This window comes from Peromyscus maniculatus, chromosome 20 (genome assembly GCF_049852395.1).
Source record: "Peromyscus maniculatus bairdii isolate BWxNUB_F1_BW_parent chromosome 20, HU_Pman_BW_mat_3.1, whole genome shotgun sequence".
Taxonomy (NCBI): domain Eukaryota; kingdom Metazoa; phylum Chordata; class Mammalia; order Rodentia; family Cricetidae; genus Peromyscus; species Peromyscus maniculatus.
Window position 1 is genome coordinate 20,124,120 of NC_134871.1, and position 576,716 is coordinate 20,700,835.

Sequence of the window (576,716 nt, forward strand, 5' to 3'; positions counted from 1 at the left end):
TTGGAGATCCAGCAGAGGGAGCCCACACATTATTGATGATTAAATGTCGGTCTAAAATGATTTAATTGTATTTAGAGATTTTTAGGAATAAAATTTTTATTAGCTTTGTATCCTATAGATTACTCAGGGAAGCATACATTTTTAATGTTGATTTGTTCTTTTTATTCTTTTAATGTCATACATATATTTAGAAACTTATATTTATGTATGACATAAGCACTTTTTTGTATAACTAGTTCAAGAATGCTCAATGGGGGTTAATATGGCTTCATTTCAGATTTCATAAAGCTTTTAACTACATCTTATTCTTCTCAATTCCCCCCTTCATTTGACTGCACACCCGAGAAAAGTCTCATGAAACAGTTTTATAACTGAGCACAAACAAAAAACTCCCCCAAAACATGCAATCCCTAGCTGCTTCCATATAAAGAGTACAAGAGGTTTTTGGGGCATTGTTTACTTGTCAAGAAAGACGTCTTTAAAATGACTGCCTTCCATAGGAAGCTGTGGGATCCCAGGACCTACCTCACTCCCAGAAGACATTGAGACTCTGGGTGCAGTTCATCAACCAAGGAATTTTTTCAATCATTTCTCCAGAAATATTGATTGACATGTCTTTTCATTTCCCAGGCCACTCCAAGCTTAAAGAGTATGAGTGTGATAAAGTGACTACCAGTTATTGGGTTCCCACGTGCTCAATGCTGTACTTTCCTTTCTTACCTCACCACGACCGGTTAGTTGGAGAAAGACTTCATTTCTCGGAACCTAAATAAGCAGCACATGACAGACCTTGAATTTGCATACAAATGTGAGACCCTGAAGTGAAAATTGATAATCATTGGGAGATACCTACTTCCAAGATGCATCCCTGTCTGCTGGCTTCACTCTTGCTTCTGATGAAGCCAGAATTTCTTATCCTCAGTGGAAGCACCTGAGAGAGGATCAATGCAAGATACTATTTGAAGGTGTTCAATAAATCAGTTCCCAGGCTAGATGTTCTTTGCTTCATTGATCTTTTCACCAGTATAGCATATATATGCTATGCTTTGGCAAATAAAGACAAGCCCAGGAGATTTCACAATAATCTACCCCTGGCAATGCCATGAGCCTAGAATTTAAATCCAGATTGTTTTCATTTTAAAATCTAAACTGCACCTATTTTCTACAATTATTCCTCCTAATCAGTTTTCTTGAAATAAAATCTCATGTGTGTTTATTTGCACTTAGTTCAATAATGTGGCAGTCTATAAACTATTCCTCTGAACCTCAACTCAAACATTGATTCACAGTACACTTTTTGGTGTACATAGACTAGTTTTTAAATAAAAAACGTTTGTTTTACATTTTCAGAAAACTTAAAATGTAATTATTAGTTGATTAAAAAAAGACACAAATTGTCTATGAACTGGGATGCATTGGTACCCATTTTGGTTTAACTGCCATATTTTATGAATGAGAAAACTGAGCTTAGGACAGATTGTAACTTGCTTGTTCTCTTCTTGTTCATTAATGAGAACATAGAAGAACCACTCTAACCCTGGGAGACAGATTTCCCTGTTCTACTTCAAAACTAACTTAAATAAACAGTGTTAAAAACATATGTGACCCTCCAGTCTCTTTATTTAATTTGATGCTGAGTTTAGTAAGCTTAAGGCATTTTGGGAGGCCAGTGATGAGTTTTATCCATGGCAAGAAAATGAAAATGAAAGATCAGTTTTATTCTAAGTCAAAAAAGAAAATGGATTCACAACTCAAAATGTAATAAAATGTGTTTCAGGAAATCCTTTGTGATCAAATTCATGATCCAAACATAAAGTTTGCAGAGGTTTTATTTTAGTTTGGTAAATCAGCAAGTTGAACCATATCATGGATGTTCAAGATGAGACTCTGTTCATAGCACCAGTTACTATTGAAAATCCCAAAGTGGTTGGTCCTTTCTGACAGAGGCAGATGAGCTGCATCTAAATATAAGGTTCAAAATACATACCTCAAGGAGCCTTGCTGGCAAGGGAGGTAGCAGCTCCGTTTCAGAATTTGCATTTATTGGAGCTAGAGAGATGCCTCCACCATTAAGAGTACTGTTTGCTCATGCAGAAAATCCAGATTTGTTTCCCAGCACCCACAGGATGGTCACAAATTCTGATCTCTGCGGTTCACCAGGCATGCATGTGGTACAAATACATCGATACAGGCAAAACACCCATACACATAAAATTTTATATATAATTAGTTTTATAATTAATTTTATGTATTTAAAATTTTGTATATTTAAAATTTTATTAATATTTAATACACATTTAAAGTTATGTATATGTATGTATGTATCCATGACAGAACACAGAACACATTCTGTGTCCCATACATGAACATACAGAGTTGTTTTTTTTTTTTTTTAAGTGACTCAGAAGTCTTTGCATGTGCTGGCCCCTAAAGTTCTAAGTGACAAGAGGCCACTAGCAGAGTACCAAGGAGATGATTGATCATGTCTCTTGACGTCTACTGAAACTTTGGAAACTAAGGTGTGTGCTGGAGTGGAGGCTTCTCACTGCAGAGACTGATCAGTGTCTAGAGGCACTGTCCTCAGAACTCCCTCTAATCCTCTCTTCCTTTCAAATGTCCTTGATACGCTCTCAGTAGTGGCAAGGCTCATAGGCAACAAAGTGTGACTCCAGTAGCCTTAACTTTACTGCTGGTCCAGTATGTGCCTCATAGATTTTCAGAACTGACTTGTGACAGAGGAAAATATGCCAATACAAAGTAACTGTTAAAGCTAGATGTTAGTTCAAGAAATCATCAATGGACAACTCATTTTGACAGGATGTACACAAGCTATCCAAGAAAGCAAGGTCTAAGAAAAAAAAAAATCTAAACACAGAACTTAAAAGCTTTTTTTTTTCCCCAAAAAAGAAACAAAGTCATTTCTCACCAGGTTGTCATTTTTCTGGATTGTTGCTTTACAAAGTTCCATCCCAGACAATTGTAGACTTTCAATAATTATTTGAATGAATAAAATCTAGCAGCCGGTATGGAATGGTTCTGGTGTGCCAAGCAGGGAAATGAGAACTTCTAAGTCTATTAGCACACTGAAACCACATTGTAGTTCTGTGAGGTAGACTTGTGGAAAAGGAGAGGCCTGTAACTTAGCCAAGTTCACTCGGTGAGTGACAGAGGTAGAATCTGAAGTGAGATTTGTGTTTCTCAAGGTCGGCGCTTTAATCACCAGGCAGATTTAAGTTGGAATGCTTCCACCTGAAGCCTAAACAGTTGGTCGACTCTCTGGTTCTGTTCATACAAACTCTATTTTTCTTAAATGGCAGTAATTATAGCATGATCGTATTGTTGCTGCAACTTTTCCTGGCTTATATAAGCATTTTGTTTGGTTTGCTATGAATGCTTCTTTAAAAAGGCATGGGGACCCTGGATTTAAACATAATTTTAGATCACTGGTTGACCCAGCTCCAAAATTCCTGTGAAAATATTGTTTCCCACAGGGGGAACAGATTCATTAAAGATATGAATTGGCACACAATATGTCAGTCCTTGCTGCGAAGCCCAGAATGAAATGGTTTTGTGCATAAATGGAGTTTGGATCATAGCATGTTATAGTAACTTTTTCACCTGGGTAGCAGGTTATACCTTATTCCCATTCAGGAATAAGCTAGATTGACTCCTTTCCAGTGATTAGCAGGCTATGTACTTTACCTCTGAGTGCATGAAAAATGAAAATAAGGTCTAAGACCAGATCAGTATGGTCAAAGAGCTTGGAATACTGGCTGGTTTTGTTTTGTTGTTAATTACGAGAGATTGCCTGTGGGTTGGGAATATTGTATAACTCAAGAAACCATCCTAATGAATTAGCTAGGAAGAACACCATTCAAGCATTCTTGACTGTGGTATGTGGGGGATGACATATCTAAGTGAGTGAGGTGTGAGAGTGGAGGTCACAAGACATCAAGAAATTTACATGAAGAAGTTTAAGAGCTGCCTTTTTAGTATATTCAAAATCATCCAAAATTACTGATTGCTGCACCAATCCAATTCCTACAAACTCATTAAACTGACCAGTCTTATGAAGCAACCTCTGATACACTGGGTCTATAAAAAATATAGGCCAGCATTTTAGGAGCTTCTTGTACAACTAGACAAATTACTACTTCTCCTTTTCGTGGTCCTTCCATCATGCCAAGTGACATATCAACTGTGTTTTTTATTGTTAGTTCCTTATTGACATGGGATCCAAGTAGTGACAGAGTAAGTCCCTCCAGAGACACTCCTTTGTTGATGACCTCTCTTTATATAAATACATACCTTGTTTAGTCCAGTTTATTACTACGAAAATAGCCTGAACAAAATGTGATTTTCCAAGAGACAGTTTAGAGGTAGAATCTAGGACCAACTAGATTCAGCCACTTCTTTAATCATAGAATCTCTTGTTTGTGAGGTACCTCAAAGGTCATGCAGTCCACAGTTTGTCATTAACTCCCAACAGTTAATATTCATTGACTACTAACATCACCATATGCTCAAAACTTGTATAATTGAAAAAAAATTAACATTTTAATTTGATTTTGCCTTTGTCACATGAAAAACCTTGAAATGATTTCTGCTTAATGCCGTTCATTTTGCAGCAGGACAGTACTGGTCCAGGGGAAGAGCAGGATTGGGGAAAGTGTTGGTTCAGTGGCACTGGTCACAGTGATGCTTGGGATCAGAGCCCAATAGTGATAGGCACTGTCTGTATTCACACTTTGTTTCTGCTGTTTGCCAGCTCTGACCTTGCACGAGGCATCAGTGTCTCTAAGCTCTGGCATCTTAATATAGAACAGCAACAAACCCATCCTACAAGTTTGTTATAAAGAGGAGATGATCTAAGACGCACATATGGCTTAGCATGGCACTTCAAACAATGTGCACACAAGTAATTATTGTTTATAGCATTGCTATGTTTATTATTATACTATGGTAGCCTTTGTCCTCAGCATGCCTTTGTTTGGTGAGTGAATGAATTAATCAATATTCAGCTTGAGCTTTTACTACACATTACATCTATATAGGCATAACATATACCCATAAATAAGTTGATTATTTAGCACGTAGTTAATGATTGCTGCTTGCTTTTGGAAACCTGGATTCTGAGTATAAGTGAGTTGACATTTAGCAGAAACATGTGGCCTAAGGTAATTTTACCCAGAATACAAGCTGTCATCCTTTATAAGCAGCTAAACAGTAGGCTTGGCTCAGATCTGCTTCACAGCCCAAACAGGTTTGATAGACTGAAAGCAAATAAAATGAAGAGCAGCTGTGGATTAAGTCAAATCTGGCAAAGATGGGTTCAGTGTCCTTACATTGATTAAAAGGGCTGTTCAGATTCCCAAACCTGACATGGTGTGCTCATTTTATAGTAGAAAGTTGTTGTACTGAATATTTTGTTTCCTTATCTTCCTCATTCTTAGGAAAGAATAAATTTTTGAATATCTGATAAAATATGATATTTGAAATATGCAAATCAGAAAGGAAAAGTGCATTAAAACCCTCTAGCAACACTAACAAGCAAGCCAGTTTTATTTAGATATGATGGAAAATATATGCTCTTTCTTACAACATAAAAGTTCCCAAATGTATTTCTGAAATATTGAGGAATTAGGACGTTTTACACATTTAGAAAGACTTGGCTCTCATTTCATTTTACTGTTAGCCTGGACCCGTTTACTTGAATTCATCCATTATGATCTTCTGAGCCCTTCCTCAGTACGTGTTATTTAGAGTCCTAGAAGTGTGCTTACATGAGAAATGTAAGTTGGCTTTAGTCAAAAGGCAATACCTGCTATGAGGACATTATGAGAAAAGACATAACCAGATTAGACAGGTCAGAGTTTCCTAGAGGAGATGAAACTTGAGCTGTATTTTGACAAATGAGTCGTTGAACAGAGACGGATGTAGGGGTGGGGTTAGAACAGGGCACTTCAGGTAAAAGGAGCAGCATGCCGATGATAAATGGGAGGGGCTACGCTGCCTGTGAGGAAATGCAAGTCAAACAGGATTCCCAGAATTCAAAAGGAGGGCAGGAGGAAGGAAAATACTGAAGGAGCAGTAGACTGGATCAGCCTGCACTTTACTTCCCTAGTACGAGTGAATTGCCAGAGACCCACATGTTCAAATTTTGTTCCGCTAGCTGTTAATGGCTGTCACTTGAGAAATAAGAATCATTAGTTAGATGCATATATGACATGCTAGATTATTCTAATGTCTCAGTCAGTTTGACCTTCCTTAACTAAGTAATGAAGACAGAGGGGCTCATAAACAATAGAAACTTGCTTCTCATCATCATGGATGCTGGAAATTTGAAGTCAAGGGCTCAGCTCTGTGGGGGCTCTTTTCTGGGCTGTAGACTGGAGACTTCTTGATGTATACTCACATAGTAGAAAGAGCCTTCCTTTTGTTTCTCTTTCTCTCTCTCTCTCTCTCTCTCTCTCTCTCTCTCTCTCTCTCTCTCACTTTCTTTCTTTCTTTTTGTTTCTTTCCCTCTCTCTTCTTCTGCAGATTAAATTTAAACCATCACATACACCAAGTAAACACTTCATTCCTGCAATATATCCCCAGCCCTAATTTTACTATTTGTGTTGAATTGCCCATATTGGCCTTGAATTTAATCTGTAGCCCAGGCAGGCATGGACATGTTGCCTTTTACCCCTTCACCCTTCTAAATAGCTGCAATTACAATCCCAAGCTTCCAGGCTGGTTGGTCAGCTCTCTTATAATGGCATTAATCTCATTCATGTGGATGCCATCCTTATAATCTAATGACGTCCCGAAGTCCCTATTTTCAATACCATACAACTGGAATTAAACTTTAAATATATGAAACTGACAATGGAAGGAACATTCAGTCGAATGCAAAAACATTTAACAGCTTTCCTTCAAGTCCTTTGGGGATCTTTATTATGTGTCAGATCTTTATGATTCTGTATGTGGGGAATGCAGAATGCATACTTTTCTAAATGGATTTCCATTCCAATGATGGCACAGACCATCTTGAGGATACATTTTATGGACTATACTTTGAGAACCACATATATTGACATAGGAGGATCTTTCAGTAAGACTACGTATGGAATAGTTCATGCCACATCTAGCATAGAGGATATAAGAAAGAAACCATTATATAGACACAGATGGATTAATATCGCATTGTAATAGCCCTGAGGTGGCCTGAAGGGAGATGGGATGGATCTGACCTTCATCAGTAGATGGCAGTGATGAAGAGGAGGCGAATGATTGAGAAACACTCCAGAACCATAGGAAACACAAATCTGATGGATTTCATTCTCCTGTTTAATTAGGGGGTGAAAATCTGCAAGAGTGGATGATGGATTGGATGTGGAGGCTGAGAAGGTAAATGATTCTGATGACTTGGGTTTTTTTTTTTTTTAACGTGGGAAAGTGAGTCATAAGTGGTGCTCCTTGTTGAGATCCAGAGAACATTTATAACAAAGATGCCATGAAGAGTTTGAGACTTTACAGTGTGTATGGGGCATAAAGTGGGATGCTTCAGTGACACAGGTGTGAGAGACATGGGCTTCCTGCAGTGCAATCTCTCTGAGTGGGTAAGGTCACTCATCTGGGAACAACACACATTTACCAAAAGGCAGTTTGCTGGGGTGATGGTGGGGGACCTTTCTAAGAAATTGCTTTTAGACAATTAGCCATTTACAAAATTGCCTTCTGGCTAATTGTTCATTGGGAAGTCCTTCTGTTCTCAGTCCTAGAACTTTCAAGAATACCACACAATGTGAGAAGATCTCAGGGTAAAGACAAACCTTTAAAAGATGGCAGGAAAAAAGAGAAACTCAAAAAGAGAAACAAAAGGTTTGGAGATGATATCATATTTTTACCAGTACTATAATTTATGCAATCTAACAAATATTTTCTATATAAAAATTGACTGCTCAATGAAAAAAAAATAATACGAACACATTTGAGCTGCCAGATGGCTGGAAAAGTGGATTCATTCTGTACTCAAATGGTTCAGGTTTAGGATTAACTGGACCTTTTGATTTCTATCAATAGTTGGCTGTTACCCTTATTACTCATTGCTATTACCGACTTTTAAGACAGGTCAAGCTAAACCTAGACCGTTACTGTCTATAATACAGCTGGGTGTGCATAGCTAGACACGTTGCACATGTAGAACTCATAGCAGCCAGAGTGTTTTAAGATGAAAATGATATGAGTCCTTTATTTGGGAGATTCTTTAAATAAGAAATGACTGTGATTCTTAGAGTCTAACTTTGGCTCTTTAATAACCATGTGGATTTCTTCAGCAATGATCAGCTACCTTCAGAATTAACTCTCATTGCTTCTGCTGTATCCAAACCTCCATACCTCAAATCTCTAGTCTCAAACCAGAGTGAATATATAATCCCTTGAGCAGGCCAATAGAACAAGAAGAAGAGTGTCCAGCTCAGGTTCTTTCTCTGTCTCTGTCTCTCTGTCTCTCTGTCTCTCTGTAATATGTGGTTTATATGTGATGCATTCATAGGGGTACATGTCTGTGAGTGTCTGTGTCTATGTACACACATACAGAAACCATAACAAGATGTCACGTGTCTTTATTTATTGTTCTTGGCCTTGCCCTCAAGACATTGTCCCTACCTAACTGAAAACTCATCATTCAGGCTAATGTGGAAGGTCAGCAAGATCTCAGGATCTTGTCCCCTGGTACTAGGGTTACAGGCATTGGCAGCCACACCTAGATGTTTACATAGGTGTTGGGGATTCCAACTCAGGTCCTTATGATTACAGAATCATCTAACCATCCCATGTCCATTTCTCTTTAATTGATAAATGTGAGATTGGTTTTTGTGGGAAGGAAGGAAAGTTATGGATATTGAACACCATTGCTGGTCTTAAAGCAAACAGGACAAGAGAGATAAGAGATGAATCTAGAAATCAGTGGCAAAATGGGAAACTAAAGGAGCCATCTTTCTTAACTCCTCGAAGTCTGAGTTGCAATTATTCCTTGATTATGGGAGTTGGGTTCCCTGATGACTCAGCCAATAAAATGCTTACCTCATAAGTATGAGATGCTGTGGTCCTATCTTGCATATGCATGTCAAAAGCTGAGCATGGTGGTGCATATCTGGCGGTGAAACAGAGACAGGGGGACCTTGAGAGCTTGCTGGCCAGCCAGTCTAGCCAGAATAGTGAGCTAACAGTTCAAGTGAGAGACCTTGCCTCAAGAAATAAGGGGAGATAAACACAAAATCATCATTTGTTTTGACTGCCACATCTCCACAGGCACATATGCCCAGGTACACAAGCATACAGCTACACACACACACACACACACACACACACACACACACACACACACACACACAAACACATACGCACGTGCACACACACACTCACACACAAGCACATACACAGGGTTTGTTCCTTACATGAAGGCCCTTGTAAAAAAACCATAGAAATATTTGAAAGCCATGTTTGTTGATTTTAGCATCTATGAATTGGGGAAATAACTGCCTGAAAAAGCACCTAGACACTGATATCCTTCTTATTCTTTCAGATAGATTTGGAATATTCTGCCATGGTACCTTGTTGCAGCAACTTACAACCATGCCAGGAAACCTTTATTCATCATATCCATTCAAAGTCTACCTATTCTTCATGACTTAACTGATGTTATCTTTATCTGACATGATTTTCCTGGCTTTTCTTGCGTCTTATGAATTGTCGTGCTCTCATTATTTGATTGGAAAAAAATAATCCGCTGAGTGTTAGCTATATGCCCAACTTGATTCTTGGATCAAGGAGACAGCAGTGAATGAACCAAAACCCTCCTTTCTCATTAAGTTCACATTCTTGAGGGAGAAAAATTACTAAGAAAATAAGCCATCCGTTTTCCCACAGATAGATAAAGATAGACATAAAAATCAGGTATAAAGATGTAGGAGTGCAGATGCAGACAGAGATGCAGGGATAGACAAGTTCTAGGTGGCTGAGTGGATGGATGGAAGGAGAGAGCTAGTGATAGAGAAGTCAGAATGGATCAATAGAAAAATCATGGGGGCATGGTCAGCTTGCACATACTAGCAGGCTGATATTTCAGTTGGGGTAATTTCGTCAATCTCTTCATCCACATTGAAGAGAAAAACCTCCCTGTTCTTCTCTCATTAGCACCAGGTCACAGGGTGGACTTGGGTAATAAGCTTCACATATTTGTTTATTGACATGGCTTTTCACTTTTTATCCAGATATTTTGGCATCTCACAGAAGCACAGATTTAGTTTCCACTGCAAAGTCAAGCTGGCCTACACAGGCTGGCCTAGGGGTTTGTTTGGTTTCGTAGTTATATGCAAAGCAAGATGCTCTAAATAAATCCAAAGGGATTCAATAACAATGTTTTGGCAGGGGCTTCCCTTCTGTGCATCTATTTTTTTTCTTTTGGTTTTCCCCAATGTCAATGTACTGCTGGGAGACTTCTTACTGCAGTGGAGAAGGCTCCACCCAGAGACCTTTCACCCTTTCCCTGAACAGATGGGCAAATGGAGCCAGAAAGGAAAGTAGGGTCAAGACAAAGGTTAGTGGAGAGGTTATTTGGGTCAGAGAGGGTGAGAGTGTGTATGGATTACGACTGCTCTTCCATGTAGGCTCCTCCTGCTCCAGTTCTCTCTATTCCTGTTACAGGAGGACATGCTTGGTGTTAAGCAGAAAAACTGGAGTTTTGCCCAGGAAATTATCAGGGCACTGCCAAGAAGGGAAAAGAGAGAGAGAGAGAGAGAGAGAGAGAGAGAGAGAGAGAGAGAGAGAGAGAGAGAGAGAAGGAGTGGGAGAATGAAGAGGGACAAGAAGAAAAACAGAAAACTTAAATCTCAAGAAGGTTAAAAGTGAACCAGACTGAAAATTGTTTTGCCAGGCTCTCGTATCAAGCATGGTGACCCCAGATGCAGTTTCTTAAACCCAGTGAACTTTCAAATGACATTACAAGGAATTCCACTGTGTTTGCAGTTAGGAGAATTTATAGTATTCTTGGAAAGGGTTTTTAAACATTGCTGGGCTTCAGAGAAACAAAAAGGAAAAACTCATTTGCTCTATGCTGTTTGCATTTCCCTTCCTATTTATTATTGCAATCTTAATGTATGAAAACATAACTTACTGGGTTTCTTCAAACCAGGCATTCTCATTATGCTATTTCATTTAAACTTCACAAAAGACCCAGGAAGAAGGCGTAGTTATTCCTCTACAGAGGTAAGGTAGAGAGGCAGATATGGAGCAATGGAGAATCTTCCCCCAAAGCTCATGGAAACTAGGCATCAAAGCAGATCTGTGTGGCTACATGCTGAGTTCAACAGCTCTTTAGTTCCCTTACTAAGTCTCAGGTTATTCAGGTGAGAAAGTTCAGGCATAAAGATGATGTCTGAAAATAGAGCCAGTATCTATGAGGTCAGTGTGTCCAAGGTAGCGTGCTATACTGGGGATTGAATCCATGTCCTCATTTTCCCACGAAGTTAGCAGAATGTGCAGTGATGCGTCCATCCTCAGCATACACCACAAATATAGCAGGATATGAATAGAGTAACAGGTCATACTGCCTTTCTCTGCCTAATACCATCCATATCTTCTAATATCTTTTTATTGGTCTGATTCCTCTTGGTCCCTGGACAAGCAGTCTGGATTTCACATCCATGTTTATTTATAGTTGTGGCTTATTTGGTTTGCTATGTAGGACTTTATCCTGAGGGCTTCCAACTTTCTACAGGTGTCAGATAACTTGATCATCATTTTAGAAAGATAATTTTCCTAATGTAAATACAGAAAGACTATAGAGAATGGAAAGAGAAAAAAATTCTAGTGAAAAGATTTTATTGGTAAAAATTTAAAATGAAAAATCAAATTTACTGCTGGCAGTTGGATATTAAAGTTCTAATTTAAATCATTTCTTTCAAGATACAAATTATGTGAGTCAGTCACCTTCTAGTTAAATGTCACCATAACCTGTAGAAAATCTTTAAGGCAGACTTCTTAAAATACATAAACTGAGAGTTTATTTATATCATACAACTGCAAGATTGTATGATCTTTTAAATTTTATATACACACATACACTCACACACACATATATACATACATATATACATATATATATATAATATATTATATATATGAGAAAGAGAGAGAGAACAACATAACTAATCTAATCTATCAATCACCTAATATATCACCTACATTTTGGTGTGGGTTTAATTAACCTCACTGATTCTTGGCTCATTGTGCATAATAGACACATGTGCAGGTTGTGCATATGAAGTTGTAGCAGTCCGGGGAGTAATATTTGTTCTCTTGTGGTAGAGATGTCATTAGCATCATGCTGAGCTTCTCTCAGGACCTTTTACCTAATAAACTTGATAGAGCAACCTGTCTGGGGGCCAGCAGTCAGGAGCAGTAGTCGTACAGTAAGTGAGAAGAGCCAAAAACCTGCTCCATTTTATGGCTAAACACAATGGCCTCAGCCAAAACCATGGGAACAGCTGTCCTGGGGCAAGACAGAGCACAAGGTTACAGGACATGACATCCAGGAGGAAGTGAAGCTAAGGCTTCAGTCATGACTAAAGTCCAGAAAGATAAGAGATCTTTGTAGGTGGCTGGACGGCAGAAGCCTGAAGAAGTGTTTTTAATAAATACTTTCCAGTGTAATCTAGAAAGTCTATAGACGTTTCTTAAGCTTTGTAGTGAAATCAATGGCATTCTATAGCCTCAGGTCTTCCTGGAGGCTTTGGGTAAATCTGATGGAGATGTAATATTGCTAGCAATTGAGCTGAAAGTGAACAAAAATATCTCAGTGAAGGGAAGGAGGCTTGTGCATTCTCTGAGACCTCTGAACATGGAGCCCTTAATAGACTGACACCCCACTCCAATGGGACTGGCATAAATGCTTTCTCTTTACAGCATAAGGGCTGTAGAGCAGGATATATGCCTATACTTTTCTTCTTTGTGATACCAGATCACCAAAGTACTGCACATACTTCTTTTATATGATATTTATAAATATTTACCCCCCGTCAGTGAGATGGCTCACTGGGTAAAGGCATTTGCCACCAAGACAGAAACCTGAGTGTGATCCCTGGAACCCACATGGTGGAAAGAAAAAAAGCAAATCCTCTAAGTTCTCCTCGAACTTCTACATGAACACCATAGCATGCAAACACACACACACACACACACACACACACACACACACACACACACACACTCAAAATCAAAATTAAAGTCTTAATGGTATTATGGTTCTTCCTTTTGTAGACTACCTTGAATAATTTTGATGTTAAAAATATGTGTGTGTTTGGGAGAGGGGAAGGTGGGGGGAGCCAGTCAGTGGTGGTCTAATGCCTTTAATTCCAGTACTTGGAAGGCAGGCAGATATCTGAGTTCTAAGCCAGCTTGTTCTACAGAGTGAGTCCCAGAACAGCCAGAGCTACATGGAGAAATCATGTCTAGAAAAATCATCACTACCACCACCACCACCAATAATAATAACATGTATATTAAAGAGTGTAAGTTAGAGAGAAAGAAGGTAAGACATTGGATGGGTGGGGAGGATTTGGGAAGAGAAACCATGATTAGTGTGTATTATATTAAAATCGTTATTATCATAAAACAGTGAAAATTAGTGTTAAAAAGTGTTAGTTTAGCTGTTTTGAAATAAACATTATTCTTGTATATGTGTACTTATGAGCATAGGTGTCTGTATTTGTGTGTGATGGTGACAGGGTGGGTATATGTGCATGTGAGTACAAGTGTCCTCAGAGGTCAAGGATGGGATCCCCTGGAGATGGAGTTACAGGCAGTTGTGACCTGCCCAGCACCGGAGCTGAAGAAGAGCAGCAAGCACCCTTACCCACTGGGCCATCTCCCCAGGCCTTCTTTGTAAGTTGCCGTTTCCGTCTTTTCTAACTGTTCCCCTAACTGAGTAAGTACTGGCGTTAGAGGGGCAATATCAGCCTATCCATCTACCAACAAGTAACAGTCACACTTTAAAAGATTCATACTGTCAGCAAGCCGCCCTAAGAAACATGAAAACAAACTGTCCTCTTTTGCTGAAACTTCATTAGTCAATACATGAGGTAAGAGAATCTCGCTTAGCAGTTTTCAAGGCTGAGAAATCAAGCTCAGGATAGCAATGGTGCTGTTCATTTTTTAAGATGAAAAATAATCAGTTGATACAGATTTCATCTTGTACAAGAAGCAGGTATCCTCTCTTCTCAGGCATTCTAGCACAATCCAGCTGTTCTACGACCATATATTTTAAAGATCTTTTGAGTATTGTTTGAGATATCATCTTGCTCATAGGCTAAATTTCTCAAGTATCTGGGGATTTGTGTTTTGAAATCAGATGTCTGAAGTACATGTGAAAAACTGTTATCCAGACGTCATTTCTATAAAAAAAAAACAACAACAAACAAAAAACAAATGCAAAGCAAGCAAGCAAATAAACAAGCGACAACAGTGCTAGTCTTCCAAAGGGTATTTCCAAGCCGGTACAGCACAGACAGCCCACCCTTTCCCACAACTTGTCAAATGGTAGGGACATACGTTAACGAAGGGGTGGGGGTGGGGTAGAAGGACACTGAGAACATATAAACCTCCACAAGCATAAATGTCTTGCTGGTAGTCACTGCTTCTTTTAATAGAAAACTACAAATCTTTCATCATGAAAGAGAAAAAAAATAATTCACATTTCAAAAGACTTTATACCAAGTCGGGTAAAGGGTTCTGCATTCACTTGTCTACAGTTAACACTGACTCTCTGGCAACCTTACAGCATGGAATAAAGGTTGCTTATGTGTGCAAGATAGTTTGGGACTGTATATTAGCAAGGTCAAAGATATTGTCTTAGTAACTCTACTGGCATAACAAGGTATAAAAATAAGAGCAAAGCCAGCATCCCTGAGGTCGACATCCCCAGGTTAGCACCTTTCTCACCAGGACTATTGCTCATATCCTGTGCCCACATGTTCCCAGAACATTAGCAGAACATGTGGAACTTTTCCGATGTTTCATTTGCTAGCATTTGTGTTCCTACTTAAAGCAAATCTCCTTCAAGAAGGTGATGAATAATATATTGGCTGATGCCAATGAGTTGTTTTCCTTCTGGTATTGTTGTTTCTTTGTTTGTGGTGGTGGGAACTGACCATTAAGCCAGCACCCCAACTATGTTCAACCAAGTGCAGTCCAGATTAACAGTCCCCACCCCACTGTCTTCAAACTGCTCTTCTCTGGGGCACGGCCCCAGATCCTTGGTCAATTGTCAGCCTGACCTTCTCTTATCTGGGAGGTGAGTGTCTGTAAAACACATGCTTCCTTTGTTCCCAAGGACATACACCTTCCTAGGGTTTCTGTTTGTTTTTGCTCCCCTCCCCCACAGCTTATGCGACTCCTCCTCAGGCTCATTGGCGAATTTCTCTCCATTTTCTTCATCTTTTAACATTAGAGTCACTCAGAACCTGGAGGTCAATACACTCTCTTTCCACTTCCCACTTTGGTATTTGCCTCTGTCATCTAGGACCATGTATAAACTCCTAACAGTGACCCCGATTTAATCTCCAATGTAGAGAATTTTATCCTCATCTCTCCAGTCATGCAATCCACTGCTTAGTATTGCTCTTCAATCTCAAACTCAGCATGTCTGAAAATTAAATTCTGGTATCTCCAGTCCATATCTGTTTGTCTCATAGTCTTCTCCTTCTCTATTAACAAAACTCAACTTCCTATTTGCTTAGACTACATATATTCTGTAAGTATTCCTCACTCCTGATAATTGCCCCATGACTTATCTTCATGACCATTTCCCTTACTCTATTGAACACTGTCTTTCCTGCAGGCATTTAAAGATCCTCTTCATTCACTTCTCTTGTTCTTTTTCCTCTACAAAGGAGGGGATGGTATCACTTTAGATGTAAGATAGACACTGGCATTCATCTTCTCAGAATCCAAAGCGACATTCTATCTCAGAGTGGAAACCAGTGCCGTTATTCTGGCTGACAAGCCCTCCACTGTCTTTCTCCCAGACTCTAACTCCATCTTCTCTATTCTTCTCCAGATTTTGTGACTGCCCCCTCAGCTCTTTGAACAAGTTAGAAGCTCTCTTTTGTGTTAGTTTTCAGTTGCTATTGTAACAAATTACCATGAACTTAGTGGTTAAGGAAACATAGATTTATTATCTTACAGTTTGGTAGGTCAGAAGTCAATATCTGATCTCACAGGGCTAAAGTCAAGGTGTTAGGAAGGCTGTGTTTTTTCTTTTTCTATTTTTTTCTTTTTTATCCTGGAGGATCTAGGGAAGAATCTGTTTCCTTGTTTTTCCAACTTCTGAAGGCCACCCACATCCATTGGCCTGTGGGAACTTTCCCCTCCCTTCAAAGTACAAAACGGCGTCGGTCTGACCCCTCTTCTATATATCTCCCTCTGGTCCTTGCTGCACAAGATGTATTGATTCTAAGGAATCACAAGGTTACATGCTCTCAAACGAATAACCTCCACATTTTAACACTGGAAAATTCAAGCACCTCCAATACTGCCAGTTTGCCATCTAAGGTAACATTCACAGCACTTTAAGAATTACGATGTGTATTTTCTGAAGGAGTTGGAGGGAAGATACTTATCTGTCTAACAAACCCACTCCTTTACATACTTGTTTAGCACCTGGCCACGAAGGCCCTTCCTGACAACTTCAGTCCATCTCCACCATCAGCACAACGTACAATGTAATTGCTTCCCTGCTTCATTTTGTTAATATCACTAATACTTTCTTATTTTCTTCTTTTGCATACAAGCTGTATGCTGTCAATAACATTTGGGCTAAATATTCTGCTAAAGCCCAGTATCTAGAGCAATGTGTGTTATAGAAGCTAACTCAGGAAACACAAGAAACCAGTCTTGTTTCTAAGAATTTTCAAATCAAAGGTTAAAATACATTTTGATTGCAGATCCCCATGGATTCACTGTAGAATTGGGAGGGAGATGTGCTTTATTCTGGTGAACCCTGCTTTCTACAAATGGTACACATTTCTATGGAATTGACTGGATATCAGTGTATATCAAGTAACATTATGGATGCATAGAACATCTAACAGTGCCCAATGCATACATTTATCTAACTTAATTAAAACTCTATTCTACTACTCCCATTAAATTCTCCAACAGTACACACTACAACCTGTAAATAAGCAGGATGTGGGATTTTTATTTACTATGGATGTAGTATATAAGAACTTACACTAGTGTATATAAACCTGGAATGAGGTCCCTCAGAGTGGGAGTGACTAAACTACAATAGTGTTGTGGTTACACTAATCTATCTGCCATAAAATTACATAAACAGTACCCACTCCTTGCATTTATATTCTCAGTACAGTGGGTTGAACCCAGCATACTGTGTGTACTAGGCATGTGCCCTTTCACTGAGCAATCTCCTTGGCCCTCAAAATAAATTATTTTAATGGGCATTTTATTTTAATGCATTCCATAATAATCCAACGATAACACAGATGTCAATGTGTTCTGTAGAAATACTGTGTCAATTATAGTCAGTTATAGAATATTTTTATGGAAGTGAAAAATATAAAATTGATCATTTTAAAATTCATTAGCATTTAGTACATTCATAATGTTGTATAATCATCCCCTCTTTTAACTCTTAAGACACTCTCATCAGAGGAAAAGGAGGCTCTGTAGTCAGTCTCCCTGTAAGTCTCCCTATGCAGAGGGAGGCCCCAGCAACCACCAATCTTTCTGTCTATATAAATCTACCTTTTCTGGGTAGTTCGTATACATGGAATCATACAATACATGAACTTGGCATCTGGCTTTTTTATCTCAGCATACTATTCAGAACAAGAGATAGAAACTGTTTAGGCAGTGTTGTGGCAGAGACCCTGAGGATAACAGTCCAGAAAACATCATTAATCTTGTCATCCATTCTGTCCTTGCTGGAAGCCAAGAATGCCAGAGGGAGTTCTGATTTCTGGTCCATTCTTGTTTATTCTCCTAAATGAGCATCCTTGCCTGGAACCTGTATGTGAAAATATGACCCAAACAGAGAATTACCTCGGTATCTCTTGGGTGGTCCAATGGGATTCAGCATTTCCCTATGCCTCACTGAAGTCTCTTCTTTAAGTTCTACAAAAACCCACAGACCAGTAGTTCAGTAGCACCCTGTTTCCTGGAACTCATTCTTGTGATGCAGGACTTCCTTCCTTCCTTCCTTCCTTCCTTCCTTCCTTCCTTCCTTCCTTCCTTCCTTCCTTCCTTCCTTCCTTCCTTCCTTCCTTCCTCCCTCCCTCCCTCCCTCCCTCCCTCCCTCCCTCCCTCCCTCCCTCCCTCCCTCCCTCCCTTCTTTCTTTCTTTCTTTCTTTCTTTCTTTCTTTCTTTCTTTCTTTCTTTCTTTCTTTCTTTCTTTCTTTCTTTCTTTCTTTCTCCTTCTAATAAAATGTCTTTCTAAATCTTACTCTTATGTAGTCTGTGAATTTCATTCTTTGAATTTGTGTGACAAGAATCTAGAGCTACTGTCTCAGTGGATGCTTGGTAGGATCATGGACTCTCACCATCCTAACTCCTGAGTTAAAGGCCAACTGAGAGGAGAGACAAACACTCCATTACTCTTAAAGACACGCTACTTCTTCCCATGTCAATATTTTCTAAGTTCCTCTATGTCATAGCTTGTATCAATATTTCATTCATCTGTGTGACCAAATAATATTCCTCTGTATGGATCTACCACATCTTTCTTGTTCATTCATGTCATAGTAGACATTGGTGTTACTTCCATTTTGCAGACAGTAAGAATGCTGTTGCTTTGAATTACATGATACCACCTAGATATAAAAGAAACACATGCTCCAAATCTCATGGTATCACAACAGAAAATAAGAGACCCGTATAGATCTTATTACCAAAATGAAGATGATTAGCAATGCCAAACTATCTGTAACTTAACTACGAAAAGCAACCTGTTAATTCTGGTTTTTCAATCACTTCATTCATTCCAAGTGTAAAATCGGGTATTGGAACAGTTGATAATGAAAACACAGACACTCGTTTCTTACTTTGAGAGAAACTAAATTGCCTCATGAGAAAAAGAATATGTCATTATAACAGCAGTTGTTAATTATTAATTGAGATAAACACTGTGTCCTTGTGTGTAAAGGCTTTAAAGTATAAATTTAAGAGATAAATTAGTTCAACAAAATAATATGAGCTGTTGAAAGTTCTTTGTGCTAATCTTTGTGTCCTTAAATGCTTCAGAAAAAAACATTAATTTTACACAGAAATTAAACAGCAATTTTTACAGGCATTAAGGTCATTGTTTATTTTCCTAAAATTAAAAATACAATCCAGAAATATAGCACACATACATATCCAAGGAAGTTAATTCTTCCTTTTATAGTAGACAGATTCAATTGTCTTTACAGCACTTATTTCTTAGCCATTTCTATTATAACCACTAGTTCTCAACTACGGTTATATATTAAAAACTAATGTCTTTTTAATATATACAATATTAAGGCTAAATCCAGAACTACTGAGCCAATCCAGAAGAGTAAACTCAGCCTTCTCTATTTATATGAAAATCATAAAGGATACTAAAATGTCACTAGTTTTAAGGCATGAAGAATTAATCCAGTAGTTAACATATATCATAGTTATCTGTAAGTCTTCTTCATAGAAGGAGTGCACCATGCTCAGTGTTCAGATTCAGGAGTTCTGAGGTAGCCTGGGAGTTTGAATCACACATAGGTTTTCAGGTGGTCCTGATGCTGACCAGTCTGGATCATAATTTGTGAATAATTGAATTATCTTGTCCCTTGCATTCAGTAAAGACAAGGAGATAGCTGATCGTAGATATCCATACAAATAGCTTTAAGATGATTATTTCACATGTTTGAGAAAATTTGCCTTAGCATATTAGTTATAATGACTGGACCGTTAAGTAAGATGGTCAGGCAAAAAATAATACTCCTGTGGAGCCTGTATCAAGTTCCTTCTCTCTTGAGTCTCAGTTTCTTCATCTGATAACTAGAAGCAGGTACATAATTTTATCAGTGATTAAATGTGAGGGGCCAGAGAAGTGGCTCGGCAGTTTTGAGTGCTGACTGTTGTTCCAGAGAACAAGAGTTCGGTTCATTGAACCCGGGTGTGGGGAGAGGCCTCACACCTACCTGCAACTCCAGCTCCAGGGGGATTTGACACCGTTCTTTTGTTTTCCCCCAGTACCAGCGTTTTCTGTCTGTCTGTCTGTCTGTCTGTCTATCTGTCTGTCTGTCTGTCTGTCTCTCTCTCTCTCTCTCTCACACACACACACACACATAAATTTTTAAAATTAAATTTGATAAAACATATAAACCAATTGACATACAATAAATATAATTATTAACTTTTGGGGGTGGTAATCATGTTTTAATTTCCAGCTCTTAGAACTTTGTATTTGTTGACTTCTCTGTCAAGTGTTCTGTTTCTCATTGGATTAACAAATAAAGGAATGTGTACTAAAAGCAGGAAGAATGAATTTGGGAATCTAAAAGAGCAGATGCTGTGATAGGATTGACTGATGTTTTGTATACGTATGGTGAACAAAAGATTATGGTCTGAAATCAGCAAAGAGCTTCTATAGTGCCTGCAATTCTTTAATGTTCTTTCTTCTGTAAAAAGACAGCAAAAACGTTTCCTACATATTGGGTTGTTGTGATGATCAGAAGAGATGAGGTTATGCTAGTACAGTGATTAGCACAGTCCTTAATGTACTTCAGGTACTCAGCAAACGATAGCTCTTGTTAAGCCAAGGCTAATTGGTTCACGACTGGTTCTTTAAATATTAACTTCCCTCCCCCTGTTTTGAACTGATGTGTTTTTATGGCTTTCTGAAGGGGTTGAGTTAGGAATGTCAGTTCTCCCAAGGGAATGAAACTCTTGAGAAGAAATTTAGTTACTATTCCCCTAACACTTCCAAAGGCAAGACCACTGAGGAGTGAAGGCGTATCATAGATGCTAAGTAGCCCACTGTTCTTCCCATCGCCAGATGCAAGAGACGAGTGACTAACATCTGCCTGTCAGTGGTTTTCATTCCAGACTTTTGGTTGGGCATCTCTGTTGGCACGCAACCCTGAAGACAGAGCTGCTGCCAATCTCTGCAGTGACTTCCCTGAATGAGGCCTAGAGGAGTTCCTCCTGTGCTCTCAGCCAGGATAAAAGGATAAACCTGTTTCCAAAGAATTGGTTGTTTTGCTGAAGCTACTACTGAATGAAAATGATCCTTAAACATTTTGGACCTAATGCAAATTCATCTTAAGAAACTGCTGGACAGTATTATTTTCCATAGACACATTGACAGGAGACGTTGGCCATTTATTTTCTAAGACAAGAACTAAATGGTATTTCCCAGCTTGTAGCCCACATTCCAGTGGGAGTTCCAGTGCTGGATAGGTTATTTCTGCACAGATATTCGTTTTAATATTCTGTGTTTATTTTAACATGTAATACGGAAGATACAAGTGTTTTGTTTTCCAACTGCTGTGGCTCAGCATAAATCTAAGAAAAGTAAAGGTTTAAAATCCGAGGTAGCTAGGAATGCAGTAAGACAGCAGCGAGACTGGCAATTTTGAAGGCAGTGGGAGTGTAGTAAAAAGTTAGAAATATTTTACAAAATACATAGGCTTGGTATCGCTGAAGCCTGAGATGATTCCTCTGTGTATATCACAAGGTGATGGAAGATAATGTGGAGAAAAACAAGGCCACAATGATCTGCCCTAATCCTTCCCTCATTTCGGGTGACGTTTAGCCTATCCTTTTTCAACTGCTTAAATTCTTCTTTTTAAGACTTTCACTAATTAAAAAAAATGTCAAGGGGAATGAACCACATCAGGCACTTGGTAGAAAAGGAAGCAGTAACTTTTCAGAATTAAAGGTATTATGACTAAGATTACCATGAAAAGGCCTAGTGTTTGCCAGGCAGTATATGAACTAAGAATCTGATTAAGGCAATCATAGTTTTAAATACCACTGGAATTTATTTCCTAATTTAATTGCCAAATTCCTAATCTGATTAGAGCCTGGGGTGGTGGTGGGGCACAAAACTGACTTTTTTGGTGGGGGTAGTTGATAAAATAAGGTTTCCTTTGCTGTATATAAGTCAAGCCGCAGTGCATAGTTTTTCTAAGATTAATATTAGAATGTTCCCTTTCATTTTCATTGTATCAGAGGCAAACATTATCTCCCAGGAAACAGAATGAAATAATATATGCCCCCAAGTCCAGACATAAAAGACGTTCTTGAAAATAAAGTCATTTGGTTGAATTGGCTGGAAATGAGTTGGATAACAAGTCATGGTGGTGAAGCTTTGGATGACATCCTCATTGCTCCCAAGGGCTCTCAGAGCATCCAGTTCTTACTTCCAAGTGTGATTGGTTCCTTGTCTGTTTGCCTTACCAGTTGCTTTTCTGGCCTGACTACTTAGGGCAGAACATTCTTGCTAAATTGTTCCCAAGTTGTTTCATCCATTCAACAAATATTTATTCAGCACCTATTGTGTGCCAGGCCCTTACTGTTCCAGGTGAAGGGGATGCAGCAGTGAGGAAGAACATGAAAGCCCCTGCCCTCAAAGAAAGCAGAACTGTTTATATGAGCTATTAGTGTGGATGTGACCACTCTCTCATTTCAAAATGTGCTTCTTAAATTTGTGATTTTTACGAGGCTCAGAAATGATCTTAAATGTTTAAGAGGATGAAATGATAGGGAACAGAATTAGATAAACATTGTTATAAAATTCAATTAAACAAGGTCAAAAGTAGGACGAATTTTTGAAGACAAGAAAGAACACACATGGAGAGAACCAAGAATTATCATTTACCTTTTATATTCTTTCAGCACTGAGTTCAGTACTTTATACTCCTTGTATGATTGATTCTTCACATTGCCTTCACATAGTTTATACTATTCATTCCACAGATGAGGAGGCTAAGTTCAAAAGAACTGTTTTGTCTAATGTTATCCAACTTGCAATAGTTCAGACAGCAAATAAAAAGAAAACAAAATGAGAATGAATATTTTTATGTCCTACCTTGTCCACAAAGGAGGAGTCCATCCAGGCAAGCAAGAGGGAGACAGTTGAGACAATGCTACATTGTAAGTAAGTCTAGGTTATTAAAACATAAAAATGAGGTTCAATGAGAGAGAGAAGAATATTAGCAAAAGCAAGGAATCAATTCCCATACTGTTTTAAAATCTGAGTTTGCAGGTGTTAGAGAGTACTGTCCTCTGATCATAAAACCTACCTACGCTATCTCTATCAGAAGCCCTGGCTATTTGCAAGAGACCCTCTAGATGGGCATGTTGACATTCTCTCAAAGAAAAAGGGAGTGGGTTAGTAGACTCTCTTCGGAGAGTCCAGCCATTCCTTGTAACTCCTTCCCAAAACTATGTAATTCTGCCCAAGTTGTTCATGGTCCCATGGTCTTAGGAGGTGATGGAGTCTACAGAGCATAGAAAGTTAAATGACAGGGCACTCTATCTACACAGCAAGAGGAAATTGTTAACCATGGTGGTGTGAGAATTTTTTGGGGTAGTACAGATGCATTGGAGGCCACTCACTCTCCTAAATAACCTCTAAGCCATACTCTGTCAGGAGACGCAATAAGCAAATTCATATGAGAAGATAGACTTGGTGGAATCATTATTTGTTCTGGTTTTGATGCCTTATCAGGGTTGAGTAGATATTGCTCCTATTTCTCCACAGAAATTTCACGCAAGAAGAATATTATCTCCATAATAATTTGAAATTTGAGTGTGTAGTACTTGTGAATGATAAGACTTTCCACTGAAGTCTATCATTGTAGATGTCACTTTCATTTGAAGATCAAAAACTTTTCTGGACAGAGTCCAAAGTCATTGAGTTCCAGATAAGTGGTAATGGTTGGGGGCAATATTAGTTACTTGTTTGTTTCTGTGATAAAACATATGACCTGGGGAAATTTATGAAGAATGAGTTTATTTCGGCGTGTGTTTCCAGAAAAACGCTCATATCAGCAGAGGAGGCTTCAGGAAGCATTGCATCCCCACCTGCAAACACCAAACTGAGCGAGAACTAGAAGTGTGAACCAGACTGTTAACTCTCCACATCTGACACCTGTGATCTTCAGCAAGGTTACACTACCTCCCCCAAACAGCACTACCAACTGGTGACCAAGGATTTAAATATCCAAGCCTATGGGGATGTTCTCAAACCACCACAGCCAGTATTTATCAGCTTTGTCTTGTAGAGACCAGCTACCACTGGTGCTCATGACGATGTAATGAAATTTTCAGACTTTTCTAAGAAACAGTTTTGTTTTGGAGAACATGTAAAATGTTCTTTTTAAAGATGGAAAAGTTTGAGAGAGAAAGAGAGAGAGAGAGAGAGAGAGAGAGAGAGAGAGAGAGAGAGAGAGAGAGAAGAGGAGAGGAGAGGAGAGGAGAGGAGAGGAGAGGAGAGGAGAGGAGAGGAGAGGAGAGGAGAGGAGAGGAGAGGAGAGGAGAGGAGAGGAGAGGAGAGAGAGAAAGAGGGATATCTTTATATATTTTTCTCTCATCTAGGCAATGATACTTCCCATAGAGAAGAAGAGAAAGAGGAGGGCATTTTGTAAATGCAAAGTGAACGATATAATTTTTGCCCTAATAAAATATCTTCTTAACGGGTATTCCAAATGTAGTCTGTCTCTATTCTGGTGCATATGAAATGCTGGCATCTGAATTTCTGCTATATCCAAACTTCATCTCTGTTTTTCCCGGCTAGCAGTACATAGAATACTCCACTGTATGAATGACAAGTCGTGACATGACAAAGGTAATTCTGAGATGTTTATTAAATGCTTTTTCAATCTTTGGCCATGTCTCTACAACATGGTTGGAACTTTTAGGTATTAATTTACTATCCTTATTTAATTCCTGGAATTCCTTTTGGACTCTGAATACCCATGTGGTGCTTCTGTGCCTTCCACTGTGATCACTAAAATGAAGTGACTGTGTCATTAATCAGTGTGCTGTACAGTGGTTACCCAAGGTCTATTCTGTGTCAGGAAAATGAGGATCTAGTCATTAACAAGAAAGACATATTCCCTGCATCCAGAACCCTGATCCCATGTAAAACCCAACATGGAAAAGAGACCTTGTGTGCACAGTAATAGTTTATATAATCCACATGTTGTTTCCCATGTACAAAACAAGGACCAAAGGCTCTTCTTATCCACAGGAAATACCATCTCACCACAGTCCGCCTACTTAATACATCATCCCCTTCTCTTGTTCTCCCGTGGCCACACAGCCACAAGGCCCTCTCCTCTTTGACCCTATTCCCACAGACCCTCCAAACTTCTCTTGCTCTAGACCTCTGTTTCCAGATCTTTCCTTGAGTCTGCTAGTCCTTCCATCCTTAGAGCAAATTCTGCCTTAGCTCTAACTTGATTTGCTATGGTTAAAAATTAACTTTGCAAGCAAGCCATTCACTAATTGCTAGGAATTTCGGCCAGCAGAAGGCAAGTCTATATTTAAGTAATAGTTTCCTCATCTGCCTTTGTCTCTAGCCCTCAGCTCATCTACTGATGCACCTACAGATTTAACAGTGTTTTCTCAATTAGGCTGAGCAAGGGACATTTCTCATGTACCCATGATATGCTGCTAGCTGCCAGGCAAGACCCTGCATCTTCTTCTGGATTGGCTTCCTGTAGTATCTCCATCTGCTGTAGATGCTATTGCCACTTACAGATGATAGAAGGGTAGGGAGTGATCTGACATGGGATTAATCATTCAGAATGGACTGAAATAATAGTCTGCTCAAGCAACCAGCTTCCCTGTTGATGAGCAGATGGGACAACAATACTAGTATGTTCTGATTTAGTATTAGTTCTGTTTGAGTTGATCCTAACATGAATCTATGAGGTTGTGGTGGGGAATAGATGCCTGCTGTTCCTGCATCCTAAATTCTAAGACATGACTTCTACTTAACACTGAAGCATTCTTGCACAAAACCAAATGCAGCTGAAAACTGGAACTGTGTGACTAAGAGATGGGTTAAAGATCAAGTTCTTGCTCTGCCATAGAAATAATCACAGGTCTTGGGTGATTAGCTTTTATGTGACCTAATTTTCTCATCTGCAAGATGGGTACAATAACATATAATTGTGGGGATTCAATAAACATTAAATGAAAATAATTTGTTAAAGGGTAAAAATATGTATTGATATTGCACTCTGTCTTTTATATCTGTCTCATTCTTTAGGATAAGTTTGGATTTATCATATTCCCTTATGTTTAGAGGTTTTGGAAAACTTACCCAACAAATACAGTGGGTGTGAACAGTCTTGTAGTTACCAAATAACCAGAAAAATGCATCAGTTAAGTGATTAGTTATTCCATTCACTCATTCACTTAATGCTTCATTCCTTCAAATAAAGTGTATAATACATGCTGGGGAGTCGATGAAAGAAGGGTGATCATTTTAACTACTCAGTGCTACAAAGAGAGGAAAACAAAAACAAATAAAAGGAATAATTAGAAAGAAACATGAGACTATGAGAGATATGAAGAGGAGGTTGTTAAAATTTAACAGAGATGTAGCCACTTACTGGGCTTTATTAAAATCAGGAAATCTTCATACAGAAAGCAACAAAACCTGGTTTTTGTGTGGAGGGGGCATATTTAGGGCCATTAAGTACCCATTTTAATAGGGTCTCTGGTCTCAATGGAAATTGCAGCATTTACAGGACTGTATAGATATGACTTATAGCCCCCACGCCATTATTCCAGGTTTCAAAACTAGTCTGTTCCAGACTTTAACTTCATGTAATTGTTTATCACTTTAGAATTATAAAAAGGTTGGAGGTGAGGTAGAAAACGATTTTAATGGCTTGTGCTTCCCATCACTCCCTGAATTTGCAGAATGTTTCTGAAGAGCTAGCTAGTGACAATTAACTGTCACCTTTGGTCAGATCCATGGTCCCCAAAGCCTGCACTGTCCCTTAGCTGGAATTTCAGAACACAGGGGTTTACAGACATTTCTGTGTTTACTAACCACTACGCCTGACCTGTGAATGTTTTCTCTAGATTGATACTAGCTCTTCCAGTATTATGGACTTTTGATTTTCTGGCAAAAATCCTGAATCATCTTTTTCTCTAGGTCACCTTCGACCCTTTTAGACTTGCTTCAGTTTCCCTCTCCCTAGTTGTCTCTGCTTTCCTGTGGAAACTGTACATTTTCCTTCCATCCCTTTGGATTGGAAAGTTCACATGTACAGACACACGCAGAACAGTTTGTCATGGCCCTTTAGGAACACAGCGGGGCTGTAATAGAGACCTCATCACGCCTCCATTAACTCCCTTCCAGTTTTCAGCTGCATTTGGTTCTTAACAAAGCACTTATAGGTGTTGGTTTTGGACACTCTTCTTTCTATGGATGATTTTCAATGTAAGCATTGCTGACAAGTACTCTTAGGCAATCTGCTTTTCTAGTCTGCTTCGTACTGTGGCTGTGAAGGGGATACCCAGCACTTTGTGGGGCTGCAGAGAAAGAATTAAATCATATTTGTACTGGGAAAGTAGCTCAGTTGGTAGAGCATATGCCTGGTTCACAGGAAGCCTTGGGTTCAATTCCTAGCACTGCATAAACTAGGTGTGTTGGTCAAGAAGTATAAAGTAGAGGCAGGAATATCAGAAGTTCAAGGTCATCCTGGCTACATGAGACACCATTTTAAAACAGAGAGAGGTAAACTAGATAGTCCTATTCTTTCTTTACTGGGTACCAACAAGTTCTCTGCTTTGAGTGTGTAGAGCAATTTAGCTGGAGCCCTTTTGGGGTTGCTTTAATTCCTCTTAGAGGTTTTCAAAGACAAGGCTGACCTAATGGTTAGAAAGTTAGTCTCACAGCCCATTCACATAATCCTCCACCAGCTATGTGAACTGTAACTGATCAGCCGTTCTGTGACTCAGTTTCCTGTTGATTAAAAAGAGAGAGAGTTAAACAAGATACCTATATCTTAGATTTGTTGCCATGGTTAAGTGAGATAGTATATAAGGAATGTTTCATGTGAGCGGACAAATAGCAAACCCTTAAGCGACAGTACAGCTGCCTAGGAATAATATTCCCCCACAACTCTTGTGGTGGTCAGACTTTTACTCCTATGTCTGGCATAATATCTCTGTCTGATCAGAAGTGTGTTATTGGATGTGGAAAGGACTAATGAACCTCATCACTGTTCTTTCCCCCAAACAAACCACAGCCTTTCTGGAGTCCATTTTTGACCTCTCCTCTTCTTCCTAAAGATGCATCTCTAACCGATTCTGACCTTCACCCACTGCCCTACTCCCTTTCCAGGACACGGGAGTCACATGGTGGCTTCTGTCTGTACACAGGTCTGAGAGGAGAGGCTCCTCGGCTTCAAAGCCCACCCAGTCCCCGATGAGAACCCCGCATGTAACAGAACTTGACTTATACACACATCCAGTAAATATCCTGGTGCCATACTAAATTCTGTAATCATCCCCTGGCCTTTGTATTTGACTGTCCCTTTGTTCAAATATTTATAGTCTGTACTTGGGAAAACACCTTCTGACCATGTCCTTCTTTCTTAATAAAACCACAGAAGTTTCTCTCGTATAAGCCATTGGCACACCTGATACATGCTTGTTCTCAGATAGCTGGCCTCTGTAGCCACAAAGGATTTGTGTGGAATTTCCATTCCAGTGTTAAAGACAGCCATCGAAGTGCCAGAGGTTCTTGTGAAATATATGATTAGCATGTACCACAGGAATTAATAATTCTCAGGCCACTGTCTTAAACTGTAACCACACTGTTTTTGTAGGGAAGTTGCTCAATTTATACTCAGAGAATGTAAACGGCTGCATTCTGACTGAGAAACTAGCTTCATTTAAAATCCATATCCCGAAAGGTACTCAGAAAATGCTACTTAGTATGCACATGCTATGTCGCTTTGAGTGACAAATTATGGTAATTTCCTTGATAAGTTGATCTTTTGATTCTTTTTTCCACCTACCCAAAACCCAAGTAAACACAAAGGGAGAATGCCCTCTCTAAAAATAGCTTTTTAAATGTTTTTCTCAGAGTAAATAAAAATGAAATTTTAATTTAATAATTTTATAGAATTATAAAAAACAATCCACTGGAAATTGTGCCAATTTAGAGTTTCTCAATTAAACAGTAACTTTGGAAACATATTTCCAGCGTGATAGATTTTAGTAGGTCAGCATGCACACCCAATTGTATTAAGGTGGACTGCGCTATTTATTGATTTTTCCGTGCATCTGCTAAGGGCTCAAGGCAATTGTCTGCGGAAGGGGCGGGAGGCCCATACATGATCGAGGTCATGCGCATCCAGCCAATTTGTAAGCTGATCCGCCGCCCAAAGCCATCAGCAATCCTTAGCATAGGGGCACACTCATGCATTCCTGTCAAGCCGTCTTGTGAAAGGCTGCCTGCTTCCAGCTTGGCTTGGATGTGCAACCTTAATAAAACTCACTGAGGTCTGGGAGAAAATAGCAGATCTGCTGCAGATAGGGTAGAGGAAAGGGGCTAGAATATGTACGCGCAGCTGACTCAGGCAGCCTCCAAGCTGAACGGTTACACAGAGAGGAAACAATAAATCTCAGCTACTATGCAATAAATATCTCAAGTTTTAACGAAGGAAACTATCATTACAGTAAAATAAAAAAAAAGTAACATTTTAGAACAAAGCTAACAACAAATGGCTAGTTTTCTGTGGATCTTCTTCAGACGTTTTCTTTAAAGGGGAAAGAGTCAAACAAGCAGTTTTACCTGAAATAAAGAACTAGTTTAAAGGTCAGAAGAGAAGAGCCAGCTTTGCAGGAGGCACGGAAGGCGAGCGCTGGCAGTACAATGACAGTTTTTCTTTCCTTTGCATTCTTCGCTGCCATTCTGACTCACATAGGGTGCAGCAACCAGCGCCGAAATCCAGAAAACGGAGGGAGAAGATATAACCGGATTCAACATGGGCAATGTGCCTACACTTTCATTCTTCCAGAACACGACGGGAACTGCCGTGAGAGTGCGACAGAGCAGTACAACACGAACGCTCTGCAGAGAGATGCTCCACACGTGGAGCCGGATTTCTCTTCCCAGAAACTTCAGCATCTGGAGCATGTGATGGAAAATTATACTCAGTGGCTGCAAAAAGTAAGTGATCGCTTTCAGTTTCTAATTGCACCGAGCCTTTTCCATTCCCTCTCTGCAGCGAGCTCAGTGTTCCATAGGGGGGCTTTTGTGTTTACCTTTTGCTCCTGGGGGCAGTGTTTGCAAAAGAAAAGGGGATCTCTTCTCTGGGCTCCACTTCCCGGGTAAGCCAGGGGTCCCGGGCTTGTGCGAACCTCCCATCTTGTGACGGCTCCCCATTTGTACCTCTGACACTGACAGACTCTATCAATGCTGGTTTTCTCTGTTCTAAAGTTTATTGTGAGCATTTTGACTGTCAAAGCCCAACTGTAGAAAAGAACGCGCGCACTTCTTAGGCAAGTTGGTGTAAAAAGAAATCGAAATCGTAATGGTAATACTAACTGGGATTTAAATTGGTTGTACAGCAAGGAGTTTTGTGAGCTACCATGGGAAATCGTCATAAAATGTTTAGTTCCCCACCCCCAACTTTTAATAAAACTATCATTAAGTGAGAGTAAGTATAAAGTACCCACATTACATTTGTTTAGAAAGATTGTATTTATAAGTAAAGAGGACTTAACTTCAAAGCAGAAGATGAGCTTGGGTGACATTTGTTATATATTTCATCTGTGCATGAAGGAAAAAAATAAGAAAACAGCTTCTGATGGAAAGCCATAAGAAAGGGGTTTTGCCCACGATGAGGGTAGAAACAGCCCATGGCTCTCCAGAGTGCACCTGCAGATTGGTCTGAACACAAGATGATTGCTAATTCCTGACCAGCCTCCTTTCCCTGGGTTAGTTAGAGAGACAGTGCCATCAGGGAGCCCCAATCTCTTGAAAAACTTTAATATTGAATACATATTTGATCCAATTTTATAAATGTCAATAGATGGGCACGTGACCCTTTTTTCTTAAGCCACAAAACATTTTGTAGTTGCTGTTGTTAAGACTGCCTTCTCAATGGCTGGGAGTTTCTTCAGCTCCCCTGTTGAGCTTTGTAACAGGTAAGTGCATTTTTCTATAGCCATGACGGCATTCCCAATTGTGAACTCTCCTCTCCCAGGACGTGTACTAACCACTTGCCTCAGTGTGGGCAGGAGGATCGCCAGTAGGCTAGCACAGCTCACCCTCTAAGAGGATGTGAGATGGAGAAATGACAAACTTCTGTTGTGTGCTGTCCCAGTCACTTGCTCTGGTCTGCGCCTGCTGAATCCCTCCTCACACAGCTCTTCTCCTTTCGTCCACTAGGGACTGAACTAAGATCAGTTATTTCTTTGGGCATGTGAACTGGAACTTGGTAGATCTGGAGTTCCCAAACTTGGAGATGCAGCTTCCTGCTACAGATCGCAGGTGAAAAGTTAAGACTGCTACATGGCAAGTAGGAGGCAAGCAGTTTTTAAGGATCATAGGTGCATTTTCTGGCACTATCCCCAGAATTAGTTTATAATAGAACAACTGGTTTTTCTTTGGCACAATTTCATCCTACAGTGAATAAATCACTTTGGTTTAATAGTTTGTTATTATGGTCAATATCCCATCCACAGTGTTTTCAATGAGAATTCAATCATGATAAATTAGTCTGGGTCCTTTGAGGGGGCCACCAGTGGGAAATACAGTTCTAAATTGTGAATGAGCTATTCTACCAAAAATGTAATGTCTTATTTGCTTTAAACATACAATCAAAATGGTGACTCACACAGCGAATGCATATTTTTTTGTTGCTATGCAATTATTCAGCAGTGACAGGGCAAATGCACAGTTCTGCTGGGGTTACATCATGCAGACATTTCATATGTTAATTTGTTTTGTGAAATAAATTTGATTCTCGTTTGCTTTGTTCTTGGTCAGAGTTTATGGCATAGTTTTCAGATTATAGCCAAGCATAAGTATTAAACTGTTCCTTGGTTATATCAATCCTCACAAGAATGAATCAAGCTGAATAAATGTTGAAATGTCCCTGTTGGTATGAGTCAGAGCAGTTGGCTTGACTATTGTCTGCTTGGATTTGCATATCTTTTGTCATTGTTAATGTGATTGGTTGGGGGATCAAGTAACCAAATAAATGCATTCATCAAAGAACTTGCTAAAGACTCTCATAAATTTCCCTTAATTAGTGTTTTCTTCATCCCAGACTCTAAACTTCATGTAATACATTTGTTTTGAACACTCATATGCACGCTTTTTTACTATAATTATTTGAAGTATAATATTTATAACTTATGGCATTTCTATTTTGATTGTAAGTAGTTGCTATAGGTTAAGAAGAAATGTACCACAGAAACTGATGAAAACTGTGTAGACATCAAATTAATTCAGCTGTTTATTCAACAAAATCACTAATCAAAGTATGATGAACATTATGCACCTCATGGCATCACTGTCCGGTGGAGAATAAATAGGTGTTATCAAGTCTAGATAAAGCCAGCTGACTGTTTGTGGTAATCTGTTCTTACCCTTAAACATTGGTAAAGTGGATCTTTCTAAATACCCGTTGTAAGATATTGGCCATCACAAGAGTAGCTTTATAAGACTCTCAACTTTTAATTACCCAACTTTTTCTGTCTTACAACTGACAAACAAGTTATACAAAAGAGTAAATGATTCATTAGTCTCTGTAAATATCAGAAATTTATGGTGTGGCTCTCTTGACATGATGGGCTTAATTCAAGAAGTTCTATAACCATTCCTTGTTAATGTGATGTAGGATGATAGCTCTTGCAGAGAATTGTGTAATTAATTATATGTTCAACATCACAGTATATGTTTGAGTTTGAGGCTCCTTTATTATTTGAAGCTCCTATATTATAAAGTTCTTTTGAGAACTATTCCCAATGGTACCAGATGAATGAGAAGGGCCACATCTTGGGTAACATTAAATACAAATGGCCATTTTCTATTGTTGAGGAGTTTTTAAAACTTTCTTTTTTCCCCTTCCTTCCTTCCTTCCTTCCTTCCTTCCTTCCTTCCTTCCTTCCTTCCTTCCTTCCTTCCTTCCTTCCTTCCTTCCTCCTTCCCTCCCTCCCTCCCTCCCTCCCTCCCTCCCTCCCTTCTTTCCCTCCTTTCTTGTGTCCTTTCTTTGCTTCTTTCTTTCCTGTGGAGGTCAGAGGAATCCTTGTAAGAGTCAATGTTCTACTGCGTTGGTTTCGGAGATCAAATTTAGGTCTTCAGACTTGATGGCAAACACGTTCACCTCCTGAGCCATCTCACTGGTCCCTCTTGATGTTTGTTGTTGTTGCTGCTGCTGCTGTTTTGTTGTTGCTGTTTTGTGTGTGTGTGTGTGTGTGTGTGTGTGTGTGTGTGTGTGTGTGTGTGTGTTTACATTTAATTGGTTTTTAAGCCAAGATCTCACTCTGCATCCCAAGCCAGCACTTGGAACTCACTACATAGTGCAGGGCAGGGTGGCCTCAAACCTGTGGCTGGTCAATCAGTCCTCTTGCCTCAGCCTCCTAAATGCTAGTGTTATAGAAGGTTCAGCTGTTCCTATTGCTATTTTGATATTTAATGTGCTTCTGTTGCATGCATATAAGTGTAGGTGTATATGCACATGTGTGGAGTCCACACAACAACCACAAGTACCATCCTCAGGATCTCTATTTAGCACCTTTAAGAAAGGTTCTCTAGCTGTCCTGGAGCTCACCAATTAGGCTAGACTGGCTGGCCATCTGTCCCCAGATCCTTCATGTACCCCCTCTCCAGTGCCAGGAATACAAATGGACACTACCACGCTCAGTTTTTCACGTGGATGTTGGAGATTCCAATTCACATCCTCAGCTTGACAAGCCCTTCTTGGACCAAGCTATCTCCTCAATGCCTCTTTGCTGCTGCTGGTTTTGCATCTTTTTGTGTGCTCATCTTACCCTCCTGCGACTTCTTGTGACAGAAAGCTGGGTGATTGACCTGTACATTCTGTGCTTTCTGTGAGGATTCTTTTTCCTCTTTTTCAATAGTCCACAGGATTACTGGAGCTGTAAATCCATGGTACAGTGCATGCCTAGTATGAACCCTTAGGTTCAATCCCCGGTACTGGAATACACAAACAAACAAACAAATAAACAAGAAACAAACAAGTTAGTTTGCAAAGATGCACATTTAAAATGTAACACTGTAGAATTTGGGGCAAATACTTGGAGAGTCTGCCTTCCTTTTGCCAAATATTTTGCTGCTGATGGCCTCAATGCAAACAAGAGGTCCAGGGGGCCCTTGCGTTTTCAAATCATGAGGAACTGCCTAAGTATATGAAGTGAGTAGCAGATAATTAGTAAACTACAAACTGCTTCTTTCTAATGTTGAAGGAAGCATAAATATATGATACATGTAGAAACTGGGAAATAGAAATTTCAATTGCCAAGGAATGTTGATAACAACAATTTGCTTTGAGTCAGGTTGTGACGATGCCCCCACCAATTTCATTTGAAGAGTAGACACATGATTTTCAAGCAAAAACAAAAAAGTCCTTCTTAATCTACATTAACTTTTCAACCAATATATACGTTTTATTATTTACTTGTTTCACTTTTGCGATATGAAGGAATAAAATCCTTTCTGGCCACAGAACCTGAGCATTTGTAGCTATCATAGAATCAATGCAAGCTTCTGCCAATATTAATTCTTTTGGTAGGTATCAGAGTTCAGGACCAAGACAAGTCCTTTTCCAGGAGACTACAGCTCACCTTTCTCCTTTATTCTACCATTTCACATTGAACCTCCTTTTAATAGTGCTCACCCCATAGGTAATTATTGCATTGTGTAATTTAAAATAAATAAAAATACATTAATTTCTTCCTTAAAATCCTCCTATAAACTCCCTATTCTGAAAGAGAAAATTCCCAGTTCCGTACCACAAAGCCCTCTATCACCCTCCCTATCCCCCTCTCTGGCCTCATCATTATTACCTTCAAAGGACATTCCAGACACTCAAATGGCATGGCTTTTCTTGTGATTTCTCCAAGAGACAAGCTCATTCCCGCCTCAGGCACTTACAAGCTATTTACTCAGGGCAGAAAATTGGTGCTCAGCTATTAGCATGGATGCATCTGTCTCCCTTAGGTTTTCACTCCTTCAGACGTTGTCCCTGAACCACCTTCTCAGTTGGCTGAGTGACCTGCTAACATGTTACACTGCCTTATTTTTATGGGTCTTAAAAAAATTAAAATATAATTCATCACCTCCCCCTTCCATTTTCCCTCTCCACCCGCTTCCGTATATCCCCTTGAATTCCCTCTTGAATTCATTACTTCCTTGTTTTTAACTGTTTAATTTGTAAATATATAATCACAACAAGCTGAGTCTGTTTATAATTTTACTTGTATGTATATGCTTTCTGGAGTGAGCACTTCGTATTGGAAATTCAATTCTCAGGCTCTTCCTCAAGGAAGACTATTTCTTCCACTATCAGCATCCCTTAGTTGCTTGGAACTGTCTCTAGTGTCAGGGCCTCATGAGGTTGCTCCCTTCCATGTTAGCATGTCTGTTGGTATCACCCTTGTTCATGTGTTCAGATCTTGTTAATTGGCAGCTGTAATGAGACTCTGATGTGTAGCATCTCTGACATTTCTAGGAGGCACATTCTCACACCAAATTTCCTGCTTCACTGGTTCTCATAATCTTTCTGCCCTCTTTTTGCCCAGGAACAGATGTTTCTTTGGGGGGCCGGACATCACATGGTCACTTTTTCTCTGCACTTTGATCAGTTGTGGTTTCAAAGAGACATTTCTTTAATAAGGGGTAAGACATATACTTATCTGTGAATATAAGGGATCTATGTTTAGAGTGTAGTTAGGTATTATGCTTGTTTAGTAGAGTGGAGGGTGTAGGTTCTTTCCCAAGATCTACCACTTCACTAGCCCTGGGTAACTGCCTAGCTTTCCAGTACCAGGCATGGTTTCCCTCTTGTTGAGCTGGTCTTAAGCCCAATCAGAGAGCTGTTGGTTACTGCCAAGGTATGGGTACCACTGTTACCACCTTTGGGTTACTGTGCTATGCTGGTTGTTGTGGTTCATTGATGTCATAGCTGGGTAGGACCGTTGGTCGCTTCTTTCCCTTGGAAGCTTTCATGGTACCATGAAAGCTGGTCCTTAGGGAGGAGGATTTCAGGTCAGATCCAGCTCAGACTCACAGGGTCCTGTGTCTGAGGTGCATGATTCCTGTAGCAAAAAAGACTTAACGTTCAACTCTGGAGGCAACCAAAACTACCTCATTTTTTATGGCATTTGCTGCTATGTTACATAATGTTAAGTATTGTTTTTCAGAAAATTCATTCTGTCCTAGACATTCGTGGGCATATAAGCTCCCCTAGAACAGAGGTTTTCACTCTTTTTGATACAATTTGCCTTATACTTAAAAGAGTTTCTGACACACAGTAGGACCTCAATAAATATTTGCAGAAGGGATAATGCAGAAGGGATAATCACAGGCACGATGCACTATGAAGTAAATGTTTTATCTGCATTGTTGATTATTTTTGTTGACTGCATTGATTCTTTTGGTTGCATAATGACCATTTGATAACAATTTCTGAAACAGTAGTTAGAGGATACACTTTCATACCCAGCAAATTCAACCAACCTCAGATCAAAAAGTATTTTTAAAACATGGGACTAAAACACACATATGAATTTTTAAAAATTTTTTTCCTGGACAATATGGTAAAAGCAATCATTTACACAGCATTTAGGTTATATTAGTTTTGATAAGAATTCCAGAGTTGTTTTAAAGTGGATGATCTACATATGTAATATGAAAATGGTATAATATGTTTGAATAAGATATTTGATCTATAGATTTTGTCCTTTAGTGAGAGATCTTGGAACCAACCCCTCTCATGGATACTAGTGGAGGAAAATAGTTTCTTCATTTAGTAATGAAATAAAAAATTCCATGGAGATATTCACAGTACAAATAACATTTATGATAATAATGCTAAAGTATATTCCATATATTACCTTTTAGATATGCAACATGAGAATCTTTTAAATAATCCATATCAAGAGCCATCAAACCATTGCCCTTAGGCCAAATCCTGTCTGTCACCATGTTTATAAATAAAGTTTGATTGCAATAGAACCAAAACCACATTCATTCCTGTATGTGTTACTCAAGGCTAATTTTGTCCTACAAAGGCAGAAGGGAGGGATTGTAGTTGAAATGACATGACCCATAGAGCCATTTTAGTATTTCAGTATCTGTCCCTTTAAAAAAAGTTTCCTGATACCTGTTCTATATCATATGAAGAAACAGCATTGATATTGGGACTATTGCAAGATAAGCTGGTTGTGTGGGAAAAACATTGACCTCCAGGAGACACAGGGAGGTCTCTGGCAGCTGGCAGAAAGCCTGACTAAGCCAGTTCTTGGCGTGGTGTTTGGCATGCTGTGAGGTGACATTTCAGAGTGCAAACAAGGGAATTTTGTGTCTTTTCTTTCCCCCACTCTTCATCAAGTGAACAGAGAACTAGTCTTGAAGCTGATACATGCCGAGGAGAAAAAGCCCCTGGAGAACAATACTGATTTGCCACCTCTGCGTAAACAAGTCTGGGGGCTCCTGTTCCCTATGCCTGTTCCATCCTGCCACCTGAGGCATTAGCATGGATGTTGCCAAGACACTGGAACCATCTTGTGGTCTTAGACAAGGACCTCAGTCAGCCTCTCCACTCCCATTCAGTGCACTTCGAAAATGGCCTCCCTGCCATTTGTTTCAGATCGAACATTAGAAAGTGAGCTCACGTGTACAGATGTCAGAAGGGAGGAGGGAGGAGTGAGATGCTAGGTTGCCAAATGCAGGACATTGTCAGCCCCATCCTAGACCATGCTGCATTAGGGAGTTTGGATTTCCTTGTGCCTTGACCTGGTATAGACTCATGAGTGGCCTTTTCCTGGACCCCGTCTTTTTTCTTCTCACTTTTCTTCCTTTCTTTTTTTTTTTTAATTCCACAAGCTATGCTGTCCCGTTTGCACAGATGTACAACACTAATTCCATTCTGAGTCATCCTCAACCTTTGTTCCAATACAAGATTATCCTCTGCAGTGAAGTTAGGAAATCCCAAACCCCCTTTGGTTTTGGCCCCATGGTCTGAGGGAAGAAGGGCCTCTTAGTGTTCGAATCTTTTTGCAATGTGTATAAAATATGTGCCCTTCTGTTATCAAAGAGTTTCTAAAGAGCAAAGCCCCTCTGGATTATTTTCCCTGTATTTGGAGGTTATTTTCGTGCAGGTTCTGAATACAGTTCTCTAATGCTTACATAGAAATATTAGGTGGGAGAGGTTAAGCTTGATTGGTCCTAGCTGTTACTCTGTGATTAGACTTTCTTCCCCCAAACAAAGGAAAGAACAATTTCGAAAATATAAATGCTGCACAGAGCCAGCTAAAGCTTCCTATAATTCATCATTCCATTGGTAATATGTTCAGTTCACTTTTCTTTTACCTTTGTTAGAAAAATATGGTGTAAAATAAATCCTTTTTGATTTTACAGTTCACTTACAAGTCTCCAATGAAATGTATTTCTTGTTTGCTTTAAACTATTGCAGGAATAAAAAAAAAATACCACAGATACCAATGTGTATAAGGAGAATCAGGAGGTGGAATATGAGTATGTTGCTAATATAAGATGCTAATGTGAGTATCTTAGCTATTCATAACATGTTTATACCACCAAATTCACACACATCAAATTTTATGGAATGGCTGAGGCTGCCTGCAGGATAAGAAATATTTTAAGTTTTAGTGATTGGGAAGCAGGTACGCTTTGTCGGTAGTCTCAGGTTTTATTTGTGAAAATCAAATGAGGTAAACTATAATCTTAGTCCTTAAAAATTACTGTAGCTAAAATCAACAAATATTTTTAAATGCTAAGTTACATTTTACTCTAAACTGTTAAGAGTCCCAGGGTGACATACACATGTCAACATTATTGTCACTATTAACTTACAGATAGCTAGCTGGAGGCCCAGTGAGTAATTGGGCCTCATTTGCTCAGTAATTGCTCTAGCCATCAGCTCTTGTATCCTCTCTCATTGCAAGGATATAAGATATAGAAATTGTAAGTTATTGCCAATATCTCCAGTCTTTTCAACTTTCTTGTCTTTCATTTGGTTTTTAAATAATAAGAAAGGAAATATCATATGACAATCATTTTAATAGTTATTGAACAGTAGTTCAATAGTTATTTAATAAATTGAATATTTAGTCATCAAAATACCAATAATTCAAGTTTATAAATCATGTATGTATGAGCATACATGTGAGGGTGCACATGTACATGTATGCATTCGATGTTCAGAGAAGAACCTCAGATGTCATTCATCAGGCACTGTCCACCTTTATTCTATCTATTTGTTTGTTTTGAGATTGGTTATCTCAGTGACCTGTAGCTTATCAAGTAGGCTAGGCTGCTCAGTGAACCCCACAACCTGCCTTTCCCTGCCTCCTCCCCTAGGCAGTAATCACATCAGCCTTTTTAGCTTTTCTCCATCACTAGCCCCTGGCATACATTTTTTCTATTTTTCTTTTATTGAAAATAGATTTTTTTCACAATGTATTCTGATTACAGTTTTCCTTCCCCCAACTCCTCTGAGATCCTCCCTATCTCTATATTTGATCATTTGAATGGATTGTGCTGATGCATTTAAAATAATATGTAGTAAGAGCACTTGATTTTCAAATAAAGGATTGGGAAGAAATTCCTGTGTCATCTAGAAGCAAGTGGACAGTCTAGAGATGTGCAATGGAGCTTGACCAGGGAGGCTCCTCTCCCAGCAGTGCCCTCAGGGGTGCCATAGATCCCAAGAAGTTTATTTCAAAATACCTTCAGTAAAGCGCCAGATAATCAGTTAAGAGGCAGGTAAGCAGCTCCAATCAATCTACTGTTGGACAAAAAGCCCGATGCTTGTTAGACTGAATATCTATTGCTAAGCTGGTGTAAAGTCTGTCACATACAAAGCACTTTAAAGTTATTAAATGTTGAGGTTACCAAAAAGGAAAAACACAAGAACACGCTCATTGCTCTAGACCCTTAAAATGGCTCAGTCCACCCCTACTTAGGATGGCTCAAATCTGTTAAAATAATGGATACCTCAGGATTAGTCAGCGGCAAAGTGCATAATTTACTTAATTTAGATATCACCTGTTTGCGCATCATTTGTGATTATCTGTACTTTAGGAATATGTGATGTTTGTTGATTTCCTAACAGTAGAAGGTATGATATTCACTTCATACAGAAGTTTGATGAGAGTAAAAAAAAAAAGGCAATTTTTTTTTTTTTTTTTTTTTTTTTGGTTTTTCTGAGACAGGGTTTCTCTTGTGTAGCTTTGCGCCAAAAAAAGGCAATTTTATATAGGCATGCTGATATTTTCTAATTTTTCATGCTTCTTTTTAACCCTAGTTTACTTTTGTGTTTATCTCTGCATTATTTATTTGTTTGTTTGTTTGTTTTAAGAAACTGTTTTGTGTCCATCTTCTGAAGATTCTCACCTAAGCTAAGACACACTTTACTGTTCTGAATGAGGACAACTGAATGAACATATTAATTAGTGGCATCTTCTTCTTCAGTAAAAGAATGAAGGGCATCTGATGGGACTTGCCATTCAGGGTGAGGTGACTGAGTCTCTAGGCACTAATACGCAGAGGTAGAGAAGTTCCTAATGTCAGTTCTAACAAAACTAGACAAGTAACTTTCTTTTTTTCCCTTCTTTTTTCTTCTTTTTCTGAGACAGGGTGTAGCTTTCTTATTATTCTAAAAATAAATTCTCCCTTTCTCAATCTCCCTCCCTCCCTCCCTCCCTTACACACACACACACACACACACACACACACACACACACACACACACACACACACACACACACACACACACGTCTTTCTCATCTCTCCAGACTTTGAGTGCTTAACATTTTCCAAATCCAGGTTCCCTTACTCTGCAGCTCCGAGAATTCAGCTTAACTAAAGCCCTGAATGCAGAGGAGGAGGGGCAATCGACAGAGCTGGAGAGACAGACAGGACTGCTGAGTCCTCACAGGGTCGGTCTCTTTTTCCATTTCTCTTCTCTTCTACTGTTTTTGAAGTGCCAGAAGAACCTCCACCCACTAGCCATGGCGTGGGATGCTGGATAGATGACGTGCACAGGCGGGTGGGATGAACAGAGCCACCAGTGACTGCCCCTTCTTGGGGGCTGGGGATGGGGAAGGGGCCAGGTCAAGATTTTTCTGGCAGGGCAGCAGTGTCTTTGCGTGTAAAATTGAGGATGCAGCAGGAATTGCAGGATCTCAGCCTGAAGAAAAGGCAAGCAGCCCGTGAGCCAGTTACCCAACTATTTGGAGGTGCCTCCAAGGCAGTCTCCAAGGTCCAGGGAAGCCAAAAGTTTAGAAGCATAACCCACGGGCATGGACAGACATGGAAGCAAATACATCGTCCACTGCTCCTAAGTCAAGTTTAAAGATGGTCCAACCCAGTGCCTAAACTTGTGTGCCAGAGCCAGACCACCTAAATCTGAATCCTAACAGCGCCACTTACTTGCCTAAGCAAGTTCCTTCACTTCTCTGTTTCTCTATTTCACTATGGATAAAATTGAGGATAGGATAATACTACCTATGCCATAGGGTTATTTCAGATGTAAGCGTAATTCACACGAATTCTTTTGCATAGGCTGTTTGCACAGTAATTATTAATTAAATATTAGATATTACTAGAGATGATTCTGGATATAGCGTTGCGCATTTTTGGCCGTTATCAGAAACTCTGGGAAAATTTTACACATGTCAGCTTACTGAATTCTTTTGAAAGTGAACATAAGAGAGAATTGAATTGATTGACTTGTCTAGGACACGAAGAAACTGAGGTACAGAGAAAGGAAGCCATTTGCACAGGGTTACACAGCGGCACACTTCAGGACCAGCAGGCAATCTCCCGCAGCCCAACTCGCAACTCCACGCTTAAGCCACGACGGCATCAGCCGCACGATTTTCCCCACACCTCCTCCGGGTAGTGGTAAATTACAAGTCTGTCTTTCAAAGTGTTTGCCGTTGTCTTTGCAGACAAAGCTTTTGTTCTTTCATACCAAGTGAGCTGCCTCTTTCTCGTGTTCTGCCTTAGCCATTTGTCCTCACTGAGGCTCTAAAGGCCCATGGTTAAATTGGCGGTGGCAACAGGTTATGTTGCCGGGTGCAACACAATAACCATGCTCTGTCCCTCCCGCAGGTCTGGTGACAGACCACACAGACCCCTGTCTGGAGGCCCCTCCTGTCTTGCTCCGTAGACACACCATCTTCTTCAAGTCACAGTGCTTAATTGAGTCTGACGGTTTATCTAAAAACTTCAAAACTCCAAAGAAAGGCTTACAATTGCTTTACAAAGGGGTGTAGGGGGTTGTCCATTTTAAATAGCTTCCATTCAATTTCATGACCTCCCTCTTGGATTTATCAGTAGGCAGTCTTGCTTGGCAAAGCCAAAGCATGTTCTGGAACTTAAAATATTATTTGCATGCACTTTTCTTTTGTAGGTCACACAGAGAGTTGTAAAAATGAGAAGAAAAAGCCTTGTTTTCTCAGGCAAGGACCTCTTATCTCACTTCCTATTTTATTTATCATTGTTGCTATTAATTAAAATATTTCTGGTATTTTGGTCCGAGGCCAAGAACATTGCTACTTACAGGCACTGGTGACAGATATCTCCCTGTCTTCTCTCCTCTTCTTGGAGGCCTGACCATTCAGAGGTCTGTGCTTCAAGTGTTGCCTACCTAGGGATGAGGGAGATCAACCCTGTGAGATGGGAAGACTCCAAGTCACCCTAGCCCCTCACTATACATCCTCTTCCCTGGAGTCCCACAGAAGAGGGAGGACAAACCAGACTGGTAACAAATTTGAATTTAGCTTTTTACCAAGTGCTGTGGGACAGGGTAGGCTAAACACCCCCTTAGAAAGCAAACAACTCCTGCAGTGAGTTCTTGCCTCACCTGGCCTCTCCCCTGACTGCTGAGTGCTCTTAGTGTGTGGCATCATCACATTGCAGTGGGTGCCCAGTGGGTGCTGCTAAAATGTGCCTATGTATGAATGCATATTGTAGCACCTGCACTATTTGCGAATCACTCTGTTCAGTGAAATGCTGCAGGATTCTAACAATAATGCTGGATACTAAGGACCTTTCCTCAGTCAGTAGAAAACTATTAAATCAGGGAGTACAATACAATGTTCTCAGTTTTATGGGTTCATTTCTACACACACACACACACACACACACACACACACACACACACACACACCACTCTGCCATTTCTTTCACCTACTACTTATCTACCAATTTTTTCCTCTCCAGATATGGCTGAGGATAGGTTAAATGCACATGAATAGAGACTGGGAAGCCCCCTTTCATGTTTAATTGTACCGTTGTTTGTACTTTTTTAGACATACAATTATGATGTCACTTATCCTGATGATAGAATTGCAGTTTTTAACGATGATTTTATTTTCTGTGTTTGGAGAATTGATTTGTCTGCAAAGCGGGGAGAAGGCAGTCGAAGGTTTTGTCACCAAGGGTAATGTGAAGCCAAATGTTCTGGGAAACTAACTTAGTCTTCCAGACCTGCCCTAGTGAGCAGTGTCATCTAAATACAAAAGCACATGCAGTTCTGTGTATAAGGAAACTAACAATTATTGAATTTAGATAAATCTTAAAAGGTTGAACATTTACTTTGAGAAGATGTAGAATTTAAATTCAGACTTTGTGAGTGGTTAAATATGGCGCTCTTAACTATCCCTGTCCTTTTGACTATTTCCTTCACCAATTAAAATGAATTCTTAATGTTGAGATTGGAAGTGGGGGTGGGTGAAGGTCTTGAACATGAGTAATGTTTTCCTAGACACTTTGACGGACTCCATCCTTGACAGACAGTCTTTATGGTGATTAGGATAATTTAGCTTACGTGTATACAGTTCTGTAGGAAGTTGTCGTTCTACAAGAATCCTTCTCTATTACCCTTCCTGTCCCAGTATTTCTTTTTAATTTCACAAATATGTCAAGGAAAAAATAATTCATTGCTACTTTTACTTTTTGTAAACAAGTTTCTTAGATACAGTGTTACAAGTTGGGCTTATTTTGATAGGGATATACAAATAGAGATAATGTTTTAAGCTATTTTATCTACATTTTTTTGCTTAGAAAAATTGCAGTGTAATGCCAGATTATATTTCTTTTATCTAAGTACCAAATAGGAATAAAATATAGCCAATAGACTAGGTTCTTTAATTTTTCAACATTAATGAAATAGTATCCTGCTTAAAGTATTTTTTGGGGCAACCATCATTTACCTTTATTTTTTTAAAGAATTATTTTATTTGTAATTATTTGTGTCTATGTGAGTGTATGTGTGGAATGTGTGAATGAACGTGCCCTTGAAGTCCTGAAGAGGGTGTTAGATTCCCTAGAGCTGAAGTTACAGATGGTTGTTAGCTGAATGATGTAGGTTCTGGGAATCAAACTCTAGTCTTTTATAGGAGTGGTATCAGCTCTTAACTAGTAGGCTGTCTGTTCTACCACCCCTGACTTATTACCTTTAAAAAATTGCACTCTGGCTGGAGAGCTGGCTCAGAGGTTAAGAACACTGACTGTTCTTCCTAGAGGTCCTGAGTTCAAGTCCCAGAAACCACATGGTGGCTCACAACCATCTGCAATGAGATGTGGTACCCTCTTCTGCATAATAAATAAATAAAAATAAATAAATAAATAAATAAATAAATAATAAGGCAGGTGGATCTCTGTGAGTTCAAAGCCATTCTGGGCTATAGAGTGAGTTCCAGGAAAGGTGCTACACAGAGAAACCCTGTCTTGAAAAACCAACAACAACAACAACAAAAATTGCACTCTGTATGTGCTCAGAATATTTATGCTTTTAAGTATAAAGCTAATATTTGCTCTCGATTTTATACTCAGTAAAAAAAGAACATTGAAAGACTTCTAAAAATGAAACAGTAAGTATCTCTTACTGACAATGAAGAGTAATTAATTTAGGAGACCTTGGTTTAAATAAATGATTAGAGCTGACAGCAGAAGGAGAAACCCCACACTCAGTGTCCATTAAAGAAAGCTCTTAACTGAGATCTGGAAGAGCTAAAGGGTCTCTCCACTTGAGAATTTTTATTTCATCATTATTATGTTTCATCTGAAACAAAAGCTTATGTATTTTGAGCTCCAAGTCAAACTTGGGCAATTTGTAGAACAAAGGTCACTATATGAATGAATTATTTTGAACATTAATTTTCTTTATTAGTTTCATATTTTGGAATAAATTCCATTTTATCTAATTTTAAAAACTATAACTGAAAAGACCTCACAGACAACTTAAAATAGTCAAATAAACTCTAAAAACCTATTTAAAGGATTTTATGTCTCAAATAATTAATCAAACACTCTCTCCTGTTACATACGAAATATCTGTCTCCTGTGAAAAATGAAGCAAGTGTGTGCTCAGTGTGTCTCAGACTGTGAACATTTGAGAGTCAATGGTAAGAAAAGTGACCTCTGTCAAGGAGATCTACAGTCACAATTGTCCCTCATGTATTACAGTCTTGTGGGTAGATGTAGTTTAAAAGTTGTATAAAGCTTATATGTTTTGAGACCCCCCAAATTTTCTGCCACATTTGAATATGATAATTATAAGAAAATTCTCTTTCCTTTTAATTTTGTAAGGTATAAAAAGTGAAAGTAAAATATTCAGAAGACAGAATTAGAGGATATTTGTGGGGTATACTTTCCAAAGAACAATTGACTAGCACCTGCACACTTGTATGCCGCCCTCACTTGGAATGAAGCTGAATCATAAAATCCATTTAGTTTCATCTTGTTCATGACAACATTCATTCTGAGGACCCTAAGCTACCAGGCTGGAAGTCTATCACCTATCCATCTAGAGTGCATCATGTTATAAAGAGGTCAAACTCAACTGTAGGTGACTGGTGAGCAGGCTGCCTATTGTAGTCCCTATAGAGCCAGCTGGACACATGTAAATGAGCTTCCCAAGGATTCTAGTCTTTGCCCACTGAGTTGCTTCTAGCTTTAGCATTAATTCTGGACATCATTGAGTGGCAATAACCCATCCTTACTGTAGTTTGTCTGAGATTTACCCATAGAATGAGTGCGAGCCTTCTGAGCATTAGGAAGTAATCGTTACATGTCACTCAATTAGAGAGTTAATGTATTGGTTCAGTAGTAGTCAAAATGTACTTAGATTCACATGGGGCTTACCAAGGTTCTTGTCATAATGCTGGCTATTGAACAACAGTAGGCTAGATATTAAATGTCTTGTTCAGAAACTCACATTGCAATAAGCTTTAGACAAAGAATGTTTAAAGTGATGGTCCTAAGTGCTTTGAACTATCCTTAGAAGTTAACTATTTCAGTTTCATATAAACTTGGTAAGATTTAATAAATAGAAAATTTAAGGACAGAATATATTTTCATTTACTCGTTTAAGTAAAATTGTTGTTAGTAATTATAGTTTTAATCAAAAGAGTATTTGTCAAAATCCTCAGAGACTATCAAACTTCAAATACAGCAGAGTTCCAGAACACTACTATACACAGCATATATAGACTGTATAAATCCTTACATTTATATTACTTACTTTTTTTGTGAGTTAAAAATAAGAGTCTCAGAGAAATTTAACTTTTGAGGGTATGCACATGAAGGTGTTTTATAACTCTATACTACTTAACCTGTACTGTTTATACTGTAAGTTTAAACCCAGATGTTTCTGAAAGCTGTGATAGAGCATGGATGGCCAGTGGTCCCCCTGGTGTAAAATCAATTAGAGGCATCTGTTCAAATCCCACTGGTTTGGAATTTTTGCAGTAAAATTTATACCAGATTCTTCCCTTCTCAACTGATGAACCTGGCATCTGGACTCAAATGAAACAGGTATAGGAACATTCTTTGAATGTATGAGGTGCTTTGTCTAATACAATACATATTGATTGAATGTTACTAGAAAAGTAGCATAGCAGTAAATATAAAAAACCTAAATATTTATATATTCTTTGACTCAGCAATCTAACTTTTAGGAATCATACATAAAAAAAAGAATTCAACAGAGAAAAACAGGAATGCACATGAGCATTCCAATGATCATAGCAGAAACACTGGAAATGATAGGTCCTATTATTATCTACTCAGTATTTACCATAATTACTGGTACACATGATCTCTACCTTTTAAAATATTTTGATACATAAGCAACACTAATTATAAGCTCTAAATGAAGTTCCCACAAGTGACAGATGGCGAGACCAATGGGTTCCTCAACCCAAGCTCTTCCACAGAAAGGCCATGACATCAGTGACTCCATGACAATAAATGTTAAAAATGAAATGTCCTCCATAAACACAATAAAAGCAATATGCAACAAGTCAATTGCCAACATCAAATTAAATGGAGAGAAACTCAAAGTGATTCCACTAACATCAGGAACAAGACAAGGTTGTCCTCTGTCTCCTACCTATTCAATATAGTACTTGAAATTCTAGCTAGAGCAATAAGACAACTAAAAGAAATCAAGGGTATATAAATTGGGGAAGAAGAAGTCAACATATCATTATTCAGAGATGATATGATAGTATGCATAAGCAACCCCAAAAACTCTACCAGGGAACTCCTACATCTGATAAACACCTTTAGTCAAGTAGCTGGTTACAAGTTTTACTCAAAAAAAAAAAAAAAAAAAAAAACCATAGCCCTCCCACACAAAATGACAAATGTACTGAGACAGAAATCAGAGAATCAACACCCTTTACAATAGCCTTAAGTAATACAACATATCTTGGTTTAATTCTAGTCAAGCAAATACAAAACCTATATGATAAGAACTTCAAATCTTTAAAGAAAGAAATTGAAGAAGATTCATAAGATGAAGATTCCCATGCTCATGGATCAGTAGGATTAATGTAGTAAAAATGGCTATCTTACCAAAAACAATCTACAGATTCAATGCAATCCCCATTAAAATCCCAACAGAACTCTTTACAGACTTTGAACGCACAATGCTCAACTTCATATGAAAAAAAAAGGATAGTTAAAACAATCCTGTATAATCAAAGAACCTCCAGATTTATCACCATGCCTGACTTCAAGCTCTACTATAGAAATATAGTAATAAAAACTACATGGTATTGGCATAATCAAAGACCCAGATGTAATTTCACATACCCATAGACACCTGATTTTTGACAAAGAAGCCAAATTATACAATGGGAAGAAAAGGAAAGCTTCTTGAACAAATGGTTCTGGTCCAACTAGATGTCAACATGTAGAAGAAAGCAAATAAATCCACATCTATCACCCTGCACAAAACTCAACAAAAGACCAAATACCTTAACATAAATCCAGTTACACTGGACCTGATAGAAGAGAAAGTGGGAAAAAAAATCTGGAAATAATCCCAAACAGAACAGCAATAGCACAGGCACTAAGACTGATATTTAATAAATGAGACCTCATGAAATTGAAAAGTTCCTGTAAGGCAAAGGACTCTGTCAATAGGACAAAATGGCAGTTTACAGAATGGCAAAGATCTTGACCAATCCCACATCCAACAGAGGGATGATTTCCAAAATATATAAAGAACCCAAGAAACTAGATATCAGCTGCAAGGGATCCAGCCTTCTGCAAGTCAGAAAGGCTTGGAGCAAGATGCAGAGTCAGAGAGAAAAACACACAGACATCTTTTCTAAGGGAGGAAGGCTTCTCTTTCATTTTACTCTTTTTGTTGCTTGTTCTGCTCTATTCTTTTTTGTTCTGTTCTTCTATTCTGATGTTTCTCTTCTTTTCTTTCCTGATGACTTCCTTCTCCCTTCTTTTATTTCTTCTTGCAGTTTATATATCCCAGCAAAATATTTCAAGCAATATAAAAATTACAATGTGGTTATATTCCATTTTTTGAGTGAAGGATTACAATGAATACAGCATGCTTTCTATATCCCTTACATGAGTAAACATTTTATGTGTTACAGGTGAAAAACAAATTATCCCCAAGAACCCACATACATTCATGTCCAAGCAACTTGTTATAGATTAATGAAGTGTAAGCAAGCAAGGTATTTTTCACAGCCAGTTTTTTTTTACTGGCAGGTTGCATTTTGTGGTTTCAAAGAAAGGATCGACCATTTTGTTATTTATCTCAAAAGGTAATCTTATAAAAAAAAATCTTAAAAGAGCTGGGCGATGGTGGCACATGCCTTTAGTCCCAGCACTTGGGAGGCAGAGCCAGGGGGATCTCTATGAGTTTGAGGCCAGCCTGGGCTACAGAGTGAGTGCCAGGAAAAGGTCCAAAGCTATGAAATCTGGTCTCGAAAAAACCAAAACAAAACAAAAAAAACCCCAAAAACTCTTAAAAGAATCACAAGTCTAAACTTTTATAGATGAAAAACAATCTCTACTTCAAATTCTCAGGGTACATATCCACGCATCAACAGTTATTTATTAAATCATATCAGGAAACTGAGGGCAGAAATAGGTACAAGGAATTAATCATCACCTTTGATCACCATCCTTTCCTAGAAAGACAGGTACCTCAGTCAGCAATAGCCAGGCTGACATTGGTTTTTGTTCTCTTACCTCAATGAGTTCCTCACTCAACTATTAAAAAACGTGCCTTTCTAAACTTCAAATTGTTCCTCGAGATTTTGTACCTCAAAGCTACAAACAAGAATATCTTAGCCTAAGTTGACTAAAAAATCTACATGTTTCCAGGCGGTGGTGGTGCACGCCTTTAGTTCCAGCACTTGGGAGGCAGAGCCAGGCGGATCTCTGTTTGAGGCCAACCTGGTCGACAGAGTGAGATCCAGGACAGGCACCAAAGCTACAAAGAGAAACCCTGTCTCAAAAAACAAAACAAAACAAAAACCACTACCTGTCTAAATATTTCTAAGGGTGGTAGTTGAATCATTAATCTGTTCCAGCAGCAATGCTTAGAAAAAGTCAGTCACCATTATTCTAAGTACCAGTAACACTGCCCAGTGAGGGAATAGAAACCCCCCGTGAGTTTTTATACAACTCATTATAATCTACAAGTTGTATGAAAGCAACAAGCATAGCAATGCTGAATAGCAGCGTGGGGTCCTCAGGACACACAGTTCTTGGGGCTCTGCCTCTCCAAGGCTCACTCACGTGTGGTTATGCTGACTACCCAGTTATGTTCCATGAGTTCCAAAGCTGCTTGTTGTTCCCCTTGTAGGCCCCCAAAAATCAAAAAACCTAATAACCCAATTAAAAATGGGGTGCAGTTCTATACAGAATCTCAAATGACTGAGGGACACTTAAGGAGATGTTGTACATCCTTAGTCATTATGGAAATTCAAATCAAAATGACTCTGAGTTTCTATCTTAAACTTGTCAGAATGACTAAGAACAAACACACAAGTGACAGCTCATGCTGGTGAGGATGGAACCAAGAGGAACACTCCCCCATTGCTGGTGGGAGTGCAAACTTGTACAGCCACTTTGGAAGTTAGTGTGGTGGTTTCTCAGAAAATGGAATGAATCTTCCACAAGACCCAGTTATACTACTCTTGGGAATATATCCAAAAGATGCTCAATCATATTGTAAGGACACTTGCTCAACTATGTTCATAGCAGCTTTATTTGTAATAGCCAAAACCTGCAAACAACCAGATGTCCCTCAACTGAGGAATTGTTAAAGAAAATGTGGTACATTTACACAATGGAGTACTACTCGGCTCTTAAAAGTAAGAATGTCAGAAAATTTGAAGGCATATGCAATTAGAAAAAAAAAAAAAAACATCCCGAGTGAGGTAACTCAGACTGAGAAAGACAAACATGGTATGTACTCACTCATCAGTGGTTATTAGCTGTAAAATAAAGGATAACTATGCTGCAATCCACAGACCCAGAGAGACTAGGCAACAAGGATGGTTCATGGGGGGAGTGTATGGATCTCCTTGGGAAGGGGAAACAGAAGAGATGTCATGAGTGGACGTGGGGCTGGTTGGGATGAGAACATGAGCTCGGGTTGGGGGTGGTAAAGGAAGAGAATATTGAAAGAGACTACTGGAAAGGTGGGGGAGGGGCAACTATGGGTCAGGTAAAAACCTGGTGCAAGGAAATCTCTCAGGAATCTACAAGGATGACCCCAGCCAAGACTCTCAGCAATGGCAGATACATAGCCTGAACTGGCCATCTCCTTTGACCAGATTGGTAACTAGCCCAATTGTCATCAGAGAGGCTTCACCCAGCAACTGATAGAAACAGATGCAGGGACCCACAGCCAAACATGAGGCTGAACTCTGGCAATCCTGCAGAAGAGGGGGAAGAAGGAAAACCCATAGAATCAACTGACCTGAGCTCATAGGGGTTCACAGAGACTGAACTAACAACCAGGGAGCCTACATGGGAATGACCTAGGTACTCTGCATATATATATTAGAATTGTATAGCTTGATCCTCTTGTGAGACTCCTAACAGTGGGGACAGGGACTGTCTCTGACACTTTTACTAGCCTTTGGGACCCTACTCCTCATACTAGGATACTTTGTCCAACCTTAATACACAGAAAGGTGCTTAGTCTTATTGCAACTTGATATACCATGTTTTGTTGTTACTCATGGGAGACCTGCCCTTTCCTAAACAGAAATGGAGAAGTAGATTGGGAGTTGGGAGCAGAGCAAGGTTAGGGGAGGGAGTGGGAGGAGAGGAGGGAGGGGAAACTGCGGTCAGGATATAAAATAAATGAATTTATTTTAAAAAACGAAATGTCCATGAGGTGATAAATGACCACAGAGGTGATTTCATTCTGTAAATTATAGTAATAACAAAATTACCAATATTTTGAATTTTTAATATATACCAAGTTCTCAGACAGATAATTCAAATATATTTCACTTGTTTCTCAAAACTTTATGCATAGAAACAATCATTCTCATTCTTTCAAGGCCAGATGTTTTCATGGCCTTTGCATTGTATATGTTTGGGTGGTAAAATATGAGCATGACTTTATAAGTATTTTAACACAAATATTGACACAGAATATACCACAATGCTGTCAGTGTCAGGGATCAGCATGCACAGTAATTAGTGTCAATGATGGTTATGAAAAAATTTTCATTTTGTCTTGTATGCCCCATGAATGTATTAGAAAATATGAATGTACCGGGCGGTGGTGGTGCATACCTTTAATCCCAGCACTAGGGAGGCAGAGGCAGGTGGATCTCTGTGAGTACGAGGCCAGCCTGGTCTCCAAAGTGAGTTCCAGGAAAGGCCCAAAGCTACACAGAGAAACCCTGTCTCGAAAACAAACAAACAAACAAATAAACAAAATATGAATGTTATGACTTTAATTATCAAAGTTTTGATATCTTAATTTAAAAATATGTCTACCTCTAGCTATCATGGCAGAGTATGTCTTTATTGCCATTGTCTAAGAAAATGCAACAGGAAGATCAAAAGTTCTAGGCTAGCCTGCACTGCATAGCAAGGCAATGTAAAGTAGGTCCATCTAGACTGAGGTCAAATAAAAGTTGGAATAAAATGAAGCTAGGATCATAGAGACTTGACCATGTTACTTTTTCCCTGATTTTTCATTATGACTATACTTGTGGGGCAAGATAATATAAAGGAGCTTTTAGCTATAGTAGCAGATTCCCTAGTAAAGAAAATGTAGGAGAACTATTTTAGAGTAGGAGACTTGCCCCTACTTCTTGAGTCTCATACTTCACAAGTTTCTCCATCTTTGTGTGGTGATATTTTGTTTGTGCTCTAACAAATAAAGCTTGTCTAGAGATCAGAATATGGAGGTAGCCATTAGAGGCCAGGCAGTGGTTAACCCCAGTACTTGGGATCTAACGCCTTTAAGCCCAAAACTTGGGAGGAGGAAACAGGAAGTAATATGACTCGGGGGAGAGGGGAAGTGATAAGGCAGGGTGGAGACAGGAGCTCAGAGCCTTTCACTCTGATGATTCCTAGAGGTAAAATGTCTTTCTAGTGGGTGACTGCTGCTTCTCTGATCTTTCAGCTTTCACTCTGATATCTGACTCCAGGATTTTATTATTAAGACCAATTAGAATTTGAGCTACATCTCTGTTTGATTTTAAGCCATATGTAAATCCTAGCAGTTCTGCTATGATATCACTGTGTATTCCCCTTCCTTAATTTTGTGAATCTGCTTGCCATCCCAAAGAACATTTCTTGCAATGCTCCTGCTCTGTCTTCTCTATAGTATTCAGGAAACAGATGAGTGAAGAAATGTTAGGGATGTAATTTGATTTTTTGATAAATGAAAGGACAGGTATAGACAGAAGTTTCTTTGTCCTGCCTAGCCCTGCGATCCAGATGAATCTCTCCTACCTGAGCTCTCATAGCTGCTTATAAAACACTCACTCAGAGGCATATATTAATTACAAACTCTATGACCTATGGCTCAGGCTCATTATTAACTAGCTCTTATAACTTAATTCAACCCATTTCTATTAATCTACGTTTTGCTACATGGCTTCATGGCATTACCTGTTCTCTCACATCTTTCTCCTCCTGGCAGTGGCTGGCAGCTTCTCCTGTGACTCCACCCTTCGTCAGTTTGAATGTACCACCTAGCCTTATTCTGCCCTGCCATTGGCCAAACAGCTTTATTTATCAACCAATGAAAGCAGCACATATTCACAGTGTACAGAAAGACATCCCATAGCAGACAGGTGTGATATAAGTCCTCAACTCTCTCAGGCAATGGAACTTCATAGATAAGGGGACAAACAAGGTGATAGAATCTTACTGTTGACTTTCATTGGACACAGGTATAAACAGTAATCATAGTGAAGAATGGACTTGTATTCTGCAGTTCCATTAAGAACTGGCGAATGACCAGAAACTGGGCTGACCTGTACACTGACCTACACTCTTGGATCCTTTCAAAAGTAAGAAGATAGTAAGATAAATAAATGAACACATAGGAAATAAGTTAGGTCATGTAGAAAAAAATCCTAAATTCTGATGATAAAACCAGTCAACATAGATTAATAAAATAATTCACATCTTGATCCCTGGCAACAGAGGTTTTTAAAAATCAGTGACATCACTAGAGTGGTTGGGTGCTGCAAGGGGAATTCACTGTGAAACTGCAGATGCTTTTGTTTCATGTCATAGTGAGCTGTTAATGTCAGGCAGCTTTAGGAAGTAACTGTGGGTGATGTCATCCATCCTGCTAAGTGAGAGGAGGGAAGGATGACTCCACAGTGCTGGGAGTTTTATTAACTCACATATAGAGATGCCTACTCTGTTTTCCATTGCTTCTAATGCTTCCATGTTTTTAGGTTGTGCAGACACAATGTATTGAAGGACTGAATCAAATTACTTACTAAAACTCACGTTGAGAAGCTCAACATTCGACTTCCATCCATTGTACCATCAAGATATGTACTGTGCTAGTCGATTTGTGTCATAAACATAAACAGAAATTTGTTGTGGTTATAAAATACAAATGAATGATTCTATACTTTTAAGTTTTTATATCCTTGAAATTCAAATGAATTCATTGGAAAAAACAAACAAAGCTGGTTTCTTCTTAGAACATAAAGTTGAGAAGCATTTCAGTGAATAATCACTTAATTTCCAAAAGTATGGAGAGAGGAACATCAAGGCACACAAGTGATGCTAACTCACCTATTGGAGCCTCAAGGCACACACGTGATGCTAACTCACCCATAGGAGCCTCAAGGCACACAAGTGATGCTAACTCACCTATGTATCTCACTTGGGTCTTCCTTCTTTTAAACAGTTCAACCTTGCATTTTTAACTTGGTAACAACCAAATTGCACATTTGTTAGTATGCACATTCTGTAAGCAATGTGAAAGTGAAATACTCTCAACATTTACCAAGTAGATAATGCCACATAATGAATTTTGTGACTTGGTTTAGCACAAAGAGATTGCTGGTTATTATTAGGCATCACCATGCCCTGGCAGTCCTGCAAGGTTCTGAAAAAAATGTGCAAGTAAAAATCTGGTTCTTTGAAAACATAGAAATTCCATGTTTGCTGGGCAAGAATAATGGGCCTATAATATGGACCATGTGGATATTTAAGCAAACACATATTTATCTATAGAAATAAAATACACTCACTGGGAAACTCACACCCTCTTAAAAACACACAGCCCTCTAGCAGTCTCATCATTTTGTGTCATGGAGTTTATTCATGTAAATGATGACAACCCTTGGAGAACTACAGACCTTAAATGAGGTGAGGGCCAGTGTTTCATGGGGATGATGAAGCCATTAACCTTCACGATGGAAAGTGAACGGAGCAAAAATAGAAATCTTTAGTTAGTCATGCCTAATAACCAATTTAGCTAAAACACAAACCAGAATATTTGTCCTGCTACCTGGTTTGGTTATAGGGAAAGGTGTTATGTTCATGTTTATAGTTGTCTTTTAGCATGTGATGGGTTATTGATGTTACCTAGATAGGACTGGATTTTAAACTTCTTCATCTATGAAATTTGAAACAGTTTTGTAGTTGCACTGCTCTCAAGGTTATGGAACAAAACTCTCGACACATAAGTGTAGACTACAAGTGTGAAATTTTTCTAGAGAGTACTGCCATAAAAGAACAACCAGCTTTCTGACAGAGATGGAGAAGTTCTCCAAACATGACCTCGGGCCAGGCGACTGTTGTTCTAGTCAACAATGACTAAGTCCTACTGGATAGGTTCATTTATCAATGTTATGAGAACAGTACAGAATGTCTCTTTCCTCCTATGGTTATTTTTGTTGTGCCCACAACCACAGTATAGCTGTGACAAGAGCATCAGAAAACCTCAAGTTGATGACATCTTCTAAAATACTTGTCAAGGACTCCTCCAAAATGTCCAGGTAATCAGAAAAGGAAGTAGAGTTTGAGGAGACATTGTGAGTCATGTGGCATCCTTGATGAGAACCTTGGCCAAAAGAAGACATTGGGTTAAATTGTGGAAATCTGAAAAGTACAGTCTCTAGACAATAAAATACAGAAATGAGTGAACAAATGAAACAAGTCTCCAGAAACAGAGTTTTCTTCAACAAGTTGTATAGAGATGTGTGTTCTTATTATCTGATAGATTTCTTAGGAACATATGTTCATCTGCTAATCTGAGCAACATGAAAAATTCCTGTAATGAGACTTTCAGAACAGCATCACTGAGCAGTGCTTGCTCCTTACAGCGAGTCATTAGGAACATAAGGTAATTGCAAAAAAAAAAGTAGATTCTTCTCTTTCACATCTGAAGCATCCATTGGAATCTCAGGTAAAACGCTTTGCTCACCTGCTGTTAAAATCTTGGGCACATCCTTGTTTGTGTAGAGTCATGATTATTACAATAAGGAAAGTTTGCACACTTGAAATGTAAGAAGCATTGCTGGCATGTAAAAATGAGTTTGCAGGTCACTGAGGATGTTTTAGATGTAACCTGATATATTTTATTACCCCTCTGAAATGACACAAGTAAAAAAATTAGTAAATTTGCTAATAGCACATACTTAATCTATCATATACCCTTTATAAAATGTCTTTTTTCCCAAGCACTTGAGGAGTTAGGCTAATAAATTGAACAGGAATGCTCAAGATAAGTGCTATTTCTTTTTAAAGCATATTAATTTTCCTTTTTTCCTTAAAATGAGTGCATCTGCATCAGAACAAAAAAATAAAAGCTACAACATTTTATTGAAATATTTACTGTAAAACAAAACGTCCCTCAAACATTTTTTATTACATTACAATTACATTACATCAGAGCTGTAAAATATTTTGCTTTGTGACTGTAGATATGGTTTCGACGCCTCTTTTCTGTAAGAACTGTAATTAATATTATACAGATCATGCACAGATCAATTGCGGAATAGCCTATGGATAGTGGTTAAAAGCAACATTCAAGCAAAATCTGCATCATGTTAGCCTTCCTTGTGTATGCCTCACTGAAAGGTATTTTTAAGAAGTGGTATGGCATTGTTTTCCACATTGCCTCATGTCAAATTGTATTGATTTGGAACTCATGACAGACCTGTTGTGTGTTAGCTGGGAGCTTGTGAAATCAAATCTGCAATGCCAGCAATCTGGCTTAGCTTTTACCAAAAAAGTAGATTGCAATGCTGAAATTGCATAAACCAGAAATGGAAAACAATTCTAGACTTTGGCCATTTTGAGGCTGTGTTGTTGACCCTGTTGACTGCCTTCCTTAGGCTTCAGAAATGACATAATTATTGGTATTATTCCCCAGCAGTTTCAGAATGGTTTTGCTTAAACTTATTTTTTGCAAAGATAGGTTGGCTTTTGTTGTTGTTGTTGTTCAGGAAAAGCTCTCTATATCATGTATGATCGGCTACAAAGCCTTGATTAATAAAATTGCTCTATAAGGTTCCAGGCATCATTTTTCTATTCACTGAATATAGACAAGCACCATCTGTGTCCTCAAGCATCTGTGAACAAGCTGGAGGCAAGAATGAGCAACACAAGCATCCTGCTGTCCTCGTAGGGTTTGCAGTTGGGCAGGGAGCAGCCATTTGTCACTTGGCCACAGGAGTTGATTTAGGTCAGCACAACAAAGAGATCAATAAGATAGTGAGAATAAGAAATAAAGTATCTGACTCAGTCAATATGAAAAAGGCTCAGTTACAACAGTGAGCTCACATTCTTTCTTAAAGGTGAGTTCTGACAGTGGGCACTGTCACTTTGATGGCTAACACCACAAAAAGTTATTTAAAAAAGGAAGAAAAGAATGATATAAATGAGCTCAATTCACATTATTATATGCTGTGACTGTCTCTGTGTTTCTATAAAGGAAACCATGGGTTTTGTGGTTCCATGCCTTGAAGGAACAAGCACCCACTCAGAGTACTATGGATTCTATGACTGTCATTCTGCATATAGCAAGTGGTCATTATTTTCCTTTTCAGCATTGGATTTCAACTCTCAAACAAATGACAAGAACTAAAGTGAATAGCTGATTGTGCCCATTGCCAAAATTTACCAGTTGGTAGAGAACATTGTGTTGTAAGTGTTTAAGGGCTCCTTTTGGTGGGCGCGTGCGTGTGCGCATACGTGTGGGCCGTGTGTTTGGGGAAGCCTGTGGAAGACCATTAAAGCATGTTGCATGCCCTGGAGCTGGAGTTAACATGGCGTTGTGAGGTATCTGAGTTGGGTGATGGGAACCAAATATGGGTCCTCTGAAAGAGTTGCAAGCACTGTTAACTACTGAGCCATCTCTCCAGTCTAACTCCTTTCACTTGAAAGTGGTCTGTCATCACAGAAAATACAGGAGTTTCCACCACAAGAAGCTAGGTTGGTTAAGGAACAGCAATGGGGTCTTCCACTCTATTGCTACAGATGGCTCAAAATCTGTATAAGAGATAAGGTTTTAGAGGCTCACTACATTAATCAGCAGAACTTTGTGAATGTGTCTAGTGTGAGTAATAAGATATTTGAGATGATGTTTCTATCTATGCTTGTAATTAATTTAATCTGGTTTTACTAACCTGATATGTTTTTACTTATCTTGAAACCATATGCTGGCACCATATCTATCACACTCTGCTTGCTTTTGTAATTGATGCTCTGTTCTTTTGGAAGAAGTAGTATTTACTGAGTATGTGCTGTGCTCCAAGTTCTAGCTATGGGTTTTCCTTTACTCTCAGTAAGTCCTCACAGTAAATTTATCAGATATTATTTCAGTTGAAAGAAGAAATTGGGATCTGAGAGTTAAGAAAATTGTGCCACGTCATAAAATCCTAAGATCCATATTCTAAATCCATTGCCTGGGCTCATTCCCACTACCACAAATTTCTACTCTATGTCAGTTCCTACATGCATTTTGTAATTGAGAAAGCCGTGACATAGAAGTAAGCCATAATCATATGACCGCCATTATGATATAGCATTTTTAACCTTCTATAGCATACCAGGACTAGTATCAGATGCTACATATGGGTCATCTCATATAGTCCTCATCTGAGGTAGATATTGACCTCATCTCCACTTTAGAAGATGGGTAAATTGAAAACATGAGGAGACTATCAATACATCAGAGTTGCTGGTTGGCAGAAAAGGAAAGACCTGGTGTTAGATAGCCTCAGAGCTCACACTCTTACCATACAATTGTTTTTGCATTCTGTCTTTACATAGTCTAAGTTTTATGGTGTGATTTGTCTATGTGTCTTATTTAACTTCAAGTTTAGAATTTCTTGACCTTTTTAATGTTTGGATCGACAGAAGTTACTGGGAAAGAAATCCTTGTCCAGCCTTTAAAGCAATATTCTAGTTTATCACTGAGATTTGTCATTATAAAAAGGTCATGTATAGTACCTTAAAATTGTCAGGAGTTAAGATAAACATATAATCTGTATGTGACATTATTATGTTCTTTAGGTTATTCAAAAATAAATATAGAAGATTTTCTCTGCACTCCTGAAGTTCTTTGAAAGATAAAAGATAATGGCATAAAGACTGTTGCTTCCTTCTGCTTTTTTGTAGACAGTTGTGTGATGATTGCAAAGATGCTTATAGGATTCTTACTGTTCTAGACAAACTGGAGTATGTTCTAACTCTCAGGAGGGTATCTTTTTAAAAATATTTTTATTAAGAATTTTTTTATTTATTTAATTTTATTTATTTTTTAAATTTTTTAAAATTTTATTTTATAATTTAATTTAATTTTACATATCAGCCACAGATTCCTTTGTTCTCCCCACTCCGCCCCCCCCCAACCCCCACCTTCCCCCTAGCCCATCACCCTTCCCATCTCCTCCATGGCAAAGACTCCCCTGAGGATTGAGTTCAACCTGGTAGACTCAGTCCAGGCAGGTCCAGTTCCCTCCTCCCAGGCTGAGCCAAGTGTCCCTGTATAAGCTGCAGGTTCCAAAGAGCCAGCACATACACTGAGCACAGGTCCCATAACAACACAGATTGTCCCTCTTCCCTCCTCCTGCCCCTCCAGCCTTCTCCCCCAAACCATGCCCCATTCCCTCCTACAAGAAGGTAAGGCCTCCCGTGGGGAGTCAGCAGAGCCTGGTACATTGGTACATTCAGGAAGAGTCCCTCTTCCCTCCTCCTGCCTCCAGCTATACCCAAGGAATGCTCAATTGCACCACAAGGACACATACTCAACTATGTTCACAGCAGCATTATTTGTAATAGCCAGAACCTGGGAACAACCTAGAACAACCTAGATGCTCCTCAACCTAAGAATGGGTTAAGAAAATGTGGTACATATACACAATGGAGTACTACTCAGCAGTTAAAAAAATGACATCATGAAATTTGCAGGCAAATGGATGGAACTAGAAAATACCATCCTGAGTGAAGTAACCCAGACTTAGAAGAACAAACATGGTATGTACTTATTCATAAGTTGATACTAGATGTAAAGCAAAGGATAACCAGACTACAACTCACAGCTCCAGAGAAGCTAACTAACAAGGAGGACCCTAAGAGTCCTCCAGGATGGATCACCCTGGGAAGGGGAAATAGATGATATCTCCATGAGTAAACTGGGGATAAGGCTGGGGGCAATGGAGGGTAGAGGATGGGGGATGAGAATATAAGGGAACGGCATAGTCGAGCTGGATCAGGAGGGTATCTTGTGACTGCATTAACTTCTGTTATATAATAAGTTACTGAGAATTTAGTAGCTTGTTGAAACACTCATTTTTTTAAACTGGAAGTTTCTATGGTTCATAAATATGGGCTATTTGTGTCTTCTGCTTAATACTCCCTGAGAAGGCCATGATCAAGATGTTGCTCTGTTTACCCATGCTCCAGCAGATGGTACTAATCCTTTTGCACAGAAAGGCAGCACTAAGTGGACTCCATGCATTTTTAAAAGAGGAGCAGATGAAGTTGAGAAAAAAGAACTATGGGAGAAAGGGGTAGGAATTGGAGATGGGAGTCGGGGGTAGATTTGATCAAAACACATTTTATATAGGTATGAATTCTCAAACAATTAAGAAAGACAAAAGATGCTGGTCTGGTCCCAGGTCCTCTGACTGCTCAACGTAATAGATTAGCATCTAAGCTCACATAGATGCAGCTCCTGTATGCAGGTGGCCTCATGACCACAATTTCATATCACCTGGACCTATCCAATACTTACTTTCATCAAAGTGTACATTCAAAAAGCCAGTGGGATCTATTAGAAAGTGAGCTGTCATGACCTTTTGCTTTGTTGTCATGGAAGTGGCAATGTTGCTGTAGTTTATTGATTATAGAATGTTTCTTGATCCGGGCCACACACTAGAGGAGAAGATACATAAGAGTGCAAATTTTATGATTTCAAGAAAGAGTGGGGGTGTGTTAGAAACCTGCCTACCACAGAGATGCAAATAGAAGCTTTCTGTTGTGGGTGCAAGTGGCTGAGACTGAACAAGAGCTTAACTTTCCAGCATTCAAATTATAAGTTCCTCTCACATCAGAAGTGTTGTATGAGTTTGGGTACGGGGGAGGATAAGGGATATTATTGGTCAATTTGTCATTTTATGCTTTTATTACTTTATAGACTATAAAAATAAAAACCCTTCCAAAGGTTTTTACTGTCTGTTTGTGTGGAATGCATAGCTGCACAGCATCAAGGCGTCTGTGTGTGTGTGTGTGTGTGTGTGTGTGTGTGTGTGTGTGTGTGTGTGTGTGATCTTGAACATCTTATTAATAAACGAGTCTCCGACCCAGCAGTCACATTTGATTCTGCTTTCCATGGCACTCTAGCCGTGGGAGTCTGGTGGTCACCTTGGAAGGAGCATGTGTGCCTGCAGCTTCACCTGGAATACTTAACACATCCTGCTTCTTGCTCTCTAGTGTCAGCTCATCTTTCCCGCTTTAGAACCCGTGTCTGAAACCAGTGATTTTCACAACTACCCTAACATTCTAACAATGATCAGAACCAAGCTCGCTGATCTGTACCCTTTCTCTCCTTGGAGGCTTAGGTTATGGTTCTCCTACATGAGGCAGGACGTGCTGCTTAAGAGACAGTTGCGAAAAGTCAACACAGAACCAATGTCTGCTCAGAATTACAGCTTTTGTCTGTGTTTTCTCTTCGTAGCCTCCCTGTCAGTGCCATGGCCACTGAGACTGCCATCTAAAACCACAAACTGTTTTTCAATTCAACAAAGTGCTAACGGTTTACTTAATCCCCGAGAAAATGAAAGTAGACAGCTTGTATCAACTGTCCTCCCTAAGGCTTATAGTCCAGTTTGAGGACCCTGTGTGGTCGCTGTACACTTAGTGAAAAGCACTGATCACTATCAGTGTTCTCAGTGAGCAGTTTGCTTATTAAGCTAATACTTAGTGCACTCATTTGTTCTATTTTCCAATAAAAAATGCTAATAAAAACTTCATTCCCTCCTTTGTTTTAAAAATCACAAAGCTATCTACCATGCTCTGTATGCCTTGCTGCATAGAAAAAGCCCCATATGCTACCAACATACCCACCCCCCTTTTTATTTAAGACAGGGTTTCTCCATGTAGCTGTAGTTGTCCCAGAACTCACTTTTGTAGACCAGGCTGGCCTCGAACTCTGAGAGTCACCTGCCTCTGCCTCCTGAGTGTTGGGGTTTAAGGTGTGTGCCACCACCACCACCTGGCTTCAACAGACACTTATTTGGATATGTATTGTTTTATGTGCAAAGAGAACCTTTCATAAGGAAGGTACACTGAGACTATGGAACCTACATACTTTATAGTACACTTTGGCCACAGCGCATATATCCCATTTCAATACTGAAGTGGCTGAATTTTAAATGACAATCTTGAGCACATCAAGATGGAATTGTGCAATTGCATTTTAAATGCACTTTGTTGACTGTGAGATGCCAATGGTGGTAGGAAGCTTCATTATTTGTTTTAGGTGAAAAAGGGAACACAGAGTTAAATATTGTCACATCATTTCTTATTGCTCGATTATAGGATGTGCCATGATTTAGAGACAGTAGATGCAATAGGATCGAGTATCTAACTGATTGATATTGTAACCCAGGCACATGGAACTCATGGTGACTGTAGCCAAGGCCTGCCTAGGGGTTGAAAAGTATGAATGCTTTTTATGAACATTTGATTCCTGTTGGCTCTAGACTAATTAGCAGAATTTCCCAGGATTTCCCAACGAAATGTACCAAGATGGAGAGAGAATGTGATGCCAAGTCTTCAGATACAGTTTGAAGTCATCTGGCTCACGTAAAATACGTAAATATCAAAAGTATGAATACACGGTAAGTGATTCTTAATTATAATTCTTTTAGATATAAAATAAAATTGTTTGTAAATAAATGTAACTTTCCCTAAATAAGAGCCACTGTTTTCTCCTTTGGTTTTGTGTGGGCTGGTCACATTACAACATTCCTTTGAGGTCCAAGTTCCCTTGTGACACTCAGGCGGTTAAAGACAATATATAGATTTAGCAAAGGCAGTCATGATTGTTTATTTACTTTTTAAATCTGACCAAGGGCCAAAAATAAGTGGTTTTGTCCCCTTACACAGCATTAACTCAAGTTTTCTACACTGCAGTCTGTTTATTCACTGCCTTCTTATGAATAATATGCCAGTGAAGACTTAAGTGAAAATCATATCTTAAAGAAAGACAAGTACATTTGCCTTGTTTGATGATTGCAATGGCCTCTAATGGAGTTGAATTGTGGTTTCTCTTCTCACACCCATGTGCATTAATCAGGCAGCAAACTGACTAGTACGTAGTGTTCTCTGCGTAACTGTGGGTGTATACTGTGGAAATATTTCTCTGGAATGTCTTTCACTTCTGTAGCAAATAAAGGAACTGACCAGAATTAAAAACAGTGGCGGAGCCACACTATGACCTGGAGCTGTTCCTTGGCCCACTGCAGAGCAGTGCTCATCCACGCATACACAAATTGCTCGCTCACTTTGCTTCACATGAGGTTAATCTCACTTCACTTTTAGCTTTATTCACACCAGCAGCCTCTAATCCCTTTATAGACATCCCAAATATAGCTGCTGCTTAAAGATCCCCCCGCCCTTATCCCATCTCTGTCTGATTCCCTGCTCATTAGTCTCCACTCTCCAATGAGAAATGTCTACGTGTTACAGAACACACTTGTAAATACAGAGTAAGAATAACCACTTCACACTCCTCCCCATCTGGGAATTGTTGAAGTTTTAGTTTGAGGAACCCTGGAGTCTCTGACCAGATTCTGTCTGTGAAACTGCGACACAGTCTCACAACAGAAGCATCACATGACATGAATGCCTACAAACAAGTAGGGGCATTGGTGACATTTGTTTTATGGGGCGGGTCAATTCCGCTGAAAATCACTGGAGTCCATGAAGTTTATGACAGCAGTTTTTAGCACTCAGTCACCACACAACCCTTAGTTCTCTTATTATTCGTTTCTTCGGCGAAGGGCAGAAAACTGTGTTTTAGAATACATTTACGTTACCCTTGAATTTCATGGGCTGTTTATTTCATGAGTCTTTGGAGCCAACAATCTTTGTGTTTTCTCTATTAAAGTGTCATTCTAGGAGGTCAGTCAAGTATGTTTGAAAAGATTTAACACTACAAAGAAGAAGTGTTAGTTGTTTAAAGTCTTAAACTTGTGCTGGTTGGTATAAAGTGGAAATGGTCCTCTTTGAGAGCTGAGCACCTGAAACTGTGTGCACACATTGGCAATGAGCCACAGAGGATGTTCATGTGCATGCCCAGTTCTCATTTACTATGAGTTGAATTGTAATCTATGTCTTGTTCAATTGACTTAACTCGCTTACTTCATTAAAGGAGTTTATGCCACACCTCCATGTAGTTACTGAGAACTTAGTAAAATGAGTTACTTCAACATAAAACAAAACAAAATTCCAGTGGTGAGGGGGGAGACAATTGTAGGCACACATGTCTGGAGCTCATAGACCAGACATAGTTGACTGAAATTCTCTTAATACGGCATCACATGCACTGGCTTTGAAGTTTGACAATCAAAGGTTTGAGCTTGGGTTCAGACACAAGTTCTCTAGTGTACTTAATCTTTTGGGGCCTTTGATATGAAAATTGAGAAAATAGAATTTATTTGATACTGTATAGGAAAAATTAAATGAAGTAATATATAAAACAAATCATTATGATAAGTTATGACAATGGATTGGTTCAGTACAAGATTATGTCCAGTGTGGTCAATATTTATTTAGGAGGAGGGCAAAGAAACTGATCTTCAAGTAAAGAATTTACCTTCCTCACATTTATAAGGAACATTTCCTACTTCAAGCATAACATTCTTTATGTATTTAAAAATTTTTAATATGTTTTTAGGGAAGTTGAGCATTGGCTTTCATCAGAATAGAAGATATACTAGATGCAATTGTTAACCTGTGTTCAGAACACTTTTTTTTTAATTTAATTTAATTTTATTTTTTTCCATCACAGGCAATTAATTTTGTTCTAGTCATTCACAGTTAATACAGAAAATACTTGGAAACATTTCCATATAATATTTGACACAGAAATCATCAAATAGAAGTATACAATGTTGACAGGAGGCAGTACATTTATAATTTATAACCCCAAATGTATTTATAAATTAGAAATGGAAAGATCTACAAATGAAATTATGAAGGTTCACCAAAGTCATTTAATCTGTCAGTTTCTCATTCATTTTTATGTCTTAATAATATTCTATTGTATGAATAAGCCACATTTTATTTCTCTCCAGTATTTGATAGCTATTTGAGTTGTTTTAACTTTTTTACAATTAGCAACATACTGCTGTAAACTTTCATTTACATGTTTCATAGGTGCACATTTTCAGTAGTTTGAGGATATATTCCTAAGGGTAGAATTGTTGAGTAACAGAGTAACAATGTTTTGCATTTTGACCAACCACCAAACTGTTTTGCCAAAGTGGCACACCATTTTACAATCTCACCAAATCCTTGTTTTTAAGGCTCTGATTTTTGTACAAAAACATTCAATCATTCTGTCAGACCAAATCAGGAAAAGTAAGCTATAGTTCAGAGCTATTCTATTCCCTTTACTATGCAAAGCCATTCTTGGCGTTTGCAACTCTCAGCCCTTTTGAGTATTCTTGCAGTGTTCACCTTTTCCTCCACCACTTTTTTTTTCTTCTTTTTTTCTGGTTTATTTCTATCTATTACAAATGTATAAAAAATCCTCCATCAACGCTGCTGTTAGCAGCAGAACCTTGAGAAATATACCTTTGGTTTGCCTCAGAAAAGGAACACATATTGCACTGTAAAGTTTATAAAATTGGCGCAAAACATTGTGATAATGTTACAATACCAGTTTTAAGAGTTCAGTGACTAATGGGGAGCCGATGGGATACATGCAGAACTGTGAAAGTGATCTCACTTAGCCAGCTGTACACATAGACTGTAAATCTACATTCAGATCATTTCTGAACTAAGACTATCATCTCAGTTTATCTGTTGAGGTCAACCAGGAAACCCTGGAGTATACCTTGATTTTTGCAAAAAACAAAATAGGGGGAGGTGTAGCTTGATTTTTTGGCCTCGCCCACAGTCAGGACAAACCTCTGTCACCCGCCAGTCCCACAGCCGCTCAGACCCAACCAAGTAAACACAGACACTTATATTGCTTTCAAACCGTATGGCCGTGGCAGGCTTCCTGCCAACTGTCCTTATCTTGCTAACTGTGCTTTTATCTTAAATTGATCCATTTCCATACATCTATACCTTGCCATGTGGCTGGTGGCTTACTGGCGTCTTCACATGCTGCTGGTCATGGCAGCGGCTGCAGTGTCTCTGGTCATGGCGGCGGCTGCAGCGTCTCCTTCTGCCTTTCTGTCCTTTTATATCTCCTCTCTGTTAGTCCCACCTATCTTTCCTGCCTAGCCACGGCCGATCAGGTTTTATTTATTAACCAATCAGAGCATACAGACCATCCCCCAGCACAGCCAAGTGCAGACCATCTCAAACACCTGCACTCGGGCCCATGGTCCTAATCATCCTCTATACGGACCTGCTGGGTAACGCCACAAAGAACCTGAGAATGGGCTCCCACAGGACCTACAGAACATCCCACAGCACTTCCCCTTTCTTTTTTTTTTTTTTAAAGGAAGGTTTTAACTTTTACACATCTCCAAAGTCAGCTTGGTATATTTGGGAATTTGGGCGTAGCTTCTCTTAACTACTTCCTGCTGGAGGGGGGCGCTGTATCTTATGGGGATGCAAAGAAAATTTTAGGATCATGGAGTAGTCCGTGAGACCGTATCGTCTGAGCCAGTTGCCTTGAAACGATTCTGGATGTTGGATCATCTGGGCCGTGGTGTCATCGGAGACCTTTCAGGTGGTCTTGGCTGGTCAAACCTGATGTATCTTAATCTGGAACAAATCCATAGCTTCTGGCTTTCTGTAGAGACAAAAACAGAGTCTCCTTTCCAAAGTAACACATCCTTATATCCAAATTTTAAAGTCAAGATATCTTTAATATATACATATTGGTTTAACTCAACATCTTTTACGATCAAATGTTTTTCTGCAGTTAAAAATCCCAAAGACAATATAATCCAAACTCTCTGTGTGATATCCATTTTTACATGGCTTATCAAGTCTCAGAAATAGTGGGTCTACACTTTTATCCAAGCAGCGTGTAGCCCAGAAACCTCTTTTATTTATTTATTTATTTTTTTTTACTAGCAAAGGCTAAATCCACCACGCAGCTTAATGTTCCATTTGCAGAGGCCTCATTTCCGCCTTACTGCAGGTTAAGCACACACACCAGGAACCCGCCAGTAACTCAAACCGGCGGCTGCCGCTCATTTGAGAGAGAGAATTAGGAACTGTGGGGCGTTTACCGACGTCACCGCTCCGTGTGTTGAGTTCTGAATCCTCTTTACCACCAGGCGAGGATTCTTCTCAGATCACACTTTATTGGAGCGCCTCTTGGTTAAGGGACTTTGTCTTTAGTTATTTATTTATTTTTTTTTTTTATAACACCGGCCTTTATCCCTGTTCATTTGTCCTTTTTCTTTAGTCCCTTTTTTTTCTTCCCTTTTTTTTTTCTTTAACCCTTTTTTTTTAGCCCCAAGTTCGGGCGCCAAATGTAGCTTGATTTTTCCGCCTCGCCCACAGTCAGGACAAATCTCTGTCACCCGCCAGTCCCACAGCCGCTCAGACCCAACCAAGTAAACACAGACACTTATATTGCTTGCAAACCGCATGGCCGTGGCAGGCTTCCATTTTTTAAAAAAAAAAAAGAAAGGGGAAGTGCTGTGGGATGTTCTGTAGGTCCTGTGGGAGCCCATTCTCAGGTTCTTTGTGGCGTTACCCAGCAGGTCCGTATAGAGGATGATTAGGACCATGGGCCTGAGTGCAGGTGTTTGAGATGGTCTGCACTTGGCTGTACTGGGGGATGGTCTATATGTCAAGTTGCTTTGATTGGTTAATAAATAAAACCTGATCGGCCGTGGCTAGGCAGGATAAAAGGACAGAAAGGCAGAAGGAGATGCTGCAGCCGCCGCAATGGCCAGAGAGGCTGCAGCCGCCGCAATGACCAGAGAGGCTGCAGCCGCTGCCATGACCAGAGAGGCTGCAGCCGCCGCCATGACCAGCAGCATGTGAAGACGCCAGTAAGCCACCAGCCACATGGCAAGGTATAGATGTATGGAAATGGATCAATTTAAGATAAAAGCACAGTTAGCAAGATAAGGACAGTTGGCAGGAAGCCTGCCACGGCCATGCGGTTTGCAAGCAATATAAGTGTCTGTGTTTACTTGGTTGGGTCTGAGCGGCTGTGGGACTGGCGGGTGACAGAGATTTGTCCTGACTGTGGGCGAGGCGGAAAAATCAAGCTACAGGGAGGGGTTTCTTCAGCATTTCAGTCCACGAGTAACAGTATCCTAACAGGCAAAGTGTTCTCTCACTGTCAACATAGAATGAACTGCTGCTGGAGGTCAATTTGGGTTTTAATTTGCATTAGCACTTACATGCATAGTAGTCCAAGTTGTTGACCTCATGACTTTAAAAAGTAACTCTAAGAAAGTAAAATGGCCCTTCTTGGAAGACTAAAGAAAGACATCCAGCCACAGTTGTAAAAAGTCTCATCAAAACAATATACTCTTTTATGAATTACGCCTCAATTAAAAAAAAAAAAAGTAGCCCCAAATAAGAAGCAGCTCTGAAAAAGAAAATATAACTTAAGATATTTGAATAAAACAAGGTGAATACAGGTTCAAAAATAATTAAGATACATTTTCTTAAGGCTACCTAGAATTAGGCTTTAAAGAATTCTACCATTTCAAGTTTACCACTAGTTACTAGATACCTATTTACAAACAAGATGTTCACTTTTTTTGTTCCTTTATCAAGAGAAAAATCTACCTTCAGACTATGAGGGTGGTGATGGGGAGGGACTAGAAAACAAGATTCAAACAATCCCATGCAAATATCACATTTTTCAAATGGAAGAAAGAACTCCAAACTGCACTAGAAGTTCCAATCACTAAGACACTTTCCATTGATGATTTAAGTACAACTACATGGCACCAAGGTTTAGGCCTAATATAGGCCTGACAACCAAGTCCTTGTTTTCTGGAAGAAAGGCCTCAAAAGTCCCACTCAATTCCACATAACAATACTTCAAAGATCAATTAGGTTTTCCTTTCCTTAATATTTTTGTTTTTGACTTCTAATCTTAAAGACTAGATTAAAACTTAGCTCATTTCCCAGAAGGCATTGCTTCCCTTTGCTCTATGAAAGAGTCCACCAAGACCTCTTCCTCAAAACCATGTAGCCCCCAGTCTCCAGTCTGTGCTTGTGATGCATCTTTCTCAACATCCTGAAAAGGTAATGTAGGTAAAATATGCTCATAAACATTAAAACTAGTTGTTAGAAAGACGTAACTAGCCTTATAATTTAAGTTTTAAAACATAAATACTTGCAGCTTGATCTGCACTGACAATGATTGTCGAAGCCTAGAATTCAACATTTACAAATTCTCATTCACACACACAAAGCACACTACTATCACACAACTTGTGTCTTGAGAGAATCTTCTGCCTTTTAAATCTTTGGCCTCCCAGTCAATCCCAAGTTCAACCAACTTTAACTAAAACTTCACTCAGAATTTCACCAAGCTTTTCACCCACATATTAATGCTTGTCGTATCTTTCATCCACTGTCAAAATCTGAAGCCTGCTCAGAGATCGCCAGGTAAAAGAAAATAAATGAAATACACAGAGGTTATTTCAAAACAGAACATGACCATCATCTAAAAAAAAAAAAAAATGTCACGATTCCCGATTGGGATCATCTTTTGTTTCACATGTTGGACTATTTCACACTCCGGCATTGGCCAAAGGACACAAGAGCTGGTTCTGGAGCATACAGTTTCTCACACAGGTGTCCCCAGAGGAACACCAGAGACAAAGTCACATGAGGCCTCTCCTGTACAGAGACTGTCTCACAGGGGCAGCGAGGACACCCACTAGTTTGTGGAGATCCCTGAGAGAGTATGATTCTTAAAATCTGGACTGTACATAATTCATATCAGCCCTGTTCAGGTACTTACTGGAAGAAAGATGCAGCTGTTTGCCTTACTCAGCACTCCACGCTAGATCTCTGCTGCCTTAGTCTCCGTCACGGATTTCCGAGTTCTGGTAGTTACCTGGACCACTGAGGCATTGTCACAAGACTTCTTCTCTTTTGAAACATCCTTTTTCTCTAGATATTAGGATAGCTACACCAGCTTGTTTCTTAGGTCCATTTGCTTGGAAAGCCTTTTCCCAGCCCTTTACTCGGAGGTAGTGTCTATGTTCAGAACACTTTACATTAGCTTTTTGCTTCAATTTTGGAAAGTGTTTTTTCTTTTATAAATTTATCTCTGTGTATATTTATGTGATGCATGTGTATAGGTACGTGAGGACATGATGCATGTGTGTGCACATATGCGTTTGTGTGAGTGCAGGCATGAATGTGCTAATGAGAAAGAAAAGGCCAATGCCAGGTGTCAGTCACTGCCTTCCACCTTGCTTGAAGCAGTCTCTGTGTTGTTCACTGCTGTGTACTAGGCTTGCTGGTAGCAGGGATTCTGCCTCCTAGCTCACCTTAGAAGCACTCAGTTACAGACAAGCACTTCCCTATGCATGAGCTTGGGGGTTCAAACTAACGTCTAGTGGTTGTGGAGCAAATTCTTTGCACACTGAGCCTTCTGCCCAGCACACAGTATATGTTTTGTACTGCATGATACTTACACTTTTTGATAATTGGTCATTCAAAGAGTTTAGACTCTCCTTTGACATGGACATCCCTAAAACTTTTCCCTGCATTTAGTTATTAAACTTCACAAGCCAGACTCACAAATCAGATTTCCATTAGAATTTTTTTCTAGAATGTATTGCAATAGAAAAACATTAGTTATGGTAATCAAAATTATACTCATTGCTCTGTTGATTCCTACATGCATCCTGCATATTGGAGAATCATGTAAAACCCAACTAAGTTCAAAAAGCTAGTGAGTAATTGTTATTTTCAATGTCAGTCAGGTCTTAAAAATTCATCTCTCTCTCTCTCTCTCTCTCTCTCTCTCTCTCTCTCTCTCTCTCTCTCTCTCTCTCTCTGTGTGTGTGTGTATGTGTGTGTGTTTGTATCTGTGTGCCTGTGTGTATAGACATCTGTGTACATTTGGACACAGAGTTTGATTTCAGAATATCTTTGCCAATCACTCTTCATCTTGTTTTCTGAGATAGTGTCTCTTCCCTGAACTTGAAGTTCATTGATGGGGCCTCTCTGGCAGGCCAATGAGATCTCAAGATCTGCCTGTCACCATTCCTCAGCCATGGACTACACATGCTGCTGTGCTGAGAATTTACATGGGTGCTGAGGATCTGAATTCAGGTCCTTATGCTTGAACAGCAAACATTTTCCCACTGAGCCCTCACCAGCCTCATCAGTCACACCCCATCTGTGAGGACATTCTGCAACACCCATCACATCTGGGCACAAACCATCGGCATGGAAACTTGAAAGTTGTTATCAAAGCAAAAATCATGTGCTTCTCTGTTTCTTCCCAGCTTCACTCTCACAAGGAACATAATTTTATAGAAAAAAAGCAGCTCACAGAAAGAGCTAGAATGATTCAAATTACTAATTCACTTCTACCTATACGTTCAATGTATAAAGAAAATTCCCTTGTGGGTATTTTTTCTTCATTTTGTGTATGCATATACGAGTATGTGTGGTGTGTGAGTGATTCCTCAATCAGAAACTTCTATGGGATATGATGAGCAGTTTACATTTCTGATGGTAAAATAAATTACTTCTTTCAGGTAAAGAAACTTATATCCATATCCATAATCTATACCCATAATTCCCATCAGCTGAGACTGTGACAGATATAAAACTCAGTCCCCCTGCTATATAGGCTTAAGGGTAGAAGCACCGGGTTTAGTTTGTAGCTTGACTTTCAAAAAGAGAGTTGGGATTAGAAAAGCCCTATTGTTTTAATTTTCTGCTTAATGGCACTAAATCATAGTCAACATCAATTTTGACCTTAGCAACCACAAATAAGGCCATGTGGAAACTTGGGTTAACCCCACATTTGATTAGAATGTATTCTAGTGATGTTTAATTTCCTTTAAAAATGGCAGCTTAGTTTTTTTAGCTAACTATCTTGTCTTTCTGTATAACTGTTGGCTATGGCTCTCATAGCACATCATGATGAAGATAATTATTATTTGTAAATAAAGGTAAAATGTGGCATATGCTAATTATTTTTCTCCTGTAAGTCTACCTAAGTTTTGGATTATCCTGTAGATGTGCCTCTATGCAGCAGCAGTATCATGTAAAGTACATTGTTTTGGGATATTTGTACACTGTGAAGATATATTGCTGTGATTGGTGTAATAAAAGGCTGTATGGTCAATAGCCAGACAGGTGGGACTATACCTATATAAACAGAAACTGGGGGGAGGAATCTAGGCCTGTGATTTCACCAGTACACCCAGAACAAGTTGGATGTGCAGTACTAAGAAGAGGTAACCAAGCTACATGCAAGAACATAGATTAACAAAATATGGGTTAATTAAGTTATAAGAGCTAGTTGGGAAAACACTTAAACTAAGGCCAAGTTAATAATAAGTCTCCAGGTCATTATTTGCAGGCTGGTAGTCCAATGATAGTCCAACAGAAATCTTGCGACAGTATGTGTGATATATTTTGTTATGCAAAATTATTATTATTCCTCATAAAAGTACAGTCACCATATCAGACACATTTGAATCTATAATATATAAGGGACATATGTGCAGCTCCACTGTATTGAGGAACAATTATGATTTGTGGTACATTTTCCACTGTCTTAAACAGAGTAATTTTCATTATAAAAGTACTGCTTTATTAAATTCCATCTTAAATAACTTCTTGTTAAATATATATAACCCAGAGTTTTGTATTTTTTAGATTTGTGTATCTATGTTTTATATTTCTGTTGTTTAAACAAATATACTATGCACTTTGAGACTTGAATCTTTTTTGAAGACAAGTATCAGGGAATATAAGGCCATGGTCAATAGTTTTGTTTCTAGACCTTGAGAAAGATTCTTCAAGTAGATGGAACATGCACTTCACCTTCTCTTTTACCTTTTAGAATGTAGAGAGATGTATCTCTTTTGTGGAAGCCTCAAACATTTGAGTAGACACGAGTAGATATGGGAGACGAAATTAAGCTAGATAGTTGCATGTGTATATTCAAAATTTTAAGTAAAATTATACTTTGCATCAATATGACCTTAAGTCACTTACAGATGTTTTAATGGAAGAGTCAAACTTTTATATGCATATCAATTTTTAGAACAGGGTTTGACCTGAGATGCTTTTTATGTAGGCATTGAATCCAGAATGCCACTAAGTTGGAGTTTCTTTTTAAAGAGAAATATGCGTGTGGAATGTTGTTGCCACAGAAAAGATTATGCAAACACCCTAGCTTTGCTCAAGACATTCAAATTCACAGAAAAATATTTGTGACTTCAACTGCTACCCAACTTTTTGTTTTGTTTTGATGTTGATCAACTCATGTCTGGTTGATTTAAGTAGAATACCACAGAATAATTTTGAACCTATAACACATTTTTAAACATTTTTTTAAGTGAAGCATAATGACCCCTGACTCTCAAGGATGCTTCCCTGTGATCATCTGACAGGCATGAGCCTGGTTTCCAGAGCGTTCTATGTGGTAGACAGAATGCTAATGAGTATCAGCTTTGGATTTCTTTTCCTTGCACAAACACACTTTTTGTGGCTTCATTCCAATTTCAAAGTCATGTATTTTGGATCTTTCTGAGGCTGTTCCCATGCTTGAAAAGGTTTGCAAAGGAAACTAAGGATGACCTGATTGTTTCTTAGAGATAAGAGTTGTGATTATTAGTTCAGTCAGCTCTCACTGCTTCTCACATGAGAAGTATTCTCATTCCCTGATTTATCACAGGTACAGAGTCTTGAACAGTCACACGTCATAGAAATTGTCCAAAATGGGTCATGAGAGACCAGGAATTGCCAAAAATATTTATTTTCTTTTTAATCAACTCTCCTTTTTCAAGCTGCCCTATATACATGTATGAAATTCTCAGAGAATAAAAAATAAATAAACAAACCAAACTCTTCTTTCAAAACACTGAGTCCAACTCCACATGAGAAACCACGCGAAGTTGTTTCAGAGAGACACCCATTGCGGAGGCTCTTGTGTTCACTCGACTTCCAGTCCTAGAATGGAAGGCCAAGGTTAAACCACTTACCCACCATTTCCAGAAAATCCAACGATAGCTATTAATCATAGGATATGAGGAACAGAAGGAATTTGCTGGAAATGAAGCAGAGAAGTTAATTAAGACATTGATATGCACGTGTAAGATACTTATGGGATGAATATGTAAAGCAGCTCTCATCTAAACTTTGATAAATATTGACATCTGACTTTAAACCAAAGGGGTTGTTTTAATTATCAAGCATTATTCAGAAATAAAATTCCTATAAATAGTTCTCTATATTTCCTGACTATTCACATTAAAGACAAAAAAAGGGAAATGCTGTGAACTCATTTTGAACTCAAGCTTTTTTCTTTAAAGTCTTCTCGTTGTCTTGGCTAATGGTATGGTCTCTGTGAGGGGGGAATGGATTGCATAATAAAGTAGCAAGACATCTGGGGTCTATTTTTAGATTGAGGCATCTGAAGGAATGTGTCCAGAAGGTGTCCGAGAAGAAGACACATAGGAGCCAAAGGTCAATAGACAAGGGTCAGACCTATTTCCAAATGACTTCATTTTACAAGCACAGCCAAGATCTTGGAGGAAGTCCACTCTGGACAGTCATCCTGCTGTCTTCTTCGCCTTCTCGATAAGAACATGCAGATGTATTAACAGATCGGTTTGACACTAGAGTAGAAGTATACATGTAAAAGACAGGAGACATACTAAGTTGAATTAAAGAGCCAGAAATCAAGATGGGTAAGTAAAATTTGTCTGTAAGGCTTGGCATTGTCATTTTAAGTTCTAGTCAATATTGAGATGATACTGAGAATTTGTATTATATCTCAGTCCATTAACATATTATAGTTTAGGCTGGCTAACAAAGTGATACTACTCTTGAAAAGAAAATGTACAGCTCCTTACATGTAGATATTAGGTTACTATAATGATTTAAACAATAAACATTTGGAGGTTTGTATGAACTTATTCATAACATTACCAGACAGTTAAAAGTGAAGGCAAACTGGCTGAAAAGTTGTTGTAAGGGGTTTTCTTGGGAACTGATTTCTGTTGCAACAAGTGAACATAGAGGAGAGCCTAGTCCAGTCGTAGCATATCCTGAGAAACTGAAATGAGATCGAATCTACACAATTCCCTCCCTATAAAACTCCTTTTCAGCTGCTGAACATTTTTGCTCTTAAGGTCACCAAATGTGTCTGTGATGTTTATAAGAGAAGACTGTGGAGCCCTGAAGACTACATTCAGTTCTTTTCTAAACCAGTTGTTTGGAGATGTACAAATGGCTGGAAGTGGAGAGGAATTGGACTTTAGTTAGAAGTTCTTTGCTTTTTAGTTAATGATTCTTCGTTTGTAAGTGTCATGTGCTCATTAGCAAAAACATCAGAAAATGCTCATAGATGTATAAATTTATTTTTCTTGAAAAGTAGGGCCATTGCATATACTGTTTATCAAGGTCTGCTTTTATTTATGTACATTTTATTCATATCAAGAAATGTGCTCTTCAATTCATTTAACAGCCATTTTTGAATTCAGTAATTCACATGTATTCTACCTAATTACCTATTGTTGAATATCTCAATTCATAACCATTTTTCATAAGTAGTATTACAATGTACATTTTAGTTAGTGTTTTCCTTAAACTTATAATTGATCATTTTTAACTACCTAAAGTTCAAATTCTTCTACATTTCCGTTCACCAACTCATTATAAAGCAAATGGTTTAGAAAAGAACTGATTATAACTTGCTGTGCTCCACAATCTTGTCTTATAAAAACAACAACAAAAACAGACATATTTAGTTGACCTTCAAAGCACAAATATTCCGTGGTTCAGAAAAATTTTTGTAATGGCAGTACTGCTTAGACTTCATCTCATTTTAATTTCTGGATCAAAAATAGCTTTTAGAGATCTATAGGCCACTTCAGATAGTTGGTGTCAAATTAACATACTATCCCATTAGTACTATGTAAGAAAGATCATCCTTTAACACATAGAAACACACATATAAATGTGTACACACACATATACACACATGCACAAACACATCTTTGCAAGCATTGGGCTATATTATTATTTTTAAATTTTTAAAATCATTATTTTTAAAACCTATTAACATTTAACATCATAAAACACTCTTTTAGCATCATTTAAAATTTCACTTTACATCTACTTGAATATAAAATTAGAATGGATTTCTTCATATGCAATAAAAGAAAATAAGCAAATGTATATTCTTCAAAAGAATTTATTTTTCAAGCAGGCCTGGTGGCACATACCTAATAACCAAGCACTCAGTTAGTGGAAGTACAAGGATCCTGAATTCAAGTCCAGCCTGTGCTACATAAGACCCTATCTCAAAAGCCTGACTAAATACTTCCCATTATTAAACTTTTCAGAATGTGTGTGCTGAATCTAAATCGAGGGAATAGAGTTTTTTTTTTTTTATGAGGAGACTAAGGATAGAGCAAGTATTTATTTAGCTTTGCTATGTGTCCAGTTAATTTAATTTCATTTAATCCTTATTGACACAGATAAATAAGAATTATCTCAATTTGGAGATAATGAAGCTTTTGGAGGTTGTATGATTAATGCAAGTTGACTCAGTATCCTAAGCAACTTTTTACTTCATAGTCCATGGCTGGACCATACAATCTTAATTATAAAGGAAGGTTTTATTGGTTATACTATTTGTTGTAGATGTAATTCTAAATGGTCTTATTAAATAGGAAACACAGAGCCAAATACAGAGTTAAAAGCCCAGAGATCAGAGCAGTAGCCAAGAGCTAAGACCACCTTATCTTACCACTTGCTGCTGTTCTTCCCCTGAGAGAGAGAGACCTTCTTCCTGTGTCCTGTCTTTTTATTGCCTTTCTGTTCTGCCTTCTCATTGGCTATTAACCCAACCACATGACTTCCTCGTCACTGCCTGTCTATACAGATCTCCAGGTCTCTATGGTTGATACTGGGATTAAAGGCATGTGTCACCATGGTGGCTGCGTCCTTGAACACACAGAGATTTTGCCTGCTAAGTGATTGGATTAAGGGCGTGTGCTACCACTACCAGACTTCTGCTTAATGGCTTGCTCTTAGCTCTGTTCCCCAGGCAATTTTATTTATTAACATACAAATAAAATCCCATTTCAGCACAAATAAAATATCACCATAATTTGTTTTCATGTGTCTGTATGTGTTGTACATGTGGGCTTGGGAAGGGTTACACACTTGTGTATGTGGGTGAGCATGTGTGCTTGTGTGTGTGTGTGTAGGCCTAAGATTGATGTCACAAGTTTTCTGGGATGGTTCTATTCCTTATTTATTGACACATTTTCCCAATTGAACCCCCAGCTCTGCCTTCAGAGTGCTGTATTTTACAAGAGGTGACAATGCCCACTGGACATTTATATAGGTGCTGGTGCTGAACTTTGACCCTCATGCTTGTTATAGCAAGTCCCTTGCCTGTTGAGCCGTCTCCCCAGCCCTGCTTCCACTGTTCTTAATTTCATTTAGGTCAAAGAAAATTTGGTCAGAGAGGTTTCTTATCATATGGGTAGTGGTTGATACAAAGGTACATTGCTAGTTCAAAGAGTTAAACATAAGCAATTATGAGTGCTCAGCCTTAGATGTCTATATCAACTCCTCCTCATCCAAGGCTCAGGGAAGATTGAGCAAGTGGAGCCATAAAGACCATAAGAAGATAGGGATAGAGACTATGCAAGGATGTCCTCTGAATATGGAACAGTTGCTGCACACAGGAACTCAGCTGTGGTTACCTACACAAGGTAAAGCCATTTAATGTTTTTGGAATACCATCAAGGATTGGGAAGGGACTTCTAAGTCCCCAACCCTAGATGAAGAGCTGATGACCACTTGGGGAAAAAAAGTCACTTCTTGTTAGGGGTATGAACACTTCGAAGTTCTCAATGACTTCATGGATGACCCCATACCCACGTACATATGGGCAGCACTAACTGGATTTAGGAAGCTGAAAGAAGGAAAGGAAAGAAAGAAAGAGAGAGAGAGAGAGAGAGAGAGAGAGAGAGAGAGAGAGAGAGAGAGAGAGAGAGAGAAGGGAGGGAGGGAGGGAGGAAGGAAGAAAAGAAATCTATGAATATAGATAAATAAATAGATAAGTAAATAAATATTCAAAAAGGAGGACATGAACTTGGAAGGAAGATGTGAAAGGAAGTCTCAGGTTCAGGAGAGATTGGGGAAGAAATTGAGTGATGGCTATGATAAAGACACATCTCATATATGTGTAAAATTTTCAAATGACAAAAAACATAATATATGCTATGTAAAATATGGTGAATTATTTCTGGCATGGTTTCATAATACTTATTAATTTGTCTTTGTAAATGTTAATGCCTTGTCTTTTACATTTATTCTATGAGATAATATAACTAACACATATATACATATAACTATGTACACATAGTTTATACATAAATACATTATACAATCGCATGCAAAGTATTAAAATTGGTAACTAGATAAATAAGAAAAATATTGGCATAGTGAGATACACATTAATACTCTTAAAATTTTCTAGCAGTCAGTCAATATTAGGCTCCAAGTTTTCTTGTAATTTAGTGACAAGTAAATGCTTCATATCCGAGATCTCAGTAATTTAGAAGAAACATAGTTTCCCCATATTGAGGTCACAGAAACATCTTTTATTCCTTAATAAGGAATTTCTAGAGACCTGTGATGATGTGCTGACATCCACAGCATCATCCCTGGGGCTGTGACTTTCCTATGTTTCTTCATCAAATGTCCTCTTACAAACCACTGCCCAGATGATTCATCAAAGAAATTCCACCTTCATAAGAATCACTCTTCAGTCATTTTGAGAAAGGAAGTCACCATTTCAATGCTGCTCTGTTCCTCTCATAATACAGTGTTCAGCCTGTTGTTAGCATGAGATAAAGACTTCTGTCCACATAGTTCTCCACTCCTTAAAAACAGAAAGCAATGTCTGGAAAAAATACAACTCTTTTGGCACTGTAAATCATGATTTAAACTATGATTGCTTATTTCATAGGTTAAAAGGTATGGTGTGTGTGTGTGTGTGTGTGTGTGTGTGTGTGTGTGTGTGTGTGTGTGTGTGATGTATTTGTGTACAAAAGTAAGATTGAGGCAAGCAGCCCTCTTTTAAACAGCCTTTCTCTCCTAAACTTGTACTGTATAAATAGTGCCAATTGATATCTACTTTTGTAATTACCACTCAGGAAACAGATGATAGGAAATAGTTAATGCAAATCTTAAAAGAAATAGTCTCATATGAAGCCACTTTCTCTAGCTCTGGCTATAAGTATGGTCATTGTGTGTGTGTGTGTGTGTGTGTGTGTGTGTGTGTGTGTGTGTGTGTGTGTTGGGGGGTTGTAGTTATATATCATCAAACAACTTCTACTTAAGTGAGACTTGAAATAAAAATACTGTGTTGTACTCACAGAATGCTTTAGTAAATACACAGAAGACAATCATAAATGTCCACATCTATAACTTGATACTATGTGGAATGAATGTGGTGATTAAATAAGGTAAATAAGAGAGAACAAATAGGATGCCAAATGCAGAATAGATGTTCAATAAATATGCATTAGTTGACTACTGATAATATCACTATAATTTTAATACCTTCTTATTCTTTCCTGCTTTAAGACTAGAAAGTATATATGCACATGATTGTGGTGTGTGTGTGTGTGTGTGTGTGTGTGTGTATGTGTGTGTGTGTGTGCCTGCCTATTCTCATTTTCATATTCTTGGCGATACCCTTGGAAATATTTCATTTGGGTCAAACAATTTTTCAGGATATTTTTCTTAAAATAATATTAGACTTTATTTTGTTTGTTTTGGTTGGGGTTGCTTTCTTTTTTAATGCTTTTGGCAATTTCATATGTAGATGTTATTCTGTTCCAAACCTGGGAAGAAAATATTCCATAAGACTGCACAATTTACAGGACCACACAGTGATTTATAAGGGTCCCCTCCCCCTCAGCTGAGCTTTTAATGGGGAAAACCCATCTATATTGCTGTGTCAAGAAATCACCACCTTTATCGCATACCACAGACAGAAATGAACCATACAAAAGCAAATAACCCTCAGCTCCACTGCAGGAAGCTAGAGCAGAATTTGAGTTTTAGCAGATGCTCCAAATGTGCAGCAAGCTGTAGAGATCATGAAATATGGATGCTAATGAGAAGCAACACTGTGAGTTTGTTGAGGGCAATGGCTTTAAACTCACCTTTTCAAAAATATTAAACATTTTCCAACCATATGCTGAAATCCACATGCCTTCACTAGGAATCCAGGGCATCTTCAGTTCTGTGCCAACCTCACTTGGATTCAGATGTAACAAACTACACTATCATCTTGTTGAATTTTGTATATTTAATTAAAATACTAACTGATCTAATGTGTTTTTGCATTTTAAAGATTAAAACAATTATGAGTTCTTATATTTATTCTTGAAGTCAGAATCTTAACAACAGATATAAGTTGACACTACTAAACTTTGGAGGTATAGTCACATCCTATGAAAGTGAGAAAAGACAAAAAAATTCCAATGAAATCTATTTGACATATAGCTTGAGTATAGTTTCTTGCCTCACTATGTACATTACATGATGCATGGTCTATCATTAACCTGCTATGTATTAGTGAATACACATAAAAATTGAGATGGAAAAGTGCATTTCACAAAGTCAATAAATGTTACAGCACTGTTTAAATGCAAAATGCTTCTTAAATACTTCATGGAAGTCACACGACTTGAAAACAGTGAATCCAAACTAAGATGAATTTGGCCCCAATGGTTTGCTGGCCCCATCCCTATTATGTAACCATCAAAATGCATATTTATATGAATACATTTTCTTTAGGTAACAGTCCCCAAACACTGACAATTGCCTGCCCATTGCTTTTTTGGGCCCAAGCATCAGAAGTGAAATCTTTGAACTGTGCACATACTGCTCCAGGACATTTTTCCTTAAGAACACCAATTTTTTTTTTGATTTCACTTGACTAGTGAGGAATTCATAAAGGCCCCAAGAAATTATCTGTGCTCCAGACTGAAACATACAGCATATTACACAGGTCACTAAATTGCATCATATATAAATAATGGACTCAAACCAAAACTGAGGAGGGAACCCATGACTGATGTTTTGTTTCACTGTTCTCCTCTTAGGAGGTTATGAATGATGTGGGATTTTAGTAACTAATGAAGTGAGAAGTATTTGGAAGTAGTACTAAAGTAATGGAAGGTTCCTTGCTAGAAAATGTCCTTTCTAGGCTGGGCAGTGGTGGCGCATGCCTTTAATTCCAGCACTTGGGAGGCAGATGCAGGCTGATCTCTGTGAGTTCAAGGCCAGCCTGTTTTACATAGGGAGTAACTGGACAGCCAGAGCTACACAAAGAAACCATGTTGCCCCACTCCCACCCCACCTCCAAAAAAGAAAAAAGAAAATGCCCTTAGTAATAACTTTGCTTCTTTATTACTGAGAGAAATAGCTTCCTTATTTTTCTCCTATGATTCTTATCATGTGCCTGTCTACCTCCAGAACCTTAGCCTGTCCTCCTCAGACCATGTGCATAGTATCTGTGTGCATGCAAGCATGTGCGCACATACCTCCTACCTTTCTGTACTCCAAAGTAGAAAAGACAACAGAGCAGACAGGGAGGGAGGTCAAAGATGGTAAAATCAAGGAATTTCCTCAGTCAATTTTTTTCCTCCACTTAGGGAACAATGCTACAGAAAATTCCTTCTAGAGAGAAAAACACATTCCTAGTTGTAAGGAATGTTAAGAAATCAACGCATATACACTTGAAGCAATTTGTCTATCCCCCGGGTATGATTATTGAAGTTTGACGTTGATGCCAGTCATGGACAACAAACCACAGTTTACTCATCTGGAACTCGTGAGTGTTGCCGTTTGTATAACTATCATGCCAGTGTCAGAGTTTGAGCATTTACACAAACACCAAGCTTTACCACTGACTTTGAACCAAGAATAAGTCACATAATTTAATAAGATAACTCCTATTACTGTCCAGGAGCCCAAAGAAGAAAGAAAAACTCAGACTTAAGACTTTCAGAATTTTTATAAACCTCAAACTCTGTTTTGAAACCTATGTAGACATTTGTAAAACAGGTCATTATTGCTCGTGTGTGTGTGTGTGCGTGTGTGTGTGTGTCTAACTCCATTGTAACCTGATGGCACACTACTACCAAAGAAAGTGCTGAAGAATCTTTACTTGCCGAAGAGTTTGAAAGTACTGAACTGATAAGTGAGTTCTTTTCAAATTAAAATTTTTCTTGATTATACATGTTTATATATGTCATAAGCTGCCTATATATGCACATTTTCCATGAGCTTCTGAATAAGTTGGATATGTCATGTGTTTTTCAGTGTTCAGTTGCTAGTAATAAAGCCCTTTAAAAACACAATTGAATTTTAACTTTCAGTTAGGAGAGTTAAAGCTGATGTAATATTACTACTCAGTCAGAGCCCTATTCAAAATTCATTAAATTACTCAGTCATGTTTTTCATAATTTTTTTCCTCCCTCCAGCACTCAATCCAGGATTAAAAGCTTTTCTAGATCAGAGACAGGTAAAACTTGGCTTCATTTAGTTGCCAAGTTTTACCAGTCTCTGATCTAGAACATCTTTGGCCTTTTTTGTGTGTTTCTTGGTTAAGGCATTTTGAAGCATTTACAATCACATTAGATTTTGAGTTAGTTTGTTTCTTATCAAACTGAGTCAGAATATAAACCTTTTTATATAGGGAAAACATTAAAATGATATCCAGTCTTCCATAGGCCTTATAACATGTCAAAATATGTTGCATATTCCAATACTGATGGCATTGGCTTTGATCTATTAGGTAAGGTAGTGTTTGTTGGGTTCTCATTGAGACGGGAATATTGATTTGTATAAAAAAAGTTATCTGAAGGAGTCACTCAGATATCTAGGAAGAACGAAGCAAGCCCCGAGTGAATGTGAATTGACTGACAATGGTACCGTCCAGTGGGAGGGGCAAAATTTTCTTTGGGTAAAGTTCAGAGGGGTGGCTATCTTCCTTTGGTCTGAGTGTGACTGTTGACAGTGTTTCCTGCAAGGTTGTTGGGGTCTAAAGACTTCTCCCCTGCAGAAACTGCTCCTACTAACATTAGCTGAAACTGCCTCTTTGTTCAGTAAATGAGAACCCTGCCTCCTCATTCAGCTGCATGTAATAACTCCACCTCCCTAGTCAACTGTTTGTAATAAACATGCTGAGCTGCTAGGCTGCTGTGGCTTCTCCACCGATTCCAGCTTTTCTGAGTGTGTGTGAGTTTGTCCTTTCATCGTTTCATCACAGCCCCAGATAGTTCAATCCTTACAACCATGCAGAGTGTGGCAGACAGCTAGAGAAATGGAAGGAGTGTATGCAGATGGGGCAGCCTGTGCAAAGGCTCTAAGGCAAGAATCATTGTTCTGATTCCATTGGCTTACCTGTTTGAAATACTGGAAACTCACATGGAAAGAAGCCTGAAAACACGAGATCATCCTATAAAGGACTAACGAACCAAGAATGCTCTAGTTAGCACACAGGCACATTGTCTATGGATTGAAGAGGGGAACACTTAGAAGCTTTTGGGTGGTACTCTAACTTCAATTTCAAAAGTCCTGGTCTAGTTTCTGTGCTGCAATACACTGTCTAGGAAGGAAGGGGCATGAGCAAGGAGACCAAGTAAGAAGCTATTACAGTAAAGCAGTGACGGAGAGAAATGGATCAGGTCAAGGTAGCAACAGTGGACGTGGTCATATTTTGACTGTGCACTGGAGGTATAATTAGTGGGATTTCATTAGAAGTTAGCTACTAGAGATGAAAAGAAGGTTTCCAGTCTCAGAACTTAGATAAGAAGGAAGACTGACCATAAAGAGACATGGAGGACACTATGTACAGAGCATGATTATTTCAATTATTCCATCTCATTAGTGTGTGCTAATTATCAAAGCAAGCAGTTTCATGATGAATTTTCACATCATGCATATATATTTATCATACATTTGTTTATATAGATATGTATAATGTATATTGATCATAAATATCTTTTGTGTTATTCTTTCTTTAAAATGAAAGGAGTTTTAGTATGTTGCCTACAAAAATAAATAGATAGATCATATCTGGGTAGAAAGTTAGGAACTGGGTTCCTGTTGTCCTCTCTTAGAAGTGCCAGTGGATTCCACTTGAATGGAAAGGTCCACTATGGAACTGGCGTGTCAGGAATTCAGGGGAGAGAGCTGGGTTGAGGAGATAAACCTGGAAGTCTTGCGAATGTGACTGATATCCAGAGAGTAGGACTTTAGCTCAGTGGTAGAGCTGTTGTTCAGGAAGTGCAAGACCCTGGGTTTGGTCCTCAGTATGGAGGAGGAAAAAAGAGTTTCGATGGTGTTTATATTCATCTCCCACAGTCTTTGTAATAGTCATGTGACCGGTCTATTTGGTTACACTTCTCCCTTTTCTCAACGCATCTTTCATCTTGACAACATTTGTTTTTCATAAAGTAAAACACTTGCCCTGTCATTCTATCTTTAAAGCTTAGCCATAGATTAAAAGACACATGCAAATTTAATATAGCGATTCATAATCAGGCCGAGATCTATTCTTGTTTTACTAATAAAATCTTTAAATGCCAAACTCAAAGGTCAGATCTTCTGCTCAGTGTCCATGATGGCCCTGTGGGAAATCTGTTTCCTCTTCCACGATTCCTCAGAACTTCCTGTGTGTTTTGCCATGCTGCCCAGCATGGAAGCTGTCAGCTGCATTTTGACTGTTGTATATTTGACGTGTGGTGGGTCCCAATTAAACTGTGATGCAAATGTTGAAATCTTATCGTTCAAAGGCTTTATGTAAGATATAATAAGTAAAACAAGTCCATGTATATTTGTGAAATGATATGTAAATAAAATATAGTATTAATTCAACTGATGTATTTTTGAATTTGGCATACTATAAGCTTCACAGGGGTATATGTGGCTTTTGATCCATGCCTTGCCCTTATTTCTACAGAACAGTGCTAGTTTAGAGCTGAGACTTGTAATTAGATGCATGTTACTTATATCTCATCTATTGAAGATAGATTCTGAGTTTCTAAAAATGGAAATTTTATTTGAGTTATCTTTCTAGAATGTATAAAATGACTAGCTAGTCAACAACAAGCAACTGAAAGTTTATTTACTTCTGTTGATACTGCTCTTAATGCATTAAAAGCATCAAAAAAATCACCTATAATGTATCCAGATACAGGATATGAAAAATAATCAACTATAGACCTACGATATGCAATTAAGAAACCACTGTACTTTCCCATAATCAGCCATAATTTTAGCTGACCATATGTAATTTTTGAACTAAAAGTTATAATTTTTGAAGGAATTCCAGGTTTCCTAAAAAACCTTCAAAGGTTAAAAATAAGGCTGAGCTTCATAGTTTATTCTCTCCATTCTCATACATCCAATACCCTCTACAAAGTTAGAAATAAATTTAAAATATTCACTGGGCAATGAGATGAGGTCAATGTCCATCAAAACAAGTAACCCAATGCATCACAATGTAATGGGTAAACCAGCAAAATGGTCCCAGAATCTCTGTGCCTGTGAGAAGCAAGATGCTAATGTGATAGATGCCACATAATTCACCACAGGGAGCACGTGCAGAGAGCCACCTCTGAAGTAAAGCAAAAAAGAGTGTGCAAAATTGGAATGTATTGTCAGTCTACTTCAACCAAGTGCACTGTTCTAACAACCAGATTGTGTGTCTAGACAGAAATCCCCCTGCAGGGAAGAAGAATGATACCCCAAGATATGTTAATTTGATGTAAATCTCCTCTTGACCTGCAGAAACCTGCCTTTATGGTTCTCTCAACAGGGTTTTTGCTCGTTATTTGATCTCTTGAGTGTTCTGCCCTTCAGAAAAAGAGTAGAATGGTACAACTTCTCTCCCATGATAAATGAATGGCCACCATCTGATCTATAAACCATTGTCATATATGAATAATAAGGCTAAGTATCTTTTATTCTCATATTTTAAAACATAAAATTGATTCCTGAATATGTGATTAAGGAAATTCATGCAAATAAATAATTAGAACATTCTACATTAGTATAGTCCATTGGCTTGCCTGTCTTTTTATATTCCATATCAGCTTGTATCAACTAATTATGAAGATTTCTTTTTATATGACTAATGACAAGGTCAAAATTATTTAACTCTTTATGCAAAGCATTATGTATACTCACAGTGTATTTTAATTTCAATGAGAATAAGTGTAGGACCTCATGAACCAATAATACTGAACTCATTCATGTGCATAGCCATATTATTCAACTCCCATTTTGGCTGGTTAATGCGAACAGAAGGACAGGAGGATAAGGTTGTCCTATTACCTTGACATAAAAACATGTGCTTGAAGGGGAGTGCTTTGTGTTTTCCTCATTAAATACATCTGGCCTCTGTAGGAAGGATAATGATACTCAAAGTTCAATTTAATCCTAAAAACCTGTCCTTTCCCCTAGGTAGCTGAGCCAAAATGAAATGTACTTTCAGAACTTCCTGTGTTGCTAAATAGCTTGCTCAACAGTTAATAGCTTGGGGTTTAAGAGTTTTGTTTGGTATTAGGCACTGGTGCCAATGATTCAGACATGGAACATCCACATATAACCCATGGTTATTTGAGCCAGATTCTTCCCGCACAGAAGATATTCTGAGAGCAATTTAGACAATTTTGGAAGGACATTGACTCTTCTTGGACACTCTTAATGTCACTGCTATCAAGCGTAGTAAACCATTACCAAGTGGTCTGTCTCTGAACTTAAAGTCTGAAAGTAGATTTTAACCAGAACTCTTGTGTGTTCATCTGCTCACTAAGTTCAGGTTCAATGGCATCGATGACCCAGACCCATTTATCCTCTTGATTTGAACAGTATATGTCTGAAAGTCATTTATTGATCCAATGACATTGTCATGTATATTGTGAATGCCTGAATTGAAAACCAAACGTTTGGATTCAAGAAAATGCTGAAAGTGACATAATACCATCTATTACTTCAGGCGGGTATATGCACAATACCGTATAATTACTTCGGATGTCCCCGGAAGTTAATTAGCGTTTCCAAATGCATTGTTTAATGACAAAGCTAAAACCAAACTGAGAACTAGGGTTTCTAAATTCCAGTCACAATCTTTCCACTTATAATTCTGCCTTCATAATTAAATCAGAGAGCTTTTATGGAAGGGAATGATCTGTTAAGCTAAATGCCTTCAGGAAATGAGTTTCCTTGTCCTCGAAAAGTCTATGTAAAGAGTAAAGGCAGCTAAGAAAGCAAAGCCCTTAAATACATAGTCTTAAAGAAGTTGGTTATAGTTCAGTGATAGTGTGCTTGTCCATCATGTGTGAGACCCAAGGTATGAGTTCCAACATTGCAGGAAGAAAAGAACACATTAACTATTAAATGAGAACACATACAAAAAAAATGACCAAAAACACTTGTAAGTAATTGAAACATGCTTAAATGTTCCAATGAAATGAAGATGGATCTTGAGACTTTTGAAGAAAGACAGCTGGACACCCTATATTAGAGGAAACACATTTAATTCTGGTCTCTGATAGGAAAACATTGAGCAGATGTTAGCACAAATATAAATGCCGCTGGAAGGAGGGTTTCTATCTGCCTTATGCAGAGGGAACCTTGGCATCTTCTAGCCAGATGCATTACTGAGACTTAATGGGGCACAGTGATGTTTAGGGAGGAGTTGAGCAGTACTTCTCTGCTACAGCACTTTGCTTTTGCATGTGCTTTTGAGATGCAAACACATGATAGAATGAAGCTACTGTATCTGGGAGATACAAAATTAGTAAACATAGAGGAGAGAGGACAATTACGTGACAAATTTAAAGTTAACCCAAAGTTTCCATTGTCTTAAAGAAAGAAATTCTTGTTGCAGAATGTATCTCACACTTTGGGACAATATTTTAAAGGGTTTGTTTTATTTTTAGCTTATTTTTTTTCTGTTATTTATTTTTATTTTAGTCTCTCTCTCTCTCTATCTCTCTATCTCTCTATCTCTGTATATGTATATGTCCACACATGTGCGCGCACACACACACACACACAAACACACACACAGAGGTATTTGGACATGCTCACACATGTGCACAAGGATTGACATTGGCTATATTTGTCTATCACTCTCCACCTTATTTTTTGAGACAGTTTCTCACTGAACCCAAAGCTCATATATTCATCTAGCTAGCTAGTCAGGAAGCCCCTGGCATCCCTGTGTTTCTACCTTCAACACTAGGGTTACAGATACTCACTGCCATACCCATCTTTAGATTGTACAGCAGACCTGAAGTCAGGTCTTCATGTTTACACAGAAAATACTTTAACCACTGAGTCATCTCTCTAGATCCTTTTTTCTCTGTTGTTGTTTTTAAAAATAAACTTGTTATCTAATAATTACACACACAAGGGCTTATATGCATTTGTAAAACCTTTAAAATACAAAAAGACTTGAAAACAGAGTAAAATTCAATTTGAAGCAAGGCTAGATAATAATATAACAAAATAAGAGTGCAATATGACCTGTACACATTGGTATTTATTGACCTAAACTAACTTTGCCAAAACGTATTATTTTATTTTTGAGTTTTGTCTCATTTATATTGTTAGATGTTCAAAGGAAATGCATTTGGTGAACTCATGCTCATGACCTTTATTTTGAGAGGGTCTCTGTGAGCTCATGTAAAACATTAAAAAAATTAAATAAACTTCAGTTTTTCTTGGTTTCCAGCTGGTACACAATATCTGAATCTAAGGTGGCAGGACTCTCTCTGTCTCTCTCTCTGTCTCTCTGTCTCTCTGTCTGTCTCTCTCTCTCTCTCTCTCTCTCTCTCTCTCTCTCTCTGTTTTTTTTTTTTTTAAATCTGAGGATCTGACTCCTACTAGGGGTGTGGTTTGGATGAGAGCTGGGCCAGAAGCTAGACTATGCATGATCTCATTGAGTCTACACAACAGACCACTGAGGTTATTATTCTTATTTCCAACTTGACAGATAAGAAAACCAAGGCCCAGGGAGGTTAAATAAATTGTGAGATCTAACCAGACTGTTAATGACAAAGCAGAGATTCAAATAAAGATTGTCCAACTCCTGAGCCGAGTTTCTCTCTACAGTTCCCTAACACATCAACAAGAATCCCAAGAGTGAGGAGAAAGCTATATGTTAAAGAACTTAGGACAATTCACAGGAGAAATACTCAGGGTACAAGAAGGCTCAGAAGATGCCTGGTTGCTTCTTCAAACACTGAAAAGTTTACCAGGCCAGAGGAGCCGTGGTGTTTGTTCTGCATGATCCCTAGGTGCACCGAGAAAAGCAGTATCTATGTGGAGCTTTCAGGGGAATGCTGGGCTATGAAAGAACTTTCCAAAAGAGCAATAATTCAAGATAGAATTTACTTGGAAGGCGGTCAGTTTTCTGTCACTGGTCTTAGTTTTAGGCTGTGTAATCATTTGATAATCTATTACTAGAGAACAATCACATGGAAAACTCACAGCTTAATAAATTTTTCCTTTATTCTGGCAACTGTCAGATGAATAAAGTGCAATTAGACTAAATATCAGGAGAGTGATTGATTGTCTAAATTAGAGCTGAAAACTAGCGACGGTTTTGCCACAGTTTGCTGCTACACTCATTTCTTTTACATTACTTTTGTCTAAGTGTATAAAGGGGACTGGAATTGTGTGGGTTTTTTGTTTCTGGTTTGGCATATCTACATTATACATCCAATTTAAGTATATGGACCAGCTGGGATCAACCTCAAATCTCATTCAAGACCATACAAATCTCATTCTTCAAGTTAAGTGTTTAAAAGAATCCTATATGACCTACAAAGTATTCCCACTTCCTCCTACTATATTAGCTACTGCTCTTGTTGATGTGACACAACCCATGACAGAAAGAGCTTAATGAGGAGGAATAGGGTTTTATTTTGGCTCACAGTTCGGAGGGAGCTGGTTATCATGAGGAGAAGGCAGGACTGCAGTAGTGGGGCGGTCCACAGGGGGACAGGTACAGTGTGGTTCTTACATAGCACCAACAGGAATCAGCCAGTTTTGGCCAAGATAAGACCATGATATCCTTTGAGGCCAGTCCCTCCCAGCCTACATCCACCAAATAGATCCCAAGTCCAAAAGGTACCAGTGTCTTCCCAAACAGCACAACTAACTAGGGACCAAGTGTTTGGAAACAGGACTCTGTAGTTGATATTTCACATTCAAACCTCAACAATTACTAGAGTAAGGAAGTGTTTCTAAATGTGACCATGTTTGCACATCATCAGCCTGGTATTTCAAAAGGACATTTTGTTTGAGGGAACACTTTGGTTTTCCAATTATGGCATTATTTATGGGTTTGGATCAATCATTTACAGCACGAGTACTTTAAGTTAGCCTAAGACTGATTTTAAATAACCGTTGCAACAAGGTTGATGGATTCTAACTGGAAATGCATACCTATGTAGAATTTAAGTCATTGAATGTTTGCATGCTTTTCTATCTGGCCATTTGTATTTATTGGATTCAAAAACAAGGAAACTTACTTAGTCAGCTTACTCCCTTTGATTTTTGTCTGTCTATAAACGGAAGGAATTGGCCGGAAACCACTTGTTTCTTTGACTTCTAAACAGGTATATAAAACGTGCTGCTATATTAACCCCACAGAGAGAATTCAGAAATATTTTCAAATAAATACATTTAAGACAGTGTTCTAACAATAATCTTCTGTGGTTTGTAAATCATGCCCCACAAGCAAGTCTGATGCTTGAGGCCCGGGTTCTATTTACCACTCAGCACTGTGCAGACACTTTCCAGATCTTTCTCTCTTGCCCTGACCTTTTATGCTTCCCCTTGTTACAGATTTCTTTCTGTTTATGGAACATCTTTACTTAGATGTTCTTCCATCACCTAAATCTAAACACGGTGAGGAAAGGAATTCATTAGCTCTTCTTGGCCCAAGTATCCTGTTGCACTTGCTCCCTGGTTTGCTAGATAGGAGCCTGGACTTCCCCTCCTGTTTCCAGTCAGTGCCTTCTCCAGGCCAGGAGTGCTTCTGCAGACTCCTATACAGAGATGCCCTCTTCAATGTCTGAGTTCTTGCCTTCTCAGCCTGGCTGGAGCAGCACCCTGCCTGTCTCTGCAGGTCCCCTTCTGTCCCAGCCTGTGTTTGTATCAGTTCATGGGCACGAAAAAGACTCGTAGAATATTTTTATTCAAATGCCATTTGAGTAGCAAGACAAATTTATTTCTTACGTCTACTTTAATAGTTCGTATGTGCCATTGGGATTGTTTTTTATTATTATTAGATTCAATATTTAAGTATAAATACTTATAAATTTTCTCTCAAATTAGATTTGAAGTTAACATTGGAAGTAGGCTCTTTTAGTTATTTTTACTCCATGTGTGTGTATGTGAGAGAGAGAGAGAGAGAGAGAGAGAGAGAGAGAGAGAGAGAGAGAGAGAGAGAGAGAGAGAGAGAGTTATTTTTAGTAGACAGAAGCTACTTGGCTACACTATTCTGCCATGCTGTCTAAGCTATAAATACAGGTTGAATATGTTTTTTATCCTTCTGAAAATCATTTCTACTTCTAAAAGTAAAGGAAACTAAAAGAAGTTGAGTACATCAAAGTACCAAGTTCTGGGCGTGGCCTAGATCACCTCATGTAAACTTCTTCAATGCTGTGCGATGAAATCATCATCCCCATTTAAAAGATGAGATTAAGGCTGTGAGAAATGAAGCCCAGCTCTGAGCGTCGTGGCTCTGAAGCTTCAGTTTCCCCTTGCTTGCCCTGTAATCTGTATTAACGGTCCCTAAACTAATGGCATTTCCAGGCGAGGGCACCACTAACGACTTAGCAACATTTTAAATGTTCTAAGTAGAAAGTCAAAATCCAAACTCCCCTTCATTCCCTATAAATAACTAATGCTATGGCCACTAGCATGCACTGCTTCTTTTTTACATCTCAAGCACTGTCATGTGCCATGTTCCATATCCCACAGCACACAAAGGTCCAGATGGAAGAACAATGTTAGAAAATAATGATGTTGTGTTTGGATCTCAAAAGCCAACTCCCTAGAAATGTGCGTATTTGCTTGTTAATTAATAGTATGTGTTACTTTAAAGAGCATGTGGCTGATAAGCATTCTCTCATATTAATTATTTTATTTATCAAACCTGTTCTACGAAACCTTGTTAGAAATACTTAGAGTGTTTATTTTTCAACTAAATAAAGCTAATAGATTTTGCTCCAAGACCACACACCACATAAAACGGACTTGTGTCTGGGGTGTTTTTTGTCAACGAACTTCAAAAGAACATATCAGATAATTTGTGATACCACAGACTAAGATCTCTTTGGGGTTTAGATTTATGTAAATGGCAAAGAAAAACATATGTGTTAATTTTTAGTCATTTCTGTCTGCCAATTATCTGTCTTCTAGGGTGGCTTTAATAAATAATTACAGTGCATGGAAAATATCTCCAACTGTTCATTTTAGAATAACACTGCTTTTTTGCTAGGAACTTACTTTGTGGGAAATTCAAGATACAATTGTTCAAAATATTTTAATTCTAACATGAATTGATTTGTATGTGGCTATATATTTATATAATGTAAAAATAAACCTGTTTAAATTAAGAGTCCTCAAAAGATGAATATATGGCATAAGAGGTGAAATTGATTGAGGAAAAAGAAGGAGAGGTTACAGGAAAAGAAAGGAAAGAAGAAGGTGGAGGAGGTAGAAAGGAGGAATAAAGGAAGGGGAGAGGATAGGAAGGGAGGAGGAGAGGAGGAGGAAGTGAAGGAAGGAGGAGGCAGGGAAGGAAAGAAGGAAGGGAGCCAGGGGGGAAGAGGGAAGAAAGGAAGGGGCACTGAGAAGAAGGGAAGGAGAGAGGGAGGAGGAAGGAAGGAAGGAAGGGAAGGAGAGGGAGAGAGGAAAGAAGGAAGAGGCATTGAGAGGAAGGAAGGAAAAAAAGGAAGAAAGGAAAGAAGAAAAGAGTAAAGGAAGGGCCATTGAAAGGAAGGAAGGAGGAAAGGGAAGGAGAAAAAGGAAAAGAAGTAAAAATGCCCAAAGTAACTTGGATCACACATGACAATCACTGATAGCAAGTCTCGTGTCTTTCAGTTCCTTATCTTGGTATTCTGAAACACTGCTAAGCACTGTACTCCTTCCTGGACTTAGGCAGTTTTATCACGAGTTAAGATGCTTGCCCTTATCAAGCCCTTGGAGTAAGTAATTAGTTAGTCGTGGCCTGGCAGCTGCATCTGAATGACAGGACTAGGCATAGGATAGTCCTGACACCAGAGTGTGCTATCATCTGGGGCCAACAGGTCAGAGGTGGTTAAGAGCAATGCCTACTCGCAGTTTCCTGCTCTGTGTCTGGTGTCTCTGGTCAATACACTCCTGTCTCCAAGGTTATCATGACTTTGGTTTTCAGAAACACAAATTCAACTGAAAATGTTTCTAGCTCGTGATAAAAAGATACCCGCCTGCATCTCCTCTAGCCTATCCGCCACCGTCTATGATTCCAATAATATATTCCTCTTTCAGCTTGTCAATGAGGGGCGCTCACGGAGACCAAGTCCACAATAATGTGTTTAGCATGTTTAATAGAGTCTGGTTAAGTAAACATCCTCCACAAAACCAGTGCAAGAGCCTAAAATAAACAGAGCTACTGTGCCAAGTTCATAATGACTTACACATTTAGCACTTTGCCCCTCTTCTAAGCATGGCCATTAAAACCAGATTTGTGTACTTAATGTAATTGTTCTAAAACCGTAGCTGTCCAGTTACTATAGGCCCTGTACATGCTTGAGCCTCCCCCTTTTTTCTTCTCTTTCCCTCTCAGCTTTGTGAAAATTGGATTTTGCTCCAAACACTTATCTCCAGGTAGCTAGTGATAATTCTGTGTCGACAAGGTAGAGCTGTAGATTTTCGTTAGAAATTACTGGTTCTTACCGAATCAGCTATTGCTTGGAAAGACATGTTTGGCTAAATTTTCTAAGTCGAGTACTCTTTGGGAGAATATGAAGATTTTTATATTCCAAGTTAGAAGGGAAGCATGGGTACTATCTGAAAAGGCCAGTAAAATAGCCAACAAAATATATTTATTAATGTAAAAAAGTAATACTAGAAAAATATGTGAGTTTTAGAGAGAGATAACTTGGGTTGGCCTTCCCTCACAATCCCTCCTTTCTCATCACAGTATCAGCATAGTTATGATGAAAAATGCAGCTACATTGAGAGATTACTTTTAAATTTGGAGATGTTGATAATATAATTGACTGACGGTTATCTGTGCAGTAGTTCACTTCTCACTTGGTTTTAGCCTGCCAGCATATTTCCCTTTCCTATTTCCTATCATTGTTCATATTCGTACAAATGCCTTGTTGACTTGAAATATTTCTCCCACATGTATCTAGAATTTTTAATCGTGAGTGAGCCCCAGCAGGCTGTCCTTGTCCCAGTAGAAGCACGTTAAGATACTCATGGGTGATTGATGTGGAAAATGCACAAAGATTGGGGGACTGTCCTCCTGGGTCAGTGTTGAGTTTTATTTTGTTGGAACGCATCACTAGCGAACTGAAAACAAAGGAAGAAGTAGCATGGGAAGTATCTCTTTAGATGAGAAATGAAGACCGACGATTAGCTTTGCATCCCTAGGTGAGGACTTTAACATAGATCTGCAGAAGCCACTAACACTGGTAGCAAAGAGGAAGAAGTGCTGTTCTAGATAACACCTTTTTGCTCTAGCACCAGAGGCACCTTCACAGTGCAGGACCCAGGAGGAGGATAGTGCTCAGCCAACAAAAACAGTATACAGCTAGCCAAGCCCATCATGGTCCCGAAGAACACAGTGCACGCTGATAATAAATTCTATACAATGTGTTCATTTCTTACATCTGATAATGACCTTAAAAACAGTGCAGCCTCGCAGAGTGTGCAGATGAAATCCTGAGTTTGAAACCCAGCCCTGGCATTGTGTGATCTTGGAGGAGGCACTTGACATTCGGATTCTTTTGCTCTGCTACAGAAAAGAAAGAGAACTGCCTCTCCTACTTCAGAGGATTGTCTCAACAGAGAGTGAAATCATGTTTTTGGTGGTACTGGAAATCATGACTTGCACATCATTTTATTCCTGCTACCAGTTGTGATGCATGGCACATGGTAGATATTGAGTAAAGATGCTTTTAAACATTATTTAGTTAATTAGTTTACATATATGTATGCTCATGTGCTCACACATGGGTATACCTAGCCAAGCAAATGGATGCCAGGGAACAATTTGAGGTAGACTTCTACATGGGTCCTGGGACTTGAACTCAGGTCACTCAAGCTGTTATTCTTGGTGGTAGGCACCTTTACCTGCTGACCTGTTCTACCAGGCCATTAAAGGGTTTCAAATGAAAGTTGAGTTATAAGGTTGCTTCAAAGGCTATTTAGTATACACGAGAGCCCTTCCTTTGTAGGTTGTCCAATTTAAGGGATCAAGAAAATAACCCTGTTCTCTTGCTGTAATGTATCTCCAGTGGCCAAGAACACATCTATCTCCAATAGTTTCTCTATAAAATATTGCCAGATGAATGACTGCAGGTTTCATCACAGCATTAAGCATATTTAAAGTAGCTATAGGTGTACATTAATCATGGCCTTAACAGTTTTATGGGAGTTGATTCATAACTAAAAAGTTTACCCATTTTAGGTGCAAAAGCCAAGCACCTGTAAGCAAATTTGGTGCTGCAATACGGACAGCAATCTAATGTCAGCACATGTCTTTCTCTCCAGAAAACATCTCTTGTGCTCCTTTGAAGTCATTTCTCACTGCCAAGACCAACTTGAATCACTATAATATGTTACTGAAACATCCCTTGCTGCTAGACCCCAGTTCATAAATGGCAAACAAATCTGTTTTGTTTATATGTCACTAAATTAAAGTGACTGCTGAATGAGATTGATTGTATATAACTATTTCTAAACCAACTTGGTAAACAGCTGAACATTCAAATATGTTTTAAGTGGATGTTCACCACTTTCAGGAAACACAATCCTTCCAAAGAGTTTGGTTTTTAAACGCACTGGGCATACATTTACAAACAAAATGTACCATTATAACAGTAATGGGAACACTAGCAGTTTAGGATTTGGGTTTTCTCTCTCCCCTATAATCCACTAATCTTTGCTATCCAATTAGGCCCAGGTCTCAGCAAGCATACATCTTTTCAATTTGGTTAAGTTCTATTTGAAGTTTTAAAAGCATTTCTTCTAATGTTTGTTTTAGCTGAGATCAACTTAGTTAGGACAGTCTTCTTTAATAGTTCATTTGCTCTATGAATTTCATTCCTGAAGGTCTCTCCCTTGGATTTTTGGAGCAGGCCAATAAATAATTTCATTGATCCTGAGCACTATAGCCTCACTCTGGCACTCCCAGTTCCCAACCATACAACTGCTCTGTTTAAAAATCCTTCATGACTTCTAGTAGCTCTACACAATGGAGTCCAAAATCCCCAGCATGTATTCAGCAGAACTATTTTTCTTGTCTTGTCACTTGCCATGCCACATTCCTGCCCAGCCTGTTAGATATGCTACACTTCTCCCCTGTCTCGAAGCTTGCCAAGTAAGTTACGCAAGCTTTACTCTACGTCTTTTGCTAGGCTGTCTCTCCTGGTGGAATGGCACCCACTTTCCTCCTCCCTTAGCTGTGAAACTGTTATTTGAACAATAGCTCAAATGCTTCTGTGGTTCCCTCTTTATCACAGTTCCCTCTTTTTCAGCTTGCACTTACTTAATGTGCTGTTTCCAAACTGAAAGAGTACATGGGAGGATGGGTAAGAATATATAATTCTGTAATTAATTTTATATATATATATATTATATATATATATAATATGTAATCCTGTAGTTAATATATACATATATAGTATATATAATTCTGCAGTTAATTATATATTCTTACTACTTTCCATAGCATCTGGAGCATTGTTGGAGATTAATAAAGAATATATAGATTTGTGAATGGTTGAGGGAGTCTATGGAATTCTGCTTTTGAAGATCACTGAACCTGGAATGACTTAAACATCTGGATGAGACATAAGATTACATCCCTCCAGCAGAAGTGAGTTTATCTTGTATCTTTGTGCTCCATCTTTTTAAAAGGAGGGGCATATTGATGAAAACATTGAAACTTTCTATTAAGGATAAGAATCAGCTTGAATGGAGCAAGATATTTGCAGACCTTGTCCTGGAAGTCTGGTTTCTGATGGCAATTAGCCATCCTTTTTCATCCTTTTATAGGCATTGACGCTACACAGCTTCAAAGAATTCAAAGATAAGCTTTTGCAATCCGTCAGTTTTTCAGAGGAAGAACATTTTAGACCAAACCTTCATTTGTAGATTTTTGCTTCTGTTTTGCACGGTAAGGGATCAGGGCAACCTTACTCAATACTCCCCCACTAACATTCTGAGGAAGGTCATTCGGGAAATGTCCCTCAACTGCACAGGTCTGGGAAGACACAGACTGTGCCTTAGGCAGATTAGTTTCCTGGGGAAGAACTGGCCCCTGGGACACACTTGCAGTAGGATGTTTCTGCTGAGCTATGTTTTGCCGCTTCATGTCTATGAGCGTTGGTTGTAATGGAAAGCCTCATCTGTCACCAAGTGAAAGGTCTGGAATTCACATCTGCTGGTGCTCTGCTCCCCTCCCCCACACCAGCAGCATATGTATCAATTGTGTAATTTTGAAAGATTTAATAAAAGGTGAGGGAACTTGACATGGCTTTACAGTATAGAGCAGGGTTTACCTCAGCCTGAGGAGGTCACAGAAAAGGCTAAAATACATCCTCCCAAATCAGTTCCCCCCTGGAAATTAGTAATCTTAACTTCAGTCAAGAATTATGTTCATGACTACTTTGATGTTCCTAAATCGTCAAATATTACACTAGGAATCAAAATGCTTTCAAGACTTTTTCTGTGCATTGAAATTAAGGCAAAATCACAACAGCAGTAAATACAACAGAACTTGGCCACAAATCACTTCAGGCCAATCCAGAGGTAAGGTCCTTCCCATCAAGGGTTTATGCATCTGTCACTGCCCACTTTGTTACTTTAAGTAAAAATAGCTAACATGACAAATGAACTTCGTCTCTTAGACATGAAACATGACCAGCTGTGAGTATCTTAGTGAACTTTTATTGCTCTGACTTTCATGTTAATCATAACAAGTCACCCTGTTGTCAGTGTCCCCAAACAAAAGCCTCACGAAAGCCTCACTTAGAAATAATATTAGTCTATGGAAAGCCCTCTACTTGTATGAAAAGAATGACAATCCTTTGACGGATCTATGAATTTCTTCCTCAGGACAAAGGCAATCCAGAAATCCACTAGCTGATGGATTCCTGCAGAGCTGAGTGTTTTTGGCCTCCTGGAATTCAGCAATTGGCTTTCATACTTCAAGCTCCCATTGGCTCTAAGGAGAAAATGCAAATAATTAACCCTGAAGTAAGAAGCATTTCACCTCAGACTCCTCCTGCTGGGTTAACAGACATCTCACAGAAAGAGAGCTCTTTGGGAGTGTCTCACTAGGTGTCATTATTGATTAGTGACACCTATTCTCTTAGGAAAGCCTTGGGAAATGTACAGCTTCAAGGGGGTTTGATAATTAGGGATGAAGTTTTCAGTTGCTTTTTGTCTAAATTTGTTAACTGAGCTGTTAAGCGATGAGATGCCCATTAGAAGGCTTCCCTGGGAAGCCTCCCTGTTACTCACCCTCAGTAGCCAGCCATTCTCCTCCCATGACTCACTATACCCTTCATGTTTTAAATGACTCCTCCTCAATTTCCATCACAACACTGCCAGGGGCACAGTGTCATCTCACGACTTGACTTGTAACCAGAATCAGCACCAGTTAATTAGAATGATGGATAGCTAGTTATCCTTAAGTAACCCGATTATCCAATTCCTCTATGTTGATTATACCTGCTTTGATTTTAAATAGCCCATTGGCTATTTAATATTTAAATATATCAGATTAAAAAAACCCTGTGTCATATTTATAAATGAGGTAGTTGTGAGTTTTAGTCTTTTAAGATAAGATATGACATTCAGCAAAGTCTATTGTGTTAAAAACTGAAAAGTCAATCCTATTTCCTCCAGGCAGGCTTCAGATGTCCTACATCTTTGTAATTGTTCAAGGTATATCACATATGCTAAGCACACACAAGAGATTCTGCACACACCAGTGAATTTTGTGCATACTGATGGAAATCAGGTACTAGATGGCATAAAATGTGGATGTCATAGATGAGAACCAAATAACATATTTTATTCTTTGTAGCTTGTAACAATACATTCTTGGTCCCTAAATATCAAGTCGAGGCCATTCCTGGTAGTAATAAGACCATAGAAAAGGACAGATGGAAATGAAAATCTTTTTATGGTCCCTGAAATTTTTTCCACAGAAGAAGCTGGCTTTCAAATTACAGCTTCTTTAGACTTCAGTGTGGGGATCTTTTTGTTTTCTTCTACTCATTCCGGAAATCTAGCCTCCCCAATGTCTTCTAATACACACCTATTCTAATGACTATATTCCTACTTTCAATGGACATGTTCTAGGTTTTGTGTCTTCTCTATAAATGATACTAAAAGATAGAACTACTGATTCTCTTCCTCCTATGATTGAGAAAAACACTTACCACAGAAACATGGTCTTAGCACATAAGCACACCTGGGATTCATAGAGGAAGAGCATCTGAGACATGTAGCATTCACTTTCAAACCTACAGTAGCAAAGACCTCCCTTCCCCAGTGATTAAAATTTTCTGCAATATCACTCCTAAGCTACACAAAAATCAGAGACAAATGTTAAAAATGAAGAAGATCAAAATATGGAAAAGATACTCAACTTGACTTGAGGCTAGATGCAAACATGTCACTTTTTCTCATGAAGTAATAGCATCTTCAGGACAATGCCTGTAAATTGATTAGGCACCGCAATAGCCAGCCAACAGGAAGAACAGAGGAGAGTCAATAAATGTTAAGTGATCTCTAGCCAGACCTCTTGCTTACCTGAAGCTGGCATCACAGCCTTAATGGGAAGGTGTCTGTTAGCAACTTATAGCTCAATATGGGATACTGCAAGTCTCCAGCAGATCTGAAGTCCTCCTACTGAGGAATTCCCAAAACAAAGTTCATCCTTGGGTCCTAGAGAGTCCCCAAACATTCATTCATCTAGATGAATCAAAAGAAATTCACTTCACAGTTTTGGAAACAGGGACTCTTTGGTTGTAATTATATTACTAACAAAAGCAGGTCAGTCCTGCCTGAAGTGACCTGAGTTTCCCACACTCAGTCTGGCCTTTGTGAATGGATAGTTGTCGACCTGTGTCAGGAAGAACAAGAATAGGCAAACAGAGTTTGGTTTCTTGTTGTATTTCTGTGTTAGAATTCCTGTATGGATTCTGAGAGAAGTTGAACTTATTTAAGTATTTGGTTCAAAATTTAAATCTTTATCTTTACACACATGGAGTGCCATTTTCTTCCATGGAAAAGCTTTCCTTTGGTTTCCGTCCTTCTCCACTTGGCTCACTGGGGAACTCTGGGTGACATGGATCCTACATTGGAAAGAATAGAGTTTGTTATTCCTGCTAAGCTCCTTGATGTCTTAAGGATCTTGGCATCCGGGGGAAATACCCTGTCATTTGTTATTGTTGTACTCCTTTATTCTTCTAGTTTTCTTGAGTGCTGTGTTTATTTTAAGGACAAGGACAAAATATTGGGATTTGTTAGAATATCCTGCCAATAGAAAGCACATGCAGAACATAAAAATCCTGGATGCAGGACCCTGTAGCCTCCTCCTCCTCCTCCAAACTCAAAGCCAGGGAAGGATGAAGGAGGACAAAGAGCAGCCGAGCTGTGGGGAGAAGAAGAAGAGAAGCATAATGTGAGCAGGCCTGTTCTAGAATGCACTTCATAGCTCCTTCTTATTTTGTCTTCACTTTAAGTTGGAGAAACTGAGCCAATTGTACAATCCCATCAGTGAGACTGAGACTTCCAGGTCATTTGGAACTACATAGCGAGTATGAAGAGACCCTCCTTGCCATAAAAAATAATTCATATCAACTTTCTGAAGCATGGTGTTCTTCCGTAGAAACAAAATAGTAAAAAAAAAAAATAATAACCCAGTCTTGGATCCCCACCCACAGCCTCCATTTAAGGACTTCAATCATCTCTGAGTACTCACTCCTCTGAGAAGTTTTCCTGGTAGAGAGCTGCTTTTTCTCCCTTTGTTAATTCACTTGCCTTAAGACATAGTGTTGATGGCAGCTCATTCAGCCTGACCTTCCAAGTTGCCCCAGGCACAGGACTGTTTATGTCCCAGTTGGCCTTACGTCCTCCTCGCCTGTTGTTGTAGAGTTCTGGGTGTGCATGGGTGGTGGCAGGGTGGCGATGGATGTGGGGCTAGTTTTCACGTGGACAGTGACTCTGTGTCTATCTTGGCAAAGATGCCCCCTTCCCAAGTCTGATAACTTGCACTTTTCATTGCCTTCCAAAATCAATGGCACTTGTACTTTATTATGTGTGCATAATTTAGTTTTCATTTTCTAAGAGGACTTTCAAGTGGCATAAGATTCAACACCATCATGGCTGACCATGTTTATATGATATAAATGTGAAGACAGTTGAGAAATAAATGTGGCCAAGGCAACCTGGTACTGCTGCTCGTGCCTACAATGCTATTTACTTTCTGTCAAATCATAGTTGTTTCTGTTAAAACAGCTCCAGTTTGTTGGGACAGTTTCCAGAAGCCCCTACATCCATCATGGGAGTACCTCTTGGGATTTATGCTTGGCTCTATTATTGCAGAAGTGGAAAAATACTACCTGTAACCTGTTGGCTCAAAGGCCAACAGTCTTGGTTGACACATGCCATGTTTAGCCCAGAAGATTCTCAACTTGAAACTAATGTATAAAGGATTTCTGTAACTCTTTGTCACCAACAGAGCCACGTGGAAGGGTAATAAGGATAATAAATAATGAAAAGTGGTATGTTTTAGCTACAAATTTATTAGTAGTATAGATTTTCAAAATGACAGCATCTAGAATTGCCTAGTAGGGAAATCTCTGAGGCTAACTCTGAGGGGATATCTAGGTTAGGTTAGCCTCTAAGTGTTGATGAGAGATTTTCTAGGTTAGATTAACTGAGATGGAATGACCCACCCTAAATGTAAGCACACCATTACAAGGGCTGTAATCCTAGAATTGAATAAAGGGAGAAATCAAGTTGAGTACTGGCATTCATCGTTTTTCGGCTTCCTGACTGTGGATGCAATGTAACCAGCTGCTTCACTCCTGCCGCCACGATTTCCTTTCCACAATGGATCTCATCCCTAAACCGTAAACTGAAGGAAATCCTTCTTCTCTAAGTTGGTTTTGCCAGGAATTTTATCATAGTAACAAGAAAATAACTGATATACATGCCAAACATGTTCCCAAGAAATGTGTCTGATTGGTTCTACTTTGAATTGGCTGATGACTTTGCCTGTGTGTCTCATCTAGGAATCTACAGGTTCTGTCACAGGCACAACCTTCACTTATTTCTCTCATCACCCTGGTGCCTTTGTCTTGCTCAGAGTTATCTGAAACTTAATTAGTAAACATAGGAATGGGAAAGTCAAGGTAAATTCTCTTTGCAGTAGCACATTTTGCAGTAGCACAATGACTAATGCATTGCTAACACCCTAAATCCAATCTAAAAGTCAGAAACAAGAATAGATTCCTATAATGTGATTTTCTAAAGTGTGGAAAGCAAATGGTTAAAAATCATCCACCTAATATATTTGATATATTTTAATATGTGACCAAAATTTGAATTATTATGGCTTAATTTTGAAAAGGTCCTCACAGTGTTCTAAGAAATGTTATGATTCCAAATAAAATAATTAATCCCTTAGAAGTCATCATGGCATTCATGCATAACCAAGAATGTGCCCAGAATATTGCATCACTGAATAACTGCAAATGCCTGCCCAGTGTTTTTCAGCTGTGATTTGTATTGAGTCCTCTCTAGGGATGCATTTTGTTTAAGTCCTGTGCAATTTCAAGAGGAGATTAACATGGCCCTCACACTCAATTTTTTTTTTTAAGTTGACCAAGGAAGGTTTTTATTGAACTATTCAGTAAAGAAGCATTTTCTTAGTCATTCTTAGAACTGTGGTGTGAAGGATATTGTATTCATATTATCATTAAAGACTACTGATTACATGTATTCTTAGCAAGAAGTCAGCTATGTTTAAAAGTTTCCAACCCAAATTGGATGGACTACTTTTATTACCTAAATCAATTCTTTTATTACCCAAATTAATATGGCTTGTATATTTGTGGTTGTCTGTTGATTTCAAATTGAGCATTGTAAGAGATGACTATGATTATAGACAATAACAATTGCTCTTTCTTGTCCATCCCAGAATCCTTTTTCAGGTTAAAAAGAGGAGAAGTTACCTAAACCATTCCCTTCTATCTGAGACACTACAGTGAGAAAATGCCTGTGGTTATTGGCACATGACATTTATTGAGTACCCATTATGTTTTGGGTAGGACATAAATCATAGGTCAGGTTTGGCAGGCAGGTTTTTTTTTTTAAATTTATTTAGAGATGGGAGAATCTATCCTTAGGAGGAGAACTTGTGAAAGGAAAAAGGGAGAGAGAAGCAGGGCTAAGGTGGTAGAAAAGACAAACTGTGGTGCAGGTGTCCTACAGCCCAGGGCTAACCCCCAAAGGAGCTGTGGCCCTGCCGTCATCGTTTGGAGATTCATATCTTCGTGACCCCATATCCAAGATGCTGTCCAACATCAGAGGGGCAAAATCCTAAGGAAAAACACTGCTCTTCCACTAAGGGAAACTGACAGACTGAATAGCCCTGAGTGCTCAGCAGTCAACAATCCCTGTACCTGGAGTGATGAGCACAGAATCAGCGTCCATTGCAGTCCATCATCTCATTTTGTCAGTATTGTGCTCGCATCTGCTTCCTCTTTGTCTGTCCATTCCCATGGTGTAAATACTCCCAGCAGGCAATTACAGGTTACCAATTTGACATATGTGAACCTGAAGTGGAGAAGAAAATTCATTTCATGCAGTTTTCTCACTGATGTAGGAGCAGGCTCTGGTCTAGCATTATTTTGGTCTTTGGAAAGCCCTCATTAAAAACAGTATTAATAGCATTTGTGAAATTATTGTTCAATTTTTCTATCTTAAGTCACAGGATCACTACAAACTTGGCTGTGTGAAAATCAGCCAAGCTAAAACAAAACAAAATCAAAATTCACAGTGTCATTAAGACCTACCTGTATGCATTCCATCTTCACTTCTGGATGTAAATCTGGGTAAAACTATACTTTTAAATTTTTATTCAAGTACAGATTTTGGCAGTGGATAAAGTGATTTACATTAATTGAAACATTTAGACTGAGCGATAAGAAAATTTATGAATCAAATTAGCTCAGGCCTTTTGTGCTCTGGACCTGCTATTTAGGGGTTTCTGAATATTTGAGGCTAAATGAACTTTCACAAATGCAGGTGCTTATGCTAAAAATTTCTATAAAAAAAATCTATTTAAAGATCCTCCCAAACTGCAAATACAGACTTGCCAGCAGGCCAAGAAAACAAAACCAGTATCAGCTGTGATTGGAATTTCACGTGCTACGGTTCATTGGTCCCAGGACCACTCTTATGCTTTTGTAAACTGCCACTCTCTCATAAAACACATTTTGTGAATATTACTATGCAACTAAAATGTGGCATAATGAGAACATCGAAGGTTCATGAAAAGATTCATCAGAATTGTGAGTGCATGTCCTTAGGCAAAGGTCCAACTCTCTGACCCCTGGGTTCTCTGTGAGAAGGCAAGGCCTCTTTTGCAGGTTGTTGACAAGTTCAAATGGGGTACCGAATGGCTTACTGAACAAGCCTATAGCCAATTCTAGTGCATGTTGTTATAGGGGAAGCTAAGCATTTGGATCTACACTTCCAGCGGACCAAAGTAATCATCTCATATTTGTGGAAAGGAAATAACTCAGTTTAGTTAAATTCATGACAGTTTAATCACTTAAGGAATTATTGACACATTTGTTATCTCTCAGATCCAGGGACGTGTTTAAGGATTCTTGCCCCATGAGGTGGTCAGACAACACTGATGGCCAGAGAAGGGAAATGAGGTACAGAGGTGGTTAATTGGTTGCAGCACTCTGTTTTGCCTTATTTAGTCTGTGGCCACAGGCGATTGCCTGACTCTCATCTGCTGTAATTGACTGGGGCTCAGCTACCTTCTATGAGTGTATGGTCCTGAATTAGGCTTTCAGTTCCTGCCCACACCAAATGGCAGTTTGGTGGGTTTGAAGGTATTCTCAGTCCACGTTAGTTCTATTTAATGTGTTCTCTAGAATTGTCCTTAAACATGGGTGAACTATTTTCACTTTTAGTAGCGGGACAAGTTGAATTTAGAAAGATGTAGGGGCTTGTTCTCTATAGGTTGACTAAAAAAATGAATTCTAATAGATGTTGAACATGAAACTCATTAAAATTCTATAGCAGCAAGCCACAAATGGAGCACAGACAATGAATAGCGGCCAACACAAAATAGAAAATCCCAGAAAAATCAGATTGCTGGGGCAAAGTATATGAATGACCATGATGGCACTTATGGGCAATGTTGAGCAAGTCTACCTTGTTTTCGGAACAAACACCAGAACTGTATTAAAATGACAAGCTGACCATATCCACTTGTTTTATTGGAACTAACCTCTTTCCTATGTAAAAGAACACAGTATTGTGTTCCCAGTAAACCCCAGGCTGCAGATACAGGCCATTCACGGGGAGATCTTATTAAGCAAACAATTCAAAGAGCGGCTTTGCTTTTGTCCCGGGCCTGATACTGACAGATGCTAACCTTGCCAGCAAGACTTCTCTTTTGTATGCTTGTGATGGGGAAGGCGGTTTTCTTTCCCTTTTGTAGGTAGCTTGGGAGAAGATTGACAGAGACACCAAAGTGGACTTCGCCACATTAGGGCGCTTGTAAGTGCCCCTAAAGCAGCAGGACTTTTCCATCCCTTCTTTTCTCCAGTTTTGCTCTGTTTTGGCTAGTATGGGAATCATACTTTATATCCTTACAAAAGGCCTCTGGACGTTTTTATGAGGCTTGAAGAGAAATGTTATTTAACTTTATTTTATTGGCAGATTTCCACGTGTACTGTGACTAATACTGCTTCCATTGTTAACTGGAGAGAGAGAGAGAGAGAGAGAGAGAGAGAGAGAGAGAGACAGAGAGACAGAGAGACAGAGAGACAGAGAGACAGAGAGAAAAGACTAATTTTTCACTCACCATGAGAAACACTAGCTGGTTGACAAATAATGCACAGACTCTTCACCTTTCTATATAGTATCAATATGTTTAATGTATGATAGAAGAAATTTAATCACATTTAGTAATGTTTATATTGTATTTTGTCTATCAAAATAAAGAGGAATATTGTCTTGCTATCTCTAAAATAACTACTACAATTGAATTACCAGAATTTACTAATCTCTAGAATAATTCAAAATAGAAGAATATTCTGCTAAAATTCAACAGTCAAGAGTATTTTGGCCTGTTGATACTTTATTTAATGATGTATTAGCTTTATTAATGAATACATATAATTTGTATGTAAAATTTGTTTAACAATTCCTAGCATAAGGAATTGCTATACTATTTATATATTTTTAAGTAGATGGGCATATTTTTTTTAGAGTTCAAATTTACTAGGAAAGGCAAAACTTTAATTTTTAATTTTTTGAGCTATGTGTGTGTTCTCGTTTAATGAAAGCATACTTCAAATATCTCATGATTCATTCTCCATAGACTATATATGAGTGATGATCTAAGTGACAGATTGAAAACAAAAGTTTTGGCAAAGTCCCAATTCCTCTCAGGTTGACAAGTGGAGTATTGTATGGAGAAGCGGGTTGGAAACCTGAGACTGTTCTCCACCTGCTTGGGAATGGTGAGTTAGCAACTTACCCTTCCAAGTTACCACAGAGAAAAGTCAAGTAAATAGAGAAGGTCCCCATGACTGCTCATGAGTCCCCAATGCTTGCCATGGAGACATGTAAACACTGTATTAAAACCTACTTATTCCTTCATTAGTAAAACAACAATTTAGCATTTAGATTTTATTTTATATTGTTTTTCTGTTTAAGAATCTATGGACTTTGTTTGTTTATTTATTTTCGGTGGAAAAGTGAGAGATTAAAAACATTATTTTACTTTTGGACTAGGAATGAGCAAAGCTAGACATTTCATTTTAGCTGCTTATAGGAGAAATTATTTCTGATGTTCACCATGAGTAATAATGCTAGTGAGTCCTTTTTCTTTACACCTCTAAGATATTCAATTAATTATCAACACAAATCATTTCGGATGTCAGTCAAATGAATAATTAATTTCTCATTAAATTAAACTGAGAGGGCCCATGAGCACATGTCAACGTATTAAACTGATTACAGCACTTACACTGTGAATGCTCCATAGTTAATGGCAATAGGACTAGAAATGCAAACCCAAACTGACACTTTGGCTCCTACTCTAATCCACTCACAGTCTAAAATCGCTCTTAATTGACAAACAGGCACAAGTACACTGGTGAGGTTACTGTAGACATGAAATGAAATCAGGGATTTAAAAATCTTACCATAGTGGTCGGCACAGAATGGGAGTATGCTGTGAGATGTATGTGTACAGATCAAGCATGCAGAATTAGAAAATCTGAAGTCTCAGTGCTCTGGGAGTTGTTCCATTTGTTTGTTTGTCCAATAGCAGAAATTCCCACCATGATCTTATGTAATAGGTTGAAGTTAAAACATGCCCATATCAAAAAGTTGTATAAAATTATATCATCAGTCTATGTGCTTAAAGTACATGTAAAATAAATTAATTTCCTGTTAGTCCTATATTCCAACCCAAATATATTGTATTATGTTTATGCAAATATTCCAACATTGCAAAATACTGAAATTTAAAATATTTCTGGTCCCAAGACTTTCTAGTAAGGCTTATTTATCCTGTAATGGAAACTCGAAAGCATGATGCTGTGGAATCCTAGGAAATGAATCAAACCTAAATATCTGGTCATCTCAATTCATAAGAAAACCTTTAAAATAACCTACCACTTTGGCTGGTTAAAGACATCCTGCTGGATCAGCTTCCCTAGTTTTCCCCTGGCTTTCTCTTTGTCTCTGTAAAAGTGGACAGTCTTCTGCGATCTGCCAGAACAGCGTAAAGGAAACAATCATGCAACTTTAATACATTGCTGTGAGAAACGGGGGCAGGCACAAAGATCCAGAGAAACAGGTAAATGCCAGCTTGCTAAGCTGGGTTGATGAAGAGTAGAAATCCCAGAGAACACGGTGGGAAGACAAAAGGTTCTGGAGTGGCGGAACAAACGAGGGGGGAGTCCACTGAGGTCTGGTGGTTCAAATTCCTGACATCTCTGTGGCTTCCAAGATAAGGGTATTCCTTTCCTCTGGGTTTAGCAATGAAGGTTTTATGATCGACATCAGAAGAAGGACTGATAATGCCTTTACAGGCTTGCTTCAGAGCAGGAGGGCTAGGAAAGGGCAAAGGACATTCTTATTTCTGCTGTTCTCTCATGTAATACAATCCAAGCCATGTTTTGACTGTCATCATAACATGGAGTTCACTACATCCTGACGTCCTACATCCTCCCATTACCTCGTCTCTCTCTCTCTCTCTCTCTCTCTCTCTCTCTCTCTCTCTCTCTCTCTCTCTCTCTCTCTCTCGTGCATACATGGCAGAATAGAGAAGGCCATGGGTGATTTACATTTAGAACGCATATTATTAATGGCTTTGTGGATTAGTCCTTGGCTTTAGGATACTAGTTCAAGTCTCCATAAGAGAAAAGTAGAGTATGTGTTTGCCTTTTCTGTAAAGAATTGGATGAATAAAATGCAGGGTGGGAGGGTTGCCTTCCTTTCATTTTGAGAGAACTGTTATCATCAGGCAGTCTCCTGGTTTCGAATAGAATCCAATCTCCATCAGGGCAGGCTGGTGACAGTGCCTGCTATTCTGTCTTTGCCTGGTCCCTGCTGAATTTTATTATGTGAGTGAAATGCAGACTCTGGGTAGGATCCAAATTTCCCATTTTTGTGAGGAAAAATGTTTTATTACCCCTTTTCTCCCCTGTCATTTTCATGTGAATTATTGCTTTATTTGAACACGCGAAGACATTAGCCTTTGAATTTTCACTCTTTTTGCCTATTGTCAAGTTTACTTCCTATGTCATATTTTGATGCTATTATACATGACATTCTGTCAAATTATGTGCTGATGTTAGTATATACAAATACAATTTTTTCCTAGTTTTTTTTTTGGTTAACATGCAAAATAAATGGTTTCACCAAGACACTTTGGTACATATATGTCACTGCATTATTTTTTTATATTTAGTTCCCTCTCCTATCCTTACCCATTCTTCCCCACCCCTTGTTTATCTCTTTCTTCTCTCTAAATTGTCTCTCTTCTGCTTTCCTGCATGTGAGGGTGCGTGCGTGTGTGTGTGTGTGTGTGTGTGTGTGTGTGTGTGTGTGTGTGTGTGTCTGTGCATGTTTAAATCTTGATTCTACATATGAAATAAATCATGCAATATTTGTTCTTTTGAATCTGGGTTATTTTGCTAAACACGAGGTTCAACATGGGTGTAAACAGAGAACCTTGTGTTTGACAAAATAACCCAAATTCAAAAGAACAAATATTGAATGCTTTATTTCATATGTAGACTCTAGATTTAAATCTGGTTACATCCATGTTCCTGTAAATGATGTAATTTTCTTTCAGGGTTTTACAAGTGTTTTAGAATCTATCCGCAAATGATGTACTCCATCCTCTTGATTTCCCACATATAACTAGACAAGCAGAGGAACTATCAATCTAGACTCACTAGAGGGCTTGCTAAATCTGCTGGATTTTCAAGGGCAGTGCCAAATTCAGTTGAATGTCAACCAATTTGATGTCATCCCAAACAGCGAGATAGAAATACATGTGCTCATTTTTGTTGTTGTTTTTCTAAAGTTCTCCTTCAGATTTTATCATGAAGCTATAATGATTTTGGCTTGAAAACCTCCCATTTGGTCCACTAAATGAAATTATCACAACAATAATAAAATTGCGGAAGGGGATTAATTGAGAAAGATAAAGTCAATCACTAGTTTCCATATCTCCCAATTCAATTATCTTTTCTGCATGTTTTGTCTTTTGTTCTCTGGCTTTAGCAAGAGAAGTCTCAATCCTTCTCTTACTCCAAATATTCATATGCATCTCAGATTGAAAGGAAAAACACAGGATGACTCATCATTCTCTTGAAGACGTTGCAAACTTTTACTTTCTTTCTTTTTTTTTTTTTCATTTTTTATGTGTATGTGTGTTTTGAATACACGCATGTCTAAGCACACATTCAAGCCCGGTGCCTGTGGATGTCAGAAAAAGGTGTTTGATTCCTTGGAACTGGAGCTACAGATGATCTTGAGCCACCATTTGGGTGCTGAAAACTGAACCTGAGTCCTCTGCAAGAGCAATCAGTGCTCTTAACTGCTAAGTCATCTCTCCAGAACCACAGTGTTAATTTGTAATGAATGCTATGATATGATGTGGACCTGTAGACAGATATAGAAAGTTCAATTTTCAGAGAGAGAACAATTCTATCCACTTTGTGTGAGGTATTTGTCTTTTTTTTTTGGTAATATTAAATGAAACCATGACTCAAAAAACACTCCTTTCACACTATAAAACTGCATGATTTCTAAAAGCTGGTGGTATTTAAATAGTTGTGTTGAGGTGGATTGGGATTGAAGTGAGATGATCATATCCACAGCTGCAGGGCATTTTTGTCCCATACTCTAACTTCTTACTTTATGTTGGAGCCTTCAGATTTTTATTTCAGATATTTGCTGGTCAGATTGTGTGTGTGTGTGTGTGTGTGTGTGTGTGTGTGTGTGTGTGTGTGTGTGTGTGTGTGTGTTTTATAGGACAATGTATGGGGGCATCAGGTCATGTACATGCATGCAGAGGCCAGAAGAGTATAGCTAATGTCTTCCTCTATTGCTCTCCATCTTTAACAGTATTTCTCAGTGAACATAAAGCTTTCCTTTTACCTGGAGATTGGCTTTCCAGTGGGCTACCAGGTCCTTTCATCTCTACCCCTAATTCTTGGGTTATAGCATACACATCCATATTTGTTTTTTTACATGGATGATTGTGATTCAAATTCAGGTCAAGCTTGTCAAGCAAGCTTTTACTAAACAAGCCATCTCTCCAACCCCTCCTGGTCAGATATCAGTCCACAAGATGAGTTTGTAGCTTTCTTTAATGACATAATGTGTAGTGTTTTGCTAACAGTCCCCTGTTGATGCTCTTTAGAGGACCACAATCTATTTGGAGAAAACATAATATGAAAGTGTAGACAGATGCAAAATTCTGTTCTAGGAAGTGAAAATAATGAGAGATAGCAAATACTGATCTGGAGAGATTTTTCACTGAAGATGAATCACAGTGTTGAAGCTTGGCAGTCTTCCTCCTCAAGAGGAAGGATTTGGCAAAGATGAATACAGATGTTCCTCACTTAGAATGAAGTTATGTCCTGATAAATTCATTGAGAATATCTGAATATATTTCATGCTTGTAACTTACTGAGGATCAGAGCTTAGTCTAGCCTGCCTTAATCCTACTCAGAACACTTACGTAGTTAGCAAAATCACCTAGCTGATCAATCACAATCTGTTTTATAATGAAGAGTTGAATATTTCATGCAATTTGTTGACTGGATGTACACAAACATCACTGGCAATACAGTGAGTGCACTGTAGAGTATCAGTCATTTACCCCAGCCAGTTACTTAGAGCTGAAGCTCACTCATTGCCAGTGCTCAGCACGGGGGCAACGTAACAACATATGGACTTTGACCCCTGGGAAAGGTAAAAATTTGCAATGGCTTTCACAGAAAGTATATGGCTTTTGCAGTATTATAAAGTGAGTTGAACTGTCATAAGCAAGGAATCATCTGCCTTTTCTCACTTATTCTAGATCTCTAAGTAGTTAGGGTAGCCTGGAATTGTAATTTGAGATAACAATGACAATAGTCTCTAGCTGGCCTTCACAATGATTTCACCTGATAGACTGTCTTAGTCACAATTCTATTGCTGTGAAGAGACACCATGGCCACTGCCACTCTTACAAGAGAAGTCATTTAATGAGGGCCTTACTTACAGTTTCAGAGGCTTAGTCCTGTATCATCATGGTAGGGAGGAGGGCAGTAAGCATGGCAGGCATGCTGTTGGTAAAGTAGTTGACAGCTACATCCTGATCCATAGGGGAGAGAGAGAGAGAGAGAGAGAGAGAGAGAGAGAGAGAGAGAGAGAGAGAGAGAGAGAGAGAGAGAGAGAGAAGAGAGAGAGAGAGAGAGGCTGGGCCTGGGCCTAACATGGGCTTTTGAAACCTTAAGGCCTACCCTAGTGACCCACTTCTTCCAACAAGGCCACACCTCTCAATTCTTCTCAAATACAGCCACTCTCTGATGACCAAACATTCAAATAAATGAGTCTACGAGGACCATTCTTATCAAAACCACCAAACCTACCCATATGAGACCTATCACAATCACGACTTCCTAGCAGGAATCTAGAATGGATACTGTTCCAATTTCATTTCTGTGATAAAATACCCCCCCAAAAAAAACAGCTTAGAGAGGAAAGGCTTTTAGGTTAGCTCAGAATTCTAGGTTATGATCTATCATAGTAGGAAGTCAATTACAAAAGCTGAGAGTATTTTTACAATATGTCTACAACCAAAAGGGCCTAATAGATACATGTAGCTCAAATCTATCTCAATTAACCCAATTAAGAAAATTCCTTATAGGGATGAACGCAGGCCAATCTAATCTATACAACTCCTCATTGGACTTCATTCCCCACATGGATCTACAGTGTGTCAAACTGATATTCAAAATTAATCATCACAGTTACCATGTTTATACATTTAGTCAAATTCCTTTCCCCCATGGCTGTCCTTTACAATGTGGCTGCCCTGCTGTGGTCCATCATTCACTATGATCCTACTCCTGCTTTCTGTACCAATTACACTGGTAACTAACTAACTATATCTTAACTGTAATCCTGACTTTCTGTCTCACAGCTCTTCCCAATGCCCCCTTCTACCCTAAGAGTTCTCTTATTGCTTCAGAGCACAATGTCCTTTTCTTCACTAAGCTCTGCATTACTGTAGTAGTAAGACATGGGTTGTAAGAATATTGGGTGGGAGCTCCTGTGTGTTCTAGTCATATTCCTTCTCTGAGTTATTAGCTGGGTAAAATGTCAGAATTATACGTTATGTATTTCTTTTTCTCTCCTAACTGCTAATACATGGTTGAAAAAAAAAAACAACAACAACAACCAAAACCCCACAATTATTCAATTATTCAATGGCTATAGCATGACTGTATTACTAAAGGGAGCCCACTATGGCCAAGAAGTGCTGGGTGTAAGAAGAGCTGGCTCCAATCATTTACGGGATTTGATGGGTTAAAATAAACTGACTTATTGGTGCCACACAATGTGGGAGCAGATGAGTTTCATTCACTGTTGTCCAGAATGGGCCAACTAGTGACCTGGTGGATCACCTTCTCCTTATCAGTGACACACGCTATTACCTCCATTGAGAAAGGTTTTAACTTCCTGGTTAAAGTAAAACACAGACAATTTCAGACTTAGATTACATCACCTAACAGGACAGGAGACATTTGATATCCATTCGAGTGAGGTTTTAATGGGTAAAGTAAACCCTTTTTGCCAATGGGGAATACTTTAATAAATTCGCATTCAGTCTGATGCACAAAGCTGGATGACAGGAAACTTGAGTATGGTTTCAAGTTCATTTTATAAAATTATCAATGGTTTTCACTTAGGGTAGAATGTTACTAAAAGAAATTGTAGTTGACTCTAAATGCAAACCTAAATAATGTTAGAAGTTACTGAGTTTTTTCATTCCATTCAAAATTAGTTTTTGCCCAAATACTTTCCCTATAAGAAAACCCTTTTGCATAGACAGCCTTTTCTGTGTAACAAGCCCATGGGTAGTTTACCATATAATCATGGCAAACAGAAACCCTGCAAGCAGCTAATTTTAGCTCTAACCCCTTTATATAAAACATATTTAAATCACTCTGGGTTTGAGTGATGCATCCGCATTTTTAATCAGGGCAGTGCTGACCACCTCCAAGTTCAGCAGCCACTCAGAATTAAAGATCCCCAAAATCTACTTTAGTCTACATGCTATCATCATCTGCTTTTCTGTGACCAAAACAGTTGATAATATGAGTATTTTAACCGGTTTACAAATATTCAAAAAGCGGCATCACTGCCAAAGAAGGCATCATCATTTTCTATTTCTTGGGTCTTCTCTCAGATCAGCTGGTGGTTCATAGATATCTCTCCTTCCAGCAGACAAGTGCATAGCCAACTGTTCAGAGACTTAAGTTCATATTTACAGTGGAATTATATCCTTCATTTGGAAGACAGTGCTTACGTGGGTCCTTGAAAGAGACTAATGCTGTGCTAAAGACTGGTGCTAATGTGGATGACTTTCTTACTAACCTGGTTTGAGTGAGGCTGCTAGCTTCCTCTTCCCACTCCTCTTGGGCCTGCTTACTTCAAATTGTAATGCTTTTGTTTTCTGGGCCTAAAGCTACCTTTAAATAAAAATAGATGACAAAAGAAATAGCAATAGGTTCAAGAGGGTGATTCTAGTGGGTGAGATGTTCAGAATTGTGCTTGAGACACTGCAGATGCAGTTTTCTGCTTAGTCTTCCCCTCCCGCTCTGTCTCCCCGTCCCCCCTCCTCCTCTCCCTCCTCCTCCTTCTCCATTTTGTTGAATGACTGGATATAGATGTCCTATCTAAGAGTTCTAGTTGATATCACAGGAAGGTTTTCTCCAGGATAATCAGACACCTGGAAGGAAACTACTCATGGGAAGCTTCTTTGAGAAAGCTACAAAAGAAACATTCTTTGTTTTGTATACCCTTGTTATTGTTGGTGTCTGGTATTGTTCTTCATGTTGATGTCTTACATAACAGTATCAGTTAGTAGAGAATAAACAAAAAACCATACATAGAGCAATGGAGCATGTGAAGTGCCTGAGAAGACATGTATACTTGGTTTTCTCATTGTAGTCCCTGCATGTAGAATATTGCTCTGAGAAAGCATTACAAAGGCATTGAGTAAATGAATGAATGAATGAATAAATGAATGAATGGATGAATGAATAGGTCAATTATCTATAAGGCATAACTTGTCTTTTCTTGTCAAATACTCCACTTCTTATTTCTGTTGCACTTCTTCACTGGCTGGCATGTCCAATGAAACATTGATTTACATTTCACTTCTTGCTTACAAAGTGTGGTTTCTTAAAATGTTCCCTTTGAGAGGAGCATAGGTACTCTTCTCAAATATATGCACATTAGATTCCCCAGTATTAACACTTCTTCTTAAGCATGTTCTCTTCTTAGTTAGATACTTTCCATTTTTAGCCCCTCTTTTTTCTTATCTTTCTAGAAGCAAATTGATTGTAAGTCATTAAGAATCAATGCTGACTGATTAGTCATGTGTTGAAAACCTCTATAATTTAATCTAAATAGAGGACATGTTAGAGGCCTGTGGGTGAGCTCGATGAGAAAGTCTATGTTAGCTTTGTACAAAGTACTAGGATTCAATCTTAACACTGAAGAAAAAAAAATAAGAAAAGAAAAAGACAATCCAGACGTTATGACACAACAATAATATAAAAATTTGCTTAGAGGCTAATGATGCTCTGGAGGAACTGTGTTTAAGGAGGATGTAAGAAAATCAACTTCTTAACTGAGCCTTGGTTTTCTTTAGAAGTCCATCCTTCCCCATGGAATCCATAACATGTGAGGGAAGCTGGCCCTTTTCTCATGGCCAGGGATGTGTGTGTGTGTGTGTGTGTGTGTGTGTGTGTGTGTGTGTGTACGCACACTCACACCTGTGCACAAATCACCATACTACATAAATGTTTTGAACATTCTTAGCAGGGATAACTTTGAGACTGTGTAAGGTACATGTCAGATGGGAAGTTGTTTTCCTAGGGCTTCTGAAAATTTTTACAATATTTTTCTAGAAAGCTTTTCTTCTACAACTATGGGCTATTTTGCCCTCTAGAAAACATTTGACATTTGTTGGAGCCATTGTTGTCATTGTTGTTTATTAACATCTATCTGTCTGTCTGTCTGTCTATCTATCTATATCATCTATCTATCTACATTTTTATTGCTGTGATAAGACACAATGACCAAGTAGAAGAGTTTATTGGAAGCTTACAGGTTCAGAGAGTGAGTCTATGATCACCGTGATGGGGAGCATGGCAGTGGAGCAGTAGATGAGTGCTTATATATGCTCTAACAAGCTCTAGGGAAACAAAAAGAGCTAACTGGGAACGGCATGGGATTTTGAAACTTCAAAGTCAGCCCCAAGTGATACCTCTCTTCCAACAAGGCCATAATCCTTCCCAAACAATTCTACTAACTGTTCATCAAGCATTCAATACATGAGGCTATGGACACCATTCTCATTCAAATGACCGCAGTGTGTGAGGCTATGTGTATGGCAGGGACTGAGTGTGGATGTCAGATAACATGTGGGAGGTAGTCAGTCCTTTCTTCCTACCATGTGGGTCTGAGGGATTGAATTCAGACTTGGTGGCAAACACATTTACCTACTGAGCCACCTTGACTTCCTGGAGTCATTCTTGATTGTTACAGTTTGTGGGATGCTAAGTGGAAACAGTAGATGATGATAAGCTTTCTACAAGACTGGCCCTTCCACATGAACAAATTCTCAGCTCAATTTCAAAGGTATCAAGGTTTAGAATCTCTGATTGCATATGAAAAGGGATGCATTTAGTATTCTGATCTGGTCCCTCTATCAAACAGGTGCAGAAAAAAAAATAACTTTAGGATAGAGCCCAACACTGTGGATCACCAAAAGATGAGAGGCAGTGATTGTGTGCTCTTGATATGACTAGCGGGTGAAGCAACTGATGTTGAAGCTGACCTTGGATTTGGACTTTATGTCATCAAGTCAAAGCACATCTTAATTGCCTTGATTCTTCATGCTGAAATAGGTTCAATATCTGTAAAACACTTCCTAAGTTACCAACTGATGTGCATTTCTTTATGATATACCAGGAATCTAGCTCCCAACTTGCTTGGCTTTTGTTTTCAAATCCCAAATAAGTTTTTCACTCAATCTCAGTAACCACACATACATATCTGAATTCAAATTTCCTACAATAGTCCCATTTTAAGTAATATTTATGTATAGTTTCTTGAATTTGTTATGTGTTTTAAAAGCATCTTTGTTAATTTTGTTGGGCTATACAGGAGAGATAAAGTGACATCTAGATATCAGAAAAGTGAAGGAATATTTTAAAATTAAGAATAAATGAATTCCAAATAATGCATTAGTAAGTAATAACATGATTAAGTTGATTCTTCAAAGATTATTTTTGAAAATTGTGTATTTTCTGAATCAGTATAGAGATCAGAATGCTGTTATGTTAAAAGAGTAGATCTTACGAATTTAATGCTTATTTCACGGTTTTCATGTCTAGAGATTCATTTTTTGAAGAAAAAAATGAGGAAAGGATAAGCTTTCATATCTGTATTTTATATGACAAATCTTTATTTCTTGAATAGTTCAACTAAGATATAAGGATTTTGCATCCTTAGCCTATTGCTTATTAGTTTCATTAGTGCACTGTTATGTGAGTCCATGAAGAAAGTTTTATTTCATGGTATGGCTATAGTAAGAATAGCTGTGAATGCTTTCAAAATCTTAAACTGATAATTAACTGGCACAAACTACTGCCTAACTTTTTGGGCAGCAAGAAACGTAATAATAAAAAGACATCAGTAATAAACTGCAAAGTTTCCGAGAGAAAAATCACAAGCTACAGAAGTCCCATTTAAAAAAAGTTCACTACTTTACTTTCATCCATATGTACTAATTGAACATTTTATGCTGACTGCATAATTGTCTATCCAGAGAAACTACCAGGCTTTCTATTTATTCCCTATGTAGCTCACACATTCTGGCACTTTAGCAATAATATAAAATCCACTGTCATATAAAATTACTAAGTAACTAAGGCTATCATTAATTCATTCGCTGAAATAATCTCCTTTGTGTGAGGTTCAAATAAAGCACCTTGCTATTTAGACACACAGTTTCAGTCATCAAAAAAAAAAAATTAGCTCCCATTTTAGAATGCGGGAAAGGCAGGCTGAGAAACCAGCAGTGACTCAGACAGTCATGTGTCCTTTGTGGACTGTGGTGCTGAAAGACAGGCTTCTACATGCTGTCTGAGTTGAAGAAAGCCGAAAGTCGGAAATGTAGTTTCAGCGCTCGAGGATCCCATCCAAAAGGCTTTCTCCTCAGTTCCTAGAGGTTCAATCCTACTAGCTGCCAATCGCCATGAGCAGATCACAGAGTGAGGACATTACAAGGTTAAACTGTTAAAAGCCTTCGTCGGGTGAGTATTAGGAGCCTTGAAGTTGAAGGCAACAGTTTGAAATGCTTTCAGAATTGCTGAAATCCAAATCGCAAATCCAGCAATTTGCGAGCTCTGGTCTTGCTTCACCCTCTAACCTTTGTCTAGGGCTGACTACACAAGTGAAGCAGGCAGCTGCCAATGGAATGAGATCTGAAGGGCAGTAAGGGCCTGCCTATCCCTGTTTATTTTCCCTTGAGTCTGTCATAACCTTCCTGTCACCTAGCACATCACCTGGCTCAACAAATCTGGTTGGATGGATGGATGTATAAAAGGATGGATGGATTCAGCATTTATTTAGGACTGACAGGCATTACATTCCAGGCACTATGCAAAATACAGAGGATCCAAAACATAGATATAATCAAATGTTCCTAATTTTCAGGAGGTCCGTGGTATAGACCAAAAGGAAGATAAACCATGCAATTTATAAATGTTGTTCTGAAAGTTTAGAAGTCATTAAGAAGAATCCTAAGGGTCCTGGTTTTAGAAAGGTCTTTAGAAGGAAGTATTTCTCACCCTCACTGAAGTGTAACACTATGAGCAGGAGGAATGACCATAATCTTATTGGTCTTCTTGGGTATTTGGAAAGGATAAATGTAGCTTGCTGAGACCCGAGAGCTTCTGATGTAAGGGATGTATTCCAAGGAAGAAACAATGGAGAGGGTGTTCAGACTGCTGTCCATGCAGAGATGGAGGGGAGGACCTGAACCTACCAGGGCAGACAAAGAACATGGGCTGAGGGACCAGGAGTTTCTCCGGAACATTCAGGCTGGAGTTCCACTGAGGAACGGGAAGGGAAACTTCCCTCTGGGCCTCTGCTCAGCAGACTGGGGGCTGCCCTTACAAAATCTCACTGTGAAGAGGGTCAGGATCTTTGTGTGAAGAGGTTTTTGTTGTCCCCTGCTTTTCCTTCTTCTCTTTAAGGATGGAGAATGAAGAATATTGTATCAACTAGAGATGACAGAAATGGCTTCGAAGATACTGGTCTCTGACAGTTAAGATGGGTAATAAACAATTCCCTTGCTCCAGACTAAAATATCCTTTGCCAAATTCTGAAGCCCTTTTATGTTGTAATCCTCAGTGCCCTTTGCATTAGCCAGAGAGGGAAGTTATGTGAATAATAATACAAACGAGCTTCCTATCTGATCATAGTTACTTTATGTTTTCGGATTTGAGGAACTATGACTGACTATAGGAAAATCTCTGACTGCAAGAATGGGTCACTGGGAGCAGGAGAAGATGGCGGTTTCCACAGGAGTTAAAGTTCCTCGGAATTTTCGCTTGTTGGAAGAACTTGAAGAAGGACAGAAAGGAGTAGGTGATGGTACGGTTAGCTGGGGCCTTGAAGATGATGAAGACATGACACTTACAAGGTGGACAGGCATGATTATTGGGCCACCAAGGACAAACTATGAAAACAGAATATATAGCCTGAAAGTAGAATGTGGATCTAAATACCCAGAAGCTCCTCCATCAGTTAGATTTGTAACAAAAATTAATATGAATGGAATCAATAATTCTAGTGGAATGGTGGATGCACGAAGCATACCAGTTTTAGCAAAATGGCAAAATTCCTATAGCATTAAAGTTGTACTCCAAGAGCTAAGACGTCTAATGATGTCCAAAGAAAATATGAAGCTTCCACAGCCACCGGAAGGACAGACGTACAACAACTGATTTTAGTGGATCTCAAACTTGTCTTAAATCAACAACCTTCTACTCATGTTAATGTCTTGATTAAATATCACCATGCAAAATACCCACACATTAAGTAAAAGAATTCCAGCTGGTAAACATGACCTGGACAGTTGTAAGAATATATTTAATATATGTACACCTATTATGTTTTCAGGTAACAAGAGAAGTGCAGCACAATTTTTCTTTTTCTTCTTAAAGCACTGTCATTTAAACATGAGCCTGAAGTATTCAAAATGAATTCAGGTTTTCAAGACAAAAGCATGACAAAGGAGTGTCAGATGGCAGTGAAAACCTTTGTCTCAAGAAGGAAGAACAGAACTGGCATGCTTTATCCATCGTCCTTAGACCACAGTGAACTGTTTAAAGTAGCAGGTATAATGAGTAGTCACAATTGTGTTCACTCTTGAAGCGGTGCGGGTGTGGGTGCTGACTGCTATAGCATCAAAAATAGCTTCAGGATTGTTTTGATACCTGTATTTATAATAAAAAGATGTTCGGGGGGTATTGATGAATCTCTGTTAAAAGCTGTTCCCGTTTGTTACATGTAACAGACATGATAAATATTTGTTTACAGTCTTTGTTTAATAAAACATGCTTAGAAGTTTTAAGTGAAGTCAACAAAAAAGAAATAGGTGTATGGATATGTGATTTTGAGATTAAAGTTAGTCTTGAAATGTAAATAAAATACGGAATGTGTCCTCAAAAAAAAAAAAAGAATGGGTCACTGGAATGAAAGAGTGGAGGATAAAGTTGGGGTCTCTTATGCCGATGTCCCTGACAAAAACATGTCATAGTGCCACACATTCTCCTAACACTGCTTGTGGGAACATTTTTTTTTTTAATCTTTCTTCAAATTACTGATTTTTACATGAATGCTACAGCTTTATTTTCTGTGTGATTTTGTCTGAACTCCAAAGCTCCGCTATAGATTTTTGAAGCACACAAGCAGACCTATGAAAGATAAAAGTTCAGCTTCGGGGGTAAGCCTTAAACAAAATAGGCCCTGCTTCCTCCTGTCTACTTTCCAAGTCCCAAGATAAGAGTCCCTTATTTGCAATCCGTTATCACTCTTTAAACATCTTTCACTGGCATCCGTGTGCTTTCTACGGAGTGGGATAGAGTGACTCTGAACAGTAGCCGTTCATAAAGACAGCAGAGGCCTCCCCTCCCAGCTTTCTCTCTGTCTTTATTTTTCTACTTTCAGTCTGAGCACTTCAGCAGCGGATAGAAGTACACTTTTCTTTTTTTCCCTGTGTGAAAAATACCAAGACAGATAAAGGAAAACAAAACCTTCTCTAAAGCAATCTTTTCCAACTTGTAAAATTTCCCTCTAACAAATCACCATTTCTGCTTTCTAAGACTAACCGAACAAACTCTGGAACATCCAACAGCTCTCGCAAGATAACATTTTATTTTGCTGTTCAGTGTACACAACAAGAAATGTATGGGTAAGAAAGCAGATGTTTAAAAGTACTGAATTAAATGGAAAACACCACTGAAGGCACATTTTACATTATTATTGTAAAACCACGAAGTCATTGACAACAGTGAGCTCTGGAAACAGCTGAGTTTGGCTTTTTTTTTTTTTTTTTTTTTTTTTCTGGTGTCTGACCTAACGGCTGTTTTTTAAAGACAATGGCACTTCTGTACATTACTCTTACTTTGAAAGTTGAGTTCTGGCCTCTATGGGGATGCTTTCTGAATTCACTTTCTACTATGGGTGTGAATAAGGAAGTGAGCTTACAGCCCACCGCTGGTTTTCATAATAAAAAAGGAACAATGGCTTTTGAAAGTCACAGATAATCCCCAGTCCTCATTGTGCTCATCCATTTCAACCCAATCTTTCTCTTTTACAGCTAGCAAGCTGCAAAATTGACTGATGATCTTCTCCCTTCCTCTGCTTGACCCTGCATACACACCCTCTAATAGAGGTACCAAGAGCAGTGAGGTGACCCAAAGTCAGCAAGTAGGAGGGAGAAGAAAGAAAAACAAACCAAGCAACGAGCCTAACCTGCTCTCTGACTGTGTTCCATTACCAGTTCCCAGTTCATTTAAGCTGCTGTCTTGGGTTATTATTATTATTATTATTATTATTATTATTATTATTATTATTTCTTTTATTTGGGGGGTTATAATACAATTATATAATTTTTCTCCTCCCCTTACCCTTCCAAATGCTCTCATATGCACCTCCTTGCTCTCTTTCAAACTCATTGCCTCTTTTGGGATGTAATTTTTAGGGAAGACGTATGTGTTGACCTTTCCCCTTTAGAACTAACCATCATTTTCTATGCAAGCTGCAGGGGATGCGAAGCACTTGAGTGAGATCCGGGTAGGGATGCTACATCTCAGGATAATAAAACCAATATTCTCATCTTCCTTCAGAATGCAAAGCACAGCCTTCTAAGTTGGGCACGAAGACATGCAAGCTAAGAATAAAAACGAAAGTCACAAAGTAGAGAGCTAAGTTCAGAGGCTGTCCCTCAGTGCTGGATGCATACTGTCTATCTATGTTGATATTTTTCACAATGTGTCTTTTGATATTTGGTGTATCCACTTCAAAAAGGCAGCCTGCCGTTTATAGAAATATGATCTGCAATGAGTTATGTTTTGACCTTCCCTCTCTATCACGGTGCTTTTAAGTTCCTGCATCATGAATTAAACATAGAACAATCTTATTAATTTAAATAAAATCCACCTACTGGGGGCCATATGTATGGCCTGGGTCAACTCTATGGAATCACCATTGTGGAACAGAACGCCCCCCGGCCCTGTCTTTTCTGTTTCAATTGTATGAGAGCTAAGAATGAGCACCAAAGAGGAAGGAACACATCAATCTGAGTCACCAGCACTTCAAAGATGTTGCACTTTCTCAAAAGGCCAATGCACTAGCAGGCTTTCAGCAGACACAAATTCACTTAGAGGAGTTTCCTAAAAGAGTGAACTTTATGTAAAATGGCTTTTTGTTTGCTGAAGGATTTAATGGTAGAAAGAATTTCTTTGTAAAGTATAAAAATACTTCTAAAACAGTCATTCTTATGATGATTTATGGAGTAACAATTTTGTTCCAAGCATTATACCAAGTGCTTTACATAAATTACACGATTTAATTATTTTCAAAACCTTGTAAGATAGCTATTATCATTATTCCCCATCTGTATTGGTATAAATAACAAAAGGGAAGCACAGGCATATTGCTGAAGCCTAGAAAGCAAGAGAATTTGAGTTTCCTTTATGTTACTCCATGATATAAAAAACTTGAAAGGAGATACATAATAATATTTATTTTTTTCAAGAGTTTTTTGATGGTGATACAATTTCATTCTTGAGTCCTCATAAAAGACATTTCTTATAATTTTAGCTACTAGTGGTCATTTGTAATAGAAAATGTCACTGAAAGACTGCCTTGCCCTTGTGCATGGCAGGATTTCTAACCTGATGACATTTTCTCCATGTTTGGTTTCATTCTATATTATCAAATATAAAATTTTCTTAAGTTAAATCTATATTTACAACATGTGTATTTTTAATGTGATGCATTCAATATAAAAAAGAATCTAAAACAAATGCTAATGTCATTATACACAAAGAGTTTTCATGAATAAATATGAATATATATAGGGAAATGGATAGAACACTGACTAAAGAATATGATACGAGATTCCACAGAAAATAAACATAATTTTCTCTTGTATAATATTAAATGGACCAGCCTCAATATTATACATCCCAGGGGCTCAGGAGAGAGAACTACTGACGGCGAGGACTATTTTCTGTAAATTGAATCTCAGCACACCAAGTTCTATAGTCCACTTGCTTTAATTCCTCTGGCATAACATCCTTTATACACAGCTTCAGTTCTGTTCTCATGTCTAGCTCCTTCCTTGCCTGATTTCTCTCTATATTTATCTACTGTCCCTTCTATGTTCTATCTTAATTCCTTTGTCTAGTTCTGCCCCTTCTAGATTCTCATCCATCTTGTTCCTTCCCATATCATCTCCTCTCCTGTCTCCTTCTCTCTCATCTGGCTCTTCCTCATCTTCCATCTCGTTCCTCTAGTACTCTGCTGTAGCCCTTCAATCTACTTCTCTCCCATCTCAGTTTGTTCCTCTCAAGTTCTTACCCATCTAGTTCTTCCATTCTCTTCTCTCTTCTCTTCTCTGTCCTCTGCTTTACAGTTATATATCTCCCCAAAATCACAATCCTCCCCTCCACCCAGGACACTCAGCCTGAACTTCCTCAGGCAGTGATTGTCCACTATCAGGATCAAATGGGGGGTTGATAAGAATTACAAAGAAGGGCACTAGTTGTTAATTACCATTTGTGACCCAAAGGGGAAGTGACTAATGAATTAACTAAAGGCTAAATATGGGTAATATCTAAGAAGAGGGATCTTATGTGCACAACTATAATCTTAAATGTGTTTGGTAAAGGATGTTAAAAATCTATAAGTTGCTAGGTCAATGGGAGAAAATAAAACTGTCTTCTTTTTTCCTGTGGCTCCTATCTGTCCAAGCTGTCTGCCGTTTTTCTGCAGGGTGGGGGAAAGTGTGCTCAGTCTCTAGGCAACCTGTGCACAGCTAGATGCCTCTGGTGATAGTTAAAGGGAGATCTGGAACTGGAGGTAAGGTTTGGGAAAGGAGGAAGTTAAGCTTAATTAGCACATCCGCCAGGCCTTCTCAAACAGGTAGCCTGGATGCTTAAGTCTGTTCTTAGAGAGTACAAAGGTATCTCTGATAAGGTACTTTCCTCCATCCAGTGATGGACCTGGCCGGATGCTACCAATAATGATAATTACAGGGAGGCTTGAACTGGGAGTTCTGGCTGAGCATAGCTGTTAGCACAGAAGGTTATCTAAATATTCCTAGAAGTGGTTAGGTAAGTAGTTAGAGGTCTATAAAGTTAGTAAGGCTGTAAGAAAGGAGGGGTCTGAGCTAAATTGTGTAAAGCTATTACTTAATGTCTACCTGACCTAGGCGGTGTCCCCTTGTGGAATTTACCGTTAAGTCAGGAGACTTGCATGTGGGCTGTTATCATTGTTAGTCCACCTGGGACTAACAATGGGCGCCCACCTGGGTGGTGTTTCCTGTAGTCCTTGAAAGTGGCCAAGGGAGATATCTGATTCCAGAGAAAGCTTTTCCTGAGGCTGTTCTCCAAATTACCTGGAATGTGTATGTCCAGAGAGTGCTCAGTCTACACTGTTAGTCCTTCTTGGGGAAAAGTCAATTGGGAAAACTATGAAGGCACACATGATTTTCATAACAGAATACAGCTGATATATAACAAGCCAAGTAACACCAAAAACTCCTTGGGATTTGGCTTCCTCTGGAGGAATTCCATGATCCCTCCAGGTAGTGACTTTGCCATAACCAGCTGAGTTCTTATGATATATTCCTGCGGCCCACAGCAATTTTCCATACTTGAATAGATACAATAAAAGGTTTAAAACAATGTTATTATAAACAATAAAATTGTGATTTCATCATCTAAACTCTTTAAGGGTTTAAATGTATAGGCACTCTATTTTTATCATTTTAATTTTTATTGAAAATAGACATTTTCATACAATCTGTTTTAAATACAATTTCCCCTACCTGGACTCCTTCTTAATCCTTCCCTCTTCCTCACTCACCCAAATCCATATCCTGTCTTTCTCTCTCTCATCAGAAAACAAACAGGCACTTAAGACACACACACACACACACACACACACACACACACACACACACACACACCCCACATGTAAACTCTTAAAATATACATATGCGTATACGTAGTCTGAAACAGTTTAAAAAATAAGAGGATATTTATAAATATTCAATATTTATAATCTTGGAGCCAATAATCTTACTTGTAATTTATACAAAGAAAACACTAGAAGCTCATCAATTTTTGCCTGCATAAATAATTTCCATGATTAAATTTTAAACAAAATATTAAATAGCATAAATTCCAAAAAAGGAAAGCCTAAACCATTCATAGTTATAACTATATGCTAGCTGTAGTTTGAAATGATTTAAAATGATGATTTACTTATTCATAATATACCACTAAGTAGAAAAAAGACAAGAAACAATGTATATGCATGTGATTTCAGTTTTGAAAATAAATGCTTTCTAAATGTAATTAGAAGTATAACAAACTACACAATATAGTTAATATATATTATATACATAAAAAATGAAACTCTAGATAACAAGATAGGAAAAAATAGCCCTAAACTAATGGTGGTAGAATTATAAGGGAATCTTTCCCTTTTAAAAATGTTTTTTTTTTTTTTTTTACTTAAAATTACTACAATTAGTATTCATTTCTATGATAATTATAAATGTCATTTAAGTACCTAATAGGACATTTCCTATTAAAATATGCATGGCTTATATAATATGGTATAGAACCAGGTATCTCAAGCAATTAGGACCCAGAGCAAATCCAATATGCTTCTATAGTAGAAGCATTAGTTTGGAGCAGGTCAACTTTACCCCTACTCTCAGAGCTGTGAGCTAAAGGAAGTGCGGTGATTGTTCCTACACTGTTCATGTTCAGTTCAGCTTAAGACAGAAGCAGGTCATTTCCAAACTCTGATTGGCACTGTCCATGGGGAGGGCAGTATGTCACTACGACATTTTAAATGTGTCATCTACACTTATTGGAGTATAATCTTCAAGAATACTGATTTCAGTGCTTTTTTATGAAAGCAAAATATGGGGCCCATCCAAAGAAGGATGTGCAAATCAAGTTAGCAGCTGCCATGCAATGATGTGGACAACTATGCAAGATATATTTTACTGTTTTACTGGAATTCAAAAGGCACATGGCAGGCACAACAGTGTGTTATGATTCAAGTGAAGCTTAAAATATCTGAATTTAAGGGAAATAGCTGAAGAGGTAAATGCTAAGTTTCACAGTACTATATTTTTAGCAGAAAATTAATCAAGTTTTCTTTGAGAAAACACATTAAAGTTTTTTGGTTTTGTTTTATGTTTTGTAGACAGTGTCTCATGTAATCCAGAATGGCCTCCAACTCATTCTGAAGCCAAGGCTAGACTTGAACTCCTTATCCTTTTGGGTCCACCTCCCAAATGCTGGGATTACAAAGATGCGCCTCCATGCCCAGCAGGAATGTTATTTTTAACTTTTATTCTTCAGTACTGTCTGAAGTTTATGCAGCAAGAAGTATTTAGTGTAAAGCACACAATTAAAATGATTTAAAGTGATCAATGACCCAAGAAAAGTGTTATCCCTGTGCTTAAAACAAGCACTGACATATTGGCAGATATCAACACGTAGTTAGCACTGTGAATTACTTTCCACACAATATGAGTCTTTTCCTTCTTCCTTCAAACTGTTTTAATTTCTGTGGCAAGCACAAAGCTGATTTTGGCAAGAGGGGAAGGTGTTCTCACAGGGGGAGGAATCCACGGAGGAAAGCATCTAATATATTAAGTTGCAACAGCCCTTTCTTTAAGGCTGTGGGTCGGATCGTCGTCTCTTACCAAAACATTTTTATTTTTCCTATTAAAAAACTCTCTAGTGACCATTCCTCCTATGCCTTTCTCATTTTTCACAACAGTAATGCAAAATAAATTTTGATAAAGATGTCTTGTTCATTTTTTGACTGCTCAATTATCAGCTTCCCAGCACACCCAAATAACACCAATATTTTGTTAGAAAATAATTTTTCTTTGAATTAGATTGCTTTTCAAAAACTGAAAATATGTCTGTTTTATTACAAATGTAAGTTAAGCTAATATAAAAATAGCAGATCTTATATAAAATACAAAGTAATAAAACTTTAATCCATTTGCAAACACAAACACACATACACAGAGGTACTAACATTATGGTATCTGTGTTTTGTGTTTATCAACTTTCCTACATGTTTGGTTTGTCCCATGTCATGAATTCTTTGTCCTTGTCATTTGTAATAGCAGTGAAGGACTCTACCAGATGAATATTCCCTTTTTCAGGTTAAAGCTTTGCCTGTGACATGGACCCTCTTCACCCCTTGGAAAACCTCCCTACTGTAGCAGAGGCTGTAGGAGAGCTTTGCATGCTGTTTTCTTAGCCCTCAAAGTGTGGGCCGAAAGCCCAAATCTCAGCAGTAGGTTAATAATACATTCTTACAATAGGTTTCAACTTTGCTAAACACCAACCAAACAAGCAAACATGGTTGGAGAAAATACCCTTTCCCCTCCCTGTTTGGATACAATTGTGAGGATCTGACGTATGGAACTGCAAAAATATTTTTGGGACCATGAGAAATGAGGCCTCAGACCCACATGATCTCAAAGATGGTAGAGTTTGATGGTGAAAAGATTTGGGGGACTCTCTGATAACATCCATGTACCACTGAACTAAAAGGAGGATTTCCTTGACAGGTGTGTGTGTGTGTGTGTGTGTGTGTGTTTTCAGGTACACATGTGTATGTGCACGCACCTGTGTGTGTGTGTGTGTGTGTGTGTGTGTGTGTGTGTGCATGTATACATGTGTATGTGCATGCAACTGTGTGTGTATTCATAGACCTCTATGTGTGTGTGTACCTGCATGGATGTGCACCTATGTGTGAACTGAGTCAGTATCAGGGGATACTTCTCAGGCACTGTCTACTTTGCTTCTTTAGGACAGAGTCTCTTATTGGCCTGGGGCTTTCCCATTAGGACAGGCTGGTTGACCAGCAAGCCCTTAATATCCACTTGTCTCCAACCCCCTCAGCACAGGGATTACAAATATGAGCCACCACGTTTCCCGTTGTGGGTTCAGAAGACTGAACTTGAGTCCTTGGGCTTGTGCTTTTCCAGTTGAACCATTTCCCTGGTTCAAGAATGTTATTGTCAAATAAACTAATACTGTTTTAACTAACTTAATCAAATTACTTTGTTCTCTGCATCCAAACATCATCTAAGTGAATTTTCAATCTCTCCAACAAAACTGAAATAGTCAATGTTCAATATATAATTCATAAGCTTGTCTGAAAGTTTTCTTGCAAACCTTCTTAGAAATGGAATTCAGTTCCCAAAGCTTAGTTAACCTTACATATAATTTTAAAGTTCTTTGAAGTGTATTTTAGCCTGATTGTCTTTCTCTATTCCCCATTCTTATATTTCTCAATTGTGACAGTGGCTTGAATTAGGAATTAAGAGTGTGGCCTAAGAGCATACATGCTACTGCCTGGATTCTTAACCACATTGCTTTCTGCTTGGTTGGCTTTGGGAATGTCACTTAACCAGTCGTTGCCTGAGTTTACTGTCTCCCTAAGAGACAGAGTGAAAAATCGAGCCCTTCCCTTGGCTTTCTGTGAGAATACAAAGTTAATATCTGCAGACCAACTAGACTCATCTAGTCTCAGTAAAAGAATGAGTTTTTGTGCTGTTCATTACTCCCTTTCATCTTGTCTTAGTAACAGACACATGTCAGTCTGAGGTTTAATTTTGGGCTATTGTTTTCCTCTGTATAAGTTCACTGAGGTCCCCTCTCCTTGCTCTTGGCTCTGTGATTTGTCTTTCTGCCAAGACCATAAGTTGGCCTGGAATATAATGTTACAGTTATGAGTCAGCATGAATTTTTGACACAGGATAAACTCAACTATGAAATATTAAGCCTTTTGTTTTACATTTCGAAAAAACTCTGTTATTTAAAAAAACACTGTAAATAAATAAGAATATTAAACATCCAAATTAACCAGACCTAAATTCTATGCAACTTAATGAACTGTTAGAGTTGGCATTCAAAACAGTTGCTGTGAAACTTCACATTAAATTTTACACATTCAGTATCAAATATATTATATGAAATAGCGACCATTAAAATTTAAAAAATCCAGGACAGAATTAGAAGTAGAAAAACAATTAGCTTTTTATCTTCTTTCATAACTTGTGTCCATCGTCTGCATTCAATTCTTTCTCATTTTCCTGTTCCGACAAACTAGGTAACATGAAGGAGTTATTTACACATGCTCTTTGAAAATCATGGAGTCATTATATTAGATCTCCAAGGAGAACCATTCCTATGACCCTTCAGCTACTTAGGGAATAACCACCCCACAATGAGGTGGTTATTCCTTTATTATTCTAAAATTCTTAGAGGTGGAAGAAATGGAGAAGAAACAAAATCAAGATGTCATTGTTTTAATTAACTATAAAAACAAAATAATAGACTTGTATTTTCAAGGTAATGGAAGTTTTGACCACTGGTGGTATAGTTTTCTTGGATGTTTTGTTCATTTTCCCTTAGTGTGTTTCAGTGAAGAAAAGCCATAAAACAAAAATGTATATGGAGACACCTTTTTGATGATAGGGAGTTTAATGCTAACCTTGCTTGGCTAGATAATGATTGTAAAGCCAGCCTGGGCTACATAAGACCCCATCTCAAAAATATCTATAAAATGAACAACTAGTAATACAACAAAATATAATCCATTTTCTATATGTATAGTGTGTATATATACATTATATGTGTGTGTGTGTTACAGTGAACATACTAATCTGAATTCTATAGTAAGTTTAACCATATTTTTAAGTTCAAATGTTATAGACCTACATCAAAGGGCTGCTGAACTTCATGGAAGTTTTACATAAAATTCATCTGTAATACCCTTTGGCTAGTGATCACCCATCAACCCACTCATTGCCCTCCCTGATGAATAATCCTTTGTGGATTTAAAAACAGGTCACTTCAGATTGGTAGTTCATTTTCTCTTCTTTCTAGTCTTCTCAGCATCATAGAAGGCTGACAGAATAAAATAACTGTCCAAACCCAGAATCACCCAAGAGTTCCAGTGGGCCTCTGAATAATTCTGGCACTTTAGCCGGGCGGTGGTGGCGCACGCCTTTAATCCCAGCACTCGGGAGGCAGAGCCAGGTGGATCTCTGTGAGTTCGAGGCCAGCCTGGACTACCAAGTGAGTCCCAGGAAAGGCGCAAAGCTACACAGAGAAACCCTGTCTCGAAAAAACCAAAAAAAAAAAAATTCTGGCACTTTAGTGCTCCTTTGGGACTGCTATCTATATATTATCTTGTTATGTACTTGATTTATTATTATTTGACTGTCAGTGGTATTTTAAAATTATAATTATTATATTTTTGTAGCTATGATATAATTACAAGATTATAATATTATGTACATAAGTATTTTTTAGTATAATAAGCATGAAAGAAAGGAAAATGCACAATCTACATTTCATTTAGTGACATATGGTCAGTTGATATTTATAGTTTACTGAAAATATGCTGTTAAAAGGCTACAAAATTGCATGTAAACTATGGGGCCTGAAAATTGAAGTAGATTTTGAACATTTTATCTAGGTCTTGGTCACAGAATGGCAGAAATCTATACACTCAAAAGACTGCCTAGTCAGCAAGCCACAAAGCAGATTACAAGAGCCCCAGAAACACACTTCAAAGGTAACACTTTTATAGCAGGATTAAGAGTTAGAAGGAGTGTTTTATGGCAAAGTCAGTCATGGGGGTGGGGAGAGAAGGGCGTTCTTACATTTTTGAAGAGTAGCCATTTCCTCGCTGTCACTGCTATAAATCTGTATGTGTCCAGTTATTTTTAAAGAACTTTGAACTACCAGAGCATCCCAGTGCTGTTCGCTGCTTAACAAACCTGATTACTTCCTGCCAGTATCTTCCTGTATTTTCTAGCTGATAATTAGAGTTTTTTCCATGGTCTATGTTTGATGTTTATTAGTGTAAAAGCTTTCATTCACGAATTCATTGACCCTTCACTGAGAATAATACTATGCTGTTATGTGCTGGCTACTGTTCTAGGCAGTCAAAATAATACAGCAGAGAATGAAATTGGCCAAGTACTCTGAGAGTGTCATCATTGTGTCAGGTTGGCCTATGATCTGCATATATAATAGACAGGCATGTGATGTTGGAGATGAGCCAATGTTTCTAGGTAAATGCTTTAAAATGAGCTAACTCCTCTCTTTCTTCACCTAATTTCTCACAAGTGAGAATGGGAAGATTGTAGTCTTGCCTCAGTGAGTTGCTATGCATTCAGTAAATATATAGTTCACGAAGAGTCCCATTTATTTGGGGGATGCCCGGAGGCCTCCACTGTGTTCTAGCAAAGGCCGAGTCTACAAGGAGCAGGAACTACCAATCTCACTTGTACTTTTTATGCTGAACATGGCTGTGATGAGGACCAAGCTTGGTTTGAAAATAAACTGGTTCCCCTGAAATTTCCTTTGTCCCTGTTGCTAAACAAATGTGACTACCTATCTTTGAAACTGGCATCTCACAACAATGGTAGCATTTGAGGTATGGCTGGTCAGTGTTGTGGACCATTTTGAATACATGTCATTTTGTCGCATGGATTATCAGAGTGCATGTTCTCATGGTATGGGAAAACATTTGGAATCAGAACCCCTACATGTCCCTAGAAGATTTTGTAGCCACTAACTGTGGCAAGCTTGTGAGCCAGCTATCTTATTGTCCGTGACAGATCTTGAACAACTGGTATTGTTTTATGTCTGTGAGTCTACGTATCTCTATTATTTAGCATGGTACATTTTGTAATTTAACAAAATGAAGGGCTTGACACAAACATTTGGGGAGAAACGGGCACATTTTTTCATGCTGATTAATATCTGAAGGAGCAAAAAGTTCCACTCATACAGTAACTGGAAGTTATTACTGGTTCTGTTGACGGCTTCTTTTTGTAACATTCTGCAACATGGGAGTCCAGCTGCTATTTTCAGAAAACAGGTCTTCAAATGCCAGCTAGCATGCTCTCCTTGTTTTTGAAGACTATCGTTAGTGATTGAGAAGGTTAGAAAGAAGGTCTAGAAACATGAAACAAAACTTTGGGTTTGGAGGTAGGATGGAGACCTTGCTCAGGAAGTTGTCCCATCTTTGAATAAATGTTGAACATCCATTCTGCTCACTGGATGTAACAGCATACTGTATATTTTCAAAGCCTTGAAACTGATTTGATTCAAGCTAGGAAGAACCTGAATATTATGAAATCCCAAAATCCCAATGGAAGTTTAGAACTTTGTTTGCTTGTTTTAAATACATATTCTAACTTCTGTTACATTTCATGTGATCTTATGACTTCCAAATTTGGTTGTTCCAGCTACTGAAATAACTCTGGAAGAATATTTCTCATGATTTTCCCAGAACAGCGAGAACTACGAAATACAGAAAATGCCCCAGTGTCATCTCAGGTCCCGTTTACTAGTGACATGATGGCAGTTCTTGCTTCTCCAGCTCATCAATCTTCTCCTCTTTTCCCACCCTACCCCTGCAGGAAAAGATCTGAAAAACAAAATAAAAAATAATCAATCCAATAATAACAATAAATGAATGTATATTTAGATTTCCCTGGAGACTAAATCTAAATGATGTTGGATAGCTCTCTGTCCACAAAAGTTTTAATGTAAGTCCATGTCGAGAGCAGAAGTAGATTCTGTGACCTATCTAGAGACCTCTCATGTTTGTGAGTCCTGCAAAAACACAAGATCTCTGACACTTTGACTCAAAAGGCATATTCACACTTGACAGAAAGTTTGAAATTTATAAGGAATTTTAAGCTTAAAAAAGAGGACCTGCCTTTACAGCCAGGAAAATCCTTGATTAAAACTTCTCATGCTTCGCTTGATCAAGGAGACCTTAAAAGAAACTAAAGACAATTGCGTTAATCCTGATACACTTGATGGAGATTTTTCAGCATAAATTGAACACAAACTAGTTTACTTGGCATCATGCACCTGACATCAAATATGTGTGTGCTCACGTGTGTGCACATATGTGAGTATGCCATGTGGAGGTCAGAGATTGACATCAGGTGTCATTCTTTAATGGCCTTCCTATCTTATCATTTAAGAAATCATCTGTCACCTGAATTTGGAGTTTAGTGATTTGACCATTCTACAGCTTAGCAAGCACCAGTCTGCCTCTGCAGTGCTGGGATTCCAGGCACCCCCTAGCTTTTACAGGAGTGCTGAGATTGAACTCAGGTGCTTATGCTTTCACAGGAAGCACTTCACTTTGGATGGAGCCATCCCCCTAGCCTACTGTGTTCAGAATTATCAATAAAAGTGATGCTTCATGGTATTGCAGCTAAACCACCTAAAACTGTTTGCTTGTATAAAGCAAGCCTTTTGTGACGCTGTTTCAACTAGAAGCAGTGTCTTAGCTACTGTTACCATGGAAGCTCTTATAAAATATTTAACTGGAGGCTTGCTTACAGTTGCAGAAGGTTAGTCCATCATCATCATGGCAAGAAGCAGATAGGGATAACATTGGAGCAGTAGCTGAACACTTTTACAGCCCAATTTTCAGGTAGCAGATAGAGAGAACAAGAGAGGCAGAGAGAGACAGAGACACAGAGAGAGAGAGGGACACAGAGAGAGACAGAGAGATGGACAGTATTGGAGAAATTATTTTGGCCACTCCACGTAGTTAAAAGGATATTTATTTAATGGCGTAACTCACAAATTAAGTAATGGGTAGGTCGCAGGGTCTGGGGAAGGTGTATTGCAATCCAACGGTGTTCTCCGGAGCTCTGCACAGTCCACCTTTCACTGTTCAGCGTCCTAGCACCGAGAGAGCGCACAGAGAGAGCGCTGGCCCATCCTGCACTCGGGTCCCCAGGCGTCTCCCCTCGCCCCGCCTCGTAGGCGTGACAGTTGCCAGAGTCTCAATGGGGGTTGGAATTTCCAGATCCAAGCTGGAATGGCTACCCACTACAGGACAGACACACAGACTAGACCTGGCACATGTTTTTGAAACCTCAAAGCCCCATTGGCACATCTCCTCCAACAAGGCCTCATTTCCTAATTCTTCCCAACAGTTCCATTAACTGGAGACCAAACATTCAATCATATGAGCCTATGGAGGACCATTCTCATTCAATCCACCACAACAGTTTAGACTGAAATGTAAATGTGTTCACAACTCGTTAGTATGCTAAGCAGTTTCATGCTGTACATCCTTTATGTCCAATTAGCAACTGTAAAACTTACCATATTTAAAGGAACTCAAGTCCTTACCCACAAGAAACTGCATTTGTGGAAATTGTTTCTACTGCTTTGAGCACATTCATTGCATTTATTTAGGAATCTGCATACCATATATACATACATATATGCATATATATACATACATATAATTATATCACCAAATACTTAATGTTTCCATCCTTCCCGTAAACCCCAGTGGAAGAGGCAGCACATGAAAACAAGCTAGCTCAGCCCTCACTTGCTTCACAAGGAAGGCAGCATCAGACAAACCTAGATAATAAAGAATTCAATTTAGTTTTATTTCAACTTTGGAATTTGAATCATTGAATGCTGAACTCTTCTATGAACTAAGAGATTGGGCTTCTGGATATTTGTTGAGTAGAATAAAATTTTTTGAGTGAGAAAGTATGACTTGGCTAGGTGACTTTCCTTTTGGCTATTAATGACTTTTAACATGATCTCACCAAAACCCAAAGCAAGATTGTGGCCTTGCAACAGGCCAGGGAATGTAGATGCAAATGAGAAAATATTGTTGAAACCTTGTTTGCTGCTTCTGAGTTCTCTTTTTTCAATACTTTCCTTAGTTAACTTATTTTAAGAGAAAAGAGGCAGATAGGGTCTCTGTAGCCCTGGCTGACATGAAACTCCCTATGTAACCCAGGCTGGTCTCAAAGGCATGACAATTTTCTGTGTCATCTTTACAAGTTCTGGGAATACAGGCATGAGCCACCATACTTGGCTTACAGCCAGAAACTTACTGAAAATTCTGGTTATAAAGACTCTCTCCCACCCATTTTTAAGAAGAGGTGGAATTAGAGGAAGAGAAAGAAAGAAGGTAAGGGGGAGAAGGAAGAGACAATGACAAGGACAAAAACTTTTATATCACTTAAGAAAGAGAGCTCTGGGCTCCATATCACTTAAGAAAGAGAGCGCCTGGCTCCATATAACATAAAAAAGAGAGTGTCTGGCTCCATAATACTTAACAAAGAGAGCTCCTGGCTCCATATCACATAAGAAAGAGCACCTGGCTCCATATCACATAAGAAAGAAAGTGTCTGGCTCCATATCACTTAAGACTGAAGTTGTTCAGCTGACATCATTTTGATTGTGTTAGCCATAGGCTATTCAGGTATCCTTGGTCTGAGGCCATTTCCAGAAGGGAGAATAGATGAAAAACAATAAACATGAATTTCATCCAAGGAAGAAGGTTTAAAGTGTTGTCATAATGCATTTATAAATAAAAAAGTCACATGTTTATTCTGTGGGTAACAGGTGTCATTATTGAAGAAGTTGAAAGTAAGTGATTAATGCGTGACTCCTTAAGGTATCAGGCACTCTAGAGTTTCAGGGGATGAGGCTACAGTCCTTCGACATCCCTTGATTCTTTCTGTTAACAGTATCTGACTACTCTCTTGTTGGCAATTTTCACTATGGAATGAAAAGGAGAGTTGCTGAACTGCCAGTCAGTCAGTTCTGCTCAGTTTTACTTGAGTCATGAAATGCTGAGCAGTATATAAAATGGCAAGCTGTGACTACTGTAGTCAGGGTTTGAAACAACCTAGCTGAGAAGTGTTGTTTTCAGTTATATTTGAATCAAATAGCCTTACATATCTCCATTAACTCTTATTTTTAAAGGCCATTATGTTTATCTGTGTAGTAATTACTTTTAAAAAATATTTAAAAAACCCATCTTTCATTGTAATAAATATAACACATGTGTAGCATTTAAAGTTTTGTGAGAAACTTTAAAAAATATTTTATGTGTGTGTGCAAACATGCCTGTGTGTGTGTGTGTGTGTGTGTGTGTGTGTGTGTGTGTGTGTGTGCACATACATAGTTGTGAGGGTGAGGTTCAAATCCCTCTGGAATTGGAGTTATAGGTAGTTGTGAGCCAGCAGACGTCAGTGCTGTGAAGAGAACTTCGGTCCTCCGGAAGAGCAGTACCTGCTCTTAACCTTCAGCCATCTCTCTAGCCAGGAGACTTTCTTGGTTGTTTGTGGTTGGCTCAGACCTTCCTCACTGTGCCTGAGCTTTTAGTTTTGATCTCACATTTTAAAAATTCCTTTGTAAAGCAATCTTGCACCTTAGATAAAACTTACAAAGTTGTCTCATCTGTAAACATTTATTATCTTTTTTAAAAATTTTATGCATCTGGTCTGGGTGTTTCGCTTGCATGTATGTCTGTGCACCATGTGTATGCTTGGTGCTCACAGAGGCCAAAAGAGGGAGTTGGATCCTCTCCAACTGGAGTTACAGATAGTTATGAGCTGGCATGTGAGTACTGGGAATTAAACCTGGGTCCTCTGCAAGAGCAGCAAGGGCCCTTAATCACTGATCCCTCTTTCCAGACGCTGTAACATTTCCAAATTATCTATTCTTCATCATTTCTTAGTAACGCACTTTAACACATCCCCTCTAGTTAGTCTCTCATATTCCTGCTCGCACTGGGTCCCCTCTCCCCACTCTGACTTTCATGTCTTCTTGTTGCATTTCATTAATGTACCTGAGTGAGCACTTGAGTCACGGCAACTTCTCAGTGGCCCCGTCACTGGGTATTATAATGCCCCCCTCTCCTAACAATCACTATCTACCCATAGTTCTTCAGGGAGGGGTGGGGCCCTATGGGCTCCCTCTCCACTATCCAAGAAGGATTGTTGATGGGCCCATTATTGTGCATGTGTTAAGCAGGAAGCTATTGCTGCTCTGAGTTCAAGGATTTTTATTGTCATTTCTTGGTTGAGATTCTCTACTTAAATGCCTTTTGTTGTTTATAGCAATATCTAAAGGATATAAAAATGCAGAGATGAATGAAAAACAATTTGTCCACGTGACAGGACAGTAATACTAAAGACAGACAAATGTCTCCGGAGTTACCCAGCATGGTATTTAGTCTATCTGTGACAATATCTCCAGAGTAGACAAGAGCTGGTTTCTCCTGGATCACTAGTTGATGATATTATCATTACACATCTACCACGGAGCTACCTTGGGCATAAATAGATGACAGTCAGTCAGAAAGCAACATTAGCTTTGGAGTCTGCAGTCTCTGGAGTGTATAGTATCAGAACACATTTTCTGAAAGTGTAACTACAATGCTGTTTCCTATACTAGTATTATGGAATGAGAGTTTCTTAAAGAATAAGGAAGAAAATTTCCTTGATGACACCCTGAGATCAATTCTTTAATCTTGCTCCCAGGTCTGGGCACTCAAAAGTAGGAAATACAGTTTGGCTTTTTTTTTTAAACCTAACTATTGTTTTCTTCCCAACGAGAACTATAAATTTTATATATGTTTTATAAAAGATTTGTCATTTTCATGTATGGCTGTCTTCCCTGTATGAGTGTATGTGCACAACAGGATGTTGGTTCCCTTGAGATTGAAGCTCTTTATGGTTGAAAGCTTCTAAACGGGTACTAGCAACTGAACTCAGGCCCTCTACAACGGCAACAAATGATCATAACTGGTATTTAATCTCTTCATATATTTTTAAAAGCTGTAACCGGGGAAGTAACTTAAATAACTATGGCATGTTTCAAAGCAATCTAAGTATTATAATCCATGTTTTTAGTTTTTCCCCACTTACAGAAGTAGTGACATATTTTTTGTTGTAGATATTATGAAATGCCCCTATTGGTACCTTGAATCAAAGTTAAACATTAAAAGAAAGAAATACTTGAATCTTCCATTTTTGTTATGACTTTCATATCCATTGATGTACAAATGCTTACTATCATTTTAATTGGCACAATGGTATTATGAGAAATTACTCAGTAGAACTTAATATTATCAAGTACTGAATTATTATGAATGTTCTAGTACCCTCTATAAGAGATTCTCTTTCTCTTTCTCCCCCCTCCCATGTGGTGTGTGTGTATGTGTGTGTGTATGAATAGAGACCAGAGGAAGTCTTTCTGTATCACTCTCTGCCTTTTCCCTGAACCTGACACTGTTTCATTTGGCTAGACTAGTATCCACCAAGCCCTGCTGATCCTCCTCTCTCCTCCTTCCACAGTGCTGGGGTTACAGATGTACACAAGGCCATGCCTGGCTGGTGACACGGGTGCTGGGATCTGAATTCAGGACATAGCAAGCACTCTTTAATCACTGAGCTATCTCCCCAGCCCTTCCAACCTCCTGGAGATCTTAAATAAAAAATGTGGAAAGTGGAATTTTTAAAAAAACAACATAAAAACGGGAGAAATCTTCAAGGTCACTGTCCAGTTCTCCAGCCCCACATGAGGTCCCTCCCTGCATCCCAGGTAGCAGTCTGCAGATGCTGAGAGGTCATGAGTACTTGGAGGAACATCAGAAGGAAGGATGCAGGCTCAGCTTAAGACATTCTTCAGATGCCCTTCAGAAAAGAGCTCACTCTGCTCTCAACAGTTTCAGCTTTTAGAGTTGTCCTTTCTCTTTCCTTGTGATATTTATTTCTTCAGTGTTTATCATTAATATCATCTAGATGGTCTTTAGTCTATAGAGAGTTCCCACTTGTAAGAAACAGCCAGACAAATTTGTCAAATGTAATATTTCTTGGGCTTTTTGGGAGGATCCAACAGGGAACTCTAAGAAGAGATATTACTTTGTTAATGGGCAATTAATATTCCATATTGCTATAAAATGATGTTATCCTTTCCACATGATGAATTTAAAAATTTGTACAAGTATTAAACAAGGCAGAACCAGCTTAGCAAAACCATCCTGAATACAGGAATAGTTTGGGGAATAAAAAAAAAACATACATATGTATTCTGCACTTTGGATAAGAGGCTTGAAGGCATTACTGTTAATCTGTTAGCTCAAGATGGGTCCTATCATTTTATCTCCAAATAGGCTACACAAGTGAGATAAAACAGGCACTTCGTCATGATAGCACCTAAACTTCTCCTTTAGTACCCCTCCTTCCCCCCACTCTGAAAGCAAACTCCTCCTGGATAAACCCAGATAACACTAGATCTGGAGCCCAGAAGAGCTATTTGAATAGGTCACCATACCAAACTTGCCTGCTGTCTATCAGGGACAGAGCCTGGGCCTCTCTTGAAGAAATATGCATTTATCTTCCCTTGCCTCTGTACTCTGGTCGATGAAAGACAGCCCCAGTTCCTGCATAGATTCTCTAGAAAGAGTCAATTTAGAAAAGCATTTCCTTTCAATGAGCCAATCAAAGCAGAGAAAGAATAAGATTGTTTCTTCTGTGGCTCCATCAGTCAGGCCCATCTTCACTCTGTTTTCTCAAGTGGGAAATTACTGCTGATGATGCTCCTGAGTGTCAGTGGTCTGCTCTGAGATCTAACTTCAGAGAAATAGTGATAACTTGCACAGCTCAAAGAGTGCTCCTGGACATTATAATAAACTCTGCAAACTTGCCTAAGAGTGAGTGATTTTTCTCCTCAGATGAATGATTTCCACAGCCATAGCAGACTTAAACCAGGTCAAATGTGAATCACTTTACAGTGGTAGGAGTCAATTAAATTTTATTAGGATTGTTGCTCTCAATTTTCAAGAAATAGGTTGTGTTAAATCTGTTCCAAAGGCTCACATTTTAAACTTAAGAGACTTTAAAGAGTCAGATTTACTGAACTAGCATTAGCATATACTGTATATTGTACAGTACATACAGTCTTCCTTCTTAAACAACCTTTGATGATAACAAATATGGCAGTTTAACCTGTAGTGCAGTTAAGCCACAGAATATGTCCAAGGACTGAAAAAGTCCCTCATGATGCCATGCTGTCAATCTCTAGCCTAAGATCTTGGTAACACTGATCTATGTTAAGTCCCTATAGTTTTATTGTTTGGAGAAGGCTCACACTCAGATTTAATTAAGAATGTAATAATATTACAAGTTAAAATGTTAAGAGATCAACAAGTAATGGTGGGAAGAAAAAATGTGGCTGGTGTGAAAATATCATTTTGCCTCTTCTCTACCTGGGTATAGCTTATTCAAATAGAGACTGTCCCTAGAAAGAGGCTCTACTTATCTCATGAAGAGTAGAGCTGAAAGTATCCCCTATACAACTGTTTTGAGTTAAACAATGAAGTCTGGCTTAGTTCTAGATAGAATAATCAATGCAATTAGATAAAATGATCAGAAATATGTACATAGAAGAAATTGCTATGTGGCAGAAACAACATTTAATTAAATGAGGAATAATATACAAGTAGACAGCCTAGGGGAATCAATTCCATTTCCATGGGCATTTACAACTCTCTCCCACCAATCACATTAAGTGCAGAGAGTCTGAAATTTAAAATGTTCACATATTATATAAGTGTTTTGGAGAAAAATAAGAGTATAGAAATTGTTCCTGGAAAACTCAAAAAGCACACATGCTAAACATATATACCCTTTGCACAGAAAGACAATACAAAGAAAAGAAAGTGGCCAGGTGGCGGTGGTGCACACCTTTAGTCCCAGAACTTGGAAGGCAGAGCCAGGAGGATCTCTATGAGTTCGAGGCCAGCCTGGTCTACAGTGCAAGAACCAGGACAGACACCAAAACTACACAGAGAAACCCTGTATTGAAATCCCCCTTCCCCCCAAAAAAGAAAGTGTAACTGGAGTATTCCTGTGTCCACCCAGCTCCTGTAGCCGCTCAGGCCCAGTTAAACACACAGAGACATATATTACTTATAAACTGTATGGCCATGGCAGGCTTCTTGCTATCTGTTCTTATATCTTAAATTAACCCATTTCTATTAATCTATACTTTCCCACATGGCTTGTGGCTTACCGGTACTTTACATCCTGCTCCTCATTGCAGCAGCTGGCAGTGTCTCCCTGCCTCAGCCTTCCACTTCCCAGAATTCTCCTCCTCCTTGTCCCACCTACACTATCCTTTCTGCCTGGCTATTGGCCAATCAGCATTTTTTTTTATCAATCAATCATAGAAACATATATTTACAGCATACAGGACATCTCACAGCAAGAAAGGAAGAAAGAAAAGAAAATACAGAGTCATGATAATGACTTATATCTTTCCTATACAAAATTGCACAGAAATATATGAGAAAAGTAAACATGGTAATAATGTGATAGTAATAGTATTATCTCAGTAAATTTGCAACCTCAATAGATGATAAGCAGTTCATCCTCATTATTAGTCAAAATAGAAATTGAAATAAGAATAAAATGTATATATTTTTCATCAGATTAGCCACTTCTTAAAGAGAAGTAATAACATGCAGTGTTTCAAATATGAGTGGAAAGATACATATTAAAACATCATGATGGGTACAAATGGTTTCTATTAGTTTTAAACACCATTTGGGGACTATCTCCTAGGAGAATTAGACTACTAGTACTCACATGATTTTATGCAAGAATACTTTCAAGCATATTTACAGTGTTGGGATGGCTCATGTTCACTGTGGGATTAGGATGATCTGGAGTCATTTGGAAGAGAGGTCTCTAGGCATGTCTGTGGACATGCCCTGATTACATTGATTCATGAAAGAAGACCCATTTTAATTGCACATGGAAGCATTTCCCAGGCAAGAGATCCTGGACAGTCTAAGGTAAAAAAGAGAGTTGAGAAATAGTATGTGTATGTTGCTCTTGATTTTGAATGTCATCAGACCAGCTGTGTTCATGATCTTGCTGCTGTGGCTTCCATGCCATGATGGACTGGTGGTACCTTGAACTATAAGCTAAAATAAACCTTTCTCTCTCAAGTTGCACTTGTCAGAGTATAATGACAGTAATGGGAACAGGAACTCAGACAAAAGAAAAGATTGCTTAAGGCAAATGAGAAGCCAAAGTTTTCTAGAGTAAAGCAGAGCAAATTGAGATATATCTACATTTTGAAACATCATATAGCCATGAAAAGGAATGGATTGTTTTTTAATATTTTATTTGGATAATATCGCCTATGTTCTTTTAATTAAATTTTGCTGTACAATAATTTTCATAGTGTAATTTCACCTTCATAAAATAGAAAGCATATGTAAAATAACATGTAAATATTTGTGTTTTATACAAATAGAGAAAGTTGTGGAGTTATGCACACCAGGATGTAAAGTAGGTAACTCAAGGGTGTTAAGTGAAGAAAATTATTATTGCTTAAAAGTATCTATGAGACAATGTACATTTTATCCTGAAAAAATACACATTATGAACTTAGTAAAGGATTAATGGGGAAATAAAAAGCTTTGGCCAGGCTTCTAAGTTATTTGGGACAATTGACAATGAATTAACTGTCACAAATACTATCAAGCTTGTTCCACCATGCCCAGCAGAACTAGTCCACAGTATCATGGGAGAATTGAGTGCTGAATATGCATAACATTTTGGACCATAGCCACAGACCCAAATCTGGATTTTCACAACTAGGTTTGCAAGTAAAATTATTCTTTAATAACATTTTACTCTTTAATTAAGAGAAATTCATTGCAATGATCCCAGGTGATTGATAAGCCAATTCAAGATGTATTCTATTTTTTAAAGTAGTGGTGAATATTACACATTTGAACTCTGAACAAGAGACCTTTTGTTCTTGCCATCTATTCTAATAGTGTGAGCAATAAAGAGCAGATGTAGCAGAGAACAGATCCTAGAGTCAGACTTGCTAATCTACCTAATCTGGCTCTTAGATCTGTGAATAAGTTTCTGAATCTCTCTGCGACCTCATTTCTTCTCTATGTTATTATAGAAGACTACCTACCTTATTCTTCTATATGCTAATATAGAAGACTACCTACCTCATTTCATCTATATGTCAATATAGAAGAGTATCTATCTCATTTCTTCTATATGTCAATATGAACCCCCTACCTCAGGGGTTCATCCTGATAATCATATGAGTTGTTATTTATAAAATATTTATAATATTAGTGAACAGAATTCCTTTTCCTGTTTGTAAAATAAATAATAGGATTCTCTCCTGGCCTTTCTACATACTATGTCTGAGGAATCCTTTGATGCTTAATCTTCTATCACACATACATCAAATGCCACATTCGATCTTGATTGCCACCTAGGATAATAACAACATGATAAACCATCTTGTGCAGTTCAGGACAGCAGTTGTACCACGCATCTGAATAGCCACACTTACTAAAAGAGAAGTTTCAGAGAATTCAGCCTACAAGTTTGAACTCCAGTGAACGGGGGTGGGAGGAGCAAGTTCTTTCTGATCATAGACAAACGCATATCCTATTATAAGTGGAAGTCCAGCATACTCTCTTCCATCCATCTCAGACCTATGTCTAATACATATTTTAAAAGTGGTTTCAAGTAAAAATACATTTTCTGAGCATAAGATAAAAAACATGGAGCTCTAAAAATTATTGAATAGTGTGGCAATGTGTTCAAAATTATTTTTTGGAAGTTTGTTTTATGGCACATTTGACTAGTTAGCCTTAAAGGGAATGTTGGTACTGAGTTTTGATTTTAAAGGCTTTGAGATTTGTAAATGGTTACACATTTGGAAAGCTAGTTGGAAGTATAAGATGTTATACTTCTCAAAATGCTTGCTACATCCTTAAGTTTTTAAAAATATAAAACAAAGTACAAAGGCATATGCTGAGAGATATTATAATACCCTGGTAATATTGCCTGGTTAGAGTTATTTTTAGATGAAAGAAATAGCCACAATCATTCTCTCTCTCTCTCTCTCTCTCTCTCTCTCTCTCTCTCTCTCTCTCTCTCTCTCTCTCTCTGCGTGTGTGTGTGCATGCGTGTGTACACACATACACACACACACATGTTTTGAAGAGCTACAAATTCTTGTTCTTGCACAGGCATTTACTTTGGCACTATGTAAAAAAAAATTTTTTTGTATGTTATCTTCTTCTGTTTGGCTTTGTTGTAAGCTAAACAGACAAAAGATGTTCTGGAAAATTAAGTGGGCTATCCAGTCTGGAGAGGATGTGAAAAGTCCCCAGTGAGGGATTTGCAAAGGATATACTAGACACTAAGAATGCTCTTTAATTGCTGTCCTGTTGAGGTTCTGTTACATCCATTATTATGAAGTATAATTGCTTTGCATATCAAATTCATGTGCCTAGTCTCCTACAGAAGGATTTTTTCCTTCACTGCCAGGGCCAACCTGACTTTGTATAACTGAGCTGAAACATGATTTTCATGCAGATCTCACTTTCTAAAAACTCAAGGACCGATTCTGAATAAAGAGAGCATGTAGACTTGGCTGTGATCAGAACCAGCTCATGAAATAGACAAAGAGGAAAAGGAAAGCCCTCCTAGAAATTATGCTAGAAAGTAACAATGTGATTATGACTTAGTTTTTGTCACAGTTAGATTTCTATTGCTGCAATAAAGACCAAAAGCTACATAGGGAGGAAAAGGTTTATTTGGCTTACATATCCTTGGTCACAGGCCATTGAGAGAATCCAAGGTATAAACTCAAGGCAGGAGTCTGGAGGCAAGAACTGAAGCAGAAGCCATGGAGGAGTGATGTTTACTGACTTGTTTCTCATAATATGCTCAGCGTGCTCTCCTATATAACCCAGGACTAATCTGCTCAGGGTTGTACCTCTGACAGTGTACTGGGCATTCCCACACCAATCATTACTCAGGAAAATACTCTACAGACTTGCTGCAGGAAATCTGGTGGAAGCAGTCTCTCAGTTTAGCTTTTTCTTCTCAGATGTGTCTAGGCTTGTGTCAAGTTGACAACCAACAAACAAGCAACAGCGCAGTTTTCCAGGAGGATGTTCTCCATTTTTGATAGCACATTGTTTTTCTAGACTAGAGTCATATGAAGGCTGAGTTGTTATGACTGACAGGAAGTGGGTTCACTTAGCACATCTGAATTCCTAGAGTCTACTGTGACCTATGAATTGATTCATTGCCATTGTGCAGGCATCTACTTTGACTCAAGTCAGCAAACCAAATGAAGAAATTATGGAGAACTTCTGTCGACCACAGTGCAGAATGATTTTAAATACACTGCACAGGACGACTTCATTATTTCATGTAATAGTTAATCTTCACTCTTACATTTTATATAGGTGTGTGATTTCTAATGTGTGTGCTTATATATGTGCATGCATGCATGTGCTCATTCGTGTTTGTGTACATGCATGCCATGACAAATGTGGAGGCCAGGGGTCAGCCTGAAGTATTAGTCCCTACCTTCCACCTTGTTTGAGACAATGTCATTTTGTTGTTCTCCACTGCCTACTCCAATGTAGGTGGTCCTTTAGCTTTCAGAGGAATCTCCTGCCTCCCTCTACCTCTTATATGGATGTAGAAACATTGAGAATATAGATGCACGGTATTGTGCCTGACTGAAAGTGTGTTGTAAGAATTTAGCCTCAGGTCTTCGTGGTTCTATAGTAAGGCTTTAGCCGCTGAGCCCTCTCTCTAGTCTCATTGTCATCTTGATAGATTTAGATTCACCTACAAAACACACCTTCAGGTGTGTCTCTGAGGGATTTCCAGAGAGGTCTCACTGGGGAGGGGAGACTCACTCTAAATTCTGTGGCAGTCTCCCACGTGCTGGGGTCTCAAGGTAAATAAAGAAGAAAACAAGCGAAGCCCCAATATTCGTCGCTCTCTGCTTCTAAAGGGTGAACTCAACGTGGGCAGCTGCCTCATTATCCTGTCAGAAAAGCCTTTCCTGCCATGCCAGACTGTGCCCCCAAAACATGAGCCAAAGTCAACCCTTCTCCCTTTAGTTGTTCTTTCCCTGAGATATGTTGTCACAACCACGATGAAAGGAACTAATATGTACATCAAAGAGACGACAGGAGCCTGCCTGTAGTCATTTGATCCACAAAATACAGAAAGCTTTCCTCAGTAGGAACTAGCAGGAATGGCCACAGTCCCTCAGCCTGTCACTCCAGGTTCACCACCAATCCCTGCCCTGCTACAGAGGGTTGCTGCCTCCAGCTCTGTACAGGTTCCAGGCTGTACACTGAAAAAAAGTTTTCAATGTTGTATCCTGTTCCTTCTGCTGTGTAGAGTCCATGAGACCGCTGTGAAGGAAGTGCAGACATGGAGTTTGTGTGTTCAAATGACAATTGAACTAATGTGCTTTTTGGAGAGAGACACAGAACATATTTCTGTTTCAAAATAGAAGTCGCCACTTCCTTAGTGCGCTGGTCATTGGCCAGTGTGTAGTGCTTTCTTTCCAGAATTTTACCAAAGTTTGTGTTTGCTGTGGGATGGTCTATATGTTAAATTGCTCTGATTGGTCAATAAATAAAACACTGATTGGCCAGTGGCGAGCCAGGTAGTTTAGGAGGGACTAACGGAGAGGAGAAAAGAAAGAACAAGAATGCCGAGGGAGTCACTGCTAGCTACCGTCATGACAAGCAGCATGTGAAGATGCCAGTAAGCCACAAGCCACGTGGCAAGGTATAGATTTATGGAAACGGATTAATTTAAGCTATAAGAACAGTTAGCAAGAAGCCTGCCACAGCCATACAGTTTGTAAGCAATATAAATCTCTGTGTTTACTTGGTTGGGTCTGAGTGGCTGTGGGACTGGTGGGAGACAAAGATTTGTCCTGACTGTGGGCAAGGCAGGAAAACTCTAGCTACAGGTGTTTCCATTTTTCTGAACAATTACAATTTCCAAGCAGTTTCTAGAAACCAGGCCATAAAATACAAATAGATTTCTACTGAATAAACTTTCAGTTTGTAGCCAGATATGATGGTTATACCTACAATCTCAGCACTAGGAAGGTTGAAGCCGGGGCATTTCTGCAGTGAGTTTGGGGCCATCCTGTCCACACAGTGAACTCATTGACAGCCTGAACTACAGTGGGAAACTATGTCCTCAAAAGTTAAAAGAGAATCTCCCTCTTATATAAGCTGAATAAAGCTTTAAATAAATAAATCACAATTATATCAATCCATCTTGTTACATAGAACAAAAATAACATTTAACATTCTATGGATACTCTTTAAGGCAGCAAAGTTTAAAAAGGAATTGAGATTATAGGTTTTTCTTACTGTTATGTGAAAGATAAAAATTTAGGTTTTGTTTTTCAATGAGGAGAAAGTAAAGGAGAATTTCAGTTATAATTGTACTTGGTACCATCTTTGAAGAGTAGCTATAGACAACCCATAAACTTGAGCTTTTTTCTACAGTTATTCTGTTCAGTGCTTTTATCCAAAATTTACCCTTCCTCAAAATTGTGGAAAAATGACTAATGGTAAAATTATAATACCTTCAAGGAATTACCAACTATCACATACCATGTTGGCTTAAGAATAATGTGTTTGAGAGTTTTGGAAACTCGAGTTTTGCAGTGTACACAGGAAGGTATAAGCCAATGTTTGGTGAAGCTCCTTCTACCAATGATGCTTACCAATGAGCTCAACAGAAGAATTTATTCTAATACTTTAGAAACTCCCTTGCCACATCACTGTACTGTGGTTGATATAGTGTGCACCCCAATAAACTTATCTGGGGGTCAGAGAATAGAACAGCCACAATATTAAACATAGAAGTTAGGCAGTGGTAGCACATGCCTTTAATCCTAGCATTCCAGAGGCAGAGACCTATCTGCATCTCTGTGAGTTCAAGGACGCACTGGAAACAGTCAGGAATGGTGACTCACACCTTTATTGCCAGGAAGTGATGGCAGGAAGCAGAAAGGTATTTAAGGCATGAGGAACAGGAACTAGAGCCTGGTTAGGCTTTTAGGCTTTTGAGCAGCAGTTCAGCTGAGAGGCATCCCATCTAAGGAAACAGGATCAGCTGAGGAACTGGCAAGGTGAGGTAGCTGTGGCTTGTTCTGCTTCTCTGATCTTCCAGCTTTAACACAATACCTGGCCTTAGGTTTGATTTTATTAATACGACCTTTTTAAGATTCCTGCTACACTGTACTAAGGATCAGGGCAAAGGACAGCAAGCATGAGGGTTATCTTCATGTCATTATGTCAATGATGGATGCTCAGTACCTGCAATCAGTATCGTGCCCCTTTCCCGTCCTCTAGTTACCTTATTCACATTCACGTTTTTCTTTAAAAAATCACCCTTTCTCTGAACATTTTCCTAATCCCTCAGGTTCCCCTACTTTTGTTTCCATAGTACTGTTCATATATTGCAACTCTGGATCTTCCTCTTCTTTGTGTCAATTTATCCCATTAAACTATGAATTCTTAAAAGAGACCTCATTCATTTTTAAAAGCTCGCATCTAGCACAATATCTGGCACGTATTTGGTGTCTATTTTGTTGTTATTTTGCCATAGTTATAAATATCTGGGGGAAAGCATTTTAAGAAGGAAAGATTTATTTTGGATCAGGGTTTCAATTTATGGCAGATCTGATGGCTCTACTGTTTCTGAGCATGTAGTGAAAGAAAAAGTGGTGTAAGGGTATTGTAGAGTAAGTCTGCTTAGTTCATGAGAGTTGGGAATCAGGACCACAGGAAGGGACTCAGAATGAGACACAAGCCTTAAATGATTAGATCTACCATTTAGTGCCCAATCTTTCAACACATGAGCTGTTTTGGGAGATACCTCATACAAACCATAACAATATCTGATAAATGGTTTTTAAGGTAAACAAATACCCATTGAAGAGTATCATAGTAAAGGCCAGTAAGATGGCCCAGTGAGCAAAAGTACTTATCACCTAGCCTGATTAATCTGATCCCTAGGACTAGCATGGTTGAAGAACATAACTACCTGCTTCAACTTGTCCTCTGGATAATGTGGAGAATGACACCTAAAGCTGACCTCTAGCATCTACATGTTTGTATATGTGTCCTTGCACACAAGTGGGTACCTGCATACACACAAATATACAACATAGTACTTTAAAAGGCCAAATATAAAGCTGAACCCTGAATTCCAGACTTCTGACTCTCCTGCTGTGGTATGCCATGCACAGCTCATCAAACAGAAACCGTTTTGGATGTCCTTTACTAGAGATCACGGACACCCTTAATTATGATACCACATGTGCAATGGGAATGCTCTTTGTTCATTCTTAACAGCAACTATGGGTGAACAGTATCAATTACTGATGGCTTAAATTACCCCCTTCTGAAAATGTCATTTAAATTATAGAAAGATGAGGTGCCATGTGAGGCCTGTGGCAAACACCCACTCCCACCCACATCCTCTTTAGCTCCTACAACACTTTCCAACTCAACACCCTAATGTGAAACTCCACGCTTGATAGGCAAATGCCGCTTCAAGAGAAAGCTTCAGCCTCCTTTCCCAAACACACCTTAGTCTTCCAACTCTTTACAAATAAATAAATCTCTGGGTTCCTCTGATAGTCCAATACTGTCTCTGGAAGGTTGAATGATTGGTTTGTCCTCTTTAGATGTCTCCTCAGGCTGAGTAGCTTTCAGAATGTCTGGGAGTCTTGCTTAGAGGAGGTGTAAGTTAAGAAGAACTCCCCGCTGAGGAGATGCAAATGATTCTGGCTGAGGTAGGAAGCTTAGTAGTGCCTCCTCACTTCCCCCACAACGCTTGCTGTGTGAGTTGGTGCTGCCAGGGTCACTGCTACAGTAAATGTGGGATCAGGTCCAACAATGCATGTGCACTGGCTGTCCAAAAGCTCAGCTGAACTGTTTTCGTGATTCAGCTATGGCTACTTAACTTGCCAAGCTTGCCTTCTGCTCTGGTTATGGCAAGTATATGGTGTTCCTCGACTCTTACAGTCTCAACTCCCTACCCACCCAGTTCTCAGAATTTTTCTTTGAGTCATGTTTCCTGGCTCAGACCCTCATGAGTCTATGCTCATTGGACACTTTCTCTGTTGGCTTCTCTGACTATGTCTCAGGCCATGATTAGTATATTAACCCAAATGGCGTTCTTAAAGAAAAACATTCTTTTTAACTTTTTTTTTTCCGACTTCAGTTTGGTGGTGGTGGAGAATGCTAGGTGACACCAATGGGGTGACAATGCTTTGATTTGATGTAAGATAACAGTTGAATCCACTTTAGTTTTGCACTATCAGAGCAGGTGTTAACACAAGAGAAAGGGCAAATAACATCCTAATTTTAACTTAATAAATAATTTTGAGTTTGTAGATGCACCTAAGGGGACTTGGAATGTCTTTGGATCCTACAAATTTTACTTTACTACCATTGCTGCAGAGAAATTGGGAAATTTGTGTTAGATTTTTACCTCTGAAGGTCATAAGAGTATGAGATGTTCTGTACTGACCCAGTCAGCAATATCAAAAATCCCTGATGGTACACTGTGGTTCAACATGGAGGAATACGGAATTTATTTCTCCTTGTTACTATTGGATAGTAACAAGTTTCTGGATAGTACTTATTTCAACTCTGAATTTTCATGACAAAGAAGATGTGAAGAGGTAAGGGCAATAATGTCTTTAGTTAATTTTCTATTGCTGTGGTAAGACACCACGACCAAGGTAACATATAGAAGAAAGTTATTTCGGGTTTGCAGTTTCAAGGGTGTGGTGGTTTGGATGTGAATGGCTCCCACAGCCACATATATTTGGATGCTTAGTAAAGAGAGAGTGGCACTATTTAAAAGAAGTAGCAAGTGTGCCTTGTTGGAGAAAGTGTGTAGCCAGGGGTAGGCTTTGGGCTTTGAGGGTTCAAAAAAATCCAAGCCAGGTTCCAGCATCTCTCTCTTCCTGCTGCCCGTGGATTCAGGTGTAGAATTCTCAGCTACTACGTTAGCACCATGTCTACCAGTGTACTACCATGCTTCCTGTCATGATGATACAAACCTCTGAAACTGTAAGCCAACTGCAATGAAATGTTTTCTTTTATAAGAGTTGCTGTGGTCATGGTATCTCTTCACAGCAATATAAAACTGACCAAACAGAGCATTAGAGTCCATGACAGGGAACATGGCAGCAGGCAGGAAGGTATGGTGCTAGAGTAGCTGAGAGCTTACCTCTTGACTCACAAGCACAAGGCAGAGAGGGCCATTTGAGAATGGTGTGGGATTTTGAAACCTCACAGCTGGCCTCCAGTGACATATCTCCTCCAACAAGGATACATCTTCTAATCATTCTTAAACAGTTCCACCAACTGGGGGCCAAGTATTCAAACACATGATCCTATAGTGGCTATACTAATTCAAATCACCTAAGTTAGGAAGAAATAAAGATAGTTTTCAGTATATACTGCTTTCTGTCTAAATATATTAGCTTACATTTCTATTCTTAAAATATAGCCAATGATTGTTAATTGTTGTTCTTAGGACTGAACTATACTCTTCTATATTAAAATATATTGATTCATTTTATACTTTGTGGTTTTAACCAGCATAAGCAGACTGATAAGTTAAACTTTAATGTAAAAGAAAGTCCTGAATTAGGAAAAATGTAGAGTACCACTTCCCAGCTTGACTATTTTTACTTGGCTTTAAATAAATGCTCCCAACCCTAAGACTCATGTCATCCTTCCAAAAATGAGATGTTTAGGGTATATTATGTCTAAGATGCCTCTCAAGTCCAAGTATCCATACAATTAGGTGGCCCAGGATCACAGGAACAGACTATGTGTATCTTTTCCTCACACTATGTTTAGTGACATCAATTGGTATCTAGAAATCTGTCGTGGTGGGAGTGTTTTTACCATAGAGAATGGGGAATTCTGTAAATAGAGTCATATTTTTCCAAACAGCCAACATCTAGCACAGAATTGTCTGATCTGTGTTAATGTTTGGCTGTGGAGCTTATCCATAACAACTGGGAACATGGTACCCACTCCAACCCATGGACAACCCATTACAACAGACCTGTCTCATGATACCTATCACAGTCAAATGTGCTTCACCTTGACTTGGATGCTCACAATTAACACATGGAGTTCACATATACTACCCTGTGTTATTTTATCTGCTTTGTTGAAATAGGGGGCTAAAATATAGGGAAGCAAAAGTTTAATAAACTCTGCCAAGTAAGTTCCTTTAGTTTCCATGTAATTTGAAAAATCAAGTTCTCTCTCTATTTTTTCCTGTCTGAACTAACAAGTCAGCATCTCTCTTGTCTACTTCAAAATGTAGGGAGAAGTAAGTAAAGAAATCAAATAATGTACACTAAAAATTGCCATCATTATCAAGCCTCAAGGCTTTTTAAGATTACTAAACACATCTTTGAGGTCACTATGCTGAGTCAGTCAGACATGATGTTTTGTGTTCTGTGGCTGTGCCACACTTGCTAGAGAGACATATATGTGAGACAAGTATAAGATAAAGATTTCTTCATAATATCATCATATTTATACATACAAATATACACACGTGTGATATTTATAAGGAAGAATAGGCAAAGAGCAGGAAAAATATTGGGATGTCCAATATAGCATCATGAACTTTAGTTAATTTTAAAAAGCTTATTACACCTTACAGGACACACTTTGCTTTGGAAAAGTACTGTCCCATCTCCTATTCTTGTCATGTGGCCACCTCAATACCCAGTTGTCATAACGTCCTAGTCTGACATGGAAAAATGTTGCAGTTGGCTTTTGGAAATGTGATTTAATCTTGCCAGCAGGGATTCCTTTGCAAGACCCTTGACCCATTCTCAGGATGTTCTCAGTTTGCCAGAAGCAAGGAACAAAGGAGATGGGGTTTCACAAAGAGAGAATTCAGAAGTCTTCGCCAGTGTAATTCCTCTTTGGGGCTGCCCTCATGCTTCTGCCAAGACCCAGCAAGGCGCTCTCATGAGGGCATCTACATCTCTTCAGAGATATCCAATTACTCAAGCTCTTGGCTATAACCAAGGGCTCAGTAAGCAGGAGTAGTTCCTGGGAACCTCTGGAGAAGCAAACATTGACAGGTAATGTCACAGCTGCCTATCAGAGACTCATAGGGCCAGTCTGGGAAAGTTCCCGGCACTCAGTGTTGCTTTTAGGTCCTGCTGATTTGAATTCAAGGTTTTTCTCTCTTAGCATTTTGCCTGAAATTTTTGTTTGACTTGGAACTCTCCAAATACCAAATTAAGTGAAGGGAGCATGATAAAAAAAAAAGTTCATTGAAATAATCTGCAGCCATTTGAAGAAACTTCCAAGAAAAACCAGAAAAAGAGCCAATGGCCATCTGCCCACTGACATAAAACAAAAAGCTGCCCAATAGGAGATGAAATTAAAACACCAAGGAAACCAGGATCAGGAGGAGTCCAACTTTGCTGCACTAAGTTTCAGGACTTCCCAAGCATCAGGAAAATCTATCTCGACCAAGAAGTGTTCTCAGCAGAGAGATGTTTGCTTTGATTCTGCTAATGACAAAGCATTAAGTACACACAGACACAACTTCTATAAACAATGGGAATGAGTAAGTGTTGGGCACTTTGATGTACCTGGCCCACACAAGGTCACTTGTGTGCACAAAAGAACGCGTGTTTTGTGTTCTGTAGCTCTCTCTCTCTCTCATTTACCTAGTAGAGATACATGTAGGTGAGAGAAGTATAACACGGGAAAGATTTTCATCTCAAAAGAGTGATATGTCTGTCCACTTCTAGAGACATATTTTCTGTTTGATAGAATGAGAAAGGATTGGCCTTCCACCAGATTATAGTTAAGTAGTCTTTGGTAAAGGGAGCTATTGATCAAAGAAGGTAAACTCACATGCTGACTGTGTCCATGTCTTAAAAACACCTGCCACTCACTGTACATTATCAAAAGTAATTTGAATAAATAAGTTTTCAGCACAAGTGAAAACAAGTACGTAGCTTCTAATAATTAGGCAGGAATGTACTTCTCACATGATATATACGTATCTGTATGAGTGAATATAATCATATATGTATTTCAATACATATGTGTGCACATGCACACAGACATGTATTTAGAGAGAAAGGGAGGTAGACAAAGAGAGAGAGACATGCAGAAAGAGTGAGAAAGCTTGAACCTAACTAATACCCATTAGATGCCTATTGACAAATAACTGGCTGACAAATAGAACATGTAACATTTACTTAGTTTTATATTTGTATGCTTCTACACGTGTGTGCGGGTGCACATGCATGTGTGTATACCAGAGGGCAGCACCAGGTCTTCTCTCTCTGGCATCCATGTCTATACGACTTAGTTACTTTTCCAGTCTCTGTGATAAAATACTGTAACAAAAGCAACTGAAGGGAACAAAGGCCTGTTTGGGGTCACAGTTCAAGGTTAAAGACCATCATGGCCAGAGCTTGAGGCAGCTGGTCACACTGCACCTCACAGCCAAGGAGCAAAGAGTACTGAGTGCTTGTGTTTAACCCACTTTCTCCTTTTTTATACAGTTTTGGATCCTTACCCAGGAGATGGTACCACCCACTGTGTATGTGTGTATCTGCATGTGTGTACCTGTCTGTGTGTGTGCATGTCTCGTGTGTGTGCATGTACACATGTCTCTCTGTGTGTATGTCTCTCTCTGTGTGTATGTGTGTGTGCATATTTGTATGTATGTCTGTGTGTGTGTGTATGTTTGTATGTTATGTCTGTGTGTGTGTGTATACCTCATGTGTGTGCATGTATGTGTGTATGTCTCATGTGTGTATGTATGTGTGTGTGTGTGTGTGTGTGTGTGTGTGTGTGTGTGTGTGATACTTCCTCTTCCACTTCAAATAACATAAGATAATCCCTCCGTGCATGTCCAGAGGCCTGTCTCCCTCCCGCTGGGGGACTCTAGTTCTCATCAAATTGACAGTTGATATTGACCATCACACCATTCTTGGTTAATTTTTTTTTCCTGTTTGTCTTGGTGATTTGTTTGTTTGTTTGTTTAGGAGAGTTTTTCTTTTTCTGTGACAGGGTCTCTCAGATCTGGATCTCTTGGATTTAGCAAGGTTCTTCCTTTCCTTCCCTCCCAGATGTGAAGTCATAACCTAGACTAACACATGTTTGTTTGTTTGTTTGTTTGTTTTTTTGAATGCTTGGGATTGAACTCTTGTCCTCATGATTGTACAATAAATAATTTATCAATGAAGCCATTTCCCAGCCCCATGTGGCCTGTATGTATTCACTACTTTTATTTTTATTAAAAATGCATTTAGTGTATGCACCATTAGGCTTCATTATGGAATTTACAGACAAAATTAGATTTTGTTAATTCTCTTCTCCCTTTGTCCCTCATCGTCCTGACCCCACATCTTACTCTCCCACCCCTCCCCCTCCCTCTATAGCTTTTTTCTGCTTTATTTATAAACCGATTAGTTTATTATCTCGCATGATGTTTAAGTTCGTGGTATAATTATTGCAGTAACATTTTCCTAGTAAGTTTTCTTTCTTTAACTATTTCTAATTTTTGTTCCTCTCAAACCACAGTTTGAAAACAAGGGTATTCCAGGGCTCTGGTATCTGATGATAAAGCACATTTGCAATTTTTTTTATAAAAATATTCATATTTGTGACATGTGTACAGAGTTTCTTAGATTTTTGTGTGTAAGATATTTCATCATATTTTACCACTAACCCTTTGGGATATCTCAAGACCCCATCTGGTTAGTGGTTTCTTAGAAAGGCATACTTTTTCCTTATAAAATGTTCTTTTTCTTAAAATAACAACAAGCTAATTCAATTTGAATGCTTTTGGGAATTCAAAAGGTTGAATTAAACTGATTTTTTCTTAATATTAGCAGCTTCTTTATCATATGTCAATGTATCTGCTATGAAGTAACATGAAGTTAAAAATACATATGCAAATAAGCACATTGGAGAGTTGGTATGGCAAAAACAGGGATTGTTGGATTACTGGATAAAAGCTAAAGAAATAATCTCATCATAGGAACATAAAACACCTACTATGTGTTTGAAAGGTTTAACCCGTCTTTGATCTTCAATGAGTCTATTTAAAAATCCTTTCTTAGACTCAGTTTCTTTGTCTATAAGATTGGCAGCCTTCTATCTTGGGCCTATCATATATATCACGTGTCACAATGAACAGTGCTACACTGCTTACTCAATGCCTGACACTGAGTTTACTAAGTAATTTCTAAATAGTGATTTATTTATGTTCAAGGCATCCTATGAAGTAAGTGTGTATAGTTCTACTTAAGAGATATGAGAACATTACATATAAACCAGCTGACTTTTTTTGTCTGTGATATAACAACAGGGCCAGCCCTGGGATGTTCCACTCCAGGTGTGCATTACACACATCATGCACATCTGTCTTCTTAGGAAATTACCAAACAATCTAAAACCTGGTCTTCATTTTATTCTCACCAGCCATTAATAATTCTAAAGAATTATAATGATACTATATCCCTCCTGTGAAGGCATATATTCACAATCCTCATCCCCAAATACCCATTGCTTTCAATATTTTAAGCATTATATTTTTCATAAGATACCCCAAATAAAGTCAGATGATTTTAAAACTGTTGAAAATATAGTAAATATATGAGTATATTTAGGATTATAGAGATCTTGAATGAATTTGTACATGTACAATACTATATGTGTACAATATACATTGTACAAACAGGCATATATAGTGTCCATATATCATATATAATATTATCTATATATGTGTAGATACATAAATATGCATACTTTCCCTCTTTAGAATAGTTGAGATAGTGACTTTTGAATTTTACCTTTAATTCATATACAAGATGGTCACTGGAGATTGGAATTTGCATTTTCTTCCCTTTGCAAGTATGCCTTTTAAAAGCTGTGAGTAAACATGATTAGAGGGGGTTTATCGTCCTAAAATAATTTATATGTCAATAATCATAATAATAACAGTAACAACAGACAGAAACAGACTTTTCATATTTTTAAACTAAAAAAAAGCATATCTCAGTGTTCTAAAACCTGTTTTGAGTTGCAAATCAATCTGAATTAAACTTCAGCATTCAAATAGAAAAAAAATTTCACATTGTAGCATGAATTATCAAGATTGACTCATTACAGCAAGAAATTCAGTGGATATTTTTCCCTTTGTCTCCTTGGCCAGACTGCTAGATCTCTTGAGACATCCTAAGACCATTTCACAGCAATGTAATGGCATCAATTTGGGCAACTGATGCGATTTCTTCAAAAGAAAGCATTAAAACTCATTCAACCTATCTAAAACATTATTGAAATTTATAAATAATAATAATTGGATCATCTTTTATTCTATCCTGTCCACTGGCCTTTTTTTGATACTATCCCACCAAGGTTATATAAATGCACTTTGGACTCTCTCCTGAGTTTTTACAGCTAAACATGATTCTGCCACTGACTTGCAACATGACATTGGTTTCCTATAGTTGTAGGAACCATGGCTGAAGGAATGCTCTGAGGATCAGAAGAACTGAATATGAGGTCTAGTTTGTGTTTCTCTCTTTTCATTTCCCTAAAAGTCAAAATACTTTAACATGCTTCATTGAGTAGCTATCTTTGATTTTCTCCTCCAATGCTTTCTTTAAGAAGTCCCCAGGGAATCTGTGGGGTTGGATGATCTACTCCTATATATAAGTAAGCTTTGCATCACTCACTCAAGGGACTCATCCTAGGAAGATCATGACTGGAAGTCTCTTGGCTTCCTGCTTTACTTATGCCAATGTCAGGGAAGGCTCAGCCTGTTCATCTTCAATAAGCACTCAAAAATATCCGGTATGTCTCATGTATAGTTATTTTGGAATAAAGGACAAGTGAAGGCTATATTTCAACATTAAAAAAAATGTTGATATACACTTAGAATTTTTTTAGGGCTGCCAAAAGAAATAGAACATTCCCTTGCATAAGTGTGTATTGAAGTGAAATGAAACAAATGGTCTTTATTTATTTATGTAAGGGTAGACACAGGGCATATTGCATCATTTCAGCTTCATCCTTACACTTCATTACCTGCTAAAAATGGACTCTGCTCGCAAGTATTTGTACAATCAGTGATGAGCTGTACTTTGAAATACAGTTGGTCTGATGAGACAGTAATAGAAGAAAAAGGAACATTGTGACTGACCTTTAAAAACATTGAGAGAATATGTGCTTTAAAATTAGAAATTTTCTTAATTCCATTTCAACAACTTTAGAAATGCTCTATTTCCCAGACACATGGAACTACAAATATCATGTTGACAGCCTGAAGGCAATATTTCCAGGAGCTGTGTAACATTTTAAATATGTGGGGAGTTTAGTTAGAATCCAGAGTCAGACTCAAGGACCTATATCCTTGGATTTCAAACTTTTCTTCCATTAAATAAAATCCAAATTCTGTTTAGCTAACACCAAACACCTGCCACAGTTTGGCCAGGCCTGATCATATTTCTTACTAGTTTCTGAAGGCCATGAATAGAATGAAGAGATGATCAGTCCTTCCTCTCAGGCTTCTAAGATGTGTTCCTTCTATGAGCAAGCCTTTTCCATTCTTCTCTAGCCATTCATCAGGTTTGAGTTTAACTTCTCCCTTTCCCAAGAAAATCTCCCTCTGCCCTCAACCTCTTCATAATCTCTCATGTATGAGAACTTCGAGGACTTACTATTTCCATATTGAAACTTTTTCTTGAAAATCTCTAGACTTTACCAGTCTTCAGTCTTTTTCTATTAGCTGCTTGGTATGTAGACTGCAGTGAGAGTGAATTTAGATCTCTTTCCCAATGTGTACAATTTGAGTTATATGCAGAAACTTAGTCACAGAATATTAGGCTTAGAAACAGAAGAAAATTATGATGTTTCTCAATTATTCCACCCCTCTTATTTTTTTTTTTGTGGTCCTGGGAATCAAATCTAGGGTTTTGTACATGCAAGGCAAACAGTTTATCATTGCGCTACACCTCCGGTGACATGTTCTGTATCTTAAAATGCAAAGACACGATAGCTTTGATAAGTGATATACTCATGAAGTAATTACCTATAAAGAGTATAGTCATTTATTTGTACAGAATCTAATGGGGTAGAAATATTAACCAGATATAATTTTCCTGTATTCTCTTGTCTCTCCTGACTTGGTTTCCAAAATAGCAAGACATACTAATACAGTTAGACTCCAGCCTGGGACAATAACTATAAAATAATATAATATATGAATCAGTGCAGAACACCTTAAAATGTCATGCACTGACAGCAGGGAGTAGTGGTCCATGTTGATGATTCCAGAGTTTGGCATGTAGAGGAAGGCAGGTCTCCAGTGGAGAAGGCCAGCCTTAGCTTCCTAGTGAGAATCTGCATCAGAAAACAAACCAGACCCCAGACCCTTTATTTTCTCTTATCAGGCCTCTTCTCCACTTTTCCTGTTTTTCCTAGGAGTGTGACTCAAGCAGGGACACATACGTATTGTTATTGGTGCTTTCTTTTATGTTACCATTTATTCCTTCCATCACACATTCCAGATGCTAAACACCATCTGTGCTCCAGGAGAGTTTGGCTGGAGCACATGGTCCGCTCCCCACCCCTACAAATGTGTGATCAGTACATTGATCCTGTCACCGGGGAATGACAGGATGGTGGCAGGACACTAGCTACACTGATTTGTTAGTGTTAGTGCAGGAGGCTCTTGCACTTCAGAGCTAGGCTTTACCCAAAAGCTCTATTTTGAAATTTGACATTAAAAAAGAATTCAACTAATAGAGCCATGGTGTGCACGCCTTTTATCCCAGCACAGGAGGCAGAGGCAAATGGATCTCTCTGAGATCCAGTCATAGTTACATGGTAAGATCCTGTTTCAAACCAGCAAAACAAAACAAAACAAACAAATAAACAAAAACCCAAACAACTCCAAAACAGAACTAACGACCATGTAGAACTCAGCTTCTTTATACCTTTGTACAAAGAAATGGTGCTGGCGTTATACTTCCTTAGATTATCCCAAAGATCAGAGCTGCACAAAAGAAGAATTACGCTCTTACGTTTTTCTTTGCTGAGCACCATATGATACCCCAGCTTCCAGGAGTTTCTAATAGTGCCACAAAGCCTGTTTAGCTGCTTTGCAAGGTCCAGCCGGGAAATGTAAGTTCAAGCTGATTCTCTAGTAGAGCAGTCTTATAACTCTGTGCCCACTTATGTCTGTGAGGGTCTTCTTAGGAAAGTGCTTCTTGGCAGTTTAATGAAAGACAGTTTGGAGCCACAGGCACTTCAAGAGTGTCTACTGTTAATCCATGTACTGCTTCTGAGAACACTCAAACCCCAGGCATCTCCAGCAAGCTAACAGTGGATTGGGTTCCCACTTTTATTCATACCTGTGTTTGGATGGTGCTGGGCAGGACAGATCCTGCAGGAGTGCATGGTAACCTCCCGACAGAATTTACAGTACACATAAGCATGTTGATTTAATTTATTTGCCCTTTTTAGAGGGATTTTTTTCATGAAAACGCATTGTAGAAAGTACAATTAAATGTAAACACTACACTTTCTAATCTTGTAATAACTTCCCTATAAATATACCCCATAAAGTAGTCTATTGCATTATATTACAGACCGTTGCACTTTGCTCTTTTGGTTTCTTATTTAGTAACCACAAATATATTTAATCACACTTTTAAGATGGAAATAACCTGGTCTTAATCCATTCAAGAGAAAAAAAAGACAGAAAGAAAGAAAAGTTGCCAAGCCTTCTTTATGAGCAAATGGAAAGGGTTTTGAAAGGCAATGTGCATAAAACAGAAACATTAATCCTAACCCTTCACTCTCTTAAATGGGAATTAAGGTCAACATTCTTAAGGCAGCCAGCTGAAATGGTGTTAAGTTCAGAAATTCTTTGGTAGAGAAACCAAACAGCCAGCTTTCACTGGAGAAAAAAAAAAAACAATTTAAACACTGGGTGCAGGTACTGGTGTCTTTCCAAGTCATATCTTTTTAACTAGGTCGTTTAGTTTAAGAGAACAATGAGAGATGTTTTTAAAATTGTCAGTTTCATTGGCTTAATCCTTTATTTATTTATTTGGTTTTTCAAGACTGGGTTTCTCTGTGTAGGTTTGGAGCCTGTCCTGGATCTCGCTCTGTAGACCAGGCTAGCCTCGATCTCACAGAGATCCACCTGGCTCTGCCTCCCAAGTGCTGGGATTAAAGATGTGCACTACCTCTGCCCAGCTGTAATTCTTTATTCTTAATTGTGTTCCTCTACTCCTGTATTTCACTATAGGGAGCCAGATTCCCACAAAAGCCCCAGCTCTTCCATCAGGGAGGGCACACATTTAGAAACACATAAATCTTTTGTTCACCAGAAGCTTCAAATGATCTGAAGAATATACTTGAGAAGCCTTCTGTCGAGCTAGAACTTACCAGGTTCGTTTCTGTGCTCGAGAGTAGAACGCTGCTTCGGTCATCTTCCCTGGACCCCATCACTTCACTGCTTCAGCTCCATCATTCATTTTGTCTTCCAACCTGACAGACATAATCTTACCGAGACTCACCGTGATCGTGTTTGTTGTGCACTTCTCGGAGTTGGCAGTTATGAAGTCTCATGTTGCAGCATACTTTTAAGATGCAACTTTAGAATCTTGCATGTTACTCTGTGACTTGCAGATGTATTGGCAAAGCAACAATTTTCCTTCAAAACCATCTATTTTCTTCAGATATCTCCTAATACATTCCCTGATTCACAAAGATAAATCTATTTGGAACTTGACTAAAAATAGTGTCTAAGTTAATTCCCACTTAAGAGTGTGGGGAATTGAGATACTGAAAAGAACAGCTCGGAAATGGAAAAGGATTTACACATTGTCAGAGGCCATTTTTAGCACCTTATCACAACGTAAACTCTTTGTAAATGCAGTTTGCACCAAGTGAGACGATCACTTTTTTTCCCTCTGAAATAACTGTAGCATGTCTTTCTCATCTGTGTCTTAGTCACAAATGTTTCTGTATGACAATAAACTAAACTACATTTTCACTGCACTTGAGGGTTTACAAAACATTTCATAATAAAATGGTGATGTTATCCTTCTAATAAAATGAGGGAATGGGGGGTGGGCTGGGGGGAAGGGGAGGGGGGGGGCGGGAGGGGGTAGAACAAGGGAATCCATGGCTGATATGTAGAATTGAATTGTACTGTAAAATAAAATTTAAAAAAATATTAAAAACAAAGATGAGGAAATTGAAGCAAGGAAGCTTTGTAGTGGCCCCAAGGTCATTCAAATAACTAACAGAGTCCATACTCAAGATCCAGTCTTCCTGGTGCACCAAGGCCAGGATACAGCACATGAACCCAGGGAAATGCACCACCAAGTGAGAAGAAAGTATCTTTTGTTGTTTAATCTTCATTGGAAAGCCGACAAGGTCAGAAAACTGGATTCTAGTCTTGACTATATTCTTGAGATTTGTGGAATCTCTCTCTGGGCCTTGAACCAGGGAAATCTCAAAAACCGGAAGGCACCGCCATGCTTAGCCTTCGCATTATATTACTTTCCAAGTCTGTTTTGTAAATATGGCCATGTTTCAGTCATCTGTTAAGGTAAATAGTAGAGCTAAAAATTAGTCGCTACAATCTCTGCTTTTGTTTGACTCTGATTGGGGTTTTAAGGGACACTGAGAGAGTGGTTGCATCCTCAGTGGCCCTTCATTTTCTGAAATCATATTCTTGTGTCTCTTATTAAATGTACACACATGGAGACATTCTCAAAACTCATATCTATGCATTAGTGGTTCTCACTGGGGTGTGATGTTTCACCCTTATAGGCATATGAAAAAATGGCTGGAGATATTTTTGGGTTGCCACAGCTAGGACATCTCCTGACACCTAAATGGGTAGAGACTGCTGAACATCTCATTACACACGTAAGATTTCCACATAATCACAGGTACACACAAGAGAATGTTTTCCTGCCCTTAGAGTCAAAAATTGTGAAGTTGAGCCGGGCGGCAGTGGTGCACACCTTTAATCCCAGCACTCAGGATGCAAAGCCAGTTGGAACTCTGTGAATTTGAGGCCAGCATGGTCTACAGAGCAAGATTCAGGACAGGCACCAAAAACTACACAGAAAAAACCATGTCTCAGAAAACCAAAATAATAATAATAATAATAATAATAATAATAATAATAATAATAATTCTGAAGTTGAAAAATTCTTTTATAAGTTTGTAAATGGCAGGATCCTAATGCCAGGAAACAAATTTAATATTTTCTAATAAATTCAGTTTTGTATTATATAACAAGTAAAGCACATGTATTTTCAACATAGAAATTTTCACTTTGTCTTGTCATGATTCTTGAGATACAAAGCTGCAGACTTTAATTAAATACATAGAATACTGCAGCACTGAAATAACCAAAAGAGCAGCAGTTTGGAAATGATCAATTCATGCTCCTCTATGAATCAACACAGTGACAGCCATTGTGGTAAAGGATGCATCTGGGTGAGGACCATGCAAAAAGGGGTTGCAGCAACTAGACAGCAGCATGAGAAATGGGAAGCCCCAGGAGAAAAAGAAATTAGGAAGGAAGAGGCTACCCGCCATTGCCTAGGTTCAAATATACTCCAACTATCCTGCATCCACTGCTGCCAAAAGTAACCAGACTCATATAGGTGAGTAACAACTCCTTTACCCTGGCTCACCTTCAAGTGAGATGTCATTTTTAAAATACTCAAGAGGGAGAACAAGAGGAAAGATGTACTGAAGGATTAATAGATTAGCTGACAAATTCTTGTAGTGGCCACTTGGGTTCAAGAACTCAATGATTCATAAATTGCCTCACGGTGCAGTTAACTCAACACCAGAAGTAAACTGTCACATTGTCTCCATAATTCATGATTCAATTTTCTTTTTTTTAATGACCTATATAACTTGTTACTTGGCACTCTGATTTTATGTTTCATTGCTCCATTGAGACAAAACTATGCTGGGGTAGGATCCTTCAATGTTTGATATGTGTTTGAACTTACGATCTACAATTTTCTAAAGAAAAAAAAAACAGGCCAAGTACACTGGCTTGAAACAGCAAATTTTCATCATCTCACATAGTTTGTAAGTGTCAGGGATCTAGAGATGCCTTAAATGCATGGGTCAATATCAGGGGCTGCAGTGTTTAAGACCTTACTCGATCTGGGGGATTCATTCCAAGCTCATTCACCAAGGGTGGGCCTAAGTCTTCAGTTGTTTCCATAGGACGTTGTATAATTATCTCTTACGCCAAATAATTGATAGGGGGATGAAACACAGAGAAAGAAACACATGCAACACACACACACACACACACACACACACACACACACACACACACACAGAGGATGGAGGTGGAGTGAATGCAAAAATAGAAAACATATACTACAACTGTGCCACCATTGTCAGCCAGTGATCACTGCTACTGCAATGACAGGCACTTCATTAATTCTTACAGGAACATGGATGGCTCATTTCCAAATGGCTGATTCATGAACTCATTCTATTGCATTAAATATAAACTTGACTCTATCCAAATTAATTGCTTGCAAGATCAATACAAAGTACATTTTGCAATTGGCAAATTACAGTTAAGGTCAATCAACTTGGTTGGTAACGTGTGTGTACACATACTGAACCAAGTCGAGTTTATTGTACTCATGCACAGTGATCTTCAACAAACTATCAGCATGAAAAGAAGACTGAGAAGTGAGCTGAGGCAGGTCAATGCTATCTTCCTTCAAGCATGAGGACCCGAGTTTGAGTCCCAGAACCTATGTAAAAATGCGAGATACAGTGACTCAAGCTTGTAACTCCAGAACTGTAAAACAGAGGCAAACAAATGATGGAGTCAGCTGGGCAGTGAGCCCTAGCAAATCCATTGCCAATGTGAGAAGCTGTATCCACATAAAATGGTAGACAGCACCTGAAGAATGACCAGTGTGGTTGAACTCCGGGCTTTGTGTACCCATGTACGTATGTATGTTACATATAGGAACACAGACACATACAAACCCATAACATTAAAAGTGAGAACTGGAGAGCTAGCTCAGTGGTCAAGAGCGTTTGCTGCTCTTGCAGAAGACACACGTTCTGTTTCCAGAACACACATGGCAGCTCACAGCCATCTATATATAACTCTAGTTCCAGGGAATCCGATGTCCTGTTGTGGCTCCCACAGATACCAGGCATGCACATGGCACTCTAGCATACCTGCAGACAAACAAGTATTCATATTCAAGAATTAAAAATGATAAAATATTTATGAAAACAGCAATTAAGCATATCTTAGCTTCTGCCAGCTAAGTATGTATGTATGTAGGCATGCATGTACTTGCTTATTTCTTTTACAGGGATAGCTTTGTGCTGCTCTAGTCAGGATTCTGTCTACCTTTGCCTGACATGCCAGCTTTGACTTTTTGGTTCTATAATTCTGAGTTAAAACTAGAAAGGAGTCAGGTGGCGGTGGCACACGCCTTGAATTCCAGCCCTTGGGAGGCAGATCCAGGTGGATCCCTGTGAGTTCAAGACCAGCCTGATCCACAGAGCAAGATCCAGGACAGGCACCAAAACTACATGGAGAAACCCTGTCTCGAAAAACCAAAAACAAACAAAAAACTAGAAAGGATTGACTTTTTGGTTCTATACGTATAATTCTGAATTAAAACTAGAAAGGACCGACTTATAGTCTATAACCTCCTGTTCCCTGGCTTTGTAACCAGAGATAATTTTCACCTCAAAGGCCTCATCTATAAAATAGATTTGTTAGCACTGGTCTCTGATGGTTGCCTGAGGACTCTGATGCAGTGAGCAAACTATTTAGCACATTGCTGAACACATAGCAAGGACATAACAGATAGTAAACAGAAAGTCGGCTTCTAGTCTAGTGCTTTTGATCTGAACTAATTGAGTAAGATGAGAAAATGTTACAATGCATTGAGCTGAGCTTTCTGGTATAAATGAATAAAACCCAACAGTGTAGAACATAACAGGAGAGCAGACTCGAGCTATAGACTTTCCTGTAGGATTGTAGTATGTTTTCATGAAACCTGTTTTCTCTCTCTCTCTCTCTCTCTCTCTCTCTCTCTCTCTCTCTCTCTCTCTCTCTCTCTCTCTCTCTCTGTGTGTGTGTGTGTGTGTGTGTGTGTGTGAGAGAGAGAGAGAGAGAGAGAGAGAGAGAGAGAGAGAGAGAGAGAGAGATGTATTAGTTCCTTGTTGCATAAAACTATGTTCCTTACTGTAATTCATAGTAAAACACAAGAGAAGGCCGCCATAATCCAGGACTTCCTAAACCTTTTCTCCTGAGGGTGTCTTTATATATGAGATGCTTTTATGACACTGTGAACATACAGGGTGTAATATTAGTTTACAAATAAATACTGTTTGTAAGCCCTAAAGAAATGTAATTTAAGGCAATTCTTTGATATTCATACAATTTTACCATTTATTAATGATTGAAAACGATTTTCATAGTAAGAGATGGGTGCTGTTTGTTTATTTTTATACAAACAAATAACATTGACTGAATATTTGGTACTGGAGTATGTAGAACACCTTCAATGAATTTTGGAATTGATTGATATTTTGATTTTGTAATTGCCAAACCTGAGAATGCTGCTCTACAAAAATATTTAGATCAAAATGTCAGACGTATGTTCAGGACCATTTCAGAAATCATTGAAAATTCTGTCATAATTCCAAGCCAGAATTCATTTAGCATTTTTTAAAATAAAGCTTAAGTTAGAAACACAAATATTTAAAACCCAAACCTTTAAGTGTAATATAATTTAAAGGTATATTAGGATGCTGTGTTATAAAGGTAGGAAAACATTAAAAGTCTGTTTTCTGTGATTAAGTAGTTAACTGTATGTGTACAATATAAAACAATGCCGCTCCTATTATGTAGTCAAGGTTGTTTCAGGCAGCTTTCATTGGCATTGTGGTATTGTTAGAGCATGTGTGATATAAAATACACGTTATGTATTCAGAAGAAAGGCTGTAGTGAAGCCTGATGCATCCCGGAAGAATACTTCCAGAAACAACCCTGAATCACTGCATTCCAGTTTAAACTGATTCTTAATTATCGCATACTCACAAGCCTTTCACTATTGCCAAATGTTTCCAGATTCCCACATTCAGTGGCCACAAGTGTCACCGCCCACTGTTTGAGAAGCTGGCCTCTACCTGAGCCTTCATTGTATGTGTGCTCTCTCGTGAGGTAAACATTACTTTTTAGAAGCTAGAGCATCTTCATGTTTCTTTATTGAAGATGAATTTTCTCTTTAGAATTGGGTTTTAAGATGAAATCCCACTTGATCTTAGGCAAAAGGCCGAGAAGCGATTAAGATGAAATGAAAACATTCACAGAATTAAGACACTCAGTGGACATACACCATGAGCCACGGCCATGTACAGACAGGGCTTGGGACTTCCTGCCTCACTCCCCAGGGGCAGCAGATACATTTATAGAGTCGTAAGAGTGGCATCTCCATGTGCATCCTCATTTGGGATGTTTTACATATCAGGAAGCATGCACAAGGATGCCCCTGAGGGTTAAAAAATTGTAGACATCGCTCTGTCTACACAGAGGCCTTGCTTCTCACAGAGGACAGCACCGATTTGGACCTTCCAGCGTCATCCAGATTTCTGGTAGGAAGCCACAAAGGCCAGCACCCTTTTTGTAATTTTAATGTCACATTTGTATGGTCAAAACTTCGTGCTGATAGTCACCATCAATGACCTTCAATGCAGTAAATTCACTCACTTATTAGTCTAAGAATTCATCAGAAAACCAAAATAATACTAAATAAATAAAGTAAAATAAAAACAAGGTGTTGAAAACATTCCTGCACGGACCTTCCAGAGTTCAAACCATTCCCTTTGTCACTCACTGCCTATCATAGACTGCTTCTCACAGGAGGTAGTCGCGTACCTAATTTAAACTAAAATGATGATTAATATTAGCTGTCAATGCTCTCTGGATGGCTCCCCATCCTTCCACTTAGTGGCTCTCCACTCCCATGCTAATAGGAGTTCACACCTCCATTAGATTCTCAAACCACTTCCCACTTGCTAATCGACAGTGGAAGCACCTGACATTTCCGAGTGCCTCACAGCAGGACGAATATGTCCGAGCAAGCGCACATCTGATCAGCCTGATGATCTCCTGAGGAGAAATATTTATCTCAAAGAAGTGAAAGACTGTAAAGTTCACATGGAAGATAAGTGATAGCAAGCTCATCCCTTAGGTCCCCTGGTGACACATTCTGGGAACTCTCTCCAACACCAAGTTAAAGATAGTCCTGCTTGCTCTAAGACTCACCCGGTTGAAGAACTTCAGGAAGACCTTTCCCCCATTTCGGAAGGGATGAGGGAGGTGGTAAAGGTTCTTGCTTTCAATGTGAAAAACTTTTTAACCATTTTATTTTATATTTTATGTGTATGAATGTTTGCTTGCCTGTTAGTGTTCATGTGCCTGTTGCCCATGTTGCCCATGTAGGCCAGATGATGGTATTGAATTCCCTGGAACTGGAATTATGGGTGGCTATGAGCTACCATGTGGATGCTGGGAATCAAACCCAGGTCCTCTATAAGACCAGTCAGTGCTCTGAATTCCTGAGCCGTCTCTCCGCCTCCCTCACCCTAAATGTGACAAACTTTCATAGCTAGGTAGAGTGGGTTTTACACATGTATACTAATTCAAGATTTTATGAATATATGTAATTAGCTTTAAATAAAATGTATCCATTGACAATTCAGAAGATTTAGAATAAAGTTCCTTCATTTCATCAGCTCAGTTCAGAAGTAGTCCAGTGTGTCTTAAATTAGTTTCCTGAAAGCAGCACCATTTTGAGGAGTATTGATTGGATTTTGTTGACAAACTTTCAAAACCCAAATGACTGAAGTTTTTCTCTAGAAATAATTTTCCTGAGCATGGAAGTGCCTATATGAGTGTCATAAAAGTGTTTACTTGACATTCATGTTTATTTGAAGGGTGATGGTGTAATGAACTGGGGCACAAGCATAATATTACTCCACATGCGTACAACTGATGGTATCTCTGCTCTGGATGAGTGTGTGAGAGAAAGCACTGTGGTGCTTTTCAGCAAGGATAATTAATGTAGCTAAAATAGCATACAGCTACCCTAGTGAGGAAAGAAAAAGTCACCCTGACACATTACACATTTATGCTGCGTTTCGAAAGCCCCAAATGTTCCACTATACCTTGACCTAATTATTCTTTCAGCAGGATAATAGTGAAGGGGGGTTTTCACTGTCATTGGGAAGATAAATCAAGTTCAATGACTTTCTTTTTTTTCCATAGGAAGCTGATCACCAACTATTGGGGTTCTTTATTGTTTGCCTTTAGAATCCTGGCAAGACTGTTACATGAATACATACATACATACATACATACATACATACATACTTCACCAACCAAGGAGCTGGAAGCTGACATGGGTGCAAACAGTATGGGTTCTAGAGAGCCTTGAGTTGAGACTCTAGAGAGCTCCTGATAATGGCACAAGTTCTAGGACTGACTGGTCATGACACTGAATGTCTGCTCTTTGATCAGTCTGAGATAGGCACCATTCACAATTTTCTTTTTCCAATGCATATGAACGTACTCTTAAATATGCTTGCCATAATTGAGAACATGCTAAATATATCACACTGTATACTGCTCATTATGTTGAGCAGAAATGGGTTTTTCTTTGAGCCATGAAAAGCTAGTAGTTTTTAAGTCACTTTGTACCTTAAAATCTAGGCTCATTCTCCATAGAAGCCTAAGATGTTGGGAAGCCTGTCTTTATAATTGTGGTTGTAGTTATTTTAAACCCTTAATGTAGTAATTTATGTTTGAGAAGAACTATAGAATCAATTTTTAGTTCTGGTAACTTGTTTCTTTTTCTTTCTCAACCCTTAATTGCTCTCTCTGGGAAATAGCTATTTGCCAAAAATAAAAATATTCATTCAGATTCTTGAGATGTAGTTCTTAAACGGGGGAAGATTCATCATACAACTTTCTTTAAGCTCCTTAGAGAAGAAATCCTGTGGGCTTTGGGAGAGTCTGAGAAATAATTTGTTCTTTCTTGAATCTGAGATAGAATTTAGGATACCATGAACCCAAAGGCTTTGTGATTCTTTCCAGAGGGGTCAGTGTACAACCATATTTTATTAACAGTCAGAAGTTTTGAACCTAACTTAGTCATTTAATTCATAATAAAGTTATATAACTAATATTCTTACTGTATCTAAAAAGCATAGTGTTGATTAAAAATAAAACATTTGAAGAAGCCTTGCAATCAGTCATGCAAATAATAATACTTTTGTAAATGTTAAAAATATACTAGACTCTATGGTGTATTATTTGGAATATGTGTTTGTATAGTAAAAAGCCGACTTGAACTTCAAAATAAAGATTATTTCAGGCTGAGAAGCAGAAGACATTCTCCTCATCCATGCAATGTTTTATTTCCTATTAGGAGATAAAATATGCAAAGTAGACATGTCAAAATGAAACATTTGCTAAATATGTTGTAGCTCTGTATAATGTATTATGGGTATTATGTGATTTTAAAAATATGTCTAGGGAAGGAAGCCAATACAGAGGATGAAGAAGGGCGGGGGAATACACAACACTAAGGATTTTTGAAAAACCCATAAGGAAACATATAATTTTATGCTTATTTAAAAATATATACATTTAGTTTGAGTGAAGTTAAGCTACATGGGGTGAAAATACTCTCTAAGAGCTGTAGGCTATCTAACAAACGCTCCAGTACAAGGCATGAAAACCTCCCTCTGAGTTGTTGATTAGGGGACCCAAGAAGACTCCCAACATAATAAAAGCTATTGCCATTGCCCTTGGTGGCTCCTAGAAATTGAAGGTAAGACTCTGTTTCTGAAGTCACCACATGCTTCAGACAGGACTCAAGCTAGATCTGATATGGAGGACTTCTTCCTTAGGACAAATTCTCATAATACTGGAAGGACATATGCAAGTTGCCAAGGGATAAAAGCAATTAATAGTTCTACACAACTGTAATGGTTACAAACCAACTTGAAAAATATCCCCAAGGTCACAATAGTAGCATTTATATTTGGGGGCAACCAACAGCTTTCTCATTAGGCTTAAGGCCCGCTCAGTAGAAGGGAATTCATGCCTGATATTGTAAACATAGCCAACTATCATGTCTGGTTAGGTCATGCTCCTACAGGAGAACCTACTGCTGTCACTTTCCTGAACCAGTATAATTTCTAAATACTTATCCTTAGGCCCACAGATAAATGTAGTTCCCACCCCTCATCAAAGAAGCTTTTTTTTTTTAAAGGCAGAAGACCATTACAGCATTCCACAACTTGTCAAAATACAGACCACAAATGACCATGGGTTGCCAAGTCCAAAGTATTACATCTACATCACAACCCCTACACCTAAGGCTCAGAGAACATCACAGAAGAAGGAGTCAGAAAGATTATAATAGCCAGAGGATCAGAACATCTGCTGTGAGATAGCGTCTTCTGTATGTGACAGGAGAAATTGGTCATATAAGTCCACCTATGAAATCTCAACAATAAGGATGCCCAAACCAGACCTGCAAAATCACAAGATCAGCTGATCATGCCAACATGGGTGGTGGAATCTCACAAGGCCCTTCCTCTAATGGCTACTAAGAGAGGGATAATCAACCTTTAGGGAAGAGGGCTTGAAAGGTTATCTAATCCAAAATTGTCAGCCCTATACAGGTACACACACACACACACACACACACACACACACACACACACACACACACACACACACACACACACATTTCATTCATCACAATGTCAACTTGAGCTCCTTGCCAATATTACACTAGAAAACAAATAGTACCAGAGCAGCAATTGTCTGTGTGAAAGAATAAATGATGCCTAGGGTCTGTAGTCCCTTGATCAAAGTGAAGAAAAATGGGGATTTTTTATTTTTTTATAAGCTGTCAGCAATCATTATCCTATTTTTATTCTTTAAATGACCATTTTCATCCTAGTCTCTCAGGGGTAATTTAAATAAGAACTACCCAAAACTATGATTAAGGAAGAAATAGTTAGACCTCACACATAATGCCTTGGAATGTTTCTTATATAATGTCACTGATAGTTTCATGCCTGTGCAGGCTTATTGCAAGTCCATTTAAGTAATCCCACATTGTAGAAGAAAATGCATGCAAACATAGGCACACACATGCATTTATACCATTTGTTTTGGCTATGTAAGCTGAAGAAAGAACACTTTGAATTTTGAAGCCTCATAAATTTAAGATACATTTTGGATGATAAAGACAACAATGGGGAATTTTATTTTAAGAAAAGAAGTAGCGTGAGAAGAAAAAAATAACTCGTAAGTCAGAAGGTTGAGCGTAGAGATTGTACTGGAATGAAGTTTGACTTTAAGAGCTAATACCATTTAAATTTCATATAAAATACCGGAGTTAAATGATGGCAGCTTTCTACTTACCAGTGATATTTCTGAAAAATCTACAAATCCCTAAATGAAGGAATATGCAATTCTGTTATCAAATATGTTATCATCTACTGACTGTTAAATTTCATAGTAGATCCTGAAATGTTATTTCCTTTAAAAATTACCACCTTAAGCTATTATTTTCATTTCTGTTGCTTGAGTTTTATAGAAGATAATTTTTAGAAATAGAAGTCCTCCTGTACAGAGTCTGTTTTATCCTGTCTATTCCCTATAACCTATTGTCTGTGTGGGTGGTCTGCTGTTCAAAGGCAGAAACTTTCCTTCTTTAAGTAAGCCAGAATAGATTTTGTATAGTGTGTTTAATTGTTAGGAAATCAACACACACTAAGTTTTTTTTTGTGGTTGTTCCACTTTCTCTTTATCTAAATATAAACTCAGAATTTGGGAATAGGATTTCTAGGTTGTTAAGTAGCATACTGGGCCTGCCTTTAAAAATTAACAAACATCATCTATAGTAATTAAAATTTTTAAGAAGTTTTGACATTTAAATTTTTAGTGGTTATATAAATATATATATATATAATATATATATTAACTATATTTTATAATATAATTTATAGTTAATAATATATATTAACTATATATATAGTTACTATGTAATGTTTCAGTAATTCACATGTGTGTTTTTTAATGTTTTTACTTTTGAGAATTATTTAATCATATTAATTCCTCTTCCCCAACTTCTCCCATATTCTCCATCTCCTACCTACCTGCCTTCATGCTCTTTCTCTCTCTTTAAAACAAAAACAAAACAAGACCAAAAAAGGAAACACTCACACTATCAAATATGGAGTCAAATTTGTGTAATTTTACACCAAATATTCCGAAGAAAAGTGATGCATTTATTATATTCATTAGATCTTTAACAACAACAAACTAAACAGAAATTCACATAACAAACATGAATATAGAACAGATAGACATAGGTTGGGGCTATGAGAAAACATGCACAAAGGATAAATGTGTGTGTGTGTGTGTGTGTGTGTGTGTGTGTGTGTGTGTGTGTGTATGCATTATACTTAGCACATTTGGAAATATGGACAATACCTCTTTGAACCTTGTACATGAATCACGTTGAAAATCCAACATCAACTTCTTGTCATCCCTGTGTGGCCTCAGTGACATGCCCTGGTTTCTTAATGATTTATCACTTGATTTCCGGAGAAGCAAATTCCAGGAGTTGGTTAGGAAAGACAGGTTGGTTTAGGAAGCACAGTCCCCTACATGTGGTCAGATCCTCTTAGTGACCTCTCTCATTTCCCACCCTCAGGTTTCCATGCCCATTTTTTAAAAAGCAGTATTCAAGGAGGTGTGAATGGTTGTCAGAGCATGAGAGACTTTTGGAACACTCGGGCCTCATGGGATGTCTTCATCAAGCCCCTCCTGTCAGGGCTCAGGGAGCTATGTGGAAGAGGAGGGAAAGGTTGTCAGAACCAATAGGATGGAAGGTGCCAAGGAAACAGTGTCACCCAGAAACAACAGGACTGCTGCAGCCTGGACAGACCAGGTTCAAGCCAGATGTGGTCCAGTGCTGAGAGGGGGAAGTAGACACAATCTTCATCCATAACCAAGAAGCTAGCTCCAACTGACAACCACTTGCAACGGAAAAGTCAGTTTTCTCCAACACAGTCTTACTGGGTATACAAACCACACTCAAGGAAAGGCCCCATGCCTACAAGTAGATGACCAACAACAAAATTAATTCAATGGTATTCTTGGGGATTTTTCCCTCATATTGCTTTGTTTGCGCATTTTATAATTTGCTACTTTTGCTTGTATACTATGATATCCCCAAAGGACTTCTTAGAGGAGAATGCTTGAATTGAGTTTTCAAAACAGGACCTAGCCTAAGAGAACAGAAAGACAGCTGACCAGAAATTTCAGTTTAAAAAAATGGTGAACAATATATAGCTTAGAGATTTGGTGTGTCATAGCATAGGATCAAGGCAGGAAGAGAAAAGCAGGTTCCGGAATTTCTGGAGTATCAAACATATTCTATTATGGTGTCAGGGAGGTAATTTAGTAGGGTGGTAATTTAGTGGGTAAGAACGGATATGAAGACCTTGGTTGGAATTGTCAGAAGCCATATAAAAATCCAGGTGTGGTTTCACATACATCTGTAACTCTAGTGCTATGGGGAGCAGAAACAGGAGGATTGTTGTAGATTGTTAGCTACAACTTAGTTCCAAATTCAATGAGAGACCCTGCCTCCCAGGTGCAAGGTAGAGAGCATACCCACCATCTCTCTTTGGCCTCTACACACACTGATACAGGTCTGTGTGTGTACACACCACACACACATACTACACATACAGAAATTTAATTAATTAAAAAAAACAAATAAAAGTTTCTATACAGCTAAAGAGATGTAATTTGAATGGCAGATAGTAGACACCATAGAAAGAGTTTAAACACGGGAAGAAAAGGACAAATTTGTACTTAGATGAACCCCTCGGGTTACACAGCAGATGATGGATTGGGAACAGCCAAGCTGGAGTCAAGAGACCAGTTATGCAGTCATTAACAGATCCAGAAGAAAATTGATGAGTCTGACCTTAGCTGGAGGCTGTGAGGATAAAGGGATAATGTCAGGAGTGAGCAAATGGGAACACAGATCCAGGCTCCCTTCAAGAGATTGATTGGAGAAAATGGAGAATTGACAAGAGGAGTCCCTGCGGCTCAGAAGGATGGTTAGGTATAGTAGTATTTTTCACCGAGAGAAAAAACATAGAAGGAAAGGCATGGTGTGTAGGAAAAAGACAATGGATGTCTTTTGGACAGAATGGTGCCTGGGAATTAAGAGATTCAGTTGTTCTTCCTCTTTATCTTAAAACAGATGTGCCTGTTCAGAAGAGTTAATGCAGGCCTCCTCTATTGTGTTTCTGTTGTCGTGGCTTTTTTACTGCCAATAAGGATAGGTAGGACACATTTTATAGATATAAGTGGATACATTCCTGCTTCTTTCTTCTATAATAAATTAAATTGAAATCTTGCAGACTCATACTTTACAACAAATGTTTTAAATGAAGTTATATAAGAACTTTCAGGAAACATTTGAAATAATTGGTCAGTCTTTTATTTAGTAGATGAAGATTTTAAGCCCAACTAATTTGAATAACTTGCTCAAGATTGTGGAGTAAATCGATGATTGGCCTTGGATTAAACTCCAGATATCTGACTCCTTCCTGGCTTAAGATGCTTTTCACAAATCATCTCCCTTTGAAAATGTATAAAGGCAAAAATTAAGCAGACACTAATGTCTTAAAGATTTCTTGACTATGGTATTTTCATGGTGTAAAAAGCAGGGTGTAAAAGAGAGGTTCCATGCCAGTAAAATGTGTTTGGGTACAGGCCATATCTCTTTTGTTTATACAAAGGGAGAATGACTTCCTAGGTATTAGTCCAATTCTTGGATAATGCATATGACTTTGGCAACTGCAAAAGTCACAAAAATATGCATTCAAATATCTATTACCAAAAAGTCCATTCGAGAGCATCTGTTCATCAGGATTTTGTGGCATTCCCTTGAAGTCTTTTCCTAATGCTGCAGCACAATACTGCTAATACTCCTTTGTGGGTGATATAACAAACATCCACTCACATTTTAATATCAGTAACGAAGAATATATTCTCTTCAGGCAGATGTAAGTATGTTTAGCTGAGGAAGTGTAGATGCTCAGAAATAGGCTCCCACAGTGACCTTCTACACATTTGTTTCCTACTGAGCTGGACCCTGCCTTTGTGCAGTTAGGCACAGGCTTAATTCACAGCACACACTTCTCACACACGTGCTCGAACTATGCTGAACTTACATGGGATCTAATAAGCCGGAAAAATTACAGAGCTCAGTTCCTGGTTTTGCCACTTGTGGAGTGATGCATAAGAGAATCAATGGATGGGTTCTGGGGGCTCAGTGACTGTGGAGTAGCTAGGAAGCCCTAATGCCAGGAAGAAAAGGTTGTGTGGTTGTATAGAGAACATGAACACTAGCATTCTGAAATGTGGTATCCGAACCAGGAACCAGCAGAAATACAGCAAACCAAGGAGCCAGGGTTTAATAAAACATGAGGTAAGCCAGCAATATGGCTGCCGATATTGGCTCAACCTTCAAATGTAGGCCTGACTTTCCCACATAATCAACTGTGTGCCACCTAGTATCTGACATTAATTACCTATGCCACTTTGTTTTCTGTAACTTCTCTCACTGTATCTATAAAGTGAAGTTCACAGAGCTCATCATAATGTCGAGGTTCTCTTATCCTAAGGGCCTCAGAGACTAACATGATTGGTGTCCAAGCACAGGACAAGAAAGAAACTGAGAGCAGAGAAATTGTTTTGAATTTTAGCTAAACATTATCTATTGTCTAAGAAGATAATTAATCTTTACTTAGTAAGAAAAAAGTTGTGTATTCAGAGATCTAATAGTAGAAATTCTTGTAAATAATGTAGTTGCCCTTAGCCATTTCTTTTTATTAGGCCATAAACCTAGATATAGCTGAATTTTCAATATTCCCATTGCTTTATGAAATGATGGTATTAGATAAAACCATCAACATTTAAGACATTTTTTGAATTGCTTTACCTTTTTATTGTTTTCCCATATTTACTCATCTATTTTGTTTCATGGTTACTTGGCCACAGCTGAGTAATACCATATGCACCCTGATTCAATGAGAGTCTACTTAATCTATAACATATTTTAAGCCAACACGCCTTTGTCAGGTTTTATAGAGTTTAAAACCTTGTTTTCTTAAGAATTACATGGAGGAGTTATATTCTTTGTTCATGTCGCTTGAAGAGCCACTTCAGGGCTAGACGTGCTGGAGAATGCAATCCATGTATAAGACATGTCATAATCTCACTGAGTATCTTCTCGTGAACATGAATCATCAAGGATTGTGAGTCCAGTAAGGACTCAAAGTCTTCAAGGCTGTCACAAAGGAAAACAACCAGCCTCTTTTTCTCTACTAGACATTTGGTACAAACAAACAATTTATGAAGAAGCTAAAAATTGCTGATAATCCTGGTTTTTTTTAAGAATGATTTTTCTTTTAAAATACTCTTAACTGTCTTATAGCTGACTACATATGTGCTTTTTCACCAACTGTAGTATTTCTTAGAATATAATAGTCATCAGTCGGTGTGCACTACTAAAATTACAAATGCGAAAATTGTCTTTGACAAGTTTCACCCCAGTATTTCTATGCCTTCCACTTCACATATTCCTTGCATGAATACCACATGCTACATAATTTGTCAATGATGGTGGTGTCAGTGTGTTGGTGGTTAAGGAGTGATTTTCCTCATTCACAGGGTAAAATATGCTGATTACTCTGGCCCTCTTTCAAAACAATAGAATTGTTCAGCCATAAACATTTGTGTGATCCTAAGCAATTTTCTGTACCTCCCTCAGTCCTGTTAGTGAAATGAGAAAGTAGCATAACTTGGGTTAAGAGTGAAATCAGCTACATATTGATAAACCCTGGTACATGTTTAACTTTACTAGAAGCCCAGTATGCAGTGTTTTCCTCTTGATATGGTTTACATAGTTTGCGATTGATACAATCGGCAGAACAAACGTGATTTGTTAATTGTATCAATACAGCTGACCATTAACCTCTCAAGATGCCTAGGCCTATCACCTCTCAGCCCACCTCAAATTAATTTGGCTGCCTCTATAGGGAAGCTGAGTTAAAAGAATCGCCCTCCAATACTTTTTTCCCCAAATGAATAGCAAGGGAATGAACCTCCATGAGCTACCAGTTAAATTAATCATCCAGTCAACCAAGAGATCAGAGACTAAAACTCTGAGGATAAATGAACAGCAAGAAGGAAGGGGCCAGCTTGCTTTGATTTCTGTCAAGTCACCTAAGGCCTCTGTTTCTCAAACTAGCAAATAGAACCAGCTTTCCCTCTGTAGGGCTGGTAGAAGAATCAAGGCAGAGAATCTGTGTGAAAGTCCATTATAAATATTAAATCACTTTACAAAACTAATAAACTTTCCTTGTTTAAAAATATCATTGAATTTCCTTTCATTAGTTACTCCAGTTCTTACATCCCCTTCCTAGCCTGTTGGCCCATTCTTTAGAAAATTCTAGAGTCCAGACAGTGACGTGGTAATAAACCAAATAACTTTATCATTCAAGTGTCTCTACATAACTTATCAGCTCTTATGGTCAGCAACTTTTCAGCTTAAAATCACCCCTCAGATTTTTTTTAAATATTAAGCCTTGCTATAGCCATCATTTTCTGTGAATATGTATTTTCAGAGCCCATAGAGAATAAATGAAGACAATCAAATTTGTTACAAATCATCCCTAGACGTAGCTGATCGGGAGCATCAGGATGGATGTTCTTGTACAACAGTTCTGTACCTGGAGGAATGTTCAGAGATAAGATGAAAGCAGGCTTCATATTCATCACACATTGTATATTTGACTCAACTTTCCCCTCAGCCTTTAAATCAATGGCATCTGGTTCTTGCTACTTAAGAGTGCCCTTACTCCGTGCACTAAAAGACAGTTAGTGTTAGACATAACAACCCCGTTTGATTAAAAAACCAATTAACTAGAGTTATGTGCATCACAGCAGCTTAAATGAGGATTTCTGTATGGGTGGGAGACCTACTTTATTTCTAGAGCAGAGGAGGCTGAACTAGGAGTCTCTGTGGTTGGAATGGATGCTGACAAGAAACAGCCATTCTGATTTGATGATCTAAAGCTCTGAATTGAAGAGGAAACTCAACGGTGAAGAGTGGTCAATGTCTGACTTGTCAGTAGGATCACAAAGTAGCTGAAACTTGATGTAGTCCTAGTGTGTCCTCCTCCACAATGCCGGGAGTCCATCATTGTTTTCATGTCCATGACAACACAAACACTGGGAACCATTTTTTATGAGACAGTTGTATAAAATAACTAATATTTTATAATTATCAAGCAGATAATGTAATGAAGAAAAATTTACTTAGGTAGTCAAATTATCATTTGAATTTCTTGAAACCATGAAATCTGACATAATAGTACAAGTTTGGTTGTCCAAGTCAGGAATTCTTTTTCTCTCCCTATTTTGTGAACAATGTAAGTTGGAATAGCACGTAAATCCTAGCTTCACTTTTTTAAATTGAGAAAGTCTTTTTCCTATTTGTCAACCAGGTGAATTAAATGCCATGCTAGTGATGCAAATAATCTGCATTCTGGCACTGGTTCCTCCTTTAATGACTAACCTTTTATGAACAGTCTTCATACAGGTGGTTCTTCTATTTTACCACAAATTCTCATTGGTCTTACTAATAAAAAAAACAAAACAAACTGGAAACAGATATGGGCATAAGTGCTGAAAGATTAGAGAAGCAGAGCAGCCAGACAAGAGAAAGACTTCTTACCTCTCCGGAATCCTCAGCCTGAAAGGGGGCTAATCTCCTGTCTCTCCCCCCACCTTAATTTCTTTTTTTCTGCCCAACCATATCACTTCCTGTCTCCACCTCCCTAGTGCTGGGATTAAAGGTATGAGGCTCCAAGGGCTAGGATCAAAGATGTGTACCACCACTACCTGGCTCTGTTTCTCTTTTAGATTAGATCAATCTTGTGTAGATCAGGGTGACCTTTAACTCACAGAGCTCCCTCTGCCTCTGCCTCCCAAGTGCTTGGATTAAAGGTATGTGCCGCCACTGCCTGGCCTCTATCACTAACTAGTGGCTGACTTTGCCCTCTGATCTTCAGGTAAGCTTTATTTGTTAGATCACAAAATACCACCACATTCTACACACACTTTTTTTAAAATTCATTTTACATACTAATCACAGATTCCTCTCTTTTTCCTCTTCCTGCCCTGCCTACTCCCCAACCCCCACTCGCATTTCCTCCTCCAACAAAGTAAGGCCTCCCATGGGGAGTCAGCAGAGCCTGGTACATTCAGTTGACGCACAATGTTTAAAGAAGCACTTCTCCTTTAGCTGAATCAGAATTACATAGGAGAGCTTTTCAAGACATATACTGTCTTCATAATTACCTTAGGAAGTTTCCAGAATTTTGTACCTCATCTGAATGTTGAAAACCTCCTCCCTCAGTTTTAACAATCAGGGATCTTGAGTTACATGTAAAATACACATGGTCCCCAGATAGTCCTGGCTGGATAGATTAATGGTTAAGAATGTAAACCCAAATTCTAAAAATGTACAACAACATGTGGAGTTTGAATGGTCGAGTTATTGCTTGGTCATAACCAAGTTACTTCGGGGTTCTTAAGTCTGCACAGTCCCACCTTTAAGGCAGCACAGCACAGGAAATCTCTGTGAGTTTAACACTGTAAGATTTTATCCCCTGAAGAGAACCAGCTTAGTCCCATGCTTGCTGTGCAAGAGGCAGTTGATCAGGCTGTTGTCTTCACAATGGAATCTCACATGCCATTTTATAGAATATCCATAAAAGCCTCAAATTTCCTGGACAACAAAGGATCATACTACTAATGTTTGTCTGTCAGAGGCTTCTCATGCTACACATCTATCATATGTAGTGGGCCAATAATCTTTTGATTATGCTAAAACATAAATCAATGTGATTGAAGAAAAAAAAATACCTTGGCTGCTCAGGGGAATTTATTGTATCATGCAACTTACAAGTGAGTGTCCAAAGGTCAATCTGATTAAAACCATGCCTGGTTCCAGGAGCTTTCGACATTTCATCTATCTGTATCACCTGGCTCTCCCATCCATCAGCTTTCTATCTGACTTTTTTTCCTAGATTGCTTTTCTTAGTCTGGCTTTGTTTTTGTGGTGGCAAAATTGAACATCTACGGTACCAGGCATCTATGTTGCCAGTATAAAAATCTCAGAGTCAAATGAAGTTCTCTTGTAAAGAATTCTGAAACTGAGGCTTAATGATGTGGATTACTATACCTTTCCATTTGGGAACAACTCTCATGGCAAACTAAACGTAGAACACTGTAGATTTCCAGGTTCAAACATGAACATACTCTAGAAACTGTGGTGGACTAACTCTACCCGAAACACTTATTCTTGAAAGAGGCAAAGATAATTTCACAAAAGACAGTGAAGTGTTATCATTAGGGATATGCATCCCAAAATGAGAGACTTTCACTGCTCTGGCCTAGCCTCTGGTCCTCTACCATTTTTTTGGCTGGGAAATGGGATAATTTAATGAGAATAACTCCAGGATTTGGCTGAGGCCAGATATTTTGCTAAAGTAACTTTCAGCTATTTTATGGTGTATTTTGCATTTGTAGTGAAAGAGGGTTGTCATATATATAGATAAGACATAAATTCAGAATTCATCAACCATAATATAAGTTTGGTTCTAGTTTTGCTCATCTGGACTAGAGTCAAGTTAGATAAGTAGAAATAAGCAATGGCTGGTGTGAGAAAGGCAACTGCCAAAGTTTCGGAGGGGATTTTACACTTAGACTCTATTTATTGCATGATAATGATGCTATGGAACTTACAATATGGATGCATTAGAGTTCACTGAATCAATAAAAGCCATGTAGCTGTTAATGATTTCAAACTCAGCTTGCTAAGCATGACTTGGCAGAGCTACCAAGCGGTTAAAAGTGTTTGTATGAGAGTTAAGGACTTCAGTGCTCCAGTCCAAGTCTGACTGTTTGTGTGGTGTGTGGCCTTGGACCTGATGTCTCTGGGATGTAGTTTCCTCATATGAGAAATTGGGTAATAAAATACAGTCACCACAGAGCAGTCGTGGAGAGTTAAGAGCACTGACAGGGAGGTGCTGGCTTCTCGTGCATTCTTTAAGCAATGCCTATGCTCTTTCATTCTCCCAGGTGCCTAACAAGCTCCCCACCCCCACCCCATAGTCAGTCACTTAATAATTTTTGTTGGCCCCCATGGTACCATCTATTTTATGGTCATTGTGTTCTCTGAGATGGTATCATAAAGGAATAAATGTTACCCAGGCGAGAAGGGCAAATGGTGTTTTATGAACTGCAGTTTCATTACCTTCTCTTTGAGCTTTCAAAGGAGTGTGGAGAATGGTGAAGGCCAGCTCTCAGGCTCTGCAGCTCATATCATACATCACTCCTGATGTTTCAGTATTTTCTGAATGCTTTCTTTCATGGGTACCAGCCCTCCTCTTACCCCGTCTCATGCTCGCAATACAACCTGCTTTTTATCATTAGGAAATCGAAACAGGATGCTGAATTCTTCTGAGGTGAGTAGTCAGCATGGTATAATCAAAAGACCAAAGCAGTAAGATTTACCTTTAAATTATTTGCTAAATCACCTGCATTCTTGCTAGGTAACCATGAGCTTTATTACTTGCTCTTTCCGGTTCTGTTTCCTTGGCTATAAAATAAAAAAAAAGAACTCAACCAACTGCCTCCTTCACATCCTTGCTGTGAGGGTTCAATGAGATCATGTTCACAACAAGAGAGTGGGATCCCAGTGAAAACTCTCCTCGTGATTTGTGATTCTCAGGCATATGTGTCTGTCTAGCAAGAGTTTGTTAGCAGTTGGATTGGTGTGTGCTCCGCTTCCATTCCTCGACTCTCCGACAGGCAGAGGATCTCTGCCAGATGGCCACTCTGCCAGCTGTGTCTTGTTTTGTCATTGTAAATACCGCATGCCCCAAACAGGGAGGCTTTGCTTATAATCTAGCATGCCTTCTCCTTTATCTCTTGCAGCTTGAGAATTACATTGTGGAAAATATGAAGTCGGAGATGGCCCAGATACAACAGAATGCGGTTCAAAACCACACGGCCACCATGCTTGAGATAGGAACCAGCCTCCTGTCTCAGACTGCAGAGCAGACCCGAAAACTGACAGATGTTGAGACCCAGGTATGTCCCCAGGACCAGAGTCACATACTCAACCAGAAGATTATTTTGAAGTTATTCTTTTGTTTACTCCATAAACACAGAGCATATTTCAGCTTGAGGCTTGGGGAAACATACATTTTTTTGTTTACTGGTAATAACAACAACGAGTGCTTGACAAGATATGCATGCTTTTTTTTTTTTTGCATTAACGAGGGTGAGTATATTTAGCTTTGTATGTGTTTGCAAAAACAGAGCAGCCTCGAAAACCTAATCAGCATTAAGTTTAAACAAACACTGCAGCTACCAACTGTGATATGACTTGTGTCAAACAAAATAGCCCTGTGGGTCTAACTGGTGCCTTTGAAGAGCGTTTTCACCCGACCTGCCTTGCTTTATCTTGGGAGAGGGCGGCTAATGCTCTAGTGATAGTGGTATCCGCAGTGGTCTTCTGCATTCAACGGATTGAGAGGAAAATCTTGTGTACGCTGAGCAGGAATAAACACGACTCTGCATAGACCTGCATATTTGAGTAGAAATCAGTAAAGTGTAAGGATGCTTTTTAATTATCATTGTCATAAATATACTAGCACTACTAGATGATCTCTTAGTGCTGTGGGTGTAGCGACTGTTATTCCATTGTAATAGCATTCTGAACTTGGTGGGGGTGAACCTGTTCCAATGTAGCTGATTTCTCTCAAGGCTAAAAATTTCTGCATGTAAATTTGCCAATGCAAAAATGGCGAACTATTTCTATTTTATTTAATCTGTGTCAGTGACTTTGCAGATTATATGTTTATATTTAAAGAAAAATAATGAAGATAATGTATATGGATAAAGTATATTATCTAAAATATAGGTTGCCTTAATACAAAACACATTTATGGAGCCACTTAAAACCTGTAGGTAAGGAAGTTGCTCTGATCTCTTTCACTAACATAATTATAGAATTCAGGACTCCAACTCTGAAGTCCTCATATCTATTCCATTGATTAATGATACTAATTATCAACTAATGGAATCAGAACTTAAATGTTTATCACATTGGATGAATAAATCATACAGATTTTGAAAAATGCTCCCCCCCCATCCCGTGGATCATTATCAGATCCACATGGAGTACAGGGAGTGGGAACTATATCTCATAACTAAATAATACAAGACTTATTGACATTTATTATTACATAAAGCAAACAAGCTGATCTATACAATATCTGTTTCATGTATTGCATATAATAAGACTGTATTTTTCTCTTTATTTAAGTCAGAAAGCTTACCACCTGTTACAAACATTTTTGTAAGTTCAAATCCTGAAACACTGGCAGGAGAAGGTGCTTTTTGCCAAGGACCTGAGTTCTATTTTCAGAACTCATATGGTAGAAGGAAAGAACTCTAGCATGCTCATGCCTACACACACACACACACACACACACACACACACACACACACACACGCACGCACGTGTACACACACGACCTTTGTTTTTATGTCCTCTAAACTTCCTCTGGGATTGTTTTTGTTCCCCTCTCATTTAGGAAGTGCTAGAGGAAAAATGATACCTTCATTAATATTTTAATCTCCAAACTGTAAAGATTGATGCTATGCAAGTTTTTAAAAGTAAAATTGTTGCCGGGCGGTGGTGGCTCACGTCTTTAATCCCAGCACTCGGGAGGCAGAGCCAGGTGGATCTCTGTGAGTTCGAGGCCAGCCTGGTCTACCAAGTGAGTTCCAGGAAAGGCGCAAAGCTACACAGAGAAACCCTGTCTCAAAAAACCAAAAAAAAAAAAAAAAAAAAAAAGTAAAATTGTTCTGCAATCTAAAAAGTGGGAGATATGTACTTTTTGAAAGAAAAGTCAATAATAAAGATAAAATAAAATTTCCTGTGTGGAATAGTGAAATCCCATCATAAAGACCAATTAAAGCTTATTAGATAAAGGAAGAACATTGTAATAAAAAAAAAAAACCTCAAACCCTTCAGAATTATCAACAAGAGGCAACTAGACAGGTGGTGTTCTACTTTACACATTGAAACCTTTGTAGTCTTGTTATCATCATTTGAACATCTTATGGTCATTGATGCTTATGCTCCAAGCCTTTTTTTTAAGCAAGTGTGTATCCACATGGTGTGTATTTGAACTATTGACACAGGACATCTCTGCATCAACATAACCACTTAAGTGTACCCAAGTCTTGATGCATGGTCAATTTTACAAAATGAATACTGAAGCCTCAGTGCATTTATATGTGAATCCTTTCTAAAAACTTACCAGGTAGAGGAACCTTCTGCTCTGTCCAGGTTTGATTTTGTATTTTGCTCTGACATTCACCTGACTTGACTAAACACTTTTATATTTTGCTTTTCCTAAAACTGACTTCAGGCTGTTCAGTATTTGAGCATCATGTAGCAGTGGCTTAGCCCCATTTCTGTGCCCCAGTTCTCACATGATGGATGATGTTATAAAGATAAGCAACTTATTGCTTACTAGTCCTCTGTTGACCTTCTAGACTTGCACTTTCACAGGAGGTGGCAGGACTACGGTTTTGCTGCAGGGCAAAAAGGACCCCCACTTTCAATGACCATTATAATCAGAACAAGTGTGGCATGGTGAGCACACCTAAAAAACGCTGAGAAACCCAAACCTGAGGAAGCCTTTTCTTCCTCCACAGCTCAGCAGAACACCACTTGCTCTTATCAGTCTTGCCCAGCATCTCCTCTCCTTCAAGTTCCTCTTTTGTGTTAAGGAGTTAGGATCAGGAATTATTCATGTCCTTCTCCTGTTGCATAATCTCCTTCTCACTTTTTCCTCAGGCAAATTTGGTGTATAGGGAATTATCAGATCAACAAACAGAATTAAATCTATTTTTAGTCATCTCCTTGGCTGGGTTTTAGCAATCTTACACACATATTAACTATTACCAGCAAATATATTCTATAGACATAGGGAGTATTTTCATCCCTTTTTTAAAGATGAAAAAACCAAAACAGTGATGCAGAAAGCTGGTTCAGATGAAAGAATTGGTGAGTATTAGGTTGAGAATTTAAAGTTAAAGTGTTTGACATCAAAATCTACATGCTCATCTTTCTATCAGTGTCAATCTCCTCCGCTTCTGCTTTTTCTCTAAGACTTTGGGGCTGCATCAATAGGTCCAAGCACGGGACAAGATTTACCTCAGAGCAAGCAAACTAGTGCAGTAGTCTCAGCGCTGCTAGCAGTCTCTGATAGGCAAGGAAGATGCTGCTGCTCTCCTGTTGGTGGGAATGGCAGGCCCACCCACTCACACCATTCTCTCATGTGCCAGTGAGTTCATCACTACGGCTTTAGTGCTGCCCGTGCCAGCTGCCAGCTGTGTCAACCACAGGGAAGTTCTTCAGACGGGCATCTCAAGTTTCCTTCAGTCTCCAAAAAGTGCCAGCACTATAGTATTAGAAAAGGAATTTAATCACATTTGAACCAACCTATTTTACATATTTCCATGATGCAAGATGTTCCAATAAGTGATTTGTAGACTACACTAATACCTAAAGCAGTTCTTATGTCCAGTGACTTTGAGTTAACGTGGTAAAAAGCCTCTGGATGAATTTCCTTCCACTTTCTGTCGTATTGGAAGCCTACCTTTTCAGTGTGCTGTTGTGGGAAGTATAATTGAGCAGTGACCCAGCTGCTGTGCTCGCAAACCCTTCAGGTATTGGTACAGAGACCACAATTCTCAACAGCCATTTCTAAGCGATGACTCACTGTGGCAGGGTGCTTAGTCTTGTTCCCAGGAGCTTGAGAACTTCGCTGACACATGACTTTGGCTAAGTTTTTTCCCATTGCCTGTTGACTATAATTACGACTATCTTGAGGACTGAGACTTCCATCTAACACTCCATTCCCTCCCTCTTTTCTTCACTAGAGTAAGGCCTGCACCGTAATCTGAAGGCTCTTTCTGGCTCCTCCCACTTATTTCCAGTTTCCCTTCATAGACATTTCCTCTAATAAATTCTCTGCACTTAGAATCCCATTTCTTCTGTGTCTCAGAGTTCACTGATGACTACAACTGTTGTTTGGTTCACAACAGCACAGTTAGAAATTTAAAGCAGTTCATAAGTAGGCTCTTCAATGAACATATTTCTTTAGGCAATAGTAAATTTCCTCTTCTGTCTACTACCAAAAATCAGCCCTAAAAATTGACCTATATCTCTTTAACTTGAGGAGGGTATAGTTTAATAAACTTTTAACCTTGACCTAGCTGAAATGATGGTGAAATAAATTAGCTAGGGATCTTATATAGAAAATACATTTGTAATTAATTTGTATAAGCCATTGGAAGAAGGCTCAGAAAACTCTGGCCTGCAGCTCCTTTTGACTGGACTTTCTTTTCTAAAACTGTACTAAATACAGCCACATTTGTCCATGCACGTGTTGTCTATGATTGCTTTACAGTTTTCACAGCAGGTTATACCAGAGATATAGCAAAGACAATATGGCCTTTGTCAGGTGTTTCATTTGTTTGTTTATTTGTTTCTCATTACTCTCATGAAACATCTAGCAAAAGCAACTTAAGGGAGTAAGAATTGAGTTTGGCTCACAGTTTGAGAGTACAAAATTCACAATGTGGGCAAGGCATCCACATGGGGAGTGTAGCTGGGAATGCTCACATTTCACTGGCTCAGAGAGCAGAGGGATCCGAGGTTACAACCAGGACAAGCTACAAACCATAAGGCCAACTCCCTAGGGACCCATTTCTTCCATTGAGACCCCAACCCATAAAGGTTCTTTAATTTCCCAAAACAACATCACCAGCTGCAGACCAAATGTTCAAACACATGAGCCTTTGGGGAGCATTTCACATGCAAATAATGACAGCTCACCAAGGTAAGATGGTTACTATCTGGCCCGTTACTAAAAGTCTGACCAACTCTTCATATGCATGTTAAGTAGAAAGCAAGGATGCTCTTTCCCTCTCTCTTCGTAGCCTATATCATTAGGATTTGTAACAGGACAGGATATATATCAAACCCTCAATAAGGACTAGTTAAGTAATTAATAAACCCTAATCATAATATATCTGGATTTTAACCCAAGGCAGTGTGTTGATAGTAATGTATATGCAAAAATAGCTGATGGCCTAGAATACAACTTAGAAGAAAAGTAACCTACTGAAAAAGATATAACTGGAGAAGAAATCAAGCCAATATCAATATATTCTCTCTGTACTCTGAAGAGCATGGGAAATGTGGCCCCTTCCTGCATTATTGTGATAATTTAATGTGTATATGAAAGAGAATTCCGAAGTCATCATCAACCACGAACTGAAGACCAAGTGATGACTGGAAAGAAGACATTCCATAGTTCTATAGCAGGTCAAGAGGTCATCTTTCTTAGGCAGAGGAATCTGTTTGTTCTTAGTTACTGGAGCTTCTAGGAAGAATGGAGACTCTAAATTCAGGAGAGCTATGTAGTTAGCTCTAATGAACAAGATAATCCAACCTACAATGTCTGCCTCTGTTAAAAGGCACTATATGTACCAAACTCCACTGTCAAATGCAGTTACAATATTATAATACATTATATATTTATATTATATATAATTATAGATACAATATTATTATATATTATATTAATATAATATTATAAATATGGCACAGAATTACACTGTAGGGTATAATTAGAATATATTAGTACTTAATATATGAATAATCAAATATGATGAGGTTACTATAAATATTACAAATGCCAATATATATGGTTAATATGAACATAAATATAATAATTCACAATTTTCATATAGTATTAAATATATATTATCATAACATGACCTGTAATAACAATATTTGTTCAAGTTTCCTTAATTTCCACAGTAATTTTGCAGGTAATTTATTTTCCAGATTTGGTGGTCTCGCTGAACTTAGGTCTATTTTTTACTTTCTGCCCCCCCCCCCCACTAATGGATAATATTTTAAAGAAACTAGGACAATCCTTTGACAACCTCTCATATTCTGGGATTGCCCGAGTATTTATTTGCCATGTCTTTTGATTTATTTTCCCATAACTCATAGTTTCTTTAAACTAGAAGTTACTATGTATAAAGAATTTCCTGACTGAGTTGAGCAGTATGGTTCCTTTATGGAACTGTTGATCATTTCATGTGGCATCTCTTCAGGAGGCAAAAAGGCAGATCACCAGCATGCTCTCAGGGATGGAAGGTCTGGATGGAGTCAGGGTATTAGCTGCCGTATCACTCCATCTCAAATGCTCACTTTCTCTCTATGATGCAAACAAATAACCCAAAGGGTGAGTCTTGATCACGTTGTCTCTTATGGACCAAAAATTTACTTCACTGATACTGCTAAGCAGTGAATTCATAGCTCCCATTCTTCATGTACAGATCAGCTTCCATACTACTGTAACATCTAATTACATCATATGTCGTTACCTTTGCTTTATTTAAAAAAAAATAATGAAATCAATAGCATGCATGTGCCTGAGCGGAGACTGTTTCAAAGCCAAGTGCTGTGCAAAGAGATTTCCTTTGTGGTTGCTGTGCTCTCTTTCAGTTAGTGTGGATTTTAAGTGAAATACTCTTACAAGTATTAAAAAAGGCTGTCTAAAATTCCCTAGCTCACTTTCTCTGTAAAATGAATAGTTACTATTTTTTATTTTTATAAGAAAGCGCTAAACCCTTTAAACTACATAAGTCCCCCATTTCAGAGCGTACAATGTCCTTGCTCCACGGCATACTCTGGGAAATTTAAGCTTTGACATCAGTCCTTGGGGACTTGCTGAATTTTTCTTCACTCTTTCCTTTCTTAATTTTTTTCTTTCCTCTTAAACTTTTTTTTTCTCAGAGATGTGCTTTTGGGATGTGTTTAAGCTAAGAAGGAAATGTCTTTTGTCATTTTAATGGAATACTTCAGTTATTGCCAGCAGCAAGTTCCATAGACACATGCAAGGCAGTGGTCAATTTATCATAGTTTTCTACAGTTCACTTGGATGCCCAGCTTCAAGCCTATTTGCAAGCATCAGTGGGGTGACTTGAAATAAAGCAGCAATGGAATCAAGACGATGAGAAAAGAGAAGGACATGGTATTTGTGCTTAAAACTAGCCTGAGTGGACCAGCACTTATCCTGGATCTTGAAGATTGGCCGGCATCCTTCTTACATGTCAGATAAATCTCTAGATTTGGGATGTAAGAGTCTAACTACTAAGGTGGGGCTGTTGCCTTCCATGATTGTTATCTGACTTGAAACAGGCCCCCGTTGGACACTGTCATCACGTCAGTCGCCCAACATATAGTTGAGTGCCCCGTGTTCTTGACTTTACACTGGCGGACTTTGGACACAGCAATGTAGACCCTGTGTAATAGACATGGTAGTGTGGTAGAAAATCACCGCATGAGTGAAGAAACAGGATTATCTTCAATAGTGGAGGTTCCAGAAGGAATGGAAGATGGAGTGCACTGATGGGGAGCATGAGGTAGAAGTTTTCCTAGGCATGGCAGAACATACCCCTGAGCATGTCTTGAATATGAAAAGAAGCTAGTTCTGCATCTGAGAGGGCATGGGAATTCTAGCCAGACAGAAGTCCAGGTACAATTGCCCTGAAGGGAAAGAGAATTTGGCAAATTGAGCAGAAAAAAGAGACTGTGAATGAGATCATAATGAGCCAAATGAGCCAGGTGGGTGGCAGGAGTGATAAACAAGAAGTTAGTTGGCTTCAGATCTCACACAGCCTTGTGGACCACACAAGTTCTTTGAAATGTAAACTACCTGTAGAGAGGATCCATTAGCATATCCAACATAGGAAATGCCACAATCTGACTTGTTTTTGTTTTTTCTTTTTGTTTGTTTGTTTGTTTGTTTGTTTGTTTTACAAAAGATCCATTGCTCTGTGATAGTGTAGACTAGAGGCAAAGGAGAATAACAGGACAGATTAATAGCAGCCATAGTTGTAAGAGTTAGATACAGGCAACTTCATGGCCAATTCCAGATGATGACTCCATTCTGTTTCCAGGGAACACAGAGAATGATGTGTAAGCAAAACCTTTGGTCTTTGAGTGTATCAGGAAGTGTGTCTTAGTTAGCATTTCCAATGCTGTGATAAAACACCATGACAAAAGTAAGTTGGGGAAGAGATCATTTCATCCTACAAACTCTCAGGTCACACAGAGGGAAGTCAGAGCAGGAACTCCTGCAGGAACCTGAGGCAGGAACAGAAGCAGAGGCCATGGAGGGGAGCTGCTTACTGGCTCGCTCTCCATGGCTTACTCAGCCTGCTTTCTTATACCATCTGAGACCACCTGCTGAGGAGACCCTGCTTTAGTCAAGGTACTACTTCACTGAACTTCCTTCTAGGTCAATCTTTTTTTTTTTTTTTTACTGATTTAATTAACATTTTTCACTTATTTTACATACTGACCACAGTTTCCCCTCTCTCCTCTCCTTCTGTTCCCTCCTCCCTGCCTCCCATGTCCCCTCTCCCCATCCACTCCACTCTTCCTCAGTCTTTTCTTTTTTTTTAAATTTATTTATTTTTAAAAAAGTTTTTTTTTCTCATTTTACCAATCTCAGTTCCCCCTCCCTCCCCTTATCCCCTTACCCCCTTATCCCATGTCCCCCCCCCCCACCTCCTCCAATCCAACCCCCATCCCCTCTCCTCAGGGAGGGAAAGGCCTCCCTTGGTGAATCAACAAGTCTGGCATACTAAATTCAGGCAGGGCCAAGCCCCTCCCGCTGTGTCAAGCTGGTGGGAGCTCATGGACTCCCAGCTGGGGAACATGCATGGGACCTAACCAGGCTCTCTGAATGTGGGTGACAGTTATACCGTGCATAGGTCTGTTTGGGAAGTCCCTGGCAGTGGGACCAGGACATATCCCGGGTGCATGAAATGGCTTTTTGGAACACTTTCCCTAGGATGAGATACCTTCCTCCCCAGTCTTTCTCAATTAAGAGTCACCCTTCCTAAATATGTCTAGGTTTGTGTCGGGTTGACAAAAACCAACCAGCTCACGTGCTCTCAGGGAGTAAAGTAAAGGAAAGAAGATGTGGGTCTGAAGTGTCTGTGAACAATGGGTTTAATTCAGTGAGATGGCGCGCCTGCTTTTTATTCATGAACAAATGTTGAGTGTCTTCTCTATGCCAGCTACTGTTCAATCACGGAAAAAAAAAAATGCGGAGTGTTTCACTCCTCCTTTCAAATATTTGCACATGTCATCCAGTAAACAAAGAAACCAAAAGCTGGCCTGAGTAGAAAATTTGATGAATGTGGCCCCAGTCTCAACATTCTCTACTATTTGCTCCTGAAATCCTGTTTTTCCTTAAATAAAGTAATAAGGAATAGATTTTTGAAATAATATTTGTACTAATTTTCTGAGAATTTCATACAGCATATTCAGATCATATTCGCCCTCCCGAAACTCTTCCCTTTCCACTTTTCCCTCGGGACCCTCCAGCTCTCAGTTGTGTTTTCTTTTCCCCCATTGAGACCACTTAGGTGGTGCAGAGCTGCTCTCGGGAGTACAGCCTGCCCTTGAGTGTGTTCAACCCACCAGGCTCACACCACTAAAGAAAACATACTCTCCCGACAGTCATCCAATGCCGGTAACTAGTACATGGTTTCGGGCCGACTTTTCTCCCTCCGTGCTGGAACTTTGTCTTGAGCTTGCGCAGATCCTGTGTGTCCTGTCACAGTCGCTGAATTCATGCGCGTCTAGGAAAAACGCACTATTTAAAAAGTTTTAAAAACCCCATGGAACAGAAAAGTAACTTTAAAGTAAATATAGTCCTTGCAAGTGGATAGTCCAGTCCCATGTGGTTTGACTCACTTTACCCTGTTCCTGGCCTAGGGGAAATGAGGTGATGAGAGAAGATTAGAAAATGGTAAGATGAGGCATTTTTACTTTAAAATATTTAACTTGCTATGATTCATTTGTATACTAAGTTTTCGTGGATATGGATTTGAAGCCACTCCAAGAACGAATAATAATAATCTAATCATGTTTGTGGAATATGTTAGAGTTTAAAAACAGTCTGCACAGATATAATGGACAAATGTATAATGCATACTTTAGCTTGGTTGCCAAGATGAAAAGGGGAGCCTGTCTGTAGATTTTGCATCTGAGACCGTTGCCTCCTCCCTCTGTTCTAGTTTCTTTTCCGTCCTGCTACTACAGACACAGAGCCCCACTGCCTTGCAGTCCCTGCAGACATAGCTCAACTTAAGTACACTTTCAAAAGGTTCAGCTAGATCCCAGCTTTAAACCCACCATAGTGGGGCACAGCATTCCAGGGCTACCATGTTTACAGCAGGACCCTGTATGTGATACCGGTATTGCAAAATATATATATAGTTTTCAGGTTCTTTCTAATATGTAGATTCAAATAAAGTCTCTGGTTAGAAACCCAGACCTTGACATGGTTCCTATGTGAGTGTGTACTCCAGTGTCCTCATTCATGAAGTGACATGGCCAAGGGATGATACTGTCAAGTAAGTGAGATAACATGTGGAAGTTCTCTTGGATGGACTCCCTGCCGTAACAGTCATCCAATAAATGTGTGATCAGAAGTCCCTCCAGACTATCTTAAGAGTTGTGTTTACAGTTGGATTTAGTAAGTCGATAGGTCTGAGTATGTATATCTATACAACTCCTAATTTTTCTAACTGACCTGCAATATCAAGACCTTGGATTAATAATAGATATTACACTTAAAATTTGGGAGATAAAATATATGAAATATTATCCTAGGATGTAAGGGTATAAAAATTGGAGTATGCCAATGAATTTAGTTCACCTCCAACTTTAATTTACAATGCACTGCTTAGTAGGTTGGACACCATGTGCTTAAGTCCTTTTGAAAAATATTAAGAACAAAAATGATTTTTAAAATGCTCAGTTTTTTGCCTTGCTGCTTGCTTTGTGACTGACATTTGGTTTTTAAAAACTATTTCAAGGTACTAAACCAAACATCTCGACTTGAAATACAACTACTGGAGAATTCATTATCAACCTACAAGCTAGAGAAGCAACTTCTCCAACAGACGAACGAAATTCTGAAGATTCATGAAAAGAACAGGTAAGAATTATTGTACCCTAAAAGTACTTTTATGTACAGGTCTTTATATCCTCCAGCTCACTGGGAACCGAACACTTAATGTTGTGGTCATCTAAAGAACAAAGTCGCGCGAGAGGAGGAAGACACAAATGCAGCCAGTGTATCCACAAGGAGGCCTGTGTCCTGCTTCAATTCTTGAGGTGCTTGGTCCTCAGCTGTTGCAATGAGCAATTGTTCAAATAACACCATGTACACAAACATGATTTGATATTTTGGCAAAATAGATTGACATGTCTTCAGCAGCATCAAATTTGTGACCCTAGAGAAGAGAATAGCAGAGCCTCTTGAACTGTTTACTCAGTCGTCTCTTATCCCACTCTTTGTAGGGCCTTTGTAACATACAAGATGGTTAAATTCAGACAGCTTGTCTACAGAGAAGCAGATTTATAATATTTCTAGAAAATACTTGCCCATAGAATAACTAGGAAGGGACTTTTGCACTGAAAGTCATTTAATTGGGACATAATAAATTTGATTTATCAATATCATCATATGGTAGTGTTTTGTGAGGTTTGAGGTCTATCGGGTCAGTGAATGCAACTTTAAGATTTTGAAAGTCAGGACAATGAAACACTAGCTCATTTCAAAGTCATTAATTGTGGGTAGTTTGAGCAAAACACCAATTCCTGTAGAATAAATATCTTCTATTTCATTGCACTTTCTTCTGAATATTTGGTTGTCTTGAAGATGTTTCAGCTCTTATACCTTGTGTTCAGTTAAAGACTACTTTCCAGGTAGTAAGTAGTCAGATACCATCATCTGCTGCAGCTAGACTCTGCTGTCTAGACTCTCTTCCCAAGGCAGGGGAGCATTATCAGGACGGTGGGCCTTCCTACTTTGCGGAAGGACCAGAGACTCAGACTCAGACCAAGTGAGTCACACATCTTGCTAATGGCAGAAGTAGAAATGGAATCCAGGTTGTTTTTCTGGTCCTTCTCGTCTTTTCCCTTCACATAAGACTTCTTATGATCTACAACCTAAAGGCTTTCTGAATTTCAAGCAAAAAGCAGCCATCAGTGCCAACATTTACAATTAAACTCCTGCGCCAACATTTACAATTAAACTCTTGCACGAATAAAATAAATCTGTCTGTTGATTTAGCATCTGCAAGGGGTCACTCATGCACTGTGACTGATATTACCAAGTGTTACATTTATTTATTCTTGTAGGGTGATATGGGATAAACTATTTAACCATAAATAAACTTGACAGAACTTGACCCTGAACTGGCTGTTTGATGAAATGTTCTGAAATTGAAAATCCTCTTGAAAATTACTATTTATCCCACCAGTTCTACAATGACCAGAAATATGCATGTATGTAACAGGTATACTTTATTTCAGTCACAATCAATTTAGGGTTACCTCCACATGACTTAACTTTCTTGCTGAAGTGAGACCCACTTATAATAATATTTTTCAAGATTTCTGTCCAGGAATTTTGAATATGTAGAGCAATTGAAATGTTACCTTGTTTTTCTGAGTTATTTGTTTTTAGGATTATAAAAATAGCTCAAAGTTTATTAGAAAAGAGAGAAAAATACACACAGGAAAAATTAAAAGAGCAGTCCCAACCCACAGAGAGAGCTGCATATATTGCTCAGTATCGTGTACAAATATATTTTTCACAAAGTCGAGTCATCTATTTTGGAGCATACTTTATATATATATATATATATATGCTATCACTATAAAGATAATAAAGGGGTGGTAAAAAAGTTCTATCAGAAATAGGAAATGGAAATGAAAATTAATTATAGAAAAAAGTAAAGAAAGAAATGAAGAAATATCACATCAGCTACTTGGCTAGTTAAAACTTTATGTTGCCTTACCTTAAACAGAGTTCATTCCATTAACAAGCCAAAGGATGCTTGTCATGGGCTTGTTACAAAGAGCAAAGAGGTAGAACTCTGGGGTGAACTGGCCAGGAAAAACAGGCCTAGCCTGGAGGTTGGGGGTGATGATTAATTTTCATTCTCAACTTGATGGTATTAAAATCACCTAGAGAAAACACCTCTGGGCTGTCTGTGAGGAAGTTTCTAGAGAAATTTAAAGGACCTGGTCTACGACCCTGAATGTGGGCAGCATCATCCCATCGCATGTACTATGGTCCCAGACTGAATAAAAAGAGGAAGCCAGCTAATCCCAACATCACCCCTCTCTGACTCTGAGTGTGGATTCAGTGTGATCAGCTGTCTCTTTCGGCCACCACTGCTAGACCCTGTCATGACCACCTGTGCCATCAACCAGGAGTCAAAGTCAACACTTCCTCAAATGGCTTTTGCCGGTAGGCTGTCGTAGCATTAAGACAGTTACTAATATTCGTGGTGGAGGGAACCAATAGATGTTATCTGCAGGACGTCTGCCACTTCCCATCCCTTCTAAGTTCAACCAGAGAACTGAGTATATTCCCTTCCCCAGGGTTTCCCCCAAACACATTTGTCAGGCTCCTGTTCACCTCGATAATGCATGCTATGGGCCAAACATACTTATGTAGCTATTTTTAGTTGATTTTTCTTTTCATTTTTTAAATTAAATGTTAATAGGATTACTTTGGAGCAAACAGGAAAAGTCCAATAGCAAGTCAGTTTCAATACACCACTAGTCTGGAGACACTGACTGATTGATGTTAGCTTCTGCATAGTGAAGCTGACTCCAGACCCTTGGAACTGACAGGTTTGTTCCCAGAGTAATAACTCCAGTAGTTTTAAAGGAAGATATTGAGTATATAAACTCATACTTTCTCCACTCCCAAATTCAGCTAAGTTTCTAACAGATGTTTTTCTATCAAAGTAAGCTATTTGCAGACTTCTTTTTTCCATTGTAAAAGTAAGGAATGTGCCCTTTACTTTTTGGATACACTGATTGTTTAATAGGTTAGAGTCATCAGGATGCCAGAATGTTTTGGACAGCCTCAGAGTTAACACCAATGCTTTACTATGTGAATTTAATCACCCATCATTTCTCTACTTAAAAATTGAACTTGGTGAGGTGAATTGCCAGAACACTTACTATATCTATTTTAAAATTAAGAACTAAAGACTTAGTCTGGTGGCATATAATTAGCCTAGTGAGCATGAGACCTGAGTTAGATCTGTAGCACCAATAAATAAATAAACAAATAAATAAATACTTAAAATTAAAGAGTATAGTACATGAAAGTTGGTTTGAAATTTATTGACAATAAGGACATAGGAATCTAAGGATATTGAAGTAGGATTATTATTAGAAGTAGTATTATCAAGTCAGTTTATATTTATACTATTTCACCATAAAAATGATAATGATCCAGGAATTCAAAAACTGAAGACATCTATGTATAATGTATTTTATCACATCAATCAAGAGGAATTCAGTTACTTTATTTTTCCTGTGATGCTGTGAACATCACAGAGATATACTTTAATGTCAATAAAATGTCCCTGCAATACAAATCTTTATTACATTGCATGTTGTGTAAATCTACACTAGAATGGCTTTGATCCATCACTCAGCAGACTCATAAGCACCTATGATTAATAGCTTACAACGTTGCTAGCTTACATTCTTCACTGCTTCTCCTTTTGGTGTGCACAAGGTCTCCTGCTCTGTAGCTTGTCAGTTCACTCTTGGATGCCATAGGTTTTGATGGGAAACCCAAAAAGAAGGATGCTTAACTACAAAAACAATTGATTCTCTTAACTGTCTGTTGCTTTAAAAAGACAACTGAGGCCCCTAACTGTCAGTTGTATTCATATATCCCCTTCTTCATTCTTTCCTCCCTCCATTTAATGTTATTTATTTCTCCCCCTTCCTTAAAAATATGTTATATCTATATCTACAACTTCCTTGGATTTTGGGCCATTCCATCATGCTTTTTTACGTTTTTTTTTTCATTTTTGTTAGAAATTCAAATTTGATCATGCTTCCTGCATTTTTCTTTTCTAAATCTTGCAAGCTTACCCCTCAGGACTGGGGTCTCAGTCCCACAGCATGAAACTGGAAACATAGATATGGCAACAGGAATGTTGAAAGCTTAACCTAGGAAGAGTGTACCAACACAATTTTTTCATATAGCACCTACTATCATTTCCTATTCATGTATTTTCATTGGGTAATGTTGTTATATTTAATACATTTATGTTAGAAGGAGAGAATAATAGAAACTAAGCTTTGCTTCCCCCCTTAAGGATGTTTCAGATTGTGTCTGGCTATTAATATGATAGTGGCTTACACCGACAATTCTGGGAGCTGGCCCTCAGGAGTGTTGTTCACCTTTGTCAGAACAAGGAGACATCTTTTGTGGTTGGGATGATACTCCACAGGCAAACTGATGAAAAACTGCCACTGTTTTTATCAGTAAAGCTGAGTCAGGCTGCTTTTCCACATGAACTCTAAACTGGCACAAGTGTAAAGGACTTCTTGTGCACCAGCTTCTCAGAGAATCCCAGTTCTTGACACATCTGATTATTTCCCTCTAACCAAATTTTAATTTCTGTAGAAAAGTCATGTTTTCTTCCACATATAACTTATGTCATTTACTGTTAATGATAGATTTTCAGGGTCATAGCAATTCCCTTTTTCTAGTTATATAGGCTTTTTGAGAAGAGTGAAGCCTCTTGGATTTTAATTTGAAATGCATTTCTATATTCATGCTAATGAAAATTTCCATGTATCTCATACCCCAACTTGACACCTATTTCTTTTTCATCCTGGAACATCCAAAGGTGACACTACCTCAGAAGTGGTCCTTGAGGGTATTTTGCTAGTAGACTCAGCTCCCAACATGGCTGTATCCTTACAACTATCTTTCTGTCTTCCTATTGAAGGGTCCATTTCATGCAATGGTGTGTGGGCCAAACAGCTACTCTCTTATGTTATGTGTATCCTTGTCTGCACCATTTTTAAGAAGTGATTTTCTTCAAACAAACCAAAAATATCCTTTTCGTGATACATAGCGTATTTCCTGATTCTATTTATTGTTCTTGTTTATTTTCATATGATCAAGGGAATGAGAGGCATTCTGCCAAGCACTATCTAAAACAGCAAAGGCAGTGTCCTCCCAAGTAAGCAGAGAGGAGGTCAAAGTCAAATGTTTACATTTTTATAAATAGTTCATTGATCTTACCTACCTATTCTTTATGTGAATCTTAATCCCCTAGATACAACAAGAAGCTATTTCTACAAGGAGGCATCTCTGAAATGTAAGAACAACATGCCCCAGTCATCCAGGTCTGGTTTGAATCAGCCAATGCACTTTCCAGAAGGGATTATCTAAATTAAGCTCTGCTTCCTCCCCTCGGAATGTCAGGAGTTGTGTCTGGGTGTGTGACTTAGCAGCTTTGAGAAAGCTCCCTGCCTTTGCCGCCAAGTCGGAGTATCTCCTACCTCCTTGGCAGAAAAAAAATCATGTTTTATAGTTAGGATTATACTGCATACACATGCTGAGAGGTCTTGCTGACTTACATCCTGAAAACTGAAGCACAGCACTTGCAGGGTTGAGTATGGATGTTTGGCCTCATTGGATTCATGTTTTCATCCCCTAAATACCCAAATGCACAAAGCAGGAATAGGATAGCTTTACTATTTGTTTTCCCAGAAGTCTCACAGAGGTAACTATGAATCTCCTAATCTGCTTTCTTTAGAAAATTTTATTTTTGTTGGTTGAACACTACCCTAATTTCAAAACATGGCATTTTTTAAAAAGTTACTTAGAAGAAAAAGACTTTGCATCCCACTTCTATGTATAAAATACACATGCCGGGCGTTGGTGGCGCACGCCTTTAATCCCAGCACTCGGGAGGCAGAGCCAGGTGGATCTCTATGAGTTCGAGGCCAGTCTGGGCTACCAAGTGAGCTCCAGGAAAGGCACAAAGCTACACAGAGAAACCTTGTCTCGAAAAACCAAAAAAAATAAAAATAAAAATAAAAATAAAAATAAAATAAAATACACAATCAAAAACCCAAGCAAATGGATTTCCATTAGACTTGCTTGTGATGGGGTTGTTAGGATCACATTGTAGGAGATATTATGTGCCAAATTGTATCACATTTTTCTAACATTATCCCATTTCTTCTGATGAAAAATAATGGGAAAGAAGGTGGGTTCAGGACAAGCATCTCTCGTCTTAGCACTGGAGAGGCAGAGGTAGTGGATCTCTGTGACTTTGAGGTCAGTCTGGTCCACATAATGAGTTCTAGGACAGCCAGGCAGCAACCTTATTTGGTGAGAACCCATCTAAGGGAAAAAATTAGAGAAAAAAGAAAAGAAAAGATGGGACAGGGGTGACACACACCTTTAATCCTGGCACTTAGAAGGCAGAATGAGGCTGATCTCAGTGAGTTGAAGGCCAGCTTGGTCTATAAAATGAATTCCAGGACCACCAGGGCTGTTAACAGAGAAACCCTGTTTTTTTTTTTTTTTTTTTTTTTTAAAGATGTGTAGAAACATATACATCAATGAAATTTTATTCAGCTGACCAAGTGGGAATCACTCTACTAGGCATGTCCAGTCTTTTGAACTGAAACACCATACTGCCATCTACAAAGTTCAAATTCAAGGCCAACAAAATTGAGTTATTAAAAAGAGTTATAAAACTCATGACATTTTGGGTAATTTTATGATTGCTGTTTTCAGCTGCATTCATAGCTGTCTTGGATACTGCCTCCGAAGCACAGGTCTCCTAGCCAGGTTTCAAGGCCACATATCTCGCTTAATTTTTAATTTTCTTTCCAAATTGAGAACACAGGTAGGGAGAAAAATATTATAGAAGAAATTTCTCTGTCACAACAGATTATACCAGAAGGAAAAGCAGTAACCCATCTATACAAAGGTGGAGCATTCAGGCTTTCTTTTCTTTCTTTCTTTTTTCATATAAGAAAAAGTTTCATTCATTTTACATACCAACCATAGATCCCTCTCTCATCCCTCCTCCTGCTCCCCCAGATTTCTTCCTCCCAAAGTGTAAGGCCTCCCATGGTGAGTCAGCAAATCCTGGTTATATTCAGTTGAGGCAGGACTAAGCCATCTACCCTGCCGCCCTGCCCCCACCCCCACCTCAGCTTGTATCAAGGCTGAGCAAGAAGCCCTACCATAGGTAATGGACTCCAGAAAGCCAGCTCATGCATGAGGGATAGATCCTGATCCCACGGCTAGGGACCCCTTAAATGGACCAAGCTACACAACTGTCTCCTATATGCAGAGGGCCTAGTCTGGTTCCATGCAGGTTCCACAGCTGTCGATCTAAAGTTCATGAGTTCCCACAAGCTTGGTTCAGTTGTCTCTGTAGGTTTCCCCATCATGATCTTGACCCCCTCTTGCTCATATAATCCATCTTTCCTCTCTTCGACTGGACTCCCAGAGTTTGGCCACATTCAGGCTTTATTGGGTGTACCAGGTGAAGACAAGGGAAACCTTCACTAAGATATCTTAGAATAACATGGGACTAGATATTTGATTACAGTCCAACACCTTTCTAGCTGATCTCACTGCCTTCTAAAAATGTGAACATCTGTGTTAGATGCATGCCATTCACTGTTGCTACCCCTCCAAGCAGTCTTCTAAAGAATATATTATTTCCACATCATAATTAAAAGGCTGAAGCTCACAGAGTTCAAATAATTGGACCATGACTAAAGAGTTAGTACATAGCAGAACCCACATTTGATTCCATGATGATTTCCTGTGTTAATTACTATAAGAAATACTTTCCAGCATGATGCAGCCTAGGGTGTAACTGGAGTGGTCATCAAGTGATTCTCTTAAAACAAACAAATATAAAATTGAAGAAAAGGGTAGACTGGTTGATTTTGGCCTACTAAGGTAGACTATTATTTAGTCCTTCTAATGTTAGAATAAACTATTTATTTTAACTGGGAATTCACTAACTTAGTTGACAAGTCTCATCTATCTCCCAACTGGAGTTATAAAAAATCATTAAGCTAATTATGTTTAATTGGTTGAATCTTACACAATTGCAAGATACTAAATTCTGTCTTACTAAGAAGTTACTAAGGAAATATTGATGTTTTAATAGTATTTCTGAGGAAATGAAAAGCTTTCTATTTGGAGCTATCCTGCATTTGATAAGGCCTTTAAAAAGTAGTAATGTGAAGACTCGCTAAATTCTAGCATTAGATATTTGACTGGATTTAATTATATTAGCTATGTATGATATTGACCAAGGACAAGGGTCTTAAAATATCAAGTTCTCAAGGCTGAGCATGCTCAGTAGTAGAGTGCTTGCCTAGATTGCACAAATCCTTCATTTCTGTTCCCAACAGCAAAAAAAAAAAAAAAAAAAAAAAAAAAGAAGAAGAAGAAAAACCCAATGTCTACTATGGTACCCTATTTCTTATAACTAGAATTGGAGGGAGAGTTACCTTTATCCTCTGTTTCTTACATAATGAACTGAATGGCAGATGCATATTTCTTCTCAGTTTCAATAGCCTTAGGAGCTGAGAGCAATAGAGAGTTCTGAGCCAACTTGGAATCTAAGAGAGATTCTTCCCTTTCCCTGGATCCTCTACACCTTGCCAATTTTGTTGATCTTAATGATTCCCACCACTGAAATCTTTTTCAAACATATCTTGTCCTTTCTAGCTCCTTCAATTGATGAGAGGTCGACTCTCAATAATTCTCAACTGTCCCACTGCAGTGACCTTGATATTCTTAGCTCTGTGCCAGTGTGACCTACTCAGGTCATGGACAAAATCATTTTTGTTTAAATAACAATCTTTTTCCTGATAAGGTTCTTCTACCCAGTGAATGTTACAGCAGATTAAAGAAGTTCACGTTCTTTAGTGAAGAACCCAGTGCCTGGCCATTATTACAATCATTCTGCAGCCTTTTCCCCTTACTGGTTTTTAGTTTAGAAGGAATAGACTTACAGCTCCCCGCAGGGATTCTGAGACCAGATTGACTGGGTTTCACTTTCCTCTTTTCTTGCTGTAACTAGCTCTATCATATGTTATTTGTGTGACTCTAGGCTAGTTAAGGAGACTCTCTGTGGCTTGTTGGCTAATGTTTAACATCGAGATGAGGATGATAATACTGTTTGAAGTTGACGTGAAGATTAATGATACATGAAGGTACACGAAACACAAAGTACAGTGCCTGGCAGGCATAGCTGTGTTTAATTATGTTAGATGTATCCCACTTTACCACATGATGTTATTCTATACTAATTTGATGTTTGATTTGTCTAGCATGGCTGACATTCCTTATTTGGTTGGCAAACTCCTGTTCATCCTTGAAACCTTACTGTACATACTACTTTGGCTCCAAGAGCCATTTTCTGACTCAGCGACTTACATTTCCTCATTACAACCTACAGGATACCTGTCTCTACCGTTATTTGACCCATTCTATGACATGTGTGTTTATGTATGAGTACATGGCTGTATAGCATTAGGAATCTTCTGGAATAGAGCCTGCATTTTCTCTATTATCTTTGTACTATCAGGTCCAGTTCCCCTCAAATAGTATATATAGTTCTAAATGTTTTTCAAATGTTGAATGAATAATGATCAGTATCATACCAGTGTTTTTAGCTCCCAAAATGCCATTTATAGACACCTGCATGCACACACACAAACACACATACACACACACACACACACACACACACACACACACACACACACACCTAACTTAATTAACATGCACATAACAAAAATACTTTTAGTAGAAAACACAAATCATATGATTTACATTTAAAACTGAAAACTTTTCATTGTTTTTTATCATTATTAAAACATAATGCTCACATCGCAGTTATGCACACCTAACATCCCACTGTATAGCAGCCGAGGTTCTTAATCTACAGGCTGAGGCTCAGTAATTCAGTCCAACTTTTAAACTTCTTAACAGTGTTTACAAAGTCCATTATAGATTTCTAGGAAATTCATTCCTTGAAAAAAATTTAAAAAGCAAAGCAGATTACAAGTTGTATATGAGTATATACAATTAAAGACCAAATTTTGGCTAATTCCACATCATTACCTTCCCTTGCATATCCTTTGTACCAACTGCTCTACAAAATAGTGCTTATTCATTTATTCTTTCTACAAGTACACTATCAATGTAATCATGAATATATAGTGTACATATTTTTATGCAGCCATATAAACCTTTAGGGTGTTTACACAGACACATTCTAACATACAGTTGTATATATATATATATATATATATATATATATATATATATATATATATATATATATATATATATATGTATATGTACATATTTATAGGCTATGCACATATATTTTAAATATTATTTTAAATATAGTCTTATTCCTATTATTTCATAAAATATGTCACAAATATCTTACATTAATATATGTGTGATTGTATGCAATCAAATCTCTTTTAATTTGAAGAATAAATACCAACTGAATTTTAATACACCATAATTTGCACTTTGCTTTATTCATTTTTTATTATATATTTTTTGTTTGTTTTACATTTTTGAGACAGAATTTCATTAACTGGTCCAGGCTATCTAGGAATTCACTATGTAGTAAAGACTAGACTTGAACTTGCCACAGTACACCTGCTTCAGCTTCCCAAATGTGGGGACGAGAGATGTGTGCAACTACACCCAACATATATTCAATTTCATACTAATAAAGTATTATTCATTAGATACATATTGATTATTTAAAATTTTGTAAAATGTAAACAATTATTTTGAATTTTCTATTCTCCCCGTGTGTGTGTATGTATGTATGTGTGTGTGTGTGTGTGTGTGTGTGTGTTTGTGTGTGTTTTAACCTTCCAAACCTTCCTGCTGCACTTACTAGGGTATCATCTTGTCATGCTTGTTAGCTATTTGCATTTCTTCTGTGACTGGATTGTCCATGTGTTTTGATTTTATTATATCACTTGTCTTTGCTTTTCTAACTCATGAATTCTTTGTGGTATATATATTCTGTTATTATATATATAATATTTTATCAAGTTAAACATTTATTTTTCAACCTATTTTCAAATATATGTGTTACATGTTTTTAAGTCACAAAACGTATCAGTCTCTTTCTTCCTTATTTCTGCCTTCTACAATATATTTATTTAGCTTATTGTTATTTCCTCAGGCTTTGAAAAGCTGACTGTTTGATGCTGACTTCACAGTGTTTATAATTCTGCCCCAAGTTTGAATTACCAAACAAATGCAACTGTATTATGAAAGAGAATTTAGTATTTAATTTAGTAATAAATTATAAATTTAATCTAGAAAAAGCTCATCCTTTGCGTGCCCATATTTGCACCATATGGCAACACAGTGCATATTACAAGCAAGGAAATAATTAAAACATTTGTAAATAAGTTCAGACAGATAAAAATGAGAAGGTTTCTATATTTTCAACATCTCTTCCTTGAGTCAAGAGCTATATTTACACACAGCATAGGCAGTTCTCACTACTAGGCATTCATTGGCTGCTATGTTAAGAATTCTATTGTGGGAAACAATTTGAAAGGGAGAGCATTTATGTGAAAGTTTCAAGATGTATCCAATGGTTTTAAATATTTCCAAGAAGATATATTGTAGATTAGGACGGTGTGTGCAGGGCAAGCAAATCAGTCAGGATGTTCAAATTATGTATATTCTTTCACAAGCTTTTACTGAAGTTCAAGACCTAGATTATTTTGTTTATTTTATTCTTCATTAAAGTGCACCTCTGCCTCAAACTAGAAGTTAAGTGCCAAAATCCTATGCATGTCTCTTCTCAAAATGCTCCCAGAAAGATGGGAAACAGGAAGTACTGAAAATCCTGTGAGAAACTCTGTTTTGGAATTTGTAGTTCAGTTTGTATAGACTGAATGCACAGTTGGTAAACTGTTGCTCCATGAAACACTAATCTCAAAAGAAGCATCCCGGGGAAAATGGTTTATTCAATCTGAATCTTCCAAAAACTTGACAGTGGAGTTCTCTTTCTGTTTAATAAACTCTGAAACAAAAACCCATGCACTGAAGTTTGGGTTCAGCATCCCGTGTTTTGTTATGAGCTTAAACCTCAGCTAAACTTGTTAAATGTTATCATCAGGGAAATCAACAACTTGCCTGTCCATTTTTAGGATTTAATGCCCTAAGACTCAACTTTCCTGTCTAGTGGTCTCCATGCCAAATGGAGAAAGGCTCTTTGGACTTTTCTCATTAGGAGTAATGGTAGAGTATCTATAGACAAATTCAGGGATCAGATAGAATTTGATCAGTGTATTGGATAAAAAAAATTAAATTTGATGGCAGACATTTTAAGGTAGAGCTATAATTAAGAAACCCTTGGCACTGGGAATGTGGCTCACTGATTAAAAACACACATTATTCTTCAAATGACTTCAGTTCAGTTCCTAGTATTTGTGTCTGGAAGCTGACATCTCCCTGTAACTGCAGCAGGGATCTGATGCCTCTTGCCTTCCTCTGTGGCTGGGCACACACACACACACACACACACACACACACACACACACACACACACACACACACACACAAATAATAATAATAAAATATATCTTTAAAAAATCTGTTTGGATTTTTAAAAGCTTTTTCCTATAGGTGGGGAAAATGGGTAAGTTCAAACACTGTGACTCACAGGCTCCCAAACCAATCAGAGGGTGAAGAACAAATGTTAAGGAGATGTTTCAGGTGGTACCTTGATGATTGGTGTGATGTAAATAGTATAAAGAGGTTATATCAGTTACTTTTCTATTTCTATAATAAAATACCATGAGTGTATGGTTCCAGAGTAGCGTTAGAGGTCGTGATGACTCAGTGTAGGCATGGCAGCAGGTGTGGTAATCAGGGCTCACCTCTTGAACTGTAAGCATGAACTAGAGAGAGAGAAAACTGGGTATGGCTTGTGACTCTGAAACCTAAAAACTGCCCCCAGTGACATATTTTCTCCAGCAAGGTCACATCTCCCAAATAGTACCCCACACTGGGGATCAAGTACATGCCCAAGTCTGTGGGGGAGCATTTCCTCTTCAAGCCATCACATATGGTAAAGGTTGCATTATACTGCATCAAAGAGATGTGAGTCATTTTCATAGCAATGGAAATCTGTACAGATTTCTAACATAAAACCATTGAAACATGTTTTGTAAAACCTGTTTCCAACAGTCAATATGTATGTTAAGGTTTTGGATAAGAAATTTATATTGCTACCTCTATTCTAGGGCTTGAAAATAATTTATTTGAAAATTCATGTCTTAAGAATCAACAGAGAGACTGAGGAGATGATTAAGTTGTTGCTCTTCCTCAACCTTTTACACAGATTCAGTTCCATGTACCCACATGGCAGCTAAAAACCATAACTCCAGCTTTAGAGAATCTGATTCTCTCTTCTGGTCTCCATGGTCATTGCATGTGTATAGTACACAGACATATATGCAGACAAAACACCCATACACGTAGAATAAAAATAAAAACACATCTTTAAGGAAAAGAATCAAAGGAGATAGGGATTTTCTTAAGTGTTATACAACTCGAATATTATATTATATTACAAATGTGTTAATAGCTATAAACTGTATATACCTTTTAGAAAGTGAATTTTGAATTCAAACCATTTTGGAATTAATAGGGGAAATAGGTTGGATTCCAAAGTGCACAAACAGCCAATAAATAGGAAAAAACAAAGATAGAAGTCTTTTGGAAACCACACATTAAGGGTAGATATAAAAGAGGATGAGTACCTTCAAAGGAGACGGTAGGGTCAGGAAGAAATGACCATCCTGAAGGAGGCTAAAGATTATCACACATAAAAGATTGATTATAACAGTACTAGAACATAACTGGACTATGAGGGCTACTAAGAGACCTGAGTGAAGTGACGGTATCTAAGGAAATACTTTCTGGGAAACCTTATCTCTTCCATATGGTAAGGTCCCAGTATTCTTGTAGCCGGAGAGGTGCTGCTTTGGTTTCCCAGTCCTTCGAGATGTCTTTGATCATTGTCTTCTTGCATCACTATCATGGATGCTTCTTTGTCTTCATGAATATCTCTTCTAAGGTGACAGGCTGGGTTAATGCCACTTGATACCTGGAAGTCATGGTAGACTAACACCCATTTAATAAGTTACAAAAATTAATGTTCTTTCCAATATACTAATGTATATTCCTTTTGCAAAGGAAAGAACAACATCCAGGACTGTTTTCTTTGGATCAAGGATTTCCTTAATCAACTTTTCATTCTCATAGCTTTCCAAATTGTTCTGAAAAACTAAGCAAAACAAAACAACCAATGTCTTTTACTGACGTCTCTAGTAGAGTAGCAGCCACCCCAGTATATGCGCTGTTCTTGCAGTACATTAGAAGCAGAAGTGGAAAAATATTGATGCAAAGTATGAAAAATGTATTATGTTGGAAACAGAAGTTTCTTGGTGCTTATGATTTTTCTCTGAGGTTTGCTGTCTAAAAATAAATCCTTAGTGTGGAAATACTGCCATCTTATATTCCACATAACTATTGGTACTTAGCAACTAATAAATATGACTTATAACTAGAACCTGATATTGTATGCTAATTAGGAAACATGGAAGGCCAGTTCTGATTTTACTTCTGGGACAAAAATGTTATTTAGAACTTTTATCCAGCATCATATGTCTCTTTAGCTTCCAAGTCATGAGCTATATATACATGATTATCATTTTAGCAGTTAATGCTAAAGATTTCCTGGTGGTATACTATCACTGATGGGAGTCTGACACACAATTTTCTTATAAGATAATGACTCTAAATTGTGGGAGTCATGTATCTGATCACTACTCCAGAAATAGGAGCAAGCATAACTAAAAAGTAAACTAAAAATGAGCTGGAGCATCAATTGTGGTTAATTCTCAGATCAAAAGCCAAAAGTCTACAAGCAGAGAGGAAGGCTCCCCCACCACCCACAGCAGAGAACTCCTCAGTTAAGTGGTATGTGGATGACATTTTTAACCAATATGGACAATAGAATACTTGACTGCTTTTCTCCCCTACCCATTTCTGTTTTTCCCACCTTATGAGTTTCTCTAGCAGCAACAAGTTATTGGCACAGAAGAAACTACTAAAAGATACTGCATCATACTCATCCCCTAGAGATCCTTTCTTTCATCTTACTCTGGCTTCCTTTTCTAACTTTTTCAGTTCTGAACAGGGATTTAAACAAATATAAATGACCCTCGCGATTTCTCCTAGTCACTTTCCAAATAGAGGTTTCTGTATGGTCAGTAGAAGTAAAGGATTCTTTCTTAGTGGCATCTAGTAAAATGAAGGAAACTCGGGAGAGAAATGTGGCTTCCCTTATTGGGTATAAATGTGGAACTCGCCTATGTGAATCTTGGCTCACTCCCAAAAGTTCTGTGAATTAGGCAGATCTCACACATGGGCCTAGCTCTTCAGCACTTGTTCTGCCGTATACTAGGCTACATTCTCCTTTGGAGAGCACATTTGTTAGCAAAGATCTGGACAGTCCTTGGGCATTTCTTGCCACACTTCTTCATCTGTGTAAAGATGATCAGATGTTACATCTTACCCCTTAGCGCAAACAGTTGGAAAGTTTGACTCTTCAAACACACTAGATTGTATAATTTAAGTATTAAATTTAAAACACTCCCTAGTGTCTTCTTTTTGAAGACTTATAGGAATGATTCAGCTCTATATTTCTCCAAGGTAAATTAAGTGCCCATTCTGGGTGTGCTGCATTGGAATAGCACCTTGTAAACTAAGGACTGCTTGGAACTGTCTGAAAACAGAACTAAGAAAACTGAGTAAGCCTTTCCCCACAAGAATACTAGTATATTAGACACTCTATAAAGTGTAAAATGCGTTTTATTTCAAGTCAGTTGCTCAGAACCCCAAGTGCTTCTGCATTATCTGTCGCTTTTTATGCACACTGCTCAAGGAGGGCGTCATTGGAAGAGTGCTGAGAGAAGCTTCCTAAGGTTGAATCACTCTGAGCAAAGTATCCCATGTTTCTCTGTAAAACTATGGCGCTCATCTAATGGATTTTTCCTTTCCTGAGCTGCCTGCATAGTGATTTCAGAACCTGTGATTCCCTAGATCTCATTCAGAAGTCTGGCTTCAAAGTAAGCTGGAGGTTTAATGCAGGATTGTTTAATTTTACATTCTGGTCCTGCAGAATCTGCCTCGATAGAGTCTTACTTGTATAAAAGTTTCCCTGTCTGTATCTTTGTCAGCATTTGCAGTTGTTTTCTTTTTCATAACCAATTTTATGTGTATATGTGTGCATGAGTATGTATATGAGCCAGGTGCATGCATGGGCCCGTGGGGGTTAAAAAAGGCATTTCGATCTTCTGTAACTGCAATTGCAAGGGCAATTGTAAGTTGCTGTATGGGTGCTGAGAAAAGAGCCTGGGTTCTCTATAAGAGCAGTAAGTGTTCTTAGCCACTGGGGCTCTTTGTTGCTATTCTCTTAATGACTGGCATTCTGCCAATGGTGAAATAGAAGCTCACTGTGGTTTGGATTTGTATTTTTCACATGGATGACACTATATACATTTTGTCATACATATATTTTTTTTGTCCCTTAAAAAAACACTTTTATGAACAAGCAAGACTGCAGATTTGAGTTCAATCCTCAGAACCCACATAGGGAAGGAAGTGACTGACACTTGTAAATTATTGTCTGAAATGTGCAAATGCACCATGGCATGTATAAACAAATATGTATGCCTGCACAAATACACACACACACACATATAATATATATATATATATATATTAAAATATATATATATATATATTTTAAACTTCTAATCTTACTCTTGGGAACAAATAGGATTACAGTACTATTTCTCTAGCACTTTAAGAATTAAGTCTTATTTTCCTTTCCTTGTAGTTTATTAGAACATAAAATTTTAGAAATGGAGGGAAAACACAAAGAAGAATTGGACACTTTGAAAGAAGAGAAGGAAAACCTTCAAGGTTTGGTTACCCGTCAAACCTTCATCATCCAGGAGCTAGAGAAGCAACTGAGCAGAGCCACCACCAACAACAGCGTTCTCCAGAAGCAACAGCTGGAGCTCATGGACACGGTCCACAACCTCGTCAGCCTTTGCACTAAAGAAGGTGGTAAGATCTTCCCTTCCTCTGGCTTTGTAGATATTTTGTTTCATGCAAGCGAGTAAAGGTTTGCTGCTCTGTTCTCTGTTGCACTATTGCCAGTACAAATGCAGTGGGAAAAGCATTCATGAGAGTTAGCTGACAGTTTTCACAGCTCTCTAAGTTCAGAACATGGATTTTTAAGTTTGAATTTGGGTATCTGCAATGTCTTTCTAAAAGGATTTTATAAAAATTATCTTTCATTCTTGGTTCTTTTTTTTTTTCTGAGACAAGATTTCTCTGTGTAACAGTTCTAGCTGTCCTGCAACACACTTTGTAGACCAGGCTGGCCTTGAACTCACAGAGATCTTCCTGTCTCTACCTCTCAAGTGCTGGGATTAAAGGTGTGAGCCACCACTGCCTGGCTCATTCTTGGTATTTTTATCACTGATAAAAATCTCTTATATAGTGATGGTTATATATTTGACATTATGGTGTTAGATACTTTTGTATAGGACAGAAAGTAGGCAATACTCAGAATTAGTTCAGAGCTCTGGGATGAGTTTTTTCAGGGGGGGTTCTTGGTTTATAATTAATTTTAATTGTTTCAATTTTCAGGAGAGAGGGAAGTGATACATGTAGAAAAAAGGGGAAAGAGATGGTCCTCAATAATTTTTATCGTAAGGAAAGATGGTTGTTGTAAAGTGTTCACTAAGATTCCTTGTCCTTGATCCTGTGCAGAGATATGACAGTGATATCTATGCACTCTGGGGATGTCTTTGTGATGCTGAAACTTAAATTGTATATGACTGGAATATCTGGAGCCATATAACCTCACAGCTGCAAGTCAATATGTCTGGAGAAGCTATCCATCCATTTACTCTTCTTTCTTTATTGTGTGTAGGACTAATGTATGTATGAATATGAGTATGTGTGTGCCATAGTGCACATGTGTGGGTCAAGGGACAACTTCATGGAGTTGCTTCTCTGCTTCCACATCTACGTGGGTTCTGAAGACCAAATTCAGGTCACCAGGCTCTGCAGCAAACTCCTTTCCATTTGAACATCTCACCCTACTCTTTCCCAACCATTGCTGAAGCAATGTCCTTTTGCACATATCCAGTTGAAGCAGAGTCCTGGCCTGCAGCTCAGTAGAGAGCTTTAACGTTTGGAGCCTGAGCTTATCTTCTGTAGTTCTCCTCTGCAATCAGCCCTTTGGAGTAGAGATGGGACTATAAACGGAGATAAGCGAGAGCGCTGCTTACATCTGAAACTGATTGTAGTCATTGAGCTGTGGCTTGGTGACCATTCGCGTCACGGTTCAGTGTGGGTATGCAACGTACACATGTGGCAGATCCTTGACTCATGGTGCTACATTAAAAAAAAAAAAAAGCCCCGTTTCATGCTTTCATGTCAAGATAGGCATACACAAGATAACTTTACATGAAATGATCTTGTTTTAGAGACATTTCACATTTCTGTTACACTCCATTTCCTTACATTGTATCTCCTTTAGATAGTCTAAACAAGCCTCAGAGATATTTTGTAAAGAACTTGTTTTAAACAGTGAGTCTGGAGAGCTCCATTTGGGTGTGCTCAGTAATGTGATTGGGAAGAAAAAAACCTGCTAATCAGACAGAGCCTGCCAAACTCTAAGCTAGAGTCCACTGGAAGAAAAGCATGGTAAGATTTTGCCAGAGAATTTTAATAGAGCTCATGAGTATTTATAAATTAAGTATTAATATGAGACGTATCTATTCTCATATTGAGATGAATACGTTGGGAGAAAGATTGAAAACATATTTTTCTTATCATCCCAAGACTTAAGCACATGAAGTTGGGTAGTATTTTTTTTCTTTTTGCATGATTTCAGAAATGTCCAGCATGGGAATTCTCACAGAGCTCATATGTCTGCCTACTTATCACAAGTTAATTTCATCCCCCACTGTTTGTCTAATAAACATGTCTGTAAGCTGTGAGAAGCAAGGAGGGTGACTTTAAAATTTCTGCCTGGGTTTGAAGTTCGACTCCAATATCAGTAACCAAATGTCTTCTCTGTTCATTTATTGAGAAATTGTGATAGCAAATATGACAGGTGCCAGCCACCCTGAGCATCTTCTCTGTTCATTTATTGAGAAATTGTGATAGCAAATATGACAGGTGCCAGCCACCCTGAGCATCTACCCAGGGTTTGGGAAAGGTGTCCGTGTCTGCTTTATGATGAGAACATCTACAGAACCGCGGAAATAGTATCACAAGCTGAATTGTCTGACACACTAACACTTCAAGTATAATTCTTCCTTTTAATGATGCAGCCATAAAACAAATCTTGTCCTAGCTGAAGACGTAAAACTTTGGAAAGGACTGACTGATTCTCCACCGAGGATTGGGCTCTAATATCTGCAGACTTTGTTCTTGTTAGTTTGTATTCCCTTTAGTGAGAACACTAATCTCAATTAAGTGTTCTAGCCATTTTAGCTCACTAAAGAGATGAACCTCTCTTTCATCAGGCAACAGATGTACCTCTCACTATGGTTTCTATCAAGATGTTATTCTTCTTTGTCTTTATATTTTCAATTGAGCCACACATAGTCTTTAGTTATTTGACATTTGAATTTTAAAGTATATATACCATAGTCCTGAATTAAATGTAAGTTGCTAATTGTAAACTTTGATTTCATTTTAGTTATAAAACACATTTCCAATCTTTATTTTATGACCAAAATTTATTGCTTATATAGGTTTATTGTTTATCAAATGACTTTATGAAATTATTTTACTTTTAAATTTATATGCATATAAATATTGCAAAATTAATATACCATAATGTGACATTAAATTTCCTAAAATAAATATTGAGAGTTCAAAAAGTGTCATAATAACAAGTTTTATGCAACTTACAAAAAATTTAACTTTTGGTTCAATCTACTTTAGTCATTTGGGGCATGATCTCAAATATAATGCCATATAGCCCACAAGAATATATTCTTAATGAGTTTTCTCTGTCCAGTGGTTAGGTAGAAAACATCTGGCAGGATAATTTTGCCTGCTTTGCCATGACAGGGAAGGAATGAAATGAGATGTTTGATATAAAACAAGGCATACAGTCAGGCACTAAGCTTTAGTCCGTTCTATCTCTCCTACGGAACAAAATTTGATTGAACAAACATTAAGTGTTGTCTGCAAGCAGTATTTCTTCAGTGTACAACTGAACACAGTGCTCTAGACTAACTCCCAAGAGCCTCCCAAGCTGCTTCTTTTAGTCTCAGTTTTCTGACGTCTAAAATGGGATTACCACTTCTACACAAGGAGCTCATGGAACATCATAAATACATGCAGTCTATTGGATAGTTCAAGTTTCTCTGGGGTTCAATTTTATATGTTTTATCACAAAGAAATGAAAATTATGTGATAATGTATTAACATTCCATGGCAAAGTATGTCTGGTACACAATGAACAGATATGTAACTTCCTCCAAATTTCCTTTGATCCCAAAACTGCACACCCGTCTTTCCATGGAACCATCACTTCCATTTCCTAGTGCTTTCATACTAGAACATACGATGCCACACAAACCACTTTTCTACATTTCCTAAGAAACATGCTTTCAGGACCAACCCACTATGCTCTTTCCTCTTGCACTGGGCAGGCAACAGTTATATCTTAGGCTAGCAGTCATTTCAGACTGCATCATAGCCACTTTTTGCAGTTTCCGGATACCACATTTATTTTTTGTGCAATCTTTGCAAACATTGGGTCCCATTTATTCTTAGGCACATTACCCACTAGAGAAATATGGCCTTCAGTGTTGTCACAGTGTCACAGCTTAGTGGCTTGCTTCCTGCTTTTGGGCAGATCATGGTTATTGCTAGAATTAAAAAGTTCACACTGACAATGGCATGGAAACAATGTTTAAAATGCTTTAGAGAGGACAACTGAGCACTGTGACTACCACCACTAGTCAACATCATCCCTGTACACTAGTGATTATTAAGATATCGCCACATACATTGGAAGCAGTAGGAACCACATCATAATACAAAATTGAGACTTTAATTAATGGCAAAGAATTGAAAAAGAACAATCAAAAACAGGAAAGAAAAGAAAAACTGAAAGAGGAACCACTCTCCAGGCTAATCATGAAGCGACACATTCGCTATTTCATTCAAGTCAGCTTAGAGCCCATTCCTGCTGTACCAAAATGTGATTCATGAATTCATCTTTCATTCAAAAATAGTTTTGTAACAACTACTCTTTTATACAGTCTCTCCCAGGGAATAATGGTTCTTTTTGTTTTGATGTATCAAAAACTTAACTTCCTACATGTACTCACATTGTGCATATGCCTGGGGAGAGACGATATACTTTAGTCTTAGTATTTTAGTGGCTTCAAGGAAACTGGAGTTTGATAGAAAAACAATCAAATGAGTATTTTGTTTCTGAATTCTTCATTAGTGGTGAACCCAGGTTGGCAGGCACTAGCCACACATGTGTACTAAAATCCTGGCAAGGAGACCTGGGAGCTAGCACAGTCAGTAAAGGGCCAGTTATGTGAGCATCAGGACCTGAGTTGGATCCCCAGGAATGATGGGAAAAAAGCTGGGCAGGGGGAAAGCCATATAATCCCAATGTTGAGAAGGTGGAGAGACGAGACGTGAATCTTCTGGGCTATACTAGCCAAATAGCCTAGCCTGCTTGGCAAGATCTGGGTCAGTGAGAGACCCTATCTCAGTACACAAAGTGGATGACACCTGAGAAAGAAAGCCTGAGGTGCACTTCTGGCACACACAAGTGCATCTGCACACAGCAACACACACACACACACACACACACACACACACACACACACACACACACACACCACATAAAATGTCATCATCAGGACAGAGTAAGGGTACCACCCTGCATTTATAGACTTTTCTTAATGGTTTTATTGAATGTTTAGTGTGACTCTAGTACTATATAAACTTTATCTGTATTAAGTTTGTTCTCACTATAATATTATGGAGGAGTTAGCAAGTCTAGCACATCTTGTTACTTCCATGGGGAACTTAAAAATATGAGTAATTTATCTTCATACCTAGAAAAAAATGGGCCCAGTATAAAAGCATAGGTAGGTTGGCTCTAATAGAGAGATGATGGCTAAGTCCTTGAAAGGAATACAGTAGAGGACCATCCCTTTGTAGAGAGCACAAGTAACATGTGTGTTGTCCAGAAGGCATAGCAACATATATAGGACTAGCATAGGTAGATCAATGAGCTAAATCTCAGACTCAAGGGCAGAGAGTGTGAAAGAGGATGTGAAAGAGGTCAACTGAGAGAGACACTTTCATCTTCTTTAAGCAAGATTTTTTTTACCTCTAAATAATGACAAAATCCATTGTCAGTATAAAGAGATGGAACGGCCTTTGCATTTTACAAAAAAAAAATTCTCTAAAAGCATACACACAAGTAACATTACACCTACTGAACACATTTTATACACACACGCACATACACACACACACACATGCAATAGCAATTAATGAAAAAGAAGGCCATGAATTTGAAGAAGAGCAGGGAGGAGTACAGGGGAGCACAATTTCACAGGCACACATTTGTTTACAGTTTTAGAGAATTTATTTGCTACAATTGTGAGCTCATTTTATAAAATAATAAATGTAAAATCAAACTAAAACAGGAAATTCAAATTTAGAGTTCTTTATAGAGCATATTAAAAAATATAAACCAGCAAATTATTAATGAGCAGTGTGATGAGGGAAAGCAGTCAGGAGTGGTGTCCCCTCTCCGGTAGAATACACACACACACACACACACACACACACACACACACGTGTGTGTGTGTGTGTGTGTGTGTGTGTGTGCACAAAGATTTCGGAGCTGGGATACGACGATGGCAGGCAAAGTCAACCACACGGCTCAGTTGTATAGACTGAAGAGTACCTACATTCAAAAAACTCTGATGTTAAAGGATAGGTAAAAGTCTCAGATTGGCAAATACATAGGACACAAAAATAAATGCAGAGGACCCAGGCATAATGATATACTCAGTTCCCTACTAAGAAATTCACATACTAAGTTTTAGGAACCTCCCATGGGAGTCTCTTTAAAAAATTCTTTCACATGATCTGAGAGCCATAATGACTGATAAGACAAATTTTTCAGTGGGCTAAAGTGCCTTTCCCAGAGGCTGATTACAATGGTATGAACATGTGATCATTATTTTCAGTCTTCTGGCCTTCTTTAAAAAGGTGAACTGAAGCATCTGCTTCCTTCCTAGTACCGCAGAATCCTTTGGCTCAGTTTTCAGAATAACTCTACCATCTGAAAGGAATTTACCTCCTGTGCGGTGTCTATTGAGTTTTTGATGTAAATCATCCAGTCAAGAGATGGGAGAGTTTGAACTGCACGTCTCTTGAGTTCAGAATGACTCTAAAAACATGGCAAGTGGTGGGAGGAAATTAAAAGTTTTTGAAAGCCACTCAGATAAATATTGGGAAAATAGGAAATATCACTTTCATTGACTGAGGGAAATGCTTGAGTTTTTTGCTGACCACTTGTAATGCACAATTGAACATTAGGTAGAAAGAGAAAGGAAGGAAAATAAACAGATATTGGCTGCATACTACAGTGAGCACTTGTTCCCATTGAGTGGAGGAAATGCTTTATCTTGACAGAAAATTATATGTCAAACATATACAATTTCTGTAAAATGAACCACACTATCTAGCACTTCCTTTCATAAAACAGAGTGGCTTAAGGAGAAAGTGATTGTTTACTTTTGGACATAGTGTATTTCTTCTTTCAGATGGAGCATGTTATCTGCCTTCTGAAAAGCTGTAATTTTTATTTTAAAAAGGGGATGAATAGTGAGTGGATAGCCGAACTACTGATAACAAAATTAAAAACTACAGTTGCTGACCTCATCCATGAACAAATTCTAAACCACATCTTTTGAGGGAGATTTGAAAGGTTGTGGCTCTCTTTTAAAACTAGTTTCTACTTCAGAAACTACATGAGCTATCTGGAAAGTGGTAGTATCTCCTGGTTCCAGCTAGGTCTGGGCATTCCCACAATGAAAGGCCCATTGGAAAAAAAAAGTTCCCTTCATGTTTCAGCATGATGATGGAAACACTCTATTCCTGGTTCTCTTGAGCTCCCATGACCTGCACCATTCAGGCAATGAAGCACAATAGTTTGAAGAGAGCCTTAACTAATACTTTCTTGGACTCAACCATATACAAGTCAAATTCTGTAGCTATTTTATGAGTCCAGGCTCCACAGTGACAGTAGATGTTAGTTAGTGATACCTATAACTACCCTGAGGAAAAAAATAGTATTATTCAATAATTCAAAGTGTATACATCTTATGAACTGTAGAGAAAAATTGTCATGGAAATTTTTACACTTTCAGAAGGGAAGATAAAGAGTAAAGTCTGAGACACATTACACTGTACAATTAGCTTTAAATACATACACAAGTATTTTAGCATAAGAATTTTTTAAAAGTCAACTGCAAAGTATCTTTAAAACTCTAGTAATCCATAAAAGCTTTAAACTATGATAAGATGGCTCAGTAAGTAAAGGCATTCAATGTATAATCCCTATTACCTGACTTCAATCTCCTGATCCCACAGTGACAGAGAGAACCAATGTCTGAGGGTTATCCTCTGAACTGCACACACAGGCTATGGCACTGTGTGCCTGCAAAACACCTCTCTCTCTCTCTCTCTCTCTCTCTCTCTCTCTCTCTCTCTCTCTCTCTCTCTCTCTCTCTCTCTCTCCTCCTCCTACTACTACTACTACTAATAATAATAATAATAATAATTTTAAAAAACAAAGCATTTTGGCTCCTTATATAAATTCTCAATTTTCTTCAGGCTAAAGAATTATTTTTGAGTACTGTCATATCTAATCCTAGAGATGGCAATGCTATTCACATTCTGAGCCAAAACCATCCATGTTGAGTTGTGTTAATATGGGACCTGCCAAAGATGACCCACTTTTATAATGGATTTATAAAATCAAAATTGTAAAGGTAATATCAATGTCTGGTTTCTTTTAATTTGTATATTTAATGTCTTACATGAATTTATACTTATATTTAAATATGAATATTATGATTGCACATTAGAATGAATTCTTTAGTAACCATGAACTTGAACTTAGGGTTCAGTTTGAAGTAGAAGTGCCAGTGTGAAGGGAGGTATGGTCAGGTATTTAAACTTGTAGACACACATATGCACAGCTCATCTCAGCCATCCTAAGTCTTCGAGCCCCATGTATATGACTTGGATGTTCCCTTCAGAGTTTTTTGGTGTAACTGGTTTTTGCCCATCTGGAGGGCAGTACGGGGTGATATAGTTAGAAAAAACAGAAGCGAGGATATCAGGTTTAGGTCCAGCTCTGCTGCTAGGTAGCTTAATATAAAATATCACACACCCAAGTGCTTGCCCTGTGTCCTAGACCATAACTGCCTTCTTCCTGGTTTCAATCAATCGTTCCCTGTCTTCTCCTAACACCTTAGGAAGTCCTGTGAACAGAATGGAGCCACATGTGGAACTTGAATGAACAGTCAAGAATCCAAGTTCACTTATCACAAGTGTAAGGAGCGAAGTGACAGTCACATGGTGACAGTCAGTCCTTATTTTCTTTAAAACCTTGAAGGCTTCCTGGTGCTGCAGCCTTCAGAAGCATCTGGCACCGACTCCGTGTGTCCAGCCTCGCCTGGAGACTTTCATTCCATTTTAATAGATTTTGCTGAAATCAGTTATTTGTCCACTCATAACAAGGCATAAAAAATATGCCTTTTAAGCTTTCCCACATGTGGGGAAAGCCTTTTGTGTAACATCAATACGGTGCTGCCAGGCTGAAAACATTACATGGGAAATTAACACACATGAAACCCGAAATATCTTTGTTAATGAAGTGACCTCATGATCAAGTGGCAGGGGTCACGCAGCATTCAGAACTGCCTGTAGGGTTCCCAACGAGAAAAGACAGAAAAAGAACTTATGAAAAATGATGGATTACTTCGTTAAATGAAGTTGTAACTCCATTTTAAATTTTTAGCCAAATATTTTTGTTCCTCTCTTATTTTCGTACCGGGCAAATGAATATACATTAAACACTTGAGATATTTCATATTAGAGGGCCATTGGAGAAAGTGCTCAGATATCCCAATCAAACTACACTAGAACTATGTGACATTATTCTTTCATGTCGAAAATATGTACCACAAAACTAGAGGTCCTTCTGTAACGCTGGTTAAACTCAGTGCTTAATGCACTTAAGACCACGTCTCCGCCACTGAACTGTATCTCCCAGCCCTAGGCCCAGCTCCACGGACCTCTTAATCCCTAATCCTATTAGCTTTTGAAACTGTGTCTCATCGCAGATGCACATTTCTGACGAGGATTCCCATCTCATGGTCAGTTCTGCTGCCTGTGGCTCCCTTCTATTCTCATGTCATCATCTGTCACAGCTGCCTCTTATCACTTCCCTGTGCAGCCTGCTTCCGTGAGAAAAGCCTGTACTATTGCAGAATTAAGGCCTGTGTCAAACCACCTAAGAAACTGTGTGTGACTTTGCTGTTGAGAACAGCAGTGATGGGGTGTCTAAGTCAGATGGTCTATTGGAGTTTCATTTCAGCTTGGTCTGACACCAAAAGCTAGCAAACCACAGCCACATCCGCCATCACTGTGGTCACTGGGTATTGCCACTTACAAGTTTTAATGAGATTAAATGCATCATTGGTCCTTGGTTTACCTAGTAATATACCCCAGAACTCCTTGTAAGAGGTTTATAAGGATGGAATGAAACACTTAAAACAAACTGAATATAGAAAATTCAGAATGTAGCATTTGGTAGTACTCAATGAACACTGGCTGCTTTTATTATGATTATGTTTATTATAGTACCACTGTGAAAATATTTAAGAATTTATAGATATATAATATGCATTTAAATATTTCAGATAAAGGTGAAATAGTTCATTGTTTCAAAATATACAAATTGAAATGATAATGTAGTAAGTAAATGGTATTCAGGTTTGGTTTACCTTATGCCAAAGTCAGAGAGAATTCAGAGATAATATGTGGAGCACCATCAACCTTGAAAAGAAGAGAAACATTAGCTAACTTAATTCAGACTTCAGGAAAAGAGTATTTAAAAATATAATGTATATATTATGTGGTGAATATATATATTGTGTGTGTGTATACATATATATAGCCAGTCTTCAGTAGGTTACATTTTTTACACAAAGCAATCCAGAGATATTTACCTTTGAATGTGCATTTTAAACATAACAACAATACCATACAACTTTGAAACATAACGTGAACCCACAGAAACAACTAACCTGGGCTCCAAGGAACTCACAGACTCTGGACCTACAGTTAGGGAGCCTGCATGGGACTGATCTAGGCCCTCCCCATATGTGTGACAGTTGCATAGTTTGGTCTGTTTGTGGGACTCCTAGCAGTGGGATCAGGGCCTGCCCCTAAATGCTTGAGCTGACTTTTGAGTACCTATTCCCTATACTGGGTTGCCTTGTCCAGCCTTAAAACAAAGGGAGGAGCTCAGTCCTACCTCAACTTCGTATGCCATGCCTTTTTGACACCATGGGAGGCTTGCCCCTTTCTGAACAGAAACAGAGGAACACTGGATGGAGGGGTAGAGGTGAGGTGGGGGAAGGAACAGGAGGAGAGGAGGGAGGGGAAAATGTGGTCAGGATGTAAAATAAATAAAAGAATTAGTTAATAAAAATTTTCTTGTAGCTATACATATTTGTGCATATACTATAAGATCACAGGGAAGTATCCTTCATCTTCATTCATATCTATGTCTACAAAATACTGAACTGTGGACTACCTATAAATAACTCATTTTTCCCACACCCTTATAATGCAAAGAAGCATCTTCTTCTACTTCTGAAAGTCCCTGTAAATTATTTAGATTTCTGGAGAACATCTTCAAAGTGAAGTTTCCTTAAAATGCCCACACACCTGGCTGGGAAGTACAGAATCACATCAATCAGGTTGTGAGCATGCTTGGCCCTTGTCAAGTTTGCCGTTTTTCCTTATTCTTATGCTCACTGAACCTCAGTGACCTGTTGAAATCACAAATTTAGGTCAATTCCAAATGCTATGATCTCCCTAATGATGTTGGTTCAGAAAATTCCACAAGGTTATCTTCCTTGAACAGATAATTTTATCCATGTGCATTCTAATATTTGCAAAACTTGAAAAGCTTTGAATCATTCATCACATAGCAGTCTTAAGAAGAATGTCTGAGTCATAGACTTCTTGGAGCAAGTTATTTGGAGGTAACTAGGAGGAGAAGCCAGTGTTTTGCCTTGTCTCTGGAAGCAGGGCTAATGGCTCTCTGTGTTCTCTAGGGTGGCAGAGATTAAGAATTAATAAGTCCACATTCCAGGAAGTTTTCTCTTGAAGGTTCATCTGAATTGAAGTGACCCTCTGCCTCAGCTTTCATGGCTCTTGCCTGAAGTCAGGTAGATGGTTGTTATACCATCTGGGCTGATATCGGTTGACCAAATGAAGAGAAAAAGCAAGAGACAGTCAACAGTTGCTAGTCTCAGCTTCCAGTTGCTTACTGATTGAATGTTGGCTGGTGACAGACAGACATGCACCTGCTCATGTTCCTATTCTTCCTTTTAGCTGACAAAGATTTGGTTGTACAGATAAGGTTAAATGAAAAGAATGAATAATGACTCTTTCCCAAGACTTTCTAGATTTATTGCTGATATCTGCATGAGTGAAGTCTTTGAACTGGCATACCAGGCTCTTAAACTTTACCTCTGTTAAGCTGTTCTGCAGGTTTTATTATTTTAAGTGTTATCTCTTTGAGGCAGTCTTCCTGAGTCTGTTTGGCAGATGGAGTCCATTCTCCTTGAAAGCTCCCAATGCACTTGGCATATGTCTTTAAGATAACAATTATCTGCATTCTCTCTTTTTGATACTCTGTTTACACCAGTAATACTATAGCCCTAGAGGCTGTTGCCAGCCATTTTGTGACCAGGTAGAGAACCAACAAAAGTGATTCATGAGAAAGATAAAGAAACACATTTCTGGTCACACTGTTGGAAACCTGATCATGTCTTACGTAAAGTTATCTTTTTGTTTATGCCAGTGGGAGCTGAGTTTTCTGCTGTCATGAAAGAAACTGTTACATATGTAACTATCATGAAAGATCTCCTGCTATAACAGATCTTTCTGCTCTCATGCTGTGATCTCATTAAGAACAAGTTTTATAGTCCTTAGTTCTGTATCTTTATTGCCTAGAGAAAATTTTACATGTAGGAAGTGTTCAATCAATATGTGTTAAATTTAATTAATAAAAGACAAGAAGAGAATAATTATAAAACCTTAGGCTAATTGTTTATTATTTAAAACTGCACTAATTTTTCACTGATGATAATCAGGAGAAGAAAAGGGATCAGTGAGAGAAAAGAGTGAAATTGCAGTTTGGCAGATTGGCTAACCAATAAATAAACAGGTAAATAAGAGCTGGGGTAGCAGCTGACAGATAAATAGGAATAAGAAGCATAAAATCAAGAGGCAAGAAAATATGAAGTTAAAAAATGCTTTTACATCATAGTCGTCTCTGTGGTACTTTGAAGCTGTGATAGATAGTGTGTAAAGGTAAAGATACAAGTATGAAATCCTAGTGCATGTCCAAATGTGTGTGTGACATGCAAATGACCAATAAGGAAGAAGTAGGAAATGAACATAGAGGAAGAGAAAGGGGGCTGTAAGTGTTCAATGTCAAAAGTGAAGAAAAGAGAAGCAATGATGAGTTCTGACCTACAAGAGAATGGCAAGAAGGAGACAGGTTATATTGCTTTGACCCTCACAGGAAGCCAAGTGGTTGTGTAGGTTGTATATAAAGAGTGACAGAAGACTGGAGTGAAGTGGTCTTGAAAAAAGGTTTGAAATTTGAGATACACTGTGCAGAAAATGAGATCTAAAACTCTAAAAATCACAGTATTTCTTATTAAGAAGTGGGCATGAGTGACAGTGGACAGAGATCACCACAGATGCCAAATGCCATCTGAGATGAGCCCTTCTTCAATGCCTGATTCACAATCATGGATAGGTAGAAAGAGAAGGGATGCTGGGAAAGGGCAGATTAGAACAGTGGAGTTCAAGATTCTCAGTTAGAGGAAAGATATACCCATTGGAAACTAAAGAATAGGAGAGGAAAAGATAATAGCATGCAATCAAAGATGTAACCTCAAGTTTAAAGGTCAATGTTTAAAGTCATGCTGTTTTTACAATAAGTTTAAAGTCTTTAAAAGATAGACAAAGACATTGAGCCAGTTTCTAAATCATTCTGCATCTCTGGATACCTGATGTCTCCTATAGCCTCTTCTAGTTAATTCTTCTTTGTCCCGTTGTTATTTCCACACACACCTCTAAGATCTACTGGTCTAATTAAATCTCCTCTTTGAACAGTTTATCACTGATTTTTGATGCTTATGGAGTTCAGCAAACTCATCTTCTTTTATTGTCTCTCTGTGCTTTAAAATGTTCACCATTTATTCACTTTCACAATATCCAGACAGGACACTAAATTTCAGAACACTTTAGTACTTAATGGTGAAATTATTCAAACATCAACAACCTACTTATTGTCTAGGCATCACAATATTATCATTTAATATTCAATAATCTTTGAATCTTTACTACTAGATAAAACTTATGGAATATCATGAGATTACTTCCTTCTTTTTGACTCAAAGCAATGATATATCCCAACTGTGTCAGTGAATGAAATAAGCCAGTTAAGTTTTATAAGAAGAAGTCAATTCAATAAAATCTTACAAATGACGAGATGGCTTTAGCTTCCCCCGATTTAGTAAGCTACAGGCTTTGAACTTGAGGAGAGAAGAGCACAGCAGCTCCACCCACTGTGTACCTCTATGTTCTGGTGGTGTTCACTTCAGAAAAGTGAAGGGAAATTTAACGTTGCCATTATCAGTGTTTTTACCATTATTATATCAGTGGTAGTAACCACTGTTTCTGTAGTATTACCACACTCTACTCTGCTTTGTGTGTGATCTACGTGCCAACATCAGAAATACTTATGACTTCTTCAGAATAGAGACTAATTTTAACAAACACCCTGGAAGTCAAACTACCTCTATAGATGGACTCTTCTTTAAACCACAATATAAAACAACAAAACCAGAGATAAGCTGTGAATGAATCTTTTAAATTAAATTCATTTTTGAAAGTTCTAACACTCTAAAATGTGCCTAAATCAATGTTTTAAAAATAAAATTTTGTATTTAACAATTTAGAAGAAGCAGCCTAGTCCTTAGGGAAAAGATGTAGAGAGGATCTGTCATTTTCAAAAATGCTGACTCAAATGGAGATCGAACCAAAGTTCTATGTCACACATATCACCATCACAGCAAAAATCTATAGTTTAACCACAGTATATTTTCCCAGGTAGAGAATTTATATTACTAATTTAGTCAACACTGACACACATTCCACAAGGAAGATAATCGCCAGCCTTTCCCTTCTTCTTGTTTCTGAAAATGTGTGTGGAAACGCTTCTCTAACCACACAGCAGCCCCTTCACCCACATCTTCCTGAAGTGGAAAGCGAAGGGCACAGGAGTTGAACAAGGGAGGGATGGGAATGTGTTCCTTGCATAACCACACACATGAGGGCAGGAAGTGGTGTGTTCAACAAGAGAAACATTTTCTTATTAGATAAATGACTTTCTTCTTCTCTCACCCTAAAAAGAAAAATGAGTTTCCCCAATGGGTTTCTACTCACCACATTTTCCTGTATTTTTTCATCCTCTTATGCCATCATAAATTTTAGCTGATATTTCTTTACATTCTTGTTTGGGGCACTTAATGGGGATATTTTTCACCTTTACACACAAGAAGGGATCAAGTATTGAGTATTTAGGAACAATTGATTTTGAAAATTAATGGCCCATTTAGTTATTCTAAGCAAAACCCAGCAAACTGTTTTGTTGTTTTTAGCCAAGCGCCAATCAAAATGGCTTTTTGGTAAGCATTTACCTATATGTTTTAAATGGTTCTTTGCATACATTTAGCAAAAACACTTCTTCACTGTCATATGAGCTTTCCAGGGTGTGTACTTATTCTGTGTTGACATTGCAGCTTGTGATAGCAGTGCTTAAATGTAACTTTGCAAAACCATTAACACAGGCAATAGCCTCATGTAAAATGATGAATCATTAAACACTTTAATTTTTACATTACAGCAACCTATCTGACACAAATACTTTGCTTTCTTGAAACATAATCTAGCAGTTTTAAAGTTTAAAATATTTGTATCAACATAACTCATTCCACAAGTATTAGACCCCCTACCACTTATAAAAGGCTAACTATTATTAAATTATGTTTGATTCAAGCCAGTATTTTATATCCCTTTCACACTTTTCAGATTCATTTAATAGCAGTTACTCATGGTGGTTATTTGATGTTTTTATTATGTAGGAACATTGTGAATTAAACTGACTGGAAACATATTCATTAAACAAGGACTACTATTACAAACATTCTTAATTAAATGAAACCTATTATGAAAATACCATGTATTTGTTAGAAAATGCTAGATCATTAATGTTTAATACAGCACATAGTTTTTTAGCCAAGAGCTATCAAATGGGTCATTTTGTATTTTGATTTCATTAATGATAACTTAAAAATGGGTGAAGCTCTGTGAATAAAATAAGGCTCTTCTCATTGAAGAACTCATTATTAGTTTGGGTTACAATGGAATAATGACTGGCACTGTCAGAGTACTTTTTGAAGAAAGAATTTAAGCATCAAATGTAATGTAGATATTTACAGTACTAAATATAGGCAGTAGTGTTCTGTGGGTTTAGACTGAAGAGTTCCTAGAAATTTTCTTAAAAGCCAAAGCCAAATATTTCAAGACAGCTAGACTTTGAAAATACGAAACTGTAGTCAGGCATTGGTGGTGAATGCCTTTAATCTCAGCACACAGGATGCAGAGGCAGGCAGAGCTCTGAGTTCTTAGCCAGCCTGGTCTATAGAGTGAATTCCAGGATAGTCAGGACTACACAGTGAAACCTTGTCTTAAATTTTTTTTAAAAAAAGAAAGAAAATGTATCTGCACTTTGTGTCTTATTTAGTACCCTGAAGCTAAATCATGATACAGATGACACAAAATGAGTATAATTAATATTATTTAGAAATTAAGTTTAGAAATAAGCTTAGAAATCCATCACCTCCAATTCTAGAAATCAGATAAATCCTATAAATTCAAATAGAGCAATTCTCAACATGGTCCCAAGAGTGCAATAACAGCGCAAGTGTTAGCCAGTTAACTTCTAGTTGCATTTGAGGCAACTCTACCGGAGGAAAGGGTTGTCTAGTCCTGTAAATCTGCCCAACAGCCCATGGTTGTGGAGTTCACAACCCTCATGGGTGAACCTACTACCACTACGATGCAAAATGGACATGGTGTCACACTTCCCTCTAAATGCATTTCTCTAACTCATAGTTTTGTGCATCTGTCAGACACTATCAGGGAAGTTTCTTTGTATAGTGGCTGGTGATTAATGTAGAAACTCGTAACTGGTCAAAGTGTAGAAAACATGTTTGTGGACTCTTCAGCTGAAATCTATAATCAACCCCTTTCACCAAGGCTCAGGAACCATTGCAAAAGAGACAGATTTTAAGTGGCGGAGGTCAGGGAAGGCTGGAGCAACACAGGTCATCTGGGCTTGGCCAAACCACTGTACGCATGAGCTCATGGCAGCTTTGATTGCCTGCACAAGACCTTCATGAGATCAAGCCAGACAAGATTCTAGCATGGGAGAAGCAGGGATTCACAAGCTTATACATGGAACCAAGGAGCTAGTGATAGCTGATGACTTCTGAAGGAAGGAGAGGTAGTTTTCATTAAGGGTGTGGAGGTCACCTATGCTCACTGGGTGGCCCCACATGGAACAGTATATAGGCATAAAGTATTAGTCTGTGTGAGTCATTTGAAAAAGGAGGACATAAAGTTGGGAGGGGTGGGGTTAAGGTAATAACCAAAATGCACTATATGAATGTAGGAAGCTCTCAAAGAATTAATAAAAATGTATTTTTATATATTTTCACATTATTTTGGAACTCACTCCAAAGACCAGAGTAGGCTGGGCTTGAACTCACAGAGTTCCTCCTGCCTCTGCCTCCTGAGAGCTGGAATTAAAGGTGTGCACCGTTACCTCTAGGCACAGAAGGTATTTTCATTTGACTTTTTTTATGTTGTTGCTGCTTTTTGATATTTTTACATTTTTAAACCCTGGGATTTGAAATATAACTCAATGGTAAAGCATGTACCTAACATGAAATTTCCAACAGTGCAATAAATAAATAAACTTTTCTCTGAAATGTAGATAGGAATGTTTTATAAATTTGACAGGAAACACTGCCATAAATTGTTAACAATAGGAAGCATCACATGATTATGTAATTCGTCCATCAAGATGAAGTTTTTGAGGCTATAGAAAATCCAAAATAAATAAATTGATGTAAGATTAATATGTAATTGAAAATTGATCCACAGCTTTTTCCTTTTCTTTTCATCTTACCAGTTGCTTAGTAGGTGGTATGTTTTATTTTTCAGTCTGTGCAACACAGATTATGTGAAGCCAGCAAAGACCTGCTGTTTGTAGTCCATACGGTGGTAATGATCCTGATATTTTTAGTTCTTATATTATAATATCTCTCTTTTATTTTGCAGTCTTGCTAAAGGGAGGAAAAAGGGAAGAAGAGAAACCATTTCGAGACTGTGCAGATGTATATCAAGCTGGTTTTAATAAGAGTGGAATCTACACTATTTATTTTAATAATATGCCAGAACCCAAAAAGGTAAAATCAGAAGTGCTTGTTTATGCAGTATAATTACAAATAAATTTTTAAGTTTATTAAACACAATACATGTTGATGCACACCTATGCATGTATACACACATGCACATGTACACACACACATACACACACACACCTCAGCTGCTCTTTTCTGTTCTCTGAGAGGCTGTGTTTCTCTGGTCCACAGGGGATGAAAACCCTGTTTTGCAGATGTCCTCTAACCCTTGTTAATGATCTGATCTTTAATTACACAAATTTTATTTTCTCCCATTTCTTGGATATCATAGTGCTAAAAAATGTTGGCTTCCACAAATTACATGCTGCTGCCATATTTACCTTTTGTGCATGGGGGAAACATTAAAAATAATCTTCTAAAGTCCCAAGATGTCAGGGAGCACACGCCTTACAATGTAAGAGCGGGCAAATCCAGCTATTTGCAGAATTACTGATCCTGTTGAAGTGGGAGAAACATACACTATCTGAACACACAATAGTGAAAGGATGTGCCCCTCTTACTTACTCAAGTGTAAGTTGGAAGAACAGACTCATCTTTATGTTGATCAGTGTCCAAGGTAAATGTGGAAGCAATGAATCAACATCTTGCTATCCTTTCTCTTTTAGAGACCTCTCCATATTTGTTCATTAAATCATCCTTTTATGCCTTCGCTCAGTACAGTTAATTAGATGCCATTCATTTGCCAGTCACTGTCTAAGAACACAAATATAAAACAATCAGTCCTGTGTGTAATAGAGAAGACAGGCATTTACCAAAAGACAGGGTAATCAAGTACTATAGAAGTGTAGTGCTAGCGATGTCTCTAGGAAGGAGGTTATGTTGGGACCTTTAGACCAGGCAGCCAAAGACAGTGGGATCAGAGGCAAGAAAGCTACTTGCTCTTTAACATGGAAGGACTTGTCTGGATTTACAAGGTCCCAAGACAGAAGCCTGTTCTTCTGAGATAAAACACTTTCCATGGCCCTTTCCCACACCTGTGTATGCATCATCATTTTCTTGAATCCTGTGAGAATGCTCATGAAAGGCTTTCCTGAATTGCCCCCATAAGTGTCGCTTGACATTTCTATTACTAAGTTCTACATGGTAGAACTGTGGCTTTTTTTTCTGATTTCCTGGGGCCAAGCATGTTTTCTGCACATAGTTAAGTCCTTAATAAATGAACACTAGAATAAAAAAAAATAAAGAAAAGGAAACACTGATAATGAAAGCATCAGAACATCTACCTAGCATCCACTAAGCCTAGTGGTTTTTTTTTTTCTGATTTTGTGCATTTTGGTAAGCAAGGAAAGAGAATCTTGGAGACCAGTGTGCCAGATATCACACAATTACCAAGGTCAGGTGTCTGGCCAAGAATCCAGGCCCAGTCAAAGGCTGGATTTCTTTCTGCCCCTGTGTCTGGATCCTGATTTGAATAAGGGCTGCTGGGTGAAGTTGTCTTACTATTTTTCTCTTTTCTTGAAACAACATTTTCTTCTTTTAAAGAAGCCTTCAGTTTTGCTCCACAAATGTGAGTGGGGAAGGCGGGAAAGGAAGCACAGGAAGGGGTGAAGGGGACATGCTCAGTCCTCTGCTCTTCCACCTCAGCCACTCACAAAGGCACTGTGACGTCATCGGCTTTTCCTGTGGGGTTTGGGCGTGTTAGCCTTTGGATCAAGGAACCTATGGCTTAAAATAAAATAAAACAAAGAAACACACAAAACTATGAATATACGAGGATGAGGCGATCAGAATAGAACTCTATATGATGCACTGACTTTTCCTTTTCAACAGCTCAAGGAGTTGTGAGCTTCTAGGATTTCAGAAAGGCAGCTTGCCCAAATTATGCATGTGATAACTATTGAACATTGGCTTTGAAAACAAACATCTGTTTCCAGACTTATCAGAGTTCGAAGAAGATAATTATTTACATGGGTCATAATTGGAGTTTCACCGACCAAAATTTTTTAATATGAACTTATTGTCCCATGAAGAAGACACATGTGTGACCTGAGTGAGCAAGTTATTAAAATCTACTTCCCTCTCCCTATCTTATATAGCCTCACTTTCTTTCCTTTTGATCCAAATCATTGACATTCTCCTAACAATAATAAAAGGCATTGAGAAAATGTATTTCTAGGCCCTGCCAATCAGACTAGGGTATCATCAACAAAACAGTTGATACTACCCTGAATATGCCTAACCAAAGCCCATTTTTTTTTTCTTTTTGTAATGTTCTCACAAGTTCATCAGAAGTTAAGGAAAGTCAGGTCTATAAAAGCTAACAGCATTAAAATTGAGTTAAGTGTGTATGATATGGGTTTCTCTGTGTAGCTTTGCGCCTGTCCTGGATCTCGCTCTGTAGACCAGGCTGCCTCTGCCTCCTGAGTGCTGGGATTAAAGGCATGCGCCACCACTTCCCGGCTCCATATTTTTACTTAACATACATATTTTTCATACACGATATTTTGATCATGGTTCCCTCCTTCACTTTGTCAGATCCTCCCCATGGCCCTACCTATGCAACTCAATGCCTTCTGCCCTTCTTTCTTTAGAAAACAAGAAAGCAAACCCTAATGACAATTAAAAACAAAGAGAAAACACAAGATACACACGGTATGCATGCAAATGCTCATACACACACATACACACACACACACACACACACACACACACACACACACACACAACCAAAACATAAAAGCAAAAATCAAAAGCCATAACACACAAAAGGACCAGTACTACAAAAAATACCCAGACATAGTGATGTGGGACAAAACATCTATAAAAATGCCACAGCAGGTCTTTTGGGTTGGCATTCTGCTTTTGGGAATAGGGCCTGTCCTTAAGCGTGGTTAATCTACCCTGTGAAGTTGCATTGCAGAATTTTTCCTTTGCTAGTAAATGCCAATTAGAGACAACATCTTTGTTAGGGATGGGAGCATCTGTCCATATCACCCTCTCAGCGAGAGGATTTGAACCTTTGCAGGTCCTGTGCATGCTGCCAGTCTATTTTGACTGGCATTGCTCTATGTCAAAAAAAGAAATGTTCGCTAAAGTTTGAAATGTGTTGTTTTTCAAATGCCATGTGGAAGGCAAAAGTGTTAGCTTAGGATGATTTAATTTGTCAAGCAAATAGAAAATGAGAATTCTATCTTTTCTATCTTTCCTTGTTTCATAGTGTCCATGGTCTGCGGTTGTTTCCCTCTGCATTCCCTTCAAGGCATAGTAGAAGGAAACAAGAGTTTCTCTTTCCATTTCACAAGTGTTTAAAGCCAAATGCCCTGTAGTCAGTTTGCTTCATCCAAAAACAAACCATTAAATCAGAAGTCTTATTCTAAAATATTAAAAATTGTTTCTGAACTCATAACTCCTATAATTCTTGAAAAGGGACTGTAACAAATGTGTTAAGCCTTTTCCATTTAAGGTTATGGAAAAATAATTAACATCCAGAAGGTTAATCATTCCAATTTGTATAAAGCATAGGAGCGTAAAAAGTATGCGAATCAAATTCCCCCTTTTTGTCTGAGTTTAAATCTCCGTATTAAGTTAAAAGGTGTTTAATGCTTGAAAGCTCTGACCTTGCCTGGGGAAGAAGCCAGTTCAGCCTTTTCTTGGACAGAGCTAAGCCACAGCCATCGAATCAATGGATGCAACAGACACAGTAAATGGAGCAGGGCCCCATCCACAGGAAGGGCATGCCAGATAACACAGACCACACAAGACCAGCAAGTGAACTCTTCGGGTCTCTCATGTTCAAATCCTTCTGTAACTGATCATTTATTCCAGGGCTGTCCTTAATATTTTAGGAATAGGCTTTTTCTTTTTCTTCTGACTGTAGATAAAAATTGAGTTTTCTTTAATTTTTTTTCAATATTGAATCCAAATTCTTAAATAGATATAAAATATAAATTAACATGATCAATCTCCATGATGCCAGTATTAATAAACAGAAGCCAGGAATCATATTCATAAGGCAAACTTGTTGAACACTTGCATATTTTTGTTTTGAATATCCTGTACTATTTTATAATAAATTATAAATGTAAATCATGTTCAATGTCACATATAACAATACTTTAATGCACAAATATTATGCTAAATACTTAGAATAAGTAATGCATAGTATAAACCTGCATATATTATTATAAAGTACATCTGATATCTAAGAGCAGTGGTTAGTTCTTATGTCAAACACTGCTGAAGTACTCTATGTATACTTAATCTTACACACACACACACACACACACACACACACACACACACACACACGGAAAGAATGAAGGAAAAAGAAAAAAATGAGAGAAAGCAGACTTGAAACTTGAATCTATCCCTCAAGTCAGCTGTGCTCTATTGTCCTCACATCCCTGCAGTGGCATCAGCTATCACTGTCACTCTTGTGTGTCCACAGGAATCAGACCCATTTAAATCCCTTAACTTATTTCTCTGCTTCTCAACCTGGTGACTCCTCCCTCAGTCTTTCTCCGGGTCTTCCCCTAAAACGCATTCTCAGCACTTAATATATCAAGTTGTTGGATGCCTCCTTTTAAAAGGAAAGCTGTGTTTGGGGAAAAAACTGTGAGTGATGTAAAACAAGTGCATACAATTACATTAACAAGTTAACTATCTTTAAAAACTCACAGCACAGTTTTCTCTATATTTTGTAAATTTATCAGTGTGGTGAGTCTTTTTCTGAGTATGTAGGTAGGCTTTATAGCTTTGGATACCAACTTGTGTTAGAGGCAAAAGTCCATTAGGAGACAAATGAGAGAGAGGGGGCAGGGAGGGAGAGAGAGAGGGGGGGTAAGAAAGAGAAGAATGGGGAGATATATTGATAGATAGATAGATAGATAGATGATAGATAGATAGATAGATAGATAGATAGATAGATAGATAGATAGATAGATAGATAGATTCATTCTTTGGATTATTCAGTTAATGCACTGCAAAATTTAATTAAGAAACCAGTGTCATTAGTTTCTCCCAGCAGAATATTCCTTGATAGTTCACTAGCATTACTTGCAAACGTTAGCTGCCCCAGGTGCTTCTTTGAAATTTCCACCTGTGCTCTGTTTAAACTCTTTTATCTGATTTTAGTCTCATGAAGACTCTGAAATCTCTTTGGCCAAGGTCACTAATGTTCCCTTCATTTCAAGTTTGTACATATTTTAAAATATTCACTTAACTTCACCTCTCTCAAATAGTTGATTAATTTATTTTCCTTCCCAACCCCATATATTCTTGAGATTTCTTTAATCACATTTTCTTATCTTATGACTACAATGAATATTCATTTAATATCTACAGTCAGTTACCCACTGCTTAAGAGACAACAACAAATAAAACCAAACATGGACCCACTTACAAGTTACTGATGTATATTATCTATACCAGTTGTTTACTAAAACCTACTCTTGGACCGCCCGTCCCATCTATAAACACCTTTTCTTTCTTTCTTTCTTTTTTTTTTCTTTTCAAGACAGGGTTTCTCTGTGTAGCTTTGTGCCTTTCCTGGAACTCACTTGGTAGCCCAGGCTGGTCTCGAACTCACAAAGATCCGCCTGCCTCTGCCTCCCAAGTGCTGGGATTTAAGGCGTGCGCCACCACCACCCGGCTCTTTATTTATTTAAATAATAGATTGATCTTTAATGATATCAGCTTTTGCTTTTAGTTATATTACTACCAATAATTTTGACTTAGGCATACCGAGGGCTCAAACCCTCAATCTAATTAAAATTCAGCTCAAATCCTAGATTCATTATAGTTGCTAAGTATAATCATTGGTAGACTACTTAAATATTTTAAACCCCAGTGTTGCATTTGTAAAGTGAATATAATAATTGTACTTTCATGTGATGTTCTGGGATTAAGTTAGAAAATGCATATTAAGTTTTCAAATGACCTGACAGATCATTTTTAGTGACTCTTCCCTATCTTCCCATTTTCTTGTTCATATACCCTTGGTCTGCCTCCAATAGATTATCTCATCTCTAATTACTATCTGATACTCCTTCTATTGTGTGGCCATGTAACATGCAACACAAAGTGTCCAAAATAACAATCATTTCTTTTTCTCACTTGTTAGCTCTTTGTATTAAGTCTCTAGATAATGTTATTACTGCTGTCATTCTAAAGTCACTAAAGTTGGAAAATTATGGACTCTACTACCTTCTTACCCCTATGAGAACAGTCAGTATTGAAATGTCAAGGTATTTTGAGGACACAATCCATGTTATATTCTTCATAATTTCCTCAATCATAATATAGACTCAATGCCCAAGAATGCTTATTGAGTGAAAAAATAAGTGGATGAATATATTAGAATTAAGGGGGATAACTGAATATTTTATAATTAAAGGCAGACTTGTTAGGAGTCATGTTAAGGACACAAAGCAGATGGAGAAATGCAGAAGATTAGCATAAGAGTAATCTTGGGAAGAGAAAGGGAATTTAAAATTCATGAATTTCAAGATGAGTCAATTACTAGGGATAATAAGGACATAAGGGTAAGTGTGAAACTGGAGGTAGAACCCTCAGGGGACCAGTTGTCCTAATTCATATGCATGCACAGGCATGTGTGTCTTAGTTCCTTTCACTCAGAAGAAGTACATGAAACATTTCTGCTGTGAATGACAGTTCTGGTCATTGTATTCATACCCTTCAGCCATTTGTGCTCTAACATGGTGCCTCAGGGAAAACAGCCTGCCTATAGTGTCTGCTCACTGCTGTTGCCTCATTTTCACACCTTTAGCCAACCTTCAATATGCTTTATTATTGAATTGATGGTGGAATGGTATTCCCCATGGTCCAGCTCTTGAAAAATCAAACTGCCATATTCACATGCCATGAGTCACAGGGACTGCTGTCCAAAGACAACACAATTACAGAAGTATGGAGAAAATGAATCAATTTTAAAATAAATGCTATTGTATATAGAATAATTTGAAGTAAGCATTGAATCTTCAAATAACCATTCTATATAGGAAAGAAAAGCTTGCCACTGTCAGAAGGCATACATAAGATACATTGTTCATTACTAAAATTTACACAACCTATTCTCTATTCACACAATTTTGTCTCTAGTATAAAATTCATCAAACAAGAGTAATTATTACAGTATATATAATATAGTATGCAAGCACATGAGAGTTTGGCAATAAAATATAAAAATGTGAATCTTTTGTTCTTAATTACATTGACTTTACAATAATAGATTAAAGAATACTAAGCCTTATATTTTGGCCACAAAATAGTATTTCACATTGGGAACTTCAGAATTTTTTTTAAATGTAAACTTCCACAAGTGCCTATTTCAATCTGAAATTTAAAAAAAATGGGGGAGTCCTAGGGGTTGGTCCCAAGGCCTTGCACATATAAGACAAGCATGCTACCACTGAGCTACATCCCAGCATCTAAAACTGTATTGTGGTCTGAAACTAACCTATTAGTTTTCTGCTAGCCAATACATTTTTAGAAATAATTAAACATTCCTGAGGGAGGTTATCAGGTATAGCATAAATGTAAATTGTGGGAGAATTAAACAATAATATGTCTAAAATATAGGTTTTTTTTCCCTCTTCTTACTGGCTAGACCTGTCCATTCCATTTATATTTTGAAATGTGTCAGACATACATTTTCTTAAGATGTATGTAGTTTCCACTTTCCATTCTTTTCCTGTTTTTTTGTTCAGGTATTTTGCAATATGGATGTGAATGGGGGAGGTTGGACTGTAATCCAACACCGTGAAGATGGAAGTCTGGATTTCCAAAGGGGCTGGAAAGAATATAAAATGGTAAGATGGAAGAATTTACAGTGCTTTTTGATGTTTTATCATAAGGTTATCTTCACCCATGATATATGATAAACTCTGACCTTCTAGATGCCTTTGAGTTATTTAAAAATAACAATTCTTACATTAAAGACATTATTTTCATTAGACACAAAATGCTCATAAATCATGTTCAGTAAATTGTTTCCCTGTGTGTAATAGAAATAAAACAGCATCATTATAATTACTTGGTGATCTGTTATGCACTGTCTGCATTTGTTCCTAGTGGGAGGAACTAGAACTCCAACCCAGGCTGGGTACATGAGTAGGACAGGAAGCTGTGTAGTGTCCCAAGTCATGGAGAAAGATGGATAGAGAGGTGGCCTCTCTCACATTGTTTCAAGTTGTTGTTGACCTCTGAATAGGAGTGGCTCCATAAACCACCATGTGACTAGCCTGGGCTTCTCTTGGTGCAAGGACTCAGGATTGCCAGGTTTCCCATGTCAAAGTCAGCATTTCCCAAGTTCAGAGTGAACTTTTAGAGCTATTCTAAGGGAAGACATTTTCATGTATGAAGTTCTTCTTATTATTTTACATTACATTTTCTGCACAATTCTTGGTTTGACTTTCTAACAACTTTTCTCTCCAAAAGTGAAAACTAGAAGGTGATCAGAATGTCCTGTTAGCCAAAGTTCTGTCTTGACATCTTAGCAAACAATGCAAAAACTGTGGTTGGTTGATCGCAACCTACCCATTAAGTCCATGGTTAACAAGACTAAGTGAAGTGTTAAAGGAAATAGATGGAGCTCTCCTGTGCTGTCACTGTACCTATGGCATTTGGATGAGAAATTCAATGAGCATTCTGAATGCAAGTGAGTAGTATAAAGATACACAAATTTGAAATCTTGACTTTTTAAAAACTCATAATGTAAGTTAGAAAAATAGGCCAAAGCCAACAAAATAGGATTCTACAACGATAACTGTATGATTTTTATCAAGGAAAAAACCAACCAAACAAATAATGAGGGCGAGTAGAAGGTAAAGGTGGCAACTTGAATGAACAGTGGAGATGTTTCATCACGAGCTCAATCTGTGTGGTCTGTTGTGAGCAAGCAAGAGTTAATGCACTCAGAGCACATCAGTTATAAGCTGTTAAGTCACAAACATGCACAGTTCAGCAGGGCCTGCCACAGCCTGGTTACATCAGGAGTATGTGCACAGAGTGCTTTGTATCCTGGAGGTTTTCAACAGAATTGGCTAGCCCAGAGTTCACAAGCAGCATGTTAGAATTCAGGAAAAGAATGTCTAGAGCAAGTGGCTACAATGGAGAATAAAACTAGATACACAGATTCAAATCATTCTGACTTACACTGTCACTTTAATTAATAACAGAAAATGAATGTGAAATTGCCATCATGCAGTTTTCAAAAATGATAAATTATTACCTGTGAATATGTTTCCTTCACACACTGGTAATGTTATGATATACTGACTTGTTAGGTATGAAACTGATTAATGCTTTTTGAGTATTTACCAATGAATCCATTCTTAGAGAACTGATTATTCCTTAAAGGGACAAGACTGAAATTATTCATTAGCCATTGACATTTATTCCTCCTCTTACTTTTAAATAAGAAAAGCTTTCATATTTTATTCAAACTCCAAAAATGTATCACCTCAATGACAATTATTCATGGTCAGAAAGTAAAATTAGTTCCAAATTTTTTAAACATTTTGGCAAAAATGAGTATGAAGATTTTCTAAGTTAAAAGAATCCATTGTATGTTAAAACTTGTTAACATTCACCAAAGCACAGAGTCACAGTGTTATAGCTCTCTTAAAGCCTTTCTTTCACCTAGAAACAAAATAGCATGATTCTGTGAAGGAAGGTGTGTCTATGTGGGTCTTTATGAACCTCACCTACTGCTCCCTGCATGCATGAAATTTGCCTCAAGCTTCCTCGGCTGATGGGGAACATGCTCGGGGAAAGTTAAAGTTGTATGCATGCAGCTCTTTCTGTCTGGTTTTACTAGTCTCCACTCTTGGGACATTGGATGTAGCCGTGACCTTTGATCCCTCCCTTGTGGATTGCTGTCCCTCTGTCCTTTGTGTCCTACTGATTGGCATCTGTGGGCTGCCTCTTTCCTATTAAGCTTTCCAGAGTTTTGTGTTAACGTCATCAACCCAAGAAATTACAGAATATCTCTTTATTTTTAAGCCCTTCCCAATATGAAGGTGTCATAAGACTTGATTCTCAGCATTGGCTTTAGGCTTGAGGAAGACTTTTGAACTCTTGTTGTCTCTTAAGTCTTCCTGAAGAGGAAATCCAGCAAATCTGGGTTACAGACTTGTAAAGACATTTACTGCTGAGAGGGAAGTCTGTGGTAGTTCTTCTAATGGGGCATTTAGGGACTATGGGGACACCACACTCACCAAAAATCCTTCTGCATATAGCCAATGAACCAGAGAGTCCCAACAACTTCTCTAAGTGGCAGCTTTATGACAGGCAGTCACTAATTCCCTGGGGAAAAACTTGGTTTGTTTTGAAGACAATTATCCCTATAAACAGAGCTTCCTACCGAAACAAACATTTCCTTGAGAGCACCTAGGTACTTTCTTGGAGTTCTTGTTTCTATAAAGAACTTAAAAGCATCTTTTAAACATGCCTATATTGAAAAAAATACATAAGAAATTAAAATTCTTTAGATCAAAATTTCTTCCCATCTTTCTTGGGCTTAGTGTCTCAGCCATGAAAGGATACACTTCTAACATGAGCTCTAACTGTGAAGTAAAAAAAGAAAAAAGAAAGAAAGAAAAGAAAACCAGCCTTGTCTGCTTTTTTAATAATTTGTATGAAAGAAAGATGAAGCCCATAGGATACAGATTGTGTCTGGTTTCAATTTTGATTCTTCTATAAAAAGTCAACACTTCCTGTGAGCATTATCAGACAAAAAAAATAAAGTATCAGAGACAATTATTTTATTAACTTGGAAAAGGACAAGCTGAAATTGAGCATTTCTTCAGGTTTTGGCAAAATTAATGAATATTGGTCCTTTCCTCTCCCTGTATTTTAAAAGTATAATGTGACTCTTGAGGCCATCTTGAAGTCAGCATTGTTTTCTTTTAAATTCCAGTGTTCCCCCTTTTATTAAACTACTGGAAGACAAAATTAATCAGCAGTGAACCTGATTCCTGGCAGTGAAGTTCTTTGTGCAATTATGACTGACATAAGTGAATATACTCGTTTGTTTCTGTCATAGAATCCTTGCATTTTATTCACTACAGAAGAATCTTGTCCTTTACTGCCGCCTTCACATCAGAACAGAAGTCTGTGTATGATTTTCATTTTTCATGTTTTATATATGGCATTTAAAATAAAGCATTGACCTGTGATAAGCTAGTATACTCAAAAATATCTAAAAATGGTTTTGAGCTATGCACTACTTACTATATTTTATGCACAAATTTGATTTTTTTTCTGTTAGTCCCATAATCAAAAGTTGCCTTCTAGCATGGAGACCATGGCAAACATGCGCCTTCATGTCTCCTTTATTCAGATAATTTTATCTGATTAATGTATTGTTCTTAATTTGTACATAGTTCTTTAGTGTCGTATTTATATGAATTTCCACCTCCAGTGAGTGGAACCATATGAATATCCTGATGTTTAGGCTCACCCCAGACATTTTGAACATATGCATGGGAAGAGTATTTAATCTCTACTCATAAGTAACACCCCTGTTCTGTCTGATACTCAATTCCAAGTAAAGGAACCATCAGAATTATCAATTAGTTATGAATGTGGGTATATAGTTAAAATTTTCTCTCCTAGATCTTAAAGCACATGAAATATATAGGCAGAAAAGATGGGGAGAAATTGGACCAAGTGGGAATAGAAGGAGAGAGGTATTCTCCCATTAAGATGTGTTGACTCAAAAAGACAACTCTGACTTCAAAGGGGATAAAACATAGTTTATTTGACTTGAGATCCATGGCTTGGGAACACAGACTTAGACTACCCCAAATTCCGTGTTCCACCATGGAAGCAATTTCATGAAGTTTTTATAATAACAGAAAAAAGAAATTCATAAATCAAGACATAGTACAAACAGTGGCAACATCAGAGAGTGGGGAGAGTCTGCTGTGGCCTAAGATGTTGTCTTAGCGTTCCTTTGCCCTTGGATGGGTGGAAACTAGTGCTTTGTTAAGTTAATGTATTCTAAGATGTTTTTACCTATTAGTCACAGGACATTAGGTGACACAGAAATGGGCAAGGAATGGCTCTTTGGAGGGCTAAAGATGGCTCAAGATAAAGTGTAATTAGGCTCTGGACCTCCAACATTGCAAACTTTCCACCATCACTAAAGGTCTAATCAGTTAATCAGCCTTGCTGAAGGTTCAGCCTCAGGATTTAGCTTCCTTCTGGGAACTTTTGTTCACAGGAGAGCAGGAAAGACTGAGGAGGGGGTGGCTATTGTCTTTCTGTGCCATTTGTGCCACACTGAAACTCCGTTTGTGAAAACACTTGGCTTCAAGTTTTCATTTCTTAATTTAGATCTTGGGTTAAAATACCAACATTTGTTCCTCAAGGCAGTGCTCAGCTAATAATAACACATTCACGTCTAAAAGCTTGTTCAATAATGCTATTGATACACTCATTAATTTTCAGCCGAGACAATATTCTGGGATACTTAGATGGTACAGCATAGGAGGATGCCTGTTCCTTTGAAAGACCTTGCCATCTTATAGAAGAAAGCAAAAAGCAAACTGCAACTGTGTAACGTGACAGAACTTCTCAATAGGTTTTCTTAAGCGCTTTTCATGTAGGAACACTCAGATGTCTTGGCTAATTTTCATTCTTATAACACTGTGCATGGAGATATTTTTTAATCGTCTCTTCTGCAGATGAGGAAACTGAGTCATTTAAGGGAAGCTGAGAGCTTCCACTGAAAATGTGTGGTAAAGGGAGGCTTCAACTGTGGCAGAGATAAGGGGAGAGTTTACCTAATCCACGTCAACCCTTTGTTCCTCACATCAGATATATGGATGTGCCTGACAAACTATCCAACGGTTTCCTCATGTGGGAACCCATTTCCATTTCCCCTTTTTGGCATGTCCGTCATCTTCCTGATGATGAAACAGTTGTTTCTGCTCCTCTGCACTTGGCCATTAGACAGTTCCCTCCCTCCACTATCTCTCAAACACCATATTGCTTCATTGTAGTAAAACAGTTTTACTCACATAGGCAGTTTGGGGGGTGAGATGCATGAATTTAAAATTTGGTTTCTAGTGGCGAATTTCAGTGTCTTTCTTTTCAGTTGCTTCCCTCTGAAAGAAAAAAAAAAAGGCAACTGTTCAGCAAGCTATTCTGTTTTGTTTTGTTTTTTTTCTGGTGCTCCTCCAGACCTGCGTGCTGAGAATGAGCGAGTACAGACTTTCGTAGGAATAGCTCTCTTGTTGGTCCATTTTTGAGGCTCACCCGGGATCAATGCTCTTTCTCCCAGGGAAGCTGGAGAGTTTTATCCACACAACACTTTCAGCAGCATGGAAATATGTGACCTAAGACTTAACACTTCATCATTCCCAGCCGCTGTACTCACATTTACTATGATTGCTGAATCCTTGTTTCAATGCTGCATGGCATAGGGACCTGTCGAGTGGCTAGAGGGACAGCTCTGGCTGCTCTGAGCTTAAAAACTGCGAGGGAAATCCCAGTGGTCCTCCTTGTCTTTCAAGCAATTGGTGCAGTTTAAGAGTGCTAACTCAGAGTTTCAGCCCCCTGCAACTTTCTATTCTGTGCACGCGTTCTAGCGGGAAATCTTTGGACTTCTTAGCATGTAGCACCTGCTCCTGTGAGATGCTGTAAAATCTCTAGCACATCCTAAAGACTGCTGATAATTTCTGCTACTGTGGCACTTTCACCAAGTGTGGCCTGAGTGTCTTAGGAGGAGGGAAGTAAACTATGAGGGCTGGGATTAAAACCCCAGAACCCACATAAAAATCTATAGGTTGTGGCAAACACTTGTAGTCCCAGCACTGGGAGACTGAAACAGGAGGATTCAGGGGTTTAGAAGCCAGCCTTTCCATCCAGTGATGTGAGCGCTGATGCAGTAAGAGATCCTGCCTCCAGGGGTAAGGTGGGAAGTGGGAAGGTAGACACAGTGAAAGAAGACATCAAATGGCAAACTCTGGCTTCCATAGGCACTTGTGTGTGTATGTGTGAAGACTTACACACACACACACACACACACACACACACACACACACACACACACATGCATGGAGTCACTGGAGTACTAACTTTAATGAATCCTGTATTTCCCTCTGAATTATGCAAATAGTCTTTAGAGGATTACATATTCAATGTCATCCAGATGAATATTGTGCAATTAGTCAAAAATTAGTTAAATCAGAGAATAACTTTGAAAATGTCCACACACATATTCATTTTCAATATAAAGCTACAAGTGTGTGTGTGTGTGTGTGTGTGTGTGTGTGTGTGTATGTGTGTGTGTGTGTGTGCAGCAAACTCTGGGCACTCTAGGTGTTTGCTCTAACCACTGCGCTGAAGCACCACACAGTGCGATCTGTTGGTATTGCAATAGCAGACCTGACAGAAAGGGATTTGATATCAAACACTCCTCGCTGTTGGGAAGCAGTTCTACTGGCAGAGGCAATGGAACAAACTTAGAGAATTATTGATAAAAACTGAGCATCAGCATATTCTAAAAAAGAAATAGGGAACATTGACTCCTTTCTTAGGTTGATTAATGGAGGAAAAGTTAAGGAAATGTCTGTTATACTTTAAAATTGATATAAAGTTGGAATAGAAATAAACATTTTCCATATTGTACTACCTGTGTTGAGACAATCAGTGCTGCTATAATTATTATAATACTCCTTCACACTTCAAAGCACAGATTAACCCTTCATTAATAATTGCCTCAATTAACTGTGGTTCATTTCTTCATAAAACATCCAAGTATATGTCCTGTGATTACAGGACCTGGTCTTTTAGTGTTAGTGTGTGTAAGCACAGTTAAGGAGTCTGTCCAGATGCAGATTGTGTGGAATGTTCTGAGATACGCAGTCTGAAAGCTGACACTGTTATTTTTACCAGCTCTCGGTTGTATGGCTCAGACTCAACAGAATGATCTCTGAATATTGGTGCAAAGTGCTCTAACATTTGTCCTTCTGCGTTTTGTCCCTTCCTTCTTCCTTTCAATGTCTGTGAAATTAAATTTATTGCATGCCACTTCTTCATTAGTGTTGGAAAATTCACAAATATAGCACAGCTTCTATTGCTTCTATTGCTCGGAGCTCAAAACAGATTCAATAAGACAGATGTGTCCATAAGGAATTAAAGTGATCATCAGGTATTGCCAAGGGAGTGCTTTCTGAGCAACTGTGAAATGCCCCAAATCTATATCAGCAATTTCTCAGGTTCTTTCTTTGTCAATATCTTCAATGATAGCCTTGGGAGAACACTTTGTCTCTCTCTCTCTCTCTCTCTCTCTCTCTCTCTCTCTCTCTCTCTCTCTCTCTCTCTCTCTCTCTCAATCTTCCTCCCTCCTTCCCTCTTCCTCTCCCCTCCCCGCCCCCCCCCCCCCCCGCCACCTCTCACACACACATACACAAAAGAAAAAAATGAAATTTTGACATTGCTGATTTAGGTGACTCCAAAGAAAACCATAAGGTCACAGTGAGACTTGGATACAATGAATCCAACTCAGTTACTCACTGGCCCCTATTACTCATCATTCTGCCTCCAAATCCAAATCTTTGCCAATGAAGAATCTAAGTGATAACACCCATTGGTTTCTAGACTTGACTATTAAAATTAACTGTGAGGTCACTAGAAGAACTGAATCATCTGTAAAATTATAGTATAATTGGGCTCCTGAATAATGATAACAGCAAATACAATACTGGTAAATAAAGGGAAGTATCCTGATACTAGTCATTGGAAAATGTTCAAATTATGTTTAAAATGTCAATTCAGTTTTTTTTTTTTAAAAAAAAACTTTGTCTAAAAGAAGTTTGAATAGAGAATTATATTTTGGTTAAGCCTAACTAGACTGATTTAACCCAAGAATGTCATAATAAACAGGTTTCTATGATAAGAATTAGATGTCAACTCCAGCTGAAGAGTACTAGAATAAGTTAGTAATTGAAACAAAGTATGGAAAGGCCAACAAAGCTACCTTTAAAAGATAATTTGTGTTGCTATTTAGAAAATAGATTTGAACAGGACAAAGTTACCTCTGGAGTAACAAGTGAGTGTCTCTCTTCTTTCCCAGGGCTTTGGGAATCCCTCTGGTGAATATTGGCTGGGGAATGAGTTTATTTTTGCCATAACCAGTCAGAGGCAATACATGCTGAGGATCGAGCTGATGGACTGGGAAGGGAACCGAGCCTACTCACAGTATGACAGATTCCACATAGGAAACGAAAAGCAGAACTACAGGTAAGCTACATTCAAGAACTGCAACCAGTTCCTACCACCAAGGAGCTTTAATTCAAAAGCAAGAAATAACATAGATTGTGCCCGACAATGAAAATTCAACTTTTTTGTCTAGGCCTATGGTGATGAGATACAGAAAACCCTGTAAGGGCTTCTCACAGGCTCCAATGTTAGCCTTAAAAAAAAATTAGTGAATTCATTTTATATACAGACCCCAGTTTACCCTTTCTACGGCCCCTCTGCCACTCCCCTCCCCCCTCCCCGACTCCGCTCTCCAATCCACTCCTCTATTCCGAAAAGAGCAGGCCTCCCATGGGTATCAACGAAACATGGCATATCAAGTTGCAATAATACAAAGCACTTTGCTTTGTATTAAGGCTGTGCAAGGCAACCCAATATGAGGAGTAGGGTCCAGAAAGCCAGCAGAGGAGTCAGACAGAACCCCTGCTCACACTGTTAGAAGTTTCACAAGATCAAGCTGTACAACCGTAACATATATGCAGAGGGCCTAGGTCAGTGCAGGCTCCCTGGTTGTTGGTTCAGTCTCCATGAGCTCCTATGAGCCCAGGTTCATTGATTCTGTGGGTTTTCTTGTGATGTCCTTGACTTCTCTGGCTCCTAAAAATCCTTACTCCCTCTTTTCATCAGGATTCCCTGAGTTGAGCCTAATGTTTGGCTGTGGGTCTCGCATCTGTTTCCAACAGATGCTGGGCGAAGCCTCTCTGATGACAATTGGGCTAGGCACCAATCTATGAGTATAGCAGAATATTGTTATGTATCATTACATTGACTTTTTATCCAGCTGTGTTTGGTTCTATCTTAGGTCTCTGGGCCATTCAGCATCTGGGTCCTGGCACTCCAGGCAGTGTGTGTATGGGGTGGAGGACTCCCTCTCATGGCATGGGTCCCATAGATTGAGACGTTGGTGTTAGCTCAGTCCTAGGGGATACTGAATTAAGTGAGGCATATGTGGCTGTGCTGTAATTGCTATGAAGGTTTAGTGGCTTCATATATCTAAGAATGATACCAGAAACTATGTGACTCAAGGCCTTCTAATAATCTACTCTTCCTAACAAAAGATCTGAAGGTTTTATTTCCTTTACTTTCATTAAATTTTAATTTTTCAAATTACTTCCAATGTAACTAGAGGGAATTTTCTATTTCTGAGTGAATTGCATCAAAGGAGACAAGGCATTGTCAGCAGGACTTTTTAAATAACAAACTGCAAAAAAAAAATCTGAATGATAAAGGCCATACATATAATAGAATGCAGAAATCGACTATATTATTGATTTCAATGGTTCTGATTTTTTTTTCAATGAGCAACTCATAGCTTAGGAAAAATGAAATATATGGCTATTGAGCTATTGTAGATTTATTTCACAAACATTAACTGTGTTACTATCATGTTCTAAGATTATGATTAGGCACTGGCCATTCTCAGTCAGTTTCAGAGACCTCATAGTCAGACTCTGTGACTAACAGCTTCTAAAAACCTGGTTAACATTCCTCAAGACCAGGAGACTACTGTAGTTGGTGTCATCCATGACCTAGCCATACAATACTCATCACATAACAAATCCTTAATCGATGTGCTATGATTTCATAACAGGTAAAGAAGAATTGCAATGACTCTGATTCTCAATATTCCCTGTCTGTCTTGCAAACATAATAGTAAACATCAAACTAGTCACATATGGCTGCCTATAACTTGTTTTTTTTTTTTTTTTTTTTTTTTTTTTTTTTTTTGGTTTTTCGAGACAGGGTTCCTCTGTGTAGCTTTGCGCCTCTCCTGGGACTCACTTGGTAGTCCAGGCTGGCCTCGAACTCACAGAGATCCACCTGGCTCTGCCTCCCGAGTGCTGGGATTAAAGGCGTGCGCCACCACCGCCCGGCCTGCCTATAACTTGTATTGCTACCAAACAAAGCCTTGTGGTTTTTCCATCCAGTGTGGCTGGCTGTGTCCTCGGAGATCAACTCTTTCTGATTCTTGTTTGTCTTTTTAAGTCATAACAATCTTTGGGAACTAAAATCTGACTTTTCTTTTAATGGCAGGATATTACATGTACGATTACATGTAGAGCCTTGGAAATATAATAATCATTTTCTTAACAAATGCGGATGATGTCACATAAGAGAGGATGAGGGGTAGATCTAAGAAGTACAAGTCTCAGAGTGGGAACAAGGGTATGCTTTATGGCAGCTCCAGAAACCGAAGAAGAGACATTTATAAAATGTAATGGAGTGTAAGAAGAAATGTTTCTGAGGAGGTCAATATTTTGAGAGTTTTGTAACAAGAAAAACCACTGTAAAACATCAGGGGTACTCTTATGTAAATGTTTGGACCTGAAACTTGAAACTATATGAAACTTGGCTAATGTCAGCCAGCTTGACAATAGAGCTAGCAAGCAATTAGTCTAGTCTTTTTCTAGGCTTCTGAAGAATTTGCCCTGGTTCCTTTCCAAAATGCCGCTCAGTTTGCTATAGGCGGTTGTGGTAGAGGGGCTTGTGCGTGCGTGTGTGTGTGTGTGTGTGTGTGTGTGTGTGTATGTGTGTGTGTGTGTGTGTGTGTTTGTACATGCACGTGCCGTTGGGTGGTCTTTGGTGGATAATGACAGGGCAAGCTCGGGGTAGCTGGCACCCTCAAGGCTCCTGGAGTCAAGCATTCATTACTCTTGTCTGTGCAGGAGCACTGGCTTTGTCTTGGAGCTCACCACCACTACCTTTATTAAACACTCCGTGAACTTGTGGTATCTATGATTCCCATGTCCACGTGTCTTTCACACATATGATGCAGAGCTATGGTAAAATAGTAAGTCTTCCTAGCTTTGGAATGGTGTACACTACAGGATTTTCTTTCATGAAAGACGTTTGAAACTTGAGAATCAGAATCACAAAGCTAGGGCTGTGATTTAATTTAGCACTTTTGGTTTTAAAGGAAAGAAAGCAGAGGCTAAAAGGCACACTATTTTTCTCGAGGAGAGAGAGGCATTTTTTACTATTCTCTTTTTCATGGTGGGTTCTCTGATAGTATTGCCGTAACAGAGTGGGTGGTTCTGACTTTATCTCTCACCATAACTTAACAAAAGGTACATCTGCTATAATTTCCTCTCACAAAATTGAGTGTAGGATTCTTGTTTTCATCAAATAGGAAATTATGATGCATTAAAATCAAAAGCCTGATTTGGAGGATGGTTAAAGTAAGTATGCCATAGAAAGTATTACTATTGCTTCTTTGCCAAAAAAAAGACTATTAGTTTGAATGTAAAAATGTTTCCCATAGGCTCTTGTGTTGGAGTAATTGGTCCCAGGTTGGTGGCTACGGGTTAGAGGGTGCTGTAGCTTTAAGGAGGCCTTACTGGATGAAGCGGGTGCCTCAACAAAGGGCCTCGAGGCTTTGTAGCATGGCTCCACTTACTGTCTGCTCTCTGCTCTGGATTGTAGATATTACATGACCAGCCACCTCCAATGACTGCTGCCATGCCTTCTCCTTCGTGATAGACTGTAACACTTCATTTTATATATACAAATGCTTTGTCAACATGTATGTCTGTACACCCCATGCATGCTTGGCATCCGGGGAGGCCAGAAAGGGGAATCAGATCCACAGGAACTGGAGCTACAGTTGGTTCTTAGCACCATGTGCTTGCTGGGATTTGAACCCAGGTCCTCTGAAACAGCAGCCAGTGCCAGCCCCTGTACTATTTAATGAGAGGCCAGAATAAACCCTCCTTTCCTTGAGTGGTTTTTATCAGGTGTCTTATCACATCAACGAGAAAAGTAACATATAATCAGAAAAAAGCAAATTCCTTGAGGCTTCTCTCCCTATTCGTGTTTTGAATTAAATTCACGGGGTTTTTTTTCTTTTATTTTTCCTTCTTTTATAGATGCTGTTAAGTGAAATAGTACTTTTACTTCCTCCTTCCCTTTCTGCCCTCCAGCCTCTCCCAGTGACTTTCATTTGAACCCCTCCACTCTCAAGTTGATAGCCTTTTACTTTTAATATGCTTGTTACACATATACACTCACTCACACCCACAAATGTGTATTCACATGTGTGTGTGTGTGTGTGTGTGTGTGTGTGTGTGTGTGTATGTGTGTGTGTATAAAACCTCTTGAGTCTGTTTTTGTTGTTTGTGTGGAAAAGATTTCAAAGCCGACTTTGCCCTGAATAACAAATAAAGGAGCTCATCCCTAGAAAAGACTAGTTCTCTTCCCAGCAGTGAATAGTTGCATGTAGTTCTTAGAAATTTTATTCTGAAGATGCTTTCAGCTATAGTCACAGACCTTATTTTAAAAAATGAAAACTCATGCTTACGTTCTGAGACATACACTGATTAAAAGCAAGTGTTGCAAATGGATAGATTAGCTTAGAGATGTGCACTTAACACACATATTTCCCTTTTATCCTCCAAGGGAACTTCAAATGATTTTCTCAGATGAAAATAAAATCCACAGAACCCAAGAGAACATGAGTCAGAAAAGAAATAATAATGTAGAAGTGTCATGATAAACATATCATGTGGAATAACACGCAATCAATATGAAATTATTAAACACCTCCCGGGGTGGGGCGGGTATTATCCGTATCCTCGTCATCTAACGCCTGCGCTATTGTACAGCCTTCCTGCCCTAGCCTTCTTACTCTCAAATATTTCTTTCCCACTATATCTGGAATGATTTTTCAATAGACAGCCAGGCTTGGTGTTTATCCTCTTTCATAGATTTGAACAATATTTTAGTATCTGCAAGTGAAGTCTTAATGGTCGTCTTAACGCTTTTTGTCACTGCTAACAAAAATCCAGCTGATACCGCCAGGCTTTTTCAACCCAGTGCCTTCCTCATGGCGATGACATTTGATAAATTTTCTAAAACTTTTGTGTCTTGCTGGTGTTATATCCATATCATGCACACACCAATCTAACTTTATTACATGGATATGTTTTCTACAACTCAGATTCTGTCTTAACCGAGGATATCTTCCCTGAAGCCTCCCCTAACAAATGCTGGGGTGTGCCAGCCCCATTCTTCCCTTGAGAATCTGGGTCACTCTTCCTATCTCCTGGGAATGGTGGTGGCAGACTGCTTCCAGCTGATGCTCCCTCTCGAAGTATTGCTGTCTCCAAGAGAAGTCATATCACCCAAAGTCAATCTTTCAGTAGGCAAATTATGACTGGTCAACACAGGAGTGTAAAAATACTCCGGTCCCCATTCAAAGACGAGGTGTACAGTCTCCTTGCTGTGCTTTGGTTTTAGGATGATCTCTTTGGCCACAATGTCCTGATCCCTTCACTATGCCATAAAAAGCAGAAGCAATGCCCTCTAAGGCACCCATACTGGTTTTCCAGAGAAACAAGGTACCCTCATTCTCAAGCCTATTTGGATTCTGTGCTTCTATTGACTCATGAATGGCTCTCTAGCATCTGTATCCTATCACATCATTAAATATTAACTAATTCTAGCTAGCATTCTTTTCCTCTATATGCTACTCTTATTTTTGCTCTCTATGTGTGTGGGAATAATTTCCATAAAATTCAAGTTATATTTGTTCACAAAATTACCAAGAGTTGATAGATCACGTACGTGCATGTACACTTATTATGTATCACACAGGTTTTGTTTTCACAGAAGAAAACCAGGTCATAGCACTTTGCACAGTCACAAGAACTAATATGACTACAAGGAAGGATTTGAAATTTGCTCTTATAACTGCCCACTATGTATATGGCCATTTCACAATAAAGGACAGTTCATTAGCTAGTCTTTTAAATTAAATTAAATAAAAACACCTAGTCTATGACAATATGTTTCTTCTAATCTTGTTTTTTTAGCACACATTGCCTCTTCTCTTTTAATCCCAATTTTCTTTCCCCTTCCTTTTATCCTTCCTTCCTTCTTTTCTTCTCTTTTATTCTTTCTGTGCTTTGAGATAGTATCTCACTCTGCCAGATAGACTTGCCTTGGAATTTACTTTGTAGCCTTATTTACAGTGGCCTTAAACTAATGATAATGCTCCTGCCTTGGTCTCCTAAGGACTGGACTACAGGTGGGAACTCACACGCTGGTGTGAGTCTCAACTTTCCAGCCCCATAAATTAAAGTGTTGGTGAAGCTTCTTGAAAAATTAAAAAAATTATTTTTTTTAATTTCTAAAAAATTATTTCTAAAATATTTAATTTCTAAAAAAATTATTTTTCTATTGACACTTTTAAGAAGATTTATTTTAACAGTTTGAAATTTTGTCTGAATGTGTGTATGTGCACTCTGTGAGTGTCTGGTGCCTGCAGAGGTCATAAGAGTGTAGCAGACACGCTGGAACTGGAATTACGGATGGTTGTGAGCCACCATGTGGATGCTGGGCACCAAACCCAGCTTATCTGCAAGAGCAGCAAGTGCTTTTACCTGCTGAGCCATCTCTCGAGCTGTGGCTCTAATTTTGTGTGTACATTTCTATTTTATGGGTTTTGAATTACTTAATAAACAATTGGATTTTTATGTCCCTAATAAATATTTAAGAGTTTCTGTCAGTTTAGGGATTAAAGTGGCCTTTTACTTCTCATAAAATTTTGCTATCTCAATACAAAGTTAAAAAAAACAAATATACAATCATCAACACTATAATAAATTCTACTTTCAAAATAACAGATTAATTGTGGAGTTGAAAAGATGCTGTGCTCAGTGGATTGAAAAGAAAACAATTCTTTAATGAGAATCAGAGCTGTGTAGGCTCTAAAGAAATCTGGGTTCATTGTCTGTAAAACCAACATGAATATGCTAGTCATGGTTATTCAGGAAAACAGAGCAGTGATGCTTGCTATGGAAATTACATTGAAATAAATGCTTACCATGTGGCTTGGTGAACAAGCCAGGACAATATGATTTGACCATGTTCACCTCCTCTCCCCCAACTCTTCTTAGATTCACCCGCCTTCCTTATGCAACCAACTTTGTGTCCTTTTCCTTTTCTTTTTAACCCTTCGAGATCAATTTGTGTGGCCCAAATATTCTTGAGTGTATCATCTTCTGCTGAAGAATAGTATACTCATCAGTGATGACAGTCTTAGAGAAAATTGTCTCTTCCTATCTTAGCAGCTAAAAATCATCAAAAGCTCCACAGATAGAAGTGGGATTGTGCACCACAATTCCCTGTCCATGATGGAATTGGGTTCAACTTTGGTTTGTACAAGTTTTGTACATGGTGTCCTAACCATTGTGAGTTCATGTGAACAGCTGTCCTGCTGTGTCCAGAAGATGTTTCCATGTAGTCATCCACCATGTCTGGGTCTTAGCGTTCTCTCCACTCCTCTTACACAATGATTCTTGACACTTGATGGGTGGTGGTGGTAGTGATATGGGTGGTAGTGTGTGTGTGTGTGTGTGTGTGTGTATGATCCTTTAGAGCTGAGAACTCTACAGTCTGTTTTTCTATGCACCTTGGTCAGTGTGGGTCACTGTGTCAATCACCATCTATTACAAATGATGGTTGAGAGATTCACTGATTTATGGATATAAAGATAAGCAGTTAGGGGTCCATTTAATATGGTGTCCACTTATCTTCATAGTAGTAGGCTTTCTCCTAGTGTCTATGACCTGTCTAGATATAGACTAAGCCTGATAATAGTGCCATGGATGGATTTCATCTTGTGAGAGCAGGACTTGAATCCAACCAGATAGTGGTTGGTTACTTCCATTATGTTCACATAACTGTTGCAACAGTGGGGAATGTCTTTCCAGGCCAGTCTGGATATGATTAATTATTACTTTTCTCCTCCAGTAACTTGTGTAGTTCCTTCCAGTACTGTAAAAGCTAACTAGTAAGGATGAAGTTTCCAGATTTCTACCAGTGGCATTTTGACATGCTCTATGGCTGGAACATGTGGACAAACACTTTATATGTACTTATAAAACAAAAAGAAGTGTGGGAAAGAGGGTCCCCAAGTAAGCAATCCAACAGTAGTATAATTTAGCTATATCTTAGGCAAATTACTGATGATATATATATATATATCTGAATTATCTTATCTTTTTGTGAGAAATTCCTCTCATCAGAAATACTATATGATCTTATGTTGTATCTGGTAAATGTAAATTCAGTCACATAAATGTGAGGTATTTAGGTTTTTAAATTCAATTTATTTTGATGAGGGGATTGGAAGATGGCTCAGTGGTTAAGAGTGGTAGATGCTCTTCTAAAGGACCCAGGTTTGATTCCTGGAATCCATACTGCAGTTCACAACCATCTAAAGCTCCATTTCCAGGTGATCTGATGAGCTCTTCTGGATTCTGTGGGCAAAAGGCACATGCTTGGTGCACAGAAATACATGCAGATAAACATGCATACACATAAAAGTAAATAGAATATAATATAATTTTTAAAAAATTATAATAATATAGTCTGTTATGACATTTACCCTGTGGCTGGAAGTTTCTCCAGTCCTGCCTGGCCCTGCGGTTCTGTAACTGCTTATAAAATGATTCAGATGCTTATATTAATTACAAACTGTATAGCCTAATGGCTCAGCTTCTTGCTAACTAGCTCTTTCATCTTATATTAACCCATTCCTATTGATCTATTTGTTGCCATGTGGCCATGGTGTTACCGGTCTGCTGGCATCTTGTTGCTCCTTGGGCTGTGGCTGGCGTCTCTCCTCCTCTCCTTTCTCCTTCTCTTTCTTCAGTTTGAATGTACCGCCTAATCTTATTCTGCCTTGCCACTAGCCAAACAGCTTTCTTTATCAACCAAGCAGAGCAACACATATTCACAATGTACAGAAAGACATCCCACAGCATCACCCCAATATCTTAAAAGCCTCCTTTGCTGCTTACTGTTTTTTTTATTTATTATAATTCAGAATCTAAACCAGATCCACTTATTGCCTTGGTCATAACTCTAAATATTTTATACCTAGGACATACTACCATGTACTAACAGCTGGCCAAAAATGAATTTAAATTAATAAATATTAATAGTATTTATAGAAAACTGATATTATTAAAGAAGTCAGGATTTTTTTTCAGGACATTTCTTTTCTTGATTATTTTTTCTCGATTAGATTTAACTATATCTTTTAGACCAATGATTTGTACATTTCACATTCTCTGACACTCAAACCCATTAAAGGTCCATTTGTTCCATGGTTGGTAGGGCTAGGCTAAAAGATTTGTGAAAAATCAGAGTTTATAAAATTTATTAAACTAATAATTTTTGAAATGGTTTTAGTTTTGATCCTTCTCTTGCTAATGTCTTGAATGATTGTGGTACATCATTGAAAACTACTATTTTATGTTATTATAAGTCAAAAGTGTGATTTATTATTTTAAAACAAATTTAACTGTGTTACTACTTTCAAGAAAGAAAGAAGAACTGAATAAAGACTTTCTAACTTTAATGTAAAAACACATGATTTTAAACCGTATATTTTACCAATTATTTTACAGTTTTTCTTTCCACCATATCTTGGAGAATTTTTAAAAAATCTGAACTTCATTTTTCCAAACCATATGGTTGTGGTTTGGACATAATTAATAAATATTATAGTATTACAGATAGTAAAATAAGTCCCTCTGCACATAGTAGAAAACTAGAATCATTTAAATCTGAAGATAGTATGTATCACTTTATAATGCTCCTCTAATTATGATATGGTTGTGACATTTATAATTCATATTGGTGGATATTAACTTTTGTTTTCTTCATGTTTGTGGGGTTTGCATGGTACTCAGATCAGAACTGACTTGCTGATGTCTATCATAAGCTTTGTCTGGAAAGATTCTACATGAATAGATAAATAAAATATTGAGAAAATTGTGGAAAAAGACTTGAAATGTTCTGGCCACTACACATCTGTTTTGCACAAGTTTTATTTTTGATTGGGATCTTTTTTGGGAAGTGGTTTGATGTAATGTATTAAATATTGCACTGGGAACTCAGACACATGAACTCTAGACTTGGATCTGCAGTTGCTTTTCTGAAGGACCTCGGACATGTTGCTTCACGTTTCCAAATCTCAGATCCTCAGGAGTAAAATGAGGAGGTAAAGCTGAGGTTCATTCCAAATCTACAAAACAAATTCATATGAACTGCAAAGAAGTCTCTTGAGCTTCCCATGTAAATCTGAGCCCTGCATTTTGGAGGTATTGGAAAACTTACTTTCCTTTTTTTTTTTTTTTTTTTTTTTTTTTTTTTTTTTTTTTTTTTTTAGTGAAATGTTTCTCATTTCTCTGATCCTTGGGGCTACATGGCCCTATAGTCCTGGCTGGAACCAGTAGCAGATGTTTTGAAATACTAAGAAAGTTATTTTTGCAGAACTCCACTGCTCTTTTAAATATCCAGCAGAGGTTTCCAAATTGAACTTTCAAGAAGTTTTATTTGAATTTCCAAAGCACCTCTGTCCCCCTCTGCCTCTTTTAAAATAGGGTCTCACTATGTATACCAGATTGGCCTTGGACTCGTGAACCTCCTTAACTCAGCCTCTTAGGTATTATGATTATAGGAATGTGGCACCCATACTTGACTACAAATAGATTTTCCAATTTAGTAGAAGTCATAATTCTACTCAACCTGTTGCTTTTGCTGTGATTATGTCCCCAAGCCCAGAGATGATAGTTTTAATGACTGGAATTGGAATTTGTATTATATACTTCTTGTCTGAGATGAAACACTTCTGAGGTGCAGGAGAAGATATGGGTAATAAATAGCCACACAAGCAACATAATGCCACAAACACCAACCAAAATAACAAGGCATGAGTTAAGTGGCCATGGACTATTTGGGAAAATTGGGAAGGCTCACCTGGAGTAGCCTAATTAACATAAAGTGGGAAAATAGGAATTAGCTGGAGAATAATGCAGAGTGGATAATAGAAGTAATAATAAATATGAACGTTTAGAAGTTGGGTGTGAGGTGGTGGAATGGGGTCTCACTCAATGCTGAACACACAGCAGCCACTTGTTCTCAGCATCTTGCCAGCTATACATTTCTGCATAAGCTATTTGCTGCAAAGAGGTTTGCTGCTCAAGACTGAAATCAGCACTAGTTTATAGATATAGACACAAATATTTAGTAGGGATTTGCTAAACACAGCAGTTTAGCAAAACACAAGTATTAAGCCCAACCCTGTGCGTATGACTTCCTTTGTCAATGGCCTTTGACTAGGTCCATAGTACTAGGCATGAATTACTTTCAACAGAGCAGGCCTTAGATCCAATCAGAAATCAGTTATTTAAAAAAAAAAAAAAAATGTGTAGCTGGGGTTATCTCCTGGTCCTGCCTGGCCCACGGTCAGGACAAATCTCTCTTACCCGCCAATCCTGCAGCTGCTTGGACCCAAATAAACACACAGATGCTTATATTACTTATAAACTGTATGGCTGTGGCAGGCTTTTTGCTATCTAGTTCTTATATCTTAAATTAACCCATTTCTCTAAATGGCTCGTGGCTTACCGGTACTTTACATTATGCTCCTCATTGCAGCGGCTAGCAGAGACTCCTGACTCAGCCTTCTACTTCCCAGAATTCTCCTTTCTCCTCATCTTGCCTACACTATACTTCCTGCCTGGCTACTGGCAAATCAGTGTTTTATTTATCAGTCAATCAGATCAAAATATTCATAGCTTCGCCAGCAAAAATGAATTGTAGGCTTTCTTCCCCCAAATAAGGAAGAAACTAAAATTTCACTTGCATCTATTTGTGATTTAGTTCCACGCTCAGTCCCTGGTTAAGAACCTGATTGAGATTATAGTTGGGCACTAAAGATAAGAGATCAATTCTGCTGAGATTGGTGATAGATGAGGCATGTTGGAAGAAGTTGAGGAAGATTGTGGAAAGACTTCCTTGAGGAAATCCCAGGTGCTTTATGGAAATGTGAATATGTGTGTGTGTGAGGCAAGCATGAAAGATGGTGGAAGAGGAGGAGGGAGCTTGGGATTCCAGTAAGAATTCCAGTAAGTATGTGGACAAAAAACAGAGGTAGGAAAGGGCATGCCTCATTTAAAGAACAGCCACCATCTCCAAAGTGGGGGTTCACTGTACTACAGATAACAGAAAACCGTAATCCATGCTGAAGAGTGGGGAGTTATACTAATTGTGAAGAGAAGTAAACACAGGGATGGTTTTGGTCTACAGAAGAATCTGCTTATCCACACTGGCTTCTTAATTGCAGACCTTGTTGTAACATTCCATCAAGCACAAGAAGAGAAAGTATTTCCCCCTGCAGCAAACCTCACACAATGCCTCTCAATGATTTTTAGCATCATAACCACTCCACTCTGTCCTCAGTCTAGAAGATGCTGGAAAGGAATTTTCTCACTGTTCTCTAAATAGAAACAACAATGAGAATATATCGGCTTCCCTCAGACTTTGTATACTACAAAACACCTATTGAAATTCTCAGATTTTACAATGTTCTAAGTTATATTCTGGTAAAAGAAAAAAATCCATAAGTTTTTTGAGGTGGCTATGGACCTGGGATTTTACACACTGAAAGAGGGCCCAGCTAGGGAACCATTCATTTAGAGTTGACTTTGTTAGTCACATAAAGCCTCATGGGAGTTGAAATACACTTAAAGAACTGTTTATGTTTTGTAGGGATGTTATGCCATATAATTCATCTTGACCCTCAAATTTTGTGACGTATTACTAGAAAGGGCAAGATGCACTAGAAGAACTATTTTTGTTTGTTTGTTTGAGTTTGTTTTCTTTTGAACTGATAGCAGATAATTATAACTGTATTTTTTCTGAACTCTGGAAAATAGATTTCATTTCTTTAGAACTCACAAAAATTCTCTCCCTCTCTCTCTTTCTCTCTCTCTCTCTCTCCTTCCCTCTCCTCCTCTCTCTCTTATATGTGTGTATAATCTCATCACTACACAAAGTACTCAATTAAACAACAAAAGAAAACTAAGGGTTCTTGAAGGACTGGAACTTTAACTGATTAAAGAATAGATGTTTGAATGAATATTCTTCAGCCTCTGTGTGTCAAAATATTGACCTTACACTAGGTAGTCTGTCCAAACATCTACTCTTCAGTTGCCTGTTCTTTAAACCTAGTATTTTATTGGCTCTTTCAAATAATATAAAACAGTGTGGACCTGAGAGAAAATTGATCCTTTCCATCTGTGACTTCTCCACTTCACTTCCCTCCCAGAAATGTATTAATAGGTCATGTCTCTATCTCACTATATTTACAAATTTTACTCTAGACATGTGTCTATCAAAGCATATTTGTTTAATTTAGATTCAGTCATTAACTTTAATTCATGTTTCCTGAGGTACCATGAGACACAGTCTCACTCTCTGGAAGCTAATGGTTTGTTTATTTATTTACTTATTTTCTGGATGTGGGTGAGAAGACAGAAATAATACCTTCAATCTATGATTTTATTGGCAGTTTGGTTTTTTTTTTCAATTTTTACTTATTTTGTACTGCACCGCTTGATCCTTATTTCCCTCTGGTATCTATAAATTGTTCTCATATACTTAACTCTTAACTAGTCAAAGTGCACACTATCAGTTGTTCTAATCTTCCTACTCACACATGTTTTTCCTCCCAATCTTCTTTTCAATTTTTGCTTCTACTTACAGATTTATATCTGTGGATGTTGATCATCATCAGACCACTATCTCTCCTGAATATTGTTCACTGAATGCTTCATACCTTTTCTTACCATTTTCTCACAAATGCATTGATAGGCTTTTGGGAACAACTAAGTGCTCATGTCACTTTTGGAGCATTTGGTCAAACACTATTTCTAGTATTGCAGGAGGCTTATGGAGCTTTCTCCAGCAGAGATGACTATCCCAAGATTCAAGACCAACAAACAAAACTTCTGTTCTTTAACAGAGTATGAAGCTGTTGGAACAGGTTCAAAAATTTAATGCCTGGGTTCCAAAGGAAATTATCCAATTGCATGGGCATTTGTATATGATATAGGTCTCTTCATAAAATTTGATGCTTTCATCTCTCATTTGGGCTGAAGTAGTCATTTTAGTGGGGTGTTTTATGAGTTATTTTTTTCAGTCTTTCTTTGTTGGCAGCCATAGCTCAAATCTGTACTCATTAAAGCAGTGCCCAAATACAATGTGAACAGACCATTAGATCATTAATATTGGCTAAATGTCAAATCATGAACATAATGCCCTTGGACCTTGAATTCTAAAAGATAATTATGTTATTCGAGTTAGGGTGTTACAGCATATAGACTATCTCTTGAGATGACTAAAATTTAACCTCCAAGCAATTTGAAATCTTAGTTCATACTGACTCAATAAACAGTTATTAAATGCTTATTATGTGTGTGGGATATAAGAGTTCATAAAGAGCTAAAAATTTTCAGTCTAGTCAAGCAGATGAGGCATATATATATATATATATATATATATATATATATATATATATATTTACATTGGGAGTGGTAAGCCATTTATCTGTGTAATGAGAGTTTAATGAGAAGGGGGTTTGTGGACTGTCTCAGTGGGAAATTTGCTTGCTGTGCAAGGATGAGGACCTGACTTCAGATCTCCAGCACCCATGTCAAACCTGACTATGGCCATGCTTCAGTAGATCTCTGGTGGTGTACTAGCATAGGTTGTATAATTGGATGACATCTGAGTAATTTTGGATGAATGAATAAAATGTTACATTAAAATGTCATAGAAATAATTAAAAATGTCATTTAACTGGAACTAATTTATTCTTATTTTGTAAAAATGAAGAGTATTTTTAGTTTCAAATGAAGAAAAGGGATGGAAAGGTACTAAGATTTTTGATATCACTGAATAAATGGTGCCTGCAACACACTCAATTAACTAAAGGAATTTATTCTTTCTTCTCTTTCCTTGATGTTAGACAACCCTCAAACACAGTTATGCTCGAATTTCACAAGGCTTGTTGGAAACCTCCCCATCCCCCCTCTTCCAAAACATTAATCTCTATTAAACTTTGGCAACAAATTCTTTCATTTATAAAACTTAGTCTTTTGATATTCATCATTTGTATAACTCCCCAAGACTTCTTCATAATGTCAAAAAAGAAATACCCTTGGAAATAAGGATAAATATACAGAATATTATTAGGTATTTTGCTGGCTTAGTAAAGTAGTGGCTTTAGGTTTTCCTCCCAGATCCATAACTTTATTGGCCCTGGATAGCTGGTTAGGTTTCCAGTATCAGGCATGATTTCCCTCTTGTTCAGCATGTCTTAACTCCAATTAGAGAACTGTTGGTTACCACAAGGTACTAACACCACTACTGTACCCTTAGGGTTATCATGCCATGTTGGTCATTGCTATGTAGTTCATAGGTATTGTAGCCCAGCTGGCCTCTTTGCTCCCTCCCTTGGCAGCTTACACAGCACATTCCAGCACCATGAAAGCTAGTCCTCAGGGAGGAAGGCTTTTAGGTCAGTTCTAGATCAGGTGTGTCTGGGCCCTGTATCTGAAGTATACGGTGTCTTCATCAACTGGACTTGTCTTCCATTTCCTGGATGGGAGTGGGTCAACTAAGGGCAAATTAATAGCCTACCATGCTTTAGGAGTTTCTTGGACTCCCCTGACCAAAAACTTAAAATACGGCTTATCATACCTGGTGTTGGGAGGTTGTTAGACACTCTTTGGGTCTTGGAGGGTGCGTTGTGAACCCAGATGGGAAATTTTTATTTAAATTATAGACATATATTTATACACCAAACTTATGTGTATTTTAAGTACTTTAGGGAAATCATATGATTCCTTATGACTTTTTTTTCAGACATGCTTAATATTATTTTACCCTCCTCTCTCTTCTATATTTATCTTCCTCCTCTCTCCCTAATTAGAGCCTCTCTCTCTCTCTCTCTCTCTCTCTCTCTCTCTCTCTCTCTCTCTCTCTCTCTCTCTCTCTGTGTGTGTGTGTGTGTGTGTGTGTGAGAGAGAGAGAGAGAGAGAGAGAGAGAGAGAGAGAGAGAGAGAGAGAGAGCGCACTGTCCCCTTAAGATCATGAGTGCCCTGTTATTGTCTTCTATTGCTTTACCACCCTTTATAAGTGATCCCTTTCTGCTTTACTGGTTTCTGCAATCACCCCAGGTTATTAACTCACATCTGAAGATTTGGGGCTAGTAAGCTCAGATGAGAGACTGTGTGATTTGTCTTTCTGGGTCTGGGTTACCTCACTCAATATGATCCTTTTCTAGGTCTATCCATTTACCTACAAAGTTCATCATTTCAGCTTCTTTTTTTTCTTTTTCTTTTTTATTGTGGAATAGCATTTTATAGCTTATATATGTGTGCAATATTTTCATTATCTATTAGCCAGTTGAAGGACTTGCATGTTGCTTTTATTTCCAATCTGTCATGAATAGAACACCAATGAACATGGCTAAACCATTATCTGTGGGGGATGTCAATTCCTTTGGGCATATATCTGGGAGTGGTATAGCTTGGTCATATGGTAGTTTTTTTTTTCTTTTAAATTTAAGTTTTATGAGGATTCTCCATACTTATTTCCAGAGTGGCTCCGCCAATTTGAATTCCTGTCATCAACAGTGAATGAAGTTTTTGATTTTGGTTTTTTCTTTGTTTGTTTTGGTGCCACTTTTATTCTAGTATTTGTTTTCAGCTGTTTTGGTGATCTTTGCCATTCTGATTGGGGTAAATGAAATCTCAAAGTTGTTTTGAATTGCATTTCCTTAATTTTTTTGTTGTTTTGTTTTTGTTCTTGTTTTTTTTTTTCAAGACAGGGTTTCTCCGTGTAGTTTTTGTGCATATCCTAGATCTCGCTCTGTAGACCAGGCTGGCCTCTAACTCACAGAGATCCACCTGGCTCTGCCTCCTGAGTACTGGGATTAAAGGTGTGTGTCACCACCACCTGGCTACATTTCCTTAATTTTTAAGAATGATGAACATTTCTGAGATATTTCTAAGCCATTTTTTTCTATTGAGAGCTCTCTATTCAAGACACAGATCCATTTTTGAATAGATCATTTGTGTTTTGACTATTTTTAAAAATTCTTTATATGTTTTAGATATTAATCCTTTCTCAGACATCTGGCTGGCATTGGCCCATATACCTATGGTCTTTGGTCCTCATTAAGGAAATTTCTCTTTGCAATAGATAAAGACCACCACAGAAAATTATAATCAATCAAAATGCAGAGTTGTGTATCTCAGTCTCAGCTGATAGATCTATAACACAACTCTTGTGCTCAAGGCTCAAGGATCACTGAGGAAGAAGGGCCAGGAAAATTGTAAGAGCCATAGGAAAAGAGAGTTTTCTGATAGATTGTGTCTCCTAAAAATGTCAGAGTATCTACACCCATGAAGTTTCACCAATACCACTGTCTAAACATTATCTGAACAAGGAGGGCACCAGTAAATACACTAACATGGATGGGGAAAGACCAGTAGCTTCAACACTACACACAGAACTACAGGCATCTAAGAAATTTCACCTAAGGGCAGGAGAAATATTCTTCCCCTGGGGAGAGCACACAAATTAGTAATCCAATACCAAAGGGGAAGCTTTGAAAATACACACACACACACACACACACACACACACACACACACACACACACAGAAGTAACATTATACACACTGAGCAGGTTATATTTATGTATTTAGGAATGTGCACACACACAAACACACATACATGTAATAACAATTAGGGCAAGGAAAAGTCATGAATTTGAATGCAAGCAAGATGTATATGGGAGAATTTGTAATGAGAAAAGAGAGGGGGAAATAATTTAATTATATTATAATTTAAAAAATGAAAAACTTTAAAAATGATGTGTTTTCTTCTCAGAAGTCTGTAATAAAACAAAAACTGTTTTCTTTCTATGTAAATCATCAAGAGAAATGTTGTAATTATTTTTAGCAAAAGATGTTACCTGTATCTCTCAGTGATGATGCTGTAGCCTATTCTAACAGCCTTCCTTGCTGATGATACCCTGCCCTTTCATTAGGGGTAAGGATGTTAAACCAGAAGCAATCCTTGGCCACAGCTCTAGTGTCATGGCTCTATTGAGAAACTCAGTCTGATTGAGTCACTGCTACCAGGCTCTGAAAAAATACCAGTGTGTGTAGGTGGAGGTAGTGTTATCTGCATTTTTTTTTCAAGTAACTGTAAGAAAGACAAATTACTTTCATTTGTTGACAGGGAGAGAGATCTTGAAGCAAAAATAAAAATGTGCTCAGCTTGTAAGTACCTAGGGCCTTAGGGTTTGATACTTCAGACTCCATTTGTTGTTTAAGATTCAAGGTCAGCCTTTGATTTGTCATACATAAATATAACTCATTTTCCTTTGGATAATGAAAAAGACTCTTGGTATCCTGAAAACAGAGTGAAAAAAATGGAAGAAATGGAAGTCTCTTTAGTAGATAAAATTAGTGAGAAACAAGATTTATGGAACTGGGACACCTGGAAGAAGGAAAAGAAAGTGAGATTGGTGAGAAAGCTTAGTGGGTAGCAGTGCTTGCTACCAAGACTGATGAGTTTTATCTTCGGGTGTTGCTAGAGTTTTCCTGCCTTGCCCATAGTCAGGACAAATCTTTGTCACCCGCCAGTCCCACAGCTGCTCAGACCCAACCAAGTAAACACAGAGACTTATATTGCTTACAAACTGTATGGCCATGGCAGGCTTCTAGCTAAATGTTCTTATAGCTTAAATTAATCCATTTCCATAAATCTGTACCTTGCCACATGGCTCATGGCTTACAGGCATCTTCACATGCTGCTTGTCATGGTGGTGGCTGGCAGTGACTCCTTCCGCCTTCCTGTTCTTCTTTTCTCCTCTCTGTTAGTCCCGCCTATACTTCCTGCCTAGCCACTGGCCAATCAGTGTTTTATTTATTGACCAATCAGAATAATTTGACATACAGACCATCCCACAGCATTCAGGATCCACATGATGGAGAGAAAAGACTCCAACAGGTTTCCTCTGATGTCCAAGTACATGGAGTCTTGACTTTTATTTTATAAGGTGAAAAAGGTCCAATTGCAACAACTTAGCTGAATAGAGAAAGGCAGAAGTACTTCTTTATATGTAAGAATTAAAAATCTTGGCCACACCCACTATTCAAAAGAAAGGTAGATGATTTTTTGAGCCTCAATTCAAAGAAGTTTCCTTATATAATTACAAAAATAATACTTGGCATTAATGAGTGGCCAGTCTTATTTACCTGTAACAATTAGTCACCTGTGGATGTTGATTTTTGGTCAACAACTGTGACTCTAATGCCTTCATAACAGTGAAGACAGAATGAGTTCCTGGAAAGAGGCTGTTCCTTGACCTGGGTTTCTCTGGGGTCTCTGTAGGACTCCATAGACTCACGGCTCTTCTTATTTGCAAAGTTCTTTTAAAAATGTTGGAAAAATCTTAATTTTATAAAATTTTACCTCTGTTTCCTAATGAAAGAGAATGGGTATCAAAGCAAGTATCTTTTCTCACTTCATGAGCTGCCCCTCTGTAACATACTAAGGACATTGTCATGGAGAACCACATCAGGTACATTACCAATGCATCTCATTATGATCAGTGACAAATCCATTATACTCAAAATAATGGTCTCCTCTATTTCTTAAAATGTCTTCTACAAGTGTATACATGATGTGTTCCTGAATGTTTATGTGTGTGAGTAAAAACATGAATGTGCAGAGATCAGAAGGCAACCTTGGTTGTCAGTTCCTGCCTTCCACCATGTTTGAGACACCTGTCTTTTTACTCATTTCTGTCTACAACAGGCAGCTCTACCTACCTGAGAGCTTCTGGTACTTCTCTCTCTCTCTCATCGCACTGGAGCAGTTCTCAAATGATGGACAACACTGCCATGCTCTGTCCTGTGTGGACATTCTAATTTAGGTCCTACATTTTCATGGGCACTACCTTTGCCCACTGGACCAACCATCTTCCCAGGTCCCCTCTACTTTAAAATCACTCCGACCATTACACTGATATTTTTATTGTGCCTTTATGTCTCATCTACCTTGTTTAAATAATTTGTAATTTGACTAGCACCTTGAGAAAATATTTACCTTATTATACTCTTTTCTTTTACAATAAAGAATGTTAGCTGAAAATTTACACATAATTTTACTACGAGTTAGTTTCCTAATCTCCATGGCTGTGCACACAATACAAATAAGTCATTTACTAATTAAACAGAAGAACTAACAGGAAATAGATATAACCTTTCTTCCTTGATCTGTGCACATAATATGTTGGACGTGGTTTTGTATTTTGGAAAACTGAAAAAACTGAGACAGAAAAGAAGTGGGAAGATTAAAAGGAAATGAGCCTGGCAAAGGACATAAATATTCCCTCACAGGAATATATATTATATCAGGGATAGTAGATGTTAGAGATATTCTCACTTCAGCACATATTTATTCCTGCATTCATATTGAGAGACATAAAGGCACTCACAAACATATTATAACTGTGATACATTCAGACCACAGCTTCCATGTGATGCCGGAGAAGAAGCGTATGTGATAGCTGAGAAGATGGTAGTAAAACAGTACCCCAAATTCATGTGTAAAGTGCAATGTCCTTTCCGTTTTCATTCATACATGAGGAGAAATGACTTTAAAGGGCACAAAATGGGCAATGATGTTTTGTTCTAAAAAAGAGACAAAGAGCTGGAGAGGTGGCTCAACAGTTATGAGCATTCGCTGATCTAGAAGACCTGGGTTTGATTCCCAGCACCCAAATAATTATTCAGAACTGTTAATAACTCCATTTACAGGGGATCTGATGCCCTCTTCTGGACTCCTTAGGTACCAGACACAAACGTGATGCCACAGACATGCATACAAGCAAAACACTCATGCACATAAGAAAAAAGAAATAAATCTTTAAAGGAGAGAGAAATAGAGAAAGGAAATATGGCTATGACTAATCACTGTTTGAAATTCTTATAGGGATTTATTTAGACATTACAAATATACTTAACATAGATAATATCTCCTATTGGGAAGGCGAAACAAGGAAAAAGACTAAGCATTCATAATATGTGAGTAGGGGAGGGAGTATAGAGGAGTGGGAACTTGAGGGAACAGATAGGATTAACCAGCTGGGTGGGTGTGGGAGGCAGATTGGAGGTGGGATGGAGGGTGAAGTAATGAAGGAGATGTCTTGATGGGGGGGCATTTTGAAGTTATGGAGAAACCTGGTGTCAGGGAAACCCCCAGGAATCAAAAAGGATGACCCCAGCTAAGAGTCCGAGCAATAGTAGAGAGATGCTTGAACTGGCCATCTACTGTAATTGGATTGGTGACTACCCTAATTGTCATCAGGGAACCTTTATCCTGTAACTGGTGGAAACAGACGCAGAGATCTACAGCCAAGCACTGGACCGAGCTCTGGTAGTCTTTCTGAAGAAAAAGAGAAGGGATTGTACTAGCCAGGGTGGGTCATGATGGGGGAACTCAGAGAGACAGCTGACCTGAGCTGGTGGGATCTCATTGACTCTGGACCACGAGTTAGGGAGCCTCCAAGGGACTGACCTAGGCCCTCTGCATGTGTGTCACACTTGTGTACCGTGGTCTCTTTGTAAGGCTCCTAGAAGTGAGATCGGGACCTGTCCCTGGCACTATGCTGGCTTTTGGGAACCTTGCCTAGCCTTGATTCAAGACAAAGAACATGGTCCTGCCTCAACTTGATATGCCACGCTTTGTTCAAGCCCCTGGGAATCTTGTCGCTTTCTGAATGGAGATTGAGGAGGAGTGGAAGGGAAGGAGGTAGATTGGGAGTGGAGGTGGAGCAGGAACGCTGGGGGTGGGGGAAGGAGAAACTGTGGTTGGTATGTAAAATAAATGTTATTAATTTAATTTAATTAATTAATAAAATTAATTCGAATTATAAAAAATGAAATATCGAGGGCAGTGCTGGTAGTTTAGGGACTGGCTTATTTTACTCAGCAATACACCATTAATGCTGCCGTAGTGCTTGTGATCTCGCTCCCATTCTCCTTTTTATTGGAACACAAATCTCTTTGTCTGAGGTTAATAATTTTTCATTCACTCATCTATTGGAAGATATCTTTTTTGCTTATAGTTTTCAATGATTGTGAATAAAACTGCTAGGAAAAAAATAGGGATTGGGTCTCTTCCCTGCATTAGCACTTGGAACATTTATCCTGCTTCTCAGGTCTGAAAACAGAAGCATATATGTGACCATTCAGTATCAGAAAAGCAGGGTTAGAAGCTCTGTATGCTGCTCTGAACTGGAAATTCTATTAGCCACTGACACCAGCCGGACTGAATTAGTGTTAATCATATGTTTTACTCTGGCTTAAAATCTACAAAATCAAGAGTAAATAAACAAACAAACAAACAAAAGAACCAAAAAATGAATCAGTACTATTATTCCCTAAAACAAAAATTAGTAAACATTGCTAAATAATGAGAAAATATTACATCATACAAATGTCTAGATGCAAACACAAGTCACATGTATTTGTATTTCTCCAAATTTTATTTGACCTTTATTACTACCACTTAATAATATCTTGCCAGAGCTGGTCCAGATTCTAGGAGACTGTTACACATGTAGATATTAACTACCACTGACCATGTGTGGGTACTACTCACAGAAATGGAGACAGAAACAGTTTGAAAACTTTGCTAAATGATGTTAGTGAGAATCTACACTGATAGATAGGAAGGGAGAATGCTGTGGGATAATGCTCTTGCACACTGTAAAGATATATCACTGGAATGGGTTTAATAAAACACTGGTTGGCCAGTCACCAGGCAGAAAGAATAGGCGGGGTGACCACATTAGGAGAATTCTGGGAAGAGAAAGGGCAGAGGCAGGAGTCAAGAGTCAGTTGCAGAGGAAGCAAGATGAGTATGCCACACTGAGAAAAGGTACCAAGCCAGGTGGCTAAATATAGATAAGAATTATGGGTTAATTTCAATGTAAGAGCTGGTTAGTAATAAGCCTGAGTTATCGGCCAAACATTTATAAGTAATACTAATCCTCTAAGTCAATCATTTGGGAAGCGGCTGCTGAGTATTTGGGAACAGACAGGCAGGAGAGAAAATTCTGCCTACAGGAGAAAGCCACAAGTGCCAAACTGCCGATGGTAATCACTGCAGCCCAGATGCTCAGAGCCCCAGGAAGAAACTGAAGGACCTGGGCAAGCTCTCATTGACCAGGAAGTGAAAGGGGTGACAAGAAAGAGGATAACAACTAGATAGGAAGCTGACCTGACACCTTCTGTGATTTCCCATGGTTCCCATGTGGCATCCATAGATAGGCCGCAGATCTGTAGTAGTCATAGATGATCACTGAAAATTCAATTTTCGGAGGCCTGTTGACCAGTCCTTTAATCAAAGGGTCTGATTATTTGCTGTATACACTTCATTAGAAAGTCATTGATCTAAGTTATTGAAAAATATATGTAAGAAATGTTTCTAGAGAGTAAGTTGGGTTCTTTAAATAGTGTCAGTTTTAAGATTAAGCAACTGCTGGGGCTTTGAACATAGTTTTTTTAGTAAACTAATAGAAAGAAATATCTCAGATACAGATTAGTTCATGTGACCTAAGTCAAAAGGCCTAAGGAGCCATAGAAAGTGAGATACACAGTGTACGCTTAGCAAACATTTGTTTTGAGGGTGCTACTTGCCGGTTGGGGTCACCTTCATCTTTTCTATGAGTCTTTGTCATTGAGACTCAGTAACAGTAGTTGCATTCATATTAAAAATATTTAGTGTAATATCTGTATGAGGTATTAATGAAATAGTCTGCTGCACTGACATTCTAAGGGGGATTTCTATTTGGAAACTAATAACTGTAAGAATAAATTCTATTTCTTTTTGTGAGTCCTGCATTATCAGAGAACAAATGGGCTCCTGTAGGCACAGCATTAGTAAACATCAAGCTTGAGCCCCACGGAATTTTACCCACTCATAATTTGGAGCTCCTGCCCCACCCCCATACACATATCTATAATCTCTGTCGCTCTCACCCTCCTCGCTCCCTCTCTAACTCCCTCTCTCCTTCTTTTATCTTTTGACTTTGGGTTCAGAAAGTGATTTGTTGGAAGGGCTGAGTTCAAAGAAAGGAGGAAAAAGAAGTTAAACATTCAACAGATCGTCGTCTAGGTTGTGCTGTTCGGTCAAGTGGCTGATCTTTCTTTCTGTTTAACTGCAGGTTGTATTTAAAGGGTCACACGGGGACAGCAGGCAAACAGAGCAGCCTGATCCTTCACGGGGCTGATTTCAGCACGAAGGATGCGGACAACGACAACTGTATGTGCAAATGCGCCCTCATGCTAACAGGAGGTGAGTCCCGGCGGCCTTGCCCCGAGCTTGCATTTGTTGGTTTGAAGTTGGGGATTTCTTATCCCTGAGAAAAGGGCTTGATCTCCTGGTCAGGAAACTGAGGAGCAAGTCCCTAGAGATCACTTAGCTCTGCACAGGGCTTTACCCTGTTCTTGTGCAGGGCATTGCTGACATTCCTTAAGCTTGTCTCCCCCTTCATCTGTGATAGGAATGTCCTAGCTCCATTCTAAGTGAATTCTCTGGATCCTTGAAGTACCAGGTACTCTACCTTTAAAAAAATCTCTAGGTTACTCTTAGTGGCATATAGAACATTACTTCTGTTCAAATGCTTTACAATTATGCAGTCAGTCATACTGACGCATTTTCATATAGAATCAGTACAAAATGGAGAGATGTATTTAAACCTAAAGTTATACACTCAGACCAGGTTTGCCAGGGCTTTGAAAAATATTTTATCTGCTACAGCAAACACTATTAAATAGCATTGTATCACTATATACATTTTTACCATTCCAAATCTTTTCCAGCATTTTGTGTTTTTCAAAGTGAAACTTCAATTTGCTACTAAAATAACTGTAAAGCTCAGGCTCTGGTAAGCAAAACGGCTCCTCTTAGGTCCAGATATGTTCTTTTTCTTTTATTTTCTGTTTCTCTTCCATCATAGCAAGTTGTACTGATCTCTTCTCTAGAGGAATTCTGAGCTTTGCATGTTAAAATTCCTTTGTACTTACCTAATTGTTGGTTTAAAGAAAAAATGTAAACTATTAAAATGCTGTACACATATACAAAAATCTTCCAGAAGTTGCTACAGTGATTGACTGAAGTAGGGAACACTAACCTAAAACCCAGCCATGTAGAATATGAGTAGTGCATGTTTCCTCAGGAAAGGGGTAATTGTGAAGGAAACCTCTATATTAATGACTCTTTTTTTTCCCCAAAATTGTAATGCTGTCTCTTAATAGAAGGATAGGGGTCCCTGACATCAACCATTCTGACATTCTTTTGACGTGACCTAGAAAAATCTTTTCCATGTTAGTATGTAGAGAAACTGTCCTTCCTCTAGTGTGATGTATAAGGAACTTAGTGGAAAATGCAGTGTATGGTGGGTGAATGTTCATTTTTTAATCCGTGAAGTTGTTCTCAAGTTTTAAATCCAATAAAATGAACTTTTAGGTTGGCATTTCTGTCACACATTACCAGAACACAGAAAAATACAAAAAGTTTTAGAGTAATCTTTCCTTGAGGAGGCCCTTCTGACCATCTTCCTGCCTTGCTATTACTATCAAAGTACATCCTTAAAACCCACTTCACCCACAGTGATAAAATTTCATTGTAAGATTAGCCTAGTACCCAGGACAGCATGGCATGACTCTGCTTCTACTATATTCACCATCATGTTTCAGTTCTGAATACATCACTTGGGCATCACAATTTGAGATCACCAAGCATATACAAGTTACCTATGTGTGTAACTCTGAGATCTACATCTAAGAAGCAACATTACAAGTCTCAGAATTTTTTTAAAGTGGTAGCCACAGGTGTATCTTGCATCAATCAGTTCTCTGGTTCCATAACTAACATTATACAAAGACGTGAATGTTCCAGTTTGGCGCCCGTTTTAGTGTTGAAATAGACTTCATAATCTCCACTTGTATTTTAACAGATGCATTTTTCTAGTAAATAACTACAGTCCTTGAACACCCAACAGTGAGATGCTTCTAATGTGTCCTTAGAAGAGCGTCCTCTGTGTCCGTGTTCCTGTCAGGATAATGCAAACAAAGTACCAAGAGGGAAATTCGCTTCTTGGTTGTTGAGAAGCCACCACTGCTCAGAGTTAGGATCTCACTTCTGTCTCACATGATTGAACTCTGTCATAGTCTTTCATCCGTAATTACTCTTGGACTTGCTCCTCACTCACTAAGAAACACACACGTTGGGAAGAGAAAACCTCCACTTATTGCTTGGGCTAGAATAGTCTAAGATGTGTTTTTGTAATAAACACCACTACCCTGTCAAATATCCTTTTAAAACAAGCCAGGTCTTGTAAAGCCATTCACACTGAAAAGCTAAGCTGTGGAATGTAGAGAGCTGAGAACGGGAAATCATAGGCATGAATGTCAACGGCCGTCCAAATCACTGGAGCATGGCCTGGAACGTATGTCCTACAGAGCTACTACCCACCACTGTCTGTTCCTCATCAAATTATCCCTTCCAAATGAGACCATTCCATTGTCTGATGACTTTTCCTTTCCTTTTCTTTTATAAATTGTGTCTGAACTCACTCCTGCTTGATAGTGTCTCTTTTCAGCACCGAGAGCCTTCACAGTCTCAAAGTAAGAACTTGTGGTTTTTGTCATCTGGTGAAGAGTGTCAAGGTTGAAGTAAGATTTAATGCTCGCTAACTGTGCTGGAGCATTTTATTTAAGGACGTGGAGGGGTTAGAGTCGAAGGCTGTGGTGGCATTGTCACTTTCATCGGTTAAAGGCTGGAAGCCAGAAGGTGAACTCAGCTGAAAGCAGAGATGGAAAACAGAGCCTTTTGAGCCTTTCTTCCTCTCTCCTAACATCCTTACTGCTTCCTACCAATTTAACATACACCTAATAACGATGGGTTAAGAAACTAACCTACTGCTAGATAAATGAACCGTGTAGATTAGAGCCCATCTCAATTAAAAAAAAAAAAAGAGGTTGTCAGAAAAATGATGCACAAAGAATGAGGTAGTTTTGAACTGTAACAGTTTTATTGACAAAACATAAATTATGATAGAATTATAAGGAACAAGGAAGAAACTTTAGATCGAGCCTCCAGGAGTCAGTCATTAGAGTGAACTTTGGATGGACCAGTACCTCCCCCATTGTAGACATTTGCAAGGATGGAAGAGAAGGCTTTTGTTTTAAAGAATTGAGTTATGATCTTTCCTGTAGGGTAGGTGGGTTAAAAACAGTATTAACCTCTCTTCTGGTTATCTGTTTCTGTTCTTTCATGTAGTCATTGTAGAACTAATAAGAAAAACAAATGCAACACATAGGTGATAATCCATGTGCTCACCATTGTTGAGTTGAAAGGGGGCACACCATGAGCTGGGGCAGCATCGTACATTGGCATGCACTGAAGCCGACAACACAATGTTTTTTAGCAGCTCATAAGCATGTAGACTTGTTCTCATGTTAACAGGAAACCAATAATTCTTCCACCCAGTTTAAATGATGAATAATTTTATATATCATTACAAATATTTATTTCACCAGTGAATACATTTCAGTATCAATAGTGCCGCATAGAGATTTCTACTGCAATAGCTTCTGAAGTTAGAACTAAATAGAGGGACTTATCAGCAGGGACTTATAAGCCACATATATCTGTGCTGTGTGATTGCCATTGGCTTTAGGAACTGTTCTCAGTTTCGCTACAGGTTCCTCCCTACATAAAGGACAGTAGTGTGAAGCTCTGTCTGTAGTAGGTGGGAGGCACTGATGAAGAGATAGCAAACACTTCCTTAGCCCATCAGGAGACTTCTCCGTACACTCTTAAACTCAAAGAGAGTGATCAGTTTCATTAAAGCTGATTAGTTTTAACTACTACTTAACATTAAGACAAAGCCAATATAATGTCTTATCTGTGCACGCTTTTGTTTGTCTGTATTTATTGTACTTAAAATAGTTGTGCAAAAAAACTGAATTAAACACTAGGAAAATAAAGAACTACTATTAGACAGTCACTTTCAAAGTAAATTTATCTTCATCTAGAGTATAGTCCTTGGTACTAAATCAAGAATCTTCAAAATAAATAGTTGTAAAAGTCAGTGTAAACCTCAATTACTAAGCTTTATTTATACAATCAAAGTATCAAATAATTATATAAACAATTCTGTCTAAAAGTTCATAATAAAATGCAATTATTAGAAGTTGCTAACAACAAAAAACCATCAGTGTGGTTTTATTTTACTTCCCTTTCCTTATTTAAGTTTTGCTTCAATATGATTTCCATATTTAGTATATAATATAAAAGCTATGTAAAAATGTGACCTAACCTTCGTCAGAAAGAATCTGTTGCGGTAGAAACTCTGCCCTCTTTTCCCACGCATAAACTATGTCAGCTGGCAGGCAAGGCTTTCTTAAGCTAACAAGGGATATTTTTCAGTTCCATCCTAAAAGAGCAGCCAAAGCCATCCACATAAATTTTTTAGTACGTCCTGGGTCTTACCAGATGCTAGCAGCAGAGTTGATAAATGCTTCCTCTGCTTGGGCTCTAACCTTGACAATGACAAACGAAAACACTAGCTGCTTCTTCACGTGGTGAATGACATGAAGGTGACAGGATCCTTGGGAAAATGGAGTCAAGTTGGCATTTTTAGTACTTCAGGAAGGGCCGGGCAAAGCTTTATCAGATGAGTGGCAATCCTCACTTTGTACGTTTAAATGTTATGAGAAGACCCACGTGGATCATCTGAGGCTGAGTGAACAAAATCTACATTGAATTACTTTTATTTCAACTCACTTTTTAAATTTAGTACAAACTGTATCTGTCCAGTACACACACACACACACACACACACACACACACACACACACACACACACACACACACCACACACACACACAGTCCCCTGCATTCTAACTGTGTGCTACCTACTGCTGTGTCTCCAGATCCTGCTAGCCTGTGGCACACAACAGGAGCTCAGCGAGCATTGGTTTCAATGACTATGTTATCAGAGACTGTGAGAGGATCCTCAAACTCACCAATGTCCACAAATAATCCTGCAAAAAGTCCTAAAAATATTAAAGTGTGATCGATCCTTTTGCATGAAGTTATATGTAGAGCATGTGATTACATATAAATATTTGAATAGACAATCATGGAACAAAAGGATGACTAGCTAATCAAGAATTGGTACCAGCCTCGAAGGTCACAAAACCCAAGAAGAATGACGTCTAAAATTGCAAAAGTTTTACTTTTAGGCTGTTGACTTTCAAATAAATTTGATCTCCCCAAACTCAGTGCTTAGCATTGTATTTGTATTTTTCTGGTACATAGTATATTTGTTTCAAAAATAACAAAGAGAATCATTCACGAGTTTGGAGTAGAGTGAAGTAGAACTATAATCTGTTAGCCTTTTGCACATAGCATAATTATACCAATGGCAAAATGCTACAGCCTCAGGCTGGTAGCTGATTCCATGTGAGAAACAATGAAATAAACAGCTTGATTTGTGTTGCAGTCCCTAAAGAGCAAATACTTATCCAGTTTTGAAGACTTTTTGCATTACTCTAAATGATCCGCATTTCATAATTCAGATGCAGCTTATCAAACCCTTTTGATTAGGGAAAATATTAATTCCTTTCACAAGATCCAAGATAGAGAAAAGTTAGATCATTTGCCATTTGCCTGTGTTCACAGAACTGGTGTCAGAAGTCTGAGCTGCACACATGTACTTAACCCCAAGGTCATCACCCTATTGCTTCTACTACCTCTGTTGGGAGTAAAGGCATTCAAAGAGAATGAAGGGGTTGTATTCAAATGCTGAAAGACTACTTTCACAAGCATTTCCTCACTCACCATGCTTAAAGGTGAACCGGAGTCCAAAGGAGGGAAAGACAATAAGAATACACATAGAAGACTCAAATAAATTCACTATTACTGGCCAGAGTAAACAACTTCTCATCTTCGGAAGAAAGAAGAAAAGAAAGAAACCTACACACACACACACACACACACACACACACACACACACACACACACACATACACACACTTGGCCTGAGGGAATATAGTAAGAGATTAGAGAAGGAGGACAGACTTCTGAAAAGGCTCTTTGCCTCCCATCCACAGGAGTCATGCAGCTGTTCCTTGAAGCCGGCCATGCAGAGGGTCAAGTAAATGACACATAAAGTTAGCAAGTGACTTCTGCATCATTATCATCTTGGTGGTCGCAATGGTACCCAGCACTTTAGCCCAGCCTCACCCCATCCTCACTGAGGAATAGGAAAGTCTTACTTTCTGTGAAGACTCTCCTGCATATTGATGATTAGATTGTGTGCATTAACATGAATGAAAGAAATCCACAGATATATCTTTTCACTTCACTGTATGTTTTACCTTAAAAAAAGAAGTGCTGAGAGACGTGTTGTTTAGTATCAGAGGACTGGGAGAGTTAGATTTCCTGACTTTCAAATAAATTTGAACTTCCTGAGCAGAAAGTTTAAAATCCAATTTCTATTTTCTGGGCAGAGTTTCATTTATTAGTGATAAAATGTGAATTTTCTGCTTCAAAGATAAAAGGCTCAAATAATTTTAAAGTCTTGGGAAGCCTGAGATAGACATTGCAAAACTAACTTTTAATGAGTTAAGTGTAAATGAATTAGAAACATGCGTCTCAGATTTCTTATTAAAATATACACGAGGTTACAGGTTATAATGAAAAAATACTTGGCAAAGCCTATGTGAAGAGTTGCCAGTCTTCAAACATTTGAGACATTCTGTCAGTTCTTGCAATGACAAATGGAAGCTGCTTTCTTCTGGCCTCTACTTGCCACACTGAGTTCTTTTGAGCCTAAAGTGTCTTTCCCAGTATACCACTCAGAGCGTGTGGCAATGTGTGCTGCATATGCCTACTAATGCACGTAGGCATGAGCGTGTGTGTGTGTGTGTGTGTGTGTGTGTGTGTGATGGGGGAAAGCTGTGAGTGAGAGTGGGGGGGCAGAGGTCAATGTCAATGTCCTTTGTTGTTCACGTTTTACCTTTTGAGGGAGTCTCTCGATGAATCTGAGAACCATGATTAGGCTAGGCTAGCTTGCCAATGAGCTTCAGGGATCTGGCTGTCTCCACTCCACTAGTGCTGGGGTTAAGTCCTGCATTTCACATGGGTTTGGGGCATCTGAAATCAGGTCTTCATGTTTTCAGGCGGGCACTTTACTGACGGAGCCATCTCCTCATCCTCCCAGTTCACTTTATAATGCATTTCCTATTTGTTACTCCAACGAATGACTAGGACAAAGGACAGAGTTAATGATTTCTAATTCCTAAGTGCTACAATTCAAGCATCTTACATCTCACCAGATGCAAACCCAGCTCTGTCCCAGCAGGTATTCCTGCAGAACCTCATACAGGAAAACTGTATTTTACACAGTAGCTACTTATTTCAGTAACTTAACTTGTAGCTGCGAGACATTTGTGTACCTTACATTGACTACTCTTTATACCACCAGAATATATTCATTTAAAAGATCTGGCTATGATGAGCAATTTTTGTAAAAAGATAAAAAGTGAAAAAGAAACTATTAGAAATGTTTGACAAAAAGAAATGCCTCTGTTGCTTACTTGGCCTTAATGCAAATACCAAAATCTTGCTCAAAAGAAATGACAACTTCCTCTACATTGAAGTTCAGAATATTTTATAAAGAAACAAAAATATTCATGAGAAATATTTACATTTTGTTTTCTGTCATGTTAATTCATCAACTTAACTGTCATCGATTACTCCCTAATAGACTCTACTACCTGTGGCCACTGATCTCCTAAAGATAACAATACTTCAAGCCTGTATCCCTTATCATATCAAGACTATCAATAAACAATCAATATTAGATGCATAGGTACAGTGTTTTACACTATTATCACAGTGAACTGTACTCATTGGAATGTCAGTCTCATATTCATATTTTTCTAATAGACTTACTTGAAAAAATAAAGCAAAACATTGGTGCCTATGGCTTTATCTTTATTACTGCACCATAGGACCCAATGGAGCATGTGGCTCTTTTTGTTCCCACTCTAACCCTTACCACTGCATGTCTACATGGCATTAAGCACCTAGATGGAATTGTACAGGCTTCCAGAAGCAGTGAATCATATTGTTTGGTTTTAATTGTGCTGCAATATAATTGCTCAGACATAGTCCATGTATTATGAATGCCACTTTCGAAGAGTTCTTTAAACTCTCTGAGCATTGAAGTCTCTATTACAGTTTTTGTCTTGCTGTTTGAAGAACAAAACAAGAGACCACAGCAAATGTATCTTTACATAGTCAGTGGTACCATTAACTAAGCAGAAAATATCAAATACTATTGTTTTTGCTTAGGATTACTTTGTTTTTAACTGATGAGGTCCATAAAGGTTTTCTATCTACCAGTCAGCCACTCTCTTGGCTCTCCACTGTTCACAGAGAGTTTCCCAAACATAGTAACTAACTCTGTGTTCTCTCCCCTTGTTTTCCCCAAATCTCCTCCCCACTGGCACTCAGCAATCCCAGCTGCTGGCAGACATTCTCCTACTGCTCTTCTCGGGCACACACTGTATTTAGAATAGCTTTCTGGCCACTAATTCATGTTCCTGGATTCAATGTAAAGGGTAAATGAATAATTTTTGGAGCTTCTTGGCCAATTGGAGTCTCTAGCCTCTTTATTTCCATTCTATATGTTTTAATAGCTATCTCCTAATTTTTGACAATTTTTATCAATACAAATGCCCTGAAGTCAGAAATGTTGCTTTAGTTGACCCTTCATCCTCTGTGTCTGTCCATGGATGAGTATGTGTGAAATTGATTCTAGACTCGATTTTCTTGCTCATCATGCTAGTTAATATGCTCAGAATGGCTTTGGCAGACAATAGAAAAATACAGACTCTTCACATTTTGACTAAACATTTAAGCTGGCAGATCTGTTTCCTTTGGTTACATACAAGTTCCCATTGCTAGAGAATATTGTACTTGTTCACTTGATGATAGACAAGTAGTCTGGCTAAATTATAAATGTTTCCACAAAGATTGTTCAACTTTCTGAGGCCATTCTTAACCTTCATTTCCTGGAAGTCTCTTTGTTTACTGTGTGCCAGCCACAGTTAGGTTCTGTTTGTCTCTAAACACTTGCACTGGACCCCTCCATCTTCCTACTGGCATTTGCAGCAGCTGTAGGGGTCCCTAATCATATTCACCTAGTTGCCTGCTTCTCTTTCTTCAGACCTTATGAAACATCAGTTTCTTCCAAAAAAGGAAAAGTCGTTCTTTCCTTCTTAGCTATTTTCTTTATGGTGCTCCTGATTGTGACCAGTAATGACCTGCTTCATTCTGTTCATGCTTCTCAATGTGCATGTAGTTTTTGTGAAGGCAAGGATCATGGTTGTTGTGTTGAATATTGCATAACAACATTTGAATTAGGCAGGGAGTTAAATACAATAGGACCAAATATTTTATACAAGGGCATCCCTTACAACATCTTTGTAGTGAACTAAATCACTTCATAAAGAACACTTAGTCTGCATAGCCAGTGAGTGAGAAGCCTGGAGCCTCTCCATGCCATTTGCTTAGCAAGCCCAACTGGGTGATGTATTAAATATTTGCCCTTAGGGTAATGAACAAAAGCCTGGGTTATTTCATTCTGGAATCTGCTGAGTCTCCGGTGACTATTTCTCTCAGTGATGGTATTCTGGGACTGTTTCCAAAACGCCATCTTCATCACAATCACTTGTTTCACTAATTAGATAAAGTACACAGGACAGATTTGCCTTATTTTATCACAGGATACCTGTATCCTATCTCTTCCCTGAGCTCAACCAAAGTACCCCCATAACTGCAGCCTTCAGTGTCTCCCTTTACAGCTAGGCTGTGGTCTGTTTCCACACTTTTCCCCCCAGAACTGTTGTGACTTTCTATAAACCAGGTAGAGTGTACATTTTAGCGTCGGTCCCTGGTTGTAGCTCAAGGGATGATTCTTTGATTCTTCACTGCTTTCCTTAATGAGTAAGAGCCTTTGCTTACTTCAGCGACAGGGAGGGACAAGACTGAGTGATTGAGTAAGGTGACAGAAGAGTCCCAGGGATTACACAGGAAGGACAGAAGTTAAAACACAGAAGCAGCAAGGTGGAATTCAATTTCAGAGTTTCAGCTTGGTCCCTTAAAGGGAATCTTCTGGGTAGATCAACTCCTTAAAATTAGAATATCTTCTGCAATATAAATCATGTGTATTTACTACAATACTGACCAAATGTTGGGGAAATGATTTTAAGGAAGGAAAGATAGAATCATACAGTTCTTCCTTTTGTGCCAAACAAGAGCTTCCTTGTCCCTCGTGTTTGGACCATGTTAACATTCATGCTGTGTGCATGCAACATGGGATACAGGACCTCTCATAATCCATCAAACATACCTTACTGCTCCTCATATGGATGGGTGACTAATGCAGCTTGTTATGCCCCTGGTGTGACTTTATAAACATACCCCAGCTGCACTCACCTTCTAAAGTTGAAAGCAGGGGGAACTAATGTTACTTCATCTAACCTTTTCTGAGGTTTCTGCAAGACAATGCTCATGTTCCTGTCGGACAGCAGCTGGACAGCTTTCTCTTTCTTTAGCAATTAGTCCCTTAGGTACAGCTCTGCAATCAAATAGAGGTCAAGTGTATCCAAATAAAAATATTCTAGAATGTCTCTGGCATAAATCTCTCCCTACAGACTTCAATAGTGTTACTTCAGGAGAAAAGAACTATGATTTATCGGAGACGTCTAAAACTTTAGTTCATCAAGAAAATAGAGCTAGCTTGTTCAGTTATTCTAACATCCTGTGTAAGCTCTGGGCCGCCACATCATTTTTCGGCTTGTTCTCCTTCCACTACATTTAAAAACAATTTGAACAATCATAAATGAAATATTGCTAAATATGAGCTATATGGCCACTATTGGAAAAACTTCCATGTTGCTATAAATTATAGACAGGCTAGATACAATTTGAACTTCGTAGGGACTAGAGTATCCAGCTAATTTTAGGACCAATTCTTAACAAAATCATTAAGTTAATAGAAAATACTTTTCTTACCTTTTAAGTGACAGCTGTCTAAGCATCTGACATCACGCTGATAATTGTTCTGTTCTCAGTTACAGATGTAAGATGCAATTCTGAATTTGTATCCAGGCCTGACTTTATCTTAAAATCCAAGCTTAGAGGCTCTGCATAATTACAGTGGGAAGTGTAGTCCCAGCCCTTCACACTGAAAGTTGGTTTGCATGAGTTTCCTTCATTCCGATTACTTGCACTTGTTCAAAAAGCGTCATTTGCGTCGCTTCTGCTGGGGTGGTACTGTTTTAGTGCTTCCTGTTTGCAGAGAATCAGAAAAAGTGTGAGCAATACCTCATCAATCAAGCCAGTCTCTTTCCAATGTTAAGCCTGACTCACTTCTGTTTCTTATTTTCCCTCCCATTGGCTCATTTTTCAGGTTGGTGGTTTGACGCCTGCGGCCCCTCCAATCTAAATGGAATGTTCTACACTGCGGGACAAAATCACGGAAAACTGAATGGGATAAAGTGGCACTACTTCAAAGGGCCCAGTTACTCCTTACGTTCCACAACCATGATGATCCGGCCCTTGGATTTTTGAAAGCACCATGCCAGGATTAGAAATCTGCAAAGAACTCTGGGGATGCTCCCTGAGGAGAAGTTTTCTTGGAAGCTTCAGAAGCAAACAGCATTGTCTCCCTTCCAGCAGCAAGTGGTTCTGTGATGTCACCAAGGTTCTTGACTATGGATTTGGAGCATTCTGAGTTCCAGAAAGTCTCCACTTGGGTCACTGGGTTCTAGTGAATCCTTTCCAGAGAACGCCACTCACTGTCATGCTTTAAAAAGGGAGGAAACTGCTCAGCTCGCCGCACTTCAAAGTGCTACTGGATCATATTTTGAACCTATAACACCCTGATGATAAATGCAGCTTGTTTCATGTAAAACCAAATGAAGAATAAACAGCAAAGAACATACATGAAAAAAATAATAATGGGAGCAGGACTGCCCGATCTGTTGACGACAGATTGCAGTGGTGAAGTGGTGTCATTCTAGGAAATCTTGCTAACACATAACATAGATGTCACCGCACAAGTGTGACACAAAGAACAGCCTTGTCCTCTGAATTGGCTAAAAGTTAGTTGGCTTCAGAAGCCCTTTTCAAGTGTCATTCTAGTCGATTTCAGTTTTCCCATGTTCAAGTGTAAATGCCGTCCTTGAAAGTCATGGTACAACACAGTACATGGAGGGTAATAGTGAGAGGTAGGAAGGTGCCCAAGGTCTCTGAGTTTGGGGAATACCATTTTCAGAAGAGTTAAAATATACCAAGAGTGAATACAGCAGGTAAAAATTACTCTCATGCTACAGTATTCATTTACATTGAAAATTGATTTGTTGATATGCAAATATGTTTAGAGCCTGAGTATATATAAAAATGGAAACTTTATTATCCAGTTTCTAAAGCAGCATGCATGCAGTCAATGGTCTCCTTGATGGTATATAGGAAAGCAGTATGTGGAGTACTTCAGTTGGAACAGCCCATTGTACAGATCTTCTGACATGTATTTGCATATCTATGGCATCATTATTTTTAAAATGTTTTAAAAGGTCTTTAATTCTTCATCCAGATATTTTGTGCTAATTTAATTTTTTTCTTAATTAACTGCAGTGTACTTACAAAAAGCACCCTGCTCCAGTTCTTTACAAAAGTTACACTTTGAAGTCTAAAAAGAATGGAAGAATTTTAAATATCGTTGTACATAGCACATTAGACTCTTCCATGTTAAACTCAATACCTGTTTAATCTGGAATATATAATGTTGTCTTCAACTGATGAGTATAAATATAAGTGTTCAAAGACATTTACTATACTACTTGATTAAATATATGACTCTTCGCATTATTTTTATCTCCTTCAGGCTCTGTTTCTTCAAGTAATTTGTATCTTGTAAAATAATATTAGTGGAGAAAATTGGCATAACTCCTTATATATGAGAGATATAAAAACATCACTGTCATTTGACTAGGAAACTTCTGATTGTTAGCTGCTATAAGTGCCTTAGTTAAGATGTCTTTATGGCATAATCTATTGTAGTTTTGGACACATGTTTTTGTGACAACTTGATGTTACTGCAGTATTCTTTCAAGAAGTGCTCTTTGTCTACAAATGGTCAAGGTTACATTAGAAAAAAATGTAATCCAACATGATTTACTATGAAATAAGAAAACTAAAATACACAGCAGTTCTGCTTTCTCAGAAAAGAAAGATTTTCTGTGAAATACAAATTTCAAAATACCAGTCTTGGTAATTGCATCCATAATGCCTTACTGGCTTTCCTCCATCAGGGAGAATAAAGCTATTCATGGTTTTAAGAAAAAGGTTTTTCAGTGTTTACCATCAAGTCTTTCTTATATTTATATGTCTGTATGAAATACTGTTTTTTGCCTTACAAGTGGTATGTTCAGGAATTACAGAGTTTTTCTAACATTAGTGACTCCCTCAGAGCTCTCTTAAGCCTCTCGCCCTAAAATCCTTGTTTTCATTTAGGTGAAGGAAAAGGAATATTTTTGTGGTTCTGTTTGTTCTTGTTGTTCCCACAGATGTTTTAAAACCAGTCTTGGATTAGGTATACTGTTTTTCAATCCATATTACAAAAATAAAGTGAAATAATGAGAAAAAAGCACAGTATTTACTGTTTTTCTATTTGGATTTGAGAAATGAGATATTATTTCCAATTATTTATAATAAAGCAGTATAAATGTTTAGTGACTCCATTGTGTACATTGTATAATGCCAACATGTCTGTAGCAATTTGACTTGCATAGCTTTTGCATTTAATTATTTCAGGATAAAATAATTAGATACTAGAATTTTGTCTTTCAATTTCTATTTCAATAAAAGTTGTGTGGTTTCTATGAAAATCTCTTCATAACAGTTACAACATTATTTGTTTTAAATAAAATTGAAAATAATGTGTGCAACTTCATCTTGTTTTAATTATACATTTTATAAAACTTAACTTCACAATCTATACAAGTATGGAATCACTGTAAAAATTACCAGATGAACTAAAGCCTCAATACTTGAAAAAATTTCATTATGGGAGGCAATAGGAAAGTCATCCATTAGAATGGTAGACCGATATGTTGGGTCTTCATCCTACATCTGTACTTTATGGTTTTATGTTTGCCCTGACAATTATCAGTTTCTGTATTGTCATGCAGCAATTGGTGATCTCTCTCTGTGTGTGTGTGTGTGTGTGTGTGTGTGTGTGTGTGTGTGTGTAAAAAGATAATTCATTTGAATATCTGAGTTTGGCATAAAAGGGAACAGGAAAGTACATATAAGAAATACAACTCATCCCTAGGCCTTACATCCTCTGTGTGGACTTACTAGTTATATACATAACTAAAAGTGAGTGATTTGATACCTCTGTTCTTCATCCTGCTCCATCACCACCACATTCATTCAACCCTTCACTAATTTCAATGTTGATTGCTGGAAAGACAGATTTTCTTCTGCTTCTCCCTTCCCAGGACAGACTAATGAGAACTTAGAGACCACAGAGGACAAGGCCAACTTTACCAGCTGAGACCACCCTAGACCACCATTTCCAGCTGACTTGTGGACAGTTATAAATCCTTGAGTCATCTCAGCTGAGGTCAACTGAGCTTGGCTCAGATCAACGTAATCCCCTAGATAGCACACATCACCTGTGAGAAAAGGATGAAGTGGGTATCTTATGACACATTATTTTGGAGTGTTTTGTTAAATATCAATAGCTGACTGATACAGTGCACACCTGTCCTCACTCATGCACCCACCGTCATTCTGAGGATGATCTTTTTATTCAGTCCGTATGTGCAAAATAACCCTCTAGGCTGCATCAAAATATTAGGGATTGTTGACCCTTTTTCTGAGAAAATCCTTTTTTTTAATCATCTTACCATTTATTTTTTCTTCTGTTGAAAATAGATTCTTTTCTCACATAGTACAATCTGATAATGATTTCCTCTCCCTCCATTCTTTTAGTTCCTCCCCACCTTCCTGCCTTTTCAGATCCACTTCCTTAATTGTGACCATCCACTTCTATATATACCATTGGCCTCTCTTTACTTGTCTGACTATTACAGTCCTTTACTTTATTTTAAGAGATTGTTTCCAGTTTTTATTGTTTGAGTGCAAGGGTTTGAACCCAGGGTCTTATATATAGTAGAAAAGCATTCTGTACCTAAGCTAGCTATATTCTATTATTATTATTATTATTATTATTATTATTATTATTATAATCATCATCATCATCATCATCATCATCTTTTTTAAGTTGGGAACAGGTTTTACTGAGCAACTCAGACTGGCCTTGAACCCATTATATAACACAGGCAGACCTTCAGCTTACAATCAAAAAGATATCTTTTACTTATTTTTATTTCTCCACAGTGCCTGAAAAAAAAAACAACTTTTTTTTTTTTGTTGAGTAGAATTGAATGTTTGAAGAAACTGAAAAATCTATGAATGGTACAGGCAAAAGCTGAAAAAGACTTAGATTTCTGTTTTTCCAAACCCACTTTACTTGAGACAGGATCTCTCACTCACGGTTGCACATGCTAGCTTAGCTGGATGGCAAGCTTCCAGGAATTCTCCTGCCTCGGTTTCTCAGCTTAGGGTAGAAAGGCTATCATTACCAGCTCCCACGCCTATTTTTATGTGGACTCAAGGAAATCTAAAATCAGATCCTCATGGTTACATATCAATCATTTTACTCACTGAGCTGTCTCTCCAGCCCTGTAATGATTGTTTTTTTTATGTTTGTTGTTATTGTTATTTAAGACCAGCCCTAGGGTATAAAATTCCACTGATGCCTAGTTTACAGTTGGCTTGGCTCTTCTAATGTAGTCAAGGTCAACATTTTCTTCCTTTTCCTCTCACCATTATTTTATCAATTACTTGCTAAGCATCTGCCATCGGGTTTATTGAAAAGAACCTAATAAGGGGATTTCTAGGAAAAACTGAAATTCAACAAGTTATTACATCTCACTTGTTTTCAGAAGAGAATACAGAGTGAAAGAGAACTTGATGAAACACTCAGTGAAACATGAGGAGTCCTAAGGAGCAGGCAGGCAAAGGACTGAAAACGAAAGCATGGAAGGAAAGACAGGAGGAAAGACAGGGAGCAACGGGGCCATAGATGTTGTTGAGTACATTGCATTAGGGATGCTACCACACAGGGGCAGTACTACAGTTGCACGGTGTCCACTGGTTTTATCGTTCGAGAAGCCCTTGGTCATTTTTGAGAGCAGTGTTAAGAAAGGTAGAGCTTCAGCTTCCGATCCCATGGCAGGAATAGCATGGCCTCGAGGACAAGAGTGGTATCTATCTTGATTTCCAGAGCAGCAGAGTTGACCGGGAACCCGAGAGAAATGCAGAATCTTGGGTCTCAACCTACAGAACTGAATACATTTAATGAGATGCTCAAATGGCTTGAAGGCATTGATGTTTGAGAACCTTTAGGTTAAATTGAGTTTCAAAGAAGGTGGTTGAGAGTGGAAGGAAATGGGAAGTACGGAGATAATGAATAGGAAGTAGTGATAGCTTTCAAAATGCCATGTGCTTGGATGGATTTCCATGACAAAAAAATGAAATGAAGTAAAATAAAAACCCTTTAGTGTTGAGAAGACAGATAAATGGGTGAAGTGTTTGCTCCACAAATGGAAGGAGCTGGGTTTGAATCTCTAAAACACACATAAAAGCCAGGTATGTAGCACAAGTATCTATAATCTCAGACCTACCACCAGAAGATGAGAGGCAGATTCAGGAGTCTCTCGAGAGGCGTGGTAGCTGGGCAGCCTGGCATGTACAGTGGAAAACAGAGATCCAGTCCCACAGTATGAGGAAAAGGTAGAGTTTGACGTCCACATCCATGTCATGTCCTGAATGCACATATACATACACAACACACACACACACACACACACACACACACACACACACACACACACACACAACGAGAATGAAGGTCAATATAATAATCATAACAACAACAATAATAATAATAAATGAATAATACCACCACTTAACTTTAAAGCTTCATTCTGTCATATAAGTAACTACATGACGTTATGACATCTGTGTGTAATTCAGCTTATAACAGTTGTGTCTGTAAATGTGAACACCCATAAAACCTTTTCTCCTCTTTGAAGTCCACCTTAATTATCTCAGACTCCTTACCGAGTATGCCCTGGAGTTATTGTGAGTCTGGTGGTTTATTACCACAATAAAGAGAATGTCACAGTAAAATGAGCAACGGAGTTTTTTGTTGTTATTGTTGTTTCTGGGTACATATGTTTCATTTATACTCTACTATATAATTAAGTATATCTGAAATAACATTAGACAGCAATATTGTTGTAAACAACAGTGTATATAACTTGATTAATACTTCATTGCTAAAGAGTGTTCACAATCATCTGAGACGTCAGTGGGTCATAATCCTGTTGGTGGAGGCTCTCATGGCGATGCTAATGGAAGCCAACTAATCAATGTTTGTGTTTGCTGGAGGGTGGATTATCTGTTGCTTAAAATAAGCCAGTGCTATATTTGAATCAATTTACTTTTCTTCTCCTAAGAGTGTTCTCTGTAGCATGTAATGCTGTTTGATTATAGGTTATCAAGATCAGAATTTCATTCGGAACCTCTGAAATCAACTGGGGTGATAAAACTGCAGATCCTTCGGTGTCACTTCTACGAGGTCCACAGCCGTCTTCAGGAAGAATGGATTCTATCTTAGGACCGCTCTTTCTTTGCTCATCTAGAAGTAACTCTCCCCCCTTTCTTTTTTGTTTTGAGGTTGCAGCAGTTCAACCACGTGCTCAGTCTTGGCTCCCAGTTCTAGGTTAGTTCGAGTTTCTACCACACCGGAATCACTTCCTGTGCAACAGTCTTGAGCCCTCCAAACTTATATCCCAGAGGCTTGGAAAGAACTTCTCCAGACTCCACTTAGTGTTGCCTTATTGCCCTTCTTTCCTGAACCAAAAATGTTTTTACTAAGCATGGCGGTTGGCTCCTTCCCAATCTTCTTCAATTTATTTGGCCTAAATATTTTAGACATATCACTGTAGGCTTGTGGGAATGTAGTCCTTAAAGAATATGGATTGGAAGTCAAAAATCCCTTCTTGACCTACAGGCTGCCAAACATAAGCTGTGTTAGCAGGCATGAAGACAGTAATGGTTTCATCGTACTTCTCCCTAAGAACTATTAGGTGGGCAGATACATTGCCAATGGGCATTGATACTTTGAAAGCCATCTTCCTTGCTAAACTGAAGATCTCAACAGTGAGATGAAGATATTCAGTCACCATGTTGCAAACAGATGTGCTATCATCTGGGCTCTGATGTTCCATTTAGAACACACAAGCAGGGAAGATTTTTTTTTTTAATAATGACAGATATTTTCAGAATGGCAAATGACTTAAAGTTGACCTAAAGTTGCCAGCCTCAGCCAAGAGTGTTAACCTGAACTTAGAAGCTTCAAAGTCAGGCATTAACTGCTTCTTCACCTGCTTTTCCATTTAGCGTCCACATTGAAAACCTACTGTTTGATCCAACCCCATTTACCTCAGGTAGAACTTTTGGAATAGCTTGCTGCTGCCACCCTACTGGCACTTGCTTCACCTTGAATTTGCATGTTAAAAGACATCTTACCTCCTTAAATTTCAAAAAAGCCACCTCAGTTACCTTTACATTTTTCTTTGGATGTTTACCTACCTGTCTCTCAGCCTTTGTACAAAAAAAGGAATACTTCAGATTCTCCTCCTGGTTAGATCCATGGCTTAAGAGAATGCAGTGGGCGGTTGGACCTGAAGCAATGAGGCTGCTCAGTTTTCTTGTCATCTGTGTGTTCAGTAGAGTAATGCTTCTTAATTTCCTTCAAGGACTTATCCTTTGCATTTACAACTTGGAATGCTTGACACAAGCAATCTCAGATCTCTCCTTCCTCACTTAAACTTGGTTATTTCTACCTTTGACTGAAAGTGAGAGCTATGAACTCTTCTTATATTTGATCACTTAAAGTCTACTCTGTAGTCATTGAGGAATGTGGTATTGTGTTCCCCCAAGTATTGTGCAAGCTAATAAACTTATCTGGGGTCAGAGACAGAGCAGCCAGAATATTAAACATAAAGGATAGGCAGTGGTAGCACACGCCTTTAATCCTAGCATTCCAGAGGCAGAAATCCATGTGTTCAAGGATACAGACAGACATGGTGACTCATCACACCTTTAATCCCAGAAAGCAAGCCTTTAATCCCAGGGGGTGGTGGTAGAAAGCAGAAAGGTATATAAGGCGTGAGGACCAGAAACTAGGAGCATTTGGCCTGGTTAAGCATTTGGCTGGTTAAGCATTTGGCTGGTTAAGCTTTTAGGTTTTGAGAAGCACAGTTCAGCTGAGACCCATTCTGGATGAGGCCTCCAGTCTGAGGAAACAAGACCAGTTGAGGATCCGGTGAGGTGAGATAGCTGTGGCTTGTTCTGGTTCTCTGTCCTTCCAGCATTCACCCCAATAACTGGCTCAGGTTTGATTTTATTAATAAGAACTTCTAAGATTCCTGCCACAGATGAGTCTGATTTCATTGATGAGTCTGTGGTCATTTATGAGTCTGGTTCTGCCTCTAAGAATAAGAGTACTAAAGAAAGAGGACAAACCTGAGGATAAACCTACATGCATTAACAGAGAATGTAGAACACATAGAACACTATACACTAACATCACTGTCTTCTCTAGGGGTGGTTCATGGTGCCTCTTAATGGTTAGAATATTAACATCAAAGATTACTGACCACATAACACTATGGAAAAATAAAAATTAAAAAGTTTGAAATACCAAAAAAGAAAGAGAGAACTGAGATGCCAAAAACTTTCAATTTATTTATCTTTAAAAAAAAATCTGTGAAGCACAATAAACATATATAATAAAGCATGCCTGGACTCATCTTGTTTCTGTACTCCGACTACATTTTACTTTTGCTTATTGTGTTTTTTTTTTTTTTAATGAGAATGGCCCCCATAGACTTCTTTGTATGTTAGAATGATTGATGCCCAGGTAGTGGAACGGTTCCAAAAGAATTAGGAAGCATGGCTGTACATCAGCTATTGCTCCAATGTCATGCATGCTGCATCCTGCTGTTGTGACCATGCGCTAACCCCCTAAAACTGTTAGCAAGCCTCAAATTAAGTTGTTTCTTTTATAAGCATTTTCTTGGTCATGGTGTCTCGTCACAGCACCTGAACACTAACTAAGACACTTATATTACAAAATTTCCAGTTTTGCTTTGCTCAATTGTTGATATCCTTGTTCTCTTGAAAGGTGAGTTGGTTGTTCCAGTGACAAATTTGCTTAGCTTCTGTGTTAATAAAACCCAGAATTGTATCTAAAATTTTTCTTCAACCCAGTTAAGTGTTGAAATACCAAATTATTTGCTGTGCTGTTCATTTCTGTTGTAGATAGTAAAATACTTGAGTTCTTGTTCTTGGTCGTGTGTGTGTGTGTGTGTGTGTGTGTGTGTGTACACGTGTATACATGTGTGTGTTTGTGTGTGTGTGTGTGTGTGTGTGTGTGTGTATGTTAAAGGTCCCTGCAAAACACTTGGTGATAAATAATGCTCAGTTAAAAAATAATGAATGAACACGTGAAACATATATAAAACAACAAGATCTCAAAATAGTCTGCCAAGCCCTCCCCCCTCCAGAGTTTATATTTCAAAAAAAAATCCTTCTAACTTTTAAGGAAAAGATCATAAAGGCACATGTTTTCCCCTAAACATCAAAGAGTTCATGTAAAAAGGACATCAGAATATTTATGTGCTAATGAGAATCATGTGGACTTCATTTCCTCAGAATTAAAGTAGTTCTTTTTTTTTTTTTTCACATGAAGGAAAGTAACCATAAGTGAGCCCTGGATGCTAGCATAGCAGAACCACTGTACAGTGAGGATGTTTATGATGAAGAAAGTGCTGATTAGTCGGCAAGCAGAGACCTTGACTCGACTCAGTCTCTTTTTTTTTAACCCCTTGACTCTAAAATATCAAACCCAGGACCATGATGATATTTCTTGGGGTGGTAGAGAGGGGGAGATACAGGAATTCCCCTTGTTATAAAAAGACAAAAGTTACCATTGTGGTTTCAGCTAGACTGAAATTGCTTTTGCAATTCAGTAGGGGTAGGGGTGAGCCACTTGGAGAATTACCTGGTACACGTAGAGAAACCAGAAAATCCCATCCACTATCTCTGGGAAAATCTGGGTCAAGATTAGCCTAGGAGCAAACTTTTGGTGACCCAGACATTTCCCTCTACGTGGTAGGGACATTTACCTAAAACTGCCCCCTGAATCTCTTCCTTCCTTCCTTTCTTTATAGCATACCTGGTACTGATCAAGCTTGGAGTACTAAATAGTTAATATCTCAATAAATGGACTTCAACCTATGAATGACATTTTGTAGATAAATACCCTGCCTCTTCCCCCTGTTAAGGGAATTGTGGCTGTATTCTAACTGTTCTCCCAGGTTTGGTTTTGTTGCTTGGTTTTGTTTTTTGAGCCCCAATTACTAATTTTTTTGTATTTTAACAATAATATGTTGTCTTATTTATAGCAATATATATAATAAATATATAACATATAATAATATATAATAAATAATAATATATAATAAATATATAATAAATAATATTATATAATACTATATTAATATATAATAAACTATAAATAATAAAGTATTTATTAAATAATCCTATGATAAAATGATTTGATGTTTTGAAAAAATACTAACAAATACACCATTCATTGTCTTATTTGAAATCCTTATTGGCATTTCCTCACCAAGAAAAGCTGCTTGCCCTTTGGTATATCATACTCTACTTCTGTCAGGGTGTATTCATGACAATTGTAGAGACTATTCCTGTCTCATAGAAGAAAGACTCTCCATAAAAATTGTCTCAGAGACCCTTTGAAGATAGAGGGAACAGGTGCTGTGTTAAAGCAATCATCTCAAAATCAGTTGTGAATTCTATTATCTTTATTTCACTCACCATTATACATCCCTTTATTAAGTTTTCTCATATATATATATATATATATATATATATATATTCATCTCTAGATTCACAGTAGAGATAACAAAGACAAGGATTTGTGCCCACTCTGAAACACATTATAAGGGAGGGGGAAATGACCCTTCCTGAGGCAGTTTTGAGCATGGCCTTGGGGAATCAGAAACTCCCCAAGAAGGATGTGAGTTATAATAGCTTACCATACCACCCTTCCTTGTGACAAGTCGCTTCCTTACTTGTAGCCTGGGAATATTTAAGTATTAAAAGAGTCATGATATTTGTACAGAATGTTCCCTTAATTTAATTGTGCCCTAATTTAAAATGTAGCAGACACATCAGTCCAGGGTGAGGACAATGACCTCCTTCACTTTGGTCCTTCTGCTCTGGCATGCCTGTCTTTGGTCCTTGCACTCTGCAGTTATGGCATGCCTGTCCCTGCTTCCTAGGCATTTCTGCTGCCCATAACTGTTCCCACCCACAATGTACTCAATCCTTTAAAGTATAGCACTCAGGCTTCAAACTAATGCAAATTCAAACTGTGTTTTAGCATTATTATTTCAGTGGTAAACATTTATTTGGCTTTTAGTATTTCCAGATATAATATTATTTCCCAACATAAAAACAATATCTTCGAAGAAACATTTTAACAAAATGTTTATTTCAAACTGCCACATTGTTTTGTGTTAATGCATTGAGCTGTCTGCTCAGTGTCTCAAACAACTGAAATCAGTCTCATCAGACTGTGTTCTGTTTTGGAACTCAGGGTCCTCTTCCAAGCACTCTGCTGGTAGAATTCATTTCCTGGGGCCACAGAATTCAGGTCCTACTTTCTTGCTGGATATGAGCTCATGGCTACTCTTTGGACAGATTATCTTAATGAGTTTGGTTTAATTGTATAGGCCCTTCAAATCTATGTCCAGAGGTCAGATACAGGAACAAAATTTAGCACATTCACTTTGATGTCAGGTAAGGTGAGCTCAACAGGAGAGAGGAAGTATTTGGCAGCCTCATAGAAATCTGCCCACCATGCATGCAAACCAATTGTATCATAATTCTGACAGATAGGTAAAGGATTAAAGACAGTATTGTACACTGAATAGTGATGCTAGGAGTTGAGCTAGCATTGTGACTTGCACCTTACCCTGTCCATTTTTCCTGTCACATGTAGTCATTTGGCATTTAAAATATGGTTGATCCAACTTGAGAAGGGATAGAAAATGTAGTTTACATGTAGAAAGTTAAGTAATTTTTTAAAGGATATGTTCATTCATTTTTATATTCATTAATTTTATACTTCGTTAGTTTCTTGAATATATAGGGTTAAGTACATATTATTTTAATCCATTCATCTGTTCTCTTTTCTACTCTTTTTAATGTATAGACTAGAAAAATTGAACTTCTACATCACATGCCATATATGTTTCTTTTTTTATAGAAACAGACATCCAGAAATATAGATCCTAGATGCACACCCTAGCACAGTATCAGTGACAATGCTTAATGTTGTAGTTTATGTAGGGTCTCACAAACTCATACAGGATACATGCATTTTACCAGTAAAGAAATAAAAGTGTGGCCTGGGGACCATAGCTTAGTAGTAGATGGATTTCCTAGTAAGTTCTGGGTTCAATCCTGGGCTGAAAGAGGAGAGGGCAAAGAAGCACTCAGGGAAGGAAAGGAAAAACAGTGGAGAGAAGAAAAAAAGGAAGTGAGAGAAGAGATATAATGGTGCAGAGGACATGAGAGGGGTGTGCAGGGAATGAGAGGAGAAAGGGGGAGAGAAAGGAGTGAGGAGGGGATAAGAGGGGTATATAGGAGAATGAAGTGATTAGGAGGGAAGTGAGAGGATAAAGAGGGGAGTGAGAGATGTAAGGAGAAAGGGAGACTGAAGAGGTGAGAGGGGAAGGTGTAGAGATGAGAGAAGAGGAAAGGAAGGGAGGGGAGAGAAGGGGAACAGAGAGGAAGGGAGGAGAGAGGAGGAGAGGGGGAGGGGAGGGGAGAGGAGAGGAGAAGGAAGCAGAAGGGAGGAGAGGAGAGGGGAGCAGAAGGGAGGAGAGGAGAGGAGGGGAGAGGGGAGGGGAGGAGAGAGGAGAGGAGAGGGGAACAGAAGGGAGGAGAGGAGAGGAGAAGAGAGGACAGTGGTGTTTTTTCTGTATTCATGAAGAAATTTTATCATCAATAACTATGCCGAAATGTAGTTTTGGTGCCTTTAGTATTTCATGCCTTCTAGCTTACAAGCTAGCCTTGATAAAATAGTTTCAGTTGCTGTGGATATCGCTCTGTATAAATAAAATGCTGATTATCCAGTATCCAGGAAGGAAATATATGTGAGAGAAGCAGAGAAGAAAATTCTGGGAAGTAAAAGGCGGAGGCAGAGAGAGACTGCCAGCTGCAGCCATGACAAGCGAGATGTAAGGTACTGGTAAGCCACGAGCCACGTGGCAACTTATAGATTAATAGAAATTGATTAATTTAAGATATAAGAACAGTTAACAAGAAGCCTGCCATGACCACAGTTTGTAAATAATATAAGCGTCTGTGTGTTTATTTTATAAGTAGGCTGTTGGATTGCTGGGACTTGGTGGGAACCAGAGAGAAAACTCCAGCTATATTCAGTCTTCCAAATAAAGAACAAGATCAATCATAAAATGCCCTTCTCAGTTTAACATGTCATATCAATTCACAATTGGATTATAAGTCCTATCACATCATTCTTTATGTGCAGAAACATCCTGTTCATTTCCTAAAACATGTATTCTATTGCACAAAATCTTTAAAAGAAAATGCCATACCTGACCTAAAGTAATTTTACATAAATCTCATTAAATATGAACAACAGCTAAATAGAAATAAATATTCACTTAAGATTTAAACATATTGCATACAATCTCACCTAACAGAAATTGGGGATGGGCACTAACAACTTTGGATAAAAAGTCTCTATTATATGTAATGTAGAATCACTTTGGGTTTTGATTCTGTTTGCAAAACTGTAAATTTATGCCTCATTTTTCAGCTGCTGAAATTACCTCAAATACTGTTGAAGTCACCATGTTCTCTACCCATAGGCATCTGCCATTCTGGACACAGGTCTAAAAACTGAACTGAAAATAAATCCCAATTGCACTGTTGCAAGTGTATTCAAGTACAAGCACTTTTCCCATTATGGGAAATTCCACTATGGATTTGGATCCTGCTACCTTAAGTGAATTCTATTTTCTGCCCTATATCCATGGCTGTTAGGAATCATGGTAAAATCCCTACAATTGGACTAATCTCCCTGAACCACAGTGGCCTCATCACCATGTCTGTGAGCCCATAATCTCTGTTTCTGGGTAGCCGGGGTGTCTTTCTGTTGCTATTGGTCTCCTTAATAAAAATAATTTAAAAATAGACTCAGGAAAATGCTTGGCCACAATTTTATTAGAGTTTGAAAGAAAAACAGTCCAGGCCAGGTGCAAATTTCAGCAGCTGCCAAGGGATATGGAGAGAAGGAAGGGAGAAAGGCAAACATCTCAAGTTAGAGTCCAGGAACGCAGGTCTGTCTAGCAATGGAAGTCAGAAAGTAACTGTGTGGAGGAGAGGGTGAGAGCTTCAAAGAAGGTGAGAGAGCCTGAGCATCGGAGAAAGCAAGTTCGGGCTTCAGACCAGTGTCCAAAGTTAAAAGCAGTAGAAAGAAGTGATGGGTGATGGTGCTCTACATGCTGTGACTGTGTTGCTCTGATTGGTTGATAAATAAAATGCTGATTGGCCAGTAGCCAGGCAGGAAGTATAGGCGGGATAAGCAGACAAGGAGAATTCTGGGAAGTGGAAGGCTGAGTGAAGAGACACCAGCCTGCCATCCAGGGAACAGCATGTAATGGCACACAGGTAAAGCCACAGAACACGTGGCAACATATAGATGAACAGAAATGGGCTGAGTTTAAGGGTAAGAGCTAATCAATGGAAAGCCTAAGCTAATGGCCAGTTTTAATTAGTATAAGCTTCTGTGTGTTTATTTGGGTCTGAGCAGCTATGGACCGGGCAGGACACAGGAAAACTCCAGCTACAAAGAAGGAAATGGAAATGTTATGTTTTTGAGTTAGAAAGAACTAAAAAAAAAAAAAAAGGGGGTGGTGCTGGTTTAGCTGTGCCACACATCACTATCAGAGGCTGCACCGGGGAGGTCTTAGAGAAAGCTAAGAACATTGTCTCCTTACAGCAGTGGTTCTCAGCCTTCCTTGTGCTGTGACACTTTAATACTATTCCTTGTGTTGTGGTGACCCCAACCACAAAATTATTTCATTGCTACTTTATAACTGGTCTTAGGCAACACCTCTGAAAAGGCCATTTGACTCCTTAAGGGGTCGGTACCCACAGATTGAGAACTCTTGCCTTAAGGGGCTACTTATTCATTTCTTTGCCTTAACGTGTCCTCAGGTGAATCAGCTTTCCTAGTCTGTGATTTCCTGGCCAGGTGATTGGCAGGTCAAATTAGAAAAAAACACATAAGAGAGAAAACATTTAAGGAATGTTTTACAATTTTTGAAGTAGATCAGAATGCCATGCCTCTATTGAAAGACAGAAGTATTCTCTATTCTTTTGATCAGAAGGCCTACGGAGGGTCAGTTGTCATGTCTTACTTTGTATGATTACCATGGAACTTGGAGGGCCCATCTCCAATGGTCTCCAAGACTTCTAAGCTTTGTCTAGTTACTTAAACATCTCCCCACAGAGTTGAGACTCTGGGCTGGAGAAATAGAAGACTTTGAGGTAAAGAGTGCTTGTTGCTCCGGCTCAGGTTTGGCTCAGGTAGCACAGTAGGTTTATGACCTCGTCTCCAGAGAATCAAATGCCCTCTTCTGTCCTCTACGGACATCTGCACTCACATACACATACCCACATATCCTGCTCACTCCACTAATAAAAATTGAAAACCAAATCTTGAAAAACAGTTAAGAATTTAAAATTATTTTAATAAATGGGCTGAATTTGGGGGGAAAGATACAACTCATCTCTGCCATGAAAATGCTAAGATCTAATTCCAAAACTTTACCCACGGGATCGGGGTCTGGACTGGGGTTTCGGTCACACCCTCACACATAGCTTCTAGGCAGGGGGTGTTCATTTAAAAGTGAGAGATTACAGGAAATCAGAGCTCACTATGGCCTTTTGGCCTCTGTCCAGGACAGAACCAAGGACATTTCTGGCTTGTGACCAAGGACAAGAATTAGAACTGTTCACTTCCAGGCTCTTTTTTCCAAAAACTGACTTAACCAGTTTCTGTCTCTGTTTCCAGTTTTTATCAATATTGTTAAATACCCGTAGGAATTCCTAACACAGGGTATACAACTTACTTATTAGTAGCCATCATTATTTCTCAGCAAATCATGGCTATCATGAAAGGACAAACTTTTTTGTTAATTAATTGTCACATTTTTAACTCAATGAAAATTGAATTTTGTAGGCATGGTTCACCAAAAAAAAATTCATTGTAATATTTTTATCATTATAATGTTTTATCAAAATAAAAATATATATTATTGTATCATATTACAATGGGTAATTGTAGTATTACCCATTGTAATAATTTTATCATTTCTTCTCCTTCCATTGCAATGTATGGCCTACATATACATATACATAACACTATAGTGCATGTTATTTGCCTGATTCTTTACTATCTCTGTATCTTTACATATTTTGTTTATGATTATGTTTCTTACATATGCTGGGTATGATGGTAATGTTACAGGGAGTAGCTTTGGAAGCCATTGAGGATGGATTCATCCCTCACAGTCTTCTTTGGGCCATCCCTCCAGTTTGTCTCTGGCAAATATGCAAGGGAAAGCCTCAAACTGCCCCCTTAAGGTTTCAATTACCATATGAAAAACTGGCAGTCTGTGGGCTTTGGTTGGATACATGACATTCTAATCTCCAAAAATTACATTGCATACTATGTCTCCTTCTTTAAGCATGCATGATTCAGATGGGCCTGTCAATCATCTGGCCAGGAGACCTCACCATTGGAAAACTGATTCACCCGAGGACATCATAAGAAGATAGGAGACATATTTAGTCCCTTAATGAGATGATGTGCTTACCCTTCCTGCAATGCTGGTGGAGTCTCTGCTGAAACATTGCCCATTCTCTGCTGTCCTCTGCTCTAAGTTCTAATTCAGAAAGGAATAACTTTTGTTTTCCTTCTTTCTATCTCTTTTGCTTCAGAAACTGGCCTGAAGCCCAAGCTTGCCTTCCCTGACATGCTAGGCTTTCTCATTTTCTTTGAAGTTCCTCTCACTCTGACCTCCATGCTGCTACTTGCTGACATCCATTGATAAACAGACCTGCTTTCTGAGACTCCAACTTAAAAGGAGTGACTTTCCCTTGTCCCTTTCTTCATGCCTCTTCCTCCAGCAGCTTCCAAGACTTGTAGCTTGCCTTCCCTGTTGTTTTCCTCTTAAATGCTAAGAAAATTGTCCTTGAGCTTCTTTCTGAGACCATTTTTATATTATTTTATTAATAAAACTAAGAACCCAAAAGAGAAAACCGACGATCTCTTTTGGTCTCTATACCAATATGCTCTGCTACGCTACAATATGATGTGATATTTGTATGATATGGTGCAACACTGTAGTCAGGATTTCTGCTTATAGAGTTCCTTCCAGATCCTCTTCCTTGCTTCAGTCAACTGACTCCCCACTCCTTACTTGGAGTCTTTTTCTTGACTCTTGAGCAATAGAACTCTCCTTTCATGTCTTCACAGCTCCATATCCTTTGCTACCATTGCAGTCTGTACAGCTTTCTGGAAACAACCTCAGGACAGAGGCCTTTTTTATTGCTTAAACCATGTTTCCATCTGTTTACCCATATACCCTATGCCTAAGGAACCAGTATAACCCTAATTCTATGCTTCTCAATTTCATCTTCCCATCACTACAAAAATCAGTAATAAGAAATGAGATACATACTTCCCTTCTTAAAGCAGTCACCTGGGAGTTTCCAAGTCATGTCAAATCTTAAATTATCTGTTTCAGAATGGCAAGCATAGCCCTCAAAAGTTTGGTCCCATCTACTCCTTCAATTTCTTCTCCTTAAATTTAATATTCTGATGATATACAACAAGACTTCACAATAAATTTCCTTAAAACTAGTGATATTTCGTTAAGGTTCTTTAAAAACAATCTTTGCTATGTATTTGAAATCAGTTCCAGAATGTCACACATAACTGTGATGTTTAAAATGAGGCTCCAACCCTAAAAAAGTTATTATGCTCATCTCAAAGTCATTTCCCACATGTAAGGAGGCAGGAGTCGAACCACAAAGCCATTACCACGGCATGATATGTGTGTTTCTCTTGGACATTTAAAGTCTGTGACCAAAACAAATAATATTTCTTGACCTCCATTTAATTATATTAGTAGGCTGAGTCTCTAAAAACATGCCTGAAACTTAAGACTTCTCCATTATTAACCACTATTTATTGCTCTTAAATAATACTTAAAGCTATAAAAAAGGATAATTTCTATCTTAAGGATTTTCTCTGTAACATAGGCCCAAGTCTCCATGGAAATGCTTTGGGTAGAGATCCAATTTTAGTTGCATTTGTAGTTCACAAAGGCGAATACAAGAAGCCAATAGCACCAGAGTTATGATACTTGAAATTCCAATTTTTATGCAGTTAATATTTATAGAGCACCCACTGAGTGGGAAATGTTGCAGTGGCACCATGCATAAAAACAAAGTAACCATTTTATTACAAGGAACGAACAATTCAGTTGGGACACCATGGTGTCAAAGCCTCAGTTCACTGCTAGTCACTGGAACATAAAATTGAATGGCACGCTAATAAGAGAACTCACTTGAGGACGTTTTGTTTCTCCAATGCTAACGTCTTACCCATAATCCTGTCACGTGGAGAATGCTGAGGAAGGTGCATTGCACTGTATTGAACATCCAGACAGAGATGATTCATCACTTCTACCTTGTCAGTGGAATGCTAAGGCACATTTCCCAGTTTCTATTTGCTTAAGGACAATCAATCTCTTTCCTGAAAAACAGTGGAGTCTGATTCTCAGAGAAGACAGAAAGGCTCAAACAAGAAAGGGATAAGTAATGCTGCTCTAACACAGTGGGGAGGGAGCTTCAAAAATAGAATTGATACATTGTGTCATCTCCACGCATGGATTCATATGTATCTATTGTCAGGTCCAGGAGAAACTCGGGACAAATAGCTAACTGTGGGACCTAGCTAATTGCTAAATACGTTGCATTCCAGTTCCGGCTCCTTCAGCATCACAAGTACCTGTTACAAAACCCATGAGAAGAAGCATCTTGCTTCTTCTTTTCCCATCCCCTACCCTAAACTTCTTTCAGCTGCTGGGATTCCCTTCCTCAAGCTTCTCATTCCTGTATAATCCTGCCCATTCAGCTTTGACCCCTCTCTCTTATCTTGTTCTCTTGGTTTTCCTCTCTCACTCCCCCATCTTCTCTCTTCTCCCAAGGCCCCCTCCAACCTGCTGGTCACGTTTACTAGACAACTTTGCTTGCTATGAACTCTTCCTGATACCTCTGGCTGTACTCTCCCTCACATCTACAACAAAAACCTTGGAGTGGTCATGTCCTCACTTGCTGCATATGTGAGCAGCAGAGGTTATGAATAAGCATGACAGGACAGATGGAAGACCCCACTCAGAGACAAAATTGCCATGACAAGTACATCCAAGGGCTGGGAAGATGGCTTAATGGATAAAGCATTTGCCACTTAAGCATGAGTACAAATCTTATATTCCAGAACCCACATCAAGAAGCCCACCCACCTGTAATTCCATTACTTGAGAGATAGGGGATCTTTGAGGGCAAGCTGGCTAGCTAGTCTAGCCGGAGAAACCCATTCATGGATTTAATAAATAAAAAGAAAAGCAAAAGAAAAAAGATACTCAATATCAACTTTGGGTCTCTACGTAGATGTTCACAAATGTGCATGGTCATCTGCACACATGTGTGTGCCTGTATACATGCAATATACACATACATACACATAATGCACATATACACATATAACCCAAAACATACATCTCAAAAAGGTCAACAATTCCATTAGTGTCATAAGGAAGTCTTGAACTAGTGCATATGGAGGTTTGTTTTGAACCAGCTTAGGGAATTTGATCTGTGTCCTAGGAGAGAGAGGTAATCATGCTCCCATTTTATAGAGTTGAGACAAAAAAGCAGAGCACCCAAAATGATTTTAAGAAATAGACCATAAAGTGGTCAGAAGCGTCAAGCCCGGTTTAGAGAAGGTAGGAGTAAGGATGGAGGAAGTAAGGCGGTGGGAAGACAGAAGAATCATTTTATGAAGTTGTTATAGATAAATAATAATGTGTAGTTCAAGGTGGCACATTCATACCTGTTGGTGTGAACACCCTGGAGAGGGAGTTGTGACTTGGTGGTGTGAACACCCTGGACAGGGAGTAGTGACTTAGTGGTGTGAACACCCTGGACAGGGAGTAGTGACTTAGTGGTGTGAACACCCTGGACAGGGAGTAGTGAGTGACTTGGTGGTGTGAACACCCTGGACAGGGAGTAGTGACTTAGTGGTGTGAACACCCTGGACAGGGAGTAGTGGCTTAGTGGTGTGAACATCCTGGAGAGGGAGTAGTGACTTGGTGGTATGAACACCCTGGACAGGGAGTAGTGACTTGGTGGTGTGAACACCCTGGAGAGGGAGTAGTGGCTTAGTGGTGTGAACACCCTGGAAAGGGAGTGGTGACTTAGTGGTGTGAACACCCTGGGGAGGGAGTGGTGACTTAATGGTGTGAACACCCTGGAGAGGGAGTAGTGACTTGGTGGTGTGAACACCCTAGACAGGGAGTAGTGACTTAGTGGTGTGAACACCCTGGAGAGGGAGTAGTGACTTGGTGGTGTGAACACCCTGGACAGAGAGTAGTGACTTAGTGGTGTGGACACCCTGGACAGGGAGTAGTGACTTAGTATTGTGAACACCCTGGAGAGGGAGTGGTGACTTAGTGGTGTGAACACCCTGGAGAGGGAGTGGTGACTTAGAAGAGCAGCCTTTTAGAGAAAGCTGTTGTTTCTATACAAACCACTCAGAATTTTAATCTGGCCATACTCAAAGAACATTGCATAAGAGGGGGCCTGAGATGAAATAAATGAATGGCATCCTGTCCATTTCCAGGCTCCTACATAGTGACTCTGATGTCAGCCATCACTGGTCCTTTGACTCTTCTCATTCTGTTCTGTGTACCATTAAGCTGATGGTTGTTAGATTCCAACATAAACAGGTAGCCATCACAGAGTCAAGGCTTTAACTCAGGATACAACTCAAGGGGGAATGTAAGAGCTAAAGTTAATCTATAAGCCCCACCTGCTCAAGGACAAGGTAACTTCTTAGAATGCTGGGAGATGTAGTTCTTGGGAAATAGCAAGCTGTATGTTTTTACTCCCCTGGACAAGTTTGTTTACCCCAGATTGCTTGATCGAATTTTAGGGGGAGGTACTGAAACAGGAAATACATCAGGATGTATGCTTGCCCCTGGTTGGACCTGATGGGAGATGCAATGAATTCTGAGTTTTGCCTTTTTCAGTCCCTGCAAAATGTTACTCATTGCCAATCACTGCAAATCCTCGGATGGACCTGGCCAGAGTCCATCTACCTGACAAGTATTTAACTAAAGTTTGCTTAAAATTTGGCAAAAAAAAAAAAAATTCCAACTTTAAGCTGGGGTGCTAACCATTCCGTTCCCCTTTAGGCCTCAACTATAAGACTGAGACAGCAGAACAGGCTGCAGGTGAGGCTGAGATGAACTTATATGTCACCTGGAAAGGTTAATTTACTTTTTGTTTGTGTGCCGAAGAAACAAATGAGTAAGTTTTAGATACTAGATACTGCCCTAAGTTAGGAATAACCTAAGGTTGATACAGTCTCTCTTTCATAAAGTTTGAAGATTTTTATTTTAAGAGATTTAGTCAGCAAATAAATAAGTTGGTTATCTATTTTCAGACAATAAAAAGAACAATTGTTAACAGAACATTTCAGTATTAAGACCTGAAGCAAAAGTGTAGGGGATGAGGATTCAATTTAGAGACAGTTGTTAGGTGATCAATTGTGTGAAAATTTTTAAGAAATAAAGCCTGGAAAACTAGTGAGAAGAGGGGATTTTAGGCGAAGAAACATCATGTGTGAAGGTGGCGCCAATGAGATGTACTTAGGAGAAAGACAGTAATTAGGGCAAAGTCAAGCCTGCTGAAGATTTACATAGCAGAAGTGGCTAGAATTCACGATGCTGCGTAGCTCTCCTTAGGTGTTCAGGACTTGACCTTCATTCCAGATGAGAAGCACTAGAGGAGTTTGACTGAGAAGCAATATCATCTTGTTAGTCTTCTGAATCATGATTTCAACATTTCTGCTTTGTGAGTAGACTACTCCAATCTGCGATCATCTTCATCCTTTCCTTTGCATGGGGACTATCGTGGGCTAAACAACTTCCTAAATATTACTCTAGAAATGTCTATCACGTAGAGGTTTACATTCTTTGGGAGATATCTGTGTGTGGAAGAACATGTTGGGAAAAAATGAACATAAACAATTTTTAACTGAATGGCATGAAGACTAATGTTCAATGCATACATTGTTCCCTAAGATAGCAAAGTCTTTTGGTTGGAGCAGGACACAGCAACAGTCAAGCATACTTGTCTTTAAATATTTTATTTTTTTCCTAAATCAGTGCTAGGCTATTTTTGAACCATGATCAGAATCACAGCAAACCCCCAGGAATGGAGCTGTTGTAAGCAGATTCTTCTGGATTGACCAAATGCACTGTATTGTTCCTACAAAGGCCACCACTTCTTAGCAAATAATCTAGACATGGTCTTGCTCCAGCTGTGCCCACGTCTTACTGCCGCCAGGACAGGCATCATTTTATTGCTGGAAAACTCCAAGATGAATGAATTCAAATGATCTGTTCTACATCCTACACCGTGGTGACTGCAACAATATGTGATGTACTTGAAGATGGCTGAGAGTAGACTTTGAATGTTTCATCCACAAAAAAAAAAAAAAGAACAAAAAAAAAAACAATAAAAACAGCAGATATGTGAGGCAATAACATGTTACTTGGTAGAAGTAGCCATTCCACACTGTGTACATATATGAGATCAACATATTGCATGCATGATGGCATATTATAAGAACATCACAAATGCATATGTTCTTATTTTGCAATTTAAAAATATTATGTAGCTTTGAAAACAGTTTTAATGATGAACTCTGCTCTTCTTTCTTCATTCAGATCAATCACCTGGCTATTGATACACATTGTCCAAATTCCTTGTCAGTTCCTGTTACGAATAAATGTAATCTATTGATATTCTTGTACCTATATTAAAAGTTATACTCAAAATAAATAGCAAAGTTTTCAAAGGTGTATTTAATTTCGTATTTAAAAAGTTAAACAATGCTTAATTTTTTTATTCCTGGTACCGCTACCACACTTTACAGGGCAATACAGTTGACATAATGAAAAGAAAAAGAAAAAGGCACAACAGATCAAAGACTGTACATCTAATTGGCACTATGCTGCATTAATCAATGGGTGCACTTTTTGCAAACTGTTGACCATGACAGTCCTGAGAAGAAGGACTGTTTTCTGTTGAAGCTGCAGTGACATTTCTGACTCTGGCTCACTGTTCCTTGTGTGGCTGATTTTTACAGTTCCTCTAATGCATCTAGGATGACTGTCTCTGAGTACCCTGCAGCTTTCCAGACACCCCCTTGCCCTCTCCTGCTAAGAACTGTAGCCCCCTTTTCCCGGTTTTAGAATCTGCTGTTACCATACCTACCACTTCCACCACCAGATCCATAGCCACCACCATAGGGACTACCTGATCTTCTTCCACCAAAACTGCCCCCTTTATAGGTCCATAATTTGATTGCTGTTGCCCTTTATAATTTCCAAAGTCATAGTTCCCATCACCACTATAGTTACCTCTACCAAAATTTCCTCCTTCGTGTCACCATCAAAAATCCTCCTCCTCTATCATCATATCCACCACCTTGGTTTCCGTATCTTTGTCCACCACCACAGCCTCCTCTACTGCTATAACCAGGACCAACCACCACCACAGCCTCCTCTACTTATGTAACCAGTACCACCACAGCCTCCTCTCCTGCTGTAACCAGGACCACCACCACAGCCTCCTCTCCTGCTGTAACCAGGACCACCACCATAGCCTCTTCTAGTACTGTAACCAGGGCCACCACCACAGCCTCCTCTACTGCTGTAACCAGGACCACCATACCTACCACTGTCACCTCCAAACCATTATATCCACCTTCATCACCTCTATAACTACCTCTGCTGCCACCACCTCCACCATCATAACCTCTTCTACCAAAGTTTCCCCCCTGACCAAAATTACCTTCACTGCTTCTAAAGTTTCCTCCATGAGCCATGAAGTTGCCAGCTCTACCTCCACGACTGCTCTGTGATCCAGCAGACTGCATCTCTCATTTAGAGAGGACTTTTTCACTTTGCTTTTATGCACACTGACAGTTGATTTTTCTGAACAACAGTTTTATCAACTGAGTTATAATCATCAAGTTACAAAAGCAAATCCTCTCTTCTTTTCCCTCTCCGCCTGTCTTCCATAGCTTCCATGGTATTAACTTGCCATAGTTTTAAAAAATTGATTTATTTTAGGGTGAGGGCACGGGCACTCTTTAACACATACATGGAGGTCATAGGAATTTTATGGGAGTCTGTTCTCTCCTCCCACATCCTTAAAGCAGGATCTCTCTTGTTTCTGTCACTCATGGTGCTGTTTACTCCAGGTTAGCTAGTCTAAAAGATTCTGCATGATTCTCCTGTCTCTGTCTCCCATCCCATTGCAGGTATGCTGGGATTTCAAAAATTGATGGACTTTCCTTCGTGGTGCTTACCCAGCAAACCCTTTCTCAGAACCATCTCCTCAGCCCCAGAGATGGCCTTTTGACATGCAAAGAGTGGGTTAAATCCATCTCCATTAAAGCTGTGTGACCTTGTGTGAATAATGAAACCTGTCTAGACCTCAGTGTCCTTGTAAGATGATTTCTATATTTAAGATTATTATCAGGGTACCTGAAAAAAAAAAGGTATGCAAAATTTACTTCACATGAATTGTTATAATAAATGGCTCCCATTATTAAAGTTGCTAAGATGACAACTAGTTTCTCAGCATTGTATTTAGTTCAGAAGAAGATACACAGTGAATTTGCAGACATTTCTGATCCATGATCTACCTATCTAACAAAATGCAGAAAGCTACCTGGGAGGAGTCAAAAAGCTATAAAACACTGGGGTATTTTAAATTAAAATTTATGTAAATTTCACTACAGAACTGTTCAACTGCCAAAGCTGCATGCCTTAGAGGTTTAAATGTTGGCTAATTTAAAAGATATTAGTAAACATTTACGAAAGGGAACAACCTCTTTCTAGGAGTGGATTCTCTATGCCTGTCAGTCTCAAATCCCTCTGTGGAATCTCGAGGAAATGTAGGAGGTTGTTTACCAAGGGTTGGCATCTACATAATTTTGAAATGACATTTTCAGAAGTAGAATCATTTTTGTTTTCTTTCCAGGAGAGCACTACAGCATCTGGGCCACGGCATCTGAACCCTTACCTTGCTCAGTGTCTACAAAATCCTTCATATCCAATGATTTAATTAGCAAAGAAAAAATATCAATTAACTTTTTAATTGACTCAATTGTGTGATGTCTGGAAAAGATGATGACTCACAAGAAGATCTGACAAGATGTTTTCAGATCAGAGGGAAATTGGGAAATTTCTGGCCATGCACCAAATGGCAAAGCTTTGACAATATCCTGTAATAAACGCCAGGAGAAAATTGTTAGCTATGCAACAATTTATTCAGGACAATCTTTGAAAGGTTTCCATTGGATAAAATGGCCTTTTTTTTCCTACTTAATCTTAAGCGTCTGTCTGTGTTTAGTGTTCTTCACAATGGGCTACTAATTAGAACCAGACCCAACACAAGCCTCTCTGCAACTCTCCTCAGCCAACCATTGACCTGTAACATCCTTATGATTCCTCCTCAATCCCATTATGAATACTTGCCTTGAGAGAAAATAAAATAAAAGTCTAAAAAACCTTTCATATCAAATGCACTTGGGTTGAGTTGCAAATGAGTTTTTTCTTCATGTGGAGTTATTAGAAGTGGATTTGTATCCACCCTATATATGAAGGGTGGGGATACTGGGAAGCTATTTAGCACCGTGGTTCTATTAAGCAACTCTCACAACATATTGGCCTCCATTTTGGTGATTAATTATTCATCTCGTGTATATAGATGAACTTGGGCTTGTTAATGAACCTTTATAAAATCTCAGACCCATTGACTGTAAAATTGAGCTAACAATAGTAATTCACATATTTTAGAATTATGTCAGGGGTAAATTAAGTAAGTCATATAAAGTATTCAAAAGGTGTTTTATAAGTTCTGGATACAATTATACAGTTTTATCGGCTTGTTAAGTTTGGCAGAAAACTGTTGATTTTATTTGTATATATGTTGGATCACATATGCAACCAGGTTAACAGTTGTAATTCATGGCTTTTCTTGTATCCAAATAATAGATTCCATCTAATAAATAATAGTTAATTTTAATTTCTAAAATGTATGGTTATATGGTATGAATCAGTCAAGATTGATGAACCATTACCAAATTTGTTTATAAGCATTATTTCAGGCTGAAGACTTGATTCTGAAATCGTATAATTTTCTTTTTGCTTCAAAAGCTTAATTTATTAAAATGAAACATATGAGCTATTAGAACAATTATGTAATAATTTTATTTAGATCAAAAGGATGATGGTCTATCTGAGGCTGGCATGAACTATACAATGATAAACTGTCTCAAAAAGAAATATCATTGTTCTTCATTTAGGCTAATTTAAGCTCCAAGATTTTATGAATCCATTTGAGTACTATGCCTTCAGAAGGAAAAAGTTAGAAATATAGATTAATATATCAAGAGATACAAAGAAAAAACACATTTCCATAGTGTGGACTCTTGTTTTAAGGAAAACAAGCTGTCTACAATGATATTATTCTTCATTCTTTCCAAAATATGAACACAGTGGGAAAGTACAATGATTGTTCTTCCTGGAATGTGGAATAGGAGCAGAAGTAACCCCAAAGGTATGGAGTCACAATAGGACAGGATATGTGGTTTCCAACTGACATCTTGCATAGTCCCTATAAATGGATACAAACAATAAAAAACTGAAAGCAATTATCTCACTTCATTCCAGGAGTTTGAAAGAGAAGCCTAGGAGACATGATACTTCTGGATGCTCTTCCAGGGCAGTCAACATGGTCCCACAAGGCTAGGAAAAGATGTCACATGGCTGAAAATTTGGAGCCATTCAAAAATCACTTTTAACTTTCTCTACTTTTTGGCATCTGACAGAAATATATTTTGAAGAAGATAGCTGAAAGGAAAAAAATCACATTTAACCACTGCAATAAACAGAAAGGGAATCACTAGTGTCCAGTGAGTACTCTATTTCTCTCTGCAGATTTGACAAAAAGTCTGTTTAAATTTTGCTCTTTATTTGAACACTTAACATGGCAATATATTGAGGTAGTGTGACATGAAAGGATAGTCTTAGAGTCTCAGGATCTCAGAGAAACAACTCTTCTCAACCCTCTTGTCTAGGCCACATCTCAAAGCATGTGGATGTCAAGAAGGAAGAAGAAGACAAGAATGCTTCCGCAGCTTCACAGAGCAAAAGGGATGCTCTGAAAAACTAAGAAATAGCTGAGATAGACTTTATAGCCCAACAATCCTAAATAATTGTGACAGAGTAGCATGGCTTTATAACGCAGAGGAAATAAGCATGACAGCATCTTTATATTTTTAAATTGTCTAGCAGAAAAGGTATTGAGAAGAAAAAGAAGGAAACAAGGAGAGAAAGGCAAGAAACGACAGTAGAAAGGAGGTGGAAATGAGTGGAGAGAAATAGGAGAGCAATTGAAAAATAAAAGAGGAAAAGAGTCTCCCTGTCTCTCTGTCTCTGCCTCTGCCTCTCTGTTTCTCTGTCTGTCTCTGTCTGTCTCTGTCTCTGTCTCTGTCTCTGTCTCTGTCTCTGTCTCTCTCTCTCTCTCTCTGTGTGTGTGTGTGTGTGTCTGTGTGTGTACCAGGGTTACAGATGATAAGACCTCCCTGAAGAGTTCTCACAGGCATTAGCCAAATGCCAGTCTTTCACCAATGACTTATGCTATTAAAGAATTCATGTTTCACCAATTCTGAAATTACACCAAGTCCAGCAGGCTATCTAACATAGTGGCTTTCTGTCAGACATTCCTAACATGAGTCACACACACAAAGAAAAATTAAGTGATAAGATAAGCTAATGGTGTGCTTTAAATTATATCTTAAACATAGAATTACAGGTTTGTGGCAAAAGAAATAATTTCAGAAAAAGATTACACAGATAAGAAAGCTGTACAGTATAACTAACAGTATTCTTCTCAGTCCTTCCTAGATTCATGAACTCTCCTCAGATACTGCCTCTCTTCAGTGTTTCTTGCCTACCTTCCACACACTTTTCTATGTAGTTAGTAATAGAAATTCAAGTTATTTTATATATGCTTCCTAAAATCTATATGAACACCAAGACTGTACAAGTCATAGTGCCATTTAACAACAAGATTCCACCTAAGATATTTTGGACATCTACTTATCATCTATTGATTTGACTACCTATCTCTATCCATTTTTCTACCTATCAGTCTATCTGTCTATCTATCTATCATCTATCATCTATCTATCTATCTATCTATCTATCTATCTATCTATTTATTTACCTATTTTCTATTTATCCATCTATCTGTCTATCACTTCCCTCTCCACACTTATTGTAATCCATGTGTCTATTTAATTATAAAATAAAAGTGTTCATGTACATTATATATTTAATCCTCATGCAGTTGTATGAGCTTTTAAATGTGACATCATTTATTCAAACTATGAAAGGTGTATATAAGCCTTTCTTAACTACTATAGAAATCCCAACAAATGTTCAAATTCATGTTAGGATCAAATAACAAAATGTAGTTATTGTTTTGTTTTGTTTTCCAATGTCATGATTATCTCGATTAGCAACTGACTGTATTTAGTATCACCTAAAAGACACACCTCCAGGTGTGTCTGACAGTGTTCTAGGAAGGTTTGCCCGAATTGGAAAGACTCACCCTGAATTAGTGTGGCATCATTCCATGGGCTGGGCCTCTAGACATAAAGATGAGGGGGAAGAGGGATGGAGAGAGAGAGAAAGAGAGAAAGAGAGAGACAGAGATAGAGACAGAGTGAGAGAGACAGACAGACAGACACACACACACACACACACACACACACACACACACACACACAGGGGGGATCTGAATGCTAGCATTCATTTATACTTCCTGCAACAGAGCAACTGACCCTTTCGTAGCTGTGACTTTCCCACCATAATGGACTATACCCACAAACTTTCCCTCATCAAATTGCTTCTTGTTGGACATTTGGTCACAATAAGAAAAGTACAAAGTAAAATAAATAATGCCACTGGGTTCAAATGGACGTCTTCAAAGACCAAAATGTCAATGGAATAAGCATGGATATGAGTAAATTTTCTAAAAAATAAGGTAACACAAAGAGATATAAAAATATTACAATCATTTAAAACAGTTTAGAATTGTAAAAGTACAAAACACTGAAAATAAAATTTTAAGTCAAATAGAAAGAAAATAAAATAATATTAAAAGAAGAAAAATTAGCTAATCAACATCCAAAACACACAGAAAATCACACTGTGGATTGAAACACGGTGTAACAATGTATGTTAAATATTCATGAGTTTCAGCCACTATTAATAAATGACAAAAGGAACTCATGTGGACTTAGACTCATTGATAGAAATATAGTGAACACCCTGTATTAGGATAGGCAGAGAGGAGATATTTATAATTGATACATTATTTACTCATAAAATTATATTTTAAAATATATGGTGTGGCTTAGTACTATGTTTCTTCCTTGTTTTAGATAAAGAATATCAAAGGCCTGCATCTCAGGAGCTGATGAAAGAAGTGGGGATATCTAAAAGACAAACTGACAGCCATTTTTATATGGCTATCAAATGTGAATGACTACTACATGGGAAATAAATTAGGAATATCCCTAATGGGATAATTTTAATTATTGTCATACAGAGTAGGAATTAAATATGTTCTATATCTGAGAAGTATATGTTGATTGCAATAGTTTGAGGAAAACTTATCTGATTATTAGAAATATTACAAAGTGAAGTGATGGAAGGGAATATAGCTCAGTGGTAGAGCACTTGCCTACATGAACAAGGTCCTTACTTCAATGCTGAGAACTAGGAAAAATAACGGCACGTGGTGTAATCCCAGAACTTGGAAGACAAAGGCATAAAGCTCAAGGTCAACCTGGACTAGATAATGAGATGCTATCTCAACCCTTTCCTTAAAAAGCATTGAAAACCGTTTTTCAACATGTTATGAGATGATCATTGTGGGAGGTATTCAAAAGGAAGCTAGAAAGATCTTGACAGGTAAGCTATAGAATGAATTCAGGAAGTACAAGTAGGCTTGGAGTGTTATGTTAGATGTTCTTGATGAGCAATAGGCTCCACTGAGTTGTAGGAGAGTCCAGAAAGGAGTGGAAATGAGCTCTCAGAGCCCCATCTTTACCATCAAAGGAGTTCATCCTTCTCATGTTATCATAAAATCAAGCTGTAAAATTGTGATAAGTTATAGGTTTCTTTAAAATTTTCAAATTTAAAAAGCATTCCTATTTATATAGATATTTAGCTATCAGTCTTCCTAGTATATTTGCATTTACTCACTATCTTTACCCTTCAGTTGAAGATAAAACTATATTAAAGTCCTAATGATCAATGCCACCAAAAATACCAAGCCTTCCAGGATGGCATGCTGTATTTTTATTTGTTTTGTTAAGGTTAAAGTGTTGAATCAGGCAGAGGAAATGGCAGTTTAGCCTATCATATAAAAAAATTATAAAAATTTTGTAAGGCAGGAATGACTCTAAAATCAGAAAAGTGTCAAACTATGGAACCAGGAATATAGTCAAATGGTCATTTACTAGTCTAAGTCTGTGACCTGAAGCAAGGAACTTGACTTCTCCAAAGACCTGTAATGTAGAATAATGCTAATTACCTCACAGTGCTTGAAAGTTTAATCAGGTGTAGAAAATCCTAGCTCAGTCATTATTCAGAATGAACACTGATACATGCTAGCTGCCTCCTCAACCTACTGACTCAGATTCCTTATTTACTTGTTAGATTTTGAGCAACAAAAAAGAACTTTTTTTAAAGTAAAATTTGGGTACATAAAGATTAAGAAGCATATTTGGCTGCTAATCTTTATAGTCCAGAGACGTGGCACTCAGGAGTAACTAGATTAACATTATAATCTACCACATTCTAACCATATAAATAACTTATTTAAAAACCGATAAGACTACAACTCCCCCTGCCCTTTTGTGAGCTGACTTATTATGCATACAGAATGTGATGTACAGTTTTGGGAAAATAGAGTACTAGTACCTTCCTTTGTTCTTTGAGATACTGTGTCTCCATTCTTCACCAGAACCTCTAATTTCTTTTGTTTAGAATATTGTTTATTTATTCTTTGAAAGGCCATACATGTACACAGTGGATCATGAGCTTATCCATGCCAATTGTCCCTTTCCACTCCACTACAATATGTCCTTTTCCATCTTCATATTCTCCCCCCCTCTTCCCCACTGAGTACAATTAGTGCTCCAGGATAAAGTGCTGTGTTCTGATTTTGTTGACTTGATCTTGTGCAGGAAAACACAGTTCCAGTGAGCTCATGGGTGTGATGGTATTGTCATGTCTGGAAGACAGCACATCCTACAACTCCTTCCAGTCCTCCAGCATTTAAATTCTTTCCACACTTTCTTCCAGTGTTCCCTGAGAAGGGTGACATAGGTGTTCCACATAGGGCCAACAATTTTGAGTCACTTCATTAGCTACTTCCCACTGCAGAAAGAAGCCGACTAGCCAAGACGGAGAGTGGCACAAATCTGTGAGTATAAACACAAACATTTAAAGAGCAGGTTGACAACACCACTGGTGAAACACCAGTAGTAGGATTCCACCTAGGGAGTATAATGTCCCTAGCCATAAGGGCTTTTGACCAGATTTACACTACCAGGCATGAATTTCCTTTTGTGAACATTACTTTAGTCTAGTCAGAAAGTGGTTGGTCATCCCTAAAATCTTCATGCCACTATTGCATCAGTGGGCACAGCTTTCACATGTTTGATGGGATTGGGGTGTCACTGTTGGGTGCTACTGTTGCCTTTTCTCCCCAGTGACTTGCGTGGTATATTCCAGTACTATGAAAGCACAGAGAACCCTTATCCTCACGTTCTCAAATAGAGTCCGTATGCTCTGCAGGACAAATTCTTTAAACAGGGAAAAATCCCAAAGGACCTAACATCTGACAATGTGACCAGCATAAGTCACTTTTGAAGTGTGTGTTCTTAGATTTCACTAACAAAGTCTTCCAATTTAAGTGTAAGAGTAAAGAACTACATTTCCAAAAGTATCTGTCTTACATTTTATTTCAGAATTCAACCCCAGTGTCTTTCATGTGTATTTAATTTTGGAGGGAAGGAGCAACATAGGTTTGGAATGATCTGAAGCTGTTTAATAATTCAGATAAAGGATGGGTCCATATTGGTTGCTAGAGTACAATTCTATCTTATTATTGTGGCTCTTACTGTTGTTGGAATGGATTGAATTAAAATTATCATTCTAATAGTTGGTTTGGTGTGTAAGACAGTAAGCCTGATTTTAGGAAGACACTGAGCTCATATGAAGTCATAAATAAATATTGCATGCATTCAAAAAGAGCCTCAAAGATTAAACCAAAAACCAAAATACAAGGAAGAAAAAAGGCAAAGTGGGGGAAGGAAAAGAAGCGAAGGGGAAGAAAGAAAGAATAAGGAAGAGGAAAGGAGAGGAGAGGGGAGAGAGAGAGAGAGAGAGAGACAGAGACAGAGACAGAGAGAGAGATTGCTTTACTAGCATCTTTATCAAGCAATTAGTCATCCTTGAAAAATGTAGCTCATTTACTTTGATAGTGTGAAACTTAAACAGACCAATAATTATTACACTAGTTATGGAAACCAAGCTGTCTTTAGGGAAATTTTTTGATAAATGAAAGGCAACTTTATCTTCTTGAATACAGAGTGCTAGAAATTATTTCCACTGGGAGAACGAGTCCACTTACAAATTAAAAAGTCCAAGCGATGAGTCTATGTATGGTGTTTATTTTCTTTATTGATCAAAGAGTCACAGATCATATCCAGTTTTCCTAGTAATGACCCAGTATATAATGCTTTCTTTGTCTGCTAAAAGATGTAAATATCAGTAAATACTGGTCACCAAAGAGAAATTGAATATTTTTTGAATCACCAATACTGAGAAGGAAACTATTTTTTTCTTGAAAAAGTTAGTCATTTAGTTATTTGATAAATATCATGAAGATTCAAAGAAATGATTTCTTTACATGTAAACATCATGCCACACATGCAGGAGAGGGTCAACCAAGGGTTTTTCTTGACCATCCTAAAATAAGAGCTGACATAGTCATGATTAGATATTTATCTATCTATATATTCATTAAGACAATATTAATCCTCTACTAGCTAATTAGGTAATTAATAAAGGCCATACAGTGAAAATATTTAAGGTATAAGTCATTATTGAGCAGCAAGAGCTGAACCTAAAGTTTCTTTTTAGAATTTGCTTTGTGCCCCGTGTCTTGCCTTTCAGGGTATACAACAAACACAATCCTTAGCTGTCAATCAAAAGCTCTCTTTGGCATTTCTTAGTTGAAAAATAATATTTTAAAGAAGTTAGGCTTCTTATCACATGCAGTGATTAATGTCTTAACATCTATCTAGCCTTTTTTATTACTTGTGTTATAAAGAAATAAGTCCAAAACACAGAAAATTATTTGATTATAAGTATTTTTGTCACAAATGTTCAGCCATCTTCATGCATTGAGGCAATGACTGGTAGCTGCTGGGAGAATCATGCAAACCCTGGTGCCCTTTCTGGGTATATTCAGCAGTCTTGGTATGTGGATTTCTGGACTGTTGTGTGATATTTTCTTGTCACAGCTATGCATGCAATAACCTTTCAGGGAGCTCCAATGGTGGTCACATCTTTCCTGCCATGTCAACCCTCAATACTGACTTTATCTTTGAACTGCCATAGTAAGTATTAAGTAAGGCAGTGACTTAAATGAATCTAGTTCATTTTCTGTTCCGGTGTAGGCATTAGTGTATTTTATTATCAACATCATTTTTGCTGCTATAATTATTTTCAGTAACTCAGCCTTAGGGGAGGACAGTTACTTAATAGAGGCTTATCACAGTGCACAAGGTTGAGGATAAGGGTTACCCACTAACAAGCTCAGACATTTTCAGTCCTATTAGAATTATAGAATAAAGAAACATACTCCTACTAGCTAATTAAGATTAAGGATCACAGTTTTCTCAAAGAAAAGCAGAAATAAATTAGGGCTTTTCTGTCCATCCCAGTCTAAAGGCTATAAGCCTTATTAAAACACAGTAAATAATGGCTTTTCATTACTTTGATTTATTTATAGGTAAAGAAGCTTGAGAGATGGACATCCTGAACCCATTATATATACCAAACTCCTAAAGTGCTTAGAACTGAAATAAGGATATACTTCATGCTCCAGGAGCAGAAGCCAGTGTTTTGAAGGTTGAAACTATTTAATTTAAACTCTGACACATGGAATGGATTTTCCCCCCACATACACTGCAAAGATCTGAAAATAAAGATTGATAATAGAAAGGCAGTATGACCCTAAGATGAACTTGGGGATATAATCCAAGATTCTGGAGGTCGGAGGGACTTCCTCATGGCTTGATTCCTCACCCATGTAAGTCCTTGAGAGACCTGAGGGACTTGCAGTAGTCAACTGGCATAGCTGCTTTAGTTAATGATAACTTTTATTTTATAAACACTTGTTGAATATCCACTGTGTGGCTCACTGCTATGCTAGACTGTAGCGATAAATAAAAAAACTGAGATGCCCCTGCTGCTGTCACATAGTAGAGTCCAGGACCCTATAGACATGCAAGTGCACTGTTCCTATACGCCATGGCAGCAAGGATGATCATTATGACAGCAGATGAGATCCCGGCTCTCAAACATGACATTAACTATCATGATCTCTGTTTTAAAATTAACATTCAATTACTTTTCCAGCTAGCAGATCCTTATTTACTACGGGTGGGCTTAGTAAAATAGCTTTAGATAAAAGTTGAGAAACATGAATTGAAATCTTTTGACTTTTATGTGTATCTGTTTTGCCTGTACATAAGTCTGTGTCCCACTGCTGGGGATGCTGTGAATGTGTTGCTCTGACTGATTGATAAATAAAACGCTGATTGGTCAGTAGCCAGGCAGGAAGTATAAGGGGACAAAGAGATAGGAGAATGCAGGGAAATGGAAGGCTGAGGAAGAGACACTGCCAGCCGTGCCATGAGTAGCAACATGTAAGATACCGGTAAGCCATGAGCCATGTGACAAGGTATAGATCAATAGAAATAAGATATAAGAACTAGATAACAAGAAGCCTGCCATGGTCATACAGTTTATAAGTAATATAAGTGTCTGAGTGATTATTTTATAAGTGGGCTGTGGGACTGTGGGGGATTGGCAGAACACAGAAAGAAACTCTCCAGCTACATCATTTGTCCAAGGAGGTCAAAAAAGACCATCATACCCTCTGGAACTGGGGTTTGTGTGTAACCAATTCGTGTGTCAAGAGCTGATATTAGTTTCCACCTTTGAAACACTGGCTTCTAATCTGGGTGTTTGAAATATACTCTTATTCCAAGAGCTTGAAGTATAAGCAGTGTAAAAGTTTGGAATGCATGTTAAGTTCAGCAACTGCATCTCTAGCTACTTACCTCTAAATAAAATCAAGCCATGGAGATGCTAGAAACTGGTCCTCTGTGAGAGAAACATATGCTCCTAATCACTGAGCCAACTCTCCAGCTCCATCAATAATTTGTAAAAGAAATATTATTTTACTAATTATTATCATTTCTAGTAACCTATTATAAGGAATAATGATTGAAAAATACCAGAAAACCTTTAATAAATATATTTAATTCATATTGTACATTAAGTATTATGTATAAAGGTAAACAGTCAAAAACTGCTTACGTAATTCTCACTGGTGCACAAATTAGCAATGCACAGAATGGTGCATTTTAATGTTATATGTAAAAATGACAAATAAAATTAACTCAGATTAGTCTTGGCTGCATTTGGCTTTGTAGTGTATGAAATAACTAACTTTGATAATCCTCCCTCATATCTGTAAAAGAATGAATGACATACCCAGTGTATAAGCTTTTTGTAAGCATGAACTGGGGAAATTACAAAGTAAAATTGTTAGTATTTAATATGTTCTTATAACCAGGCAATCTTATATGCATACTATAAATATATGTATAATGTATTTGTCAGGGAGTAGGGTGTGATGTGAACATGTAAGATGCTTATAGAGCCCAGAAGAGGGTGTCAGATCTGAAGCTAGAGTGACAAGTGTTTATGAGCCACCTAACAGGGCTTCCAGGAACCAAATTTGGGGCTTCTGATAGAGGACATTCATAAATTACTAAGCCCCTTCCAGCCCTAGTGTATTTAATCTTCATAAAATCAGAAATCTGATGCAAAGGGGCATGGATAAGATGACAAAGCCAATGAATCTTCCCATCTGTTTTATCTACTGAGGGCTTGGCATTCAGGGAGACCCAATATATATGGCTGTTTTGTTTATTACAAAAGGATAAAAATGAAAACTATGAGAGAATAAACAATGTGTGTTTCAGGAGATGGACCTATGGATATTATTGTTGTTATTCTATTTTAGTACTATTTTTCAACGATTCAGTTGTCAACTTTCAACTTTATAGTTCTTTAAAGTCAGATTAAGATAAGAAAACACAAGAACCTGTGATCTACTCTGGCTTCTACTATGGTAAGATGGTTAGATACAACTTCACTAAATATTTTACTTGACTAATTTCTTCATGACTCTTGGGCATAACATGGGAGTGATAAGTAACAGTGATTTTCAGTGTCTTTGGCAATAGAATTCATTGTGCAAACTGATTTGCAAGGTTACTATGTGTTTGTGTATGTTGTACTTTGTCATTATCTCCCTGCCCACACTCTCACTTTGTCCCCAGGCCACTGCCTGTCCCTTCTGACCCTCATATAATCTTTTTGTTGTTGAGTTTTTATTTACCACTAAAGTTTGAGATACCCCTTTTGTTGTGTCCTGGTAACATCCGTCTTCATGAAAATAGAAAGATTTTCTCTGTAACTTCTCTAATTATAACACTAGAGGTTATGCAATTGAAAGAGGGATTACAGAGTACAAGTCCAGGACTTCCAGTGCTCCACTGCAAATTCAAACTCAGAAAAGATATGCAGTAGTTAAACAACCACAAATTCTGAGTTATTTTAGTCAGGAGAAGGGTCTTACTTAGTGTATATCCAAGGCAGGTTGTGGGAATACTGGGGTGAGTTAAACCAGGGGGGACCCATTCAGCTCCACACTCTCACTCAAAGATCCTGGTTGCAAGAGATGCTTCTTGCTCATTGCTTCATGTTCAGAAGCTTATGGATTTCTTGGTTATAAAGACAGGGAAACAATGAGACTGGCCAATTACACACAGGGCCCTCCGCTGCCACTTCTTGTTTTGAAACAGAGTCTCATTGTATAGGCCCAGCTGTCCTGGAACTCGCCATGTAGTCTCAGATAGTTTCGAACTTGACACAATCCTCCCACTTCTACCTCTGAAGAAGTTCAGGAATATACCACTCTCATCCAGAGAGACTTTATTTGCCTTAACAAAAAAAAAAAAAAAAAAAAATGACTCGTTTGACTGTTCTTCACATTTTGCTGACTGGAAGCAGTCATATGACCCAATCAAATATGAAAAGCCTGAGGCATGTCATCTTGCATATGCCTGCCATATATGGAAAGTAGTTAGTAGAAATCTTCCATCTCCACTCAAATAGTGCTGAGCTATTTTGATACCTAAATATTCTCCTTTCTTATTCTTCATATTTAACAGGGACATGGATCTATGTCATTTTCTATCATTGACTCCCCAATTATACTTTGGGGTACAAACAGATGCACAATGTCCTTTTTATATGGACTCTCTTCACTTTTCACTTAATTCCATCTTCCAAATAAAATAATGATTTTGTGAGGAAGATTATATTCAGTAAATTCAAAAAATACCAGATAAAACAACACTGCTAGTTACACTGATTGCAAAATCTTTGTTTTTACTATGTCGGTGTAATTCTAATTCCCACACAGTTTATAGTGCTCAGCATGTCCCAGTATAAGAATTTTCATTATTGAACACTTGACCAAACTCTTAAAAGTTACGGACTTTAATACAGTTGTGGACAAACTATAAGCTGTAAAATATATCTACTACACTGGTCATAATTGTGAATAATTTTCGGCTCATTTTATTATTCTTAATGGTTTCAATAACCAGAAATGAAATAAGATAACCCAGGTCCCAAATCCCAAATCCCTTGTTGTGGCAGATATTGTGGGGACTATAGAGGACAATATCAAGATTAACACATAAAGGAAGCTAGTCAGAAAAGGACTAAACCCTTTTCTCCCTGAACTACATGCAATAAGTACAGCAAACACACACACACACACACACACACACACACACACACACACACACACACACACACACACACACTCTGTGGTATACAAATAAGGGAGAGGAGGTGAATGTTATATAAATGAACTATAGTCATGAGCCTGGTTCCATCCTTTTGAGTGTGTGCTTTTCTCCAGCTTACTGACCCGCTCCATTTTTGAGCATGCTTTTCCTTGCCTAATAAACTGACTCTATGTCTGTTTATGTGTTCCTGGTGCAGTTCTTTGTCTTGGACCACTTTGGCAGTGCCTACAGCAATCACAAAATCACATGAACTAGTTTAATAGTAGTGACTCTAAATTTACTGTGATGCTGTTAAACAAAAGTGTGTGCATGGTTTTATGCAACTGTTATTAGTACTTGGTACTGACTGATAGAGAAGTGGTAACCACCAGTGTTGCCCATAGGGCAAATTCAACATAGAGAAGACAAGCAGACTAAAGCATACAGACAGGTCAAAGACATCCACAGAGTCAAGCAAATATATGGACATTATTCCTAAAGCTCTCTGGTACAATCCAACAGTATAGAAACCATTCAAGACAAAAATCTGAATGAAATGCATTAATTAAGGCTTCATTTCTTCCAAGTGTCTAAAGGAGGCTATGAAAGTTCCAAATAACCCAGGCTATTGCCAAAGCTATTGGTTACTCACCACAAATTGATTGCAAGGTCCTATTGCTGAAAATAACACCTACACAGATTGTTGAACATGAAGAAGCTGAGCTGATGCCTTCACCCCTATTGACTAGTCTTCATGTTACTAGAAAGAATTCTGCATGCTACTGAAGGAGAAAGATAAAAGCCAACACAATTACAAGCCTCTTGATCTACAATTATGATCTGTCTGCAAGATGTACTAGTACAATAGTTGCACAAAGCTTATGGGGGTAAACAGCCAATATCTGAATGGATTTGAAGCCCACTTCATGAGATGGAACCCATCACTGGCACTGCTCAGAGCCCAAGAACATGAGGCTACATAGCCCAGGGACCTAGGGAGAAACCAAATACGACTAAAGAAACATAGCAATAAAATGACTCCTACTAATATTCTGCTATACTCATAGATCAGTGTCTTGCTCAGCCACCATAAGAGAAGGTTCCTCCTGCAGTAAATGGGAACAAATAGAGAGATCCACAACTGGCAATGTGCAGAGAGTGAGAAACTGTGGACCATTCAGTCCAAGATAGGATCTCTCCATCAGATTCCTCCCTTCAGGGCTCAGGGGACCCTGTAGAAGAGATGGCAGAAAGACTATAAGAACCAGAGGGCTTAGAGGACACCAAAAAAACAAGGCCGTCTAAACTCAGCAGGACAGATGCATATTTGAACTCACAGAGACTCACACAGCATGCACAGGATCTGCATAGATGTGAGCCAGATGGAACCCCAGCATTGAGAAGGGAAGTGGACTCAAGCCCCCATCTCTAACCCAGAAGCTACCTCTAATTGACAATCACTCACAAGTGAAAAATTAGTTCTCTCTAATGGAGTCTTGTATATTAATGGCTCTTAAGGCCAGACCCCATGACAAGCAGTAGATAGACAATAGAAAATGAACTCAGAAACATTTTCGGAGGGTCTCTATGTCATAATGCTTTGTCGGGGCTTTATTTTTACTTCTATTTTTTTTCCTTTGTGTATACATTGTGATTTCAGGTTTTGTGTTTTTATGGGATTTCTGTGTATGAAAATGTGTGTGTTTCTCCATCTATATGTGTTTCTTGTGCTTTTTCTTTGGCTCTTTTTCTTCTATTTGTTTGTTTGTCCTATTCTGGTTTGTTTGATTTTATCTGATTTTATATTCTTATTGTTGTTTTAGATAACCTGTTTGAACTCTAATGAGGTAAAGGAAGAAAGGGTGTGGATTTGGGTGGGTTGGGAAGTGGGGAGGATCTTGAAGGAGTTGCAGGAGGGGACACTATAATCAGAATATATTGTATGAAAAAATTCATTTTCAGTTTAAAAAAAGAAGAAAGAAAGGAATGGACTCAAAGCATGTGAACTTACAATCCTACCATGCATGGTGATCTTTTTCTTATCTACACTGACCTTGGGATTTTATCGAGTTATTTATAAGAAAGGGGCAGTCATTTTCATAGAACCATCTCCAAGACAAAGAAATACCCAGAAGGAAGAAAAATCTCATTTTTGGAACAATAAGTTCCAAATAAGTTGCTTAGATTATGCTGTGCATAGGAAATGAGTAAATCACATTTCTGGGTGTGCTGTAAGGACAGGGTTTGTCAGGGACCGTTTAGTATGAAATGTGATGGGTGATAATGGGGATGGGATATGAGGCATGTCCTGGATTCTGAATTATTTGTACTGCTACATCCCACTGGCTGGAGGACCGGATGGAATAGAAGAGATGGGCAGGATGCATGCTTGCTAAACCCACCCTCTTTGGCTGTCCTTTTGCTGTTGTTTTCTGCTCAGAGATTTTGTCACAGCCTTGAAAGCCTGTCTCTAACCAGCACCTTAGCTAACGCCCGGGGAGGGTGCACGCTCATACATGGGCAAGAGCAGTCTTTTACTTGTCAGAGCTCAGTTTGAAGGTCCTTTTTATTTTTCTGTGCTACGAACCAGGCCGGCTACTGTGAGATGTAGGATTCCTCTGAGCCTTCCACTCCAGGTTGACCTAAGCAGAAAATTTTTTAAAAATGCATTTTAATTAATTCATTAAGAATTTTAAATGATGTGTGTAGCTTGAGTGTTCTCCATTCCCACTCGGGCCCCCACAGTTCCACAGCCCACTTATAAAATAATCACTCAGAAGCTCATATTAATTAAAATTCCTCAGCCATTAGCTCAGGCTAACTATTGACTAGCTCTTACATCTTAAATTAACCCATTTCTATTAATCTCTAAGTTGCCACGTGGCTTGTGGCTTACCGGTACTTTACATCTTCTCATGGCAGCGGCTGGCAGTATCTCTTGACTCAGCCCTCCTGTTTCCAGAATTCTCTTCTCTGCTTGTCCCACCTATACATCCTGCCTGGCTACTGGCCAATCAGCACTTTATCTATCAATCAATCAGAGCAACACATTCATAGCATGCCCAGCAGATGTGTTTTGAACATATTTATTCCCTTTCCCTCAACTTCTCCTTGACCCACCCCTCTTCCCATCCACCCAACTCTGTATCCTCATTTGGTTGTTAAACCCATCAACGCCAATTTGTTTTGTCCATATATTCTTGGTGTATGCTATCTGCCTCAGTATGGCCCACCTACCAGGTATCACACGTTTACCACAGGTCCAAGCTTAGACAGTGCAGGCTTATTACAAGGCAGGAAGGGGAACGTGTAGAGAAACCCAAGTAAGCATGGTTATCTCCCAAAGCCTAGAGCAGAATTTTCCAAGTGGTTCCCTACATGCCTTTCCAGGCCATGGGGACCCCAAGAGAAGGAAATGTAGGGCACTTCTCTTCATATGAAATACCACTGTCACTCTATAATACAGTACCCTGACTGAGATCACAGAGTGTTTTTCTTTTCTTTTCTTTTGCTTTTTTAAAATTTTATAATTTGATTTAATTTTACATATCAGCCACAGATTCCCCTGTCCTCCCTCTCCCCAGCCCACCACCCATTCTCATCTCCTCCAGGTCAAGGACTCTCCTGGGGATTCAGCTCAACCTGATAGATTCAGTCCGGGCAGGTCCAGTCTCCTTCTCCCAGGCTGAGCAAAGTATCCCTGGATAGGCCCCAGGCTCCAAACAGCCAGCTCATGCACTAAGAACAGGTCCCCGGTTGATCCCACTGCTTGGGGGGCTCCCAAACCATTCAAGCTAATCAACTATCTCACTTATCCAGAGGGCCTGATCCAGTTGGGGGCTCCTCAGCTATTGGTTCAGAGTTCATGTGTTTCCACTAGTTTGGCTATTTGTCCCTGTGCTTTTCCCAATCTTGGTCTCAACAATTCTTGTTCATACAATGCCTTCTCTTTCTCACCAATTAGATTCCTGGAGCTCTACCTGGGGCCTGGCTGTGGATCTCTGTATCCATTTCCATCAGTCATTGGATGAGATTTCTAGCATGACAGTTAGGGTGTTTGGCCATCCTATCACCAGAGTAGGTCAGTTTGGGCTTTCTCTCGACCATTGCCAGTAGTCTATTGTGGAGGTATCTTTGTGGATTTCTGGGGACCTCTCTAGCACTTTGCTTCTTCCTATTCCCATGAGGTCTTTATTTATCATGGTCTCTTTTTCCTTGTTCTCCCTCTCTGTTCTTGATTGAGCTTGGATCTCCTGCTCCCCTAAGCTCTCCTTCCCTCAACCCTTGCCCTTCATTACCCCCTCTCATGTCCAATTTGCTCATGTAGATCTCATCCATTTCTCTGTCATTGGGCAATCCCTGTGTCTTTCTTAGGGTCCTGTTTTCTATGTAGCCTCCCTGGAGTTGTGAGTAGCAGTCTAGTCATCTTTGTTTTACATCTACTAACCTCCTATGAGTAAGTACATACCATGTTTGTTTTTCTGAGTCTGGGTTACCTCACGCAGAATGATTTTTTCTAGATCCATCCATTTGCCTGCAAACCTCATGGTGTCATTGTTTTTCTCTGCTGAGTAGTAATCCATTCTGTATATGTACCACATTTTATTTATCCATTCTTCAGTTGAAGGGCATCTAGGTTGTTTCCAGGTTCTGGCTATTACAAACAATGCTGAGATGAACATAGCTGAGCATGTGCCATTGTGGTATGGTTGAGCATTCCTTGGGTATATGCCCAAGAGTGGTATAGCTGGGTCTTGGGAGAGATTAATTCACAATTTTCTAAGAAAGCACCATATTGATTTCCAAAGTGGCTGTACAAGCTTGCATTCCCACCAACAGTGGAGGAGAGTTCCCCTTGCTCCACATCCTCTCCAGCATAAGCTGACATTAATCCGCATACCTATGAACATATAATTTTTGACAAAGAAGCCAAAGCTGTACAATGGAAAAAAGAAAGCATCTTCAACAAATGGTGCTGGCATAACTGGATGTCAACATGTAGAAGGCTACAAATAGATCCATATCTGTCACTGTGCACAAAACTTAAGTCCAAGTGGGTCAAAGACCTCAACATAAATCCAGTTACTCTGAACCTGATAGAAGAGAAAGTAGGAAGTAGTCTTGAATGCATTGGCATAGGATATCACTTCCTAAATATAACACCAGTAGCATAGACAATGAGATAAACAATCAATGGGGCCTCTTGAAATTGAGAAGCTTTTGTAGAGCAAAGGACATGGTCAACAAGACAAAGCGACAGCCTACAGAATGGGAAAAGATCTTCACCAACCCCACATCTGACAGAGGGCTGATATCCAGAATATACAAAGAACCCAAGAAATTAGACATCAAAATGCCCAACAGTCCAATTAAGAAATGGGCTGTAGAGCTAAACAGAGAATTCTCAACAGAGGAAGCTCAAATGGCTGAAAAACATTTAAGGAATTGATCAACATCCCTAATCATCATGGAAATGCAAATCAAAATGACTCTGAGATACCACCTTACACCTGTCACAATGGCTGAGATCACTGAGGTTTTAGTGTGTTGATATCAAGCTTTATTTAGTATCGGTGGTCTCTCCTGCTCATGTGACTGAGAAAATGAAGTGGTAGGGTACAGCCATACCACCTAGTCATCCTTCTTAATAAAAAGATCTCTTAGCTTGTCAATAAAAAAAATATAACAGATATACTTCTATATGCATTCAGAGACAAGTTGACATGATGCCACATGAGCACAAAGAGTAGAATTCTGAATGGTGGACTTCAGATTTGGACAGATTTGCTCCTGTGTTATAGGCAATATTGGGTAACCTCAGGGCTTTTCTCCTGGGTGGCAGGATCCTGTCATATGAACACCACTTACTGTAGGTAATGGATGTGGACACATGTTCTCAACATCCTGGATGTTCCTCCAGAGGAAAAATAGCCAGAAATGATATTACCAGTTCCCCCACATGTTAGAGAGTCACTGATGTCTAACAAAAGGATGAGTGAGTCAGGGAGCCACGTGAGATGCTGTACAGCAAAAGCCAAAAGCAGAGAGCAAGGAGTCTCCTTCATCCAGTGAAGTTAAAGGTTAAGCTTGAATGATGTCCTACACCCCTGAGAGGTAATGATGTCCTCAACCTCACTCCATTCCCCCACAGTCTGACTATGTATGATTCTCCCTCTGAGTTGGCTTTGCCATGTGCCTCTCCAAATCCCATGTGTATTCACAAATATTTCCATGGATTCAATGACTGTGATTGATTCAGGAAAGTGTGTGGTCAGCCCCAGTACACGTTTCACCTGTGTATTCATTTGCAAATTAGAGAAATGTCTTGCAAAAGTATGCGTGCCATAATTTTCTTGTTGTGGGATCACACTTGAAAATAATAATTCTATACTAAATATTTTAGAAGCTACAATTTTTATTATTTCTTGCTATCTAATATATTTGCTCAAAATTCCCATGTTTTTTTATCAAATGTTATTTAATTTATTATTTATGATGCAATTAACTACAGGTAGAGAAAGAGAGCAAGAGATTAAATACAGATATAGTCTTACACAAGAGCATAATTTTCATTTTTCCAATGTGGGTGCATACTTATTCTATTTGGCAAAAAAAGAAAGATACAAAGAAAGAAAAAAGGGAAACAAACAAAACCTGTTTTTGTCATGCTTGTCTAGAGCAAACCATTTAAGAGGGACTCAGCAAATATTTGTGCATTGTTTAAACAATTGTTTTGGGTAGTAGAGACCTGAAGAAATGGTATTTCTCATTAGCTTTCTACAAAAAGTGCTATCAAAGATAAGGTGTGATTTAAAAAGGATGGAGTGGAGCCAAACTGCTTTGATTCAAAGTCCATCTCTATCATTTACAAAACTTTGACTTTGTGGCCTAAATGCACATTTTCTCTGTTTCAATATTCCCTTCCTCTAAAACGAGAAATGCCGTCACACCAACTCGTGGTTTGGATGAGGATTAGGAAGCTTCCCTTGTTTAAAGTATTTAGAGAGTAAACACTCAGTAAATATTTACTACTACTGCTAATACTGTTTTCTTTGGATTGCCGTGTTCTCATTTATAAATTGTGGTGGATGGCTCACAGCTACTTCTTATCAGTTTGGGGTGTCGATCGCTGTCCTATCAAAGAATAGAACCTCTTTGTGTGTCATGTCTTGTCCCATGCTAGTAGCTGTGAAGATACCAGTGGAGACTGATAGAGGCCTGAAATCAGTTTAGGCTAGCAGCTGCTGAAGTTTCATCTAGGAAGCAAGCAAAGCATGAAGGGAAGAAATGCGGCCAAAGAGGAAATTTCAAGGACAACACAAACCTATGAGGTAATATTGGAACATCTGTCTGTGTGTTTCTCACTATGGTGATGGAAGTGACCTTCCAAAAATGCTATTACTCTTCAACATAGTAGGACAGACAGCAACGGAAAGACCGTGGAGACAAACAAGGCTGGCCAGCCCACTAATGCCATGAAGAATCTGCCAAATTCCAGAGCTGAAAGTTCTCTTGCCTACCACATTTAATTCAGTGCCCCAATAGCTAACACTAACATACAGAAAGACAGAGAAGTTATTTCTGGGAAATGTAGTTCTACTAGTACTAAACTCCTACCATAATTAAACATTACACTTCATAACTGCAAACACATTTTTTAAAAAAGGTTCTCAAGTAGGACCTGTACCATCAGAAAACGGAAGCAAAACTGCTTCAGCAAAGACAAGCAAAAGTGATGTAGCCTAAGCCCTTTGGCTGGTCCCTTACACAGCTCCCACAGGCTACCGCCTCCAGAGAATTCTACACAGTCTGGAAACTACTGCTAGGTGAGCTCTCTTTCTCTGGAAAATACAAATCAGCATATAAAATACCAGATATGCCTTACCATACCACAGGGATAGGATGCTAATTAGGCATCTGACAGTCAAATAACATATAATTAGATTTCCAGTCGAGATAATACAAATTATTAAAATTAAATTAAATCTGGTATCCATCATTTTTCGATAGTGATCCAAATACCAAAATGGATATTAGTATCAGCCAAATCTGATAAATATCCTAACCATAACTGCATTGACGTTGTGATGTAGTGGTGGAGAACTAGTAAGACAAACAAAGATGCCCAATCAACTTACGATGAAAGGATTTCTGAGGAGTTTTTGATGTACAATGTCTTACATTTTTATATGTACAAGCTTCGGATATCAGTACCTGAGAATTTCAAAAAAATGTTCAAAATTTTCATATGAAATGATATGATATGAAAATATCATATAAAGTGATAGTGTATATATAACAAAGTGTTTAGAGAAAGCACTTTCACAGGGCATAGCCTAATGATGCGTTGCATGTGAGCATGTGTATACAGTGTAATAGTCAGTTGAGATTTATAGATAAAAATATTTCAGGCATTGGTAAACTTTTCCTGTAATGGATCAGAGAGCAAATATTTTCATTTTTGAGGACCAAATGGTCACTTTCTCAACTCACCAATATTGCCTGGTATTATATAGTACAATAGCAACCATAGGTGATGACAAGTACATGAAGTAGCATTATCTTCTAAGAAAAAAACTTCGCTTAAAGTTTGACTATAAGTTAATTTTCATGTATTGTGAAATATACTTAATGCTTTTTCTAATGATTTAAAAATAAATTATATTACTTCACAATGCATACAAATTCATCATACTTGAATGTAGATCATAGGTCATTCACAGCTAACCAACCCCTCATCTATTTCAATAAAAGTTACTAGCTACTTGAAAAAGTCAAACCGTATTAGCTAGAATATAGGCATATTTTACATAAATAAATATAAACATCAATTTTCTCACAGAAATTAAGAGCTCGAGATTGCTTTAAAATGTAACTAATTGTTTATCATCAAAACACAATAATTATAGACTAAAATTGTTATAGGCATAAATTGTAATGTTTCTTTCTCATACTGCAGCTAAAGTAGCACAAATGTTTCATACACATGCTATTATGTCTAAAAATTTACTTTAATGAAATAAGGAAGGTGTTTTTTGCTTTTGGATTTGTCTTTAAATAAATGTAAGCTATTTGAAAAATTAAATTTTTTTCTTGGTTATGTAACCCTTTGTCAAAAATAATTAAACAATCTTTTGTCACATCATCACATCCAGTGTGGTTAAGTATCTTGCTTTCCCTATCATATGGAAAAAATGAAAACTGAAGCATTCTGCCAATGGATTTCTTTCCCCAGTGGTCTGAAACCAGTTGACAAAGCTATCAGTTGCCATAGAAGCAAAAGCATAGAAGTTGTAATACACAAAATATGTCAAAACATGGTATGGATTATCACATCAATCTAGCATGTAAGAAAGACCCTCACAGCCCTGCCAGTTGATTATGGGATTGTCTCCCACAAGGGGCAAGCCTGGTATTCCATCAGGAAATATCACATTACTGTGTTGATTCCATTATGTTTATCTTCAGCAAGTGTTCTGGGCAATGTTGTCAGAGGCAACAATCTCAAGAACGAGGGTTTCAATCTTTTAGGAAAAAATCAGACTAAAAATCAAGACTTAAACATTATGAACAAAAAGACAATTTAATCTTTATTTATGGGGAGAAATGCTCCATAATGATCATGTCAAGCTTTTCTCTGTATCTGGCTGTATGCATTATATATTTACGTTTTTTTTATTTTAATTCTATAATATATACAATGCAGATATATTTTTTCCCAAATAACTCAATTGGTAGTGTAGAAGACAACAGACTAAAAATATTCACCACAGATAATTTCCAAACTCAAGTTTGCCTAAGTTTCAAATTTGGGGCTGTTGAACTTACACCTTTTGATCTTTTAGCATTTTCTTGCCTTGTTCTGTTTCTGTGAAAGTGGTAACCAAGAACACAAATTTATTATTATGTTCCTCTATTTTCATTGGAAATATGCCACTGTTCTAACCAAAGAACACATAGAAAAAATAATACAAGGCCTGAGACAATTTTAAGGTTAGATTAAAAACTAACTGACCACTGCCCAGTATGTTGGTGAGTGCCTGTAATCCCATCACCGTGGCTGATAGAGTCAGGAGGATCAGTTCAAAGCCACCTTCAACTTCTTAGTGACTTTGAAATCAACTTAAGCTACATGAGACCTGGTCTCAAAACAAACAAATAAGGCATCAGTAGGCTAGAGCATCTAGAGTGATTTGAATCAGAAAGAAAAGACAATCACTATATATTAACAAAATGTAGCTATTTCAACTCATTCCTTGGTCTTTTTGACCTATTCACTAAAAAATGAACTTAAAGTAAAAAAAAAAAGTTATGGATAAAATGTAGGGTTTTAAAAAATTCCTTACTTTTATAGTTTGTATAAGAGAATCTATGCTAATAAATACAGCTTCACTATAAAATGTGGTATGCAATCATCAAAAATATAGCAGCAGAATATCCAAAGGAGAACAGGAGAAAGTCATACCTGATATCAAAGTTATAAATATATCACATAGTTATTAATACAATCAGAAAATAGGTTCTGTTCTTCATCCTCAAATGCAAATGTTCCTTTGCTACCTCATCCCTAACGTCCAGTCACTATTGAAACATGTCCTTCTTCAAAGTATTATAGAATTACCAAGTATTTATTCCTAGCAGAAAACTGACTGTCTACATGAGTGTTTACATCCTAATCGTTCAGTGTACGACTGACTCATTTTCTCTGTCATTGTCTTTATTCACAATATGAAAATTAAAAACATTTGCTTCGTGAGAACACGGAGAAAATCGAAGTGAAATGATGTACATAGAAACCTGCAAGATGAAAGCATGTTGGGCAAATCACCTATTAGTTTATGAGTTCTCTTTCATAAATTCACAATTTTCACTGTGTCTTTCCTCACCCAAGAGCTCCCCGTCATCACTAAATGGTGTGACTGAAGTGAATAATGAAAAAATCCTACCCTCTTGATGCATTTCATCATATCAAACTCTCAACACTCTTTTGCAAGGGGTTTTATGTAATTTAATGAAAACTACCAGGGGGACTGTACACCATATGTCGAGCAGTTCAGGGAAAGAGAGGCATGAAAGAGGAACATATAGAATATTAATCATTTTGTTAGAAATTTTCCCAGTTTTAAAAGTATTCAGGACAACATGTAGTTTGCCTGTTTCATAGATGGCCAAAACGATAACCAAGATTTCACTATCAAATGTTGTGTGCACACACTGTTTAGAGAATGCAACATTGTGTAATTTGTTTCTTTCTCTCTACGTCCTTGATAGAGAATTTTTTCCTCATCTTAACCAGCACCCACAAAACGTTACCTTTGTTGATCACTCTCTGTCAATATGGAGGAAGAAGATGTAATGTAAAATAAGGCTGTGAAACAAATTTACTGAGAATCCAACAGGACTTTTGGAAGAATGGGAAAGTAGCCTTTGGTGAATGACCAGAACAGGTGACTCAGTGACCAAAAGTAAAGAACTCAATAAAGTCTCTAAAATTACACCCACATGTTAATTCCTTTCCAGAGCTTGTTTTGTCCCACTCAACCAACTTTAGGCTTGCCCCCACACCCAACAAAAGCTTCCCTCTTTGCCCCACATGCAGGCAGTTGGTTATCTTTCATCTTTAGTAGAATGAGTTATTCCTCAAAACAACATAGTTACTGTAATGAGATGGCCATAGGGTTAGGCTAGCACAGAGAGGTTTTTGTGATGAATAGACTTACATTATTCCTATCTATTGTATAACCAATATTCATGACCAAAGCCTCAAGTTTAAATTTTAGACTTCTAAGCAAAAATTTCAGAAAGGGTTTCCTTTATCTATTTTCTTCTTATTTTAATTGCCATTACTCTATTTTAAGGGAACGTATTCGGTCCTCTAAGCAGTAAAAGGCTGCTGCTTTTCTGGTCTCCTTTCAGTATTGAAAGAGCTGAAGTCTGAACTGAATGTGGACTTTGAACTCACTATCTGAAACAGGAATTTTTGTATCTGTATGATGAGGGTTAGGGATCTTAAATTCAAAAGCTCCAACTTCCCTATAGTAAGACAATAACAATCTTGACTAATGTTTGTACTAGGACAGTCATATGCCACACATATGTGATAAAATGTCGGTCAAATGCTAGAGTTGTTGTGTTCGGCACTCCTTTCCACACTGATTTATCTCAGCCAGTTGGTCATGAAGCAAGAAATATTTCTGGACGGCCTACTCTGTTGAGAACTTTTCTAAGCCCAGGGAAGAGTTAAGTCTATCAAATTAGCTTAAAATTAAAATAAGAGAAAGTCATTGGCAGAGTTACATTTTATCACATTTTGTAAGATAAAGACAGAACGGTGAACTGAACATGAGAACACAATCTTTGTCTTTGTCTAATCGTGAAGGAGGAGAAGAACCGGCTTTGAGCCGTGAGATGACATGAGAAGACCAGTTTCACACAAGAAACATGTCAAGAACATGGCAATGATCTAGGAATTACAAGTGGGATTTGGTAAGCATGTTGGGAACAGCACACTTTATTCCAGTAGGAAATATAGTTGTTGAGTAAGTTGGAGTACACTAATGACGAGACACCCAGAGATGAGGTGTGAGCTCAGGTGACTCACTCCCTAGTCATGTCACTAACCAGGTGGTGAAAATGAGTGACAATCAGAAGCTCTTGAAGCCTCAAACAATGGTGAGTGGAGAAATACTTGTTTAAGAGGATGAACTCATCCTCAATATGAAAAGAGAAAGTCTATGACTTCTTACTCACAACCTTTTCTCAACTCTTTTTTCTCAGCATAAGACACTCTACGTCAGGAGGGTGAGGTGCTGTCAAAATTTCAGACCTATCTGTGGAAGCTGGTAGCTGCATCTTATACCAGGAGTTCTGGAGACCACCATCATCCCATTGTACAATTCACTATGATGACTCCGAGGACTCAGCCTAGATTGAAACTTAGAATTTTTCTCTATGGCAAAAGGATACAAAACAGACACACAAAAAGTAAGAACAAATGGATTGAGATCCAGAGGAAGCTGGGAATAAGCTTCTGAGGTTTTTTCTCCAGCACAGTCATTTGGGATGCACTAAAGAGCACTGCCTCAATTCAAAAGTACACCTGTGACTTGCAGGAGAGGCCACACTCAACAAGCATAGCATAAATACTTCCTCTAAGATTGGGAATTAAAATAAATATTCCATTGTTATTTCTCTTAAAAATTCTACTTGAGCTTCTGGTTAAGGCAATGGGGCAAGAAAAGGAAATAAAAATGCCTGATTGAAAGAGGGGGGATTATCATTATTTTCAAAGAACATGATAAAACTAAGATTCACTGTAATAATTTTTATTAATGGGTTTTCTGCTACTGTAAGAAAATACCTGAAGCCTGAGAAATTACAAGGCAAAGAAGTTTATTTTGGTAGCAGTTTTAGAGGCAGCAAGTCCATTGATTTGTCCACTGGAGAAGATCTATGGTGCAAAGCATGAAAATGGTGAGGGCATGTGAAGGAGGACCAGACATGACAGGCAGTCAGTGTGTGTGCTAGGGGGATCAGATGCAACAGTTTGCTACAAGTCACTCTCATGATGCTAAGGATAATTAATGAAGCATCCCAGAATAACCATCTCAGTCTCTTCTAAGAATAAACTGACAGTCTTCTAAGGATCTCCCACAGGACAGACAAGGCCAGTTCTTAAGTCTTTGGGCCCCTCAGTCTCGACATTATTCGAACTAATTCTCCTCTCAGACCTCATCATGGGTAGTCAGCATGAAATGGTTACAAGCACAGATTAGAGTTGCGGTGCCTAAAACTGAATCCCAGCTCCATCGTTCCTTGTTTGTGAGATGTGGACAGTTTACTAAATCATCTCTACTAATCTTTTAAAGTGGGACTAGCAGTAGTGCCAGCCTCCTACTCTTTTTTTCTCCAAATTAAATGAATACATAGAAAGTAGCACATAAAACACAATTTTTTTCTAATAAGTCCTATGTGTGGTTGTTAAATAAAACAAAACTTTCTGGTGACATGGTCAGTTAATGTAATACTGACTTAATTCTGACTTCACTTCCTGATTCACAAAGTAATGCTACTGTGTTTCCTAAGGTATTAATGTCAGTATCATATTGCTTTTCTTGAAACAAAACTTTCTAAGGATTAACACAGTTTTACAAATCTTTGTATGTACTGATATAATGCACTCATATTTATTGGAAAGGACAAAAATTACTATGTTAAAACATGTCTGCATCAAAGACTAGCACAAAAACTTGTGGGATATTCCATTTCTTCAATGTGATGGCTATTCTTGGTTGTCAACTTGACTATATCTGGGATTAAGTAAAACTCAAGCATAAGGCATACTTGTGAGAGATTATTTTGCTTAATTTGAAGCTGAAAGATCCACTTCTCTTCTAGATCTTTTAATGCAGATCTTTTGAATTGGGAAGACCTGTCTCTAATCTGGGTCATGCCTTCTGCTGGAAGCCTATATAAGGATATGAGAGAAGGAAATACTCTCTTTGCCTTCAAAGCCTCACTAGCAAGTGCATTCCTTTACTGGCATTAGAATCTATTTCTTTGGGATCACAGCATATATTGAAGACCAGCAGAGACATCCAGCTTTGTGGACTGAACAACTACTGGATTCTTAGGCCTTCCATTCATAAGCAGCCATTGTTGGGTTAGCTGTACTACAGCCTGTGGGTCACTCTAATACATCCCCTTGCTACATATATGTATATGTGTATGTGTGTGTGTATATGTGTGTGTGTGTGTGTGTGTGTGTGTGTGTGTGTGTGTGTGTATCTATATATATAGAGAGATAAAGATTCATCCTATAAGTTTTGTTACACTAGAGAACCCTGACTGATACAGTCAGTAACTCAAAATACACTCCCAAAGTGAACAAGTTGACTCTCACCAGGAAGAATCTGTTACATATAATTAAACTGGTGTCGAAAATATTCTTTTATATGTAAAACATAACTCTAGAAGCAGGAGGCAGTTAGGTTGTTTAGGAAGCATTAACACTTATCCGTGCCCTGAGAAGAACACAGCACTGTATATTAAATGAGATGTAGAGCCTTCCAACACATCATGACTAACAAGTAAAGAAAACCTTGAGACTTAGGAGGGATCAGGGGAATTTAGCATTACTGCCATTGTTTTCAAAAGGAAGTGAAAAGGGATACCAAATATTTCTTGCATGATGTCCCAGTGAGGAAATTCTTATACCTAGCTGGGGAAGGGCAGATGAAATCAACTGTGGGAACAATGCTCTTCTGACCTGTGACTTATCTAAGCAGAAAGTCTCTTCCCTTGGTGGTACTTGAGAGGCCTTGTTTGTACTCACTTGATCCCTGCAGTTCTCTGCCCTCCTCCCAACCCCCACCTGCCTGCAAATGGTTAAAAGGCAAAGCAGTAAATCAGGAAGTCTCCAAACACAGCAGGGTTCAGTTTACAGTACAGCAGGGTTAGGGTTGAAAACTGAAGTCTAATTCCATTTTCAAAGCTGAACATCTAATGGGGATTATCATTAATGACAGACAGCGTGGTGTCAAAGGCTTGTGTCAAGTTCCAGACCTTTTCATGCTTTGAATTCCTATGTTTAACCAAAGGTTAACCAAATCATTGCTGGTTGCAAACTGCTGCTTCAACATACTGTGGGTGGCCTATGTTTGTGACTGAGTCAGCCATTGCTGATAAGGAGACAAATATACTTACAGTTCATATGCGTATGGCCTGTGGTGCTGAGCCCTTTTGGAAACCAACCTGCTCATGAAACATTTACCATGAAAAAGCTATGACATTTTATATTTATAAAATATAGATATCACGTGTAACTCATATATGTACTATAATATACAATTATTAAATAATACTCCATTTTGTTTGCTTAAACACTGTTGAGTCTTAATTAATTCCTAGGTGCTCAGAGTGAGATGTGAGAATCCTGCCATCAAGTTTAGTCAGACTCAGAACAGAACACCAAATTCAACATGGTGATTTTTGCATTGGCAGGACAGATGAAGATAAAAAATCAATAGGATTCAGAGAGCTTGGGGCTGAACTAGGAAAGAGAAGCAGAGACTTGCTAAAGTCATGAGTATGCACTCTTTAGAAAATGATAGAAATAACATGAATTCAAGGATACATTAGTGTGCTTGGTGTGGTCATATGTCTATAACATGCATTTGATCAGTGATGTAAGTACATGGGGCTGTGTGTCAGGTCCAGTGAGGAAGTTTGGAAGATCATAAAGAGCCTTTTGTGATCCACTAGAGAGTCATCGTCACTTTTTTAAACTCTTTAGGTGTCTCTTTAAGCACTTGTGGGAGTTACCTGTTTGGTTTTTTGTTTAAAAAAAGTGCTGAGAGCCATCTGCAGTTTTTTATCAAGCAAATCTGGAATGGGGTCCAAGAATACATATCTAACAAGGTCCCAAGTGACACTCACACTTCTGGTGAGAAGACGATACTTTATAAATCAGTAATTTGGAGATAGAAGGTTTTGTTCTGTTTTAAACTTTAAGAAGGTGAAATGGAGAGAAGGAATGCTCAGTGGTGTTCTTCCTGGCATGGGCAGGAATCGTTGCAGGAACCGGTTGTGGTTGGCTAGTGAAATGGAACATTCCAATTGGAATAAATGGACTTTCAGTACCGCCAGCATCCAGCTCTTCCATAGCTGCTGTGTAGGAAGAGAGAATCAGACTCATTCACCATAATCTCTTCTAGCTTCATTTGTCCTCTGAATAAGGTATGTTGTTGGTAGCTACAAATAGACCTTACTTTCCAAATAAAATTCAGGTATGTAATCTAGACATAGAATGAACTTCACACCCTATCTTCCAAGCTTTTCAATTCTCCTTCACCCCAGCACTTTAGGCCTACCCCTTTTTTTAGTCTTCTCTCATATATTGCATCCTGACCCGTTTCCCCTCCTTCCATTTCTCCCAGATCCCTACTCCTAACTCTCTTCCAGATCCACTCCTCCTCTGTTTCTCTTTAAAGAAAAAAAAGAAAGGAGCAAGGTCTACCACTTTTGAGAGTTTGATTGTCTTATGAGTCTTCACATACACAATGTCAGTTCCACCTTTATGTCATCGCCTATTCCAGACACGCCGCCATCCTCCCCCATCCACTCACATCCACCCTGCATTCCAAAGCCTGGCTCTCCCTCCTCTTCTTTAAACCTTTCCTTCATTTTTCCAGTGTGCAGAGATCCTGCCAGTTCTGAAACTCTATCACCATACTTGACTTCTAAGACACAATTTAGCACTTATCCATGCAAACTTCTGTCCTCAGTCATGTTCTTTAGTAGTTAGCCAGAGTGACTTCTATAAGTCCTTCTCAGGGATTTATCAAAGTGTTCTGCACAGAAGAGAACATTGAGAGTCTCAAATGCTGACCCCCAAATATCAGTCTATAAGGCCAACAAAAGAGAGTGTAAAATCCTGAAACAGCTCAGATGTCAAGTGTCACAGAAAGGTGGAATGAATTATCTTTAAAAAAAAAGTGCATACCTGATAAGCCTCCATTTTCCCATCCTCATGGAGCTTAGAGACTATGGTAACACTTTAATTTTCAGATTTCTTGTTCCCATTCTTGTTGGCATTTGCCTTTGCTGTTTTTTAAATGTCTGCCACTTTTGTGAGCTTTTAGCTTCTGAACCACAGGCCATGGGGAGAGGGAGGAATTATTCAGCTACAGAATCTTAGATTTCCAGATTCCAGAGAAGTGCCCTCTGCACTCGAACCTCAGCCTTCCTGCCCCAGTCCTTGGGAAGGGCTCCAACTGGTTTCCTTTTGAACTGCATGGTACCCACACTTCCTTTCGCTAGCAGACACCTCCACACACCCGGCTTTAACAGTGTGGTTTTCAGATCATTCCCAGATGACCTTCCTAAGCCAGTACTGTTACTCCCTCTGTCTAGACCTAGATTTTAAGCTTGTAGATATGTTTAAACAAATGTTTTACAGTCTACAAACTTATCATGGTATAGACAAATGTAAAGCATGCTATTTCCTTCCAAGACCATGTTCCTTGCTCATTATCATGATAAGATGATCATTAAACCTGTAGTTCTCACAGGCAGTGAACATGGGGATCATTTTAACTAGGCATTCTCAGTCATCTTTGTCCTCTATTCTTTGCTCATAACATTTTTCTATGTTTATCACAAAAGAAGAACTCAATGTCTCACTTATCCCATGGGAGAGTTGTGGTAATGCAGCCATTCTTTTCTTTATGTTCATTAATTTTAGACTGGTCTTCCTGTCTACATTGAATGCAGTTGTCAAATATTCTAAAATAATTGGATCCATACGCACCCACGCATGCCTACACACCCCATTTTTCTACAGAATTTGGGAACTCTTGAAAGATAATTGACATCCAAGCAGACTGAATGTATAACCTTTTTGTCTTCCACCTTCTTCCTTGCTCTGTTGCAATTCCCTTCCTGGGGTCAAGATGGGCACTGTCTTACCATCAACCCTTTCATTAAGCCTCTTTGCCTTCATGACATTCTCAATATGACACAATCTCAAATATGAAGCAATTTTAGGAATCCTTATCATTCAAAGATCAATAACTTATGATCAACATCTTAAAAGGAGAGGGGCCATACTGATTGATCATTAGCATTAAACATAACCTTCCTTTGGATTCAAATTGCCACTTACGAATCTGAGGGGCTAAGAAAGAGTATGTGGAACCCTGAGCCAAACTAGATAAAAACATAGAAGATACTAGGAGAAAAATGGAGAATGGCAAATATTAACTGGTCTCCCAATGTCTTTTTGTTTCCTAGCTGCTGTGGGATGGTCTATATGTCAAATTGCTCTGATTGGTCAATAAATAAAACACTGATTGGCCAGTGGCCAGGCAAGAAGTAGGTGGGACAAGGAGAGAGGAGAATTCTGGGAAGCAAAAGGCTGAGGTGGAGAGGCACTGCCAGCCACAGCCATGACCAGCAGCATGTGAAGACACCGGTAAGCCACCAGCCATGTGGCAAGGTATAGATTTATGGAAATGAATTGATTTAAGCTATAAGAACAGTTAGCAAGAAGCCTGCCACGGCCATACACTTTGTAAGCAATGTAAGTCTCTGTGTTTACTTGGTTGGGTCTGAGCGGCTGTGGGACTGGCGGGTGACAAAAATTTGTCCTGACTGTGGGCAAGGCAGGAAAACTCTAGCTACACCTAGCTGTATAACAAATACTAACTGGGTATTTGTGGAATGAAGGCATTGCCATCACAATCGTGCAGAACACTGCCACACGGGGAAGTGTCTCTATTAGCTGTCAAATCTGCCATCTTCTTCCACCAGAAAGCTATCATTTCATTTGTATGGTTTAAAAACATCACTGAGGGTACAGTCAAAACATACCATGGAATCTATGCTTTGAACAAACATCTTGTTAATTTATATTTCACATTAGAAGAATGGAATTTTTAATTTATTTCTGAGGGTCTTGTCAGGGTGGTATTGATTTCAATGTTTTACTTAGTTTTCGGAGTATAAGTTTTAATTAACTATATTGATCATGGATCTATTCAGGAGTAACTCTAAGGTAGATCAGATAAAAAACCAAATGTCCTTAGTATTCACAGTAAATGTAAAACTATCATGGAAGTCATTTTAGATAGATAGCTCACAATGGCTCCCCTGACTCTCCTTAATAACTTTACATTCTGAAATCTCAAAAGCCTTGATTGATACACCAATAAATGCTTTCTTCTGTTTTTGATAAAGAAGAAACCATTGACCAAAGCTAAAGCCAAGTTTTGCCTTTAAAATATCTCCCATGAATGTCAAACTATGTCACAGCCCAATTCTTACTGCAGTGTGTATCAGGAGCACCACACCAATCATAAATCCCAACTTTAAATCCAGACCTTATAATGACAATTTTGCATTCAAATGGTTATTTTGTTGGCAAGAGTCCTCCAAAAGCTGACTTTGGGGATTACAAGGTCATCCTCAGTTCCAATGAATCCCATAAACTTGCAAATACGAAGCCTTTCTTTTTCTATGGCCCTAAGTGTCACAATAAAGAATGGAATATGTCAGTAAACTTCTCTGCAGATTCCCTGTCTTAGATGTCTGGATTTGATCACATCTCAGGTAATAAATTTTTCCTCATAATTGTTTAAGGGACATCATTTGGGAAAATGGATGGCTAAAGTAACTACATTTTATGTTTAAATTTTTATTTACTTTTGCAGTGTGGGGGGCAGTAACTTAATAGTTAATGTTACTGAAAAGCTTCAAGCAAATCTACTAATTCTCATCTATCTCAATATAGTAACCCCTCATAATGAAAACTGAATATTTTCCCCAATGTGTGTAGTATGTGAGCCTTAATATGCCAAGCATCAAGTTTAATTCAGCTCTTAATAAGGGCATGCTCAAAAGGCATGCCCTGTGTGTCAGTTCTCTAATTATAGACTTTCTTTCTCTATTATTGAGAATTTCATTATTCGTAATCTGTCAACGACTCTCCCCAGAGTCATGTAAATAACATCGTGCTTGTTGCATGGGGCATGAACAACCAGCATAGCTGTATCACTTGGGTGCATATACTATCTTTTGTTTCTGTGTCTTCAAATGCTTTTTCCTTAAAAGTCACCCCCCAAAATTCTCACCTCCCCACCTCCTCAGCCCCCACCCCTGGCTTCTGCTCCAGCATGCTATTCCTTTTACTTTACATTTACGGACCTTCTTAACTCCTCGCATTTTCTTCATCTCACATACCATGAGCCTATCCCTCATTTCTCAGAACAGTGGAAACAGTGTGGTTTTTCCCTCTGGGGCTCAAAGCCAAATGCCAAGGGTGCAGTCAGTGCTCCACACACGCTGCATGAACCAAGGCGCAGCGTTGCAACCTGGGACCCCTCACCAGCTATCTTTCTTTTTCACTGTCATGTAATAAACAGTAGTGTGAATTGGTATCATTAAGACATCCCTCGCTTCTTTCCCTGAGCATTTTGTAAGAGTAACTACCTGGCAGAGCAGTGCCCAAGTGCAAGCACTTGGAGAGAAAAGTAGGCAAATAGCTCACTCTCAAGAGAATGATTAAGAACTGATCTGATGCATCAATAACCCTCACTTATAATACTATTCTGACATAAAAAGAATAATAACTTTGATATAGATCTTGAAACAAATAGTTCTATATGCAAAATTTTAAGAAACAAAAATCAGGAAATTGTGCCTGGTACAAATATTTGCAATAGGCTTGCCTAGCTATAACATGTCTGAGATGATCTAAATATGCAGATCCATGCTTGGTTTTCTAAGAGCTTAACACTGTCTCTAGGGCTGTGAACAAAGCAGAAGCATGCCCGTGATTTAGATTGAGCTGAATTCAAATGCTTCTTGCACCATACCTGCTAATCACTAAAATGAAAGGTCTGTTCCAAGATGTAACACTACACTGTTAAGCAGTCCAACACTGCTTGCATTTCCACACATTCACTTATGACCCTCCTGGGAATATTTCTGTTGTGGAGCCTACAGAGAAAACTGCACCAAAATTCTGTTGAGCAGAGAATGCAAACATTTCACTCATGTGGCACTTGTTTGTCAATTGAGCAAAGGCAGAGAAATTGATGAGGGTACTAATTATTCTTGAAGGAGCCTCAGGAACAGAGAGCATTCATAGATCTTACAATGCAGTGAAGAGCGAGGGACTGCATTTCCCCAAACTCTGAAAGGCTTAGACACACAGACAGCAGGGCTGGTGAACACAACTGAGCTTCTCAATTAAAAACAGCCCTGTGCTCTGTTGGGGCCAGACATGGCCCATCGGGGTTAAAGCAGTAGGAGTGTCCATGTTTTAAAATTGTGAAATTTTCTCTTTTCTTTCCAACATTAAATATCTATGCATAATAGAGAAATATACACCATAGCTGTTTTGTCTAATATTTTGTCTTCTTGGGTTTTATGAAAATCAGTGTGGTTTTTTTCCTTTCAAAATACCAACAAAGAACACCACAGTAGTTCAAGGGTTTGGAACTTTTCAAAATCAGGCTCAGTGGCTCACTATTTAAACTAACTATGCAAAGAAACAATTCAGGCCCTAAATGAAATTGCTCTGGACTTACAAAAGGACAAGTCCAATTTGGTTTTTAAGCCACAGATGTTTGCCTGCGTCAAAGTTGCTAGTCAAAATATTCACAGAGAGTTAGAATAAATTCTTGACATTGTATGTTAATACAAAATGGCAATTACTTTAGGATTCTTGCAAGGGAAACCAAAAATATTTCTAATGTTTGCATCCATTCTCCAGAAAGTAAAAAAAAAGTTATTAATAAGCAATCAACAAAAGATAAACACCATGGGTGAGAAGGGACTCATTGCTATAGAGACCTGGGAGTAACTCTCCCTAAGACTATTTGTTTTGCATGAATGTGGCAAAAAAAAAAGGGGGGGAGACATTTTCAGACCCAAAGGAAGGAAAACTTACACTACAAAATCAATAGATATGACTGGAGTATAAGATAGAAAATATTTGAATATGTCCCAAAATATGAGCAACCATGACATTCACAAGACATATGTGAGAAAATGTTTATTTTCTTTCTTTTTTGTGTGTGTTTTTTGTTTTTGTTTTTTTTTGTTGTTGTTTCGAGGCAGGGTTTCTCCTTGTAGTTTTGGTACCTGTCCTGGATCTCACTCTGTAGACCAGGCTGGTCTTGAACTCACAGAGATCCACCTGGCTCTGCCTCCCGAGTGCTGGGATTAAAGGTGTGTGCTACCGCCGCCCAGCAAGAAAATGTTTAAATCAATGAAATTGTACCATTTGCAGAACACCACAGTAGGTTCTATGCAGACATGTACTTATTCCTCCTCAAAAATGTCATGAGAATAATAGGATAGGAGAGGAGAGGAGATATCATGGGGAAACATGAAGAGTAGGAAGCCAGTTCTCACACTGAGATGGTCATTAAATTTGCATAGTTGCTTGGTGTTTTTGTTTGCTTGTTTGTTTTCTAATAGTAGAAAAATTCTCACCGGCTGAACTCTTCTTTTCTGATTTTAAAATTACCCCAATGTTTTTCATTATTGATGTAATGAGAAGCAAAAGTAATCTTGAGAACTTTGCCCTTTTTCATCTTTGGTTATCATGGCCACCTCAGAAAATGTGGCTATTGACATCACAAGATTCAAGTTACTATGATGCCAATAATTTTTTTCTTTTATCTATTATAATATATTTGACCTCTCTTAAGAGTCCAATATCCAGAGAAAAGGTAGTATTTGGTTATTCAAAGCAACTATTATGAGACATTATGACTGGTAACCTCATTTGAACTAAGGAAATATCTTGGAAACATACTCCTGACTAGGACAGAAGAGACATAGTCTTCTGAGAAGTCTGCCAAAGTTGATCCAGAGCCAGAACATTTGATCTCTACACTCTTCCACAGCTAGAATTGTGATTCAGTCTGTGATTGTCTCTGATTCCTGAAAGTAAGTAGGAATTGTGGGTGCCATTTGGACATGTAGGTAAAACCAAGGATCCTGTCTACACAATGCCCATAAAGCCAGGGCAGCAGACATTGTCTAAGGATCTTTTGTGAGGCAGGGAAATAATTCCTTGGATAAATTAGGTGTTCAAGAAACTTGTAAGGGTTCTAGTATTGTTTCAGAACCAGTAGGTCTGGAATACAGGAAGTAATGTCAGGAGCAATCCCAGATACATACTTCTGAACAAGAATAATAACTTAAACCTCTCTCTCTCTCTCTCTCTCTCTCTCTCTCTATCTATCTATCTATCTATCTATCTCTATCTCTCTCTCTCTCTCCTCCCTTCCTCCCCCATGTCTTTCCGTCAGAGAACTGATACATCAATCAAACTTGGGTCCATGAAAAGGAGGGTGTGCCCAATATATGCTCACTTTCTCATTCTGATTTTCAATGTTTCCTTTTCTTTTTTCATTAAAATAAAAACATTAATGTGTATGAGTGTTTTGTCTGGATGTGTATGTGCACCATGAGCCTGCCAGTTACAGGGAAAGTTAGAAGAGTGAATCTCATCCCCTAGAGTTAGCATTACTGTCGGTTGGGAGCTGTTGCCTGGCTGTTTCCTTTCATGTTAAAAGGGAAATACCAAGTAAATCATTGCCTTGAGAAATTTCTCCTCAGTCTTGTGGAACTATGGACAGTCCTTAGGAAGGAAAAGCTGGCCTAGGAATGGACAGCAGGCATGAGAGTGCTAGTCTCAGAAAATTTCCTGCATTTATTGTAGATTATAAACTATCTTCTTTCTTCTATTTAAATCCTGTCTTCTGTTTTCCCCCACTACTTTGGAAATCGGACTATAATGGAGAATCTACATGACTCTGACTCTCAGAAGTTAATAGAGAGTTTGGAGGAGTGGTGAATTTAGGCTGGCTACATATTAACTCTAGTTAACAGAATTAACCTGTTGTATCTTCAAGCCCTGTTTATACAAGGCAGTATGATTGGTCAGAGGAAGACTTTTCTCACCTGAATTCTGGAGAGTTAAAAATAACTTCTCTACCAGAACTGCTTGAAAAGGACTCAAACCATTCATGGTGTGTCTGACTAAAGGCCCCGTCTCCCCTCGGTAGCTATTATCAACTTCAAATCTTTATATACAAGCTGAGTTCCAGTAAAAGCAGTACCTACACCAACTCCTCTTCCCTTCTGAAAAGTGTTTAGCACTTTCAGTAAAGATGTCTGTGAAGAATTTTGATGAGCAAAGTATGTGGGCAGTAACTTAGCTCCATCAAATCTAGCAGAGCACCACTAGACTGCAACAAGTGTTGTACAGTTACTCTGACCATAACATTAGAATGTGTTTAATATTCTGGCAGTCCTTTTCCCTCTTTACATAATAGTGTCTTAGTCACTATTCTACTGCTATGAAGAGATACCAGGACCAGGACAACTCTTATAAAAGAAAGCATTTAATTGGGGCTGCCCTACAGTTTCAGAGGATTAGTTCATGGTCATCCTGGCAGGGAGCATGATGGCACAAAGTAGTCGGATATGGTAGCTGAGAATTCTACATCCACATCCACAGGCACCAGGAAGAGAGTATCACTGCGCCAGGCATAGGCTTCTGAAACCTCAAAGCCCACCGCCAGTGACACACTTCCTCCAACAAGGTCACACACACCTAACTCAAAAATGTCATACCTCCTAATCCTTTCAAAGAATGCCACCCCCTAAGCACTCAAATATATGAGCCTATTGGGGCCATTCTTATTCAAACCACCATAATAGATTTATCTAGCTGTCACTCTCGTCTTCAATTATCTTATGTTAAGCTAAATAATGTTGTATAAATATAAACTGATATTTCTACTCTTAACTTCCTTCATCAGTCTTTAATGCATAATGCTTGGCTTGGGTTATTAGAAATTTGTGGACAGGGCTGCTGTTCTAATCTTGAGTTGAGCCAACATCTAAGCCATGTTATAGGGCAGTATTTGGGGCTTTCTTCTGACCTTCCAACATAGTAAGTATAATGACTGTCGCGAAGGTAGCAGCTGTCTGGTCCTCTCACAGTTTCTCCGCCCCAGAGCCCTTTAATGTGCTAACTTTTCCTTAAACAGTGCCAAGGAATGCTACTGAGCATGGCCACCATCAAAGCTGAATGCTTAGAAGAGTAGAAAAAAACTTGTAAGAGAGCTACACAATGTTAATTCTGTATCTTACTCTTTGTTTCACTAAATATAGGCCATCCACTTAACTTCTCTGTTTTTCTTTTTTTCTTTTTCCTCAATAATATGATAGAAGAATTAGAGCTGAATCAAAATTGAAAGCAAAAAAGAAAACTTCTAGAAAGGAAAATGGGGTGTGAAAAATCTCATTGACAGAAGGCTTCTCCACCACTGGTGTGTATCGCATGTAAGTGTGGCATAGTAGATCTGAAATGCAGCGGATAGCAAGGCCAGTTTTGAGGCAACAATATGAGAGAAGGGAAGGCAGAGAAGAGTATTGTGGAAATAGCATGACAGAGAATAGGGAGACATGGACTCTTGCTGGGTTCCAGGGCTGATTGTCTGAACTAAGCTGAGCTTCTCAATTTAAAAGGCACAGTTCTGTGCTCTGTTAACTGAAGGTGAAAGACAGGATTACTCATCCTTGACTTCACAGTGGAATCCCCAGAGACCGGTAAAAAAATATTGATGTGTAGGTCCCACCCCAAAGATCCTGATTTAATTGGTCTGTGGTGTGGCCTGAGCATCAGGATTATTTAAAGATCCCAGGATTCTCACGTATTGCTGAACCTGAGAACTCTTTGTTAGGGCTTGCTTCAAAAGAGGGCAGGATGATTAAAGACCTGTGTGAGGCCTCTCTCCCACGTGTGTATGACCACTACAAACCCATCAAGCTATATGACAGTTCATCCTTCGAGAGTCAGGCCACAGAAGCCTGAAGGTTCTTCATTACTTGTGAAAATTCATATACTCATGGTGGATGTGACACCTTGAATTATAATGAGTATATCTTACATTCAGGGGAAAAAAACTAATTTGGAAAGAATCTCAAAGTTCAAAAGTTCAAACTGGCAAGCATTTTTACAATGATTTTTTTTTTCTAGATAAAGGGACAAGCCATGGATGTCTTTCTCTAATGTCCTATTTTTATAAGCATTTGTTATGGTGTGTATATGAGAGAGATTTTAAACTGATGCCATCTTTTTTACATAATATTTTTTAAAACAAACTTTTAGAGTATACTTGTGTGACCAGGCATTTTTTAAAGCCATTTTTTTTTAATCTCAACCTGTTTTAGAGTTTAAAATTCTTTTGAGGAGTCCACTATGAGCAACCTCTTAGCCTTTCATATGACTCATTTATCTAAACAAGCATTTCCTGCTCAGGTTTATCATCTGATGATTGTTTCCTCTGATCTACCTTCCACTTTCCACCTTTCATCTCAGTCCATGTTATCTCTGCTCTGAAGCCAAAGAGAATACATCACTGCCAAATTCAAAGGTAAAACAAGCTTTCCCTTTTATATGAAAAAGGCATAGTCAATGTCATGCAATATACATGTCTGTTCTCAAAGGCGTTTGCCTGCTTGGCAATCCTTTGAGGCTCCACTCACCATAGTGGAGCCAAGTTGACAAATTAGTAATGTATTAAATTCATCAGTCCTCAGAGGTAAAGTCTCTATTAAGCTTTGCACTGCTGCCTGGCCTCTTCTGATTGGATGACACCCTTTTTTTTTTTTCTCTAGTAATCAGCACACTATCAGAATCAGCCTGCCTGACTCAAACCCAGTGTATCTTAATGCCATATGCTAGAGAGATGAGCCAGTAAAGGAATGATCACATGAGGGATTCCATTCCACAAGAAGGGGTTTGTTGGCGGCTCACATAAGCAGGAGGATCCAACATGAGCCAAATTATTCTCTCCCTTTAACACTGCATAAGAAACATAAAAATGAGCACAGTTTCAAGCTATTGTGTGCTATTTCTCCTAAGACATTGTACTTGCACAGGGACAATAGTAACACGTGTTAATATCTAAAATTATTTGTATTTGATATGCTATATAAGATTTTACATAAGTGACTAAAATCTCTCCATTGACCAGCCTAATGCAACTGTTTTTAAGAGAATTCAATGAAGAATCTAAAACCATCCTGATGGTTATCTCCCACGTTCTGCTAACTGCCTAGGAGCAAGAAAACATCAAGTTGCTGTCACTTAAGTGGCTAAGGTGATACATTGTATTAAGATTAACATTTTAAAGCTTATACATCTTTTAAAATTTATCAATACATTGTTGAATTTGACCACTCACCAATTTCAATTCTCCCTTCTCCAATTTGACTCAAATGGTGTGAAAAAAAAAAATGCTGGTATTATTTTGTTAGTGATTCAGGCAGGGTTGAAATAACTGTGTTCAATATAGCATACGTGTTTTTGAGTTTCAGTCTTTGCTCTACCTCGTACGAGTGGGAAAATTGGCAAAGAATAGCCAAAACTAAAATATCCTCATTTGTAAAATATGTCAGAAAAGGACATGACAAAATGGCAGCCATTTAAGAGGAAAGAACTCTTAAAAAATAGTGTAATCATTCACAGAGGAGTCAATACCTACCACTGACCACTGTCCATCAAAGATCCTATGTTTTGTTTCCAAATTTTGATGGAGATTGTATTGAACTCTAGATTGCTTTTCATAGGATAGCTATATTTACTATGTTAATCCTATTGATACATGAGCATGGGAGATCTTTCCATCTTCTGATATCTTCTTCAATTTTTTTCTTCAAAAACTTGAAGATTTTTTACCATCTAAGTCTTTTCCTTGCTTGGTTAGAGTTATCCCCAAAATATTTTCTATTACTTAAGGCTATTGTGAAAGATGTTGTTTCCATGATATATTTTCAAACCATTTGTCATTTTGTATAAAGGAGGGCTGCTGAATTTTATAACTTCATTTTGTATCCAATTACATTGGTAAAAGTGGTTATCAGCTATAGGAGGTCCCTGGTGGAACTTTTAGGGTCATATCATCTGCAAATGAAGATATTTTGATTTCTTCTTTCCAATTTGTACCTCATTAATCTCCTTCATTTGTCTTATTGCTCTAGCTTAGACTTCAAGAAATATATTGAAGAGGTATAGAGAGAGTGGACAGCCTTGACTTATTCCTGATTTTAGTGGAATTGCATTGTTTCTCTCCATTGAAGTTAATGTTGACTGTGGACTTGCTGTAAGCAGCCTTTATTATGTTTAGATATATCCCTTAAATCTCTATTCTCTCCAGGACTTTTATCATGAACATATTTTCAACTTTTCCCAGGCCTTTTCTACATTCAATGAGATGATCAAGTGTTTTATTTTGTATTGTTTTTTTCTTTCAGATGGTTTACATAGTGGATTATATTTATTGATTTTCCTATATTGAACCATCTCTGAATCTCTGGGATGAAGCCTACTTGATCATGGTGAATGATCTTTTTGATGTATTCTTTGATTTTATTTGCAAGTATTTTAGTGAGTATTTTTGCATTTATGTTAATGAGGGAAATAGGTCTCTAATTCTCTTTGTTGGATATTTATGTGGTTTGGGTATCAGGGCAACTGTGGCCTCATAAAATGAATTGTACAATGTTCATTCTATTTCTATTTTGTGGAATAATTTGAGAAGTATTGGTGCTGAGTCTTCTTGGAAATTCTGGTATAATTCTACACTAAAACCATCATGCCCTGGGTTTTTTGTTTGTTTGTTTGTTTGTTTTTGTTTTGTTTTGTTTTGGTTGAGAGATTTTAATGACTGCTTATTAAACTATTAAACTGGGCATTAGATCTGTTTAAATTGCTTAACTGTTTTTTGTTTTTTTTTTAACTTTGGAAAGTGGTCCCTATTGAGAAGATTATCCATTTCTTTTCGATTTTCCAATTTGGTGGAGCACTGGTTTTAAAGTATATCCTTTCTCTGTTTAGCTTCTGTCTGGATCATAAGATTCTCTAGATTCCTATGTATCCATTGTTATGGCCCTCTTTTCATTTCTAATTTTGTTTAATTGAATATTCTCTCTGTGTGTCTCTGTGTCTCTGTGTCTCTGTCTCTGTCTCTCTCTCTCCCTCTCTCTGCTGTTTGTGTGTGTGTGTGTGTGTGTGTGTGTGTGTGTGTGTGTGTGTGTGTGTGTATGTGTATTGAGACGTGGCTTCTTTGTGTAACAGCCCTGGGTGTCCTTGAACTCACATTGCAGATCAGGCTGGCCTTGAACGCAAAGAGATCTGCCTGCCTCTGCCTCCTGAGTGCTGGGATTAAAGGCATCACTACCATGCCTGGCTTGGATATTCTCTTCCCACCTTTTAGTTAAATTGGATCAGTGTTTCTTAATGTTATTGGTTCTCTCAAAGAACCAATTCTTTTGTTTCATTGATTCTCTTTATTCTCTTTGCTTCTATTTTATTGATTTTTAGCTCTCAGTTTGATTGTTTTTTGCCATCTACTTCTCTTGAGTGTGATTTATTTTTGTTTTAGAGCTTTCAGGTGTGCTATTATGTTGCTTGTATAAGATCTCTCCAGGTTTTTAATATAGCATTTAGTGTTATGAACTTGCCTCTTAGAGGGACTTTCATTATATCCCATAAGTTTGGGAATGTTGTTCATTCATTTTCACTCAATTGTAGAAAGTCTTTTTTTTATTTCTATCTTGACCCATTTTTTATTTAGTAGGCAAAATGTAGCTAAAGAAAAACAGGTTAAGTTATAAGAGCTAGCAATAAATGAGCATAAGATAAGGCTGAGAATTAATAACTAATATTAAGTCTCTGCATCATGATTCAGGAGCTGGTTGGTAGCCTAAAAAAAAAAAAAATGGTTGGTACATTTGGTGCCCAACATGGGAAACAAATTTTCACATAGGGCCTGAGATAGCAGAAAAAAAGCCTGCATGTTAAGTAGGAAGAGCGAGGCTTTTCCTTTCCTTCCTTATGTATGTCCTACACCATTTAGCTGCCTGGCAGCTGCCTGGCTACCTGGCCCCACATGTCTCCCTCTCTTTCTCCCTTGTTCTGTCCTCTTATTCTTCTCTCTCCTCTCTCCTATTTATTCTTTCTGCCTACCAGCCCTATCTATCTCTCTTCTGCCTAGCTATCGGTCATTCAGCTTTTTTATTAGACCAATCAAGTACCTTAAGTAGGCTAGGTGAAACAGCAACACATCTTTACATAATTAAACAAATGTAGCATAAACAAATGTAACACATCTTTACATTGTTAACAAAGGCAGCAGAAACAAATGTAACTGACCTTTACATAAAGTAATATTACGTAGCATAAACAACTGTAACATATTTTTGCCTATTTAAAATAATGTTCCACAACATTTACCCCTTTTTGTCTAAATAAAAAGAAAGGTTTTAACTTTAACATAGTAAGACGATATATAAAAACAACAGTTATCAAGTAAGAATTACATTTACAATATCCAGTCCATTTGTATTTGGCAAATTCAGAGAAAAGACTCCATCATTAATCCTATCTTGGTGAGTCCTAAGTTTTATACCTAATTTACCTTTTATCATACTAAAGAAAACTGCTACTAAAACTATATAGTCTTCCAACTCCATCCAAGACTCAAGAAGGATATAGTAATACCTGAGTAAACAGGAAGTGCAGTACAAGCCACTTCCAAAACAATAGAAAAAACAGACATCTGGCTACCTGGACAGTCATCCAAGATTCCTCTGTAACATTGGATCATACATCTTCAGCCTACAGGCCTAGAATATCTGACAGACTTTTCTATGAAGAGGAATTTTGAAGGACTGTCCTTTCTAGTCTTGGCAAAGTTCAGCAGTTGCTTTCCTGTATGTCCTGCAGAATGTCTGGCAGACATTTTTATAAAGCAGGGATTTTGAAGGACTGTCCTGCCTTATCTTGGCAAAGTTCAGGAGTCTTTTTCCTTTGTGTCCTGCTTGTCCAGTTTGCACAGCATACTGTCAGCCATCAAAGAAAGGGCAATTTCTTGCCTGAATGACTAGCTTTGGCACAATGCAAGCAAACTCCATATGGAGGGGAGGTTCTTCAATGCCCATCATTCTTTTATGAAGCAGATTGGTGCTGTCAGAAGAAAACATGTCTTATAGTCACAAAAAGTCTTAAGTTATTAAACATCTTAAAGACCATATTCTATAGGTCTTTGAAGTATTTGAAGACCATCTATCTATATAAATGTATCTGTTTAACCTTCAAAACATACAGAATATGCCTATAAATTTGATGATTATAGATGCCTAACTACTAATCTGCATTTCTTAATTATATATTACATTTTTAAATGAGCTGCACAAGGACAATATCAAACAAGAGTAGAAACATACCATACATACAATATAACAAAAATAGTTTTAAGTTTGAATCAACACACCATAATCCATACCAATGTAAAATATTTGAGGTTAATAGTTTTCTTTTTATCCTAGATTCCTATGTCCCACCTAAATTATTGAAAACATCCATAACCCACTAAATGACCAAAAACCACCCACCCCACTTCTTGGGAATGTGGGCATTGGGCTCTCTAGACTGTTTCCTGTTGTCTGTGGGCAAAATCAGTTTTAGGGAATCTGAAAAAATTTGAGATAATGGTCAAGTCCTAAGAAAACTAGCTATAACATTTGTTGTCCAGTCTCTTTGTAATTAGAAATCACAAAGTTTATCTGAAGTCCTGGCTAGAATAGTCAGTTGAGGCTGGACCATTCAGTCAGCAGCCTTGAAGATGTTATGTATGCAGAACTCTGAGGAAGCCGCAACAGAGTCACTCTGAGAGGTTGAATCACCCGGGATACCTGTTTTCATTGGTATCTGGTCCTCTTACTCTGAAAACACACAAAGTTTCAAACATAACAGACATATCTGCATTAACACACATATGGACCATGCATTATACACAATCCAGCCAAAGATGATTTTTACTTTGTTTTGTTTTATTGGCAGATAAAATATACACCACTGTCTTGTAGTTTTTCTAGGCTTATTTCTTTATATCTGTAACCAAGATCTTCAGGCGATCTCCACCAGTCAAACATGATCTCTATTAACCTTGATTGAATTCACAGACTTTTGTTTCCTGTGGAAACAAAAGCATAACCAATTCTCCAATGCTATACATTGTTTTTACTTCCATTTTAAAGTTAAGGTGTTCTTAACGTATCTAGGCTGCTTTAATTCAGCAGTTCCTGTTACAATCCCATGTCTCTCAGCAGCTGCTGTTCACTCATCAACATTCAAAAAATTCAAAATCAATACAACACCATACAGGATCCAAACTCCTTGTGTATTTTTCATCCTTACGTGGCTTTTTTTTTTTATATATATTACTTTACTCTTTCTTTAAAGACTATTATTTTTAAACTATGTATCTTTTTCTATGACTGTCTATACACAATTTTGTTTTCTTTCTTAAGCCTATGCACATTTTTAAACACACTGTAACCTGTTTAGACGTTTTTCCCATCTGAACCTGCTTTACTAAGTGCTTATAGCTACACACATGCAGTGTTTTCTGATGTACAAGGCAAATTTTAAATTGCTAAACAGTGAAGGCAGCTTGGCCCTCCACCTGGGCCTATGGAGGCTGCCTCTGCCTCCTCTGGGTTGTGAAAGCCAAGCCTAATCAGCCAATCTGGGGCTGCATATTTTTTAACCAGGAACTGCATTCAACCACCCAAGCTTGCTGTTTCTACTTACCTTACCATTACAGCAGAGCATCTTAAAGGAGACATATCCTTTTTCTCCTCCTCCTCCTCCTCCTCCTCCTCCTCCTCCTCCTCCTCCTCCTCCTCCTCCTCCTTCTCCTCCTTCTTCTTCTTAGCTTTCTCAGGCCCTATGTGGAAATCTCAACCCCACATTGGAATGCCAAATGTACCAGGCTTTCTTTTGGGACACCAACCAGCTCCCAAATCATGACACGGAGACTTATTATTAGTTATGAATGCTCAGCCTTATCTTAGCTCTTATTTTAATCTGTTTCTCTTTATCTATGTTTTGTCTCAGGGCTTTTACCTTTCTTTCCTTCTGTATATCTTACTTTCACGACTTCTCATGTCTGACGGGCTGGTGGCTGCCTGGCTTCTGGTGCCATGCATGTCCAACTCTTTCTCTCATTCTCTCCTCCTTCTCCTTTTGTTCTTCTCCTTTGTCTAGTCTAGATTCCCCTCCTATTTATCCTCTCTGCCCACCAGTCTCACCTCTCTCTCTTCTGCCTAGCTATTGGCCATTCTGCCTTTTATTAGACCAATCTGGTGATTTAAGCAGGCAAGGTGAAACAGCAACACATCTTGACATAATTAAAAATAAATACAGCATAAACAAATGAAATCAATTTTTACATCATTAACAAAGACAGCAAAAACAAATGTAACACAACTTTACACAGTTAAAGTAATATTCCATAGCACAAATATAATACATCTTTGCCTAGTTAACATAATATTTCAAAATAATCAATGATTGTTGAGTCCTGTTATTTTATTATTGTTGTTGTTGCTGCTGGTAGGTGTGTGTGTGTGTGTGTGTGTGTGTGTGTGTGTGTGTGTGTGTGTGTATGTGTGTGTGTTTCCCTTCATCTGATTTTGCAGAAATTATTTATTCCCTATGTTTTTATGGTTGCAGTTAACTTCCTTAGGTTGGAGTTTTACTTTTAGCACTTTCTATAGAACTGGATTTGTAGATAAATATTGCTCAAATTTAGTATTATCATAGATTTGTCACACAACTTAACAGGACAATTTTCAGCTTCCTATGGAAACACAATAAACCCAGGATAGCTAATACAATCCTAAACAGCTAAAGAAATGCTGGAAATCTCACCATTCTGTATTTCAAGTTGTCGTACAAAGCTATATTAATATAAACAATATAGTATTAGCATTAAAACAGTTATAGTGATCAATGGGATGATATTGAAAGCGCCCAGACATAAATTGTATGCCAATATTCACTTGATTTTTATAAAGAAGCCATAAATGCACACTGGAACCAAGAACATCTTCAACAAATGTTTCTGGGCTAATTGGATGTCTGTATGCAGAAGAAAGCAAATCGGCACATCTATATCACCCTGCACAAAGCTCAAGTCCAAAAGGATCAAAGACTTTGACATAAAAGCTGATACACGAAAGCGGGTAGAAGAGATAGTGGGGGATAGCCTTCAACTCGTTGGCACAGGAGAAGACTTTCTGAACAGAACAACAATTATAATTAATAATTGGGACCTCATGAAATGGAAAAGCTTTTGTTAGGCAAAAGACACAGTCTTTCTGCCAATGCAGCTGCCTACAGAATGGGAAAAGATTTTTACCAACTCCAGATTTGATAGAGGTCTAATATCCAAAATATATAAAGAACTCAAGAAATTATATATCAAAAAGCCAAATAATCCAATTAAAAATGGGGTACAGATCTAAACAGAGAATTCTAAATAGGAAATCTCAAATGGCTGAGAAATATTCAGCTTCCTTATGCACCGGAGAAATGCAAATCAAAACTACACTGAGATTCTATCTCACACCTGTCAGAATGGCTAGAGCAACAAAACAAGTGACCGCTCCTGCTGGGCAGACTTGAGAGTAAGAGGAACATGTGTACATTGCTGGGGGGAGTACAAATTTGTCCAGCCACTATGAAATCAGTGTGGTGACTCATCAGCAAGATCCAGCTGTACAACTCTTGAGCACATACCCAAAGGATGCTTCATCCTGCGACAAGGACACTTGCTCAACCATGTTCATTGCCGTTCTATTTACCTATTTATTTAGTTTAATAAAGTATTTTATTTCAGCCATTATAATCCACTCCAGCAATGTACATACATACATGCAGTACATACTTATGCCTATCTAAATATCTCTTGCTATATAATTTTGTATTACTGAGCATATGTTTCTCATAAGATCATTTTTAATTAAATTTATTTATTTAACATCCTGACCGCAGTTTCCCCTTCCTCCTCTCATCCTATTCCCTCCTGCCACCTCCCTTCTGCTCCCCCCCAATCCACACCTCCTCTGTTCCTGTTCAGAAAAGGGCAGACCTCCCATGGGGATCAACAAAGCATGGCATATCAAGTTGCAGCAAGAATAAGCACTTCTCTTGTATTAAAGCCGGGGAAAGCAAGTATGAATAGGTTCCTCTAAACCAGCCAAACTGTAAAGGACAGCCCCTGCTCTCACTGTTAGGAGTCACACAGGCAGACCAAGCTACACAGCTGTCACAAGGTAGAGGGCCTAGGTGGGTCCCATGCAGCCTCCCTATGAGCCCTATTAGTTAGTTCTGTGGGTTTTCTTGTGATGTCCTTGACCCCTCTGGCTCTTACAGTCCTTCCTCCCTCTCTTCAGCAGGATTCACCATGCTCGGCCTAATGTTTGGCTCTGGGTCTCTGTATCTGTTTCCGTCAGTTACAGGATGAAGACTCTCTGGTGGTAATTGGAGTAGTCACCAATGAGTATAGCAGAATATCATTAGGTATCATTATGTTGAATTTTTTTCCCTAGTCATGTTTGTTTTTATCCTAAGTATCTGGGCTATCTGACCTCTGGTTTCCACACGTTGGGCAGTGTCAGAAGTGGGCTCACTATTGTGGCATAGGTCTCAGGCTAGACTAGTCATTGGCTGGCCACTCTCTTAATCTCTGCCACTCTTTTCCCAGCACATCCCATAGGTAGGTCAAAGGTTGTGCGGCTGCTTGGTTTCCCAGTCTCTTCACTGGAATCCTTGTCAGGTCACAGGAGAAGGCCAGTTCAGGCTCTTTATCCACTGTTGCTAGAAGTCTTAGCTGAGGTCATCCTTGTAGATCCCCAGGAGTGTCCCTTGCACTGGGCTTATATTTGACCCTGAAACACACTCCTCCTTTCCAGTCATCTCTTTCAGTACTATTCCCCTCTACCCACCCCTCCAACCAGGTCACTCATGTTCCCATCTCCACCTGCCCTCAGTCCACCCACAAGGTATCTTCTGTTTCTCCTTCCCAGGAAAATCTATGTATCTCCCCTTGTGCCCTCCATGCTACATAGCCTCTTTGGGTCTGTGGATTGTAGCTAATATCCACTTATAAATGAGGACATACCAGGTTTGTCTTTCTGAGTCTGGGTTACCTTACTCAAGATGATTTTTTTCTAGTTCTGTCCATTTGCCTTCAAATTCCATGATGTCATTGTTTTTAATAGCTGAGTAATAATCCATCATGTAAATGTATCACATTTTCTTTATCCATTCTTCATTTGAGGGGCATCTACATTTTTTCCAGGTTCTGGCTATGACAAATAAATGAACATAGTTCATATGCTATGAATATAGTTGAGCAAGTGTCCTTGTGGTATGATTGAGCATCCTTGAGTATATGCCCAATAGTGGCATAGCTGGGTCTTAAGGAAGATCTATTACCAATATTCTGAGAAACCACTATAATGATTTCCAAAATGGCTGTACAAGTTTGTACTCCTACCAACAATGTTTAACATCTTTTCCAGTATAAGCTGTCATTTCTGTTTTTGATCTTAACCACTCTGATAGGTGTAAGATAGAATCTCAGAGTCATTTTGATTTGCATTTCCTTCATGGATAATGATGATGAACACTTCTTTAAGTGTTTCTCAGCCATTTGAGATTCTTCTGCTGAGAATTCTCTGTTTAATTTAATTTAATTCTCTGGAAGACAGGGCCCTGAGAGCAGGAGAACTGGCCCTGCTCCTTACTGTAAGGCTACATTGGGTGAGCTAGCCGAGGCCGTGCTGGAGCACTCATCTGGGTGGTGACAATGGGGGAAAGCTAGCAAGCTGACCAACCCCAATATCACCAAGGCCAGAACCAGGGCTATGTATTGACCCACTCCAACATCCACGAAATCTACAAATTGTTGGTGCATGTGAAAGGGACAAATCTACAGATCCCAAACAGTAGAATCTCCATGACACAGAACAAGAACAGGATATCTAAGAGGAGCCCTGGTGAAAGCCCATTATTAGTTGTATAACAGAAACCAGAAGACTCCAGCCAGAGCAATGACTTGTAGCAATGAACACTTGCAAGTAAATATGAACAGACTAAAGGGTAAACTGTGTGTCTCAATGGGCTACACTACATACAGCTTCCAAGATAAGATTCCTTTGTTTGTTTGTTTGTTTTGTTTTGTTTGGGCTTTGGTATTTCTTTTATTTTGGTTTTGTTTGGGAGCTGTTGCAAGGGCAAAGGGCAGATGCAAGGAGACAGGGAGATAAGTAGGATCAGAATGCATGATGTGAAATCCACAAAGAATCAATAAAAGTTGGAGAAAAAGAGAGCGCTGGAGAGATGGTTGAAAGGTCAAACGTACTGACTGCTCTTCCAGAGGACCCTGGATCCAATTCTCAGCACACAAGTGGCAGCTAGTAACTGTCAGTAACTCCAAGATCTGACAACCTCACAGAAACCTGCATGAAAGCAAAACACCAACGCACACAGAGTAAAGATAAATATTTTTTTTGAAAAGAGAGAGAATTCTCTGTTTAGATCTATACCCTAATTTTAAATTGGATTATTTGGTTTTTTGATTTCTAATTTCTTGAGGTTTTTTTTTTTTTTTCTTACATATTTTGGAAATCAGCCCTCTGTCAGATGTGGTTGTAAGGAAGATCTTTTCCCATTCTGTAGGCTGCCATTTTGTCATACTGACTGTGTCCTTTGCCTTTCAGAAGCTTCTCTGCAGTGGGATGTTCTGTATGGCAAATGTGTTGCTCTGATTGGTCAATAAATAAAACACTGATTGGCCCATGGCTAGCCAGGAAGTATAGGCAGGACTAACAGAGAGGAGAAAAAAAAGAATAGGAAGGGAGAAGGAGTCACTGCCAGCCGCCACCCTGACAAGCAGCATGAAAAGATGCCAGTAAGCCACAAGCCACGTGGCAAGATATAGATTTATGGAAATGGATTAATTTAAGATATAAGAACAGTTAGCAAGAAGCCTGCCATGGCCATACAGTTTGTAAGCAAAATAAGTCTCTGTGTTTACTTGGTTGGGTCTGAGTGGCTGTGGGACTGGCAGGTAACAAAGATTTGTCCTTACTGTGGGCAAGGCAGGAAAACTCTAGCTACAAATGGCGCCCAACGTGTTGGCAAGAGTTTCCACCTAAAACCTGAGAAAAGACTCTAAAACAGAGCTAAAAACAGCTTCCTAATTGTCTCTCTCAAATGAGCAGCAGCTGCAAGTTTGAGCTACTGGTGCATTCCTAGTGTGTGCACTCGATCTGCCCTATGGTGGGAATGAGGCCTCTGCAAGTGGCACATTAAGCTACGTGGTAGATTTAGCTTTTGCTAGTACAAAACATAAAAAGAGGTTTCTGGGCTGCACGCTGCTTGGATAAAAGCATAGACCCACAATAGCTCGTACCACGGCCATGTTGGGAAGCTGAAGTGGGTGGAGTCAGCAGCCATAGCACCGTTTCAGTCTTACAAATGATGCAGTTTAAAGCAATATATTCACAATAAGACAGATTCAGATGGAACAAAACTTTAAATGCTTTACAATGTGTGTAAAAATGTATGTAGGCGTGGAAGAGAGAGAAAAAGGAATATATATATATATATATATATATATATATATATAGTTATATAGTTATATAAAGTAATAGATAGTTTTTAAAAATAAAGTCTTTAAAGAGACAGTAAAATTAATATAAAAATAAGCCACGTAAAGATGAGTATTATGCAGAGAATCTGGATTGTGTTGTCTTTGGGATTTTTAACTGTAGAAAAACATTTGATCATAAAAGATGTTGAATTAAACCAATATGTATATATTAAAGATATCTTGACTTCAAAATTTGGATGTAAGGATGTGTTGCTTTGGAAAGGAGACTCTGCTTTTGTTCCCACAGAAAGCCAAAGGCTATGGATTTGTTCCAGATTAAGATACATCAGGTTTGACCAGCCAAGACCCCCTAAAAAGTCTCCGATGACACCATGGCCCAGATAATCCAATGTCCAGATTGGATTCAAGGCAACTGACTTAGACAATACAGCCTCACGGACTATTCCAGATTCTTAAAATTTTCTTTGTATCCCCATAAGATACAGTGCACCCCTCCAGCAGGAAGTAGTAAGAGAAGCTACGCCCAAATTGCCAAATTATATGTAATTTTACTTTGTTAAGGTTAAAACCTTCCTTTTTGAAAAAGAAAAGGAGGGGAGTGCTGTGGGATGTTCTATATGGCAAATGTGTTGCTCTGATTGGCCAATATATAAAACACTGATTGGCCCGTGGCTAGGCAGGAAGTATAGGCAGGACTAACAGAGAGGAGAAAAAAAAGAACAGGAAGGCAGAAGATGTCACTGCCAGCCGCCACCCTGACAAGCAGCATGAAAAGATGCCAGTAAGCCATGAGCCATGTGACAAGGTATAGATTTATGGAAATGGATTAATTTAAGATATAAGAACAGTTAGCAAGAAGCCTGCCATGGCCATACAGTTTGTAAGCAAAATAAGTCTCTGTGTTTACTTGGTTGGGTCTGAGTGGCTGTGGGACTGGCAGGTAACAAAGATTTGTCCTGACTGTGGGCAAGGCAGGAAAACTCTAGCTACACTTCTCAGCTTCATGAGGTCCCATTTATTAATCATCAGTTTCTGTGTCTGTGATACTGGTGTTCTATTCAGGAAGTTGTCTCATGTGCCAATGGATTCAAGGCTATTTCCCACTTTATCTTCTATCAGGTTCAGTGTAACTAGATTTATGTGTAGGTCTTTGATCCATTTGGACTTCAGTTTTGTGCAGGGTGATAGATATGCATCTATTTATATTCTTCTACATGCCTGTGTTCCATTATGCCAGCACCATTTGTTGAAGATGCTTTCTTTTTTTCCCCCATTGTATAAATTTGCTTTCTTTGTCAAAAACCAGGTGTCCATAAGTGTGTGGATTTACATTGTGTCTTTGATTTAATTCCATTGATCTACCTGTTTGTTTTTATGGCAATACCATGCTGTTTTTATTACTATATCTCTATACTAGAGTTTGGATTCAGGAATGGTGATACCTCCCAAAGTTCTTTTATTGTATAGGACTATTTTAGCTATCCTGGGCTTTTTGTTTTTCCATATGAAGTTGAGTATTGTTCTTTTCAAGTCTGTGAAGAATTGTGTTGGTATTTTGATGGGTATTGCATTGAGTCTGTATATTGCTTTTGGTAAGATTGCCATTTTTACTATATTGATTCTACCTATCCATGAGCATGGGAGATCTTTTCATTTTCTGATATCTTCTTCAATTTCTTTCTTCAGAGACTTAAAGTTCTTATCATATAGGTCTTTCACTTTCTTAGCTAGTGTTACCCCAAGGTATTTTATATTATTTGTGGCTATTGCAAAGGGTGATGTTTCTCTGATTTCTTTCTCAGCCCCTTTTTCATTTGTATATAGGAGGGCTACTGGTTTTTTGGAGTTAATCTTGATCCTGCCATCTTACTGAAGGAGTTTATCAGCTGTAAGAGTTCCCTGGAAGAATTTTTGTGGTCACTTATGTATACTACCATATCGTCTGCAAATAATGAAAGTCTGACTTCTTCCTTTCCAATTTGTTTCCCCTTGATCTCCTTTTGTGGTCTTATTGCTCTAGCTAGAACTTCAAGTACTATATTCAATAGATATGGAGAGATTGGAGAACTTTGTATTGTTCCTGATTTTAGTGGAATAGCTTTGAGTTTCTCTCCATTTAATTTGATGTTGGCTGTGAGCTTGCTGTGTATGGGTTTTGTTATGTTTAGGTATTTTCCTTGTATCCTTCATTTCTCCAAGACTTCTTTCATAAAGGAATGTTAGACTTTATCAAAGTTTTTTTCAGCATCTAATAAGATGACCATGTGTTTTATTTTTCTTTCGGTTTGTTTATATGATGGATTACATTGACAGAATTTTGTATGTTAAACCATCCCTGTATTTCTGGGATAGAGCCTATTTAATCTGGTGGATAATCTTTTTGATGTATTCTTGGATTTGAATTTTTTATTGAATGCTTTTGCATTAATGTTCATGAGGGAAATTTGTAATTTTCTTTCTTTGTTGTGTCTTTGTGTAGTTTGAATACCAGGGTGACTGTGGCCCCATAAAAATAATTTGTCAGTATTCCTTTCTATTTCTATTTTGTGAAATAATTGAGGAGTATTGTTATTAGTTCTTCTTTGAAGGTCTGGCAGCATTCTGTGCTAAAACAACTGGCCCTGGATATTTTTGGTTGGGACACTTTTGATGACTGCTTCTATTTCCTTAAGGATTATAGGTCTATTTAAATAGTTTATCTGGTCTTGATTTATTTTTGATATGTGGTATCTATCAAGAAATTTATCCTTTTCTTTTAGATTTTTCCAATTTTTTGGAGTACAGGTTTTTGAAGTATGACCTAATGATTCTCTGGATTTCCTCAGTGTCTGTTGTTATGTCCCCCTCTTTGTTTATGATTTCGTTGACCTTGGTATTCTCTCTCTGCCTTTTAGTTAATTTGGATAGGATTTTGGTTTTTATTTGTGAAGGGGACTTTTTTTTGAGGGGGGTGGTCTGGTATGTTTAGTGTTCTGTAAGCTTCTTGTACCTTTATAGGCATATCCTTCTTTAGGTTGATAAATTTTTCTTCTATGATTTTGTTAAATATATTTTCTGGACCTTTGATCTGGGATTTTTCTCCTTCTTCAATTCATATTAGACTTAGAATTGGTGTATTCATAGCATCCCAGATTTCCCGGATGCTTTGATTCTTTGTACTGTTTTCTTTGTTTCTATTTTATTGATTTCTGCCCTCAGTTTGGTTACTTCCTGCCATGTATTCCTCTTAGGTGTATTTGTTTCTTTTTGTTCTAGAGCTTTAGGTGTGCTGTTAAATCATTAGCATGAGATTTCCAATGCTTCACTCTGAAGTAATGTTGATCTTTGGTGCTGATGTGTGTTTCTTTTATGCAGCAGAGAAGGCTGAATCTTGTTTTTTATCCAATTTATTAACCTGTGTCTTTTTAATTAGCAAATTGAGTCCATTGTTATTGAGAGATATTAATTACCAGTGATTATTAATTTCTGGGTTTTTCTTTGTTGTTGTTGGTGGTGGTGGTGGTAGTGGTGGTGGTGGTGATGTGTGTGTATGTGTGTGTGTGTGTGTGTGTGTGTGTGTGTGTGTGTGTGTGTGTGTGTTTGCCTTCTTTGGTCTTTGCTGGTGTGAGATTATTGCCTGTTTTTTTGTTTGTTTGGTTGGTTTTTTGTGGGTGTAGTTAACTTCCTTTGGTTGGAGTTTTCCTTCTAGTACCTTCTGTAAGAGCTGGATTTGTGGATAGATATTGTTAAAATTAAATTGGACTTTGTCATGAAATATCTTGTTTTTTCCATCTATGGTGATTGAAAGTTTCACTGTGTATAGTAGTCTAAGCTGGCATCTGTCATCTCTTAATGTCTGTAAGACATTATACATGCCCTTTTGGCCTTTAAGGTCTCCATTGAAAAGACAGGTGTATAATTCTGATAGGTCTGCCTTTATATGTTACTTGGAATTTTTGCTTTGAAGCTTTTAATATTATTTCTTTATGCTGGTGTTTAGTGTTTTGATTATTATGTGGTAAGGGGACTTTCTTTTCTGGTCCAGTCTATTTGGTGTTCTGTAAGCTTCTTGTACCTTTATAGGCATGTCCTTCTTTAGACTGATAAATTTTTAGTCTATTCATAGTGTCTCAGATTTTCTGAATTTTTATGTTAGGAATTTTTAGATTTTACATTTTCTTTGACGGATGAAACTATTTCCTCTATTGTATCTTCAATGCCTAAGATTCTTTCTTCCATCTCTTGAATTCTGTTGGTGATGTTTGCATAAGTAGTTCCTCTTCATTTATCCAGATTTTCCATTTCCAGAATTCCCTCAGTTTTGTTTTTGTTTTTTGTTTATTGGGTTGGTTTTTGGTTTTTGGTTTTTGGTTTTGTTTTGTTTTGTTTGCTTCTATTTCTATTTTCATGTCTTGAACCATTTTCTTCACATGTTTGTTTTTTCTTGGCTTTCTTTAAGGGACCTATTGATTTCATCCAGTTTTTTGTTTGTTTTTTCTCAATTTCTTTAAGGGATATTTTTCATTTCCTTTTTAAGGACTGCTATCATCTTCAAAAAGTTATTTTTAGTTATTTTCTTGTGCTTCAACTCTGTTTGAATGTTAAAGTCTAGCTTTCCTAAGTTAGCTGGGTATTGATGGTGCCATATTGTCCTTTCTGTTATTAACTATGTTCTTACAGTGGAGTTTGGGCATCTGAATTTTGGATTCTTATAGGTCTAGGTGTTGATTCTTGCATTGTTTTTTCTGGATGAGTGTTTTGTTCTTTGGTTTCTGTTTCCCTTTTGGTATTATTGCCTATTAGGCCAAGGGTTCTGGTGACTGGCCAGTCTTCAGGTCCAATAGGGTGTCTCCACAGGGGTTTGGGGGGCCTTGGGTCCCTAGATCTGGCCTGTCCTCCAGTAGAGCTGAAGTCTTCTTCCAAATTTGTAGACCAGAATATGGAGCCCAAGGTAGGACATGCAGTCTGAGGCTGTTGAGCAAGTATTAGGAATGTTAGCAAGCAGTGGGCAGTGTTTTACCTTGGGTCTCTAGGGGCTGTGGATGAGGGGGAAGGGCTACTGGATGTGCCCTAGGGATCAGGATCTGGGGAGTGGGGCAGCTTACTGGGAGGCAGGTCATTCACCTGTTCTTCAGACTGGTGTGGACTATATCTGGGCTGATGGAGTCTGCAAGAGTTGTGGGGAAGGGCTAGCCACAGGGAGGATGATGAGATGAGAGGAGTTAGGTGGTGGAGCAGATCATGGGGGAAGAGAATCCAGGGGGTGGCAGGTGGGTCACTGACCAGCTTACAACTTGCTGCTCTGTTTATAATAGCCAGAAATTGGAAATGACCTTGATGTTGCTCATCAGAAGAATGGATAAAGAAAATGTGATACATTTACACAATGGAATATTATTCAGCTGTTTGAAAAATAACATCATGAAATTTGCAGACAAATGAGAGGAACTAGAAAATATCATCCTGAATGAGGTGTTGTTGGATATTTGCACACTGTGTGAAAATGTATTGCTGTGATATATGTAATAAAAACTTAAATGGCCAGTAGCCAGGCAAGAGGGATAAACAGGACTTCAGGGCAGAGAGACCCTGGGGAGAAGATGCAGTCACCAACTAGACACAGAGGAAGCAGTAGGAGCAGTATGGAGAGATGAGGTAATGACCCATGCAACAGAATGTAGATTAAAATAAATGGGTCAATTTAATTTATAAGAGCTAGTGGGACAAGCTTAAGCTGAAGCTGGGTTTTCATGGTTAATAGTAAGTCTCCACATCATTAGTTATGAACTGGCAGTCCAAAGAAAAATCTAACTACAGTGAGGTATCCCAGACCCAGAAAGATAAATATGATATGTATTTGCTTATGTGTGGATATTAGCTGTTAAATAAATGGTAATCAAGCTACAGTATTAGAACCAGAGAGGTTAGACAGAGAAAGTGACTGGCAGAGAATACATAAAACTCCTGGAGGGGTGAATAAAATAGATTTTATGGGTGGACAGTGAAGATGTTAATGGGAGGTTCAGGTGAGGAGGGGGATGGTTGGTAAGGTAGAGGGAGAGAATGCAGAGAGAAACAGCTAAAATTCAAGTCATTTGAGGGATGGTAGGGAAACCTAGTTCAGTAGAAACATCCTAAAATATATGAAATCAATGTTATTGAAGTCTCCAAATAATGAGGCAGATGGAGCTCCAACTGGTCACCTCTTATCACCAAAGAAGCTCCCAGTACCAGGACTGAACTACATACACCTGAGTTGTTGGCCAAAGGGGTCCCATGGAACTCTCCCAAACAACCCAGGCTATTAACAAGACAATAGGTTGTTCTTCAAAAACTGACACCAAATGCCCATTCCTGAAGGCAACACCCACACAACTCATTAAATACGGAGAGGTAGAGATGGTGCCTACAAAGAACCTTCACCCCCATGTTCTAATGTCTTCGGTATGGGACAGCATTGCACAGGCTGCCAAAAGGGAAATGTGAACACCAGCCCAGCTACAGAACCTTTGATTGACACTCTGTCCTGACTGTAAAATATGCTAGGCCACTGACGACACGAAGCTTGTGGAGGTAACCAAGCAATGTCTGATTTGATTTAAGACCGATCCCACGAGATAAAACCATACCTAACACTGCTTGGGTGACCAAGAACCAGAGAATAGATAGCCAGAGTCCTAAAGTAAAACCAAATCCAACTGGTCTAAAAACAAGTAGTAATAAAATGACCCCCTAATAATATTGTCATATTCATAGATCAATGCCTTTATTGGAGAAGCTTCACCCTGCAGAAGATCTAAACAAATACAGAGATTCACAGCCAGACATAATGCAGATAGAGAGACCTTGAAAGGCATAACTCTAAGTGAGATGTTTCCATCAAATCCCTCCCCTTAGATCTCAGAAAAACCTGCAGAAGATAAGTCAGAAGGAGTGTGGGAGCCAGAGAAGCTGTGGGACACCAGTCTAATAAGGTTCTCTAATGAAAATTTCCCAGGGGCCTGCCCTGAGAAGATTCCTCCCAGAGTCCTAGGGAAAATGCTAAGTCTGGTGTGGGGTTATCTGAAGGAAAAGAATCTATGTACACCATCCATTTACTTTATGTCTCTATAATAAACTTCTATCTACACAGCTTCAGTTCTGTCCTGACACCCAGTTCCTCTCTGTCCCTTTTATATCTGTCCCCATAGTTTTAGTAAGCTCCTATGCTTTTGACCTCATCTTTGTCCTCTGTTCCTTTGTCCTCCATCTTTCCTTCCTTGCTCCTTACCCTAGTTCTGAGAAACTCTGCCTTCTTCTCTTCTCTCCAGCGGTGCGGTTCTGCCTACCATCTACAGAAATTCTCCTTGTTCTCTTCTCTCTTGCCAGGCAGCTCTGCCTGCCTCTGGAATTCCACTCTAGTCCTTACTGTACCTGGTTATGCAAAAAAAGCCCTGTTGTCCTGAGTCAATAGCTCTGCAATGCTGCTAGGCCTGAAGGTAAGGGATGGCCTGAGCTTTATTTGCACAAGAAAAAAAGCTATGCATCTACAGCTGGCCTGTCTCCTAGGTGCTGCAGGGGTGTTAGTTACCTAGTGGATCAGCAGTAAGTCTGAGAAGCTTAGCTGTTTGCCATTATGGCCTAGTAGTATATGGGCACACAAGAATTTCTTAGCAGAAGACAGCTGATATATATTAATAAGCTAAATAACACCAAATATTTCTTCATTAATGGCTACCTCTTGAAGGACACTTTGGTTGGCCAAGGTATAGCTTATTATATACTGCTAAATCTCTATAATATATTCTTGTGCTCACTGCAATTCCCTAAATCAAAGGAGCAAAACTCATATAAACTCAAAGAGACTGAAGTAGCAAGCACAGGTCCTCCACTGGTCAGCACCAGGTCCTCTGTGTACATATTATAGCTTTCATTTTGGTACTTTTATGAGATTCCTGAATATGTGAGCTAATGATCTCTGATTCTTGTGCCTCCTCTTGGGACTCTTTTCCTTCTGATGGTTTGCCTTGTCCAGCTTCAGTGTGATGGTTTTGTTTATCTTATTATATTTTATATTGTTATGTTTTATTTATTAAAAAATGGTTCTATGTTTCATTTTCTGCTGACCAACTGCATTGGCTACTTTTCTTTTTATTGTAACAAAATATTGGACAAATGCAACTTTAAGGAAGAAGAATTTATTTTGGCTCATACTTTGAGGATACAGTGCATTTCAGCAGAGGAGAAATGGAAGAAAGAGCATGAGGCCTTGGGTGGCCTTGTGTTCTCCATCAACATACAGGGAGGTACAAATGCCAACACTCCACTGATTTTTGCTTTTTATTCAATCTGGGGTCTAAGCCTGCAGGATAGCCCCATACATATTTGAAGTCTGTATTTCTATTACAATTAAGTCTTTCTGGAAATATGCTTGGAGACCACTCTAGAGGTATATCTCTTAGGTGATTTCAAATCCCTTAAAGTTGACAATCAACATTATTCATCATGAAAACCTGTCACTGAAGACACTGCACATATTTGTCACAGTACGTGAAAAAACTAGTGATTACTGACTAGGAGAGTTCCTCCCTGCTGTATAGTTCTCATAGTAGTGGAAGGTGCTATGTAGAATTCTAGAAGAAAAAGTTATCACAAGCCTTATTCAGTTGGGAGCTCTATGAACTACAGTAATGACTAGTGTAGCAAGATATGTCCATGGGTCCAATGGTGGGATGAATGTTATTGGGGCAACCAGATACTTCTAAATAGTTTTAAGGCCATATAAGAGGATGCATATGCTTCACCGTATAAGTCTGGGCAAGAACTCATGGTTAGAGAGTTCACAGATCCCAGGGGTAAACCTACTACTGTTATTTTGCTAAGTGTACATAATGTAAAAATACCCTTTAAATGTATATGTCTATACTCATATAATGTCCTCTCAACCCTTACCAGAAAGTTTCTTTGTGCAAGGGATGTTAATTAATATAGAAACTCACATCTGGTTAAAATATAGAGAATAATTATTTATAGAATACTCAGCCACAAATGGGACATCTATGTCACACATTTCCAACTAAGACTCAGGAACTGTTGCAAAAAAGAGAGTGGGAGATTATAAGATCAAGATCAGGTCGGACTGCAATGAAACAGTGTCTACTGGATATGACAGGACTATTGCACTAATGAACTCACAGCAGGTGTGGTTGCCTGTACACGACATGCTTGAGAGGACGCCAGTCAGCATTCCAGCATGGATTGCATAGGGATTCATAAGCCCCTACACCAAAACTGAAGAGCTATGAATAAACTGATGACTTCTGGGGAAGGAAAAGTCAGTTTCTTTTTAAAGTATTAGGGGTAGGTAGCTAATAATTTATGCAATATCCATACCTAATGTTTTCTGAAACAGGGGACTTTTCTATGATTAATAATCAACCAAAGGGACCCCAAAACATTACAGGCTCTTTGCCAAGGCTATTTGTTACCCTCCACAACCTGATGTTAAAGTCCCACTGCCTAAGAGACAACCTATTTACAACATCAAACAGAGAAATCAAGCTAGTGTCCAACTAAAATATTCATGCATTCATGCTTACTGACTAGCATTCATAATGCTGAAAGGTACCCTGCACACTGCTGGAAGAGAAAAAAAATAGTGTCATATAGCTACAAATCCTGTGGCCTACAACAGTGACCTGCTTGCAAGATATATTGATGAAACAGTGGCACAAATGTTATGGAAGTAATGAACCATTCTTTAAACATCAGATTCAAGGCCATATAATATAATAAACACATACCTGTCACTGTAAAAGTAGATGAGAACCTGAGATTAGATGTCATTGGTCCTATTGGAAAACCTACCAACACTATTATGTTAAGGGAATATAACTATAAAGTGACTCCTAGTGACATATTGCTATACTCATACATAGATCAGTGCATTGTTCAACCCACATCAGAGAAGCTGCTTCTTGCAGTGTTGTTATTAACACAGAGACCCACACATAGTCAATGAGCAGAGAATAAGAGACTTTGGAGCACTCTGCCCTATATGCATACCAAACTCTTGCCCTAAAGGCTCAGAGACCTTTATGAAAAGGAAGTAGGAGCATTGTAAGAGCCAGGGGTAATGGATAACTCCAAGGAAATAGTGTTATCCAGATACAACAGGACTGATACAAGTATGAACTCACATCAATTGTGAAAACACACACAGGACATGCACAGGTTCAAATCAGGCAAAATGCCAGCATAGAGAAGGGTGAGTGAAACAAATTTTCACCCCTTGCCAAGAAGCTATTTTCAGTTGATATATGTTGGGAAGGGGAAAATCAGTGTTTTCCAAAGGAGTGTCACTGGGTATATCATCGACACTCCAGGACAGAGTCCATGCCAAAGGATAGTTGGACAACACGAAGTGGACTCCATAGCTTTTGGGGGCACTTTTGTTATTTTTTGTCTTGTTTTTTTCCTTTATAGAAAGAACATGAAGTTGAGGATATGAAGGTGTGGAGGGTCTGGGAGGAGTTGGGAGATGAAAAAAAAATATGATCAAAACACACTGTTTGAAAAAAAATTAAATAAAAATAGAAAAGAAATTTTGCTTACAAAATTTTATTTAAGTGGACTCTGTAAGTTATACCCCGCATGCTGTTTATCAGGCCATTAGTTGACAGACATTTGAGTTTTTCCATTTGTGGGCTATCATGAGTCATGCTGCTGTGAAAATTCCTGAAATGTTTTGATAAAGATGCATAGTTTCATTTCCCTTGGGCCTATCCCTTGGAGCAGACTTTCTGGTTAATGTGGTAACCCCTATGCTCAACTTTTAAAGGAACTGCCATCTTTTTTTCTATCATTTTCATTCCTCCCAGAAAAATAAAATCATGAAAATTTCAGGTAAATGGATGGAACTAGAAAATTTTATACTGAGTGAGGTAATCCAGATCCAGAAAGGCAAACACCACATGTTATCCCTTATTTGTGGTTCCTGGCTCTGAATCTGCAGATATGAGTATACAGTCAAGGGTAACCCACAAATACCAGAAATGTTCAATGGAACCATAAAGTGTGGGTCAGAGAAGGACCTCAAGAGAGGAGACTAGCAGGATCTAGGTGTTACAAAGAGATAAATATAAAAGACAGCAGTGGGGATCTTTAACTGATAGTACTGAAAGGTGCTATGCAATTTTTTTAAGGGAGAAAAATTAATCAATAGTTTTACATAGCTATGATGTCCATAAACCACAATAATCAGCATGGCAAGAGATCACCAGAGGTGTAGTAGCAGCATGTGTACCTTGGGGAAGGCATCTAATTGGATATGATGCCCACTCAATGGGAGGAAGTCTCTAGTATTAGCCAACTACCCCTGGCTGTTGAAGCCATGGAACCTAGAGGAGGAGCTCCTACTGCCGCTTTCCTAACCCAGTGCCATCTCTAAGTGCATTCTCAATACTTCTGCACAGACCCATCATCACAGGAACTTCTTCTTATCAGCAGGCAGATACCACTACCGACCCACAAATGATCAAAACACAGGTACAACTGATTACGGTTATCCATCTCCATACAACTACATCTACATCAAAAATCATGCACCTACAGCCTAAGAAATATCTCAGAAGAAGGACAGATTGACAGAGCCTGTGGACCAGGGTATCAGTTGTGAGATAGAGTCCTCTATATATGACAGGAAAGTCACACTAAAAAAATATTAACAATATGATTATCTAAACAAGACCTGGCATGCCAGCATGGTTTGAAGAAGTATTAACAAGGCCCTAGCAATAGATGAAGACCTACATGAAATGAAAGACTGCTGAAAAAGGGGGAATCAATATTCCCCAAGGATAAGCCCCCTAATTGGTTATTCAACACCAAGTGGTCATCCCTAAAAACATATACAGAAAAGTAGCACTGAATGGACTTTGCAGCGTGTGTGTGTGTGTGTGTGTGTGTGTGTGTGTGTGTTTATGTAACAATAGTAACTAAAGAAAAGGAGGCCATAAATTTGAGATGAAGTGGAAGAGGTACTGGATGAGTTAGGGGTAATAGAAGGAAAGAGAAGTGATGTAAATAAAGTACTTACATATGAAATTCTAAAAATAAACAGACAGACACTCACTCTTACTCCACAAGAAGTCATCATCAATTGGCAATAGCTTCTCAGCTAGTTAGGGCCTTCGTGAGCCCTTCTCCACTCCATGCTAGCAATCATACTGTTTGGCAGCAGATGTCTTCTACTTCAGACTCTTAAAATCCACCCTCCTCCTCTTTACAATGACCACTGAGCCTTGTGAGGAGGGTATTTGATATAGATGTCCGTCCCATTTAGAACTGAGCATGCCGTACTCTTTTATGTTCTGTTCATTGGCCACTTTTGACTGTCATTGTTACAGAGATGCTTCTCTGATTAGGGTTGAAATACGCCCTCATCTGCAGGTGTAAGGGTAAGAACAGAGGAGGAAGTTTATTTCTATGTCTCCTCCTCTTAATAATAGAGTTAAGTTCTCTCATATTATCCTGCCAGACAAAGGATTTGGGGTCATTTAACTCTACCAGGCATGAGTTTTGTTTTATGGAGTGAGTTGTAAATCCAAAAACATGATTGGTTACCTCCCATAATATTCGTACCACTATTGTACCAATGGGCACCATATTTTGCCAGGCCAGTCATTGTTGTAGCTAACAACATTCATAGCTGGGTAATATTGTTGATTACTCTTTAATCCCCTGGTAGCTACATGAAACCTTCCAGCACTATGAAAGCTGTCTTGTAGGGATGACTCTTCCAGGTTGGTACCAGAATGATTTCTCAATGTCCTATGACCCCAGTAGGGTCTTGAGAGCACTTTAATGTTTAGGGGTCTACGGAATCCCACTGACCAACAACTCAAAAAGAGGTACCCCATACCTGCTAATGGGTTTTATATTTGATGGTTAACTTCGAGAAATATTACCTCCCTGTTATAGATTAACTCCATTTGAATTTATTTTATATGTGCAGGAAGCTTCTACAGTAGTAGGTTTACATATGAATTTTCAAATATTTTTATTCTTATTAATCTCTCCCTATATTTCATTTTGTGCCTGGCTTTCTCATTCCCACTCCATTTGGTTCTTCCTGTAACATTATTCACATATCCTGCTTCTATTCCCCTAAATTAAAGATTCTCCCCCAATATAACCCCTTACTACTTTCTATCTTTTATGAGTACTCCAATTTAAGCACACATATCTATAAATTTAAAGCTAGCTTCTACAAATGAAAGGGAACAGGTGGTACTTGTCTTTTTGGATCTGTGTTACTTCACTCAAAATGACTTTTTAAAATTCTATCCATTTATCTTGAATTTCATAACTTTACAGCTGAGTAATATTCCACATTTCACTACCCATTATAAACCACATTTTCATTATCCATCCATCTGCTGATGAATACCTAGGCTGTTTAATTTCCTGGCTACTGTGAATAAAGTAGCAATGAACATGGATGCACAAGAATCTTGATAGTATCATTGCAATACCCATCAAAATTCCAACACAATTCTTCATAGAAATTGGAAAAGTAATCTCAAAATCATTTTTTAAAAAGCCAAAATAATTCCAAATAATAAATACACTGTTATATAGAAATCACCATACAGGTCAGATATTTACTTACAGAACTTACAGTTCAGATATTTAGTCCATTGACAGCATGGCAGGAAGCCTAGCAGTGTGCAAGCAGACATGGTGCTGGAGAAGGAGATGAGAGTTCTATGTCTGGACTGTCAGGCAGCAGGAAGTGAGCAGAGATTCACATCCTCCAACCACACCACACCTACTCCAACAAAGCCACACCTCCTAATAGTGCCACCCCTATGAGCCTATGGGGGCATCTCCTTTCAAACCATCACAGTAAGTAAGTAAATAAATGATGACAGATGCTGGTGCAGATGTGGACAAAGGAATTACTTATTCACTGTTTGGGGGAGTGCAAACTGGTGTCACCACTATGGAAATTAGAACAAAGTTCCCTCACAAACCTAGAAATACATTTACCATATGATCTAGATGCACTATATCTTTCAATTCCATTATTAATTTATTTATTATTTTGGGTTGTTGAAGTAAGTTCTCTACTTACATCATGTGGGTTCTGGGGATTCAATTCGGATCACTGGGTTTGGTGGAAATATTCACGTTTATTAATAAATTCGTGTGCTTGTGATAGAACTCATGAGGACAGGGATTTTATTATTGCTTTGAAATAGCTGGATGGTAATGGTTTTAACAGAAAATATTTATCTGTTTGAGTGATTAGCACTCAGCTCATTTGAATGAAAAATCAAGTATAAGATAATTTTACCTCTCTGCTATAAAATGATATATAATCATATTAAATCCAGAAATAAGTTGAAATTATGTGTTACTCCTCATTCTCCTTAAACACACACCACAAACTATAATAATGTGCAGTGTTTTTTTTCTGTCTTAAAAGAGAAACCTAACTAAAAACTCTGGTTCATATAACCTATATTTTATTGAGGGGTTAGGGGAGAGTGTCTTAAAATGGAAATTCTAAACTGGTATTTTCTTCAGAATGCAGAGTAGGCTCTTTTCAGATGTAAGCTTTTTATGAACTTCTCTGAAATTTCTGAAATAGTATACATAACTGAATGTAATTTTGTGTTACTATTAGTTCCCATAAATTACAAATAAGTGTATATTACAATGGAATTTTCACAATAGATCATATTGCAATATAATGATATATTATATATATTTTATTACAGTATACATAATATATAAAATATTTATGTACTTCTAATATCTAGTATACACACACACATACACATACACACACTATCTAGAATAATACTCCACAGTTTGAGAAACTTTGTAAAAAAAAAAGACAGAATTAAAATATTGCTATTGACTGAAATATTCTACTTGCTACTACTAATTCCTGCACACAGCTCTTTCCATCATAACTAAGGTTCAATTCTCTAGTGTATATTACTATCCCACATCCACTTTGAGTATGGAGAAGAAAATCAATTGCTAATTATTGTGGTCACAGTTACCAGTGAATATAGGCATTCTTCACAAGCAAACTAGTAATATAAAGTATAATTTTATTTCAATAAATTCTACACAATGGATCCTTGATGAAGGTCCCACCTAGTAGTACTCCAACATACCATGTTACACTAGCACATCAGAGTGAATTTTATTGGCTCGGGGGCGGGGGGGGGGGGGGACCGTCAGAAATTCCTATGAGCAAGAATATGAACCAAAAGGTCCTAACTTAGCAGGGAAGATTATTTAACAAATTTAAATGGTTTAATGATTTTATTAAAGTGATTTCTTTGTGAGCTTTAACATTCAATCACACATTTTGATAGGGATATATTTAAGGAAATATCCCACAGATTTCATTTACAAACCAACTGTTGACAAGCCTGAGGGAAAAAGAATAAAGGCCTCCGAAGGGGGAAAGCTGTACATCTTTTGTTATGAATGTTTATATGCCTGAGAGCATTTTATACAGGACACTACCGAGCAAGCTCACTTGGCCCACACATCTGTGTTCTATTGTCTTTTCCTGGATAAATCAAGTCATTCAGGACCTATAAAAGAAGAATTCATATAAAAATGTTTGTAAGGAAGACACATTACTCTTTTTATAAGCTCATTCATTCATGATGAAGCTATTAAAAGTAGGTTCAAGTTAACAATAAAAAAACAAGACATAATTGTGTAAATATACGTGGTGGGCAGACACCGATAACCAGGGAGGGGTTAAAGTGATGGCGACCCAGAGACTAGACAGACCATGACAGTGTCCCCGAGAGGCTGATTTGTGTAGAAATAAAGAGGTGAAGATCGCCACAGATGTGTCTAAGACACATGGTAAACAGCCGGCAGGCACTCGGGTGAGGAAAGTGCTGAGGGTATCCCAGGAACTGGCTGAAAGAGCACACACTGAGCAACACAGAAGTCAGGTCAGATTCTAGGAATGGAAGTGCTAGCCCGTACTAAGGGAACTATTCCCCAGGGGCCAGATTCTGAAGAAATGGAGACAATGCAAGGATTCGAGCATGAGGGGCCCTCCTTCTACAACCGGCCCTGAAAGGACTCTCAAAGATGGGGTGATGCCAGCTTTTCCTAAGGGATACAAACTGAAGTGGGCAGGCTATTTTCAAACCACAGGACTTCTCTATTCACATGCAGCTGGCACTCTTAGCTCAATAACCCACAGTTCCTGGAAGAGGGAGGTTTTTGTGGCACAGGTGCACTGAATAAAGAAGGTAGGGTGCTGAAAATCATGAACCAGAGGCTTGCTTCAGAAGGGCCCTAAGTAAAGAGCTCAGAATGCAGTTACTGAGCTCAGCGTCTGAAATGGCACTGCATTCAGATAATCCAGATTCTGAGCTGCAAGCACCAGGCATCTGGGTTAGGAAACTCACAAACCTGGAACCAGAGTACCCAGCATTCACACTCATACAAGGTACACCTTGAGCATGCTTAAAAGTGGGCTGGACCTCACTTTTGTGCTAGTACTTCAGCTGTTTGTGACAAGAGCTTAAACGAAGTCCCCAGCACATTTTCTGTGCACAGCTCTTCAGTGGTTTAGCACCTTCTTTGCTGACTTTACCAGAATCTGTCTCCTCCCAGCCAGTGGAAGGATGGAGGGAAATGCCCCCTCCCCCTCCTTCCTGGGTGTGGGGGCCAAGCTTGGAGGCAGAGCAAAGAAACTGACAATCCTAAGAATGGCTTTGTGGGTATAAGTGCTTGCTGGGTAAACCTGACCATTGTGTTCCATCCCCAGATCCCGAAGCAGAAGTTGTGAATGCACTACTGACAGTTGATATCTGACCTTCATTCAACATTGTGGCACGCACATATCCACATGAACAATCTGTGGTGGTTTCAATAAGAATGGCCCTGGCCTCCACAGGCTAATATTTGAATGCTTAGTCACCAGGGGATAGCCTTGCTTGAGAAGGATTTGGAGGTGTGGCCTTGTTGGAGGAAGTATGTCAATGGGGTTGAGGTTTCCAAATTCCAAGCCAGGCCCAGTGTCTCACTCTCCCTGCTGAGTATGGGTCTTGATGTAGAACTCTCAGCTACCTCTCCAGCATATCTGCTTGCATGCTGCCATGTGCCCCACCACAATGATGATAATGGACTAAATCTTTGAAACTGTAAGCGGGCCCCAATTAAAGTCTTTCTTTTTTAAGAGTTGCTTTAGTCATGGTGTCTCTTTACAGCAATAGAACAGTATTGCTCTAAACGGAATAGACACACTTCCATACACACATTCTCTCTAATCCATACAGCATCCATGATTGCACAATTTAAAAAAGGAGGGTAAAAAAAGAAAAAAGGAAGGGAGTGAGGGAGTGAGAGAGTGAGGGAAGAGTGGAGGGAGGGAGGGAGAGAGAAATGTAAGATGAATTCCTAAACAATCTTAATAGTAAAAAACCTAGAGCCATATATTGGGGATAAAAACTGAGAGATTAGGGAAGCAGAAAGAAGCCAGCCACATGCTTACTGCTAAAAATCCTCAGCCAAAGAGAGACTACTTCCTGTATACCCACACCTATAAGCCTTTCTGTCCCTGCCCTCTTACTTCCTCTCTCTGCCCAGCTACATCACTTCCTGTCTGTCTGTACAGACCTCCAGACCTCCATGGTTAGTGCTGGTAATAAGGGTGTGTGCCACCATGCCTGGTTCTGTTCTCAGTGTGGCCTTGAACTCACAGAGATCCAGATTTATCTCTGCCTCCTGAATGGTGTGTGCTGCCATTGCCTGACTTCTATGTTTAATATAGTGGCTGGCTTCTCCCTCTGATCTTCAGATATGCTGTATTGGGGTGCACAAATAAAATATCACCACAGAGGAAGGGGAAAAAGGATTGTGAGTTGAATGGAGAGGTAATGGGTGTTGATATTGGCTCTTGACAATCTAAAGAAGAAGGAAGACAACTTGGTACTCAATGAAATAATTGTCCTGTGCCTGGTCCGAGGTGTTTGGATTCAATGCTCCCCTTTGTTCTAGCTAGACCCACTGTCACTGGAGACAGGGTCTCTTTGTCCTTTTTTTTTTTAATTCTCTGGTAAATGAACTATGGTATTTAACATTTAAAATAGTGCAACATAGATGACATTTTAAAATTGCACAAGTAAATACAGAACCTGAAATCATGATAAGTACTAAGCAGGAACAGTAAAGGATGGGATGATAAAGAGTCACAGAGTCTGCTCTCATTATGGGACCACTGCTATGCAGAGCTGGGCAGCAGACAAGGTAAAATTCAGAAGGAGCAGGAGGAAAGGAGTTTCTAGGCAGAGAGCACAGTATGGATTCTGTCTCAGCATCCTGTGTGGTAACAACTCTAGAGAATGGTTATTTTTACCTGTTTTGGTATAAAAATCAATCTGTTTCAGATCAAATTGTTCCATGTATGACTTGATGCTTGCAAATTGAAAACAAAACAAAACGAAAATCCTGAATCAATTAAACCATCAAAATTCTTAAGGAATAAAACTGATCAGAAATGCAAAATGAAAAAATAAAACAAATAGTGAGTTTATGGATCCATTTCCTCACACTCTCATCTAATGTGTCCTACACCATATGTATATTCTCATCAGAGGAAAAGACGAAATAAAAGATTACAGATCTCAGTCACGTTCCAAACTGTCTCCCAGTCTTCCGAGAGTGTGGAGGGTATCCCTGCACATTTCCCCACACATGCTGCTTCCATTTTTCTTGTACAACTCTTGGCCTTTTCCATTTTCTCTGCTTTGTCCATCTCCTCATTTAAGAGCCTATGGCAAATATTCTTCTGTGTAAAAACAGTCACTCCTGTGAGAGTGAGGGGAATTGAGGTGGAGTGTGAGGGGTGGGAAGTGGGGGATGTTGTCTCCTGCACTATCAACCTTCAGGACTTGTTCTTCCATGAAAGACTCCTCTGCATTCAAAAGCAGCTTCTACTAGGGAAACACCTTGTGCTGCTTATTATGACTGCAAGAAGTGGTTGATAGTTTCTGTTCTCACCAGTTCACAGTGGTAACATTCACTTTTTTAGTGTTCCTGACAAGAAGATTTGGGCAAGAGTATTTAATCTCTGGAGAAAAGGCAAGTGGAAACGACATGCATCTTTTAAAAACTAATTTATTTATTTGTATTGTATTGTATTTTATGTACACTGGTGTTTGGCCTGCGTGTGTATCTGTTTGAGGGTGTCAGATGCCCTAGAACAGGAGTTACAAACAGTTGTGAGTTGCAATATGGGTGCTGGAAATTAAACCTGGATCCTCTGATAGAGAAGCCAGTGCTTCTAACCACTGAGCCATCTCTCCAGCCACCATGACCTGCATCTTAAGGGTAAACTGGGTGATGCCTTCAACATTAACCATGTGTGCTCCTTTCTGCCTTCCTAAATATGAAGTTTTACTCCCGTTTACCTGAAGAATTCATTAGCTTAGTGAGGGAACTTAGCTATCAGGAAGAGAAGAATGTGGCAAGGTTTGGTCCCCAAGGTGGAAGAAGACCATTTTTATAATCACAGAATGCTCCAATCCCACAGAGACTTCATTCCTCTTTTAGGTAATAAAAGTAAACTCAAGCCGGGCGGTGGTGGCACACGCCTTTAATCCCAGCACTCGGGAGGCAGAGTCAGGCGGATCGCTGTGAGTTCGAGGCCAGCCTGGGCTACCAAGTGAGTTCCAGGAAAGGCGCAAAGCTACACAGAGAAACCCTGTCTCGAAAAACCAAAAAAAAAAAAAAAAAAAAAAAAAAAAAAGTAAACTCAAGGGTTGGTTGTGGTGTGCAGGGCAATGGAATGCAAAGAAGCGTATTTGATCTGGGCAAAATAACATAATCCTCAAAACTGACCATGCTAGGAAATTTATGGGAAGGATATAAATTGAAGTCTGGGGAAATAGGCATCTCCTGATGTCCTTTCTGAGTGAAGAAGTGAGAACATTTCAGTAAAGTAGAGAAGAGCTATATCTGTTCCACATTAAGGGCTCCTGAAGGAGGCCACTTCTGGAACATACCTGAGTCATCAGCTGGTATAGATGAACATAGTAAACAGCATCACTTAGGGGTCAGGCAGAGTGGCCTCCAAACTTTACCTGGGGTTCTTAAAAAAAAAATAAACCTGTAACTTAAGCTGAGCTCTTCATACTAGTTTGATAAGATAGATTTATACCAAAGTTATGAAACAGGCTGACTTTGAGGGAACTGGATGAGTGTAGGCACATGGCAGAAGCCAGTGCTAAGCCAGAGGTAGCTCAGGTGCAACCACACGAAGGAAAATTTGAAACCCTGTCAGCTGTAGACCAGGTAGGAATCAAGATGGCCAGAAGAATTAGCTGCGGGAGATACATTGCCCTAAAGTCTAGTCATAACAGACGCCTGGTGCCCAACGTGTTGGCAAGAGTTTCCACCTAAAACCTGAGAAAAAAGATTCTAAAATGGAGCTAAAAACAGTTCCTACTTGTCTCTTTCAAGTCAGCAGCAGCCTGCCTGCGTGTTTGAGCTACTGGCGGGTTCCTGGCGTTTGCCCTTGACCTGTAGTATGGCAGGAATGACGCCTCTGCAAGTGGCACATTAAGCTGCGTGGTGGATTTAGCCTTTGCTAGCACAAAACAAAAAAAGAGGTTTCTGGGCTACACACTGCTTTGATAGAAGCATAGACCCACTATTTCTGAGAGTTGATGGCTCCCAGAGCTGGTGGAAAATGTACCACCGCCATGTTGGGAAGCTGAAGTGGGCAGAGCAAACAGCCACAGCACCATTTCAGTCTTAGAATGCTGCAGTTTAAAGCAATAGGTTCAAGGTAATATAAAAAATAAGCCACATAAAGATAGCTATCACACAGAGAATCTGGATTATGTTCTCTTTGATATTTGTAACTGAAAAAAAAATTTAATTGTAAAAGCTGTTGAGTTATGCCAAAATGAATATTTTAAAGGTACCTTGACTTCAAAATTTGGATATAAGGATATGTTGCTTTGGAAAAGAGGCTCTGCTTTTGTTTCCACAGAAAGCCAGAAGCTATGTATTTGTTCCAGATTAAGATACATCAGGTTTGACCAGCCAAGACCCACTGAAAGGTCTCTGATGACACCAAGGCCCAGATGATCCAACATCCAGAACCATTTCAAGGCAACTGACTCAGATGATACACCCTCACGGACTACTCCATAATCCTAAAATTTTCTTTGTGTCCCCATAAGATACAGTGCCCCCCTCCAGCAGGAAGTAGTAAGAGAAGCTATGCCCAAATGCCCAAATATACCAAGTTGGCTTTGGAGATGTGTAAAAGTTAAAACCTTCCTCTTTAAAAAAAGAAAAGTGGAAGTGCTGTGGGATGGTCTGTATGTCAAATTGCTCTGCTTGGTCAATAAATAAAACACTGATTGGCCAGTGGCCAGGCAGGAAGTATGGGTGGGACTAACAGAGAGGAGAATTGAGAGAACAGGAAGGCAGAGCGAGACACTGCCAGCCACTGCCATGACAAGCAGCATGTGAAGATGCCGGTAAGCCACGAACCATGTGGCAAGGTATAGATTTATAGAAATGGATTAATTTAAGATGTAAGAACTAGATAGCTAGAAGCCTGAGCCATTAGGCCAAACAGTTTAAACAATATAAGTTTCTGTGTTTACTTGGTTGGGTCTGAGTGGCTGTGGGACTGGCGGTGACAGAGATTTGTCCTGACTGTGGGCCAGGCAGGAAAACTCTAGCTACAGACACCAACATGCCTGGGGATGTTGACCCTTGCTTGTTTTGTCTGGGGACCCTGACACTTGCCATTAGTATAGTTGTGTGCACCCTCTTCCTTTAGCCAAGTACTCAGGCTGACTTAGGACACTACCTTAAGACACAAACCTAGAGAAAAGGAAGAGTGCAAGGGATGGTATGAGAATGATGAAACATTATTTCAAGAAAGATGGAAATTTTAAATAAAACACTTGGAATCAGCTAAGTATACCAAAGGTTTACTCTGTCTTTTGATATTAATATATTTTGTGAGCCCCTTATATCGAATGCTTGTATTTCTTCTTATTTTGCACCCTTCTGTATTAAAATACACTGTTTGATGAATAAACAAATATTACTACTTTAAATTTCAATGGTTCACAAAATCTTAGAGAGCACAATATAGTATCTTGAAGTTTTTTTCCTAAATTATACACCTTCCTTTCTCATTTCTCTCAAAATATAAATTACCTTCAGCAAGAAAAACCAAGTCCATATGATTAAATTTCAAAATATGAAGATTTGTTTTCTGTTTTTTTTTTGTAGTGTGTGTGTGTGTGTGTGTGTGTGTGTGTGTGTGTGTGTGTGTGTGTTGGATAGAAACAATCACATCTGACTTGCAAAATTCTAGCTAAAAGACATTTTTAGGTCATCACACAAAGGTTCACAGAGATTGTGCCTTCCAAGAATAATCTCCCAGGGCCCCATTCTACAATAAATATTTCCCAACTTCCCTGTGCAGAAGTCAGAGCGAGGCTGCAAACGCTAAGGAAATTGCATCTGCATCCCGCCAGTTTGGCAGGCTGAGAACCTTTACACAAAGAAGGTCTGTCTCTGTTTGTTTTCCTCCTTTCTGAGCAATAAGCCATAGAAAGTTCCAGAGAGGCCTGGGAAAAATATGTTAGAGACTCACTCCCCCTGTAGAAGCACTAATTAAGAAAAAAAAAAAAAAAAAAAAGATTTGCTTTTGCGGCCTGGGCCGCCTTGAGTCTGACCACTGGACATGCTGAAAACATGGACTTCCGTAGCCTTACTCTGCGGAGTCTGGAGAAAAAGCACGGAGCCTGCTCTCAGTGCGCTTTCGGCTTTGTCTCACAGCCGAGCTGACGTATGGGCAGCCACCACTTACAGCTAACGGTGCTGTTACCCAGTAGAGTCCCAAGGGACCTTATGGTTCCAGTGTCATAGAGCAAGCACCAAAAACCAAGTGGTTTCATCTCTTTAAAACGGATACACGGACAAGACAGGAAACCGGACTCGATACATTTGTGACTCCATCATGAAAAGGCACTCATTTCCTGTGTGACGTTGTCCGTGTCCCTTCACCTCTCTCATCTGAATTTTAGACATAAATAAGACCTAGGGAAAATGCTTGGGAAAAAGCTCTGCCCAACTTTCTGTGTATTGTTACGTGGAAGTGACCCCTGGGCACTTTGGTGTAAGTACTGCAGGTCTCTCTTCTGCAAGATTGAGTCGTAAAAGTCAAGAATAAGTACTCTGGTAAGAGATATCAAGTGAAATTTAGGAGATGATGAGAGGATAAAACTGACTATGCCAACAAATAATTGGTGATCTGGAACAAAAATAAGAACAATACATCCAAATACAGGATGATAGTTCATTTAACTAACAGAGAATCCATCTGTCGGGTTTCTTATGTCAATACAGAAGGGGATAAGATGGTCTGTGCAGCATATTCACACGAACTACCAAAATATCCTGTTAAAGCTGACCTGACAGATTATGCTGCAGTATATTGTACTGGTCTGCTGCTGGCCAGTATTTGGATGCAGATAATGCCCAAACCACAACTAGCAATAAAGTTTTTGGGCTGTGAAGGGATCTGTGGATGAAGCCTTGCCTATCCCTCACAGTACCAAATGATTCCCTGGTTATAATTCTGAAGCAAGGCGTTCAGTGCAGAAGTTGAGCAGAGGCACAGTCCGGCTCAGAATAGTGCAAACTACATGTGTTACCCAATGGACGGTGATGGAGACGATTGTAAGGAACAGCTCTCTCGGCACATAGTGAAGAAGAGAACTCCAGACATGGAGATGTTTAAGAAGATCATGCTGCTATCCTAAGAAACCAGTTCATAAGAAGAAGCCCAAGAGGGAAGTTAAATACGAAGAGGTGGAGCTGTATCAAAATGTTGCCAAGAGAAATCAGGTCACTGATTTCAAATGGAGACAACCTTCCTCAGAGCCCAGAAGCAGGCTGCAAAAAGGAAAAGGAATTTTTTATGAAGATTTTCTTTTCATAAAGATAATAAACTTATTGACAAAGCATAAAAAAGAATATTTTTAACTTATTTTCAGAACACACTTATTGAATTTATTAAATTGAGTTATCAACAAGGAAAGACAAGCCATGTGGATATTTTAAGATCAAATCCATATAGGAAATCCAGGATAGACAATTTTTTCTAATAATAAATTTTATTTATTTATTTATTTATTTATTTATAATCAAAATTGAAGGAGCTGTGATAAAGAGATTACTCAGTGGCCTAAGAAACCTGGCTGCTCTTCCAGAGGATCCCAGTTCCATTTCTAGCACCCACATCATGGCTCACAATCACCTGTGACTCCAGTTCCAGGGGATCTGACCTTCTCTTCTGGCCTTCTTGGGCACCAGGCATGCAGGTGGCACACATGTGTAGATGAAGAAAATCTCCTATATACATAAAACAATAAAAATAAATATAATTAAAAGAACTGGCAGCTGTGACTGTTGGTACAGTTCTTAACTTGTGACCTTCTGTGCTAAGCATTGTATACCTGTCTCTTCTATATAGCTATTGCTTTTAATGCTAAGGAAAATTAGATGCACTTAATTAGTATTTCAAGTTAAAATAACAAATTTACTCAAAATGGTCTCGGTCCATTAAGTAACATTTGGGTTTTCTGAAAAACAAATAGGTTGTTAACCAAAGGCCTCTCATGCTTTATAATCTTTCTGCAAATGATCTTTGTGGTCTCAAAGTGAATAAAGCATTATTATTGAAGACAGATCATCAATGAAATATTCAGGTAGAAACTCAAAACTAGGAACTCAGGGTTAAGAAATGCCATGGAAAAGATCACATATATGCAAATACTGATGATATATATCTATATATATGGAGATTAAAATTATTATCATTTTGTGCTGAGTGTATGAAATATATGTTAATTTATTTATATCATTTACATATCAGAAAAGAATCATGGTTTTTACATATTTTGACAACAGCATCTTTTTAAGTATCTTTTAATACCAGATTCTGTATACTTTGAACATCCTATTTATTCAATAGCTACCTCCTGGCAAGTTAAGTTTAGTTTTATTAACTTCTAAATACTATCCCACTTAGCAGCCTCTCGCATCTAGACTCAGACCAAAAAAAGTAGAAATATTAAGCAGAAACCAGAAAAGAACAAGACATACAGAACTATTAGTTTTCCAATTACAGATGGTTATGTTTCAAAAATAATGCAGTAATCCCTTAATGTGAACTCTACATAAATGTCTATTGTCCACATTCATCTCTTGCCAGGAGCACAGTAATTATTTCAGGCCTCTGCTATGTAATGGATGTCTGTGAATAGCTTACTTATTTGATGTGTTCTACATATGAACACACTGGACATGTGCTGTTCTAGCACCTGGCTTCATTATAGGAGTCTCTTCCCAGTTCTGGGCCAGTTAGTCACATGCTCCAAAGCACAGTAATGCAGATAATAATAAGATATTCTTTTACCTTTGGCTCAACCTACTATTTACAAAGCCTAAGGAAACAAATTAATCTATTCGTTTGAAATAGGTTTAAAAGTGCTTTGTTGGAATTTTACAGAAAGTGCACTAGTATTTAAAGTTTCTAAAGTATTAGAAGTTTATAGCTTAATGGTCAGCCTCACAGAAAAACCAAGCAGAGGGAAGATTTAGGAGTCAAATGATCACATTTTAACATGGAACATGGGAGGGTGATGAAAGCATATTAAGAATGAAAAAAAGAGTAAAATACTAGCAGATGTGGAATATTGTACAAAGTCCAAGCCTGATAGGCATCCATGTAGAGAAGAGCCATGGAAATCAAAAGCTAAAAGGAGTTTCTTGAGGCTATTTTAGACTATTTCTTAGCAGGTTTGGCTCAGTGGAGTCTGACCAGAAATTTGCATTTGTTTGCCTGACCTAGATTAATAGGTCTTGTATGTGGTGTTAAATGATTGATACGATGTTGTGAGATGTGTTTACACCTCACTGTGTGAAGATGTATCTTTGCCTAAGGTGACTTCTGGCTGATTTAATAAAGAGCTGAATGGCCACTCACTAGAGTGCAGCACAGGAGGAAACAGTGGCTTTGTTTATTATTGTGTCCCTGTGCCTAGTCCCAGTTGTAAAACATGGCACGGCTCAGAACAGTCCTATAAATGAATGAAAAGGAATATGCAAAATTTTTATAGAGAAACATGATAAAAGAAATATATTCGGGGCTTGGCGGTGGTGGTGCACTCCTTTAATCCCAGCACCCGGGAGGCAGAGGCAGGCGGAACTCTGTGAGTTCAAGGCCAGCCTGGGCTCTAGAGTGAGTTCCAGGAAAGTCGCAAAGCTACACAGAGAAACCCTGTCCAAAAAAAAAAAAAAAAAGAAAAAGAAAAACAAAAGAAATATATTCAGATAAGAAATTCAAACTAAGATGAGAGAATTCAAACCAAGGCCTGAAGTTTTTTCCATGTAAATGTTGTTAAGCCTTTCTGTTCTCCAAATAACCTCACATGGGCAAGAGGTCTTTCAGAGATGAAACTGTGGACTCAGGGCTAGCCCCAAAGCAGAGTGATAGACAACAAAAGGAGAAGACCAAATTATGTCGTTCAAGAGTGTGGCTTCAGTCGCTTTCCTCAAACCAGAGCTCTCCTTCTCATAGTCCATTTACCTATGAGCTTATAAATGGATTAATTAATTGCTGAGGTGAGTATTGTCACAGTCCAGCCACCTCTTCATATTACTGTTATGTGGTGGCCCAAACCTTCAACACATGAGCCTTTGATGTTATCTTTATATCCAAATCATGGCACTCATAGACTGGTTACCTTATTGCTTTTTCTGTGACTTAAAAACTTCACCAATGCTTGTGTGTTCATTCAAATTATTAATATAAATTGAAGGCCAAAGCTAAGCCAAGATTTGTAAGAACAATAAACGGCAGTAAGAAGAACACTTTTGATAGCCATAGTATGAAACTGTTGAAAACAATATAAGATGAAGATGTGCATGTGAGAAGGTAAGAATGAGAGGGAAATGTGACTTGAGAGTAATGGTATCACGCCGCTGAGTCAGGTCCTTCAGTGACAGAACATCTCAACTCAGAAATCCAGCAGCCACCTTTGAGCTGCACTGACAAAATGGGTATTTCCACTAACCCTGATGGCAGAACAGCCTTTTCCTGACATCTGCTAAGTGAGACTTGGCCTGGAAAGCAGCAGCAAACCGAAGGGAACAGACAACCTAAGTGTTTTCCCATAAGCATGGGGCTTTCATTCATCCTTGGCAAGGGCTTTGAGTCAGTCTACATTGAATGCCATGCTGAAACCCTGCTGAGCTGACAGCTGCTGCTGGCCTAGGGCCCACAGTGGATCTGAAGAGAACAATTCTCCCCATTTCACCCAAGACTTAGAATAAAACTGAATTACCACTTTGGAGAAACTGAATATGTATGCCTATGGAGACTGAAGACATTGTCTCTGACCTTCTGCGATCATACTAATCAAGAGGCGCAGGAGATAACTGCATGATGCCACAAACAGAGTCACTTCTGTTTATCCATTGGAATTATCTTTCATTCACTATACACAAGATAGATACATGGATCTTTTGAAATCCAATGTGATTCTACAGTCATTTTTGGAAATTGAAACATAATTATAAATTAATGCTTTCTAAAGAGATCATAGAGACCTTGTGGACCAGAGAACCAGGGGTCCAAACTGCCAAAGGACATAGAGGCTGCAGGCCCATGGTCAGGCACCTGGAGCTTCATCTCCCTATGCCCCAGAGTGATGGCAGAGCATCAAGAAATAGTTTCAGTCCATATTTTCATAAATTAATAGGCATGAAATTAATCAAGAGAAGAAAGATGAAGAAGTGGCTTCTTAGAAGATCCAAATAATAAAATCACAAAGGTTTCCTGGGATGCTCTCACACATTCATCTTTCTTTTTGACACAGAATTCTTAAGTAAATATAATATTTCACCATATACAAAGGCAGTGTGTCACCGGAAACAATTTATGAAGCCGTAGGAGGTTGTATGTGGCAGTGTATTAAACACTTTCAGATTCATGAGCAGCTGGGGTTTTTATATGTAAATAATTTAAGTTTTCTATTAATCATCTCATGGAGTCTAGAGGAAAAATGTATAACATGGGGAGAGTATAAGCATACTGGAGGGATTCATACACTTTAAAGTACAACTAAGGGACTAGGCTGTGTTTTAAGGACATGTGTTTTTGTAATAGCCTGATTACTTGAAAACTGATAAACCATCTGTTTTGAACAAAAGAAAGTAGATGAATCGAAATATTACATTCCCTTTCTGTTTTTAAAAATTATACTTTTCTGAAGTGTCTTTCAGCACTTGCTTTGTGCCAGACATTGGGCTGGTCACACTATCTTTAAAAAATAGAGACAGAAAAGATTCATGTCCTTGTATAGTACAATATCAGGCAGAACAGGCTAATTTGCATATTTAATTATATAACTAGGTCTATGATGATACTCTCCAAAGGGAGCACTAAAACAGCTTATTTCATCATACCCCAATAATCTGGGAAGTCAAATGGGCTGTCTGAGGCAGTGGCATTGGTATGAGGTCAGAAGAGAGATGTTAGATATAAAAAAGAATAGAAGGATTCAAGGCAAAAGAGCAGCTAGAGAGGAAGGCTTAAACAGGTGATCAAACTAGCAAGTTTCTCCTCAGAACAGCTGAGGCATCAAACAGCAAAGCAAAGGGAAAGCCAGGCATTAAGCAAAATCTTTGCAATTGTATTTATATATTTAGAAATATATATTCATATATAAATATGCAACAGTAATTTTTTTTTTTTGTTTTTCGAGACAGGGTTTCTCTGTGCTTTTCCCAGTTTGTAGACAGTATTACTGTGTACTTTTTCAATGCCTGACCAGTTACTTGAAGGACTATTAACCTTGCTTACACTGATTTAATTGTGAATTCATTATGCATAAAGGTATTCTCTAATCAGACCAGCCACATTACCACCACCTGACACTGATAAATGCATACTCTGACCATCTCACCAAACTAACAGAGACTCTGTCTGCTGACATCTCCAGATAATTTGCATGCACATTTAAGTTAATGGGATATGTTCTAAGAGAGGCAGTATTGAAACACAGACACACTAATGTTAAGAGAACTTGTCTACTGGTGCTCTGGTCACAATGGCTAAGAAATGTAGACAACATAAATGTCCTTTAACTGATGAATAGATAATAAAAAGGTGGTTCCTATACATTAAGGAATAATATTCAGCAGTAGAGAAAAATGAAATACAGGTAAATTGATGGAGCTAGAAAAGATCATATAGAATAAGGTTGGCAGACCCAGAAAGACAAACACTGTTCTCTTTCTCCTGAGGCTCCTAGTGCCACATCTTTAGATGTAATACATAACCTGGAGTAATTACAGAAACCAGCAGAGTAAAATAGGACCATGGCAAAGGGGGTATGTGGTAAAGAGAGGGGTATCAAGGTACAAGTGATCTAAAGGGGGAAATAAGAAAAATGAAGGCTCTAACTAGGGAAGGGAGAAGGAGTTAAATACAGAAGAAGGAGGAAGGAGAGGAAAATAAGATAAAGGATGTCTGAAAAAGTTCTAAGCAATTATACTACTAAAAATAAGTCAGTGTATAAATATACATCCTTAGTCTAAATGAAAAATTTACTATCAGGGCTGACAATGTTTCCAACAAAAGTCACAGACCATCTACCAAAAACCCCAATATCAGGCATGAGAAATTTTCCTGTGAGTTGTTAGTCATGGTTATCCAAGAGACTACTAAAACATAACAGCTTATTGCTATTGCCCCATGATAGATGGAGGTTAAGTTCCTGTTACTGAAGACAAAATGCATTTCAAACACAGGGCCCAGAGGCTACTGAGCTGGAAGTGACCTAAAAACCTCCTCCCTGAGTAGTGGTTTTCATGGTATCAGAAAGCACCATGCAAGCTTCCAAATGAGTGAAGTGTGACAGGGTCCTGTGCTGTTGTTCCCTTTGGGGGAGGGGACCAAGAAGACACAGAGTCAATGACACAGACTCTGGAAGAATGTTGAAATAAGCTCAGTTTATTCAGGAAGAGGCAAGCCTTATATACCCTCCACCCTGCCCTGGGGGAAAGTCTGATGAATATGCATCTGTTGGTGTGACATGGCTGCCTCTAATTAGTCCAGGTCATCTCCAGATCATATCTCAGCTACTGTTGCTATGACCCTTAGACAGACCCAGGTTGGCTCTCAGAAAGTACCTTATTACTGGTTTGGGCTGACTGGCCCTCAAGCCTGTTAGGGATGAGTCATCCCACAGGGAAGCAACCAAGAGTCCTACCCAACTATGATGCCTATGAATCACAACAATGACCAGCATTGCATGATGACCAAAAGCATAAAGTATTGGCACACATACCTTGGTAATAATCAACAGCTCTTTAATTGAGCTTGATACCAAATAAATAAAAGAGAAATCGTGCTTGGTACTAGAAACCTAGGCAACTACCCAGGGCTAATGATGTCAAGGATCCTGGAGGATCCATGACTTTACTAAATGACTTTACCACCACTTTACTAAATGAGCACAATCCCTAACTACATTCTAAATAATTGTAGGTATACCCACAGAGACTTGTAGTTCTCAAACCCTCATTAAGAAAGCTTGTCTTTGCAACAGTCTGAGACCATTACAGAAAACTATGACCAATCAAAATGCAGAGTGGTGGAAGCCAGTCCCAACAGACAGAATTATAATACAAATCCCACACCCAAGGCTCAGGGAACATTGCAGAAGCAGGAGCAGAAACATTTTAAGAGCCAGAGAAATAGGGGACATGCTGTGAATTTGTGTCTCCTAGAAATGTTAGATGCTACATATATGAACCCTCCCCAAACATGTCTGCTTAAACACGACTCAAACAAGGATGACATTAATAGATGTGCTAACATGTAAGGGAGAGAGCTCAAGAGGTCTCAACCCTACAAAAAGAAATTCAGGCAACTAAGGAATGCAATGCTGAGAACCAGAGAAATAGATTTCCCCAGGGAAGAGCTCATCAATTGGTTACCCAATTCAAATGGTGAGGCCTGAAAACATATACATACACATAACATTGTACAGACTAAGCAGGTTGTATTTATGTACTTAGGAATATATATATTATTTTATATAAGTATATATAAATATAAATATATAAAAACTTTTAATTTAATATATGCATTTTACTTTAATATATATTTAAAATTTATTAAATTTTAAGTATATTAAATATATTTTATATTCACTATGTAATATATTACTACTTTATATTAATAATATATTATGTGTTAAATATTAAATATATAAAAATAAAAATAAATACATATTTAATATATAAGTATACTAAATATAAGTTTAAAAGTAAGTAATGGGAGAGCTTGGAGGGAGAAAAGGGAAGGAGAATGATCTATTTATAATATAATTTCAAAAATTAAAGTAACTCTTTAAAAAAAGAAAAAAAGAGAGAGCATGTTAAGAATCCAAAGAACAAAAGGAAATGCAGGAGTAATAGCTAAGAAGCTCATGAAGATGAGTTGAGTGCAGAATTAGAGGAGACCTCTGATTCAACTCCTTCTCCAAATAACCACAATGGATTCCCCAAATTATAAAGTAACAAAACTGCTAGTAATGAAACTTTCTCTTTCTCTGTGATAATAATTAGAACATAGTACTGGCTGATTTTGCGTGTCAACTTGACACAAGCTAGAGTCATCAGAGGAAGGGACCTCAGTTGAGGAAATGCCTCAGTGAGATCCAGTTGCAAGACCTTTTCTCATTTAATGATCAATGTGGGAGGGCCCAGAACATGGTGGGTGGGGACACCCCTAGGCTGTGGTCCTGGGTTCTATAAGAAAACAGGCTGAGCAAGCTATGGGAAGCAAGCCAGTAAGCATCACTCCTCCATGGCCTCTGTATTAGCTCCTCCCTCCAGGATCCTGCCCTGTTTGAGTTCCTGTCCTGACTTCCATTAGTGATGAACAGCAATTCAGAAGTATAAGCTAGATAAGTCCTCTTCCCACCTAGCTTTTGGTCATGGTGTTTTGTAGCAGCAATAGAAATGCTAACTATGACAACTAGTAATTATGGGAAACAACTAGGTTGCACTGTGGCTTAGGGTTACTCAGTACTTAATTTATATGCTCTTTCTGCTAGAGTAAGTCATGTCAAATAAAAAGCTGTTGGGGAATAAAAAATATGTGTATTTTATAGGATGGACAAGAAAAATCAAAGTTTTTGACTAATTCCAAATACTTTACAGACACTAAGTGAAATAAATAGAAATCACTACTGAAGTTCTATAGATTCTCAGCAACTCCCCATGCCCCAAATGCAAGAAAAACCATGCTGTTCTAGTTCTCTGCAGTAAGCACAGGAATGTTGGACTAAAGAAAAATGTGTTTGGTATTGTTGTATCAAGATGACTCTTGATCTGAAGAAAATACCAAAAGTATCTCTGAAGTGCACTCCAACCCAAAGTGTCATGCCCAGGGATTGCCAGGCTGCTTCCATCATGCACCAGATAAATTCCATGATCCCCTAAAACATGGAGCAATTGAGTAAAGCCAGAGTGTCACATGTATCCTTAAATCATTGCCAAACATAGACAAGGTTCAACTGTGCTCAGTGACTCCTGAGGTTCTAAGAACATCATTCTTTTCTAAAGTTCCAGCTGGCAGTGACATTCGCTCTCCCATCTGCTCCAATGTGTTGATTTCATACCGTGCACATGACAATAAAGTTCCTGCCTCTGCCTGTGCAGCCTTACAGTTGCAGTTTTCCAAAGGAAAGCCAAGTGTTAGATCAGCACCTGAACAACTCAGATGATTACTCCTTATCATTTGCATTTAACCTGGAGGGGCAAAGAAGAGGAACACAAATGTTGCAGTGTATTTTTTTTTTTTTTTTAAAAGTGACCAAAGTAGATAGAATGAAAAGGATGACTTACTCAACCTTGGAAAAGGGAGGCTGAGGGGAAAATTAAAGCCCAAGAATATGGAAAGCAGGTTTGTTTGTTGTTTGGTCAGCAAGGCAGCAGAGGAACATGATAGAAATGGGCCACACATGAAGTTCAGAATATGCCATCTAGGAATCAAAGGCTGTATAACCTTACAGCTAATAACAGAGTTTTGGGTCATAATGTTCCTGGATGTGTATTCTGCCCTGCCAGATCAGGATAACACTGACCAGATAATTTTTGAGAGAAACTATGGATGGTGTTCTTATAATGGGTTAAAGAGGGTTAGAACACCCCAAGTGGTTTTTTTTTTTTTTTTTTTTTTTTTTTTTGGAATGGTTCGAGAGGGTTAGAACACATCTAAGTGGGGCTTTGATTACTTGAATACTCTTATAATATGAGACTGAAACACACATTCCAACTCTACTTTGTGATCAACTCAACTGCTTGGTAACTTCATATTTTTCTTCTCTTTTTTTCTAATTTAGTGCCTTTCTTCTAAGGACACCAGTTCCAAAGTCAAAATACCTGGGCTTGAGTATTTACTAATTATTCACTAGTTTGAAGGCTTGGGTCATGAAAATATGACTTGTGAAATGAAAATAGTAGTGCTTACTTCTATCCCCAAGGACTAACAGACTGCTTTCAGACTGACTGAGTCATAGAAAATCCTCAGCGACTGTCAGCTGTCTCTGGCACTGCTCCTTCCTCTGTATTACACTAACTATTAGTGAAGAATTCAAAGATGTAGTTTAATGGCAGAGGACTTGTTAAGCACCCACAGGGCTCTTTCTCCATCATCAGCACCGGAAGAAAAACTCAGAGACAAACTATACAACTAAGAGCTTCTTTGTAGAAACTTTGAGAATCCACAGAGGCTTTAAGACATAAATTCAGTTGACCATAACAAAGGTAGGATACTTGCCTCAAGGGAAAAAATGGTTAAAACAATACTTGCATTCAACACAGAGAATGACAACAGACTTTATGGAGAGAGGAGGGTAGATGAGGGAAGAACTTGGGGAGGAAGTAGTATATGTAGGATACAGAGCTTGGCCATCTGTCGATGAGGGTGACGTTCACGGTGGAGAGTCACGTGCTATGTGTGGTACTAGAGCATGTGTCCAGCCGCCAAGTTGTGAGATTCTGATACATACATATATGACAATCTACCTCAACAAATTTTCCGCCTTTACATGCTTTAATACTTTGCTATACTTTTCCACAGTCCGTAGCCTTTCCAACACCAGCCTCAATGCAGTGATATATTATTAGAGAAGCAACAGCCACTTTGATAAGACACCACAGCCCAGCATTGATACAACCCTCACGACTGTTCATTGTTGTCCATTCTGAACTTCCTCTAGATATCCACAAGGTGAAGGACAAGTAGTTTATTCATGATTGATAAAGGAAGGAAACATTATTCAAAAAAAAAGGAAAAAAAGAAAAACCTCCTAGAATTTGAGTATTAAGCCCAGAGTATATTTTTAGAACTGATGCTTCATTTTACACATCAGTTCAAATTAAAAATAAATGAAACAATGAAGATTAATAAAGGAAAGAGATTAGAAAGGAATGGGTCCATTTCTGAGACTCAGAACATTCGTTGTAATGAAAATATTATGGGGAAATATTCTTGCCCTAATATACTTGATGTTTCTTTAGGCAGTTTAGAAAATTTTGCATTACTATAAGACAATGACTCAGAGACAAAGCTTTGTCTTCTGCCTCTCTAGTCATCTCCATCCCCATAAACCTCTCCTAGCTTATGAATAAATAAATAAATAAATACTTATAAATATACAAACTTAATTTATATAAGCACAATCTGTCTACATATGAATAATACAATAAAAACTTCAATGGTGTAGCATGGGTGCATAAATTCTTCTCTCCCCTGAGGTGGTCTTACCTTTTGAAATTGGTACAAGCCAAGAAGATGCCACCCCAAATTACTTCCTTAAACTAAGCCCCTCAGTGCAGCTGAGAGGAAAATAGAAGCACTTATGGTTAAACTAACCCACCCCGGGGAGTAGTCATATGGCAGCTGAGGTGTCCACATGAATAAAACATGCTTCCCTGACACGCAAATAATAGCAAAACTGAATACAGGTTCAAGAAGAGATGAGGGCTAACACTGGATTAAGCACTGGCATTGCCCTCTCCCTTAGCAAGAGATGAACTGGAGTTTCTTCGGAAATTTCTAACAATCATATGTACTGCGGGACCTCATTACCTATGAAAAAAATTAAACTTACAGTGTTATCAGAACTAGTAAGTACTGAGACCAGTCCAGTGTAGAATCCTCCACAGGACTGTATTTCTACAATATTCTAGAGCCACCCCCTCTTCCTTTATACTTTTGAGAAACAATTTTTGTATTTCTCTTTTATTTTTCAAATTAAAGAAAAAGTTTGGAGAATTTCTTAAGCAGGAAAATGCTGAGATTTATGAAGGATGTAATGCCTTGGGAAACTGACTTTGTTGTGAACATTTGAAAAAAACACTTCTGTGAGGTGGACTGTGGGAAATGGAGGGTTCTTGTCATCTGTGTACCACATGACAGCTGAACAGCTGTGGCATACACAGACACCCTCGTGTTAAAAGTGATAAGACATCAGAAACCCACACTTGCTGGGGGAAAAAAAAAAAAAAAACCGCATTGAGAACCACCAGATCGGAGGGCAGACTGAAGCTGATGGACGGTGAAAGAGGGGGAAAAATTCACTGGGGAATTCATTTTACGGGAAGATCAATGGATTCTAATTTTTAGGTCATGAGAAATGCTAAGCGTCGAGAAAGGAATGCTTGGCCTGCTGGGGTCAATCTGAAGACACGGAAGTGTCTTAAAAGAAACGAGCATGAGAAGGCGGTAGTGAAGAGCGGAGCAAAGAAGAGTTTTAGACTCAGAAGTAGATGGCTGGGTGTGGACTCCAGTTCTGCTGCTCGCAGCAAGACTGATCTTCAGGAAGTTACTTCTCTGGCTTCCAGTAAGGCAGAAATAGTAAAGGCTCTCTGCAGAGCTAATTGTGGGGCCTAGGGGAGGTCACCCACAGAGCTACCTGATGAGCGCTGGCAGCTCAGCCATGACAATGATGCAGACCTCAGTGCCTCTTACCTAGTGCCTCATAGACAAGGACTCCTGACAGCTTACCCAAGTCTTACCAAGGTCCTTTTTGATACCTGTGAAGAATCCCCTGGTGATAGGTAACACTCAAAATCTTCCTCACACCAGTTTGGCCTGGTGAGAGATGTCAAGCTTTTGAAAGGTGTGCAGCCTGATTTAAAACCAAATCCTGAACCCTTTTAAAGAACAGTAAAACATATTTTACATGCAAAAAAAAAAAAAATCTTCCTCAGCGTTATTCTCTGAGCACAAAATGTTCTCTGTGTCCACACAACTGATGCAAGAAGAGGGGGAAATGTGCCGGGGACGTGGGATCCCACTGCTGCCAGGGAGAACACCCTGAGGGTGTTCGGGAGGCTGTCTTCTGATGAATCCTCTCTGCCCTGAAGCTGGAAGGAGACCTCTCCGAAGTGAGAAAAGAGCCTCTTTGTCCTAGACTCTGGCCCGCCACGCCACCTGAGCTCTAAACTTGTTGGTGCTACCCTGGTTTGTAGGATTGCTCACAAAACCTCTTTCTTCCTCTTGTATCTGTAGCTTTCTGTGAAAGTGGCTGAAAATAACACGTTTGAGACACAAAGAACAGTTGAATGACCTGAAACAAGTTCTCTGACCTCTGGGTAACAAAATATCTTCGTGTATAATATACATGTTAGAATAATATATAACAGATAGAATTACAACAATCAGGAAATATATGTAAAATGCATATTTTCAGTACCATGTAAGTGTTAGTGGTTATTAGCACTTATGTTCTTCTCAGACTTTTTCTAGAATGTGGGCCCTAGATGTAAGAGAACATAGTTGGAAAAGTTATTTGATGACTCAGACTATTTAACTGAAATATTAAAAGGATAGGTGATTAACATTGCATCCCCCAACTAATATAGTGAATCCCCAACTGTAAGATTCAATTTCAAAAATAATAAATGATTCAGGGAACATAGAGGAAAAAATAATATTTCTTAGGGATGCTGGAATTGAGCAAGGAAGGGTTCCACTTGTGGATTGTTTCAAAAACCTGGAAAAACTACAATGATTTTGAGAGAGGGGAGGATGAAATTGGAAAAAATCAGATGGCTCAGAACTTGTAATTGTTGGGGGAAGCCTGAAAGCAGGCATGTTTGAAAACATGGATGGTACACTGCAGAATAGAAGTAGAAGAGTAACGTGTGCCTGGGTTTGAAGGATAAGCCAACATAGTTGACAGCACAGAGGGTCAGTGCTGTGCTCAGTTTCCCACATTAACCCTGGGAATCTCATCCTGCCATTTGTGGTCCAAATTCACATGCCAGAGTCCAGCTGACCAACTATCATTTAGTGGCAAAGCTTCCCAGGTTACTTGAAGAAATCTTAGCATCTTTGTTTGGACACTTTAAAATGTTTTTTAAACTGCATTTTACCTTTGTTCATAACCAGAAGACTTTTTTTTTTTTTTTTTTTTTTTGGTTTTTCGAGACGGGGTTTCTCTGTGTAGCTTTGCGCCTTTCCTGGAGCTCACTTGGTAGCCCAGGCTGGCCTCGAACTCACAGAGATCCGCCTGCCTCCGCCTCCCGAGTGCTGGGATTAAAGGCGTGCGCCACCAACGCCCAGCAGAAGACTTTTTTTTTAAGTGGTGGCTTTGGTAATAAGCAAAGGTCTCATGAACTAAGACAACTTGAGATGGAGATGGAAATCATTAGGTCAAACTGAAATCATTAAGCCTCAACTGGACACTCACTGACCCTAAGCATGTTGACTACATGACTGATTAGGAAGGAAATGAACAGAGTTAAAGAAATGGTAAAACACACTTAAGAGTGTGTTTAAAAGGTGAACTGTAAAAACTTTGGATTAACTTTAAGTCATGTAAGAACAGAGTTGTTTTTTTTTTTTCTGATAACACATACTTCCACAGCTGGCTTGCATACATACCTGTTGGGCACACTTTTAGCTGTTATATAAAAAGGGCTTCTAAGCTGTTGCCTGAGAAAACTAGTCTGGATACCTGCATGGGGAAAAAAAGAAAGACCTCAAAATAAGAGTGCCCAAGGCCTAAGGCAAAAGCAGACAGAACAGCAATCGATGCCCTTGGAGCTACCTGAGGAAGAGAAGGAAGGTCAGAAGGAAAATAATCTAGATGGGAGATTGTGGTCTACTCAGTGTGTTTCCTGAAGTTTACATGTGCTTGAGAGCAACATAAGCCAGGGACAAACAAAAGAGAAAATTGTGGCTCAGTCTGTTTGTACATAGACATATTGTCCTAAGAAAAACATTGCTGAACCAAAGACAACTGCACATAAAACCCAGGGCTACATTGAATTTACTCCAGGAATGAGATGTTCACGTCAAAATCAATGTGCATCACTTCATTAACAAATTCTATAAAACATACCATTTCAATTACTACAGGAAAAAAAATCTTTAAATTCAGTGCCCGTTCATACTTATCTTTGTAATAAAAAGTTTTAGTAAAATAAGTATGGAAAAAAAGCTGACCTAAGCTGACATGACCAGTCCAGGTCCACACAGGAAAGGGAAGAGAAATACTAAAGAACATAGCACATATGAAAACCATTCCTATTCTTAGTGCTAGACATGGTGCTGTGTAAAGTTGAAGAAAAGATCTCCACGTCTCCATGTCCACTCCAGCTGAGAATCTACCTTCTAGAGACTGATGACAGAGGCTGTGATGTCATGTCAGAAAAATGGCTAAAATCTAACCCCAGGAAATCCTCATGACCCTGCTGGGGGAAAATCATTTATGGGAAGATATCTTTAGAAAAAAAATACAAGAGAAATTGCGGGGTTAGCTGGTGTGGTAACCATTCCTGACAACTGTATACTACAATAGCCTAGTGCTAATGAAATGGCCTGGGCTATAGGAATTGTCCATGAGAAGTTGATATTGGAGAAGCCACTTACACTTTCAGACTCTGGCACTGGAAGGTCTCTAATGCATTGAGAGAGATGCTAAAACAGCAGTCTTTATGGCAACAACTAGGCACTGGATAATCCAGTGAGCAGAATACACAGCCCACTACCCTAGGAAGAAAACTCTTTTCACAACTCTGTAAAACTCTGGCTAACTATAGCATCTTACCATCATGTTAAAAACAAAAAGACAAAAATAAAACGAAAAACTGTGTAAAAGGGTTACTCAATTTGCACAGCATAGGCAATGAAGGGTGAATTTAAAGCTGAGAAGCAACACTGTGACAACCACACAGTGAATCATGGAAATCCAATAAGGATGCTCAGAATATGTAGCATCGAATGTAATTTTATCATTATTTAAAGTAATTTTGATGAGCGTGCAAAATAATTTGATTCATTATGACATTTCCACATCTATCACAGTACTTAGCTGATAGTTGTACTGTCCATTCCCTCCCCTGTCTCCTCCTACCTCTGGTCCTTTTCTCTTACCTAGTTGGTCTCTCTTTCATCCATATACATACACACACATACACATGTGTTGTTTTGCTCTAATCCCTGTTGGTATGACAAATACCATGACCAAAAGCATCTTGAAGAGCAAACAGTAAATGGGTTTCTTCAACTTACCCTCCTAGGTCACAATCTATTACTAAGGGAAGTCAGGACAAGACATCAAGGCAGCAACCTAGAGGCAGGAACTATGAAGGAACATTGATGGCTGTCTTATTCTCTATCTTATTTATAGGCTTATGCTTAGGTGGTTTCTTACACAGTCTATGCCCACAGTGGGCTTGGCATTCCTATATCAAATTAAACAACCAAGATAACCCATAACAGACCTACATGCTAATTGACATTTTAGGATCTATCAAGTTGTTGATAAATGCTAATTAGGAAACACACACTATCCAATCTTCTGGATATGACATGCTATTTTTGTCTTTCTTGGCCTAGCTAATTTTCCTTATCATGATGATTTCTATTTCCATCTATTTTCCTGCACATGGTATGATCTCATTCTTCTTTGAGGCTAATTACAAAATTGTCCCTTTTGTCACAATTCATTTCTGATGGGCACAAATTCTGATTGGATAATTGCTATGAATATCAATAATAAACGTGGTGTGTGGGTATCTCTGTTTGGTGTTGACTTGTATTAACTTAGGTTTATAAGCAGAACTGGTACATCTGGGACATATAGCACTTCTGTTTTTAGAGTCTGAGGAATCTCCATATTAATTTCTTTGGTGGCTGCACTAACATACATTCACACTAGCAATGTGTAAGGATTCCTTTGCCTTGTCCACCACATCCTAGCCAGTGTCTCTTCTCTTGATGATGGTCATCCTAATACAGGGTCAGATGGAATGTTACTCAGTTTCAATATGCATTTCCTTTATGCTTAACAAAGTTGAGCTTTTTGTATATTTATGAGCCATTTGAACTTTCACTTTTTGAAAAATATTTGTTCAGTTCATTTATCCAGCCATTGATTAGATATTTTGTGAGCTGTGTGTTAAGTTTTTGAGTTGTTTAAATAACCTATGTATTAATATAGTAATTTACTGTTAGGTAAATATTCAAAAATGTTTTCTTTCATTCTATAATCTATCTCATCTCCATGTTAACTGTTTTAGTGCATATATTAAAATTATCAAGAATAGAATGAGATTTCAACTATTATTGTTTCTATTCACCATTCAGCTATGAGATCTAGTAAGTAAAAGAAGATAAAAAAAATGAGATAAAACATGTAAGCACTGAGATCAAGGAGAGAAAATTACTATATTTTATAGAAAACATAAGAGACTACAACTAAGCAATTATAATTTAAATGTCTCTCAAACTAAGCTATTATACCTGATGTCTAAATATTTCACCATCCTCTTACGATGTCCTCAAACAATCAGTCCTCTAAACATTTTTGTGTGAGACATTTGTAGGTTCCCTGTACCATATTCTATTATGGCTGATAGCACATTTATATTTATATTATTATAATTTGTACACTCACCATGGAATGTTCTCTTATATACATGACAATTTTTTAAAACCACCAAAGTACACAATAATGTTTACAAGTGCTTGTGCGCGCGCACACACACACACACACACACACACAATTGAAAGAATTGAGAAAACAGACTAAATTTCCCATGAGCACAGGGTCTATTTTCACTTTCTCTGAGTATCAGAGACAGTGCTCATTTTATGGCTGTGGTTTTATATGTGTGCTCATTGAACAATTGCTATGGTTGGTTTTTTAAACGCTGGGAAGACAGCAGTAAAAAGATAGGCAATATCTTGGTTCTCTTCAACAATGTTCAATTTGGAGTTCTGGTGGTAAAGCAAAACAAGCTGATCCACCATGTGTCTTGGTATGCTTAGCAAAAGTCTCCCTGCTTACAGAGCAGCTAAATACATATTTTAGAATACTAGCATCAGTCATGAGTTTTAGTACCTGCTATACAATATCTTTAACAAATCACACCCTAGCCCATCACTTTCTGTACTGCTTAATGTTGGTGAACTTCTGTATCAGCACATCTAAATCTGAAAGCTCAGTCTACCGCTTCCTGGCTATTTGCAGGACCTATACAATGAAGATGATGAGATATGTGACAATATATATGCAATATATAACATATACCCTCTCCTATGACTCTTAATCAGGATTAACTGGAGCATTGCCATTCACTGCTGAGCACAATTAACATTCGCAAATAGTAGTCAGTCGACACTGATGATGATAGTTTGATTTTTATAGAAAGAAAGATCTTCATCTTAATTTAAGGTCTTTTTTCACAAGAAGATAGCCATCTGGTCAAAAACAAACAGCCACTCAGCCCCTTTGAAAGTTACTGGGTCTGCATCCAACTAAAATCTAAAGGGCTCTTCTGTGAACAAAGTTATTAAGACCAGGGAAATGGTATTTGACATGTTTCTCACCATTGAGTCTAGGCAGCTCAGATTTAGTGGAAACACATTTGTGGGCAAGCTTACATAGAAGTAGTATACTTTAGATTAAAAAAAGATACACATATACTGTCAAGGCATGCTATGTTTATTTCCCACAATAATATGACAAAAGGCCAAAGCTACAAGGTAGCAATGTATGGGAAAGGTTTGTAGACTAACTACAAAGAAAAAAAAAAAAACATCAAAAGTTCTTAGAGAAGTTTTAAAAGAAACCCCCCCCCAAACCTTTGTGTGTAGGTTTATGTTCTTACTGAATTGTTGAACTTGATCCATGGCAATCACTTTTGGTAAAAACTGGTGATAGTCACATGAAGGTCTGTTGCCAGTGCCAGCTTACCTGGTTCAGGCATTGGCAACAGGAAAGGAAAGGAGAGAGGGGGATGGCAGAAAGAAAGGCAAGGCAGAGGAAGAACAGAGTCATAATGATTGATTTGTGTCTCCCCTAAAGCTGTCGTGGAGACGAGCTGTGAGTAGATTTCTCCCTGTTTCCTTACCATGATGCCGACTGCCTCTTATTTGTCTTCTTTAATCTATCTACTTTACCTAGATTTTGACTATTTCTAAAGCTATATATTTTTTATATTGGGCTCCCAGTTTATTTTTAAAAAGACACAGTGTTTTCTATCCTGACAGACATAAAACAACTAAAGCTTTATATAAAGAAAGGTATTAAATGAGTTATCTTAAAATTTCAACATTGGTGGGATGAATATAGGTGTTACAATTTCTGTGCTTTAAAACAATTTACAGAAAACACAGGAATATTACCAATGATGCACTTTGTAATATACCTTGCCCTAGGCAACATTGTATATGAACTACAGAATCATAAAATTAATGCTACACAATTAAGTAAATTTCTACACACACAGGGAATTGTCCCCCCCTTTTTTTTTTGATCACGTCTTGGGTCTTAGGAGTCCCCCCCACCACATTGTACAAGGTCTTGCTACAAAGCAGTACATGCTTATTTTTACAGGCCCAGGGATCAGGGTGCCTCTTTCTGGCACTTACACATCCAAGATAGAATATGATGTAGGCCAGGCCAGATGTGAGTCATAGCCAGAGGTTGTTCTTTACTACTAAACTGGTGACATAATGCCTAAATTCCCAGTGTACTCCATTCTTCTATGATACCTAAAATGATTTCAAATAAATAATTTTTGCTTGAAAAAAGCAGAATGGATGTCTGTTGCTTACCATAAAAAAAAAACCCTTAATTTTATAATTGTTTGTTTAAAGAGATCTTGGAAGTTTCATCTTAGGAAAAGATGAGCATGAACTTCCATAAAATAGAGTTCAGAAAAATTAATCCTGATATAAAGCATCCCTCTCTCCATAGATACCAACAAAGATTTTTATCTGTATTCTATACAAATTTCATCAAGACAAGGTTGCATCAATGTCAACCAGCATGGACTGTAATCATATTGAGGAAAAGAAGTCACGCAGAGAAAAGAACAGTCAATCCTTTAAAGAGAAAGAAATGATAGAAGGGCTGGAGATAACACAAAGATTACAAGTTATCTGGCTTCTCTTCCCAAGAATCTGGGTTCAATTCCAAGCACCTAGATGGCAGCTCATAACTGTCTGTAACTCCAATCCCAGGAGATCTGACTTCCTCTTCTGGTCTCCTCCTCACTGCAAACAAGTAGTACACACACATACATGTAAAAGCAAACAGACTCTTAAAAGAGCAAGGTTAAAGACTAAACAAAAGACATGGAAAATATTTAAAAAAGTAATTTTTTGAGTTATGGAAGCCAGCCTTTTAATGATAGAGATGAAAAGAACATTTTTATTTAAACATCTGACATTTTCTACTGTTAATTATAAACAATTCAGGGCTAAGGAGAGAGAGTCAGCCTAAGAAGAGAGTGGGATGGACCGAGGCAGGAAACGTCTCCTGAGGAGGACTCCATGCCACTCTCTTCATATTGATCTTATGCCAAAATGAACTATCAAGGAGCAGACAATGACCTGAGCCAAGCTTCTAAGGGAGCCTAAGGACACGGAAGCCTCCCAGGAACCCTCAAACCTAAGCATGGATGTCAGCAAAATTAGAAATGTGGCACCACAGAGCCCTGGGAGAAAAGCTGAACATGCCTCACACCTCAAGCCTTTGGTGATACTGCAAACAATTGGAAATTCATTAAGTTCTTAGAAAAGGACAAAAGTGTCATGGGGAGGGAGGGGTGGCTTCTCTGTGGAGCCAATAAGAAGCAGTAGGTGTCCGTATAGCAACAGGACATGCTTTTCACAGATGTTGATGGAGACAGACACCACAGCATATAGAAAGACAGGAGTGAAATACGCTGTGTGGATACTACTGTGAACATGAGAAGAACTTGGACTAGGCTTCTGATTCCCCAAGCCCAATCATCTAAAACCTTGCTGTTACATAAACCCCCTGGAATGCGGATCATTTCAGCTGAGAGGATTGAAGTGAAGGGGAAAATTCCTAGTTTGTGTTTACTTGGAATTGACATGATTACATTTTCTACCATCAGAGAATGGAAGTATAAGGAAAAAAAATCTGTTTGAAACTGCATAAAAGTAAGAAAACAATATTTAGGATGAAAAATACTGTGGACCAGAAATATTTCACCTATTACATGTAACCAAAATTACACCACTTAACATTTCAGTTTCCTTGTCTGTTACTATGATAAAATATTCTAAACAAAAGCAGCTTAGGAGAGAAAGGGTTTATTTCACAATGTCCAATCCATCACAGCATGGTGGGGAAGTCAAGGCAGGGTGAGCCTGAAGTATTATGTCTACGATCAGGAAGAGACAGTAACGAACGCATACTGTTTCTCAGCTTCCAGGGAATATTGGGTTGATCTTTTTACAAACTGTGTGAGGATGTGTCTTTGTCCTTTCTCACCTGCCTAAGGCACCTTCTGATTGGTTTAATAAAGAGCTAAACGGCCAATGCCTAGGCAGGAGACGATAGGCCAAACTTCTGGGCAGAGATAGGAACTCTGAAAAAAAAAAATCTGGTGAGGGAGATTTACCAGCCGGAAGGAGAGGAAGTTGGACAGACCATACTGAAGAGAGGTAATGAGCCACGTGGCAGATGGTTGATTAATAAAAATGGGTTAATTTAAGTTTTAAGAGCTAGTTGGGACCAAGCCTAAGCTAAGGCCAAGCTTTCATAATTAATAAAAAGTCTCTGTGTCATTATTTGGGAGCTGGCAGTCCAAAGAAAGACCCCTTATAAAGGAATGCTGCCATCCACAGTAGATGGATCCACACTTGTAGGAGAAAAGGCAGGCATGACCTGGCAGCCAGGCTCCCTGTCACACTGTGCTTCTAGATAAGAAGCACTGCACACCATGGCCCTGAAGTCAGAACACTGAACTCTGAAGTAGCGTGAGTAGCCAGTAGCTGGCCGGTGGAGGAGTCTGTACTCCCAAGTCTCTTGTAATGTTCTTCTCCTGCACATTATTCCGCTGGTGGTATGTGCAATTGCTGTCCAGTCCAAGGTAATTGCTAATCAATCACAGTCAATGGGTCTCCACTATATGAGTGGTTGCCCACATGCAATAAAGCAGACACTATTCCCTGAAACCTTTTCTGAGTTCATCCCCGAACCCTTCACTGATTTCATCGACACTGCACTCTTATCCAGGCACCCTGACAGAAAAACCTCATTTAAATCAAGAAACCCCTCACACTGATGTCCAGAGGCCCATCATGAGATTCTGTCAATTTGATAATTAACATTACCCATCACACTCACTTTGCAAAAACGCCTTGAAATACTGGGTATAAATCTTTGGCAACCTCTTGTTCTATAAGGAACACTGTAAAGTTCCCTTTGGGGAAGGCTTTAGTTAGGACTCTGAGGCTCTAGGGTCACCCAGACACAACAGATCAAAACAGTAAGCTCCTACATGATAGTTTCTGATGGTTTAGATCAATAAGAGTTATCCTAAGAAATGTTTATTACATATAACACTGTGCCATTGGGTGCCATAGTCAATACAATAAAGGATACAGTCAAGATAAAACATTAAGACTGAAACTAAGATAGCCCTAGTAAAGAGATGGGGAAACAATCTGAAATGGGTTTGCTATCAAAGGTCTCACGGTGGGTTAGAATTTTCCCTTATTTCCTCTGCTGTTGGTACTAAGCGACAGAATTTCTAATCTTTACTAAATTACAATTTCTTTACCTCTGATCTCATTTGCTTTTCTGCTGCTGTGGCCAAAAAGCAACTTGGGAAGGACAGCATTTATTGCAGATAACAAGTAGTTTACAGTCCCTCATTGAAAGAAGCCAGGCAGGAACTTAAGGCAGGAACCAAAGCAGACACCATGGAGGAGCACTGTTTACTGGCTTGCTTAAAGGATAGCAGTCAGGTTTTCTTACAGCCCAGACCTACTGCCTATGGATGACCCCTTTCATAGAGGGATGGGCTCTGTTATATCAATAAACAATAATTTCTTAAAATGTCCCACAGAGAAGCCCACAGGCCACTCTTCTGGAAACAATTCCTTAAATGAAATTGCATCAGCTCGGGTATGGGTCAGGTTGACAACCAAGTTAAGCTGTGGCAAAACCTAAAAAGTCATAAAAGAAATACAACTTGTCAAAATTAAAATTATAAATGAAACCCTACATTTTAGCTTGACCTTCTAGGTCTTTATCATCAACTCCTTGCCCAACTATCTCCTTGAAAACCCTTCCTTCCTCCCACAGCCCCACAGAGTCACATCAGCCCCACACACCCCAGGGTTCCTATCTATAAACTGCTAGGTAGTTAAGCCACTCAGTTAAGCAGGAAAGCTGAGGTTCACATCTGGCAGCTGGCTCTCAAATCATTTCTCTCATTCTTCATGCCTTGCTTCCTGAGTGACTAATTGAATGATTTAATAAACAAGTTGGCTACTGAGAAACAGACCCTCTTTAGGTGGGCTGAGTATGTTCAGTGTTGGGTGAAGAAAGCAAGAATACATATTGAAATTCATGCCTGCCTGGATTTGAGGCCTCTGTAGGGCCCACCAGCGGCTGTGGAGTATTCTGCTATCTGATTGCCACAGTATCTATAATACATAGTTGGGGGAGTTGGTGAACTGCAGTGGTGGACTGAGGGTGATTGACAGCTCTTCTGTGTGTCATACTGTTACATAATTTTAGTCATTCAAAGAGATACTGATTAGATCATTCATGGGAAAAGCCTGCAAGGGCTGTCAATGAGAAGAGACCTCAAAGGCATGTTTCCTGTTCTTTGCAAAGCAGCCTTGACATTTCATAATGTTTGACCAAGCATCTTACTCTTGATGCTTTCAGTTTCTGCAATGTACTTCAAATCCTGACTCCCATTTTCTTTACTAATTGTACAATGTTTATGATCTGACACTTCTCATCCTCTAGAAATCTGACAGCTTATAATAGAAAAGGATGTTCATTTAATTTTCAAAGCCCATTTTCATATAAACGAGCTTTAAAAGGCTGTGGATATATCTATTTCTTTCTGTGGACAACATTACACTTTCCTTGTTATAGGCAACTGTTTCTTTTTTTTCTCTCTCTCTCTCTTTTCCTTGGGTACAACTTAATCCTTACAGAAACGACTTGCAGCTGTTGAACAAATCAATATTTTTTGCACTGATAGGAAGCAGCCAGACATTTCAACTATTCCGTTTTGTTTTAAAGTAAGTTCACAGTTTAGTTCATTCTCAAGACACCAATGAAGGAATGGTAGAGGAATGTGTTTGTGGCCGACTGAATGTTTGTGATTAAAATACTGTGAAGACAACACAGATAGACTTGAAAGGAGTTACGAGGTCCTGCAGACTGGGAGACTTTCACTGAGGAAGAATGCACTATCTCTAGAATTGGTAGCTTTTGACCTCTGGCACTGGTAAATACCAGCCAAACGATGAACAGATTTCACTTCTGAGCAAACTAGCCGTTATATAATTTCCTTTCCATTGCAACTAACTCCTCAAAGGCTGCAGTACTCAGGAATATAGAATCATGTACAGGAAGATTCACTTTGATGGCAGGCTCCTCTAAAACCCAGCCATTCTTTCTTCCTAACATTATTCCTAAGCCACACTGATTTCCTTTTCTGAAAACTTGTGAATACTTGGAGAAACCAAAATTTTGTACGCTTTTATGACTTCATATTTCCCACTTGGAACTCACACTGTGTTTAATCTTATAAGATAGTGGCAAGAGTATGGGCCTGGGGGCTAGGGGTTGAGGGGAGCTAACACAAAGCTATGAAAAGGCACTTCACCACTAAACATCTGCTAGTCCAAAGTGATTCAGATCTAGTTTCTGAACTCCACTTTAATTTTCTGTACAGATGAAGTAAAATTATTCATTTCATAGAGTTTGGGAGGCATTAAAATAATCCATAATTAATATTCTGTAAATAATAATTCATCAACAAACCAGACAATAGTAATAAATATTCAAACTTAACTTACAATCAAATACTAACTTTCTTTAGGGTATACCAGTTTTTATGACTTTAGATAAATTTGGATTACTTTAAGGAAGAAAGAAGATTTGTAATAATTAACAATTATATTGAGTCTTCTTAGAGAATTCAAGTTTAGGAAGTACACTGGGCTCAAGAACAACTGGAAAAGAAACCAAAAAGGGAAGTGAATTTTGTGTCTCATCTTCTTATACTTCTGAGCATCTTTGTCCTTCACTCCTCTCTGATTTCTTCCCCTTCTGTGAACCACATGCAGGAAGCTGTGATGATTAATATCCCCTAAGGGCTATAAGTAGAGCCATTCAAGAAGGAAAATTGTCCATTTACATGATGGATCCTGCTCCTTGATGAAAAGTTTCACATGTTCACTGGCTGAAGAGCCCAGGAAGACATTTGCCATGACTGTGTTGACAGAGGAGTTAGCTGTAACGAAAAAAAAAAATTAGTTCCTTGGGAAGGATTTTTGTGGGTGGCCATGTGTTGCAAGAATTCCTTCCCTAGGGAAACATAAGCAATTTCTTCTCTCTTTTCTTTAGGCCCCAGTGACAAACCAAAGTACAACCCCATCAAAATTCACTGAGGGTAACAAATTACTTCATTGGACTTACTTACAGAGAATGGGTGAGCAACTCCTGAACAGTGTGTGGTTGACCCCAAATCACCCACTACGGATTATGGCTTCTCAATAGCCCCTTTCAACTAACTTCTCTAAGCCTATACATTTCTAGCACCCTAGGAGACCGGATGCCCATGTGCAATTAGAGTAGAATTGCAAGCAAATGTCATAGGGGGTTGGAAAGGTAAGTGAGGGTTCAATGACTGTAGCCACTCCCAGTGAGGGAATATCAACAAACAATCAATAGTACCATTGCAAGCAGACACACTGATCTGATGAAGGTGGTGGTTGGTTTCTTAGAGGACTGTGTTCTACAATGCCATGAAAATTATCAGCCTTCTATAACTCTTGTGTGAGGGTTCCTCTTACATTGGAACATGCGTGCTCTGAGGGAGCACTTCCTTTTCCTTGAGTCCTTCTATGGAGAGTCCAGCTGCTGGTGTAGGTGGCATCATCCTAATCAGGCATGAGACCCTTTGCAGCATTTGCTGTATGAGCACAACTATTTTCATTCATGCAGCTGGCACCGTTGCTCATAGAGGCCACCTGGCCAAAGTGTCCTTTTCTTTCCTCCTGATGTTTTATAGAACCTCAGTACATCAACTCACTTTTGGAAGACAAGAATCACCTACATACATCCCACTTCTGACAAATGTACACCCACACACATTTTAATGATAAGAATAAAATCCAGACAGGTTAAGTCCTTAGCCAACATCACAGCCAACTAATAAGTCAAGATAGAACACAAGGCTCAGGAATTATAGACTATACTCTTCTTCCTAAATTAAGCTGGCTATTTCTCCATCACCAGTTACCACTTATGATCCAATAATTTATGTGTAGCCTGCACATTATTCCTGGGTCTAAAGTGTTTCTCTTAAAAAAGATTACCTTTCCTTTTCAACATACCCTGTTGATAACTCTTTTGTAGCCAGAAGTTTCTCCAGTCCTGCCCAGCCCTGTGGTAGGGACGAATCTCTCCCATCTGCTGTCCTGCAGCTGCTTATAAAATAATCACTCAGAGGCTTATATTAATTACAAACTGTATGGCCTATGATGTTAGCTTGTACTAGCTAGCTCTTTCAACTTAACGCAACCCATTCCCATTAATCTATATGTTGCCATGTGGCCGTGGCATTACTAGTCTTCTGGCAACTTGTTGCTCCTTCGGCTGTAGGCTAAGTCTCCTCCGCCTCTGCTTTTCTTCTTCCTGTCTCTCTCTTGAATTTCCTGCCAGGCTATAATCTGACTCACCATACGCCAGAGCAGCCTCTTTACTATCCAATGGGAGCTACACATATTCACAGCATACAGAAAGACATCCCACAGCACTCGGTGATTTCATCCAACTGGCAAAACGTCTGCTGTGTGGATGCTGTGAACCCCACTTGCTTTCACCTTACAAAGGACATCAGAAAGGGATTTAAGCTATAGACTGTAAAGGTTACCCATTTTTCATGGTCAGTTCCCTGTTATTGGTGCAAATATAAAACAGCAAAGTATTCTGTTAGTGACTCATTTCAGAGGTATTAAGGTCAGACAGCAAGACGTGGATGTGGCAGCTGGTGCACCAGACTTCAGCTGAAGGAATGGGGAGAGGAAGGAGAGGAGGGGAAAGCCTGAGGGGCTCTTTCCGGGTGACCCCACTTACCTAGTGTCAAGTACTAGATTCTTCCTCAGCCTTTGGCCAACATGGAAAGAAACCTAACTGGAAAAAACAAAAACCACAATGAAAAGTTGAGTTGGCATCAAACACCTTGGTAGAATTATGTTTGCTCTTTTCTTTAATTTTCAAACAGATTTGATTGTTTTTACATGTTAATTGTAGTTGAACAAGTCCTGAATAAATCTGATGAGAAAACTTCCTTAGAAATCTGAATTTCGCAGAGATGATCCTTGACAATCTACTTTCAGAAAATGGGACTCAATGGAAAGCGAAACTGGGAACAACCTAGGAATTTGAAATAAAAAGGATGTGTGTTTCCCAAAATAAAGAGAAAAGATGGATGATAATAATACCTAGATATTAGAACTTGCTTCTTTATTGAAAATACATTCTTCTCTCATGCACTGTATCCCAACCACAGTTTCCCCTCCCTCCACTCCTCTCAGCACTCCCCCACACTTCCCTTCTTCTGCCAATCTTCTCCCCTTCTGTTTCCCTTTAGAAAAGAGCAGGACTCCAAGAGACAGCAACCAAACAGTAGAAAACAAGATACAGTAAGACAAGGTGAAAGCACTCATTGAGGCTGGACAAGGCAAGCCAACAGGAGGAAGAGTCAAGATAAAAGATGGCCATATTAAATGACAAAGAGAAGAGGGCATGTGCATGCTGACGTTGAGAGGAAGTACATCGGCAGTTAGTAATTTGACCGCATTCATCCTCAATTAGCTTTTGATTTTAGTACACATACCATCAGACAGGGAACGTACTGGGAGATCATGAAAGGAAGATCCATTGTTTTCTTTGCTGAGGTTTCTTTCATTTACCACCTGAAAGCAAGTGTGAGGACTCTGAGAATAGTTCATGCTGTAGAGCCATTCCATTGGGGTTCAGGTCCCAAAGAGGAGGTGTAGAATCAGTGGAGAAGGAGGAGAATGACAGGATCTGAGGGTGAATCGGGATGGCTGTCCACTTATTGACAAAAGGCTACAGCCTTTATATAATTGCACAATAGTTTAGCCACAGGCAAGATTGAAAGCAGACTCAACGCATTTTTTTTTTCCTGAGACAAAAACAATGGGTTCACCAAGTATCTAAATGTCTATTGTTCTCAAAGGTTCAGTAACTCCACCAAGCACACTCTTACATCAGTGGAATGGTCACAAGTTCCTCCTGCCAGATAAGAGAATGACAGTTTTTAGGAAGCAGGTGTTGCTGGAGGGCTTCTCTCTAGGTTCCCCAAGCCCCGTAGTCCCACAATCCACTTATAAAATAATCACTCAGATGCTTATATCACTTATAAACTGTATGGCCGTGGCAGGCTTCTTGCTAACTGTTTTTTTATCTTAAAGTAACCCATTTCTATAAATCTATACCTTGCCACGTGGCTGGTGGCTTCCTGGCATCTTTACATGTTGCTTGTCCTGGCGGTGGCTGTAGTCTCTCTCCCCTCAGCCTTCCGCTTCCCAGAATTCTCCTCTCTCCTTGTCCCACCTACTTCCTGCCTCGTCACTGGCCACCAGTGTTTTATTTATATAGAACAATATCCACAGCACTTGTCCTTTTTTCTTTTTTTTTTAAAAAAGGAAGGTCTTAACTTTAACATGGTAAAATTATATATAACAAAACAATTACAGAGGAAGAATTATAGTTACAATATTAAAGAAGATGTCCTATCTATCTTATATTTGAGAGTTTAAGGTTTTATATCTAACTTATCTTTTATCATAACTGAGGAAATTACAACTATCTAGTTTTCAACCACATCAAAGACCTGAGAAGGAACATAATGGTACCTGAGAAATGGTAGATGGATGCAAGCAACTTTCGGGAATCTTGCAAGAGTAGACCAAGACAGCTGGCAGCCTGGACAGTCACCTAATGTTTCTCAGCATTGTTGGTGCATTCAGATTGGCTACAGGCCTAGAATATCTGACAGACCATTTTCAGAAGCAGGAATTTTGAGAGACCATCTTACCCTGTCTTGGCAGAGTACAGTGGTCACTTTCCTTGTGTCCCGCTTGTCCAGAAAGGACAGCATTGCATTTGTACTGTCAGCCATCAAGGCAAGGGCAGTTCTTTGCCCAGTAGGCCATTTTGTGCCAAAAAGACAAACTTCCAAATGGAAATGTCTTAGAAGCCCAACATTCTCTCGGGATCAATTGGTGCAGCCAGGAGCAATTGTGTCTCACATCAACAGAATTTTAAGTTATTTAAATGCCATATTCTCTAGGTCTATGAAGTGTTTGAAGATTACCTATCTATCTGAAATATATCTATGTATACCTAGAAAACTTAACTAACATGGCTACAGATATGATTATCATAGATGACTAATTATTAATCTATTATTTAATTATCCATTACAATTTTAAATGAGTTACATAAACATAATACCTCAAACAAGAATAGAAATATATATATACACAGTATAACAATATTAACTTCAAGTTTGTATCAGTAAACTAAAATCCATACCAATGTAAAACATTTTAAACATAAACTAAAATCTATACCAATGTAAAACATTTTAAACAAGTTTTTCTTTAAAAGTAGGTTCATTAATCTACCCTTTTATCTTATCATCTCCATATCCTCCTATATATCTAATCATATCCCCTTTTTCTTTTTTAGAAAGAGATCACATTTATAATCAACCTGTTTTAAATAAAAATATTGGTTTTTCTCTGTCCCACACCAGAGGGCTCTTCTGATTTGGGACACAAGAGTCTCTTAACCATTTTTTTTAAAGCAATATGTCTGGGTTTAGAGGGGGAGTGAGCCAATTCCACCTCTAAAGCCAGCTTGGTATATTTGGGAATTTGGGCGTAGTGTCTCTTACTACTTCCTGCTGGAGGGGGGCGCTGTATCTTATGGGGACGCAAAGAAAATTTTAGGCCTATGGGGTGGTCCGTGAGGCTGTATTGTGTGAACCAGTTGCCTTGAAACCGGTCTGGATATTGGATCATCTGGGCCATGGTGTCATCGGAGACCTTTCAGGGGGTCTTGGCTGGTGAAACCTGATGTATCTTAATCTGGAACAAATCCATAGCCTCTGGCTTTCTGTGGAAACAAAAGCAAAACCTCTTTTCCAAAGTAACATATCTTTATATCCAAATTTTGAAGTCAAGGTACCTTTAAAATATACATTTTGGCATAACTCAACAGCTTTTGCAATCAAATGTTTTTCTTCAGTTACGAATATCAAAGAGAACATAATCCAGATTGTCTGTGTGGTAGCCATCTTTACATGGCTTATATTTTATATTACCTTAGCCTATTGCTTTAAACTGTACCATTCTAAGACTGAAACGGCACTGACTGTTGGCTCTGCCCACTTCAGCTTCCCAACATGGCGGTGGTACGTTTTCGACCAGCTCTGGGAATCATTAAGTCTCAGAAATAATGGGTCTACACTCTTATCAAAGCTGCGTGTAGCCCAGAAACCTTTTTTTTTTTTTTTTTTTTTTTTAATACTAGTAAAGACTAAATCTACCACACAGCGTGATGTGCTGCTGGCAGACCCCTCATTTCCGCCATATTGCCAGTCAAACGCACACGCCAGGAACCCGCCGGTGTTCAAACCTGCGTTTTGCAGCGTCTAGCTGCCCGTATGAGACAAGAAGCAGGAACCTGTTTTTGGCTCTGTTTAGAATTGGTTATTAAATATTCTCAGGTTTAAGGTGGAAACTCGAGCCGTTGGGCGCCATTTGTTGCTGGAGGGCTTCTCTCCAGGTTCCCCAAGCCCCGCAGTCCCACAATCCACTTATAAAATAATCACTCAGACGCTTATATCACTTATACACTGTATGGCCGTGGCAGGCTTCTTGCTAACTGTTCTTTTATCTTAAAGTAACCCATTTCTATAAATCTATACCTTGCCACGTGGCTGGTGGCTTCCTGGCGTCTTCACATGTTGCTTGTCCTGGAGGTGGCTGCAGTCTCTCTCCCCTCAGCCTTCCGCTTCCCAGAATTCTCCTCTCTCCTTGTCCCACCTACTTCCTGCCTCGTCACTGGCCACCAGTGTTTTATTTATATAGAACAATATCCACAGCAGCAGGAACTTTCCTTAATCCACAGGTGGGAATGGAGACCCTTATCCAAATGCCTGGCCTTGGGAAAAGGACTTCTGAGGACCAGGCATTCTACTACAATTTAAAAGCAATTTTCATTCCTCAAGGAACATGATGCAGTATTTGTACTGAGCTGTTCCCTAATTGTGTTCCTCTGTGTCTCAGTCTTACTATATGGACCTGTTCCTCTCATATGCTTCCAGAAGGGAAGGTCCTGATGTCTATTCTTTTCCCACTATACTGTACCACCTTCTGATTCCTCTATACTTATTACCTGAACTCTTGCCCTTAATGTCTTCAGGCTCTGAATCTGGATTTTACATATTTCATTCTTGGTGTCAGGTGTGTCCAGTTAGTAAATCTTTTTTTTTTTCCCTTGGTTTTTTGAGATGAGGTTTCTCTGCGTAGCTTTGCGCCTTTCCTGGACTCGCTTTGTAGAACAGGCTGGCCTTGAACTCATAGAGATCTGCCTGGCTTTGCCTCTCGAGTGCTGGCATTAAAGGTGTGTGCCACCAATGCCCAGCTCAGTTAGTAAATCTTTAACTTGCCTGTTCTTGGTGTAGTCAGGAGGGCACAATGGGATTTTGTGTGTACAGTCATCAGAATATATAGTCCCGCAGTGACAGGGGAACATTTTTCCAAAGAATTATTTTGTTTATAGAGGCTGCCATTTGATACACTTTCATCCTTCAATGCCTCCACAAAATTTCCCAAAAGAAGAGGCATAAGGGAACTCCCATAACACAGAGTTGGAATCATTAAAAAGGAAAGTAAAAAGGTGCTAGAGACTTGTGATCCAAAAAACCAAAATGCTGGAATGTTGTCAAGCAGCAATGGTCACCATGCAGTTCGTAGGAAGGTCAGTCCACTTGTTTGTATTGTGCTTAGTGAAGATGCTTTAATGTTAGCAGGGATTTGTTACACTAGACTAGAGAGAGCATCGTATCTAGCCAGGAGCCTGGGCAGCCACACAGAGACGCAGAAGAACATGCCAACCCTGGCACAGGGGATTTTAAAAGTCCAGCGATAAGTAGAGAGGGGCAAACCTGTTCTCTTTGACCATTTCAAGAGGCCAAGAAAAAAATAACTACAAGTAATGGGCTAGCTGGTAGTCTATGGAAAAGACCACACTAAATGGATGAAGAGAAATAAAGGCAGAGTACCTGAGTTCTATCTTGTAATGTCAATCATCAACCAATAATTGTTTTCAGCAATGCAGTATCTTTATAAAAACATTAAGTATGAATTCAGTCAAAAGCAAATGTGAAACCAGGCTAAGAATCACAGTGCTCTCTTCTTTAAAAGATGCCTGGTTTCTAAGTGCCAAGATTGAAGAACTTAATGGGAATGTTATCTTCAACAGAATTTTTTCCTGAATGTTAGTTATTATAAAGCTATTTGTTGCATAATATGTGACTAGATAAGAGGTAGATTATTGAATCTACTCTGAAAAAAGATATAGAAATGAATGGAATAAAAGTGTAGATTATTGAATCTACTCAGGGAAAAAAGATACAGAAATAATAGGATAAAAGTGTAGATTATTGAATCTACTTTTAAAAGAAAAAAGGGGAAGATATAGATATGATAAGATTAAAGGGTAGATTATTGAATCTACTTTTAAAAGGCAACTACTAGTTTTAAATATTTTACATTGGATTGAATTTTTGTATATTGTATACAAATTATATATATATTGATACAAATTTGTGATTAATTTGTTAGAAAATACTATAGATATATTTCTAATCTTATTCAAGTTATCACAGCTATACAGTTCATTTAACAATGTAATGCAATTTTCTAGTCCTTGAAAGTTATTACCAACTATTTAGGATAATAAAGAAATGTAGGTTAGTAGTTAGTCCTTAAAATGAAATTTGTAGTTATACTAGATATGTTTTTAAGGTCAAGCAGAGATATATTTTAGATATACAGGTCATCTTTAAATACTTCAAAAACCTACAGAATATGGCATTTAAAAAGTTTTTTAGGGCTGCAGAGATGGCTCAGGGGTTAAGAGCACTGCTTGCTCTTCCAAAGGCCCTGAGTTCAATTCCCAGCAACCACATGGTGGCTCACAACCATCTGTAATGAGATCTGGTGCCCTCTTCTGGCCTGCAGAGATACGTGCAGACAGAACACTGTATACATAATAAATAAATAAATAAATAAATAAATAAATAAATAAATAAATAAATCTTTTAATAAAAATTTTTTAAAACTTACACTTTCTAGACAGTGAAACATGTCTGCTTCTGGCAGCACCAATTTACTTCAAAGAGGATGATGGATATCAACAAAACTCCATATGGAGTCTGCTTTCCTTATGGCAAAAGTTAGCCATTTGGGCAAGAAACTATTCTTGCCTGAATTGCTTGACAAAATGCTGTATTAACTGGATATACAGGACCCATGGAAAATAACCACTAAATTTTGCCAAAACAAGGCGAGATGGTCCTTCAGGTTCCTGCTTCACAGAGGAGATTGCCAGATATTCTACAGGACACAGGGAGAAGCAACTAAAATCTCTAGGCCTAAGATAGATGCCCCAGCACTACAGAGAAACTTTGGGTGACTGTCTAGGCAGGCAGCTGTCTCTGTCATTCTAGATTTTTGGAAGTTGCTTACAATGTACTTCCTGTTTACTTAGGTAATATTATATCCTTCTGGGATCTTTGATGTAGTTGAAGACTAAATAGTTATAATTATAGTTTTCCTTAGTTATGATAAAAGATAGATATGAAACCTTAGACTCACAATCGGATAGATAGACTATTTAATTTTGCAAATACAAATAGGCTAGATATTGTAACTGTAATTCTTGCTTGATAACTTTTCTATTATATGTAATTTTACTATGTTAAAGTTGAAACCTTTCTTTTTGATTAGACAGAAAAGGGGGAGTGTTGTGGGGATGCCTTTCTGTATGCTGTGAATATGTGTTGCTATGACTGGTTAACAAAGAAGCTGCTCTGACCTATGGCAAGTCAGGTTATAGCCAGGCAGGAAATCCAAGAGAGAGAGAGAGAGAGAGAGAGAGAGAGAGAGAGAGAGAGAGAGAGAGAGGAAGAAGAAAGGCAGAGGCAGAGGAGAGACATCAGCTACCACCTAAGGAACAGCAAGATGCCAGCAGACCAGTAATGCCATGGCCATGTGGCAACTTATAGATTAACAGAAATGAGTTAAGTTATAAGAGCTAGCTAGGAAGAAGCCTGTCATAGGCCATACAGTTTGTAAGTAATATTAAGCCTCTGAATGATTATTTTATAAGTAGCTGCAGAATAACAGGGGCAGGCAGGACCTGAGACAACTTACGGCTACATGTGACACTGAGAACACCTTACCCATACTGTTTCTGTTAAAATATCTTTACATCTAAGTACCATTTTAGCATAATTTAAATAAAAGAATATATATGGTCATTAATATGCTTGTTTTGATAGAAAAGTATAGGAATCTATTCTATAGGAACACAAACTGAACATGGCACAATATTTTGTGGGAATTATTCAAAATGGACTATTATTCCACTTATCCCTATGGCGTGAATTAACATATCTTGGTTAGGGTGCCCTGTTTGTCATCAGGATAAGACATGCAGGATTATTTGTGCTTTAAAAAATAATTTCAAAATCCATGTTAAGAATATGATTTAAATAGAAATTCTATGTATGCTTCCTTTTCTTCACAGAGGCTAGTGTTAGTTAATTCTTTAATCTCTCCTTTTATTATAAAACCAAAGAAATTGGTACCTAAGAATAAACACAAATTAGATTTTCATAAGAGCACATCAAAATGTTATTGGAAAACTAATAGACATTTAGTATTGTAATGCTTCCATGATAGTTAAGCTAAAAATCGCCAATACCTAAGCTTAAATTCACTTACATCCAAACTTTTACACCTATATATTTAGTTTTAAAGGATAAAAAGAAGAATTAAAAATGTGGGAGGGAAAGAAAAAGAAGAGTGGAATAAAGAAGAAAAAAATGAGGACAGGATATGAAGTTTTTCTTCACTTCTAATGGTCAACATATTTGTGCTTTTTTTCTCTAGAAAAAGGAGAAGAATTCAAAAGGACACAAGTACCCTAAGTTCAATCAGAAATATTACTGTGACTGGATTGTTCACAAGATCCTTCCTATTATTCTTTTGGAATTTGGGAGAAATAAAACCTGTTTTTGAGATAGAAACAATAAAATTCATTTGCAAAGCATTTTCCTGTGTATTTGACTCCTGTTGAGATGTTTCCACCTTGAACTTCTTGTATCACCACAGAAATAAGTTCCCCAAATAAGTTCTCCATTCACCCATAAAACTCACCCTAACAATTCCAGGTCTACTGCAGACCAACTATTTTTAAGCAACAGACATACAATGAGAAAATAAAACTGACCAGAGGTGTTAACCACTGTCTTTAAAACTAAAAATACTCCACTAGTAAATATTGTAAGGGTCAAAGCTTTTCATTGACCCATAGTTTTATTCAAGTTGCCGAGTTTAAGTCTATTTTTATCACTGAGACCATATTATCATTTCACAGATGGTATGTTCTCCTTTTATACTTCTAAAAGTTATTTTATGTGCTCATAAATTTGATTCATTATCTCATAAATTCAAATATTGTTATCTTAAATGTACCAGAGAATATTTTGATTGAAAAGACTAACTATAAAATCATCTTATATAATCTTCAATACTTTGTTTATGTAGGTATAGATACTATGAGGCATGTGTGTTTTGTTTCTTTTTATAAGGATATATGTATATATAACTCTAGTTTCTTTAGAAATGTTTGAAGTCTAGGAAAATTTAGCAACATGCTTAATGCACCAAATGGTATATTATTTAGAAATACACAATTGGAGGACTAGAGCCAATAATTTAAATGAAACACACAACTTACTTTGTGATTTATTAGTCAGGCAGAATAATTTCCATATAATAGTCATATGGAGTGAGTTACCAATCTCATTGCTTCAAAAGTTTTCTGCTTTTAATACCCAGCCACCAGGAGGAAACACAAAGCAACCTTTCTGTTGTCCTCAGGTCCTGAGGTTATTTTGTATTAGCTTTATTAAATTTCTCTTTTTCACTTAAAAAGAAAAATAAAAGCAGTGTCTCAAGTAGTGTAATCTTGCCCCAAACTCCCTAGGTATCATGGGATGACCTTTAGCTTATGATCCTCCTGCCTCCACCTTCCAACTGCTGGGATTATCGGCATGTACCACCACACCCATCTAGTGAAGGCAGGGGATGGAACCCGGAGCTTCATGTGTGCTAGACAAGCATTCCGCCAATGGGGCTATATCAATGAGGCTATACCTCACTTTAATACTTCAACAGAAACTAAAAATAATCCTGATAATCAGAAACACTGAGCTTGAAGAGGGAAAGAAAGACCATCCTCATGGAAGCTTTACTGTTATCCCAACGTTTTTCTCCTTATAATATTCATTTTATATTTGTGTTTGAAAATAAAAATAGTCAAGACTGTAAATTACTTGGACCTAAATAGCTACTATATCCCATTGCCTTAGTCTGAGTTACTAAATCCCATAAGTATACCTCAATTAGAAACATCAAGACAGATAGAATTTGTGCAAGAATGTTACAAGACAGACTACCATCCAAAACCTTGTGAGGAGATGTCTTGGTTACCATGTCACAGTACTCAATAATTCTGAAACTCAGGGGTTATATTGTTAGAGAGAATAAAACCAATACAAGATGCAAAAAGTTGGACAAATGAAGGGATCTGAGGTTGATTACATGTAAATCAAGTCACAGAATTTGGTGGTCCCATTTCTGAATATTTCTGATGCCAGTAATGATGTTGCTGGAATTTACAATAAACTCAATCTGAGTATTGCTGGAAGGATCTGTTCTCATGGCTAATTCTTTTGGGCACACTAAATGTCATATTACACTTTCTTTAAGAAAATAAAATTTTAAATACCATGCTTCTCATAAAAGCTTCTGCTGTGTGAAGAAAAGTTAAAACAAAACAAAAACAAAAGTGAGGAATTTACCTTTGCTTATGTTTCCTACTTCACCCTAGACTGTTGTTCATTGAAACTTCACTGTGTAGATCCACCAAGTAGACCTCACCATATACATCAAACAGTATAGATCTCACCATATAGATCAAACCATATAGGTCTCACCACATAGATCAAACCATGTAGACATTATAATCCTGACCTCATCATCTTGGCCTCAGAATCTTAACTTCACCAATTTGACATTTTCAGTCTTCCAACATTGGAAACTCTTCCTCCAAGCTTAGGATTTGCTTTTCACTCAGCTTAGATACCACACTTTAAAAAAATACTTTGTTTTGATTTTGAGACAAAATCTCGTGTAACCCTGGCTGGCTACTATGTACCCAAGAGTGACCTTTGTGTTATACCTCACAAATTCTGGAATTGTCAGCATGTGCTACCAAACTTGTTCATATATTCCTCTTTACCTAGCTAATCTTGCTTCTTGCTTCTGTTTAGATATCAGCTCTTATGAGATACTACCACTAAATCCATCCTCTAATTAAGTTGATACATCTTACTGTTCATTCTTATGGCACCTTGTTCTTTTTCTTCATAGTACACAACAATTTACTATCTAAATATTTATATCTTTATTTTTTTTAATCCATGTCTTCCAGTTACTTTAGAAACACTATGAAAACAGAACTCTTGCAGGCTTTGTTGATGTTCCTTTGAGCTAAGCATGGTGCTGTTCCTGGCACACAGTAGGGACTAGATAAATATTCAACGCTAGAATGCTGTCTGCAGCTATGATGCATCCGAGCATATGAAGAAGGAATCCTGTTGAAATTTGTTAAAACCAAGATTTCTCTCTTTTAAAAAGAATAACTTTTATGAATGTTTCATACTTGGTACTATTACTACATGCTATAGATCTTCAATTTCCAAAAACACTGTCCTACTTTATTTAGGTTATTTGCAGTTTCCTAAAAGCTGGAGCTTGGAGCTTTATGAGCACTGGACAAGTCTAAGCATGGAATGAGGTTAAATGAGTTGAGGGAACAGTGATAGTTGAGTCTATTAACCCCAATAATTTTAGAAGGCATTGCATTGAATGCTTACTTGTTTCTTTTTTTGCAGTAAGGATGAGTTAAATAATATATCATAAAGATCATGAACATGGATATTTGTATGATAGTAAACTTAAAACCTATACAAACTCCTTTAAATAAAGAAATTACTTAATCATTGTTCATTAACTAACTATACAGTTCTGGGTTTTATTTCATATATATTCTTAAATTAGATAGTGAAAATCAAAAGCATTGTTATAAGAATGAAATATTACCCTAGGGCCAGTTCTGAAGGTCACATAAAAATGTACAAAAAGTTTTTGAAATGATGATTATTTTAGTTGTGTCTCCATTTATACTTGAAATGTATGTTTTAACAAATGCACCAAATTCCATGTAAAGGGATGTCATTTTGAAAGTATCTCCACAGGACTTAAAACTTGGCTTTTGCATTACTTTCCCGTCATTACTTTCCCTTCAGAATTTTGGGCTTAACATTCTAAACAAGATCTGCCAGAAACCAGTGAGATGTGTCCAGGAATATTTCAAATGCCCACATACATTGGAGATCAAATCTTAAAACCATGATTTCTAGCTCAAAAGCAGAATGACATGCAGAATGTACTGGATGCAGCTCTTAGAGTGGGCAGGTGTAAGGAGAGCTATTATTTGCTCAACTGTCTGGAAGGTTGCTCCAAATGTAGAATTCTTTCAAAAGCCACAAGTCCCTCAGTAACCACACACAGGGATAAGTTACTAACAAAGAGTGGGGGAAATATCAATGGCTTAACTTGACACTCTGGTTCCCCTCTGCCTATTTAGATCTATTTCCCAACTTCACTCAGAGCCAGTGAATTTCAAATGAAAACTCAGCAAGAGGTGTCATGGTTTTTTCATTGTGACTTGCCCAGTGCCATCTAGGATGACTTCTTTGATGTGTCCAGATCTGTTTTCAACAGCTGTGAATGGTAGATTTTCATCATGCCACCACACTGGAACACACATCACACTATTACCCTTCTAAAACTTGACCTTAGATGCTGAACAACAAAAGTCAGCCTGGACTGCAGCTGAGTGCAAGAAAAGACACAGGGTCTCTGAGGTAAGACAGAGCTCAAGTGTCTCACAAGGCACATTCCTTTCTCCTTTGCAACAGTCTGTTTGGCTGGCAGAAGGTTGACACTGAGAGAAAATTAACAATAAGAGGTTTTTTTAAAGAAATTTTATTATTATTTTATGTGCATAAATGTTTGTTTGTGTGTATGTATGTGCCCTATGTGCTTGCATGGTGCCTCTAGAGGCCAGAGAGGGACATTTGACCCCCTGAAACTGAAGTTACAGTTAGAGATGAGCCTCTTATCTGGGTGCTGGGAATCAAAACCAAGTCTTCTGCCAGAACAGTGAGTATTCTTAACCGCTGAGCCATCTCTCCAGCATCACAATACAAGATTTTTCTAATTACTTCCCTTAAAATATTCCAGCCACCCTTGGATTTGAGGGCTCTCCGGTTCCACCTGTAAGAAATAAAAAAATAAAATAAAATCCCAAACAACAGAGAAAAGGTCAGGAAGTTTGGAAGAAGGCTTTCCTGGTGTGTGAAATAACAGGTATAGAAGGCCAATATTGGGGTGGCAGAGAGAGAAAAGGGAATGCCCAAAGAGACAGTCTTCCTGTGAAGGAAGTATAGAGGATATTGGTAACAGAAAGGGCTGGCCAAGGTAAAAGCTGCTGTGAGCAACCTGTTCGGAAGGAAAGATGGCTCTGCATGTTTGTATGAGTGACATGTGTGACTTATCTTACCAGGGAGGGATTATCCTATTCAAGTCTTTCAGAGATCAAATTAGGTACATTTCTAACAAAGGTTAAAAATAGGACCTAACCTGTCAGCGCATGAATGGATAAAGAAAAAATGGCATGTTACTCAGAAGAATGAAATCATGTCACTTGAAGAAAATGGGGTAGAACTAAAGATTATTATTTGAAGTAAACCAAATCAGGCACAGACAGATAAGCATTTTATATTTTCTCTCATACATGGAAAATATAAACAGAAAAAAAAAAAGATCTGCAATCTGTAAGTCGAGGGTGGTGGTGGCTCATGCCTTTAATTCTAGCACTTGTGAGGCAGAGGGAGGGATCTCTGAGTTCAAAGCCAGCCTGGTCTACAGAGTCATTTCCAGGATACCCAGGGCTACACAGAGAAACCTTGTCTTGAAAAAACAAGAGAGACAGAGAGAGAGAGAGAGAGAGAGAGAGAGAGAGAGAGAGAGAGAGAGAGAGAGAGAGAGAGAAGGAGATTGGGGTCAAGGGCAAGGAGAATGTTAAGGAGCATGGATGCTAACAAGTCATGGTAAATGCATGTATGGATGTGTCACAGTGAAACCCATCAAGACACACCATAATATGACAGTAATTATAATAGAAAAACACCTCAGGAAGCCTAGCAGAATAATCTATCCTGTCATAGACAGAAAGAATACCTATTGGGAACAAAGTTCTAAATCACTTTATACAACATCAAACATACAGATATCAAACTTTTTCAGATTCTACTTGGTTTCCTCTAGTATACACTAATTCAAAGCATGAAGTTTTACTGTTGAATTGTGTGGTACAAAAGGAAGAATAAAGAACAGCATGCATATTTATATTTCTTCAAGTTCAAGCCAAGTGTGGGATTATAAAGGTTTTCTCTTCTTTTCTCTGGGGTCAGTGATAATCTCGCTGGGTGGAGGCCAGTATTGTTTAAACCACAGGTGGAATACCATTTACCAGGCTTTAGTTATGACACAGTCACCATAGGTCCTCACTTTCAGTTCAGGATGTAGAGAAGACCAACTAGGATTTATAAAGCTTTGTATTTGTCTTAACTAAAAGTTGAAATACTAATTCCAGAAATTAATTCTAAATTTTTATTCAAATAATTAAAAAAATATGTGAAAAGTTTAGTAAGTAAACTTGCCAAAGGAGTTCTTAATGGCATTATGAAAAGAAAAAAGCATGTAAGTGAGTTCAGACATCTCTTAACTAAAGGAAAGGGGAAAAGAAGGAAAATGGAGATTGAGAAACTCAACCTTCAAACCCTGAAGTCACAAGCAATTAGAAATTACATAAATGCAAATCAGGAAATTAAGAAAATAAGACAATAAAAAGATTATAAGAGAATAAAGCTATGAGTGGAGGAAAGAGAAGGCTGGTCAATAAAAGTCAGAGTGGGGGGTTGGGACAGCTGAGTAAGTGGCATGTGCTTCAGGAGAGGAACCCCAATTAGCTAATACACGCCTCTGCTTAAATGTGAAGCGCACAAGGGAAGGAAATATGGCAGAGAATCAGATACCTTGCTTAGGATTTTTAAAGTTATAAAATGTCCAGTTTTTGCTCCTTAGGAGGCTCCACCTAAAATTAATAACCATAGCTCTATCTACTCAATAAAATCAGAGCTTGTAGGATGGCCCAGAAGGAACCTTTTCAGCTAGTGAGGGGAAAAAAAAAGGAACTACCTGGCAATGTTATTGTTTTAAAAGATCAAAGAATGGGTACTTGAGACTAGCTAGCAACAGAAGTCACTGGAGGGGCAAGCCTCTTGAAAATAGTATAGTATTTTAAATCTGCCATATAGTTCCCACCCTGTAAATACGCCGGCAGCTGAAATTTAGTTACTAGTCACCACCCTGCCTCTGCTTCTTCTCATCCTTGCCACATGTGCATCTCAGATCCATTGATCCTATCAACAACTATAAAATAATGCGCAAAGGAAATAACAATAAAACAATTAAACCTGATGGGAGGTTGAATTCCCCCCATCCTGCTGAGATTTCTGTACTCCAGACACCACTATCACACAAAAGTAGATATTTCTCTCTTCAGATAATTCATCATGGAACCTGGAGAGCACAGCCTAGCCTGAGTGTGGGAAGAGTCCCTCAAGGGCCTGGAAACAGGTGCTCCTGACTGGGTGGACACCATCTGCACTCTCAGGCGTGGGCATGCCCATAGAGATGCAGGGCACTGCTCTCCTTGGATTTATAGGTATTCGAGGCCCAGAGATGCAAGTATCTGGAGAAGAAAACACCTACCATGCAACAGCAGAAGCAAGCACAGAAAGGAAATCCCCAGAGGATTTCCAGAACAGAGACCCTGAAGAAGAGGCTGGATTTCTTGGTATAAAGAAAAGCCAGGGGGAAAAAACTTGTCTACCCAACTCCCTTTGAGACCAGAAATCAGGGCTAGGAGTCTTCATCAACAGGAAGACGCTAAATGCTCACACAGTTTCATAACTACACAGGCCCAATAGCTGAATAACAAACCTATCACCCAGAAGTATGGGTTTGTACTGAGTTGAAAGCCTGAGTAAACTAGAGATCTGGATAAGGTTGGCTTTCTGAAATCAAGACCTATGATTCAAGAGATCCTTGAATAATAGCATAAAAAATAATTCTAATCCAAATTCCCAGAATCTTGATCACAGTGTCTTCATCTACTTGTCCTCAAAAGCCTTCTGAAGGTCAGTGGCGCACAGAGTAACTAAGCCACTGGAACAAGAAGTATGGTGGCTAGTGAGTAAGATGTACTTCTCCAATATCAGCTTGTGCACACATCACACTCGAATTACCTAGTTTAAATGCTTTAAACCCCAGTGCCTTCATTTGGTAAATACAATACTGAGTACATGGCCTAAGGCCATTGAAATAGTATGTCTACCATATTGGCATTAGAGTGTTTTACTTAGCCAGATATAATCTAGATTAGTTATAATTCTTCAAATCAAATAGTTTCTTGATTAGGTACCCACGTGAAAAGCCATTCATCTAAATATAATATATTATTAATTAATAAGTCACTTTACTGAAAACTGAGAAGTTTTATCAAAATTTCATGGCTATTATGTTACTATTAATTATATCAACACATACTTGTGAGGTGACTAAGTTTTGTTGGATTTTATTTTAAAACTATAGAGTTAGTGATTTCAAAAAGAACAAATAAAATATTTGCCCTCCTGGCCCTTATGTTCTAGTATGGGATTCAGCCAATAAACAAAGACATAGACATAATATTGTGTTTTAAAAGGCAAGATAAGATACGAGGGAATGGACGTTTGTTAATTTAAATAATTTGAGAGTCAGAGGGCATCTCTGAGGAAAGGATGTAAGGACAACAGAGAACGAATGCATGGGGACACTGAGTACTGAGAGGATGTGAAGGAAAACTCCCAGGCAGAGATGATGGATTGCTCAAAGGTGCTGAGTCAGGAAGAAGTTGAGCATGCCCCAAAATAAGTGAGAAGTCAAAGGCTGATGAAAACGGACAGAGAAAGACTCACAAACCTTAAGATCAGAGGCACATGCAGAAATCAGATCAGCCCATAGTGAAAATACTTAATTTAGGGGCTGTTTTTCTTATGTCTTTATTTTTTCATGTGATAGAAACTCCAAAGAGAAATTTCATTTATGCAACTGTGATGTTTTAATTGTTGACTCGCCCCTGTCCAGAGTCACCTGAGAAGACAATTATATAAGAAATTGTCTAGATCAGGTCAATACATGGGCATGCCTGAAGAAAATTTCCTGATTAAGTGAGCTAAGGTGGGAAGACCCCTCCATTACGAACAACACTGACCACTGGTTTGCGTTCAGGAATACATACGGGTGCAGGAAATGGGTGGAGCACAAACATATTCATTTACTCTCTCTGTTCTTGACTCTGGATGTGACCACCTGCGTCAGGCTCTGGCCATCTTGACTTCCCCACACTGAGAGATGGTAGCTAAGGGCTCTGTGAGCTAAACATATACCCTTTGTACGCTAAAGTTCTTATGTGTGAGTGTTTTATCACAGCAACAGGGAAACAAGCCAGAAAGGCAACTAGTAGACTCTTGCCTCAGCTAAAAAGAGTAAGCCACAGGGGTTCTAACGAAGTCCAGGTCAGGAGAAAAGTCAATTATTTCATAACTAGACTGTAAGTGCTGCACTTCCGCTGCGGCGCAACAAAATGGCAGGACTTCCTGTGTGCAGGTGTGAGAAGGGAGAAGCCGAACTGAAGAAGGATCTCGCTGACATTTCCTCTGAGTAAAGCCCGCTAGGCTATTTACTCTCGCGAAGGAGATATCACAAGAGGTAAACTACTGAACTAGATTGTAAGAGTAACTTGGAAGCACAAAGCTTTGAGGCTTAGTTTTCGCACAAAAACCATTCCAAGCAGAGCAAGCCAGAAAGGCTGACATAAAGGAGGATGTTCCATCTTCAGCAAGTGAATGGTTTCAAAAATGACAGGAAAAGACAGTAGAAAAGTAAGCTTGAGCCTGAGTGGTGGTGGCCCACGCCTTTAATTCCTGCACACGGGAGGAGGCAGAGCCAGGCCTCTGTGAGTTCGAGGCCAGCCTTGGCTACAGAGCAAGATCCAGGACAGTCACCAAAACTACACAGAGAAACCCTGTCTTGAAAAAAACAAAACAAAATTAAGCTTGATTTCACTTTAGTTCTAGGTATGCTGAAAGAGAAGTCAGTGTGAAACTAAGCATCCCTTGACAAACTCCAGCCACAGACCATACTCAGATCGTTTTAGTGTGGGAATTCACACTCACCATGTGGGGAGGGGGCAACCAACAAGCCTCAAAAAACCAACAGTGACACTATCTGAAGGAATGTGCTTAATGCCGGAGTTCCCAGAAATTCTACATATACAATATACAATTGTGCAGAACATTTAAATTTAAAATTTAAAAAAATCACAAAATATGCAAAAAGCCTCAAGTCGACACAGTCAGCAAGGGTTCCACTGTGGAGTCAGACTGGCAAGGAACAATGAGATCATCCGGAAATATCAACAGTGCTGTTATCAAGCTTAAAAACATAAGAGAACACATGACAGATCAAACACTTTTTCAAAATAACCAGTCAAAACTTTCCTTATAAATAAAATAATGGAAATTAAAAAAAATTCCACAAATAGCTTCACCAGATGTTTAGACAAAGTCATTTCAAGAGAGAGGTGAATGTCAAATGGAAAATAAATCTGAAGAAATTAGCTAGATTTCAAGGCAAGGGCACATAATGAAGAACAAAACATTTAATGTAGAGTTAATGACATGAAAGACCATGGTTAGATACAGGGTAGGGGACAGCGTGGAGAAAATGCAAAATTGGTATTTCCCTGGGAGAAGTTGAAGACCCAGTTCTCAGTTGTAGGAAGACCAATGTATTCACAGCAGCATTTCCTTCAAAAATACCACAGAAAATTAATATATAAAAGGAAAGTGATTAATTTGTTCAGTTCATGGTTCTAGAATCTCTACTCTAAGACTGTCTGCCCCCTTGCTGTGGATCTTTGGCAAGGGTGGTAAAAGACGTTGGTGAGAGCATGTAGCAGAGCAAGATGTTGTGGACATGAGCTAGCAGAAAGATGTTGAGGCCCCAGAATTCCCCGAAGTGCACTTCTCCATTGACCTAAGGCTTCTCCTTAGGTTCTACTTTTGATGGGTCCAAGACAGCTCCCAACACCCTGGGAAGCAAACATTTGACATACAAGTGTGTGTGGGGGGGGGAGGGGGTTATCAAATTCAAACTATAGCAAACTACGAAGATCAAGAAGAATATTTTCACAAAAATATACACTGGGACTAAGGCGACAACTTAGCCAGTACAGTGTTTTCTGTGCAGGCATAAAGACCTGACGCTCAGTACCATATAATGCTGGACATATGGCTTGCATGTATAATTCCAGTGCTGGGAAGACAGAGAGAGGAGAATTTCTGAAGTTTCTGGGCAGTCTGCTTAGCCAAATTGAGAAGTTCATGTCCCAGACAGGCCAAAAAAAAAATCAATTAAATGATTACTAATGATATTTTACTCTATTCATAGGTCAGTACCTAGTCCGGTCAACAGCTGATGGGAGCAGATGAAGAGACTCACAGCCAAACACTAGACAGAGGGAAAGTCCAGGTGGGAGGTCTCCATTGGATACCTCCCTTTAGAACTCCAGGTTCCCTGTGGAAGAGGGGGAGGAGGGAATTATGGGAACCAGACAGGTTGAAGATACTGGGTGATCATGGCTTGGGGAATCAATCAAGCAGGGCCTATGGGGACTCAAAGAGACAAGGCAGGAGTCAAGGAGTCTGCACGGGTCTATGCTAGATACTCTGCATATATGCTATGGTTGTTGGCTTGGAGTTTTGAGGGGAACTCCTGACAATGGGACTGGAGATATCTTTAACTCTTTTGCCTGCTTTTAGTACCCTATTCCTTCTACTGGGTTGCCTCACCCAGCCTTGATGTGAGGGTTTGTACCTAGCCTTATTCTAGCTTGTTGTGCTTAGGTGGTAGGGGGGTGTGGAACTGAGAGGAGGAGCAGACGGAGGGAAAGCTGCAGTTGGAATGTATTGTGTGAGAGAAAAACAAATAAAAATTTAGAGAAAGAGACAGAGAAAGACTCTCAAAAATTAATGTGAATGGCTCCCAATGAGTCCAAGGCCATGTACTCATCAAGTGATACATAGAGAAAAATGAAGATTTCTAAATGCACAACACAATTGCAAATGGATTAAAATATCAAAAGATAAAACCTTTATATTTTAAGAAATATGTAGGATGATAGTTTTAGGAAGAATTAAGACTAACACACTAAACTGAAAAATATTTCTGTAAGTTCAAAAGAAAAATAAGAAAAGATACTCTAGGCAGATTTTTCTTAAAAGGAAATGGAAATGACCAATATAAATATAACAAAAAACTGAATTTGGAGGTTTGAGGAATGACTAAGAGGTAAGGGGTCTGACTCGGCAAGCATGAGAAACTGAGTTAAAATAAGCAGCACCCATAAACAAAACCAGATACCGCTGGGTCTGTCACCCCAGTGCTAGGGGGTGGGCACAGCAGATTCTGGGAACCTCCTGGTCAGTTGGTCTTCCCGAATTGGTGAGTTTCCTCTTCAGTGACAGACAGAAAAGGAGATCTGAGTGACAGAGATGCCAGCATCGTCCACGGGCCCCCACGTGGTGCTCGGACAGGTGTGCGCAGACAGGTGTGTGCAGCTTGTATCCTCTAACGTGAAAAACGAAGCAAGCTAGAGGTGATCTGGAAGTGTGTGGGGGGGAACAGGAGGGATCAGGTCAGGGGAGGATAGAGAGAGAAAATACTGGGAGAGACAACTGGATGTTCAAATAAAAATGTATTAACTCTACACAGTTTATTTTTCTCCTAACACACACTTATGCAGAATTACACAGAATATAGAATTTTTATAACATCATTATTCATATTATTAAATAGTAGCAAATGATTGATGAGATACTTTTAAAAAGCTAGATGGTTCTATGGAAAGAATGTTTAACTGGGAGATATGCTAACTCAAATGCCATCAAAAGGAGCAATGCCTTTTAAAGCAATAATTCACGTAATAAAAAACTATAACAGTTATGGTGGAGGTGGGAGGAAGGAGATGGGGTGAATATGATCAAGATACTGTGGTGATATATTGTGCACCCTAATAAACTTGCCTGAGGATCAGAGGACAGAGCTAGCCACTAGATTAGACACAGAGGCCAGGCAGTGATGGCTCACATCTTTAATCCCAGTACTTGGAAGCACACATGCCTCTAATCCCTGGAAGTGATGTCTGGGCAGTGAAAGGTATATAAGATGTATATAAGATGTGAGGAAACAGGAACTCACTCTCTTTAGGCTGAGGATTGTGTAGAGGTAAGAACTAGTGGCTGGCTGCTCTGCTTCTCTAATCTTTCAGCTTTTGCCTTGATAATCTGGCTCTGGGTTTTTTATTAAAAGACCATCTAAGATTCGAACAACAAGATACATTGTATGCATTTATAAAATTGTCAAGGAATAAGTAAAATACAGTCTAAATTTTTTAAAAATAAAACACAATAAACGTGCAATGTCCTGATTTTGTCTCTAAACACTATTGTGAGTGGACCTCAAAAATATATACTTAGAAAAATAAGCAAGTCACACACAAAAAAAAATTAATTCTATGTTGGTAAAGTTAAAAAGCATAAAAAACAATTACCATATTCTTATATGTGTTGGCAGAGGAAATGCTAGAAAGCGCAAGGGAATGGTCAGTGTGACATTGATTTCAGGTTGGTGGTTGTCACCTATGGTGACAGAAAGGCACAGAGGTTAGATTCCATTTCCTGTTCTGGCTGCTAGGTTCCTGATGCTCCCTTCCTTCTTCTTGTGTATACATACAAATGTACCATAGTCATCTCACATGTGTAGTATATCTTCTTCGTTATTGAAGTCCCTGTATGGGACATTTTGTTAATGGTTAGAAGTGGGCTGAGGACGGCTACACTCTCTGTCTAAGGTGCTGAGGCTGGGAATTTCTAAATGGCATTGGTTCAGGTACGGGGGATCTAATCACTGAACATTTAGTACAGACAAAATAAGAATCAATGACACAAATCTGATGAAGAGGAATTCCCAAGCAGCCCCTAAACACAGCGCAAACAAGTGTTGGCTTGAACTGGGAGAAAAGTGTCTTGGGACACTCGGGCTCCTGTGATATTGCTGGAAGTGTGCAGGAGGTTGGAATTATTGTTTTAGGCTACACTGGCCTACAGGAAAATCAGAAAATGTAATTAAAGTTAAGCATAAATTTTCTCACGTTGGATGCTATCTATCCCAAGTTGTGTGGAACTTTGGGTCTTTAATCATTTAGAAGTAAACTCCAGGAGACAGACCTGCATCTGAAAAGATAGATAAATGTATGAAGGTTCCCTTGCACTGCCAATGTTCTTTATAGAGTTAAAATTAGCAGTGAGTAAACTCTGAAATCATGAACGAATCCTCCAAGAAGCTAGCCCTCTTCCAGGAAGACTCTTAACCTCAGGGTGGTAAAGCCTTTCTGTTTATTCTACAACAACTATAAAACAGCACTGGTGTTTCCTGCTTTCCTTAAAAGATGGTGGTCAATGATTGTTGAGATACTTAAAAAGAACTAGACGGTTCTAGAGAATGAAGGACAAGTAGGGCATTGTTGTATTTGGTCTTTTCTTTTTTTCTCCTAATGAACTCTAAATTTTTTTTGACTGGTATCATTCCAAAAATTTATAAATGAGGAAAAAATATGTGTTGTCTCCCAAAGGACAGTTGAACTTTGCTCAGAATGCTTAAGAAAACATCCGGTGGGATGTTTGCTGATGGAGCTATGTCAACTCATCTTTAAAGTTTCCCTTCCAGAAGAGGACAACAGCTCCGGAGTCCAAATGCCAGGAATACTTTTGTATCACTGAGATCTCTGCTCCTGCTAGCCACAGAGCAGTTCCAACCAGCGACTGCTGGAGGCCTGGATGTGTTGTTTATTCAAGTGCAAGCTGAAGGTTAAAGGATCACACAAAATTGTGAGAGTCAGGGTCAGGCCCAGGAACTGAATATGAGAGTTTCAGAAACGAGAATTACATGTGTGTGTGTTTATTATTCCTCCACTTAGCAGCGCTTAACCACCACACCAAACGGCTGACAAAGGGAAATGCATACAATTCTTAGCATTAAGAGCTGAAGCATAGACTACTGGGTCCTGACCAGATGAGATGAGGTTATTATTTGGCCCAGAGACAGCTTCTCTCATTTCCTCCTGTCCTGTCCCCTCCAGGTTTGCAACAGCAGGCATCTTCTGGATGGAGAGAGTCTGAAGAAAGGACAAAGGTCACGAATGTGTGTGTCTACAAAGAGAGGAATTTAAAAGGAGATGACTCAAATAGTTTTTCTGTTCTTTTGATCTCTTAATCGAATTATATATAAAAGTTACATAGTTTCAGGCATTCTAAAAACAATCTTGATTTATTTTTCTCAATTTAATTCATTTCCGCAAATGCTATTGCACGCTAATCATGAACAACTTGTCAAGGGGAGACTAATCCAAACTTAGACTATCACATTTAAATAATGTGAAATTCTAAAAGCAATTCAGAAGGTGAGATTATTTGTTCTTTCATAATCATTCTTTTAGCACTGGGCCACACACTAGAGGTTGCATTCATCACCTGCTCAGGATTTATTATCCAGTGAGATTAGTTACAATTATGCATCATCACACAAATGTATAACATGAGCATCAGTAGGAGATCCACAGTAAAAAGTGTGCAGTGGGTTGAACTAGAACTCTTCTGAATACCAGAGGTTTCCCAAGCTGCCAGTGCTTGATTTCCAATCTGAAGATGGAAAGAGGTTAGCTTCATGGGAACATCATTTCCTTAAATATCTCATTTCCTTAAAGAGAAAAGGATGTATGAAGATGGTTATAAAATTTTCAAGATTTTTCAAGACTTGAAAGCAGGAAAGATTATGTTTCAGCAGAGTGTGGAGTGTAAAACGATTGCCTAGATTCACTCATCTACATAACATGCACCACATATACCCTCAGATAAAAACAACTGAGGTTGGAATCTCTAAACAGGACCTCAGACTCGGAAGTAATCCCACCCTAGACAAGGCCCAACACCGGTGGCATGGAAGGATGCAGGAAAAATTTTAAAGTCCAGATGTCTTCAAATATTGTGATACTTTCATATCTTCTTGTCCCAAATCCTCAGTGGCACAAAGTTCCTAACATTAGTTTCGTTCCTTTGGGTTACACAACCCTAAAAGCCATGAATCATGACATGGCCTGGCCCTTATCTCTCCCCATCCCCCGAGCTCTGCCTCTTGTTTTCTCTCACCCTCAGTACAGCCAAAGCATTCTATCAAGTCTCCTTGTTCACCTACTGTCCCAGTTCCTCCCTCCTGAGACTTCTTACGGGCCTCTCCTCTCTTCCCCATCTGTGATTTTCTTCATTATCTTATTTTCTAGTTAGTTAAAAAGAACTCAATGAATTTCTCAGTAATATTTTTCCAAAGGATGTCTGTCCTTATCTGCAGACCAGTCTATGTTCCTTCTAAAGCATGTTAAAATCCTCTACTTTCCCTTTTAATGTTCATTTAAGTTGAAATAATCACTAGCCACGTGAGTCTACTTTCTTTTTTAGAATGAACACAATGAATACTAAATTTTACAGAAGAAATGCTGTGTGGTTTTACTCCTCATATTAGAGAGAGAAAGAGAGAGGAATTTGTCAGCCATCCTTCCTTTAAAAGCTACCCGTGGCTCAGAACACACATATGACACAATCCTACACACACACACACACACACACACACACACACACACACACACACATATATATATATATATATATATATATATATATATATATATATATCGTCTCTATAATTTGTTCAGATAGTCAAGTAGCTCAAACTGGACCACTCAATGGCCATTCCCAGATTGCTTCTCCAAGACCTGAAAAATTATGAGAAATGTTCTTGTTTCACCCAAAATCACAAGATGAAAAGAAAATTCAAATGAAGAAGTTACAATCATGTTCATTAACCATATGGAAGAAGTCACCTCATTGTAGAAAGAAAAGAAACAGACTCAAACTCAAACTGAAGTGTGGAGGTGCAGAGCATGTCAAAAGACTGTAAGAGCAGCAGAGGCAATCACTATGATATCCCATTAGGGCTTCTGGTTCAGCCACAGTAGAAGGCTTGGCTCCCTAACTATCAAGTTTTCAGTAACACAAATCAACTATTACATTAAATTCAAGTTGGGTTCTTGACAAATACAGGGATAAGTGGTCTATTTAAACAAACAAATACATCTGAATGTAAACTAATAAGCACACGAGAAACACTCATTATTTGGTGAATTGTTGAAATGAATAAAAGAAATGGTAGAAACTGAATATTTGTGAAGGCACAGATAAGCTAAAGAAATTGAGCAAATATAATTTCAAAAGGAAATATGAAGCTTTAATGAAATTTTGAATTCCATTAATTGCTATGTTGATGCATATAAAGATGGTTAGTAGATTAAATGATAGAATATACCAACAAATCAACAACTACATGCATAATTTGAAATGCTGAAATTAAGCTAAAGTTTAAAGCTTTATCCAAATGAATGAGCTGAATATCCAGATCCTAAGTAGCTACAAAGACTTATTAGATAGAATGATAGAATATATATTAAGAATGGATGTTAAACTGAAAGGCCAAAAGAAAGCTAAGTTTTAAAATTTTGTTCAATTTAACAACCTAAATATTAATACCAATTCAAAGTAATTACAAGGAGTTATTTTGTTCATCAAGAGCTATCCCTATCCCAAAGATAAAAAGAAGTATATTGAAATAAATACATTTCTGTTAGTTTCTCTAAAGGTAAAATAGAACATTGAGTCTAAGAATTTCTCAAGTAGGCCAGGTGGTGGTGGTGGTGCACACCTTTAATCCCAGCACTTGGGAGGCAAAGACAGGTGCATCTCTGTGAGTTTGAGGCCAGCCTGGTCTACAGAATTGATTCTGGAACAGCCAAGGCTATACAAAGAAACCCTGTCTCAAAAACAAAACAAAAAAACCAAAAAAAAAAAACACAAAAAAACAGAAAAGAAAAACAAAACAACAGGAACTTCTAGAGCTCAAGGAGTTCATCATAAGCATAGTGCAGGGTCTACCTGATTATTAGCATGTTGGTAAGCTTGTTTAAATGGATCCATCGATAATTGACCAAGAGTATATTTTCATGGAGCATGAGACAATCTGTGGATCTTTTAAATTTTTCGTTATGCTTTTGGAATTGAGTGATGTATCACCATTAGTGTGTTTGAGAATATATTTCTTCATTTTCACAGGAGCAAAGAGAGTAGGCACCTGAGGGCTGGGGAGACCCAACAGGGAATAGTAGCTGACCTGATAAGCATTTGTGTATACACATGTATGTTCCAAGACAAGATGCTACCGAATTCCCCCATCCTAACTCTTTACTTCAATTTCTAGTTATTCTTAGAAAAAAAAAGGTAAAATAGTTTGTTAGTAAGTTTTTAATTTGGTAGCCTTAACATATTATTTCAGCTACTGATGGATAGAACTTAATGCTGCAAAATTCCGGTGCCTGTAGAATCTGGGGAAGTGAACTGCTTTTCTCACTCTCTTCTGATGTCCACAGTTCAAAAATAATGGTGTTCGTCTCTGGGAAGTCATGGGTTCCATTTGTGTATGCTGATGCCCTTTAAGTGTGTACTAGCTTTTGCACAGAAATAACAAGAAAGGGAGATACCTTTCCATTATCTTGAAGTCCCAAGCCATCTCCTTTCCAGATGCCATCCACAAGACAGAATGAAATATTTCTGGACATGTTATTTATGTGAACGGGAGGGAATATGTGTGTGTGTTTGGTATGTTGTTTTTTAAATGTTATATTTTACATAATTTCGGTCACAGCCTGTACTTGTCAATATGGTGTGTGTGTGTGTGTGTGTGTGTGTGTGTGTGTGTGTGTGTGTTCTTTAAAACTTCTCTAATTACCTGTTGTTGTCATTTTGTATAATTGAAGTTAGTTGGAGAAAATGTGTGGAAAAAAAGGAGAATCTAAAATATTTGTTTCACCTGTTTCTTTTAAGGCATTTTACAAACAAATATGGGGGGGGGTGAAATATACAAAATCTTTATTGAAAAATGTGCCTCAGAAATGGGGAATTTTTTTTCCATAAGGAATCTGAGAAAACCTTCTCCTCTGAGTGAAGCCAATCATCTTAATGCATTTGACATCAGTCAGTGTGTGCATGAACTTATCGTGCTGAAGGCATACAAATAAAATGACCTGTAGACTTCTGAGGAGGATTAGACTTGGCTACAAGCAATTCAGGATTGAAGATTGGGTGCTAAATCTACCACTGACCTGCTTCACCTAAATCAGATTGAAATGGGCATATCAATGCCAATATTGCTAAAATAGATTCTTGAGAGGCAAAAATTCTTAGATGAACTAGTTTGTGGTTTGGGATAAACAAACATATATGGTGTTAAAATTTCATAGGGATGAAAAATAATGAGGAAAAAAGGCTTAAAACATCATTTGTCAGAAGAATAATTGAATCAAGTTGAGAACAAATAGGCTGGAATCTTACCTAATTGATGAAATTATTGGAACTTCATTTATCCAACACTTCTACGAAGTTTTATTCTTCTGCAAATACATACCCAGCTTTTCCTGAACTATTTGCTGAGGAGGCTGACTTATCTCCAATGTGTATTTTTGTAATTTTATTGAAAAACTCAGGTGGCTGAAGTTGGATACACACATATATCTGGGTCCTCTATTCTATTTCACTGATTTGTGTGTGAATTTTTGTTCCAGTACCATGCTGATTTTATTACTATTGCTCAATATTATAACAAAATCTGGTAGGGTGATGCCTTAACAGTTATTGTTATTATTATTATTATTATTATTATTATTATTGTCTTTGATAATCTTTTGTGATTCCATATGAATTTTAAGACCGTTTTCCTATTTCTTTGAGAATTGAGGTGGCATGTTGATTGGGGTTGCACCGAATTTGTAGACTGCTTTTGATACTACAGATAGTTTCACAATATTAGTTCTACAATCTATGAAAATAGGAGGTCTTCCATCTTCTAAGGTCTCCTTCCATTTCCTTCTTTGGTGTTTCAAAGTTTAAAACTTTTTTTTTGAAGCAGGATCTTACTCTCTAGTCCAGGCTGGCTTCTAACTCACCATCCTTTTGCCTCAGCTTCCTAGGGATGAAAAATGTTTACCAGCATACTTTATTAGACTGTGAGATAATACTCTAAAAGACAGCCTTGCAAATTGTGCCTGCAAAGGTTCTCTAATAATTTGCAATCATACACTGTAGAGATATTTGAGAAAATAGCAGTGATTCTCATCTGCGATTTTGTCTCTCAGAAATGACCTTTAAAAAAATAAAAACCTCCATACTTGAAGAGCCATTGTTTCCCAGTACCCAGAGCATTTTACACAAGTAACAAAAAGTATCATTTGTTAATACATAGCAATGTTTCACACAGGTAATAAAAGTATCATTGTTAATACATGTGCACAGTCCATGTTAGTGCCACTTCTTAGCAAATCTTATCCTGACAAACAAAAATATGTTTTCTCTTTCATTTTCTACTCCCATTGTTATCGATGAGAGAATATTCATGGACCAAAAATAAGAGATCTGACTCATGGAAGAGTTAAAGCCACCATCATTTCATAGTTCTTACCCCAGATATTATTTTCTAACAGAAAATGACACTGTTGAGGGTCACTGAACTTGAAGCCATAGAACTCACTGGACCAACCATCCTGTGCAGCCCAATTTGCAGCAAAACCATTATAATTTCAGAATTAAAAAAGAAGCCTTCAAGGAGTTTCATCTTTTCAAAGTTCAATGTTCACAATTAAGCCAACAATTTAAGGCAGCAAAATATATTTAGTGGGAAAGCATCCTGGTGACTATCTACACAGAATAGCCGTTCTCAACACAAAAAGAAAGTCACTAATGTATACTCCTATTTGTATAACCATTTTCTACTTTGTACAGGAGACTGTAAACTATGAGGTCATCATGGCTTCTTAAAACATTCTGGAGCCACTGTGGTTTAGCTGATTGGTATTTACCTAATGTTAGTAATTACATCCCACATGCTGATATGAGGCAACATTAAGTTCTTTATTTTCTTAGATTTTATTTTCATATCAAAATATATGGACTTATTTCTCTTTATCCTATGATGAGTCACCCACTGAAATCACTATTACAAACCCCGACCAAATGCTTATAGAATTGAGGTGGCATGTTGATTGCAATTTCACTGAATTTATAGACTGCTTTTGATACTACGGATAGTTTCACAGTACTGGAGGAATAAATGATTCAAAACAGTAATTATAAAAAATGGCTAGTATCATAGCTGGACATGTAGTCAGTGACAAATTGTATGCCTACCATATGTGAGACCCTAGATTTAAGTCACACACCCAAAGTTAAAAGTGGCTAGTTTCAAAGACGGTCTATTGGCAACAGTGGTCTTGATATATGTGTGTTGAACTGAGACTACAGAAGTTACAGTTTTGTTCTTGATTTGGTCACATCTCTTTGCATTCCACAAATCAGAGCTACAACTTGGACAGTATTTGAACAGTGCAAAGAGCTTGAAGAGTTTCTATATCTCAATATATCTCTATTTTATCTTTCTAATTTTTTAAATTAAAATATAATTACATAATTTTTTCATCCCTTTCTTTTCTCTAATCTTTCCTAAATACCAGCCCTCTCTGCTCCCTTTCAAAATCATGGTCTCTTATTCTTTGATATTGCTACACACACACACACACACACACACACACACACACACAAGCCTATATATATATATATATATATAAAGCCTATATATATATATATATATATATATATATATATATATATAACCTGCTTAGTCTATTGACATTACATATATACATATAATACATATGATTTCAGGGATGATCACTTGGTATTGGATAACCAATTGAGAGAACATGCCTGGGGAAGATTATTTCTCTGGCACTCAGCATTCTTTAATTTTCTATAGTTCTTTGTCCAGGGTTAGGTTCATGAGATTTTTTTCCTTCCATGTTAGCATGTATATTGGTTATGTATTTCTTCAGGTCTTGTTTAGGCAGTCATATTGTTCAAGTATCATGAATGAAGCTTTTCCCTGATGTATCTAAGAGACACTCTCTGCAGGAGATTTCCTGGTCCTTTGGCTCTTACAGACTTTCTGTTCCATCTCCCATGATGCTCCCTGAGCCTTGGCTGCAGGAGTCCTGTTGTAGATGTATCAAGTGAAGCATGATCTCTCTTTCTACATGTTTGTAAAATAAATAAAATGTGTCTTTAACCTCTAAGATACTTAATAAACAAAGGATTCTTTCTATGATTGTCTAGCTAGTCTAAATTATTCTTTAATTCCATTTCACCCCATGAGAATTCGATGTGTTTTGAAAAAAAACTGCTAGAATAATTACCCATACATAAATTAGCAATTGTATTTGCTTTTTGAATAAACAACACCTCATATGTCAAGTTTTAGAATATATATATATATATATATATATATATATATATAACATTTATAAAATGTTCTAAAATATATTCTTTCAAATAATGACCGATAAAAAGTCACAGCATTTACACAGAAGTTTAGATTAACAATCTAAAGAATGATGAATTAGGGGCAGGGGAGATAGTAAAGGAATATAGTAAGCCATTTTTCTAAACTTAAGTGGCCCTTCAGTGAAGGAGATGGTATATTTTCTTAGAAAACAGTTCTATTTAATAGTTTCTTGAAATTTTAGTGGCAGATATGACTATTCACAAACCAGATTAAAAAGTGATAAATGAGACAAAGCAAAGATAACAGCAAACAGAACATGGTACGAAAATTTATTATCAGTAATAACTACAGTTCATGAATCAAGACGTTAATGCACTGTCCAGAACAGAAAACAAATAGTATGACTTAACTATTAATTCTGACACAAAGCAAGCTCATGCTTTATCCTGAGATTATTTGTAATATATTTTTCTTCCAACTAGCAAATCATATTATGAGTGTTTGAATTAATGGGATGTTTTGCCTGGAGCAAAGTAAGTATCCAAAGAAGAGAATTAGAATACCAAGAAAGGAAAGAAGCTCTTAATTCAGAAGGGAAAGGAAAGATAGAAAGTGCAGAAAGACAGACTTCAGATCATCATAATCTAAGCAAGGAGATTGAACAACTAGCAGTGAAATTGACTCCATATGTCCTTCTGGATCTGTGTGTCCATCACAGATGTTCTGTACAGCTGCAGCAGAGATGGATAACTTATTTTAAGTGAATTTGTAGGATAGCATCTTGTATTTCATTTTCTGCATATTTATTGACTGTCTGTCATATGCTAAGCATGCTGAATTATTAAAACCACGTGCAACAAGGAAAGCAATTTTATTTTGCATCATGTCTATCACTGGTATATGCCACATCCTACCAATGCTAAAAAATGTTGTCAAGCCTGAACTCAGCTTTAATAGCAACACCCCAAACTTTCGCCAATCCTGTATCAGCTGCCAATACAATGAAGGGAAGATCCACTCCTGCTGTTAGGTATGACAGATGTGAAGGATTGGAATTGTGATGTCCTACCAATCCAACTAAAACAACATCTCCAGACCAGTCTGTGTGTCTGGAATAAATGTGTGACCCCACTCATGTTGTCTATCACATTGACATCACTATTTAGCATTTGCTCTTTATCTAATCTAGTATAGAAACACTGGATAAAAGTGACATGTTTTTGCTGGGGAAAATTCTTATTTATTTGTGCTTCCCCAATGCTCCCATAAATAGAGCCAGTATCATTGTCAAGCCTGTCCTGAGTTTGAATAATTATTTTGTTCATGTAACCACTGCATATTCATGATAGAAGTGTTTCCTGGCCTTGTGTAGAAAATACAAAATAATGAAACTATTTTAGTAATACAAGTAGCATTTCATATAATGTAAAGTATGTGAAATTATAGTTTATATACAAAGTAAAGCCTGCCTCTGTTTTCTATGCTTTATGACATAGCCTCGAACTCACAGAGATCTGCCTGGCTCTGCCTCCCAAGTGCTGGGATTCAAGGTGTGCACCACCACAGCCCAGCTTGATCATATTCTTTGCCTTCCCTAAACTTGTCCCAATCCAAGAAAAATGAAAATCAAAACAAACTAAAAGCAAGCATAAAAATATAGGGCAAATAAATACCAAAAAAAATAAGAAGCACACACACACACACACACACACACACACACACACACACACACAAATAAGTAAGAATAACAACAACAAAAAGCCATAAGTCTGTTCTTTATTGGCCAGCTAACCCTGGACATGGGGTCTGCCCTGGAGTGTGGTTGATATACCCCATGACAGTCCAATAAAGAAAACTGTTTTTTCCTTTGTAATCAGGTACCAATTGCTAATTGAATCTCCTTCATTTACGACTCAAGGGCTAACTACTTTTTCAGGATTGATCCCCTAATAAGGTCCTGTGTGCTCTACAAGGATAATCAAATCCACCTTCATAAGGCCACATCCACAGTTAGAGCATCTCAAGAACCAGATTTGGAGCAGATGTCACAAGCCTGGAAAGTCTTTCTCCTGTGGTGGGACATGCCAATCTTCCTGGACCAAGTACATCTGGGTCTGTTTACTTCAATCTGATTTGCCTAAAGCCTCTTCACATAGAAACAGTTTAAGAAAAAATTTATCAAAACCTCAATCTAAAATTCAACACTTTTTTTGAAGTTTCTACATTGTCTTGAATGTCTTATTCTTTTTGTCATCTCCACAAACATTTCTTCAAAATTTTAAAATCAAGCCTGTTTAAAATGATATTCACTTTAATCTTTTCCCATTAACATTTGCAATGTCTACAACACCTTGATGTGAAAATGTAAACTTGTAAAAGGATTTTTTTTTCTATCTTTGGAGCATATCCAAATTAAGAAAGAGGCCTTTCAAGTTTTAATTAGTATATTTTAATTTCAGTTAATATATTTCACTCTGTTTTACTAAATACTTAAATACAAAGGAGTTCAATTTTAAGCTAGCTAATCATTAGAAGATTTAATCAACAAAGATATTAGAAGAGATGAGTTTTGGCTGATTTTGCTATCGTTTCTTCCTGCCTCCCCTCCCTTCCTCTTCCTTTTCCTCTCTTTTAAGAACCTAGAATCATTAGCCAAAATTACACTGTGAAAGTCATAACAGCAAAAGGAGAGTGGAGCCTCCATTCTCAGAACTGCCCACTCCTTATGACTTTGCCGACAATAGATTAGTGAGAGATGGAATCATGTAGTAGAATCAACGCATAAACAAGACCAGAACAACGACAAAAGTGATGGCTATGCTGACACGGAAGGATGCGATTTTCATGGAGCCCCACCTCCAGATAAAGAACTAGAGGCAGCTACTACTGCTGGGAGAAGGACAACTGGCCTGTCTCAGGAATGAGTCCCTTTATTGGTTGTCCTGTATACAATGATCAACCTCTGTAGGCCAAAGGAGGGAACTCAGTCTCATGGAACCAGAGATACATATAGTATGTACACAAATAATAAAAATTGACTCAGCAGGATCTATTTATATATATTTATCTGTGCCTATATATATATATATATATACATACACACACACACATATATATATATATATATATATATATATATATATATATAAAGATATAAAGGAGGCCATCAACTTGATGGTGAGGGTATGCTAGGCTCTTAAGGGAGGTTAAGTAGGAGGAGAGGAGAAGCAAAAGGGAGAAAGGAGAAAAGTGATGTGATTCTATTTCAATTTAAAATATTAAATGAATAGAAAGACTTTAAGACATTTAAAGTTTGAAGTGTTTTGTATTGTCGTGCTGATATTAATCTGAAATCATGGGGATTAGCATGAAAAGAAAAGTTATAGTTGACTAGTGGTAAGTTTGTGTGTCAAGATGACAAGGAGTTAATTGTGCTGGCCAGTTTTATGCTATTTTTACACAAATAGGAACCTCAGCTGACAAAGCTCCCCATCAAATTGGCCTGTAGGCAAGCCTGTGGGGCGTCTCCATGACTAATGGATGATTTGGGAAGGCCTGGCTCACTGTGTGTGATGCTGCTTCCTGGGTTTGTGGTCCCAGGTGTCATAAGAAAGCAGAATGAGCAAGCCATGAGGAGCAAGCCAGTAAGTAGCACCTCTCCATGGCTTCTAACTTAGTTCCTTCCTCCAGGTTCTTGCTTCCTTCCCTGAGTTTCTTAAATGATGGACTGTGAAGCGGAAGTGGAAGTGAAATAAATCCTCTCTTTCAAAAAAATTAAAAAGCTCACTCTGAAATTTGAAATTTATATGTAGTTAAATGACAGTTCAAGAACTAAATTATGTCAAATGAACAAAAAGGATAACCAAAAACCATTAGATTACTTTCAAAAGATGGAAACAATGTGTTGAAAGCTTCAGAAGGGGGCCTAGTGAAAATCTGAAACTGTCTAGAAGGAAGCAGAAGACAGGAACTGCAGCTCACATGTGTATGTAGAGTGATTCTTGGCATGCCTAAGGTCCAGCACTCAACACGGGAAAAACATGAGATGACACTACAGTTTTATCTGGAAATAAAGATAATTGGGTAGGTGACTGGGATTAAAGATAACATGAAGAGTGAAGAGAACAAAAATTGTGGTAAAGTGCTAAGTAAAAACATGATATAAAAATAGTAAGAAGTCTTAGATGAGTTAGTGAATGATGGAAGTCAAATGTGGAAAGAACAGTGGCAAACTGAATTCTGAAGGCCGTTTCCCACTGGGTTTCATGGAGTTATTACTATTCGTGACTTGGAAATCACTACAGATTTATGAATGAGAGAAATTATGTGATGGAACAGATTGTCTTTAGTCTGGACTAAGTGTCAACAGTGAATGGAAAGGAGAAAAAGTTAGAAGCAAAGAGCAGATAGAACCCTGAGGGGTTTGGATTGAGTTTGTCTGCCTAGCACGGTGTTCACAGGCAAGAAAAAATATTTTGGGGGACACCTTGCTGTTGAGGCAGTTGCTCTCACTTCAATGGCAATATATGGTGCACTTTAAAAGGTGTAAAGTTGGCGTTTTTATGAACTTGTGTTCATCTGAAGTTGACTGCCATGCAATGTAGCTGAAATTTTCTCCAGTCCTGCCTGGCCCACGGTCAGGACAAATCTCTCTCACCTGCCAGTCCTGCAGCCGCTCAGATGCAACCAAGTAAACACACAGAGACTTATATTGCTTACAAACTGTATGGCTGTGGCAGGCTTCTTGTTATCTAGTTCTTCTATCTTAAATTAACCCATTTCTATTAATCTAGAAATGACTCGTGGCTTACCAGTACTTTACATCCTGCTCCTCATCAAGGTAGCTAGCAGCATCTCCTCTCTCCACCTTCCTGTTACCCCAATTCTCCTCTCTACTAGTCCCGCCTATACTTCTTGCCTAGCTACTGGCCAATCAGTGTTTTATTTATCATTCAATCAGAGTAATACATTCACAGCATAGAGAATATCCCACAACAATGCACTAATTTTATAGTTTATTAACACACATGGCCATTTGAATACATTATGAACAATGAGATGATTCAGGAAAGAACCAACTTTTAAGATTTTATTTTATTTTTTTTTACTCCTAAAGAGTTTAAGTTGTACTTATAAGGGCAATTCTTAAGCTGACCTTTGGGGTCATATACCATTATTAATGTTTACCAAAAAGTATGCATATCCACAGAATTTAAGAGAAACATCTTAAAGCAAAAATTGTTCTTATATTTTAACTGTCACAAACGTCTAATTTCTTTCTTTCTCTTTTTTTAAGAGCTCTATTTTAGGATTGCCATACTATCAACAAAACAATGTTTTATCAGGATTTTTTGATAGAATAATAAATGGGTTATTTGACTTACAGTGCAAGTTGTAGGTTAAGGTTTCCTTTGCTATGTCAAGAAAAATATTAGTTTTGAATGGAGTGATGATTCTCATTATCAGAGAAATTCCCCCATACAGAACTGAATGTGAAAAGCTGTTGTTCCTGGAGTTTCCGTGTAAGTGCATAATCTTATTCTAATGTGTTTCGTGCTTATATTTATGGGCTTCTTATCATTGTGACATTCACATATTAAATAAAATTTGTAATTTAAACCTCCCTAATCTAAATGTGACTGCTTGAAATTGAGGCTCTGTGATCAAAACCAGGCAAATGTCTGTTTCCTTGAAATTCCTGTTAAGAGTAATAAGATGTGTGTCATTATGAAACTTAGCCAGATTCCTGGGTAATGTTAAGTCACAATTTATGAAAGCTACTTCATTAGATAAGTAGACTCCTTTCAAGCCAGACCTCCCAAACCATCATCTGTAATTTAAAGAGGAGGCTGTTAATAATTCCCTCATTCCTGTTAATAGACTGGTTTGTTTTTGTTTTGCTTCTTTTTTCCTATTTGTAGAATTACTTTATTAAAGATTAATAGGGCCAGAAGAATTTCTAGTACTGAAATGGAGAAAAAAAGGACTCCAAATGGTGAGAAATGGAGAGAATTGTCTAGTTCTTCTTATAGAAATGAGAAATTATCTGGGCTGAAAGTACAGCTTGGCTGACAACATGTGTGTATAGAATGCATGAAACCCTCAATCCAATACACAGCACCTCACACAAGAGATGCTGAGCACCTGTGAGCTGAGCACTTCAGATACAGGGGCAGGAGCATCAGAAGCTTGAGTCATCCTCAGCTTCAAATCAAATTTGATGTCAGCCTAGAAAACAAGAGACCCTATCTCAAAACAAAAACAAAATTTCTATAATCTGATAATATAAACCTGTACTTTGTAATGTAAAATCAAAAATGTAAAAGATCACATTTTTACTCACTATCATTCTGCATAAGAATGACTAGAAATAAAAGAGTGATAATGATAATAGTCTATTAAGTGATGGATATAGTTATTAATAGATAGGTGATAGATAGATAGATAGATAGATAGATAGATAGATAGATAAGTGATAGATGATAGATAGATAGATAGATAGATAGATAGATAGATAGATAGATAGATAGATAGATGATAGATAGGAGAGTGGGAGAGAGAGAGAGAGAGAGAGAGAGAGAGAGAGAGAGAGAGAGAGAGAGAATGATAGGTAAAATTACTTGAGACAAAGGTTAATATTAGAGGAGGTTGAGCACACAGAGAAAGGTGGCAAGCCCAACTGCAGCAATGCTGGCAGTGTTACATGTGGAATGGGGAGTAGGAGAGAGATTAAGCCTATGTACAAAGCCAAGAAAAAAACCACTTACATTAAATAAATGTGCTTGATTCTTATGTAAGTGATTTCTTCTCCTCTTTTCCAAAAATGACGTGCAGAAGGCAGTTTCTTGTGATACCATGTTTTTTAATTGGCTATCTCAGATACTTATCTTTATGGTGCTCTGTCATAAAATATGGTCTTTTCTGACCCAACTGTTATAGTAGATAAATGAAATTCATTACACCATATTATATTACACTTAATATATGTTATTAGACATAGAGGAGATATGTTCTCAAATTCTCTGGCAAGGACACTCTCATACCCTCTCCCATCTTCTCTGCTAGGTTGATTTTACCAGATGCATACGTTAATGTAGAGATGGTCTTCTTGAGTCTTTGCCTTATTCTTCCTCTAAAAAAAAAAATAGCATACATATTTTGCAAATGCTTCTGAGTGAGCCTACAGATACTTGGTGCCTGAATAATTTGTAACTTGAATGCTTCTAAGAGTTAGAATTCCTAACATCATCTTTAAGAATACAAATATCCAAGAGGTTTTGTGTTTGCATATTGAAGCAAGATATTCCTGAATCCAGACACTGCGGAAGCCTCTATAAATTAATAGATATCCATCCTACATGTACTGATGGATAAGATCACATTAGCACAAGAAAATACCCAAATATTCACAGATCTGAAAATGCATAAGTAATGATACTATTAATTATTTGCCTAAAATACTTATAATACACATAAGTTGAGTATATAAATATACATATATAGTTTCAATGAAATTTTCCTTTCTAGGCTGATAACACTCTCCCCAAGAGCAACAGACCATCTTACAAAAACTCCAACACTAGGCATGAGAAGCCCTCTTTTGAGTTGTTGGTCAGGTCTGTCCAAGAGACTCTCAAAACATACAGACTATTCCAAATGCCCTTGATTGCCCCTGAGAAGTGGAAAGTAATTTCTTAATGTTAAAGACACCATGCACTTTAGACACATGGTCCAGAACTCGATTAGACCTGAAATTCTCCTCTTTGAAGACTACCTTTCATGATACCAGATGGTGCCATGCAAATTGCCAAATGAGGGAAACAAACAGCAGTCTACCCAGGTATGATGCTTATGAGCTATAACAATGACCAGCATGGAATGATAACCCTAAGGGTACAGTTTTGGCGAAGATACCTTGGTGGTAACCAACAGCCCTCTGATTGGGCTTAAGACCTCCTCAACAAGAGGAAAACATGTCTGGTACTGGAAACCTAGCCAACAACTCAGGGCTAGAGAATTTATGGACCTTGGAGGAGAACCTACAATTACTTTGCTAAATCAGCATCATCCCTAACTACATTCTAAATATTTGTCCTCGTACCTACAAATAAGTATAGTCCTCATCCCTTATCAAGGAAACATCTCTGTGTAGTAGATGGAGACCATTATAGAAAACTACAATTGATGAAAATGCAGAGTTGTGGAGCCCAGTCCTGACTGATGCATCTACAACACAACACCTGCCCTAAGGCTCAGAGTTCATCGCAGAAGTTAGAGCAGAATGATTGTAAGTGACAGAAGAGCAGAGGGTTTACTATGAGATTGTGTTTTCTAGAAATTTCAGAAGCTACACTCATGAAGTAGCAACAACATGGCTGCCTCAACATGACCTGAACAAGGATGCTACCAGTAGAAATGTTAAGGTGAATAAGAAAAAACTCTCTAGGCCACAACCCTGGACAAAGAAATGTAGGCAGATAAGGAATGCTGAGTGCAGAAAAACAGTCTACCCTAGGCAAGAGCACACCAATTTGTGATCCAATACCTAAGGGTCAACCCTGAAAATAATACTATAAAGACTGAGCAACTTTAATTATGTACTTAGAAATGCACACACACATTTACATGTATATATATATATATATATATATATATATATATATATATTACATATAACAACATTTAAAAGAAAAGAGGTCTGCCATGAATTTGAACAAGAGACAGCAGGGGCAGGATACATGGAATGATTTGGAGTGAGAAAAGAGCAGGTGTTGTAGTTATAATCTCAAAAATAAAATATATATAAAAGATGTCCATTGCTGAATAACAGTGCATATTTAAAATACCTCTTTGTTGTTAGCCAGACTCTGACCTTCTGCAGGTGACTCCCTGTCACTGGGAGGAGAGTGCTTCACAATAGCAAGTAATTGCCCCCAGATGGAACTCTTGATTTCTTTCTGTTTTGCTCTGGAGAGTTTCCTGTCTTACTTTACTTTGCTACTTACTGTAAATAGTATGTTGAGGTTGTTTGCTTTATTGTTTCTCTTTGTCTCCAATTTATTTCCCAGAGATTCTAGCAATTCATGCATGGGTGTCATCTGCTCAAACAAAAAAAAATATAACTTCATTCATATAAGAGGGATGTATCCTTCATTTCTTCCCATGACAAAGTGAAGGATACAGATAAAGCTCAACATGTAATTGTTAATCAGGCTTGTTTATAGGATATTTTACTAGACTCAGACAGAAGTTGTGAGGAATGAAGTAACTGATGAGTGTGTGGTATATCACTAAAGGAAATGCATGGTTATTACTAATGTATAAACAAACTCAACCACATGAATGCTGCCTGTATTCTCTGCTACGGCTATCACTTGTGCTCAGTAGAACTCTATTGACGGTTTCCAATACATATGCAAGTAATTCTCAACGTGAGAACCAATGCCTTTCCTCCAGCTTTCTTTCCCAAGCTTGCTAATCACAGTCCTTCATGTGAGTTACCTAGAAGGAAATCTCCCTGTCAGAGAGAGCAAAAATTTTTGCAGCAGCCAATGACAAGGTTGTATTTTTTAACCAGCAACAGCAGAGTATCTGGCAAAGCACGAAGTGGTCACAGTTGGAGCAATTTGAAACTAAAATAGTACTAAGATTGTACCAGAACCCAAAGAATAACATATACATAAATAATATCATCATACCAGTACAAATATCTGTTTAAACAAACAAACAAACAAACAGAAAACTGGAAAAGGAGAGCAGCTTTTCCTTGCAGAATTAAAGTTAATAAATTATAGTTAATAAATGTTGAATGAATGAGAAAAATAGAAAAAAATTACTATTCAACTCCACAACAGTAACTTGCAACACTCACTTGAGGAGGTCATATTAAAGAGACATGGAAGATATGCATGGACTCAGAAAAGGCTTGTATTAAATATTGCTTTTAGCATCTCAACATATTTTGTAACAAATTACTTCTTCTTCCTCCCTCTAGGAAGTGAAGTTCAATGCTCTTCCCCTTGAGTGCAGTTTGTACATGATTCAATTTTGAGGATTGGAGTATAATTTAAAAAAAGGGAGGAATAATGACTTCAGAGGCATAAGCTGGCAGTTTGATCCTAAGCACATGATCAGGGTCAGAGCCACTCCTTATAAAATGTTGATATCATGATCTTTTTAATAAGGTAATAAGAAGAAAATGTTTTCTATGCACTATTCTTCAAATCCTTAATTTAGGTCTTATAAGAAAACACCAAACAATTTTAAGTTGAAAGACATTCTACAAGATATTACCAATAGTCTTCAAGATTGTCAAAATTATGACTGAAAAGAAAACAAAAACTGAGAAACTGTCACGGATTGAGGAAGTACAAGGAGATATGACAACTTTCTGCAATGTGATATACAAACTAGGGCAATGTAACAGCAAGTAGATACTAGGGAAGATATACAGCATCCACAGACCCATGAATAGTGTTATATCAGTCTTAGATGTCTACATGATCATTTGACTATGCAAGATGCAAGATGTTAGCTTAGGAGGACCAGAAAACATTCTGTAACATCTTTGTGGCCCTTCTAGATATATTTCAAAATAAAAAAAAAAATCTTTTTAAAAAAGTGGGAAGGAATCTGATGGAAGAAACAAAACTCCTCAAAATCACAGCTTCCAGGGTATAATTCAACCAATCATTCATTCTAAGAATGCAAGCTCCATGAAAGAAACAACCTTACTGTTCATCATGGGAACCCCAACACATAGGCATAATGTACAATGAGGAGAATTTTTAATTTGTTTTAAGTAAAATAACATAGAACTTAGTATATTGGATTTACTCTTTATACCAAAAGTAAAAACCAGCACTTCTAACAACTCATTCTGCAGACACTAGATCTATTAAGGATGATTACAAGGTATTCTTACTTTATTGAAGTTATCAAAATCTGCTAAGTTGTGTGTCATATTTCTATGTTAGAGGTATACAATAATACTGGACCTTGTTATGGAAAGCTTTAAATGTGAAGTTAGATGCTCTTCTGTGGATAGAATGACTAACTATGGAGGCTGTGGCAGAAGACAGCCAGATAGTGTGGAAAGTGATCTGGAACTCATTCCTGGTCACCAGGAACTTGTTAAATGGTGTCCTCTGTGACTGATGGGGGTTTTTGAGTTAACACTCTGCAGGAAGCTGACAGGGCACAGGTTACACTCTGCTTTATCTTCAAACAGGTTTTCTGAAGAAGGGAAAATAGAGAGAGATTACAAACACCTCTGGTGAGAATTCTTTAAATGTGAGAGTTTCACCCTGCTGTCAGAAGGCTTCATTCCTGACACTTCACTCTATCTAAACAGAATCATCTTTGGAGTGTAAAAATGACATGATATGGATTTTCCGGCACAGAAAGCCTAGCCATTGTGAAGTGTCTCAACCCTTGTCATCTGACAGAACAAGAAAAAAAAAATCTGTTCTATATTCAATATGAGCAATTTGGAGCCAGGATACAAATAATATGTCTGCCTAGCAACAGAATTAGCCAAAATAAATAATCTTTCCCCTTCTGTTTCTTACCTTTCTATGCTATATATAATTCTTACTGAAAACCAAAGAGAACATTCCATATGGAATATTTTTTCTAATCTCATAAAATTACAAATAAAACTTTCACAGAATCGTAACATCTGCTTCAGTGTTACCCTGGAGAAAAGTCATCCTTGCAAAATTGCATGAGGACATATAGTTTAATGTCCAACTTGCCTTCTCCATTTGGTATTCATATTGTCTTTGAGGGGCTTGGAGTACATTGGAAATAAATACCAGATGAGGATAGCAGAGCCTCTGGACACAAAGTGACTTTCGCTTTATGATGCTGATAGCATTATCAAAATTGAAGTATGTGTTCTTCACTTGCTCACAGAGTCTACAGTAAGATGTATAACACCCATTTTCTTGAGGAGCAAGTGAATGCACAGTGGGATGTTTGAAGAGTTTGGCGTTTGATTTCGAGCTAGAGCTACTTGAAGGTTGTCAAGGAAGAAGATGGGCTGTGCGTGAGGTTGGTGCACGCTATGCTTTCTGACCAGCTCCGTATCTACTTCACAAGGAAGAATCAGCCCTAAATATTTTTCAAACATAAATGCCCACTTCATTCCCCAGTATGGTCAGTCCAACGTGTTTCTGCTTACCCCTGCACTGTTTACATCTGTTCTAGGGGTGGGATGTTAAAATGTCTTTCCAACAACAACATCAGAACTCAAACAACAAAACATTCATTGGGATGTTTGCCAATTTCCAATGTGCAAAGACTTGCATTGAGTCCAATTTTGAGCCTTCAATAATTTCACTACAAGTTCTCCATGTTCTCAAGTGTGTAAGAGATGTTGCCTATGCCAGCAAGAGCTGGCCCAAACAGCATTTCTTCCACACACAGTGCAATTCACACTGCTCTCTGTCATCAACTTACACAAACTTTCATCATCTCCCATTTTATTTGCACTAAGTATCAAATTACTGATGAGATGTTATGAGGTAGGTCCTCTATCAGCAGACCCATGACCCCCTCTCCAGTCTCATATGCTGCCCCTCTTTGAATCACACTGGGTTTGTTTTGCTGTTCTTATTGGCTTCTATCTCCACTAACTTACCATGGTATTTCTGCTCATAGGACCATCAAACATACTGTTTTCTGTTCTTTTAACCATGGCAATTTCGACTACTTCAGACCTCAGCTATTTATCATCCGCATTGATCATGGTCACTCTAAATTAATTATGTGTTTCTAATACACATACCTATGCCTTAGCATTTCAATATCTATAGGATTGCTTGTTTAACGACGTTTCTATTCCAAATAATAATAAGCTTTCTGAAAATGCCATGCGTGTTTGAGATCATAAAATGCCTTAAAAAATAGTAACTGATCCTTAGCTCTTATATTCTTGATAGACAGCAAGTCAGTGGGGATTTTCATGTGACACACTTTCTCCTGAAGTAACGTTTACATTTATAAACAAAATAAATTCATGGTTAAATTCACAGTTATGACATTTGCCATTTTGAAGACAGATAAATTACAAAAGGCAAAGTTCTCCAAACTCCTGAAAGAAAGTATCGTTTAAAAAGTAATATATTCTAAAAGCTGGGGTCTTTTGAAATCAAAAGTCACGTAGCTCATTGTGATTAGTGAAAATTGCCATCCTGTGTGTGCTTTATGGGTATAATGCAGGAGCACATTTGCCCCATTGCATGGCACACACTTTTGAATCTGGGCTCATAGCCTGGAAATTGAGTTAAAATTTTAATGAATTGGTCAGAGGCAGTATGCAAGAGATCTACGTATTAAGAAAGATATCCTACTAGATATCCTTATGTTGGCTTGCAACCCAAGGATTCCATGTTTGATAAATGAAATGTGCTGGGTGCTTGTACAATTATATAATTTACTCATCTAACTCTACTTTCTACTTTGTTTTGGTTCTTTGGCAGTGCCCATAAGTGTTGGGAGAAATTAGACTTGCTAAAAGAGGAACATGTTGACAAAGCAGTGCCCAGAAGGAAGAAATAAGGTAGTGTTGTGAGAACAGTCTGCTGTGCATCCCCTTAGCTAATGTTAGTATTGGAAAAAAATATATTCCAAGATTTTAAGGACTAAAAGTAACTGTAAAAACAAAACATAAAATGCCTAAAACACTGTATAAGTATTCTTAAACTTTATAGACCTCTAGAGGTGGTTTTTCACATAAATCAACTCAAAAGTAAAGCATTGTATAAGCAATGCCTTGTAAATATTAAAGTATATTTTTGAAAGCTCAACTAAAATTATAGCCTCAGAAATAAGAAATAGCCCTTTATTCTTTTAGGATACAAGTACTCAGTGCTTTCTATTAAGGACCTAACATTAGCTCTTCACATACTGCTCTTGGTGAATAGGACAGAATCTGTGCCTTTGGGGTATTCACGGTATAATAAAAAAGACAGAAATGGTGTAAATACTTGTAATTCTGAGTGATGAGCTGGATCATAAGGGTATGAAAGTGCTAGCATGTGGGATCAGGGACTGGGTGCCATGCATTTTCTTTTAATTACTTACTTCTTTAAATGTTTTGAAACATTACTAAATTAAATGTACACACTGGTTTTTAAGTCATATTAAAAACATATTAAAAATGGTTAAACATTATGTTTATATAAAAGTTTCGAGAAAATAAGGTGGAAAAGGGTAACTTATAAATATCTATTTCTGCTTAGGGAGGAATTCTAATAGTAGAGAACTGTAATTCTGCAGGTATAGCCAAAAGCAGCTTGATCCTGAAGGCACATTTTTCTTGGGTGGTGGAGGCCTGGCTAGGTGATTTGGGTAAGGTATCAAAACAGAATAGAACTATATGATTTATAGAGTTTGAAAAGATTTGGGTTCTACAGGACAAACTCACAGGTGAGGAAAACAGAAAGTGAAAGAGGAAGAAAAAATAGGAAGAGGAAGGGACAGAATGAAGACATGTGAATTTTATGATCTCCTCACTACATTCAAGCTAATCAGCACATCCTCACACAATTTTACATGTGTGTGTCTGTGGGTCTGTGTATACTAGAACACTAGAGGCTACCATTTCAGCAAGCTTCAAGTATACAATACAATATTACTGTTAAAATCATATTGTTCTACGTTAGAGATCCTTAAAGAAGTTCAAATTTTTATTGTTAAAGACATTACAATAAAATTGGAGGCCGAGCTTGTAACTTGACTATTGTGAGCTTCATCCTTGGCCCCACACTTGGCGCCATGAGAATCCAAGCTATAACCAACAAGGATCCTGAATTTTAATGGAACAGATGAGACCGAATGATGAAATGGGAGATAAAGATGTGGATGTGATTATGCGCATGCCCCCTGCATGGCCATGCTGTGGGATGGTCTGTATGTCAAATTACTCTGGTTGGTCAATAAATAAAACACTGATTGGCCAATGGCTAGGCAGGAAGTATAGGTGGGACTAACAGAGAGGAGAAAAGAAAGAACAGGAAGGTGAAAGGAGTCACTGCCAGCCACCGCCAGGACAAGCAGCATGTGAAGATGCCAGTAAGCCACAAGCTATGTGGCAAGGTATAGATTTATGGAAATGGATTAATTTAAGCTATAAGAACAGTTAGCAAGAAGCCTGCCATGGCCATACAGTTTGTAAGCAATATAAGTCTCTGTGTTTACTTGGTTGGGTCTGAGCGGCTGTGGGACTGGCGGGTGACAAAGATTTGTCCTGACTGTGGGCAAGGCAGGAAAACTCTAGCTACATGGCCACCCTGCATTCTCTCAAATGCTCAGCTCTTCATCCTGAAACTCTTCATCTGTGAAGCTGTGCTCTAGCTGAATTCCAGGGGGACAATGGACCTAGCAGGAGTGGAAGCGATGCACATAATGTCCACCCACTCACCTTGCTGCCTCATTTGTAGATAGTGGTTTCAGTACCACCCTGTATGGCAGAGCCATTTGTGTATTTTGTAGAGTGTGGGGGGGTGTGCACATAAACACATATATATTCCATCTAGGCTCTAAGCATGAATTAGGCAAGTGTATTATATTATTCAGTAAAGGAGGGGCTGTCAGGCTTCCTTCAAAGGCTTCCCTGCTGCTCAGAATAAAAAGCTATTCTACTATTTTTTTCACCATTTCTTTTTTTTTTTTAAAGATTATGCATCGTTTTGAGATAATTGTATCATTTCTCCCTTCCTTCCCTTTCCTCCCCCCAAACTCTCCCATATACCGACCACTCCTTACTCCCTTTCAAATTCATGGCCTCTTTTCATTAATTGCTGTTATATGCATGCATGTGTATACATGTGTATTCTTTAATGAATCTGCTCATTCTGTTTAATGTCGCTTGTGTGTATGCTTTCAGGGATGATCATTTGTTATTGGATAACTGTTGCTGTGTTCTACTCTAGGGAAGACTTATTTCTCCTGCTCTTAGAATTCCTTAGTTGCCTGTAGTTCTTTGTGTAACATTGAGGCCTCATCATTTCTCCCCCATCCACTTTGGCATGTGCGCTCCAAGATTCACGCTCTGGGCCCTGCCACTTTCCCGGCGTCACTTCCTGTTACCTTTCCTGTCTTTGCTCTTTGCCAACCATGCTGACGTACCTGCTGCTTGTCTGTCACACTAGTCATTCACATGCTCCTCTCCCGCCCCGCCCCATCTCCCCCACTTCAAACTTCCCCAAAATATCCAGTGTTTTGCCCCTTCAATTCTTTGGGAGACTTTCCCCAAACTCCACTCTCGCTAGACTATTCCTGCTTCTATGCAGTATGATTGTCCCATAGCACAATGACCATTGAGCATCTTATACATTCACTTAAATCCAATTTCAGTTGCCTCCTCCAGAATGCAGATTCCATAGGGAAAGGATTGCTTTCTGTTTCTATGTCCCTCTGTTCAGATGTAGCTAACACTGAACGAAAACTCAGTTAAACACCAGAGGGAGAGATGAAACTAATGATTCCCAGCATGCTCGCAGGTGAGACCACATCTCTTAGAAGGTTCTATTGAAACAGAGATCCTGGGTTTTATGCATTTGTGGAGACAAATGTTTAATCTCATGCATTATTATAACCAATCCTTTCCCTTGGCTCTTTAAAAAAAAAAAATTACTTCTTTTGGTACCGTCACCATAATTGTCCTATATCCTTTGTCACCAGGAGGTGGTGAGGTGTAGAGAGCCACACTGCAGATACTTGAGGGACTGGAGAGGGGCTGTCAGGCTTGTAATCCAGCAGCTTAGTCAGGCACTTGCCTTGATTAACACCTTGGAATATTCTCAGTATGCCTATGTTATGACTTTCATAGTGGTGTTGACTTCTGGGTGATTCTCAAGCCAAGTGGCCTCTCCTGGTCCAGAGGTGACCTGATCATAAAAATTAGTCACTCATGCCAATATTAATGTTACTCCTAACACAAGAAATCCACATCCCACTTTGTAAACTCCAGTCTAGCTATTAATAGTAAGGACCTCAAAAACTAAAAACATAACATTATTTTAATAAACTCTTTCCAATGTACTATTGATTTTAGAAATTATGAATCTATAAAAGAACAAACTCATAATTATTTTTAAAATTCAAAGTACCTTTATAAAAGATTAAACTTTTTTAACCAAAGTAACTTCTCTTAGGAAGTCAATTATGCATTTGCAGAATGCCTTTCTTTACAAATAAATCACACCATCTCAAGGTAGATGAAGAATGATGTGAAGAAGTCTAGGGGCAGAAGTGCTATTGGTGGAATGTTTGCATTATGGGATTCAACTGATCCTATTTGACTCTCTGTGTATCTCTGTCACTCTGTCTCCCTATCTCTGTCTCTATTTCATTCCTTTCCCTGTCTCTTTCTGTGTCTCTGTCTCTGTCTCTTTCTCTATCTCCCTTTTCCTCCTTCTCTCATCTCCCCTCCTTCTTCTGTCTCCTACTCCACATTCCCACAGTTCTTTGCTACATGGTAGGCAAGATATATTCTGCCATGTCATCAATCCCAATAGAAAGAGATATTATCACTAGCTTCCCTAACATTTATGGTGGAAGCTAGGCAATAGTTTGGGGGTGCAAGAGTAAGCCACATGTCTACCTCTTAGCCAATCTCTTCAGCTGAAGCATAGAACACTGTATCGGCTGTGTCCGGGTCAGGGATAAAGACCACCCTTTCATATTTGATGGAATCAGTAGGGTTAACTCCACTACAGAGCCACAGAAAATAGAGCTTCTCCTAACAAAGCTCTGGCATGATATTCAATATAAGCAACCATAAATTATCCAATGGGTTGTTTGAGATAACTTCACTTAAACAAGTTTGGAGATTCATATCTCAGACAAGGGGAATCCTCTGGAAATCAGAAGGCATGATGTCATACTGGTGTGGACATAAAGATATACTGATTGCCTGATAGGTATACTAGAAGGTGCTACCAACCTGTTCATTGTTTCATCTTTGAAGTAACCCTAAGAAGTAGATACCAGGAATTCTAATGTCATGGTTGAGAAATTAAAGTTGTACATTTAAATGAGGCTTGGAGTCCAATATTGAACCCATATCATTCTAAAATCCATATACTGTTAAACATATAGTCATATTCTTACTTGGAAACTGTGCCCTGGCAGAAAGAGAATCTATGTTTGCTTTCCATTTTTTTCTCCACAAAAAGGACATGGTATCTGCTACAGATCAGTTCTTGGAAAATGATTATCCCTGGGATTGGGAAGCCTTGAGTTCCAGATAGCTGGGATAATCATCAGCCTTGAAAGCAGGGTGAGCAAGCTTTTCAATGATAAGCTTGATGTGATAATTTCATCATTGCTCCCAGTTTCCATATGAACATGCTCAAATCATGGACATTTGGCAGAGTTTCTATTTCTATGTGTAATTGAAAAAAATATTATTTTCATTAATTTTATATTTATTAGTTCACGTGGAAAATAAGACAGTTAAAATCTAATATATGTGTCCTTGAATTTTCACTGTGAGTGAAGCATTAAAAAGGAGAAACAGATGGTTCCAAAACATTTGTCAAAGCTATACAAATATAAATGGGTGATAAAGAGAAGTACAAAAAAGGAAGACAGAAATGTGAAAATTGCACACAGGCCTTCTGTGTGCTTTGACCATTCTCATTCTCCCTGGTTGAAGGGCAGAATACATTCTGGCCACATTCAGTTATCGTTCTTCTGGTACACAATCAAAGCAAGTTGATATCAGTGTGGGTTCCACACAAGTGAAAACTTCCCACGATCCAGTTCTTGACATCTCGCTACCTGAAAATAAAACTCTACAGGATTTCAAAATTCAACCTGGAAAAGTGAGTGGTCCAACCTACACACAATGTTTTGGTTACTTGAAACAACCTTCAAGAGCATTTAATTGAAGCCCCTTTAGGAGCAAGGCCCTTAAGTTTTAGACTTTCATTTTTTAAAAAAAGTATCTATTTGTAAAGATTCAAAAACTCCAAAGGCAGCTAGACAGAATTGTTTAAGGCACCTTAAAACAGACACCTCATGTTCACAAATATCTATTCACAGAAATCTGCAGTTATGCCATCCCCACCAGACTCCAGCTGATGTCAGGACTGCCACAGGCGTGGGTTTCCATGTTCAGCCTTTTCCTTCCTCCATGTCCTGCTGAGTAACACAACTTGCTGTTTCCAAACATTGTCCTGCTCTCTGCCTCTGTGCCTTCATCTACTTACACCTGTGAAGAGGAGTGTCTTTTTCACACATTTTACAATCTGCTCTAGTTATGCATACATAACTGCAACAAAATCCTGGGTACTTTGACCAAAGGGAAAACAATTCTACCCAAGTTTCTGTTCTCCAAAGCATTTAGATTTTACATGTCTCCATTACCATATTAATTTACATCAAGTTGTACTGAATTGAATGACTGTATTTTACTTGATTTGCCTGCTTTAAGATAATCAAGCTGAAGATTTTTAAGGGCATCGTTTTGTTCATTTGGATAGCCTCAACTCCTTTGGTTGCATAAGTCAGGGTAAGAGCTCATTTCATTCTTGGTTCATTGTTTTCCTGAGGGTCAGCTATATGTAAATATTCTAAATATTTAAGATTAAAAAAAAAGATAAACACAGCCTTGGCCCTGGGCATGGTTGTGCAGCTCTGTTGCCTCAGCTGCTCAGGAGACTAAACCAGTGGGATCATTTCCTTTTAGGATTTTCTTTAGACCAGCCTGGACAACACAGTGAGATCCTATCTCTAACAGAAGATGGGAAAATGATAATGCCTCTGACTCCATAAGTTTGTAATTTTGCTTTTACAGTGGAAGGCATAAAAAATAATACCTTATGAAAAAATAAAAATATATTTAAATAGCACGTATCATATGCCAGGGATTCTAGGTGTCTTAAGAGTTCCACTTGATTTAATCTTCATAATAGTATCTATTCATTTAGACAGATGCAATTTTACTTGTGAGACAACTGAGGAATGGGAAGAATAGAGATTATTTTTTTTTCAAGATAGGAATGAAACTGGAACAAAACCACAAAGTCGATATTAAAATAACTCTTAACTGGCAGATTATGCTACAAATGACCTAAAGCTAATTTAAATGACTAAATCCTGAAATGCACATATCAACACATGCAAACAGTTTTAGAAAAAAAAAAACATTCAACAAGGGCTGGATTCAACAAGATGGCTCAGTAGTTTAGAGTACTTGTTGCTGTTGCAGAGGACCTAAATGTGATTCTCAGCACCCACGTGGCAGCTTACTAATACCTTAACTCCAGTTCTAGGTGATCCAATATCCTCTCCTACTCTCTCTGGGCACAAGGCACACACATGGTGCACATAGATACACACAGGAAAACATTCATGTACATAAAATAAATTTATTAGTTTAACAATTTAAATTTCACTTAAACCAAGTGTTGCCCTTTGACCCCATTGTAGCTAGAAATTTCTCCAGTCCTGCCCGGGCCCTGCAATCCCATGGCCTTCTTATAAAATAATCACACAGAGGCTTAATATTACTTATAACTGCTCTGCCAGTAGCTCAGGCCCACCACTGACTAGCTTTTACACTTAAACTCAGCCCATTTCTGTTTATCTATATGTTGCCACATGTTCCATGGCTTTTCCTGTGTCCCATTACATGCTGCTCGCTGGATGGCAGGCTGGCATCTCCTGACTCAGCCTTCCTCTTCCCAGAATTCTTTTAGTCTGCTTGCCCTGCCTATACTTCCTGCCTGGCTACTGGCCAGTCAGCTTTTCATTAAATCAGTTTACAAGAGCATTATCCCACAGCACTCCATGCTTCTTCTTACCCATTAAACTTAAAGACTTTACTAACAGCTTCTTGTCAAGATTTTCCCCAGGAGGAAGAGTAGGCAATGATGCCATGAGACACTCACTCTATGAGGGCAGCTCTACTCTTATTCCTCTTATGTTCTAGAGCCGCTTGAACAGTTTTGCCCACTGGTATTGTGAAATGTATTTCAAATTCACTTGTGCATCTAATGTGTGTAAGAGTAGGTAAGAATCATGAGTAGTTCCAGATATAAGCAAAATGCTAAGCAGAACACACCTGCTGAGATCCGAGACATCTGCTTCTTTCAATCACTCCACATCACACCAAATATATTAATCCTCCACAGCAACCATTCAACAAATATATACTTAGACCAACTCCTCATTGATCAGTTCAGTAATTGCTTGAGTATCCAGGCCTAGACTTCTCAAATCTCTCTACTGCCTCTGTCCTGGGTAATATTGCTTTCAAATCTCTATGATTGTTATTTTTCTGTTCTATAAACCAGCATTTATTGGATGTAACTGCAAGTATGTGCTCCCTCCAAGCCTCACTGGTCATCCCTCATTTTTTGTATCATACCAGGTGAAACCCCATTCCATATATCCTTGGGTATAACTGCAAGTACATGCTCCTTCCAAGCCTGACTGTGCATGCCTGATTTCCTAAATTGGCACAGGTGAAAGTATAGCCCTGGCCCAGAACACCATTTGCTGTCATTCCAGATGGCCAGTGTTCAGGCTTAAACTGGATGACACATAGTCTGAATGGAGCTGTGCCCTTAGTTAACTGTATATACCTCAACTTCTAGGATTATATATTTTATGGAAGTTCCAGTAAAGTTAAAAGAAGGGGTTCTGTTAGGACTTTGAAGCAATGCTGGAAGCATGGACTCCAGACGCTGATCTTCTTATGTCATCAGAACTGACTGCAAGGGGATAGAAGTGGGGGGCATGGAGGGAAGGAGTGAAGGAGAAAAGAAGAGGGAGAAGGATGGAAGAAAAGGGGAGGGAGGAGAAAGGTGAAGGGGAAAGGGAGGGGGGAAATATTGTGTTCGTGGTTCGAAGGGATAAAGACTATCATCATGGGAAGGCATGGTGATGGGAGCATGATGAACCTATGAGGCTGACTCCAGTCAGGAAGCAAAGACAGATGAATGCTGATACTCAGCTCACTTTCGCCTCTTATCTTTTTTAACCAGTCCAGGATGTGGTTTGGTTCTCAACCCTAGAAACCATAAATGATGGGCTTTAGAAGAGGGTCACATAGTTAAAACACATCCAGGACTAGAAAATCTAATAAAACTGTCAAACCTTTATTTGAGACTGAAGTACAAAACCCTATCTGTACTTTAAAATATCCACAAGTTAACAATGATATCCTAAGCAGTGGCATGTGTTGTTTAGAAATAACCTTTAAAACATGGTGTTTTGAAGACAGATGAGATCAGCAAGAGGACAAGTCTTCTATACTACTGAAGTTAGGAGTGTGGCTGTGGAAATGCATGACCATTGGGCTTCACAACTGAGCAAGAGACACAAGTACTACAAAGGTTGAATACAAAATGCACAGACGGAGAAAAGACTGGAACAAAGATACAAAATCAGAAGATGAAATGTGTGGCCATAAAATTCTGAGAACATAAATCCAGTAGCCAGGCAGTGCAAGCAGATGATTCTCACCAAGGGTGATGAGAATTTCTTTGAGGCAAGAATCAGACTGTCTTCCACATAAAGTCGGTCCATGCAGTTCAGGGACCTTTGTAAACAGCCTTGCTGTGACAGGACAGCTGATGAATACCGGCAGAGGATCCATCATGTGTACATCTTTAGGGAGTGGAGGGAAATCATCTCAGAAGTGGTATCTTCCCTTTCAGAGATCACAACATGTTTAATACTCATTCAAGTGTTTGTGGGGGAGGGGCATTATTAGAGCTTGTTAACAGGGCATGGGACTCAATTATTTGACCATATCTATCTTCTTGATGACCTTTTTCTTCATTTGATTTCTAATCTCTTCATTACACTTTTCTTCTCCCTATATTCACCGTCTTCAACAACAACAAAATGAAGTGCTCACTCTATGCCAAAAACTTTGCTAGAGAGTTCACATGTTTTTCACTGTTTTCCCAGTAGGACAATAAGAGCTAAAGTTAACCTGTAAGCCCCACCTGCCCAGGGACAAGGTAACTTCCTGGGATTCTGGGAGTTGTAGTTCTTGGGAAATAACAAGCGGCATGCTTTTACTTCCCTAAACAAGTTTGTTTGAACCAACTACACTGATCATATGCAGGTGGCGGGAGGCGGGTAGGCAGCAAGTAAAGACAGACGCTTGCCACTGATTGGACCTAAAGGGAAATGCAATGAATTATGGGTTCTGCCATTTTAATCTGCAAACTGTGACTCATGGTCATCTCCTTGGGACTCAGGGGCGGACCTGGCCAGAGTCCTTTTTCTCTGGTCAGTATTTAATAAAAGCTTGCTTCAATTTTGGCTCAAAAGTGTGGAACTGGTTTTCCTCTTGCAAATCTCAGGCTTACCACAATATCCCAGTCTACACTCCTGCAAAGCAGGTTATATACCCAATGTGTCCTCAAGTTTTACAGCACAGCATGAATCCAACTACGAAAACTTACTTAATTACTTACTGACTTAAACAAATTACTTAATTCTTCAGCCTCTATATCCTCATATACAACCTGAGAATGATAGTTACATGTCTGTCTCCTAAACTTGTGACAAATATCAAATAGAATAATCCATGGAGAGAATTTGAAAATATACCTGATGCAGAGTAATGGTTTAGTAAACATCATTATCATCATCATCATCATCATCATCATCATCATCATCATTATTATTATTATATTTGGGTTTTTTCAGGACAAAGTTTCTCTGTGTAGCCCTGGCTGTCCTGGAACTCAGGAGATTGGCTTGCCTCTGCCTCCCAAGTGCTGGGATTAAAGGCATGTGCCACTACAGCCCGGCTCAATATTATTATCAATGTTGCTAAGGCTTATTAGGAACTCACAATCCGTGGTGAGATCCCAAAGGCTGAGCTATAACTTTCTTCTTGGGTCCCCACCACATTGCAAGAGTGGTTTTCACAGAGATGCATCACACAGGTCTCCATACAGGGAAAGGGCATCCTGCAGCTTCCGAAGAGAGTGTCCACATGCAGACCCCAGCCATCAGCTTCCCTGTCTGCCTCTCCTGGCCACAGCAAGCATGTCACATCTTCCTAGGGCGACCCTCATCCAGCCACTGGCTAAGAAGTGATTTAAAACACCAAGCTGATGTGGGGCAGGCCTCCTACAGAATATTTATTCCAGACACCTCGCAATACTGGCTGAATATAACACAAATTGGCTCTTCCCCTTTGCCCATCTCTGTTCACTCTACCATCTTCTTACAAGTGCCCACCTGTATTTCACCTCAGTATCTCCTTCCAGAAATTCCCAACCTCAGACATCACCACAGTTGTATTCTGTTACTTAGCTTATTTCTTTATCCATGTTACTGAGAGGAAAAATATTATTTAGCTCTTTATACACAGAAACTATCAAGTTGTGACTGAATGGAAAACAATCAGACATGAACTAAAATTAAAATCAGCTTGAGGGGATTAAACATTTAAAAATGTGAGCAGAAAAAAAATAGAACCATCGCAAAAGCAATCATTATGTTTCATTGTCACTACAATGCTTCCTGTGAATAAAGCAGTTTTCATGAACTGCACAGGCACTTTTAGAGGAAATAAATTTTATCAGTAAACTCAACACTACTCAGGGTAGAATCCTCTTAGTCACTTAGCAGCTGTAGCAACAGTTTCCTCTCTTTCCAGTGTTTGCTCTGTACTTGGAGAAAGCAAATAATGAACAATGTATGGACGACATCTGCTGGCTCACAGATTATGTTACAGCCACCTTGCAGTAAAGCTGAGCCACAGAGGCTGGGCATCCTGGGGAGTCGAACCTTTCCTTGTGCTGAACCCTACATATGATGAACAGGACTCGATTTGTCTGTACTGAGAGAGTGGGGGCTGTTAATTTGCCGAAGATGCCACTTGTGATGAACAGAGCAGCCTGCTGCCTTGAATCCTTTGATTTATATTGTCTCCAGATTAATCATCATTCATCCAATTAAATGCTCTGGGTCTGGGCCTCTAGCCAATTCCATGTCATAGATGGTGATAAGACCTATTAGCTGTAAGGCTTAAGTTAACCAGGATAGGACCCAAGAGAGTTATATTGCCCACATGAGCCACCTCCTTCCCACTTCTGCTCCATCCTGCTTAATGCTCACAAATATCTTTATTTTACATTGCAACTCTCATGGTTTGTACATGAAAACCATTTAGCTTTTCACGATCTAATTATAAGTAGAAAGATGAAGAGTCCATAATAAGTTTGTGACTACTTGTGAATCAAGTTTAGACATTTATAAATCTATGCAAACATTTCTTAGCCCTCGCACCAAGTTGTGCCAGCACAAACATTTACAGGTAGGAAACCCCAAATAAAGCAGTAGAAGAATGCTTTGAGGATGAACACTACCACCCAGCTTAAAAACACTTCCAAAAAAGGAAAATCAAACTGTTTTGTTACTAACAGGTGGCAGGATGAAAAGCAAACTTTATTTGTATTATTAGGACAGTTAACTTTTTTCCTAATCTTGGTTCAACGTGTATTTTTACAACTTAAAAAAATAAGATTGAGATGATTTTTTTTTGTACCAGGGAAACTAAAAGGGGGCGGGGAGAGTCAAAAGGAAATTTAGGAAATATTTTCTGAGTATTTTCAGCATCTTCGGGATGCAAAAGAAATCCAGCAAAGCTCAATCAACATCTGAGGCACACACAGGTCTGTGCCTCTGCTCCTTTGTGATGGGCTAAACTGTGGGGCCCTCCTTTGAACTCCAAATCCCGAAAAATAGGAACTGATGAAAGGGTCAGTGGAGTTAATCACCATGGCAATCCTGGCGGTTCTACACTCCTCCCTTTGGAAGCTGACAAGTGTCAGTAGGTTGAGGTCACCACTGGTATTCCAGTAAGCATGTATCAACATTCCTCCTCACCAGAGCCTCATAGTCTTTTGTGGTATATGTTATTAGTGGGAATGTCAACGAACCTTCAAGCATTTTGAATCTCTTTAATAAACGTGAGGAAATTTTCTTGAATCATGATACAGGGAAAGATATCTTTATTAGTTTTCATATAAGCCCATGAATTCTCTAAACTAGAATCCCAGACTTAATTGAATGTGGTTCAGAAAGGGGTGGAGACATTTCTGCATCAAGTTATCTCTCTGTTCTTTGTACCCCACTTGATTTACAGTCATTTGGGGTTAACCTCATGACTACAAGCTAGCTATAAATGCTTGATTAATTAAGATATAAGACAATATTTGATATTATCCACTATGAAACATATCATGAATTCATAGAATAATAAACTGATCCAAATATGGATATGCACACATACTAGTCTTTAATTCTCTTTTTATGTTTATACTAACTGTACTAAGAAGCTTCCTGACTTACCATGCTGTTTGAGCTTCAAATTTAAAATCCTTCTTAAAAATTACTCCATTGCTTCCTGTCTTACATAATCTGCTGTAGAAGGGATGTTTTACTTAACTGTCTTTTGCCTACCTATCATCTATCTATCCATTGAAAGATCGCTAAAATTATTAAAGTTATTCTAACTATAGACTTTCATTATTTATTCAATGTGTGTGTGTGTGTGTGTGTGTGTGTGTGTGTATACATAAAATAGAATGTCTTCATACCTTTCATGATGTAATATGATATTAACTGTGGTGCTCATGATGTACATGAAATATATAGTTACCCATCCAATATATCTCCAGTTTTTACTCATTTGCCCAAATTTCTTCACTTTGTCTTCTCTCACCTGTTAATCACCCTTGTATTTTCTGTTGCTATGGGTTCAACTTTTTTGTTTTAATTACACATATAAGTGAGATCCTGCCTGGTTTTCCTTCTTTCTGTATTTGGTTTATTTCACTTAGCTCGGTATTTTCCGAGCTTACATCTGTCATTCCAAATACAGTTTTCTTCCTTTTAATGGCTGAGTTATATTTTTGGTGTGTATAGTCTACATTTTTTTGTCCATTCATTGGTATATGGCATTAAATTGTCCCCTTACCTTGGTCACTGTGGATAATGAAACAACAAAACAAAAAAGATGTATGTATAAGTTGATAATTAGCCTCCTTTAGACATCTACTCAAAGACGAATATATGCTGTTTTTGATGTCTACTCTAGTTTTAGCTTGATGAGCAATATGGGGAATTCCCATATTATGTACTGCAATGGCTGTACCAATTACACTCTGTCTTTATTCTCACCCTCTCGCTAGCCTTATTATCTTTAATAATAGCTATTCTAACATGTGTATATTAATTGAAGTTTTGACTTATATTTTCTTGATGATTAATAATAATGAGGGCTATTTCTCTTATCTACTTTTTTAAGTCTTGAAAAAGTTTTCTATTCAAATCTTCTGCCATTTTTCATTTTTATATTGAGTTACCTTTTTGCCTTCATTGACTTGTGTCAATTCTTTATATACATTTTAAGTATTAATTCCATGTCGGATGCATGGTTTACAGATTTTTTTTCTCCCAATCTAGAGTCTGCCTTTTCATTCTGTTCTTTGTTTCCTTAGATACAGAAGCTTTTAATGTTATATATTCCCAAGTATTGCTAGGTGGTGTGGCAATTCTTTATTTACTTTTTTTTTGGAGAATTGTTTTCCAAGGTGGCTACACCACTTAAAGTTTTCTAAAGGGTAAAAGTTTGTGGTAAATTTTGACTTGCTCAAGAATGAAGTTTGACCAAGATATTCTAAGTTCAATGGTTGTCACATCAGTACATTGGGCAGCCTCCCAAATCTCTGACTGAGGCTCTTTCATTTTCCCCTTGGTTTTTTGAGAAAGGTCTAACTGTATAACCCTGATTAGTCAGGAACTCACTAGTAGACCAGCCTTTAATTTAACTTGTAGATATCAAGCTGCTCTGCTTCTCAGGTGCTGGGATTAAAGTCCTGGGTCAAAACTTAATTGATTGATAGGGTAACCTGGAGTTTCAGGCAAGAAACAAGTAAACACAGAAAAACCACAAATGAAAATAATCTTTCCTGGAATCATGAATGTCTACTCAAACAGCAGACAATTCATAGCACTGATCTTTTCTTTGTAACATTAGTGACCATTTCCATCAGCTTCACGAGTCTGCTGAATTCTCAGGAAGTATCTTGTCTATTAGAATATTAATTTCTTATTTCAAAAATAGTTATCTGAGATCCACATAGGTTGTTTTTCGTTCACGTTTTAGTTAGACTTTTCTGTAATTAGAGTTAGTCACTTCTAAAAAACAAACCTAATTTTCAAAATGCTTCAAACTTGAAAACAAGAAGTGAGAACGACATAGTTTATAAAGGTTTAAGCTTATAATTACTATGAGAAATGAAGAAATAAACTACTGAAATTACGATTTTTCTTTTAATGATGAGTCAGCAATAATCTATAGACCATTTTTGTCTGTCTGTTTAGTGGTGTTGGAGATTGAATTCTGAGCCTTACCTACACTAGGTAAGTGCATTTATGAGTAAGATATACCCTATGAAATTCTGAAGGACTTTTACAACCTCAAACAAAATGAGTATATCCCTTTACAGAGCACAGGCTTCCAAGGAAGCTTTATGTGCAACTCTGGCTTTGTAGTGTCCAAGCCAGGTGACTTGAGATAGAAAAACATCTTTAATCTAATTCTTTCATTGGTAAGATTGGGACATCAATATGACTAATAGATTCATACAGAAGGTTTCCAATAATTAGGCAAGAGTGTAGTCAAGGCTCATGCCTATTATCTAGAAGACATAATATTCAATAAGTGCCAATTATTACCACTACTGGCTCTACTGGGTGATGGATTTTCTCTGAAATAAATGGTTTCTTCTGAATTGGTTGTTTCAAACTCTGGAGCTGTACAAGAAAAAAAAACAGAAATAGCTAGTTAATAAGAAAACTATCTTTGCTAGAGTGAGTTTTTATGTCGTATTTGTTCAACATGTCATTCATTTACTTTACACCTCCTTGAGTCTTTTCCTAGGCTGCTTTTCTGTTGATAAAACTGAGCTGAATCTGATCATAGCTATGTGAGGAGGAAAGATGTCATCCATCTATTTTCATAAAATATAATTTGCCTAGAAAATAACTCAAGGTGGTAGCTCTGTGTTAAAAATAGTAATTTAAATGATCCTATAATATTCAGGCATTGAAATGCCCATTAACACTAAATATGTTAATTTGGGGCTAATAAGCATAATTGGGCTAAGGATAGTATATAAATTCTTGGGTATCCATATGTTCCACACCAAGAATTTAATTAATTGTGAATTAAACATTATAGAAAGAAAAGTGAATCTGTAATAAATAAGCACAAACTTTTCTTCTTGTAATTACTCCCTTGACTCTATGTTATGACAGCTCTTTACTTAAAATGTACACATACTAAGTATCATACATAATTGGGACATGATTCAAAGCATACAGTAGGATGTATATAAATCAGAGACAAGTAATTCACCACATGGTGTGAACTTTCATAGGATTTGGTATACACAGGCTCTTATTGATATAATATTTTCCAAATATTGAGAGAAAAGTAGAATCATTTTCAGGAGTGATGACCAGGATTTTAAAACAATTATCATCTTCTCAGTTAAAAACACAGAGAAAGGTATAGCTGGGTCTTGAAGGAGATTGATTCCCAATTTTCTGAGAAAGTGCTATACTGATTTCCAAAGTGGCTGTACAAGTTTGCATTCCCACCAACAGTAAAGGAGTGTTCCCCTTGCTCCACATCCTCTCCAACATAAGCTGTCTTCACTGTTTTTGATCTTAGCCATTCTGACAGGTGTAAGATGGTATCTCAGAGTCATTTTAATTTTGCATTTCCCTGATGACTAAGGATTTTGAGCAATTCCTTAAATGTCTTCCAGCCATTTGAGTTTCTTCTGTTGAGAATTCTCTGTTTAGCTCTATATCCCATTTTTTAAATTGGACTGTTAGGTATTTTGATGTCTAGTTTCTTGAGTTCTTTATATATTCTGGATATCAGCTCTCTGTCAGATGTGGGGTTGGTGAAGATCTTTTCCCATTCTGTAGGCCGTTGTTTTGTCTTATTGATTGTGTTCTTTGCCCTGCAAAAGCTTCTCAGTTTCAATAGGCCCTATTTATTAATTGTTGCTCTCAGTGTCTGTGCTGCTGGTGTTATATTTAGGAAGTGGTCTCTGTTGCCGATGCGTTCAAGACTATTTATTTCCTACTTTCTCTTCTAGCATGTTCAGAGTAACTGGATTTATGTTGACATCTTTGATCCACTTGGACTTAAGTTTTGTGCGCAGTTACAGATATGGATCTATTTGCAATCTTCTACATGTTGACATCCAGTTATGCCAGCACCATTTGTTGAAGATGCTTTCTTTTCTTCATTGTGCAGTTTTGGCTTCTTTGTCAAAAATTAGGTGTTCATATATATGCAGATTAATGTCAGGGTCTTCAATTCAGTTCCATTGGTCTACATGTCGGTTTTTATGCCAGTACCAAGCTGTTTTTATTATTGCAGCTCTATAATAGAGCTTGAAGTCAGGGATTGTGATGCCTCTAGAGGTTGTTTTATTGTACAGGAGTCTTTCGGCTATCCTAGGTTTTTTGTTTTTCCATATGAAGTTGAGTATTGTTCTTTCCAGGTCTGTGAAGAATTGTGTTGGGATTTGGATGGGGATTGCATTGAGTCTGTAGATTTCTTTTGGTAAGACTGCCATTTTTAGTATGTTAATCCTACCTATCCATGATCATGGGAGATCTTTCCATTTTCTGGTATCTTCTTCAATTTCTTTCTTCAAGGACTTAAAGTTCTTGTCATACAGGTCCTTCACTTCCAAGGAATGCTCTATCATACCACAAGGATACTATGTTCATAGCAGCATAGCATTTATAATAGCCAGAACCTGGAAACAATCTAGATGCCCTACAACTGAGGAATGGATAAAGAAAATATGGTACATATACAGAATGGATTACTACTCAGCAGAGAAAAACAATGACATCATGAGGTTTGCAGGCAAATGAATGGAACTAGAAAAAAATTATCCTGAGTGAGGTAAACCAGACTCAGAAAAACAAACATGGTATGTACTCATTCATAAGTGGATACTAGATGTAAAACAAAGGATAACAAGACTGCAACTCACAGCTCCAGAGAAGCTAACAAGTAAAGAAGACCCTAAGAAGGACACAGGGATTGCCCAATGACAGAGAAATGGATGAGATCTACATAAGCAAACTGGGAGTGGGGGGAGGATAATAGAGGGCAAGGGTCAGGGGAAAGAGAGCTTATGGGAGCAGGAGGTCATAGCTGGATCAGGAACAGAGTGGGAGAACAAGGAAAAAGATGCCACAATAAATGAAGACACCATGGGAATAGGAAGAATCAGAGTGCTAGAGAGGTCCCCAGGAATCCACAAAGATACCTCCACTATGGACTACTGGCAATGGTCGAGAGAGTGCCTGAGCTGACCTACTCTGGTGATCGGATGGCCAAACACCCTAACTGTCATGATAGAACCCCCATCCAGTGACTGATGGAAGCAGATGCAGAGATCCCCAGGAACTCCAGGAGTCCAATCGACTAGAGAGAGGAGGGATCATATGAGTAAGAGATATTGAGACCATGATTGGAAAAAGTACAGAGACAACTAGCCAAACTAGTGGAAACACATGAACTGTGAACCAATAGTTGAGGAACCCCCATGGAACTGTACTAGGCCCTCTGGATAAGTGAGACAGTTGTTTAGCTTGAACTGTTTAGGGGACCCCCAGGCAGTGAGACCGGGACCCATCCTTAGTGCATGAGCCGGCTTTTTGCTCAGCCTTGGTGCAGAGAGGAGGGGATTGGATCTGCCCCAACTGAAGGTACCAGGCTCTGCTGACTCCCCAGGGGAGACCTTGCCTTGGAGGAGATGGGAATGGGGTTGGGTAGGGAGAATGCTGTGGGTGGGAGGAGGAATGACAGGGGAATCCATGGTTGATATGTAAAACAAATAGAAAATCTTTTAATAAAAAGAAAAAAATCACAGAGAAAGGTAGTTTTCTAAAGTCGTGCTACTGAATAATTTAATCAGTCTTGATCACCAGGGCTTCCAGCCTCAGGAAAATGTGTTCAAATAGTGCATCTTAAACCTGCCATCACTGATGTTTATAAAGTTAGTCATGTGACAGAAGATTGTTTAAAATTCCTGAAAAAAAGCTACTGAGAAAATAGTGGTTCAAGCTCTATGTATTTCCAGACGTCAACACTGGAAAAGATATTATAACAGAAGTTTAAAGCCAGAGGACACAACATAATTTTGGAGAAGTCTAACATGCTATCCCTAGCACCACTGGACCACCTAGAACACATTTAAGATGTGGCAAACATTTTATATATTAATAAAACTTCTCCTTATTTTTATCCTTGGTAGATTTTTAGCCCATGATTAGGCTGGCATAACATTATAATCCTTTTGAAATATTAGTAGTTTAACTATGAAGACTTAAGTAACTGAAACACAGATGTTCTAAAACTATTTTATAACTAAAATTTGTGCAGGTGGGGATTATTTGAGAATTTAAAACATAGCATAAATTTATAATATTCAACCTGTAAACTATGAAATAAATAATGGCCCTGCTTCTTATACTATTGGGGGTTGCAGGAGTAAAAGGGCATCTTTAACTCTCTGATTTATACCCCCAAAATAAGCTTCCCATGACAGATTACCCAGAGAAAAGGTTACATTTGTTTTGTGTAGGTTTTATCTCACATGGGAGGCCTTGTGAACGCAGTTCACAAAGAAAAGCTCTATGTACCTAGATGATAAATTAAGGAAAGAACTGTTGTGCAGAAGTATGACTGCCAGCAGGTGGCATCCAATAGCAACCAACTGGGGGATTCAGCAAGACCTAGTTGTACACATTCTTCTGTCCCTTAACTTTCAAATGTAAGAGCCTTCCTTTGCTCTGGGCATAACACTATTGCCTGCCTCATAAAGGTGTTGTGAGCTCTTTCAGGAGAAGTTAATAAAAGATAAGTTTTATGGCCTGCTCCAGGAAGAATTGATGATTCAGTTTTCTCAATTTCCTTCAACTTAAAAAGCTCATTGTAACCAAGTAACCTATTTGGAGACAGTGCGTTTGGGACAACAGAGAAAAATTATGCAAACGTAAAATGAAGGACATTCAAATTAATATTCGTTGTTTTGATCCCTTTAATTTGTAACATGTATAAGTCCTATACAGCGTGAGCAAGGAGAATTGAGGTCTTGGGGAAGAGAAAGACCACATATCAACTAATATTGTTACCATAATGGTTTTCTGCTGCATTTTAAGAGGAAGAAATAAGTCTCTTGATAGACTTCTCATTTTCTGTGCATTGTAGATAAAAAGGCTCAAATTGCAGAGATATGTGAACATGGGCATTTTGTCTACTGACTGAGTCTACCATTGCAACAAAAGAAAGGAACTCTCTGTGGTTACTTCATATAAAATGCCCAAATATGTTTTAACTATGTCAACCCATATCTGTCAGAATCGAAGAGGCAACGGAAACATGATATGGACTATAGCAACATGTATACATACCAGCAAAGCTAATTATTCTTTTAGATTGTGTTTTGGAATAGCATCTATGAAATTATGAACATTTCCAATTTTAAAGTCATTTAATTATTGAGTTAAAATTTGAAAACAAATGTTAGAAACTTCTTATTATAATGAAATCATGTTGATACTTATAAACTCTTTACATTGATAACATCACTTTCAAAGATATAATTGCTATTCACAGAGAGTCTAAATATGTAAAGATATGGACCAGAAAATACCTTTTTGCTCAATATTGACAAAACTTTAGAACCACCATACTAGTAAAATTGCACTCCCTAATACTTTGCAAAAATGATTTGTATGTTAATTTCCATGAAAGCAATGATTATTTAGATATACTGTTTTATTTCAAATAACACATTATGAGACTTACCGTTTCAATTCTATAAAATGGAAAATAATTTAAAAAAAAATTTAAACAAGAACACAATCCTATTAAAGGTTTGCTACTTCAGGTAAATTTATTACTTATCATGTGAATTTCTAAGAAGATATGAGTTATATATATGAGACATATGAAATATAGGAATGGGAAGACCACATATTCAACTGCCATTATTAATAGAAAAATTTATAATTGCTGTTCAAGCTGAAACACTGTAGTGAGTGAAATTGGAATTATACTGGAACCATGTGTATCAAACTTGGTGTTTTCCAGGCAAACTGTGTCCTATGTACAACATAAGCACACTCAGGAATTTCTCAAAAGCAATACTAGTAATTGTTGTTCACAAACATCAGGGCAAGCCTTAGTAAATGAAACGAGAAAACCAGTCCTCTAAAACAGACACTAGGAAGGCATAGCATCTCAACCTGTTGCCCTCTCAATCATTCAGTTGGCCTGCTTTCCTTAGGTCTCTCCTTTGTGTCTTGTTTCCATGGTGTTGGTTCAGGGCTCTCACGCACAACGAGACTGTTGAAACAGGCATCCCCAGGAAACACCTGAACAGACTTTGAATATTTTCTTATGGTGTCAGTTGATTTTCCTCACTGTAGCAAGCATCCAATACAGCAAGGGAAGAAAGATTTAGCTAGCTGCTATTTGTTTCAGTTTTCATTCCTTATGGCAGAGAGACTATGACAGAGGACTGAGAGGAACAGCTCACAGTTCGCCAGTCTGGAGGCAGAGAAAGGTTGGTGGGGGTGTGCTGCAGTAACTGCCTTCTGTCTGCTCCTCCTTTCTTTTTCACAGGCCTTACCCTATGGGATTCTACCACTGACAATCAGAGCAGGCCTTCCAACCTGAGTTGATCCTCCCTGGAAACATCTTCACAAGATGCAAGTTTTTAGGTTTATTCTAATATTTCTTCATGTATATGTCTGTGTTTTTGTTTAAATGTGTGCCATATGTCTATGGATACTCATGGAGGCCACAAGCATCTAATCCCTTGGAACTAGAGTCCCAGGCAGTAGTGAACTACATGAAATGGCTGCTGGGAACTAAACTTAGGTCTTTTGGAACTTAGCTAAACACTAAACTATCTCTCCAGCTGTGGAATAACATTTTAAACACGTACTTTACTAATATTTATCTTTATGCATCCCTCAGTACAATTAAGACAGCCAAGATTAACCACTACACTTATGCACAAAAGATTTTTGGCATAAATAACACTGATCGTGAATCTCTATGTTGGAAATTCCAAATAATTTGTTCCATTATTTACAATATCGTGTAAACTGTCATCTTTACATATTTTAACTTAGTTAATCTTCAAGGCACCTTTATGACTTTTATCTTATCATTACACCTTACATATTGAATTTCAGAGGGGTTGCTGAAGTTGTGCTAAGACCTACCTAATCAGCATGGAAACCAGGATTCAAATCCAGAAGTATGTCTTTAGACCCCATGAGCATAGCCAATATTTTATATTAGATTTGGAAGAATAACCAGTTTGAACTTGTAATTGACATCTATGTATTAATAATCCTTATCATCAGTCCAACTGAAATGTAAGTAGAATGTTATTAATCTCTTATACAGCTAAGTATGTTTTTCTTTGTAGTTGATTACCTCCCCAAAGAGAATGTATGCCTAAAAATGAAGGAATCTAAAATTGCTTGAAGGGTACATTATCCTTCCACAAGATAAATATGTACTGATGTTCTTGGAGAAAGGCAGAGATCCATATTTTAAGGGTCAGAGAAAAAAATACCTCTTTAAGCTCCAAAACCCACAGGAAATCCATAATTCTTTATCCAATGGAGCAATCAGTTGAGTGGTCCAAGTATCTATCACTCTAAATATACCTCCCTAAGCACCAAATGAAGATGATTAGTTAATCAAAATCTTCAGTCAGAAAAGCTCTCTAATGTTGTTGTTCACAGAGGTGTGTCTGTCCAACTCTAAATATATGCAATTATTAGAGTAATGGTAGATATTGCAAGAGCACAAAGAAGGCCCATGTTTCTTCCATATGAAGCCAAACTGCATCCTACCAGAATATTCTAAGCACACCTCACAACTAGGCAGCTTTCATGTGTTTGCTAAAAATTAGCCAGAGTATCTTTTTTATTCTTTCATTGAAAACAGAGTTTTTTCATACAATATACCCTAGTTCTGACTTCCATTTCCTCTGTTCCTCCCAGTTACTCCTCATCTCCCTTCCCATTTGATTCACCTCCTTTCTTCTCTGATTAGAAAACAAACAGGCATCTAAGGGATAATAGTGAATTGTAATTATAACATGAAAGATAAAACAAAAATAAACACATTATAATCACACAAAACAAACAAGGAAATGAGACCAAAAAAGGGCAGAAGAAACAAATATTGATGCAGAGCCACACTCAGAAATCCTACAAAAACACAAAACTGGAGGCCATAATATATATGAAAAGGACATGGGGGATAAAATAAAGTAAAACTTTTAAAAAGATAAAAATTTAAAATGAAAATGTAAATAAGCTTTGATACATTTTTGAGACAAGGAAGTTCCAAACCTGTCATTTTCATTTTCTATTGGCTATCAACTGCCAGGTATAGGCCTACCCTTAAGAGTAGTTTGTTTCCCCAGTGAGACCCCCATGGAGAAAAGTAATTTTTCCTTTGCACATAATTATCAATTGCAGAAGCTACTGGGTTAGGGATTGGGGTATGTGTCTACTTCTCCTTTCAGCTCTAAGAGCTCACCTAATGCAGACCCATAAAGTCCCTGTGAATACTGCCTTATTCTCTGTGAGTTCATATGTGCATCAGTCCTGTTTTGTTTAGAAGGCCTTATTCCCTTGGTGTCTTCCATTCTCTCAAGTTCTTACATTTTTTTCTGCCTCCTATTCTGCAGGGTTCTCTGATCCATGAGGGGAGGGGTTTGATGGAGACATCCCATTTAGGGCTGAGTGTCCTGAGGTCTCTCACTCAGTACAAATTTTATGGCTGTGGGTCTCTGTATTTGTTGCCATCTCCTTCAGGAGTAGTATTCTTTCTTTTGACCTGAATTGCTGAAAATCATTCCTAATTGCATTTGTTCCCTTTGTTTGTTTGTTTGTTTGTTTGTTTGTTTTTCATATGGACACATGTCTTTATTTGCTTCTGTGAATTTCTGAGGGAGGCATAAAAGACAGGAAACATAGAATGAAAACTAGAATCACTTGGTGTATTCTCCTCTAACTTAATGGAGACTGTTGAGGAAAACAACTGACTTTCATGTCCTGGTTTCATGAACAGAATAGAATCATGAGGTTGGAAGTAATTGTAAATGTTGGTTCAAAACTTAAGCAGTTCAATGCATATACACATACTTTATGAATCATGAGGCTTTGTGCAAAGTGTATCCCCTTATTAAGATGAAACATGGCTAAGTGCATAGTGATCACATCCTCAGGTATATCCTGGAAGTGGCTGACAAGTTTCTGTCTCTGCTTCAAGCTTTTCTTTTTCTTACTGCATTTGACTGAGGAGTGAGTGCCTTGGCTTGTTTCACTGGATTGTAAACAGCTGGTTGCGGTCTACATGTACATATTCTGTTAAATAATAAAAACAATGAACTCCCAATAATTAGTGCCATGGACATGTAGTCTTTGGTTACTGAAGTCCTTAATTATTAATAGTTATACCAGGAATTTGGTTGTGTCCCAACTTGATTCATTTTAATTCACACATCAAAATTCTTAGAATCTAAATAAATATGTAGGCAAGTCCATGAGACTGTGTAGAAAATATTTGTCATGATCAGATGACCCACGAAAAAAAGTCAAAACATATTAAAGCTCATATGAATAAAAAGCAGTTTTGAGATGAGAGATTTCCGAAACAATACAGTTGAAGACATAAAAACAAAGAATGGCAGCCATTTATTGCATAAAATGTTTCTTTTTTAATAACTTTATTTTGAGATAACCTCAAAATTAAAGAAAAGTTGGAAGAATCATACAGAAAACTACTATAATCATTTTGGTCATATTTTTAAAATTTTATAATCTTGCCACAATGTAATTTGGTCACTACTTCTGTAACTACACTACACAGACACAGACACCTACATTGTAAGTTTGAAGAAGCTATTTCCAAATAAGCTGTGTATATAATGTCATTTAAGCTTGTGGATTTTATAAAAACAAGTACATTCTCTTTTGTCACAATAATAATCAGCCTTAGAGAATTATCTAATATGCTGCTTGCATCCGAATCTTAGCAAGAGTCTTATATCATAACTTACATTTATTTTCTTTCAGTCTTTTTTCCTCTCTATAGTAGGTTCCAGTGTAGAGACACATACTGACTGCACTGTTAATATTGTATGTTTTCATTCAGCTGAAAAGTAATGGGTGAATGTCTTTCTGCACACTGTGAATTTGTGTTGCTCTGATTGGTTGATAAATAAAGTTGTTTGGCCAATGGTTAGGCAGAATTTGGTTAGGCAGGATATTCTAACTAAAGAGGAAGAAGTTGAAAGAAAGAAGAGAGAGGAGACGCCAGCGGCCACAAGAGGAACAATATGCCAGCAGACCAGTAAGCCACAGCCACATGGCAACTTAGAGATTAATAGAAATGGGTTAACTTAAGATAAAAGAACTAGATAACAAGAAGCCTGCCATGGCCATAGTTTAAAAATAATATTAGCCTGTGTGTGTTTATTTGGGTTGAGCAGCTGCAGGACCAGCAGGTGAGAGTCATTTGTCTTGACCTCAGACCAGGTGGGACACAGGAAAACTTCAGCTACAGAAAAATTCATCTGTTTTCATTCATTGCATCACTCACATTTTCAATTACTGAAAATATAATTTGCAATAGCATTTAGTAAGTCTTAGGTAGAAAGGTAGAAAAATTAAGCCAAATACTCACCTTAGCATTTTTATTATTATTTTTTTTTTTTTTGGTAAAAATAATCTACCCATTGTTCTTTGTATTTTACCAATTTTTCATAGTTTTTTTTGGAGGGGTGGTTTGAACAAGGTACAAATACTTTAATGTGTATTTGTGGTGTGTGTGTGTGTGTGTGTGTGTGTGTGTGTGTGTGTGTATGTTTGTATGGGTGTACATATGTGCATGTGGATATGTGTGCAAATGTGTGCATGTGCTTGAGGTCAATGTTAGATGTCTCTCACATACACATTTCATCATATTTTTTGAAACAGGGTTACTTGATAAACCTGGGGTACTGTGGAATAATCCTTCTGTATACTGTAAAAATGTGTTGCTCTTATTGTTAATAAAGAGCTCATTGGCTGATAGCTAGGCAGGATTTTGGGGGCAGAGAGAATGCTGGGAGGAAGAATGGAGTATGGAGCCAGACCCAAGAAAGCGTTAAAAAGGTTCTAAACACAGTAAAACAGAGTCAAACATGGCTTCCTGAAAACCACTTTTTCTCAGGTAAGCTTGATACTAGCAACAGAGGCACAACTCCTTTAAGTGGTCACTTCCTTGGCTCTGTGCTAGTGGCAAACACAGGCAAGGCTCTTTTTAGAGGCCCTGCTAGTGACCACTTAAACAGGGTTTATGAGCAGTGGACCGGGGATGTGCTACTCACTACTCGCGGCTACTCGGTGACAATGTGGACCCAATAACTTCCCAGAGCTGGGCAGGTAATCATGGCTTCCACCAGTGCCTCCTCCATGAGGCTAAGTGATCAGGGAACCAAGGGAGGAAGAGCTAGCTGCCAACCACCAGCCATCAACTGCCAAAAGCTACCACCATACACTAAGCTGAGCAGTATCAGTAGCTGACATAGCAGTTTAAGCTTCATCTCATGTGATCAAAAAACAGATTCAGATGGAAAAAAAAAAACTCTAAACTGGTTACAGTGTGTTTAAAAATATACATAGGCTTGGGAGACAGAAGAGAAAAGATATATACAGCCATAGATTAAAAATATTTTTAAAATAATAAAATGAAGTCCTTAAAAAAGGACTAAAGTAAAATAAAGATAATAAAAGATATAAAAAGCCACATAAAGGTAGACAATACACAGAGAATCTGTATTCTGTATGTTATTGTGTTATTTTAGATCGTATGATTGCTCATGAAGTAGCAGCAGCTGCTAAAACAGATTGGATTATAAAAACTGCTGGATTAAACTAACGCATAAATTTTTAAAATGTCCTGACTTCAAAAAGGGAGTTAAAAGATATGTTACTTTGGAGAAGAGTTATGTTTTATTTTCACAGACAATGAAAAAAAAGGGGGGAGCATATAGAAGTGACAGAATAAAAGGGTAAATTATTAAATCTACTTTTAAACCAAAAGAGAAACTACTAGTCTTAAATATTTTGCATTGGTATGGATTTTTGTGTATTGATATAAATTTGAGATTATTTATGTATATACTGTTATATTTATACTCTTGTTTAAGATATTTTTGTAACATGAATCTTAAAAGGTCTTATTAATAAAAACAAACCCAGAGCCAGGTATTGGGGTAAATGCTGAAAGATCAGAGAAACAGAACAAGCCACATCCAATGTCACCTTGCCAACTTTCCAGCTGATCTTGTTTCCTCAAACTGGAAGCCTCTGAGTCCTCATCTGATTGGATCTCAGCTGAACTGCTGGTCAAAAGTCTAAAAGCTTAAAAAGCCTTTAGTTCCTGGTCCTCATGCCTTATATACCTTTCTGCTTCCTGCCATCACTTCCTGGGATTAAAGGCATGTGTCGTTTTAAGCAAGACATGAAATCTCAAGTCCTGGGATTAAAGGAGAGTGCTACCATGCCTGGCTTCTATGTCTATCTAGTGGCTTTTCTGTTCTCTGACCTCAAATAAGTTTTTTAGTGTGCACAATATATTGGGGGACACACTATCACCACAATTTTCATATACTGATACAAATTTAAGGTTATTTTTGTTAGAACATACTGTGAATATGTTTATAGTCTTGTTTAAAGTATTGTACCTATGTAGCTCACTTAACAATGTAATGTAAATTTCTAGTCCTTGAAAGTTATTATTACAAACTATTTAAAGTAACAAAGAAATACAGGTTAGTAGTTAGTCACCTGTTACAATCAAACTTGTAGTCACATTAGGTATGGTTTCAAGGTCAAACAGAGATGTATTTTAGGTAAACAGATGGTCTTCAAACACTTCAGAGATCTACAGAATATGGCATTTAAGATGTTTTGATAATATAAGGCTTTTTATGACAAGGAGACATGTCTGCCCTTAGCAGCACCAATCTACTTCAGAGAAGATGATGTGCATCAAAGAAACTCCTTATGGAGTTTATTTTCTTTGTCCAAAAGTTAGCCACAGGGCAAGAAACTGCCTGTGCCTTGACTATTGACAGTATGCTGTCCATATTAGACAAGCAGGATACAAATGAATGTGACTTTCAAACTTAGACAAGACAAGGTAGAACAGTCGTTCAAAACTCCTGCCTCACAGAAAAGTTTGTCAGGTATTCTCAGCCTGTAGGCTGAATTTGGATATCCCAGCATTACAGAGGAATCTTGGGTGACTGTCCAGGAAGCCAGCTGTTTCTGTCATTTCTCTTAGTTTTGGAAGTCACCTGCTATTATAAATATTGCTTACTCAGGAAATATTATACCATTCTCAGGTCTTTGATGGGGCTAAGACTAGATAATTACAGTTACAATTCTTCCAAATCATGGTAGAAGAGAAGTTTTAGGTACAAAACTTTAGACTCTTCAGGAAAGCCTAGCTAATGGAGTAATTTCTCTAAATTTTCCAATTACATATTGACTGGACATTGAGAATGTATTTCATACTTGATAATTGTTCTTGTATGTAGCTTCATTTTTGTTAAGGTTGTTACCTTTTCTTTCTATTTAGACATTACCTAATAATCATTCTTATGATATGTAATTTTATTTTGTTAGCGTTAAAACCTTCCTTTTTATCTAAACAAAAAGGGGGAAATGCTGTGGAATATCCTTCTGTACATTATGAAAATGTGTTGTTCTCATTGTCAATAAAAAGCCAATTGACCAATAGGTAGGCAGGATTTTGGGGGCAGAGAGAAAGCTGGAAGAGAGTAGGGCAAGAAGTTCATTGATGAGGTAAACAAGCCTCTGCACAACACATAGATTAATAGAAATGGGACAATTTAATTTATGTTGCAACAGTTGGCTGGAGATGAGCCTAAGCTATTTGCCAATCATTTATAATTAATAATAAGTCTCTGAATGTTTATTTTGGAGCAGCTGTTTATTTGGGACACAGAGAAACTTCACCTACACTAGGGTTCAATGATTGGCTAAGATGTTTGGCTAATTGTAACGTGAGGCTTTTCTCTATCCTGCCTCAACCAGCAGCCACTTTTAAATAATCGTTCAGAGGCTTATATTAATTTTAAATGCTTGGCTGATAGCTCAGGCTTATTACTAGATAGCTCTTATATTTAAATTAACCCATTTATATTAATCTATGTATTGCCACATGTCCTGTGGCTTACTAGTTCTTTCACATCTTGCTTCTTGGGTGGCCCTCAGCATTTGCCCCAACTCTATCCTTCTCCCTGTATCTCCATTTGGCTTTCTCACCCAGCCTTATTCTACCTGGCTATAGGCCAAAACAACTTTATTATCAACCAATGCGAGAAACACATATTCACAGCCTATAGAAGGACATCCCACAGCAGTTAATGAGCTCAAGAGAGCTCTGTGTCTGCACCCTCTGCACTAGGTTGTAGGTGTGTGTCAGTGAAGGCAGCTTTAATGTGGTTTAAGAGTATATAATGATGGGTAATATCATTCTGTATGCTGTGAATATGTGTTGTTCTGATTGGTTGATAAATAAAGCTGTTTGGCCAATGGTAAAGCAGAATAGGTTAGGTAGGACATTCCAAGTAGAGAGAGAAAGGCAGAGCAGGGGAGACACTGCTAGCTGCCGCCAGAAGAAGCAAGATGTAAAGATATGGGTAAGCCATGAGTCATGTGGCACAGTATAGGTTTATAGAAATGGGTTAACTTAAGATGTAAGAGCTAGCTAGCAAGAAACCTGAAGCATTAGGCCATATAGTTTAAAAATAATATAAGCCTCTGTGTGTTTATTTGGGTTTGAGTGGCTACAGGCCTGGGTGGGACCAGAGAAAACTCCAGCAACAATATAACTTACCTCCTTATGCTTTCAAGGCAGATATTTAATTGACTGGGTTGACTCTCCAAACATGGCATAAATACTTTAAATTCCTTAATATAAGCTCATAAGTTTAGCCACTGAAAACAACTGCAGGTTGGCTCTTCTATTCTTCCAGTTTGTTGAGTTTCAGAAACTGAATAGTTACCACTAAACAAATCACATAGTTCTGCTTCCAAAGAGCTCTGTTTTAATCTAAAATATTAAGAAATAGCCTTGGTCTTATATCAGTTTCCATGGGTAACTTCATTATCTTAGGAAATTTTTTATCACTGAGTATTGTATATGCATGTGGAGGCTAGTATTTGAAGGAAATTATGCTAATTTGGTTTAATTATTATAAACAAAACATATTTCCTTATATTGCCATACAAAGCACACATGTGGAACCAACCTTAACATGAGTGATCATTCATTTGTCTTGTATCATGACACCTAAGCAGCCTCTGTCACTGAGAACTGCTGCCACCATTGTCCTGAAGTTCTTTTGCAGTTAAGACTAAGATTTCATGGTTATGTATTCTTGCCTATTTTACCTCTTTCCTAAGTGACTTATTTTCTCATTGTTGAAGGTATTTTATCTCTAGGAGACTGTTAGGTATTAGTGTATGCTGAAATGCTGACCTTGACAATACCTTTTCTACATGCACTACCTCCCCACAAAACCTCCCCTGCCCCATGGCTTAAATATCACTGACGCACCAATATCCCTTAAGTTGCATACACCAACAGAGATACAGAAATGTAATATATAAGCTTAGATATAAAATTCCCATCTCTCCTTGAAAATCTAAGAAGAGTCATTGATTTTGTATATTGTGTATTGCGTATCCCTAGAGGCATAGGACTGCAAGAGAACATGATATGAATGTCTTGTCTTATAAAAATCATTTACATTGTCTCATTCATATAATCATGCAGAAAAAAAGGCATCTGGCTAAAAATATTCTATGTTTTCTCCCTATGGTAAAAACCTGTAGCTATCTCGTCTACTTTTACTATATTGTTTCTGTTTTAAACAAAACTGAATGTACAGATGTTTTACTCTCATACTCAAAACTCAGTATTAGTGGTATGTTTTACAATTCACATAAGCTATTTGTGATAATCAGATTTCATTGTTGATTTGACTACATTTAGTATCATCATGAAAAGGGAGTGTACCCCTGTATAAATGGGCATTCATGATATGGTCACAGCCATGTCCAGGATGCCAGTGTCTCAGACTCATGGGAATGGCAGGACCTTTCCCAGGTCAGGATCAGAAAAATGGAAAGGTCCAACTTTTTATAAATGTCAACGAGTGGTTGACCTTGAGCTAAACATAGTATATAGAGAACTTATCAACCACAGCTTCCTTTTTGAGATTATAGTAGCCTAAGACTGCTCCCCTACAAAGAACCATTACTGATATTAACCTCCCTTGTATACAATAAATCTGCCTCTTCAGAGCTATACATAATAAAAATATTGAGTTTTCTTGCTGTTTGAGTATCCATCAGAGCCCATAGCCATCCTGACCCCAGCTTTTCTGTGTGTCTGTAGTTTTTTCATTCCAAGGTCATCCCAGTTACATCCATCCCAAAGCTATGCAGGTAGGTCACAGAATATCAGCACACCTCTAGGTTTGTCTATGAAGTTATTCTTAAAAAGAAATGGTCCTTGAGTATGGGCAGCACACTACTTTGGCTGGATCTTGGACTTAATAAAAAAAAGGAGGAAAGTGAGCTAAGTACCAGCATTCATCTTTTTCTGTTCCTGATTCTGGACTGCAGATGCAATGTGACAAGGTGCCCCATGTTCCTGCTGCAGTCTCTCTCCTGACATGATTTGATTCTTTCATAGGCCATGAGACAAAATAAACTCTTTCTTCCTTCAGTTGTCTTACCAGGTACTTTCTCACAGCAATATGAAAAGTAACTAATGTAAAAAACAATGATACATAGAAGAAGGGCTGTTGCTGTAACTAACCTTACCATGTGGTTCATAGGCCTTCAGAACTGGTTTACAGGATGATTGTGAAAAAGCATAGGACCTCGGGGTTGAAAAAGCCTATAATTCTATGAACATTACTCAGTGGGCCACCCTGTGGGATTTGGAAGGTCATAATTCTGAGAGAAACATGAGCAGTGGAACCTAGTTTATGAAATTTCAGAGGACAAGGACTGTGGTCATTTGAATATAATTGATCCCATAAGCTCATAGGGAGTGACACTGTTAGGAGGTATGGCTTTGTTGGAGTAGGTATGACCATGTTTGAGGAAGTTTATCATTGTGGGGGTGAGCTTTGGTGTATCCTATGCTTAAGCTGTGCACAATGTAAACACAGTTCAGTTCCTATTGCCTCCAGATCAAAATGTAGAACTCTCAGCTCTTTCTCCAGCACCATGTCTGCCTGCACACTGCCTGCCATGATGATAATGGACTAAACCAATGAAACTGTAAGCCACCCCAACTAAATGTTTTCCTTTATAAAAGTTGTCATGGTCATGTTGTCTCTTCACAGCAATTGAAACCCTAAGACAAGGACTTTCTTAGAACTGAACTAAAGGGTATTGTTACTAAATTCTGGAAAAGAATCTAGCTGCATTCTTCCTGTGTCCTGAGAACCTGAGGCTGAATTCAAAAGTAATGGACCAATTCATTTGTCAGAAGTAGTTTCAAGAAAGGATATCATTCAGTCTGAGTAATGGTGGTAATTTGCTTCTCTTATCCAATTCTCCAGTGAGGGAAATAAGTGGGACAGAAATATTGAAAGTATGTAGCTGTCCAAGAAAGGAATGTATATAAATTTAAAGTTGCAGACAAGCAGTATAACTTGAAATGTCACTGAAGGGATTCTTTGCTCAATGTCAACCACCCACCCAGGAAGATTCATCACACCAAGGCAGAAAATACAACTGTGGCCAAAATGAGCCAGGTAGTATCTTAAGCTTGCAATGGAAGTCTGTAGTATCATCCATCTAGTATTCTTTTGCAGGCATGCAATAATCAAGAGTGACATGATCATGAATGCCTGCCGAAGTTCCAGCTTTCCACAGGCACTGTGAGACACAGTGAAAGCTTTTCAAAAAGGCTTTGAAAGACCACAGCATGAAGCGGTTAAAGTAAAGCCTGGATTGTGATAATGATACTAGGAAGTTAAGGATGCCTAGACTATGGGACAAAGGAAAGATGCATGCTCAAAGTGGAGCTTGGCCAGGAATGAGGCTAGGTGTGCTAAAGGTGGCAGATCTGGAAAGGTGGGGTTATATAATCCATCACATGACCCAGATGCCCAACATGTAGCTGCAGGATTTGATGTTTTCCCTGCCAGATTTTGATCTTGCTTTGGTCCAGTCTTGCTTTCTCATACCACTCACTAGTCCACCTTATTTGACTGGAAATCTTCATTACCTACAATTCTTTATTAAAAATATATGCTGTTTCTTTGTTTTTAATTTCATTTTTCATTTTAGAGGCATGCAATTAAGAGACCATCTTTATTTTCAGATAAGACGTTGGATTTCTGAAAAACATTGGACTTTACAGATGGACTAAGTATGTTTTAAATTGAGAGAGGAAAATGAAAACTCAGGAGCCAGAGGCAGAAACTTGGCAATTAATGTGATATGCTTGTTGTGTCAAGTCGACAAGCAGTGAAGCTTTGATGGTTACTCTTCAATGTCAGCGTGATTAGATTTAGAATTGTGAGGAAATACACCTCTGGATGTTTCTATGAGGCCATTTTCAGAAAAGTTTAGATGAGAAAGAAAGAACCACCCTGAACACACATTCATCAGATAGGTGGGGGTCAAATAATAAAGAAAAAAAGGAGAATAAAAGGAAGACAGTAAGTTGAACCTCAGGATGCATGCCTCTCTGCTTCCTGACTATGTGTGATATGACCCAACTAACTGTCTTGCTTTCTAGGTGCTATGCTTTCTCCAACATGATAGTCTTCACTCTCAAACTGTTAGGAAAAATAAATCATTTCTTCCTGAAATTCCATTTGTCAGGTATTTTTTGTCATAGAAAAAAATGAGTAACTAAAATAGCATTTAAAAGTTTCTAAAGTGCTTATTAAATTGTATACTGGCTAAAGGCTAGAGAGATGGCCCAGTGACATCGTAGCTACTTTTCTATTGCTATGACAAAACACCATGGCCTGGACAACTTATAAAAGAAAGAATTTATTTGGGGCTTACAGTTCCAGAGGGTTAGATTCCGTGACCATCAAGGTGGGGAGCACGACAACATCAGGCCCGAGAGCAGTGCCTGAGAGCTTCCATTCTGTTCGACAAGTGAGAGGCAGAGAGAGAACTGTTGGGAAACAGTATGTGCTTTTGAAACCTCAAAGCCTATCCTCGGTGCCACATGTCCAACAAGGCCACAGCTTCTAATACTTCCCAAGAAGTTCCACCAACTGGGGACCAACATTCAAATAAATACATGAGCCTATTTGGTCCATTATTATTCAAACCACCAAAGTGGGTAAAGGTATTTTCTACTGAGCCTGTTGACCTGAGTAAGTAAAATTTCAGAAAACATTCCTCAGTTACTTCTAAAAAACAAATGCAAGGATCACTTTAATACATCTACAGATGAACAAAGATTCAGTAATATATTTGAGCACATACAGTAAGGACAGGAACAGTCATCCCACAAAAGAATAATAGCAATGAAACTAGAATGTTTCCAGACTATCTTGATAAAGAGTGAATGAGGGACAGTGTTTTCCAATTCATTAGTCTTATTATCAAATAACAATTATCAAAGTAACTCTGTTGTTTACCTACTGGTGTTTGTGAGAGATTCCAAAATCTTCAAGATCCATCATCATTTTTTGTTCTTGGTCTATTCCACAACCCCAAACCCATAATCTTGCTTAGATCCTCAAATTCAATAAAATTAAATAAATTCAACACCAGTCTTATCCAAACTAAAGAGATTATAATTAAAATGAGTTTTTGAGTAAACTGATTCTTGGGATTTTAGAAGAAAGTGATACCAAACTACATAATGGAAGAAAATTCAATAAAAGATGTTTATTTTCAAAAAAGACCACACTTAAAATAACTTGATCAAATAACACTTTAGTGTAGACTCCATCCAGGTTAATAAGATTGCAGATTTTGTATCAGACGAACAAATGAAATGTCATCAGAGAACTTTTATATATATATATACTGTTCTTAAATACCTTGGTCACTCTTAACAACGGATTCCTTTCCAAAATGGAATTGCAGAGAATTCACATTTCCAATCACTTTGGAAACAAGCCTTTAGAATTGAGTAAGACTTGGTAAGAATCTACTTCAAAGACTTGGGAAATGAACTTTTTGTTTACAAGAATATTTTCCCCAACAGGCCAACAATATTATTTTAGTAAGAAAATCAAAAAGCAAGGGCATCTGTAAAAGCCACTCATGACTGAACTCACATAACTAAGTTTTCAATGTCAAGGTTTGCTGCCCTCACACAGAGATTTGTATTCCCTTCCTGACCAAATCTAGCGCTTGCACATAATGACCTTGATAGCCTCTGTTGAGAGCCTGTTGAGCAGTCTTGTTTTGAATGTTTTCCACTCTTTCTGCATCTTCAGTTTCATTCTTTCCTCTGAATCCTTCCACTCAACCACTAACCGATTAAAATCAGACCCTATTCACGAGTAAAGAAGTGCAAATCAGAACCTCCTGACCTTGTGAGTCCTAAATCACATTCTTTCACTTCAATGCCAGAGCCTTGAAAGTCTTGAAAGACAAATTTCCATGTCTCCTTTGATTCCATCACTACTTATTCCCTGGTAAACAACAGAGAATTTGGCCTCCAATATTATTTTCACCAAACTGCCTACCTTATATACTGTCTCTCATCCCAAATGCACTTGCATGTGTACCAATTTCTACATATTTTTCTTTCCTTGTTTACTGTGTCTACCCCATACAATGTGAATAGACATGCTCCAAAAACTGCCTTGGACTTTTGTGTTCTTTTTCTCTCCACATCTGTCTCTCTGCACAAATTTACCTTTGGAAATCTTGACCAGTCAATATAATTATTACTGTCATTTCTAAATAGATAGGTCTCACACTATATATCCAACCCGAGTTCCTTATATAACTCCAGTATTTAACATCCATATAACTGTATTTCTTCACCTGTGTGGCATGGAAACATAAAATTCATCATATCTGAAACTGAAATTCACTCAGCCTCTATCTCTCATACTCATCTTTAAATCACTAATTCCTTAACATTTCAAAAGCCCCAGAACTCTATTTTATTTTCGCCCTACCCCATCATAAGACATGAAGATTTGAGAGCTGAGAATCTCTAATTCTCTCCTTCTTAGGTTCCTTTCCCCTTTGCCATCTTCAATGACTTCCTCTCTCATGTAGTTTGTGTATGATAACTAGCCTAGACCCAACTGAAAGAACTGCCCAGATCACTTACTGTGGGCATGTCTATGGGGGCAGGGTCTTGATTGCAAGTTGATGTAGGGGGACCCAGCCATTGTGGACAGTACCCTCCCCTGAGCAGTAGTCTTGGGCTGTATAAGAAAGCTAGATGAGTGTAGATTGGTGAGATAGCCAGCAAGCAGCATTCCTCCAAGGTTTCTGCTTTAAGTTCTTGATTGCATTTATGCCCTGACTTTCCTCCACGATGGACTGAAACCTGCAAAGTGAAATGAATCTTTTCCTCCCATAAGTTGCTTTGGTAATATTTTTTGTCACAGCAACCAAATGAAACCAGAATAGCATCTCAGTTTTCATGGGGCTTAGCTCTAAGCGTTCATTTTCTTGTCTAAAAACTAATATGATTCTAGGCAGAGAATAATATTCTGACTCTAACCCTGTTATTCTTTGATGGTCTGCCTCCAAATACACTTATGTTGCTGTTTCCCACAACTTCCATGTTCTGCATGTATGGAACTTTGAAATTCCCATACTCATTGGTATTTTCTGTCTTTGTGTTGGAATGCAGTATTTCCTCGGCCTAGAATCCTCTATGCCCGCCAGCTCTTCCATCTAGGCATGACCAGATTCTACCTATTCTTCAGGGGTTTGGCTCAGGTTCCACTTTTGTTGTGCAATACTTACCCTTTCAGCTGGAAGTAATCATTTTCTTTGAAAAATCCTAGATCACTTTTCCTTATATCATCTATGACATTGATCACTTTTGGCTTTATACTATTATAATTGTTTTGCTCAGATTCAACAAAGAGCTAAGCATCTACATATATCAGGTACACTGGTAGATATTATAGGTGAGAATTGTAATAGTTGATGTTCAGATCCTCCAGTAGTCTCTAATGGTGAGTATAGATTTACTCAACTTCACAACAAAGTAAAGCAAAGCATTTAAATAGACGAATATAGTTGTAAAGGAGTTGTCAAGTTGTAAATATAGTTGTCAAGAAGTTGTGAAAACTTAGTTCATAGAAAAGATGATAGTAATGAGAATATTTTCAGAAAAACAAGGAAAGTGAACATTAGTGTCAATTTATTGCTATATGGAGAACTTCTCAAAACGTATCTGCCTGTGTAAAAGTCTGTAGTATGATTGTCTAGTTTAGCATGCTTCTACTTTGTTTTCTTCTCTCTTCCTTGAGGACTAAAGCAATTAGGTATTTACAAATTAAATGAAAAAGAAAATTCTGTTATTAGGAATGATTTAGAATATCCTCTCATGAGACTCAATTAAAAAGTACTCCTAAATTCATGCTTGGTAAAAAGAAGTGTTTAAGTGTTTGTGGTTGTTTGATTAAAAATAGCTCATAAAGAACGGCAATATTAGAAGGTGTGGCCTTCTTGAAGTAGGTATGGCAATGTTGGAGGAAGTGTCACTCAGAGGTGGGCTTTGAGGTTTCACAGGCTCAAGCTGGGCTCAGTGTAACTCTTCCTGCTGCCTGCCAATTCAAATGTAGAACTCTCAGCTACCTCTCCAGCAAACACTTCTGCCTGCAGACTGCCATGCTTCCCACCATGAGGATAATGAACTAAACCTCCAACCTCAATTAAATGCTTTCCTTTATAGGAGTTACCTTGGTCACGGCATCTCTTCACAGCAATAGAAATCCTAACTAAAATAGTGTTGAAAATGACTGTTACAATGAAGCGTATGGGGTATCTACTTTGATTTGATTATGTACCTTCCAAAATTTAGGTGTTATGAATAAGGCAGTGTGAAAATGTCAGGACTTGGAAAAGTTGCCAGGCAACAAGTGTCTGTCTTCTGTGAATGAGATTAAGACATTAAAGGGGGTTTCATCCAACATTCAGTCTACCTTTTCTTTTTTTCTAATCTTTTTTCTTTTATTGAAAATTTATTTCTTTCTCACATGCATATTCTGATTACAGTTTCCTTTCCCTTCTAGTCCTTCAAGTTCCCACCTTTCCTCTCATCTGGATCCATCCCTTTGTTTCTATAGTTAGAAAACAAACAGGTGTTTAAGAGATAATAATAAAATATAGTAGATAAAACAAACAAAAATCCAACATTTGAATTGGACAAAACAAACAAACAAGGAAAAGAGCCAAAGGCACAAGAAATGTCCTGTATGCTGTGAATATATGTTGCTATGATTGATTGATTGATAAATAAAATGCTGATTGGCCAGTGCATTGATCTTACTATGTGTAGAAAGCCTTGTTTCCTTGGTGTCTTCCACCCCCTCTGGCTTTTACACTCCTTGCCATCTCTTCTGCAGGGTTCTCTGAGCTCTGAGGGGAGGAATTTGATGGAGACATTCCATTTAGAGCTGAGTGTTCCAAGGTTTTTCCCATTCTGCAAATTATCTGGCTATGGGTCTTTTTGTTCCAATCTGCTGAAAGAGGACACTTCTCTGGTGATGGCTGAGCAAGGCACTAATCTATGCATATATCAGAATGTCGTTAGGAGTCAGTTTATTACTGACTTTGTTAAACAGTAGTATTTGATTTTCTTCTAGGTTTCTGGGCTATCTAGTCTCAGGTTCTTGGCCATCCAAACAGTATCATATATAGGTTCCATCTCATGGAGTGGGTCTTATATCAGATCAGATATTGATTCATTGGTTAATCCAACAAGCTCTCTGCCACAGCTGAATTATCATATCATGCATACAGGATACCAGTGTAGATCAAGGGTTGGTAGCTGGGTTGGCGTTTACTTATCTCTTTTGGTAACATTCAGAGTACCTTCTAGTCCCAAGAACACCAGCCAGTAGGAGTCAAGGCTCTAGGAAGGCACTAGATCAACTTCTCTGTGTTCAATGAGTTGTGTAGGCATTATTTTCAGCAACAGGGCCTTGCAGTAAGTTTGTAGAGAGCCAGAATTGTTTGGAGAGTTTCCATGGAACCACTTTGGCCAACAGCTCAATTAGATGTAACCCATTCCTGGCCCTTCTAATTCTGTGAATAACTGCATCTAATCTTTGATTCTGGGGTGCTTCAGAGGCATCCATTCTTGCATTCTGCTACTAAGGCAATAGAGAAATACATACTACATAAGTGAGAATCAAACAAGAGCACAGTAGCTACATTTATACACTGTGAAGGAAAAGGAGGAGCCATGTGAAGAAATGCATACGTAATTAATATCAATTTGAGTAAATATACAAAGGAATGTATATAAACCTATAAAGAAAACATTGATAGAAATGAAAGGATAGCATTTAGTAAAGCAGTAGGACTTTATCACCCTGTTTTCAACTGAGTCAGAGAATCATAAGGAAAAAATGAACTTGAACAACATTTTAGAAGAAATGTATGTGACTATGGGACATTCCATACAGTGGCAATAGTACACATATTCTGGTAAAGTACACAATGAACATTCTCTAGGACAAGTTTTGTGAGGCCTCAAAACAAGCTTTACAATTTAACATAAATGTGATGGTGCATACCTGTATTTCCAGCATTTAGGAGAAGGAGACAAAACAATTCTAAGTTCAAAGTCATCCCTAGCTACACAGTAGGTTCCAGGCCAGCCTAAGATATAAGAGACTCTGCCTCATTTTTATAAAGAAAGAAAATAGGAATATATCAAGTAACTTTCCTGATCACTGTATTATGAAATAAGAAATTAAAAAATGGAGAAACTTCAGGGCTCTAGTGTTGGAATACTGATATATACTGCATTTCCTCCTTGCCCAAGCCTTCTTCTGAAACATCAGGTGTGTTTTTTCTTACCAACAGTCCTTTGTGTGTGAATCTTCTCCTCGTGGGTACCATTAAAGATTTTTTTTATTGGACCCTTGAGTCTTCTGTGGGTTATTCAGATTTAAGAGTTTTGTAAGCTTGTTGTCTTTGAAGGAGAGGAAAGCTGATACTCACATTGCTGCCATCATTGTGATGCAACTTTCTTTGTCAGTTTTATATTCTTAGGTGAGAGCACATTGGCATATGGCAAGTATCCAAGTGTCATAGACTGAGTCGTTTCACGTTTTCTCATTTAAGTATGAAATATTATAAATCACCAATGAAAGGGGCAAATCCCTTTATAAATAAGAAGAAAGTATTTTTTTCTGGAAAAGACTGAAAAATAATTCACAGGTCATTATGTTTTTAATCACATTCTCAAATAATACAGAATAAAAAGCAAACATATAAAAGTATCATAAAAAGGTCATATTCCTCTTTCAACTGTGATTTTTTTTTTTTTTTTTTTTTTTTTTTTGGTAACCGGACTGAGGAAAAGGTGTTTGTAAGCATAAGTTAAAGAGGAAATATTTTTTGAAAGGTGATTTCCTCAATTATACCTGAAGTTCAATGATCAACTTATATTATGCGATAAAATCTCCTATATTAAGTTGTGCATGGTGACACACATTCTAACTCCAGCACTCAGGAAGCAGAAGCAGGTAGATCTTTGAGTTCTAGAGCAGCTGAGGCTACACAATGAGGCACTGACCACTCCCCCATACCTGTTAGTCACAACAGCACATATTATGTTAGACACACATAATAATAACACATTATCAATATGTTAATATTTTCACTAATAAGAAATAGAAAACTATCTTCATGTATCTTTTTTTTTAAAATGGCTGTCCAAGTAAAGCAGTAAATTTGCTATTGGCAGTCACTAGGAAAACAAAATTAAAATCTTGATGAAAACCCAGATGTTCAAGTCCATGTCCAAACTCCAGGTCAATAACCCTATAAATTTCAGAGGCACAGCTGCCAGAGGAATTCAGATTAAACACCAGTGTTGACAGGAGAGCAGCAGGGCAACATCACAGAAGCAACAGCATATAATTAGATGCTGTGTCACACTGAAGTTGGGTCAAGATGATGGGGCTACGTGGTGGCAAGGATTGGAAGGCCTACCATCATTCTCAAGGTAAAAAGAAGAATTTCACAGGCTAAGAACCCAAAGCAGTGAATGAACCAAGACTCACTCCAGGGAGAGAGACAGGTCTAAAGAGGGAAGCCAGTGGAAGGTCATGTGTGTAGAGCAACTGCATCTAAACACAAATAACTGTGACTGATGTACAGATATGCAAACATTCTGTATGTGCATGCATATGCTATGAGTGATACAGCTGTCATGAATGTAGGTTTATCCTGTTCTCCTCTGACTTCAGCACACCCAGAAGCCTGAATACTTTCCCAGCAGCTGGTAGAAAGCAACACCATCTTTCTATAGATTTATACCAAGCTTAACAAACAATTCCATGCTGGCATGGAAATGGTTTTTAAAAAAGGCCTTGCTGACACAGCCAAAGCACAGAGAAAAGCATAATCTGTGTTTCAAAATGGCTCAAAGCTAAACCTACCTTAAGTATAAAACCAGGCCTAAAACTAATGGTTCCACATAGCCACAAATTCTTTATTGCCAAAAACATAACAACAAATAGACAAAACAAAAAGGTAAATTCTGGAATGAATTTGAAAACGTGGGCATTAAACCAAGGTGTGGTAGTACTGCACTTGATCCCAAATCTTAAGCCACTGAGGCAGAAATGTTGTCATGAGAGCCAGGCCAGCCTGGAGTGTGGAGCGAAGCACTGCTTAAAAACAGCAGAACAAAAATCAACAAAGCAAGCAATAAGCTGTGAGCTAATTGTTTTTTGTGGGTTATTTGTTCACTGTGTGAAAATGTATTGCTGTGATGGGTGTAAGAAAAGCTGAATGGCCAATAGCTAGGAAGGGGTTAGGCAGGACTTCCAGGGACAGAGAGGACACTGGGAAGAAGAGGGAACAGAGTCACTGGAGAGATGGCGACAAAACAGGAAGTGCGAGATGAAAGAGAGGTAATGCCACATGACAGAAGATTAAAATAAGTGGGTTAAGTTAAGTTACAAGAGCTAGTTGAGACAAACCTACATTAAAGGCCAAGCTTTTTATAATTAATAAGAAGTCTCCGTGTTGTTACTAGGGGCTTGTAACAGAAAAGAAAGTCCATCTACAATTGTTAAGTGGAATGTAATGACCTGATTACTAATCACAATACAGATATTTCATAAGTGCTATGGCTGGCCTGATTTTTACCTAGGATCTATTACAAAATATAAAATTGTTTTAAGAGTTTATTCACAGAGGCTGGCTAAGAGTGCTGACTACTCATGCAGAGACCTTGGATTCAAATGTCAGTGTCTGTATAGCAGCCCACCACCATATGTAACTCTAGTTCCCGGGAATCTGAAACCCCACTCTCACTTCCCCTGGCTCCTGCACACACATGGTGCAAATACATACAGTCAGACATACACATTACATACGTGAATAAACAAACAAATATCAATGAATTAATTTAAATATAACAGGAGAGAGAATACTTCAACTAGATACCATATGCTATCAAATAAAACAAAAAGTATCAGGAATGGGTTACATCTTTTTGAGTTTTGGGCCAAAAAAGAGTACTCTGGGACTCCCCACTAACATTACAGTCTATTGCAAATGCTATTGTTACCCCCATAACACTATTACTGTAAGACCCTATTGCTGATGGCCCCAAATACTTACGTCATTGAACATGGAGAAATTGAGCCAGTGCCCAACTAGAAGCTTCCCATCTGCTGCTGTCCAGCACTCAAAGCTCTGAAAGGTATTATACATGCTACGGGAAAATAAAAGCAATCATCAATTGTACTCAGCTATGAACCATGTGAGCTTCAATAACAATCGAACTGTTCTACTAAATAAACGTAATAATAAAATAATCCTTGATGATATATTTCTGTACCCATAAATCAGTGTCTTAACACTCAGCAGAGAAGCTTCTTCTTATAGTAGATAGTAATTAACCTGGAGACTCACATGCAGGCTATGTGCAGAGAGTGAGAGACTTTGGGGCACTCATCCCATAATGGGATGTCTCTATCGTCCCCCTCTTCTCAGTGCTCAAGGATCTATGTGGAAGAGGAAGCAGAAAGACTGAAAACCTCCAATGACTCCAAGAAAAGTGTGTCTTCCAGACACAACAGGATGGGCGCACATGTGAACTCACAGAAATGGTGGCATGGAAATGTAGCACAACCCATTCTTATCTCAGAGACCCACACCCAGGACTCGCTCTGAACTGTATTTACTATTGCCACACTAAGTCTAATTTGAACAATCTTTGTCAAGACTGCAAAAAACTGAACTGACTTTATGGTAATAATTGTATGCTCTGAACTCTTCAGTTTTTGCTTCTTTAAAAAAAAAATGCCTTATGCGATTCAAAATTCCCAAATGCTATTATCTTTGTCTGCTACTCTCCAACAGTAACAAATACCAAAATTTTTAAATTTTCTTTAAAAAAAAATCACAAGACCAGATGGAAGAAACCTAAACTTTGGAAAATTATGTCTGTGGATTCTTTTTGCCCCCATAAAAAGCCAACACTCTTTCTTGTTTTCCTGCCTTTCTATTAGAATCTACTCAGCCCAAAAAATAATAGTCATGGTTTGAGAATGTCATGGAGTCCCTGGTCCTACTATAATAACTTGTTCCACCTCTAGAGAGTCTCTTCTTGGTGTGTATATCAAATAGACTAAAATAAATCAAGAACTATTTTGAGACAAAAACATGACTCACTTAAAAGAAAAACTCAAACCTATGAACACTTAGAGACTGGACCTCAAGGTGACAGTTTGTTGCTGTTGATCATGAGTTTGTTTTTGTGTCTGTTGGTTTTCAAGTAAAATAGAGCCATAGCTATGAAGGAAAGAGGGCTTTGAAAACATTACCATCATGGTGGAAGGGCTCCCAGCAGTGCAGTCCAGACAATAAGGTATGTTCTGCCAAAACTCATTTAGAAATATTTCACCTATTCTTATTTCTTGAGAGCATTTAGAAGGAGCTGCAAAAAGACCTATACTTTCTGCAACCCCTTTCTATATTATTTTGAGCAATGATATAAAACCAAAAGCAGTGGAGTTGTAATTAATATAATACAAAGAGCTGAGAGAGAAACTATGCATTCTTAGCCAGCTAAGTCCTTAACCACTGTTGGCAAGTATCTGCCACTCTCTATAAGAGCTCCCTAGATGTAGGATATATAAGATAACCATGTGGGTCAGAAGTAAGAAAAGAACTTAGAAAACCATTCATGATAGACCAAGACTTATAGGGATATTTCCTGACAAACCATGCCCAAGTAGGGGTTTCACTGGTAGCAAGAAAAGAAATGATAAACTGCCCCAATGTTTCAATGTAAACACCTAGTAAAATCCTGTAGCAATAACTGTAGAATGTGAGAGGTCATTCAAGAAGGAATGGGTGGGCATTGGAGGAACTGGTGAGAAGAGGAAGGGCTGAAAATGATGAACACACAGTACTCATGTTTACATTAACAAAAATAAAAACTTAAATTAAAAATCAAGTAGCATTTGCTAGAAAACTGCATAATCAAATATTAGTATATTGCACCAGATAGAAGATCTGCTGTCAAACTCAGTGGCTACAGTTGGTAGAAAAAGCTGAGCCATGGCATTCCTGCCATGGATGTGCAAACCTGGGCTTAGAAAAACACTACACTTTCCAAGTGATTGCTGCCTATCAGCATCTGAGATCTATAAACTGGATAGATTTTATACAGTGGGTAGCTGTTCCAGCTTTGACCTTGAAGCACTGCCCCTAGTGAGGCAGTCTGTAACTGCCACACCTACCTATGATCTGCCCCTGGGGTGTGGCCAAGACAGGAGCCCTTAACCCTGACATTTGTACATGCTGGCCTCTTGACTCCTTGTGATCCTGGATGCTGGATCACAGACCAAGTAAGAATTCTCCAGAGAATCACGTTGGACTGCACCTCACCTCTCCTGGATCCTGTAACCAACCCCCTTACTGGTTGTGAGTTACCCTGAAATTAACCTCTGTTAGCCACCAGGTAGACTATGTGGAGTTGCCTTGTTAATTCCTCGGTTTAACTTTATGCCTTACTTGCCTTGTATTGTTGCTTGTTATATAGATATCAATTCAAAGGCTTTGTCACTGTTTAGGAAGGACATGTAAAGGAGAGGAACCCATAGAAATTCCACTGTACATGACAGGAAGAAAGTCAAAATACATAGACATCTACATGTGTAATCACCTTTTTAAATCTAACATACATAGTTACCATCACAGTTTAGTAATACTGCAGTACCCTTTATATGATGACAAGCTTGTCTTGTTCTGGTTGTCTCTAATTAAAGTGAACAATTATATTAATCACATTGGCATTTTAAATTTGTAGGAATATGATGTCAATTTGATCATATCCTCCAGACATTAAAGATTATGCATCTACTGTTATCTCTGGATGAGATTCTGATTAACCTAATTCTAGGTCAAGATTACTACTCAGAAAGAAGCTATTTTTTGTAGCTGTAAGAAAATCCATGAACTAGGGTTCAGTTGACAGGCCTTAGTTTGGCTCTGTTTGACTAGCCTTATGAGACTCCAGTCAGTTAGTTAGTTTTGACTGTATTAAGTCTCTCTGTCTCCCGGTTCTAATATTCTTTATTTTAAAAATAGCATTTATTTATTTACTTTGGAAGGGCAAGTATATGCCATGGCAAGAGAGCTGAGGTCAAAGGATGGCTTTCTGGGGGGGAGGCATAGTTCTCTTTTTCCACTATGTGAAAAACAGGGATGAAACTGATATCCTTAGTGCTTGGACACTTTTACCCACTAAGTCATATTGATAGCCCCATATCCATGGTGTTTACTAATAAACTCCAAAATATACACAATACAAAAGCAATTGGTGGTTATAACCTAATTTAAAATTCACAAAAAAATGTATAAATTTCTACATATTTCATTCTCCTCAGCATAATTCTAACCACAGACATATTCTTTTTCAAATTCATTTTAAACTGACAATCTAATTATGTAGAAAGAGATTTTTTTAAGTCAATGAGAATACATACTTCTGTTATCCATTGCTTTACTTAAGGCTATTCTTTTTAATATTATAAACTTGTCTTGTACATGAGCTACCCCAAATTCCATTAAAATTGATTAAATTTAAATGTCTATTTACCAGCAAAAATAGACATATAGCAACATTATAGATTGATCAACAAACTACATTGATCATTTTATACTGAAATTTGTCTGTTCAAGAAGAACAAAATCAGCATTAAAATACTTTTTTTTTAACAAGGAGAAAGCATGAAAGAAGATATCCAAGGCATTTAATATATTTTACTAACACTCAGAATTTGAAATTTTAAAGTCTGTCTCAATTCACTCATCACCTTGGATGAACACAGAAGGGATACTTTGGAGGGAAAGAACAATATCTAAATAGAACTAAAATTCATATTGCTATTGAGTGTCAAGCTTGTTTTTATTCACTTTCTTTAAATTGTAGGAAACAAAAGAAGGGTTCACTGAAAGTGGAAATGTTAGCATGAGACATATTACTATTTTGTGCTTGCAATTGGAAGAAATGTCTCTCACATAATTTATTGATGTGGAAAAGAACACTAAGGACACGGCATTCTCAGTTAAAGAGTTCTAATCCTAGCTCTCTGGTAAAAATAATCTGTGTTAGTTGTCAAGTTGCCCATCACCAGCATCGCATTCACACTGAAAGGCAGCAGTGGCACATCACTTGACGTGCAACATCCACCCTAGGTTTTCATTCTCATATCCCAGAACTGTAGTTACAAAATATCAACAATGGACCAAAGGCCTTATGAAAGCTTTATTGAATTAGTGAAAATTTTGTGATTTCATTTTTATTTAAGTCTGAACAGAATCTTGCTATCTATATACCATATTTTCAATATCCAACTGTTAAAGATATCTAGGTTACTTCCATTTCCTTGATATACTGAGTAATGCAACAAAAATGGATGCACAGGTCTCTCTGTGGTAAGATACAGAGTTCTTTGTATATAAGTCCAAAAGAGGTGTACTTGGATCATATGGCAGTTCTGTGAACTTTTGAAGAAACTGTCATACTGATTTCCATATTGAGTATATAATTTCACATTGCCACTAATCTCCAGCAACCCTGCCAGCACTTTTTTTATATATTTTATTTATTTCTTAATATATTTTTAATGATAGCCATTCTGACTGGGGTGAGGTGGAATCCCAAAATAGTTTTGATTTGCATTTCCTTGATGGTTAAGAATATTGAAAATTTTTAGAATTCTTATTGGCCTTTTGTATTTCTTTTGAGAACAGTCTATTGTGTCTATTTAGACATTTTATGTGTAAAATGTATATTGAGAACATTTCATTAGCCCACTTGTTGACAAGTATATTTGTAAGTGTTGAATTTTTGGAGTTCTTCATATATTCTAGATATGAATCTTCTGCCTGAGAACCTTGCCTACTGCAGCCTTTTTATCCCATTTTATTTGGAATATTTTTAAATAAAGTCAACACTGAACCCAGGCTAGCCAAATAACCACTCAAAAATACTTGGTATATAATCAAAATATTACCTACTAACTCTGATAAAGTCTTTCTCTTCCAGTGACCATTTTCCATGACATGCCTTCTCACAAACCTCTTAGCCGCTTAACATGACAACAATTCATTAGTCTTGCTGTTAAAATCTACCAACATCTACCAAGGAATGGAAGTCTCAGGAACAAGCACCATACGCCCTATAACAAACACAGTTAAACTATTTTCAACCTGGCTGAGGAAAATCAGGATTCCTTCCACCTCAAGATTTAGTGAACATGAATAGGTTAGGGACAAATTAGTGGCCAGGAAGGGGGCAAATACTACACACTCAGAGGCAAAGCCAGGCACGTTGGAGTCCAAATAGATTTGTTGAGATATTCTGTTATACCTGCAGCAGGGCTAGACTTAGTTATCCAGGTTGGATATAAGAGACATCAATACACAAAGACCTGCAGATAATAAAATGTTATTTAAAATGTCTTTCTTTTGTCCTTAAATAGTTAGAACAGGGGTGCCAGCTAGGCTTAGCAAATAAGGCACCAATGCCCATTTAAATCAGAAGTTTAGAAAACCTATTCATCAACTTTAACACCTACATATTTTAAATTGGACATTAAACAAATAAATATGAAAATAGCATTTGAAATTCATTTTTTTCTGTACATCTGGTACTTTATTTGGTGATCTTGGGCTAAGATTAAAGTTACATTATTGTCATTGAATTCTATATCAAGAGGAGAGAATTAGCTGAAACTTTGTGTCTAGGCTACGTGAGAGAAGGAAAAATAGATTTCCTTTTAACATTCTAAACTCCAGGCACATAAATTAATGCGGTGTAGGTTGAGTGTGACATAGGAGCTTTTATGAGGAAATGAACACCTCTGTAAACAGATAAACCTACATTTTTACAGGTGTGCCTGAAAATGTAAAGTTACAAAAATTATAGCAAGCAAAAAAAAAAATCATAACAAACTGAGCAGCTCACCAAGCTCAGAGTCTCCTCAGTGTCCCTAAGGTGTTCACAGATGTGGATGGTCTACCCTCTGTTGTACACGTTGGTAACTCTTTCAGGAAGCTCATACCTGCTTGAGGGGAAGATCAGAAAATCCTTCCTACATTTTATGATAGGAGAAAGGGTGTGATTAAAAGCAGAGGAGAGCATCCAGCTTCTGCTGTTTCCTCATACTCCTGTAACTTCAAATCCAAAACACGACAGAGCTGTATTTTAGAATTAGCTTGTCATGAAGCTGGGCATGACAGAACAAGGAGGCGACATGCCAAAGTCCCAATAAAATGCTCAGAATCTGTGCCTTAGCTTTCTGGGTCCTCAGATTAGGAGCATAAAAAGTGCCATCATCTAAAGGAAATAGAGCAGGATACGATGGGAAGGCTTTCTGAGAATAAAATTGGGTTTAGTCTCACTTCTGGCTCACAGTGGGAGGAGTGTTCTCTGTCCCCCCCCTCAAGATAAAGTAAGGCCAGTACTGTGGGGGCAATCTCCTCTGTGGTATGAATGGTATACACTAAGAAAGTCAAAGTGGCCTATGCAGGGACGGTAGGGACAAGAGATGGTCATGTTCATGGCACAACTACATTTTCATTAGTTAAAAAAGAAAAGAAAAGAGAAACCATGTTTATTTCCCATGTACCAGATGTTGGGATGTCAGGAAGAGAGCTGGCTGGAGCATGATGTGATGCTGTAGTGTCAGAACTAAGGTTGGAGGAAATGTTACCTGTGCTTTGAAATCTGCTGCCAGACATGTATCTTTGATGCATTCCCTAAAAATACTGGACTAAAGAGACAGACCATCTGCTTGACAGTGCTGCTCATCAGACCATGGAAACTTCCTAATGCCTGCTCTGCTCTTCAACCAGGCAAAATCCAGAATTATAGCAGGGAACCCAGATTCAAGAAAAAGCTATTGACAAGGGTTTCTTTTCCAAGCTGTAGCCTGGTGCCATCTGCAAGTCTGAGTCACTCCTTTATTCCCAACTAAAGTATTCATTAATATCTTGTATTATGCTACTTTAAAATTATGTATTAGAACTGCCTTATTTCTTAGAGTGACCATATCTGTTAAGTATGAGTACAAGCTTGGGGGGTCTGTGTAATTGTCATCCTATTAACAGAGAAAAGTGCTCTCTGACTAAACACTAGGTTTAGCTGGGTTTTGTTTGTTGGTTTGTCTTGGGTTTTTTTGTAGTCTTATTTTATTCTTGTTTTATCATACAGAATTTCACTATGCAGTCAAGGTTTACTGAAGCTCATGACAATCCTCTACCCTCAGCCTCCCACGTTCTAGGATTACAGGTTAAAAATAACTATATTGTATGCCATGACTTGTGCATATACACATATTGTTTATACTGAGAGAGGGATAAAACTTTAGTTCTCCTGGTTAAAAACCCAGGTTGGAAGGAAGACCTTTCAAAATGAGTACGTCTTGTGTTCATTTTTAGCCAAGCAAAATTCTGCAGCTCTTGGCCACACTGCCATGCTGCATTCTCTTGACAACACATACTATTTGCAGATGCTTTCACGAGCTTAGCACATGCACATTTAGGAGGCTGTCACTGAACACTCTCTTAAAACTTCTGATAATTCAGCAAGAATGATGAGGAAATATCCATAACACTGTGTCTCAATTTATCAGAAAATTCTATACCTAATCAAAATTTACCTTTCAGTAACCGTGTAGATTTCTCTCCAAAGATCCCATGCAACTCTTCCTCACTTTATTGACAGTTTTATTTTCTAGATTTTTTTTAAGGATCCATAGGTTTTTTTCCATAGGAAAAAGAAAGATAGTGGACAGAGTAATCCCCAGGAACTGAGAAAAGGAACAATATAAAATCATATCTAGAAGCAATAACAAAAAAAACTATAGCAACAGCATATAACACAAACAATTCCTGACTCAGCCAAGTTGTGATGCTAACTGTTCATTGCACAATGCTGAACATGGACATTTGAAAATAAAATTAGTAGGGGTTGGATAGACAGGATGTCCAAACCTTTACAATGTAGTTGCCTCATAGAACAAGAAGAGCCAAATATTCAATGACCTTTTTTACATTCTATTTATGTAAACAAAAAAGTTTCCAAAAAGATATTGTTATATTATCTTTTGTTATTATTTCTTATACTTATTATTTATAAGTATTATAAATAATATTATATTATTTATATTATTATTTCTTATACTTATACTTATTATATACTGTCTTATATTATTTCTTATACTTATATTATTTCTTATACTTATATTATTTATTATACTTATACTTATTATATACTGTCTTCTGAGCATATTTAAAAAATTAAGTTTCACATATTCAAAAGCATTGTTTTACTTTATTACTCTTTATTTGAAATATACCAACAATTTTTCCAGGGTAATCAACAAGAAATACAATCTAATGTACTTTGAGACATTTCTAAAAAGCTAAGCAATAGTAACTACCAGTCCTTCAGAAGCAAGTAAAAATTAATATGCTAGTTGGTCACAAATTAAAAGTTCTGGCAATAATCTCCAAGTCAAAGCTCAGGTAAGTGACTACAGAAATATGAGAGCACCTGAGAACAGCTTGCACATGAACCAACCATTGCTCATGCCCCATAAACAGAAAAAGTTTGGAAAGAGACTCTTCATGACAATAAGAAATTCTACCTTGGAGCAGTAGTCTAGAAAAAATCCCTAATCTGAAACACATTTGTCTATAATTTCTTTATACTCTGCACCTCCATTCTTTCCCAATAGGATATTAGCTTGTCCAGTAGACTAAGGCAAGATGGAGGCAATATAACAAAAAGTCAGGCTAATTCCCTGCTTGTCCAGTCATGACAAAGTGTGTTAGTTGATTAAAATTAAACCCAGCTCTACCATGTATACAGAACATCTCGTTTCCATTATGTGTTTTATTTTGAAAGCTATTCCTACAACAGATACAATAGGAGAATAAAGAACATTGAATTACCTGTTTTTATTTCTGGATCTTTCTTTGGGCTTGATGCTAGATACAAAGATTCAGGCTTGTTCGTTATACTTCTCTTTCCTGACAATTAAATTTGTACTATTGTTAGTTCATATAATTTTTTTTTTTACATTTGGAACATTCATTAAACTGAAATTTGAAAATTCACACCAATAGAAACAAACCAGATATTGCCTGGCTATTTTCAACTATTTTTAAAAAATGATTTTAGTTTCTGTCTAAGACTTTGATAAAACTAAATGAACTTCAACATACACATTTTATCTTTCTATAAAGATCTTCCTATAAAAATCTTATATATGATTATGACTTGCTATTTTGTTTAATATTATTGCATCAGCATTGTCCATGTATTTTACAGTTTTATAAACATTTTACTTGTACTTAATATTTTATTGATAGAATGTCCTAGGAGTCATTTCATCATTTTCTTACCATTGGACATTCTGTCTGTTCCCAGTTGTTTACAATTATTAATGATGATCCTATGAACTTCAGCAAATACAATGGTTCTCTTCAACATTTGTGATTATTTTAATATGGGAGACTATGAGGTGTGGAATCACTGTTCAGAAAGATCAACAATTAACTGCCAGCAGCAGTGACCAGGGTATTCCATGGCAAACTCTCAATGGTTTTCATCCCAGGCTCACTAGCATCTTTGTTAATTTCATCAGAAAAGAACTACAACCCATCTTGACTTTTGGGCACATGCTTAAAATCCTGTACATGTATGTAGAATGAACGCTTCAAAACTTTACAGGACTTTAAAATATATATTTTGTGTATTCTTTGATAGGTTTTAGTACCCCAATGGTAGGTTTCTCCACTGACACAATAAGCCAGATCAAGCTAAATTAAAAAGACCAAGTTTAATGAGCAAAGTATACTCTGGTGACCTTTCCAGCTCCCAGAGGCAAGGCAGGGGAAGGGAGCAAGAGAAATCACAGGGCAGATCTAGGGACAGGAAGGGGAGGGCTTAAATACCCCAGAGGGCAGTCGGGCTTCATGGGAGGAGCCTTGACTTTTTTGGGTGGTGTTTCTGAGAGGGGTGGGGTTTGGAATGGGGAAGAGTGGGGCCAAGGTGGAGCTTGCAACTGAACACTTGAAACTTTCATTCATTTATACAATATATGGTGATCAGCTCCATCTACCACTCCCTCCCTACAACTCCTCCTTGTACCTCCCAATCTGTATCCTTCCCAGCTTCTTGTCCTCTTTAGTATTGTCATTAATAACTCCCAGAGTCTAATTTGTTCTGCACATATATTAATGGGTGTGCAGCCATCCACTGGGGCATGGGTAACCTACCAGAGGCCCCATCTCCAACTGTGACAACCAAAAATAATCCCCCTCATTCTACACATGCATCCTTTCATTGATCATTAGTGGTAAACATGCTCTAGTCATCTCTGATATCCTTATGTTCTAACAACATAAGAGCTGGTTTATGTCTTCCTAGAGCAGCATGAGTCCTGCTCTCCCTATCACCATGTTCTGCTGACCTCTCAGCATAACAGTGAGCTGGAATAGTCATTCAGAGATGCACTAAAATGTCCCCAAGTATCCCGTGAGTGTATTAAGCCGTGTTTGCCTTGCTTTACCTCCTTAACAAGTTTTAACGGCCCATCCCTGGCCACGGTACCAGACCACATCAGCCTAGGAACCCCCAAGAATGATGTCATAGCTGATCATTCCTAACTTGGACTTCCTTGGGGGAGCTGACTCTCTACAGCTGTCTATGGACATTTACTTAGTTACATTAAATTGCTCTTGTTTTTTATTTGTTTGTTTGTTTGTTGTTGTTTTCCTTTGGAAGAGCATCTCATAGGTATTGGCCCACTCCATCACCTACCTTTGCTCCTCTAGGGTAAGGTTCATGGAAAAGGAAATATAAACAACTGGATGAGCCAGTTCTCACGTCCTTAAGGTAACCCTCTGATGGTGACCTTAGACAAGTTGCCTAAATCACTCCATTTTCTAACCTGAAAAGTAGGAATAGCAGTGCTTGTTTCACCAGGCTAGTGCAATGATTACACGAGCTGCTATGTGCACAGAAACTCTATCTCACACACATGTACCATTTGTTCTAGCCTTAATTATAACTTAATTCCACTTAATTCTTGCCATCTGGAATGAACATCTTGTACTCTATAGTTTCTCGCTGTAGACCTTTTGTGCAAATTAACTGTGTAATGCTTCAGAGTATGGCACTACTCTCAGTACTGTTCTTCCTCTCTCAGCAGGACTTCAAAGATCCAGCACAGAGCCTTAGGCTCTGTCATAACCTGGCTGGTCAACTATTATCCCTGATGTTCTAAATTTTAAGACCTATCCAGCTGGGCTTGTATTAGCACTCATCAATGCCCAAGAGAGCTGGGTGAAAATGGACACAGGTATAGTAGTTAATCCTCTCTGTGTATGACATGACCTGTGCTTCAGATCTGTGGGGCCAGAGCAGATTCCCTGAGGGAAAAAGAAGCACTGTATGAAAACTGGGGATTTGTTTCTGAACTAGATCTTGCTGAAGTGTGCGGGCTTGACTGCACAGCATCCTTATGAGTGCTGGGCTTTCTTTTCTCCAACATTGGAGCTTGAAGTCAGTAGAGCAGGAAGTTGGGATGTGAAGAAGTAGCGTAATAGGGAACTAATGACAAGCAGGAATCCTCAAAAGTAAAATAAAGGAAAACTCATGTTAATGTTCACTACTTGTCATTTGGATGAGGTGAGTGTCCTACACAGTATATGGGCACCCTACCTTGTGGAGTGGAATACAAATTTGTGAGAGGAGAGGGAGGGGATCAGGGAAGGTCCTAGGGAGCTTCTGTACCCAGGGGTTTGCAACTATACCATGTTGTATGAATGACATAGTGGTTTCTGTCTAAAGATCAGTTCCAAAATCTTCTAAACATATCCTTGTTGGCTCACAGTAAGTGGAAATACACAAGAAAAGAAACTCTGGGAAATTTAGTTTGGCCTAGCCAGGTGGACACATCATTAACTCTTCAACATCTCAGCACTTTTAAAGGAATCATGTATATTTTGAACTCAGAACTGTTAGTAGGTGTGGGCCAACACTTACTCCCTCTCATATAGTGTACATATTATTGTACTTCATGCCTCGATATTCGATACTGCTGTCTGAATTGAAGCACTTGAAAATGCCTAGAATAAAGTCTGAAGCCATAATAAGTTATCCTAATCTAAATTTAAAAGTAAAAGTCCCAACAAACTCAAAAGTAGTTTGGCTGCCAACTATTATTCCATTTGCTGGCTCCGTTCACTTTACATCCTCTCGTGTTATTTTTACATACCTTCTCAGACCTCCAATATCTTTTCTACACTGGCCTCCTTGGGCTACCATAACAAAATACCAAAGACTGAGCAGCTTAAACAACAGAAACTTTGTTGCTCACATTTCTAAAAGCTGGATTCTGCAGTCAAAGTGCTGGATGACTTAGTCCAGTGTCAGTACCCCCTGACCTGTCTGTGAACAACAACCTTCCATAGTGCCCTTCTTGGCAGAGAGCGAGGAAGGCCTTCTTGTCTCCCACTTGTACAAGGGAACTAATCTCACTTCATGATCTCCACCATATGACCTCACCTAAGCCTAATTAGGTCTCATCTCACAAGCCTAAACTCCAAATACTATATAATTTTGTGTATTAGGGTTTCAATATCTGGACTTAAAGGCGTCAAAATCAAACTGATATAACCTCTTTTCCTTTAAGTTACTGATTCTCATTCTTTTATAGAAAATGGCAAGAATCCTAAAAGAATATATGCGTAAGTGGGCCTATCAATCTACCGACTCATCCAAATGTGAATTCATTTACTCGACTGCCCACTGTTACAGTGGCTGTAGATCACACACTTCCATCTGGGTCCAGATGTTCCAGTGGTTTACTAGGCAGCATGCTCACAGGAGGTTCACTAAATATCCTCCCTGCAGCAAGCTATCTCCTCTCCTGCAGCACTGGATTTAAATGTCTTCTGAGTTACTTGTGAGCATGTAGGTATGCTGCACTGTTTCAAATACCAGTTTACTCTTTCCCTTAAACTCATGTCTCCCACAAGCTACTATGTTTGGAACAAAATCCAGGAGTTGACTCTACCCAGCCTCTCCATCCTTTTCCTCCCCATCTTCTGTTGGCACCGCCCTAAGCAGGCCCTCATTGATACACGGGCAGCAACACTGTTGTTATAAAGTTGTCAGGACTCGTCTTAATCACTAACACAGTCCTCATATGCCACCCGACTTGACCCTCTGGCAGCACTTAATATTTCATATGGCTCCCTTTGCCAAATTACTTCCCTCTTCACTTTAGGGACATCAGGCAGTAAAGCCTCTATGTTTTCACTGGACATTCTTCAGAAGATCCTTCTATGGGTCCTCATTACTGTCCCCACATCCAAGGGTCAGAATGTCTTTCAACATGTACCTCTTAAAATGCTCAAAATTTCTCCTTCGCCGCACTCCAGTGTGCTTCCTGCCAGCATCAGTGGTCCCTTCGCAGTAAATGGCTCATGCCATTTCCATCCCCCAGCCCCACCATGACTCCCACTTGTGGAATAGGATGTGGAGCTCTCAGGTACCGCTCCAGCACCATGTCTGCCTGCTTGTTGCCATGTTCCCCACCATGATGGTCACAGACTTACCCTGAAACTATAAACCTCCAATAATCTCTCTTCTATAAGTTGTCTGCTACATGATGTCCCATCACAGTAAAAAAAAAAAAAAGTAACAAAGGCACAGGTCAACCTCATAGACATCCTCCAAGCTGTACCTCACCAATCTCCAACATGTTTCTAAGTCCAGTCAGTTTGATAATCAGCATTAAGCATCATACCACATAATCTCACCTACATTCAGTGGAAAGACATCAATATCAAAAGACACATAACTACAGTTAGGAAGCATAGACACAGGGGCTCTGTGAAGCATAGAAACTATAGTTAATGATGATAGAGTATAATCTTGAGAGCTACAGAGTTGATATAGGTCCTCCCACCACAGTAACATTAACTACATGAACTATATTCGTCACTGACCTTGATTTCATTATTCCAGAATGTGCATCTATATCAGAAATCAATGCTATACAGAAGTGCATGCATTATCTATCAATATAAAGATGTTAGTAGAATCTGTCTTGAAACTTACTAATTTCCTTTTTAAAAAATTATTTATTTATTTATTTATTTATTTATTTATTTATTTATTTATTTATTTATTTTACATCCTGGCCATAGTTTCCTCTCTCTCCTCTCCTCCCAGTCCCTACCCTCATCGCCCCTCTGTTCTCATCCCCCAACCCACTCCCCCTCCACTTCGGTTTAAGAAAGGGCAGGTCTCCCACGAGTATCAACAAATATGAAGTTTCAGTAAGACCCAGTATGAGGAGCAGGGTCCCAAAGGCTGGTAAAAGAGTCAGAGACAGTCCCCATTCCTACTGTTAGGAGTCCCACAAGAGGACCAAGCAACACAACTGTAACATATGCAGATTGCCTATGTCAGTCCCATGCAGGCTCCCTGGTTGTTGGTTCAGCCTCTGTGAGCCCCTATGATCCCAGGTTAGTTGATTCTGTGGGTTTTCTTGTGGTGTCCTTGACCCCTCTTCCTCCCCTATAAGGCAAAAGAACTCTGTCAATAGGATAAAATGGCAGCCTACAAAATGGGAAAAGATCTTCCCTGACCAGACATCCAACAGAAGGCTGATTTCCAAAATCTGTAAAGAACTCAAGAAACTAGACATCAACAAACCAAATAATCCAATTAAAAATAGCTGTAGAGCCCCCACAGGACTGGACTAGGCACTCTGGATACGAGAGACAGTTGTTTAGCTTGAACTATTTAGGGAGCCGGCAGGCAGGGGAATCAGGATCTGTCCTGGTGCATGAATGGGCTTTTGGAGCCCAGTACCTAAGGTGTGACACCTTGCACAGTCTTGGTACTGGGGGAGAGGGGCTTGGACCTGCTTCACCTGACTGTACCAGGCTCTGCTGACTCCCCATGGGAGACCTTGACCTAGAGGAGGTGGGTTGGAGGGTAAGGTGATTATATTTTATTTGTGCTGAAATGTGGTGATAATTTATTTGTGTTTTAATAAAACTTGCCTGGAGATCAGGGAGAAAAGGCCAGCCATTTTAAGTAAACAAGAAGTCAGTCAGCAAATTCCCTTAATTCTATCATTTAGCAGGCAGGGTCTCTGTGTGTTCAAGGCCACACTAGGGAACAGAGCCAAGCATGATGACATACACCTTTAATCCCAGTACCAACCATAGAGACTTGGAGTTTCGTATAAACAGGCAGTGACAAGGAAGTAAGGTAGCTGGGCTAAGATAGCCAATGAGCAGGCAGAACAACGAGGCAATAAAGGCATGGGTAGACAGGAAGTAACATGCATTTGGAAGCTACAGCGCTGGTGAGGTAAGGTTGGCTTTCCCTATTTCCCTGATCTAAGGCTTTCACCCCTGTATTTGGCTCTGTGTTTTTTATTTAATAAGACCATTTAGAAATTCATCTACAGGGGAAGGCTGGGTGGTGGAAAGAGGGAGGAGGGGGAATCTGTGGTTGTTATGTCAAATGAATAGAAAATTTCTTAATAATAAATGTTTTTTAAAAATGGGGTACAGATCTAAACAGAGAATTTTCAGAAACACTTAAGGAAATGTTCAACATCCTTAGCTGTCAAGGAAATGCAAACCAAAATGACTCTGAGATTCCATCTTACACCTGTTAGAATGATTAAGAGAAAAACCACAAGCAACTGCTCATGCTGGAGAGGATGTGGAGCAAGGGAACACTCCTCCATTGCTAGTGGGAGTGCAAACTTTGGAAGTCTGTGGGGCCGTTTCTCAGAAAACTGGGAATCAATCTACCACAAGACCCAGCTATACCACTCCTGGGCATAGACCCAAAGGATGCTCAATCACACCACAAGGACACTTGCTCAACTATGTTTATAGCAGCTTCCTAATAGCCAGAACTTGGAAATAATCTAGATGTCAACTGAGGAATGGATAAAGAAATTGTGATACATTTACACAATGGAGTATTAGTCAGCTGTCAAAAACAAGGACACCAGGAAATTTGAAGGTAAATGGATGGAACTAGAAAAAAAATCATCCTGAGAGAGGTAACCCAGACCGAGAAAAACATCATATGTACTCCCTCATAAGTGGATATTAGTTGTAAAATAAAGGATGACCATGCTACAATTCACAGACCCAGAAGGCAACAAGGAGGGATCATGGAGGGGATAGCCTGATCTTCCTGGGAAAAGGACATAGAAGAAATTCTGTGAGTAGACAGAGGGTGGGTCAGGATGGGAACATGAGTGATCAGGTTGGAGGGGGTGAGGGAAGGAGAGGGAGAGTACTGAAAGAAACTACTGCAAAGGGGAGCACTTGAGGGTCAGGTAAAAACCTGGCACAAGGGAATCTCCCAGGAATCTACAAGAAAGACCCCAGCTTAGACATCTAGCAATAGCAGATACGTAGACTGATCTGGCCATTTCCTGTGACCAGATTGATACCTAGCCTAACTGTCATCAGAAGGTTGTCATCCAGCAACTGAAGGAAACGGATGCAGACCCACCGCCAAACATTAGGCACAGTTTGCGGAATCCTGCAGGAGAGGAGGAGAGAGGATTGTAGGAGCCAAAGGGGTCAGGGACATTTCCTTTTTTAACATAATACTAGGATAAAATAATTTATCTTCTTACTTTTCTGGGTAAATCAGATGGCGACTAGTTACACACATATGAAAACTAAAATCAAGCGCACGTGAATTCAACTCCTACCTTTAACTTTACAGCCCAAGGACTGAGCAAGACATTGAATCTCTTTCTTCCATTTTAATCTCTACTTCCTCTAAGTTTTACTATCACACTTGAATAAAATGAAGATAATGGAACTGAAATTGTAAGGAAGATACTAAGATACATTATAATGCACCAAATATTAAGTATCTCTTTTCCTTTTATTACTAAATATCATTCTGAATCTTTACATATTTATTTTACTGTGTCCAAAAATAGTACTACATAGGAGTCCCTGTTTCATCCACAGAGACAGTCTGATAAGAGATATCTCACTAAATAATTAGAGTGCAATGTAAAATGCCCTAAGAGCAAATGTTCAATTCATGTTTAGCAACTGATTTAGCAAGGGACTGAGTGAGAGGCCTAATCAATAGCATCTCCTCCTAGAGATGCCACTTTAAAGTTTTCCTTTATCCCATATTGGTGAAAGTAGATATTTCCTGTTTACATATATTTATATTAACATTATTACACCATACTTCATTTATATCTGTGGCTAGCATAAGGGAAGGAAGGAAATCTGGAGAAAGCATATATTACAAAGACTCAAATCTTAAAATGACACCATGGTTTTATTGCTTAGAAAAGGGAAATAGAGTTTCAAAAGAGAAAAATCTTCAGTGACTAATTTTGGTAAATATCCAGTTCCATCCATAGCAGCACATTTGAACTGTTACATAAGGAAGCACAATTAGCACAAAATGAAAAAACAAAACTTAAGATTTCTAAATCCCCTTCAACTGTTTCTTTTCTTGAGTTTCCAGTAAGCACTTAAAGAGGAGATAAGGCATCAGTCCAAAATACCACCCTGCTATTTTTCCAATTTCAAGAAAAATAGACATCATTAAAAGTTAAGCCTGAAAAATATTATGCTCACTTATCATCATGCAAAATTACTTAAAAACAATAGCTGACTGTCCAAATAGAGCTCTATTTCTTCTAAGCTCTCACAATCAGAAGAATGTGTTAGATAGATGCGTCTTCAGTGACAAATTGGTCTTGAGGGAAAAATGGCTACCTTGGGGACAGCCATAGACCCAACCACTCTTGGTTGCAGAAACACTTGAAACTGTTTTCTAATCTTAAATTTCTAAGTAAACTTCTGTTAAAATAAATATTAAGAACCTTTTAAAATTAGATTTAAATAAATCCACCAAAGGCTAGGATTACAGTTTTAAGTAACCCACTAATCAACTCTCCAATTTTCATGGCAATAAAGTTAGTGGCAAGATTTTGTAGAATGGTTGATGGCACCAGCCAGAAAGTTCTGTTTGTAAGCACACATTATCACATTATGGTGCACTGTTTTGATTTTTAGAGCATTCCATTGAAGTTCTGATCCTGAACTGATCTGATTAATACTTTTTCTAGTAGTGGTCATATTTTGTTTCTGACAAAACTCAGTGGGGACAGAGAAAACTAACTTTCCATTTCACATCACAGGTTCTGTTGCTCTGTAGTTGGCAATGATAGCATGAAGGGGTGTGCAATCTTCTCCTAGACATTTGCAAAGCCTAAGTGAACTGAAGAGGTAGAAAGCCAGAGCACACTACTGAGGTCCCTGCCCATCAGAAGGAAACTCTCTAACCACAGAACTGTATCCTCAAAGCTACTCCTACTGGGAGAACTGAAGATCAGTTTGCTATCCTCTTCTCAACCTGTCCATTCCATCTTTGTTGGTGGGTATTTTACTTACTTTGTTGTCTACTTGCCTGCTGTTCATTATCTTGAGACCTGTTTTGATGCCACTTGGAAGAAATCAGCTGTTGAAATCTGCTTTCTGAAGTAAGCAGAAAAACAAACAACAGAAGTAATTGGTCTAAGTTTCTCTTGACCTCACAGGAGTAGGCTTCTAGATGTATTCTTGTACATACAGCCTAGGTGTGCGAAATGTTTGCAGGACCAAACAGATAGTTGTTTAAATGTCAAAGAAGATATTATACCTCCCAGAAAATTGAACATTCTGCTTAACAAAAAAAAAAAAACCATAAAATTTATGTATTGCTACCTTTCATAGATCTTAATAAATGAAAAGGGATAAATTATGATAACAAGATTCTCCTTCTTCTAAATTACCAGTTTCAGAAATCTTATAACACAACAAAAAGCACTGTTCTACATGGGATGAGGCAACAAAGCTCTTCTTTCTGACCAACTTTATGGTTTCTGATCCTACAGAAATGCCTCTCTGGTTGACAAAGATCTTTCTTTTTCTTTATATGGAATCCTTTATACACCTCCTCTATCATTCTCTTGCAGGTATTTAGTAAATGACATCATGTAGTCCAGACATCAAGTATTTCCTTATCCTCACAGTTTAATCACATTTCTAGGAAGAAAAAATCAGACTAAGTAGGTTCAGAGATCATACTCAAGTATTAATGTAAAATTGTATTTTTTGAAATCATTTTGGTCTCCAGGAGTCTTCAGCTCTATTAACGCAGAACTTCCAGAAATAAGGGCACAATCTGTGGTGGATGAAACAAGGCAATAAAAATAAAAATATTTACATTTTCTCTCTAGCAATCTGTTAATTTTCAAGCTTGGTCTTGTCTGAGCATGTTCTTCCAGATCTTTGCAAACATACCACAAAGGAAAAAGATGTACCCCAGGATGAGGACTTTTTAGTTCTTTGGTCTTTGATTCTAACATTTGCTTTAGTAACTCTTTCTGTTTCTGCTGTGTCTGCCATCCATCTCTATTTCTCCAGTAAATTTCTTGTTCATTCAGCTCTTGTTATTTGCCTTTATTTTGCTTTATGGGTACCAATCACTCACGGTGTCTGCTTTTCTCAAAACTTTAGCCTCTACTTTTCATCATCATTTCTACTGTGACTTTTTTTTTAACTTTGCCCTGCCTAATTCAAATATCCCAACTAAGTAACCTGACCAAGACAGATCAACTTTTGACCATGGTCTTATCAAATGGATCATTGGTCAACATACAGGTCGATTTGCCTTTGGCTGAGGATAACCCTGATATGGATTTTATGGTTTCATTATATAAAATGACCATCTATGTTTACCCTTCCTACCATTGTTTCTGAATACTTTCTGCTTGGCAGATTGAACAAGAAGTGAGAAACCATCACAATCAATGAGATTTTTGCTGATAATACAGCCTTTTTTCTTGTTGAATGCAATAGTGTGGTAATTCACAGCCTCCATCCTTAGTTTACCCATCCACCAGCTTCTGTGAGTGCAGATGATAAAGATGCAAAGTTCTCTTCCTGTTCTTGGAACTTCCTTATCCCACAGAGGACCACTGTTTCTCCAATCACCATTTTTTCCTGCTTAAATTTCTCCTTTATAATTTTTTTCTAATAGAATTACCTCAGTTAATATGTTCTTCAGTCTTGTCTCAGGTTCTGTTTCTAGGAAACATAATTCAAGAAATCTGTTCAATAAGCCAAGCTCCCTTTGTGACTTTCTTGGAAAGAAATAATCATCTAGCTATATTTGATAGTAGCAGTACTTACTTAGCATGGATGTTTTCAAGTCCAGAACATAGCCTCTATTTTGATGGCAATCACAGTGACATTCAAAGGGAAATGAATAACTGCAAAATTCATCTAATGAAAGAGAAATCCACCACAAAAAATGGGGGGAGGAGATTAAATGTACTATAACTAGTTTAACAACTGACTTATACTAACTACTTACTTTTTAAAAATTTCCAAAACTTGGAGCCTTGAATTGCCAGTCTAGTTGGAAATAAAACAAAAACATTCTTAAATTAACTCTATAGGACAGAGCAGGATAGTAATATTTTCCATCTAGAAACACTAGACAAGGGAGTAAAGGAAACCATAACAGAAATTTACTTTATGTATCTAACAGAATCTGGTGTTATATTTAGATTCAAGTCTTAAAGCTAAACTATTCTTCAGAGGTTGATAATTAGATATACAACATGCTGCAAGAACTACATCTGAGTCATTTAAAAAGCAGTTTCAGGTAACTGATGTAGAGCCCAATTAACAAAATAATTTCAGGACAAAAATTCTTATATATGGAGTCCCTGTCTCTTCTTATCATACAAAGAAATTTTTCCATAACTTCTTGATTAAGAAACACTGAATCTCAATCTTCATTTTAAAACATGAAAAAACTTATATGTCAGTTTTAATGCTATTGTCATTTTAATTTATATTACTAACATATTTCTGAAACCTCTAAAACAGTTTTTTAAGCTATTTGATTATTACACTGTTAATTTGGATTCTTTACATTAACTAACAAAGTGATCAAATTCTCTGTATTACTGCTGGTTTCTTATGAACTACAGCATAAGTCTGGCATTTTCCAACAAGATTCATCTTTCTGCTGTGTTCCAACTTCTTTATGATAAAAAGATCTTAAATTTCACTCATTGCTTCCCTCTGCTGGAGTCAGCCTGGCAACAGCTATGTTCCAGATCACTTGCTATTGGATAAAGAAAAACCTTTTCTCAAACTATAAGATCAATAAGGCAAAAATATCTGACCCATCCACTGGGATAAGACACCAATCATACTGTTAATTGAGGGATGCATTTGTTATGAAAATTCTACACTTGTACTTCAAATAATGTAAGATCCAATGTTTACCAAACACTCTTTCTGCTGGATATAGAAAGTTGGTCTACTTCTGTGGTGATATTTTATTTGTGCTCTAAATAAATAAAGCTTGCCTAGAGATCAGAGGAAAAAGCCAACCATCATAAGTAAACACAAAAGTCATGCAATGCTAGCACATGCCTTTAATCCTATCACTTGGATCTGTCTGGATCTATATGAGTTCAAGGCCGTACTGGGAACAGAGCCAGGTGTGGCACACACCTTAAATCCCAACACTAGTTAACCACGGAGGTCTGGAGGTCTGTACAGACAGACAGGAAGTGACAGAGCTGAGCAGGGAAAGGAAGTGATGTAGCTGGACAGAGAGAGCAAATCAGATGGCAGAACAGCAAGGCACATAGGTATGGGTAGACAGGAAGTATCTCACTCTTGGGAAGCTGAGGTGTTGGTGAGGTGAGGTTCTGTGGCTGTTCCTATTCCTCTGATCTCTCTCAGGTTTTCACCCCTATATATCTGGCTCTGTGTTTTCTATTAATAAGACTGTTTAGAAATTCGTCTGCATACTTCTCTTCAACTTCACCTGCATTCCTGCCTGGGTTCTCTGCAGCCAATAAAGTAGACCCAAAAAGTTCTAGTTCTCTCTTGCAGATAAGATTCTAAATGCGATTTAGGTTTTGTCAATAGAAGAGATCTGTGGAAGATTTAGAACTCGGAAATAGCAGGGCGGTCAATGACCTGTTTTCTGTGGGCATGTTGTCAAGGGGGCACATCCTATCTTGGCCCCTTCCTGTTATTCCTCTGCTTCTGAACTCCATGAAGAAAACAGACTTGTCCTCACCATGATCCCACCCTGATCATGTTCCATCTTACCATTGACTTGCAATCACTAGAGGTAAAACTGGACTGAAAATTCTGACTCTGTGAGCCAAGACAGATGATCCCACCTTAAGTTGTTCTCTCCTATAGTCTAGTCATAGCTTCATCCTGAGGTGCATGATTGAGTCACTTAACTATGGCAGTCGGGGGCAGGTCTTCAGACCAGCAAGTCCATCGTTGTAGTTCTGTGCATCATTCTTGAGAGACTTGCTTAGAGGAACACAAGCCTTATTTTAGATTTTTTTTTTCCTGCTCTATAAAGCAAGGATTCCTACAACTGTATTCAAGATAACAGGAAGAACATCTTGGAAAAGAACAGCTTAGGAATAGCTGGGGTCAATCAGAAATTTTGAATTGGAAGTTTGAAATCATTTCCAAGAAATACAGCCATCTGAGATCAAACTTTGTTGTAGCCTGCTCTGTTTGGTGGGGAGGCAATGATTGATTAATAACACTGATAGGGAGTACTGCAGGGTGCAGAGAGCTGAGCTTTTGAAGAAAGGCAAGAGCACACAATCTAGTGGGTTCCTAGTTAGGGAAACAGTTTCCGGACAGTCTGGGAAAGGGCAACCAAAACAAAGAAGAAACTTCTTCTGAGATAAAGACCAAAGGTCGCTGGTCTTCAGTGAGGGATAAGAGTTTCGGGCCTGTGCAGGTAGTCCATGTTAAGCTAGAGCAAGTGGACAGATACGAGCATAGCAAGAACAAATGAAGACCCCAGAAGGAAGGCTACCATCTAGAAATCTCCTGTCAACTGTGCTAAGAAACTGGCTGCATGGCATTGGACACCTTCCTTAGTCTCTGAGCCTCAATCTGCATGATTTTAAAATATACATGTTCACACTATACATATAAGCACTTTTATTAGAAATAGTGTGTGCAAAGTCTCTGTAGTAGAATATGGTGTGTATTCGAAAGCCTTAACTACATCTTCAACTTTTTATTTAATACCCAATACCGAATTAAAATAAACACAGAAGCAGAAAGAATGAAATATGAGAGTTGAAATATAGGAATGTGAAAAGATAAATAGCTAGAAATAGATCCAGAAGGACTAATGCTGCCTCATGAGCCCTGGGACATAGGGAAAGGAAATATTTTCCTATGGTGAGAAGAAAAGAAATAAAGTGGTCTAGGCCATGTGGAATCTCAGCCAGGCTCTCCCGCTGCGTTAACGTCAGGTGACTGTGGCAGGGAGGCTGCTCGCAGCGGCTGAGGAGTGTGTGATGGTTCCTATTATAATTCTGTTTTCACTCAAAAGTTGCCAATAATTTCCTTTTCAGTGTCAAACAACACAGTGTTTTCTATAGCTCAAATTGTTTACTTAGGACATCATTCAGAGGAAATTCATATTTGTTACTAGAAGGCAAGGAGGTGGAAGAAGAGACACAAAATAAAAAGATGCCTGCCATAAAAAGTTAGCCATGTTGTGGAAGGGAGGAATCTCATGGGGTCCCATGCCTACACAAAGAACTACAGGTAATGAGAAAATGCTGGGAATGGGAGAAATCGCCTTCTCCTGGGTGGGTCCCCTACCTGTGTCTCCAATACCAAGAGGTCAGCCTAAAAATCCAACACACACAAGTAACCCTTACATATATAATTCACCATGTTTATATATATTTCATGTTACATATATGGTTTTCATATATGTATATATACACAAGGTACATATATATATATATATATATATATATATATATATATATATATGTATGTATGTATATGAAAACCAAGCCATTAATTTGAAAGGCAGCAAGGATAGTGCAGTATATTGAAAAAGAAAAGAGGAGTGAAAATGATTTAAATATATTTTACTTGTAAAAAAAATTAAAAGCCATTTAATTAAATTACCCATGCTATTGATTAACATTTTTCACTGAAATTAATCATGGGAAAGGGTCCAATAAGGGGTTTTCTTTTTCTGTTTTTTTTTTTAATTCTCCTCTCATATATTACATCCTGATCACAGTTTTCCCTCTCTCTCCTTCACACTTCCCAGTCTCTTCCCCCAACTTGCCTCCATCTCCCCTCAGAAAAGAACAGGCCTCCCAGCAACATCAACCAAACACGACATAATATGCTACCATAAGACCAGGCACATACCATCACATCAGGACGAGAAGAGGCTACCCAGTAGGAGGAAAGGGGTCCCATATGTAGGCAAAAGAGTCAGCGACTGTCCCAGCTCCCATGGTTAGGAATCCCACAAGAACACGATGCTATTCAACCATAACATATATACAGAGGAACTACATCAGACCCCTACAGGCTCCCTGATCTCTGGGAGCTTCTGGGAGTCTCAGGCAGTTGATTTTGTGGGTCATATTCTCATGGTGTTCCTGACCCCTTTGGTTCCTCTGATCCTTCCTCCCCCTCCTCCACAGGACTCCCCTGCTTCCACCTAATGTTTGTCTGTGGGACTCTGTATCTGCTCCTGTCCTTTGCTGGATGAAGTCTCTGGTCTCTTAAAAGTCTGAATATAGACAAGACTATCACACCTTATAATGTGAACTTCCCTGGCAAGCCAACCATGCTCTCAGCTTATTACTGCCAGAGTGACTTAATGTGCACCATGTCCATACTGAATACAGACACAATTTCTGTAGCCAATAAAGCATGAAAATAACTAGTTCACTGAGTTTAATCAGTCAAAACATTTGTCAGTTCAGTGCAAGAAAACACCACAATGATTCTACCAAGTAAATTAAGCTTGTTTGTGTATTGACAGATCTTCAATTTCCTAGGTAATTTAATTTCCATCTTTCTAAAAACCATGTCGAAATAGTATAATGTTTGTATCCTTGTTATAAAATCTTTAAATGTGGACTCATCTAGATGTTTAGGAACAGTTAATCGTGTGCGATGACATTTAATCTTCATCCAGTGACATTTGTCTTTAGGAAAGTTAACATTAATTGGAGAGAAGGTCTGAGCAGTACAACTGTCTGGGGCTTGGCTCAGAACTCCAGGCTTCTCTGGGAAACTATGAGCTCTGGACACTTCAGCAAATAGATACCAGCAAGCAACACAATGATTTGGAGGCCCAACTTAATTTAGAATACCGTTTCATGAAACCTCAACAGAGTAGGAAGCAGAAGAGCAGGTACTCACACTGAACTCCATGGCCTTGGGTACCTGGTTACTGGCACTTTAGATCCACAATCTTCTTGAGATAATATGGAGGTATTACAAAGGTCCCTCTACTTTTTCATGCTCTGTTAGTTACTTGTTGCTCTGACCAAATACCCGTCTAACAGTAACTTAAGGAGGAGACAGTTTACTTGGGCTTACAGTTTGAGGGTCTAGTCCATGGTGGCAACAAAGCCATCACTGCATGATCATGAAGATGTTGGTCACATTGCAACTTCAGCCAGGAAATGGAAGAGAAATGCTGGTACCCAGTTTGTTTTCTTGTTCAGTTGGGGATCTCAGCTCAAGGAATTGTTCTTCTTTCATTCAGAATCAGTTTTTTTCTCCTCAGTTAAACTTCTGTCTAGAAACACCCTCATGCATTTCCATGGAGATTTTAAATCAAGTTAAGTTTATAATGGAGATTAGCCATCAAGATGCCAACCTTGCCTGTCATCCTGTGGTACTTGCTAACTCCTAGTTTAAGACTCTAAAGAACTCCCGGAAGGAAAATGACTGTAACTCATCTCCAGCAAAACAAAGTCTTTTGCTTTTCTTAATTCAAGGTTTCTTTCCTACCAACCAGCATGATGGTAGATGTATTCACAGTTCCCTAGAAGTCACAGTCTGCTACAAACATTCCTGCAGGTAAAAATATTTTTGCTGGAGTCCTGAAGCATCTGCTGTCCCTATTTTAAGGTAGACTAGCATTTTGTCTCCCCAAGGTTCTCCCTTGAATTCCTGCCAGGGCTAAGGTAGCCAATATGTCTGATATGGAATTTACAATACAGTAAGACAGACCATCCGCACAGCAGCATAATAATTTCTGGCTTATAATACAAACTCTTGTGCCTGAAATCCAGTCCCTGGCAACCACTGCATTCTCAATGCACTGGAAACGATGGCAAAAATGCAACATGGTGGCACTTCTTCTATTTATCATCTTTGTTGTCATTGTCGTCATCGTCATCGTCGTCATCGCTTTATTTGGTTTAGTTGTTGATCTTTTTCCATTTGTGGAATCAAATTCAGGGGCCCTACAGGAAGGAGGGGCTCCCACAGGAAGGAGGAACTCTACCAATGATCTACTTCCCCAGCCCTTTTATTATTTTCTTTGCTTGGGACAGGGATTTGCTACATTGTACCCAGTGACCTCAAACTTGTGACCTTCCCAACTCTTCTTCCATTATACTGGCTTGACTACAATGATGTTGCTTTTATAACCCTCCTTTTACTTCTGTTTTACTGCGTCATCCAGCTTCTCACTCAATCTTCTCATCCATTCTCAAATACATGTTGCATCTTAATACTAGAATAAAACTTCAAAAATATACCCTCATTCTGATTCAACACTGTGCAACAGTTTTATTTAAATGTTAGGTCCATAAATAGTTCATCAAGCAGGTTTGCCATATCAATGAACATGTAATATTTGAGACCAAAGAGAAAAATGATAGCATTACTTTATATTTAGTGTTTACTACATTGCAAATCCCATAGTAGGTGCTGTATTTGCATAAAAGTGGTATAAAGTGGTGGATAAGAGCATCTGTCTAATATTAGCCAATAGGCGGGGGCCTCAGTGTGGGCATTTATTAGTTTTGAAATTAGATAAATGACTATGAAAGATCTTTCCATTTTCTCTTTAAAAGAAGACTGCAATTAGTTTCTACCCTAGAGCTATTTTAAGAATTAACTGAGATGACATACAAAACAACAAATAAGGTGCTTGATAAACAAGAAATGCAATGCAGTGCATTAACTTTTAAAAACAATTATGTGTGTGTGCTTGTGTGTGTACATGAATACATATGCAGACCACAATTCACATGTGGAAATCAGAGGACAGCTTGTAGGAGTCTGTTTTCTCCATCTTCCATGCGGGTTCCATAGATTAACCTAGATTGTCAGCCTTAGTAGCAAATGCTTTAGCCCATGGTGCCATCTCATGGGCTCACACGATTCTTACTGATGGCAGTTTTTAATCCTCATTGATGAGGACCGTCATCCTGCTCTGCCATACAGAGAGAAAAGCTAAGAAAATCTGAGTAATTTGCTCTGACCACACAGGTAACAATTGGCTGCAAAAGGCTTTCTTTCCGGTCTTGCTGCAGGACCTGAGTTCTGACACAGCATGTTCATATTGGTTTCCTATGGTCCGTATGTATCCACGGAGCTTCACTGCCATGGGTCTATAAGGGATAACTGGCCTTTTTAATTATTATTTAGTTTCATATATAATTTTGATGAGGCTGTACAAGGCACCCTGGCTCTCACCTATAAAAACATGAGAATCTTTTTCATGGTGTTTTGAGGAGGATAAAAATGAGAAAAAAAAATTGAAAACCACTTGTAAAGTGTTGTTCTATCCTAACACCTGCTATGTGTGAAGAAGTATTATTTTCCTAATTAAAAGATAAATCTGATTCTTAAGAATAGATGCATGTTCCAAAGGAAATTCTGTCTGGTTGGGCAAAAATCTGTGCACCTGACAGAAAGAAAGAGCGCAAATACCTCTGAGCAGGCAGGCCTGCTTTGTGTAAGCTGTATTCTAACTGAGGAAAGAACTCTAAGAACTCTCTTAGAAGATAGAAAACAGTTGCTCTCTGGGACATCACAGGAATCTTAATCCCAGGGTTAGACATGCTATGGCCCCTGCTGACCTCTGCATCAGGAACCAGAGGCTTGTTTGACCCTGCTCCAACACAGGCCCCAGCCCAGCTACTTCTACTCCAGGCCAGCTTCTCCTTCCTTTTTTATTGCTCTTCAGCAATGAAAAACTTCTCTTGGGGGGGCATTTTAGGAGTCTCCAGCCATGTTACACCTTTCCTACCCAATATCATAGCCCTGCTCAAATTTCTATGATTAACTCAGCAAGTCTTCCATTTGACAGTCAAGGATATCAGGAGCTGGTTCCAGCAATAATGTGCTATTTCCTTCCCCAGAGCATACATCATTCTTCCTCTCCACTGTGGTTTTAAGAATACTACTCCACCTACCTGCTGATTCCAGCCATATTTTCACATATTCAAGTTTTCTTGAGGGGGAGGTCTTAGGCCAATTTCACAGCTTTCTCCTGGATTCCAATAAGCAAATGTGGTTTCTTTCACCTGGAAAGTCCATGCCTCCTATTGTTACTAATAGCTTCTAGATGCATAAGAAAAAAGGAAAAACAATTCCACTTACTCATCTGGATCTTCTAATGTAGCACCCTAGAAACTTCACTGGGGAAAACAAGTGAATGCATTTACATCTTCGTTGAGCATTGTAGTATGAGGGTGCCCAGCAGTGAAAAAGCTGATGAGGCCATTAGAACGTGGACCTTATACAGCATCTTAACAAAGGAAGGGAATTTGAGGACATATGGCTAAAGGAGGCAAGTTATGGGAAAGTCCTAAGAAAGTATGGAAACAAGTGGGACTTGGTTGCTAGGGGGAAGACATTTTACACATGGAAAATTTCTTTACACAGGAAAACGTGTGTCCTATTTTTAGAGCTTTGCTCACTTACACCAAATGCCAATGGCATTTAACTCAAAACAATCCTTATATCAAAGAGGCCTGTTTGATCAAGACATACATTCTGGTGCTGTTCAGTACGATGACACATTGCTTAGCGTCTACAAATACATAATTTTGCCTGATATTCCCATGTTTGAATTGTCCTGATATATCGTGGTGGACTTGAGATCTTTTGGCTTTCCCAGGAAAAGCTTTAAAGGGATGGGAAAGGTGAGGCTCTTCACCATTTGGAGTAGCTGGGTAGACGACTGGGTCAAGAACTGCAGAGTCTAGACACACCAACACATCTACCATGTCTTTCGGAAACACACTGGCAGTCACTAAAAATTGCGTTAGCTAACTAACAGATTGGTGTGACTGATGGCTCAGTGTCCTGAGAAAGGGAACAGAGGCAGCAAAGCTGTTTCTAACTCTTAGTTCAACGTCAGAAGAGCAGTTTCAGGCCGCTCTGGCAGTTCCAGGCAGCTCATGCCCACTGAGTGAGATAGTCAGCCTGGAGCTTAGGGGCCTGGTGGATGCTTGGCATAGCCCTAATCCTTGCCCTGAAGCTGACCTGTGGTGAGAAAATCAGAGGAACTCCAAGAACAGGCCAGCCTGTGGGCTCAGAGGTTCCCAGAAACCCTACACAGGAGCTTCAAGAGATTATTGGCCTTAGTGCTCTTGGGAACTACTACGTAACTATTCATGTCCCAAGGTCATGAACCATCTAACCTTGTGAATGGAAAGGAACCCACATTAATATCCTGAAAGAGTGAGGGAAGGACCATAATAATAAAACCATTCCAGCGAGTGCTGTCTCTTTCTTAGATATTTACCAGCACTTTGCCTACCAAATGTTGATGTTTATGGAATAAAAGTTATATATCCATGCATGCATACTTATAGGAGGAGAGATATGGAATGGTGGTGATGAACAACCAAAGCTACTCTGCCCATGAAACTGAAGGCATTCTTATAAATTCTATCCAGTTTACACTGCCAGTTATGATGACAATTTAAGTTAAAAAGTGTTGAGTAACAACAGATGACAGATGGGCTCTTTCCTGAAGATCCCTTCCTCCCTAAAGTTCAGATCCACCAAAGATGAACACAGTCACTGTTCCTCTCTTTGTTGGGTAGTTTTATGTCAACTTGGCATAGCTAAAGTCATCCAAGAGGAAGGAATCTCAATTAAGAAAATGCTTTCATGAGATCAGGCTGTAGATAATTCTATAGGGCACTTTCTTAATGAGTGATTGATGGGAGAGGACCCAGTCCATGATGGGTGGTGCCATCCCTGTGTTTGTAGTCCTCAGTTCTATCTATAAGAAGGCAGGCCAAGCAAGCCATGAGGAGCAAGCCAGTAAGCAGCATTCCTCTGTGGCCTCTGTATCAGCTGTTGTCTCCAGGATCCTGCTGTTTGAGTTCCTGTCCTGACTTCCATCAATGATGGACTACAATGTGGAGATATAAGACATACAAGCCCTTATCTCCCCAAACTGATTTTAGTTATGGTGCTTCCTCACAGTAATAGTAACCCTAATAAGTATATTCTCCCTATTGAAATGTCATTCACTTAAGAAGATTAAACTCCTACACAGGGGAAGTGATTGAAAAGCAAATGGCATATCTAGAACCCAGAGGACCTGGCATAAACTGCTGCCTTTTCCTTGGGACCATTCACCTTCCCTAAAAATTGTTTATTTTGTCCCTAAAATTGTCTATGAGACCTACTTTTCCCCCCATGACTGCATGTATATAAGGTAATGAAACTCCTTGTGTTACAAAGTATTTTCTTTCCTACAAGGCCATTGTAAAGAGGTTGGTATGCCCCATTTCTTGTTAAGGTTACCATAGTCAACTTTTTTCTGTAGACTTAAGATCCATATAGGAGGGAATAAATTCCTTATGTATACACACAGACACAAACAAAAACTAATGACATATTTGGATAAGCAATCACCAACCATTAACACATGCACCCTCTATCTAGTTAAATACACAGAATTGAACAAGTGCATTTCTATCTTTCTACTCAACATCTGATGAGGATCAGAAGAGCACAGGCCTGATATTCCACATACCTGCTGAAGAAGACAAAAATTTACCACCCAAATATAAATCATGATGAGTACTGTGAAAAAATACAGAGTAACAGAAAATTAATCACTGGAGAAGGAGATCTCCAAGAGGGGGTGAGATTTCAGCTGAGATCTGAAGAATCACATATTAAGAATCTTGGCTCTGAGAAACAAGCAGTGTGATGAAGACTCTAAAATAATAATGCTTTGCCAGACATTATGAAATCTTAAGCTGTCACAGTGATGAAAATATTTGAATGTATTCTCTTCACCAGGTATAGTAAGCTGGGGATGCAGGAATGAGGATACATCTAAAGGTTAGGTTCTGGCCTGGATGTTACATTAAGATGAGAGATACAGACCTGGAATATGAAATTACTCCTGTGATGAGAAGCTTGTGATTCTATAATGAAAATGAAAGGAGCAAGTAGAGTCATCAACCCTAGAGAGAAATGGGAAGTTCTTCAGCAAATCTGGTATTTAGGCAAAAATAGAAAGGATAAAAAGTCAGAAGGCTTCTTACAAACAGTAGCCACAACTTTCTGGTGGACAGTTTCTGCATGTATGGATAGGTAAATGTGTAATTTCAAAGAAGTAGTGTGCAGAATTTTATAAGTGGCTTACATTTGACATGTGATAGAGACGGAGGGGTTGTGATACTGAATATGAAATGAAAGACTAGAAAAAGGAAGTAAAGAAAGAGGCTCAAACATGCAAATATTTTGTAAGCATTGACCGGAATTTTATTGGCTGGCAAAATGATTCAGCAGACAAAATTGCTCCCCACACAAGCCTGGCCACCAGCGGTCAGTACCTGGAACTCAGCTAGTGTCTTAGCTACTATTCTACTGCTGTGGGCAGACACCATAACAAAGGCAACTTACAAAGGAAGACATTTAGTTGGGAGTTTGCTTACACTTTCAGAGGGTTAGTCCATGACCACCAAGGTAGGGAATGAGGTGGCATTCAGACAAGCATGGGGCTGGAGCAGTAGCTGAGAGCCCACATCTGATCCACAAGTTGCAGGCCGAGAGAGAGAGAGAAAGAGAGAGAGAGAGAGAGAGAGAGAGAGAGAGAGAGAGAGAGAGAGAGAGAGAGACAGAGAGACAGAGAGACAGAGAGAGAGACACAGAGACACAGAGACACAGAGACAGAGACAGAGACAGAGAGAGACAGAGACAGAGAGAGAGAGCCTCAGTATGACATGGGCATTTGAAAACTCAAAGCCTATCCCCAGTAACACACCTCCTCCAATACACCTTTAGAAGGCACATATCCTAATCCTTCCCAAAAAGTTCCACAAATTGGAGACCAAGCATTCCAACATATGATCCAATAGGGGCCATTTTCATTCAAACCACCATACCTAGTAAGGTGGGAAAAGAAAACCAATTCTACAAAGTTTTTCTACCTGCTACATCCGAACCATGGTGTGTGTACACACACACACACACACACACACACACACACACACACACACACACATCCCCCAATGTATACAAAGGCATTGTGCACACACATACACACACTCAAGAGTAATAAAAAAATAATAATGATTAGAGTTTTAATACCTGTCATTAGCTTGGTGTTTCATGCCTTTGTAAAGATACTATTTATGACACGTTAATTCTTTAGAAAATTACTAATAACAGGACATTTGAAATTATTTTCTTCTTAGGGTGCACTGTTTCTTACTTTTACACAAAGTTGATTTCTTGGGGGAAAACATGGATCAGGTTTATCACAAAGCAACAATGTATCATTTCCCTAAGCTACTAAATTAACTTTGAATTCAGAATATCTCTGATATCCTATCTACATCAGAGATTATGCATGAAAGTAAGCATAAAGTTTGCAAAATCAAATGAATTCCTCAGCTTAAAAGCATAGTTTGAGGGAATGAATAAAACACTTACTGTCTTTCTGTAAGTTTTACTAAAGGAAGCAATACCCATATGATTACTATCTGATTTTTACTATTATAACTTGGAGTTGGGTTGTCCAGAAACTTTCTTCTTCTCCTCCTCTTCTTCTTCCTTCTCCTCTTCTTCTTTTCTTCTTCTTCCTCTATTCTTTTTCTTCTTTTCTTCTTTTAAGAACTCTTTTAAATACAAATTTATTATAATGAAAAATTATCTCATGATATGTGGATTATTTAATATGCTGCCTCATATCAGCACAACTAAGTGCAAGGCCTAGAAAGACCAGCAACCTGGAGCCTCATGTGTCCTCTGTAAGTCTTCACTGGAAAAGGTGCTTCCTTTAGACATGATCACAGCCTACCTAAGTGATTCTCGGCTTGGTTCACATGCATGCCTTTCTTGGTAACTGAGTGAATATCAGACCTTCATTTTAATATATTCATAAAACTTAAAGGGGGTGTTCAATAAGAGAAATAGAGACCACCCATTCCCCACATCTGAGCCAATATCCAAATACCTCCTGGGCCATTTTGACACCTAGTTCTTTTAAATGTTTACTCTCCTACTGTGTCTTTGCTCTCATGATCCAGTCAGTCTAGGAAGCTCAGCCATGTTTAAACATCTGGGATTCATCACACTGGTTCTGTTAATCAAAGTGCTGAAGATCAATTCCAGATGCTGACTAAGCTACACAAGCATCGCTCACATTTTTAACTGCATTCAGCCCTGACTTCCCTTATCTGGAAAGTAGCTTAATTTGTATATGTAGGAGTTATCCTTTGGAGTATTTTTTAAATTAATTCTTAATACAGAGATAAAACTGATAGGTTCCCCTAGAAGTGAATGGATATCAAATAAAATTTCAAGAAATATTATTGGAAATTATATATTTAGTCATATTAACTCAAAGACATAAGGAGGGAACAAGCAAATACCATCCAAGTGTTCACTATGTGTTAAACATCATCATGAGTAATTGCATATATTTAGTCATATTAACTCAAAGATGTTGTAAGGAGGAAAAAAATGAATACTATCCAAGTGTCCATTAGGTTTTGGACATCATAATGAGTAATTATGTATGTGTTATTTTATTTGACAGATTTAATTCTCACAATTAACTATAAACTAAAAATTATCTCCATCATACACATGAGTTTATACAGGCCCAAAGAAGTTAATTACATCTAGATTTTGGATACCAAAATCACTATTCTTTCCATGGACTGTTTTTCTTTTTTCAATTTTAGACAATATAGGTCAGAAGGATAAATTTGAAAAAGAGAAATTAATGTGTGTATAACCTGCTTGGAAACCATTTCTCCAAGGAAGTTTATAAATGTAAAACGTTGTCTCATTTTCATATATGGCTTAGTGTTTTTGCTCACATTTTATTAAAATAGTTTAATTATCTGATAACATAATTGAATTTTCTAGAAGCCCTCAGAAGCCTAGCATATGAAGGAAAGGAATTGAACCAATCTAATTCCAATGCCAGAGGCTCCATAATAAGCACTTTATATTCCAGAGGTGCTGCAGAGCTCGAAGTAATCTGGTGCTATGGACAGAGGCATGACTGACTCTTCATGTTAGGAGTATTATGGGACACAGTTCCAAATGGTCCAGCTCTCACAATGCAACCTGACCCTCGATAACTTCTCCAAACATTCTTTAAAGTAGTATTTGGGGCTGAACAGGTTGTAAGAAACTTCCAAAGATGAAGAAAAACAAAGACATTTGGGGGCAAAAGGAAGAAGTGGACAAAGAGAGAAAGAACAAACAGCATGGTGTGCTAAATCCTGAGTAATTCCAGTAAACTACAATAAGTATCAAGATTCCCAGTTCTAACAACAGTCTTGGGTTCAAGAAACATCTGGGTAGATAATTCTTTAAGGTCAGAATTTCCCAAGTTAAGGCAGGACTGTACTCAGGAACAAAAATGTTTATAGATTTTTGTCTCTGTGTCAAACCATATGTAGCAGAGAGACTATATCAAGCCTTCAGAACTAACAGAGATGAAGTATAACTAAAGTAAAGCAAACACACAACATTTTTAAATCATCCAACAATGAATTTATAGATCGCCTTGAAAGAGAACCACCAAGGACAATGAAAATAAATCAAACTCCCAAACTGAAAGTACTATAATTATCTGATAGAAAACAGAAGAAGATCCTATTCTGAAATATCTAAGGAATTTTAAAATCCCATAACAATCGATAAAAATCTAATATTTAAAAAATGGGAAGGATCTGATATTTAAAAGAGCAAACGTTGGAGGTAAAAATAGGCTCACTGAGAGGAAACACTCAGTGGCTACACTGAGCAATAGATTTGACACAACCAGAGAAACAAAAGCTAGACAATAAGATCTGAAGGCTTTGTAACAACTGGAGACGAGGAAAAGGGGGCGGTCACAGGCTGCAGAAGACAGAATAAAATGATAAGCTCTAACTTACATCTAGCATGAAAACCCTTAAAAACAGCACCCAGGGGATGGAAAGGAGACAGTAGCGGAAGGTCAAGAATTAGACTGAGAATTGCATGAGTGCTTCTGATGGAGACAATTCCAGAGGCAGAGAATGCGCAGTCCAGAGCAAGCAGATCAAGCACAACATGGCAGTCTTTACTGTCAACTTGACTGGATTAAGGAAGGCCTAGGACATTCACAACCTACATCCCTGGGAGTGTCTATGATGAAACTTCCCTAGACTACCACATCGTGAAGGCTTTAATATGGTGTATGGAGTCATACCATGATGGCATCATTGGGAAGTGGCAAAATGTACTTCCTGACTGGAGAATGTAGGTCACTGGGAATATGCTGTCGGAGCTTTATCTTGGAGCCTCACTACTTCCTGCATCCTTGTATTTCTCTACCTCTTTCCACCAAAAAAAAATGCTTAGGTTATTTTTTACAAGTATTTTTGTAAAGAAACCTAACATACAAGGACAACTCTAATGGTAAAGCATGAAAAAAACTTCAGGAAGTCAAAGATAATGTGTCCAAAACAGCACAGAGAAAACCAGAGCCCTTCAATGGGGCTGATGTGGCCTGAAAACAGGTTTTCAGCTGCTTCTCTGGAAGCCAAGAGTCCTAATAAATTGAATAAAAGAGGAATTCACTTAAAAATTTTGTTGTTTAGGACTGGGAGATGGCCTAGTGGGTGAGGATGTTTGCTAAGTAAGTATGAAGAGCCAAGTTGAAATCTCCAGCACATAAGAACTTGACCCCAGCATTGGTGGGGCAGAGAAGGATAGATTCTAGGAGCTTATTGGCCATCCAGTCCGTTCACAATGATAAGTTTGAGCTTCAGCAAGAATCTCAGGTACACACAGAGAAAAGCACTGAGTGATAGAATAAGCCCTGTTTTTAGGTCACACTGGCCACATGTCTGTTCTCTCATCATTAATAGCAACATATGGATAAAGAAATAGAGATAAAATATTCCTATCACCACCCAAAGTTACCCAATGTTTTGCTGAGAAGCATAACCATTATTTTTTGAAGGGGACGAATCAGAGTCAGGTTACTTACAGCCCCCGTATTCCTTAGAATACTTTTTAGGAGACTGGCTATCTTCAGATTTTTTTAATTGCTAATTATGGCTGGTGAGATTTTATAACCAGTAGGACCAGAATGGCAGAGTAGGGAGAATGCAAAAGAAAAAAAAATCCAACTAAGAGAACAGAAGCAAATGAAAGCAGAACAGGAATCATGAGAAGCAACCCCCAGAACATCTGTAACCACAGCAAAATGTAAATGGATCTGGCAGCAAGGATTAAAGTTACTATCCTCTTACATTAAGTATGTTTTGTTAAAATAAAAGGGTAATCAAATGTAAGCTTGCACTCAATGGTAATTTTTTTTATAAACAAAACTTTTAAAAACCTTTTAAAAATACAAAAGTTTGAGCAAAACTATGAACAACCAAATCCTTTCTGAGGAGGAATATTAACAAAACAGGTTTTGAATTATGAATTATTTAATGCTGGGGAATGAACCATGCCAGAAGCTGTGGTTTAAAATAGCAGCATCCATGTTGCTCCAGCTCTCTGGTTGGAGCAGAGCTCTGTGGGGACAGCTCCTCTCTGCACTCACTATTCATCACTTGGAACTCTCAAAGTTAGCAGGAAGCCAAGAACCTTCCAAAAGCTCAGACACTCACACATCTGGCTGATTGAAGTGAGACTTTGGTGGGGGGGAACTGTCAGCTAGAACACCTGCTGTGACTCCCTCATGAGGCTTAGACTTCTCCACAACCTGGTGGCAAAGGCCCAGAAGTAAGCATCCCCAGAGAGCTAGTCAGACAAAAGGCAGTTGGCACCTCAGTCCTTAGTCACACAACCACAGTTCCATCAAGTTTTAAGGGAAATTGAAATAAATGTCCCTTCTTGAAGATAGGTAAAATGATATTCTGGCAGAAGTGGTAATGAAACTGCTCTGACCATTTTTGGAAAGTACAGTCTGCTGCAAATTTCAATCGGTTACAAAATCCATTTGAAACCAGGAAAGAATGGATCACTTTCTGTGCTTTTAGTTTAAGTTTACCTTACACACACACACACACACACACACACACACACACACACACACACAAACACTTACTTGTAGTCAGACTTTCCTTTGGGCCACCAGCTCACAAAAAAATAAAACAACACAGAGAATTAATATTAATTGTGGAAGCTTGGTCATAGCTTAGGTTTGTTTCTAACATCTCTCATAACTTAAGTTAAACCATATTTTTAAATCTACACTCATACATGCATTTGTTTCCTCATCTCCATTTTGCCCATCATGCTTCCTCTGCATCTGGCTGGAGACCTCGCCTTTCTTTTTCCCAGAGTCCTCTCTGTCCAGAAGTCCCTGCTATACCTCCTGCCTTGCTATTGGCCATTTAGCTTTTCATTTAACCAATCACAGTGACATATCTTTATATAGTGTAATCAAATATCTTGCAACATTTGGGAACCATTTGTATTGAGTCTTTTTTCTGAACCGCCAGCTCCCAATGAATGACATGAAGACACATTAATTATAAAAGGTTGGCTTTTAGCTTAGGTTTGTCTCAACTAGCTCTTATAACTTAAATTAGCTCATTTATATTAATGTACATTCTTCCACATAACATTACCTCTCTTCCATCTTGTACCTCCTGTTTCCTTCTGTGTATGGCTGGCAACTCTGCCTTTCTTCTTCCCAGAGTCTTTTCTGTCCCCAGAAGACCCACCTAGCCTCTACCTGCTGAGCTATTGACAATTCAGCTCTTTATTAAACCAATCAGAAGGCAACTTGGCAAAGACACATCTTCACAGTGTAAATATATATTCCAAAACACACAGTTGCTTCAAATACAGGCCAATTGCAGGTTTAAACATCAGTTTAAAATCCTAGAGAAAATGCTAGCAGTCCAGTTGCAGTCCTACTGTGAAAATTAAATCAGTGTATCAGAGAGCCAACTGCATCCCCAGGTTTATTGCAGAACTATGCACAAATGTCCACGTGTAAAATCAAGCTTCCAGCTGTGCAGGTGAAGACAATGTAGCATGTATGTACAATGGGATACTGTTCCTCCTTTAAGATGTGTAGCCAGAAGTTTCTCTGATCCTGCATGTTAAGATGAATCTCTCCCACCCACATCCCACAGCCTCTTGGTCCCAAGTAAACACACAGAGGCTTATATTATTTACAAACTGTATAGCCTATGGGTCAGGCTTCTTGGTAGCTAGCTCTTATAACAACCCATTTCTATTAATCTATATGTTGCCACGTGGCCGTGGTGTTACTGGTCTGCTGGCACCTTGTTGCTCCTTGGGCAGCAGGCTGGTGTCTCCTCTCACTCTCCTTTCTTCTCCTGTCTCATTTCAAATGTTCCATCTAAACTTATTCTGCCTCACCATTGACCAAACAGCTTTATTTATCAACCAATCAGAACAACACATATGCATAGTGTACAGATAGACATCCCACAGCAAAGATGAAGGGAATTCTGTCATTTGGGACAATATAGCCAAGGTCGGGGGTGGGGGGCATTATTTTGTGCATAAGAAGCCAAGCACAGAAGACAAATGTCAGATGATGTGATTTGATATGGAGTCTACAAAAGATGAGCTCATGTAATCAGATATAGTAATGGTAGTGATAAGGGACTGGAGATAGAAAGAATGGGACAATGGTGGTCAGAGAATGGATTTCTGTAAAAATATGAAGCATAAGAAATCTACTTCATAATTCAGTAACTATAGTTAGTAACACGGAGGAGTTCTATGGGATGTTCTGTATGTCCTGTGGGAGCCTGTTCATGGGTTACTCATGGCTTTATCCAGCAAGTCTTCATAGAGGATGATTAGGACCACGGGCCTGAGTGCCAGTGTCTGAGATGGTCTGCACTTGGCTGTGCTGTGGGATGGTCTTTATGTCAAGTTGCTCTGATTGGTCAATAAATAAAACACTGATTGGCCCGTGACTAGGCAGGAAGTATAGGCGGGACTAACAGAGAGGAGAAATAAAAGAACAGGAAGGCAGAAGGAGTCACTGCCAGCCTCCACCCTGATAAGCAGCATGAAAAGATGCCGGTAAGCCATGAGCCGCATGGCAGGGTATAGATTTGTGGAAATGGATTAATTTAAGCTATAAGAACAGTTAGCAAGAAGCCTGCCATGGCCATACAGTTTGTAAGCAATATAAGTCTCTGTGTTTACTTGTTTGGGTCTGAGCGGCTGTGGGACTGGCAGGTGACAAAGATTTATCCTGACTGTGGGCAAGGCAGGAAAACTCTAGCTACAGAGGAGTCCTTGAAATTTGTGTTTTCTCAACTCACAAAAAAATAATGGTAAGCATGAGAGGCACTGAATATGTTAGTGAGCTCAATTTAGTCAGTCCACAAGGTACATCTGGTTCAAACATTATGCTCTATGTGTGTTTTGGTTGGTTGTATGTCATATTAAAACAAACTAGAGCGTGTGTATATTAGTTAGTTTATGCCGTCATAACACAAACTATAGTTGTCTGAAAAAACAGATAGTCAATTGACAAAATGCCTCCAGAAAATCAGCCTGTAGGCAAGCCTGTGAGGCATTTTCTTATTTAATGATTGATGTGGAGGGCCCAACTTATTGTAGCTGTAGTCTTGGGCAAGTGACCTTTGTGTGTATAAAAGAGTGGGCTGAGCAAGCCATGGGGAGCAAGCTAGTAAGCAGCACCTCTCCCCCTGGCTACTGCATCAGGCCTGCCTCTAGGTTCCTACCCTGACATCTTTCAGTGATGGACTATTACCTTGAAAGGTAAGACTAAATGAACAAGATAAAAATAGAGAAGTCGCCCCCAAGTTGTTTTGGGTCATGGTGTTTGTTTTCACAGCAATACAAACGCTAAGACAAGGTGATAACAGACAGTTTTCATGTCTGTCAATTGAAATATTTTTAAGATAAAATGTACTGATTCAAATGTAAGAGAAAATTAATTAAAAATAAAGAAGTCAAAGGAGATTTAACATCAAAATTTGTAAATGTAAATCACTATATTTTAAGGTTAAATGAGAAAAATTATGTGGTCAGATTATTAAAGTGAAAAGAGTGGTTGAAATAATACGAAACTCTTTCAAACAAAATTAAACAGCATTCTACATAAAAGAGGGATATGGAACATGGTTTTCTTTATCTGGTAAAAGATATGTACAAAGGAAAGATAGCAAACATTATTACATCAGTGGTGGGACATTGAAGACACAAATTTATATATTATGATTAAAAATGGACACCATGCATTACTGCTTGATTACAGGTTCTATTACAGGTTCTGGCCACTGTCAAAAAAAGAATTATGAACATGGAAAGAAATTAAATTGTCACAATTAAAAGATATGAACATTTTTAAAATGATGTGATTATTCACATAGAAAAGCCAATATGTACAAATAACTAGAATTGAGTTTTTACCTTGGCTAAATGATGATATTTAAAGATTAATGTGTTAATAATAACTATAAACTTAGAAAAAAATTAGATAATATTTGATAGTAAACATTACTACAGTGAGATGTCTATTTTTAATGAGGTTGTATAAGAAACACAGAGGAAACACAGAAAAGGTTGTGGTAGCTGTTTTTGAAAGCTATAAATGTAAAAGGAAATATGCATACGTAATGACTGAAACAAATCAATATAAATTGTCATCTTAAATAGATTTATAGTTTAGTTGTAATATTATGATCTCAATGTCATAATAAAATATTTTCTTAAAGTTTTCCAGTCAAGTTGACAATCAGAGTTAACCATCACAACCCTCCTCAGCCTTACGAGGCATCACTAAAAGTAGAGAATTTCCTTTCCCTACCCCCTTGCCTTTCTTTACAGGCCTCTTTGGTTTACTGTGAGAATTATAATGAGTTCTTGGATATGGAACCAGTAATGAGGCCACTGTTACTGATGCTCTGTGGTTTACCAAAAAACTTCTATGCTCATGAACATCAGATGTGAAAGAGCATGTGACCAGTTTAAGAGTTACAAGGATGTTCATCCTCATCTACTGTTAGAGTTTGAGTATGGAACATCTCTCAGGGGCTTGTTTGTTCGAAAACTTAATCGTGAGCTGGTAATACTGCTTTGGAAGATGGTAGAGCGTATGGGACATGGGACCTAAAGGACAGAAGATCATCAGAGGGGCTTTAAAGGCTCTACTTCTCTCTAATTCTGGTTTATCTTTCTCTGCTTCCTATCAGCTGGTAAATAAATAAGCAGCTGCATCATCCTTGCACCCCACCCTCAAGGACTAGGCTCATCCCACCACGTCTTGGCTGCCATGAAGAATGGGAATCTCTCGGAATGCATGAGCCAGAATAAGCCTTACCTCCTTAAGCTGTGTCTGACTGGTACATGGTCACATTACTGTGAAATTAATGCTTCTACAAATATCTTAAGGAAAGATAAACCGATAATGGTAAGGTATTAAGAATACAAAACTGGGCTGGATAGATGGCTCCATGGTTAAGAGCACTGGCTGCTTTTTCAAAAGACCTTAGTTTGAGTCCCTGGACCTACATGGTACCTCACAACCATTTGTAATTCCAGTTCTAGGGTATTCAATACCCTCTTCTGGTCTCCACAGGCACCAGGCACACACATGGTATGCAGACATACATTCAGGAAAACACTCATACACCTAATGTAAATGTTTTAAAGAAAATGAAACTTAGGTATATTAGTTATATAGGAATGAGTGAGACAGTTGTTTATCTTGAACTGTTTAGGGAACCCCTGGCAGTGAGACCGGGACTTAGTGCATGAGTTGGCTTTTTGGAACCTAGTCCCTATGCTGAGACACTTTGCTCAGCCTTGGTGCAGGGAGGAGGGGCTTGGACCTGCCTCAACTGAATGTACCAGGCTCTGCTGACTCCCCAAGGAAGACCTTGCCTTGGAGGTGGGAATGGGGTGGGGGTAGGTTGGGGGAGAAGGCTGAGGGTGGGAGGAGGGAGGACAGAGAAAGCCATGGTTGATATGTAAAATAAATAGAAAATCTCTTAATGAAAAGAAAATAAAGCTTAGGTATATTAGTTTTGTGTGTGTGTGTGTGTGTGTATGTGTGTGTGTGTGTGTGTGTGAATGTTACTACAGCCACAAAAAAATAGATTTGATAACACAAAACCTGGTCACCCAAAGCCAAAGATAAACTTAAAGACAAGGGCAATTGAATGAAATAAATTAAAATATAAAAGAAGTTCATAAAAACTAAATCCTTAGCCTCTAAAAAGAACATTGTAAAAGAAGAGAAAATTTTTAAATTTGAGGATATTATAAACAAGTAATAGTTGAGAAATTTCCTCCAATAATCAAAATGACACAACGAGATTTCTCTTTATATTTAGATAGTTGTAGATAGAAAAGCATAAACAAAAGATGAATCATGATTATTTAACTGAATAGAAAAAGAGAAAGATAGGATTCTTTTAGCCAAAAAGACAAGGGAAACCTTGATTATATTAAATACTGCAAAAGAAAATGAACCAGATAATTGAATAACTGAGCAATCTTCAAACACCAACAGTTGGGTTTTGTTTATTACTTATTTGGTCTTTTCATTTGATTTTTGTTTTATTTGATTGTTACTCCTACAATATCTGAGTCTGAAATAATTCCTGCCCTCATAGATAAAACACATAAGCAAATGAACAAACAAACCATCACTCTATTGTATCCTACCACCCCACTCTTAAGCAGTTAATGGTGTCAAACCCAGGGGTTAGACAGTCATAGAAGAACCAGTGCTGCTAGATTTGTGCTCTTGAGTGTTCAGTGCACACCGAGCAAACCAGCGGACATCCTGTCACTGTGGTTAGAGCCTTGCATTACTCTCTTCTATCAAAATAAATGGTTTTGATCACAAATGAGATGCAGTATCCTGGAGAACATGAGATCCAGACACAACAACAAAGAGCTTTTTCAAACATGAAGATGATTTAGCCTATAGGGGATTTGCCCTTATAATCTGTTTTCTGTTGCTATAATTGAATGCCAATGACTAGCTGCTTTTTTGTAAAGCAAAAGAATTTAAATATTTTTAAAGTCAACAAGTATAGAGGCTAGGGAAATGGCTCAACAGGTGAGTTTGCTGTGCCACACAAGATTGGGGACACCAGAACAAATACCAGCAGCCCTCTAAAATAACCAGATGCAGGAGGGGGAGAGTGTGAAGGTAGGATGTTCACAGCTCCAGGCTCAGTGAGAGACCCAGCCTCAAAGAAATAGAATGGAGATCAATAAAGGAGGATACCAGTATCCTCGTCTGGCCTCCACACATGTACAAGGGTTTTCACATCCCCACAAACCCATGTACATATGCCGTATACAAGTATTCACACCTATACACAAAAACACAAAGAAAAAAATACAGCGTAACTATCTTCAAATTACAAAGATGAACAAAAAGCAAATCTCTTTCTGCAGTTTCTATGACCAAGGTAGAATTAATATCTAAACTAATAGGTTCAACTAGAGTCTACTCAAGGCTGTAGAAGTGACTCTCAGACCTGAAGGAATTTGCCCATCTAACAGTGTTCTTAAAGTATAGTCACAGAAGGCAATATAAGGAACCATGTGGTGTTACAGAAACTCTCTGATGTAAAGGCCTATATGCAAATGATAAAAGTGGGCACTGTGAAGAACAGAATAGGAGGAAGAGAGGAAGGGGGAGGGAGACAGAGACAGAGACAGAGAGGGGAGAGGGACTAATGTTCAGGAAAGATGCTATATTTCTGAATACAAGAGTAGCAGTCTAGTGCATGAATGTTTGTAGGTATTAAAAGTATGCATACTAGACCCTCTCCTACTACAAAATCTTCACTAGCACATAGAACTTCTTCTGAAAAAAAAAAAAAAAACAAGAAAAGATTTAGCTATCATGGTTTTCTTTTTGTTCTTGTTTACATTTCAGAGGGTTAGAAATCCCTGGTTAAGAAGCTGTATCTGTTAAGTACCCCTATTAGTGGAGACCCTACAGAGTACAAAGGCACCCAGGACATTATTTGGTGAAGAGTGAAAAGAGCAAGTTTGCTACCTCACGTCTCCTTCTTCTTTATAAAGCCATTCAGGCCATCGTGGGATCTTGCTTTCATGACTTCATGTAGCCCTAATTCCTTCCCAAAGGGTTAATTCTAACTATCATTAATGTATGACACTGAGGAGTAAGTTCACTATTCCTGGACACACAACTAAATCTCAGTACTTACTTATTCTAACCTTGAGTAACAGTTACTTCGTAAGCCTGTGCTTTGTTCCAGTGTTTATATCCTCTGTCCTTCTCTTCATCAAAGGAAATCCTCAGAGTACTTACTAAATTGATTAGTACATAATTTGTTTTATTTTTTTACTAGTCACAAGGTTGGCAGACACAGTTCTGGATCCCTCTCCTCCCATACAAATCATTAACTTTCCTTTACAATGAACTAAACAGATTATTTACATCTGTGTAGTGTGTGGGTGCAGATTTTTTGTAAAAAAAAAAAAAAAAAGCAATGTAAAACAAAAGGGTCACAGATCCTTTTCTCAAAGGAAAACACAAATCAGTTCCTGCTTTTTATCCAGGCAGAAGGCCAAACCTAAAATAAGAGAATGCATATGTATGTATTTGAGAGAAAGTTGTCTACGTAAGTAAGGATTTTCTCCCAAATAATCAAGTTAATGTTTTGATGGCTTTTGGTGGATGATGGAAATGTAATGGTCAGACTAAAAACTTTAAAAGTATTTTCAAATACCTTGAGGTAATTTTCAAGAAAGAAGAACAGCAAGATAAAAGAGTCCCAGCATTCGTCAGAACTGATTAATGCAAAGAGGGCAGCTATGGTATTTAAAGGTTCGCTAGTTTCCCTACAGTGTAGCACAGCTGAAATTTGTTCCCATATATTTTTATCCGTGTCCCAAAGATCAAAGATCTCTGACTAAATTGAAGACAAGCTGTAAAACTGGCCACCCTCATGCCTTATGATCCTCCATGCTCTGAAACGGCAAAGACAAGTAAGTGGAAACCCATCTGGACACTTAGGTAAGGTAGACTGATCCCAGTGACTATGACAATCGTTCCCCAAAGTGGCTCATAAGCAAGAGGGAACACTTACACTTCGAGAGTGTTTCGACGGTGGCACTGGAATTGGGGAATGACTAGAAGCCTGTGGTAGCAGAAGCTGGGAACACTGCAATGCATCCTGTACAGGAAAGAATTCTGTTTACAAAAGACAAGTGTAAAGGTTAAGAAATATTCTAGAGAAATCCCAAATCAGGCCAATATGAGAGAGAAGGGTCCTCTGAACAGATTGATTTTGACCCTCTAGGTCCTGTAACATGAGCTGTAATCAGGAGCCACGTTGATCCTTCCATGTAGTCATCTCACCGTGTGGGTTTTCTTTCCTATTTTAAGCTTGGAGCTGCTACATGTAAGCAAATACTTGGAGCCTCTAGTTCCTGTCTTCTGAAATGCCTTGTTCTCAGCTATTGACCTGCTCAGACCTAGAGCAAGAAAGGCAAAGGGTCAGCTAGAGATGTTCTTGAAGTTGTTCTTTGATGTTTCTCAACCTACCTGGAATATTTAAAGTTAGGTGAAATTATATTTGAAATGTGTTGCTTTCTCTAGGTCACTGACCAAGTATGCTTGAATAACACAAGAAAAATAAATTTCAAAATAGTCTAAACACTTAAGTTTCCTTTCACATTATATTGTTTGTTGTATTTACATATTCCCAAATTGATAAATTAAGAAAAATTACCACATATCAAAATGCAGAATTTCATAAAATTTTCTTTATTTTACTCTAAAGTATTTTAGCATATACTTTAAAACTTTTGTTTGATTTTGTGCGTGAGGAGGGTGTACGTGTATGGGAGCACATGTGCCTCCATGCGTGTGAAAGTCAGAGGACAATGTATGTGCAAGAGTAAGCTCTCAAGTCCCACCATATCTGTCACAGGAATACATCTCAGGTCACCAGGCTTGGTAGCCAGCCCCTTAGTGCGCTGGGCAACTTTCACTGAAGGGTAAAAACCAATTCTGTGTAAACGTATCTCTTAATACCATTATCTTGGCATTAAAATGCTCATTTCTCCATGGTGGTAGGGATAGGCAATATCTATTTATATTTTGGTTATTTGATTGTAGCCATTTTCCCTAGCAGAAAAATAAGGTAGAAGTCCCTTGTCTTTTCAAGTCTACATATCCAAACTCTGGAGTCAATGTTCTGGTCTAGATAACAACAACCATTCCTTAGGAGATAGCTGTCTTAATCAGGTATTAGTAGCAGTAAGGAGCCCACTGCTTTCTGAGGAAGATCATGCCGCAGGCATCCAGTCCTAGCTCTCCCCATCCTTGGAAAGATCTTTGTGTTTAGATAACACATAATACTGGAAATCTCTTGTCATTTTTATCCCGTGCCGTCTAGTTTCTTCAGATCACAGCAAACAATCAAACAACCTCAGTGACTGACGGCTTTCCCAGCCCTCCCTAAGCCAGTGGGTCCTGGGGCCCCTGTCATACAACTCTGAACTCCTCCCACTGCTCTGACCATTGTCCTAGCACAGTTTCCAGGATCTGCAAACTGAGCACTACTTCCTGACTTCCACAGAGTTGAAAGTGCTATCGCTTTCCTCTTGTGGAGCCTTTGCTTATATTGTTCAACTTTAGTATGAATTGGGCTTGTTGGCAGGCTTTCGTATTATTGATACAAGAAATTACAGTCAAATCAAATCTAGAAATTTAAACAAATTCTTATTTTAACCCATATACCCCCTACTGTGTATGCATCAAGCTAGTAAGAGTTCCATTTGATTCAAGATTAAGGATTCTAAAATTCTTCCCTCTAAAATTTTATCATATTATTGTCAGCACATTGTTCTGCCCTGCTGAGATTTTTAAAAAAATATTTTGTTATAAAATATTTCAAACATATGGAAAAAGTAGAGACTAATGCAATGAAAGCCCATGTTCCAGATTTAATAAATATTAACCTTATATTATATTTTCTTTAATTTTAACTTTTTAAGAAAAGCAAACATTGACTGCACTTGCAGCCTATCGACAGCTCAAATCTCTAGCTCTTTCCTCTTTTTCTAATGCATCCTCTCCATTCTAATGCAAATGCCTCACCCCACAAATGTAGCTATCAATAGAACACATGTACCATACAACATAAAAACATCAGCATATCTGAGTCATTCTGTAACTTATGACTTTTTAAAAAGTGACTTATCATTTATCTCTTCTACTTAACCTTGTTGAAACATGAAGCAATAATTTCATCTCTACACTATCAGTCTTCTCCAGTTCTAACACTCCAGACAGTGAGCATCCTTACATACAGCATCTTAAGTTCATATGTAACACTGGCTCAAGGGCAGATATCAAGAAATGAAACTTCTGGGTTATAATTACAGATCATTGGAAAACATCCCAGCACTTGTTTTCAAAGCAATGGTAATTACTTATGTTCCCAGCAAGTGTGTATAGGAGATTGCATGCTCTGCATCCTTAGGGACACATGACAGCACAGATTGAATTATAAAGTCCCTCCAAACACTATGCTGACATCTTATTCCACAGCACCTGACAATGCGATCATGCTTGGAAACAGTCAAGTCAGAGCAGGTAGAATTAAGATGGTTTCATTGGAAAAGGATTGGCTTTCAGTCCTGTTAATTGTGTGATTAGTAAAAGGGAAACTTGAACACAGATTTGCAGAGACAAAACCATGTGAAGAAGAAGGCAGATCTCACAGTCATGCAGCAGAATTCAGGGAGTGCTGTTGTTGGCAGCCAATCCCCTGCAGCAAGGATAGAGGCATGAGAAGATCCCCCAACAACCTTCAAGATGAAGAACCCTCAAAGTGCTTTGATCTTAGAGTTCTGGGTCATAGAACTGTAAACCCAATTTCTGTTGTCAAAGGTACCCAATTTTTTGTACTTTGTTATAAACATCCTAAAAATACCTAAATGCCTGGCAAAAAAATGACTGTCAATTTTTATTATAGAAATTCTTCTATAATAACCTTATAGAAGGTTATTAAAGAGAGTTTTTTTACATTTTTATTTCCTCTCAGGGATGATACTGAGCATATATGTTATTCATTTCCCTTCAATAGTTATCTTTTTATATTCTTTGTCTACTGACTTATCTCCAATTCTATGATGGTGGCTTTTATATAAATAATTCTTTAAAATTATTTAACATTGCCACTTTTCACTGAAAGCAATAGACTTTCAATGTCATGATTAAAAATGCTTCCTATCTTGTCATTAGTATCTTCTGTAAGTATTTCTCAGAATTTACAGTTTTTATTTTGAAAATTTGTTCCTGAGCTCACCTTGATTTTAATATTCATATAGAATGATAAAAGAATTTAATGTTTTACACTTTTGAATAATCAGTTGTCCAGGGACATTCATAATTCTCAATTCTGTCCATTAACTTAAACTGCCTCTGTACCATACCTCATCTGCTTCTTAGCTTTATAGCTATTCACCTATTTGTCTGTGCTAAACCGCCTTAGTAATTCTAGCTACGTATAATCCTTCCCATAAGTTTCATGGATCTACTTTAAACTGAGTACCATTTTCTTCTCAATTTCCAATTTCACTTCCTTGTCATTAGAGAACATGATTATTAGACTGAGTTTATAGTAGAAGGCTGAAGCTGGTCTGTGAGCAGCTTCTCCGAGGCTAAGATTAAAATGCTAGAGTCTATTTCAAAGTGATTAATTATCTGTAAAATATTCACTAAGTATCTGGAGACGTCTGTGGTAATCAGTACATAGAGATAAATGAGTGCAGGCTAAAGAGGAGCAAGCAGAACTCTACTGTAAATCTTTTAACAGTTCTACAGCATCTACTTTCTTGTCATATATAAGATGTAAGAACTTAGAAAAGCTTCCCTTATTAATTTGGTGTGGCTTAATAAAACCATGATAGAGCCTAACAGCTGCTTTCCAGAGCTGGGATAGCAAAGCCACTAACAAACAGTAAGGGACATTGACCATGAGAGACAGAAACTGGGCATGGAAGGTGTCATCCACCATGACCCACACCCAACTTGAGGAGGAAAGGAGTTTTTTTTTAGCTGATAGGTTCAGGTCCATCATTGAGGAAAGCCATAACAGGAACTCAAGCAGAAACCTGGGAGCAGAAACTGAAGCAGAGATCTCATTTGTTCTCCTATGGCCTGCTCAGCTTTCATTCTCATAAGACCCAGAACTACCTGACCAAAAGTTCAACCCTCCCGCCTTTATCGTTTATCAAGACAATGACACATACACATGTCTACAGCCCAGTCTGATGGGGGAAATTTCTCAGTTGAAGCTAACAGAGTTTTAGGCACAGGTATAGTTCAAATTACAGGGCTAAAGCCAAATGTTTTCAGCTGAGAATCTCTGAAGAACCATTGGAACTATGTTCTGGAACAGCCACCTTTCAAGTGAAAGGAATCAATACCATTCCTTCCTAAACTCTTCCAAAACTTGAAGAAGAAGGGCACTATCAAACTCTTTCTAGGATGCCCTTAAACTGACCCCACACGGCCCAAAAGCCATCTCAGGAAAAGTACCAATCAGTATCTCTTATAAATACAGACATTAAAGTCTTCAACAAGCAGAACAATTTCAGCAACACATAAAATGTGTTACACACTATTGACTAATCATTTTAGGAATACAAGATTGATTCAGTGTATGAAAAGCCATCAGAGTAATATACCATGTCAATAGCTTAAGGGACAATAAAACCTTAATAGACTAAGAATTTTTTTTGAAAAAAAAGAAAAAAAAAACAGTGTCCTTTATTGCACAAACACTCAATAAATTAGGAGTAGATGGAGAGTTTCTCAGTCAGATAAAGGATATCTATGGAAATCTCATAGATAACTTCATAACAAAATACTGAATGAGTGAGTGAGAGCTTTTTATCCCAAGATGAGGAACAAAGACAATGTGTTGGATTTCACCACTTGTGTTTAACATTGTGCTGAGGGTGTAACTAGAGTGATAATGACACGAGGGAAAGCAAAGGGCATTCACATCAGATAGACAGATATCCTCTTATGTAAGGCCAGAACATGCCAGCAACAGTACTGCTTAACGTACTGCTAGAACTCCTGGCCAATACTAAATAAGAATGATTAAGTAAGATGTAAACCATGGTGGAAATGATAAAAAAAAAATGTTCCTTATGAGTAATACTGTCAAATATTAAGAACAAAAATATCTAAATAAATTAATAATAATAATTAATGATAAATTTTAACAAGATTGTGTCGACTGAAGTTTTCAGATTGCCCTCTCCCCCCAAAATGGGCATAACTATGCTAAAGGATCTGAAACGTTGACTCACTGATTGAGACTTCAATGATTGTGAAGAGTTGGGATGCTGAAGATTGATAACATGTTGGGCTATGTTTCACCCCTTCAATAGCATTTATTATCCAACCCTTTGTTTGGCCTCAGATTACCATGTGAAAACTTTTGAGATATTATTGCATGAATTTTAGAGAGTCTTATTAATAAAATCTAACCCAGGGCCAGTTATTGGGGTGAAATGCTGGATGGTTAGAGAGACAGAACAAGCCACAGCTAACCTCACCTGGCCAACTTCTCAGCTGGTCTTGTTTCCTCAGACTGGAAGCCTCTGTATCCTCATATCCGAATGGCCCCATTCCTAGACAAGGAGCAATAGGTAACTAAGGAGTACTCAGAGAAATAGTCTTCCCCAGGCATGAGCCCTTTAATTGGTTATCCAATACTAAGTGGTTAGGCTTAAAATTATATACATACAATTAACACTACAAAGACTAAACAAGTTGTATTTATATTTTTAGGCATATCTATGTAATATAGATACATGTATATGTAACAATAACAAAGAAAAGAGGTCTCAGTTTCAAGAAGGAGTTGGGGATTGTAGTTGGAAAGGATTGGATAGAGGAAAGGAAAGGGGAAATTGTGTAATTACATCTTCATTAAAATTTTTATTTAATAATAAAAGAAGTACCAAGTGAATAATCATTTCACTAATTGCAGATATGTAACAAAAGTATAAAACAACTCTGAATGGCCTTAATATATTCAGTGTAAATGAAAGAACAAGTCTTTTCTAAAGAATAAATATTTTGTTAAATACCAAAATACCAAATATTATAAAAATATATTTTTCTAGAATAAGCTTTTAAGTAAAAGCTAAAGGTTTAAAAATGTATTTAAATTTGTCTAGATACTCTTAAAGTTGAACATATTGAAAATATCTAGATTATTTCCACTAAAAGTAACAAATTGGTTGAATATTTTTAAATTAAATTTAATAATAAGTTATAATAGTTAAAATCACGTAAGATTTATCACCAAATCCACAGCAGGAGAATGTTCCCTGACACATGTATGGCTTTAGTATTTGACAAATAAACATTGCACAATAAAGAAAAATTATTTTATTTCAGTAGAGGTGAGAAAAAATCAGGACTGGTACTGTAAATTTAGTCATCTACCTGTGTCTGATGAGGACATTGAATCTGGGGAAGAACCTACTTCTGCACCTTCCTTAACCAGGATAATTTCTAACTGCATTCAAAATACTTATCGTTATACCTACATATGAGTATAGGTCTCACCTCTCATCAAAGAAGACTCTCTTTGCAGCAGACAAGGACAATTATCATAACCACAACTGGTTACTATAAAATTCAGAGAACAATGAACTGTGGGGTACTTGTCCCCAGTTGGTAAATCTATATAGCCCAATCCTCACACCTAAGGCTCAGGGGACACTGGAAAGTAGGTGTGGGGAGATTGCAAGAGCCAGGGGACCAGGATGTGTGCTGAGGGATGGTGACTTCTACAACACACAGACAGAACTGAGAAGACACAATGGAAGAGGGACTGGGAGGAGGGGTTGGATCTGGGAGGAGTTGGAAGGGGAAGCGGGATGTGAATGTGATCAAAATGTGTTGTATGAAATTCTCAAAGAATTAATAAAATAGATTGTAAAAAAAATGATTGACATCTATGTACTTCAAAGTAAGTTTTATATTGAATAGCAAGTACTGTAAAAGTGAAGTGTGTGGTGATATTTTATTTGTATGTTAATAAATAAAGCTTGCCTGGAGATCGTGGAGGTGGGGGGGGGGAGGCCAGCCATTTTAAGTAAGCAAAGAATTCAGGCAGCACACGCCCTTAATCCCTTAGCAGGCAGGATCTCTGTGCATTCAAGGCCACACTAGGGAACAGATCCAAGTGTGGTGACACACACCCAGAACAAACCATAGAAACCTGGAGGTTTGTACAAATAGACAGACAGTGACAGAGCTGTGTAGGAAGAGGAAGTGAGGTAGCTGGGCTGAGAGCCAATGAGAGGACAGAAAAGCAAGGCTACAAGCCTGGGTAGACAGGAAGTCATGCTTTCTTTGGAAACTGTGGAGTTAGCAAGGTGAGGTTAGCTGGTGGCTCTCTGTATTGCCCTGAACTCTCTGAGGCTTTAACCCAAATTTTTGGCTCCGTGTTTTTTATTTAATAAGACCATTTAGAAATTTCTCTACAGAAGGAGAGTAAGAGAATATCAGCAGTGCTGTTCCTGCTTTGCTGAATTAGAAGTACAACAATGACATTTTTTTCTAGGTCCTGTGTTCTACTTTGCTTTCCATTGTGGTGAACACAAAGATCAAAAGCAAAAGAATAGGGTTAATTCCAGCCTCTGCTTCCAGGTCACTGAGGGAACCAGGGAGGAATGTTGCCGCTTACTGCCTTGCTTCCTCGGAGATTTCTTATATTTATCATATATACCATCTGCTCAGAGGTGGCAGTGTCCATGGCCGGCTGGGTCTTCCCACATCAATCAACAATAAAGACGTTTCCTCACATACAGGGCCATGGGCCAATCTGGTCTGAGAAATCCCTCAATTGAGACTCCCTCAGCTGAAGTGTCTCTTGGTTATGTCACATTGACAAAGAAGATCAGGACATCCAGTAAGTGAATGCCACCCACCATTCACCTTCCCTGGAATGTGAATCTCCTCCCTGCTGAAGAATCAGGGAGGTGTGGGAACCCCAGAGGGGACAGACATCAAGAGATAGAACAGGCTGGGTTTTATAGCACATGCCTGTAATCCTAGAATTTGGAGGTAGAGGCAGGAGGGTCATGAATTCAAGGTCACCTTCTGCTATGTAGTGATTTCAAGACCAGCCTGTTCTAGACAGGAGAGAAATTGAATGAAATACAGGTGGAGAAGGAGAGAAAGAGAGACAGAGACAAAAAGACAGAGAGACATACTGAGGGAGAGAGAGAGAATATGAATGGACATTCAAAGTAGGGGAAAAGATATGGTTGTAATACCTAAGAACCAGAAATGTGCTTAAAATAACAGAAATGTCCTGTCTCAGCCCCAGGAACAAGCAAGCACTAAGGAAGAATTCCAACCTCTCTTCCAGCTTCTGTTGGTTTCTCAGCTTGTGCCAAGGTATCTTCAATCTCCACATGTTTTCCCTGCATATATCTCTGATTCCCAATTTCTCCCTTTTATAATAAGGGCACTGATCATGTTGGATTAGGATCTATACTACTGACCTCATTATAACTTGGTTACCTTTACTAAGATCCTATCTCCCTGGTCACATGCTGAGTTACCAGAGATTAAGAATCCAATATCCCATCCCACAGATGAGTATAAGCTCTATTTTATGGGCCAGTAGAATAAGTATTGCCTAACAGTTACCTGGTAACTGCCTAAATTAAGTGATCTGAGTTCAAGAGAAAAATACAGAATGAGAGGAAGAAAAATAAATGTGTTTCTCAATAGCAACAATGTTAGTGTAAGGAATAGGGTCAGAATAATTTAAACTATAATGGTTTACATGTGCTTTGTTATTTCTTCTGGAAATTAGGAATTTGTAGCTCAGGTCATGGAAGATCTACATCAAAACACAGATCTCAGCAAAAAGCAATACTGGTGCTACCCAGAAAAAAAAAATAGGCAAGAAATCTGCTGGAGGATACACACACAGAAATCATGCATGCTCTAACAATGAACAGCAGATGGTACCAAGCTCAAAGAACATCAGCAAATAAAAAAGCCAATGGTTTCAATCAGTTGGGAAACTGGAATGCTAGCTCTAAATCCTATGTAAACCAGTTTCTACAGAGAAACATTTTTTTCCTTTTTAAATGAAAACATATTTGCATTTTGATGGTGCATTTCCCCAAAGCCTTTCAAAGCATTTCCATGGGTAGATTATTCAGTCTTATGAGTTATTCTGCGCAGATCATTTTCAAGATGGTACTCCGGGATTGTTTTCAATGTAAGTGCAGAGGGCCTTTTTCAGTTACACTGCAGTTTCCAGAGCTGGCTTTTCTGGGTAAGAAAACACCATTAGTGTGACACTTTTTATATGAAAATGAATACAATATACAAAGTACAAAAAGCAAAAGCAAACTAGAAATCTACAGACTTACAAGTGTGCTGAAATAAAACGCATCTGGCTCAGTCCACTTCAAGTCTTTGCACGTTCTGCAGAAAGGGTTGGCACAAATCTATGAATAGTAATATATTATGCAAAATTAATCCAATCCATAAAAACATTTATGTTAACTCTACAAAAATCATCTCGAACAACTGGCATTTGCTTTTTTGCAGTGTTGGAAGCAGCATCAGCCTTAACCAGGCTCTGCCACTCACCAGTTTTAAGGTCTGGGATCATTAGACATCTCTGATCATCACCATGAAGTCAGAGCTAGTGTCTCATCTATATGGTTTAGACACAACATATGATTTATAAACCCAATGTCTGGACAAACAAGTAGATATGCATAAAATGCAGCCCTAACTGAATCATAGGCAAATTAAGGCCAAGAATACACTGGTGTGAAATAGTGGTGTAATACATGAATAGAAGCTTATATAACTTCAGGGATAGAGTTTTCACTTTATAGCCATAAATAAAAAGTCATAGATACCACATACCTTCCAACACATCGATAGAAGTGAATTTAGAATTAAATATGAGCATCTAACAGAAGAGAGGACCAGCCTCTTGTTTTCTGCCATGTATTTCTAAAGATTTTATGCCTAAATTATCACAATGCAAACTCTCTCAATGATTTCAATAAAGTATGGATTATATAAAGTATATGAAAGGACTTAACTCACCACATGAAGAATGGAAATAAGACCAACTAAGATGCACCAAAATTTTCATATATATATATATATATATATATATATATATATATATATATATTAGGCTAATTTTTATAAATAACTAGAGTATCCTTTCTAAAGGGACCACATATAAATTGTTGAATGTATCATCTTAAACATTTCCCCTCTTTAATAAAATAAAAACAATCATAAAAGAAATCCATACAAATCAGCATAAGTCATAAGCAATGTTCTCAGTAATATTAGCCACAGAAAAAATAAAATTACTGCATGCCAAAATAAATTTAGAAAGAAAACAACAAAATCTCTGAATTAAGGAAAATAGGAACAAAATTTAATTGTGCTGTTTTCTTTCCATTCTAACTAGTTTAGTTTTGCTTGTAATGATCTTTGAAGATGCAAAATTTTCCTGGGTTGAGAATGATTTCTGGATTTGGCATTCATTGTCATGGGCAAAGAAGGCTGTGGCACATACAGAGCAAAGAGAATGAGGCAAATAAAAAGAACTGAGTTTCTAGGTGATGCTGACTTAGATATATCGATACAGCATCTGTTAGTGGACTTTAAAATTCATTCTTACTTCAGATATTAATATGACAACCATTAAAGGGAATTACAAAAATTTTATAGCCATGACTACAGAATAGCATATCTTTCTTTAAATTTTCTGCATTTAAAAATATGGCAGTAACAGTGAATTCTTTTCTAATCCCCTTTGAAGTAACACCAATTTCATTTAAACATTATCAAATGAAACAAATCCAATTCAAATGACAAAAACAAGCAAAAATTAATAAAAAAAAAAACAGGCAAATTGCTGATCAAAATCTGGCTTTTGTTTTTGTTGTTGTTTTTGTTTGTTATTTCTTTTCCTGTACTCAGAACAGACTCTAGAGACTCACATGTCTCGGGCAATATTCTACCTCTCTGACTTTATTTTTTATTTTAAATAATTTATAGCTCTCAAATCAAGAAATCTAGTGTGAATAGTAATTTTAATTATCAGGAATATGGAGGTACTCCTTCATCTGTTCAGTGGGTGCTGACTCAACAAGTACTTGTTTTTAATTCAACAAATACCCATTTGAAACACAAACACTAAACCGCAGGCACTTTTCTGGGTTATAAGAATGAAACAAACAAAATCAAACTTTTACCCTCAAAGAAATTAATTCTAGTGATTGAAGAAAAGATAATAAATACATAAATATAATTTTAGGCTATGACCATTTGAAAACTTGATAAATGTTTTGAAAAAAAAAAATGAAGCAGAGAAGCCAGAAAGAGCCTGACTAGTGGGAACCTTTGTAATTTATGTAAGGTGGTCAGGGAGGCTTTGCCAGCAACAAGATGATGGATGGGCAAAAGCTTAAAGAAACGATGGAATGAGTCTTGCCTCAGCCTGAGAAAGGGAGTTCAGACATTTCTCACGTGCACTTTGTCACTGGCTCAAAGGAATAACATCAAAAGAGGCTTTAGCAATGATGGTTACTTTTCTTTTGCATTATAGAGCTGAGGGTACTGCCTACTATTTGTCATAAATGACTGCGTCATCACACATCTAAAGTACATGCAATCAGCTTACCTTTCTTCAGACAAATCTTTTCTCAACATCTAATCAGTTCTTTGATCTTTACGAACATTCATGTGAAACAGCCACAGATAATTCAGCCTTATAATTACAGCTAAATTGTAAAGTCTTGTGTTTATATTGCAGAAGAAACCTTGTAGGGCATGTATGATGGCATTTAGAATTTGACACTTGTATCTTTTTGAAGGAAGCACAAGAAGTGTGAGGGGAGAAGATATGTTGCATCAAGTGTTCAACTGTGATTTGGTTACAGTCAATTACTGCTACTAAATAATTGACACATCGTAAAATATGTGAGCGTGTGCATTCATGTGTTCTTGTGTGTGTGTGTGTGTGTGTGTGTGTGTGTGTGTGTGTGTGTGTGTGTGTGTAGTGTGTGTAGAGAAAGGGTGACAAAGAGGAAGATGTGTTTGTGATACAAGGTGTTATGGAGCCCCAGTTTGACAATTAACTTGTTATATAGTTGAGGATGAGCTTGAATTCTTTTATTTATTATTGTGTTATATGTGCATGGGTTTTGTCTAAATGTATGTCTGTGTATTATGTGTGCCTTTAGAAGCCAGAAGGCATCAGATCTCCTGGAACATGGGTTACCAATGATTGTAAGCAACCATGTAGGTGCTGAGAGTCAACCTCAGGTCCTTTGGAAGAGCAGCAAGTACGCTTAACTACCGAGACAACTCTCCTGTCCCTGACATTGAATTCTTGACTCTCCTACCTCTACCATCCACATGTTAGGATTATAAGGTGTGTGTCATCAAGATCACTTAAAATGTTTTAAAGAAATAGAAAAATCCTACAATAAGATTTATATGCAATATATTCTCATTTTTGAATGATGTCAAATTTCAATTAAAATAGAAACATTATATACCAGTAATACAGAGTCAGATTTATCACTGATGTTCCCATTTGAAACCCCCGGTCAGTTTTTCTTACAAACAGATATTATGTGTAAATTATATCTTCACAGCTGCCCTTGTTTTGGTCTTTCCACAACTGGACCGTACAAAGATCATTTGGATTTTGGCAAGATAAGAACTAAATATGGAGAATTTCAAATGGATCCCAGACCTAATTTTTTTAAAGATCAGAAATTGGAAAAGGCCTGTTTCCACATTTTAGATACAGATTTTAAAAGATTATAAGATCCTTGTCTAACAACATATGAAAACAACTGCACAAAAACTTGGAGTCATTGAATAAACCTGTGATATCTGTGTACCTTACCACCCATGGAGAGGACTGGATCATTAGTGACAATCAGACACATTGTGAACAAAGCTTCTGAATGAGGAACTGGATTGCAAACTTGTCTTTAGTTTATAATGGAGCTGTATATAGCCATCTTGTCTGTTCATGCAGTCCTGAAAAGTATTGTCCTCCAGTGCCCATATTCTATGGAGACAGCCATTTTTTCTACCTACCCATGCTGTCATGAAAAGCATTGTCCTCCAATGCCCATATTTTGTGGAAATGGCCATCTTTTCTATCCATGCTGTCATGAAAAGTATCATCCTCTAATGCTCATTGCCTATGTAGGTTGCATAGAAACAGCCAATTGGGAAATCACTAGTTCATAAAGAAGTCCTCTGACAGACACCTCCCTTAAAGCAACTCATTGGTTTTAGACTTTTTTTAACTAGGTAGATATAGAACCTTTTCAACTTTTCTGTCAGTTTTTCTCTCAGCCACTGCTTAGGAAAGTTCTAAGAAACAAGTTGGTGTTACCTATGCGTAATCAAATTATGTCATCTAACCTTTCATGTCCACACCACAATTCAAGGGCCCCTCATGCTGGGTGGTTTGTCAAACCATTCATCCTTGTACTGAAGCAAGGAAAGATAGAGGGATCACCATTTCATGACACAGGTGGTTCTAGCACAGCAAGGCAACATCAAAGATGAGGCTAAAATTCCTCCAGTGATTTGTAATTCTGTCAGATGTTCTCCCGTGGCAAAAAGGATCTGAATCCCTAACTACTAATTACCTTTAATCAAACTCTAGTCCATGCCAGCAGACATCCCTTATGAGAGTGCCACTAATAATCCAATCCTCTATCTGATCATGCAACTAGGTCATTAGAAGTAGCTCATGAGAATACATCTTATGATGCTGGAGGTATCAGAATTGAAATTTGCCATCTCTAAGTTTGATGGTTGCAACATCCCACTGATTATAGCAATCTCAGAGATATCTCTCCATCAGGGAATCAGTTTCCACATTTTGCTTTAAAGTCAAACTTATCTCTGAGCTGTACTCTATGGGAAATAGGTATGTCGATATTTAACTTCCAATGTGTATTCCTGAAAATGACTGTTTCTCAGGGGGGTGAGTCTTATTACTTGATTTGTTATACAACCTCATTTTACAATAGAATATTCTCAAGTATGTTCTACTTACTGAGGCTTCAGCTTAGAACGTATTTATTCCAAAATGGAAACGTAGAGATTGATAAAGTTCTTTTGATTTAAATCTGGTAAGAAATATATTGATACCAGGAGAATCTTATTACTAAAGATTCCAGAAAACCATGAGCAAGACTATGCTTGTGTGCAAATGTTCCCTTCTCTAACTTTAGTAAGTTAAGGTAGATTAGGTAGCCTCTAAAAGTGCTTGACATCAATCTTGCCCCCACATACTGGTCTTAGATAATTCAGATGTCCTTTGATAGTTTTCAGTTTGTCCAGGTGGGTCTCATAATCACATTAGTCCTTCAAAGTAGTGCCTAAATATTTGAAAAAGGGAGTAGTAAATTTGAGGCACAAAAGAATGACCTGAACTTGTATAAAGTGGTAAGAAATGTGAGCATTTTTTTTAAATTCTTCTCTCATACATTCCATCCCAACTGCAATTTCCTCTCCCTGCACTCCTCCTGGTCCCCACCCTCCCATTCACCTGCCCTTTCTCCCAGATTCACTCCTCCTCCATTTCCCATCAAAAAAAGAGCAGGCCACCAGGAATAGGTGTAGCTAGAGTTTTCCTGTCTTGCCCACAGTCAGGACAAATCTCTGTCACCCGCCAGTCCCACAGCTGCTCAGACCCAACCAAGTAAACACAGAGACTTATATTGCTTACAAACTGTATGGCCGTGGCAGGCTTCTTGTTAACTATTCTTATATCTTAAAGTAACGCATTTCTACAAATCTAGATCTTGCTACGTGGCTCGTGGCTTACCAGCATCTTCACATGCTGCTTGTCCTGGCGGTGGCTGGCATCGGCTGGCAGCGTCTCCTTCTGTCTTCCTGTTCTTTTATATCTCCTCTCTGTTAGTCCCGCCTATACTTCCTGCCTAGCCACGACCAATCAGGTTTTATTTATTAACCAATCAGAGCAACTTGACATACAGACCATCCCCCAATACAGCCAAGTGCAGACCATCTCAGACACCTGCACTCAGGCCCATGGTCCTAATCATCCTCTATGCAAACCTGCTGGGTAACGCCACAAGGAACCCAAGAAGGGCTCCCACAGGACATACATTAACATCCCACAACAAATAGGAACTAAACATGGCAAAACAAGTTACAATAATAGTAGGAACAAACCCTCATATCAAGGATGAATGAGGCAACCCAGTAGGGGGAAAAGGGTCTCAAGAGCAGGCATTCTTTATAAGAGGAAAGAGCGTCTAGATGAAGGCAGCAAGGGGAAGGATAACCTTGGTTATATAGTCAAAAGGACATGAATTTTGTAACAGAAAGAATGAACTTGGGAAATGAATTTTCCCTTCAGAACCTTCATTTAAAAAATGAGCCCATTTGGCAAGCTGATTTTAGCCCTGTGACACCATAAGTAGAGAATGCACACCCTACTTGGTTTCTGACTCCAAAAACTAGGCACTGAGTAGATGTTTTGATTCACTAAACTTGTGGCTTTTGTTACTGTAGAGCCCAGTAATGTTGTTTCTCTATGTCAATTTCTAGTTTGATTCCAATTCCACACAGTTGCAAAAACTCAAGTCATTTCCATTTGTTTCTTTTCCTCAAGATTGTTTCTAAGTTACAGTATCTGACAATCTCCAGGGCAACTGAAGGAGGTTAGGCTTGGCTTGCCTGTATTTATGATGACACCATCCATGAACCTTTTTTGCAAGTTAGGTCCAATACACATAACTTAGAATTGAATTATCATTCCCTCTTCTAATTATTTTGTATTCTCTTACCGGTATTTGTATTGTTTAGGATTATCAAGTCCTTTTGCTATTGGACATTACTAGGGTTGTGAAATTATCTGCTTTCCCTGACTAACTACAGATTTAGTCTAGAAAGATTCTTCTTCAACATATGCAGACTCCTCTCCTAGGGTGCTGAGCAAGGAACAAAATAAATAGCACAAAAGACACAATCTAGCCTAGCTGATCAAGCTAGTTCAGGCCCACGATCTCTGACAGACTGATCACCATGAGTCTAGGCCAACATGAACTAGAGTATAAGACCATCTCAAAAAAAATTAATATAGTGTGTGTGTGTGTGTGTGTGTGTGTGTGTATGTGTGTGTTAGAGAGAGGATGGAGAATATCTGGCAGTTTCTAAAACCCTAAGGCACTAGATTTAAGCATCCCATAAAAGAGATGCATTTAGACTATGCATAATCCATGCAGGAATACAACAGGAAAGTCACCTGCCTTTGAAGTGGTAACATGCTCTGGTGTGAATCTTGCTTCAAGGCCCTGGGTGTAGAAAATCTTCGGTAAAGTGGAGGGCATGGTAGACTAGAATGCTATTTCTCAGTGACCCGCTAAATATAAATAGCCATGAAATGAAGAAGGAGAAAGAGATATGAAGCATCATCTTGATGTAAAACAAAGTAGAAAGGAGAAGCCAGTTTATCAATGAAAGCAGTGGTAAGAACAGTGAGCACCCTTCCTCTAGAGATGTTTATATGCCAATGGGTCTGATGAGTTTGTTGCTTTCATGGCAAATAGACCTTGCAGGTATAATTAAGGATCTGGCAATGGGAAGATTATCTTGTATGATGCAAGTAGATACCATTTAATCATGCGAGTTCTAATTGGGGATAGGCGAGGCAAAACAGCAGATGTCAGAGTGATACAGCATGACCCACACTCAACCAACTCCTTTTGGCTTTCAAGGTGGAAGGGAGCCATAAATTCAACGATATGGCCAGCCAGAAGTTAGAAACATCAAGGAAACATTCCATACAAGAACCTCTAGAAGGAACATAAAGCTATGTGATACTTGGACTTCATAGCCCAGCAAGTCTCCTTTTAGATTTGGGAGTTTCTGGCTGTAAGGAGATACGTTTAAGTTTTCACATTTGAGATAAGCTGTAATAGCAACAATCACAGATTAAAATTGAAGATAACCAACCACAAAAGTGACACTAAGATGGCAGCAATTCAACAATTGGTAGAGCTCTTACAAGAACCACCTGAGGTGAGTTTGCTGGTGTTGACCCCGCCCACTGTGCGGAGCTTCAGGCGGCCCATGTTCACACTAGTTTGCTGCTACTTTTCTTATTCTATATTTGGAATTTAAATTTAATTTACTTAATTATATTGCTAATGATGGAAATCAAATACCATGAGCACCAGACAAGCTCTCTACTAGAGAGCTTCAACTACTACAATACCTACTATCCTTTACTAAAGCAAAAGTAAGACCTGCCCAAAAATTGACCAACAGGTCCCATTTCCTAGCAATGAGACAAGTACTATCTCTTTGTTATGGGCATTGAAACAAGTGGAAAAAATATAGTTATTTGTTTATTTATGCACACTTGAGAGAGAGAAAAGATAGGAGTGGAGAGGTCAGAATGAGAATCCCCAGACTCCCTAATGCCTAGCTCAAATCTTCTGGAAAGCCAAGATGCATTCCTGCCTTTCACTCCCATGAAAAGTTTTTATTGGTGAACAGTTATACAAGCCAACCTCAGGTGGTTTCTTTTAGTTAAAATACCAAAAGTCCTAATGACACTAGACAAAAGAGAAGTGAGAGAGAAGAGAAAGTTGAACCTTGTAGCTAAAACTACCAGACAATTAACTATACTCAAGGGTGAGAAAAAGCATCAGCAACCTCTATGAGCAAGACATGCAACAAAGTACCATATTTACATTTAAACATGAGCCATAAATATAAAAATGGCTAATCCTACATAGGTTAAATGCCATGTCATGATCTAGTTCATAACTTTTAGGAATCTATGAAGAGATGAAGGCTAGAAAAGGTCAAACTGTAAAAAAAAGTATTATTTTGTGAAGAGAATGTTCAGAGAATACCACAGAATACTGGAAGACCTAATGTCCAAAGGGAAATGCTGTGAAACACATTCCTATGACTAGAGATTCCACAGAAAGCTTAACCTGTGGACACTGGAGTTAAAATCATAGCAAAGTGGGATGTTTCCAGGGAGAAAAGATGGTATTATGTAAAGGTAGGGATGGACTATGTACTCTAAAAAGAGGACCATCTGGTTAGGTACTCTGGTTACAGATCCTGGATATTAGTTCTCCACTATTATTGGGTATATGTTTAGCACTTGTTGTAACAAAGCATGTTTGTCTGCATCATACAAAATAATCTTCCCATCCCACATGCCTTAAACAAGAAAGAGTTAGTGTGAAGGCTTATTGGGAGTTCTGGAAAGAGGAGATTTTGCAGCAAAAGGTCAAAGTATTCACAGAGGCTGATTTTTAAGAAAGCTCAGAGTCTTTTAGTCTGATGGACAATTTGTCCTTTGAGTCAAAAGAATGGCAACTAAGAGAGTCCCCATTTAAAACCGGCTAGAACAAGACACAAGAAAAGAGTGGGCTGCAAATATACAAAGCCCAAGGATCACAGATCCAGCCAGCCAAAACTGGGGTTGCCCTTTTCTCTCTTCTCTCTGTATGCCTCATACTGCTGGGATAGAGAACGGTCAGTGGAGAGTGGAATATGAAAGCATGGTGTGCATATGACCAGACCTTACCTGGGATGTGATAAGCCATGCTGTTCAGCAAAAACCAAAGTGTTGCTTATTAGTTTGGGGCACATACTGTCAACTTGTGTATTACAGCTGTGTTTTGTTACATAAACTGAGTCCAGGACTATCTTTTATTATTATTTCTATTAAGAAGCTGAAGAAATTCTCCCTCTCTGCATGAAGTTGAAAGGGAAATTGAAAGACAAATCATCAATCACATCCCACAAGCCATGCATTCAGTTTATCAGTGATACATACTTACTATGTGTATGTAATCTTCATTATAAACATTGTGGTTTTGCATTTTTAGACATCTGAAAGTAATTATGTATGCTTAATGTACATACCATAGTCAATATAATTGTACTCATCCATTTAGTATGTAATCAGCTCTTAATAAGGTATGGATGGTTCTCAGTTTACATAGAGACTGTGAAAATGACGCCTCCCCTCTTCACCGCAGGGTGCTGAACTCACCTTTGGGTGAGGTAAATTTCCTTGCAAGTTGACAGCTTTCCTTTCCAAAATGATGTGACCTTATTTAGGGATTTGGAGACTATTGGCAGAGAAATGCAGCCAGAAATTGTACAGAGTTAAAAATGGTTCCCATTGGAAAACAGGACACTGCTAGAAGCAGAAAGGCTGGTGAATAGGGCTTTCCCTCACATCTGTGGGCCCATCTCTTCCTCCCAATCTCATTCCTGAAAGTGCTCAATAATGCACGTTTCACAAAAGAAAGGGTTTCAAGATGCATTGTTCAATTATAAAGCACAAAAGAATGTGTATGTATCCAGTTACAGTACTACTAAATACCTGAAAACACACACATATGTGTGTGTGTGTGTGTGTGTGTGTGTGTGTGTGTATGCATGTATGTACATGTATATATTTTCCTCAGCGACAATGTCATGGAATTATCCCTGTGAGGAGACTTCCCATTTCTTACCTTCACAGAAGTACAGAAACATGCGGCCTTGGTTCTGTGTCAATATGACATCATACATGTAAATCCTAGTCAGCTAGTATGAAACCAATTAATCAAAAGAACATAAGGTTTACATTGGGCTAATTAACTTCAAAACAAACATAAATCTTGAGAGCATGTCCTACAGACAACAGCAGCAGTGAGTGGAATGTTCCATTATTCTCCCACTATCCGCTCTGTAATATTTCAAACGGCTTTGCTCTCTCTAATAGAAGAAAACCAGGCTTTACTTTGAAGCTGTTATTTTATACTTAATGGCAAAACAATGACCTGAAAACTAAAGCATTACCTACATCAATGAGCCACTTCGAAATGCTTTTGTTCAATATCCATATTTTTTGCTAGCCACATTTTGAGTTTCTCACTACACTAAATGCACTGAAGATTGTCTCCATAACTTTGACAGAGTCTGAGTTGATTTAGGAGGGTAAATCCTGTTCTACTCTCATTGGGGATGCCACTGCAGAGAGATACACAGGTTACAATGAAGCTATGGAGGACTTTTCCAGCAGCTTACAAATTGAACACCAGGGTCATCTTGGCATATGAAGAGAATCCATCTCTGCAGCACATCACACACAATGAGTATGAGTTTTACAGGCAAAGAGCTCTCCATTGAACTTACCTAGGATTAATTTTGTTTCCTCCTTGGTGAAAGATTAATGGTTTAGGTCTTTAGATAGAAGCAAGGGACACTGATTTTTAATTAAAAATGTTTCACTTAAAGGATAATGACTCACTCAATTACAAGGCCAATAAAGGATGAAGTTTACTGACTACCCAGCTCTGCAATCACTGTCACATACAGATAGATGTCCATATTTGCTTCTTAGATGCCAGGGTCACCTCCGGAAAATGGGCATCCCTTCTATCCACACCACTTCCATCATTCCCCTGCATAAATTGTTTCCCATGCCCCTGTTTCATGGGCATCATATTACCATGTATGTTCCAGTGTCTTGTGCCCACATTTTGGTTTTGAGAGGACTGAGAAAGTGAAGGAGGAGGCAGTCTGTGCTCAGCAGGCAGATGCACAGGGCTTTTGAAATTATATGGGTACCAATTATACCAATTCAACCTGGGTTGAACTTATCAGATTTTGTTTTCTTCTTGGTGAAAGATTAATAACTTAGGTTTTTATATGGGAGTAAGAAACACTGATTTTTTTTAATCTAAATCATTTATTCTCACTACTAGTGATAGCACATAATACAGTATTAAAATATTCCATCCTCAATAAATCTTCATCAACCACAGATTCCCCTGTCTTCCCTCCTCCTGCCCCCCAGCCTTCCCCCCCAACCCACCCTGTAGCTGGAGTTTGCTTCCCAGGTCTGACAGCCCACTTACAAAATAAACACAAAGGTGCTTATATTATTTACAAACTGTATGGCTGTGGCAGACTTCTTGTTAACTGTTCTTATATCTTAAATTAACCCATTTCTATAAATCTATACCTTGCCACGTGGCTCGTGGCTTACCAGAATCTTCACATGCTGCTTGTCATGGCAGTGGCTGGCAGTGTCTTCCTCCTCAGCCTTCCACTTCCCAGAATTCTCTCAATTCTCCTCTCTGTTAGTCCCGCCTATACTTCCTGCCTGGCCACTGGCCAATCAGTGTTTTATTTATTGACCATTCAAAGCAATTTGACATACAGACCATCCCACAGCACCGCCACCCCCATTCCTACCTCCTCCAAGGCAAGGTCTCCCATGGGGAGTCAGCAGAGCCTTGTACATTCAGTTGGAGACACTGACTTTTAATCTAATGCCCTTCTGATCTAAGGCTGGCACATAATGGATGTTGAGTAAAAGCCGCTGGCCATGGATATTTACAAGGCACGGAATGAAGGAACAACACAGCTAAAAACCCTTATTCTATGTACACATAACAGAGGAGTCGTGAATACTTTGCCTCCTCTCAGTCATATCACACACTGTGCTGGAAACTAGTTCCCATTGGTTCTGTGTCTCCGGCAATGAGAAAACAAGATTTATGATGTATAATAGAGTTAGTATTTTAAGTAGTGACTGTATTTCATATTATATCAGCTCAACCACAGGAGGAAAGGTGTACAATTATTTCCAGAGTTTAATTTTATGAATACTTTTCACATTTAGTAAGCTCTACATATTATGCACTTGACATTAATGTTTACATATTTAATTAATATTGTGATATTAATTTCTTGGTATATAATAAGAGTGCTTCCCAATCCACCTTTAATTTTTATTTGGCTATTAAATGCATTACATTTTAAATTCTTTCTAATCCATGTTTTAAACACATAGTTTGCTTAGTGACTATGATTGAGAAAATAGTATTAACACTTTGAAAAGCATAAACAATGATTAATGATTTTTCACTTTTAAACAATACTATTTAATTTTGAAAAGAAAGAAATGCCATTTTGAAATGTCCAAAGTACTTCTAAAATGGTTCATTTGTTATCTTTCATTTGTGCATTGAAATATTCCTGTCTTCTAAATAACATCTGCTGTATTAATTAATGAAGTGATCTTTATGATGGGCCAAACTCTCACCCTAGAGTGCCAGAATTGGTCAATAGGTCAATTGCCAGAATTCCATAGTTGTATTACAAAGATGTTATGATTTTCTAGGCAAGGCACTGAAAAGCAGAGGGAAGATAATTTACTATAGGAACTGAAAATTGTTACCTACCTCTGACGGAGCTGGGGGGGGACTATAAAATTACAAAATAAATGCAAAAGTAATTCAAGATGTTCTGCAGCATGGTAAATCAGAATCAAGCAGACCATGCAGCAAAGCTATTCACTCAGCAGAGCATGTGAGGCCATCTGGATCATCTTTAAACCCAACCAGGCAAAACAATGAAATGCAGACAGCCAGGACCAAAGCTATGTTCAGCAGTCTCCAATGTTTACCTCAGCTCTGTGCATGGCTCCCGTGATGGAAATGACATAAGACAAAGGTCTTAAGAAAGGACTGGCTTTTCACAAAAAGGGAGGGGGGGGCTTACAAAACAACAAGCCTATCTTTTTAATAGATATTAAAAGAAAATACAAAAACAGAAATCAAAATGAAAATCATTGTAATTCTACCACCAACAATGACACCAGTGCTATAGTCTGGACATATTCCTCTGTAATTGTATGTGCATGCATATAGATGATATGGTCCTGTGGTTGCTTAGCACAGCTTAATTTCCCTACCTAACAATCTTGGTCATCATAGTAATTCACTCTATAGTGTTACAAGGCTTATTTACACAACCCTACCCTTATTTGTTTAGGTTGTTTGGAATTCTTCATAATGTAAATATGATTATGATGAATATTCTGGAATATAGAATCCAACTTCATTCTTGATGTTGGGCTGCTCTCAAATATTCTCTCCTCCACCCCCTCCTCATCTATCTATCCACATCTGGCAAACCAATTAGAAAATCTGGATGCTGCTTCTTTTGACAGCGAAGGAAAACTTCAAAAGCCACACAAGGTTCAGGAACCCTCACACCCTGTTCCCAATCCTCAACCACAGAGACACCTGTCCCATCCTTTTGTGGGGGCTATTCTATGCAATACTGTCATTTGAGTGTTAAAATTTTTCCTACCCTCCTCGTGGATGTCTGGAATCATCTATTTCAACATCAGAATCAATGTTGAGTGACGGTTTAAGTTGGCCCTCCAGGGGGGCAACCACAGCAAAATTGGCTGTAAGTAGGATAGCCTGGGCCGTACTTCCGCTGCATGAGATTCTTTCCTGTTGCCCTTGGCTTGCTAACCAGACCATCTGCCTGCTGTGAGCAGGCATGCGCAGTGGGCTCTGAGCCACGGTGCTGTCTTCTGACCAGCTTGCATTTCAGCTGTCCTGAGCCCTGATGCATTTGCAGAATCCTGCTGTCTTCTGTTAATAGATTTACCTTACCTAAGTCATACATTTCCGTAATATACATTTAGAGTCAGAAGTACAGAAGGGGCTACACCTCGAACCTGTTTTTGATTGGGGGACATCTGTATGTCTCAGAAGAAATAATGTCTCTTGATTCTAGAATAATCTGTAAGTTAAGGTAGGCCCCCTGATTGACCAGTAAATTGGCCCACTTTGAACTGGATCTTTTGGTGGGGGGGGGAAAGGCAATACTCTGGAATCTATCTCAGTTATCACATTAGGACACATTAGGCACCACCATTAGCACCTCTACAGACTGCTTTACCTTTGAGGATTAATCCTTTAGGTACCCCTTCTCTTGCCTCCTGGAGATGGTAGGCCAGCTGCTATGTCACATTTGGCTACAATTATGTACGAGTATCTTCTCTCCTCAGGTACACTCTGGAAGAGCAGAAGCTTCTGACGTCATATAAAATCTTTCTGGAGAGAAAGCTAAGCCAATAACTATCAAAGCCAGATGAGTATTAATTATGCCCTGGATTATTAGGGCAGAAATCTGATAAGCAAATGAGGTCTAAAGCCTCCTTAAAGTGTAAGTGGCACTTTAGCACCAAATCTGGACATCCAAATATATTCTACCTGGCTAATGTCTTTGTGGTCTACAGTGACACCAGTGGAGAGCTCTGCTTTGCACCCACTGGCCACATGGGAAGTCCTTAGAAAACAATTGAGGGATTAGAAAGAAAGGTAATACACTTCACCTGTGTGCTGGCTTCCCTAGGTGCTATTTCTACCCAGCTCCACATTGGGACATCACTGATAAAAGTCAAGATGTAGGGATCAGTTCATTATCACAAATTGATCAGACTTAAGGCAATTGTCCCCATAGTTGAAGATGGCTGTGATGACCATAGGATCTTCCTACACATTTTTATAGACTCCTAGGCTATGTATTCCAACCAATGATAGTGGAAGCAGTTGCCCATCCAAGGATCATCTATTAAACTAAAGAATTCTGTAAATTATTTTCCTTGCAGATAACCGAAGTATACATCAGACCACACATGTTACATGACAAATACCATAATTCCAGACTTCATCATAACTTGCCCTGTTCTCCTTAGCTCCAAATATTGTTGATAGGGGCCACGGTGCTCATTTTACTTCTCAATGGATTCAACACTCAGCTTGTCAAGAAGATGTTTTAAGGAACTTTCATTTTCCTCACCAGCCTTGGGGTTCAGGCCTCACAAGATGACAGTATGTATCATCTTGCTAAAAACAAGATCAGATCAGGGTGGGGGAAGGAAGAGCCCAGCACATTTCTTTCCATCATTGATCAGATCGCAGACATGAACTGTAATATGGTCTGACTCAATTTTTGATATTGATCCAGGAATCTATCATGACACACATACCCCTTGCTCCTTTTACCTCACAGTTAGGCAGGTCTGGAGGAAAGCCTCTTAGTGTGGGCATGAAATTCAAACCTTGCAAGTGGATGATTCTGCTCAGAACATTGGTCCCAGCCCTAGCCCCTAGCTATCAATCTCTTTCTATCACCCCTTTCCTCACTAAAGCATATGCAGACAAGTATGGGTGTCTGCCCTAATCTCCTCTGTAGGTCCCATTATGTGAATTACAAACCTTTTCATACCATCTTGGTGTGGGTGGCTTCATCAGTCTCCACATCTGAAACTATTTGGGGAGAGGGGTTGATCCTAGCCCCAAGTGGCAACCACAGAATCCATGCTGGGTCATTGGACTCTTATCTAATTACTTCCCTAGGAAAATTCCCAGAGGTAAAATACTTGTGGCTTCTGATTTTTAACAGTTCATTCTTTACCCTGTGATGTAAATGGAGTATCTGTTTCACAAAAATATCAAATAAGGTCCTTTGTATCCTTGTCATTAGGAGAGTTAACAAATAATATCCTAATGATTCTTAATGATGTTAAACATGTATTTCTAACAATTTCTCTGTCATTCATCAATATTTTATAGACCTCTAATTTATATAATTTGTCTTTTTTTCATTTTGAAGACTTTCTCCTTTTTATTCACATTGAAGAAACTGGTATATTAGTGCTTTGTAAAAATAAAGAGATATATAAAAAATTATATGTGTCAAATAAAGTCACAATAATGCAAAATAAGAATTCAAAGAATATTTTATTTATAAATATATGTAAAATAATGTTTGCCAATTGCTTTACCTGACTATAGTTCTGACATTTTTGTAATAGAATGGATATAAGTTTTTTTGTTTTTTTTTAATTTATTTATTATTCTTTTATACACATTAGTGTTTTGCCTGTATGTATGTCTGTGTGAGGGCATCAGATCTTGGAGTTACAGACAGTTGTTAGCTGCCATGTGGGTGCTGGGAATTGAACTCAGGACCTCTGGAAGAGCAGTGAGTGCTCTTAACCGCTGAGCCATCTCTCCAGCCCGAATATAAAGTTTTTTATATTAAACAAAAATCCTTCTAATAACAGTTGAGTAGTATACTAAATGGAGACTTCAATAACAAGTTGTAACAATTTGGGACTTGCTGCTGCTGCTGTTGTTTTGAGGCAGAGTCTCAGGTAGACCAGAGTGCTCTGTATTCATTATACAGCTGAAGATGGTTTCTAAATCTTGACCTTCTTGTTTCCACCTCTAATGTGCTTGATTGTGCCACCAACACGGCTTGAGAGGCACAATTTTTGACTTTGTGTTTTATAATGAGGACTAAATAAGCTCATATGAATTATCTATGATTACTAGTAATGTTCTTTAACTTTGCATAAGTTTCTTTGCATAAGTTATGTTATTATACAAGGAGAAGACTTAACTGATTATGGCAACAGGGTTCTTGTTGGCAGCACCCAACTTAAAATTCAGAATCTAATATATTGTAGAATGATTAAATGACCTATCTTCCTTTTTCCAGTTCATAGTCCAAATTGCATGCTGGATGATATTACTCAGTTTTAAATTAGATCATGCTCCCTCCCTCCAAAACTTTTACATGTTTCTCATATCACAACTGGAGGTGATTTTCCCACCGAGGAGATACTTGAAAGCTTACTTAATTTGACATTGGGGAAGCATGGCTATAACTTAATGAATAGAGGCCATATGCACTCACTACTGAAAACATGTTATATCCACCTGGAATTAGAAGTCAGTTTGAAAAGTGCCCTCGTTTGAAAACATTAAGAGGAATAGCCACAATTCTTGGTTCTCTGTGTGAACTCTGAAGTGTCTGCCTCCTCTTCCACCTGTTACCTCATAAGTTATCATGACCTTACCTCCACCCTCTTATTCTTCTCTAAGCCCAGGGGCCTCCTAACACCCGTTCCGCTGTCACTCAGGAAGGCTATATTCCCAGCACCTCAGCACCCTTGTCTCCTCTAAAGCTTCCTCCCATCTCTCAGAGGATTATTCTTTCCTCCAATGGGTTCCCATTCAGAGGCCATCTTCTGGATGAACCCTTCACAGCTCTGGAGCTCTGATCATTGAGCCTTCTTCACTTCTAACACTCCCCTCAACCCCACTCTCTCTTTAACATAGTGTAGACTGTCTCCTCTCTAATTAGAATGTCATCTCTAGCAGGACAATTTTTTCCTGACAGCCTAGTCTCCCATACCTAGGACACCCCAGTACTCCGTAAATAGCTGTATCCCAGAAATAAATTCTCCATTCCTCATTTCATAGCTGTGAGTTGTGTCTTTCTTGCCCGAGGTCAGTTTAGGTAAAAAGGGAAAGTTGATAAATTATTATTGTATTCATTAACTGCAACCTTAATTTTGCTTCAATTGTTTGTCTGTATGAGAAGAAATTCCTTCTGGCTTTAATAACTTACAAATTAAACATTTATACAAAAGATTGGAGCCAGAAAATACGAAAAAAACAATAGTCCAGACAAGACCTGTTCTCTAGTCTCTAAGAATCATTTGGAGTTTTTTTTACCCATTTCCTATGCAATTCATTTTGTAATTTCAGATATCTGAATATAGAATGATTTCTAATAAAGAAAACTCTCTGGTAGCTCATCCACTTTCTTTTTTCAGGACTCTAGGATGACTCCTGACAACATTGTCCTGAGAAATCTGGAATGACAATCACCTAGCTCAGCTGCATAGCTCCTCATCACAGAAACTCTGCAAGAGTAAACATTAAACGCTCTAAGCGGAGTTTATGACAACTGGTTGTATAGCAGGAGGTAGCCACTATGACTGCCTGCCTTGAGTAAGCCAGGAAGACTTAAACTAATTTGCAATTAGTAGGAAATTATTTAAGTATTAATTTCCTAAAGACCAAAACCTTATTTTCACTCCTTAAACATGATATGAACATATGTCCCATAAGTTGTTGCAAGCTCCTACTTACATGAAAATATATGCGTGTGTAATTTATGGTTGTAATTCAGAACACATTTGGTTGCTTCTCAACATCAAAGTGTATTTTGTTTTTCAATTTTGTTTTCCACTTTTCTATTCACTGGCTCAGAGGATTAGTTCCTGTTACTGGTGTTGTATAAACAACTATACCCTCCTTGCCCACGTGTTCAATTCCAGTCCTTCTGCTTCTAGGAACCTAGTACTATACAAATGAATATTCTAATGTCTCCTGTTTTCTGAACAGTAAACACAGCTTGCATAGTATAACTGGGCTGAGGATTTTAGCTTGTTTCTTTACCAGACTTAAAACAATGAAGTGAGAGAGTTCAGGTAACATTATTTCAACAGAGAAGGTATTTACATCAGAATAGTTTCTGGTTGTTTTGTTTTTAAATGTTTATCTGGGGATTATTATATAATTACAATATTTCTCCCTTTCCTTCCTCTAAATCCTCTCATATATCCTCTCCTCTCTCCTTCAAATCTATGGTCTTTTTTTTAACTGATTGTTTTTTGCATATATTTCCTAAATATAACCTGCTCAGTCCATATAATGTTACTTGTATGTATGTTGTCAGGACTGGCTACTTGGCACCTAGCAACCGATTGGTGTACTCTTCCCTTAAGAAGACCTGCTCTATTGCTCTTATGTTTCCTCAGTTGTTTATAGTTCTTTGTGTAGGCTTGAGGCCTCCTGTGGTTTTCCCCATCCACTATTATAAGCCCATTGGTTCAGCTCATGTTTGGGCAGCCATGTTGGTGAGACTTGATAGGTGTGGCTTCTGACATTACTAGGAGACACAGTCTCATAGCTTACTCCTTGATCCTCTGATGCTTACAAACTTTCTGCTGCCTCTTCCAAATTATTCCTTGAGCCTTGGGTGTGGGGATGCTTTCTATATGTATCCACTGTGAATAGGCTCTATAACTCTCCATTTTGATTGGTTGTGGTTTTCTGTAGTGGTCTTCAGCTGTCACAAAGAGAAGCTTCCTTGATGATGGAAAACCTTGCTAACTACACAGAGCTAGTTAAGTCATGGTTATTGGAAGAGAATCTACAACCACTAATTTACTTAACCAGAACAACCATTTCACCAAATATAACAAGCCTAAATTATTAACACCCTAATACATGACACAAAGGGCATGCCACAAAGCTGTCTAAATCTTTCTGTGTATCAGTCTGCCACAGAAAAACCCATTCTCCAGGAAAATCATCCCATATGCCTTGCATAGTACAATATATATCACCTTATTCTAATAGCAGCCATGTAAAACCCTGAGGAAAAATGTTCTAGAGCTCAGAATGCTGGGTCTGTTGCTATCATGCTGTGTGTGTGTGTGTGTGTGTGTGTGTGTGTGTGTGTGTGTGTGTGTGTGTGTGTGTGTGTGTGTGATGAGTATTTTAAACTTAAAAGAAAACTTTGTAAAATCAAATTACTGGAAAGAGCTTACATTTAAAGCTGGTTGATATAATCTCCTTCTAAATTCTTCAGCTTGCATTAAATTTATTTTAAATTAGGAAATCCTGTATGAGCAGTAGCTAGTAGGAAGCACTCCGCTGTTCCTAGTATGGCCATTCAATGTTCAAAGATTCTCAACCATATGTGCAGCCCAAGCAAAGCCTTCATCACTACCTATGTTTCAGTGTGCTAACAGACACCATGTCAACTGAATGGTCACCAGGATTTTGTCTCCAACCACTAATGAGTTAATGGTATAGGATGAGTTGCCAGGAGAGACAAATGAATGTACAGCTTGAGATGTGATGTTGGAAAATCTTTGTTCCAAACTTATGCTGACTTGTATATTCCTCCATTCCCATAGTGAAGTGCCAGTGCAAATCAGCCAAGCTTTGCTGGAAGTTGCAGCAACTACCAACAGCACTGGGAGTATCCAGTAGTTAACCTATTCAACTTGACCATTAAACCAAGTCTCCAATGCTTCCAAAAGGTCCATGATTTGGACCAGTTGCTAACATTATAGATCACATTTATTCTATAAAATTATAAAACTATCCTAATACTCCATTAAGATGGGGTCACACACACACACACACACACACACACACACACACATTACATTACACACACATTACACACACATTACATTACACACACACACACACACACATTACATTACACGTTACATTCATTGTGGACTCATCACAGCACTTAGAGGCTATGTAAATACCTAATAGGTTACAAAAAATCTCCAGTGGATACACAGCTTCACTTATTCATTAAAGTTTAAGTGGAGACCTCATTTCTTTCCTTTCTTACAGAGATTAGTTTTAGAGACATTTTAAGTTCAAAGGCATACCATACTGAAAGAATAGAACCCCTCAGTATCCCTATTTTTCTCACCATGGAGAAAACTCACAGTCTTTCTCAATGTCAACACCCTACACCAAAGGATACTTTTGCTACATTTCACAAGCCCACAAGGACACTCTACTATTGTCTAAAGTCTGGGATTAGTATTGAGGATCACTCTTGGTGTTGTACACTCTATGTGTTCAGATAAATAGATAATTGAATACCCCCACCATTACATTGTTATATATAAAATAGTATTAGTGCCCTATAATGCTTTAAAAAAATGCCTGCTCATCCTCACTAAACCTTAGCAAACACAGATCCATTCCCTGTGTCCAGAGCTTTTCTTTTCCAGAATGTCCTATAGGTGGAATCATATAGTATAAAGTGTTTAGAGATTGCTGCATTCACTTAAATATAGATTTCAGATACCTCCATTTCTTTTCAAGGCCATAGTGCTCATTCTTTTCAGTATAGAATAATACCCTATAGTCTAGAAGTATCTTAGCATTCATTTATGGAAGGACATCATGGCAATTCCTGTGTTTGTTTAATTAAAAATAAATCTGCTATAAAATCTGTGTGCAGATGGGTCTTCATGCAAACATAAGTTTTCAACTCGTTGGATAAATAACAAAGTACAAATTGAAAAATCCGTCAAACTATGTTAAGAAACTGCCCTCCTGTCTTCCAAAATAGCTCTCATTTCTTTTTTTTTCCCAGAGGGAAATTATCTTGGGGCCCCAAATTTCTTCTGTTCTTGACATTGTCCTCCTCCAAAGAACACCACTAAAACAGAGCCAAGCCTCTAGCTAGGACATCCCCTTTATTTCTTTACTGTTCCTGTGTGTGTAGGCAGGCTCTCTGCAAAACAGGCCTGCACTGAGCAGTACAGCACTAATCAGGTGGTCAAAATCACATCCAGAAACACCCAACATCTGCTTCCCATCAAGAAGGGGCTACTTGCCAACTGCAACTCAGTCAACATGTTGTATTGGCAATCATTTCTGCTACACACAGGCCAAACTTGAGGACTAAGACTTACAAGAACTCAGAGGCAATCTGCATGTTTTGGGCTGCCAGGTTTGTCTTCCATCAACTCTTCAGGATTTTCTCAGTTTAAGAAATACCTTGCTGTCATCAGTTAAATTGTTGATCTGGTCAGGAGAAAATCTCCAGTTCATGATTTGTAGACTCAAATTTCACATGTATATGAATCCTTCAGTGAATAGATGAGTGGATGGACAGAACCACTCTTCATTGCCACCTCCAACACATAGGCTTAGATGTATCTCCGTCAGAAATATTGGTATGTGAATATGTTTACAAGCATACATACCCTGTTATATATCCAAAGAGGCATCATTAACCCTGTCAGTCTCAAAACAATGACAAATGATAAATAATTTTCACTCAGCCCTGTTCAGGATTTTCCCAAAGACATATTATTGCCATAAAAGTGTTGAAATATTCAACCCATAGTCTAAAGAGCTAAAGCAAGAACCTAGAAATAAGTAATGAAATGCATAGAATAATATCTACATAATGTATGGATAACCCCAATTATTGAATTGATAAATAGGATATTGTTGTGGAATTGTAGATTAGTCAATTTTACCCTGTGTGGGTGGTGGCCTTGATTGTGGAAATGTAGCACACAATTTTATTTTATTAAAGTCATTTACGGATTGTCCTATTGATGTACATTTTAAAACACCCTTTGTGGAAATCATGCTAGTAAATACTATGCACTTAGTATCAGTCAGGATCTCAACAAATTTGCAGAGCAGAGTCAAGCTGGGTAGTATGGAAACTTTGAGAGTGGGTGGCCAAGCAATGCCCACAGAAAATTAGGGAAGTGGGTCTACAGTGGTGCCATCACTATGTCCAGGCTGAAGGGCTACAGGAAAGTCGGGGTACCAGACTCCAGAGAGAGAGAGTTTGTTTAAAGGGATGTCTGAAAGATATCCTTGACAAAATGTAGTCATCTTGAACAACAGGGAGCACAGTGAATGAAACACAATTCCATTGTCTTCTCAACTTCCATAGTCTGGTTCTGCATGGCCAAGGAAAGCCATGGACCCTGGGACATAGAATTCAGCCCCGAAGAGCAGTTGATTTACTTGAGCAGAAATCAGTACAAGCTGTTTCTCATCAGTGTGATCAAAGTATGTCTCTCTAATGCTCAATTGCTTAACTAACTTTTCTTTTTAATCACAAAGAATGTAACTTTCAACCATGAAGCTTTTGATAACTGCTAGTATCGTGAAACATTTTTTAAAGAAAGTTACTACCATTCACCTAAAAAATGTTAGTAATCATTAGTAATATTAGAGGTTAAATTTACACTGAGAACAATATGTTTACCAGTCTAGCCTTATAGTCAGACCAGCCCAATGTTGATAACTCATTCTTCTTAGGGTCTCTTAAGCTGAGAATATTCCAGCTTGCCTCCTTCTGTAGTTATAGAAAGAAAAACTAAATCTCAACTCTGACACAATAATCAAATATATCATAGAATTAGTAAGATTTTTCACACATTTTTCTCTCAAGCTATGGTTAGAGAACTTGCCTGCTTTGTGATATTTATGATCACATTTATTAGGCCTTGAAATGCAGAAAAACCCTAAATCACCAAAAATTTGCATACTAAATTGTCTTTTACTTACAATATTCCAGATAAAAGTAACTTCAGACCTTTGTAACATGTGTACAGTAATTACCTGGTATCCAGTAAATAATAGAAAAATAAAACTTTTATTTAATGCTTTTAGGTAGAATATATATATATATAAATTTTACCAAATAGTTTAATAAAGACTAATAAAAATAACAAAAAGACTAATATAATAGTTATTAAGAGGAGAAAAGCTACAAAATACCAATAAAGACTTCTGAAAAAGTCATGAGGAATAATACTATTTACCTACAATAACTACAATATACTTATGCCAGAATGTAATATTCATATGTAGTTTACATGGAATTTTCTCATTTAGGCTGACAATACTCCCCTTAAGAGCCAAAGATGACCTAACAAAAATCCAACACTAGGCATGAGAAGCCCTCTTTTTAGTTGTTGGCCAAGATTGTCCAAGAGACTCCCAAAGCATGCAGGCTATTGCCGTGTGGTACCCAAAGGCTCCATGCAAGCTTGCAAAGGAGGGAGGCCACCAGCAGTTCTACCCAGCTGCAATGTCTATGAAGCACAGCAGTGACCAGCAGGGCACAACAACCCTACAAGTGCAGTGGTGGCACACATACCTTGGCAGCAACCAACAGCTTTTTAACTGGACTTAAGACCTGCTCAACAAGAGGGAAATCATTTCTGGTACTGGAAACCTATAGTCAGGATCTTGGAGGAGGACCTCCAATTGCCACTTTACTAAACTGGCATAATCCCTAACAAAAATCTATAAACATTTGTCTTTATACCCACAAAGAAGTGCAATTCTCACCCCTTCCTCAAATACGCTTCTCTTGGAAGCAGATGGAGACTATTGCAGAAAACTACAACAAATAGAAATGCAAAGTTATAGAGACCTGTCCCAGTGAACACATCTAAAAAAGAACTCTTGCCCCTGAGGTTCATGGAACATTGCTAGAGAGGGAGTCACAAGATTGTAAGAGCCAGAAGATGAGAAAGTTTGCTGTGAAATTGTGTCTCCTCATAATGTCAGAAGCTACACACATAGAGTCTCACCAGCATGATTGCTAAAGCATAAGCTGAATGAGGACAATAACAAC

At 38.3% G+C, this 576,716-nt stretch overlaps 2 protein-coding genes, 1 long non-coding RNA gene and 1 pseudogene across 10 annotated transcripts; 3 read left to right on the forward strand and 1 right to left on the reverse strand.

Moving 5' to 3' along the window:
• The first annotated feature begins 29,451 nt into the window (after positions 1-29,451).
• Positions 29,452-285,535, forward strand: Angpt1 (angiopoietin 1). 4 transcript variants are annotated; one of them, XM_076555800.1, is made up of 10 exons: positions 30,097-30,232; positions 53,983-54,102; positions 185,148-185,303; positions 196,215-196,336; positions 213,198-213,430; positions 231,176-231,303; positions 238,986-239,087; positions 247,364-247,530; positions 271,661-271,791; positions 282,992-285,535. In XM_076555800.1, exons 2-10 carry the CDS (start codon positions 54,046-54,048, stop codon positions 283,150-283,152), a joined length of 1,257 nt encoding a protein of 418 aa, XP_076411915.1. In that variant the 5' UTR covers positions 30,097-30,232; positions 53,983-54,045; the 3' UTR covers positions 283,153-285,535. The 4 variants fall into 4 exon arrangements, with proteins under 4 accessions (XP_006978774.2, XP_006978775.2, XP_076411915.1 ...); XM_006978712.4 differs by lacking the exon at positions 53,983-54,102 and having other exon boundaries at positions 29,452-30,232; XM_006978713.4 differs by lacking the exon at positions 53,983-54,102 and having other exon boundaries at positions 29,453-30,232; positions 213,198-213,427.
• On the forward strand, positions 120,882-122,067 carry LOC143269724 (ubiquitin-conjugating enzyme E2 variant 2). The gene has a single exon (XM_076555802.1). It carries the CDS (start codon positions 120,892-120,894, stop codon positions 121,327-121,329), a length of 438 nt encoding a protein of 145 aa, XP_076411917.1. The 5' UTR covers positions 120,882-120,891; the 3' UTR covers positions 121,330-122,067.
• LOC121824238 (uncharacterized) lies at positions 278,105-283,249 on the reverse strand. Of its 5 annotated transcripts, XR_013046345.1 has the most exons (5): positions 283,115-283,249; positions 282,595-282,870; positions 282,016-282,157; positions 280,719-281,256; positions 278,105-278,774 (listed from the first exon to the last, which is right to left on the reverse strand). It is a non-coding gene; the product is annotated as an uncharacterized LOC121824238 (long non-coding RNA). The 5 variants fall into 5 exon arrangements; XR_006066048.2 differs by lacking the exon at positions 280,719-281,256; XR_013046346.1 differs by lacking the exon at positions 278,105-278,774 and having other exon boundaries at positions 279,165-281,256; positions 282,061-282,157.
• A 95,285-nt stretch (positions 285,536-380,820) lies between the features above and the next one.
• On the forward strand, positions 380,821-396,628 carry LOC121824440 (large ribosomal subunit protein uL18-like; annotated as a pseudogene).
• Positions 396,629-576,716: the final 180,088 nt, after the last annotated feature.

Coding starts and splice junctions, on each gene's coding strand:
- LOC143269724 (XM_076555802.1), top strand. CDS start 120,892: ATGGCGGTTTCCACAGGAGTTAAAGTTCCTCGGAATTTTCGCTTGTTG.
- Angpt1 (XM_006978712.4), top strand. CDS start 29,936: ATGACAGTTTTTCTTTCCTTTGCATTCTTCGCTGCCATTCTGACTCAC. Junction 185,304..196,214: donor TGACAGATGTTGAGACCCAG/GTATGTCCCCAG, acceptor AACTATTTCAAG/GTACTAAACCAAACATCTCG. Junction 213,431..231,175: donor CCTTTGCACTAAAGAAGGTG/GTAAGATCTTCC, acceptor TTTATTTTGCAG/TCTTGCTAAAGGGAGGAAAA.